The sequence below is a fragment of the Mustela putorius genome, unplaced genomic scaffold (genome assembly GCF_011764305.1).
Source record: "Mustela putorius furo isolate JIRA1106 unplaced genomic scaffold, ASM1176430v1.1 tig00000083_pilon_pilon_pilon, whole genome shotgun sequence".
Taxonomy (NCBI): Eukaryota; Metazoa; Chordata; class Mammalia; order Carnivora; family Mustelidae; genus Mustela; species Mustela putorius.
The window spans coordinates 7,936,844-8,513,559 of record NW_025421273.1 but is presented as its reverse complement, the minus strand read 5'-3'; the positions used below and the strand labels follow the sequence as shown (position 1 = coordinate 8,513,559).

Below are 576,716 nucleotides of genomic sequence, written 5' to 3'. Positions count from 1 at the left end.
AATCTTTCCTCCAATGAGCGGGATCAGCTCCACTAAACTACATGGACTGGGAGTGCAAGAGGGTGATTTACAGAGGAAAATATGCATACAACTGCTAATCACAGGAAGTGTAGATGTTGACGAGTTCAAAAAATAGTATTGGTGGAAGTCAGTTTTCACCCTGTTGGAGTGGGAGGTTACAGATCAGAAAGGGGAGTAGGCTAGAATGATCCAAATGGTAATGGAATAGAGCTGGGGACTTCAGTATAAACTCATCTTTAGTTAATATATTACAGATTATTACCTATAAAAATATGTACAGATATGTGTATATACAGTCATCAGTGTGTACAATATATTCCCCTGTTATATCAGCTGAAAGGGCCATGAAGCAACAACACACCAATAGTAATGAGCACACTTAGTGCAAATACCTTGGTTTCTCATACCATTCTCCAATAAAAGGAACCAAGGCTTTTTAGGTAAGTGACTGATTCTAGAACTGGGGCAAGAAGTACACACAATAAACTTATCACATCATAGTTCAAGAAAGGAAGGAACTGTTTCTAAAACAAACAAACAAACAAAACCCCACAATGATGGGAGTTGTTACAGGGACACAGGAGCTGACTGAAAGCGCTCCAAATGACCAAAAGTGAAAATGTTGCATAACCAAATAAAGTAATATTGAATTATAACACAGAGTATAAAATATATATGAATAAGTCTGTACAGATAGAAATAAATGATTGAGTAAATACATAAATAGGGGGAAAGAATATTCCCCTGCAGAAAAATTCCAGATAACTTAGGTAGATACTTCACCCTCAAGAAGGTGAAGCAAAACTCCTCACTCTTTAAGTGGGGACTGCATATAAGAGAACAGTATGAAAGGAGGGGAAAAGAGGAAGCTTAAAGTGGAAAATCCTGTCAAAAGCCACCTCACCCAGATGAGCAAGGTTAACATCAACAATGATAAGTCATGTTGATAGTATATATTCTTGATATGATATGACAAGCCTCTGTCCCGAAATACTCTAACTCCAGTCTAATCAGGAAAAAAATATCTGGTATATCCCATCCCAACTGAGCTGCATTCTACAAAATATCCATTACTCCTCAAAACTTTTAAGGTCATCCAAAACAAGGAGAGTATGAAAAATTGTCATAGCCAAGAAGAGCTTAAGAAGGCATGATGACTAAATGTAATTTGGTTCTTCTGGATAGGATCCAGGAAAAACAACAAAAAGACATTAGGGAAAAATCAGAAAAATCATGAAAATCCAAATAAAGTATGGACTTTAGTTAATGATAATATATCAATATTGGTTCATTAATGTTAACATGTATACCATATTTATTTAAAATATTAATAATAGGGTACAAGGCATAAGGAACTGCTATACCATCTTTCCAATTTTGGTGTAAATCTAAGATTTTTCTAAAAATAAAAATTTAATTTAAAAAATGGACAAAGTACGAAACAATCAAAATGTCAAGGACAATGAAAACATGACAGAACAATCAAGGGATATAGAAGACTAGTATCCTCCCATTAAGATCTCAAGAAGAGGAAATGGAAGAGAAAAATTGTACTATCCCTCCTCCCCCAAAATGTCTACATTCTAATCCCCAGAACCTGTGAATATATTACCTTACATGACTAAAAGGATTTTGTGGAGGTGATTAACATCAACAACTTTGAAGTAAGGAGATATCCTGATCATCCAGGTAGGACTAATCACGTTACAGAATTTTTAGAAGCATAGAACCTTCCCAAGTTACAGATACTAGAAGAGATAGCAGTGTGAAAAGGATTCAGGCAGTCCTTGCTGGCTTTATAGATATAGGAAGTGGGCCACAAGCCAAAAATGCAGGAGGCATCCAAAGCTGGAAAAGGCAAGGAATAGGGGTGCCTGGGTGGCTCAGTGGCTTAAGCCTCTGCCTTCGGCCCAGGTCACAATCTCAGGGTCCTGGAATCGAGCCCCACGTCAGGCTCTCTTCTCAGTGGGGAGCCCGCTTCCCCTCTCTCTCTGCCTGTCTCTCTGCCTACCTATGATCTCTCTCTCTGTCAAATAAATGAAATCTTTAAAAAAAAAAAAAAAAAAAAAGAAAGAAAGAAAGAAAAGGCAAGGAATAACGAATTTTCCCCTAGAACTTCCAGAAAGGAATGCCCCTGCCAACACCCAGATTGAGCCTCATTGTCAGATTTCTGAGCTACAGAAGGGTAAGATAATGTAGCCACTGTTTAATCCACCAAAATAACAACAGCAACAACAATAACAACAGTAGTGTCTGGCCAGGAGCTTGTGCACCAACTAAAAAATTGACCTTAAAGGCTAAGTAAGACTCAAAACAGTGACAGTCATATTATCATCATGACTGGATATTTGAAAAAAGAGGCAAGTAGAGGAAATCTATACCAGGCACTGTGATAGATGAGTTACCAAATGTGCATTTAGTCTTCATGAAAAATCAGTGAGCTTTATTGTACTATGGATTTTCTTTTTTAACATTTCTGCTTTTTTTAAAAGATTTTTATTTTATTTATTTGACAGCCAGAGATCACAAGTAGGCAGAAAGATAGGCAGAGAGAGAGGAAGGGAAGCAGTCTCCCCACTGACCAGAGAGCCCTATGTGGGGCTCAATCCCAGGACCCTGAGATCATGACCCAAGCTGAAAGCAGAGTCTTTAACCCACTGAGCCACCCAGGTGCCCCTATTTCTGCTTTTAAAAAATGTTTTAATTTATTTTTTTTAAGATTTTATGTACTTATTTGACAGAGAGAGAAAGAGACAGCACAAGCAGGGGGAGTGGCAGGCAGAGGAAGAAGGAGAAGCAGACTCCCTGCAGAGCAGGGAAAGCCCAATACAGGACTTGAACCCGGACCCCAGGATCGTGACCTGAGCCGAAGGCAGTTGCTTAACCAACTGAGCCACCCAGGCACCCTAACATTTCTGTTTCTATGCTGAAATCTCATATCTCTTAATTCACTGTGAGCATATTTTAGTTTTAACTTACTAAGGATAGTTTTAATAGGACCTTAAAAATCTTTGGTAGTTCTAAAATCTGATTCACCTCAATTGGACTCATTTGATTCTCTTTTTCTCTTGCAAATGTATTCCACTTTTTGGTTTTTCATATAATTTTGGACTTTATGCCACATATTTTCAGTGTTACATTGTGGAGATTCCAAGCTTGGGGTTTTGTCAGTTGTTGTTGTTGTTGTTGTTGTGTGTGTGTGTGTGTGTGTGTGTGTGTTTATTTTTCCCAACACACATTGCTTCTTTCATTATAGCGGGCAATTATTTGAGCTGGGTTTACATTGAGATACTAATCTGGCGGCAGCAGCTCCAGTGTCTCTTCAGACTTGTCCTCTGTAGCTGGGTTGCTCTGAGTCCACTGACCATGTACTCATGGACCAAAAATAAGTCAGATATGTGGGTAGCCAGATTTTGGATCCCTTCTCTGACTCTTACTTTCCTGGGATTCCCCTACTCCCCTAGCAGCCAATATTTTCCTGGTTTAGTCTTCTAGTTCCCTTGGCCAGAAAACAGGTGTTTTCCCACTGTAGCTCTTGCCTCCACTACAGGAGCTGTAGAGACTGAACTTAGTCCTATGCCAAAAAAAAAAAAGAAAAGAAAAGAAAAAAGAAGGAACTTACTAGAAACCCACAGTTCCCTCCTCTGAGCATGTATACAAGAATGCTTTTATTCAGTCTCCAAGTAATTGCTTTGTATTATATCCAAGTTTTGTAGTTGTTTTCTGCAATGGAGTCATCCACTAGCACTTTGATCCATCATTGTCAGAAGCTAAATCTTCCCAGATCATTTGACGCTAAGAAAAAAAAACTTGTACCACTGCACTGATCTTCAAAAGTCAAAAGATAGATTTTTTTTTTTAATGTGGAAAGAAGTCATTTTTCCTGAGAAGAATTAAATACCTATATATTATATACCTAATTGTTACATCTTAAAAAATGAATAATAGACATCAAAGAAAGAAGTTTCTAGTATTTTTTAAAGTATTTATCACATGCCTATCACAGTGCAAAAGTCCTTCTTGTTATCTCATTTATTATTTCCCCTAAGCTGGTCAGATGTATTATACCACTAGTTAATAGTTTTTTAATTTAATTTTATTTTTTTTCAGTGTTCCAAAATTTATTGTTTATGTACCACTAGTTAATATTTAAGAAAATTATTTCATAAAGTTTAAGGAAATAGCAAGACTAAACTCTAATTTCATGTCTTCTGAATCCAAGCCCATGCTTCCTTCTACTAAGCCTGATTTCCTAAGGAAGATATGATATATAACTTTAAATAATTTTACCAGAATTGAAAAAGACAAGAATGTTTAACAAGAATAGTGTCTTAATTCCAAATTTGAAATTTAAAACATTTTTCATTCATGTCTTCAATTATCTGAGTATTTAAGGAGGACCAGATTTATTTCAAGTGTGTTGTTAATAATAAAAATGAATAAAAGTAGCCCATGCCCTAAAAGAAACACACAGTGTAGTGAAATATGAATATATAATCATCTCATGAGATATTCATTCTGTCATTAAATCCACACTCTCATAAGAAAACTTCAGGATAGAAAAGAGAACAAAATATATAGCAAAGTGTTTATTTTACTAGTTACAAACACATAGAACCCAATAGTTCTTAAGTGAAATGAATTAGTATTTGTTCTGTAAAACATATTATAAATGCCAGTCTAAACATTATTGGTTCATGATTGACCTGGTCCAGATTTTTTCATGAGATGGAAAGATTAAACATTTTATGAAGAATTTTAACCACCAAAAACAAACTAACAGAATATTTTTCTAGGGGCGCCTGGGTGGCTCAGTGGGTTAAGCCTCTGCTTTCGGCTCTCAGGGTCCTGGGATCGAGGTCCTGGGATCGAGCCCCTGGGATCGAGCCCCTGGGATCGAGCCCATCATCAGGCTCTCTGCTTACTCCTCTCTCTCTGCCTGCCTATCTGCCTACTTGTGATATTTCTCTCTGTCAAATAAATAAGTAAAATATATATATTAAAAAAATATATTTTTCTAAAAATATGGGAAAGAACCAGTGCCAAACAGGATACCTATCATTACTCCTATCCTTTCTAAAAGATGTAATGCAAAGATCAGGCATGCATAGGATCTGTCATTTTGGTACTATGAAGAGGTGGTAATGACCACCAATGAATTCTTAAGAGACTAGATAGAAAAATAAAGAAACTCTAAATGACACAACTAGTAAACGATAATGGACAAGGGAGGTAGACAGAAGGGATTAAAAAATGTTTTGTTAAAATTCAAACTGTGTTTATTTTAGCCATTCTGACTGGTGTGAGGTGATATCTCATTGTGGTTTTGATTTGTATTTTGACTCTCAATCTCACAAAACAAACTGAGGGTTGCTGGGGGAGGGGGGTTGGAAGAAGGGGGGTGCGGTTATGGACATTGGGGAGGGTATGTGCTTTGGTGAGTGCTGTGAAGTGTGTAAACCTGGTGATTCACAGACCTGTACCCCTGGGGATAAAAATATGTTTCTAAAAAATAAAAAATTAAAAAAAATTCAAACTGTGTTTATTTAAAATGCCAGAACTGAGATTCTATATAATGTATGTAATATTTTAAATTCTGGAGTACAAAATAAACATTAGAATTATTATTTTTCCCATTTCCCTATATATTCATAAAGCAATAATAAGAGAGTTCTTAACGTCTGACAAAAATGGTTAAAGATCCCATAGGGAATAATCACAATTTTCCCCATTGATTATTAAGATTACTTTGCACAATTTCAACCTGCACAATCATTTTTATGGTCCTGCACCACTGTACAAGACTACTTGTATATACAAACCTAGTGTTTGTGTCGCTCTTACAAGTTGCTCTCATTTCTCAGGAAAAAAGTGGAAAATATTCTGTATTTTCCTGGACTAAAGAAAACTTATAGGGGTCTTCAACAGACTTTTTTTTTTTTTTTAATTGGCTGCTTGGAATTTATTTTGCACTTGCTGCAAGGCACACGGTTACAGGGTGTCAGGAAAGCCTGTATGTGGCTTGCATAGTACAGAGTGGGGTTCTCTCAACTTTCCTTTTGGTGTTTCTGTTATTTTGATATAAAAGAATCCACCCACTTCTGCTTGCTGCAGTGTGTCCCGAGTCTCGGAGGAAGCAAGGGGGGCTCTGATGAGGCTAGTGCCTCCTGAAGCCTGGTGGTAGCCTCTTAGGACTGGAGCAGGGTACTGACCTTTGCCAGGCTGGCCACCAGGCTGCTTCCTCTGGGCTTCCAGAGCCAAGTAACTGGTGATTGTGCCCTGGAGGCCCAGGAAGATTTCAGCATTCTGGAAACTCCAACACTGTAACCATGAACAAGAGAGTGGACTTCCCGAAAAAAAAAGCTCGCCCAAAGGGGCGTAGGTTGACCTTGAAGAGACTCGGGTGGTGGGGAAGAAGTCTTCCCCAGAATATTCTGTACTTCCACAGGGGCTGTTCCTAGATGTGGAACTCAGGCAGCACTGATAACAGTCACGGGTGGCCACTTGCCGATGCTGGAGGGGGTGTCTGCTTTGCTGTCACTTGTGGAATTCTGGAAACCTCAGGGGCAACCCCTTGCAGGCCTCACTGCACAAATGAGTGTGGCAGGGACAGACGCTATGGCCCAGAGCTGAGCCCCTTTGCAGAGGAGACCACAGAGAAGACTGCCGAGGGCCACTCCAATGATCCAAGGAGCACGAGGGTCAACAAACTCTCTTGAGGGGCGCCTGGGTGGCTCAGTGGGTTAAAGCCTCTGCCTTTCGCTCAGGTCATGATCCCATGGTCCCAGGATCAAGCGCCGCTTCGGGCTGTCTGCTCCGCGGAGAGCCTGCTTCCTCCTCTCTCTCTTTCTCTCTGCCTGCCTCTCTGCCTACTTGTGATCTCTGTCAAATAAATAAATAAAATCTTTAAAAAAAAAAAAACTGTCTTGACAAGAAACTTCAACAAGTCATATAAGTTAATTTGCCTCAATCTTCTCTTTTCCAGTTTATAACATCTCACTCAGGGTCCAGAAAAAAAATATGCAAAAATGTTGAGTGCATCACCCATGCATGTCTAGGAATATGAACATATTATATTTTAATCACTAATGTAAAATTCTGCAACATCTACCAATTAGGGAAGGACAGCTTGACATGAAGTACTTTGAGATGTATAATTTTACTACTTTTTGTATAGAAAATAATTCAAATATGGTGAAAAAAGTATGGCCAACTAAAGTTCCTTCGAGGAAGTATTATTGTAAATAGTTGATAATGTGTAATTATTAGCACATAACTGGAATATCTTTGTCTATATTCTCTCTTAAGAGAGTTAAAATTTCTATTCCAATCAGATTTTAAATGTTAATTAGCTTAATTATACTCATGATTTTCAGTAATGTGACAAAATTGGATTTCCACAAAAATCTTTTTAAGAATCTTCCAAAACATCTGAGTCTGAAATATTTTCATCATTTCTACCCAATCTTTTAGTTCTTGCATTTGAATCATATCTATTTTACATAAACAAAATTCTAATTTTCCAAACAAAATAGTGCAATGCTTATTTCATAGTTGGTGTTGTTATTAATAAAGTCTATTCCAACATATTTCACAAACCTCTGCAAAATCCTATAAACCATGATGGCTGGATTCATCCTTTAATCAAAAGCAAAGAAACCCTCTTTCATTACTAAAGCAGAATACATGAAGCATCAGAAACAAACAAATTTAGACATATCTGCCCCTAAGCCATGTACTGGTCACACATGATCACATCAAACCACAAAAAAACAATGACACTCTGGGTTTTCTATGAATAGTCAGCTCTTCTCACAGCTGGGAAAAATTCAAGTCTTCCCTAAACTCCCTTACTTTAGATGTAGATAGGAATTTCCAGGACTCTGATGTAGTGGGGAAAAAACATAGAACTTGAAAACAGGAGATGGGAATTCAGACTCTGATGCTTTCACTTCCTCCCGTGAGACATTTTCTCAGCCATAACTTGACTTCCTGCTCTCCTTGCCTCATCATTTATCTTACACCCCATCTTTTTCTATCAATGATAATATGGACTTAGAGTATTCCCCATTTTCTCCTCCTCCTACACCCCACCCACATATACACAAAACTATCTCACAAATGCTATGCTCTGGTATCGCTTCCTTATCTGTAAAATGGCAGAAGAAATGAATGGGGAATATCTTAATTTCTCTTAATGTTGAAATAGTCTGTTTATCCAAATTTTAACATACATTACATTTTATATGCATAGCATATATTGTAATAATACATTATATAATATAGACATTTTATAGATATATATTATAGATATTATAATATATCATATTCAATTTTATCTTATAATCTAATGTTGTTTGTCAAAGCTCTATGCGGTAATATTCACTGATACCCCAGTAAAGACATAATAAAGACAAAATCCCTGGAAGTGGAGAGATGTATATCAAAGTATACAAATGTTCAGTTAAAAGAAGATTAAGTTCTGAGGATCTAGCATGGTGACTATAATTAAAAGTACAATAGTGTATACTTGAGAGTTGCCAAAAGATCTCAAGAATTCCCACCACACATCCACACACACAGAGTTAACTATGTGAGGTGATAGATGTGTTCATTATTTTGATCTTGGCAATCATTCCACAATGTGATATGTATATCAAATCATCACACTGCATGCTTAAAATTTTTACAATTATATTTGTCAATTATTCTTTAATAAAGTTTGGGGGAGACAAGATTAACCCATCATTGGCATGTGCATTTTTTATACCAACAAAATAGGTGATTTGAGACAGGAATTTTATATGTATGAATTTGTGTCATCATTCTGCAAGATCAAATGATGGGTCTATGAACCATCTTAACAAAAAAATCTGTCATGTACCCTCTGCTTCCTCCATAATTGTTGTACATGTTATACATGTTGTAAGTTTCCAAATGAATTCTAACTTCCTTGAGGAAGACCCAGCATCTTATTATTTTTCAACCCAACATGCCTAGGAAACACAGAAGCCACTTAATATACACCTGCTGATGCACGGACATAGGATATTTTGTCACTGAATTTTAATATCCTCATTTTGATTGAATATCCAACTGCCATACCCTTTAGTTCAAGTCCATGCTTACCAAGTGTACCAGCTAAACATGCACGTGAATTAGGAAAGGATAAAGGAGTCCTGATCATACTGTAACAGATATTTCCACTGAAAATCAGAGGCAACAATGTTATACAAGACAGCTGACCCCTGAGCAACACAGGCTTGAACAGCACAGATGTTCTATATAATACATAGAATTATACATATAATTGTATATAATTCTACTTCTACACAGAATTTTTTTGATAAATACAGTACAGTGTAAATGTATTTTCTCTCCTTATGACCTTCTTAATCACATTTTCTTCTAGAATTTTTGTAAGAACACAACATATAATAGATATACCATGTAAATATGTGCTAATCACCCTGTATATTATCAGTAAGGCTTCCACTCAATAGTAGGTTTTCTGTAGTTAAGTTTTGAGGAGTCAAAAGTTATATGTGGATTTTAGACTGTGCAAAGGGTTGGTGCCGCTAAACCCCAGGTTGTTCAGGGTCCCCACTCAATACACTGAATTATTGTTTTGGTATTGTTTACACTACAAGATGCCTATACCTCAAATGGTTTGTTGACTCAAGTTATGAAATAAAAGTGAAAACATTTAGTATTTTCTCTTCTTGCCAAAATCTCATTTACATACTATACTTTGCATGGAAGTCAGTATCCATATATTAATCTGGCTGTACCAGTATTTATAATCATCAGTAATCTGAAAACTTATAAAAGTTATACAATTAACAGAGATGACCTTAAAATTGGCTTAAGACACTGAGATAGTATAATTCAACAAACAGACCAAATCATTAAATTCCCAAAGAGATTTTTCCCTTGGGGCAAAAAAGTCATCTAATATTTTATGTCTGTTCTTTTCTGAGTTTTCATACAGTAAAAAAGGAAAGAATTAAAGTAGCTTCAAGAGTAACAGTTTTTGGGGCGCCTGGGTGGCTCAGTGGGTTAAAGCCTCTGCCTTTGGCTCAGGTCATGATCCCAGGGTCCTGGGATTGAGCCCCAAGATCAGGGTCTCTGCTCAGCAGGGATCCAGCTTCACCCTCTCTCTCTGCCTGCCTCTCTGCCTACTTGTGATCTGTCAAATAAATAAATAAAATCTTAAAAAAAAAAAAAAGAGTAAGAGTATGGCAGGCTCTGCACTCAGCACGGTCTGCTTGAACTCCACCCCCCTCCCTCTCTCTCTCTAAAACAAACAAATAAATAAAATCTTTTAAAACAAATGAAAGAGTGAAGGTGGGAGGAATCAAGATGGTGGAGTAGCAGGCTGGGATGCTATCAGGTCACAGGAGTTCAACTAGATAGTTATTAAAACATTCCAAATACCTACAAATCCAACAGGAAATTGAACAGAAAAGCAGCAATTCTAGAAACAGAAAATTTACCACTTTCTGAAAGGTAGGACGTGCAGAGAAGTGAATCCGAAGAGAAGGGAATATAGACAATGGTGGGAGGGGCCGGCTCCCCGCAAGGGAGCACAAAATCATAAGTTTTTAGTCTGCTTCACTAAGGGACATTGCTCCAGAGGCTCAGTGGGGGTGGAGCCCTCATGGGACAGCATGCTCTCAGGACCAATGGGGTCATAGAAGGATCAGGGGTGTCTCAGTGTAGCAGAGCTTGCAGGTATTAGAGCAGGGAAGCCAGCTACAGAGACGGAGCTGAGGATGAACTCTCAGCTCAGGGTTACCTTAAACTGTGATCAATGGCACAATCAGACCACTGCTCTTTGAGCAGGGACCCCACAAGTGGCAGATCAGGGGAGACTCACCTTCCTTCTCTGGAGGCAGGAATCTGCTGGGTTTGGAGGCCCCAAATGGAGCTGCATGCCAGAGACAGAAATGCTTGGTCACAGGCCCAGTGAGCTCAGAGCACAGCCAAAGACCAGGGAGACAGGAGTGACTGAGCACTTTTCTCCAAGGGTGCACTGAGGAGTGGGGCCCCGAGCTCTCAGCAACTCTGGGCCAGAAACTGGGATACTGCCATTTTCATTCTCCTCCTCCAAAGCTCTACAGAAAGCGCTCAGGGAACAAAAGCTCCCAAGAGTGAAGAATGAAGAACATGAGCAGATTACTTAGCCTGGCCCTTGGCAAAGACATTTGAGAATCACAGCAACAAGCCCCTCCCCCAGAAGATCAGCAAGAACATCCAGCAGAGACCAAGCTCACTGACCAAGGAGAACAGTGGAACTTCAAAGGAGGGGAAAGCAAAGCATGAAATTCATGGGTTTCTCCCCATGATTCTTTAGTCTTGCAAAGTTAATTAAATTTTTTAATTTTTTTTCTTATTCTAATTTTTTTAACTTTTACTCTTTCTTCCTTTAATGTTTTTGAACTAGTTTATCTTAACAATACTTTCCCCCCTAAAAAAAAAATGTTTTGAATCTTCATTATTATAGTCATATTTTATCCTTCATTGTATCTAACTTTATTTTTTGTATACATATAATGTTTTTTCTTCTAAAAAGTTTTGGGATATAACTTCTTCTAATAGATGGAAATATACCCTAAATCTAGTACATGGCTTTTTTCTAGTCTACAGGCTGAGCAAGTTCTTTCCACTTTCCCTTTCTTACCCCAACCAACTTAACTTATCAACTCTTTTTCTAGTATTTTTTTAAAATTTTCATCTTTACAGTCATAGTCCATCCCTTCCTCATGTTTACCCTTATTTTTGTTTGTGTGTGTGTGTATATATATATATAAATTTTCCTTTCTTTATAATTTTGAGAGGTAGTTTCTTCTAAGAGTCCAAAATATACCCCAAATCAAGTGGTTGGCTCTGTTCTATTCACCAGTCTAATATATAAATATATATTTTTATTTTTTTAATTCTTCTTTTTTTTAACTTCTTTTTACTGCCTTTCTTCTCCCCATGATTTGGGGTCTCTTCTGACTTGGTTAGTGGACATTTTTCTGGGGTCATTGCCACCCTTTCAGTATTTTATTCTCTCGTTCATATATTCTTATCTGATAAAATGACAAGGCTGAAAAACTCACTACAAAACAAAAGAACAAGAGGCAGTACAAAGGGTAGGGACCTAAACAATATGGACATTGGTAACATGTCAGATCTAAAGTTCAGAATAATGATTCTTAAGGTGCTGCCTGGGCTCAAAAAAGGCATGCAAGATATTAGAGAAACCCTGTCTGGAGAAATAAAAGCCCTTTCTGGAGAAATAAAAGAACTAAAATCTAACCAAGCTGAAATCAAAAAACTATTAATGAGTACAATCAAAAGTGGAGATCTTACTGCTAGGATAAATGAAGTAGAAGAGAGAATTAGTGATAATAGAAGACCAAATGACGGAGAATAAAGAAGATAAGCAAAAGAGGGACAACTACTGGACCACAAGGGGAGAATTTGAGAGATAAGTGATACCATAAGACAAAATAATATTAAAATAATTGGGATTCCAGAAGAAGAAGGGGGGGGCAGAAGGTATATTGAAGCAAATTACTGTAGAGAATTTCCCTAATATGGCAAAGGGAACAAGCATCAAAATCCAAGAGGGGCAGAAAACCCCCCTTAAAATCAATAAGAATAGGTCCAACCCTGTCATCTAATAGTAAAAGTTACAACTCTTAGTGACAAAGAAAAATCCTAAAAGCAGCCCAGGACAAAAAATCTGTAACATACAATGGTAAAAATATTAGATCGGCAGCAGACTTATCCACAGACACCTGGCAAGCCAGAAAAAAACTGGCATGATATATTTAGATGACTAAATGAGAAAAACATACAGCCAAGAATACTATATCCAGCTAGACTATCATTGAAAATAGAAGGAGAAATAAAAAGCTTTCAGGACAAACAAAAACTAAAAGAATTTGTAAACACAAACCAGCTCTACAGGAATTATTGAAAGGGATCCTCTAAGCAAAGAGAGAGCCTAAAAGTAGTAGACCAGAAAGGAACAGAAACAATACACAGTAATAGTCACCTTACAGGCAATACAATAAATTCATATCTCTCAATAGTTACCCTGAATGTAAATGGGCTAAATGCCCCCAATCAAAAGACACAGGGTATCAGAAAGGATGAAAAAACAAAACCCATCAATATGCTGTCTTCAAGAAATTCATTTTAGACCCAAAGACACCTCCAGATTTAAAGTGAGGGGGTGGAAAACAATGTACCATTCTAATGGACATCAAAAGAAGACTGGGGTGGCAATCCTTAGATCAATTAGATTTTAAGCCAAGACTATAATAAGAGATGAGGAAGGACACTATATCATACTCAAAGGGTCTGTCCAACAAGAACTACCAATTTTAAATATCTATGCCTCTAACATGGGAGCAGCCAACTACATAAACCAATTAATAACAAAATCAAAGAAACACATCCACAGTAATACAGTAATAGTAGGGGACTTTAACACCCCCTTCACTGAAATGAACAGATCATCCAAGAAAAAGATCAACAAGGAAATAAAGGCCTTAAATGACACACTGGACCAGATGGACATTACAGGTATATTCAGAACATTCCATCCCAAAACAACAGAATACACATTCTTCTCTAGTACACAGGGAACATTCTCCAGAATAGATCACATCCTGGGTCATAAATCAGGTATCAAATGGTATCAAAAAATTGGGATCATTCCCTGCATATTTTCAGACCACAATGCTCTGAAGCTCGAACTCAATCACAAGAGGAAAGTTGGAGCAAACTTAAATACATTAAGGTCAAAGAGCATCCTACTAAAGAATGAATGGGTCAATGAGGAAATTAAAGAAGAATTTTAAAAATTCATGGAAACAAATGATAATGAAAACACAGCTGTTCAAAATCTGTGAGACACAGGAAAGGCAGTTCTGAGAGGAAAGTATATACCCATCCAAGCCTTTCTCAAGAAACAAGAAAGGCCTCAAGTACACAACCTAACCCTACACCTAGAGGAGCTAGAGAAAGAACAGCAAAGAACGTCTAAACCCAGCAGGAGAAGAGAAATAATAAAGATCACAGCAGAAATCAATGAAATAGAAACCAGAAAAATTAAAAATTAAAAAATTTTTAAAAATTTTAAAAACACACAAAAAACCACAATAGAATGAATCAACGAAACTAGGAGCTGGTTCTTTGAAAGAATTAATAAGACTGATAAACCCCTGGCCAGACTTATCAAAAAGAAAAGAGAAAGGACCCAAATAAATAAAATCATGAAAGAAAGAGGAGAGATAACAACCAATATAAAAGAAATACAATTATAAGAACATATTATGAGCAACTATATGCCAGCAAGTTTGACAATCTGGAAGAAATGGATGAATTCCTAGACACATATAAACTACCACAACTGAACCAGGAAGAAATAGAAAACATGAACAGACCCATAACCAGGAAGGAGATTGAAGCAGTCATCACAAATCTCCCAACAAACAAGAGCCAAGGGCCAGAAGGCTTCCCAGGAGAATTCTACCAAACATTTAAGGCTTAGGTCATGATCCCAGGATCCTGGGTTCGAGCCCCACATCCAGCTCCCTGTGCAGCAGAGAGCCTGCTTATCCCTCTCATCTGCCTGCTGCTCTGCCTACTTGTGCTCTCTCTCTCACTGACAAATAAAATCTTAAAAAAAAAATGAACTATCGGGACTTCATCAAGACAACTGACAGAATGGGAGATGATATTTACAAACAACATATCAGATAAAGGGCTAGTATCCAAAATCTATAAATGACTTACCAAACTCAGCAGCCAAAGTACAAATAATCCAGTCAAGAAATGAGGAGAGGACATGAACAGACATTTCTGCAAAGAAGACATCAAGATGACCAACAGACATATGAAAAAGTGCTCCACATCACTCGGCATCAGGGAAATACAAATCAAAACTACAATGAGATACCTCACACTAGTCAGAATGGCTAAAATTAACAAGTCAGGAAATGACAGATGCTGGCAAAAATACAGAGAAAAAGGAACCCTCCTACACTGTTGGTGGGAATGCAAGCTGGTGCAGCCACTCTGGAAAAGAGCATGAAGGTTCCTCAAAAAGTTGAAAATAAGAGCTACCCTATGACCCAGCAATTGCCCTACTGGGTATTCACCCTAAAGATTCAAATGTAGTGATACAAAGGGACATGTGCACCCAAATGTTTATAGCAGCAATGTCCACAATAGCCAAACTATGGAAAGAACCTAAATGCCCATCAATAGATGAATGGATAAAGAAGAGGTGATATATACATACAATGGAATACTATGCAGCCATCAAAAGAAAAGAAATCTTGCTATTTGCAATGACATGGATGGAACTAGAGGGTATTATGCTTAGCAAAATAAGTCAATCAGAGAAAGACAATTATCATATGATCTCCCTGATATGAAGAAATTGAGAGGCAACATGTGGGAGTTGGGGGGTAGGGAAGGAAAAACTGAAACGAGATGGGATCAGGAGGGAGACAAACCATAAGAGACTCTTAATCTCAAAAAACAAACTGAGGGTGGCTGGGGGGAGGGGAGAGGGAGAGGTTGGGTTGGGTTATGGACATTGGGGAGGGTATGTGCTATGGTGAGTGCTATGAAGTGTGTAAACCTGGCAATTAACAGACCTGTACCCCTGGGGCTAATAATACATTATATGTTAATAAAAAATTTAAAGAAACTTTTAAAAAGACAAATGAAAGAGTAACAGTTTGGAATTACATCCAAGAGGAAAAGAAATTTCAGAATAATGTTCACAGGAAACGTTCTAAGTGGAAAACTGCATAGCATGTTTTAAATTGGGCTTTTGGGAAAACCAAAGTCTGCATACATAGCTAAAAAAGGACAAGATTTGAAATAAATTATAAATGAAAGCAAGTGAGTAGGATGACAACTGAAAATGAAAAAGTCACAAGAATGCTATGTAGTGAAGCCAAAAAACTTCTCAAAGAATATACTAGGGGAAAAGGGGGCATGCAGAAAACAATGAGGTTCCTTAAGCAGGAAAAAGGATATAGGCTGGAAAGGAGAAAAGTGACGAGTTGGGTCTGAGCAGTAGATGTTGAAGTGACATCCTTGGAAGCAGAAACTGAGTGGTAGAAATAGAAGAGAAAGATGAAGGCCATATTGAAAGAGAATAACTCCTACCACAGTAACTTAGAAGATACATAGAAAAGGGGGTTTATAAGAAAAATAAAGGATTAAAATGCTGTCTTCATTTCTCTACATTTCCACCTTTAACATGCATTTTAAGTAGCTCTTTTTAGATGAAACCTAACTCATCTAAAGAGGGTCTTCTGAGGCTGCCATAATCAAGTACCTCAGCTTCTGGTGGGTTTACATGAAGTTTCTGTCAGTCTTTGACTTATAGAAACATCACCCAAATCTCTGTCTTCATTTTCACATGGTACACTTCGTGTGTATGTGTCTGTGTCCAAATTTCCCCTTTTTATAAGGACCCCAGTCCTATTGGAGTAAGACCGACCCTAGTGGCCTCATATTAACTAATCTGCAATAATCTTATTTCCAAATAAGGTCACATTCAAAGGTACTGGGGGTTAAAATTCAACATTGACTTAGGTACAAAGTTAACATATGCCCTCAATTATGAACTAGCATGACCTGAGTGGCTCCACTGGTTTAGCACTGACTCCTGATTTCAGCTCAGGTCATGATCTTGGGGTCCTGGGATGGTCTCCACCTCTGGCTCTGCATTCAGTGGGAAGTCTGAGGATTCTCTATCTCCCTCTCTGCTAGATCTCTAAAATAAATAAGTCTTTAAAAAAAAAATAACTGAATGAATTAACCCACACACACTCAGAGAGTAACAACTTTTGTAACTTTGTACATATTCTATGGAACGCTGATGGACAATTCAAGTTAGAAAAGAGAATATACAATAGGATCCCTTTTAAAGAATTTCTGCAGGGGGGGCACCTGGGTGGCTCAGTGAGTTAAAGCCTCTGCCTTCAGCTCAGGTCATGGTCTCAGGGTCCTGGGATGGAGCCCCGCATCAGACTCTTTGCTCAGCGGGGAGCCTGCTTCCTCCTCTCTCCCTGCCTGCCTCTCTGACTACTTGTAATCTCTATCAAATAAATAAATAAAATCTTTAAAAAAAAAAAAAAAAGAATATCTGCAGGAAAAAAAACACCTCTGACATACACAAAACTTCTTCTCAGGCAGCGAGATAATGGATGACTTCCCATAGTGACTAGACTTTCACTCTAGGAAATGATGTAAAGCACAGGCCTCAAAATTTTCCCACCCTTGAGACATGGGAACTGGGATGCTTATACTCAAACTCCTGAGTCACTGCTTGCAGTTTACTCCTGGAGTTGGGAGGTATACCAGCAATGGCAACTCTGGCCTATCGTGCACACGGTAGAGTTGGCTTCTGCGGTACTGGAGAAAACCCTGAGGCACATGAAAGCTGATCCTGGCAGATGGAAGTGAGCTGAGCACATTGAAACAACAGTACCATAGGATGTGTGGGCATGGACAGTGTCTGTTACAGATCCACACAAATATCAAAAGTAAATCAAGCCAATTTTTATTATAATTTACCTTTTTATGACTTTTTGTTATAAATGTATTATCATCAGAGGCACAGAAAAATTATCTTTACCAAATTTAACAATAAAAATTTATAAAGTTATTGACTAATTCAGGAACCTGTCAAGAACACTTGAGAGGCTTATTAAAAATTAGCCTCAATTAAATGAAATAATTGTAAATGATCAAGACACTGTTGGGATTTTGAAATGGATGCAACCTTAAAAATAAAATGAAATATTGACTTTTTTTGTGGTGATTAATGAGACTGGAGATGTGTCATTATATGTTCATTGAAGAGGGACAATTTCCCTTGAGCATTTTCTCCTATAGTTCAGTTTCAGTTGACCAGATTTCATTTTGTTTTTAAAAAATCATCTCAAGTAATATTCAATCCATCTCTGTCAAACTTCTGGAAATTGGGCATGGAGGAGGCAAGCAATTTTCTTAAACTATTCTATACAAAATAATGACTACAGGAGTAAAAATATACTTGTAATCTTTGCAGATACTTTGCAGATACTTCTCTCTCGTTCACCTTCCCCAAGCCACTAAATCAGAACTTTCCAAGGCTTAAGTTTTAGGGCTCTACCATTTTCACTGCCTTATTAGAAGAGTAAGTACTTGACATTACCTTTTCCATGAAATGTAAATTGCAATGCTTTCTGGCCAGTAGACGTTGCGAAGGAGACTTGATTATAGGAGAGCCTGAGAGGAAAATGGCCTTGGGGATGGATAGGGAAACCAGGCATCCTCCCCCTTTCTCTGCCTCTCTGCATGGGTTTTTACTGAGCCTTCATTCTTTCATCTCCTTTGCCTAATTGGGTATGTCAAGCTTCCTCACCTCTTCTCTCCCTATAAATGCTAGAGTTAGAACTTTAGTAGGCCTGAGGAAAGGAGTTTTTATTTCTATCATCTCATCAGTGAACACTCACTGCCCCTGAGGCAATAAACACCATTTATCCCTTCTACATGGATGACTCTCTCTTTCGTCTATTTATCTATTTGATATAGTGAAAAGAATCTGGGCCCCAGATTATTCTACTTCATTCTTACCTTAACTTTTCCAGTGAAATTAAGAAAATAATGACCCTGGGTCTCAGTTTCCTAACCTGAATAGTAAAGAAGTTTAAACAAGGGTGCCTGGGTGCCTCAGTCATTGAGTGTCTGCCTTTGGCTCAGGTCATGATCCCAGAGTCCTTGGATCAAGTTCTTCATTGGGTTTCCTGCTCAGCAAGAAGCCTGCTTCTACCTCTCCCACTCTCCCTGCTTGTGTTCCCTTTCTCTGTGTCAAATAAATAAAACCTTAAAAGAAAGAAAGAAAGAAAGAAAGAAAGAAAAAGAAAATGGAAAAAAAGAGGTTAAAGAAGATCTCTTAAAGTCTGAAAATTTCCTCAGTCTTTAAAAACTATATATTTGTTAGTCTAAAGAAGGTGTTTTGAGAGCTTTAACTTGAGAAATTTGAAGGCGTGAAAAGGGGCCTCTTGGTGAAATCCTCCTATCCTTCACAACATGCCCCTACCCCTATAATATGCCTAAAGAACAATCAGTACTAATCCCATCATGCACCTTTTCCAAGTTTATGGCAGTTCCCACTAGTCATTCAAGATTCCTAGGTCATTCCTTATAACCCAGCTTCATTTCCACACAATTCTGTATTTTGCTGAATATAATCCTATCACCCACCCCTCCCCCAACTCAGAAGCCCTACTGTCTTCAGAGTCCCTCATCAATATCCCCCAAATCTCCAGTTCATCTCTAAACAGCTCACTCACTGTCTACTATACATTCAATAAATACATATTGAAAGAATAAGTGAATGAATGAATTTAATTGAATGAGATCTCAAATTCAGGGGACCCTTGAACTACTAAGATCATACAGAATCTCAGGACTGAACAAAAGGCAGCCTGTACAACACCAATGCCTCATCATTTGAACTGGCTCTACTACACACTCTAAATTTTCAGATTTAATTATGAGTTAGTGTCATAAGTACTGTGGTGAACATGCACATGATGAAATGTAGACAGAATTTTCCAGGTAATTTGCAACCTATTAAGTCCCCTAAACATCTTGACTAGATCCAACCTAGCTGGAGTCTTTTTTTGTTTATATGGTAATCATAAAGTCTGGGCATGAGACAGAGCTTAATTTCCCAAAACCTAACTTTCCACTAAGTTATTAGTGACTTTCACTAGCTAATTAAATGAAAAATCAGCCTGCCTCTAATTGGGCCAGTCTTTACTAGGAGAAGGCAGAGTGACACTAATTATCCTTTTTTTTTTTTTAAAGATTTTATTTATTTATCAGAGAGCGAGACGGAGAGAGCGAGCACAGGCAGACAGAATGGGAGACAGAGGCAGAGGGAGAAGCAGGCTCCCTGCTGAGCAAGGAGTCCGAATGTGGGACTCAATCCCAGGATGCTGGGATCATGACCTGAGCCGAAGGCAGCCGCCCAACCAACTGAGCCACCCAGGCGTCCCGACACTAATTATCTTTTAAGCCAGCACAGATAGGTCAAATCTAGTCCAATTCCTTGACAAGTTGAAAGCTGTCACATAAACCAAACAAAAAAAGTAAACTGCCTGCCGGATCAAGCCACACCTGCTTCAGAAGCATTTGATCAAGGCTATATTGGTCTCCTCTGAAAGACCCTAGTCCCACACAGGGTCTCCCAAGGTTGAAATCAAGAGAGAGAAAAGGCTGTGTTCTAAACTGCAGGCTTGACTGGCAGAAAAAATGCTCTCAAACCCACTCAGGTTGTTAGCAGAATTTAGTTTCCAGAGGTTGTACTAATGAAATACTTGCTTTCTTGCTGGCTATTGGGCAAGGGTCTCTCTCAGCTGCCTACAGTTTCTTGCCAGGCAGTCCACTCTGCAGACCATCTCACAACATGAAAACTTATTTCTTCAAAAACAAAAACAAAAGAATCGGAGCACCTGGGTAGTTCAGTCGGGTGGGCATCTGCCTTCAGCTCAGGTCAAAATCTCCAGGTCTTGAGACCAAGCCCCACATCCTAGGGATCCCTGCTCTGTAGGAAGTCTGTTTCCTCCCTCTCCCTCTGCCCTTCCTCTTGCCACTTGTGATTGCTCTCTCTCTCTCTCTCAAATAAGTAAATAAAATCTTTAAAAAAAAAAAAAAAAGACTCTTCCCTCTTCCCTCAATCTGCCAAGATGCATCTTATTTAAGCAACTTCTTATCATTTTTGCCATATTCCATTGGCTAGAAGCAGGTCACAGGGCCTATCCACACTCAAGAAAAGGGGATTAAATAAAGACACAGATAATAGGAGGAAAAATGATTGGTATTGGAGATCACCTAAGGTCTGCCAGCCAGAGTTACTATTAAACTTTTTGTCATCAATGTGATATTCCTGAATAAAATGGCAAAACATATTTAAGATACTAAAGAAGATGTAATCCAAGAACTTTTTTTTTTATTATTAATTTTTTATTTTTTATAAACATATATTTTTATCCCCAGGGGTACAGGTCTGTGAATCACCAGGTTTACACACTTCACAGCACACACCAAATCACATACCCTCCCCAATGTCCATAATCCCACCCCCTTCTCCCAAACCCCCTCCCCCCAGCAACCCTCAGTTTGTTTTGTGAGATTAAGAGTCACTTATGGTTTGTCTCCCTCCCAATCCCATCTTGTTTCATTTATTCTTCTTCTACCCACTTAAGCCTCCATGTTGCATCACCACTTCCTCATATCAGGGAGATCATATGATAGTTGTCTTTCTCTGCTTGACTTATTTCGCTAAGCATGATACGCTCTAGTTCCATCCATGTTGTCGCAAATGGCAAGATTTCATTTCTTTTGATGGCTGCATAGTATTCCATTGTGTATATATACCACGTCTTCTTGATCCATTCATCTGTTGATGGACATCTAGGTTCTTTCCATAGTTTGGCTATTGTGGACACATGCTGGACTGGGAATCAAAAGTCTTTTCCTTTAGTTTTAATCCTCACTTAGTCTTAAACTGTAAGTAATCTGTAAGTAATAATCATCACAATTATACTCTACTAATTTTGGTTGTCTAAATGTTTTTCTTTGAGATTCTCAGAATGAGCATGTGCAATATCCCCTAGTTCTTACATATTGTTAATGGTTTATATCTTTTATTTTGAAAATTAAATTTTGCTAGTCAAAAGTTCTTGGATTATAAGCAATCCAAATTTAAATTTAATCCAAAATTAAATCCAAAATTTAATTTTCAAAATAAAAGATATAAACCATTAACAATATGTAAGAACTAGGGGATATTGCACATGCTCATTCTGAGAATCTCAAAGAAAAACATTTAGACAACCAAAATTAGTAGAGTATAATTGTGATGATTATTACTTACAGATTACTTACAGTTTAAGACTAAGTGAGGATTAAAACTAAAGGAAAAGACTTTTGATTCCCAGTCCAGCATGTAAGGAGCTTGAAAGTCATCTCTCTGTCCTAGCAACAAGTGAAATACTGAACAAAGTGAAAAGTAAACAACTTTTCTTATATCCATCAAAGTGATGTAATGGGGAAAATAGCTATCCCCAAAACTGAAGTACAAAATGGGAGCTACAGAGAGTCGTACTTACTAGAGCAGAAAGCTCCAAGCAGGAGCCTCTATGGGAACCTGTACCTTGGTAGGACACCTCAACTGTAATTTTAATGGGGTCTCAGTTAATTTTAACTGTAATTTTAACTGGATGAATCTGAAAGTTAAAAATGTAGGGGTGGGGCACCTGGGTGGCTCAGATTTAAGCATCTGCCTTCAGCTCAGGTTAGGTTCCCAGGGTTCTGGGACTGAGTTCTACATTGGGCTCCTTGCTCAGCAAAAAGCCTGCTTCTCTCTGTCTATTGAACCATTCCCCCTGCTTGTGCTCTCAATCTCTCTCCCTTTCTCTCTCTCTGACAAATAAATAAAATCTTTTAAAAAAAATTTAGGGGTTTTCAGTCAGAGAGGCCACCATACTGTTGTAGGTTTTACATCTAGGGCTCAACCAGGTTCTTACCATGAATATTAGAAAAAAACTCCCTTGTGCCTCTACCAGAAGGAAGGTAAAAGGAGCCATTTTGAAATACTCCAGAGCATTCTGTTTGTAAAACAGTCTGTCCTTAGGAGAAGCTATTTTACCAGAGCCTAAACTATTGGGGCTTTATCAAGGCTTAACCTAACTGACAAAAGGAAACTACCCATGCCCTCTCACTCTAGTCATCCTGTCTCCCTAGGGAAAAACTGTGAACACATGGGAAGTTCATATTTCAGAAGCACAGGCTTGGGGAGCCTGGGTGGCTCAGTGGGTTAAGCCTCTGACTTCGCCCAGGTCATGGTCTCAGGGACCTGGGATCGAGCCCCACATGGGGGTCTCCGCTCAGCGGTGGGCCTGTTTCCTCCCCTCTCTCTGCCTGCCTGTCTATTTGTGTTCTCTCTCTGTGACAAATAAGTAAATAAAATCTTAAAAAAAAAAAAAAGCACAGGCTTAAAAAAGACTGAGACCTAATCATAGAACTACAGAGTACTTCCCCTTCCCCCACATGTAACCACCACATTAGTAAAGGCCTATTTATGGCAGTTCCTTTTATCCAGTGTATCACGTACAGATATCAAGAAAGAAGTACAAGTTGTATTAAAAGGAAAATAAGCACAGTTTAAAGAGACAGGACAAGCATCAGAACCAGACTCAACTGGCAGGCATGCTGAAATTATCAGATTGAGAATTTTAAAAAACCATAGTTAATAAGCTTGGGGCGCTAATGGATACAGCATACAGACAAACAAAAAGATAAAGTTCTAAGAAAGAATCATAAAGAAATAGCAGAGATCAAAAATAGTATAACAAAATGAAGAATGTCTTCCATAGATCCATTAGCAGACTGGACGTGGCTGAGGAAAGAATTTCTGAGCTTAAGGGTATCTCAATAGAACTTTCCAAAATGGAAAAGCAAGGAGAAAAGAGACTGAAAAAAAAATGAAACAGAATAGCTAAAAAATGTGGGAGAACTTCAGAAGGTGTAACACACACATAATGGGAATACCAGGAAGAGAAAACAGAGCAAGAAAAAACAATAATTGAGAATTTCCCCCAAATTAACATCAGACAACAAACCACAGATCCAGAAAACTCTGAGAACTCAAAGGAGGGTAAATTTCCCACCACAGAACTACACCTAGGCATGTCATATTCAAATAGTAAAAAAACAAAGGGAAAGCAATAATCCTCATATTGTGACAACACTCATCATGGTGAGCACCAAGTACAGAGTTGTTCAATCATTGTGCTGTACACCTGAAACTAATATAACACTTTATGTCAATAATGCTTCAGTGGAGGAGGGGGGTGGAAACAGAAGGAGAGGGGAGGTGGAGAAGAAGGAGAAGGAGAATGAAAGAATTCTGAAAGAAGCCTGGGCGGTGGGGGAGTATCTTACCTGTAGAGAAGATATGAATTATATTGACTTCTTCTCAGAAACCAGGCAAGCAAGAAGAAAGTGAAGTGAAATATTTAAAGTGCTGAGAGAAACAAAAATACCAACCTAGAATTCTATACCCGACTATATACCTTTCAAAAGAAGGGAAAATAGAGACTTCCTTGGATGAACAAAAATTAAGGGAACCTGTAGCCAACAGACCTGTCTTACACTAAATGTTAAAAAAAGTTCTTCAGAGACAAGGAGAATTACACAAGTTAGAAACCCGAGTCTACATAAAGAAAGGAAAAGCATCAGAGAAGGAGGAGTAGAACTGCTTCATGGGTACTGTAATCACTTTCTAATTACAAAATAATCCTAATTCCTTCCTTCTCTTCCATGGATCTCACTTCATTCATTTATGGATCTCATCTCATTGTTATTATCCATTTCCCTTATACATAAGTTCCCTTATCCATTTCCCTTATACATAAGTGTGTATATATACACACCCACACATACCTAATCAAATACATTTTTGCTATTACTATTTTTTAAAGATTTATTTATTTACTTAAAAGGAGGTGTTAGGGCAAAGGGAGAGAAAGAGAGAATCTCAAGCAGACTCCCAGCTAAGCACTGAGCCTGAAATGGAGCTTGATTTCAGGACCCTGAGATCATGATCTGAGCCAAAACCAAGAGTCAGACCTTTAACTGACTTATCTGTTAGATCATTTGAGAACAAGCAAAATAAAAGTTTTTATTCTACTTTGACTTATTCCTTCTCTGAAAATGGACTTGGATTAGTTGTAAATGTATAATTCAAATGCTAGGGCAACCACTAAAAAGCCTTTCAGAAAAGTATAGTTGATAAGCCAAGCAATGAGGAAAAAATGGAATCATATAATATGCTCAATTGAAACAACAAAAGTCAGAAAAGGAGAGGAAGACAAAAATAGGAATAAAGAACAATAGCAACTAAGAGAACAGTAACAAATATGGTAGATATTAATCCAACAAAATAGTCACTTTAAACATCAGTGGTCTAAATACCCCAATTTTTAAATCAACAGAGATTGTCAGAATAAGAGTAGACCAAAACACAAGACCCAATTATATATTATTCATAAGGTCCCACTTTAAAGACATTTAGATCAAAGTGAATGGATGGAGAAAAATTATCTATGCTAAAAATAATCCTGAAAAAAGGCAAAAGTAGCTCTATTAATTTCAGACAATGCAGACTTCAAAGAAAGCGAAGTTAATCAAGGATAAAAAGGGGCATGACATAATGATAAAGGCATCAATTCTCCAAAAAGACATAACAATCCTCAATGTGTGTACACCAAACAACATAATGTCAAAATATATGAGGCAAAAACTGACAGAACTGCAAGGAGAAGTAGAAGTAGATGAATCCACTATTATAGTTGGAGAATCTGACACCCTCCATCAGAAATAGATCCAGCAGGCAGAAAACTGTTAAGTTCTCTATATGTCCTATAGTAAGGACATAGTTGAACTCAAAAGGTAGAGAATAAAGTATGTTACAATAATGTAGATACCATATTTTAAAATGTAATCTTGTTTTTTGTAGTCATATTTGTTGGTGATTTATTATTATTAAACAGAAACTTTATTACTGATATTTTCCTATTATATGCTATATATAATATATATCATGCATTAATTTATTAACAAATTACTAAAATAATTATTACTAAACTGTAATATAATATGGCATTAAACAGATGAGTAATTATGAAATGTTAAAATTTAATTATCTCTCAAAAATATCTTCAAAGAAAAAAGCTGATCGTTACAGAGAACAGAATGGTGACTTCCAGAGGGGGCTAAATGGGGGATGGGCAAAATGGGTACAGCCAGTCAAAACGTACAAACTTCCAATTAGAAAACAAATTAAGTCATGGAGATGTAATGTACAGTGTGGCAACTATAGTTAATACTACTGTACTACAAACCTGAAAGTTGCTAAGGGAGTCAGTCTCAAAAGTTCTCAACATGAAAAAAATTCTCTGCGTGGTGACAGGTGTTAGCTAGGATTATGGTAATCACTTTGCAGTACTAGATACAAGTATTAAATCATTACATTATGCATCTGAAACTAATATAACATTGAATGTCAATAATACCTCAACTAAAAAAAAGTAAAGATATATTCTCAAGTAAAAAAATCCAATCAACCCTGTGTTTTTGAGACCCAGGGTTCTTAATGTTTAAAAAAAGATATAAAAATATAAAAGAGCTTAAGTAAAAATCCTGTAATCCTACATTAAAATTGGAAGTATCAGTATGAATTCTGGAGGTATTTTGTATTTTAAAAGATCTCACACACACACACAAACACAGAAAAGCATTATCACTGTTGAAACCATTAATGAATGAATTAGTCCAGGGATGAGCAAGCTGTTTTGTAAAGAGGCTGGTAATAAATACCATAGGCTTTGCAGGGCCCATGGCCACAATCACAACTACTCAGTTCTGTTATTAGAGAAAGAGCAGCTATGGACAATGAATAAACAAATGTCAACAGCTGCATTCTGATAAAACTACTTACAGACTCAGCAGTTGGACCCAATTTGGCTCAGAGAGGTTTACTGACCTCTGAATTAGGCAATGAACGTGAATGACTGCTGACATCACAAAATGACTGTCTGGACAGTATGAACCTTGATGAAAGATAGCAATACCACCTATAGTCTGATCAGGTTTTGGGATCCAGCTGCCAAATTACAAAATATATACAGGGCAGAAGTACATGTTAACCAGGGTAAATGTAAGAAACTCTACAGTTAAGCCTACACAAGCTCTTCAACATAAATTGTAAAGAAAAGATAAGCTTGGAGATGGGAATTCAGAATACATATTAACTATTTTGAAAGGGTAAGACTCTAAGTAATCAAAACACTGACCAGAAGAAAGTTCCTGAGGCCTTGATAGTACTTCAAAATTTGGCTCTTTCAACATAGAGCATGAGAATGCATTTGCCTCTTCATTAAAGCAGTTAAGTGGGGCACCTGGGTGGCTCAGTGGCTTAAGGCCTCTGCCTTCAGCTCAGGTCATGATCCTGGGTTCCTGGGATTGGGCCCCGCACTGGGCTCTCTGCTCGGCACGGAGCCTTCCTCTCCCTCTGCCTGTTTCTCTGTCTACTTGTGATCTCCATCTGTCAAATAAATAAATAAAATCTTTTTAAAAAGGGGGGGGGCGCAGTTAAGCAACAAATCTTCCATTGGCCTCATACCACCTGCAAGGTGACTAGTCTCACACTGAACACTGGCTCTGGTACCACTGGAAGGTGGAAGGAATTTGCCTTTGGTGGCCTCATGATTTCCCTTTCAAGACTCTCTGTTACATCATCTCCATCACACCCACCATATCCTGCCTCACTCCCTGTTTTCAATGGACAGTGAGTTTTTTTGAGGTTTTTGATCTCTAAATCATACTTCTATTGTGTAGGGAACTTTGGAGAAGGAAAACCCTAGGTGACATAAAGATATAGTGTCCTTCCCACTACACTGATAGTGAGGGTGGCTGAATAATGTACTGTCTAACCAGGGATATTTTTTAAAGTGAAAGTTAATCATACCAGAACAACAGGGATCAAAGAGAATTATCCCAGGCAAACAAGGAAGCATGTCCACTCTAGTAAAAGTGGAAATGATTTTTTGGACTGGACAGAGCTACTCATGTTCTAAATTATAGATACACTTACTTAACACATGCTGTCCCTCCTCCCTCAGTTGGCTTTGCCTCAATGTCGTGTGCCTCTGTGCATTTGGTTGGGACATACCATTGCTTCCAAAAAACTACAGTACAAGAGATGACCCTCCCTCCACCTCACATAACCTCCTCTGAGTAATTCACAAGGGCTACCCCTTCCAATCTTGCTTCCATGAGCAGAGTGCAGGTCTTTCTCAGAGTAAAGCACCATCTTTCTTGAACAACAATGAACACTACAGTACAAGTTTCTGGATGATGACTCCACCACTTCTAAGGCATTCCATGTATAAAAGCAAGTTTCTTTCTTTTTTTATATTATGTTCAATTACCCAACATACAGTACACCATTAGTTTTTGATATAGTGTTCAATGATTCATTATTTGCTTATAACACCCAGTGCTCATCATCACACATGCCCTCTTTAATACCCATCATCCAGTAACCCCATCCTCCTACCCACCCGCTTCTGTAACCCTCAGTTTGGTTCCCAGAGTCTAAAAGCAAGTTTCTGTAAACTGTGCAATCTGAATGCATAGAATCCACCTCTCACACAGCTGGCAACTGGCTAGATATTGTGCAAAATGGTTTTTCTACTATCTGATTCTGTTTACTCACCTGTAAAATAAGTGGTTTCGAACAGAGGTTTTCAGAATATATTTTATCTTTGTTTTTTACTCTGAGAGTCATGTGTATGTATGGACACGAATTCATGCACCCTCTTTGTTAAGTGGACTTAAATTAAGATGAGTGTGTCAAAAGCAAAGAAGAAAGGAAAATTGATAATCTCAAAAAATATTTTCTGATACATGGTATCACAGAACTCATCTAGTCTAGCAAACGGAGTTCAGCTACCTTGTTTATTTCTTTTTTTTATTTTAAATCTTTTTCTTAAAGATTTAATTTATTTGAGAGAGAGAGCATGCTCACAAGCAGGGAGAGCAGCAGGCGGAGGAAGCTGGAGAAGCAGGCTCCCTGCTGAGCGGGGAGTCAGATTTGTGGGCACCTGGGATCATGATCTGAGCCAAAGGCACATGTTTAACCAACTGAGCCACCCTGGCACCTCTCATCTACCTTATTTTTAAATATTTCTAGAGAAAATGCTACTGTAGCACTCTTCCAGAACATGATTACCTGAGAGCCAGAAAGTTCTAATTCTCTTCAACTTGTTTCTTCTGAAAATAGGATAGTGTTGGAAGTTCAAAGAGAGACAAGCAGACTGTAACTCAAGAGTTTCAAACACCTCTTTGAGGTTAGCTAGTTCCCTCAACCATGCAATTGCTCCCCACTTCTTCATTTTCCAGCGCTGACAGCTACAGTGATACCCAGAGGGACTACAGAGAAGTACTAATTGGCTCTTTCCCTGTAACAACACCCAAAAGTCAAGAGCAATTGACTTTTTGAGAGGTTACTGATATAATCCAAAAAGTTCAGGTTGCAGGATAAGTAAGATTCACTGTTTTAAATCCATAGCCAGCATCTCCTAAATTCTGTTTTTAAAAAAAAAAAAAAAAAAAGGCCATCTCTGCCTTGGGAGTTGACAGGAGTCTAAATCAGACAGACAAGTGAGACCTGGACATCTAATGAGACCAAGTGACAAATGCAAAATGAGAAACTGAAATGAAGCTTAGCGTCTAAGAGTGACTCCAAAAACAAAAAATAACCCAGCAAAGCCTTCAGGAAAGTACCTGAAGTTTTCAGTAACAGCTTAGTTTCCAAATAGCATCCTCTTTGCTGGAGAAACAGTACAGAGATTTATGCTACCTCTGCAGGTAGGATCTGACTTCCAAACTGCTCAGGAGCATGTCTTTGGAGTGCCTGCCCCAGGCAAGTCTTGAACACCACTGAGATCTCCCACAGTAAGTGTCTTTGTGTGTATTGTAGAAAAGGGGAGGAAAAGAAGAGCTGAAATTGTTTATGGGCCTCTTTCTTACACCCTCCTTCCTCTTGTTCTTTTAAATACAATCTAATGAAGTTAGAAGAACATTGTAAAAGAAATTTTTTCCCACTGTACACATGCTCCTTCTGGAGTCCTTACCACATCATATAAATTATAATCTGTGGGATCTGCTTGTCTCCTTGGGTAGACTGGTTATATGGGTGGCCCATATGACCTGTCTGAACCCATGTCCTTTGCAATATGACTTTGCAGCTCTTCCTTTAAAGAGACAGAGTTTATTCCCCATTTGCTCCACCCCTACCTTGAATCTGAGCTGTATTTTAGACTTCCTTTTGGTCAAAAGAACACAATAGAAATGATTTTATGCCAGTTCTGAGGCTATGTCTCAAGAGGTCTTACTTAGTTCCTTTCATGTCTGGCATCCTCCCCATTATGCGATCAAGGCTAGGGTGAGCGACTAGGAGATGAGATCACATGAAAGAAATCCAAGTTGTTTCATTTGTCCTAGCCAAAGCCCTCCCAGAATTGCCAATCCTCTGTTGAATTGCCAGCTGATAACGAATGAATAAGCTCAACTAATATCAGTCAAACCTGCCTTAGACAAGAAAAACTACCCATTTGATTTAGACTCATGAATTAAATAAATGTGTGTTGTTGTATGCTACTGAAGTCTGGTTATTTGCTATGCAGCATTATTAGGGCAACAGATAACTGCTACACCTCCCTACTAAATTTATTCCTACAGAAAAGATCTTAATTTATGACAGGTGAATTAATAAATAAATAATGAGTGAATACATGAAATTGATACCATAAACTAGATGACATGATGTTTAAATGGATTCTGCCTCATTAAATACAGAATTTTGAATTATCATCTTATGTTTCCCTAAATAGAAATGCTTCCTCTGCCCAAGCCCATCTTAGAACACACAACAGTAAGTATATAGATCATTCTACTGACCTCAGGCAACCACTGAGCCAGCTGTGCTCACCCTGTTTCTGAGCCAAAGTTACGCAAGCAGATGAGCAGCAGAGACATGGTGCAAGACTATAGGGTGTCTGCCCATTCTAATCCCAGATGTGGCAAGGGGGCTGGTAGTGGTTTTTCACCCATGTTTCTGCCAAGAGTGGAGGAAGGAATGAATAAACAAGTATGCTTTGGAATGAAAGAAAAGAAAAAAGGACAATTCTCTTTCCTCTCCCAGTGCATGCACATATGCATGTGTATGAGCACACACACACACACACACACACACAGTCAGCACAGATGTTGCCACACACCATGTAAGAATTCCATTAAAAAAAAACAAAACTCTGTGACAAATACAATGGAATCCACAGCCAAAGGGACCAGAAAATACTTGAGAAAACCTCCAGTAACCGGGACAACATACACAGCTGTCTCCGAGGGCAGCATGGAGGCTTCAGATTGAGAGAAAGGGGCCATCTGTGTGAGCTAGGAAAGCTAGAGAAGGATGACTTGACCTAAACTTTAGAGTCCTGGTTCAACGTGCTAGATCTTGAGGTACAAGTGGAGGTCCAGACAAAGACACCTTAAAAAGCAAAGGGCTGAAGGTAAGACAACCATGGCAAATTTTCAGAGGAAGTAAATGGCTCCAAAAGAAAATTTACACAAGAGTTACAATAAGATTAGATTACATGGTGCAGTCATATCTTTTTGTGCAGATTCGGAAAAGTACAGGTAAAGAAAGAGGAGGATGCCGATGTACAACAAGTATGAAATGTTTAGGCTTCATTCTACGGGCAAAGCATGTGATGAAATTAAATGAAGTTAAGCAAATCAAAAACACGTAGCATTCGGACACAGGTTAAAATGCACATACTATACTGTATTCATCAAGTATTCAATAAACACAGACTCATAAAAATATACGTTCCCCTTGAGATCTTAGATTTATAGCACACTTCCCTGGTTTTTAAACTTTCTAGAGTTGGTGAGATTTTCAAAGCAGTATTTACAAGGGATCTCACACTTCACACTCCATAACTTTCAGGGCTGGCAGAGAAGGGAGAAGGGAACATTCTCTTTTCATCCCATCCCGACACAGTAACTGACAGAATCCTGCGGGAGTCTTTGAGCCAATAGCTCTGTTTAGATGCACATTTCCTTCTGTCACAGCCTGATGATTCACATTTCATTCCTCCTACCACCTCCCTGCTTGAAACCACAGTCCACAAGCTAAATGCTTCTTCCCATGTACCACCACCCCCTTTTTTTCTTCAGTAAGCTCTATGCCCAGCATGAAGCTTCAACTTATGGCCTGCAGGTCAAGAGTCACATGCTCTATGGATTGAGCCAGCCAGGCACCCCTGCCCCTGTGCTCTTGTTTTCCCAGTGGGAGGTAAGAAGATTCTTCCTAATATTGCTCCATTCGTGGGCTGGAAGCAAAGACTTCCTCTTGTGTCTCCCATCTCCTCAATGAGAGGAGCTAATGTTGTTTTAGGGATCCCTAACTCCAAGAATCCAGTGCTGCTTGAAGAGTTTGCTTTAATGCCTCTCCCTTTACAGCCTTCAAAAGAGCTTCATCATCAGATTTAAGGTATGCTATGTCATTCAGTGAGCTAAACAAAAGCATAATACAACTCACACTGACATTTATGGTATTTTGTACTTAATGACTCTTATACTACACTTCCTAAATTACTCTCATTAAAAAAAACTGAACTTGAAAAGCTATTTTTCTCAACTGCCACTAACATGCTCATATTATTTTGCTCTGTTGCACAACTGAGCATGACAGATTTAGTCAGTTTTGATATGTTAAAAATTTTCCTTTACTCCTGCTTTGCAACCAAGTTTTTGGTTTTGTGTGTGTGTGTGTGTGTGTGTGTTTTGTTTGTTTGTTTGTTTGTTTTAAAACTGGGGCAAACTGAATTTTCAACTACTTATGACCATCTGATTTTTAAAACATATCCTTGCAGTGGTTTTTGTCTTTTATACAGAAAAACAGACCATAGGGGGCCCTGGGTGGCTCAGTGGGTTAGGCCGCTGCCTTCGGCTAAGGTCATGGTCTCAGGGTCCTGGGATTGAGTCCCGCATCGGGCTCTCTGCTCAGCAGGGAGCCTGCTTCCCTTCCTCTCTCTCTGCCTGCCTCTCTGCTTACTTGTGATCTCTCTCTGTCAAATGAATAAATAAAATCTTTAAAAAAAAAAAAAAAGAAAGAAAGAAAGAAAAGAAAAACAGACCATAGGCCTGAGCGTGGTTTCAGAGCTTGCAATAAAGAGCTGGTCTTTGGATACTCCTGTCTGTCTTGTGAACAAGGAAAAGCAATCTGTTCTTTTTGCCCAAAAAGGAAGACTTGGTGCACTTTTGATGCTAAGCAGTGCTAAGCCAGGGTTAAAACAAGAGCAGGGTACTTGTGTGGATATAAGATTAGGGCTTTGAAAATGCTAGTATTTTATCTATTTTTTACTTAGTGCTAGGGACATTCTACAATAAGTATTATTCAGGAAGGAAGCCCATGTAATAACCTAGCTCTTTTATCTGTAAGCCTCAGGCATTTTCATTAAGTCATCCAATACCAACAGCACTGACTGAACAAAGAAGCTGGGACTTATACACCCAAGTTTCAGTTCTATAAAAGGCTTTTTCTAACTACTCTTATAAACATGGTCTTCATTCAAGATCTGGATTACCTAAAAAGATGAGAAAAGAAGAGGAAAATATTAAAAAAAAAATTAGTATTTCAGAAGGTGATGAAGATAGTGGTAGAGAAGTGTTCCCAAAACTAATTTTTCTTGGATTTCAACTACAGTTCTGAGTCCCTAAAAAAGATAAGAGTTTATATAATGAAAGCATGAGCTACAGACTACACAAGGTGCTGCTTCTTGCACATGTCATAAATTAATGACCTCATTTCTTCATTTTACCACCATAAACTGAGCAACTGCTACATTTTAGGCAATAGGCACAGTGCTAAATGTTAAAGCTACTAGAATAAGACAGAATTTATAATTTATAGGACTCACAGTAGAAAGGAAGAAAGAGATACATATCAACAATTATAATAAGATTCAAAATGTTGACAAAAGCAAATTATATTTGAATTCACCTAGTTTTCTTTCATTATTCATTCAATCACTTATTCATTCATTCAACATTTATTGAGTCCTTTATTCCAGGCACTGTTCTTAGACAGGAAGACACAAAAATGAATAGGATCCTTAATGGGAGTTCTGATACAGTTAGAAAGATGCCATTTAACATACAAATTACACTACAGTATGGGATTGCTAGGAATAGTAGCACAGTCACAGAAAATGGAGCAAATGACTCTGCTTGTATGAGCTGAGAGAAGCATTAACACTGATTCTTTACTCTGACTAACAGAACACCCTAACATGCAAAATAAGTATTTTCTGAGATGAATAAGGTAGGGTACCTTTATAAATACAGTCTTTCTTAATTGTGAATGTGCTCATTTTCTTTCCACGTTTGGTTTATAATGTATTCCAGGATTAAAGTGACAATCTGGCCCCACCTTTTATGGTGTCAACCACAGAAGCAGCATAGGATTGACTATGCTTGTGAAATGATCTCAGGAAAAATGAGCCACGAGAAGAACTGAAGTGGAGGTTTCTAATATTAGAAAAGCATGGACAGGGGAAGTGGGGAAGATGGTTAAGTTGGAGGACCCTAAGCTGGTCTGTCCCATGGATACAACTAAGTCACACTCATATTAGCATAAATAACCCAGAAAATGACCCAAAACTGTCAGGACAAACTCCACTACTAAAAGTAGAGAATGGCTATTGAAGAAGACAAGAAGGGTGAAGACGTGATTTTAGAGCAAAAACGGGCCAAAATCAGACAGGCTAAAATCAAAAACACAAGAAACAAGTGTTGGTGAGGATATGGAAGAAAAGATAGCCTCGTGCACTGTTGGTGGGAATGCAAACTGGTGCAGCCACCGTGGAAACAGTATGGAAGTTTCTCAAAAAGTTAGAAATAGAACTACCCTAGGATTCAGTAACTGCACTATTGGGTATTTCTCCCCCCAAAAATAAAAACACTAATTCAAAGGGATACATGCATCCTTATGTTTATTGCAGCATTATTCACAATAACCAAATCATGGAAGCCAAATTATGGAAATGCCCATTGATAGATGAATGGATAAAGAAGTGGTATGTGGGTGTATGGGTGTGCGCACACGCACACATGCACGCGCGCACACACGTGTAATGGAATATTACTCAACCATAAAAAGGAATGAAATCTTGTCATTTCCAACAACATGGATGAGTTAGAGAGTATAATGCTAAGTGAAATACATCAGTTAGAAAAAGACAAATACTATATGATTCCACTCATATGCGAATTTAACAAATCAAACAAGCAAAGGGAAAAAGAGAGACAAATCAAGAAACAGATTAGCAACTATAGAGAACAAACTGGTAGTCACCAGAAGTGGGGAGAGCTATATGTGAAGTAGGTTATAGGGATTAAAGAGTAGTTATCATGATGAACACTGAGTAATGTACAGTATTGTTGAATCACCATATTGTACACTTAAAAGTAATATAATTCTGTATGTTAGCTATACTGGAGCTAAAAACTTAATAAAAAATTAATAAAAGATATGGATGGACAGAGAGTCCATCAACAATACCCAAACTTTTCTTTAAAAAAAAAAAAAAAAAAAAGATATCAGGGTACCTGGTACCTGGGTGACTAAGTTGGTTAAGCAACTGCCTTCGGCTCAGGTCATGATCCCAGAGTCCCAGGATCAAGTCCCACCCCAGGCTCCCTGCTCAGCAGGGAGTCTGCTTCTCCCTTGACCCTCTCCCCTCTCATGCTTTCTCTTACTCTCTCTCTCAAATAAATAAAATGTTTTTTAAAAAAAAGATATCAAACTACACAAAGGAATGCATTTTGTTTAGCTGATTTTTAATATTTTGGAATGGGCAATCTAATGTGGAGAAGGCCAGCTTTTAAATCCATCATTTTCATATTTCTTTATAGTAGAGGAAATTGGTTTGCAAAAAATATGCCGATGAAGGTGACCCATCCCCATTATTGCATTCCCCAAATGGTGAGGAATAGTCATACGGTAGGTGGGAAGTGGGGGAAAAGAAGGAAGTTTCCTTTCTTACACAACATTTTGCTTATGTGGAATTAAAACTGATTCATTTTCTTTTTTTTTTTTTAAGATTTTATTTATTTGTCAGAGAGAGAATGAGCACAAGCATGGGGAGTGGCAGGCAGAGAGAGAAGCAAGTTCCCTGCTAAGCAAGGAGCCTGATGCAGACTTGATCCCAAAACGCTGGGATCATGACATGAGCCAAAAGAAAGATCCTCAACCAACTGAGCCACCCAGGTGTCCCCAAAGTGGCTTCATTTTTAATATTTCTATTATATAATTGTTTTCTCTGTGCTTACAGATAATTCTCTCCCCCAATCTTCCAACAGAAGTATAAAACTCTTTCTGTATGGTTTAACGCATTATTAAATCGGAAATTCCAACTAAGTCAATGCAGTATGTTAAAGATGAAATCTCCTGGGGCGCCTGGTTGGCTCAGTGGATTAAAGCCTCTGCCTTCGGCTCGGGTCGTGATCCCAGGGTCCTGGGATCGAGCCCCACATTGGGCTCTCTGCTCAGCGGGGAGCCTGCTTCCTCCTCTCTCTCTGCCTGCCTCTCTGCCTACTTGTGATCTCTGTCTGTCAAATAAATAAATAAAATCTTTTAAAAAAGAAAAAAAAAAAAGATGAAATCTCCTATCCAAAAAAGTAAACAACAAAATGCAGATTTTAAAAAGAGATACCCGATGATCAGTTAGGCAGTTCCAAAACCACAGGAGGATATAATGGAGTCAAGAGACTGGAACTGAAGCTATGATTTGTAAAGAGGAGTGTGGGAGTATAGGGGTGTGCACACACACCCACACATACTACCAGGCTGTAAGCTTCAATTTCTCTGAGGGAAAAGAGTGGAGTGCTATCCTTTGCAAAAAGGGGCTTCAAAAAGAAGCTTGCAATGTCTTCCTTGCAGCGTGAGAGATAAGATGACTGAGATCTGACAGGTTTAATGGAAGGCAAGGAGGGCAGGTGATGATGACCCGTTTGGGCAATGGAGTAAAGTGTTTCTGGGAGAGGAGATGAGGTTCTCGTGGAGAGAACTCTCCATGAGCCTTTTTTTGCCCGACCCAAAATGACTCTCTGGAAAGGGTACAGAGCTTCTGAAGTAAGAGACAATAGGAAATGATGGCTGTGCGAACAGGTAGAGAAGCATATTCGTGGGGGAGGTGTTGCAGCCCGGTGAGCACAGGAGAGTGGACCGGAGCAGCCCAAAGAAGAAAATCAGCTCCAAACATCTTACAGCAGAATCAGGGCTAATACGAAATTCTCTCCTCACTTTTCCCTTTCTCTCACTGAGCTGCACTCCCCCAAATCCACAGGATCAGTAATAACAGCTTGTAAGTGGCAGACAAGTGGTCAGGAAGGCCAGGAAAAACAAACAAACAAACAAACAAACAAAAACAGCTGCCCTTTCCCACTTAAAGCCGCTAGTCTGCCTCAGTTAGGAGTGGAGACTGGGTTTTAATCCAAATGCCTAGTTTTAATTAAAGTCTGGGACAGGATATTCTAATTTACATATTGAGAGCATATTTGAGATGGAAAATTTCAAATACAAGGGGTCAAATTTCTGGTCTTTCTCTACAAACATTTTCATTTCTACTTTCAAATCACCAATTCTTTCCTGAGTTCATCTTTCTAGAAAAAGTGCTGGAAGTACATGGTAGGGCCTCTATCACTCTGAATTTTCCAAACCTCTCCCCTATATAACTTCTATAAGCTAAATAGAAACATGGTCTGCTCTCCAAGTCTCCAGAGGACAGTTTTGCTAACTATTTTCCTATGGCATGACAATGGCCCCATGAAATGTCTCTGACTGGCAGGTGGCTATGCTCCAAGCATCAAACAGTCCTTCAGAAATCCAGTCTCTGTCTACTTTACGGTTCCACCATCATCAACCTGTAGCTTCACAGGCCACCAAGTCCATTTCTGCAGAAGCCACTGGTCATAACCCAGTCCCATGGCCACATCTAACTGTAAGAGAGGTTGAAAAATGCAATCTATCTTTGTGCAAAAGGAGAATAAACGGGCTTGGTGAACCACTACACTGTTTCTGCCACCAGAATGTTCCATTTTCCAAGAATGAGCCAATTAGCTATGTGAACTTGTGGAGAATGTATCCAGAAGAAAGGAGGGGTGGGGGGTATCAATTACTGGAAATGGAAGACAAAAATAGTGTTTTGATTACATCTCTAACTGGCGCTTGTTTGAAGCATAATTTTCAACTATCAAATGTTTAACACCAAGCAATATACCAGTTCTGTTTTTGCTTTGAAAACATACTTCTGAAAGGTCTCCAGGCTGATGTTTCCAATCTGGACTGATTGTCTCAGATGTGTTACACAACTCTCATGCTCTCACTTCCCTTCACCATCATTGAAATAAGCCCCTTTTCTTCCTCCTGTTTTATAGCCTGTTTTACCAAGATCCATGTGTTTCCTTCCTTACTGTTTGATCCCTCTTTCTTGGGGGAGCATATTCTCTTACTAGAGGATATATATATGTGTGTGTGTGTCATTCACAAGATCCATTTTTAGAGCTCTCATATATCTGAAAATACTACTCTGCATTTACACTTGATGAAAAACTTGGCCAACTAGGAATTCCAGGCTCCAATACATTTTTCCTCAGAATTTTGAAGGAGACTACTTCATTGTCTAATTACCATTCTTTGAATGTGACCTGCTATTTCTGTCTAGCTGGTTTTAGAATCTTCTTTGTATCCTTAGGTTTCTGCAATGTCATGATATTTTGAGTTTATGTTGATTATTTTTAATCATTCATTTCTGAGCACCCAGAGGATTCTTTTGATTCAAAAGTTCATGGCTTTCAATATTTGGAAGTTTTCTCACATTATTTTCTTAATATTTTTTTCTCTTTTCTTTGCTTTCCTAATAGTTGACTGTTTTGTTGAATAAAAGACCTAATAGTTGAATGTTTCGCCCTTGACTGATTTACTAGTTTAAATATGTATTTTCTTATCTACTTTCTCTTTCTCTTTTCGTTCTAAATTTTTGGAAGAGTCCTCATTTTACCTTTCATACTTCTATTAAACTGTTTACTTCTGCAAAAGTATCTTCACTTCTTAAAACTGTGTTATTCTCTGAATTTTTATACCTTCCTGTTATTTATTCAAGAATATTATAATCTTGGGGCACCTGGGTGTCTCAGTGGGTTAAGCCTCTGCGTTCAGCTCAGGTCATGATCTCAGGGTCCTGGGATTGAGCCCCGCATCAGGCTCTCTGCTCGGCGGGGAGCCTGTGTCCCCCCCCTCTCTCTGCCTGCCATCTGCCTACTTATGATCTCTCTCTCTGTCAAATAAATAAATAAAATCTTAAAAATAAAAAAATGAACACTACAATCTTTTCTTCAGCTTTGCTTTTTTTTTTCCTTCTGAGTTCCTTTCATTTTGTTCTCATCTGTGACTTGTATATGAGATGTTTCTTCTGTATCTGGTGGTCCTTGGATAACCATTCACACTGATAACTCTGGTGGCAGAACAACCCAATTGGTGGGTATCACTGCAGACCAGTCAGGACCCAAGAATGTCAGAAAATGATTTTTTTTCTCCGGAGCCAGTCAAGTATGCCAGAAAGGAATCTGCAAATATACTGCCTGTTGGATCCAAGCCCCTGCTGCCCACATTTTGTATGTGGAGAGAGAAAGAAGACTAAGGCGTTTATCGATATCACTTAGGTCCTCTTTTATCAATTTATCATTTCATCTTTCATTCTACTATTTCTGATGTCTTCAAATCCAAACTTTCTGAGGTCTGATTTTTTGAGGAAACAAAACTTCTGTCTTCTACAAGAGTTGGGAGAAGAATGGTTGATAGCTTCGCCAGCATTATGGGCAATATTGCAAATAATGAAATACTCCTTCTAAAAAGTTTCTATTTAATTTTATCTCCACTCCTACCTTCTTCCTTCAGAGGTATTTTGTGCCTTCTGGAGTTTTGTGACCTGCTTATTGTGGTCCTCCACCTGCAAGCCAGTAACATTTTAGCTTTTTCTATTCTGCCCTTTTATATGCCAAAACGTTGGTGACTTCAAAAAAAAAAAAAATTCTATGTTCTTCTTATCCTCTGGATCATGCATCTTTTTATTCTTTTAATATGTTCCATTTGGGATTTGGTAGAGAGGAAAGGTAAAGTGTGTGCATTTAATACACCACACTTAACTATAGTCTAATAACATTTTCAAATGTCTTTTTCCTTTCCAAATATTTTACTGTATCCTATCATGTCTAAATTTCTAAGAGATAGGTGTACACATATATAATAAGGCAGAGTCATATCAACAGTTTATATCCTTTAAAAAGACTAGTCATAGAATAAAGAAATCTGGTGATCTAACTTTGGTCATTTCAGCTTGAATGGGTATCCCAAAATGAAAACACAGATTGTACTACAAAACCGAGTAGTATTAAAATTGTATGATGCAACAGAATTGCCTGCAAACTAAGTAGAAAAGGATGTCTCCTACAATGTAGAGTTGTTTGGGGTTTTTCTTTTCTCTTTTTTATTTTTGGCTTATAAGTATTATGAAGTAGTAATGATGTCTCTGCATGTCATCACTCATATTTTTCTTTCATTAACTTTGTTAAAATCTGTTTTCAAAGAGCCCTGTTTTTCCTTAAAGGACAGATTCTACTTGCTAGGAAACTAGCTTTGGGCACTGTCTTTCCCAGTGGCCTACTATAGATTCTGATGAGATGCAAAACAGAGACATCTAAAGGAATTTTTAGGAACTGAAACATTAACATCCACTGTCCTTAGGTTTGATTAATTCCCTTGGAAATACAGTGTTTAGTTTATTATGAAGCTTGGAAACATCACTTTGTAAAATTACATCCACAGCCAAAATAATATGCCTTTTGGAAGCAAGTCAAGAGAAGACTAGAATCACCAACAGTTTGGAATTCAGAGTTACTGGAAGAAAACTATCAAAATTCAGTTATTTGCCCTCAAGTTATTGGAAGGAAATTGATTTTCACTAAGCTATTTCTATTCATATTTTATTTTGGGTTTTATTGTATTTGTCCATAGTGCTATGTATAATACGGGTACCTAAAAATCAAAGTAAATAAATTAATTAATGAATAATTAATTGAATTATATTCTGGAGAAATATAATTCAGGTATTTTTCGGATTGATTCTTCTGTAAGTAATAATTCCCAGTTTCAACATTTGACTTGATGGGACTTGAAGAAGGTATGACAGAATTGTTTGTGCAAACTTAAAATGTTAATATACACAATAATGACATTTATCCCATGAGCTTTATTTTCCCAAACAGATAAGAAGTAATAAAAAAATTTAAGTCTTCTTTTCAAAGACATTTAGATAATGTCTTCTTGTTTGACAAGCTCTGAGTTGTTAAAAGCTTTTCTCTAAGCCATCTAATTGCCATAAAATAGCTCTGTTTGAATTACTTTTCCTGGAAAGTGAAGGCCTAGTTCCAAGGCCATGGGAAAGTCAGATTCCTTAATGTGAAGTTAAAAAATAAATATAAGAAACAATTACAAACCATATGACAAATTTTCTTCTAAGGTACATATGCGCTTCATCTATTTCTGTGAATATTTTTAGTCAATAGTACATTCTATTTTGAAGAAAAAAATAGGGAAATAACAAGAAATGGAAGAAGGAATGTTCAAGCTATCCCTGTTGGCTCCTATTCTGGGTTGTAAGGTCTTAATTATTAGAAGAGAAGTGATGGAAAATGTACCAGACATCAGAGGTTCTTTGAAAAACAGGCAGAATTTTAGTATTCTTTTAAATTAGACTAAGTTCAATTAATTCATGAACCTATAATATAAATTCAACCATCTAAGATGTTACCTGGCAAAAGTAAGGAGAAAACCCCCCAAAAGACTGCCAACATCTTATTTAAAGGACCATTGTCTATATATTCCCTTAACTTTTCAGTTAATTTTAAGAATAGGAAAAAAGTCTTTATGTTTTGAAGACTATTGCTAGATGTTGTTAAGGGGGAAAATGAAGTTAAGAGGAAAAATACAGGATAGAAAACTATATAAAATATGATAAAAATTTTGCTTTTGAAAATCAAAATATAGAGAGAAAGAAAGAAGAAGAAATCAGTTTAACTAAATATACAGTAGTAAAAAATGAGCCTATAGTCTTAGGACCCTACAACAAGAAAAAGTTTATTTCTTAATCATGTTATCTATCTTTTACAGTTCATGATTATTGATCATGACTATTACAGGTCTTTTTTTGTCCTGGGACATCAGCTGATACTAAGATGGTCACGGGAGAGACTGAATCATGAATGGCCTCTCATTTCGACTCACATTTTCTTGTCCTAATCAAGTAATATGCCCAACCCTGACATAAATGGAATGCAGAGAAAAAATCCTCCCACAGGGAAGCAATGAATATTTGAGGACAATAATACAATCTACCATAGTTTCCCCTTTTGGTCACAAATGTAACTTTCCATATGCAAAATGCATTCATCCTCTCTCTCATGAAGAACCACATGATCAAAGTCTAGAACCTCGTGAATGTGTCCACAAGTGTGCAGATGTGGCTCCTCTTGAACTGGAAACTTAGGAGCTAGCCAAATTATAAGTTATATAAGCCAGACGGAGTCAACATACAACGTGTAGAATTCAGTCAGAATCATGCCTTTAATGTTCACATCTGAAAAGGAGAATAGTGGAAAGAAGGAAGCAAACACTGGTCTGTAGCAATTCTAACATCTTCCTGGGCATATACTGTGACTTCTCCATTGTCCACTGTTTTCTATGGCTCTTTACTCCACTCCAGGATGTCCATCCTCTTCCATTATCTCCCTTAATCACCTTGGAGGAGATCATTGGGAAATGCTTTCATTAGGCTGTGAGCAGATTTCCTCACCTACTTCCATCTTGTAGAAGACCAGGAACCCAACCATCATTTTATATCTTGACCAGCTAGGGATTATGTATTTGTCTGTTTTATAGTCCAGGTTGCTAACTCCTTGGAACCAAAACAATTGGTTTATCTATTTGTAAACTTGGAAAATTCAGGGGACAAGAAGAGAATAATCCAAGTTTCCACTAATTCTCTTGCCAATTTAACTCATATCCAAAGATAAGGTATTCTTTGAATCCACGCACACAATCATGAAATGTTAACAGTTGTTACCTCTGGATGGTGTAATTAATCTTTATTTTCTTTTATTGTTATATATTTTTTAAATTTTCCAAAATAAATCCAATATTTTGAAATTTTCCAAAATAAATCTATATTATTATTATATTCAGAAATAACTGCTATTTAATGACTAGAATGATTCTTTTAAGTAATTACCCCACATGGAAGAATAACCCAAAGTTTTGGGATCTAAAAGGTAATAGGTTATAATTCTGTTTTATATGAACATATTCAGAGCCAGTTCAAGACCAATTAACTTTTTCAAGTTTTATCCTTTTCAGGTTATACTTTTGAGAGAACTACTGTGATTACATACAGTATGAAGATTACATAGAGATGTTGGAAATCTGCAACATCTAAGCTTCACCTTACCATCTTCAGTGTAAATCACATTAACTGAGACACAGCTGCACATGAAAATCAGGAAGGGTTGAAACTCTGATAGGTAAAATAATTGCCACAAAAGGTTGAAACTCTGAAGTTGCCTACATTGTTAGTGATCCTCTTCTCTCCATGCAGGACATTATTCCTTATTTTAGGTGTCTTTTGCTCTCTCCAGGTACTCACCCCCCACCCACCTTTCTACAAAGGAACAGAGCTCCTAATAATTCACAAGCAACCTGCTGAGAGATGACTACCACCATCCTGTAACTATTAGGCATAGAAAACACAAAATTTGCCTCTCATTTGGAATTGCAGAGAGCAACACCTTTGTGTAGGCAAAAAGTTTTAGAAAGCAGTCCTCTCATCACTCTTAAAATTATATTTACAGGAGATGGCCATATCTGCCCTTCTCTAAGAGGGACCTCAAATACTTGATTCAACTTTCAGATTCAATGTCCTGTCTTATCATAGCGCCACAAAGCAATTTACACCGCTATGTAGGAGCCAAGGACTCAAGCCTGTAAGCATTTTGCTTCTCCTATTAAAAAAATAACTCCTTTAATTCTTCCTCCTTGAGAATCACCACCCAGATTGTTTGGTAGACTATTAGAAGTTTTATAACCTGGGTGCCTGGGTGGCTCAGTGGGTTGAGCTGCTGCCTTCGGCTCAGGTCATGATCCCAGGGTCCTGGGATCGAGTCCCTCAGCAGGGAGCCTGCTTCCCTCCCTCTCTCTCTCTGCCTGCTTCTCTGTCTACTTGTGATCTCTCTCTGTAAAATAAATAAATAAAATATTTTTAAAAAAAAAAGAAGTTTTATAACCTATTCCCACAATTCTATATCCTAACTTATTTTAGACTTGTATAAAATACTATTATTTATCTTTAAGGACCCCCTTTAGTTCAGACCAAATTTATCTAAAACTGCCCTTAATTGACTGAACAAATTTAGTGTTTACCAATCTATGGTTAAAATTATTTAGAAGAGCACTATATAGGAAGAACGATATTAATGATAAAAATTTTAGCTATTAAAACAAAACCTCTTCTACATAATGTGAACCTAAAGCACCTACTTTCATATAAACCTGAAAGTCATGAAACTGCATTTCTTTGAAAACATCTTGTAATTCAGAATCTGACTTTTCTCGATCATTATTTTTTTTAAATCAATGAGATTTTACAGCACTGGTTCAGTGCATATTTTTATGTGATTGCCTATTTGCATGAGGAACTCCTGAAAGATGTGCTGAGGTCTATTTAACTCACTATATTGACTAATCGGATTGTAGCTTAATATATGTTGTGGATAACAAAGTAAATACAAGAGATTAAAGTGATTAAGCTACCCAACTAAATAGGTAATTGATCCCCAATTTACTAATATTTGTTTTTTTAACATCTCTCACATTATGCCCTAGTATTCCTTCTGTGGCACACCCAGTCAAGGCTCCCATTAGTCCTATAAGACTTCACACTACATCCCCTTAAATAAACCCTCCTGCACACCCGTCTAGGATCAACCTGAATCTATACTGTGTAATTGTCTTCCACAATATTATTCCCTTTGTAGTCATCTTCAGTTGCTCTTCATGGCCTATAGGATACATTCAGGCCCCTGAGTCTAGCATCTCTGGTCCTCAATTATTGATGCCCCAATCTACATTCCTAACTTTATCTCACTGCTACAGATGCGACTCAGCTGGTTCCTGGGTTACAGCCCCTTGTGGATCGAATAGATCAAAAGCACTGCCTGTAACACTACAGGATTTCAGCCCTTCTTCCGACTAAGGCTTTGTGAATGTCCCTGTTTTTTGGTTGAAAAGAGTGGGGAGGAGCACAGAACGGATTCACCTGTAATTTGTGCTGCTACTTGTAACTCTGGCATCCCCAACCATCCAATGTTGCATTTGTTATCTCTCTAAATCAGACTCCACAATCTCTCACCTCCATCTGGTGAACCCTTCCAAACCACCGCACCAGACTGCTGGTCAGACCCACAGCCCACTTTCTGTGCAGGCTTCCCACACTTGGGACTGACCTGCTTTTAATCACCAATAACACTGTAGCCATCAGACCACTCTGCCACAGTTCCCTCGAGCTCAACATTCCCTGTATTTGTGTCCCTGATCAGGAGAAAAATTCCTCACCTTCTATGCACCCCATTCTTTCACTGGCAAACAGAGAAAAATATTCTCAGTAGAATCATTGGAGGATATATTTTGTCCAGTTTTACAATAGTATCCAGGAAACACAGGCCAGTGTCAGGGTAGGATCAAGTACAAACTTGTGTTATGCTTTGAATGACTATGCCAGCCTCCTTTCTTATGAAGAATTTGTATCTCTCATGGGCCACATAGCTCCTCCTTGCTTCTCCTTGAGCCCACCAATCCATACACACAACACTTCTGTCATCAAATCAATAAATTAAATCCTGGAACTCTAATTTAAAATGGTATGACAACTTGATTTGCAGAAAGAAAAAAATCTAAAGACATTCTTCAGTCTTACTATATAATAAGTTAGACCTTCAACACAATTCTGTAAATGTGTCCTTAATGTTGCCCTTTGTTTTCATTTGTGTTCTTTGGTTTTGTGGTTGCAAGGAATAGAAACTCACTCAAATATCAGAAAGCCCATACATCAGACCCCAGAAAAGACAGGAAAGGATGATGGGATGGTTTGGGACTCAAAGTGGCTCCAAAGGCTTCAGCAAAAGCTACTCACCAATCTTCATTAAAACTCAGCCACTGGTATGACTCTGCACTTCTCCAGATGCTTCCCTCTTCCTATAACCTGACCCACCCACTACTTCTAATCCAGTGCTTCGCAAACTATCTGTGGTCCAGGAATGCTTCCCCCCACCACTCCCCTTAGCTTCTTCTTTTTTCTTCAGCTTATTGGAGTGGTAAATAACAGCACACAGACCAGTACTGATGCTCATATCGCTCTTCTAGCAGCACTGCACCCATCTGCTTTCTCTTAGTTTCTGACTTCTCATGCTGTTGGGTTACAAGTGGCCATCAATGTCTCCTCACCCTTTCTTACTTTCCAACTCTTAAATTCTGTCCCTCCTGCACCTCTTAACTTCCCTTCTTCTCTCAGATGACATTCTAAAGAAAGGAAATTGTATTGGCTCATCTTTTCTGTTGTGCCTATGGCTGCTCCAGGTTCACTAGCCTACCCTTAGCCAATAACTTGGGAGTGGATAAGTGGCATCAGATGGTATGACGCATGGATGACCAAGAAGCAATCTCTTCAGCGACACAGACATGGTATGGATACCCTGATTGGCACATCATTTTTAGAGTTTTTTAAATTAGTGGAGTTTCTTTTAAGAGAAAAATAAAGAACAATACAAAATATCTGCATGACCAGACTGAGTTCTAGTTAAGTAATAAATGTAATTTTTCTCTCTTTGAAAGAGCTAACAGTTCAGCGCCTTCCCCAGGCAAGCGGGGATGCTGAGCTGCTGTGGTCAGTGACTGTCAGAGCAGTGTTCACATGCAATTCCTAGTGTTCACCTTAATTGGATATTCCATTAATCTCTGCTCACTAATACGATCTGAATTCAGGAATGAGTAAACACATTCTTCCCAGAGAGCACAATAATTTTTTAATCTACTTTCTCTGGGGTAGGTTTCAGACAGACTGCTTTAGAATTAAGTTTCTCATAAGAAAACAATAAGTAAAACTGGCCTTAAGAATTTTCCTCTTACTTGCTCCCTTCTGGTCTGTAAAGTCATGAAAGGAAAGAGGGTGGCAAGAAAGCTCAGAAAAAGCAGTGGAACATGCTTACTAAGGACAAAACATCCAGAATTTAGAAACTCACCCACAGTCAACTATTGGCTCCAGGGTCTAAAAGACCTGAGGCTCTATTAGACACAATGCAAAAGTCTTCAATAAGACTGCAGTGACTCACAAGCAAGTTGCTCACTGGAATCACCCCCCCGCCCAAGCCTATTAAGTCAGAATTTCTAGGAATGTGTAGAGAGAAAATACATTCCATATTCCCTGGGAAAAGTCCCATTTGACAACTTTTACGGAACTCTGGATGCCTTTTCAGTATTTCCAGGTCTTTCTTCTAGGCTTTAAGCTTGCTAATTTGGATAATAAATCATATGGTCATCTTGATGTGAGCACTGTATTTTTCTGGATACTTGCCAGATGATCTTCATGTTACAAACCACTAATTTAGTCCAAATTCCTTACCTTGTTGAAGGAAAAAGCAACAGTATCCAGGATTTTTTAAATCTGACTACAAAGTCACCAGGCAGTTAGCACCTCACATTCTAATATCATATTTGCCTGACAGATTCTACCGTCCCCCTTCCCCAGGATGACACTGATAATTCCCCAAGAAGCAAAGAAAATTTCCTCTACTACCTCCTTCTTCCTGACCTCTCTTCTCTGTCTGGGTATAAAATCAGCCAGCTGGTTCCAGAGCAGTTGCTAATAGATAGGTGGAAGGAAACTAATATTGGCTGTGTCCATGTGCTAGACACTAGTCACTTTAAATGCAGACAACTGAGGCTAAGCTCAGGGTACATCCCAACCATCACACACTTCCCCCAGCCCCCATTTCTCCCTCCCTAGTCTTTATTTGTATGCTAGGGCCAATTATCCTCCAGGGCAAAGAACCTGTATAGTATTCCACCGTGTTTGTCTGTTCTACTGAAACAAACCAGTCTAGTTGCAAGAGGAGATGAGCTTCTAAATGAATTCACACTTAGGGGAAAAGGAAATCAGGCAAATGGGTAGGACTCAACAACGAAGTGAGTACAGAAGAAGGAGTGAAATGTGGCTTGGTAGGTGTTATGAGAAACCTGAGCTCAACAAGCTGTTTTGCTACCTACACCTTCTGTCGGTTTTTATGAAGTTAGAACGGCTGATCCCATTATGTGCCCCTGGTAAAGGAGCACTTGCATGGAAAATGGTTTTATTCTCTCTGGCGTGGCACTGGCAAAAAAAATTAAACACCTTGGCCTCATAAGATTCCTCCATACGTATTCAGTGTTATTGCCACAGCATACCCTTTGCCAGGAAAACTAGATGGCAGGGTTTCAGCCTGTGCCACATACTAGGCAAAATTTCTACGGGTGATCCAGGCCAGCAGTTGGGCCTCCCCTGCAATAAATGATAGTTCCCTTCTGAGATATTAGGAATCTGTCTGCAAGAAGGGGTTAGTCATGACTATATAATCCATTATTCAGGCAGGCTTTAGTTATACAGAAATGTCTAATAACTGACACTGAAGAATCTTAATTCTCTTCCTCAAGGGAGATGCCTAAGTCAGTGTAAACATGCCCAATTCTTACTCAGCCCCCTTCTCTGCTTACCACAGGTCTTGAGAGAAGTGGCCTTTGACAAGCCATAAAAAAAATTCTTATGAAACCCTGTGCCCACAGTGCTGGTTCCTACTCCCCTTTTCTTTATACCTGATTATCTAAAGGGGGCTGATCAAACATCACTGTGCAAAAAAAAAAAAAAAAATAACATCAACAAATGTCCACAGCAAAACTCAGAAGGCTTTAAGTAACAGCTTCCTCCACTAAAGTTCTAACTAAATAAAGGTTGCAAGATAAAATACAGTATGGAGGTTCCTCAAAGAGTTGAAAATAGAGCTAACCTATGGCCCAGGAATTGCCCTACTGGGTATTTACCCCAAATTTATCACTACATTTATCACAAATGTAGTGATCTGAAGGGGCATGTACACCCGAATGTTTATAGCAGAAATGTTCACAATAGCTAATGGAAGGAGCCCAGATGTCCATCAACAGGTAAATAAAGAAGATGTGGTGTATACATACAATGTGATACACACACACACACACACACACACACACACGGGAATATTACACAGTCATCAAAAATGAATCTTGCCACTTGCTATAATGTGGATGGAACTAGAGGGTATCATGCCAAGTGAAATAAGTCAATCAGAGAAAGGCGATTATATGATCTCACTGATATGCAAAATTTAAGAAAAAAGGCAGAGGATAGGGAAGAGAGAAAAATATTAAACAAGACAAAACCATAAGGGAGGTAGACAAACCATAAGAGAGTCTTTATCTTAAGAAACAAAATGATAGTTGCTGGAGGAGAGGGAGGTGAGGAGGATGAGGTGGCTGAGTGATGGACATTGGGGAGAATATGTGTTATGGTGGTTGCCGGGTATTGTGTAAGACTGATGAATCACAGACCTGTACCTCTGAAACAAATAATTCATTATACGTTAATTAAAAAAATACAAGGGGCTCAGTTAACTTGAAATACAGATACATAAGAAAAACTTTTTACTGCAATATTTGAGACATACTCTACTAAACAAAGCATTTGTTATTTCTCTAACATTTGAATTGAACTGGGTGTTTGGGTGTTGTGTATTTTTATTTGCTGAATCTGGCAATCATAAACTAACTGATAGCTCCACCACCACATACACTCCCCAACACCACCCTTTCATACTGGCCCAAGTAATTTGAACAAGTTCAAGTTCAGATAGCAAAACTGTTCTCCTCTGACTTCTGGACTATGGTATGAAGACTTCTGTTATAAAGAAGATGAAGAGGACCATGTGTAGGGGCAAGGGAATGTCACTTTGAAAGTTTTGCCTGGGTGCATGAGCACACCAAAATTCATGCTTCTACCACCCTAAATTCTACCTTTGGCTTCCCCATAGTAAGTTCCCCCTGAAATCCTCCTTCAGTGGGATATCCTCCATTGAGGTATTATTTTATGCAACAGTCTATTATTTTACCAACCTCTACCTAGGCAAACAAAATAAAACAAAGCTAAGTGAATCTATCTTATGCTTCATAAACCATAATGACAAATATTTTAATAATACTATTTCAAGGGAAGTGGAACCTCATAAAAGCACATCTGAGATAAATAATTAATAGTTACAGTATTTGAAAATTTAATTTAAACAAGGCAACTTGATGTTATACTCTGTTTCTGTATGAAGGCACATGTGTGCACACCCACATAAACATGTAATTGCTGATCTTTGTAGCCCTGCAACCAAATCTTCAGGTTTCACTTAAATAGTGAATTGCACCAAACTGTGCTCAATGGATATCTTTAAAAAGTAGTCAGATCAGGACTTGGATTCATATAGAGCATATGCACACATAGCATGTGGACAGCTCTGACTTGCTGCCTGCCATTATTCAGGAATATCCTGGATCACATCCCAGATGCTGGCCTTTACCTTGATGGGTGCTCTGGTTCTAATTGCACAACATAATGTAATCTCCAGTCCATTTCACAAACTCATCACATTCATGTGTTCTTAGGTAACTGTCAAATATTGGATAATATGTTCAGGCTTGTATTCCCAGACTTTGTTATAACCCAAATCCTTCTAATCAGAGATAGAGGACTTGTTAATAATCACCTCTAAATTAAATTTGTCATTATTAAAATTGCAATAAATATTCTTAGGGAGTAGAAGCTCATTCACTGAACAGAAAATTGCTCTCCTTGGGGCACCAAGGTGGCTCAGTCGGTTAAGCGTCTTGATTTCAGCTCAGCTGATGATCCCAGGGTTGTGGTATCAGGCCCCATGTCAGGCTCCATGCTCAGCAGGGAGCCCTCTATGGATTCTCTCTCTCCTTTTCCCTATCCCTCTGCCCTACCCCCGCTCGAATGCTCTCTCTCCCTCAAATAAATAAATCTTTAAAAAATTTCTCACCTGTGGAAATGCACCAATTCCTTCATGCCATGAGAAGACCCCCTTCTCTCTCCCTATCCATATATATATATATATATATATATATATATATGTAACTACATATATATATATATATATGATTAAGTAGTAAGTAAGTGGCACTTAACACCTGTGTGAAGCTCTTCAGTTTCCTACAGAATACTCTTCTGAAAATCTGATAAATACTGGCCTGCAGAAACTTCCAGGATGAATGGGGTTGGAGAAAACCCCCCCATACCTAGAGATACTACCTTCTCATCCCTGTTCAGGTTTATTGGGCTGCAAGAGCCTCTGTTCTCATGGCACATTATTCCTCAAAATCTGACATTCCCATTTCCAAGCAGAGGGAGCTGGGCATGTAAACATCATGATTTTCATCAGCTAAAAATTGGCTCAATGTCCCCAAAACACTCTCCTATTCCTGTTAATGTTCCTTAAGTATAACCCAAATGACAACTGTCCTTTTATCGTCTTTAAGCTATGCTCAAGGAGCCTATTCAAATTTCCATGAAATCCATCTACCAAGCAGAGACTCTGTGGAGTGCCAGAGTACACTATGAGTGGGGATATGGGCTAGAATGTGTCTGGTTTGTTGGCATTGTTTCACTAGCATCTACCATAGTTCCCAGCACATCAGTTCTTTAGGCACATTGAAGAAAAAAAGAAGAAATATATTTTTGGACCCTACACACATATATTCAAGCCAAACAAATTACCCTATTTCAACAATTACTATTACTATACTCTTCAGATAATCTTTAGAAATACACAGGTCTAGAAACACATTCTAATATCAATAATTCTGCAGAGTTCATAATAAAAGGTTTTTTTTTAATCTCTCATTCTCTCTTTTCCTTTCTATATTCTGTTATTCATTTAACATTCATTGAATATTTACTATGTATAAACAACACTAACTGCCCTAGATGCCTAGTTAATAAATTGCCCAAACATTCCAGTAAAGGCACTCTCTTTTCTTTGAGCAAACATGTTAAGCCACACTAAGAAGTTAGTCAATAACATTTACACAATTTTAATCTTTTCAGCTGCTAAATGCAAAATATTTCTAAGCTAATTTCATAGCCTACTACAGAAATTATTTTTCTGTAATAAAGGATAATGTTTCCCAATTATAAGAAATTTAAGAGATTTTAGGGTAGAAACTATAAAAATATAGTTTATTTCAAGAAAAATTACATGTTTCCCATCTTGGTTGATATTGTATCTTTTGGCCACATTCTGGGACTAAAAACAGAAATATATTAGTAAGTTTCTAGGACATAGTCCCCAAGCAGTTTTACATAGAAGTTCACCTGATCCTAACTACAAATCTATCAAATAGGTAGATGGTATTAATAGAACACTGGGGCTATGGAAACCATGGTGCAGACATATTAAATGGTTTTTCCACCATCAACAGAAAAATAATGACAAAACCTCTTTGGAAGGCAGCCTAATAACTATGAAATAAGAATGGTTTGAGAGTCATAAAACCTGGGTTTAAAACTGTATGATTGGAGAAAACAACTTAATCTCTCTAGATACCAGCTTTTTCATTCCATAAAAACAGATTAGTTTGAACCATTTGAAATTACCAATATGCAATCATTTTTTACCTACAAACATGGCAACTTCATTTGGTCCAACCTCATAATAATGTTAACTTAAAACTTAAAAGAGTTGTTCTAAATATTAAATGCTATGTTCTATTTAAAGCACACCTACACGGAGTCTGGAACAGAGAAGTACTAGACAAGTGCAAATATTCTTCGCCCTACCAGGGTCCGGCCTATAAGATCAGCACAATTCCCTCCCTCACGTACCAGCCATTCATCTCACCACATCATTTCTCCATCCCTTTTTAGCCTTTACACAAAGTAAAATACACTATCTAAATGTATTTCATAATACATTATGAAATTCAATTCAATGTTAGCACACATTGAAATTTCAGAAGATAAGTCAAATAAAAATCAAATAGGATTATAATCATTACTGATTTTCCAGTTTCACTCAATGGCACAAAAGTTTTCCTTTTTACTCCTACTTCTAAATGAAGATTTTATGTTCTCCAAAATGAGCACATATATATTAAACAGGGTCATACCTGTTTTCAACTTACATATTCAGAATCCTTTAATTTGCCTTTAATTACAATTTCATATCTTTATGGATTGATGGTCAAAGCTTTGTTTGAAATATTCAGTAAGGACTAGGCAGTATTGATACAGTAGCTGGGTCATTCAGTAATCTGACAATTTTAGATAAGCAGTGAAGGGGGTTGGAATAAAACACTGTAATGAGAAAGCTTTGAGGCTTCTTGATGAAGCTGATGCAGGTGTAGACAAACAGAAAACCATAATTTTATCATATTCTTACTTTCTTCCTTCTCATACCAAATGATCCATAGAGAAAGGGACCCTAGACCAAGTTCTTCTCTGTCTGGTGACCTCGGGTTATTTAGACCAGAGGTTATTTAGATCAATGAGGAAAATAAGAGACTATCCAGGGAAATCAATCAAATCAGTGCTGATGATCAACAGGGTAACAAGCTTTCTAACCATTCATATCCATAAAGGTAATTAGGAGTTTTGAGCATTTGGAAACACCACATTTTTTGAAGACATGTACAAGAATGTCTGTGTTAATTCATCTATAGCACTTCATTTTTATTTAAATGATTTCCATTCTTCTGTTAAGCTTTATCTCCTTCCTCAACAACCACTCATTCTTAATGACCTTCTACAGTGTAATAGTTGCAAAGCTAATCTGTCATTGGATAACTAATTATGGAATGCTAACATGTACTCAACACTGTATCAGAGGCCAGGCAGACATTAAAGAAAGCCTTTCTAATACTTTCTGAAGTCTTTTTCTTTCATTATTTCAAGAATCTCAATGTTTTACAAATTTCCAATGTCCTCTAATGACTCTTGCCTAATCACCTGTTGCCAAATCAAAGCTTAATTAAAATGCAGTCATGGTGTGATGATCTTTCCCTCAGCAGAAGCTTCATACTGCTCCATATTTGAAAAGGTGAGAGACACTACGATTTTATATGATGCCCATGCTCCATCCAAGCTCTATTCCTGAAACTTAGAATAAGTGATCCTCAAGGATTAGTAGGCACTCTCCTTGCTTACTTCTGTTCACACAGCCAAAGGATGTCGTCTTATCACAAGAGAATGGCAAACAGCTAACTCTGAAGACCATGTGAAGTCAATTAGGAGAGGCTCATCTATGGGGGCCATAGTTATATGGCCTCTAAACTATTACCTACTCAGAACCTTAAAATGTAAGACTCAAACTGTGTGGTTCTGAACTGCATTAGTCTGAGCTGACTGTACCCATACATGTTCCATACTGTGTAGAAGTTCATTTAAGCAGAGAAGAGTTGAGGACATAGCAAAACCACCCAATTATTACAATACCACACTCTCAAGTAACCAGTTAGTATTGTATTTTTAAATTTCCCATCTATGCAAAGGACAATAGAACTCCCTTGTTTGACAAACCATTTACTCAGGATCATAGGTATCAACTTATAGTGAGTCAACAAGACTGCAGAGTTCACATTTCTCTTCCATTCAGCAGAAAACACTGTTTCCTTGGCAACTGACAGTGTTTGGTTGGGCTTTTACTTTTCTTTCTGCTTCTGAAGTGCAAGCAAGGAAGGAGTTCCATGAGCTAAGATTTGTTTCAGAAACAGGTTTCTCTGCCTAGGGTAACTGAAATAACCCATTTGGTGCCTAAGCATAACTCTGTTCTTTCTTAGATATATCGTATCTTTACAGTCAAGTCTCAGGCAAATAATAAAAGGTAACTGAAATAGACAAGGTAGTTTTTTGTTGTAGTTTTTTGTTGTTGTTGTTTTTGTTTTGTTTGTTTAAATATTTTATTTATTTATTAAGAGAAAGAGTGAGAGAGAACATGAGAGCTGAGAAGGTCAGAGGGAGAAGCGGACTCCCTATGGAGCTGGGAGCCCGATGTGGGACTCGATCCTGGGACTCCAAGATCATGAGCTGAGCTTTATAAAGGCAGTAGCTCAACCAACTGAGCCACTCAGGTGCCCGACAAGGTAGTTTTTAATGTTTAAATTATTTCTTCATTAGGAAGCCCCTAAAATTCAAGCAACTAAAAGTTCTTACTCTTGGGAAACCTAGGTGGCTCAGTTAGTTGTCTAACCCCTGATTTAAACTGAGGTCATGACCTCAGGATTGTGAGATCCAGCCCTGCATCAGGATCCCTGCTGTGCATGAAGCCTACATCAGATTCTCTTTCTATTCTTCTAAGAAAAGATAAATAAATAAATAAATAACTCTTACTCTTAACTAGCCAACATTATTCTTTTTCTTTTTTTTAAATTTTATTATTTATTTATTTGAGAGAGAGAATGAGAGAGAGAGAGAGAGAGAATGAGAGAGAAAGACAGAGCATGAGAGGGGAGAGGGTCAGAGTGAGAAGCAGACTCCCTGCTGAGCAGGGAGCCTGAAATAGGGCTTGATCCTGGGACTCTAGGATCATGACCTGAGCCGAAGGCAGAGGCTTAACCTACTGAGCCACCCAGGAGCCCTTATCCTTTATTTTTCAAATCTAATTACCTATGTATGTAATGAGACAATGGAGTAAATACCTTTTCTCTACTAGGTAGAGTTTTCTCAGCAGCTCTGGGGTTTTGAAAAGAACTCTAAGCCCAAGCAAAAGTCAGAGGATTCAAACTCCTTTTCTACATTAGCACAGGTGATTAGCGATCAGGGTGAGAAGACAGTGGCCAAGGTAGCAATCATGAATGCTTACTTTTCTGGAGACAGAATGTCCAGTGCTGGGATTTGCACTGTCCTCACCACTGTGCTCTCTCCTACTTCAAGAACCCACCTCCTCCCAAGTCAAGTCCATGCAAGAGCTGAAGATGAGGCTTTCTCTGCTGGAGGAGAGGCAAATACAGCTCTTGACCTGAGGCTGTGGTTGAAGAGAAGCTGCTTCAACCCGAGGTACTTGGAAAGGCACTATGCAAAGCAATAATATCCAACCACTTCGGTTTCCTTGTATATTTGCTACAGAGCAGCTCCCACTCTGCAGATCATCTTCTGATCAGGCTCTAAGCTTCCACTTTTATACCTGAAGAAACAAATGGGCTCATTATGAAATTGAGTATCTTTTCTCCTCTAGCACTCCTCTTGAGCGTTCCCTCACTGACACTATTATACTCCATACCTGAGATAACTCCTAAGCAAGTTTTGAAGGCACACTGGGTAGTCAAGTGAACAGAGAGGATAAACCATGATTTCTAATATTCCTTCACTAGTACACTACTCAAATACTAACACTTACATACTTCTTAGTCCTGGGGGGTTCAGTGTCTATACACCACATGCCCCCAATCCCTACTTACTAGATTGAATAGTATAGCCCCAAATTCATGTCCATCCAGAACCTCAGAATGTGACCATATTTGGAAACAGGATCTTTGCAGATGCAATCAGTTCAGTAAAAAGGAGATCATGGGTTATAGTGGACTAATAAGGCCCTTGCAAGAGGAGAAACAGAGAAACAGAGACAAACAGGAAGAAGACCATGTAATGACAAGATTGAATGAAGCAGCTGCAAGCCAAGGAGTGCCAAGGACTGCCTGAAGCTGGGAAGAGTTAAGGCAGATTCTTCCCTAGTGTCTTCAGAGAGAGGATGGACCTGCTGACATCTTAATTTTGGATTTCTAATCTCCGCAATCATGAGAATAAATTTCTGTTGTTTCAGGCTACTTGGTTTGTGGCAATTTGTTACCAGAAGCCCCAGAAAACAAATTCATATACTTCAGGACACTACTTGCTAGACAAGCCCAAGCCAGGTTCCTTGTTTTATATCACAGGGGAAAAAAAGATTTTTAAATAGAACAAATCCAGAAAGACAGAAATGAATCTTCTATAAAATTACTTTTCAGTATATTCTGGGTCAAAGAGGAAAATATATTTTTAAAAGAAATGATACAAGCTGCCTGAAGAATTTCCTAAAAGATCTTAACCATGACCACACGCAATTTCACTACCTCTGAGGCATAGGATAGGAGTCATATGAGTGGAACAGACATAAGGAAGACTACAATAGTGAAGGGTTTTTAAACTATCCACAAAAGCAATTTTTATGAGAACTTTTCAAGGAGATTAAACACAGGCAAGTAACTTACAGAGAAAGATGGTAGAGAGACCTAAAACATAGAACATGTGACATTATCCTCCAAAAGGAAAAAGAACAAAGAACAGATCATCAGTTGTGGAACAAGTAAAGGAAGCTTACCTCAAACAGTCCTTTAAAAAGTTCCTAACAGAAACAGAACAATTAGGGGTCCCTGAAGTAACACAGTGATTTCTCCTGACAACTGAGGAAGAGGGCAGCAGCAGGGGAAAAAGGGAATTCATGGAACCTCCATTGATATCCCCAACTTAGAACAAACTCACCTCAGTGGTACAGGGCAGAAGTACGGAATGTCCTTCTAAACACTCTTCTCCACTGCCTCTGACTAAAGAGTGACTCCTGGAAGCCAGAGGACCACCCGACTCCCCCAACATATACACTCCCACTGCGGTGGAGAAGCATTCTCAAACTGAAAGTGCCCTTCACCAGAGAAGAAGAGCCCCCAGGTATGTCCTTTACAGGAACTATGGTTAAGCCTGACTCTTGGTGTCCCCTCAGGTCCTGATCTCAGGGTGGTGAGATTCCCCTCCACCAGGCTCCACCCTCAGTGCTGAGTCCGCTTAAGACTCTTCCTCCCTCTCCCTCTGTCCCTCCCTTTATGCTCCCTCTCTCTCTCAAGTAAATGAATCTATGACTCGGTCAATCAATACTATGGAGAAGCGTCCACTTGTCGCCCTCCAGGCATCCTCATGCGGCGCTCAGCTCCATGGCCGCCATGGAAGGCTGCCAGGACACTTTCAGGCATATGGCGGGTCCCGCCTCACGACGGAGACCTGGCGCACTTCCAGGGCCACGAGTTCCAGTACCTGATGAAGAAGCACTTGGTAATCATCAGGCGCAACTTGTTGCAGGGCTCAGTGGACGTGACCGTAGGCCACTCGAGCTTCACCGCTCCGGGCCACCACCATTGCCTCACGCCCCCGCCGGCGGCGGACGCTTCCCACACTGCCTCAGCGAGAACGGCGCCTTCCCGGGCTGCGTGCTCCAGAGGCGTCAGCGCCTGCCGGGGCAGCTATCACGCATGCGCGTTTAGGTTCCAGGCACAAACACCGAGATCAGGTTCGCTGAGAAGACAGAGTAGCCGGAGGCTCTGCTGTGGTGCCCGCCTACGTCTTGCCCCTGAGCATCAACATTCCAGACACCGTGGCCCACTGCATCCGTCCCCTTCCCTTCCCCACGGAAGGCGTCAGTGCTACAAACGCCTGCACATCCAGCCCTCGGGGAGCGGGCCCTTCGGGGTACAAAATGGGCTGTGTGATACCAGCTGACCTCAATTTAATGGCCGACAACTTGCAGCCAGAAAATGAAAAAGAAGTTCCAGTGAAGACAGCTTAGAAGAGGAGTCAAAGCCACCTTGTTCCTATGCACAATTGATCGTACAAGCAATTACAATGGTTCCTGATAAACAACTCACCCTAAATAGAATTTATACATCACTAAAAACTATCCATACTACAGAACTGTGGACAAGGATGGGGAGAATTCAATTTGCTGCAATCTCTCTGAATCGTTATTTCATCAAAATACCAGGTTCCTGGGAAGAACCAGGCAAAGGCTTATTCTGGAGACTCTGAAAGCAAATTAATAGACCAGGCTTCTAAGAATAGACGGCGTAGGGACGTGGCCTTGCTTCAAAACACCTGGGACCTCTCATCTAGAAGTGCCCCAGCCTCTCCCAATCACACTGGAGTGCTGTCTGCTCACTGCAGTGGTGCCCAGACCCCTAAGAGCCTGTTAAAAGAAGGTTCACCAGCCACCCTGGAGCCTGAGTCCAAACTGGCTGTCATCCAAGAGGCCCTGTCTGCCCAGAGCACACTGGGCTGTCTAGCTGGCGCTTTTTAATTGCCATGCAGCAGCAGCTGCCACCAACCATCAGGCCTGTCACCTACACGGTCACAGCCCCGTGACGACCTCGGCCTCCTGGCAGCTTGTTGTGCAGAGAGTGCATGTCATCCATCAGATCCCAGCGGCGTCTATCACCAGCAGGGCCAGCCTGGCCCCAGAGAACACACACACTGTTGCCAGCCAGGCAGTGGTCGCTCAGGCAGCCATGCTGGCCCCTCCTAAGGCAGAGGCACAAGAGAAGGGAGATCACAAAGAAGTAAAGGTGAAAGGAGAACCTATTCCTGCGATTAGCCATGTCACACCAGGCAATGCTGACCGGATCACCCAGATGTCACAGACCGCCCCTGTCCAGACAGTCACCGCAACACAACAGGTGCCTCCAGTTCAGCACCAGTTGCCCATTAAAAACTGTAACACAAAACGGGACTCACATGGTGCCAGTCCCTGCTGCCGTCCACGACCCAGTGAACAATGCAGTGTTGAGTCCTATGCACAAGCTGGGAACACGTGAATACGTGTTGGCCTCTTTGCCCACAGAGCACAGGAACAGCGACTAGAGTGGCCAGAGCAGAGACTGGTCAAGACGGAAGACAGCACAAGCATCAACTTCACCCTGAGTGTGGACTGCAGCAGGCAGCAGGCAGGGAGAAGGACCTCCCAAAGGAGCAACTGAGACTATTCCCACTAAGAGAAACTGCACTGTGTGAATGGAGGCTGCAGTTCTTGGATTCCCCACAAAAGATTTAGATGAGGATCCACGCTCCAAGAAAGACAGCCAGAAGGAAAGGAGCAAGCACAAAGCAGTTTCTTAAGGACAGTACATTCTCAAGAAGAGAGAGTGGGCAGGCCCAGAGGTAGCAACTGCCCTGAGGCTACAAGGGTACTTTGTTTTTATGGGGGTGAGAGAGTCTTGGGTTCTGGACAGGGTGATCTCTAATAGAGGCTGCTTCCAGTCCTTTGGGGCACTCCTCCCACAAGTTGGGAGGGGGAGGTTTTGACCCTACCAGGTTTCTGTGGGAACCTTCCAGGCAGCAGTCCCACAAGGTGGGGGAGCTAAAACCACAATGCAAATACATCATAATGAGTCCGGTTTACCGAAGGGGAGGCTTAAGAGAAGAGGCTTCCTCTGAACCAGGGCTCTTGGTATGTTTGCCCCAGGGTCTTGGAAGCTATAGAGTCAGGATGTTGTGTGCCCAGGGCTTCTAATGCGTAACCTATTGATTCTTGCCTCCAGTTCCCATGTAAGTGTCTACTCCATCAGGACAGTTTTTCTTACTTTTAGATTAACTCTGTGATGCCAAAATGAGACATTGTCTCTCACCTGCGCTGGAAGCATGTTATCTCAGTGGGTAGAGGGCCATGTGGTTGGGGTTCACCTCAGCACCGAAAACACAAAAAAGCAGGTGGTCTTAAAATTCCTTAAAGAAGTCACACCTTTTTCAAAAAACAAAACCACTTGCAACAAAGTCTGGTTCTGGAAAGTCTCCCCACTCCAAGCTTAGCTTGTTAACTCCAAGCAGAGGAGCTTAGAGACCTGTGGCCCTCCCTAAGGGAGGCACCAGGGGCAGGCAGAGCTGCAGGGACAGAATAATCTCCTTTTGACTGTCCTGTTGAAGTTCAGTTGGAGCGACTTGAGGACATCTGCAGGTCTCTCTGTGAGAACAGGCCCCTAATACATATAGTGTACCTCGAGCTCAGTGTGTGGGATGGTTGCACAGACAGATGCCCACGTTGAGTTGTGGATAACCATGACCCAAAGAACTGCCGGACTCTTGGAGCTGCACTTAACTGGTTCTCTTTCCTGCTACTTTTTGTGGTTTCTTTTCTTTTCTTTTTTTTTTTAGTATTCTTACTTTTTTTTTTAAGATTTTATTTACCAGACAGAGAGAGAGCACGTGCAAGCAGGGGGAGCAGCAGGCGGAGGGAGAGGCAGGCTCCCCACAGAGCAAGGAGCCTGATGCCGGACTCCATCCCAAGACCCTGGGATCATGACCAGAGCTAAAGGCAGATGCTTAACTGACTGAGCCACCCAGGCGTCCCTGTGTTTTTTTACTTTTTGTTGACTTTGTTCCTAGCATAATTTTCCACTTTAAGTAAAACAAGCTTCCTAAGTGTTGTGTGTGTTTAAAATGATAGAACTATTCTACCTCATGTGGAAAAAAGATTCAGTCTTACCACATAATGCTTTAAAAAAAATAATAACTATGGAGAAAGAAATAGAGACATAAAATCGAGGTCTCTTGTAGGTATGAGTGTTCTTTCCAGCAACTATCCCCCAACTCTCAGAAACAGAAGGTGACATTACACCATCAACACCTTGCCTCAAGCTCACATTATAAGATGAGGGTGCAAAGAGGACCCGGTGAGATTATGCTGAGTGAAATAAGTCAAGCAGAGAGAGTCAATTATTGTATCGTTTCACTTACTTGTGGAGCATAAGGAATAACATGGAGAACATTGGGAGATGGAGAGAGAAGTGAGTTAGGGGAAATCAGAGGGGGAGACAAACCAAGAGAGACTGTGGATCCTTGAGAAACAAACTGAGGGTTTTGGAGGGGAGGGGGGTGGGGGGTTAGGTGAACCTGGTGGTTGGTATTATGAAGGGCACGTATTGCATGGAGCACTGGGTGTGGTGCATAAACAATGAATGCTGGAACACTGGGAAGAAATAAAATAAAATAAAATAAAATAAAATAAAATGGAAAAAAAAAAAAAAAAAAGAAGAAGGGAGCAAAACAGAAACCACCCAGCCAGTTTGGGGCAATGAGAAGGCCTAGACAGCACCATCCCCTTTCAAAAATGAAAAGCATAAATACAAAGGCTCATCAACAACACAAAAATACTAAAGCAGGAAAAAAAGTTAAAAATTGGAATATGTTTTAAAAGAATTTCTAGAATAAGCACACTCAAAGGAATTAGACTTTTAGACTTTGCTTTAGACAGAAAACTGTCTATGAGATAAGATGTGAGAGGAAAGCTAAATGATAGAATAAAAAGTTTTAAAGGGAAAGGTAATGAAAAAAGCTGAAGACCACAAATAGCTAAGAAACAATAAATAAATATGAACCAGGAAGTAATGAAAATGAGAGAAAAATAACAGTGATATGTGGGGGATAGTTTTGAGAAACTTATATACCAAACACAGAGGAAGCAAATATAGGGAAGTACTTAACACAAAAATGATAGCAGGAGGACAAACACCAGCATTTCAACAAACAGATAAATGGTGCCCCTGAAATATCAAATAGTAAATGAAATTTGAGAAGACATGAAAAGGTAATACAGAAGAAAACTTCCCCCAGATAAAGAAAGAGCCAACTTTGTGAGTCAAAAGACATAGTATTTTATTTTAAAAGAGAGTAATATAAAACCACTACAACCCATATGAATATGCTGAGAAAGTTTTTATACTTCAAGGATAAATATATTTTAAGTTTTCTCTGAGTATCCATGAGGAGAAGACAAACAACAACAAATTTAAAGTCACCTACAAGTGGCCAGACTACTTTGGTTAAATCATTAAGTCAGACCCTGTCACTTCTCTAATCAAACCCATCCAGTGTTTTTACCTCTCATTGTGATATAAATCAAATTTCTAAAATGATCTATAAAGCTCAACCTGATCTTAACCTTAGTTAGCATTCTGACCTCATCTCTTCTATTCTTCTTTTCACCTCATTTGCTCCAAGTAAAGAGGCCTCCATACTTTTCCTCATATATGCCAGATATGGTCACCTCAGGGCCTTTGTACATGCTGTTCACCCTGCCTAGAATGTTCTTGATGCATTGGATATGAGGATGATGAGTCTTGATGAGGATATGAGTCTTGCTCACTCATATCCTTCAAATGTCCACTTCTCATGGATTCTTTTCCTGACTGCCCCATTTAAAGTAACCCTCACTCTGGCACTCTATATCCCTTCTTTTCTTGTTAAATTATATTTATTTATCTATACAATATAGGTAATTTGTTATTTATTCATTCTGTTTATTGTGTGTGTCCTCCCACTAGAATTTAAGCTCCAGGAGAGCAGAGATATTTGCATATATGTTGTTTATTTCTGTATAATCAGTACCTAGAATAGTGTCTGTCCAATAGTAGAAGCTCAATAGATAGGTGTCAAATGAATGAATGAATGAGGGAAAAAAACATCTATCTCAAAACTCTCCATAGGAACATTCAATTCCAGAAGACAGTAGATAAATAGAAATATGTGACTGAATAGTTTATCTTCGCCTTGTTCATGTATAAAAGCAACAGAAGGGGATTGCTAGATGTAAATGATCTCAGAAAATATAACATGTGTGCCTATGTTTTTCAAACTTATTCAATAACACCATTTCATTAAATTAAGAGGTAGTACAAAATACACAATCTTTGGAATATAGGAGCTACTTTATGGAAAGATTAACAGTATGTATTAATTCCCTTTTAATTATGACTAAGAGTTAAAAAAAGAACTATTAAAGTTGCTTTAATTAAAGTTAAAAATTATTTATAAAAAATCATGTCAACATCATAAATCCTAGGAAAACTATACAACAGAAAAAACAACACCTATAATAAACTTACCTGTTGCTAGAACAAAATAGCAGAAATCAAAAGGAAGGGAGAAAGGTCATTAAAGTGAAATTGTCTAATGTTCCTAATTGGGAACTTCACTCTGGGAAAGTGAATTTTGTTGCCAAAACACTTTTATATACCACTTGTTGTGGTAAAAACAAATTAAATTGTGTGGGATGGCAATTTGGCAGTATCTATAAACTTTTTAAATATGTATAGAAATTGATTGCAAAAATGATCTTAATTTTCCACACCTTTGCCAATGCCCTCCCACTCATATCCCATAATCTCAGCCATGTAGCTTGTTTTGGCCAGCGGGATAAAAACAAGCTTGACGTAAGAGACTTGAAGAAATGTTTACATGCTTCCACCCCCTCTCATTGACCTGCCTTGCCATGACAGAACATGCCCAGATTAAGCTTCAAGGAAAAACACTGAGGCTATCAGACCAGACAATAGCTAGCCAACTCCGGACATGTGAGAGAGCCCCACCAAGATCAGCAGAACTCCCTAGCCAACTCACAGCTGACTGCAGGCATATGACTGGTTCTAGCCAAGAAGAACTGCAAAACCAATACATCACCTTGTAAGTAATAATAAATGAGGGTCTTAAACATTTAGGACTTACCCTGCCATACATGGAATTACCTTTGAAAGCAATTCTTCCTTTAGGAATTTACATTAAAAACACACTTCCTTTCTCCAAAAAGAATTGTAATAATTCTTTTCTTATTGCACAGAAGGCCACAGGAATGTTTATTGTAGCATTTCTGCTCACAAGAATATTTATTGTATCATTGTTTGCAGTATGAAAATATTTGGAAACAACATAAATGATCATCAGTAGGAGATACGTTAAATATCTTTTCCTCTGAAAAGAAGGTATGTGGTGATTAAAAAGCATAACTTAGATTTATAGATCTTACAGATTTATAGATTTTATAATACCGCAACATGCATTACTCAATGATGAAAATGAGTTATAGAATGACATACAGACCTTTATATTTCATAAATAATATATAGACTTTATATTTTATATTTAATAAATGCACATATGTGCATATGTAGGAAAAAATGTTTGCAAGAATACACAAGGTGTTAATTATTATTATCAGGGAGTCTGGAAGAACATAATAATGAGAATGACTTTCACATTTTCTTGTGTGTGTATATTTTGCATATTTTATTTTGTGTATATTGTGTATATTTTACTTTTACAGTTATATGTAGTGTTCTTGTCCTTTAAAAAACAAGAAAGACTTTTTTAAATATAAGGAAGGAACTTTCTATGGAGTCACACATTACTCCACATAGAATTAATGTTTCTGAGGCAGCAGGTATTGGACAGATCCACTGTCATTTTTTTTTTATTAACATATAATGTATTATAAGCCCCAGGGGTACAGGTCTGTGAATTGCCAGGTTTACACACTTCACAGCACTCACCATAGCACATACCCTCCCCAATGTCCATAACCCCACCCCCCTTCTCCCAACCCCCCTTCCACCAGCAACCCTCAGATTGTTTTGTGAGATTAAGAGTCTCTTATGGTTTGTCTTCCTCCTGATCCCATCTTGTTTCATTTTTTTCCTTCCCTACCTCCAAATTCTCCAAATTGCCTCTCAAATTCTTCATATCAGAGAGATCAAATGATAATTATCTCTCTCTGACTGACTTATTTCGCTCAGCATAATACCCTCTAGTTCCATCCATGTCATCACAAATGGCAAGATTTCATTGCTTTACCTGGCTGCATAGTGTGTGTGTGTGTGTGTGTGTGTGTGTGTGTATCACCTCTTCTTTTTCCATTCATCTGTTGATGGACATCTAGGCTCTTTCCATAGTTTGGCTATTGTAGACATTGCTACTATAAACATTTGGGTGCACGTGTGCACATACCCTTTCGGATCACTATGTTTGTATCTTTAGGGTAAATACCCAGTAGTGCGATCACTGGGTCATAGAGTAGCTCTATTTTCAACTTTTTGAGGAACCTCCATGCTGTTTTCCAGAGTGGCTGCACCAGCTTGCACCATCCACTGTCATTCTTGCATTTGCACACAACTCTCCATTCAGCGAGTGCCCCAAAGTGAACTCATTTCTCTGACTTAGCTAGTGCTCAGAAATGATCATCACAATCTCTATAAAATCGGGTTTATTAAGAGCATCCATACTGTTTATGAGTCATAGAAAACATGTTCATTTTCCTATCTGTGTTACAGACTGCTTGGAGGATTGATGGAATATTGCTTAGAAATGTTCTAGAATTCAGATGACGATGTGTTAGGATAAATCATTACTGGTTACTATATACTCACACATACTTAGAGGCTAGAGCTCAGAAATTTATTAAATGTACTGTCTCTTTGATCTTTCTGTCACAGCCCCTGGACAAAATTCTCCTGAGTTCTTGGCAGGGCAGCTAAGAGGAGAGCCGCTCCTTCTCTTGCTGCTACAAGCTTGTGCTACAGTGGGACCAGCCAGGAAGGTAAGTCAGTTAACAGCAGTGCTCACAGAAGGACTAAGAGGTGTAGGGTTTTATGTTAGGTGCTGTGGGAAGGAAAAAAAGAAGTGCGCCATAATGGGGTCCTTGACCTCAAGGAATGGCTGCCGGCAATCATGCTGTCTCTCTTCTTTTGGTAAATATAAATTCTGATGTGAGGAACAAAGACAGACACAGGCACTGTCTGCACACTGTGAGTAGACATGCATCATCCCAGAGCCTTCTGTGGCCAGCTGAGAAGGAGGGAACAGAGAGGGGGACAGAATTCTCCTGTCCAATTACAGTCTACTCCACAGTACAAAGTTTTGCAAATTCCACAGGTCTGATTGACAGAGCATGTATAAAATCTGAGACACCTTGGTTCTTGGCTTGGCATCCCAAACAAAGCAGAACTGTTAATTAAATATTGCTTCTCAAAAAAATTTTTTTAATAAATACTGTTTCTCTTCTTGTTCCCAAATTTATAGCTACAGCAAAGTTATCAGCTGGAAGGTTATTTCCCACTTAGCATTTTGAGGGGCATCAGGTGGTGGTATGGTGGGGACAGGGGTCCTGTGAGCCATTACTTCACTGGGATTCCAGAAGTCATGCCAGTTGGGGGAGAGCAGTGTGCTGTGGGTTGGCACATTTACCTCCTCTTCAGGGTGGATTTCACCCTAGTTAGTGAATGAGCCTTTTCAAAAGGGCTTGAAAGGTCCTAGAGTCTGACTAGGAAACAAAAGTCTAGAAGTGAGACGGCAGGAATACAAATTCTGACTGAGGACTGACATGGATGCTCATGGATTTGATGATGGGAGTGCAAAGTCTTCTTCACCAGTCATGCAGTCCTCCCTTGGCACTAACTGCTGCTATATTCTTTTTCAAATCACTTGCTTCTCAAGGCTTCAACTTCTTTATTTGAAAAATAAATTCTGGAATCACAGAATTCGAAGCAGCCTTAAGGGATAATTAGTTCAATTGTCTCTCCTGAGGACTTCTACATGATCTCAGATGCTTCCCTACACTATGGCTTTCTGGAATTCCATTATCCTTGTAAGAATGTAGAGAGAATGACAAAGAGATTTGAAGTCCCTAAACTCCCTCTCCACCTTGAGCGCCAGCACTGATATCACCCCAGTAAGGACTGCTTCAGGCTGTCTTCAGAGGGCAGGAAGGGTATGACAAGGTCAGAGGCCTGTGTCTCTCCCTCTGCACCAGGTGGTGACATGAGAGAGGAGAAAGGTGCCGAGGGGGGGGGGGCCAGACAGCAGGACGTGCCACGCTGCTCTACACACAGGTCGCCACTATCAGATTCCATCTTGCTTTATGCGACTCTCTAGCTTTCAAAATCCTGCTGTTTTTATGTCAATGGTGAAAAAATATCAGCCATGATAATCCCTCAAACACCTTTATCAAGCTGTGGAATGAATGCACCAAGGCAGGTGCCAAAGGAACCATCTCCAATTAGGGACAAAGTCCATTAAAAAGTGTTTAGGATGTGGGGCACCTGGGTGGCTCAGTGGGCTAAGCCTCTGCCTTTGGCTCAGGTTATGATCACAGGGTGCTGGGATTGAGCCCCATATCAGGCTTTCTGCTCAGCAGGGAGCCTGCTTCTCCCTCTCTGTCTGCCTACCTCTCTGCCTACTTGTGATCTCTTTCTCACCCTCTCTCTCTCTCTCTGTCAAGTAAATAAATAAATAAAATAATAAAATCTTTTTTTTTTTAAATGGTTAGGATGCAAAATAATGTGCTTCAATTCCATAGTTAAGACACAGGTATATACATTTACCAGCACACCTTTGTATTTGTAAACAGGATCTGTGCATATGATCGAGATCAGAGGAAGTAGGCTCTAATCCATCCCGTATGAGCAATGTCCTTGGAAAAATAAGAAACTCAGACACAGTTAAATATATACAGAAGGAAGACAATGCAACATATGGAGAAGACCATCTACAAGTGAGGACTGTCTAAGACTACCCAGTACTGAGAGAAGGGCCTAGAACAGATTCTCCTGCAGAGTCCTCAGAAGGAACCAACGCTGCTAACACCTGGATTTTGGACTTCTAGCCATTAGACTAAGACAATAAATTCCTGTTTTAGCCATCTGGTTGGTGGTACTTTGTTACTACAGCCCTAGGAAACTAAAACAGAGACCAAAAATACATCTTCCTAATGAAATTGTTAGGCAAAACAAACGAGTTAATAAATGTAATATACTTAGAACACTGTCTAGCATATGGGAAGTCAATAAACACTGCTATTAATTATTTTGCATCCCATTCAACACAACTATAACATAGAATCATGTATAATGCCAAAGGCTGGGACCAATAAAACAAGGCATTTTACTCAAAATTGCTTTTCATTGTTTTCCCAATTGGCATTCATTATGCCCAGTTCTATGATTGAGAAAGAGTTTTCTCAACTTTTTCTTAAATCATACCTTATTTCTAAGCCTGGCAAATTTATGATATATATTTTTCCTCACACTAAAGTGTCTCCTTTCTTCCCCCCACTAATTGTAGTATCCAAGCCTCTCAGATCTCTCTCAGTTCCCAAATTTCTCATAGAGATCTAAAACATTTTTACTTGAGATCCTTTTTAATCACTAAGAGTTTAACGTGTTATTACTCTCAGGGAGAGGACAACCTGAATAAGAATCAAAGTCTTAAACTCAAGAATGGACTGTACTATTGGAGGATTTAACCATAAGCCAGCAGTTGAATAGACTCTTAGAGAGCTGAGGGGAAGAAAGACAAAACTCAAGGCTTTCCTGAGACTTCTCAAGCCCCCCATCTTCCATAGCTCTAGGCCAACACAGTCTCGATTTTGTTGCTCTGACGAACAAACTTGATAATGATTCAGTCAAAAGACAATGGTTTACCTTATTACCATAAGTTTAGAGAAGAGGGACAGAATAGGTATCTCTCACAAACGGAAACCCACTGGATAGAATTCAGAATCAAAGAATGTGATCGAGCCACCAGCTACTTAAGTATCAACTTGAGGAAACTGAATGTAAAATTCCACTGCCACCACTTGACTCTGCCGTGTTGTCCCTACTTTGACTCCTGCATCAATGCCTTAAAAACAGTTAAGCTCTATCGACAATCAGAATTTTGTTAACCTTAAGTACAAACTGGTTTACCAACCCACCAGCAGACGTAACAAATCAAGTAAACTGAAAATCATTCTATAAGCTGTATATCCTTCATGGTCCCAATAGAAAACAGATGGCATGTTAAAATAGGATTATTTAAGGAAAATTTAATTAAAGAATTACTTACAAAGATATGAGCAGCACATAGGGAAACCCCAAGGAAAAATGTAGAACCGGGGTTTAATAACTGTAAATTTCCTCTGCCACCTGTAGTTTAAGGAACATGCAGAAGGAGTGGTAATCAGAATCTGGAGCAGGCAAATCCTATGGAGAGGACTCCCTGACATACCAAGCAGGCAGCCAGCTCCAAACAACCACAAGGGAAGGAACAGGAGGCTAAATACCCTGACCTCACTTTCCTCCTCATCCTCTGATCTTTGAGCTGTGCTCTCCATGGGTGTTCTAATCTCAACTAGAAGCCAGAAGACTAGAAATCTTACTGATAAAGTGTCTCTCAAGGTCAGCATCCAGAAGTACAGAGCAGAGAATGTGGACAGTGGGTCAAAGAGGAGATATCTAGCATAACCTGTGACCTTGGATACATCCCAAGACCTCTCCAAGCCTACATTTTTCCATTTTTGGATCCCAACAGCCTACCCAGTGCTAACTCAGGGTCAAAAGTTCTTACTGAATGAAACTGAGTCTGTAAAATTAGGTATTTAAGATAAATAATTTCCATAGCTCCTTTCGACTTTAACATTCTCTGATTATGAATTTGTTCAATGTCCTCAAATATTATTCGATAGTTATGGCCTGACCATAATGAAGAGGTCACAATTGCTAAAGATGAATTTCACATCCAAGTCTTTAACTCTGTATTGTTATCTCTTCCATCTAAAAATGCAAAAATAAATTGCTAGAGTGTTATTCATTGAGATGTCTAAAGAAAAGAAAGACCAAAATATTTAGTTGGACACATGATTGTGTGATAGTAAAGGAGAAAGAAATCACTTTGATTGTAAAAGTAGATACACTGAAGCTATCTTAGGCTTGTAAAGAAAGGAATAACTTGTGATATGCCATCATAATGGGAAATTGGGAATATTTCTGGAAATATTCCTGCAATTCTTAGTGCTGTATTTCAGTAAATATTTTTGAGTACTGCTCCTGTTACTTAAATTAGTACACCTAATAGAGACTCACAAGTGTTTATTAAATTGAGAAAACGCTACCAATATATTATCAGAAATATGTGATTTTTGCATTTAGGTATATAGGTACATAATTAGAAAAAAGGTTGCTACTTATTTTCCACCCATGTTTTACTTAGAAATTTGCAATAAGGCCTTAATTTAGGATTACATATTTCTAGCAACAATTTAATTTCTCAGTAATTGTTACACACACAGCTACCAGTTGAATTGCTTAAAGTTGTTAGCAAAAGGTAAGCCTAGAAGGTCCCTGTGTTTCTTTCCAGATATTTACCTCAAAACCACTTTCTATTTCTATTCCTAAAGCTCTTTCACTGGTAAATAAAGCACCACAAAAATATTTTTTGTTCATCCAACTCGTTTTGCAATCCACTTTCCAACCCCATAAATCTTAAGTAGGTACTTACTAATTTTTTCTCAAGGACTTAACCTTAGGGATTTGGATCCTGAATTTACCCTATTTGATTTTGTCATCTTTTCCTTAGTGAGTCCAATTCACCTGCTCTCTGAAGTTGTTTTATACTTGTTGAGTGTTTGTATTTGAGGGGTCAGGGGAGAAGCTTCCCTTAATACTCTTCTAATTGCTTTTCTGCTTTCTCCCCCCCCCCCCTTCCTTCTTCTTCATTTAATTTGTTTTTTATTATTTATTTATTTATTTACTTATCTATTTATTTATTTGAGAGAGAGAGAGAGAGCACATGTAAGAGGGGGAAGGGAGAGGGAGAAGCGGACTCCCTGCTGAGCACAGAGCCTGATGCAGGGCTCAATCCCAGAACCCTGAAATCATGACCTGAGCAAAAATCAAGAGTCAGACGCTTAATCAACTAAGCGACCCAGGCACCACGATTTGTTTCTTTATTCTTATAAACTTTTTTTTGGCAGGTCTTCAATGAGGTATTCAATAGAATAAAGGGTCATAGAAATAACTGCAAGGCTGTCAGAATTTAGCAAAGTTCTTCTAATATGTTCTTCCACTTAGTGCTCTCCTCCCCCTCACTGTTTAAACTTTTTTCCCAAGGACTCTTTTTTCCAATGGGAAAATGATGCTCCAATAACCCTAAAATGACTTCATCTGGTTCTCACTGGTATTTCAGCAGCACAGCTGAGGCTAGATCCCTGGAGTCCTGTTTTGCAATTAGATGATTTAACCTCAATTCTATTCCTTGTAATAAACAGCAAACAAGATCCATATTTCACTTAAATATTATAATTTGAAAAGAATTACATACGTGATATTCTTTCCTTGAAACACTTGGTTTCTAAAAACATGGAAAGAATGTTCTATTCTGAGTGTGTCAGGAGCTCAGAGATGAGAGCGGATAAATTGTCCCCTGAAATCATTAAAAATGCTGTTTAAAAAAGTGTGTTTGACATCTTAATAGGAAAATGACAAAATAAAATGTCAGTAATTCTGCTTCCGTACCTGAGGCTCTATTAGACACACTCTAAATGATGGTGACTAACACCTGCTGTCAGGCATTGCTTTCACATGATATAAAAATTACTGCCCTAAATATCCTAAACAAAGTGGGACGTGTGCATTGGCCATCTGTCTGCTCTAATTGGTTTTTCATTAGAACCCTATGATTTCTTGAGATATATCCCAGTTTTGTCCCTCTGTTTCCTTAAACTGGTCTGGAAGGGGCGGAGGACTGGCCACCTGAACATGTGTGGGGCACTCTCCTTCAGAGATCCCGTGAATGAACTTGGATAGTTTCAAGTTTTTGATGGCTCAAGTTCCAACATGGACCAATTCAAGTCAGCAGCCTCAAACTGTAGGCAGCACTTGTGGCAAGGCCCCCAACTGGGCCCTGAGTTAACGCCCCTTCTATGTTCACAGGCAGAGGCACACTTTGTGCTCCCCCAGAGTCCTGTGAAAGACCTGGAAGGGAGGAAATTTAACTAGCTCTCGCTGAGATCCAGCCAAGACTCGGGCTCTCCGCTCAGTGCTTTCCGGGTCCTACCATCACCCTCAGCCACCACCCTACCTTCACCTCTAAATGGGAAGGGGAAGTGGGGCAGCAGAGCCCTGAGCCACTGCAGTGGGGGGAACCACAGCGAAAGCTCCGGCGCTTCCGAGTAAGCATCACATCGCTGCACAAATCTGAGCTCTGCTTTCTTTCCATTTCTACTCCCAGCTTACCAGAAGCACTTCCAGACCTCTCCCATCCTCAGAGCACAAAAGATCAAAAGATGCTGAAGTTCAAAAGATCCCCAGAAAGTGAAAACAGATGCAAGAGAAAGGATGAAGGGCACAACCAGAAACTTACAACTCCCATGTTCATTTAGAAAGTCCTTCAAGTAAAACCTTATCACACAGAACAAGAACAGTGTGAAACGTCGCAGAGATTCACACCAGCTGGAAAGCAGACCCTTAGCCATACTGTTGAAGGCGGTGGTAGCGCCAGTTTCTTAGTGACAAATAATGAGAAATGGATAACCCAACCTCCTGTGTTTCCTTTGCACTTTGTCATATATCACTGTACATAATATTCATAGTTCTCTTGAAAGAGTGCATTTCTAACATTCTCAATAAAACCTTTAGTGGTCCTTGTAAATTCCATTATGAAAGATCCCTTAGTATTGCCATATACAGATATTTGGGGTCAGTGGATCTTATCTGAATATTTTATCCAAGTAGAAGACAGGTTTCTGGTATCTATCATGGACCGAGTCAGGTCAGTCACCTGCAAACTGTCTGCCTATGCAGCACATTATCCCACCATCCTCCAGGAGAAAGGGTAGAACCAGGCTTCTCTCTAACTCCTAAAGGAGGAAACAATCAACACACCTGTGATTGCAAGGTCACTTCACCATATTATGTACTCCCCTCCCCCGGGCCAAGACACTGTAGGAAAATGAGACAAGGAAGAAAGGGAGGAAAAAGAACAGGAAATCAGAAGAGGCCCACGGGTGAGCAGTCTGGTTTTTGAGCAACAGCCGAAGATAGGGAGAGTGGTTTATTTATGGAAAGGGAGATGAGAGGCATTATATGCTTTCAAGTGTCTGAAAGAAAAGGAAACGTGTTTAAAGGACACTGGAGGTGGGGGTCTTCCAAGTGTATCCCGAACCTAAGATCTGTGATGGTCTGGGAGAAATTTTAGATTGGCTGGAAAGATAGAACTCATCCTCATAAAAGAATATACATTATATTTTAAAGTATCTTATCAAAGCCTGCGAACTAATGAGTATGAGTAGAAAAAGACCCAGGTATCAGGGAGATGGATTTTGGTTATAGTTTTAATGACAGCAAGGGGGCTTGAAAAAGATCTTTGCCTATACATCAAATGCACTTTTCTTTGTCCTGTGTTACACAAAGAATGGGTGACACTCATCTCCTGAAATGCAATGGAGGGGTGAGGAGGCAGAGAAGCCTGGATTCTGAAACAGGCAACACCACCCTTTAGTAGTAAGACATGGGAAGGGTTACTTATCTCCTGTAAACAAAGATATCTACCTTCTAAGGAGAATGAAAGCAGGGAACAAATGTGATGGCCCCGGCACCATGCTGGAACACAGTAGATCAATACACACTTATCCCTTTCTTTTTAATCTCAGAAATTGTATTTTAATCTCAGAAATTGTAAACTTCAATTTATTAAGTATTTATGAAGCTTTCAGGAGGTGCCACGCTATGGGACCCTGGGGACTAAAGAGAAATGAGTATAACAATATGACCCTTTTCACCAGCTTGAGCTACCCATAGAGTTGGCTTGACCCTGTATAATCACATTGGCAGGATGCCCAGTTATCCCTCTGGAGAACTCTCACCAGCCCTATCACAAATCATATAAAGATCCTGGAGGCTCACTGATCTCAAAAGGGGTTAGTCCATCTGCCAAATGAGTATGAAACACTGGGATGCATGATCACACCACCAATGCTTGCTGATCTCTGGTCCAACATTACCCAGAGTATAATCTATGGCCACCTTCCTGCCAATGCTGCCGAGCCCCTGAACAGCCTATGAGGTTACCCCACACAGGTGCCATGGTTACAGTTCTCTCTCATACATGAACATTAGCTAATGTTTTTCAAAGCGCAGCCTTACTTTCTGTGTGCTGGAACAAGTCCCTCCCTCAAACAAAGGAACCCTTGGGCTGTCCTCTACCTTGGTAATCAAGAATTCAAGAGCAAATGTCAACAAACTACACTTCTGTGGGTCAATTCCAGGCCACTATCTACTTCAGTATGACTCATGAGCTAAAAAAGGTTTTCACATTTTTTAATGGTTAAATAATATGTTTTCAAAAGAAGAAGACTATTAAGTGACATGGGAAAAAATTACGTAAATTTCAAATTCCAGTGTCTATAAAGAGAGTCTTGTTGGAAAACGGCCATGCTTATTCACTTACATATTGTTTATGGTTCAGTTGGCATTACAATAGCAAAGTTGCTTCCTGAGTTATTATAATAGAAATTATATGGCCTGCAAGTCTAAAGTGTTTGCTGACCTCTAAGTTAGAGACTCAGTCCCTTCCCTCTCAAGCAGCCTCGGCCCCTTATCCAAATTAATCCATCATTCCCTCCAGAGTTGTACAAACATAGAGAAGACAGAAATTTTTGCTGTGCAGAAACATCCCAAAGGGAGTAGTGCACTTTTTGCCTAAGGCAACAGTATGAACCCACCTCACATTTTTCTGACGAAGATGGCAAGTAGAACACGAAAGTGTTTCCAGAGGGCTCACAATCTCTGCTTACTTAGAGAACCAGATCAGAGTTTCTACAAAATAAATAAATAAATAAATAAATAAATAAATCCCTTTCTATTCACTCCCTGATACTTCTTATACCAAAACATAACATGCAGATTAATGATACAAGAAAGAACTCTGTACCCACCCAAAAAGAAAGGTTGGGCTAGTCAGCAGGAGAATTCTTGGAGATCCTTTATTTTAATGTACTTGTAACTAGAAAAAAAAATGTGGTAAAAAACAAATAAAATCTTAAAAAAAAAAAAAGGTGATAAAATTTGTTGAGGCTGTGTTCAGTAAATCTCAACTGACATCAACAGGACTCATTATCTGATTTCTTCCTTGGTCATTTCTTCAGGAAATACATTGGAGGAAGGACTATGTGTCAGATACTCTTCTAGATTGGGTAACTGTTAGCAGTATTTTAAACAGTATTAAACAGTATTTTATGGTTTGTCTCCCTCCCAAACCATAAGTGACTCTTAATCTCACAAAACAAACTGAGGGTTGCTGGGGGGAGGGGGTTTGGGAGAAGGGGGTGGGATTATGGACATTGGGGAGGGTATGTGCTTTGGTGAGTGCTGTAAAGTGTGTAAACCTGGTGATTCACAGACCTGTACCCCTGGGGATAAAAATATATGTTTATAAAAAATAAAAAATTTTAAAAAAACCATTTTAAACAGATTGAGAAGCAGGAAAATAACCACTTTGCTCAGAGTTTACATTCAAGTTGAGGAACACAGGCAATTAAAAAAAAAAGATAAAATAAGTAAAACATAAAGTATATCAAATGGTGATCAGTGTTGAGAGGCACAATAAAGCAAGGAAAGGAAAAGAGGAGGGAAGGGAGGGGATACAGCTGGAGGTGAGGCCAAGGCCAGTTGAGAGGGCATAAAGGAACTGAAGGGAATGACCCAAGTGGGTATCTCAGAGAAAAGCATTCCAGCCAGAGGAGAGGTCAAGGGCAATGTCTAGGGTGGAAGCATGCCTGAGGGGAGGCAACTTGTGGATGTGCATATTTGTGTTCTATGATCAGAGCAGAACCAGAGAAGAATAGTCTCTCACTTGATGATCATACAGAGGTGGATGGTGGAGGGGGAAGGAGAATGCATTGTATAGCATCTCTCGGGCCATTGTAAGGGCTCTGGCGTTTGCTCTGAGGGAATTGTGAAATCACTGGAGGCTTTTGACAGAGACAGACAGACAGAAAGAAAGAGTAAAAGAAAAGAGGGAAGGAAAGAAGAAAAGAAAGAGGGAGGGAGGAAGGAAGGAAAAGTAACATGATCTGAGTTACATTTAACATGACCATTCCAGCTGAAATTGACCATAATAGGACTGAGAATGAAAATAAGGTAGGGATGGGAGCCGGTCTCAATTGGGAGACTACTGAAATAATCCAGACAAGACATGAGGCTGGCTTAGACCAAAGTAGCAGCAGTGGAGACAAAACAAAGTAGTTGAATGGTGCACATACTTTGAAGGTAAAATGGATAGGTCTATTGACATAAAATGGATAGGTCTATTGACATAGTATGAGTGAAAGGCAGCAAAGATGACTCCAAGACTTTTTGACTGTGCAACTGGAAAAATGGAATTCCCAGCTAGTAAGCTGGAGAAGACTCCAGGACAAACAGATATGGAGAAGATTGAGTTTAATTTTGGACAAATGCCTGATAGACATCAATACGGAGAAGTCCGATATGTATCTGGTGTATACAAACCTAGAGCCCACAGTGAGGATGTAAATTTGGGGGTCATCCAAATGGAGAGGACTGGAATCCACGAGACCAGAAGCAATTATCAAGAGAGTGAGCACAGATAGAAAAGAAGAGAGGCCACACGTCTATATTTCTGATCCTCTGCCAGAATGTAGAGTAGCTTTAAATATTTTATTCATTTATTTAACACACACAGAGAGAGAGAGAGAGAGAGAGAGAGATCATAGAGTAGGCAGAGAGGCAGACAGAGAGGGCGGGGGGAAGCAGGCTCCCCACTGAACAGAGAGCCCAATGGGGGACTCTATCCCAGGATCCTGAGATCATGACCTGAGCCGAAGGCAGAGGCTTTAACTGCTGAGCCACCCAGGTGCCTCTGTAGAGCAGCTTTAAACCACAGCCACTCCTTACCAACACCATCAATGCCACACTTATCTAGTAGCCGCAAGTATTGGGGAAATTCTTGAAGGAAGGAGTAGAGCAACCTCAGAGCTCCTAGAAGATGTCTCAAAATGCATTCACTACAACTCACAGGAGACACCCTTGGTTCATCACTCAGGACTTAATTAAAAAAAAACAATAACTTAATTATCAAATTGGACTATCTCATTTCCAGCATATGGTTAATCAGAAGGTAGCAAGAGCCTATGAGAGACATGTACAATGACAACAGCTAGAAGGGACTGAGAAACATGAATCAGATATAGCCTGGTCAGATATAGTTATGAAGACTCAAGTCTGGACTTCCTGTTGCTGAGCCCATTTCTCTTCCTGATAAGTGATTCTCCCACCTTATTATGGAGGTATAGGTATATGTAATCCCATCTGGACCTGCCTGAGCCATGGTTCTGTCAGTGCTTCTTCAACTACTATTTTTATTTAGTGTGTCTTGGAAAAAGGACTAAGTGCTACATGGAGAAACATGCCAGGGGCAATGCTCAGCTTCTCCTTGAGGATCCAAGAAGCTCCCCTCTAGCCCTGGGCTTGCACATTGCACATAGGACCACCAAAGCTGTAGGTGAGCCCTCTACCCCAAGAGGGGGTTCAGCAACCACAGAATGTTACTGGAACATGATCTTTGAATAGGATGATCATATGACTTAGCTTCTAACCTGGGACACCTCTGAGAGTAAAAGGGAGGTGCTATTACAATGAGAGATAGCCATTGAGGCTGTCTCAGACACAGAAGGATGCCTGGTCTCACCCATCAGCACAACCCTCCTCCACTCCACTATGATTCCAGACCTCTCATGAAAGAATCTCTTCCAACCCCATAAAATACTCCTTGAGAGGACTTCCGGTAGTCCCATTTTTCTCTAACTCAGAGCATTTCCAGAAACATTTTAGCACCTCTTACAGATTTAACACCCTGTACAACATAATGGCTGGGCCTCTCTGGCTTTATTCAGTGAGCACCTGCTATATCCCAGGATCCAGGAACATACATTTATAGAAAGTACTAGTTCACTCACAAAACCAATGAGGAGTTAACCCCACCTTGACTGATAATTTATGAAGGCTCAGAGGGGTTGTGGAACTTGGCTAAGTTCACATAGCTCAGAGGCGGCAGCACCAGGATTTTATCTCACAACTGCCTGCCCTCTAAGCCTATTCCTCTTTCCTTGTGCTACCTGGGGTTGAAAGATGGCAAAAGATCCATGAAAGACATGAGCAATTTCGTGCTCCATAAGATGACTGAGCCCATCTGAGAGACCAGGACTCTTCCTCTTCTCTTTTTCCCTAACCATTTCAACAAGCAAACAGATGACGACAACTTATGTGGACATTTTCCATGTGACCCACTCCAAACAACTGAAAATACAGGAAATCTCCCAAAGGCCCTAAAATGACTTAAACTACTTGCTAAGGAATCTTAGGTGGCTAGCTCTGCAAAAACCCAGCACATAATCACTCACGCTTCTTTTTAACAGCCAGTAGTTTCCTTCCTAATTGAGAACGTCTCTCTCCCCACTGTGGGTTTGACACTTAGTCTGAGATCTCCTAATCAGCTGGCATTTGCCAGTGCTGCACAAACTTGGCTGGGCATCAGAACCACCCAAGCGCCATTGTTAAAAGATTGCTGCCCACACTTCACCCACAGAAAGGTTGGTTCTGGAGGTCTGGGTTGGGCCAGGGAGTTGATAATTTTTTTTTTAAGATTTTATTTATATATTTGACAGACAGAGATCACAAGTAGGCAGAGAGGCAGGCAGAGAGAGAGAGGAAGGGAAGCAGGCTCCCCACTGAGCAGACAGCCCAATGCGGGGCTCGATTCCAGGATTCCAGGACCCTGAGATCATGACCTGAGCCCAAGGCAGAGGCCTTAATCCACTGAGCCACTCAGGCACCCCACACACAAGTATTTTTAAAGTTTAAAATTTACTTTTAAATCTGTAATTTGTACATGAGCTCGTGAAGGAGTTCAAGGATTACAAATACCCTGGAATTCACACATAAAATTATTTCTGGGATAGGGAAAAGTCTCTTGATTATGATCAAAATGCAATTTTATTTTTGTCTCTGGTCACACATTGAAATCACATGGGGAGCTTTAAAGATTCCGATGCTTAAGCCTTACCCTCAAATATTTTTTGTTTGTTTGTTTGTTTGTTTTTCATCTAATGCATGGCATGGGCCTTGGGACTTTTGAAAACTCCCTCGTGATGCTAATGTGAAGTCAAGATTGAGAATACAGCTTTATCCACTATGCAGTGGGAGCACTGTGTGCCTGAATGAAGGTTTGGGTGAATCCCTGCCTTCCTGGCAGCTCTCAGATGATAGGGCCCTTTTGCTCACTTTCGTATAAAATACAGTTTCGATTCAGTAATTTGAAGATCCAAACTTCTACAGACAGCAAGCATCTCAACATCCCTATGTACCTTAGCATTTAATCCTTGCCCTCCTTCAGCTCACGTGGCTGGGAGTTGAGGAGCGAGGGTGGGGCCAGCCCCTGCTCTTACTTGCTCTGCCCACCTGCTCCCACACTTCGTTCTGGTTGCACAGAGGCGGGGGTAGATGGAAGAGGTGGGGGACGATGAGGAGCTAGAATGGTTCTGATTTGGCTGGGGGGTTTCTTTGGAGTCTGAGGGCCTGGCAGATGGTAAAGCCCCCACTGGGCCCAGCAGATGTTGAGCTGTCTCTCTTCTAAATGAGGCTCTTTTATAGTCTCTGAGATTTCCATGTTGGGATCCCTCTGCCCTGAGGTTTTCCCGGTTTTGAACTCCTTCCCCTATTTTTTTGCATTTGAAGTCCATGCCAGCCTCTTCTGTCTGAGGATTCTTTGCTCCGGTGTGAGTCTCAAGATGAAGTCTCTCCCATCTGGCCCCTTCTGGTCCAGGAAAATGTTGGCACATCCCCTGAAGCATGCTCCCCAAGCTCTACCATATAAGCACTTAGGCTTTTTATTGCTCTTTCAAATTCCTGGCCCCAATCACACTCAGTGCCACATCTCTTAACTTTATCAGGCCACACAAGGCTGAGAACACATTTCAGAGCCCTCCAGGGCTTCAAGTAGATGCATTTAATGGCAGAATGAGGGCCGTGTGGGTGGAAGGGGGACCACCGGGTGAGTAGGACATAAGGTCACAGGAACAGAAGTCAGGGTATAGAAGGACCTAATGAGCCAAAGTAGGGACTTTGGATTTTATTCCAGCTGCATGGGGGGGTCCACTGGAAAGCTTTCAGTAGGGGAGTAACCTCATCTAATGTACAGTAGAGTGGATTTTGGGGGGACAGGAGCAGAAGTGAGGCTGAATCAGGAAGCATCTCTATAAGACCCTCTCCATGGCCCTACCCCAGCTGGGTGGAACTTCCCCTACCCCATCCCGCCTACAGGTCCCGAAGATTCTTGGCTCCTTCCTTTATTCTAACCCTCTGCTCACACCTGAAAAAGCATGGCAGAGGCTCATCACAGCTTACAAACTCTCCACACTGGTCCCAAGAATCTCATTTTTAAAAAGAATTATAAGTGATCTAATTCGCGGGAAGGAAATACAACTACGCAAACAGAATAATCTATCGGCCCACTCAAGTCTGGGCCCACAGAATCCTTTCAAGACTTTCTTCTGGTTAGGACCACCAGACATTCTGATGACCACACAGAGCAAACAAGCACTCCACTGTGAGACAGACACCGGCCTGGGTGCCAAGTCCTTGGTGTTGAACAATGTAAATGACTTCAGGGGTCTCCAACTCGACAGCTGGAACTCTGTAGAACTCAGTGAACAATAGCAAATCGAACACTTAACAGACTTCGTCAGGCATGGAGTGAGCTGCAGTCACCACCACCGTGGTCACTGGACCTCAGTGTGAAGGGTTGTCTTGGCAGCGATCACTCTCCCCAAATGGGTCAGACAGGTTTGTCCCTTCTTGGTAAAAACAAAGAGTGCCCTCTTCTGCCCAGCAGCGGAACTTCTCCACAAAGCCACAGCCTCACAGAGTAACTGGAACTTTAGTTAGGTCGGAATGGGTCTTGCAAAATGGGCCAAAGAAACTGAAAACCACCACTGATGAGCCAGGGAGCCATTTGTAGGAAAGCTGTCACTCTGACTCTGCCCTAAATTCATGTCCCAATTTTATAAGTATCCTATTTTAACTGTAGAAAAGATGATGAAAAGATTTAAATCATAGGGTAAGTTCCATCTATCAAAATGGCAAAAAAAAAAAAAAAAAAGAAAAAGAAAAAGAAAAAAAGAGAGAGAGAGAGAGAAAAGATAAAATTAAAGTGCTTAAATTTTATATTGTTGCAATGAAGAGGAAATATTATTCTTGGCATGGCATAGAATATTAGTTCAAGTTCTCGGAGAAACAATCTGTCAATACATTACAATTTTTTTTAATCTCTTATTATATGTTAGTCCAGTAATCTTATATTTGGGAACATTTCCTAAGAAAACAGACCCAAAGGAAATAAAGTAGTATGTATAAAGATGTTTACAGCAGTGTCACACTTCATTATTTTAGAGTATAAAACTGTAAAAACTCACATACAAGTAGCAAGCAGGAAAGAAATGGTTATATGAAGTATAGCATGGTATTACAATGCTTTACTATAAAGCCGTTTGGCAGTGTAGTTTCAGGAACAAGCATAATGTCTGTGCTGTGTATATGACTCTGGGAAAATACAGAAGACAAAATGCTGTTCATCCCCAAGTATAGTGCAAGTGAATACAATGGCAAAAGATTTTAAAGTAAATAGAGTTTAATATTCACTCTTGTCTATACAACTGATCAAGTATAAAACAATAAAAATAGAAAAGGGAGAGAAAACCAGACCAAAAAAAACTGTTAGCTATTATCTCAAGCTTCAGTCTTCTCAAACCATCATCTTCTGCTTTGGAAGCCAAGGAAATTTATTTTATTATACTAATAATTTGTTAATAGAGTATATTTGCTTACTAATATATAAGAAAGCAAAATAGCCGTTAGAAAGCTATGCCAAATTTCCTTTCTCATCTCTTAAACACACAGCTTCACACTTTTGGCTCACTGAGACATAGCCTAAGAAAATTCTAGATCCATGTGTTAGTATTTATACACTCTAATCTAAGGCTAAAACCCAAGTTTATGCAGAAGGTTCAGTAATATGAAAATCAATCTAAAAATGACAGAGTTTCATGAAACCTCTGATAAGGCTCAAATATGAGAGTTTGCTGGAGGCATTCCATATTGAGCATTCAGGCAAAAACAGTAAGCTTTTTTACAATTCTCATTATTAAGCTCACAATATGTTCTCAGTTCTGGCCTGCAGGGATTTAAAGTGTGAGTTTGAAATGCCTAACAAGACACAAGCCTTTGTGAGGGCTCAACTATCTCTCTTCTAGAAGGACCAGGCAGTAGTTCAAAATTTATCGTGCATAGGAATCTACATGAGGAGTTGTTAAAATTTCCAATTCCTAGACCTCTTTTGCCAGAGATCCCATGGAGGTCTGGGGCAAGGCCAAGAAATCTTCATTTTAACAAAATCCACAGGGGGTCCTACCGCAGGCGACCCACCCTGCACTTGAACAAACACTTGTGCAACAGAGTGTAGGGCTGCTTCAATTAACCCCTTGAAAAGTTGTGGATGAGGGGCACCTGGGTGGTTCAATCAGTTAATCATCTCCTTTCGCCTCCCGTCATGGTCCTGGGATCAAGTTCAGCATCGGGCTCCCTGCTCAGCAGAGAGCCTGCTTCTCTCTCTCCTTCTGCTGCTCCCCCTACTTGTGTTCTCTCTCTGTCAGATAAATAAAATCTTAAAAAAAAAAAAAAAATTGTGAGTCTCCTTTGAGCTAGGATTCCAACCAAGTTTTAACATCTCCAATTACCAAAATCCTACTCTCAGCTTCCACTGTCTCTTACCTGGACTCTCTTGTACTGCCCTCCTCCAGGGTTTCCCTGCTCCAACACAGCCATCACAGTGACCCTTTTGAAGCCCAAGCCAGAAGATTGTTCCTCCGCTGCTCAGTCCCCTCCCAATTCTTAACCATGACCTACAAGGCCCCAATTACCTTGTTCCTAGCTACCTCCCTCTCCCTCTTTCCTTCTCCCTCTCCACCCCACACACAATGATGTCCTTGCTGTACTTCTAAGATACTCAGTGTGTCCCACCTCAGGGCCTTTGCACTTTCTGATCCCTTAGACTGGAATTCTCTTGCAGCAAATACCTTCCTGCTTATGCTTTTACTTCATGATCACCTTAAAGAAATGCTCTCTTTGAGTGACCTAGACCCTGTCACCTTCTTTCCTCTATTTTTGCTTTGGCACTCACTGCATGACACCTGCTATATATTTGTGTGTTGGTGAGAGCAGTGGCTTCATCTGTTGTCTGCATTACTCAGTTCCAGCAGCTATGGGCATACAAGGCATATAATACTAAGGAATGAACATGTGTGGGGATTTCACAGGTGGGGACTATGGGAAATATGATATAGGTAGAATCCATTGGAGTCTACTTGGAGAATCCAACTTTAAATACAAAGGAGGAATGTCTACTCTGCCGGTTCTGCTACATTACTGGATGTTGAATGAGATCATCATTTTAAAAAATAGATGAATGCAGAAAGAATTTCAAATATATTTTTTTGAATGTTTATGATTCCTTGGTGTTGCTGGTATCTTTTACAGTTTTCTTAATGGCTATTTAAACGAGGTGTCTGCAGAGGTTGATGTAGTAGTGAAATTAAAACCCCAGAGCTCCTCATCTGTGCAGGCCCTTGTGAGAGCAGGGAAACCCTGGGGCTGTGGAATGTTCCAGGTGGGGAGGGAAAGATGGGTTGCACTCAGGAAGCTTCCCTATGTAAGCAATTCTGGTAAATTTCCTAGTAAGTTCTCAGAAAAAAAAAAAAAAAAGACTCCTAAGTCTCTAAATTTCCAATATTTATCAGAATTTTCTTTTCTGGTTGTAAGTATTGATCTTTGTTCCCAATCTTGTATTTGTATTTTTTTTTTAATTTGTTATTTTTCCTAAAGGGGTCCTGTGTTATATGTATGTATCTTTGTGTATGTGTTGATCTTGACTTCTCACTGACGTTGGAAACTCCTCTGGAGATGGGATTATGTTTTATACGTTCTCTGTCTCCCAGGGGTAGAACTAAGTTCGCAGGGAAAACCCAGCTAATGCCATGTCCCTCAGACCCCTGCATGGACCATACTGCTGGGTGGGGGGGGGGGGTAGTGTAAAGGTTTTAGTGAGAAACAAGGGCTCCATTCCCAACTTACTGCTTTAAAACCCAAAGAAATTTCTTTAACAGTCTACATTGACATCATTATATGTATCTTAAAAGATAATACATTTTGGGGGCGCCTGGGTGGCTCAATGGGTTAAAGCCTCTGCCTTCGGCTCAGGTCATGATCTCAGGGTCCTGGGATTGAGCCCCACATATCGGGCTCTCTGCTCAGCAGGGAGCCTGCTTCCCCCCCTCCTCTCTCTGCCTGCCTCTCTGCCTCCTTGTGATTTGTCTGTCAAATAAATAAATAAAATCTTTAAAGAAAGAATATTGGCAATTGCATATTACAAGTAAAAGAAGCTCATTTTTAAAAAAAAGATAATACATTTTTATTTTAAAGATTTAAAAGTTATGGCTCGCTGATTCCATATGTTTTTGAGTGAATACATATCTACAAAGTAATTATAGAAAAACACAGGGATGGGGTTTTTTGGTAAGAAGTGAGAAAAAGTGAGAAGTGTTTTATAAAGATCCAGTTCAGACTTAGCTATTTATAATAGAGACTCATTGGCTTGTATCTCTTATTTCATACAATTTTATTTATCAGTAATGGAACTTAATGAAGAAAGGTTCTTCTTATGCACTTGGGGTTTGTTTTTTTTTTTAAGATTTTATTTATTTATTGGACAGACAAGAGATCACAAGTAGGCAGAGAGGCAGGCAGAGAGAGGAAGGGAAGCAGGTTCCCTGCTGAGCAGAGATCTCGGGGCTCTATCCCCAGACCCTGGGATCACCAACTGAGCCGAAGGCAGAGGCTTTAACCCACTGAGCCACTCAGGCGCCCTGAGTTTTGTTTGTTTGTTTTTTTTAATTTGAGAATTAAATTGCTTTTAATTAATTAAAAAAAAAGAAATCTCTCCAATTTTCACATCAGGGCAAGAAAGAAAAAAATTAATCACTACTTAAATGGAAAACTTCAGCCAGGCCCACAGAAATAAAACTTCTATATTTCTTTTCACAAATATATTCTCTAGAAAAATGAGGAAAATAAAATATAAAACATGCCAAATTGAATTTTTCAAATTATGAAATTTTAAATAAAACTGTATAAAGCTATTAAGGCACAAAACTACAAATAAAATCAATCATAACACCAAATAATTTAGACTAGTATCTAACAGTAATATGTTAATTTCAACCTACATTTCAACATCATGTGTGTAATAGACTATTACTAAACCAGAGTTGATTATCTTTTATGACCTAAGGATAGATTAGAGCGTTAATAACCACAATAGTTTAAAATTATGATAATTCAATCCATTAGGACAAAATTTAAAATTTCAATCAGATAATAAATCTGGTCAGGAAATTTACTCTTGACAGAGAAAGCAATGTGACTTCATAAATTGACTAGCAATACAAACAATATAGAGCTAATAGAGAAAAACAAAGTATATTCTAGAGTACATATTCTAAAAATCATAATTCAAACTCTAAAACAGTTTATCTCAAATACATTTCTTCCAGACCTTATAGTGTAACAGAAAAATTGGCTGAATCTTAAGTCCTTTATGTTTTGGGACAAATCAAACCATATCATCTATACAGAAGGCAATAAAGTACTTATATTTAATTCTGTAGGAGCACCTGAGTGGCTCAGTGGGTTAAGCATTTGCCTTGGGCTCAGGTCATGATCCCGGAGTCCTGGATCGAGTCCTGCATCGGGCTCCCTGCTCAACAAGGATCCTGCTTCTCCCTCTCCTCCCCACTTGTGCTCTCTGTCACTATCTCTGTCTCTGTCTCTCTCTCAAATAAATAAAATCTTAAAAAAAAAAATTCTTCTCAGTGGGGAACATGCATCTCACCAATCCCAAAGCAAGTCATTTAGAATCAAATTTGAAAGAAAAGGTACTAACTTCATCTCTGATCCTTATGAGAGGTCAGGCCTGATCCCAACTAGCTAATGCTATTAAGATGCAACTTCTGGAGAAGCGTTAGTAACTCAGGTTTAATTAGAAGTTTGTGAAGCCTAGACCATGATATCTATCCTCCACAAAGTCAAAGGCTCCATAAATATCAATGAATGTTGAGAACAATCTTATGCCATTCCAATAGTTTTTTTCTCCAGGAAGTGATAAGGTGCAGAGCAATAATCAATGGTGAAAGAAGTTCCTATGTGGAATTTAAGAAACAAAACAAACAACCAAAGGGGAAAAAAGTCAGAGAGAGGTGGGGGGAGGGGCAAACCAAGAAACAGACTCTTAACTACTGAGGTCTGGTGGTTATCAGAGGGGAAGTGGGGATGGGATTCATGACATAGTGATGGGGATTAAAGAGAGCACTTGTGATGAGCACTAGATGTTGTATGGAAGTGGTGAATCACTACACTGTACACCTGAAACTAATATTACACTTTCCATTAACTAACTGGAATTTAAATTAAAAAAATTTTTTTTAAATAGTGAAGTAAGCCATAGTGCCTCTGACCCAAGTTTTCCCTTGTTACTATCTATATTACCAGAACCTCCTGCAAGGTTTTATTTTACCAGAGGGTTTGGAGAAGCAATAATAAACTTGTAATAACATTAATATTTCATAAGCTACCTGATGCCCTCTATAATATTTCCATCTGGCATCTACTTCTAAAAGTTGGCCAAAGTATATTCACGTAATTGTCTTTTCAAACAAGGAGTTATAAATGCAATGCCAGGATTTGTTTAATACGCAACTCAAGAAATGTAGCTGTCATTCTTCCACAGTCTGCTGATATGAAAGGAGAGATGGTGTGTGGGGGTGTAGGTGGGCGGGGTGTGTGTATGTCCACATGGGCTCACATGTACACACCCACTTCTCCAGAACAAAGTGACTAATGGAATTTGACGACCTCCACTTCATCTCACTCTCCAATTACACAAACGCATTGGTCAGATTATAAAGACAAGATAATTCTAGAATAGTTCTTTCAAAGCTTAAAGTGAAGGTGAAAGATTATTTTTTTACCCAGCTCAGAATATTCACCCTGAAATTGTCATTGGTTAGGAGAGCCTAACTGACAGGATTCTCTCTTGGAGATTGCCATGAATCAAAACTATAACCAGAGGCCCCATGATAACATGAGGAAAGTGGTATGTCTGAGATGAGGAGTTTCCTCAAATTGTGCTCTGCCATGATGTCAGATGGGCTCCTGGCAATCTCTGGTGCATTCCCATTACTCACCGCCATCCCTAATCGACTATTTCCCTCACTTTCACTCATTTTTTTCCTCTGGCCTCTCTTCATTACCTAGCTTAGATCTTTGTCTCTGTGTTTTCTTTCCCCTCTGCCTGAGGGTTGACATTGTCACCTGGCCTCAAACTGGCTTTTAGCATTGTAGCTTCTGAACCACCTGGTTCAGTCATTCTCAATCATTTTCTATTCTGAAATATGTGAGGGAAGTAGCAGTCATTCCCCAGTATTCATGGCCCTACTCAGCACTGAGTTAAGCATGGGAGATTCTTCTAGGAAGAGGAAAATTCTTTCAGCTGAAAATATCTAAATGCTTTCAATGAAAGGCGGAAGGGCATGTTTCCTCACATTCCTGCCCTGCCATGTTGGGCATCTCTGCTCTATAGCTTGCTTCCCAAAGTATGGTTCATCTGCCTGCAATACAAGAATCACCTGGGAGCTTGCTGGAAAGGCAGGATCTCTGGCCCTCACTCTAGACCCATCAAATCAGAATCTACATTTTAACTAGTTGCTCACATTCAAGTCTGAGAAGCTCTGCTTTATCACGATAGGAATTCAGTAAGACACAACACACCTAATGGTATAGATGTCTGTCATTTAACTATCAATAACAACATATGCAATTGCATATCATGATCCCTGGAGTAAAGCAGGTTGCTTTTTATTTCTAACATTTAATAACTCTGAATCTTCAGCAAATTATTCAACCTTCTGGAACCTCAAATATCTCATGTGTAAAATCCAGATAATGTGTATATAATCTTTATATATTTTATATAATATACACAGAGATAACGTGTATATAATTTTTAGCACAGTGCCAGGCATAAAGCAGGTGGGAAATAAATAGGTTTTGTATTTAATTGTTAAATTATTATTAATAACATTATTGCCATCATCATTTAATCTAACCAGGCTTCCTATGTTAATAACTCCTCAGATCAAGTTATACAGACATACCTCTCATATTCCTAAAGCTTACAACGTAAAACAGGCAATAACTATATGGGCAATTGCACAAAAAAAGCAATGCGCTGACAAAAGATGTGATAGTACATTCATTCAAATCTGTTTATGTTGAGATTTTAGTGAGTATCAATTTGGGTTTATTAGTCAGGCCTACTGATTAAATAGCATTATCTGAGTCACAAATTACAAAATCAGGAAACCACTAAGAGCTGATAAGATTAAGACATTCACCAAATGCAAAAATACATGAGAGTCAAAACTTTCATAACAGGTTTTATCCTGTTAGATAAACTTTTAAAAAAATCAGAATGTCAACAACAATCTCTAATGGAATTTTTAATGATCACAATCTAACTAAAATAAATAGAAGTTCTTTATAAGCTCAAGCCAAACATTTAATTAAATGTACCAAACATAAATGGCATACTTTTTAATCTAGCCACCCAAGCAAAGAAGTCAGAAGAGGACTTTCACTCTTTGTTAATTGAAAAAATAAACAGATCTCCAAGAGAACAGTCTCCTCTTTTTAACAATCCACCCACCAGGCAATGGTGTTATTTATACCTAGTCTACATATAAGACTTTGCCATTGCCCAGCCTGAACATTAGAAGTAGGGATAAATTAAAAACACTATCTCTGAGATATTTCAGAGTACTTTAGTACTTCACATCCAACCACTCATCCCCAACATACTTTCATTATGTTTATAAATATTTTTAATAGAAGATTATTTATATTGCTGTCACAAAAACAAATGTCCTTTGGTAGTTGCTTTACCAGTAATTAAGAGATAACTGTAAGTCTTCTAAATCTGTCCCTTTTGCACTCTATTTGCATTAGTTGAATGCAGCTATCTAAATAATCAAAACTCATTTCAACTTTTACCAAGACTATTTATATTAAAATTATGAACATCATTTACCTCTTAATGTTTGACTATTAATAAATTTTATTAATTTAGCTAAGGCAAATAGCATTTCTGGTTTATAAAAATTAATTTGAAGTGTCTATTAATAAAGTAATCAATCATTTGAGGCATAGAATAGATATTGTAGAATTTCAGTTGGAAATTTCTGGCATATGTGGTAGAAAAACTTCAAGATCTGGAAGCTCCAATAGAGACATCCCTTTGCTCATTATTTATTTAGGACAGGACCACAAGTAGTATCTAGAAAACTTGAAAAAACAAGGGTTCCCTGAAAACCAAGTCAAAGGTAGAACTCCAAGTTTGAATTTGAGGTACCAAACACTCCTTATTTAGTTTCCTCTTTACCTGTGTTTTTGCTTTGTTTTGGTGTTTTTATGTCAACTTTGAATCTAAAGGGAAGGGGTACGTTCTCAGCCAGCTAAGTAGATTTTAAGGTATTAGAAATAGAGCAAACAATACAAAGAACTTCCTTTTAGCCATCCATCCATCCATTCTTTCATCCATATTCCAGAGTGAATATGTGCATGTTTGTTTCTAGTATATGTGCATGTTTGTTTCTAGTCTCTGGAAATTAGAAAACAAAAAAGAAGTCTCCGGAAATTAGAAAAAAAAAGAAGCTTTTAAAACAGTTAAGTAAAACATGTTCATTAGCTAGGGGAAGAAGATATCCACCACTGATTATGAAAAATCATGGTTTCCAGAGTCACATGGGTGGCTCAGTCAGTTGGGTGTCCGACTTTTAATTTCAGTTCAGGTCACAATCTCAGGGTTGTTGGATCAAGCCTGCATTGGGCCCTGTACTCAGCATGGAATCTGCTTGAAATTTTCTCTCTCCCTCTCCCACTGCCCCTACCCCCTATGCTCTCTCTCTCAAATAAATAAATACATCTATAAAAAGAAAAAAATTAAAAATCATAGTTTCCCCCCACACACACACACGCAAACACACTTCAATAATGTGTAGCCTATTTTTTTTTAAGATTTTATTTATTTATTTGACAGAGAGAGATCACAAGTAGGCAGAGAGGCAGGCAGAGAGAGAGAGAGAGAGAGAGAGGGGGAAGCAGGCTCCCTGCTGAGCAGAGAGCCTGATGCGGGACTCGATCCCAGGACCCTGAGATCATGACCTGGCAGTGGCTTAACCCACTGAGCCACCCAGGCGCTCATGTGTAGCCTATTTTTTAAAAACAAAGCAAACAATGGGCACCTGGGTGGCTCAGTTGGTTGGACGACTGCCTTTAGCTCAGGTCATGATCCTGGAGTCCCGGGATCGAGTCCCACATCTGGCTCCCAGCTCCATGGGGAGTCTGCTTCTCCCTCTGACCTCCTCGTTCATGTTCTCTCGCACTGTCTCTCTCTCAAATAAATAAATAAAATCTTTAAAAAAAAAAAAAAGCAAACAAAAAATTCATGGTTTTGGGGTTTTATCAACAATGACTTCTTTAGGAGCTATGATGTGTCAGTCACTGGCATGTGATGAGCAAGACAGCAGGATCCCTGTCGTCACCAAACTTAAAGTGTAAGGAAACAAAAAGAGAAGTGAATCAGGGATTAGATTTAGTACTCAAAGTACAGAATTCTATGGGAAGATCTGGAAAAGGGCCAACCCAGACTGGAGGAATCGAAACTGTTTCCAAGAGAAAAAAAGATGTCCAAGTTGAAACCTGCAGGCTGTTGACATATGTTTACTGCCATTAATGATCCAAGTAATAAAAAAGTAAAACAACAGTAATATGCAACTAGTGTGTGTTATTATTTGCAATGATTTGGGGGGGGGCAGTTAAAACTCTATTTTTTTTTTGTAATTTTATTTTTTTTCAGTGTTCCAAAATTCATTGTTTATGCACAAAACCCACTGCAATGATTTTTTGAAAAAAATAAAATCTTGTATTGGTGAGGATTTGGAAGGAGAGAAAGAAGCCTGATTGAGTACTGGTGAGAATGGAAGAATTGGTATTTTCACTTTCAGTACAACATGGCAACATACACTGAAAAATATAAAAATGTGTATACCTTTCAATTTCAACAAAATACAAATTCTAGACATTTACTCTAAAGAAAAATTAAAGATATGGGAAACATTATCTATAATACCATCTAAATATCCATGTATCTGGTAATGAGTAAATAAACAATAGTGTATTCATATAATAAAATACTATTAAATCATTAAAACATTGCTAATAAAGAAATTTTGTTAACTGACATGTATTCAGTCATGATCTATTAACATTTAATAAGAAGATTACAAATTTAGGTATAGGAGGAATCCATGTTTGTTAAAAAAATATATATACACCAAAAAAAATCCTGGAAAGGTACAAAAAATGTGTTGAAGTTATCACTGGGTGACAGGATTATGAATACTTTTTTTTGACAGGGGCTATTTGTGTGTCTCTATTACCTAATGTTCAACATTGAAAATATGCTGCTTTTATAATTAGAAAAATAAAAATTATCAGGACAAAACATATGAAATTATAGATATTTACACTCCCATCCTCCTCCTACTTCCTAAGGAGAATAGATACTGAGAAAGATGCTTCATTTTGCTGTAGATATAAGGGTGAGGACAAAATGAATGAGATGAGAGAGGACTGGACTTCTCTACACAGACCCTTCACAGTGCTACCCAGAGGAGAAACAGCTATGATCCTGGAAAAAGACATACAGAAAGAGAATACAAGCCTGAGGCAAAGGAAGAGAAAAGAGGGACAAGAGGAAAGACAGAGAGGAGTATTCAGCAACTGCTACAATCAGTAGAATTTTGGAGAAGGGAGAATTTTCAACAAGTTTTACTTTGTCATATGTGGAATATCTCTCCTAGGGGCTCACAAAGAAATCTTTATAAATGACCCACACACTGGAATAGAATGTATGTGTATTTTAGAGGAGAGAGCCATGGAAATAACTATTTGCCTATTAAAATGAACATAGACTCCCAGAAGTGAAACAAAAATAACAACATTTATAACCACGTAACTGAGAGCAACAAGAAAAAGCCTGAAGAGTAGGGCATGGCAGATTTTGTTTTTAAATTTCTCAAAGCTATAGGCACATGTGTGGGAATCTTGGAGCTAGAGTAGCTATTCGTCGAGCCCTCTGATGGCTAAAAACAGTGCTCCATGTGGGAAAAGAAACCAAAGAAGTCCAGCCATCATGAGCAAAGCTAGGAGTCACATGGGTGTGAGGCACACGGCAGAGCAGGGTAGGAGAGGTTCTGCTGGTCTGGGAACAGGAGGAGCCTTGAATTGAGAACAGTCAAAACACACTCCAAGTCTTTCACATCAAGGGAAAGCACGGATGACAGAGGAACAATGCAAAAGAGTTCAAAGAAAATAAGTACTGAGGAAGCCTATGTATGAAGATAAAGCTCCAAATAAAGATGAGGTTCTCGTCAACACAGCCAAAAAGATCTTTTAAAGAATATTGTACCTGACTATGCCACTCCTCCACTCAAATCTATTTCATTCATAGTGAATTAAATTCTTTACATGACCCCATGTGGTCTGATCTTCTGCCAGTCTCTCCTCCTTGGATCCCTATTTCTTTTTTTTTTTTTTAATATTTGATTTATTTATTTGATAGAGACACAGCAAGAGAGGGAACAGAAGCAGGGGAAGTGGAAGAGGGAGAAGCAGGCTTCCCACTGAGCAGGGAGCCCAATGCGAGGCTTGATCCCAGGACCCTGGGATTGTGACCTGAGCCTAAGGCAGATGCTTAATGAATGAGCCACCCAGACACCCCTGGATCCCTATTTCTTCCTCCACCCCACAATGACTTCCTCACTATTTCTCTCGTTTCACCGAGCACAATCTCACCTTATAACTTCATGCTAGCTGTTCCCTCTCCCTGGAATGCTCCTCCACCAAATTTCTACTTGGCTAACTTCCTCCCTGCCTGCAGACTTGCACTCATAGGTCACCTTCCCTAAGTTTCACCTTGACCACTATTATTTAAAAACGCAACTAGCTTTCACTAACCCCACCCCATGCTTCCAATTCCCTCTACTCGTCTTTATTATTTCTTATAGCACAACCACCTTCCAGCTTCCAACTTATTTATTATGTTTATTATTTATTGTCTGTCTTCCCCTACAAGGACTAAACTTTTTGTTTATATTAAGTACTGATATATCCCAAGCATCTAGAATAATATCTAGCCTTCTATTTGACCTCAAAAGATAATTTTCTTTTATTTTTTTAAACATTTTATTTATTTATTTGCCAGAAAGAGAGAGAGAGTGTGAGAGAGCACAAGCAGGGTGAGTAGCAGACAGAGGGAGAAGCAGTCTCTCTGTTGAGCAAGGAGCTCAATGAGGGACTTGATCCCAGGACCCTGAGATCATGACCTGAGCCAAAGGCAGAGGCTTAACTGACTGAGCCACCCAGGCATCCCTCAAAAGATAATTTTCAATAAATAAATGAGTAAATAAAGCTGTATTCTTGTTTTAATCCTCAGTGTTCACTCAAGAATCTGGATTCTTTAAGGGTAACCCTGCAAATTAAGAATAAGAAAACCTTAGGGTACCTAATTGGCTCTGTCAGTTAAGCATCCGAGTCTTGACTTCCACTCAGGTCATAATCCCAGGGTTGTGAGATCAAGCCCTGCCTCAGGCTCTGCACTGGGCACAGAGCCTGCTTAAGATTCCCTCTCTCCCTCTCTCACCATCCCTCTAAAAATAAATTAATTAATTAATTGATAAGTAAGAAAATCTAAAATAATTATAGGACCTTAAAACAGTTCCATTGAAGTATTTACAGTTACACTATCAAATAAATATTAATATCAATAAATTGTTCCTATTAATGTCATTCTTTAGTACTCTTTCTATAAGGCCTTGACAGTAAAAATACCTTTTTAAAAGATTTTATTTATTTATTAGACAGAGATCGCAAGTGAGCCAAGAGGCAGGCAGAGAGAGAGAGGGGGAAGCAGGCTTCCTGCTGAGCAGAGAGCCTGATGTGGGACTCAGTGGGGCCTCAATACCAGGACCCTGAGATCATGACCTGAGCCGAAGGCAGAGGCTTTACCCACTGAGCCACCCAGATGCCCTGTAAAAATACTTTTTAATTCAATAACTAGGTTTCAGTTTCCTCACCAGTAAGATGAGAGGATTGCACAGATCATTATAATGATCTCTTCAAATGATGGCAATTCCACACATGATATGCATTATGTTTGGAATTATTAAAAATTTAAGATGATGACAAAAATCTATTGATAATGACCGTATCCTTATTCATAAAACAAGAATGTTAAGAAAAATTTCATGTGGCAAATAATGAATCATGGAACAGTATATCAAAAACTAATGAAGAGGGTGCCTAGGTGCCTCAGTCCTTAAGCGTCTGTCTGCCTTCAGCTCAGGTCATGATTCCAGGGTCCCAGGATCAAGCCCCACATCGGGCTCTCTGCTCAGCAGGGAGCCTGCTTCTCCCTCTCCCACTTCCCCTGTTTGTATTCCCTCTCTTGCTGTCAATCTCTCTCTCTGTGTCAAATAAATAACAACAACAACAATAAAAACTAATGAAGTGCTTTATGGAGACTAACAATAAAAATATATAAATAAATAAATAAACAAGAAAAATTTTATTTGACAACATTTGCATGTAGTAAGTTTGAGAAGGAGGGATTCCTCCTCTTTTTCTGTCCTTCAGCTTCTTTTCTGAACATAAGTGCATTCTCTATTGCATAGCATAGTAAAGTTCACAAAAGCCCAGTTCCCATCATTATTTCCTATGTCTTACTATTATTTTGATGATGTCTATTCTCAAGTTTGGACAGCTTCACACAGCGTGGCAAAAATGTGAACAGATACTAAATTCCCAAGTTCATCAGCTTGAAGCACCTTTGGAATCATTTAGAATGCATTAAAATAAAGGAAAAAACTAATCTGTAAATAAATCATTGCCTGGATTAATGTATAACAAACTATGATCTTTTTTTTCTAAAGATTTTATTTATTTATTTGACAGAGAGATCAGTAGGCAGAGAGGTAGGCAGAGAGAAAGGGCGAAGAAGGCTCCCCACTGAGCAGAGAGCTCAGGACTCAATCCTAGGACCCTGAAATCATGACCTGAGCCGAAGGCAGGGGCTTAACCCACTGAGCCACCCAGGCGCCCCAATAAACTATGATTTTATGAGCAAACCATACATATATAATACACCCCCTGTATTCCAAGTAACCTCATGTCAAAAAAAAAAAGAATTAATAAGTTTTACATACATTTCAACATTTATCTTCCTCTGTCACTCAGTCTAACTCAGAAAATAACATTTTTTCACACCTTCAAAATTTGAGAAAATATTACATCTTAAAGTTGTGCATTTCAGAGTCACTGCTTGATCAATGAACAATTAAATCTGTTTAATAATGTTACAATGATCTTCACATTCATTTGCCTGGAGTAAAAACAGGAGCTCCACACAAGATTGATCAAATGACTTTTAAGTCTCCAATGCTAAATTGTTTCTGAATACAAATGGAAGTGCATTACAGCCCCATGAGCACACAGTGAATTCATAATGAGCAGGTGCCATCATGGTGATTACAATATATAATGACACCACCCGCAGATTAAAGCACTGCCCAGCACTCTGCATTAGAGACCTGGCACTGCAACTACGGTACCTTCTTTGTTGGATCAATTCAAGCCTCGTTTAGACTCTAAATGAATGTGCTTTGGATGAGTGTATTTTATAAACAGATTAAATGTATTTTATAAATGGATTTTTTTTTTCCAGAATTCTCAAGTGTCCCTGATTCTCCATCAGAAATTATCCTCTTTCTCTGCTTGGGGGAAATGCCAGACTAAGATTTCCGAAGACCTGATAAGAACTCAAATTAAATGAAGCACTGTGTCCCCTCCTCCTCCATATACTATCTTGAATTCTTCCTTCCAGAGGCCACTTTCATACCAAGATTATAATGGCATAAAATAAGTGCCCACGGAAGGAGAATTTTAAGGAAGTCTGCACATCAAACTAGTGCTTCTTCACTCATTTATTCAAGAACAAAGAATTCTAGAAAAGGGAGAATGTCAAATCCTCACTCATTTTTATCAAAGCTAAACAAGCAGGCTGTTTCCTAATGGTTTTCTATTTTTTCAGCAGTTTCAAAGTTCTTCTCTGCTATCTAGTTGGTGTCCCATTCACTACTGTTAAAGTGCATTGTGTTCCTCCATAAAATCAATGGGAAAATGTCCCACAATGCTTAAAAAAATCTTGTTAGAGCCAACACAAATGGATTAAGAAGCATCGGATCTGGACACTATGTCTAGCCCATTTCATTTGAGAAAGTATAAGTGAAAAGACAGACATGCTCCCCCAACTTCAAACGCCTTAGGAAAAAAAGACAATTAATCATCAAAAACCAGTTGGAACACACACACACACACACAATTAAATTAAACTTAAAAAAAAAAAAAAACAGTCAGAGAGATGTATGGGAGAAACTGGAGTGACTGCCAGTTAAGGTACAAACAAATTAAAAAGAAAAATGGCATCTCACGTATTTCAGTCAGGATTGGCTAGTTTATGCTACAGTAACATAAATTCTAAAATATCAAGGGCTTAACACAATGCAAGTGTTAACCAAAGTCCTTTGTTGTCTGTCCTGGAGGCATGGTCTCAGTTTTGCAGACCGCCTTCATCTCATTGTTGAGGGAGGTCATCAAGAGGAGGTGACCACTAGTTGACCCCCAAGCTGGGTGAGGCGATCAGAACCTCCCCACCTCCATCCCTGTCCTTGGGACGTGCACTCTGTACACCTTTCCCACAGTGGGAGCTATCTTCAAAAATGTAGCCTTGAGAGAGCAATGTGCTATTGAGAGCATGTGGGCAGTATACCCAACTAAAACCCAGTGAAGGCTCTACATAAAATTTAAGGTTCTGGTGGGCCTGGGCAGAGATCCGCTCATCTTGCGGTAAGTTCCCTTGTTTATTAAACCTGCCATCTACCCATCGGGAGTGGTCTTCTCTCTCATACTGTCTTCGCTCTCGGTGTATGGGAGCCACTTTGCAGACCAACACTCATAGCACCCAAGTTCACAAAGCTGGAAAGGAGTGCACTGGCTGGGCAGTCTCATAACAATAAGAGTAACTAAGTACTTCTGCCCCAAAGTATCACAGAGTACCTCTACTCACATTTTACTGGCTAACGTAGTCACAAGATCACACCAAATCTTGAGAGTACATAGAAATACATTCCTTTCCCCACATCCTATGCACCAAACTCATGTGCCTAGAAAGAGTACAACCAGAAACACTAGGGAACAACCCAAATATGTTCCACAATATGGAAATCAAATTTCCCTACTAGATATCAAGATATACAATCCCCAGCCTATATACTCTGTCCTAATCTGTTCTTAAACAATAAATATATCTGGAATTAGGGGATATAAATCATCATGGAAATATGAATGGATGAGATAGGTAAACGAATAATGGTGGGGTGAATATTTACATAAAAGATAGTTAGGATTATTTCCTATCTACTATAAAGGCAGAAAAGAAGAAATTGAGAGATACTTATTTTCAATGAATTTTGATGGGTAAATTATCCTCTTTTATTAGAGTGAACTAAGAAATAATTGAGTTGAAAAGTGTATAGAAATAAAAATGAAAAGCAATGTTCATGCTTCTATTCCTAAATCCAAAATTATTATGATTTTGATAAAATATATAACTCAATTTTAGACATTTATTAAGACAGATGTTTTATTCAACAATAAGATTACTTGTAAGAAAAATGTGAAATATATAATTTTACCACTAAGGCTAGCTGGATGACAAAGATATTTTAGAGCATAATTAAAAACAATAAGCTTTGCATATTCCTCTGTATCATCCAGTACCCTATAATTGATTATTTTATTATTCAGTGAGTAGTCTTAGAGGAATTAAAAATTATGTTACATCATCAGGAGCTTTAACAGAAGAAAACACTGGCACTATGTGTGTGAAATAAAAATATGGTATGAAAACAAAGGGTAAGAAACCCAGAATAAAAAATTTTCACTATGTACAGGGAGCCTGGGTGGCTCAGTTGGTTAACCGTCTGCCTTCGACTCAGGTCATGATCCCAGGGTCCTGGGATCGAGTCCCACGTCAGCAACCTGCTCAGTGGGGAGCCTGTTTCTCCTTTCCTGTCTGTTCCTTCCCCCCAACTTCTGCTCTTGCTCTCTCTCAAATAAATAAATAAATACATCTTTAAAAAAATTTTTTTTACTACGTACTAAGACAAAAGTACTTCTGAGAATTTGAAAAATTTTAATTACAGCTTATGTAAACACCACTGTTAAAGAAATCTACAACTTCCATAAACATGGACAGAGCAGAACCTAAAAATAAAAAAGTCCAGTGGGATCAAAATGGAATAATTTGTTTGAATCTATTATTAATGAAAATTAGAGAAAGAATGAATAAATAGAGATGAAAAGCTTAAACACAAGAACTACAAACTGTGCCTATAAATTGATTCTTATTTTAGTAGATAAACAGTTATTCTCTATAATGAGTGTTATCCGTTTGCAGTGGTCACACTGTGAGGCAGGGTCCTCGTTCCAGAAACCACACTCTCTCAGCCCCACTTTGGATTTCCTCTGCTAAAAATGCCAAGAGCAGTGAAAGCAGTGGTATTCCTGGACCTGCAAATTCTGCCTTTTCCTCAGTCCTGATTTCCAATCAAAAAAGGCATTAATAAGCTGGAGCTCAAAGAGAGGGTGGATGAGCAGGACAACAAAGGATTAAGAGAAACATTTTTAGGAAAAAAGAGTAAAGTTCCTGGGGATATTTAACCTAGAGGGGGAAAAAAGCCAAAGGAATAACATGATGGCTCTCTTAAAATATTTCAAGAGCTGTATTCTATAAAAAGGATTTGATATAGCCTCTGCAGTTAGGAAGGATAGATTGTGATGGGAACATGGAAAAATACAAGAAATATTCATAACAGTTTAACTAACCGGAAAAATTATCTGATAGTAAAATCTTTTTTATAGAAAACATTTTAAAAATTGGATGCTTTTCTTTTGGAGATGCTGTAAAGAGAACATTTATATTGAATGGAAAGTTATATAAGAAAAATCCCAGCATCCATTCTAATGCTCTGATTTTTACAATCTATACATTTAGAGCTTTGACACATTTCTTAGATGTAAATTTGATTTGGGAGAAAAAAAAAATCACTGAGAGCCAAATTGGGTGATTTAAGTGGATATCAAACTGAGTTATAACAACAATTTTAGTATGTGTGGGTATGGAGGGGTTGTATGTTTAACTCAAGCAAGACCTTAAATTAATGAACAAATTTTAATATACTGCTTTAAACTGGCTCTGAATAGAATGCCAAAGGTGTTTTTTATGTTGTTTCATTAGTTTTCTTTATTTGTATGTGGTTTTGTAAATGTGCAATTTGTCTTTCACCATAGTGTTATTATCTTTTATTTAAACATTTGAAAAATCAAGGAAAAGATGTAAAAATTTACATTCCTATCACTCTTTTTCCAATCTTTTCCTTTTGAATGTACTTTTTGCATATATTCAGTTATTGATGGTAATGATGCTCTATTAAGTTATAGCAAACACTGAATTAACAAATACCAAACCACAGTCCTCAGGGAAATACAGGAACCTAAGTTCCTGTGAGCCTCTGGTCACCACATTTTCACCAGCCAAACATACATAACCTTGTTTTATGTGTGTTTCTGGTTAAAGATACTTTAGTTAATATATATTGTTGATTCATTAATATTGGACTCATAGACAAAAGCACTAGAACTCATGCATGAACTAAGTTTATCTAACACACATATTTTCTCCCTAAGGCACAACACAGCTTTCTTGTGCTGATGAATACTGGGCAGCACTTTCCCAACACACTCAGTACTTTCAAGTACTTTTACTTGAAACAGTAAAAGTACCAGCAAAAAGCACCCAAATGTGGAAACCATGCCACTAAACAGACCCTTGAAAGAGCACGTGATGAGATCAGGAGCACTGAACCAAGATGGCAGAGCACATCTCCCTCCAGCTCAGCTGGGAATGTGTGCATTAGGGGACTCCAGGGGTTCTCCACTCTAAACATGACCATGGAGGACCACAAAAGATCTGCAGGTATTCACGGAGGTATTACAAAGAAATTTTTGTAGGTCAGCAGCTTTGTAAATATGGAATCCCCCAGTAATGAGGGTTGACTTCATTTTGCATATCCTGTCTCTTTCCATGTTGTTATACAGTCTGCATAAGAATGACTTTTAGTGACTCCCTACAAGCTATCAAGTAGATATGGCAAGATTTGTGTATCCATTTTATTTAAGGATTTTACTTATTTATTTATTTGACAGAGAGAGAGAGATAGAGGTCACAAGTAGGCAGAGCAGCAGGCAGAGGGTTAGGGAGGGAAGCAGGCTCCCTGTTGAGCAGACAGCCCAATGCAGGGCTCGATCCCAGGACCATGAGATCATAATCTGAGCCAAAGCCAGAGGCTTAGCGAACTGAGCAACCCAGGCGCGCCTATTTATCCATTTTTAAACTGTTGTACCATTTGCTCTGCATCAGTTAGTATCCCAGTGTTGCAAATGATAGACCACTTTTAGCCAACGGGTTCGCAGAAATGAAATCTCTTAATTTACATACCCTGGAAAGTCCAGAGTTACCGCTGTTTGTCGTCAAACATGGTGAATTTGATTCAAAGGACATCCCTGGGATTGAGTTTCCATTATTTGCTTCTTACCTCCTGTGAGTGGCTTCTGTCATGGGCTTCACATGGTAGATAATGGTGGCAGCTCCATACCATATGTTTTCTCAGCATTATATCCAGCATGGAAGAGAGATGATCCTTCCCAGGAATTCTACTGAAAGTCTTGCTAAATGGCTTTGGTTTGAATGGGTCATGTTCTCCTCCCTGAAGGAATCGTGGTGGCCAGGGCAATTGGATGGCCTCATTATCTAAGTCTGGATCACGTGTATCACCTCCAGAGCTGATGTGGGGTCACCATCAAAAGTCCACAAAGATTCAGAAGCACCAGGTACACAGAGGGTGAATGTCTGCTGGAAGTAAATGACTCTTCATTTACCCACTCAAAAAGATTTTCCCCATGCTTAAATATAACAATACTATATTCATCTTTCTGGAAATAACTCAAACACATTTCTAAGTAATAGAATCACAACTGCAAATAGGATTATAGAATATTGATTTTGAAAGAGCCTTGGGCTTTATCTAATTCACCTGCCAATCCAGTGAGGAACAATTCTCAGCTAAAGATCATTCTGATCATTCTGATTTGTCTAAACATCTCCAAAGACAGTTAAGATTTGACACCTATAAATTCCATCCACCTTTAGACTCTAGTTCTGCCCAGTTCCACGAGATACCCCAGCATATTTAAATTCTGTTCCCATTATGTCCTTTAGGCTTCTTCTTTCTGGGTGAGTTTACGACTGTGCCAATCCTTCCTCAAATGGCATCTCGGGCTCCCTCATCATCCTTGTAATAGCTTCTATTTCACCCGTATTCTTTGTAAAATAGTGAGTCGCAAATATTTTGGTGACTAAAGTGAACAGTCAAGCTGATCAGAACATTTTATATATATGGGGCACCTGGGGTGTTCAGTCGGATAAGCGGCCCACTCTTGATTTCAGCTCAGGTCATGATCTCAGGGTCCTGGGATGGAGCCCTGAGAAAGCCCAGGGCTCTGTGCTCAGCAGGGAGTCTGCTTCTCCTTCTCCCTTTGCCCCTTCTCATGCTTGAGTTCTCTGCTTCTCTTCCCTCCTCTCTCTCTAAAATAAATAAATAAATCTTTAATAAGAGAACATTTTTTATATATATGCTCCCCAATTCAGTGACAAACTCAGTGAAGCTCTTTCTGTTCTCTAACTGGACCCCAGATTCCTACATAGAAGGCCCCTTTTCTGTTAGAATACCCTCACCACCATCTCTACACGCATAAACCCTACCCATCCTTCAAGGTCTCTCATATTTACCACCCCTCTCCAGCAAGTCCTTCCTAACTAAAGAAAACTGAATCTCTCCCTTCTTTTAAATATCCATCTGGTTTGTTGTTCTGCTGTTGTTTTATTATTAGTTTGTTTATCCCTCTTTTAGGGAATATAACCCATATCATACATTGTCTTCAATAACTATCTTACCCCTACACCAGACTATGAAATTCTCTAGAGAAGATCAGTGTATATTGGTCACTGCTCAGCGGGGAGTCTGTTTCTCCCTCTGCCTCTGCTGCTCCCTCTGCTTGTGCTCTCTCTCTGTCAAATAGATTAATATCTTTTTTTTAATTTAAAGATTTTTATTTATTTATTTGACAGACAGATCACAAGTAGTCAGAGAGGCAGGCAGAGAGAGAAAGGAGGAAGCAGGCTCCCCACTGAGCAGAGAACCCAATGCGGGGCTCGATCCCAGGACCCTGAGACCCTGACCTGAGCCAAAGGCAGAGGCTCTAACCCACCCAGCCACTCAGGCACCGCTAAACAAATAATATCTTTAAAGAAATTGAATCATTATGTTGTATACCCAGAACTTATTTAATGTTGTATGTTAATTATACCTCAATAAAAAAGAATAGAATATTAATTTGTAAGAACTTACATTTTAAAAAATGAGAACAAGAATACCCTTTCATACAGAGTTTAATATATAAAATATTGTAGGGGTTTAAAGCATTTAGGTTTTGATATTTTCATTCTTTTGTCTCTACATATTTATACAAACCTTTAAAGTGCTTAATGAGAAGAGACAAAATAGAGACCTCATGTATAACATTGCATCCCACAAAAGCGTGTAGGGTTGCTCTCACTATATAGATGGAAAACTGCATCTTCAAAGAGAGGTCGTAACTTTCCAAGTTCATACAGCCAAAAGGAGACAAAATCAAATATTTAAGCCTGAACTAAGGTCCCTCTGATTACAAAACCCAGGCCATGTCCCCTCTGCCCCACACCTCTCATGGAGTCAGGACTCCAGCCATTCTCCTGGAAATTTGTACAAGTTAAGACACTAAAAAAAGGGGGTTTACGGCCCCTTTGTCTCTTCTTATGTATGTTTAATGCTTGAATAAATATTCATAGGCTGACGGAAATGTAGAAGGCTTATCAAATTCTAAATATCATCAGAAAATTACCCACTTTTTAAAAAAATTACGATGCATAAAACATGAAAACTCTGGTTAATCTAGTGTTTGCAATTTGTTGCTAAAAATCAAACATTATATATAATTTTAAAGACTGTTTTCCAGGAGGCATCATACAAAAAATTTAAATCTCACACTTTTTTGCAGTCTTAAAAGAATAACAGGGAAATGGGTTGATTGCTAAACTCTGAGAAATATCTCTCAATTTTGCTTACATAAACGTCTGAATATTTTAAAATAAGTATCCCAAAGAGACATTCAAATCAAACCTCACATCCTCCTACTCTTGAACTTGTCATTTGCCTTTTGTACATCTTCTGCGACAACACACAATTATTTTTCCAACAAGCAACATTTGGATGCTCATTTTCCTCCACTTCCTTCCTGATTTACCCAGGATGATAACAGTCATTAAAAACTCACTATGGTGCTCCATGCTTTGCAATCATTCCCATGTTCCATGGGGCTGCACCCACAGCCCTATAATTTACCTACGGCTCACAGCTCTGGTCAAGAGAGACACAGGACAACTGAGACTTAAGATCAGTTATTAATGCGAAAAATTCAGCCTCCGACACCAACAGTGTATCTTTAATTGGATGGTTATCATTTCTGGTCCCGCCATAATGTTATTCAGTATAAGAAGAATGGTTCTAGAATGAGCTTGGATGAAGCTTCTGTACCTACTGAGGTGGGTGCCAGATATATTTCAACGTGCCAGGAATGTGCACCGAGTCAGTTCTGTGGAAACCCATTCTTAGTGGGTTACCTTCTGAGCTCAGTGTGGTTCCATAATTTTTTAGTCATTTTGAATAATGAAGGCAGTCTCAATTTGGTTACAAAGATGTCATCCTCTCCATTTTGAAGTTGCAATCTATTGTTGGGAGCACAGCCTAAGGAGCTCTCCTGGGAGTCAGAAGTCCCTTGAGACACTTGGTTACAACCTTTGGTTCCCACAGCACTCCACCGATGTAAGCAGTAGGCAGCTTCTGGTCCCCTGTAGGCCCTGCCTCCCTTCCTCAGGGCCTTTGTGCTTCAACAGCTCTGCTGTTTCTTACCCTGGGAATAAGGGACTCAGAAGAGGCGCTCCTTCTCCCTTCAGGTTTGCTGTGCTACCATGCTTCTTTCATATATATATATATATTTTCCCCCCTCAGGCTTTGGGAGTAGCAGAGCAAGACTACAAGCCTGGGAGCTCAGCAAACAACAGATCAACGGGGGGAAATGTTTATTACTCCTCTTCACACAGAGTTTACCAATGACAGCCTTGTAACTTTCAGAGGATGAACAAGTTGAAAAGCACACCCCACTTTCTCCCCAAAATAGGTCTCCTCCTTCTCACTCCCTGCATTATTTCCTACTGTTGCTGTAATAAATAAATAAATAAATAAATAAATAAATAAATACCATGAACAGAGGCTTACAGCAAAACAAATGTGTTATCTTACAGTTCTAGAGGTCAAAAGTCGGAAGCTAAAATCTTACGGAGTTAAAATCAAAGTGTCAGCCAGGCTATGCTCTTTCTGAAGGCTCTAGGGATGAATCCAGGTTTTTCAGGCTCTTGGAGACTATCTGTTTTCTTTACCTCATGGCCATGAATCCCTCAAGCCTAAGTTGCTATTGCCCTATCCCCTCTGCCTCTCCTGACTCTGTTGTGCGTGACCTTTGTGAATACATTTGAGCCCACCTGGATAATCCAGGACACTCTCCCCATCTCAAGATCCTTAAGTTAATTATATCTGCAAAAAAACTTACCTTGATAATATAGTCACAAGTTCTGGGAGTTGGGGGGGCATAATTCTGTCTATCCCCCCTCCCATTTCCCTCTTATTTATAAAGTCATCAGACCATTATGGACTGTGATACAGAAAGAACCTCAGGCAATTGGGATTCCTATGCCAATAATCAGAGCTCTCAAACTTGGCCTTGGAGAACTGGGTAAGTCACTAGGATAGCCAACCTTAGAGATATCCTTGATGACCCTTATCTCTTGTTATTTTTACTTTTGTGTGAAGGCTTCTCCTATACTGAATCAAGGAAGCTGTGTGACCACTGAATTAAAAAAAAAAAAAAATCACTTCTCCTTTGTTCTCTTGGAATGTTAGCTTAGAGGAAATCCAGAAGACACTCAAGGAGTTTTATGAGAGGCCCACGTGGGAGGAAAGTGAGGTCTCTCACCAATAGTCACCACCAACTTGCTAGCCACATGAGTGAGACATCTTTACTATGGATCCCCCAGCCCAGGCAAGCTATCAGATGACTGCAACCCCAAATGATACCTGATTGCAAACCCATGAGAAACATTCAGTTAAAAACATCCAAGTGAGGGCACATGGGTGGCTCAGTCAGTTAAGCGGCTGCCTTCGGCTCAGGTGATGATCCCAGGGTTCTGGGATCCAGTCCCACATTGGGCTCCTTGCTCAGCAGGGAAACTGCTTCTCTCTCTCTCCCTCTGCCTGCTGCTCTGCCTACTTGTGCTCTCTCTCTCTGTCAAATAAATAAATAAAATCCTAAAAAAAAAAAAAAATTCAAGTGAGCCAATCTGGAATCCCTGACCTACAGTAACTGAGAGATAGTAAATATTTATAGTTTTAAGCCACTAGTTTTGGGCAGTTCGTTCTGCCACAAGAGATCATGAATACAGTCACAATCTCCATAGTAATCCTCAGAATTAACGCCTAGGAATAGGAAAAATGCTCAGCCAGTACTTACTGTCATCCCGTCACAGTTAAGGATGTCATTAGAATTTCTTTAAAAGACTCACTTTTTTCAGAGCAGTTTTAGATTTACATCAAAATTGAAAGAAAGGCAGAGGTTTCCCATAGACACCTTGCCCCCCACACATACATAGTCTCCCCCATTGTCAACATCACTCACCAGATTGTTATGTTTGTTACCAAGGAGGACTCTTCACTGATCCATTATAACCACCCAAAGTCCATAGTTTACCCAAGGGTTCACCCTTGATGTCACACACTCAGTGGGTTTGGATAAATATAAAATGATCTATATCCATCATTATCATACAGATCATACAAAGTATTCCCACTGCCCTAAAAATCCTCTGTGATCTGCCTAGTCATTCCTCTCTGCACCCCTAGAAACCACTCATCTTTTTACTGTTTCCATAGTTTTGCCTTTTGCTGAATGTCATATAATTGGAGTCAAACAGTATGTAGCCTATTCGGATTAGCTTCCCTCACTTAGTCATATGCATTCAAGTTCTTCCATAAAGATTTTGTTCACGATAAGTTTTCATCCTGCTGTTCTGCCATTGCAGTCACAATAACCAAATTGAAGAGAGTAATCTGATGTATGTCAGTTGCTCACTTTTTGCTACACTCAGAGATAGAGCATTGACCCTTGGAGCCAGTGAAAGTGTCCCCTTGCCAGCACATAAAGGCAACTCAATTGAATTTCAGAGTCCTGGTGGGCTTACTTGCTGGAGGCACACAGGTCTCCACAGTCTGCAACACTAAGCGGCCACAACTTCCTACCATATTCATACTCTAAGTGGGGCCCCAGGAAGTTGGCATTCTGTGGAATAGAGAAGATGGGGTGAAGAACCTCAGTGCCACAGCACGTTCCTTTATCTCTGCCGGATTTTAATCCCTGCTTATTCTAACAGATAGGTTCCTTTTTTTTTTTTTAAGTTTTTTTTTTTTTTTCTGGACAGAGAGAGAGAGATCACAAGTAGGCAGAGAGGCAGGCAGAGGAGGGGGGGAAGCAAGCTCCCCACTGAGCAGAGAACCCAGAACCCTGGGATTATGACCTGAGCCGAAGGCAGAGGTTTAACCCACTGAGCCACTCAGGCACCCAGGTAGGTCCCTTTCAATGAGCGTATATTGTAGAGATGAAAACCAACATAAATAAGGAAACTTATTGCTTTGAAGGCAGATATAGATGCTTGTATTAGAGGGTATATAATAGATAGATTTGAACTAATCTTAAAAGGCAAGAGAAGTTACCTGTAAATGACACACAAGAGCTAAGGAAAGCATTTCAAGAAGAGAAAACAGCTAAGTAAGAGGTCCCAGTGTGCGAGGGATGTAGCCTAGATAAAAGATTAATACAGCTCATATGGCTGGAACAGAAAAATCAAAAGAGCATCACCTGGGTGACTCAGTCAGTTAAGAATCCAACTCTTGATTTCAGCTCAGGTCATGATCTCAGGGTCCTGCCATGGAGCCCTGTTTGGGGCTCCATGCTCAGCTCAGACTGCTCAGGATTCTTTCTTCCTTCCTCTCTCTCCCTTTCCCTTTCTAAAATAAATAAATAAAACTTCAAAAGAGAGAGAGAGAGAAACATGGTTCAAGAGGAGATTGAAAAAGTATATGGGGTCAGACCATATCCTAGATTTGGGGTTTTTCCCTAAGAACAAAAATATAAAAGTGAGCTACATCAAAGTGATTTACATCAAAAGTGAAAGAAAGGCACAGTTTTCCCATATACACCCTGCATGCCCAGGAGAATATAGGTCATAAAGAAGGAAAGAGAAAGGTTTCATAAGGAAATTGAGTTAACGCATCAGTGCTGCTAAGGACTCCACTCAGTAGTGCAGTAGCTAGCCCCAGTGACGCACCATGACTTCTAGCAGGGTCAAGAAAGAGCATTCGGCTCCGCCTTATACTTTCTTGTCATACCTGCCGACATCACACAGTGAGGAAACCCGGCAGCCATGTGGGAAGACCACGTGTAGGTGTTCCCGCAACAGTGCCCCTGAGGTCCCAGCCTCAGGCAGCACCAACCTCCAGACACATGGGGGAGTGTATCTCTGGATGACCCTAGTCCTTGGCCTTGGAGCTACTCCAGTAGATGCTGAGTGGGACAGAGAAAAACTATATATATAAATCCCTGCCCAAATTGCAAACCCATGAACAAAATGAATATTGACCTTGTTTTAAGCCACTACATTTTGAGTAGTTTGTCAAGCAGCAGTGAATAGTTCGATCAGGTATATATTCCATATGGCACAGCTGCGGGATGTAGGGGGCCATCTGACCAGCATCAGAGTACGTGGTGGAGAAAGGAACATTTATTCTGTTATGCCACTGATACTGAGGGGTCTGCCCATTGTGCAAGTTTGCATTAGCTACCTTGACTGGTACAGATGGGAATGAAAATCCTCAACAGGGCTTAGCCACGATGAAGTCATCAGTGAACTGAGGGAGAGTTACTTCAGTGGAGAGATGCTTCAGGAAGCCAGAGTTGAGAGGACTGAGTATGAGGACATCAAGGCAGATTTATAGACAACCATTTCCAGTAATTTGGTTATGAAGGACAGAGCAGGAGGGATAAGGAGGAGTTGGACAGGGATCAAGAATCTAGTGAAGTTTTCATTTATATTGGGAATGTGTAAATAGGGAAGAATTTGGCTCAGAAAAACCCAGCTGAGAGAGGGAAGTTGAAAGAAAGAGAGAAAAAAGTGGGGGCAAGGATTGGGGGTGGGGAACGGAGGAAATTGGATTTAAAGCAGGCAGACAAATTAGTCTTAGAAGAGTCATTTTTTCTGTTTCCCTAAGAAAAAGGAGGAGCCGAGAAGTACATATATTGGTGGATTTGTTCATTCCATACTAAAATCTAAGACTGCTTTTTTCTCTTTAAAGTTGATCAAGCTTATCTGCGGAGAGTGAGACAGAGCAAGGGTCCGAAGTTTGAGAAGTGGCAGCAATAAGGGGCGTGGTGGTGTAGGCTCAGGTACCTGTGATGGTGACCGTTCCTCCCCAGTGTGACTCTCAAACCAGGGCCTCTCTCAACTCTCTGAATGGCTCATTCCCCACAGTGAGAGACCTTGCTCCTTCACTCACACTCCTCTCCCAGCCTCAAATCACCCACATCTGTCCTGTCAAAATACTTCATGGTCCACTTCCCCTCCCATCAACTTCAGTGTAGACATCTTTTTAATCCAGGCAGACAGCCTTTGTACAGCAATTGTCGCCTGAATTTCTGACAGCCAGGAAACACCTTGTGTTATTTATGACCCATCTATTTCTTCATTAGGTTATGGGGTCTTTAAAGAGCAGGTGTCATGCCTTTTTCTTGGTATCTCCCACAGCACCTGGTGTTTAGCGGGTGCACAACTGTCTACTTGATAATGTTGGTGAACTGTTTTTAACTCGAAGTTCTTAGCCACTTAGAATATTAAGATCTATTCCTCTCATAATTTGTGGAAATGTTACAACTATATTTTTATTCTTATCAGTGGTAACAAGGAGGTAGAAGAGACATCAATAACAAACTGCCTACAAAGACAATTCTGTTTTACTCATGAAAGAAGATGCAATTTCTTCTGTTTGTGAGGTCAAAGCCTGTGTGGTAAAGTAGATAAAAATGGGACTCTGAAAACAAAGAGTCCTAAAATGAATTCTCAGATCCAAAATTGCTGGCTATGTTTCTTCAAATACACCATCCTCCTTTTTTTTTTTTTTTTTTTTTTTTTTTTAAGTAGGCTCCACACACATCGTGGAACCCAGTGCAGAGCTTGATCTCATGACCCTGAGATCAAGCCCCACACAGAGATCAAGAGTCAGATGTTAACCAACTGAGCCACCCATGCATCCCTCCATTTTCTAATCCATAAAAGGGAGAAATGACTACATATATTTCAGAGTTACTGTGAGAATAACAGAAACAAAGTGATACAAAACAAAACATGTATGGAGCACCTGGGTGGCTCAGTTGGTTAAGTGACTGCCTTCAGCTGCGGTCCTGTTCCTGGGGTCCTGGGATCAAGCCCCGCACCAGGCTTCCTGCTCAGCGGGAGGGTGCTTTTCCTTGTCCTGCTCCCCTACTTGTGCACTCTCTCTCTCTGTCAAATGAATAATTAAAATCTTTTTAAAAATACATAAAATAGCCAGCATTTTATAGGGGCTTAATGAATCATAGCTGTTAGTATTTGTTCAACAACTAATCTCAACATTTAATTAAGAAACAGTATGACTCAAGTCAATGTACAGACTATTACTAAAAAAAAAAAAAAAGAAAAAGAAAAAAAAGGATTCTCATTTGGATATTTATATTTGCCTCAAGGACATAACAGTTGTGTAAGAAATGAGAAGTTAAGTTTCTTCCAAATGAGAAATTTGATTTCTTTAAAACATATTTATTTAGTAAAAACCATACAAATGGTGAAATGATTGTGGCAAGAATTGTTCATTCTGTCAGATTTGTTTGTATTCGTGAAGTGATAAGCTAAACACTTGTTCCCCTTGCACTGTATATGTTTGCTTAATTCCAATTTATATTAGGGTTCTTGTTGAGGAAGCATTGCCCTGAGGCTTCCAGAAAAAAATTTGCTCAGGAGCACAGCTCTGCAAGTTTTAAGACAGCCTCTGAGATAACCCTGAGCTAGGTTTTCATTAAATTCACTCTCAACTCGATAGCCTCTGACCTGCACAGGTTGGTAATGACCATGAAGATAGCTGTCTGGGACACGGTGTTACTAAATGCACTCATATTTCAAAAGTAGACAAAATGAGGTGCAAATTTCCAACAAATTTGCAGTTTGCTAAAGTAATTTAGGGTAGAGGAAAGCAGTTTATCATAATCCTTCTAACCCTATCCACTTGGAATAACAAACTGAGTACTCTTAGAATTTGGCTCTTTAAAAAATAGTCACTTTGGCCAGAAACATGACCATTCTGGTAGTAATAAGCATCTCTAACACAACTAATAACATCTCTAATGGTGGTTTCAAAATATCATTTCTTCCTAGAGGGAGGTTTCGTAGATGCAAGGCAGGAAATGTGCTAGAGAAGCCTGGAACATTCTATCACTCCACATAGCAAGAAAGCTATCAGAGAAAATAAGAGTCATACCCAAACAACTTGGGGGCAAAACTGAAGTGGTCCCGCTTGCCAGAGATCGGTTACTTTGAGTTTCAATAAGAGTAAGGAATGCATAGATTAAAACCTGTAAAATCTTTAAATCCAAAAGTTCACAATGATATATTTTTTAAAATTAATTTGTCAGTTTCGAAGGCTAACAGGGAATCAACTATTTGTTTTGGAAACTAGAAAATGAAGAGAAAGAATCAAGCATTTATTATGTATTTCTGACATGAACTGTACCACTGGTTAGCCTATTGTAAAGGAGGAAAATATCTCTTTATGAAACTATTCCAGCAAATTAAAAAAAAGAATTGCAACATCTAATGAATTAAATCTAGGCCATGTGTATCAATCACTACTGACATGTCCAAAAGAAAGACTAGCAAAAATATGTTTCTTGGTGAGAGAACATAAAGCCACCTACAGTCTTGCCAAAGAGATCAAATATCAGTCTGATTAAGACTTTGGATCCAGCTGCCAATTTTAGGAAACATCAAAGACACAAAAATATACAGAGCCTCACCAAGAATATGAAATCAGAAAAACCCAGATGGTCTGAAACTCTACGTGTCATTTGGCCTTATTTCTTCAACAGATAAGTTACCAACAAATAAAAGGAGTAGAAGAGGAGCCTAGAGATGAAAAGACACTTAAAAGATATGTCAACGTTAAAAAAAAATGGGCAAAGCAAAAATATAGTATGTAAGTATGCATGTTGGGATAATAAAATAACTTTCTAAAACATAAATGATTACCTACTTTGAGGGGTGGGAGCAAATTGTGACTAGGATGGAATACATGGAAGGGTTTTCTGGGGCAACTAGAAAAATTCTATTTTGTGACATGGTTGTTTGGTTTACAATAATCTATCAATCTACATATTTGATATGTGTGGTTTCCTGAATTTGTGTTGTATTTTCTTAAGGTTTTTTTTTTTTTTTTTTTTTTTTTTTTTTTTACGGCCTTTTGAATGCATATGAATGCTAAAGAAGAAAACAGTATCCTACCTTTGGTCTTTGTGCTAAGTGCTCTCAAGAAATACTAGTTTTCAGGTGCCTGGTTGCTTCAGTCAGTGGAGAGTGTGACTCTTGATCTCAGGGTTCTGAGTTCAAGCCCCACATTGGGTGTAGAAATTACTTAAAAATAAAATCTTAAAAAAAAAAAAAAAAAACCGGAAAAGAAATACAAGTTTTCCCTCAGGATTTTGCAGACAATATATTGTTTGTTCCAATGAGAGACTGAGACCCAATCTGAGACCTTAGCTGAAGGTGAACTTTTTAAACTGTCAAGCAACAGTTAAAGATAATCCCTAGCAATGGCTTGGTGACCAAACATAATCAACCTGAGAGATGAGCATCTTTTATTCATTCATTCACTTATTTATTTATTTACCTATTTTAGAAGTTTTTAGAATGTCTAATTTGCTCTATACACTAGAGATGTAGAGGTAAAAACTCAGTGAGTTTGAAGAGATGGACAACAAAATCATGAATTACAACACTGTAATTAATGCATATATATATATATAACGATGCTTATATATATGCATATATATAATAATGTTTATATATATATTATACATACATATATATGCATAAGGTTATATGCATATATATATGCATAAGGTTATATGGAAGCTTCAAAAAGTTGTAACTAATCCCAAATAAGGAATCGAGTGATGGAAGATACTTAGAGAAATTGTTGCTTGAGTTAAACTTTGAAAAATGAGTCCAATGTAGTCCAGTGGCTGAGGAAGGAAAAGAATTCTGGACAGAAGGAACTTCTGGAAGGAAACCAAGACATGAGAGATGGTAGCATATTTGAGAAACTGGACATAGGTCAATCTACCTGAAGACAGGGTGGTAGGGAGAGTAGGGGAATGAGAAAATGTAAGAATAAACAAGGTTTTACAAATAGAAAGAGAGACAAAATGGAACACCCAATAGTGAGTAGGAACTCTGATGGATAGAAGATGGATGGAAAATGAATGGATGGATGAAAATGCCATGTTAAGAAGTTTAAACTTCATCCTGAAGGTTACCTACAACTCTGAAAAGATTTTAAGCATAATGATATGAGCAGATTTGCATTTAAGAAAAATCACTTTGACAAACGCATGGAATGTTAAGTGGGGCTGAATAGTTGTGGAGAAGAACAAGAGTGCAAGTGAGGAGAAAAAAAATCACAACCCGAACTAAGGCAAGGGCAGTGAGAATGAGGAGGAGGGAATAAATTTGAGACCAATGATAAAACAAAGAGAGGTGATATGGGGAAGGTAGATGAAAAGACAGGTTTATTTTCATGTTTCTGCCTTGAGGTGATATTAACATGACCTTGAAATTGTAGAAGGAGAGTGAGAAAAAATATTTAAAATAGATGCAGGATCCAATCAGATGACAATTAAATACTTTACAAGACAAAGAAAGAAACAATCCAATTTATTCAGAGAGGAAAATGAGCTGCAAATGTTGTGAGGGGGTTGCAAATTCATCACATGTGGGAACTACGTAATGTGTAAGTGGAGTCCAAGGAAGAAACATCAAGCCTGCCCCATCTGGAGGACATTCGCTTCACTCCTCGAAGGGTTGGACTGTCAGGTGGTGGCATAAAAAAACAAAAGTTCACCTGCACATTTGCAGTGTAAGAGCTCACTTCCAGCCCAGACTGTTTATTTGTATGCAACCTCAGCCGGCTGAGTAGTAAACCCTCAAAATCGCTTGGGGTGGTAACCTCAAAACTGTATGACATTACATAATTATATTCTCAACCCCAGGAAGAGTTGACTTAAGTATCAAAATTATGAAGTAAATAAAATCTACATGTAATATGAACATTTTGTGGTGAAGGGGAAAAATCTGTGCATATTAGATATTTTAGGTTTAAGGGAATTTTTCTTCTTTGATTAATTTTGTAATTCTAATAAAAAATGTGTAAATGGTAGTTGACTTAGATTTGGGGTTTTTACATTACAATTTTACTAGTTTCATAAGCAATACTGGAATGTTTCCAAGAATGTGGAATCTTAGTTCAGCTTATGTGTAAGTTTTATTTTCTAGACTTATAAGAGTTTAAGGTTTTATTTGTTAGTGAGTCAGATGAAGTATGTTTAAAAAAATTTAATATAGATATTTAAATGTAGTTTGGAATATCTAAAGAAATTTAAATAAATGGTTAAAATAAACATAAGTGGTTAAAATTGTCATATTAATAAATATAATAATAATTAAATGTGTAGACTAGATCAAAAATAAAATATTAAGAAGATTAGCCTCTGAGTAATCTTTTCTGGGCCCCCTAATCCATGAGGGCATCAAAAGACAATTACATTGACAGGTGATTGATGGTATTTATCACAGGGGCCATAGGAGAAAACAATTATGGTTTAAATAATGAGGTACCTATGGGATATGCAACAGAGGCTGTCCCTAGATACCTTGAGACCTGGATTATATTCCAAATGCTTATTCTTTTAAAAATATGCACTAAAGGGCACCACGGTGGCTTAGTCATTAAGCGTCTGCCTTCAGCTCAGGTCATGATCAGGGGTCCTGGGATCAAGTCTTGCTTTAGGACTCCCTGTTCAGCGGGGGAATCTACTTCTTCCTCTTCCTCTTCCGCTCCCCCTCTGCTCATGCACACGCTCTTGCTCTCTCTCTCCAACAAATAAATAAATAAAATCTTTAAACACACAAAAACATATGCACTGAATGCCTGTCATACCCCCACATGCCCTGGCATTATGGTAGTGAATGAAATAAACATTATCTGCATGTATTATTGGAGAAGAGAAATGGTGAACATGAGAAAGATAAATATTGCAAAGTATAATGGACAGAATTAAAATAGAGTGAAATGAAAGACAGTGATAGGGGTTACTTTAGATTAGATGGGCAGGAGATATTTATCTAAGGAGGTAAATTTACACTGAAATTCTAATTATCCAAAATGAATGAATCTTCCTATAATAAGAGAAAATGGTGCTCTATTCAGAGAGAAGGGCTAGGGCAAATGCCCTGTGGCAGAAAACAGCTTAGTGAATTTGAGGAAAATAAAATAAAAAGCTCTCTGACTGGTGTCTAGTGGGTAAGGAAAGGGCTAGAAGATAGGTCAGGAAATCGGCAAAGGTCTCATTTGCAGACAAGGTAAGCAGTTTGGATTTCATTTCATGTGTGGTAAGAAAATGTTAGAGAGTTTTGGGCAGAGGGGAAAGATCTATTTTCAATGTTAACAAACATTGCATCAAGAAAGGACGCTAACGGGGCAAGAGGGGAACAGCAAGGCCAGTTACGGGATTTGAAATAGTACCGCTGGGGGATGATGGTGACTTGGACAAGGTTGATTTAGGATCTGTTCTACAGGCAGAGGCAACAGAACTTGGTGATGGGCAGGGTGAGAGGGATGAAAAAGAAAAAGACAGGAATGAAGAACAACTCATAAGTATTTGGCCTAAGGATACTGGATGAATGTGGCGCTTTTGTGCTGACATGAGAAAGACACAGGGGACAGTGACTGAACAGGCGGGTCCAAAATTCAATGGTTGGGTGGCTGGAAATACAACTCTAGAATTCAGGAAGGTGTCAGGGTTGGACATATAAATTTGGGGATTTTGCTATATACCACATGCACATAAATACCACCTGGTTTTTTTTCTTTTTCTAAAAATGATCATTCAGAAGAGAAGGCATTCCTATATTGAATGTCTCACAGGATGGGGTATAATAACAGTTATATCTGACCTTATAAGTTATTATCAAAAGTCAGAGAAAGCCATGAGGAATGTGTAGAATTAATAGAAATATCCATAAGAGTTCAAGAATCCTGAGATGCATGTAAGAACAAAGGATTGTATCAAATTGAAAGATCTTTAAAGTTAAACAGAAAGGTACTTGCATTCCTTATGATCCCAAAGAGTGCTAAAATGGAAAATCCAGTCAAGTGATCCGGCCAAAAAGGGCATGCTAACATCCATGAGAACAAAAAAGAGTTGTGCAGCATATAAAACATGAATCAAAAGAACAAAGCTATGTATCTGCTTCGACTAAGAGAGTCATTGAGATAGCAGCTATAAATGAAGGTCAGTATATCCCATTTAGTGACTGACAGTCAGCTGCATGGCTGGAATGCACATAAACTCAATTAATTAGGATGGTAACTGACTTCCTTAATGAGTATTTATAATTTCTTTAAGATTCATTCATTTATTTATTTATTTGAGAGGAAGAGAGCACAAGAAGAGGGTAGTGGCAGACAAAGAGGGAGAAGCAGTTTCCCCGCTGAGCAGGGAACCCATTACAGGGCTTGATCCCAGGACCCTAGGATTGTGACCTGAGCCAAAGGCAGATGCTTACTTAACCAACTGAGCCACCCAGGTGCCCCTATAATTTATTTTAAATTGTTGAATATAACCAGTGTAATATAAATTTATGTTAGGTCCAGTCTCTATCTAGGAGAGGCCTATATCAGGAATTTACATTTCAAATGAGGTTATCCATCATTTAATTGGAAAGTTCACATTCTTGGGGTGGCTAATAACTGTACTTCAACTTTGTTTAGCTCTTAGCAATAGCTGGGCTTTGATAAGCTGGGCTGATGCATGTAAGAAATAAGCCTTTCATTGGCAAAAATTGGTGATATGCAGGAAAAGTATAGAGCTGTTTAGAATATTCTTTAGATTGTTCAGAATTTTATAAAGACATTTTCCCAACATTTGGTTGAATGAAAATCCAGAGTCCTGTAACCTATATATTTAGGTATAGCACCCTAGACTCAATCCCAGAATCATCTGTCCAGTTGCTGATTCTGAAGATTCATGGTTGTTAGAATCTATGATAAGCCAAATCCTGATACAAGCATATTGCTGAATTTGCCTTAGGTCAGCCTTGCTGTAAAAGGCTGTTGAATGTCACAGAGAATAGGGCTATGACTTCAAGAGACTTACAGAACAGGTAACATTACTGTGATGTGATTTTTCACTAAAGACATTGGAGTGGGTAGAATCTAGCCTGACACTTGTTTGCATTATATCCTGATGACAGTAAGTGACAATCAACATTTACAAAAAATAATAAATTGACTTTAGTCATCTCATAAAACCCAGACATATTAAATGGGTTTACAGTAAATGACCTCAGTTAACTGTCTTCCTAAATAAACACTTACTTTTCAATTCCAATAAGATATAAGACTAAGTTTAAGAAGATTAGAGAACCAAGACTGGAGTATTGCTGTTTTTCTTTTTAAGAAGGAATCTGTGGGGGCGCCTGGGTGGTTCAGTGGGTTAAACCTCTGCCTTCAGCTCAGGTCATGATCTCAGGGTCCTGGGATCGAGTCCCACATCGGGCTCTCTGCTCAGCAGGGAGCCTGCTTCCCCCTCTCTCTCTGCCTGCCTCTCCGCCTACTTGTGATCTCTGTCAAATAAACAAATTTTTAAAATATATATATATGTGTGTGTATATATACGTATATATGTTTATATACGTATATATATACATATATACGTATATGTACGTACATATATACGTACGTATATATATATACGTGTATATATATAATATATATATATTTTTCAAATGTATATATATACACATATATCAAATAAACAAATTTAAAAATGTGTATATATATACATATATATAAAATATGTATATAAGTATATATACATATATATATACACACATTTTTTTTTAATTTGTATATATATATAAAAAGAAGGAATCTGCAGGGCAGTTAAGTCATCAACTCTTGATTTCAGCTCCGTCTTGAAGCTGTGGATGGAGCATGTGCTGGGCTCTGTGTGCACATGAGTCTGCTTGAGATGCTCTCTCCCCCCTCCCTCTGCTTCTCTCCTTCCTCTCTCTCTTTCTCTCTGTAGGACGAATAAATAATTCTTAAAAAAAAATAAAGTTTCTGCATATGTGATATGCTGTGGTTGTAATGATTATAAAAATTTGACCTATTTGAGTTGACAATTTAAAATCCAGAGCTAATTTATATTTTGGGATTTGGAGTTTGCATTTTACTACATTACAGTATTGGAATATTTGAAACTAGTATTTCATCATATGTATAAGTTTGTTTTGTTAGATTTATACAACATTTTTAGTACCTGGGAATGTTTGTCTTTTAAAGCCGCATAATGAAAGTAGTACAAAATGAAATTAAATAAATTAAATTTATTTCTTTTTTTTTTAAAGATTTTATTTATTTATTTGACAGAGAGAAACAGAGAGAGAGAGGGAACACAATCAGGGGAAGTGGGAGAGTGAGAAGCAGGCTTCCTGCTCAGCAGGGATCCCAAAGCGGGCCTCGATCCCAGGACTCTGGGATCATGATCTGAGCTGAAGGCAAACACTTAACAACTGAGTCACTCAGGCGCCCCATAGATTAAATCTATAAAGGCTGTTTAAAATATTTGAAGATATTTTATTAACTATTAAGCTTAAAAACAGAAAAAAAAATTTCAAAAACTCCTTAAAAGAGATTGCTAACATTTGTTATATTTATAAATAGAATGAAGAGATTTAAAAGCCGAACTTTAAGGGACAAAAGGCATTATAATGTAACACAACATATTAAATTAATTGTATTTTTAAGCCATAAATCAACACAATTTCTGTGCAAAGTGACAACAAACAAATCTTAAGGAAACCAAAAACTCAGGTTAGCAGATAACTCTATTTGAAAACCAAAGTAATATTTAGGAAAATTGATGTTTTGTCCAGACACAAAGGGCTTCAATTAATGCTAGCTGTATATGCTGATGGAAGCCACCTTTCATAAAACACAGGCCTTAGAAATAAAATACCTATTTAATTATTCCAGAAGGCAGGACCTCACAATTATAAGTATTAGATATCCTTATAAGCAAACCTATTGCAATTATTTAAAGAAAGAGAGTGATTACATTGCAGAGATCATAAATAGGCATCTACAAGACAAATGAAAAAACTGCTGTCCTGATGCTGTGCAAATAATTTTGTACCAATGTCCCTAACAGGATAATAACACTTCCGGTGACATTATCATTCAAAATTCCAAAAGGCTTCATCTTAAATGGATGTATTCAGGGAAACTATATTTAAGGACTGGGAAATGGCTCTACTGAATACAGAGACTGACACTGAAGGACACATATAAGATTTTGCATAGAGTTATTTCATGAAATGTGAGAATGGAGAAATTAATATCTCTCCATTGCATATTATTCTATGAATGTGTGAATGTTACTATGGACAATCAAATTAACAAGTAAGCTTATATTTAGCTAGTTTATCTATATCCCTCAAAGTGTGTATTTTTCAGTGGCCAAAACAAATTTTAAATACTTTTTCTTTTGATCTTCTCACTGGGAAGCAATGGTCGGGAAGGGGGAAAGGAGAAGGGATGGTCAGGGAGGCAAGAGGAAAACTGGAAGAGTGGGATATGATGGAAACCAAAGGATAAACATTTGAGGAAAATGACCAGTAGCCATCAGTGTAAAATACTGAAGATAGGGTAAGAATACAAAGGAGCTGACAGCATTGGGGACAGTGTTGGTGGTCACCGGTGATCACTACTCATTCAAAGTAGTCTCTGAGAAATGGGCACAATGGAAGGGTAAAAGCCAGACTGGCAGTAAAGAAGGGATGAGGGGGGTATCTGCTCCCACTGTGAAAAGCTGCATGTGTGGTTGCCACTCCACCAATCATTTCTGCCTTAGACTTTAAGGTTCCCCCAGGACCACCCCAGTATTGGACCAGAGAGCCCTGGGGATCCAGTTCCTCTTCTCATGGGTAATGCGTCTTTCTCACCGTCTGACGCAGTCATGTTGGCTTTCTTTATTTTCCCATAGCGTTAAGAACAAAACTTTTCAGTTATCCTTAAAAATGGTGTCTCCAGGGACGCCTGGGTGGCTCAGTGGGTTAAAGCCTCTGCTTTCAGCTCAGGTCATGATCCCAGGGTCCTAGGATCGAGTGCCGCATCGGGATCTCTGCTTCAGCAGGGAGCCTGCTTCCTCCTCTCTCTCTCTCTGCCTGCATCTCTCCTACTTGTGATCTCTATCTGTCAAATAAATAAATAAAATCTTAAAAAAAAAAAATGGTGTCTCTGTGATGGAGTTTGCTAACATAGCAGTATGCTCTGATGTCTATTTCTAGACTTAGCCTACGGTTGAAATATAGATGAAGGTCACAGGCAGTGTTGCACTCTGGCATTAAAAGACATCGGCAAGCTGGGGAATCAGAAATTCTCTGAAGGCCAGCCAAAATAAGTGCCTTTTTTTAAATGAAAATTGAGTAAATGACAAATGCCAGGGAGGAAAAAAAAAGTCTCTGATTTTATCAGTGATGTCTTATTATTCAAGAGGTAGTCCAAAGTCTTATGCAAGTGCATTTACTTGAACTACACATGATTATATCCTTACTTATTAATGGCTATCTTAGCAGCTAATATATTCCCTCTAATGGTGAGTCTTCAGCTGAAATAGGTTTCCTGCCAAGGCAGAAAGCCGATGAACAAGTTTTTTGATCTAAAATAAAAACAGTCATACTTCTAATTTATTTCCAAAATATGAAGGCAACATCAGAGGCCTCCTAATAAAAGTTAATCTTTGAGTTGGAGAAGATCATTTAGAACAAGGCCTGAGCTATCCTTGTTACTCTATGTAGACTCATGGGACACATTTTAATAAAAGATATTTCTTCCCTATATTTTTCTCTATTATGACCATTTGGTTTCTATTTCGTCTTTTCTTCACCCGCCCTGCCTGTCCACACACCCTACTTTATGGAAGAGAGACACTGAATGGGCATTTCAGGCCAGGAGTGTGTAGGAAAGAATTTCTCACAGGGTTCAGTCTAGGTCACTAGGGTTCTGCACAGAATTAAAGCAAAACCCCCACCTGCTTAATAAGATATAACTTTGCTTTTTTCTCTGCATCTTTATTTCATTCAGAGAAGGGTAGCTATTATAGGGCTAGAATCTGGTATGGCTTGGTCATACCAGAGTAATGAGTAATGACTAATGAGTAATATCATTTGGCAACAAGTTAGGTTTTCTTGTCCCGGTAAGAGAATATATATTTTTTCTAACCCATGAATCACTTTTTAAGTTTCTTATGTATCAACCACACAACTTGATCATATTATAGCCTATGTGAGTTCATCCTTCAAAGCACTTTAATTATTGCCATGCAGAAGGGCCTCAAGAATATTTGTTGAAGAAATGAAATGTTTTTGTATTTAAAAGCTAAATCCAACACCTACTACCATTCCAAACCACTACAGGGAGAATGAGCATTTTAATGAGCAATATTTTTGGAATGTCGACCTAGTAGAGTGGCACTTAGGAGGACGTTCAAAGGTTAAACAAAAAGACTCATACCTTACCCCCAAGAGCTTTTCATTTCTAAAACACATTGACAAGCACACATAAAACAAAACGTGGATTTCAAAGAAGACAGACATTTTGTCAAGTTGAAAGACAAAGAAGATCAAACGTTTTCTTTAGACTCAAGTTCAAAGCTGGGTTCAGAGGCCTGGGCGGCATACTAGACTAAAATTCTAGAGGAAAAAAAAATATTTTCTTTAAACTTTTCTTTTATCCAACAAAAAGAGTCTCCAGGACAATAAAGCTTCAATAACACTATTTTTTAGTAATTGTCTAGAGGCATTAAATAAAACATTTCCTTTTAAACATGGAGATTCCATGAGCCAAGTAAGATAATTCAATGAGCTCATCCAGTACCTCATGGCCCTCTAAGGGCAGTTGCACCACACCCTTAACAGTCAGAACCCTACAGACTATGAGAGCCCTACTTGCCTTGTGTTTCTAAAACACTTTCTTCTCTCAGAGCTGGAGAAAAACTGGATATCAAAGATTAGAATCAAGTAAACAAAGAACCCTCTATACTAACTTTGTATAATACACAATATACCAACTCACAAATTTATTACATGGGTAACATGTAAATCTCACTTTTTAAAACAGCATTATGTGTGTGTGTACCAGAATATTTATAATTTTGATTCCACTCTAGTTTGTCATTTCTGGCATCAATAATGTAAAACTATTTTTCTCTGTACAGTTGCATGAGCTATTTAGAGTCTGTGGCTATTTTTACTGTCTTTTATATCTGTGCTTAGCTCATAGGTTTTGCACAAAAAGAGGTCTGCCCTCCAACTGGTAGATCCCATGGACTCGTGGGAGGCCACAATTATATTCTCAGGACCTCTCATATTCTCAAATATGAAAAGTAGTCCCAGAGCATTTCTTCTCTCTGCACACTGTCTGTATTCACTGAAGTGTGATTCTCACACATACCAGCCCAGGGAAATTCTTAAGTAAGGAAATCTTTCTTCTCCAATGTTTAGATTGAGTTCATTTTGAGATTTCATTAATGACAGTCCTTCGTCTACAAAAAGCTCTTGGCAGTACTGAATAAAAAACTCTAGAAACCAAATATAACAGCCACGGTGACTGCCAGTATCAACAATTTAACTTTTTTTGGTTTTTCTTCTTTTTTTTCGTTGCAGCCTTGTACAGCATTCCAAAGAGTAGAGTGTTCCATGAGTCAGTTTTAAGTTTCATGAACATAAACACTTGCAGAAAATGTGCTAATGTTGTGGAGGACTTCCTGATTTCCAACTCTACTTTTCCTTTTTCTTTTCTTTTTCTTTTTTTTTTTTTTAGATTTTATTTATTTGAGAGAAGAGAGCACAAGCAGGGGGAACAGCAGGCAGAGGCAGAGGGAGAAGCAGGCTCTCCGCTGAGCAGAGAGCCGGATGCAGGACTCAATCCCAGGATTCCCAGATCATGACCTGAGCCAAAGGCAGATGCTTAACCAGCTGAGCCATCCAGGCAACCCTCTAATTTTTTTTTTGAGGTGTTGTATTGCTATAAATGTCCACACTTAACTCATAAATTAGCTAATTACTACTTCACAGTCAACTCTGGGAGCATTTACATTTTGTTTGGCAATAATAACTCTTTTATGTGAACACATTTGATCCTGTGATCACATGAAACAGGCGAAAGTGAAGTTTCAGAGAGAACTCAGTCAGTGAGTTTTCTGCTGCTGCTATAACAAATCACAAATTTAGTGGCTTAAAGCAATGCAAATTTATTATCTTGCAGTTCTGTAGGTTAGGAGTCTGATGCAGATCTCCCTGCGCAAAGATTGAGGCATTGGGGGTGGGGGGTAACCTTCCTTTCCAAAGGCTCCAGGGGAGAATCCGTCCCCTTGCCATGTCTGGCTTCAGGAGGCTGCCTGCATTCCCTGGCTCGGGGTCCCCTTCCTGTTACTCAAAGCCGGCAAGGGAGACTGGAGTCCTTTTCCCACCAAAGCACTGTGACCTCTTCCTCTGCCTCTCTCTTCCAATGTTAAGAGCATTTCTGATCGCATTAGACCCATCCAGATAATCCAAAATACTCAATTTTAAAATCAGCTGGTTAGCATGCTTAATTCCCTTTGCTACTTCAAGTCACCCTTGCAATGTAGCATAACATATTCAAATTCCTGGGACTAAGACATTGACATCTCTGGAAAGCCATTATCCTGCCTACCACACTAAGATTTTTTTTTTAATATTTTATTTATTTAGTTGACAGAGAGAGAGATCATAAGTAGACAGAGAGGCAGGCAGAGAGAGAGAGGAGGAAGCAGGCTCTCTGCTGAGCAGAAAGTCCGATATAGGGCTCGATCCCAGGACCCAGGGATCATGACCTGAGCCAAAGGCAGAGGCTTTAACCCACTGAGCCACCCAGGCGCCCCCACACTAAGATTTTTAATGCTGCCAAAAATCTAAAGATTCAGCCATGAGTCAGGTACATATGATTAAGTTAACAAACTTTATTGTATATGATCATATTCATTTCCTGTTAAGATACAGACAAACCTATATGCAGTTCTAAGAGGAGGAGGAGGAGGAAGGGGAGGGAGAAGAGGAAGAAGAGAGGCAGAAGGAGAAGGAGAAGAGCACAGAACTTAAATAGTCTGGATAAACTTAGCCAGGGATCTATGAAGACTCCTGAATAGGGTAAAGAACCAGAGCGACTTAGGGTTCTTTCTAACATTGAAACCCACTGAGGATCTAGAGAGAGTTCGTCTTCTATTTATCCCTTCCTCTCAGACACCGCAGAGCCATAGAGCTTAACTTTTTTAAGGTACAGAAATAAGAAAAAAATGCTCCCCGAAAGATCCATCAAAACTACAGGAATCTCACCAAATTAGCCTTAGGAATTTTCTTCTCTGAATATGGAAGTGTAACTTTTAAAAGTCTTTTTTTTTTTTTTTTAAATCAAAGATCAGGAGACCCAGGGGTCCAGGCTGTCTCTAGACCCCCATCTGCTATTTTCTCTGGCTGCATTAATTGGGAGGATGGGGGCACCTCAGGCTCCAGCGTCCTCACATAAACCATTATTACCTGCTGCAGGGTCATGATGGTAGTGCTGGGTTTCCTGCAGGCAGCCAGTGCTAGGGCAGTCTGTGGGGTAGGTGACCAGCAGCAATCGCCAGCATCTTGACACATGGCCTAGTCGACTGCTCTGCCTCGCCTTCAGCCTCCTGGCTCCCCTGCCAGCCATGAAGAAGTGTCCACCATACATTTTCTCTCCAGTTCCATTCCTTGGATATGCCATAGGATTTGGGAAAAGTCCAAATGAATCTCTAGGAAATGCATGAGAAGTATGAACCTGTAGTTTTACCCTGGAGGGCAAGACATTTACTTACCTTCTGGGCGCTGCTGCTGCACTATTTCTTACTGGTAAATATGAAGACCTGAATGCCAACAATGTCCACAGTCATCTGACAACACCTGTATTTGGGAAGGGAGCTGCATAGGATGGGCCTAATCCAGTTTTTTTTTTCCCCCTTTCTTTCTTTATTTTTATTTATTTATTTATTTTTTGGAGCAGAAGAAAATGTTTAAAAAAAGTGGCCTTAATATGGCCCACATTAGACAACACATTTGCATAACTGAAAAGGAAACAAAAGAATCCTTTCCAAGTTGGGGATAAAGTGGAGAAAAAAATTCGTTTGAAGCTCCGAGCTCATCATTTTAACAGCCAGCCATTGTTAAATGGAAAGGAAAGCAGAAGTCAACTCAGTGAGAGAGTGGCACCGCTATATGCAGATTTGGATGCAGGTGTTACCCACGTGGCTTGGCTGGTGCCAGGTTGGCTCCCTTTGTCTTATTTCACATACGGGGACAAAGGTCATTGAAAGATCAAGAATATTTTCTGTAAAGCAATCTGGAAATGCAGATAGTCAGTAAAAGAAATTGATGACACTCTCGAAACTTTACTAGATTCTACTTACAAAGATGGGTGTCCTTTGACAAATGATGAGGTAGCAGGCTTGCTGACTGAACTGTTCCTGGCAGGGCAACATACAGCCTCAACCACTAATGCCTGGATGTGCTTCTTTTTGGTCAGAGACAAGCGCTTCAAGGAAAAACAAACAAACAAACAAAAAAAACACTTATTTAGAACAGAAAACAGTCTGTAACGATCTGCCTCCTTTAATTTATGATGAGCTGAGGGATTTAAATTTCCTTGGACTCTGTATAAAGGAAACATTAAGACTTTGACATCCTATAATGACCATGATGAGAATGGCCAAAACTCCTCAAACTGTGGCAGGGTATGCCATTCCCCCAGGACATCAGGCGTGTGTTACTCCGTCTGTCAACCAAAGACTGAAACACTCCTGGGTAGAACATCTGGATTTTAATCTTGATTGCTCCTTACAGGACAATCCAGCATCAGGAAAGAAGTTTGCCTATGTGCCTCTGGAAGCTGGGCATCATGGTTGTATTGGGGAGAATTTTGCTCATGTTCAAATCAAGACAATTGTGTTCACTAGGCTTTGTTGTATGAATTTGATCTTATTGATGGATATTTTCCCACTGTGAATTATATAACCATGATCCACACCCCTGAAAACCCTGTTACCCGATACAAATGAAGGTCAAAATGAAAAAGGCTGCAAGGAACTAATATGTGACACACCACTGTAAACTGCAAAAGCATTTGAAGTTGATGAAATTTATGAAACAATTTCTAGTGTAGTCTTTTTTTTTTTTTAAGTATAATTTTAAGACAGCTAGCTTAACTTCACGGTTTTTATATTTTCTTGACTAAATGGCCCCAACAAATCTAATGGCATTTCAGATATTCCCTAATAGTTTTATGGTATTTACTTTATATGTTTTATTTAAGGAAATCAGGCTCGTAGTAAGAAATTATTTAGGGGAATCTTGGTAATTGACAGATTCTAAACACACTTTCCAGGTGTTAGCCTTAACAACATACACAGCTCTTGGCAAGTTAAGTTCAGGGTATGCAGATCTTGGACTGGATCTGCAAGTATAAATGCCCACTGAGATACTTGGAAACCTTAGGTAAACATTACATTAATGTGTGTGTGAGTGAGTACAGGTGGATAGGAAATAAACTCACATTTAAAGCCCTGAATAAAAGAGAATCCCATTAATTGTTTTGGTATGATGATACTCAGCAAAGATGGAGCTGTGTTGTAGAAAAATGTTCTTTGACGTTTTAACCGGAAGCACTGTTACCAGGAAATTGAGAGACCTGACAATGATTAGTAATTGTATTTCCTAAAAAACAGTATAATTATTAATACTGAAGACTGTACATGTAACTTGATCTAAATTGCTAAATATTATATATTTATCTACCTTTTAAATTTGTGTCTAGTTCCATGTGGTCACATGTGTACAAAAGCCCAAAATAAAGTCCTGAAGGGATCATTTTTGTTCTTTGTCTCTGGGTGGTTTCTTGCTTCCACTCCAGAATCTAATTAGGGATGTTTCTGTTATTAGTTTTGTTTATTAAAACTTAATTTAAGTTAACAATCTTTTTTTCCTTTTAACTCAAAATCAGAAATCGGAACTCTGGCTTTAAGACAAGGGTAGTATGAAGCAGGGTCCTTGGGAGTAGGATCACTGGTCACATTGTGTGAAGCCTGTGTTCAAGAAGCAACTCAAACTATAACTGGGGACCTGACTACATACCTATCATTTAGCCACACAGTCTGTTTTTACCAGAGGTCATCAAAATATTTTCCCTTATGTATAGGGAAAGATGCTGGCAGCCTTATGTTAAAGTATTTGTGAAGGCAAAAACTATGCTGCCAGTTTTTCACTGTAAAATGATCTCTGAGGAAAACAAAACAAAACAAACAAACAAACAAAAACCAACAAAATGATCTCTGAGGAAAAAAAAACAATTACTCATTGTCATGATTTCTCCTGACAAATAAAACATGGACTTATGTCAAACCTGCAATGAATGTAATTTTTACGACTGATATCACCAAATATAAAGTTAGTGGTAAGAATTATTCTTATTTTGCAGATGGAAGACCACTGACAAGATTTGTTTAAAGGCAAGATTACTAATATAACTAAGTCAACAGAGTTACGAATAGATACGATACTACAACTAGATTTTGGTCATCCCTTCTTTCCTTGGCAGATTAAAAATACTGAGTACCCAACTTTTGTATCAACATGGACAGGACTGGAAAAGATTATGCTGAGTGAAATAAGTCAAGAAGGGAGAGTCAATTATCATATGGTTTCGCTTATTTGTGGAGCATAACAAATAACATGGAGGACATGGGGAGATGGAGAGGATTGAGTTGGGGGAAATTGGAGGGGGAGACGAACCATTAGAGACTGAGGATTCTGAGAAACAAACAGGGTTTTGGAGGGGAAGGGGTTGGGGGGTTGGGTGAGCCTGGTGGTGGGGATTTTTTGGAGGGCACGTATTGCATGGAGCACTGGGTGTGGTGCATAAGCAATAAATTCTGGAACACTAAAAAGAAAAACAAATCCTTATAACCTTTAAAAAAAATTACTAAGAATACTGACATTAAGAATCCTTCCAAACATGGATGGAAAATAATATGACAGAGAAGACTGGAGTAGTGGAAACCAGATTTACTCTCCCACCTGGAAAAATAAAAGCGTGGGGGGGGGGGGAGCAGGGAGGACAAAATACATGAAATTACAGTTTTTAAGACACAGGACACAGGACACACATAGTTTTTAAGACACAGGACACTAATGAAGGGGATGGTGATCCCTAAGATAAGAAACAAGATGAGCCTTCCAATTGCCCCAACTTACTGCCTTGAGTGAATTTACAAGTAACCGCAGAGAGGAGACCCAGAAGGAGCCTGTAGATGTCTGGAGTGGGAGAAAGAACTGAGTCTGGAGAGACTTGTGGCTAGGCTTCTCAATGCACTACAGGAAAATTAGCATATTGCAGTAAGCATATTATCTTACCTTCCCACAAAGATTCTTTATCAGAAACACTGTTTTAACTCTGATCCCTTATTTAAAAATGCTTCAGTGTGTCTAATTTACCATTGTACTGACTCCACAAAATATGATTAAGGATTTAATGTATCAACTTACATCCTCTGAATTGTTCCCATTAGGAAAAGTAACCAGGATCATCCTGGTTAAAGCACAAGTGTGTGGGACGCCTGGGTGGCTCAGTTGGTTAAGCAGCTGCCTTCGGCTCAGGTCATGATCCCAAGGTCCTGGGATCGAGTCCCACATCAGGCTCCTTGCTTGGCAGAGAGCCTGCTTCTCCCTCTGCCTCTGCCTGCCTCTCTGTCTGCCTGTGCTCGCTCGCTCTCTCTCCCTCTGTCTCTGACAAATAAATAAAATCTTTAAAAAAAAAAAAAAGCACAAGTGTGGAAGCTCTATGGTCTATTCATGTTCTGAAATGAAGTAATACATACTGCATGAGCAGAAGCTTGTAGCTGGCTCAGAAAGGTCACCCTTGCACGCATCATTACAATATCCCAGTAAAGAGTTTGCCTAACCATGACCAAATGAAGAGGAGAAAAATATATTTGCCCCATATTAAGTGTCAATCCTAGGTTCTGTACAGAGATATTAGCCTCATAGCCATTTGTCACAATTGGACCAGACTAAGCCCAAATAGCCAAACCAGTTGCTCCGGCATCAGATGCATGCTTTGCTCGGGGGTGGGGGGCGGGGGCTGGATCCCGCCAAGGCAGCTGTACAGTGGTGCCGACCCTAGGGGCTGCTTACTACTATCTCTGCTCATTTCAGTGGCTTAATCCAGACCATCATCCCCCAGAGATCTAGTCAGCATGCCCTTCATAGGCTGGGGTGGTTCACCATGTCCATTTATGATCACAAGTGGGCAAAGGAACACCTAGAAAACCCATGTGAATCATCTGGATTCCACACATATTCATTTCACCATCACATAAGGACAGCCCTACTCCCTCCTGATGAAGAGTCCCTCATCTCTGCGCAAGCTGATCTCTTCTCACACCTCCTGGTTTCTTTATATAAAAAGCCAAAAAGGGTACTCTATCCAACCCATCACACATGGATCATCTATTGGGAACATAATGGAATAGAAGTGTCTTTGATTCAGTGACAATCTGCGACTTGACGGATGATATAAAATCCTTGCAGAGTATTGCCTCAGAGCTGCTGCCTCAGTGTCTTCAGCACACCATGACAACATATCTTCAGGGAAGAAGTTTCTGGGGAGCAGGATATGTGATACCCTTGGATCCCATGGTTACAAAGCCTATTCCTGCCCCTCCTTTTCTTTAAAGATGATACCCCGACCCGACATAATGTTAGGTGGTGTCTCATCTCAATAAACTGAACACTCCATCAGCCCTCGGTACTGATGATGTTGGACGAGGCCATGCAGGTCTTTCTAGAATGGCTGGTCTGACCTGCCTCATAAAGCAAGAATGTATTCATCTATTGCTGACAGTGACATTTTGCTGTGGTGTAACTACACCCACTTTGCTAAGTTGAAGCCCAGGAGGTGTCTAAGTCTGTAAATACAGATGACATGAACTTCCTTTAGAACCCCAGGGAAGCAGCATTTTGATTCTCCTACTGCAGCTTGCCACATATGCCACAAGACACCTTTTCCCCATGGTGATCTCCAATACAGTAGCATCTACCCTAGACCCAGAAAGCAGGGCTGTTGCCACAGTGATCTAGACTTGGTACAGAGCTCTTCCCTGCAGTGGACCCTACTCAAAACAGGCAGCCTGTTGCATCATCTGGTAAATCGATCAGAACACTATCCTTAGATGTGAAATATCTGCTGCCTCCAGAACCCAGAAGGCTCACCAGGCATTGTGCTGACCAACTGAGCCATGGATGACAGATTTTTATTGGATGACTTTCCTTTAGCCTCCATGTTATCCATCCTTCATGTTGTCTAATGGTATAAACTGAGTAGTCCTCTTACTTACTACCCAGTTAATTTTGCCCCTAAGATGGTCTCTTTTATTAACCTTCTCCCTAACTCTCTGCAGGTCAGATCCCCCTCCCCTAATAGCTAGCCATTCTCACCTTCATAGTCATAATGGTAATTGTGATCCCCTGACTTTTGGCAATTAGGCACTGCCACTCAGACACTGTGTTGAGGTTCTTACCACCCATAACCATCAGCAAGCTAAACTTTATAATAGTTTGTTTCTATTGTCACCAGAAGCCTACAGTTACTACTCAATTACTTAGCGGCCCTTGTGCCTTTCTCATCATTACATGTCTTTATGGCTTTGTTAGATGGTTTGTCTGGTGGGCCTACTCCTATGTAACATAATCGTCTGTAGATTATCCAACCAAAGATAATCCATTCCAGCATATCCACTTCCTTCAACTTTTAATCCTTTCTTCCACACTCTGTCACAATAATATGGTCACACTTCAACCCTGCTCAGAATTAACCATTGCTTTTTCCATGCTTCTAGAAGCCATCCTGGTAGCAAGTACATACCATCTCCCAGGAGCCCAACCAGGGTGTTAAATCCTATTAAGATAGCTCTTATCTACCAACCTAAGGACCCAATGTGGGTGCTATTAAATTCTCCCCTAGTTTATGATCTGACTCTTGATCTTCACCCTAATTCCTGTCTCATGTACTCCTCTAGCTCCTCCCAGTCCTTGCTGGCCAATTCTTGCAGCTCCTTTGGGGTAGACTCTGTTCTTCTCTGCAGGCCCAGCACCTCTCCAGCTTAGTTTTCCTTAACCCGAATTACAGTTTTTTAATCCTAATTCAAGACCTAGTAGCCTGGAGGTAGGACAAGTCCTAAAGGAGGCACCTGTTGCCTGGAGAGATTATGTACTGTCACCCATCTTGGAGGCAGGGCAGGGGTATTTGCCCTTACCAGAGAGGGATGGGCTACAACTGCAGGTTCAGAAAGTTCAGGAGTTTGCAGAGTAAGCAGTATCCATTCAGATGCCTCTACCTCACTTGTCAGGGTCCTGGGTTTTCCCAAAAAGTGCCTTGACTCCTGCGTAACAGATCTGCCTTAATTGGCAAATGTCTTTGACATCTACCATCCAGACTACTAAGTCCTGTGCTTGGGCCTCAGCTTTCTCAGCCATTCTGCTGCAAGTCATGAAAACTAGTTCCCGTGCATCCAGAGGCCACACCTGGTTTCCCGGAGCCTGTTATTGCCCTCAGCAGTTCAGCTGTTCATTATGCTTCTATAGAGTAAGAATGGCCTAGCAATAGCCATCCACCCCTTTTATCCTCACAGCTACAATTTTCTCCATCCTTCTCAAATGCCATCCAGTGCACTAACACATATCTCTCCAGCACAGCACCCCAAACCACCACCAGCACAAGGTGTACAACTGAAACTTGTGCCGCAACTGCCCGTTCTCTACCTACCACTAGTGATGGGGTCTGGCCACATAACTCTGCATCTACTGCATCATTAATCTCTGCTACCTATTTTGCACAGTAGAGGAGAAATGAAGCAGTTTATACAAAAATATTGGAAATTTCCAAAATAAGTTTAAAACTTGAAAATAAGAAATTAAATATCCAAAGTATAGAAGTGAAATACTAGATTTATTCAAAGACAAATGCATAAATGCATCTGTGTAATAATACTGTCTCTGTCTCTACGTCTCTGCAAACTAACTATTCAGTCACCTTTGTCTATACATTTAGGCATTAATAACAGGTACTGCTCAGGACACACACTGTGAAGAAAAAAATGAATGAGTAATTGTTAAAACATACATATCATGACTACTTAAGATAACATGGATATTTAATGAAAATTCAGCATTTAACATCTGATTCTCATCCTGGGGACCTACAAGGAAAAATACAATAATTCATTTTACCCATTACCATCTTACAAAATCAGAAAGAAAGAATATAAGCGGTGTTTTTTTTAATAAAAACAGCAATCTAATTTCAATCAAATATATTACCATTCTATTCTTTTATCCTGGGTATGTATCTAATTGGCATAACCTACTGATTACTGAAATCAGTAAAACTCCAATTCATGATGCTTCAATTGCTTGGAATCAATAAACATCTTACACTTGGAACTCGTTTTTTCTTATACTATAAGCCTGATTATCAGCTCCTATAAAAACGCTATGCCCCACTCCTTGCCCCAGGGAGTGCATAACTAGTCTTTTGCACAAGGCTAAGTGACAGTACTTCTGAACATCCACACCCAATTCATTAAGCACACAGATTCTGGCTCATCTCGGACACAGTCACCCATGGGCAAGCAGCTCTCCTAGTGGTCCTGTTCCTCGTAGTGAGCATAGCCACTGGCATAGGTCCTTCCTAAATTCAAATTAGTAAATAAATCTGACGACTCGGCATCTGAATCCTTTCCGACTTCATCTTCTTCCTCTTCATCATCCTCTGCTTCCTCTTCATCTTCGTCTTCATCATGGTAGCTGCTATCAGCATACTTATCAGAAGAAAGATTCTTCCAATAGGCATCATAACCAGAAGCTCCATCTCCCTCTTCGCCCCCAGTCTGCCTGCCAAATTTCAGGGACCGTGCTGTAAGAGACAGACATGTACATGGATGGCACTTTGTTTTGATTCTTTACATCTTCACTTTCTTCTACAATATACAAAATTATATGAAACTGACTGGCTGCTTCTTACTCCCATTTTCCTAATTTCCTCACTTAATACTTAACCGGAAAAAAAGGAGACCTTAGTAAAACCATCAGTTCTAGCCTACTCAGAGCCTATATACATACCATATATAACATATAATAAAGACAACAGCATCATTTCACTAAATCTAGAAAAAGCTGGAAAACAAAACAGCAGCACTCTCCAAACAATTCAAATAAGGCACGTTAAAAACTAAAATGCTCTTCATTTGATGTATTAAAATTTTATTTTCAAATCACAGAACTGTTGATCTCATATCATTACACTTTTCTTAAGAGAACCACTCTATAATTCTGGCATCCAACAAGACAAAGCCCTTTATTTCTTCTGCCTAAGTGGCAATATAGTTCAGTTCAAAAAATCAGCAAAATCATCAGTCTCACCTCATTGTACTAAAATGTACTACAACTTTGATTAAACAAAAGTATTTTCAGATTATGGTTCCACTCTGCTATGTTTGGTAAAGAGTCAAATTCTCTTTAACAAAACTGTAAATTGTATGACTACAAATATGTTTGTAGTTGTCTTACTCCTTCATAGAAAAGTTATATAAAAACCACAAAACAATTTCCTATAGTAGTGATATATTACATAATAAGCACCACTGCTCAAATACTACACACCTACAAAAAGCTTTAGAATGAATTTCAACTTCCAAGCACTGAAGATTACCAGCACTCGAATATTAAAGATTTATAGCTACTCAATTATTCAACAAGGAAGCCTCAGCAAAGGCAAAAAAAAATCACTTTTTGGTCTTAAATTTCAGTATTCACTATGTCATTAACTGAGTCAAATGCCAAACATCAAAGTGAATGATGGTGTATTTCTTAAGTTAAATTGAGAAACTTCACCCACAAATTTTCCAAGGCTATAAAATTCCATTTGCTTAAGAGAACACATTCATCTTTTCAAATATGAAGAAGAGGCAAAAACAAAAATAGAAAGAGAAAAAAAAGAGATAAATCTTGTCTAAGCAAGAAAGCAAAATCACTCCACTGGTATTTTAAGAAGAGCCTTACTTGACATGCTGAGATCTTTAGTTTCCTGAGTTTCGTGTCCACATTTGGGGCAGGGAGGCTGTTTACCTTTTTCTTGCTTAAACACTTTGCTCCTTGTATGATCATCACAGAAACAAGCCTATAAAAGATAAGTAAAAATAAGCAAGTAAATAAATAATTCAAAAAATATACAAAATTATCATTCAATATTTCCAGAAAACTTAAAGGCAGTTTTGTGAGGGTAGAGATTAAGACTTTTGTTGGGACTGGTCACACTCCTGATTTAAATTTCTTAAGGGAAATGGTCTTTGCCAGAACTCTCTGCACTGTGACCTAACATAAAGCAGAAATTATACACAGGGGAATGACAGCGTAGACACATTGATCCATTCATAAATACATGTGCATTCACAAAGCCCCTGATGACATAATGGTGAATAGCCTATCCACCCTCACAGATATATAACCTAACTGCGGACACAGACAAGTGGAAAGGTAATTGCAAGACACTGCTCACTGCAAGGGAAGTGCAGTGGAGGGGCACTAAACCGGATATGGGACTCAGGAAGGGCTTCCTGGAAAACATGATGTGTTGGCTGAGAGCTGAAGGAGAACAAGGATATACAGTGGGGTAAGGTAAGCAAAACTGGAAGAGGGATGGATCTAAGGCAGAAGAAATAGCATAGATAACACCTGAAAGTCATTTGGTGAAACTGGGGTAGATTTGAGAGAGAAAGGAAAGATAGGGTTAGGACCAGAAGAACCAGAGAAATGTTTCTAACAGGAAGTGAATGGGCTGCCCGTTTAGTGATCCTTGACAAACAGAAATGCTGGAGACAAAATCTAAGGAAATAGACCATTATGGAAATCTTCTTTTCACTCAAACTCTCCTATAAGCAAGTGAATTTTGATGTTAGTTAAAATACATTCTCAACACTTTGGTCAAAATATTCTCCATAAACATAAGGTGTAAAAACACTGAGCCAAGATTCAGGAGACATGTGCATTAGTGTCTACTCTAAGATAAGCCAACTGGATGACCTTAGGAAAGTCACTCAGCTTTCTCAATTCAATTTCACAATCTTCAAAATAAAAGAAGTAAACTACATAATGTTGAAAGACCCTTGTTAGATTAATTATAGCTATAAATAATCCAAGGTCGAAGAGTACTGGGATTAAAAACAAAAATCTAAAAATAACAGACAAGTATACCTTACAACGAAGACAGGAATGCTGACCAAGTCGATTGCATGAAACACCTATGGGCAAAAATACATAATGTCCAGATTCAACCTTGGAACAAAAACAATATTTTCCACAGATTTATACTTGATGTACTTAGCTCAATTATTAACATTTTTTTTTTTTGCCTCAAAATATAACCCAGAGGACATACAAAATGAGATGGAATCCCCAGCCAGAAGGAAAGAAACAAAGTGCACACACACAGCATTATTTCACTAGTATGGCACTAATTATTCTCCAACCTCCTTCCATTTCTCCAATCTAGGAGATGGCAAACTTCATTAATTATATTTAAAAGAATGAAACGGTGAGACATCCTTTTTTCCCCGACACTGGCTGAAATTCTTCCCTTTATCAAATAATGCTTAAATCTTAAAAAGAGGGGCATCTGAGTAATTCAGTCGGTTAAGCCTCTGCCTTTGGCTCAGGTCATGATCTGGGGGTCTTGGGATGGAAGCCTCACATCAAGCTCCCTGCTCAGCAGGAAGCTGCTTCTCCCTTTGCCCCACCCCTTGATCCTGCTCTAAGTAAGTAAAAATCTTTAAAAAATAAATCTTAAAAAAAATAATTTTCTCTATTAATATATAATCTCCTGATGACACATTACCATTTTCTGCATAACTTCTGATAAGGAAATAGAATACTTCAGATAGAAAGGGTGGCTATGAAGAGAAAATAATGTTCAAGTGGGCAGGAAAAGATGGGAAAAATCCCAAAATATTTTATTTCTATTTTAGTCAGTAAACCATGTTAATTTTGGTCATTACCTATAATTACTGAGGAAAAACCTAAACTTAAGTGCAAATATATTAGAAAAGCCAGAATGTCTGGCTCATATTGACTGTGTCAGAAATGGAAGAAAAAATAAGTACCAGAGATACAGAAGGAGACGATAAACTAAGCCTTACCTAATAAAGTCCAAATATAAAATTCATTTAGAGGTCTTGAAAAACTAAAGAGAAAAACAAATAAAAGGAAGCCTGTCTTTGTAATGTAAATATCTGACCAGATGTTCCTAATTTGGGAATTCTCTTACTTAATTTTCCCTGGTTCATGGGTAGCCTTTTTAATGTGCACAAGCAAGTATTTTTTTTAAACTCAGGAATGATGCTCTCAATTTTGTGTATTATCATTGCTTCTCCCCAAGTATCCCGCTTTCTTCCACAGTAATGCCAATAATTCAGTTGGATATGTATTATTTGTCCTATGTGTTAATAATAAAAGTTAAAAATTTAAAAAGTTAGAAAAAGTTTAAAAGAAAAAGTTAAAAATAAAAAGTTAATAAAATAGAAGTTAAAATAACAAAAAAATTAAAAATAAAAAACTGAGTGCTTACTATAGTTGACCCTTGAACATGGGTTTGAACTGTGCACGTCTGCTTATATGTAGATGTTTTTCAATAAAGACAGTGCAGTGCTTTAAATGTATCTTCTCTACCTTATTATTTCTTTAGTAACATTTTACTTTCTCTAGTTACTTTAGCCTAAGAATATATTACATAATACATACAAAATATATGTTAATCAACTATTTATGTTATCAGTAAGGCTTCTGGCCAACAGTAGGCTATTAGGACTTAAGTTTTTGGAAGGTCAGAAGTTAATATGCAGGTTGTCAATTGCACAGACAGTTGGTGCTCCTAACCTTCATACTGTCCGAGGGCTAACTATATTACATACATATAACAAATTACTCCAATAATAACCGTATTAGTTCATTCAGTCTGTAGGGACGAAAATCTGAAATCTCAATCATTTCCACCTGAAGATAGGGAATTTTTGGTTCCTTCTTCATTCAGTTAAAAAAATTTTCTAAAAAAAGGATATATTTAACCAAAATGTTATATATCTCTTCCAAATACATAGCTAGAACACATATTAAAAGTACAAAGCTCCCAACCCAATCTCTCACTGTACACCAGGCATTTTTTTTTTCTTTTAAGATTTATTTGACACAGAGAGAGAGAGAGAAAGCAAGCATACAAGTAAGCAGAGCAGCAGGCAGAGGAAGAGGGAGAAGCAGGCTCCCCAGTGAGCAGAGGCCTGACCTGAGGCTCAACCCTGAACCCTGGGATATGACCCGAGCCAAAGGCACTTAACCAACTGAGCCACCAAGGAGCCCCAGGCATTTCTGATACTGAAACTTTTCCTAACCCCACTACTTAAGGCTTTTGACATGCCACAAGGACATGAGCCCAAGAAATTTGTTGTTGTCTATCTTACCTCATCTCTACTTCTGGGAACTCAAACAAAGATAGAACATGGCCCTGCCATTCTTCTTTCCCTAATTACCTCAAGCCAACACACAGGCACTCCAGTTCACTGCCCAGTTCTTTCTCTCCCCAGGAGTTACAATCCTGGACATGCATTTCACTCAGATTCTAAAATGGTTTGAGTTTCCTAGTTTTAAACTGGGGAATGGTTTCCATTTTAAATCTATTTCTATATCTTCAGATTATTTTAAAAGAGAGCAGGCTGGGATGCATCAAAGCCTGCTGATGACAAGCCATTTTATATCAGAAGTCCTGGAGCCATTTTAATTATTTTAAAAAAACAATACAGGCAGAGTCAACACCATTGTTCTGTTTTTTTCTTAAAACATCCTTCCCACTGATATTGCAGGTAAATAAGGATTTCAAAGAATTTCTATATCACCCAATTCCTAAGTAAGGTCAATCCTATAAATGAGATATGACCAAGTAAGGGGGTGGAAATAAGCTATATCTTTGGGGCCTATGGATATGGTTAGGAAAATATTTCAGAAAAAAACAAGCAGTGAATGGCAACTGGCAAAGAAAGAATGGCAATAAAAAAATAAAGCAATGAAGAAAAAAGGTAAAGATAAGTTACAGTAAACCAAAGACACCTGGGAACCTGCAATGAGCATGACCTTAATATCAGATATCAAAGACATAATGACAGATGTATCTTAATCTTGCCAACTGTTTATTTTTCCTTTGTCTTTTACTGAATCACTAAAACTTCCTGATAAAATTATAGCCTTATCACTCACAGCTGCCTGTCTTTGGGGCCACATGATACAAAATACTCAAAGCTCTTCAAGTCCCAAATAAAGTAATTCAATTTTTATATTACACATTTTGCAGAAGCCTAAGAATGGCTCAAAAATGCTATTTGAGATGTTCTTTAACCTTTAAGAGCTTCAATAGGAATACTGTAAGAATTACATACATACGCATTTATATATACATGTATAAATTGATAAACTATCAACTTTATAGGAGAATATAGAGATTAGCATTTCATATCAAAACAAAAACCAAATTCAAGGAAGTGAGTGTCTGGGAAACTTCAGCCTTTCCTATAATAATATCTACTGTTTAATAAGGGCTTTCTAAGTAAAAGTACCATAATAACACTTTATGTGGATTTGCATTTTAATTAACTCTTTGAAAAAGAAATTAGCATCTTCCTTTAATATATAAGGAAACTCAGCTTTAGAAAGATTTGGTGGTTTGCCCAAAATCACATAACCAGGAAGCAGAATTTAAGTAATGTTTTGATTCTGAATCTTGAGCTTTGAGAATCAAAAATAATGCAGAAATAAAATGTAATCTATCTGTAAAGATAATCCCATTGATAATATCCAATCAGTAACACTGGTTCTCAAACTGGAAGATACATGACAATTATGTGTGTGGGTAAAATACATATGCCTGTACCTATCATAGACTTCAAACAGAGAATCACCAGGGATGAGGCAGGGGTGCCTAAATTAAAAAAAAAACCTCCACAGACGTTTCTGATGCATACTCTTGTCTAAAAACCACTGGAACCAACTGGCAGGAACAAACTAGGGGTAGTATCACATACCACTTACTTCAAGACATTTGGAAATGGCAGGGGGCGGGGGGGGGGGGGTGCTGGTGGAGGCAGATAGAGGTAGGAGGGGTTATAATAACTTGGGAAGTGAAAATGGTATTTAGTACTCAGGACCAGGAAGGCTACAAGCTCTATAGTGCCTGATCAATCCCATGTAACAAAGAACTGACCCAACCAAAATGCCAGTGGCATCCCTATTGAAAAAAATAAAAGTATGTGGTTCTGAATTTTATTTATTTATTTATTTATTGGTTCTGAATTTTTTTTAGAAACAGAAAATAGATATTAAGTTGAACTATAGTCCACAAGAGGCTGCATGAAAAACTAGATTCTTTTTTGAGTCTAACACTTAATACTATTAAGAATCCTGGGTATAAAGGACATCTAATTTATAAAAACTTACATTTGAATGTTTCCGCCTCTAAAACCTGGCAGCTGGCTTGATGTTCAAACTGATCATCTTCACAGAGAAAGTTATGACAGAAAGAACAACTGAATATTCTGCCTCCTGTTGGATTAAAAAAAAAAACCCACAAGTGAAACATGATAAATTTCAATTTAAAGAAGCCATAAATACCAATTTAAAGAAGTCAAACAATTTACTTCAGAATTACACCAAAATGACACAGTAGTTTTTGCTCTGGTAAAGGCTACAATGAAAACTGCCAAATTGAACCATAAAAAAGTGGACTCCCACAATCCCCTGGCTACTCATATAAAAAGAGCATCCAGAATGTTTCAAAGTCAACCTTTACTTACAGTAAAGTTCATTGCTTGTATGTAATCACTCACCGTGGTCCCAGACACCTCGCTCACACTCCACACACTCAGCATCAGTAAGAGGACAGGCACAGGCATGTGTGCTGAGACATTTCCTACCGTGGCAAACCCAAGCTTCACAGAAGTCACATATTGCACCCTGTAACCAAGGAACACAAAAAATTAATCTTTGTCACATGCCTGGCTGCAACCATTGTTTAGCCAATGGCAACCATCAAAATTGTATGCATTTAGCAATTTATCAACCCTTAGTGATAGTGGGTGGCTTCATTAAAGAAAAAATTTTGCTTAAACCAAAATTAAAGAGGGTTCTCTGAAAATCAAACTACTTCTCCAACAGCTATTTACAATATAAAAAACTTGGCTATAAATCAAAAGAATAAGAAGCAAGGAGGGGGAACTATACATTTAGCCCTAACACTAATCATTAAAGTAAGTCACAGAGCTAAAAGTGTTGCCTTCTAACTGAATTCTAATTCGAATGGTGTCCACAGTCCACATTTAAGCATTCTTATCTATCACAATTATAGTAAATAAACTGAATTTTTTCAATTAGAAATATTTCTTAACTTCTAACTGAACATAATAATAAAAAAAAAGGTACAAACTTGCAGTCACATATTAAATAAGTTATGGGGATGTAGTGTACAGCATAGTGACTGCAGTCAATAATACTTTATTTCTTTGAAAGTTGCTAAGACAGTTGATCTTAAAAGTTCTCATCACCAGAAAAAAATTATAACCATGTGAGCTGATAGATGTTAACTAGACTTACTGTGGCGATCATTTTGCAATATAAACAAACATCAAATCATTATGTTGTGCACCTGTGTGATACTGTGATTTATAATAAATATATATTCCATTTTCTAAAAAAATAAGTATTTTTCATTTAAGAAAATTCCTTCCTGAATCAATTTATAAAATAATTCACATAGCTTTTTTAGAATAACTGAGAAAAAATATTAAACTTCTGTCAACACCTCTTTTCTGTTAAGGCTACTTATGCTTTGAATCATTACATTTCTTTGTGGAAAAAAAATAATTAGACAGAATTAGGGAATTTGGATGGCTCAGTTGGTTAAGCAACTATCTTCAGCTAAGGTCATGATCCTGGAGTCCAGGATCAGCAGGGAGAGAGTCTGCTTCTCCCTCTGACCTTCCTCCCTCTCATGATCTCTCTCATTCTCTCTTTCAAATAAATAAAACCTTTAAAAAAAAAGAGAGAGAGAGAAAGAGAATTAAATAGGATAAGACTCCAATTCTACATCAAGATAACACAATGACATCTATAGAATATTAACTGCTAGAAAGAATATTAAGAAAATGGAACTAGGGATGCCTGGGTGGCTCAGACGGTTAAGCATCTATCTGCCTTCGGCTCAGATCATGATCCCAGGGTCCTGGGATGGAGTCCCGCATCAGGCAGCCTGCTTCTCCCTCTGCCTGCCATTCCCCCTACTTGTGTGCGCTCGCTCACTCTCTCTCTCTCTCTGACAAATAAATAAAATCTTAAAAAAAAAAAGGAAAAAGAAAACAAGAAAATAGGACTAGATGGTCTTTCCTTTATAGGTGACAAATAGGGGCCCAAGTCTTAAGTCCAAATCCCAGAGCTACATTTCAGCGGAGCTGGGATTTAAACCAGTGTTCTGAATTTCAACTCAATGTTCTAGTATTCAAGATTCTCTGTAACAGTAGTAAAGAACAAATAGGAAGGATGCTTTTTGAACTATAAAAATGGATTATCACTGTGGAGAGTAAACCCTCAAATACATCTCCTGGAACATCCAGATTCCAAGACACAAAAAGATGACACACTAAACTGAGTAATCCAGGAGAGTTTACAAGAGATGATTTACAAAGGACAAGAGAAGGGCTTAGAAAAAAACATAAGGGATGATCCAGACAACCCCTGAGCCTGAAACAAGGGGAGAGGAGGGAGTTACCAGAACCTTGAAAGAGAGCAGAGTGGAGAAGATTACCTGGCCATATAGAGAGAAACCATGGCCAATCCATGGCCAAACAAGGATAACGGTGTCGAGAGAGCTTGAAGAATAACACCCAGACTGTACTGTCCTCCCAACTACAGGTGTCCTACCAGGGCCTCCACTGGCTGAACCCAAAGGGAAGCCAGAAGGTAAGAAAGACACTGACCAGTCCTTACACACAGGTCAGGTTCCCAGGGCAAAGCAGGGTATAAAAGAGGGAAGAGAGAGGGAATTTTGACAGACAAAGAGAAGATTTCCAGGAAATCACTTTTCTAGAATTTACAGCTAATGATATCTGGGTCTACTGAAATGTTTTATATGAGACATCATTCACATTCAATTCAATTCACAACTTAGTGAATTTTTTAAAAAGCATTTGATAAATCTGGACATAAGCAAGCTACCAAGGAAGATTACATTGATTTATGAATAAAGATAATACTGACAATCCTATATTTAAAAATGAAGAGAAATTCACAAGATACTGATGAGTAAGTCTAGTTTCTTGCTTCTGTAAGATATCCATGGGTGGCTCAGTGGGTTGAGCCTCTGCCATATAAGATCATATAAAGGTGTGCTTCATGATGGAAAATAATGTTCTTGGGAAGTTGCTATAAATAAAATATCTGCTTGACATAGAAGTACTACTACTTTTCTCATGGAATGAAATTTGGACCCGAGCATAAAAATCACACAACAGGGGGGCGCCAGGGTGTCGCAGTCATTTAAGCATCCAACTCTTGGTTTTGGCTCCGGTTGTGATCTTGGGGTCATGAGAAATGGCCCTGCATTGGACTCCTTACTCAGTGTGAAGTCCACTTGGGTTTCTCTCTCCCTCTGCACCCCCTCCTCTCTCAAATAAGTATGTTTTTTTTTTTTTTTTAAATAAACAAGCCACACAACAGAATACAGTAAAATTGGTTTAAGAGCTATTTGTTAGTGAAAAAGAGATCAAAATGCATCACGCATTTTTTTTTTATTACAGCATACCTCATTTTCTTGCGCTCCATTTTACTGCTCTTCACAGCTAGTGTATTTTTTTTTTAAAGATTTTATTTATTTATTTGACAGAGAGAGATCATAAGTAGGCAGAGAGGCAGGCAGAGAGAGAGAGGAGGAAGCAGGCTCCCTGCTGAGCAGAGAGCCCGATGCAGGACTCGATCCCAGGACCCTGAGATCATGACCTGAGTCAAAGGTAGCAGCCTAAGCCACTGAGCCACCCAGGCGCCCTGCTATGTATTTTTTATACATTGAAGGTATGTGGCTACCCTGCACCATCAGGGACATTTTTCCAATAGCATTTGCTCACTTCATGTCTCTGTATCACATTTCAGTAATTCTCACAATATTTGGAACTTTTTTATTATTATTATATTTGTTATGGTGATCTGTGATCAATGATCTTTGATATTAGTATTGTAATTGCTTTGGAACACCACAAACTGTGCCCATGTAAGATAGCAAACTTAATCGGTAAATGTTATATGTATTGTGACTGTTCCACTGACCAGCTGTTCGCCCACCTCTCTTCCTCTCCTTGGGCCTCCCTATTCCCTGAGACACAACAACACTGACATTAAGCCAATTAAAACCCTACAATAGCCTCTAAGTGTTCAAGTGAAAGAGTCATATGTTTCTCACTTTTATTTATTTTTTTTAAAGATTCTTCATTTGACAGACAGAGATCACGAGTAGGCAGAGAGGCAGGCAGAGAGAGGGAGAGAGGGAAGCAGGCTCCCTGCTGAGCAGAGAGCCTGATGTGGGACTCAATCCCAGGACCCTGGGATCATGACCTGAGCTGAAGGCAGAGGCTTTAACCAACTGAGCCACCCAGGCACTGTTTCTCACTTTTAAATCTAAAGCTAAGGAGCACCTGGGTGGCTCAGTGGGTTGAGCCTCTGCCTTCAGATCAGGTCATGATCTCGGAGTCCTGAGATCAAGCCTGGCATCGGACTCTGCTCAGCGGGGAGCCTGCTTTCTTTCCCCCTCTCTCTCTGCCTACTTGTGATCTCTCTCTCTCTGTCAAATAAATAAATGAAATTTAAAAAACAAAAAGGAAAAAAAATCTGAAGCTAGAAATGATTAAGCTTCATGAGGAAGGCAGGTTGAAAGCTGAGACAGGCCAAAAGTAAGCCTCTCATGTCATACTCAGTGAAGCTGTGAATGTAAAAAAAAAAAGCTCTTGAAGAAAACTAACAGTGCTACTCCAATGAACACATGAATGATAAAAAGACAAAACAGACTTATTGCTGATATGAGAAAGTCTGAGTGATCTGGATAGAAGATCAATCAGCCACAACACTCTAATAAGCAAAAGCCTAATCCAGAGCAAGGCCCTAACTCTCTTCAATTCTAGGAGGACTGTGGGAGGTGAAGTAGCTCCAGAAGAAAAGTTTGAGCTAGGAGGTTAGTTCATGAGGCTTGCGGAAAGAAGCCATCTCTATAACATCAAAATGCAAAGTGAAGCAACAAGTGCTACCACAGAAGCTACAGCAAATAATCCAGAAGACCCAGCTAAGATCACTAACGCAGGTGCTTACACTAAGCCACAGATTTTAAATGTTGACAAAATAGCCTGAAATTTGAAGATGCTATCTAGGACTTTCATATCTAGAGAGAAGTCAGTGCCTGGCTTCAAAGCTTCAAAGGACAGGCTGACTCTCCTGTTAGGAGCTGGTCATTGTTGAAGCTAATGCTAACTTACTCTGAAAAATGCTGGGGCCCCTAAGAATTATGCTAAATCTACTCTCTCTGTGCTCAATAAATGGAACAAGAAAGCCTGGGTGACAGCACATCTATTTACAACACAGTTCCTGAATGCGTTTTAAGCCCACTGGTGAGACTTACTGCTCAGAAAAAGTATTCCTTTCAAAATATTTCACTGGCAATGCAGCTGGTACTCAAGAGCTCTGATGGGGAGGTACAATGAAATCGATGTTGTTTTCATGTCTGCTAACACAACATCCATTCTGCAATCCCTGGATCAAAAGTCCTTCTGACTTTCAAGTCTTTTTATTTAGAAATATATTTCATAAGGTTACAGCTGCCAGAGATAGTGATTCATCTAATGGACCTGGGCAAAGTAAATTGAAAACCTGGAAAGGATTCAGGATCCTAGATGCCTTTAAGAACATTACTGATTCAGGTAACAGATCAAAATATCAACATTAACAGCAGTTAGGAAGAACTGATTCCAACTGTCATGGATAACTTTAAGGGGTTCGAGATTTCAGTAGAGAAAGTAACTGCAGATGTGGTGGAAATACCAAGAGAATAAAAAGTGGAGCCTGAAGACAGGACTGGATTGCTGCAATTTCATGACAGAACAGATGAGGAGTTGCTTCTTACAAATGAACAAAAAAAGTGATTTCTTGAGATGGAATCTAATCCTGGAAAAGACACTGTGAAGACTACTGAAATGACAATCTAGGATTGAGTCTGTTATATAAACTTGGTTTATAAAGCACCAACAGGGTTTGAGAGGATTAACTTCCAATTTTGAAAAAAGTTTTCCTATGGCTAAAATGCTATCAAACAGCATTGCATGCTATGGAGAAATTGTTATTTTTTAAGAAACTGCAACAGCCACCCCAACCTTTAGTAACCATCACCCTGATCAGTGGCCAATAACATCGAGGGAAGACTCACCACCAGCAAAAGATTACGACTCACTGAAAGATCAGATGATGGTTAGCATTTTATTGCAATATTTTTTAATTAAGGCATTTAAAATGTTTCTTTAGATTAATGCTATTATACATTAAGTAGACTGCAGTATAGTAAATACTGTAAACATAACCTTTATATGCACTGGGAAACTGAAAAATTAATTTTGACTTATTCTATTGCAATATCTGCTTTATTGCAACTGTCTGGAACCAATACACAGTATCTCTGAGGTATTTCTGTATTTAAAACAATGAATTTCCTTAGAAAATTCTACATGTAATGAGGAAATTATGTTTAAGTCTACATTAAATATGTATTCTTTTTTGAAATGTAAAGCTATAGAAAAAACCCACTAATAGTAGGGTTCTTTTGAAACTAGGATGCTTTTAAACCAAAAGCTTGAACCTTGGGGCACCTGCATGGCTCAGTCGTTAAGCGTCTTCCTTTGACTCAGGTCATGATCCCAGGGGTTCCTGGATGGAGCCCTACAATGGGCTCCCTGCTCAGCAGGAAGCCTACTTCTCCCTCTCCCACACCCCCTGCTTGTGTTCCCTCTCTTGATATCGCTATCAAATAAATAAATAAATAAAATCTTAAAAAACAAAAAAGGAGAAAAAGCTTGAACCTTGCTTAAGCAGGGCTTTTAGTACAGTAAATGACAGTCTATGAGGTCTGGTTAAGATAACTTCGAAAAGTACCACTGACAAATGAATCTTTGTTTAAGTCAACTTTAAATAAGTTTCCATTTCTTGTCCATTTTCCAATAAGAAAAGGAAGCAATCAAAATTAAGTGGATAATATAGGCAAATCATTCAAAGAATATGCCATAAATAAACCAGAAAATTCCAGATTGACTGAATCAAGGACAAAATAGTACTATTTAGAAAAAATAATCATTGCTCAGACCGGCTTTTCTTATCCTTAGAAACCTGCTTGTCTAAGAGATGAAGACAAGAAACTTACCACCATAGCAAGGCCAGTACTGTACACACCAGCATGCTTTATGACACAGTCTGAAGACTTCATCATGCATTTTGTTTTCCCTAGTAAAGACACAAATTTGCATTATCACTCTTGCAGAGTAGTACATGTAAGTACTCACTAATGCCACTTTTTATCTAGCCTCAATTCTTATAGAAGTAACTTGAAAATGGATAGAAATCAGTTTACTGCTCATGTTACTTTAAAAAAAAAAAAATCAATGTAACTGAGATCTACCCTAATCTTTTAAAAGTAGAAATTTATAAGTATATCTATAAAAATGTATTACACATAAAATTATATGCTAATTATTTGTACTCAGATCAGAAACCCCAAGTTAATAGTTTGTAACCTAACAATCATTAAAGCAGTTTAAAATCTTGTGAATTTTCAGATGAATTAATACAGATTTTAAAAAGCTATGCTTTAAAATGAATTTCACAGTTTGTAACTCACAATAAAAACAGCCTGGTTTAAAATTATTGTTTATTTCTTTCCACAGAACATCTCAAACCAAACCAAACCATGATTATGCAACTTACCTAATTCATTTTTTAAGTTTATCCATATGTAAAAATTTACAAATATAATCCCCAAATGAACATTCTTCCAAAAAAATTTTGAAATAGCGCCAAAATGAGCAGGAAAAAATCAGGAATACAGTGACAGAGCTAAAAATCAGACTATAGCCACAAAAGCTCTGAGCTAGCAGCAAATTACCAACACAAAACACTATCAGGAAATTCATTCATCATATACTATGTCAAAATTAATGGTGACATATTAATCACCCATCTCAGACTCTGCAAAGTAGAACACGAAACACACAGAAGATGCACAATTTTCCATTATCTTGACTATGTGAGGAACGAAGCTAGGACAACAGGAAATGGGAAGAGAGACTGGAAATGACAGACAGCAGCTACCCAACTGTTCCACGTCTAAGTATAAGAATCAGTAAGTAGGAAATAAATCCATGTACACAGCACTATATAATTCAAGCCCAGATAACAATGAAAATATGGGATGCTCCCAGCAAGAACTCATCTCCATAATCTATTTTCTCATTCTTTTTCTTTTCTAAGATTTCACTTATTTATTTGAGAGAGAGAGAGCACGTGCACGGGAGCACACAAGCTGAGGGAGGGGCAAAGGGAGAAGGACAAGCAAACCACCTTCCCCCTCCGCAGGGAGCCCAAGGTAGGGCTGGATCACAGGACCCTAGATCATGACCTGAGCTGCAAGTCACCAGACACTTAACTGACTGAGCCACCCAGGAGCCCCTCTATTTTCTCATTCTATATTCGTCTTTTATAAAATAAGGATATAAAAACTGTCAGTCAAGTAGTCTCTCTAGGCCAGTTTTTTGTTTTTTAAGTAGGCTCCACACTGGGCCTGCTTAATGCCAGGCTTGAACTCATGACCCTGAGAGCAAGACCTGAGCTGATACACCCCAAAAGATGGCCCCTTTGGAAACTTGAGCTACACTAGAAATATTCAGGGATATAGTCCTAAACTCCACTAAATTTTCTGTGATGTTATTATACATAAACACATGTGCGTATATCCCAAATTGTGTTCCCCTTGAGACTATCATCCTATAACCAAAGGGAGTATTTGTTCAAATAAAAGTTTGGGGAGTAAATCTGGTGTGAACAAAACTAATTAGGTTTCTTTACTGGAGGTCTTCAGAACCTTTAACATACAAGTATGCAACAGAAATCTCCCAGATAGAAAGGCAGGGATGAGCTAAGCAGCATTTCTCAAATGTATGTCTTCTTTAAAGAAAAACCTATTAAGGGCACCTGCATGACTCAGTTGGTTAAGTGTATGACTTGATTTCAGCTCATGCCCTGATCTCACAGTTCCAAGATCGAGCCCTGCATCAGGTTCTGAACTGGGTGTGCAGCATACTTGGGATTCTCTCTCTCCTTCTCCCTTTGCCCCTCCCTCTGTCTCTCTCTCTCTCTCAAAAAGGAAAGGAAAGGAAAGGGATAGGAAAGAAAAGAAAAGGAAAGAAAAGAAAAGGGAAAAGACAAGACAAGAAACGATAAGCCAAGAAAGAATTATCTATTAAAAGCACAAGTATTCTGTGGAAGGCTATTTGGGAAACACCAATCTTGTTATTCTATGAACTACCATTTCGTTTTACCATTTAGTTTACTTTGAATAATCATTTACTCCGAATGAATACCTGGGAGCTGAATATGTAGCTTAGGAACTCGACTGCAATCACTTGGGAAAACATATGAAGAAACTCAAGAATAATATGGTAAGAGTCAAACAGAAAAAAACTGGCACCAGTAAATGTGGAATAAATTTATTCTCAGTGGTCTAAGATACTGTGGGCAATATCAAAACTTAGAAAAGTATACAAACAGATTATCAAGACAAAGTTAGTATAATTAAAAATTCAAGTGACCAAATGTTATTAGTCAGAAATCTGATCTTTTAATGTTTACAACATTGTAGGACCTACATCCAAACTGTACCATAATTATTTTTCAACCTTACATCAAAGACACAAAATCAAGGCTTGATTCACCAAATAACAATTTGTTGTTTCATTAATGATAAGGTCTAACAGTATTATAAAAACTGATAAACCCACACGTTCAAACTGATCAACTGCAAAACTAATGGTTGATAAAAGAAAAGGCTTAAGTCCTCAGTTATCATATACTTACCACACTGTGCACAAATTGGTAACTTCTGTACAGAATTGCAAAAATAGCAAAACGCTCTATTCTTCTGCCGCCTTGTCATATGAAATAAAATTTTAAAATATAGTCAATATCAGATAAAAGGTTAGAGGATCTATATTATTACATACAGATAGAAAAAGAAATAAATATTTACCTCTGACACTTGTCACACTCCTGTAAAATATAAAAACATAACAATTTTCTACTGGTTGAAAATGCAAATTTACTTTCATTATAAAGAATACCATTTTTCATGTTAAAATTTGAGTAACATTTTGCCAAAGCCTCCAACTTCATCCACATACACAAGCATATATACATACTTTACTAACAAAGGTATGTTCCTGGATATACTTTCTTTAGTAACACCAAAGAAAGGAGTGGCATTTCCAAATAGGCTATATAAATACAGCAATGGTTTGGTTTTTTGTTGTGTTTTGTTGTTGCTGTTGCTTTTTAATCAGACAAATATTACAGAATAAACACAAGAAATAGTAGAGAACACAGTATGATGAAGCTCGCAGAAAATCTAGAATCTTAAAACATGGTACTAAAAGTTTTCAACAGTCTGGTCCCTAACCACTTTCAAACCTTGGTGGCCTATTCTCTTTAGATTCAAGTCACTATTTGTCAGCCATTCATGAAATAGGTCTTGTGCTTTTTCCAGGCCTTACTATTCTAATACTTTTCCTTGAAAAGTCTATCTTTACCCTCTTTCCCTGTTGAAAGTTCTGATGATGAACCTACCTCCTCTATGAACTGTACCCCAGCCATGCACATGCACTCAAGTTTATCCTTGTTTTACACAAATGTCTCTGTCTTAATTGTACATTTATTACAACACTTACCAAACTCTAGGCGTATTTACGTATTTACACGTGAGTCAATTCTTTTGTCTGTCTCAGATCCCTCTCTAGTCATCTCTAGAAATGACCCTGAAGGGAGTCTCTACCACCTGTCCTATCTGTGTTATGTAAACCTGGTCCCTCCCACCCCGAATGCCAGTCATAAACGTTAGCCCTGGGATGGGCACCTAACCAAGTCCAATCTAACAGTTCTTTCCCTCTCTGACAACACTCTGGGAGATGAGACACACAAGCTACCACTACCTAAAACCCAAACCAATGGGGTAAGACAATCTGAGAAAATGGAACTAATAAGGAAAAAGAAACAACAAGCAAAAGATGGAACTACAAGGTTGTTCATGTTCTAGGCGTCCCTGAGCCCCAGTTACATCCTTGCCCTGCCCAACAACATATTAGTTAATAAACTCTATTTCTTCCTAACGTTACTTAAGTTGGATTTGTAACTTAGAAAAAAATAATAATACACAAAATGAGTGATCTATGAACTTGTCAAAACAAGGACTGTATAACCCACAGTGCCTAAAATACTACCTGGCACAAAGTAGATGCAAAAGAAACATTCAGGGATTAAAATCTTAAGCATTTCATATGATCCTTAGATGAAACAAAAGGAGAAGAAAGAGTAGCAGGAACGGAAAAAGTAGAGAGGACTGGAAATAGGGAAATATGGGACAAGTCAGAGAAACATGGACCAAAAAAAAGAAAAAAGAAAAAAGAAAAGGAAAGGGTTATAATCACATGATAATCTTACTTTTTTATACTTTGACCAAACAAGCCCAGAAATGATCAGGACTAACACACTGAGCATAGCAAAGAAGATAATAGAACAGTTAGCCAAAAGAGATGTCAAGAAAAGTGAAAAGTTTAGAAAAGAAATCAAATGAGTTAAGAACTGCTAAAAGAACTAATGAAAAGGCTCCAACTAATAGGACAAAATATGCATATGAGGTTAGAGAAGTTGGAAATCATCACACAATCCCTAGTATGCATTCTTGTTTCATATCTATTCGTCACTAACAGCAGCCAAGGTAATATGCTAGGTTTATAAATAACATAAAATCAAACAAAATCACTGCTACTCAGTATTACTGAAAACGGGCATGCCTCTAACACAGATTCAAAATTCAATAAGATATATGCGGCAACACTGTATTCACTAAAATTTTATTCAAGCATTTTTCAGATAAGTATTATAGAGTTTTTCAACCACCAACAGGTATCCAAAAAAGCTGTTACCATTGATGCATTGCATGGATGTTTAGCTAAATCTATGGTGCTTCTCGATGCTCTGAGCTGTTTTTCCCGTTCCCGGCGGTTCTCTGCCTTCTTCCTCGCACCAGTCTTTTTTTTAGGCATTTTACCCCTCTTTCTACACAAGAGAACAGAGAAGATGTAATTGCCAGGTTGCATTTGCTATTTTAAATAAACTAAGAAATAGCAGAATGAAGTGTTTTTACTCATTAAATTTTAAACTCAAACCTAGCACTTTGACTGGTAAGCACATTTTAAGCCTTTATGAAATATCAAATATACATTATCCCAAATAAAATAGATGATTTTTAAAATAAGGCACTTATTTGCACTACAATTCTAAAGAATGTACACATCAAGAAAATTAATATCCTAGAAGCCAAATTTTTCTTTTCCCACCAAGAAAAAAGAAAAAGTTTCTCTCATGTTAAGTTTTCTTTAAAAATTACTCTGCATATTGCCTAGGTGAGGTGGCTGGCTACTGAGATCAAGTCCCCAACCTCTCCCATTCCACCCTAGGGTGCTACTATCAGCAGGGAGTCGGCTTGAGGATTCTCTCTCCCTCTGCCCCTCCCCCTCCTCATACTCCCACACTTGCTTGCTCCTGGATAAGTAAATCTTTAAAATAAATAAATAAATAAAAATTACTACATTTTAAAAACGTAAGCATATAACATTAATAAGAAATATTTAAAACTGTATTATTTACTCAGTTTGTATCATTTTTATATCAGTTTATATCACACATTCAAGTTCATAAGATTAGAAGTGTAACAAGTCTTATTTCTCATGTGTAATAACTCAACAAATCATGTAACAAGTCAAGTTAAATGACAACATTAAATACAAAGCCAAACCTCTCTAAAAAGATATTAAAGGTATTATAGTTGCTTTGACTCTGGAAGCTGTCCCTCTCTCTACATGTAACTGAGCATATAATTTTAACAGAGTTCTATTTATGTTCAGGAGTATGTATTATAAATGAGTATGTATGTAAAGTCCTATATAAATAAGGTCTTTCAAACTGGCTTTCATATTTCCTTACTTAGTTGAAAGAACTACTACCACATTTAGAAAAATATGATTTTGTACTAAATAACACATTTTTATTTGACCATTCATCCAATCCAATCCACACTACAAGTTCCCTGAGGATTTCAGCCCTGTCTTTCTTGACAATGTTTATCCCCACGCCCTGCCTGGCACATATTAAGAGATCAGTAAATGAAGAGACACACGAATAGATGGGTCTATGTACTTGCTTCAAAATATGAATCTCAAGTTTCTTCATAGTCTTCAAAATACATGTTTTTTAAGTATTTTCTAAGATTGATTCTCAAAAATCAACTGTAGAAATTCCTAAAAAATACAGAATTATACATCTAGGCCTTGTTCAAGATCTACAAATTCTAAACTTCCAAGGACAGGATTAAGTTTCACTGGTGACTATGACACAATCTCCCTGAAGGCACAAACATTCTCTTCAAAGAAACCAAAACAAGTCCATGATACATGGAGAGATTTCTAAGAAATCACACTTTGAATACACATTTCTCTCTTTTTTTTTTTTTCCACATTTCTCATTTAAAAGGCCCTATTACAATAGGGTAAAGTCGTGCACCAGCTTGCTCATCTAAGTTTTCCTAGTTGGGTGTCTACTCTCAACGTTAAAATGTCCGAGTAAAAGCCAAGTGGTGGGAAGAGGAGACTTAAAAATATGGACCAATCAGGCCAGGAAGTTTAGCAGGTGGTCAGCCAAGTAACTCCACGCCCACGAGATCACCCTTTCAGTATTTAAAATTTCAAAAATCTACAGGGTGAAAAAAAAAAAAAATGTGTAGTCCCCTGCCAAAGGAACTTGGAAAACAATCACGGGGTGATCATTCCCGTGGGGATTTTTGCGTCCCCAGGGGTGAAAAGGCTCAGGCTGAGCCTCGATTTTTTTTTTTTCTCCAATTTGTTTTTGGAAAGTTAAAAGAGTAATTCTTTTTCTCGTCTGATACAGGTTTAAGCCCTTCCCTAATAACGCTTCGATTTAAGAGGTGACCTGTGTCACCTAATGAGGAAGAAGGCACAGGGTCAGCGCAGCTCTGGAGGACCCAGCGGGGTGATGGGGGCGTCCAGAGGTGACGGCGGAGGTGCCACGCGGTTCGGCGAACTGACAACCACCACCCGCCCGCGGGACGCCCTCCCTCACGCGCGCTCCGGGCCGACCTCGCTCACCCTTGCGGGGAGGCCGGGCTCACTCCGGGGGCAGAGGGGCAGGGAACAGCGTGAGACCAGCCCGCGGCAGCAGCAACTCCAACTTGCGGGCCGCGATTCCAAGGAAGAAGCTACTAAAACCGAAGGAGGATAGACAGAGCCAATTACCGACACTAGGAGCCGGACCGGATGTCCTCTTGCGTCAGTAGCGTCTTTACGCCGGCGCGTCGACAGGAAAGGACCCGCCCACTTCTATTTGCTCCGCCCTGGTCCCGCCCACTCCCGCGGGGGGCGGGGCTCCCACTCCTGGATGGGGGATTTGACCCAGCAGGAAGAGGCTACCTGAATAAACAGGAAAGAAGGAAGAGGAAGACAGGGCACGGGAAAGCCCAGGAAATTTTATTTTTTCAGAAAAGGAGAAATCTAAAGGAAGAGGGAAATGAATTCACATGCACCGACTGACTGAAATAGAAAATTGTTGCCTAATTCTTTGGAACTTTCTGTTACCTACATCTTTTGTGCCTCATAACCTACTTTTCATATTTACTGTGCAAACTGTGAACTCCATTCTTTTGTGAACAAATTTTCCCACATTAAGGGTCTCTAGTGTGTGTTCTGCCTTGTCCTTAACTGAAACCTAACATCCTCTCCCTTACAAAGACGACTTGCTTTAAACCTCTATGAAGTGAAAGGTGCTCATTTTTGCACACTTCATCTCTTGGTTAGAAGGTATGGTCAGTCCTCTTGTTCCCCTGTACCTCACTCAGATAATTATTCTTCCTTTCTTTATAGCCATACCACTTTTTTTCCTTCGTTATTGCTATTTTTTACCCTCTCCTTATTGGTGGAAAACTTTGGAACCTGACTTCCAACTTCTGCTATCACCCAGAATCACACTAACATCCAAACCCATTCATTCTTTTGGGTTCTTGATTTCAACTCCACTAGTCATCACCTCCACTACACTACAGACATTCTCTCTCATGACCACATGCCAGGTTTTGTCATCTACTTAACCACTGAAATCCAAAATTCAAACTATCTAACGTCCTACTTTACCAGTTCTCTCAATTTTCCCTTCCGATGAAGATTTCAAATCTCTTAACTCTTCTATTTGCTCTCTAGTGATTATCTGTTTTCTTCCCTCCTCTTTTCCCCCAGTTTATCAAACACAGTTCATCTTACCAATCACAATTTGCCTTATTTTCTTTCTTAGCAAACCAACTGGAACATTCCCAGTTCTGTTAATTCAACAGCTTGCCTTTTCCTTTTCACACATAACTTAGTGTTGTTAAGGGGAAACATTTTTACACAAAATTTACACAACCATGATTTTACTCCAAATACGGAAGTTACAAACCTCCACAAGGCTCTCAAAATTGCCTTTCAATCCTCGTATATTTTCCTAATCAGATCTATCATTCCCATCGTCTAAATTATTTTATTCAATCTTCTCCCCTTTCCTCCACCTTCCATCACTGTTTCCATCAATTTTATTGATTATATTTCATATATTTTGTATATTTCATTATATTTCATTGAATGCTCCTGACGTTCTAATTGCTTTACATACATAGTACTAACTCCTAAGTTTACACATGAGGAAACAAGCAGAAAGACTGTGAAACTTGCCCCAAGTTTACACAGGTGGTTTGGCTTGGGGCATTGCCTGTTGCAGCAATTCTTAAAACTTTTGGTCTCAAGACCCCTAAAAAACTCTTAAAAAACTGAAGACTCTAGCAACTTGTTTAGGTGGGCTATATCTATTGGTATTTACCAGTGAAAAAATTAAAGAGAAAAAATTTATTAATTCATTAAAAGTAATACATCTCTTACCTCTTAGTATAAATATTTTTTCAAAAAAAGTTATATTTTCCCAAGCAAAAAATATACAAAAATGGCACTGCTTTATAGTGTTGCAAATGTCTTTAGTGCAAAGCTTGATAGAAGGTAGGTAAATTCTTTTTCTCATCTTCGACTTAAGACCATTCCACTGAGAAATTTTTTTTTATGTTCTCATTTTCCCAATATACAATTAGCCACAGAAATTGTAAAGAACCCTCTGGGAAAGGACTGGGGGAACCATTACAGTGTGCACCATTATGAAGTTTCCGTTTTTCCTCCTGGGGATCTGCCTTTTTTGCTGTCACTGGTTTTGAGATCCCAAAACTGGCTCAGACTTAAAATTTGAGTAAAGAATCATGACTCATTATTGGAGTATTGTTCTCAAGCTCATACTGAGAGCCTGTTCCTATTGGGCTTGCTCATACACTCCCTGTTTGTGCACTCCCTTGATTTATTTTGATCATATGCACTGGGCAGGATTCTTGTCTGCTGCCTGGGGCACTGTATTCTTTTAACCATCTCCCTGATCTGCTGAGGGTCAGAGTGCTCTCCCTTGCTGCCACTCTGCCCTTGCTGGTGATTATAACAATTGTGCCAGGAGGAACCTGGATGGCTCAGTTAAGCGTCTGACTCTTGATTATCACTCAGGTTGTGATCTCAGGGTCATGAGATGGAGCTCAGCCTCTGACTGGGTATGGAGCTTGCTTGAGATTCTCTCACTCCCTCTGCCATGTCCCCCACTTCTCTCTCTCTCCCCCAGGAGGGAGGCTGGGGATGGCTCCTGAAGGGATTACTAGTTGTACTATGAGGAAGAAGCCTCTGCATGGTATTTAAACAAGGTATAGGTGGCGGGGATGCCACCCGCTAATCAGGAATATGGGACCATGTTTAGAAACAGAGGGGTCAGGAGAATCTGGGCATTCAAGATTTTCAGGTTGTCACAATCCAGCCCACTGCATCAGAGCCTCTTTCTTTACAATCCAGCATTCTGACCTTGGCATAGCCGACCTAGAGGAGCTGCATGGTTGTTAATCTCCTTTGGAACTCTGCCACACTTATGATTTAGTGCTGGGCCTGTTCCTCAGCTTTTTCTGCCCTCCCACTGCAGGAGATGAAAACCTCTTTATTTGCAACCAGAGAAGATTTGTGAATTTTACTCTTAGATTTTTAATAGCCCTTAACCATCCCAGTGTTTGGGTTTTTCCAAAGAAACGATTTTGCTTAGCAACAGCCAATTCCTCTGTCCTTAAGATGACAGTTTCCTTCATATTACTTAAATGTACCCACTAGTATATTATCTTTCATTAGAACGCATCCCAGTTCACTAATGATGAAAGTTTACCTATTGTTCTGTTACCTTGTGCCGAGGTACGTCTGTCCTTTATTTCTCACCAAGGAGATCCTCACTGATGGTCAGGTGGCCACTGATTCAAATCAAAAATCTCAGATTAGCTTCAACTTTCTTGAATCATCCCTAACATTAACTATCTTTGATTGGTTTCTCTGGCAGCATACTCCGAGTCAGGGGGAAGTATGGAGAGTTCCTAGGGGGGTGCTTTAGGAACAACAGCTGAGGAATGGATGGTAGTAGGACTGGACAGAGAAAAGAGCTGGCCTATACTTTAGTCTCAGTAAAGACCTCAACTTTGAATCTGGGATGTCCCTTCAGACTTGAGGCAAGAGGACTCGGTCCTTCTATACCTGTGACAGTCATCAGATGTGAGTTGGCAAGGAAAATGAGTATAACCCTGGACTAGATTACTACTGAAGGCTGACAGCTCAAATTTGTTAGCTCATTGAACTCCCAGCAGCTCAGAGAATAACTCCTATGTTTCTGAAGAGAAATATGGGTGATGCCTCCCAATATTCACTATAAAAAGTGATGACAAAATAAAGAAATATTCTGACAAAGACAAAGAATCTTTACCATTTGCAAACCCTCATGGAAAGAATTCCAGAGAGTCTACTTCAGGAAAACAAAAATAAAATTCAGGAGGGGGTGATGCCCAAAGCAATAGTGTGTAATCGATTCATTTAACATATAGGGTAAATCTAAAACATCTGTATAAAACAACAGAACTGTAATAAACAATTTTGAATATGAAAACTATAAGGAACTGAAATTGTCTCTAAATTCAATGCAATTCAGAAGTGCCTGGGTGGCTCAGTCAGTTAAGCATCCCAGTCTTGATTTTGGCTCAGGTCATCATATCAGGGTCATGAGATGGAGCCCCATGTTGGGCTCCCTGATCAGTGAGGAGTCTGCCTGAAGATTCTCTCTTTCCCTCTCTCCCTCTTTCTCTCCCTCTCTGTCTGCCACTCCCCGCACACACCTTGTCTTGCTAAAATAAATAAATCTTAAAAAATAAAAATATATTAAATGCAATTCAAACAAATCCTGACAGGGACTTTTTCATGGAATTTGATTAACTGATCCTAAAATTCGTGTGGGCGAGTAAAGAACCATCAACATCCAAACCCATTTTAAACACCAGCAAAAAAAGGATACCTTTATTATAAAGTTCTAGTCATTGAAACAGTGTTGTATAGAGTCAGATATTGAGAACTAGACAAATATTACTGAAAAGAAATAGCAGATAGAGACACGTAAATTTGGATACTTGATAAGTGGTATCGTTTCATTAGTATCAGTGAGAGGCATGTTATTCAATAAATGGTGTGGAGACTATTGGCTATCCATATGGAGGAAACCAAATTAGATCCCCATTTAACAGTATATATACAAACACAGTCCAGGTGGATTAAAGACCTAAACATACAAAGCAAAAAATGTAAAACTCTTATAAGTGTAAGAGATAGCCTTTATGATATTGAGGCATATATGATTTCTTAAATAAGATATAAAAAAGTAAAAAATTAAAGAAAATAAATAATGGATGTAACTAAATTAAAGATTAAAACTTCAGCATAAATGAAGTCACCAAAGTGAAAAGGCAAACCAAAAATTGAGAAATAAGTTTGGCACCCATCTAACTGACAAAAGATTTATATGTAGAATAAATTAAGAACCACCATTCAGTGAAAAAAGATACAAACAACCCAAAAGAGTAATAGGCAAAAGATAAAAACAGGAGATTTTATAGAAAAAGAGATCTAAATAGCATTGAAAATATCCAATTCAATACCACAATAGAATATCATCTCACACTCATCAGATGGGCCAAAATTAAAGATCCTGGAAAGTCTAAAAATTGAGGAAAGGTGGAGAAGCATATTTTAAGCAATTCTGGTGGTAGCATAAATTTTAAACCCGTAGCATGTTTTAATAGCAATTTAATAGCAAAAAAATTTAAACTACCTATATTTTATTAGGGAAAGTAATAAATTATATGCTGTTTATGTAGTAGTTAAAATTCATGAACTTAATCTATAAGCATCAACATGGGTAATCCCAAAGCATTATGTTAAAGCAAAATCTAATTGAAATATTATTTAATAAAATCGAAAAAAGAAACAATTGTATACATTATTTATGGAGGAATATATACCTACTAAAAGTATTGAAACATTCACAGAAATGATACTAATTTCAGATCGTGATTATCTCTGGTGAGGAAAAAGAGAACAGATAGTTGTGAGGCATTAGCTATCCTTTCATCAGAACTATACTAGTCAAAAAACGTAAGTAATACTGTAAGCAGAAACAGTTAGGGGCCCCCGGAAAAAGAAAGATGAGACATAGGAAAGGTCATTTTAGGCCCCTGACTGGCACTACCTGCCCAAAGCACATTTCTTGCAGAACTTCCTAGGATATATTGAAATTACAGAAGGAAAGTCCCCAATAGATAATAATTTTAAAGGAACAAGAGAATGTAAGAGCCAACAGCCACTATCAGGTCAGGAAATAGCCTAACCACACCAGGGACATTAAATCAGTGGCATGGCCATGGTGAGTCCCATTCCCCAGCCTTGGTCCTTGAGTTAGTCTAAGAAAGAGTTCAGGGCCAACTCTCAAGTTTAATATCAGTTTGAGCAAAAGTACACTGTTGAGATATGAGAGTGGGCAGGCCAGAGGTGGCAGATGAACCAGGGGTTCTGTGTGGATAGGTGATAGCTAGGGCAGTGTCTAAGACTGTGGCCAGTCATCTAAAGGACTCCCCCTACTGGTTGTGGTGGGGAGTTTTTGGCCTTCTATGTCCCTTGTCAGAAACTGTTATGGCAGCCATTCTCTCTGGGGAGGGGAGGCATTAAAATCACAATATAAATGTATAATAAAGCTATAGGTTACTGTAGGGCAGTGGTCATAGGGTGCATCCCCTGGGGTCTGAACAGACTTTTTGGAACTTGGCTTCAGCCCTTTTTAAAATTTTACTTTATTTTTAAGCAATCTCTACACCCAACATGGGGCTTGAACCTACTACCCCAGGATCAAGAATCACATGCTCTACCAACTAAGCCAGCCAGGTACCCTTTCTTTTCCTATTCTTTGACTTGGTTGTGTCTTTTGGTTCGACATCCACCAACAGGTAAGACCAATTTTGGATAACAATGCCACATTTACCAGAATGGCTTAAATTAAAAAGACTGACAAGTCCAAGTGTAGATAAAAATGTGGAGCAACAGGGGGAGCCTGGGTACTCAGTTGGTTAAGTATATGACTCTTGATTCTAGCTCGGGTCTTGATCTCAGGGTCATGAGTTCAAGACCCATGTTGGGCTCCACACTGGGCATGGGGCCTAGTTTAAAAAAGGGTAGGGGGAGATTCTAAAAAAAAAAAAAACACTGTGGAGGATCCAGAAATTTCATTCTATTTGGGAGAGTGTGAATTTGGGCTACCTCTTTGTAAATTATTTAATATTATATATTAAGTCTATACCTGATTTACTAAATATTAAAATAAAGATGTTTATTGCAGCACTATTTGTAATTAACCCTAAAACTAGAAAAGACCCAATTGTCCTTTAACAGGTAAATGAATCATGATTTATTCATACAACAAAATGCTGTACGCTAACAAGAATGGATGACCTGGGGGAACCTGGCTGGCTCAGTCAGTTAAGCATCTGCCTTGGGCTTAAGTCCTGCTCTTAGGATCTTGCGATCTTACCCCCATGAGGCTCCCTGTTCAGCGGGGGAGTCTGCTTCTCGCTCTCCTTCTTCTTACCAACCTCCATGCCCTTCCCCACCCCACCCCCCCGCTCCTGCACTCTGTCTCTCAAATAAATAAAGTATTTTTTTTTAAATCAGATAAATGTACTGTATGGTGACTAACATAACATAATTTTAAAAATGGGCAAACTACAACTTCATATAACAATATGGATAAATTTCACAAAAATAATTTTGGGAGGGAGGCTGGGGGCAGATCCTGAAGGGAGTACTAGTTGTACTAGCAAATGAAGCTAGCAAAGAAAAGAAGTCATCAGTGAAAAAAGAATTACATGATAATTCTGTTTATGTAAAGTTAATGAATTGTCTAAACCTATGTGTTTAGAAGTCTATAGTGATTATCTTTCTTACAGAACAAGAATTCAACCGAGTAAAGCTAGAGATCAGATCAGCTTTATTCAGTGATTCATGAATAGGACAGCTTCCAGCTCCGAGAAGCCATACAAAATGGGAGGCTTCTATAGGTAGAAATGGCTGGATAAGGGAGTTATTAGCAAAAAAGAAAAAAAGAGAGAGAGAGAGCGCGAGCGAGAGAGAGAGGATTGGTTCAGGCAAGGTCATCTTGGGGGGAGGAGCAGGGCTTCCAGACTGATTGATTTAAAACTACACTTCTGGGAGTGGCTGAAACTACAGTTAGGTTAGGTATTAAGTCACAGTGGGATGTATGTTAAGATGTGACTTCATTTGGGGCCTGTTGTTTCTTTTTAACACTTGCAGGAAAAGGTAGTGACTGGAAAGAGTCATAAATGGGAGTACTGGAAATATTCTATTTACAACTACGTGCCAACTGTGAACAGTCATCTGTAAATTTATGATTCATGTCATACACATGCAGTGTTTCATTACAAGTGTTTTAAAGGAATACCAATTAAAAATAGCAGCAGAGAATCTGGATGAAAAATGTTTTTTAAAGATTTTATTTATTTATTTGACAGACAGAGATCACAAGTAGACAGAGAGGCAGGCAGAGAGAGAGAGAGGGAGGCAGGCTCCTTGCTGAGCAGAGAGCCCAACTCGGGGCTCCATCCCAGGACCCTGGGATCATGACCTGAGCCAAAGGCAGAGACTTTAACCAACTAAGCCACCCAGACGCACCTGGATGAAAATTTTAAAAGAAGCCATCTACAACAGTTCTTCCAATACTTCCTTACTGTGGCATAAATAAAAAATAAAACTTACAGGGCACACAAGGGTAAACAGGACAGGTCTATTTGTTGCCAGAGGTAACTCCCGTAGGGGTCAAGGGCAGGCAGCCCCAAGATGGGCCACTTTGGCATATTGATTATTTTAAATAAGAGTTAGTTAGGAGACTGCCTATCCAGGGACATCCAGACCCTCTTCTGTCTCCCAGAAGCAGGAGAAAAAAAAACTCCACTATAAAAGATAACCTCCCTGTATCAGGGGGTATAGAGCCATCCTTATGACCAGAGTTGGGAAATTTAGTGCAGGGAAGGCTTTATAAACAACCCTTGTTACTTTTTACTAATTTACTAATTTCTAATTTACTATCTGAGTCCAAATTCTGTTTAGAATTCCTTGTTGATTGGAGCTCCCAAAGTTAAGTTTTCTCTGTTGTGTCAATTCCTTGAAGATCTATGGTGTCTTCTTTAAAAAATATAAATGCCCTGGTCATTTCTTTAGGTCTCAATTTCATAATTGGGCTTTCATGGACATGTAATAAACCTTTGGCTTTTTCTCCTATTAATCTGTCTCATGTAAATTTAATTCTTAGTCCAGCTGGTAGACCTCGATGGGTAGAGACCTTTTCCTTCCCTTCACTTTTGTATGTGTGTGCGTGTACGTGTGCATGTGTGTGTGTGTGTGTGTTTTACTTACCCCCCCCCCACCTTTTTTAGTGCAAAGGTAAATTTCTATTCATCTATCTTCCTGAAAGAAATATTCTTTGCATTTTCATAATAGTACCTTTTAAATTCATTGTTTCTAGAAGGAGATGGACTTTTTTTGTTTCTGGCCCCAACTCAAGGGCCCGGGTTAAGGACACTTACAACTCATTTATAGCACACAAGTGTGATGGGGTAGATAGTGTTGGGTACCTCTGAACCACAGCAGTTCTTACCCTACCCATTCAAGGGGTTTTCAGTTTGGCTTTCTTTAATTTTAATTATGCAAACAAAAATACATTTTCTAGCTCAGAAAATCACTTTCCAAATCCAGACAACTAATGTTGTCTGTCTTCTGTGTATTTCACTATCATTAAGAATCAGAAGGGAAATAATGTGGTTTGCAGAATAATTGCCTGACCAATTCCCCCTCAGTTCTTTTAAAGCATCACATTCTTTAGTTAGGCTAATAAAGGATCCTTAATAAATGGTTTGTGTGTTTTAGAGAAGACTTATAGTGTTCAGAATGACTTATAGTGTTCAGAAGCGATTCATTTCTCCTTTTTTCACTGGTTATCACACCCTATTACCCACTGGCCCTTTTTTTTTTTTTTTTTTTTTTTTTTGTAAGGGAGACTCTAATTACCTCCTTTATCTGACCAATTAGCTTTGTGGAGAGAGGCAGGGTTTCTAAGTATCTAATGCCTGTATAGCTCTTTACAGTTTATTAAGATTTTCACATTCATTATTATTATCTCCACTTTATAAATAAGAAAGCTGTAAATTAGTTGTATCTGTCATAACGAATGATAACTGTTCAAAATCAAATTCAACATCTTCCCACAAAAACTGATGGCTCCTTGGAGTCTTAACTCAGTGAACACAAGGCACTGATCCAACTGTTTAAGCTAGAAATCTGAGAGTCAACCCAAACCCTCTCATCTCTCCTACCCATTACTCTTATAATTAAGCCTGAGTAATATGACCTCCAAATTATCTGTCAAGCTCATTCTCTCAATAAGGTCAAGATACCTATTTCTGGCAAGATGTCTGGAGAAACTCTCTAAGAACAGAGAACACAAAATGAATAAAACAAAACAAAAACAAACAAACAAACAAAAACCACTTTTTCCAGAGTGTAGCTAAGCTGACAGCAAAGTAGTAGAAGTTCATGGAAACTCACGGGACTAAGAAAGCAGGAGTCCAAACAGTATGCAAGCTTCTGAGCTGACATTTGGCTGAGACCATCTGACAACCCAGTGACCTAGAACTTGGATGCTGGTGAGGACCACGTGCACTGAAAAAATGCCCTGTGGCCTGAAAGAGTAGGATGTTGTATGAAGACTCGAAAATGAAGATGCGACCTGCAAAGGACAGCACCTTCAGTGCAAAAACAATGTTTAGAGAAATAAAAACAAAAACCTCTTGCCACATGGAGGAAGGTGATAAGGATTATTCTGTGTGTCAACTTTGTCTGTTAGTAGGGTAGGAAAAGATAAACATAAAAAACACCACAGAATTCCTAATGACAAGCGCACATTCGAGGATTTGTGAAGTTTGATCTTAAGGCTTTTCCCACTGTATTCTATAGTGAAATAGAGATAGCAAATGCAAGGAAGTTAGAGGCTCCACAATATTCACAAGTTGAGACATCTCTGGTCTGCGGTAACAAAGGCCCTTCCACACAGGCGCACTAGAAGGGATGAACTACATGCTCGGTGTGAAACTCACAGCTCAGTGACTAGCATGTGGGAGATAGTATGAAGCTCCTTCTTCCTTGGGTACTCGGCTCTAAGGGACCCACAACCCCCACTTCATTTAGCCACAGCTCACCTATTAGTCCTGTCCCATGCTGCTTTAGACAGCAGGCCTCCTGTGGTCCCTACAGGGTCATCCGGAGTATTCAGTAAAATACTGTCTTTGTAGCACTTGGGACTCTGGGAGCACTGATGTGAGACACAGAAATCAGAGAGGGTAGTCTAGAGATATATACCAAAGAGGTATATGCACCCCTATGTTTACTGCAGCATGATTTACAATAGTCAAAACATGGAAACAGCCCTGTGTCCACTGATAGGTGACTGGACAAAGAAGAGGTGGTAAACACACACACACAAACACACACACACACAGAGCACACACTGGACTACTACTCAACCATAAAAAAGAATGAAATCTTATCATTTGCAAAATGAATATATCTACAGAGTATAAGACTAAGTGCAATAAGTCAGTTCAGAAAAAGACAAATACCATATGGTTTCACTCATATATGGAATTTAAGTAACACAACAAATGAGCAAAGAAAAGAAGAGATTTAAAAAACCAGACTCTTGGGGGCACCTGGGTGGCTCAGCGGGTTAAAGCCTTTGCCTTCAGCTCAGGTCATGATCTCAGGGTCCCAGGATCGAGCCCCGCATCGGGCTCTCTGCTCAGTGGGGAGCCTGCCTCTCAGCCTACTTGTGATCTCTCTCTGTGTGTCAAATAAATAAATAAAATCTTTTAAAAAAAAAAAAAACAGACTCTTAACTATAGAGAACAAACTGGTAGTTATGACAAGAGAGATGGGTGGGGGACAGTGAAACAGTTGAAGGGGATTAAGAGTGCATTTATCATGATTAATGCTGAGTAATGTATAGAATTGTGGAATCACTATATTGTACACCTGAAACTAATAATATAATACTGTGCACTAATTGTACTGAAATTAAATAAGCAAATAAAGGGGAAAAGAAAACAAAAAATCTGACAAGGTAGTTACAGGTTATAATGACTCTACTCAAATGGGAAAAGCATTTTTTTTTCTAGTTTCCTCTCTTATTAATTACTTCCCTTCACTTTAGGAATGATCATTATTACAACTCTGCCTGAGTAGGGAGTTTCAGATGGAATAACCTTTTAAAAATTGATTAAAGTATTGGCAATGAAGATTATACAGCCAAGTGAAACTGCCCTATCTTCCAAACCAGAGATGTCAATTACTGTTAATTTTGAGCATACAATGTGATTTTTATCCAGTATAGTCATCTGAATGACAATAGTTACCACATGTCCGAAAAAATATTGAAATATTAAAATAAACGAAAACAGGGGCACCTGTGTGGCTCAGTGGGTTAAGCCTCTGCCTTTGCCTAGGGTCATGATCTCAGGATCCTGGGATCCAGCCCCGCATCGGGCTCTCTGCTCAGCGGAAGGCCTGTTTCCTCCTCTCTCTCTCTCTGCTTCCCTCTCTGCCTACTTGTGATCCCTGCCTGTCAAAGAAATAAATGAAATTTTAAAATAAAATAAAATAAAATAAATGAAAACAGTTAGTGATTCTATTACTTCTCTACTTGGGAACTAGTGAAAGAACAATGTGTAGATCAACTTCAAAGCCTTTAAAACAGACTCAGTATAAAAAAATAATAAAACAGGCTCAATATGATCAAAGTTGAAGTACAGTAAGTTAAATACCTGGAGGAAATAGCAAGGCATTATAATAACAGAATCAGATAATTTCCTAACTAGGAGTAGAAAGTATGTTAATCATAATAGATGTCTAACATCAAATAGTATTGACTTAAATTATCGTTTCATTTTTCTTTGACTAAAATCAAATTATAACTTCAATAAGGATTTCTTGAAATAACAAGCATAGATACATCTAATCCCCAGCTGCTTCCATAATTAAACATGATAAAGCAAAACACTTTAAATTACCAAACATACATTAAAAAATACGATTTGTTACTGTGTTTTTTTTTAAAGTCTGCTACTTAAAGATGTTAAGTCAACAATTAAAAATTACATCAAAACTAGATATGAAATACATTAGTTGTGAACTGTATTCAGCTGCATGTAACAGAAAACTCAAATAATAATAGATTCAACAAGATAGGTTTTTTTTTTTTTTCCCTCTCCTGTTACAGGAAGTCCATAACTGATACAGTGTCTGAAGAACTATACTTCCAAAGTCTTTGGGATTCTTTTGGCCAAACTCTTAAGGGTAATCACCATCAAGGAACGGGTTAGGCAGGAAAAATCGAAGAAGGGGAAAAAGGCAAAAGGACCCAAACAGCTAAGCCACCCCCTGTCGGTGGCTTTCCTGAAAGCCCAACCAAATGACTCTGGATTTGGATAATCGACCAGAAGTGAATCACACGAACATCCCAGGTGGCAGAAAGCCAGGCAATTTTCTCATCTGGACACATTACAACCTTAAATAAAATTGAGGTTTTGCTATTAAGGGGAAAATGGATAATAAATACTAAGTCGGAAACTAGCAGTTTTAGCCACAACTTGGTATTTGATATTCCACAAGACAGGAAATTTGAAAACTCTAAGGATGGATTAGGGAGGGGGGGAAGTGGGACAGAATCTTTTCAATATGGTAAACAGTATTCTTTGGAAATCCCTTCAAAATCCCAGAAAACAACTAGATCCCTCTTGCAGCATAATTCTGAATGTATCGTTGAGCTCATGGGAAGTAAGGGAACTCTCTAACACAAACACCACCCTTTCCCTACAAAACAAAAGCTGGAACTGCAACCAGGGTGTTACAAAGTAAACTAATGTGGAAGGGGTGTTTGTCTCCAGGCCAAAGCCAGCATCAGCACAGCACGTGTGAAACTCAGTGTGCAACCAGTTCTGGGAGCTTACTCACAGGTCCTTGAAGGCCGCTGAAATGGCCCCAGGTCAATAGTGTGTCCCCACCTTCAACAAGAAACCAACGTACACATTAGTTGGAGGAAAGAATGGCCAATTTAGGCCTCCAGGTTGTCCACAGAGCAAAATCAACCAAACATGACATCAAGGGAAGACAAACAAATACACACAGAAGTGGCCGAAGGGCCATCCACGCATACACAAAATCTACAAAGGATTCAACCCATTAACTCTTTAAAGACAAAAAAGTACATTGTCGTCTCAGTGTTTGTAGAAAAACATTTCACTCCTCATTCATTTGTGATTCTTAACATACCCATACAGCCTGTACGTTCTCTGTCCATGCCTAATAACTTTTTGTGAATAATTTTGGCTTTTATAAGACAATTATATAACTTACGGTAAGTGACCTTTTTCTTTCTACCACTCCAGCACCTTATATCTTTTAGTTCCTTTTCGTGCCTTAGTGAGCTGGGGAGAATGTCCAATACAATGTTAAATGGAAGCCATGATAGAAGCATTCTTATCTGGTTTCTGATTTTAAAGAGAATGCTTTTATAATATTGCCATTAAAATGATGTTTGAAATTACAGGTTTTAACAGACAACCTTTAAAAAGAATTTTTTGGCAGCAGAGAGAGGAGTATGAATGTTCCTTTCTAGTGCTAAGAGATTTTGTGGGAACCAGGAATCAGTGATGAAATCATAGACTTTTAAAAATAAACTTAAAAAGACAAGCTACCCAATAGAAAAGTAGGTAAAAGATATGAACTGAGAATGCACAGACAGGAAAACACAAACTGTGAATAAACATACACAGCTATTCCTAGCCTTATTAATAATCAGGTCATTTCACACCTAATCAAATACTCTAAAGAAAGTTCTGTACATAAACACCAGAAAATATATGCAAAAATATTAATAGCGGCATAAGAGCAAAATATCGCAGACCAGCTCACATGTTTATCAACAGTTGGACACGTCTGTAAATTGTCACATATTCACCCAATGCAATGTTTTAACAGTAGTGAAAATGAACAAACTGCAACAATGTGCAGAATCATGCCTGATTTCAGAAACAGTGCTTACATATATTTTGCATATATTTTTTGGATGTTGTAAATATTATGTACTTTAAATCATAAGTGTGAATAATTGCTTGTGCATCCTGTCAGTACTTCCTAGAGAGTGGGTATTGAGAGAGGCCTTGGAGCCTCAGCTGCGCATTTTTTGCTGGTGTGCCAAGAGTGCAAGGCCCTTTAGCAGGGCCATCTCTGGGGTTATGTTTGCAGTGAGCAACCTTGAAGACTGAAGTAACACGTTTCACTGGACAAAAAGCAGGCCTGCTTCCACATGCGATGGCTTTATTTACATGGTAAACAGTATTCTTTGAAAATCCCTTGTAGAATAAATTCTACAAGCCCAGTACTTTTTGGCTACAATGCAAATCTGCTCTGTGCTGAGTATCCCTGTGGCCCCTCAGCACCACTTTTATGAGATTTGAGAGTCAAGAGGAATCATCAGTATGTTCACCATACATCAGTATGTTCAACATACCAGTATGTTCAGACACTCCACCTCGGCGGTACCGTAAGTACAGAAGTCTCTGACCCAAGAGTCTTGTGTCTTCTGCCGACATTCACAGTTACAAGCTCTCCTGTTAGCCCGTAAGTCAGGTAAAATCCCAGATACTTCAAAGACCTTGACAGAAGTTCAGAGACTAGAAAGACTCAAAAGACCCTGACCCTGTTTAGTCACCAACTAGCTCTCTTGACGTGGACTTGGCAGAAATCTCTACAACCTTATTGTTCCTCTTGTGTAAAAGGAAATAACTGAAGTAAATAGTCTCTAATACTCCATGATTGAGTACAGGAAAAATACCCTGAGATCTGAAGGGGAAGGCACTCGTCCAGATAAAAGGAGCTTGCGAGGAAGACTAGAGGCTCCTTTACTGTTTCACGTTGCAAACGTCTGAATCTTGTACCCTTAAGTGCTTTCGCGGACGGTGCTCCTTTCTTCTCCTGCAATGAAATACAGCAATGTGCCTGCCATTCAGAGTCATTTTCCTTTTGTGCTCTTCTCTGGATTGCAGGAGTGGGAGCCTGGCTTCTGAGTTAAATTCCACCAGTGAGAGGCAATCACGTGAGTTTTGAAAGCAGAAGAGAGGCAAAAGCCATTATTATTCCTCCCGCAGAGCAAGCAGGCCGAGAGCTGTAGCAGACAATAGAAATGGAGCGTAGCCAACCCCTTTCAGTCCCTCTTCGGAGAAGTACTCATTTCGGTGCCACAGATAACTAAGTTCATCAGCAATGACTCCTTGTGGTTCCTTCAATTTCCATATTTCATGAGACGTGGCTTTCCTCATTTTCACTCCCTCAACCATGTTTTCGTTTTTTGGCTTTTGCAGTTAAAATGCTTACTAGCCTTCCTACTTCAAGTACCTGCAGTGGCTTCCCTTGTCCTGACTGAACCCTGCCTGAGAAAAGAAGTCAAATTTCAGGAAAAGCTATTCTAAATTGGTTTTAGTCCTCCCGCTCCTTCATTGCCAAAACCTTAGCAGTAAAAATAGAACCAATGATTCTATTCAAATCCATATGCCTATATGTTAGTTACCTGCTGTCAAAAAAAATTACTACAACATAGTGTTTTAAAACAACACTTTTTTTTTTTTTTAAAACCTTACAGCTTCTGTAGGTCCAAGGTCTAGGTGGAGTTAAGTCGGTGTTGTGCTTAGGGTTCCACCAGACCCAAATTAGAGTGTCTTCCATTGTAGTAGTTCCCAAAGGCAACTACTCAAGATTCTCGATCTCTATTTGACAGAAGACTGCTTTCCTTTTAATCTAGTATCCCAATATTCATTGTTATGCATGGAAATAAATTTTGTTTTGCATTACAAAAAGAAGAAGACGACAAAGAGGAAGAAGAAGAAAGAGAAGGAGGAGAAGAAAAAGAAGAAGAAGAAGAAGAGCCTCTTGGTAGAGGCTGTGGGGAAGTAAGTTTTTCAAGTTCTTTGGGCTTATAGGTTTACTTCAGTTCCTTGTGGCTTTAGGACTAACGCCTGTCTGACCTGTCCATCGTGGGAGCTGGTATCTACTCCTTGAGACCGCCCATGTTCACTCTCCTGCTTTCCACAAGACCCCCTCTAATGACAGATTTGGGTTCTTATCTCTCCCAAGTTCCCCCTCTTCCTAACTTCTCCATCTCTCTGATTCTGACCAGAGAAGTTTCTCTGCTACACTCACCCAGATCATCCAAGATAAACTCCTTAGCTTAATTTATCTTTGGTTAGACCTGCAAAGTCCCCTTCACCAGGTCACATAACATATTCACAGGTTCCCGAGATTAAGGTATGATTACCTATTGGGGTGGGGAAGGGTACTCTGCCTGCCTGCCACACCATGGAAAAACTGGAATGTTGTTTGTTATATCTGCTCCATTTGGCATTCTCCCCTGAAACTTTATGATCTACCTTGATGGTGGCAATCTTCTTCAGCTTGTTATTTTGGTTTCTAGACACTTTTCTAGTTAGGAGTAAGACAGGGAGAGATGGAAAGGAACTACTGATGTAGCAGAGCAACAAAAACAAAGCAGGCCCCAGGGGACTTTCGAGGGCTGCAAGAGCAATTATGAACAGACCTGGAAAAAACAGTGCATCTACTAAGGTATCACTTCAATGATTTCCTTTTTAAAAATTAAGATTCAAGACCCGCTTCTTCCTTTCTCCATCAATTACACATAAATTCTTTTTAATTGAGCAGCCTCCCTTCCAGGGCACGTATACACACACACACACACACACACACACACACACTGAAAGTGGCCAAACTTGGAAAAGAGAGGAATTTCTTAAAATCGGCTTTCATGAAAAGCCTGATCTGAGGTGAATGGGGAATTTTGAGTTGCTCCTTGGGACCTAGAATTTAAGAGGTCATTCTGTGGGATGTGAGGACATCACCAATTTTCTTGTCAAATAAACAAACTATGTGTCTAGCTTTACAGAGAGATGAAGTATATTTCCTGCTATTTGGCTCCCAAGAAGAAACATTTCTCATCATAAGGATACCCCCCTCACGCATATACCCTGAAACATATTTGTGCTTTGATGTGGAACAAAAATATTCATTAGAAGGATGACTGAAACTTTTGTCCTGCCTTTATAAATTCATCATTTTTCTCAATAATGGAAACTATTTTTCCTCTCTAATTTTGTGCTCCCATACTCGATTCTCATTCTTTTTGTTTCCTTTGTTACCCATGAAGCATAGTCCAGAAAGGAAAAAATGAAATATGCAGAGATAAATAAGAATTTGAAAGAAATTTCTGTTTTATGATCTCAGATCTTTTAGTCTCGGGGCATTATAAGAAAAAATGGGATATGAAAAACATTTTATAAGCATTGTAAGTGAATAGCCTATGTACATTTACCAGCCACCTGGCATATGGCAAGGGCTACAGAAAACTCAAAATGGTTTTTTTTAGATTTTATTTATTTATTTGACAGAGAGAGAGAGATCACAAGTAGGCAGAGAGGCAGACAGAGGGGTGAGGGAAGCAGGCTCCCTGCTGGGCAGAGAGCCCGATGCGGGGCTCGATCCCAGGACCCTAAGATCATGACCTGAGCTGAAGGCAAAGGCTTAGCCCACTGAGCCACCCAGACACTCCTCAAAATGATTTCTTAATACTTGAAATTTGTATTATAAATAAATTCAGTGAATTTTAATTCTACTTACTGGTATAAAAAAAATACATCAAATTTAGCCTCTGGTTAATATTCTAGTCTTGTGTCAAATGACCTTAAAAACATGTCAATACTTATTTGATGTAAGATCATTTTAAGAATGTTTATCCCAAATGGGTTAACTATGTTTGGAAAAGACCTCAAGGCATACATTTACAGGAATATATCAAATGGCCTTGCCAAAATTCTACACTCAAAAATACCCCTGGGTTTTGCTTATATGAAAAAGGTCCTTTAAAATAATAAATGGTCTTAGCTTGTGGTTATACTGAGATTAGAACATTCATATCTCTGACCCTCAAGACATTTATTAATATTCTACGAAAGACTGAGGACCTCAGCAAGTATAAAATGTGCAACAGAACGTAATCATAATCTTTGTATTTTTATTACAATTTAAAATTTATTGAGAATGCCACCTCAGTTATCTTATTTGGACAAGAAGAGCATCAAGTTTGTCACTATGAGCCCCAAGAACGATTTCAGCCCTGTCACCAACAGTAACCTCCATTTATCTCCCTTAAAATCTCCCTCCACCTTCAGGGGAGAATAGAGATCAATTTAATTGGCACATATTCATAGAACAGGGAGGAGATGGGATGGAGAATATTTGTATTTATCTACCATATATTATATCTGTATTTGTCTACCATATATTAAATACTAAAGATGTAAAAGTGAATAGATAAGGAATTTTGCCTTTTTGCCTACAAACGAGAACCTAATGAAGGCATTTTACACAAGGTCAATAGCTTATCATAATTGCTTTTTGCAGAGATCATTCTGGGCGCTGCAGGAAAGACCACCTCCCTTTTGACCCTCATATCCGATAAATCATAAGTTGGCACTAGAAGCTCCTACATGTCATCTCCCTTTCCCCCTTCTCACCACGCCTGCATATACACTCGGATCTTTCCCCAACTCTCCCCCCGGGGAGATTCCTGGAGGACCCAGTCCCTGCTTCCAGTCCCATCTGCCTGAATCCAGCCTCTAGTGGCCCCAAGACCCAGGCTTCTGAACTGTCTCCTGCTCAAATAGCTTCTCTATTTCAAATGGACCTCATAGGTTACAGAGTGAAGTCCGAATTCCTTCACAAACCATGTCCAGTTCTGGAAAGTTTGCATTTTCCATGGTATCGCCTTAACCTGGAGCTCTCTCCCCACTCTCCCCTTCCTCCTTCCAAGCCCCACTTACCCTTCCAAAGTTCTTAACAGAAACGTTACCCCTCTGAGAAAGGCTAGAGAAGAACTCCTTTCTTCCTTTCCCTGTGTTCAGGAGATCATCTGTCTGTTACTCTCGTGATTAGATGCCAGGAAGGCTTCAGCTGACTTGTGACCGTGTGGCCGGGTGACGGTGTGACTGTTGACCTGCCCAAAGCCACAGCTCTCCTTTCAATCAGCCTTTTCTCTATCCAGCACTGTTGGCAAAAACAAAAACAAAACAAAACAAAATCTCCCCAGAAGGTACTCCCAAGCTAACTTGTAAAGGTACAAAGAAAAGACCTTTTAAAGTTTCAGGAAAGCTGAGAACAGCCTTCCAGACCTGGTGCCCTTGGGTCTGAAGTAAATTAGACAGAAGCAATCCTTGTCTATCCAACGGCTGGTGTCTGGGGAAATGGCGACTAGGACATAATTAGTTCTCAATCACACAGAATGATCAGAGTCCACACATTTCATTATAGTCGCATATTTTTGTCACATATATGTGCCATGATCCTTTTTTATAAACAAACAAACAAACAAAAACTGCTGAAGACACATTCAACTGAGTGGTCCTATAATCCAAATGTCTACTAGGAAGTGAAATTGGAAATAAATCCTTTGGCGTTTCCAAAGAAAACATGAATTCTATTTTTAAATGCATGCCAAACAGCATACTCTTGTTTTAAGGATTTATTTCCCCTATGTTCTCTACAGCCGTTCCATTTTATGGAATAGTTTACAGCTGAAGAGTGAAATATTATTGTTTGTTAATTTGGAAGTGGTCTGACCCCTAAGGACTTAAGAAAATATTTTTCTGTCACTATGCACTTAATAACTTCCAGAGTTTTCTCCTAAGACAAATGCTAATGATAAAACATTTGACTGCAGAGAATAAAATTTAATATGTTGTTATAAAGTAATGAGAATAATTTTCTGTCTAAGTCATAAACGGATTTTGAAAGCATTTTCATAAAAAATTCCAAATATCTGGGGCACCTGGGTGGGTCAGTCTGTTGTGTGTCCAGCTCTCGATTTGGGCTGAATTCTTGATGTCAGCTCAGGTCGTGATCTCAGGATAGTGGGATTGAGCCCTGAGTTGGGAATCTGAACTCATCAGGGAGAGGTCTGCTTGAGATTTTCTCTCTCCCTCTCCTTCTGCCCCAACCCCCACTACGCTGGCTCTCCTTCTAGAATAAATGGATAAATCTTTTTAAAAACTCTAAAAAATCTTTTCCATAGTTGCAGGATGTTTTAAATAAACACCCCCAAAAAAACTGATTTGGAAAAATAATCATTTGATATGAATTTCCATGATATTTTAAACAAAAGTTTTACTTTGGGTTTTTTTTTTTTAAGGTTTATTTATTTATTTGAGAGAGAGTGCAAGAGAAGGGAGGAGCAAAGGGACAGAAGCTCAAGCAGAACCCCTGCTGAGCATGGAGCTGGGTGCAAGATTCGATTCGAGGACCCTGAGATCATGACCTGAGCCAAAATCACAAGTTGGATGCTTAACTGACTGAGCCACCCAGGCGCCCCTAAACAAAAGTTTTACTTTAAAATCACACCTAGTAAACATGGATAAAAATATCTTGAAGAGTATCTTCATTAATAAAATATTATAATTCAGACTAAACTCTGGTTGTGTTTAAGACAAGGGTGATTCAGACAGTTTAGTGGGCTGTTATTTTTATCTCTGAAGGAAGTTTCCTCCTACTTCTTCATAAATAACAGGACATGCTCCCCTGATTCCACTTGATCCAGAACTTAAATTCTCTGACAACAGGGAGATGCCCAAACAGGAATCCTCCCAAGGTTTTCCCCGGGGATTCTGAATGAAACAAACAAACAGTCAAAATAACTTTCTCTACTAGGGTCTCTAGAGACAGCAAAGGATAAGGAGAGAATCTATCTGCAAAATGAAGCCAAGCAAAGACTGAGAAAGACAGTGAATGAGGAAGAGAAGAAGAAAGAGAGAAAAAGAAAAAGCTCTTGATGAGGTTGAGTCTCTAACTTATGTAAGTGTTCAAGTCTTTGGGTTTAAGAAGAAAATAAAAGCAGGACTGTGCCCGTCCTCTCACTTTCATGTAGATGTTGGGACAATGGCACGTCCAGATAAGAAATGAGAAAGACAATCTGGTCCAATGTCCTTGTAAACACCTGAATGACTGACCTTCTGGAAAACAGGCCAATGATATTTACTAGGAGGGGTAACTACAGCTACATCATGTCTTTAGAAGGATGTTCCTGGTCTATGCAGAAGCACTTATAGTAAACAAATCTGGAATCCATAGGTTTATAGGGCCTGACTCCCTCGAAAATCTGATGTAAGCTATGTAACTATGTGGGTACAAAACATTCGTACATCAAACAACATTCTTTTGTGAGAGTTAATATTACCTCATGCATTATTTATAGAACTCGTATGTAATCTGGGCCAGAGTGCCTCCAGATGTGATAACAAAAGATGCGTAGACCTGCTCTGGGGGATCCTAAATATTTCCCTTCATCTGTGCCTCACAATTACCTGTATCTTTGAAATTATTGGTAAAGCTTTATAGAGTAAGTTGTCAAATTCACATGAGTTTGGTGCGAGTACCTATCCCTTTCATAGTAGCCCCTTTTCCTACTTGTTTTTCTTTTACCTTCTGGGTTGTGTGGGCCAGTAAACTATCCTTCTATCTAACCCAGTTGAGGTTCGGTCTCTGCCATTTGCCACCTGTTGAGTCGTGACTAGTAGAGCCACTAAAATACTTGCTAGATCTGAATTGTTGAGAGTTCCCAATGGACATGGTACCAGAACGTTTAGGTCCTTAATCTTTTTCAACAATTTCGGGGACAGTGAACTAAATACAAAAGAGCTCTTGTAAAATAAATGTGGGGATCTGCTCTCTCACTATTCACAGATATTTCTTACTGGCGCCCTTGTACCTTTACACAGGTTGCTCTTACTCTGTTTTTATGGATTTTTACATAACAGTCTTATCAGAAATTAATTTTCTCTGTTCATCCTTTTATACTTGAAATAGTTGATATACGTCTATAGATTTAGTACTTTGAGTGTCAAGATCTATGTGCACACCTATATAACTGAATAGTCTATACTCTGTATAGACTGAGTAGAACTCAATATCGAGGGCATTGTACTCAAGTTGAATTTATTTTTATCTCCTTGTTTATAGCGTTGAGCAAGAGACTAGGAAGTCAAAACCCTGCTCTTTTCACTTTTAAAAATTTTTATTTTTTATTTATTTATTTTTAAAGATTGTATTTATTTATTTGACAGACTGAGATCACAAGTAGGCAGAGAGGCAGGCAGGGAGAGAGGAGGAAGCAGGCTCCCCACCTGAGCAGAGAGCCTGATGCGGGGCTCAATCCCAAGACCCTGGAATCATGACCTGAGTTGAAAGCAGAGGCTTAAATCCACTGAGCCACCCAGGTGCCCCTCATTTTTAAAAATGTTTATACGTAAAATACATTCTTGGTGGTGTACAGTTTATGGCTCTGACAAAAACATAACCATGTTTACCACCACAATCATGCAATAGAACCATTCCATCATCCTGAAAATTCCCTTCACGCTTTGCTTCTGTCCTCAACTATTCACCAGTCCCAACCCCTGACAACCATTGATTTATTTCTCTCTGACCCCAAAATTTTGCCTTTCCTAGAAGGTCATATAAGTGACAACATACACTTTGTGCCCTTTTGGGGCTGACTTCTTTCGATTAGCAAAGTGCATTTGAAATTCGTCCACATTATTGAGCATATTATAAGTAGTGTGTTTCTGTTGGTGAGCAGTGACCCATTATATGAGGGTATCACAGTTGGTTTATCCATTTGTAGATGGAAGGACTTTTGCATAGTTTCTAGTTTTTTGGCAATTAACAATCAATTATATAAACTTCCATGTAAAAGTTTTTATATAACTAAAAGTTCTTCTTCTATTGGCTAAAAAGTAGATTGATGGGTCATATGGTAAGTGTATGTTTGACTTCATGAGAAACTGACAAACTGTTTTCCTAAGTGGTTATAAGATGTTGTGATCCCACCAGCAATGCTTGAAAGTTCTAATTGCTTTGTATCCTCACTAGTACTTAGGGAGAAGGTGGGTGGTACTAGCCATTCTAATGGGTATGGAGTGTTATCTCACCGAATTTTAATTTGCATTTCTCTAAATAAATAATGATGTTGCATATCTTTTCATGTGTTCATTTCCCATCCATATTTCTGTTTTGGTGAAGTATCTGCTCAAATCTTTTGCCCATTTTTTAAATTGAGATCTTTTCTTTTCTTTACTTTTCCTTTTTATTTTAAGTAGGTTCAAAGCCCAATGCTGGGCTTGAACTCACAATCCTGAGATCAAGACCTGAGCTAAGATCAAGAGTTGGATGCTTAACCAAGTGAGCCACTCAGGTACCCCCCCCCGCCCAGGATGTTTCTTTCCTTATTTTTTGACTTTTGAGAGTTCTCTGTGTCTTTGGACATGAGAATCTTCATAAGATAGGTGATTTGCAAGTATTTCCTCCCAGTCTACAACTTGCCTTTCATTCACTTTTGCAGAGAAAAACTTTTTAATTTTGATAAAGTCTGATTTATCTTTTTTTTTTTTTTTACTTTTATGAATTATCCTTTTGGTGTTGTAAAACCCTACTGTTGTGAAGCTACCTAATTGCACTACATTAGCCTTACCTGATAAAATTTTTTTTGAAGGTAGAGAGTATACTTGATATGTTCTTACCACCAAACAGAGCAAAGACATTTTTATTGATTTTTTTTAACACAAACTTGAAATTTCTAGCTCATCTTCTGTGAATCCTTTCCTAACCCCAGATGCCTTACAGATGTACATTTATTTCTGTTTATTCATGACCCTCTGAATGTACCACTGATTACATTTAACCCCTTTTTGCTCTTATGATCTGTTTACTCTTTAACTCCTTCAAAGTCCTTGAAGGAAGAGATGATGTGCTGAATTTCTGTGTAAGTCCGAAGCCCAAGACATTACAGATGCTCAACAAAACTCTGTGTAATGAATGAGTCTCACCTCATCAGAACATTTCATGTAAGTGGAGAGCATTTCTGCATGAACACAGTGGGAACAGACATAACTGATAAACCTCTGAGTTAATCCCTTAACGATATGTGAAAAGAGACAGATGAAGTATAGCTTAATGCCCTGTAAGAGAGTTTGTAGTAAATTTTAAAAAGTCAGATCAGGGGTACCTGAGTGGCTCAGTGGGTTAAAGCCTCTGCCTTTGGCTCAGGTCATGATCACAGGGTCCTGGAATCGAGCCCCACATCTGGCTCTCTGCTCAGCAGGGAGCCTGCTTCCTCCTCTCTCTCTGCCTGCCTCTCTGCCTACTTGTGATCTCTATCTGTCAAATAAATAAATAAAATCTAAAAAAAAAAAAAAAGTCAGATCAAATTGTTGTGTTCACTTATTCAATAAATATTTAATTAAGCATTTACTGTGTATTCAGCAGTCTGCTTGTTTTGACTAGTTCTTGATATTTGATCACTTAACTTTAGAAAATACAAATTCAAAAAGATTTGCTAAAGGTGTATTTAGAGAGGAAAGTAAAAGAAACTTTTGATTAACTTTCTTTATTATTCTGAAAATGGTTTGTGCTACAATATAAGTTGCAAATACAAAATGTTAAACATTTTAAAATTAATACATTGAGTATGTTTTGTTCTTTATATGTTCTTAAATCATGTATTAAAATATTACGGTGATAAAATTGCAGAGAAGGAGAGGAATGAAAACCCTGAAAAAATCAAGAAAATCTGTATCTAACAGATACAAAATTAAATTTATTACTGACAAAAAATTCAAACCAACCCTGCTATATGTTCAAATTAAATTTTGGCCAAAAAAAAAAAAAAATTCAACATTCCAAATTGGATTGCAATTGTGAATTCACTAATATTTTGAGATGCATCATTTTTCATAAAATAAAAATTTTAGCATGACATTTGTATAGTGAACAGAAGTGGCAACTCAGATCAAAGAAAATGACACAAAAGGATAAAAGAAAAAATTTTTAAAAACTTTGTGTTTGGAACAAAACTTAATTCAGGTCTTGATGTTAGCCAATGATCAGAACATGATAGGTTCATGCTAATGTTTTGAAAACTGGAGAATGATGAAATAAAATTCATTTGGGGACATAGTGAAAATGAGGGACCATCTTTTAATCAATCAGAAGATTTTGGAGGAGCCAACCACCTTCCTGGTCCTCCTTCCACTGGATTCTGGGAGAGGGGAAGTGGAAGGACTCCATCACTTGGGTTCAGAAAGATGGAAGATCAGTGTGCAAAGCTGAAGGAAACGCCAAAATGCAGATCTTGGTGAAAAGCCTAGGACAACTACGACAGCAATTCATCACCGTTCCTCAACCCAAAGCTATGTACAGTCGGACATTAGAGCAAACTGAAAAAGAATGTAGTGAAAGTGTAGGAAGCCGTTCTCAGAATCAAAGCAGACCTGAAGACCAGGACTTGCAGAGGGCAGAAACTGGGCAGCTGTGGCTGTGGGGGGCAGGGACCGATTACTGCTAAACCAGACTAGTCTGATCCCACAGTGCGTGGTACTTGGATCACTCCTCTTATGAAGCGAAGTCCTGAAAGAGGGCAATCTGACCCATCTAATTTGGGCCTGTGCCCTTCACTCTCGGAAGACTTGACCAACAAGTGCACTGCATCTCCTCAAATTGGGAGATGTAAATGCCCTCCAGTGGGGTCAAAATTCTAGAGCAAAAGAAAGAGAAAGATTGCTACAAAGGAGAAATGCCTACCCAAACTTTTGCACTTTTTAATTTTGTATTCATCAAATTAATTTCTATTTTGAAGCCCACTCACCCAGGCAGGTAGGAAATTGTACCTGTCATTTCTTGGGATTTCTCTACCCATAGGCATTTTGCTACCATTTCGGAGCTTTCTCCATCACCAAGACATAGCGAAGGGGCACTCCAAATTTTGGCCTGCTATCCACACAGACTGCTTGGAGAATCCCATCATCTTCATCCTCATGTCTGCTGCCTGCCAGCTCTTTATCACTTCCAACCTGAGCTTTGCATGTGGAAATCTTTAACAAGGTGTCTGTGGTCCCAGCTTCCCCGTGTACTGTGAAGCCAATCCTGGAGTCACATCATAGGTTTGAAATTTCGGCAGGGAATAATGTTCAGATCTCTTTTACTGGTAAAATACTCAGATTGCAAACCCTACCCCAATCTGAAAGAAGCTCAAAAAATTGCAGGAACTCATTCTCCCCTGATGTTTCCTCGAGACTGTTCTAACCCCACAAATTCACTTACCCTTTCTATCAACTTAGTGGACCCTCTACTTTTCAGATGTGCTTAGATTTTGAGCAAAGAAAGTCAGGATGCTTTGCAGACTCTTCAGACCTTTGCAGGGCTTTCCGCCTTAACCACATCCCCCAACTCTGCCCCCACCTCCACCAGTTAATGAAGCAAACAGAGCTGGGTTAAAGGTCAGCTTGAATCGGGGGGGGGGGGGGGGGGGGGCAGAGGAGGAAGAGAGAGCAAAGCTGTCATGGGCATTGTAAAGGAAAAGATGCAGGAAGAAAGCCACATAAATTAATATCTGAAAAGATTATCTAATCACGCCAAGATCAAGGATTAGCACTACTGGCAGATGGAAAATGACTTGGAATTGGTCCAGGGATAGAGCTTAGAAGCCTTGCTGGGACCCTTTACAGAATCTCAGCTCAGGTTTACAAGGGCAGGCTGGGTTCATTTAAAGGGGCAGACACTATATCGGGATCCCGGCTCCCCTCCAGATTAGTGTTCCTGGGAGCCTGTGAAGGAACCGCTTCTCTTCATTTTCATGGAGGGGGTTATGTGTCTGCAAATGTGCATATGGGCAGAAAGGTGCAGAAAGGAGACTTGTAGGGGGAAGAGTAGAAAAACACGTACTCTCTATTTTCTTGTATGTGTGCTGATCTGACCTACCTACCAGTAGCTAACTGTATTGTGTCTTTCCCATGAGCCAGGCAGAGTTCTAAATGCCTTTTACATGTTTCAACTAACTCATGCAATCCTCACCACCACCCTGTGAGGGAGTTCCTACTGTTATCCTCATTTTACAGAGCACGGCCCTGAGGCATAAGGTCAAGGAGCAGACTTGGGATATGGACCCAGGCAGTCTTGCTCCAAAAGCCAAGCTTCTTGCTCTCTTCCATGTGAATTGTGTTTCTCGAAGCCAACCAGCTTATATCCCATCTCCTTGATCAGTTCAATCCATACTGGATACCTCCTACATGTGGGGCTCTCCTTGGTGCTCTAGAACCATCTGAGAATAAAGAAGCATGAATAGGATTCTGTCCTACCTGAAGGGGCTCACAATTATAATAGCATACTAGGTAGTGTCGTAGCAGTAAAAACAGGCCTAAAATGGTCTGTGAATCTCTATTTATAATTATACTAAAATTTGACATTATTATGATTTTTAAAAAAAACTTTGCATTCGTGAGATAAGAATTTTATGTGGTCTGATCTAAAATATAAAAATGATATTAGCTATTAAGATTCATTTATGTATGAAAATACTCTACATTCATTAGAATGTAATGTCTTCACAAGTAAATACTATATATATGTTTCTTAGCCTTTTTCATCAGCTATAATATGCTAATAAAAACTGATTCTCCCCAGGAAACTTCAAGCTATTTTTTAATATTTTGAACGTGTATAATACTCTATTTCCAATTTCTGTCGTTGTAATTATTGCAATACATCAAAACCCCCTTTATAAAGGCATTAGTGTCAGCTTTGGGGAACTGTCATATTTCCCCCTTAGCTTTCCGTAGGCATTTGCCACATTGGACGTGTGCAGTGTGAAGTGTACAATATGTGTGTTTCAAATGGCATGTCCAACAACTTTTGTAAAACCACGCACTTGTGGGAATCGGAATGACACCGCTCCATTGCTTTTTACGGCCTACACAGATGTAGCCATTCTTCCTCAGTGGCCATTCTAATTTATCTAAGAACAAATTTAGAAGAAAATGATCCTCCTTGTCATGTAATGAGGAAGTTTAACGGTAGTGGGAAATTGGATGGCCAGTGTGTGTTTAAACTCAGCGAGGGACAGCACTTCACCGCTCCCTCCCAGCTGGATAATTCCTTCAGGGGCTATTTGCCTGGGCATCTCTGCAGCCCTCTGCAGGGTTTGCATCAGACAGGCCCATTTCTCCTTTCTTGCTCCTACACCCTGCAGCCAAGACTCTCAGTGAGTGACTTAGCGGTGCGCCTTGCCAGACTGGCTGCTGTTACCGAGGTCCTCCAGCAGGTGGAGGCAGAGAGTCGGGGGAATGCATTTGTCACAAGACAGTCTCTGGGGAAAATTTTTTTTGCTTAAAATCTAAGCTCCGTCATGGACGGGACTGGAAGAGATTAGGCTGAGTGAAATAAGTCAAGCAGAGAGAGGCAATTATCATATGGTTTCACTTATTTGTGGACCATAACAAATAACATGGAGGACATGGGGAGATGGAGAGGAGAAGGGAGTTGAGGGAGCTTGGAAGGGGAGGTGAACCATGAGAGACTATGGACTCTGAAAAACAACCTGAGGGTTTTGAAGGGGCGGGGGTGGAGGGTTGGATGAGCCTGGTGGTGGGTATTATGGAGAGCACGGATTGCATGGAACACTGGGTGTGGTGCATAAACAATGAATTCTGTTACACTGAAAAGAAATAAAAAAAAAAAAATCTAAGCTCCGTGGAGACAGGGATATTGTCTTCCTGGTCACTGCATCTCCAGCGCCCAGGACAGTGCCTGGTACATAGTTGGTGCCCCACAAATAATCATTCAAGCTGTGAAGGAAGGAACACCAGCTAAAATTGCAGGTGTCACATTGTCAGGGAGTCTATAGCAAAGAGACTGAGATGAGACCGATTTGGTTAAGAGGGTTGTAAGAGCCTACAGGGACTGACGCAGAGCAAACTCCATGAGGCAGGGAAGAAGACAAACCAAAGTGCATTGAAAATGAACAGACGTGTCAACCACCTCTTTATTCATTCAACAAACCTTTATTGAATGCTTACTATGTACCAGGCACTACTCTAATTGCTAAGCTATAACAGTGAATAAAACTGACAAAAACCCCTGCCCTCACAGTTTACATTACATTACATGGGAGGAAGACAATCATTAAGACAGATAGATAAAACATACGGTTCATTAGATAATGAGAAATGCTAATAAGAAAAATAAAAGCTGGAAAGAGTGACATAAAATGTCAGAGTAGGAGGAAATGACATTTTTAGTTAAAGTGACCAAGGCAAGTGTTATGGACAGGGTGCATTTTTGAGTGAAAGCTGGGAGAACATGAGAAGTGATCCCTGCCACTGCCCAGCAAAAGAGCCTTCAGCTGGAGAAAATGGCAAGTGCAAAGGCCCTGAGGTAGGAACTTGCCTGGTGTGCTTGACATACAGCAAGTGGGTAAGTGTTCCTATTCCAGAGGGAATGAGGAAGAAAGAAGGGGTAAATGAAGTCAGAGAGATAACAGAAGATCACAGAGTTGGTTTAGATAATGGGGTAATTATACATGGCAGAGGGTTCTAGGTGATAGGAGGACTTTGGCTTCTTCCCTGATGGAGATGAAAAGGAAGCAATTGCTGGCTTTCCCCCATGCCGCTCCCTTTAGAACCATCCCTCATGTTGTTCCCACCACCTGGAGCACTCCCCGCCCTGCACTGTGCCTGACCAACACCCACTCAGCCTCAGGTCTCTGCTGCTTGTCTGCAGGGGCTTTCCCTGATGTCCCTGTCTAACCTAGGCTTCCTACCACTGTCAACCTTAGGCATTTTCTCTCCTGCCAGCTGTTTTCCCGCCCACAAACTAGCATAGATGCTTATTTGAATAATCTCTGTCTTTCTTGCCGGGCTATAGCTCTAAGAAACAGAGATTGTTCCATTTAATTCGCTGCAGATCACTCTGTGCACTTAAGTAATAACCTGACAAATATTAGCATGTGTTCCTCTCCTGCATCTCTGTGTACACGACTCTCTCCCTAGCCCTCTAGCTGGACAGAAGTGTATAGCTACCTGCTGCACGTAGAGCGAGAACTACAGAATTAATTTTCAGTTTCTAATACTCAAAATAGGATTTTTGCAGTAAGATGATGGCCTCAAAGGGAGTTAAGATTTTCTAAAGCCTTTAGCAGACCAAGCACTGAGTTTTTAGGACTCAGACGGCTGCTGCCTTGGGACAGGAAGCAGCGCTGATTTTGAGGAACTCTGAATCAGAAAAAGAAGAAACAGCCATCAGTTCACACTCCATCTGGTTCATGGGAACTTGAACCAGGTGGAAACAGGATTATCTACAGAGCCAGGGAGAACCAAGGTGGGGCCGAAGCCTCTGAAGCTAGGCCTGATCAAGGGGAAGCAAACAGGTCAGGACGCACTGGCCTTTGGCCTCTGGAGCACACACTGTGGAGTACCCAGAGATGCTACCATCAGCCTTCAGTGGGCACAAGGTCATGCAACAGCCCTTGCTAGAGTGTTCTTTAAGATCTTTCTAAACAGCATGAAGTATTGAATGGTGTGGCTGGGTGGATGGACAGAGAGAGAGAGCAATTGTACTTCAGTATAGTATATAAAGTATTATGTTATGTATGTGTCTATTACAAGGACTGTGTTTCTTCTGATAAAGCACTGTACAGATCCAAGCACGCTGCCTCTCCTCATCACGCTATGCCACCCCTCCAATCACACAGATGCTCTCTTGGACAGGAGCTATGTGGAAATATGAGGAGATGTGCGTTTGTACATAAACATCGGGAGAACCATCTAAAAGGGCTGTTTGAATGATTGCATAGCACAAAATTCAGGCTTCCAAGGGGAAGCAGACCATTTATCAGCAAACTAAATAAGCTACATTTTCTTTCCACATCAAAGGACACAAATCTGCAAGTCTGCTGCCTGAAGTAGCCCGTGTAGGATCCTTGAGAACCTGAGGGAAGTACAATGTCTGTACTCCTGACAGGTCACAAACACCCAGATGAGAATTTGAAAGCTGAATAACCTTGATGTTAAGACAATGAATAAAAATTATTTATACAGGCAACTGTAGACAATTAGCAGATTCAAGAAAGGAAGCCCTTGGGAAAAGGAAAGAAGACTCTTTCTCTTTAAAATGACTGAGCCACGTTCAGCAGGAGCAGGGTGAAGCCTCCTGCCAGCAACTCAGGTCCAGGACATATTTCAAATTCTGCCTTGGAGAATGAGATCAGACTCCAAATCTGTATTTAGGCCAGAAAGCATCTCCATAGCTGATAGACATGAAGCAAAGTGTGACTCGAGAAATTCACAAAGATAGAAAGCAAAGGCATTCTGGTCTTAAGACATAACCTTGGCTTTCACCTTTTCCCCTTCTGGGCCACAGAGCCACGGCTGAAGAGACACGGAGGCTAATTTACGTGTAGGTCGCATCTCAGAGAGTCTGCTAGCTGTAAATAGGGGAAACAACTCATCCTAACTAATCAAGATCCCCTGAGACTTACTTAGGTTGGCTCAGGGGAGGGTCCACCTGCACACCTGGCCTGGGTCTCTGAATGGCCAGTATGGGCAAGCTCCCGCTTTCTTGGATCTAAGACATGTTGCCAAACACAGGAGCAGACCAGTCCCCAGGTTTCCCGAGCCATTCTCAGAGGACCTGGGGGCTGAGGCAAGTCAGAAAGTAAATTCAAAGCAGAAACTTGTCTCTTGCCCTTTGGGAAAAGGGAGAAGTGGTCCCTTAAATAAGACTAAATATCCCCCGAGATTGGGGAGTTTTTATCATGTGGGCATTTTAATTGGGTGTACTATTTTTAAAATTTTAAATACCCTCCAGTTTAGACTGACTGGCCAATGTGTCTCTCTCTACCATGTCCTGTCCTCCATTATGGCTGAGGAATTAGGGAGCACAGAGCCCTGCCTTCCTGGCCCAAATGCATGCAGGGTTTTCTGGGAAGAATAGAAAGAATAAATAAAAATAAACTGCTGCTACCAACAAAGGATTGTGGTAAAGAAGGAATCTGAGGGAAGAGAGGCAGGGATGAGATATGTGTATCGAAATCTGTCTCTTTAGGCTTTTCTGGGTTGGCAGAAATGTGATAGAGAAGTCTATGGGAACACTGATGGAAGGAGATATTACTCTTTCTCACATCTAAGGTTTTGAAAGGAGTGTGCCTTGCACTTTGCAGCAATGTAGACACACCAAAGGAAATAAACTAGCATATTATGATCTGGCAAAGGGTTGAATTTTAACTGTTTGAGGGAGGATGAGACCCAGAAGTTTCTACATGCCCTTTGGAGATAGGGGACGATGTGGGTAAATGTTGAGTTAGAACCAGAGGTCCTGCTACTGGACCTACAAGGGGCAAAGGGTTGAGATGGAACATCCAAACCAGAGACAAATGGAAGGGGTTCAGAGGGAGTCAAGTGAGGCTGTGTCAGCCAGGGAATACCTGAGGCCCAGACTAAGTAAGAAAGATATAAGCATGGTATATAGCAGCCCCAGATCTGCAGCAGACACTTCTGTTGGGGTCTGCTGGTCAGTGATGGGACCTGTCCCAGCTCCGTGTCACTACCTAGAGAGGAGCCCAAGTCAACCCTTTCACAGCCAAGACCAGGGAGGGACCAGAGATCACCCCACGGATCTCCCTTCTACCACCATGAGAATGAAGAAGGGCAGGAAGTTCTCAATGGAATCAAGATGCCAATTGGGGGAGTAGGAAAACAGGGACGAGATGTTGAAATGTTTCTGGTGGAAATAGACTTCAAATTGACTAAAGACTTACATGAAATGAGAATGTTTAGGATTAGAAGGAACGGCAATCACTTTAATGGACAAGTCTAAGTCTAGAATTTTGCCAAACATACCTACTAAAGGAGTAATTAGAGGCGATCTACCACCATGATTCTAGGTTTGTGAAAGGTTTTCCACACCCCAACTGGTTATACGTAGGCCTTTCGAAGTAAGGATGCAAACTGTTATCTTCTCCACCCATGAGCACAAAAAACCATTACCCAGGGGTTCTTACGCCAAGATAATGATGCGTGGAAAACACTTCCTTTCCTACTTGTTTTATTGAGAGTCATTGGACATTTTAGTCCTGTAATCAGTTTCTTATCTTTCCAAAATGACCTACTTGGGAGATCCACATTCACGTGCTTAAGAAGCCCCCGTGTAGTTTGATCTGCTAGTCCATCTAAACCCTGGGAAAATGAACATAGGAGAGACTCTGAGATGCTAGATACTTTTCCTTAGGGTCTGGTAGAACCAGGAGAAAACAGGGATGCCTGGGTGAGTCAGTCAGCGAAGGGTCCCTTGATTTCTGCTCAGATCATGATCTTAGAATCATGAGATCAAGGCCCAAGTTGGTCTCCACACTGGGCGTGGAGTCTGCTTAAGATTCTCTTTCTCTCTCCCTCATGCACTCAACCCACTCATACACTCTCTCTATTAAAAAAAAAAAAAAAAGAACTAGGAGAAAAAAAGGTAAACGTTCAATCTTCACATAGTCATGTGGGAGGGGAGACACTTTCCACAAACTACATTTCCATTCTCACTGCCCCCACTTTTATATTCTTCCCACTGCGGATTATAAAAAATGCTGAGTCTGTCTGTATAATTATATTCTCCATTGCTATGACATGAGTAGCTTACCATTTATGCCAAATTACCACGCAGTACAATAACAATGATACACATCATTAAATATGTGTCAAATTAACTCTCTATATGTTTTATTTAAACACTGAACTCTGTTCGGATGAGCCCAGTCTTCATATTTGTAGATCATGTCGCATGGACATTTGATGAAAGCAAAAAAAAAATTAGAGAGAACATTTGTATGCAGAAGAGAAAGTGTCATTCAGTGAGTCAGTAAGAATTTCTATGCATGAGTGATTGCCCATGCCCAATCAAAGAGGCAAACAAAAAGCGGAGCTGCAGGGTATTTTCAAAGAGGTCAAATCAAGACTATCAAATAAATGAATTTCAGAAAAAAATTGTTCAGCTTGCAGAATTCATTTATTATTAATTATATACAGATGAAGAAAACGGAATAGTTCAGGTCAATCAATTTTTGTAAGTAATCACAATTATAGGAAGATTATACAGATTCTATTTTTTTCTCTTTCAGGTGAAAAGGTAGCACATTAGGTAACTTTATAGCATTATGTCCTGAACCATCAATAATTACCAAGAACATTTGTCCATTTTTCTCTTTCCATTCTTGGTGAAATAAAATGTTAGTCCTTCAGCCCTTCCGGGGCCCCAGTGACTTAAGATACCAGAGGTAGAAGAAATTCAGCGAGAAATTTTGTGCTAATAATTTTGTGATGATTAAACCCAAGAGGCTGTCATTGAGTGGTGATACTGGTATGGGATAACATCTCTAGGATGGACAGATTTTGATTAAACTGTGTGCTTTAGAAAGGCTGGAGACGAGGGGAACATCTATCTCATGTTACCTTTTCAAAAAATAATAAATATAGTGAAGTTTAGGGTAGTGCTTCTCTGTATCATGCATCCCAAATGATGAAATTACTGATCTCACTTCATTTGTACACTACACTAAAAAAGTCAACCGCAATCTGGTGTCAACGCCTACATTTATGACTCTAGGAACTGCAATTATCTGAGAAAAGCCCATTGAAAGAAGAAAACAATACCCTAAGTGGTGGGGACAAAAACATTGGGAAAAAAATTTTTTTAGTGCAACATGTTCTGCTGATATGCTTAATCTACCATATAAAGGTGTGATTTGCTAATTCAATGCCAGATATTTTTTCAAGGAAAGGTCAGATTGGAGGTACCAAACAGAGAAGGAGAAATTTAAGGTATAAGAAGGTCACCACCAAGAATGCAGATTTGGTCCTGTTATAAATGAGATTGCAAAGGGCTGAGCAGGGTCCCAGGTTAGGACTCCCTACAGACTCTCCTCTTCCATTCAAAAACCGTTCCAAGCCCCTTCTCCATTTTCCATTACCTACTGTAACCGTTGGACAACTCGTTACTCATTTTTTTTTCCAGCTAGAAACCAGTTCTGGACCATAAAATGTAAGGGGGAAGGGGAGATAAAGGAAGCCAGGAAGGTTATGGGGTTTCTGTCTCCTGGCCAAGACAGATGGGAGTGGGCAGTAAACCTTGGCCGCCAGCTGCCCCTGCTGCCTGCCCATGAACCTGGATGTACGAGCAGAGACTGCGGGGAGCTGCGTCCATCCTCTGACAGACCTAAGAATCAGAGACTAAACCCTGAGTCCGGACTTTGTGAGCCACTGAACAACCATCAGCGAGCACGTACACCCAGAGCTCCTGTTACGAGACTCATATCATCTCCTCCTGTTTAGACAACCGTGGACCAGATAGCCTCTTATTTAGAACACAAGGCATTCTGCCTGGACACTGAATTATTGAGATCCCTATGAATAAGAGGGGGGAAGACAAATTGGATGGCCCCCAGAGGGGACAGCAGAGCTGGTCAGGGTTTTGAGCGTTGTTTATTCAGCTGTGTTTGGTTTCCCGAGAAAGAGTGTCAGGGCCTGCATCCGCCTGGGGGGGGGGGCAGCTTTCCAACTGGCTGAGCCAAGTGTGGGGGATTCTATTCTATTTTGTCGAACTAAGGGGAGATCTTCCAGATCAAGAATAATTAGTACTCATTAATCAGCCTCATCGCTCCCCTGTGGCTCTGTGGGGCATCGGGCCGAACAGCAGCCCCTGGGCTCTGACCACACAGCAATCATGCTTCCAGACATTCTGCTGGAAGGTACAAGTGCCCTTTACTGAAATATGAGTGGGGTTTCAGCACTTGGGGAAGGACACTGCCCTAGCAGTGAAACCCTGTAAACAAGGGAGTGTCTGTAAGAAAATACACACAACCTTTAAGAGTATATGGAATATTCATGCAATCAAATAACTTCTTTGTTTACAAAACAAATCTCCCTTGAACTCCCTTCAATATGAAATCCCCTTGGCAACGAAGGAAGAACACAGAATTCTTGACCTGAACTGGTAAGGAGTAATGCCAACCGAAGATTATTTAATAAAGACAGAGAAGCTCTCAAATGCCACTCTGAAGAAGTGAGGCAATATGTACTGATTCACTCAGGAAATCCTGCCTGGCTGTCTACCATCTGGTTCTGGACTGTCCTATCTGGTTAGATCGAGAGCCAGAGCATACCGTCATATATAGGAGAGAAACTTTCAACAAGTAAGAGATCTTTGTAAATAATTATGAATTATCTGCCTGGACATGTATTTCTATACATATATTACTCTAAAGGAAAGGAACAGGGTACTGAGAGAGAAAAATAAAACAGGATCCTTCTTTTTTATTTAAATTCAATTAGCCAACATGTAGTACATCATTAGTTTCAGATATAGGGTTCAATAATTAATCAGTTGAGTATGACACCCAGTGCTCATCACATCACGTGCCCTCCTCAATGCCTGTCACCCACTTACCCCATCCCCTCACCCACCTCTCCTCCAGCAACCCACAGTTTCTTTCCTAGAGTTGAGCCTCTCATGGTTTTTCTCCCTCTCTGATGACTTCCCTTTCAGTTTTCCCTCCCTTCCCCCATGATCCTCTGCACTGTAAGACAGGATCCTAATTTCAAAGTCAAATAAGGTTTCCTAGAGATGGTGGCAGTAGCATAGAGCTGAAAAATGGTGTTAGCAGGAGGAAGAGTGGGGCCAGGATTCAAGGTGGAAATATTCAACGTCGCAGGGATACTTAGACAGCAAGAGTACATAATTGAATCTGAAAAATATTAAGGCGCTTTGACATTAAGCAGCAGGTAAAGAACCTAAATTAGCATCCACAGGAATAGACCTGTCCAGGCTAAGAGTACAAGTTCGAAGCTTTGGCTGTACTTCAGGTCTCTACATCCACCTCCCCCTGTCCACCCCATGCAACTCAATCTCTTTAAGCTAAAGTCAGGAAGGGAGCGACCACAGGACCTCTCAGCTGATGACTCTGAACAGTTGAGAAGTGGCCTCTTCTTTTTAGTGCAAGAATTTCTCCAGAACTTGTTCTTTCAGACACATCTCTCATGTGGGAAAAATAGAGAAGGTAAGAGAAAATTGACTTCTTTAAATCTAAAGCACAAAGATTACTCTTTCACTACTCATTTTGAAAATGATCATTTTTTAACCTCAATGCAGGTTTGGATCTTGAGTTAGATAGAAAGCTTCCCATAAGCTAGCACTGTGAATTCAGCTCTCGAGAAAACAGTATGCACATGCTTGTTCTCTCTCTCACACACACACACACACACACACACACACAGGTTGCAACAGACATTGAGAAAATACCCTCTCTGAGGTTAGCCCTAATCCTACTCTCAAATAAAGAAATCCTGTTTCAGACACCTCCAAAAACAGAATTTCTTCAACCTTCCTAAGTACTACTTTTCAATGTTACAAATATTCCAGAAATTTTAATAAAACCTACCTACTCACTTCTAATCGAATGACCAGGTTTGTCAGTTCTTTAGATAATTTGGGGACAAAACACTGCAGTTTAATTTGAAAAGGGTAAAACTGCCACATCTCCCCAAAACTTTAATTATCATATTTCCTATTGTATTTATTATTTATACAACATTGTAACAGTATGAGATTCTTTATGGTAAATAGAACATAAAAGTAAAAAAACAAACAAACAAATAAAAAGCCCTTTGTTCTAAAGGAGTTATCAGCAAGCACCTCCTGATCTCCCCAAGGTATCAATTAGATTTGCTGAACAGTTAAGATGATAAAGTACCAGGGCTCCTAATTTATTCTGTACCATTAATTTTCTCCTATAATGTCAGAGGAAAAAGAACAAGAACTGAGCATGAGAAATAACACACCCAGGAAAGAGAATGTCAGTGCATGCATCGAGATTGTGGAAATTCTCTTATAGAAAAATCGGCTTCCTAGGAAAGTTTGACATTCCCGGACAATGAAATGCCCTGCACCATGGCTTCTGCCCTAATATTAATGTAAATTCAAGGCTATGTCATGAGAGAGAAAAGGAACAGGGGAGATCAAGATGACATTCCCATGCCACTGGACCTCATCTATAATGTTGGCAGGCTGTCAAAATCTACGCTCCTCAGTAGAAACATGGACTGGGTCATAGGATGTATCAGAATGGAAGAGCAAAGAACCAAGACTAGGTGCTTCCATCCCTATAGTGGCTTCACTGGAGGGAAATAGAAATGTTTCAAAGTCATATTCTTTTTCACACAATTATACGCAACCTAAGTCCAGTACACTAACTAACTCTTCTGCTAGATTCCCAGTTCCGTATGTAACTATAGATTGTTATCCATGACACTGGAGAATTAAACTTTCTGTATCATGTACTTTTTATTAGTCCTCAACTTATTAAACTAGTAGACATGAACATGTTCAGTAGAGAACACTTGAGAGACTTAAAAGCTTTGTGCTAGCAAGGGGCACCTGGGTTTCTCAGTCAGTTAAGTGCCTCCCTGCCGCTCAGGTCATGATTTCTGGGCCCTGGGATGGAGTCCCACATCCTCTGCATTGGGCTTCCTGCTCAACGGGAGTCTGCTTCTCCCTCTCTCCTTCTGCCCCCATCCCCAAAGCTTGTTCTCTTTCTCTACCTCTTTCTCTCTTTCTTTCAAATAAATGCAAAAACTCCTTTTAAAAAATAAAGTTAGTATTTAAAATTTAAAAAAAAAAACCTTTGTGCTAGTGATATAAAATATTGGACATGCAAGGCACTGAAGGGGCTATTTTTCTTTTTCTCAAGATAAAAGACAAGGAAATACTGATAAATTCTATTCCTTGAAGATGCTAAAAGTATAATCATCTTGTATGGTGAAGGTTCTTTTCCATCAGATTTTTACCTGCTTTGGACTTCATTGTTAAATTGAGTGAATTGTCATTTCTTTCCCATCACAATGGCTGGATAGGAAAGTTAGTCTAATTCTAAGATTCCATATTCCAAAATCTGTTTTTTTCACAGACCAAGCCATGGACTCGAATTTAGCTCTTCTCAGTAATAGGTCTGTCCTCGGAGTGGGGTCACCCTGACTCCTTTGCTTTATTTTTCATGCGGTACAGGGTTCAACTAGGAAACAGAGTTGCAACGCACGTATTAAGCTCCCTTAAACCCTGCAGTGACTAACACAGAAGGATTTTAGAACTAATGTAGAATCAGAGCTTTTCCTGGGATGTGATAGGCACTGGTAATACTCTCTCTGTCAGCCTCATCAGCTTCTTACCACTTTCCACTCTCTGCGATTATCATGTTAATTTATTTGTTTACTGGATCCATCTCTCTCTCTCTATCTCTCTCACTAGCACTCAAGACCCACAACAATCATGTTGTCCCCAGTCCATGAAAGGTGCATGGCAAAATAATAGGAGCTCAATCAATTTGTGTTGAGTGGAGAGATGAAGCAATTTTCCAAGTCTGCACAGCTAAGAGCCTTGATCCCGGCGCTCCGACTCCAGACTGACCTAGAGTGCCTGAAGATGACCGCTTTTGTTCCTAACTTCAGTATTCTGCCCGGTCCCTCTTCTCAGTTTGATTTTGGCCGCCTTGAGGCTTTCTGGCAATCACCTTCTGAAACAATCAATTTGGAAAACAATCAGCTTAACCTGAATCATTTGCCCCCTCCCCCACCCCATGAGGGGCTGGATTCCATCATTTGTCAGAAAACTCTTAGCAGAACTTGATTGAGAGGACTTGTGGCTTTTACCTCCTGCTGTAACTTTCTTCCAGAGTCATTGCTTAGAACGTCTCCGTGTGGATGTACATTGTTCCCCTTTTGTAGAGGGTCCTGGGTAGTCAATGAGACAACGTAGATTACAGATTCTGGGCAGAAATGCTGTCTTGGTGGAACCGTGTTCTCTTCCAGCTTCCCTGCTGGATCTCTCCGATCTGGGCTCATCGCTCTTGAGTGGGACTTTGCTGCACCCAAAAGGCAGAAAGGGTAACCACCAACCTTCTCCAGTTTCTCTTCCTTTCCTCTAACCCTACAGCCTCTGCCAGCTTATGGTCTGCCTTTCAAGATGCAATAGGGACCACTGAACTAAATAGGGATCATGAACTTCCTCACCAATAATATTTTATTCTTTGCCATCCGCCACCAGTCACTTCCGCCAAGACAGTAACACACAGTCTGAGTCAGCCACTCACTGCAACACACTTATGATTCTTAGATTAAGACCTATTGCAGGGGCGCCCTGGGTGGCTCAGGGGGTTATAGCCTCTGCCTTTGGCTCAGGTCATGATCCCAGGGAGCCTGCTTCCTCCTCTCTCTCTGCCTGCCTCTCTGCCTACTTGTGATCTCTGTCTGTCAAATAAATAAATAAAATCTTAAAAAAAAAAAAGACCTATTGCAAATAATGAAAGACCTCAAAAATAGCAGTGGCTTTAACAAAACAGATATGTATTTCTGTTTTAAGCAAAGAGAAGAGGATCAGAACTGGTATGGCACTCCATGGCTTGACACACGGACCTCCGTCTTATTGCTCTATTGAGCTTGGTCCCAACCCTTGAGGTCCAGGATGGAGTCACCAGCAGTGAAGACAACAGGATAGAAAAAAAGACAGAAAAGGAGGGGCCCAAACAGCACGTGGCAATTTGCCTCTTAAAAAAGAGAACTAAGAGTTGTCTCAACACTCCTATGTATACCCTGGTGCCCAAAACTAAGTAACGTGGCCACCTAGCTGCCAAGAAGAGTAGAAAATGTCACTTTATTCTGGGCAGCCTATGCCCAGATAATAATTCTTCTATTATTGAAAAATGGGGACATGGATCTTAGAGTCAACTAACACTCTGCCCCAGACACATCTCTAAAGTGGAATGTTAGGCAAGAAATGTACATTGCAGAAGACTAGGTAGAGTATGACTCCTTTTCTCTAAAGTACACACACACACACACACACACACACACACAGACTCACAGCCATACACATGTAGAGACATACCCACAAAACATAATCTGCATTTATAAAATCATAAGAAAAGGCCAGGGAAATTTCACACCAAATTGATAACAGTAGCTATCTCTGAGAAGGGAAAAAGAATGAGATTTGGGGATTTTGACAGCAAACTTTGATTGTTTACTCTGAATATTTCTACATTGTTCACAATGTATTTATTATTTGTATTAACTAAAGTTTTCCAGAAATAAAACAAAGACAGCACAGAGCTCCAAGTAGAGGAATTGTAGGCAGGGTGTGAGTACTACATTAACACGGTACACTGGTGGGGCACTGGCTTCAGAGCCGAAAGATCTGGACAGCCACATGCCAGCCTTGTCAGCTTGGGCAAATTCCTTGATCTCACTGTCCTCAGTTTCCTCTTCTGCCAAATGGGCCAAACAAGAGCTATCTTGCACAGGTGTAGAGAATATTTGAAGTGGTATTTATAAAGCACTCGGAAAGTGTTTCTTTTTGCTTATCTATGTATTTCATTTTTTTACAATAAACATATGGCATATTTGTCATGAAAACTAATAAACACACAATCAAAAATTTATAAAAGACACCCAGTCTAAAGCCAGTGAGCCAGCGTGTAAAGCCATCATTGAAAGTAACCAGCAATAACGGATCAAAGCATCAAGGACTGGCTCATAAGGGAAAGCCTTATAAAGGACATGGGGCCATTTTGGATAAAACAACTAATATGTGATAGAGAGAGAGTAGTCATTGACTGTCTCAAGGCAATGAGTTGACAGAAAGAGCTTTTCGTCGGAAACCATGCCCTCGGTACCATTTTACTTTAGAGTAAAATAGATATCCTGATTTTCTTAAATCCAGCTTTGACCGCAATATGATTCCTGCCCAAATGAGTGTGATGATCCTGCGCATTGAGGAAGGTAGCTCCGACCCCAGCAGTTCACTAGATGACTTGGCCTCATGGGCACACGACTCACCAAGCTGGTGGAGGGACCGTTGGGTCACATCTCATACAGGTGTGGGTTTTGAGGTCAGTCGGTGAATACCTGATAGCTTTCCAATACTTTTGATCACTCACAGAGCAGAGAAGACATTCCATGGGTTGGGGGTGACTTAGGAAATTCAATTGTTGGTCCCAGTTTTCCCCTTCTGGCCACATCTATACTTGCCACAGTCTCAATGTGGGGAGAGTACATTTATCTGCCCCTTCACTTCTGTGACTTGTTTTGGCTAATGAAATACAGACAGAAAAGACTGTGCCAGTTCCAAGTCGGGTCTCAAGAAATCCCGTGAGCTTACACGTGCTCTTTCACACCTCTGCCTTGATCACGAGAGGCACGTACTAATACAGCTTGCCCATGGGCCCAGGAGAGTGTTGAGAAGTGTGTTGAACAGAGCTCATCGACAAACCCAGGAGAAAAGAATGAAACCTCTTGTTGGCTAGCATGGAGACTTTGTGGTTCTTTGCTAGAGAACATTATTGTGGCAATAGCTAATTAAAACATTGATCTTACATGCAGCTATAAAATATTGTACAGCATATACTAAAGAGCATATAATGAAATTATAATTTAAGTATTTTAACTTATTCTAAGCCGGGCTAGATGATCACAGGAAAGGAGGGACCTGGGCATGGCAGGCACAATACCTACCAGCAACAAGTTCCCCTAGGGGCATGGGGATATGTCTGAAACCTGAAGAAAATTATTCCAAAATATGGGGAGACAACTTAATGCTGTTTCGTTAAATATCAACAAAGTGAGACTTGATGTCAACTGGTCAACTGCAGTTCAGTCCAGTTGCTTCCTGGTTACATGTGTATTGTATTTAATGTTGGATGTACGTACACTTTAGTAAGTCTGATTTAAGGAGGGGCACCTGGGTGGCTTCGTCAGTCGAGCATCCACCTCTTGGTTTCAGCTTAGGTTACGATCTCAGAGTTGTGAGACCAAGCCCTGCATCAGGCTCCACACTCCACAAGGAGCCTGCTTGAGATCCTCTTCCTCTTCCCTTCCCATCCCCCAGCCCTCCCCCCACACACACTCTCTCTCTCTCTCAAATAAATGAATAAATCTTTTTTTAAAAGTTTGCTTTAAGGTGGAGTAGAGCCTCCAAAGTCAGCATCCATCCCTGAGATGAACTGAGAGAAGAGCAGATTCTATGCTCTGGTTTCCTGCTCACTCACGGGCAAGCACTGAGAATCCCCACTTCTGTCTTCAAAAATGTTTTCCTCAATTCGCAAGAGGGAGAGTCTGCTGTACGGGTCAATCTCCATGTAGACCATTGTAAAGAAGAACACTGTCTCCCAAGAGGCATCTTTGTTAGCACGAAGAGCACTGGGAAGCACCAGGAGAGCCAGGGGAGAGTCTTGGTTCTGCTACACAGTGCTAGCCCCATGCTGAATGGGCTGGAGGGAAGGGGTCTTCCTCCTGCAAGCCAGTCTTTCTAGCCTTAGTGTTGAAAGCTTGCTCCTTGCTGACTAAACAGACTGTGAACGTAGTTTTCCTCACATTTATACAACTGTATGAGAATTACAGCTGTGTGTTTTTGCTTCTTCCACAAAACTCTTTTTTGGGGTTTTGTTGAAGATTTTACTTATTTATTTGACAGAGAGACACAGCGAGAGAGGGAATGCAAGCAGGGGAGTGGGAGAGGGAGAAGCAGGCTTCCCGCCAAGCAGGAAGCCTGATGTGGGGCTTGATTCCAGAACCCTGGAATCATGACCTGAGCTCAAGGCAGACACCTTGAGCTCACCTAACAACTGAGCCACCCAGGTGCCCCAAAACTGTTGTTTTCTTAAACAAGGATCAGATTTTATTCTTCTTGTATTCTCAGCACCTACCACACTTCTTGATACATTGCACACATTAATTAGTAAGTGTTATGTTCTAAAAAATCAGCCTTGATGCTTCAGATCTTGGAAACAAACTTATCCAACTGGGGGAGGGGTCAGAATGGAGACCCTACCATCCTTTGACACCCCCTACTGACAACGGTTAGGTTCTAACAAGAGTGACTATTTTCCGGAACACTCTGAAGCCAGTTGACACATAAGGTGATTATTGTGGCCATTTCCCAAATGAGATTATTTACTGATTGTTTTTAGGACCACTGTATGGAAGCCTACCCAAGAGTCTCACTCTAATGGATTTTGAAAATCAAAATAAAAGTTATGACCTTCTCTTAGGAAAAGTAATCAAAGTTATTTTTGACTGCTTTGATAATAGACTCTTCTTTGCAGAGACAAAAAAAAATCTGCAGATTTCACTTTCTTAAGCAGAGTAGGAGTTATATCATAATAATAGAAATAATAAGTGTGAATTAAAGGAGTTACTTTTTATTATTTTTTCAGTTTGTTGTGTAAAAATGAATTTTGACAGCTTTGATAATCTGGAGGTAACCTTAAGCCATCCAAGCATTTTATGGGGATTCAAAAACCATCCAGGGCACCTGGGTGGCTCAGTGGGTTAAGCCATTGCCTTCAACTCAGGTCATGATCTCAGGGTCCTGGGCTCGAGGCCCGCATAGGGCTTTCTACTCATCAGGGAGCCTGCTTCCCCCTCTCTCTCTGCCTGCCTCTCTGCCTACTTGTGATCTCTCTCTCTCTCTCTCTGTCAAATAAAACAAACATACAAACAAACAAAAAACATCCACAGGTGCCCCAGGACATGGAATAAATGACATCTATATGATAAAGTTCTTCAAAATAACTGTGAGATTATAGGCTACATGGTCTAAAGTATGTTTATCAATATATTGCATATCATCTGATTTAAAACTGTTACAAATATTTATAATAATGGAATATATTGTTTAACATGATGAAGCCTGAAAAGGCTCATTAACTCTAGATTTGATTTAGTATCTCCATTTCTTTTCATTTGCAGACTCATGATTCCACAGTTCTGTAACATTAGCTTAATTATATGAGCAGTGAACCATCCCTAAATCTAGATTCATGTTTAGTTTAGTGCAAAATAAATATTAATGTTGGGATTCTTGTTTCTGAAATGCTTCTCTTAACAAGTTCATTCATCTCCTGTATTTTTCTTCTTGGGATTTTAGAACTACAGCATGAACTGGAAATTGTAGAATCACACAGCTTTAGGAAGTAAGGACCCTTGAAGTCATGGAGATTATGAAAAGGTATTAAGTGACTCAGATGATAAGCTAAATAGTTCTCGTAGAGGTATAGAACTATAATTATCTTTCCACATGTCGAAAGGAAATAAATAGCAAATGTTGCAACAAAACAAAGGTTAGACCTGAAAGGCAAAAAATGAGTAGAATATCAAATAAGGAGTTAAATATAATAACTGAAAGTTGATGCAAATGTGAATAGATCACTCAAAAGGAAGATGAAAATATTGCTGAGTGTAGGGGGAAATTTACCCCAAAAGTGCTTGCTCTCGCCTTGTCATGAATCCCAAGCCAGGCTCACTCCTTTAGTATGCGGACTCTAAAAAACACAAAACAAATGAACATATGATACAAAACAGAAAAAGACACAGATACAGGAAACCAGCTGTCAGCTGCTGCCTCTTGATCCCCTTCACCTGTTCTGCCCAGCCCCCACTGCCTCCTCTCTGGCAACCCACAGAGGAGGCACCGGGGGCTGGCCGAACAGGTGAAGGGGATCAAGAGGCACAAACTTCCAGTTAGAAAAGTCACGGGGTGCAAGGTACAGCTTAGGGAATAGAGTCAATGATCTTCCAATAACCATGTATGGTGACAGATGGTAACTAGACATATTGAGGGGTCTCTTCTCATTGTGTATAAAAATACAGAATTATTATGATGTACACCTGAAACTAATAGGATGCCATATGTCAATTATACTTCGATACAATAAATAAATAAAATATAAATAAATAAATAAATAAATAAATAATATTTAAATAAAATAAAATTGGAAGACCTGAAAAAAGAGAAAACAGCCTGTCAAAGACCTTGAAATGCAGACAGGGGAAAAAAATGTCTTTAAACATTAACCTTTTTAGGGGCACCTGGGTGGCTCAGTGGGTTAAAGCCTCTGCCTTCAGCTCAGGTCATGATCTCAGGGTCCTGGGATTGAGACCCACATCGTGCTCTCTGCTCAGCCGGAAGCCTGCTTTCTCCTCTCTCTCTGCCTGACTCTCTAACTACTTGTGATCTCTGTCTGTCAAATAAATAAATAAAATCTTAAATAAATAAATAAACATTAACCTTTTTATTGTGATTCTTGGATCTTTTCCTGCTACCTATCTTGAGAGGGCTTTGTTTCTCCTTCCTAAATGAATTACTCTGATTCCTTACCAAGTTATTACCATTTAAAAAGTGCCAAAGAAATATGTGTTGAGAAGTTAATTTTCTTTTCTGCTTTTTCAGGAGGTGATAAATTTTTAGACTATTTGTAAAGTTTTACCATTATTCTTATTTTTCTTTGCAAAGACATCTTACACAAAGTTATATACCTTTGGACTTATACAATCATATGATACTTGGAATAAGATCCATCAGAATACCCACCATCATCTCCCCTAAAATGTGTATTTCTAATTCCTTGTCATTTCTTTCCAGCAGGCTTCCTTTTGATTCCTAATCTTTAACAGTTGTTTTTGCCTTAGCCAAATGATCCGTGCTAGCTTTCAGATTCTCCTCCTCTTCTCGTATATTCTGTTTAGTGTCTCTCAAACAGTGGCTTTTTTCAAAATTTAGCCTATGTCAGGATAACCTGGAGGGTTTATGAAAACACAGACCGCTGGACCAGCACCACAGGTTGGAGAGACCTGACAATTTGCATGGTCACCAAAAAAGGTGCCAGCCGACGCTGATATTACTGATCTAGAACCCAGCTTCCAGAATCATAGCTAAAGAACATTTAGAAACAGGGAAGCTACTTATCCAAAGATTGTTGCAATATTTTCTCAAATGCTACAGATGGTAACAGATGAAAGTAGTTGGGGAGTTAAAAACCAATGCTTGTTGTTTGTGTCTGAAATGTCAAGTAAATGAATTAGAAGTAAGAGTTGGAATAAATTTCAAAGGCGAAAGACTCAAAAACTCTGGGAAGCCTTAGGATCCCTGACACTGTCATCAAAGCCACCCCCATAAAGTCTGCCACCCGGATACCCCCAAAGATAGGAGCTCTACTTCCTACTCACTTTTTAAAGTTATCTTGACCTGCTTTGACCAGACATGTCTACAAATGCCTTCTAGAAGGTCATGTTCTTTTACTATACTTGTTTTTCTGTTAATTTCCAAGGCATAGTTCAAGAAACTAAAACTGTTCCTGGGATTAATGTTATTTTCCCCAATGTGTTACAGCTTTACTGGAGTAATTTGTGATCAAATCCTTTCCTGTCTTTCTGCCGGTACATTTTTCTTCCCTACTCAAAGCCTCTGGAGTAGATAAATGAGTAGAAGGACGGAGTCTAGATAATTGTGTCTTTCCTACTCTCCTTTAGTGCCAATGCCCAGATCATTATTAATTACTTTCTTAGGAAGCAGAGGGCAGAATGTCATCTGTCCTGAAATAGAGACAAAATCATAGCTTCTCTTGAATTATGTATAGTTACCTCAATTGTCCCCATATATGTCCTGGATTATTTCTTTAAGGAAGCAATATATCTAAAAAGAGATCCAAGAATACAACTCATGGATTACCACATTGTTTACAACATTAGAAACAGAAAACAAACAGGGATATCTGGGTGGCTCAGTCAGTTAAGCTTCTGCCTTCAGCTCAAGTCATGATCTCAGGGTCCTGGGATGGAGTCCCATGCTGGGCTCCCTGTTCTTGGGGAGCCTGCTTCTCTCTCTCCTTCTGCCCCTCCCCCAGCTTGTGTGCTCTCTCACTCTCTCTCATTAACTCACTCTCTCTCAAATAAATAAACAAAATCTTTAAGAAAATATCTCAAGTAAGCAAGCAGGCTGATAATTTTTTTTTTAAAAAATGCACAAGCATTAACTACCGCTCTTTTCCAAATTGTGTTCTTATAGCCCCTTCAGTCTTAATAAATGCCACATGAAAAATGAAAAAGTAAGGAGAGAAGACTTGTGGTCTAAAGCAGGGGTCAGCAAACTTGGCTCATCGGCCAAGTCTGGCACACATCACAATCTCTGTACAAAATGCATGCAGCTGCAAGTTTTTAGATTTTTAAATGGTAGGGGAGAAAAATCAATGTGTCAGTAATATTTCATAACCTGTAAAAATTACATGATCTAATGTCGATATCTATAAAGAAAGTTGTATCCAAGCACAGCCACAGCCGTTCATCTATGTGTACGCCGCCCGCGGCCTCTGCCACCGTCATGGCAACTTTGAGAAGTTCCAACAGAGACCCAGGATGACCCACAGAGACTAAAGCATTTCCTTATCTGGTCCTTTACAGAAGTTTGCTGACCTCAGCTCAAAAACAAACAAACAAACAAAAAATTGGAAACGTTGTAAAAGCAATACAGATTATTTCTTTGCCTCTGAATTTCTCTTCATTTCACTTGCTAATGAGTTTCTGCAGCTGCAAAAGGGGACTCTGTTATGCTGTATTTCCTCATCTGACTTGACTGAAGAACCCTCCTTTTTGTGGCACGTCGCACTCTTACAAATTTTGAAGAACTGCGATTTTGGAAATGCCTTTCTGGAGCACAGGCCCTCAAAGCAGGAATGCAAACTGAGGAAGCAGGCCTGGAGAGTTAATAATGAAGCCAGATTATCTGTGCACGAATTTTAAGGATGGCCCCGGGGGGTGAAAAGAGATTTGAGTTCTAAATGTTCAAATGTTACCCAGGGGAAATAGAAATGGCCCTTCCCTGGGAATATAACAAAGGCGGTGGGGGGAACCAACTTTGAGGATGGAAAAAATATTTTTTTTCTATGAACAAAATCACTGTCTTTACCTTGTTAAAAAAAAGAAACGGTAATTACAACGTAGAGGAAATGCCACAGAAAAAAATTAGCTATGGCAGTGAGCAGAATGTTTGGGAAATGTTAAAACTAAATACGCCAAGCTTTCTATTCCAAAAGCCTTGGGAAGTCAGGCAATATTATGTAACAACCACCATTATCATTTCACTTGGCATTTTAAAACTGGAGCAGGCTGTTCTTTCTGACAGAGGAACGAATTCTCCTTTTGTGAAATAGTAGCGACCTCCAGTGGCAGTCTTGTTATAGTGCTTTATATTTTTTCAAACTCCAAAAACAAATTACTTAAATGATGTGCACACTTTTCCAGATTTTTTAAAAAAGTAGATTCCAGGCCCTGCGTGGAGCCCAACACAGGGCCTGAACTCAAGACCTGAGCTGAGATCAAGAGTTGAGGCTTAACCGACTGAGCCACCCAGGCATCTCAACACTTTTCCAAATTTTAAATGTGAATCCATTTATGTAAACAAATGTGTGCTGAATGTTTATTCTATTGTCACACTGTTCTCTGCACTGGAGGGAGGCACTGGGCAAGGAGTCAGAAGACCTGGGCCGGAGAGCAAATGCTACAAACTAAAAGCTGTTTTGACTCTGGACAAGACACCCGAGATTTACCTGAGCTTTGGTCTTTTTGCTACACTGTTGTGAGTAACCGTGAGACTACAGGCAGCCCTCTTTAGACTACAATGTGCACGGCAAATAGGAGGCGGTCATATGTTATTATAGTGCATGGTTCCTTCCTTAGAGTTTTTTTAATACATGCCAATAAAATTGAGAGACATGGGATCAATATAGGAAGAGCAGCAGAGAAATTCAGGCCTAGGAATAGAAATGGATTGCCTTGTGAAGGTTAAACCATGAAGTCAACTCCAAATGGACTGGAAGAAAGAAACGTGATGTCCTGTTGGATGGTTAGGAATTCAGAGGCCACTTCCTTGCCAAGTCTCCCTTCCTGATAGAGCTCTAATTTCATTCTGGAGCTCACCCTCCTATGTACTATGAGTCCCTAGGGGCTAAGTCAGCCATGCTTCTGCTCTTCTTCTCGGTGGCTGCATTTTGCCATTGGTTATATGACCCAAGCCAAGTCTTCTTGGGGCCAATGGCATGCATGGCCATGCAAGGGAAGATTTTTCTTGCTGTTTATCAGAAGTACCCACCCCCATTTTTGAGGGGATGTTGTTGTATTTGCGTGTGACACCTGAAATTTCTGCAGCTGTCTGTGACTGTGAACGGAGACATGGTACCCCTTGAAGTTGGCAGAGCAGAAAGACAGAAAGCACCCGAGTCCTTGATAACAGTGTTGCACTGAGGACTTGGCCAACCTTGAAACTCCACCTCTGGGTGCCATCGTTTTGAAGCCATTTTCAGGTGGGAATTATATTACTGGCAGCTGAAGGCATCCCTACACATTCCACAAAGTATTGCCACTTGGGGGTCCCCGAGGCTTGGAAATGCCTGGACCTTGATGGGTTTCTTTCTTTTTCTTTCTTTCTTTTTTTTTTTAAAGATTTTATTTTTTGTTTATTTGAAAGAAACAGAGCCTGCACGCATGAGCAGTGGGGAGGTGCAGAGGGAGAAAGATAAGCAGGCTCCCCACTGAGCAGGGATTCCCCGATACCGGGTTCGATCCCTGGACCCTGGGATTAATGACCCGAGCCAAAGGCAGACGCTTAACCAACTGAGCCACTCACGTGCCCCAGGTTCCTTTCTTTCAATCACCCATACGGGATGCTCAGAGAATTACAGGTACATATACTGTATACCTTAATTCTCATATTAGTGGAACAATAGGAGTTCAGACAAGACAAAAAACCTTTATGAAGGAGGTTGGTCACGTATCTGAGTAGGACAAAGGATGACATACTCAGCATTTATTTCTGTGAACAGGCATGCAGTTCTGGTCTCCTGTCACTTCGTGCCAAGCATGGAAGCAGGGACCTCTACCTACCTTTAGGCTTATTAAGGGGATCAAATGAGATATTGTGCTGAAACATGGGTTCTCATTGAATAATGTTTTTTTTCTCTTCCTTGTCTTTACCAATTTATATTCTTTCACCCATCAAACCTTACCAAGAGCTCACTTTCTAAAACAAGCTTTCCCAAAATTAAATTAATCTGTTAATTCATGTCCCCTTTGAACTCAAGTCTGTGGTCTGCATTTTAAGTACCACCGCTTGAGTTTTCTGGTGCACGTGGGTATAGTCTATCTCCCTACATATACCAGGATTGCAAGGAGGTCAAGCAAGGCAGAGATCTTGGCTTTTTCTTATCTGTAAGTATGTGCTTTCTCTGACTCCTCTCAACCCCTCCCCTGTTCCCCCAGTATTTAGCTTTCTGATCTGAACAATCGTTGCCAGTAAGTGGGGAGAACTGCTTGCCTTAGCAACCCTACTAACTAGACAGTGCTGATCTAGAGGCAGGCTGAGGAAGGGCAGAATGACCTTGCTCTTTATATTTTAGTTCGCAAATTTCCTTTTTACCTTCCTAAAAGCCAATTCCTCTCCCAGAGTGGGGAGGATGCAGCTGCTTACTGAGAAAGGCAAAGGTTGGAATTCGACCAAAGAACTGATACCAGGAGACCCCAGAATCCTGCTAGTCACCGACCAGGAAAGTAGAGCTCGGTCACACACTATCTGGACGTTCTTGGGATGATTAAGTTAATAGCATAGGCTTCCTGGGTGCCTTTTCTATGCCCGGAACCATTCTAGGTGCTTTCCACATGTCTATACTCATTTACTACAGCAAACTGATGAGGGAGGTGTACTGAGGATCTCTATTTTACTCACAAGGAAACAGGGGCATAGAGAGATAAGGAAACTTGCCTAAGAGCAAGTGGTAGATCTGAGATTCAACCTCGGGCACTCTGGCTCCAGGGCCCGCTCTCTTAACCCTGCAGTACCACACACCTACACGCAGGGTGTCATTATTACTGCTGCACACCTCCCCCAGTTAGCTACTGATCTATTCATTAGGGATGTAGAAGCACCCACTGTTGTGCAGAGGGCAGGGAGTTCAAAGGCAAATGAGACAACCTCTCTGCTCTAAGCAACACCACAATCCAATTGGGAAATAAATAGAAAATTAGGTAATGGGAATGCAACGTCCCTCAGGACTGTTCCTCATCTACTATCCCACTGTCTTTTTTTTAACTTGGATAAGTCAATCCTCAACTGAAGAGGTGTTCCCTTCATTGCTTTATTACGCATTCCTTTGTGAAAGCTGCCAGAGCAAAGTAGCGGAGACTGGGAGGCTTTCAACAATGGAAGTTACTGTCTCACAGTTCCGGAATATCGAAGCCCAAGATCAAGGTGTCAGCAGTGGTGGTTTCCTCTGAGGACTCCTTGGCTTATGGACAATCATCTTCTTCCTGGGTCCTCACACAGTCTTCCTTCTGTACCTGTCTGCGTCCAAATTTCCTCTTCTTATGAGGACACCAGTCAGTTGGATTAGGACCCACCCTAATAACCTCATTTTAACTGAATTACCTCTTTAAAGACCCATCCTCTAGGGGCGACTGGGTGGCTCCATCGGTTAAACATCTGACTCTTGATTTCACCTCAGATCATGATGTCAGCGTCGCGGGATGGAGCCGGATGATGGACTCCACACTCAGTGTGAAGCCTGCTTGAGATTTTCTCTCTCTCCTTCTGCCCCTCCCGCGCCACCCCTCTACCCCCCACTTCTCTCTCTAAAGGGAAAAAAAGAAGAAAAAAGACCCTTTCTCTGACCACAGTCACATTCTTAGATACCAGAAGTTAAGACTCCAATATATGAATGGGGTGTGTGGGGGGAGGGGACACAACTCAGCCCGTAACACTGCATTAACTTCCCGTCCCCACCAACCCACCAACTTCTCCAGACAGTGCTCTGACGCTTTTAATGACAGTACACCCCAGCACTTGTAAGATTTAAAAACCTTTCTCAGCTTAAGGCAGGGGTGGAAAGGAATATAATTATGTAAGCAGAGTGCATGATTAAGATGCTGTGAATGATTCCTGGGGACATTCTTCAAAAACACAGCCTAGGACCGTTTTCACAGGTTAATTTGAAGGGCTTCTCATGACAAGATGTTACACATACCAACTGCATGAAGTGAAGTTTATCCTAACAATAAAAATATTGGTTGAACTTGTCTCTTTTATCCCCCAGAAGTGGTTAGCGTGTCTCAAACAACTCATGGGGCACAATGAAATTGAGAGTTGGTCCTAGAAATGAGGATAAAGCAAATACAAGTGTTGGGAAGACCTTATTATATAATTCAGAATGAGTTCCATTATCTACTTCAGCAAAATAGAGGGCAGTGCTTCCTGTGAATAAATTTTACCTTCTTTTTGTACAAATAAATAACAAAATAAATAGAAAAAAAACCACAAATAAATGGATGGCACTCTGTGATTTGCAATGTGTTATGTGAGAGTAACAAACTCATGTCGCAGACTAAAATAATACTCAGATGTTCCATATTCATTTTTTCAAGAGGGCAGACAATTCTCTCATAAGCTAATTATTTAGCTCTGTTCATTTTAAAACTTAATAACTTTGGGAAAAAATCCTCATGTTTTCTTTTCATAGACCTAGACAAAATTTCACAGTGTGGATGTTTAATTCACCCTCCAGTGACATAGGCAATAGAACTGAATTCCTAAGTGAATTTCATCCTGGCATCGTGTTACCCACCGAAAAGTCCCTGTGGCATAATAGAATTCTCTAGTAAAACTTTGCAGTTCAAACCTTCATGATTCATAGCAACACTTCCCAAATTGCTTGAGAGGGATTAATAGATTGCGTAAAAGCCATTGTTAAAATTGGGTAAATGACAATTTTATCACTGTTACTAAACTACATATTTCTTTGGACATAAATGAAAGATTCACAAAAGAAAACATGCCTGGCTGACATCATGCTTTTTTCCAAGAATTAAATAGTTCCCGACAATATCTGGTAAATCCATTAGAATAGCTTTTCATTTCTGAATGAAACACGAAGCTGGAAATTTTCTGTGAAGAATTTTATTTTATCACTGCAACACATTGGCTTCCTCGGGGAATTTCAAATTATTTGTAAATACAAATGTGATAAAGATTAAAAAAATCATTTTCCTGCCCATAAAATCCTGAAAACTTGTCCGACAGGGAGCCTTAGAAAAATTTAACACGCAAAAGCACCCCATAATGCTGGAATTTATCTATTTTTAAGGTAAAATATGAGATTAGATAATGTTTAAGTTTCTTCCTAATCCAAATATTACTGCAACTCTGATTCTTCCAGACTGTTGTCAACTTAGTTGGAATAGTGTATTTCAAAGAGTGTTGACTTACGTTACTTTTATAATAACATTGCTTAAATAAGTTAAAATGTAAAACTGTGTTTATTCTGAATTATTCTTACAATTCTTTAACAACCGTAAAGAACAACAAATTAATTTAATATAACTGATTCACTCATTCATTCCAGAATTGTTTAGTGAGGGTACATTATATCTGAGGAATATATCTGAGGAATATATCTGAGGAATCCTAGTCCTAGAGTTACAGCGGTAAAGAATGTAGATGAAAATCCCTGCCCTCTTAACATTTAAATTCCAGTGGGACAAGAGGGAAAAGAGAAAGAGAAAAACAATAAAAAATTATCAAAATAAACAAAACCAACCGTATACTATGTTAAATGGAGATCCGTTGTGGGAATGGGGAGAAGCAGGAAAGGAACTGGGTCTATTTTTAACAAAGCGGTAAGGCAAGCAAAGATTTGAATGAGGTTTGGAGAAAGTGAGGCAGTGAGCCACATGGATACCTCGGAGAACATCTTTCCAGAGGGAACAGGAAGTGAGGAGACCCTGAGGTATGAGGCACCCACAGAGAACAGCAAGGAGACCAGACTGGCTGCAGCAGAGAGAGCCAAGAGCATGTTAATGTAGAGTGGGGCCCAGATGTAGGGGTTTTGGTGGGAGCAGCCAGCTCCTGGAGGGTCACACAGGCCATTCCAAAACCGCCCCCCACCCCCGATTGGGATGGACAACCACTGGACGCTTTTGAGCAAAGGATTAGCAACATCTGTCTTCTGTTTTAACAGCATTACTCAGGCAACTGTGTCCGGGAGGCCAGGGTAGAATAAAACAAAAGCTATTTCAGGACGCCTGGGTGGCTCAGTTGGTTAAGTGCCTGCCTTCGACTAGGGTCATGATCCTGGGGTCCTGGGAGGGAGTCCTGCCTCTGGGTCCTTGCTGGATGGGGGGTCTGCTTCTCCCTCTGCCTGTTGCTCCCCCTGCTTGTGCACGCTCTCTCTCTCGCTGACAAATAAATAAAATTTAAAAAGACTAAAGACTATTTCCAAAGGGCAGGACTTTCCTGGACTAGCATTCCTGGATTCTCTCTCCCCCCTTTTTAGGACCTATGAGATGGGAAGAAAAAAATAGTAGCATTCAATCAAGCTTTTCCTCCCCACTCTCTGGAATCTGCCTACTGAGAGGGTAAGCTCTGAGCCTCTCTGTCAGCCATGCTATGAGCCTCAGTGAGGCAGTGGTTACCCAGCAGGGATGTTCTGTTGTTCTTCAGGTATGAGTCTCCTTAATTCCAGGAGGAAATCTTAACAGGCGCACTTGCCCGAGATCTTGTTATGTTGGCCAAGACTGCTATGTTTTCACCAGAATCCATTTCCTCTACCTTTTGAGGTAGACTAAATTCCTAATGTTCCCAGTCCTCCTTAGGGTTAGGTCAGGCCACGTGACTAATGCAACCGAATGTGACCCGAACTGATGTGTGCCCCTTCCACGACTGACTCATAAAAACCTCTCCTGTGGGGCGCCTGGGTGGTTCAGTGGCTTAGCCTCTGCCTTTGGCTCAGGTTATGATCCCAAGAATCTGGGATCGAGCCCTGCATCAGCTCTCTGCTCAGCAGGGAGCCTGCTTCCCCACCACACACACGCCTGCCTCTCTGCTTATTTGTGATCTCTCTTCCTCTGTCAAATAATAAAATAAAATCTTTAAAAACCAAAGCAAACAAACAAAAAAACCTCCCATGTAATCTTTCACATTCCCTTCCCAGTCTATTGGCTAGATACAGCATCCTCATAAAAATCCTCCAAAACCCCAGGAGATGCTGGATGCACGTGACGGAAGATCACCAAATGCCCACATTTGGAAGGACACCCATCAGATAGGACCATCCTTACCAGATTTCACATGAGCAAGAAACAAACTCTGGTTGTATTAAGCTACTAAGATTTTAAGGTTGGTTTGTTGATGAACCAGCCTTACTTATCCTTACAAATACAGCCACATTCTCCAAAGAGTTTCTACCAGTAATAAAGCTAATATATTGCCTCCCCCATCCGAATCCTAATCTATCTCTCAATTTGTTCTAATCTTGGGAGTAGGAAGAGGGTATTATTTATTGATTCCTTGAACCCCCAACAGATTGTATAGTTCTCTTGGTGCAGAGAAGACATTTTCCTGGGGTGAGATACAGACCTACAGGCTGGATGCCAGCAGGGCGATTTGGTAAGCATCATATCTAAGAGTGCTCCAAATTTTGGCTAATGTTCAGAGGCAACTTTGTGTAGGGAGCTGTGTATAGTCTCATCCCAAATGTTGGCATTTTTACCCTTGAATTACATCCTCAACCAGTTTTTCTGTGAACCATATCCCTAGTAATTACAGTAGTTGTATATCATTCCTAGAGACCCCCCCCCCCAGGAGGCTGGTCCTCATTCAGGAATGGAAAGATGGCCTAAGCTATACTTTAAGGGTAGTTCATTTGTTTTTCTACAATTGTACTCACATACTGACCCTTTTTCCTAAACAACGAAATTCAAATTTTCTGAATGACACAGTGAACGTTTTCAAATTAAGCAATTATTTTTTTCATGATCATATAATAATAGAGGTGGGAATAAAAAGTGTTGAAGAAGTGGGGCGCCTGGGTGGCTCAGTGGGTTAAAGCCTCTGTCTTCAGCTCAGGTCATGATCTCCGGGTCCTGGGATCAAGCCCTGCATCAGGCTCTCTGCTCAGTGGGGAGCCTGCTTTCTCCTCTCTCCCTGTCTGCCTCTCGGTCTACTTGTGATCTGTCTGTCAAATAAATAAGTTGTTTTTTTTTTTTTAAAGTGTTGAAGAAGGTTTCAGCCTCTACAAGGAAGGTTTCCCCTCCAGATGTTCTCCCTCCCCAAGAAAACCGGGCCAAAGTCTCTATCATTGAGATCCATGGTATGATGGAAATTGAAAAATTACTTTTACTCCATCAAGTGGGCCAACTCTGTTTGTGACTCATTAAATGTGAATCCCTAAGTAATACAGCGTAGTAAATCTAATTGTTGCTTAGACTGTGTCCTCTTCCTGAGTCCTAGAAAGATTTAACCAGTGAAGTGAAGTTCTTCTTTCTGATATATCAGGAAAACAGACCAGCAAGAGGTTAGTTTTGTCCCAGTGAGCTGTGGGTGGGAGCCAGCTGGACGCTGAAAATGTCTGAACCTCAGGCTCACACCCAGGCAGCTAATGGTGACTGCTGCACTTGTCCTGACACCGTGATACCGGGAGACACAGCTTGACTCCTCAGAATCTCCACAAGATATGAATGTTGGGAAATTGAACCGTGGTAGAACCTAAGCATTGGATCTTCCATAATATACAGTTATCCAAATAGGCCTTGACCCATGACAGACTTTGTTTTGGGTGAATAGGTGATATGATTCGTCCTTCATTTTTCTATCTATATACCAGATGACGAGATTTCCTTTTTCTTTCATAATACCCAGTTTTAAAGATTATTCAATTTAGTGTAGCCATATCAAATACAGCCAAGAGATGAAATTGGCTGTAAATCATTAGCCAGTTCACAGAAGTTATTCTGTGATACATGGTCAACTATACTATTCACATGAACACACACACACACACACACACTCATTCATTGGAAATGATTCATGTATATTTTAACCATATAGTCTGTTGAGTTTCTTGATTTTAAAATTGACTTTGTAATAGCTTTATGTTTCTTTATTGCCTGCCTCATATTAAGGTAGGCTTCATAATATTCTACACTTTGCATTTTTTTATTAGTTTCACCTTATTCATTTTATTTTTTTTTTAAGATTTTATTTATTTGACAGAGAGAGGGAACACAAGCAGGGGGAGTGGAAGAGAGAGAAGCAGACTCCCCGCTGAGCAGGGAGCCCATGCAGGGCTCCATCTCAGGACTTTGGGATCATGACCTGAGCTGAAGGCAGATGCTTAATGGAGTGAGCCACCCAGGTGCCCCTCACCTTATTCATTTTAAATGAAAATATTTCTAACTCAATTTGTACTTATTGCTTTATAGGCTAGTGTTTATTCTCTTTTTGTCACCTTAATAGTGTTCTGTAAACTAAATTCTATATAGTTTTATTTGCCATTTAAAAACTGATCTAACACACCTAATTTAGGTAAAGTTTAGGAAATTATTTAGCTAATTATGAATACTGACTAGTGTGGGAGTTGAGGTATAACAGTTATTATCCATTATTATTTTTTAAAATCCTCACTTTTCTTTCTTTCTTTTTTCTTTTTTCCTTTTTTTTTTTTTTAATTATCCAAATTATCCATGGTCTTCATTCTGGGTTCTTTTTAAAATTACTATCATCAGAGCCCCACCTCAGGTCAACTGAATCCAGATCTCAGTAGCTATGATATAAAAACAAAAACAAAACAAAAAAACCTTCCTAGGTGATTCCAGTGTGTAGCCAGGGTTGAGAATATTGATTTACCCCAGAGGTTGAGATCTGGACCTAAATGAGGTCATTTGTATGTCCTCTTTTCTGCAACTATCATCACCAATAAATATGAGGATGTGAACTGAGAATTAAAAATTAAAGGTAAAGTCAGTCAAAATCTAAAAATCTGAAAATTTTATACTCTTATTAAGTATGATCAAATTTCTATATCTGAATTTAAATTTTTTTAAATCACCAAGATCACTCTTACAGTTGGCGAGAAAGTTAGAAATGCACCAAAACAAACACATACACTTATATGTGTATAAGTCTGTTTTTTTTTAAATTTTCCATCTAGTGGTGGGTCCTTGCCAACTCTTCGTTTTAATAGCACAGAAATAATTCTCATTCTAGTTCACTACACCCTTAGGATCCTCACTTAATGCCTCATAAGCAGAAGTAATAGCAGAAGTAATGATAAGTTATAACAGTAACAGTTAATATTTACTTTGTGTCTAAAGACAAATTGTCGTAATTTTTTTAATCCAATAAACAAACAACTACTTAATCCAATGTTTCCTTTTATGTCCTATTAGGAAATTTTGACTCAACTTAACACCCAAGAGCAGTAATTAAGCCAGTGCCTAGTCCAGAAAAACAATGGGTATAGACTTATGAAATCAAATATAACAGAAAACAGGCCAATTAAAGCTAAAACAATTAAAAGGAGGAGAAAGAGAAGTGTAACCAACACAAGAATATTTTAATTACTGCTCTTGAGTGCTAAGTTTAGTGAGATCCCTGATAGTACTAGATACGAGTGGGGATTCTCTTTGACCCCTGTCACTCCAGTGCTCTCCACGGTGTAGCGGAATGAACTGGCTGAACATGCTGGCGTCCGCTTCCTCAAAGGTTCATTCCCATCCAAAGACAGGAGGTCTGTTCTTCTGTCAAGAGTACTGAGTAGCTAGAAATTCCAAGTAAGTTCTTGTGATCCATTTGGAGACCTCAGCGAAGCCCACAGCAACAATAACAGGAAAGGAAATACACGGTTCTATGTGGATAAGAGAATCATGAAACTCACAGCAGGTGAGTAGAAATCATCAGTTCTCACACCCTCATTTTACAGAAGACAAAAGAGACTCGAATGGGGCTGTCTCAGCTCCCATGTTAGTCACTGGCAGCACTGTGGCAAGAATTCAGCCTGGGTGACTTAGATCACAACTCACAGAGGGCCTGGCTTATGGGGGAAAATACACAAATGTTATCGTCTATCCCTTGTCAGTCAGTGACCTTACCATGAGATGAGAGAATCAGTCAGTGGAAATACATTAATGCTGGAGTCTTGGGACGGGTCCGTGTGATCACAGCTCAATGGATGTTTAGGAATTCGTATCAAAACAAAAGTATGCCCAAATTAATGATTAGTTGTCATGCAGTCTTGACCTACGTAGCAAATGAGGCATGGAGCTGGGATTAAGATGCTGACATCTGTACACTTCAGGCCTGAGGTCATCTCCCTCAATTGTGCTGATTGCTGTTCACCCGCTGATGACAATGGGCTTTATCCTAAAAGGGAAACTATAAAAGCATCCTTCCAAATAGCAGCCAAATGGCAAGGGCAGGAAAGGGCCTGAATTCTCTCCCCTTCGATAATTCTGACAAAGTGTAGTTGAAAGCTGCTTGTGTCTAACAGCTGTTATGGTCAGTCAGCATGCAGTCCTCTGAGGGTCTTGGCCTGTAGACACATTCTCTCCCATCCCAGCTTTCTGGTGAAAGAGGGTAAGATAATTTTTAAAAGCACAGAAAAAGAAAAGAAGCCAGTTTTTTAAAATGTCCCCAATGAAACTACCATTACTTAGGGAAAAAAAATGAAAAACCATATGAAAAAATAATATGAAAAAGAAAAAAGAAACAGATGTATTGTGGTGAAAAAGTTTTCTGTTGGTTTTGGCTCAAGTCCCAAGTGAATTTTTCTAGGCTGACTTTCCATTTCTAGTCACTCATAACATTCCATGACATAAAATTATTTGGAAAGGTTCTGGTTAATGAGAAGGGTAAAGAAGCCCAAATTAAAAATCAAAAAATTGTACCAAAGGCTGAACTAAGAGGAGCTCGTTTGATAATTCAAAGGAGCAAAAAAGAAAAAGGTTATTTTTAGCAGAGTATGCTATTGTTCTGAAATTTGAGAAATTGGTAAGGGAACAAAGAGCAGAGGAAGGAATATCGTTACCTTTCTGCACACTTTCCAAGAATACTTTCTATAACCTCCCATTTCCATCTGAGCTACACCTGCAGCAGAAGTTGGGGCGGGGGTTGGGGGTGGGGAGTGGGGCACTTGGCTGGCTCATTCTGTGGAGCCTCTGACCCTTGATTTGGCTCAGGTGGTGAGATGGAACCCGCAGGCTGGCTCTTGCTCAGTGCAAAGGCTACTTGCCCTCTTCCTCTGCTCCTCCCCCTGCCAGCATGCTCAATCTACCACTCATTCTAAATTAAATACATACATACATACAAAAAATATTTAAAAAATAAAAAGAAGTCACAGGGATTGGTGGATGCCGCAAATTCTCCCGCTCTGTCTGTGGAGCTAGTAAATGGTCACAGAAGCAGGACCGCCCACCACCAGTAGTGTGGTACATGGTCTATGGATGGAGGTAAAAGTGAACCCAGCGCGACTGGAGTGAACAAAGAAGGTAACCAGAGCCAAAAGAAGTGGAGTTGCAAGATGGAGTCAGGTTAGCGGACAAGCTGGCGGAGAGCTCGGACAGAGGGAATACGGCTGTGACCGTACAGCTCCTGAGCCCGGAGCCTGGAGACAGACTTCCGGCGATCAAACCCTCACTCCTGCGGGGGCTAGTTACACGTCCTCAGTCAGGTTACTCCGCCTCTTTGAGCTGGTTTCCGCACTCCTGTAACGAGACCAATGATACCTGCCTCATAAAGTCGCTGCAAGAATTAAATAAGACCATTTACTAAGTAAAGTAAGTAGAAGAAATTCTCCTTGCATATGTATTAAGTGCTCAAAAGTTGCAACTCTTGGGGCACCTGGGTGGCTCAGTCAGTTAAGCGTCCAACTCTTGATTTCAACTCAGGTCATGATCTCAAGGTTGTGAGATTAAGCCCTGAAGTTGGGCTCTGCTGGGTGTGGAGCCTGCTTAAGATTCTTTTTCTCCTCCTCCCTCTGCCTTACCCTTCCCTGTCTCTTAAAAAAAAAAAAAAAAAAAAAGAGTTGAAACTCTTCATTACTATGTATTATTCAACAATGCTCATTTGCTCACTATATGCTCACTCCATCATTAGACATTTTAGCAGATGCTTGGAATGAACAGGAATAGGGCATCCCAGTCCGTGGTAAAGTTACCTCTTCGAAATGTGATACAGAATCAACCTGGTTCAGTCTTCCCTGCATTTGCTCATTTCCATGTAGAATTCTTTTCACTTTCACTGAATTCTTCTTATATATCAGGTTAAAAGCTACCGCATTCTACCTTCACAGTCCCCTGATAAAGTCTGTCCCAATGGATAGGAAATCAATTTAAAAAATAATGCCAACCTTTACACATATGGGCCTGTGAATCCCCTATTATATTTTGAGGATTCTTTCCCCTTCACAGTCATGTTCTGAAGGGTTTCCCTTCTTGTCAGTCATGCGGATAGTTATTAAGAAACTTTCTGAGAAAAAGGACCTATGCCGAAAGAATTGAATGGGCAGAGAATGTCAGTGTCCCATTTCTCCAAATGGCAGCCAATAGGATTTTCCTGATGGTGCACTCAGCCTTGACACGGACTTTTGCCCCTTGCCATTAATGTGTACTCTTTGTTCGAAAGGAATTCAACCATAGACTTAAAAAAAATAATAAAATTTTAAAAATAATCTCTACATTCAACGTGGGGATAAAACCACAACACTGAGACTGAGAGTTGTGTGCTCTACCAACTGAGCCAGCCAGGTGCCCCTCCACTGTAGACTTTGAAAAAATGAATGTAAATATTTGAAAATACAATTCCTCCTATGTGTACATATTTTAATGATTTAATAAAGCTTAAAGTGGAGAAGTTTCAATATACAGGGTTTGATCTATATTGCATTTTTTTTTAAGATTTTATTTATTTATTTGACAAAAGAGAGATCAGAAGCAGGCAAAGAGAGAGGAGGAAGCAGGCTCCCTGCTGAGCAGAGAGCCCGATGTGGGGCTCGATCCCAGGACCCTGCGATCATGACCCGAGCTGAAGGCAGCGGCTTAACCCACTGAGCCAACCAGGCGCCCCTATATTGCATTTTTTAATTTTACATTGATTGCAATTTTTAAAAATCGATGCCCATTCAATTTTTTTTTTCCAGCATAGGTCAGGAAATGACAACTCCATTCTGTCAGTTGCTTAGGCTCCAAACTGTAGAGTTCTTCTGTAATCCTCTCTTTTTTCATACTGTACTTTAATTAATTGATTGATTAATTTTTTAAATTGATTTTTTAAAAGATTTTATTTATTTGTGTGAGAGAGAGAGAGAAAGAGAGCATAAGCACAAGCAGGGTGAGCAGAGGGCAGAAGAAGCAGGCTCCCCACTGAGCAAGGAACCCGACACAGGGCTCATGCAGGGCAGGACCCTGGGATCAGGGTCCTAAGCCAAAGACAGACACTTAACTGACTGAGCTACCCAGGTGACCCTATTTTTTTTTTTTAAGATTTATTTATTTGAGAGAAGGGGGACAGGTGCAGAGGGAAAGAGAAAGAGAGAGAATCCCACCCAGACTCCCCACTGAACATGGAGCCCAATGTGGGGCTCCATCCCATGACCCCAAGATCATAACCTGAGCAGAAATCAAGAGTCAGACACTTAAGCAACTGGTCCCCATCATACTGTGTTTTATTTTAGATTTATTTATTTGAGAGAAAGAGTGAGTGAGAGAGAGCAAGCACAAACAAGAGAAGAGTAAAGGGAGAGGGAGAGGCAGACTCCCCACTGAGCAGGGAGCCAGATGTAGAACTCAGTCCCAGGACCCTGGGATCATGACCTGAGCAAAGACAGATGTTTAACTGACTGAGGCACCTAGGTGCCCCCTCATACTGCATTTTAAATGCACTGGAGAATACTGTTTATTCTATCTTCAAAATATATTGAGGATCCAATCACTTCTCCCCTTGTTCACTGCCACCTTCCTGGCACCAGCCACTATCCATTGCTCCCTGAATTATTATTATAGCGCCTGTTTATTCTCTTTGTTTCCATAATCATGCCAATACAGCCAAAATAAACCTTTTAAAACATGTCAGACTATGCCATTTCCCTGCTTAAAACTCTCCAAAAGATTTTCTTCCCACTCAGAATAAAATCCAAGGTGTTCTCACCTTGGACTCCAAGGCTCCCTATGATGGGCCACCCAGCTCTTTGACCTCTCTTTTTCTCCTCTTTCACTCCTCTCCAACATCAGTGGTTTCTTTGCTCTTCTTCAAGCACAGCAAATACAATCTGGATTTCAGGGCTGTTATATTCATGCTTCCCTCTTCCAGGTTCAACCAGTCCCCCAAATATACATGTAGATCCCCTACGTTGAGGATCCTGTTCAAGGTCAGGACATCAGAGCCACTGACCTTGATGTAAAATAGCACCTTCTATGAAATAGGTCACCCTTTGTCACTCTGCCATGTTCTTCACTAGCACTTATTGTTACCTGATATAATGTAAAACAATATGCTTCTTCCAGCCCAGAATGTAAATTCCACAAGAGCAAAAACCTCACCTGTCTTATCCCCTAGAGTATACCCAGTTCAGTGGGTCAAGTAATGCTTGAGGAAAGGAGGCGAATCATCAGCACAAAGCCAGAAATAGATTTATTAACCACTCCACCACCCCCCAAGTAGACTTTTGACTTTTTATTTTATCATGAATTGGGTTCTAGCTTCTCTGCAATAGCGGCTAGTGGAAACCAAGATCTCACAGACAGATTATCATCACTTTTTCTTTTTTTGAACCACATAAGAGCAAGTTGCAGACAGAATGCCTCATCGCTCCTTGATCTTTCAGAGCCTATCCCCCACAAGAACCCTCTCCTCCTAGCTGTAATATACACATCCAAATCAGGTAATCAGCATCGGGAAGACATAACTGTGCAATCCACAGATTACATTTAATTTTGGTCAACTGTTACATTTTTCCTTTCTGGTCCAGGATCTAGGATCATTGTTACATTGAGTTGTCCTGTCTCTTGAGTCTCCTTCGATTTGGATTGATTAGTTCTTCTGCCTTTCTGTCTCTCACAAGCTTAAGAGTTTTAAAGCATACAAATCTTTCATTTTATAGGCTGCCTCTCACCTTGGGTCTACCAAATGATTCCCTGTGTCCAGATTCAGGCCAGGCGTTCTAGGCAAGAAATGTGACAGAAATGATGCTGTGTTCTTCTCCATGCATCACAGGAGGCACGTGCTGTCACATACTCCACGACTGGTGATGCTCATTTTGTTCCCGCAGCCAGTTTGGTGTCTTCCAGGCTTCTCTACAATACATTCACTCTTTCCCTCCTTGTAATCAATAAGTATTTTTCAGGAGGTACTTCAAGATAAGGCTAATGTCCTGCTGTACATCCAAAATCCACCCACCAGCCTTAGCAAACATGACGACTCCTGACTGTACTAATCAACACTGCTCAACAGTGACTCTCTATTTTCATCAATCCTATTAGTTTGAATTCTGCCATCAGGAATAGCTGTCCCTTCTCCTCCATTTATTTATTCTATCATTCTTTATTTATTCACTTATGTTAGCATGGACACATGGGGTCCTGTTTCATCTAGCGGATTATGATGAGATACTATCGTTATTTATTTTGACACTCAAACTGTTCCAGATTTGGCCAGTGAGAGCTCCATCCAGCTGGCTCATGTGTCCTCTTGGCATGTTTCCCATCATGCTTTGAGCACTGCCCTCTAAGAAGTTCCAGGCTGATTGGATTTTCCCAGCCCAAGCTCTGGTTTCTTTTATGGGAGGATGGTGCTTAGAAACCAAGATCTTTTGGCCACTTGATGTATTCATTGCTTCTAGTCTCTGAATGAAAGAGTTAAAGTGTATATGCACATGTGATTGCATACCCATTTTTAAACTAATCTAACACTCTGGAGTTCTTCAGAGCTTTCTTTCTTCCCATGTTTGTGAATTTTTGCCAACACTAAGAAATCTGGCTCCCTTTATACTCAATATTTTACTTATTTGACTAATGCCCCTGAATCTAATCAATTTCCCAGCCAGGATGCTGCCTCCTTGACCTTGTCTTTTTTTTTTTTTTTTTTTAAGATTTATTTATTTATTTATTTGACAGACAGATCACAAGTAGGCAGAGAGGCAGGCAGAGAGAGAGAAGGAAGCAGGCTCTCTGCAGAGTAGAAAGGAGGAAGCAGGCTCTCTGCAGAGCAGAGGGCAGAGCAGAGAGCCTGATGTGGGGCTGGATCCCAGGACCCTGGGATCATGACCTGAGCAGAAGGCAGAGGCTTTAACCCACTGAGCCACCTATGTGCCCCGACCCTATTATTTCTTTAGCCTCTAAATTTTCTAGGAGAAAGAAAAGATAAGCAGTAGTTATGCATTCTTCTTTTCCCCAAGATTTTATTTATTTGAGAGATAGCACAAATGGAGATGGGACAGAGGGAGAGGGACAAGCCGACTCTCTGCTGAGCAGGGAGCCCAACATAGGGCTCAATCCCAGGACCCCTGTATCATGACCTGAAGGCAGATGCTTAACAGACTGAGCCACCCGGGCACCCCAGTAGTCACGCATTCTTAATGCCACAGATTCCCCAAGTGCTGCAGCTGGAGAAAAATTACTAAGAGTCAGAGAAGTTTGGGGAACCACCTTGGTTTGCTAAGTCATCTGTACAGAACCTAGCTAAGAGTTTTCAGCCAATGGACTCTTTCCTCCAATTCTGGTGGCTCAGGGACCAGCAGCCAGGCAGTCTCCATGTCTGCTTCCTTGGCATTAGGTACTATAAAAAGCATTGCCCCAGTTGCCTAGAAGCCTATTTTCTAAAATGAGTAAGTTAGGAAAACACACAAAACCAGCACATCGAATACCATAGAGACAAATTCTTCTAAGTACTTCTTCTTGTGCCTGCTTCTAATTTGGGTATAGCGGGGCTCCTTGCTCTCCCCAAACAGCCACCAGCTGCTTGCACTAGTGCTGGAAAAAGAGAGGCTGTGCTGGGGGACTGCCATTAGCAGAAAGCTGCGAATATACTAAGGTCTTAGGAAAGAGGGGGACTTTTGTTTTCATCACTGAGTTCTGGGTTCTTAGAAAGAATGCCAGGTGGGAAGATCAATGTGAGTGATTGAGAACCATCCCTTGAATTATCTTAGAGACTTTATTTGGCAGGTATCTCAAGCTAAGGAAACTGTTGGTGTAACTTATAACAACCATCCAGACATTTTAAATGGAAAGGGCCTGTGCTGTGTCAGTTTTAAGAACACTACTCTAAAGGCGCTGTGCTCTCTGCTGACTAGTTGTGATCTCTATCTCTACCCGGAGAACACACTATAAAGGAGAATCCAAAGAAAACTCCCTTGCCTGTTGAAACTACCAGTCATGACAACCCGAATAAACACCGTGGAGAAATCGCTCTCTCCGTTTCTTTTCTTATATAGAAACACCCATCTGGTAAGAAATTTTGTAAGAAAACGAATGTCACATGCTTGTTTCCAGATGGGAGGAAGGAAACGCAAATCTGCCTCCAACAGAGTGAACCCCAGACCAGTAGCATGGACATCACGCGGGACCTTCTTAGGTAGGTTCTGGAATCCTAACCCAGATGTAGTGAATCAGAAATTCTGTGGCAGGGCCCATCAGTCTGAGCCGGAACGTCCCCCCAGGTGATGCTAATGCACTTAAATTTGATCGGCACTGCCCGAGGTACTCCAGGTGTGGTGTTGGAAGGCCCTCGGTACCACTTTGCCTTAGCCTTTGGCCCTAGGATGGGTAATTAGGGAGCTCGCTGCAGTTCTGCACAGGATTAAGCTGTTTAGGAGAGGCACACACGGTCTGCTATATATAAGGCGTAGGAAGTTGGTCCTGCACGCATAGGTTAAGGGCTCGCTTCCCCTTTTGCCTCCCCACCTGGGCCGAGTCAAAGACTGGCTGAATTTGAGACCCGGCAGAGGTCGCTGCTGCCCACCGAGAAAGACCGAGGGAGCGTGGCAAGCGGAGCCCAGAATCTTTGACATCACACTAAGCTCCTCCTTGCACGCACACAGTACACACACACACACAAACATATACAGACATACACAGACCTCGGACTCTCCTCTGTCCGCTCTCTCCCTCTGCCCCGGAGCCGTCCCCTCCTCCGGCGAGCGCATCCACGGCGCAGCCACCCGGCGAACAGAGGAGCGCAGCGGCGTTCGGAGCGCGAGGGAACCGGCGCGGAGCAGGAGCCGCCGCTCGCCGGAGCGCTCGGCGGCGGCAGCAGCGGCCGGGACACCCTCGGCGGCCCCCGGGGCTTGGAGCAGCCGCGCCTGCTCCCGCCGGGGCCGGAGCGCGCGGAGCCGCCACCCCGCACGCTCCAGCGGCCCCTGCCACCCCTATGAGACAAGCAGAAGCCGGACCAAGGAGCCGGACACTCGGCAGCTGGACTCCTCCGCAAGCCCAAGCGCCTCCTCCGCCCGCGCCCCTCCAGCGCCGGTGAAGCGAAATGCAACCGCCACGCTCCTGCTGAAAGGGGAAGGGGCCGGCGCCATCCCCTCGCTCGGAACTCGGCCCCCGCGGCGGCTGCGCGTCCGGGCCGCGGGCCCGCAGGTCCCCGGAGTGAACGCGAGGAGAAGGAGGAGAAGAAGCTGCCGGCCCGGGGTTGGCCGGGGCCGGGGAGGAGGGACGGGGCGGGGGGAGGGCGCGGGGGGCGGGGAAGGGGCCCCGGCGGATAAAGATGGCAATGTCTCTCATCCAAGCGTGCCGCAGTCTGGCTCTCTCAACATGGCTGCTTTCCTTTTGTTTCGTGCATCTGCTCTGCCTGGACTTCACCGTGGCTGAGAAGGAGGAATGGTACACCGCCTTCGTGAACATCACCTACGCGGAGCCCGCGCCGGACCCCGGGCCGGGAGTGGCGGGCGGCGGCGGCACGGAGCTGCACACCGAGAAGACTGAGTGCGGGCGCTACGGGGAGCACTCGCCCAAGCAGGACGCCCGCGGGGAGGTGGTCATGGCCAGCTCGGCCCACGACCGCCTAGCCTGCGACCCCAGCACCAAGTTCGCCGCCCCGGCCCATGGCAAGAACTGGATAGCCCTCATCCCCAAGGGCAACTGCACGTATAGGGATAAGATTCGGAACGCGTTCCTGCAGAACGCCTCCGCGGTGGTCATCTTCAACGTGGGCTCCAGCACCAACGAGACCATCACCATGTCCCATGCAGGTAAGCGCCCCGGGCGGGTGCGCCGCGGGGAAGGGGGAGCCCCAAGGGATGTGGGCGCTGAGGAGGATCCAGCGCCTGCCTCCCAGCTCCTTTCTGGGAAGTCTGCGCAGAAGGCGCGTGTCTGTTCCCTGGACCTATTAAGTTTTGCTTCGCTTTACTTCGGGGGGTTTACAGAGCAGGACTAATCAGATCCGGGCAAGGGGGGAAACCGGAGAGTGTGTTCCAATTAGCATAGCACCGCTGCGACGTGGGTTCGCCGGGGTGGGCTAACTTTCCCGAGGAGGATCTGGAACGTGAAGTTTGGGGGGCAGGGCTCGCATATGGTTCTCAGTTACTGACCGGCCCCGCACCTGTTTGGAACCGATAGATCTGATAACTCAGCGCGGCACGACTGTGTGCATCGGGTACACTCCTTGTGCAGGCGTTTCTGTGTCGGGAGGCGGGTAGGGTTACTGGGGCTAGCTGCTCACCACCGCTAACTTGCTCCGTCAAGTCAGGTTTCAACCCTTCCTGGGAGGTTAAGAGGTTCCCCACCCCACCCCCCGCCGGGTTGACGCACGTCGTAAATAATAATAAAAGTCCTGTGCTCTGTCATTCGGAGAAACTGACATGCAGGCACAAAGGTAAATAATCCTCAACCAGCTAAGAAGAGCATGGTGGCCCTAAAGTTATGCCTGCTTTTCCAATATTGCATTATCATTTGCCTGATTGGGAGATTAAATATGCTGAAGGTTTTCTTTCTGGCAAGAATGAGGCGACTTCAGGGTAGAAATAGTAAGATTTTCCTAATGACTGAGGGGTGCCGGAGCTAGAAATACATTACTGCCCTAAACTCGTATATATTTACCCCTGGGCCTGACATAGCACTGCTTCCACCGTAGGAATCAAGGCGGGGGGTGGGGTGGGGGGGGGAGTCCTCTCCAGGCTTGTCAGCATAACTAGCTACTTTTAGCAGACTGGCTTCCTTCAGTTGGGCCCTCCTTCCCCAGAGGGGTTCCTGGGTTGAGGCTGTGGCATCCATTAAGGGGGGGTGGGGGAATAGAAATGACATGCATTTTCTGACAGGAGTTGCCTGTTCAAAGATGTCATTTTCTTTAAAAGCTAGTGCTTTTTAAAAACAGTGCTGCTGGTGAAATGGAACACCAAGCTTTGGCTGTATTGTTTGGGGGGGGGGTGCTTTCTTGGGGACAAGTTTTCCTTTTGACAGCCGTATCACCTGTAGTCAACACCAGCCGTCTTCAACAAAGCAGCTGTCAACCTTAACATAGGTAAACTAGGGAAAGTTCAATACTTTTAACACATAGGCCAGAAAAGTGCAGTTCCTTAATTAATGAAGAGGACAGGCAGTTCACTTAGAAAAGCTATGATACAGCATTTAGAGGCACTTGATGTTTTTTTCTTGAGTTTTGTAGGGGAAAAGTTGGTACCCCAACATTGAGTCCTAGGAGCATTACTTAAACTTGATGATATTCAAGGATTTGGAAGACTATGGAAGAGCACTTTAGGTCATGTAAAGTATCTTTAAACGTTTAGTATCTAAACTCTGATTTGAGGGGTTGTGAAGGAGGTTTGCTCCTTTTTTTTTTTTTTTTTTTTGTTCTCTAAATTCCAAGAGGATTGTTAGCTAATTTGCAGGATTCCTTAAATGTTTCTGTGTGCATATGCATGAAATGTTAAATGTGGCTTCTTCGAACAGAAAGAGGCATCGTTTATTCCTGTCTAAAAAGGTTCTCCAGAGCTGCCAACACATTGGATCAATTAATGGCTTGCCTGTTCTTAAAGAAAGCAGTAGGCTGATTTTTTTTCCATACAAATGATGCTTAAGACAGAGTGGGAGTAAAGGGTTTGGTTGTAGTTTGAAAGTTCAAGGCTAAAAATGTAAACGAAATTCTTATTCTGTTTCCAAAAATGTGTTAACGCCGCATCTGCTAATGGCCATGAAACTTCCATATTATCATTTGACATATTGCCACATTAGGACTCTGTATTCACTTTGGTCAGAGATTGCATTGATTTCTGCTAAAGTCTCATTATTAAGGAGATACATGACTGGGTAGCTTGGCAGGCCCTTTACTTTTAAATCTTTCTCCTGAATTTCAAACACTGAGATCCCAGCACTGATCTCGCTGTTCATGTCTTACCCTCAGCTCCAGAACTTGAAGGCTCTACTTTTTCTAGTTAAATTTAAGTCCTGTTTCTAAATTCATCTTAGGAAATGGTGTACATTTTACACGGAAATCCCTATCCTTATTTTGTGAACACGGGGTAGAGTATGCCAGAGGATCCTTACATTTGCAAACTTTTTTTAGAGTCTCCAAAAAGCTAATATCAGCCTTTGCCTGTTTTTCTTGTTTGTTTTTAAATCTCACCTCTCCTCTAAATCCTTTATTTTTGGAACTGATAGCTTTTTGGTGAGAAGGTCAGAATTTAGTTATGCAACCCATCGTGTAATATCTATGCATTTGGGGTGATATGACCCCGACACACCTACTACCTTGAAATTCGGTTAAATGGAAATTGGTTCCTCTTCCCCCTTTCATACAGACTCTTTTAGTTTTTTTCCCCCTGCTGAAATTGCTTTGGGTTTCTGCCACTTCTGCGATTATGGTTTCTCATTCACAAAGACACAGATTCTCCTGGAATACACTAGTAGTTTTACTTGGTAACTGGTTTTTAAAGATCTTTTAAAAAACAGGACTGCTTTAGGGAGAGAGAACTCACATTTACAAATTTACAATTCACACATTTAAAGTCTGCAATCTAAGGACTCTTACTATACTGAGACTTGCACAACCCTCACCGCCAATTCCAAAAAGAAACCCTCTGCATTAGCAGTTCCTCCTCATTCCTCCCAACCCCCTAGCCCTAGGCAATGACTAATACACTTTCTGCATATTGTCCTATTCTGGACATTTCATTTACAGACAGTCCCCGAGTTAGAGTTGTCATGGTTTGACTTTACGGTGGTGTAAAGGTGATACACATAAAGTAGAAACTGTACCCTGAATTTTGATTTTTTTTTTATCATTTCCTGGGCTAGCAGTATGCAGTTTGAGCCAGCAGCCAACTAAAGCTCCCAGCCACTCAGTCAGGAGGATAAACAACTGGTCCATTTACAACCATTCTGTACCCATATAACCATTCTGGGTTTTTTTGTTTTGTTTGTTTGTTTTACTTTCAGTGCAGCATTCAATAAATTACATGGTCTCTTCAACACGTTATTATAGGCCTCGTGTTAGATGATTTTGCCCAACTGTAGACTGTGTTCTGAACATGTTTAAGGTAGCCTAGTCTGAGCTGGGATCAGAGGTTAGGTGTATTAAATGCATCTTCAACTTATGATGGGTTTATTGGAATGTAACGCCATTGTAAGTTGAAGATCTATAAGTAGAATAATGTAATACGTGTTTTTTGTGACTGGCTTCTTAGTGTAATGTTTTCATGGTCTTTCAGTGCATTGCCTGTATCTGTCAGTACTATATTCCTTTTTGTTGCAAATATTTTATTGTACAGATATACCGCATTTCATTTATTCATCAATTAATAGTCATCCAGGTAACTTCCACTTTCTGTTTATGCATAATGCTGCTACGAACGTCTATGTCCAAATTTGTGTGTGGCCGTGCCTCTTGGAATTTCTGGGTCCTCTTGCAACCTTTGGAGGGACTGCCTGATTGTTTTCCAAAGCACCTGCCTTCTTTCACACTCCTGCCAGCGCTATATGGGGGTTCCATTTTCTCCATATCCTCATCAATACTTGTTACACTTTTTACTTTGGCCAACCTGCTTGTTGAAGAGTGGTGTCTTCATTGTGGTTTTAAGCTGCATTTCCCTGGGGACTAAGATCACTATTCATTCATATATATATATATATATATGCTTTTCATTTGGCTCCTTTTCTACTTGCTAGCCATCACTTGTCCTTTCCTGGACTTTGAAATCATACACTTTTTGTCCTACAGAAGAAAAAGATCAATCTACCTCTTCCGATTAAACCCATGGACCACAGATTTCACATGTCCCCTATAAAAGGATGTGGGAAGTGCCTTTTTGGTGCTTCAGAGAGCCTCTGCCCAAGTTTTCCTTGAGTAAAACTATATAGGAATGGAGCTTCTGCCAGTGAGAGTAAATTGAGTGATCTGTAAAGGGAAGTTAAAGGCCCTGAGACCCCACTTATCTCCCTGGAGCTGGTCAGATGCCTGTGAACCCTCTGATACAGTCTGCGTGAGGAAAGTCATATCAGAAATCTATAGTTGCAATTTTGGGAAGTGGTTAACTAGTTAACTTCTAAAGCCAACCACTTGGGTTGGTGTCCTTGCCCTCCTGCTTTTACTGTGTATCTTTTTAAAAATTTTTTAAAGATTTTATTCATATGAGAGAGAGCGCACGTGTGCACAAGTAGGGGAGAGGGAGAAGCAGGTCCCTTGCTGAGCAAGGAGCCAAATGTGGGGCTTGATCCAGAGACCCTAGGGTCATGAATTGAGCCCAAGGCAGATGCTTAATGTACTGAGCCACCCAGGTAACCCTCTTACTATGTATCTTTCAGCAAGTGACTCTACCCCTCAGGGCTTCAGTTTCCCTGTTTGTGAAATGAGAGATGACAGTACCTACTTTGCTTAGTAGGGGAATTAAATGGGTTGATGCATGTACAGGGCGTTCCTCTGTAGCTGGTATGTAGCGATCAATAAATGTAACCGTTATAAGCATTGTACATAGTGATACGCAAAGCCGGAGACTGGATCCTCAGACCCATAGGGTGCACTGAGGCCCTGGGAAAGATCACTTTATTTAGCGTCTCGTGCTTTGATGACCGGAGCGGCAGTGCTGATTTCTGTTTATGGCTTCTGTGATGTGAGACCAGGCATTCCTGCCCCTTCTGATGGTCAGTGAACCTCTGAGAATTCTCCTGATGCATACATGCTCTTTCTCTTGGCTGAAATTGCAGTCTCCTCCTAGCAGGGACCTGCGTGATAAACACGGTAGAGCTAGGACTGTATGGAGACAGTGACTGGGTTGCGACATCGAAGGAAGGATACATTTTTTTTCCCTTTTTTAAAAGAATGTATTTGCTGTCTTTGTCTTTTGCTAGTGTATAGCGAAAGGGAAATGAGAAGACTAAAGGTCTAGCTGAATGGAAGAACTTTTGAGGGACTTGGTCCCTACTAGTCCTTCGAGATGATAGAAGGGAAGAGATGGTTGACGTAATTGTTTAGAGAATCAGCTCAATGAGGAAGAGCCCAGGATGGAGTAGATCCTTTGTATGCTAGGACTTGTCCAAGACTGGAGGAGAAAACAGGAAGCTTACTGAATCTTTCTTGTTTTGGTGAGTGCTGAGAGTTTGATTTATGGGTTCGTGGTTACATTTGTGGCCATAATTTAAATCTCTAATTTCTAAAGTCTACATCTGCCTTAATCTCTGTCAAGGAACTAGCTGCTATAATTAATTTTTGTCAGGACTCCTAATTTTCTAGGACATGTGGTTTTGTGTGGTTTTGCTTAGTATGTTTGCATTAACTCTCTTCTTGGCGTGCTGAAATTCTTTCTCTGGGAAGTAATCATGTTGACCACGACGTGCTTACTCTGTCAGGCACGCTGTAAGCACCTGATGCGTATTAGCTCATTTAATTTTCCCAGCAACACTCAGGTGGGCACTATGGGCCCTGTTTCATAGACCAAGGCGCTGAAGCCTAGTTGGGAGAGGTGCCCTGCAGGCGGCAAGTGGTGGAGCCAGGCTTGCAGACTGGAGTTGTGTGTCTCCCCAGTCTGGCCTTATAACTTCTGCTTCATATTCTCTCAGCTTGAAAGGACGCTGTTTAAAAACGAGACGGGGACTGTGATGACTTGATACAGGTAGTGAGCTAAAGCGGATTCTTCATTCAGAAATCTTTAACAAGTCTATAGGCTGAAGGCACTATTCACTCACAGTCTGCATTTTTGTGCTGGAAGACATGGGAACTTATGTTTTGGGCTCTCTGCCGCCCCGGCATGCCTCTGATTGGCTTTGGGCCAGTTGCTTTTTCTATTCTGGATCTCTGTTTTCTCTCTCTATAGAAGGTTTGGGTTAGTTGATCTCCCAGAGCTGTTTGAACTCCGTAATTTATTCCTTATGCATTCAAAAAAACCAAGACATTGCTACAAAAATTCAGATTCCTGGCTTTCTTCATCACAAAAACTGACCGGGACCTGTGTCCCACACAGCAGCTGCCAGCTGGAACAGAGCAGTGGCTGGCCGTTGACAATGGCAGTGCGCTCTTTAGTTGGCCCTGGTCCCTATCACTTCTGGCCTGTGCCAGAAGTGGATTTGGGGTCCCTGCTTTATGGAATCAAACCAGGGCTGGTGAAGAGAAGTTCTAGAAAACATACTTCCTTAGTAAAGGGAAGTGTTCACAGGGATAGAACTGTATGAGGGGAAGAGGCTTCCTGGGGTAGGTGAAGCTTTCACTTGTGTTCAGATTGAACTTGAACAGGGTTGTGGAAGTGCTGAAGATAGGAGTCATGCCTTGAGGGTCTTCTGAACCCGAGCACCCATGATTCTCTATCATTTGGATATTTCAGAAACATTTAAGAGCCTCCATTTCCACTTCGCTTTTCTGTATGTGTCTTAAGAGGAAAATACTATTCACGCTTGTTCTTAATCTCCCAGGCCAGTCTCTCCCTCCGTTTAATGTTTATATACTTATTTATGTGGCATGAAACTACTTTTTCACCTGTCTCTCTAATGGCAGACAGACCCTCAATAGCCAGGAATTCCAGACTCTGTTACTAAAAGCCATAATTCAGTGTCAGTGTTAGGTAACATTCTTGGCATTGTAACTTAATTTGGCCTGGGCATTTCAAGAAAACGTAAGACTCGCTCACTCAGTTCAGGTCCTAGAAATACGTATCTATCTGGGGGATTTGGAAGGAATCTTACCGTCTGCCTTCCAATCTTTAGTCAGCATTCCGTCCTCCTCTCTCTCGATGGTTCTGTTCTTAAAGATCCCCAGACTTCTCACAAAGGAAGGAATTTTATGACCAGGAAGTCTGGAAAGATTTAGAAAGGACCTGGGACTTCAGAACTCCTTCTAGTTTTTTTAGAAAGAAAATATGTGGTTCTTGATGCAACATTAATTTTGCCTAGAAACCAAGCTCCGTTTTTGAAAAGGAGCGTGACCATTATCCTTGTGTTTCTAGAGATAAAACTTAGTATATAAAGAAATTGATATTTTAATAGCCCCTGAAAGTCTTCAGCTTATCCCTAGAGGAGATGCTCCATCTCACATACACTCTAGAGGCCAACTTCCCCTCCTGCTGAGTGACTGAGGTGATACCAGAGTTCCCTCTATTTGATCACGTGAATTGAGAGATGGTAAATTTGAGTTAAAATGGAACTCAAATCCTTTCAGATTATCTCCGCTCTTGAGGATTTTGTTGGTAATATAAAACCCCGAGAATAAAAAGGCCGCCTTGTGCTGCACGATTGTTCTTTATGAAGCTGCAATTACAGTGGTTTTGTTCCATGGAAACCTTGACTATAGGTATAATGTCATCTTTTATTTTAAACTCTAAAGAATTAATGTTGGCAGTTTAACTTAAGGCAAGTGTGTTTTACAGATTGAAATCAAAATATTAATGATTAGGTTTCTAGTTCTTTTTTCTATGTGAGAGGAAAGGAGAGGGAAATTTCTTTTACTTCAAAAGCATTGGTAATAAATTGATTTCTGTAAGTATCTTAATTTTTTGTGTTTTCCATAAATATAAGTGTAGGAACACTTTTTTCAGTAGAAATAATCATTTGTCATAAAATTTAAGCTTATGCATTAAATTGTTAGCCTTTTCTGTTCATACATTTAATAAAGGTTAAAGATTAGAAACAATTTTATGTTAAATGTATGGCTTATTCATGTCCTTTCCAGGCAAAGATCTATAATTAGTACATGTTTTAGGTAAGATTCAGGAAATGTTTTGTTTTTTAGCCAATTCAGCCTATGTCTCCACCATAAGTAGCTTTTTACATAGTTCACTAAAGCACTATTGAGAAGGCAAAGATATGACATTTTTCTAGGTGCTGACTTGCACAAATCCCTTTTTTCCCCTCAAAGTTTTCTCTTTTTCTGGCCCTCACTTTCCACAGAAGATATTCCTCAGGCCATTCTGTGGCTCTCCGAACTGTCTAAACGTCCATCAGGAATGTGATTGCAGGTGGCCCAAAGAATAGTGGAACAGGAAAGAGGTTTTCCCCTTTATTTACCAGAAAGCTGCTTGAAATGTTCTTTGTCCCAGATACTCACAGGACTGGCTGCCCCTGTCAGGTCCCTTCTCTAAAGTGACCTCACCACTAAGGCACTCCCAGCTCCTCTATTTAAAATAACAGCTTCCCTCCCCCACTCACCAGCCCCAGCACTCCCTACCCTCTTCCTGCTTCATTCTACTTCTCATTAACATGTTCTATTGTCTCTTCCCAGCCTCCCTCAATATAAGAGCCACAAGAAACAGGGCTCTAGACATTTTTTGTTGATCATAAAGTTCCCAAGCCTAGAAGGGTCCCTGGTACATGGAAAATGCTCCAGAAATATGAAGCTCAGTTAAATAACGTGGAGACTAGAAAGATGGGCCATGTTAATATGTGTCTAATGTCATGAAAAAATATTCTATGACACTAAAATTTTTCTTTGCTTTTGACTTACCTAAGTGAAGTCAGGCAGATTCTAATCAGTCTCCTGCTAAAATGTTTATTCCTCCTGTAGAGCGTGGCAGGAAGTTAAGTGCCTGGTTCATGTCCTTGGTCTAGAGAGAAAAAAGGAGAAGGGTATCAAAATCAAGTTGTAACCAAATACAGTTCTGTACATGTGTTTATTGTCCTCCTTTAGGAAAAAAATGTTTTTCTCTTGTTTTAAATGAGAGACATATGCTTTAGAGAAAAACTTGAAAATATGGAAAACTTAAAAAGAGAGAAGATAATCATCTATAACCCAGCCACTCAACTTTTTTTCATTATGTGGATACATATTTACTTAACATATTTACTTTTACCAAATTGGGAATATATTGCATATGTTTTATAGCTTTTTTTAAATTTAAGGGTACATTTTTGAAATTTGTTTCCCACTTTCCCACTACATAAACAGTGCTGCTGTAAACATCCTTATGTACCTAAAAATGGGTGCATATCCAGGATTACTTTCTTCATTCCTGAATATGGGGTTAGTTAGAGGTTTTTCATGGGTTGCTATAGAGCAGGGTTTTTGGTAACCCACTTAGTGAAGTCTTCAGCGGTGAGCCACTCACTAAGATGGTTCCACGGAAGGAGAAAGAACGCCTGTCAGTTATGGGGCTGCTGTGGGGCCCTAGCATAGCATTCCTGCATGACTTTGCTCCGAACTAGACCAGTCCGGCAGCGGGGCCAAGACACACAGAAGGTGGCGAATCAGAAGAAATGAAGCCTGGGAAATAGAATCATCGGGGCCACAATCGGCAGAACCCCCCTCTGTTCCCTTACATTCATCTGAGTCTTGGAGATGGTAAATGCAAATTGAACAGCATGTTAGGAAATTCAGGTTTCAGTTGTGGCTTTGTCTCACCCTGGCTTTACCATTGGCAAGGGACACCCTACCACCCAGGGGTCTCCTTGCCTTCCATTTTGAAAACGAGGGGCAGGAGACTGCTGGAGGGGGATGTGGTTTAAAGCAGTGATTGTCCACTCCGGCTGCACGGTGTAATCACCTGGGGAGTTTAAAAATTATGCCCAGGCTCCCCAGTGCAGAAATTCTGATGTCATTAGCCTGGTGGCCAGACGCCTTTCCAGACGAGTTCAATGTGCAGCCTGGGGAGACAGCCACCACGCTGGGTCAACCAAAAGGCCTCCTCGAGTTCTTACCTTCCATAGGTCATAATAATTTAAAGAAATACTGATTTTTATCTGTGTTCTACGTGAGAACGTTTTAAATTTCAGGATGATCATGATTAAAAGTATGAGGGTGTGTATAATAAGGATTATTTCAAGACAAAGTTAGTGATTCACTAATAACAACCAGATTTGGGAGACCAGCAGGAACACAGATGGCAAACACAGCAAGCCCAGGGAAGCACACAAACTTCTGTAACAAATCAAAAAGTACAGTAATGAGTCAGAAACGATTAGACATTTTAATTAAGTTGGGTGGAATTTCACGGATGGGCTGAATGTTCGTGATCTTGAGTGTAGGCTTCCGGCCGAAGAGGCAGAGATGCCGTGTTGTTCTGACTGAGTAGGAAGTATCCCCCCTTTGGCACATCGTGATTGTCCTTGCCCAGGTCGGGAGGCCGGATACGGTGGTGATGGTGGTGAGAAAGACTGTTCTGGGACACAGCTGGCCTGGGTCTGGACCCTGACAGTCACTTGCCGAGGGAGACCTGAAGCACCATAGGTATGGAGGTAGAATCCGGAAGTCCTCCGGTTGGTGAGTGACGGGGGGATGCTGGGGTGTGTGCACCGTGCAAGAAGAGCTGCTAAGAACTAAGGGCCTCGCTGGGCAGGGAAGGCTGCAAGCAAGTGATGAGTGCAAGTCTTCACCTGTGAATGAGCCTCAGGTGTTATCCGTCAGAACTGTTGGGAACCCAGGCAATGCAGGAGAGGGCAACTGTGAGCGTTTAATGTTTGTTTGTTTGTTTGTTTGTTTTAAAGATTTTATTTATTTATTTGATAGAGATCACAAGCAGTCAGAGAGGCAGGCAGAGAGAGAGGAGGAAGCAGGCTCCCCGCTGAGCAGAGAGCCCAATGCGGGACTCGATCCCAGGACCCTGAGACCATGACCTGAGCCAAAGGCAGAGGCTTTAACCCACTGAGCCACCCAGGCACCCCTGTGAGCATTTAATGTTAACTAGGATTATTGTCAAATATATTGGACTACAGTCTGACCAGCTGATTCCCAGCCATCCTGATCTCTACCTGGATGCTGTCATCTCGGCCGATGTCCAGCTTCTGTCCCTGCCCTCTGCAGTCTGTTCCCCGTGCCGCAGACAGAATGAAGTCTCAAAAATCAAAGGACCTCACTCTCTGGCTCAGATCTTCCGAGGTCTGCGTATCCTACTTGGAACCAAGTCCACATTCTTGCTGCCACCCACAGGGCCTGGCCCAGCGTGGCCCCTGCCTCCTGTCCAAGCCCATCCTCCAGCCATGTTTCCCTCCCGATTTCCCAGCCCCTCTTGCTGCTCCTCAGATAGGCCCAATGCGCTGCCACCTCAGGCCTTTGGGATGCTTTTTCCTCTGCTTCTCTGGTACAATTATTATAAATTTATACAGCAAAGCATCTCTTCATGAAACATCTCTTTATACTTCTGAAATGTGTGAGAAGGATTCCCAAACAGGAATATCTAGTAGACATTTATCTCTTTGCCCCTTATTTAACCAACTGGCTTTGTTCACTCCCGCAGGCTCTTATGTCCCCTGTACATGTAGAGTCATGGGAATGAAGCACCCGGTGGGCAGGGAGAGTTACCCAGTCACCACGCTCAATTTTTTGCAGGTTTTCCCAGAGTTTTGCTTGACTTATTCCTTCATATCAACAGACTGCTCCGCTGACCCCTTTATCAAGAGTTTTCTCTGACCGTGTAAAGTTCTGTGGGGCGGGACGCCTGGGTGGCTCAGTTGGTTAAGCGGCTGCCTTAGGCCCAGGTCATGATCCCAGCGTCCTGGGATCGAGTCCCACATCGGGCTCCTTGCTCGGCAGGGAGCCTGCTTCTCCCTCTGCCTCTGCCTGCCTCTCTGTCTGCCTGTGCTTGCTCGCTTTCTCTCCCTCTATCACTGGCAAATAAATAAATTTAAAAAAAAGTTCTGTGGGGCTTTTTTTTTTTTTCTTAATCTGCTACTAGTTCTCTCCTTTACTCTCCCTATGTTTCTTCATAGCGTTTATCACCATTTGAAATTGCTGCATTATTTCACTCATTAAGTTACTTGATTATTGTTTATCTACCTTAGGAGACTATAAGCTCCATAAAGATAAGGTTCTTGTCTTAACTGCTGTGTTCGTGGAGGCTGGCACATTAAAGGCATCCAGGAAATATCTGTAGACAATATGAGTGGGTAAAGGAGGGGTAGAATATGTACCCATCCATGCTTTCCAGGTGCACTGCTCACTTAAGGGACGAAGTAATGACTCCTATTCCATATACATTATTTGCCTTATGTTGAGGGACATTTAATTTGAGTGTTTAAAAATGTTGTTTCTTTTCCTGCCCACAGCAGGGCCTGTGCTAAGGGGATTTGTCTGCTGCCAGACCTGAACTTAACCCTTGATAAGATGCCTCCTTCCTTACAGGGCCCACGGAACGATTCTTTCCCTATTCATTTTTGTCAGCAGATGGAAAGGGCATTTTTCTTTCTTTCTTTCTTTCTTTTTAAGATTTTATTTACTTATTTGAGAGAGAGAGACCGGGAACACAAGCAGGGGAAGTGGGAAAGAGAAGCAGGCGCCTCACTGAGTAAGCAGCCCAATGCGGGGCTCGATCCCAGGACCCTGGGATTGTGACCTGAGCTGAAGGCAGACGCTTAACGACTGAGCCACCCAGGTGCCCCAGACCTTTTTCTTTTGTCTTCCTTTCATGAACGTTGGGAGGTCTGGAGTGGGAAGCCAGTCGTCATTTTCTGAGATCTTCTCCAGTCCTGCCAGTGTGTCTCAGAAGACCTGGATGCCTACTGTCCATTACCTACAAACAAGTGTGTCTCTGATCTGAGGCCCTTTGCTTTGGAGGTGTGTAAGGGGTCTTTTTATAGATAACAGAATAGAAATGTCCTTTGGAGTCAGCTGTTATGAAATACAGCAAGAGATCTGAAAGAAGTAACTGGGCATAGGGCTGCTTGGATGTTTTTACTCGGAATTGGGCATCTGGTAGACTTCATACTCAAGGGGACCTGGAGTGTTACTGCAAGGAAATGTTATAGGTTGATCGTAAACCCTACCTGTATCATTTACAAGTCTCTCTCTGTGTACACACTACTTCATTCCAGAAGAATCTAAAGTTAATGGGGCAGGAGCAAGGATGTCAGGATTTCTCCAAGTGAAGGAAATAGCAAAGGACAAATGATAGTGAGATATGTCCAATTGTGACCTTTCGGGCAATGAGAGAAATCTCAAGTTTTCTCTTAAATCTGAGTGAGAGGAATTCATTAAAGCAACTGTTGGTTGCAGCATTGAGGCTTGCTCTAGAATGAATGTAATTTCCTATGTATTTGTATGCCTCTACTTTTTAGCTCTTAAGAACTATATGTATAGAGCTTGAAGCAGTTAGGTGATATAATTCCTATCAATTTAAAAGTTTATTTCTATAGAAAACACATATTCTGAATCATTACTTTGTTCTTTCCTTTCATAAATGCATTGATTATATGAAGCAGATTCTATTTTATTGAGATGAATTCTTCGTACTGGACTGTGAGGTGTCTGAGTTAAGGTGCTTTATGCCTCTAGCCCCCTGCCTTGGTAACTAGCACAGGTTTCCTGAATGATTCCCCATCTGTGGCAATATTTACTAATCTGGTGAATTTTGACCCATCTTGATGCCATTCACCTGGTGGCAGGAACCTGGCCTTGATACCAAGCATTTAAAGGAAATTCTCAGCCTCTGATGAAGCTCACCTTGCAAACACTAAGCCTGCATAGGAGAGGTAAGTGTCCCTCTCACAGGGCCATGCTCAGAAACAAACAAACAAACAAACAAACAAACAAACATGAAATGATGCTTTATTGCATACAAGCCAAGTTCTATCCATTAAAAAGTCTTCAGTATCTTTCATCCTGTTTACCTTTACGAATATCTTGAAAAACCATTTACCTAATTAAAACTTGATTCTTTTAAATGAGAAAGTCTTATTCTCTTTGGTAAAATGAAATGATTCTTATAATTTGGTTTATTGCTGTCTGAAACTCATCAGCTTTCTTCCTTTTTTAGGGAGATACTATATTAAGTATATCTTAGCTTTTTACTCAGGAAGATTTTTGTGTTTTATTCAGTCGTATTGTGAAAAATACGCTGTAGGTAAAAGGGAAAAAAAAGCCATTTTCTTTAGTGAGGCTAATTAGAACCTTTGAAGCATTTTGAACTGTAGCATAACCAAGAGCCTGCTCATTATTTTTATAATTAATCTTTGAAAAGGTGGCATAGAGGAAAACAGCCGCTCAAACTCTAGCCCTTGATTGATAGATTTGCTTACTGAGATGGGGCATCATTTTTCAGAGAAAAATTAGCACTGAAATAGGCCATTACCTTGCTTGGCCTATTTGGTAACCGCTATATTTCTAAAAAAGAGGTGTTGTCACACAGGGGGACTGATTGGTCATGGTGATGGGGGGTGTCACTGTTAGCTCTCCTTCCACTGTCCTGTGCTCCTGGCTGAGTCTCAGCCCCAGATTCCATCCATCTTTTTCAAGGAATGGGAATTTCTGTTGAAGAGGACACGCTTCCTCTCTGTAGCTAACAGGCAATTTGAAGAAGCTGCTATCTTAACCCCGTGGAGCAAGTCTTCCGTAAGTGTATGGTGTTTGCTGTAACTGTACTTGAAGCTGAGGAAAACCTGAGATTCGGGGAACCAGAATCTTCCAAAACTGGTGTTCAGTTGCCAAGGTGACAAGGCAGCAGATTCAAAGGCAAGTAGGTGTGACCTAACCCTCTCTACCTGCCCGTGCCTTGCTGTCTAGCAACTCAGTGATGGACAAAGTCAGACTATGACTCTCTATTCATGAGTTTAAGGCCATTCAACAGGCCAGCACCTGTTCCCCAGGGATTAGGCCTGCAGATCAGGAGCTCTGACAATAAATAAATAAATAAAATGCTTCAGGTAAGATAACCAGATGATAGCTGGGAGCCCCATCAGCAGCTGCTCTGGAGGTGGGGGGGTTGGTATTGTGGCCATTCTGCTCTTTCCATGTGCCCCATCTTCTCTCCCCAGGGAAGACCACTGAGGAAAATTCTCCTTTTCTGAATAAGCCCAGACATCTTTTCAGCAAATCACCTCTTCTGGCTCCTGGCGCATATATATATGTGCCAGGATATATATAAAAATATATATATATGTACATATGTATGTTTTTTAAGATTTTATTTATTTATTTGACAGAGACATTGAGAGAGGGAGCACAAGCAGGGGCAATGGGGAGAAGCAGGCTTCCCTGCTGAGCAGGGAGCCCGATGTGGGACTTGATCCCAGGACCCCAGGATCATGACCTGAGCCAAAGGCAGACACTTAACAAATGAGGCACCCCACCTAGATTATATATTAAATCTCTCTGTCCCCTTGTTCATTAGAAGAACTCTGCAAATCTTGGTTGGACTGAATAAATATTAGAAGAGAGTGGACACTTGTTGTGAACGCATAAGGCTTTAGACACTGTGTTAGGTGTCTTTCATACTTGACTCCTTTCACAGACCCTGAGAGTTGGAAACTTGCCCAAAGGCACAGATGGACAAAAGCAGGGCTGGTATTTTAATCCAGATCTATGTAAATTTCAAGTATATCGTGAGGCGTGTAGGATTTCTTTGACTTTCTACTGATTTTTGTTTCAGAGTACTTTTTTATAAGGGGAAAAAACTCTTTATGGATAATAAGCTGTATAGAAACAATGTTTCCCGTAAGAATTGGGAAACTTAGTCTGCTATTGTTAAATTTATTGGATATCTGTAGCAAGGTAATTCCTTGGTTACACAAGAAATATTTCTTATTGAAGTATAAGGTATAAATTACTGTGGATTTAATTGTTCCACAAGTCAAACCTTGTCCCCTGTGGATATGGTTATATCTTTGGTATATTATAGTCCTTGTCTATAAATTGTGCCTTAAAGAATAGTTCTAGTTCGAGTGATTTATTCCCATCAGTTAAAAATGACAATGTTCTTAGAGAATTGCATCAGGCTCCTTTCTGTTAATCCTATTAAAGTAAAAGGGCCTCTGTAAATTTCTGCCACTGCATGTTATTTTTAGTTGTAGAAGTAAATCATTCCCTTCAAATTTATCCTACCGTGATTTTTCCTAAGTTTGTAATTACTCTTAACATTTACAAAGCACTGCCAGACCCCATGTACCAGAAAAATATTTCCAGGTCAAAATAAAAGAATGACACTGTTACTGTCATTATGGGAGTTTAAAAATAGGTGTGTGTATACATGTATGTATGTATAGTAGTTTAGAATTTTAATTGGACTTGGATGATGTCTGATTCATGTAATCCCAGAATAGTTTTGCTTGCTCATTAAATTGCTACAGCCTTGATTTTAAATAAGATTTTCTTTAATTGGGTTTGTGGTTCTTCATGCTCAGTAATTCACTTGTCTATTTTTAGTGTTCTTATGTTGCTTATTTTAACATTCCTAGTATATTCTACTTGTAAGATTCTTATTAGAGTACTCCTGAGAATTTTTTTTCTCTACATATGTACATTGTTTTACCTTGTTCACAAATCTCCCTGGGGGCAAGGAGGCTGAAAAGGCCCTTATAGTGCGAGCTTATGTCAGCCTGTCGGTCAGTGGATTTGTAATTTTTTCGTCTATATTATCAAAATTATCCAGGTATTAATTAACCACAAAATAGACTTTTACTGAAAGACTTCAGAGTGCATCAGTTTTGATCATTTTATTTTATTGACAAAAAATATGAATTTTTTTTTAAAGATTTTATTTATTGGCAGTGAAAGAGTTTGCATACACAAGCAGGGGGAGGGGCAGAGAGAGGGAGAAGCAGACTCCCTGCTGAGCAAAGAGCTGACATGGGACTCCATCCCAGGATCCCTCGATCATGACCTGAGTTGAAGGCAGATGCTTAACTGACTCAGCCACCCAGGTGCCCCCCAGATGTTCTTGATATATGATAGGAAAAAAAGGCATGGTTAACAGTATTATATTATTTGTAATAAAAATTGGGCTGGGAGTAAAGAGTAAAGCAGACCTAATTAATTCCCTTTTCCCCTTATTTTATGAAATTATCCCTGCCACTTGTTGGTCACTATGTATCTCTCATTGTGCTATGAGCTTTTATATAGATTATCTCACTTAATCCTTTCAGATACCTTCTGGGGTTAGAGTACTCTGAGCACAGATGAGGTTATTAAGTTTAAGCAACATGCCCCAAATCTCACTCTTCGTTTGGTGGCAGAGTTGGGACCTGAGCACCAGTGAAACTCCAGGGCCTGAGCTGTGGGCACATATGATGGGATGGATTCCCTGTCTCCAGGCTGCAGTGACCTGTTACAAAGAAGATAAATGAGAGTTCCTTCTATTGACATGGAAATACATTTACTTAGCTTGCTATGGAAGTGCAATGCAAATCCTCTAACATGTTGAACCTCCATGTGTTCAACTCTAAAATAGCAATCAATATGGTACTTACTTAGCAAATTTTGTTGAATTTAAAATGCCCCTGATTTTAAGAAGTAAGAATATCTTATGTACAATGAGAAAAAAACTATCACAATTTTAACATGGTATTGATGATAAGCATTCTGATTTCAAAGATGTTAAAACATAAAAAACAACAAAAAACTTCATAGACTTGAGCTACCATGTCATCAGTTTGTGAGACTTTTATGAGCACGAGCAGAAAGCATTTAGCGTAAGACCTTTTAAATGATTAAACATAGCACCATAAAATATTGATAATGCACCAGTATGTAATCTAAGAAGAGACACGGGATTTATTTCAAAAGAGCCAGTATTAAACTAGAAAAATATTCTCAAGACGATAATTAAAAGCTTGCTGGTACCAACTAGAGCATGTAAGGGTTAGCCTGGCTGGAAGACATTTGCAGAAGACTGGTATGCCCCAGTGCTTGGAATTAGATGTGCTCCCCAGGTCTGAAGCAGGCATAGGCCACGAGCAGTGTGGGGATGTGGGCCCTGGATTCCCAAGAGTGAGTCCCAAGAGCAAATCTCCACTGCTTGAGATTCTGTTTCACACCATTCCTCCCTGGATGGTGTGCTCAGGAGGTATCTGGAATGACTTGGCTGTGAGGGGAGGAAGAAGGGAAGCCAGTTAATACAGTGTGAACCACCATGCTGACTGTAAATGGAAGGTGTAATTGATGTGTGGGGATGTGTCAAAAGACCACCAGGAGAGCTGAAGGAACAAAAGTGGGGAGGGTGCTCTCTTTGCCTCGGCCCAGGGTAGTGATATTTTCATCTTTCAACAAAAGAACACAAGACATCATATTTGAATGGATGAATTAAAAGCTAGTTAAAATGGTTGGATTTTTTCTAGTTTTCTGGGAAATTCTATCCATGTACAGGGAGGCTGATACAGGATACAGACAAGATCCACTTTCCACAGAGTCCATTGGGCATGGGAAGCTTGTCAGGAGATGACATAGCAGGCCAGCGTCATGACCCTTTGCACGCATCGCTATCACCTGAGCACCATTGTGTTCTAAAAAAAAACCTTTTTTTTTTTTAAGATTTTATTTATTTATTTGACAGCAATCACAAGTAGGCAGAGAGGCAGGCAGAGAGAGAGAGAGAGAGGAGGAAGCAGGCTTCCCACTGAGCAGAGAGCCGGACGTGGAACTCGATCCCAGGACTCTGGGATCATGACCTGAGTTGAAGGCAGAGGCTTTAACCCACTGAGCCACCCATGCACCCACCATTGTGTTCTAAAGGAGATTAACGTTTTCAAGGATTTACTGTGGGTCAGGCATTGTGCTGGCCGGTCACAGCATTATTTAGATAGGCTGCCTGGCTTACTGGTTGGAGCCAGGGTAGACCCCGTCTGCACAGACACAGATCCGAGTTCTGCCTTATAATAGCTTTGCTACCTGGTATGCATTAGCCAACCTCCGTGGTTCAGTTTCCTTGAATGTAAAATGGGAATCATAGGGCTATTTCATGGAGTTTTTGTATGAATTAAATGGGTTAATTTATATAAAGCATTTATACATATAATCACTGTAATAGCATTTGCTAGTAAAAAAGTGAAGTTATGTGTGCTGCTAGGATTCACATCTGTGTTTAATAATGTGCTTCTGCATGCTGATACTTGATATCTTAAGGCTGTACTGATCACACTAAATTGTCACCTTTGATTTCTAGGAACACTGAGTGCTAAGAGAGATGAAATACCTCTTCATTGTGTTGATATTCTTCCCCAATCTGGGCATTGGCTGTAGAATCTCTTGACCTTTGATCTACATCAAGTGAATAAATGTTAAACAATTATACCCTTGGATCATACTTAATATATTTGTATTTAATATAATACTTCTATTTGATTTAACTAATTCTTCTGATAATACTTTACATTTGGAAAAGATACTATTTCAGCTTACAGGTAAAGGAATTGAAGGTCACAGAGTTTGAGTTCTAGCGAAACTAGGGCTCAAATTCACATTTTAATTCAAAACCTTTTTTCACTGTGTTGACATATTTACTTAGTTGTTAATTAAGCACCTACTATATGCAGGTGTATTGAATCTTAGCTGTACAAAGAGCATTATACCACTTTTTTGCTGAAGCAGGTTACCAATCTGACAAGAAGGGTAGAGTGGATGTGTGATACTATTAGTGTGAACAGAGTGTTATAGGAACACCCAGGAACAATTACGTGGCCTAGAGATTTGTGGGAGGTCTTATGGAGAAGGTGACATTTTAAAATAAGCAGAACTGGGGGCACCTGAGTGGCCCAGTGGGTTAAAGCCTCTGCCTTTCTGCTCAGGTCATGATCCCAGGGTCCTGGAATCGAGCCCCGAATCGGGCTCTCTGCTTGGCGGGGTGTCTGTTTCCTCCTCTCTCTCTGCGTGCCTCTCTGCCTACTTGTGATGTCTGTCTGTCAAATAAATAAAATCTTTTTAAAAAAGCAGAACTGTGAGCAAAGTAAAGATGGGAGCACTTTTAGCAAAGGAAACCCTTTATTTGATTGTTGAGAGAAGACAAACGGACTAGAGTGACAAGTAGGTGGTCTTATGGTGAGAGGAGGCTAAAAACTAGTTTGAGACAGTGGGATGCTGAGGAAATTGGACATTTTCTTTCCTAGGTAATGAAAATCATTAAAGGCTTTTAAGCAGACATTGTCAGAGCTCTGTTTTAGATAAGAATGGTGCTAGGTGTACCGAAGAGTGTGTATGGGAGACGTCGTTGGTTTTCAGGGATGTTAATTATAAGGCTGATAACAAGGGTTTAGAGATTTCAGAAATAATATCTAGAAATTGGTGTCTGACTATGAGAGTGGACTAACAAATGACACGTCGGACTGGGTGAGTGATGGATGACATGAAAAAGGGAATACAAGAAGAAGGTTCAGAAGGAAAATGTAGATTCAGTGTTGGGCATGTTGCTTTTGAGACTGTTGATGGTGTTGGTATCACTAATACAGTCCTGACCTCTGAAATAACGAAGAGAGATGGGACCAACCCTGGTGGAGGGGTCAGGGGAGGATAAAGCCTGGGGGCAGGGGACAGCATTTGGGGGACTGAGAGTGGAAAGGAACTCTTTAGTTAGAAGGAAGCCAAAATGACTAAAATGATGGGAACCTAGGAATGAGTGAATTTCGGCAGAGCGGTATATAACAATGTCAGATGTGAAGAGGTCAAGAGGCTGAGGGTATTGGATTGGATTTATAATGATGTACTTGTGCTAGATGATATCAAAAGTCCTATCCACCTAATATGCTAGCCCTTAATTTGGGAGGTTTTCTTTTTTCCTACCCAGATTTGCTCAAGGGCAAATAATAATTAGGTAAACAGGCCAGTCTGGAGAATGCTTTAATTTACAAAATCATTACCAGAGGCTTATTTCTGTGTATGGGTGTGCATTTGGTTATTATATTGCTAATCCTGGCATTCAAATCTCAGGAAGAAATGTGTTCATGGTTGGGATGTACGAACTATGTAGAATTCTGGAGACTCTCTCTAACTTAGCCTTGCAAACAATAGGCTCACAGGGTTGGGATTATAAAAATGAGGGCAAAATACCATCAGTATAGTAATATTTGGATGCCAAATCATGGTGGGAGTAAATAAGTTCTAGAATTGCATTGAAGTAGACACGTGAGGGGGGTGTGCGAGAGAGTTATCACCGTGATGGCGCTCGAAGAGCCTGAGTTTCGATTTGGGCCCTCCTAGAATGACTTCGACTGAGATCTCCTTCCCAAACTTGCAAAGATATAAGCATTCAAAGATAATTCATTCTCGGAACGATCATTGTTTCGGCCTTTGCAAGGACTAGCATTGTAGCAAGGATTACTTTTTTTTTTTCCCCCTTATAAAAATACGCTGACAGTTTGGGTTCCTTATGTCTGCAGCCTGTTTGGATTTAGGGTACTGAATGGAAACATCAAGCTGTTATTGATACCATCTAGAGTATCATTTGTTCCCTCCTCGGGGGATGGTAACAATGTTTTGCGTCAGCGTGAACGCATCATTCGTAAGCTATGAGGAAATACAGGTAAAATCTGGTTACTGGAAACTTAAAGTCTTCTAATTAACTCTTTTCCCCTTAAAGAGTGGAAACATTTCAAAAGCTCTTCCACTGAGTTGCTCCTCTGCTCTGACTGCCCTTGGCTTTATTAGAGATGATTCAAAACATATAGAAGACTAAGGTTTGTGCACTGAGAATTTTGCCCAGGGATGACGTCGAAAACAGTTGGGAAGATGGTTCTTGTGGTTATGCTTGGAAGCCACATAATAAGGATGAGCAGATAGTTTTTGGATCTTTACAAGTGACCTCTGACCTGAACTGCAGGAATCTGCTCTCTTGTGCTCTAAGCAGTAGCTGCAGAACACTTTGCCAGGTTCAGGGTTGAACCAGTTAGGTGATGTGCTTAACCCAGGAGAACTTGACCTTTCTTCCTTTACCCCTAGACCTTGTCATCGCTTGCTTCTCTTTACAATTCTGATCAGAGTATAGTTTCCATTATTTCCCTATTGCAGTGTAAACTTGTTCAGTTATTATGGGTTTATTCAGATCTGGAGTAAAAACACTACTTACTGCCCCCTGCAATCTTACTGCCTTGTCATCTAATAAAAGCTAAATAGATGCCCCAGGCCTTTGTGTTTGGAATTCTGTGTAAATGAAACCATCCTGATACCTAAGGGAACAACAGAACTTGACATCCAAAACTTCCACACCCCTATTTCTGAGATTTTTCTATAAATAGGTCAATTTAATTATATTTCCACTTGTGTCATTAACCTTTTATACTGATTTTTTTTTTCTAACTGCAATTCAAACAAATTTAGAAGCTTCTACAACTCTCCAATGAAACAGAAGCAAGAAATAATTATAATTCATTGCATGTGTACGGGTAGCTATTGTTTTGCAGAGATTTTTAGTACATACCCATGTATGTGTGTGAAAGGTCACCAAGGCTTTCAAAGCTAAGGGCTTAGATAATGTGTCAGTGATTCACCGTACTTTCTTTTCCTCCACTCTCTAAGAACGCATACAGTGCCAAGTACTATGACCCTGTGTATTCACCCCTGTACTGAGTAGTTTGGGCGCAGGTATCCTGCTCCCACCGAGATGTTACTGGTAGACGCTCGCACAGAGGGGCTTCTGGGTAAAGAAGGGTCTTCACAACTCAGGCTAGTCTTTCCCGGACAAAAGGTAGGAAGATCACTTCATATTCTCCCTCAATGTGCTGAGTTGTTTATGGCTTTTATCAGAGGCAGAGGGCTGTGTGTTCACACTGGAGAAGGGTCTCCCGTGATTTTAGCCCTCGTGAACTAGCAGCTGGGATCCAGAATCTCTCTAGCAATGGAGGGCAGTTGGTGGAGGCTGCATAGACCAGGAGAGAAAGGCTCTCTACTTCAATCTCCAGATCCTAGAGGGTGAGGCATTGAAGAGTACACAGTTGGTCTCTTCATTTTGGCGATGTCTGAGAATGGCAGCGAAAGAGTATTTGACCAAGAATGGGGGGGAAAAGCCTGTGGACTGGGACCCCCGGGCCCCCTGGTCTCTCCAGGCTACGCTTTAGTCCTAGCCAGTGAGGAAGTGCTGGAGTGATACAAGAGCCCCGTGCTCCTTCTCTACTTCTTATTCTTACTTCGGTTTTTCAGTTATTTTATAAGACATCATAGCATAGTGAATGGAGAACCGTTCATTCTGGAGTGTCGGATGAATTTGCTCAGTCGTGGCTTTATACCTGGGCACGTAAAAGAGTCCTTCCTCTCGGGTTACCAGCAGACCCTTGAGCCGTGGCAGGCTGCAGTCTGCTAGATAAGGAAAGTGGGACCAGCACAGAGTGGTTTCTGGATAGGGTGATCCCTGTTTGTGAACATCACCGCTTATGTGGCTGGTTTCCCCACTAAGGGTGAACGTGACATTATCTCCTTCTCTTTGTATGGGCATGGCCAACCTCCACTGCTCTCTGGTGGTGTCAGGGCAGGTGGAAGGTGGCTAAAGGGCCAGGTGTTTGTGCTGAAACACAAACTGCACTGATTTTCAAGAGGAAGAAAGGGATCAGGGAACAGCTGTGTCATGGATGGCTTATTGCTCTCCCTTCTTGTTTCTTCCGTTCTGTGTCTTTTGGCCACTGTAATTGTTTTGAGGAGGGTGAACTAAGCAGTAAAATCCCTAATAGATATTAACAGTGTCAATATGGTGTTGATAAACAGTTTGAAGACCTTTTGTAGATATGCTTGAAAGCTTACCCTATATCTCTTTCCCAGCTTGCGTCCTCGTGCTGTACTCTCAATCAGACGACTCCCAGATCAGCTCTCCGTGAAGCTGGTACATGTCAGAAAGGAAGAAGGTGTGGGAAAATCCTGTCCCTGTATGGCCTTTGCATTGTGTAGAGTCAGTTTGCGATAGGACGGTCTGAACGTCCCTGATGCCGTTACGTGGTAGATACATGATACTTGGGCTTACACTTTGGACTCAATGGCAGAAAAGATATTACTCCTTTCCGTCAATGAAAAGATTCTAGAATCCATTCCAGAATTCTCTCCATGTGGACATGAAAATCTCTCACCTTGTTCTTGCAAGAGAGAGTTATTTATTTAATTCCTTATGGAAATTACTGCCTTCCTTAGATTTTGGAAGAACTCTAAGACGTTGTAAATATATAAAGACTGGAACATAATTAGCATACTATAAAGTTATGTAAATGGTATTCGGGTAAAAAAGTAAAATCTAGATATCTGTTGAGGACCTTCCGTTCCTTGAGGTCTACCTTGTATTGATTTGAATCTTCATTCTATGTCCTATAAAAGTTGAACTCTTTCCTGGAGATTTTTTGAGCTGAAATTTTCAGGGAGCTTTTATTTTCATAGTTATGATGAGATTTTTGCTGATGTCTGTTTCACACACACTGATCCATACTTCATCAGGTTTCAGTCTCTCTCTCTCTCTCTCTACCACTCCCCCACCAGAGGAAGACCTCCACTGAAACATAGAACACATGCACACAAAACCTCCATGTTTCAGTGTACCAGATTTTACTGAAAATTCGAGGGATCACATCACATACTGTATAGTTCAGTATTGCATTTTAGATCTTCTTGTTCTTGAAAGTTGTTGATTTTTTTCCCCCCCGCAACTTTGCGGGTAAGTGACACATCCTGTTCTTTGTCAGCACATTGAGTCACTTCCTGGGATAACCCTGTGTTCAAACTGGCAGCGCTGGTCCCTGATTTTTCCATCTGTTCCCCCGAAATAGAGACTACCTCAGAAGTCGAAATAATTCTTTCTAGCCCTTCTGGGTGCTCATGTGGTTTCTTAGTAGGCTTCTCTTCCTGTTAGGTGTGAAGACGCAAGGATGGAGTCGGGTTCCCGTGGTGGGTGTGCAGGGTTTTGACGACCGCTCACCGCAAGTTTCTCCGTCCCTGGATCCGCCCTCCTCCCTCTCTTTCTTCAACAGTTGCTCTCTCCAGAACCACCCGTTTCTCTCTTGTGGACCAGCGTCCCCCTCTTCCCTGAAGCTTAGGAGGCCGTGGAGGCTCTGCTCTTGAGTTCTTTCATATCCCGTCCCCAGTCAAAGATGTTTCCTGAGTAATTCTGGTGCCAGCTCTTTGGACATAATATTGATTCGGCCCTTTTATACCAGCATTGTGATTCTCCTGCAAAATTCTCTGAAAGCTATAAGTAATAAAATCTTAGGATTATTTCTCACTCCAACTATAGGAGGGGGCAAAAATAATGAGATATAGGGACCCTAGGAAGGAGAAGAATCCCCCAGAGACTGCATTTCAGAAACAAAACTTCTGGTTAGACTTAAGTATTTACAGAATAGATTTTTATTTTTTTTAAATTTTTTTTTAAAGAGTTTATTTATTTGACAGAGAGAGATCACAGTAGGAGAGAGGAAGGGAAGAGATCACAGAGAGAGAGGAAGGGAAGCAGGCCCCCTGCTGAGCAGAGAGCCCAATGTGGGACTCGATCCCAGGACCCTGAGATCATGACCTGAGCTGAAGGCAGGGGCTTAACCCACTGAGCCACACAGGCGCCCCCAGAATAGATTTTTAAAGGAAGAGCTGAAAGAACCCTGTCTCTGACTGGTAAAAACAACTGGAAAAATAATTCAACATGCTTTTAAAGCCAGTCTGTGCTGGCGGAGGTGAGTGGGTCAGAAGTCTAAAAAACTTTCTGAGATTTCTAACCTTGACTTTCAAGTCAACCCAGTCCTTCTGAAATGAGGAAGGGAAACACAGATCAAACTGCTCTCTCTGAATGCAAGAAAGGCAGTATAGCAGAACACTGGAGAAGAGCACCTTTGGAGAATACATTATAATTAATGCATACATTATTCAATAATTTGAATACATTATTATTATTATTATTATTTTATTATTGGGGTAGCAAGTGAGGCGAGTTGATTAGGTATGTACCATGGGTCAGAATGTGGGGGTTGGAAAGACCCTGGAGATCCCGTATTCCACCTGCTCCTATCCTGAAGATAAGCAAACCGAGACCTAGCCAGGTAAGATTATTTCTCCAAGGTCACATCTCTGGCTAGAGGCAAAGCTGAAGTGTGGACGCATGACCCCTGACTTGGGGTCCAGGGTAGCGGCCACCATGCCCACAGTCAGGCTGTGCTTGGAGATGGTAGAGGCTGGTGGTGGTCTCAGGAGGCCTGTGTGCTGACAAGGCCGGAGGCAGAAAGCTGGAGGGTTCCGAGTGGCCGTCAGAAGCTACTTCTCATCAAACCATCTTTGTACAGCCTCTGCTGATCACATTGTTATCACTGAGCAGCTGTGAAGTCCCCAAAATGAATGCTGGTCTGGAAAAACCTCTCATGTCATTCTTTGAGGGGAAAATGTGACCAATGACAGGAATTGGATGCAGGTCTCTAGTGTCTTATAATTTTCAGTGTATGCTGATGCTAACTGGAGTTATTTCCAGCTGTGTGCCATATATATGTATGTGGTTTCCTCCTGTCTATGGGGAATTTTCATGAGGGAGGTGTCTGAAGAAGACTGATAGAGGTTAATCAAATCTGAAATTGGCTGGCATCACTCATAGTTGAATGGGTCTCTGAACTGTGTGTGTGGGGGGAAAACAACAACAAAAAAAAACAAAAAACCACCAAAAAACCCCCACCATTAAGGAAGTTAAAGTGGTAGATAACTGAAAAAAATGTTTCCATAGCGTAGGTGACACAAAGGTTTAATAGTCTTTATAAAGAACGGTCCAAAAAGTAATCAGAGGGACACCTGGGTGGCTCATTTGGTTAAGTGACCTACTCTTTTGGCTCAGGTCCTGATCTCAGGGTCCTGAGATCCAGCCCTGTGGTAGGCTCTGTGCTCAGCAGGGAGTCTGCTTAAGGATGCTCTCTCTTTCTCTCTCTCTCTCCTTTCCTCCCTCTCTCCCACTCTCCCCCTTCCCTGTGCACACATGCATGGGCTTTCTCTCTAAAAAACTATAATCAGAAATAATAAACATCTCAGTAGAAAAATGTGCAAAAAATATAAAGGCAGGCAATTTACAAAGGGACTATAAATGGTTAAAATGAGGGGGAAAGGCCTATCATATTAAAGACATACACCTTGGGGCACCTTGGGTGGCTCAGTTGGCTAAGTGTCCGACTCTTGATTTCAGCTCAGGTTTTGATCTCAGGGTCGTGAGATTGAGGCCTGGGTTGGGCTCTGCGCTCATCACGCAGTCTGGTTGGGATTCTCTGTCTCTATCCCCCTCTCCCCACAACTTGTACTATCTCTCTCTAAAATAAAATCTTTGAGACAAAAAAAAAAGATAAACACATTAAAAAATTGGGTCATTTTAATATAAAATTGGCAAAGATTAAGGAAAAGCACAATACCTAGTACTAGATAGAACTGAGGATACTGAATTTCTTTTGGTGGAATTTAAGTTGTCAGTGTTAAAGCAGGGACTTCACAGGTACTCATTATGTCATGTATTGTAAGAATTTTTAAAAATGCCATCAAGTAAGCTCTGGTACAATGTTATCTTATTTAGAATTTTGTTTTATAATTATTGCAAGGTAGGTGTGCCTGGTGGCTCAGTCGGTTAAACATCTGCCTTCAGCCCATGTCATGAACCCCGGGTTCTGGGATTGAGCCCCACGCTGGGCTACTTGCTCTCTGGGGAGCCTGCTTCTCCCTCTGCCCTTCATCTTCTGCTTATGCTCTCTCTTTCTCAAATAAATCTTAAAATAATTATCATAAAATATTCTTTTACTTATTTAGATACAGGTTTGAACCGTAAGTCACTCCTTTGCTTACATAAGGAGAAAATATAAGCAAAATGGTTTAGCTGTTATTTTCTAGAACTGTTCACAGTGAGTGCAACACTTCTGAATCTCTTTTCAGCTTAGAGCATGAACGGCCATGTCTTCCACTCTGTGTTATCTGTGCTATCGGGAGCTTTGAGCATGGGTCATTTCATAAAAGAGGGCTCTGCTTGGATTTTTTTTTTTCTATGCCACAGACACTCAGTCTGTAAGATTCAGCGTCTCCAGTTTCTTAAAGAGGTTTCAAAATGTTTTCAGATGGTAGTCCACGCTGCTAGCTCTTTCTGAAATGGTCTCGAAGTAGTTTTCTGGCTGAGGCGTTGCCCCAGTGGTCTCAGGCAGTGTTAGCCATGTCCCAGCAGCCCACTGACTGAGAGCAGTGATTGTGATGGGCCTACAGTGTCTGAACTGTAAGACACATTCTGATTTCAGACATGTTGCAAGGTGAAAACAATGGATCCGTGAGATGTGGCGTTTGCTAGCGTAGAAACACACACTGTGGGGCGCCTGGGTGGCTCAGTGGGTTAAGCCGCTGCCTTCGGCTCAGGTCATGATCTCAGGGTCCTGGGATCGAGTCCCACATTGGGCTCTCTGCTCAGCGGGGAGACTGCTTCCTCCTCTCTCTCTCTGTCTGCCTCTCTGCCTACTTGTGATCTCTCTCTGTCAAATAAAAATAAATAAAATCTTAAAAAAAAAAAAAGAAACACACACTGTTGCAGGCTTCACACTTGACAAGATGTCTCCTAAACAGTCCTTTGTAGTGTGTATACTCTTGACCTGGAAAAGAAACCTCTGGGAATTTACTTTTCCATCACTGCTGTGAGTGACAATCTTTTATAAAGATGTTCATCATTTTTAAAAGTAAAAATTTTGTAGTAGTGCAGATGTTCCTAGACGAGGAGTTGGTTAGGTGAGGTAAGATCCATTCTGTTAGCATGCCGCCATGATGCCCAGCTACCATTCCAGAATTGTGAGGAACTTCAGTGAGAACTGCATTTGCAGACATGAAAAGATGAAGATTTGGTGTTATTGGAGTAAAGATCAAGTTTTAAGACTAAGTATATGGTAAATTATTGGTAACTTTTACTTTTCTTTGTGTTGAATTTTTTCCTTTTGTTTCAATTTTTTTAATATTACATTTATCATTAGGATGAAAGAACAGTGTTGTTTTCTTTTTAATGTGTCCAAGCCATCAGTAGAGCGTGTTTCAGGTTTATTGACCTCACATTTAGAGTAGGTTCCCCCAGATGATACAGTATGTGTTACGCTAAATAAAAGGACAGATCAAAGAGTACCTTGAAACACAGGAAGGGGCCATGTGGAGCAGGTCAAGGAACAGAGTGTTCAATGTTTATTTGCTTAAGGATTTTGAATACCTAATAAATCCAGAGCACTGTGATAGGTGGTGTGAGTTGAAGATTTTTTCACATTTTAACACCATGCCTAGAACTAAGGAAAGTAAAGGAGATACATAAACAAAAACTCTGGCAGTTCCAAGGAGGGAAAAACTTACTCAAGTTTAGTAGAGATTTTCTGCAGGAAGTGGCATTTGAGATAGAACAAGATTAGGAAAGCTTTGAGAATGTGTTGAACTGCACATGATAGTAAAGAGAAACCCACTTCAAGCCATACTCTTTTAAAAACTGTACTTTTAATTTTTATTTATTATTTTAAATCTATTTTTAAATTAACATATAATGTACTATTCACCCCAGGTGTACAGGTCTGTGAATCATTAGGCTTACACCTTTCACAGCACTTACCATACATAGCACATACACTCCCCAATGTCCATAACTCAACCACCTTCTCCCTACCCACCCCCACCCCCCAGCAAACCTCACTTTGTTTGGTGAGATTAAGAGTCTCTTATGGTTTGTCTTTTTCCTGATCCCATCTTGTTTCACTTTTTTCCCTCCCTATCCCCCACGACCCCTGCCCTGCCTCTCAAATTCCTCATATCAGAGAGATCAGAGGATATTTGTCTTTCTCTGATTGGATTATTTCGCTTAGCATATCCTCTAGTTCCATCCACTTCGTTGCAAATGGCAAGCACTCATTTCTTTTGATGGCTGCATAGTATTCCATTGTATATATACCCCACATCTTTATCCATTCATGTGTTCATGGACATCTAGGTTTTTTCCATAGTTTGGCTATTGTGGACATGACTGTTCTAAACATTTGGGTGCATATGCCCCTTCGGATCACTACGTTTGTATCTTTAAGGTAAATACCTAGTAGTGTGATTGCTGGGTCGTAAGGTAGCTCTATTTTCAAATTTTTGAGGAACCTCCATACTGTTTTCCAGAGTGGCTGCGCCAGCTTGCATTCCCATCAACAGTGTAGGAGGGTTCCCCTTTCTCTGCATCCTCCCCAACATCTGTCCTTGACTGACTGGTTAATTTTAGCCATTCTGACTGGTATAAGATGGTATCTCATTGTGGTTTTGATTTGTATTTCCCTGATGCCGAGCACTTTTTCATATGTCCGTTGGCCATTTAGATGTCTTCTTTGCAGAAATGTCTGTTCATTTCTTCTGCCCATTTCTTTTTTTTTTTTTTTAAGAATTTTTTTATTTATTTGACAGAGAGAGATCACAAGTAGGCAGAGAGAGAGAGAGAGAGAGGAGGAAGCAGGCTCCCCGCGGAGCAGAGAGCCCGATGCAGGACTCGATCCCAGGACCCTGAGATCATGACCTGAGCTGAAGGCAGCGGCTTAACCCACTGAGCCACCCAGGCGCCCCTCTTCTGCCCATTTCTTGATTGGATTATTTGTTCTTTGAGTGTCGAGTTTGATAAGTTCTTTATAGATTTTGGATATTAGCCCTTTATCTGATATGTCATTTGTGAGTATCTTCTCCCATTCAGTTGTCTTTTGGTTTTGTTAACTGTAAAAACTATTCTTTGTAATAGTGGACTACTTTAAATATATACACACAAAGTATAAGTACATACTTATTAAAGTAGAACATACATAAAAGTATAAGTACATACTTATTAAAGTAGGACATATAAAAAGTGCCCAAATCCTAAGTGTACTGCTTGCTTGCTTTTCAAGAAAGGATCATTACCTAAATTAAGAAACAAAATCCTGGGGTGCCTGGGTGGTTCAGTCATTAAGCATCTGTCTTCTGTTCAGGTCATGATCCCAGAGTCCTGGGATCGAGCCCCACCTCGGGCTCTCTGCTCAGTGGGAAGCCTGCTTCTCCCTCTCTCACTCCCCCTACTTGTGTTTCCTCTCTCACTGTGTCTCTCTCTGTCAAATAAATAAATAAAATCTTAATTAAAAAAAAAAAGAAAAGAAAGTCCTAATATCATGCCCCTTGTGGCCCCTTCTTTCTAGGCACTGATCTTCTCAGGGGTGACTACTTCAAACTCCATAGATTCATTTTGCCTGTTTTTGAACTCTATATAAGCGACTCATACAGAGCGTACCCTTTTTTCTCTAGCATCTTTCACTAGACATTGTGACTTTTACCCACATTGTCGCTGGTGTATGTAATTCCAAACTGTGCTGTAACCCCCTGAAGGCATAAAAGTGTATCAGTCATATTTATAATTTCAGTATCTATTATGTTGGCTCAGAGTTGGCACAGAAGAAAGGTTTGCGAAATATATCGTTGGATGGCTAAAGGAAATTAATGTTCTGAGCTGTAAAGCAAGCAAACACACCCAGCAACCCATTATCAGTACCTGGAGTGTTCCTGGCGCTGAACTAGGCTCTGGCAATACTGACATGTACACAACCAGGTCCCTAGTTCTGCGGAGGTCACATTCTGTTTAGGGAGAAGTAAAAGTTTCCCAAACAACACAGTTCTACAGATTAGGGTCTGCTTTGGCAAGCGATACTTTTATATTCAGGCAGCGGTCTCCGATAAAGCCACATGAAGAGAATAACTGCATCACATTTTCCATTTGTTGAGGACATAGCTGCATTTAAATGAAGCCCAAAAGATTTCTAGACCCAGGAAGAACAGTTGAGAGCTCTAAGTCCTACATAAAGTTCTTCTCACTCTGGTTATTGGTTATTGTTCTTCAAACAAAGGGATTTTGAAGTCACTTAGGGATAAAAGAAATATAACACTGCTGATTCTTAAAGTTTCTTGGAATTTCAGCCAAGCATTCAGAGTGCTTTCTGCACTTGGCTAATCAGGACTTGGAGATCTCTTGTCTGCATAAAGGAGTAAGCAGTCTTGTAAATCACTGCGCTACCTTGTCTGGAATAAAAATAAAAGGATTATTCAATCCCAGTAAACTTAAATGCCACTTTAACTGAAGCGAATAAATATGGCAAAGAAGACTCAGGAATATTATTAAATATGGTGTCTTTGTTTTTAAACTTACTACTACAAGGCTTTTTGCAGCTTAGAAAAATGAAAGCTGTACAAACCTCATGCTCATCCTTTCGAGGTATTTTTACTATGTAGCAGAAAAGAACCTTCCTAAAATGAGTAGTAGTCATTGTTTCAGAAGCCAAAAATTATCTTTAATGTTTTTTTTTCCTTTGAGAATCGCCAAGTATGAATACACACTACTCCTTGTGTTATCAAAACTCCAGAAACAAATCCAGAAACAGAAGCACATTGAGCAAGAAGGAAACGTGGCCATTAATCCTCTCCACCACCCCCCTCATCACAGGCAACTGCTGTTAACTCTTCTATGCATATCTGCACAGAACTTTTAATTACAAAGTAGATCATACATGCATAAGAATGTATGTATATGTATGTAACATATGCAGAAAGTTAAAGAAAGATAACTACAAATAAAACATCCTCCCGGCCCTCAGTATACTAACTAGATTCTTCATAATCAGTGCTTTAGAAGCCCCTGCGTGCCCCTCCAGGATTGCATGCCTCTCTCCTTCCTAACCAGAGAGGCAGCCACCAGCCTGAAGTTCCCAAATCATTCCTTTTCTTTGTTCAATCTTCACACATGCAGCCCTAAAAATAATACATATTTTTGTTTTACTTGTCTTGGACACTGTATAAAAATGTGTGCACGTATATATCAACGTGAAACTTATATACAAATCTTACACGGCTTTGTCAAACAAGCTAATTTTACATAAACGGAATCTTTCTGAATCTGATTTTTTCCTTAGAATTATGTTTTGGAGATTCATCCATTTTTAAGTATGTAGGATATTGCACTACATGAATATGCCCCATTTTATCAATTTTAGCCATTCTTTTGTTGACAGACACAGACATTGGGGTTGTTTCTGTCTTTTTCTTACTTAAGGCTTTTGGTTTGTATGAAAAGAGGGTCTGGGTGAGAAGTGGATTCTGTGGGGTTTTTTTTTGTTTTTTTTTTAAGGGAGAAACCTCTGATCCCTTCCTCTGAGCCTGTACTGAGGAGGGGCCATCACAGCCTCCTCCCTGGAGAGAGCTCGCCGGAGGCTCATGGACAAGAACTTATTACTGACTGCAAACCCTCTGAGTTTGGAGCCCCACATTTTCCAGACCAACATGTCAGCCCACACTTGGTCTCCAGCAATTCCTTAAAATGATAGCTGAGGTCAAAGTACCTTCCCATGGTGGGTGCCTCTGACAGGTGAACACACCTGCCTGCTCTCTGTCTGGGGTCTGGGGACTGTCCCTCATTGGAACCCATTCTCCCCGAGTACCCTGTGCCCTCAGCTCTCTGACAGGGTCAAGAAAAGTTAAAAGTTCTGCCGTTCCTTCTGTTCTTTTTTTCACTGTTAAGTGGGAGCAGCACCCTTTCCAACTTTCTAAGTCTTATGCAGAAGCCCATTTTCCAGTGTTTTAGTTGTGTAGACTTTTACAGCACGTTCTGTATATAGTGAGGAACCTATCCAATGTTTATCTGGATTTTCATGGGTGTTTACCAATGCTCGAATCATTTCGTCTTGCATCTCTGACATTTTGGGGTCATTTTGCATTTTCCTTGAAGACTTCCTTTTCAAGTCTTCTCACTGAGAGCGTGTGGGTAATGTCTGTGTTTCCTTTCCACAGATAATTTTGTTGCCTCTTCCAGGGGCCAGCAAACTGCAGCCTCTTGAGCCAAATCTGGTGGGAGGCCCTTCCTTGTTCAGCCTCAGGCCAGACAGGGCTTCTGCATTTTTACAGTGTCAATTAAAAATAGAAGAATATGGGACAAAGACCTGGGCCTGCAAAAGCCTAAAATACTTGCTATTCAGCCCTTTATAGAAAGTTTGCCAGCTTCTGGTCATATTCTGTATTGACAGGAACTTTCTCCTAGCATTTTTTAAAAAAGATTTTATTTATTCATTTGACAGAGACAGAGACAGCGAGAGAGGGAGCACAAGCAGGGGACGTGGGAGAGGGAGAAGCAGGCTTCCCGCTGAGCAGGGAGCCCCATGCGGGGCTTGATCCCAGGACCCGGGGATCATGACCTGAGCTGAAGGCAGATGCTTAACCACTGAGCCACCCAAAATGCCCCTTTCCTAGCATTTTAAAGATAATATCCCATTGTCGTCTTTTACTTGCTCTTAGGGAATTGGCTAATAGTTCTTGGTCACATTTTATAGTATTATGTCTTTTCTCTCTGGCTGTTTTCGGTATTTTCACTGTGTGTTGGGTGTTCCTCGGTTTTACTGTGAGATGTACGGGCACGACTCTCATGTAGGAAAGCCTTAGTTACGGTCATAAAACACTGCCTCTCTACACATCTACGGGATTCTGACACTCATGCATGTTGAATGTTTTTATTTTATCTTGTGTCTCTGAACCTCTTTTTACATTTTCTCTTCTCTGCATTCTGTGTGATCTTTCAGCTTCGTCTCCTCGCTCACCCATGGTCTGTCTCTTCCTCTGGGTCTGTCACCGTCTGCCGCTCCTGAGCATGGAATTTCTGTTACATTTTTTATGTTGGAGACTGTGCTTTCTGTTCTTGTTCCGATCTGCTCAGTTTTTACAGTCTCTCGATCTTCCATATTTTCGGTCTTTTATTCCCTTAAAAATAATAAACCCAATTTATACTCTCTTAACACCTGCAGGCTTTGCATGCCTGCTTTCTGCTTCACTCATGGAGGCTCATGTTTTTATTTGTGTGCTGAATTTGATATGAGCTCCATGGAGCTTTGTCCCTGAGAATTTTTTTTGAGGCCTGTGTTTATAGAGATCTTCTGTGAGACTCTGGATTTGCTTCGTGCCAAGAGCCTCAGTGCACTAACCCAAGGCCACTTTAAAATAATTTGGAGGGTGAAGTGGTGTTAGAGGTCACCTAGGAGGGTGAATTCAGATCCTACATGTGTAGGGTGTGTTTAAGGGGGAGAATTATCCAAGGGAAACATATATTTTTAAAGATCTTCATTTCTTTTGAGAAAGAGAGAATAGAATGCCTGTTGTGGGTGGGGAGGGGGTTGTGGTGGAGAGGGAGAGGAGCAGACTCTCACTGAGCATGGAGCCCGACTTAGGGCTCAGGCTCAGGACCCTGAGATCATGACCTGAACCAAAATCAAGAGTCAGATGCTTGGGGTGCCTGGGTGGCTCAGTGGGTTAAAGCCTCTGCCTTTGGCTCAGGTCATGGTCCCAGGGTCTTGGGATCGAGCCCGGCATCGGGCTCTCTGCTCAGCAGGGAGCCTGCTTCTCCCTCTCTCCCTGCCTGCCTCTCTGCCTACTTGTGATTTCTGTCAAATAAATAAATGAAATCTTAAAAAAAAAAAATTAAAAAATGAGTGTGATGCTTAAGCAACTGAGCCATCCTGGCACCCTGGGAAATATTTTTCCTTATCACACTGAGATCCAAGGCCCAGAGAGAAGACCATCCTTCAGGGAAGGTTGTTTGTTTGTTTCTAGTTCATCCATATCAGGGCTGCCCTTCAGGGGTTCAGCTTTTCTTGAGTCTTCTTTTTGTTCCCTCATGCTCCTAAGCCCTGGTATTTGTCGTCTTTTTCCCACCGGTGTGGTTTATAAAGTCTAGCTTCAGGCCCCCAGGAGCAGTAGATGGCCCTCAGCACGTGGAATCAAGCCTTTTTTATTTCTGGCCTTTTTCTCCAACTCATTTTTTTATAAAAGCTATTTTAAATATGTTATCCAATATGTTGAGGTGTTTTGTTCTAGAATGAATTTCTTTCCCATGTAGTACAGGAATGGATACACCAACCCTTTTTTATTATCTGTGCACAATATGTATACTTCTCAAAGTGGGGGAAAAAAGCCATTTGACCCATTAAAAATACAATCTGACACAATGGGAAGAAGATGGGATTTGGAACCGGAGGACCCTGCGCTGTCACCTACTTACTTTATAACCAGCCAGGGCCCAATTTTCTTATCTGAAAAATGGAAATGTAATCTCTGCTTGACCTGCCTCATGATGTATTATAAGAAAAAGAATAAAATAATGTGTCTCTTTGCAGGTAACCCTAAATCACTGAGTACTCCAGAAATGGATGGCATTCTTTTTAATAATACTAAGAATAAACATTTCAGGTACCTGATTCGAGGGCTCTAAAAAAAAAGTGATGTGCACCAATAACCTTAAGAGGTCACATGTATTTCCCTTTTTTCAATGCCAACCAAAAAAAAAAAAAAAAAAAAATCAGATCTGTGAAGTTTTACCATCACACTAGCCTTGACTTATGTCCCTCTCCCTACTGTAATGACACTTGGGAATCTTGGCCGTGAATACTGTAGTGTGTGTGTATATCTGTGTGTTGACACAGTCAGCAGAATGTTTGGCGGGGATTCTTTGGAGCATATCTGAATTACTGGCTTGTCCTTGTAGTCCCTTTGTGTGCTGGTAGCAAGTTCATATGAGTTAGTGGTCTGTCTTAAAGGACATCTGAGGAATTGAATGTATTTGCTTCTGTGCAAGAGCGTCACAGAAGCGACAGGCTTGGAGGACCTGAAGGTCATCTCATTTATCTGATTCCTACACCCACTCTAGTTCCATACTTGAGCCACCCGCTGCTATATCTACCCTATGGTTAATTTAGGTTTATTTAATTATTAGCCCAACTAATTATTATTAGTTGTATTTGGAAACAGCAAATTCTACTTTTGTTTCTTTTCCCGGATCCAAAAATGTTTCCATTTCCCTTCACTGGTGGTTTCTTTTCACTCGTGTCCTGGGACCTCATCAATAAGGTAGGCTAAGCCGCCCCCACATATTCACACATTTTGAGACCAATATGTTGCCATTTGATCTTTTTCTAATCTGAGGGAAAATCTCAAGTTTCTACAGCTCTCTCAAAAACGTATTTTCAAGGTTTCTCACTTTCTGTGTAGTTTAAAAGGCATCACCCATGGCCTTTGCTCTTTGAACATGTTAATGCTTTTAATCCTCATGTGGGTCCTAGTGGGGGGTTAAGGTTAGGATTATCCCCCATGTTACAGATGGGGAAGCTGGACCTGCAGGGGCCGAGGGAGTTGCCCCAGGCCACGTTCCTAGGAAGGAGTGGAGCTGGGATTCTGAACCCTGTCTCGCTGGCTCTAGAAGCCAGACCTCTAATACCCCCACTGATTTACCTCTATTCCTTCTCCCTGTTTCTACTTAATGTTAGTGCCCAGCAAAACACAGTGTTCCAGGGATGGACTCCCCTAAGTTGGGTACATCATCCAAGATGTTGCTAGAAAACAGAGCAGCCAGAATGCCTCCCATGGCTTTGGGGCATGTGTAGTTTCATCTTAAAACTTTAAAGTAATAACCAATGTTGAGGGGAAAATGGAGATGCCGCATAGCTATCCACATTTCTAACTTCTCTGGGAAAAAAATTCAAAATCTGGTAACCCCAGGCCCTTCTAAAAAACAATCATCACTGGGAGCCAATCAGGGACTCTGTCTAAAGACAGTGCCCAAGTTTGCCAGTTCATTGTCTTCCTGCCATGCTTCCTTCACTTATAGACTCTGTTGTCATCTGAGGTCATGCACTCAGCATCAGAGTGTTAGGTTTTTATGTATGTAACTCAAGGACATTTTGCCTCTTTGGGCTGAATAGAGACCGTTGTTGTCTTCTACCAGGGTCATGAGCCTTTAAAATTGCTCTCTAGGAATGCCACTAAGACCTGCTTCCTTATCTTAACTTTATATGATTGGTGTTCTGCATCTATAAATGTAGAAATAATTTTTTTCCATTTATCCCGTTCAATTCTATCAAATTTGATCAGCACCCCCCCCCCTTTTTTTCTTTTTGGCTAGTTAAAATGTGAAGCCCTTTTATTATCCTGATGGAGTTATCCGTCAGGTGAGTGATTACTCTTTTTAAGAATAGATGCAGCTGCAAATAACAGAAAATTAAAAATCATGTGGCTTCAACCAGGGAGAAGCTTCCCCCTCATGGAAATGAAGTGTGGCTTCGTACTATCCGGGCTTATCCCAGCACCTTTGTCATCCTTACGGCGCTAAGCTTCTCTTAGTATTGTAGCTTCACCAGTTGGAACGCATGTTCTGGGACTGTCCTGGCTGCCCCTGGGGACGCGTTGGAAGTCACATGTTAACACTCTCACTTAGCTCGGTGTCCGCCTTTGAAGGAGGCTGGGATATTCTGAGCTTATTCACAGTGGCCATGTGCCCAGCGAAAGATCCGTGTCTGTTATAGGAAGATAATAAGGGACAATCAGCGACCTTGTCTCCTAGCTGTTCGTCATCTATAAATTTGATTACGGTGGCTTCCATGTACCTATAAGCAGTATAGATTACTGCTTAAAACACTAAGGGCAGAGAACAGAACTCTGTGATCTGGTGCTGTACATACCTTCAGGTGTATACACAAGTACATGTAGCAAATACCTCAAGATGAGGAAAGAGCAAAAGAGGTTCTATCTCCTGCTGGGGGAAGGGCACACTCTGTGGTCCTCTGCTCCTTCATCCATGATTACAGGATACCCCTATCATGCATTTGGGGCAGGGGGGAACATCTCCCCAGTAGGCCTGGTACTGGTAAAATTAGGTCAGAGATGCCCGGGAGCTATTAGAAAGTTAGACGGTCCCCCCTGATCACTTTTGTTTTCCTGCCATAAACTGTAAGTTGTCAGCCAGTTTCCTTTTCCTCTTAGAGCTGGTTCTTCCCACTTTCTTACTCACATCTCTGCCTCCAGTTAGCTGAGAATCCAAGATCCCCCTTTGATGCCCTCTCAGCAGCATGAGCCCAGGCCCTTAGCTAAGGTTCAAGACTCTCACAGCCATACTTCCTGGGTCTGTGGGTTTTGCCTCTTTTAGGTTGGTATGGTAACTGTAATCCTGCTGGAACAGCTTTTCTAATTTTATGCCTAACACCTCCCCAGACATGGCCTTTCTAGGGAACAGTCTACAGAGAGGCCAGAGCAGCAAGAGAATTCAGCGGACTGCATCACAGAGACTGCTGGCCATAATGTAAAATACTAGGATCTGAGATCTGAGTTTCTTCCTTTTATCTCAGGTGGTTATGGAACATGCTGTTTGAAGAGGGTTTTTTTTTCCCCCCCGGATGGTGAAAAAACTGATTCTGGACACATAAATATGTTTTACTGGTGACCGGTGTAAAAGCATAGTAAGGATGTGTCTAGTCATGTTCTCTTTATCTCCCCTTGTTCTTGGTCTCCCTCTCTTCCTCCTCTGTCCCCTCCTCTCTGCCTGCGTGTGTGTGTGTGTGTGTGTGTGTGTGTAAAAGATAAGCAAGGTGTTTCTGCACCTTGTGTTCCCGAGGTGATGAGATAGCAATTCTTGACCCCCTTAGAGCTGCCAGAACTCACAGGTAACCAATATGGAACAAAAACAGGATGTTGTTGAATTTCCCATTTGATTGCTTTGGATTTTTTTTTTAACTTGTTTTATGCAGCTTCTCCTAAGCAAATGTCTCAAGTTTTATCAGTAATTATAAAGCAAGAAAGAGTAGTCGTTTAAGATGTCAGACTAACATTCTAATATTAACGATATAAGTAGTTCATTCTTTCAAGCCAAACTTCTCTTTCAAGTTGGCTTTAAATCTTCTTAAATTGTGATCATTCTGATAACCTGATGCTTTTGTCTGAGCCTCCCTTTTCTTCTTATGGAAGGAAAAGTGGAAACCAGGAGGATGGATTGCTCAGGTGTGAAACTTTCAGGGCACAGTCTGTATGCCAGTGGGACAGATAACTACATGTCAGCCACTTTGGACATTGGGTAACATATTTGATCCTTACAATCCACTGAAAAGTGGTTCTTGATATCCCAGGGCATCTGAAAGTAAATGGAGCCTCAGAAAGTTTAAATCCTTTGCCCACAGTTACCAATGAGTAAGGGGCAGAGTTGATCTGCAGACCTGCTCCAGTGGGCTCTGGGGCCCAGACTCCTCTCTCTGAACCGCAGTACTCCCCAGGGAAGGGGCACTGTCTGCCACTGCTGGGATCTGCTGGGATTCGCTGGAGGAAGTCCTGGGTGACCAGCCTGAGGAATTCAGAATTAATCCAGGAAATATCTACTTTCTCCTATTGATAAAAACTATCTGTGAAGCAATTGTCATAAAAGATTTAACTGTCTAGGGACATCCGGGTGGCTCAGTCAGTTAAGCATCTGCCTTTGGCTCAGCTCATGATCCCCTGGTCCTGGGATGGAGTCCCACATTGGGCTCCTTGCTCGGCAGGGAGCCTGCTTCCTCTGCCTGCCACACCCCCTGCCTGTGTGCTTTCTCTCTCTGACAAATATATAAAATGTTAAAAACAAAAAAAAGATGTAACTACCGTCATCACAGAAACATTCTTGTAGTCCAACTAGTAAGTATTGGAAAAGGAACTTTTTTTCAAGTGAGGGTCACTAACCCACAATAAAAAAATTAAACAAGGGATATATGAAAGAAAAAATGGTACATTTTGCACTTTTAAAAAGAAACATTTAAAAGTGTGGCTGATTTTTTAAATTAAGAGCTGGGGCTATAAAACATCATTTATTAGTCACGATACAACCAATATTTCAAAGCAGAGGTGTTTTCCTAGCATTGAAGTTCAAAGAGTTGGGGGAACAGAGAAAGGGAGATGAAAAGAAGAAACACAGTTTTTAAGGTAGAAATAGATAGTTAGCCTCTAGAATAGGGTGAAGGAAGGAGTAGATAAATAGAGGGAAATGTAGACATAAAAAGAAGAGACAGGGGCACCTGGGTGGCTCAGTGTGTTTAAGCCTCTGCCTTCAGCTCGGGTCATGATCCCAGGGTCCTGGGAGCAAGCCCCACATCTGGTTCTCTGCTCAGCAGGGAGCCTGCTTCCTCCTCTCTCTCTGCCTGCCTCTCTGCCTACTTGTGATCTCTGTCTATCAAATAAATAAATAAAATCTTTAAAAAAAAAAAAAAGAAAGAAGGGACATTAGAAAAAATATGCAGTGTGAAGAGGCACGGGGAGGTTTTCCAAAGTGCGCACTCCTTAGCCATGCCCTATTCCTGTGAGCCATTGACTTCGTTATTGTAACAAGGATGGGTCTGTTTTATTTGAAATATGTAGTAGTAGTTTATTTTTTGCACTCCAGGATGGCTGCCTACTGTAGGGATCTCTCTTCAGGGTCCGCAGGACTTATTCTGTATTTTAGTGGGACATCCACAGCAGCACGTTGATATTCACTAGGTGCTATCAACTGTATGCAACTGATTTGATGGTTTATACAAGTATATCCCTTTACTTACTAAACTGGTCAGTATATTTGTGTATAGTTCGTCAATGGTACTCTTTAATGCCAATACACTTACTGCTTTTGCACACGCACAGACCCTTGCTAAAAGCAAGCTGGCCTTAATGGTAGTCATCATCAAATAGGAATTAAGACAAAAGCATGGCTAGGGATGAAGAAACAGTATTTATTGCTAATAAGAACAATGTACCAAGGAGATATTATAATCCTTAATTTGTGCTCTACCTGCACAATAGATTCTACATAAAACACAGTGGACTCCCTAGGACACCTTTAGAAATACACATTTGTGGATTTTAGCATACCTTCATGAGAAATAATAGGTCAAGCAAAATAATTCAAAGAATGCAGAAAATTTGACATATACTAAGTTTGCAGAGAAGGCATCGACTTCCTGGGGAAAGAACATATTTGAAAAAGTGGAAAGGAGTTGAGGACAAATTGAGGAGACCCAGACTGGCTGGAGTTTGGGGAAGAAAAATATGAGATTTGTGGTGAGCATTTGTGATGACTTAATGGGCCTTTGGAGAGAAAGGGTCTGTAGTGGTTTCGTAGGGCTACGAGAATGAATGATCACAAGTGGGTGGCCTAAAGAGGAATTCATTGCCTCAGAGATACGGAGGCTGCAAGTCCAAAGTCAAGGTCTCATGAGGACCATGTCCCCTTGGCCGAGGAGAATCCCCTTGGCCCCTTCCAGCTTTTGGCAATTGGAGGCCTTCTTTAGCTCTGTCTTCTCCCTCATGTGCACAAGTCCCCATTTTCTTCTGTCTTTCTCTTAGAGGGACATGTGTCCTCTCAAGACCCTTAATTATATCTGCAAAGGCCCTTTTCCAAATAAAGTCACATTCACAGATTCCAGGGGCTAGGACTTGGACCTGTCTTTTTAGGAGCCCCTATTCAGTCCATTCCAAGGTCAGAAGAGCATTTTTAGAAATTTGGTGGGGTGGGGGGGCTATGGGGGGAGTTACATAGTACAGTTACTTCTTTGCTACCTCTCAAAATGAACTCAGTAAAAAGGTATATTTTTCAAAAATGTTTTTTAAAAAATTTGGAATTATGGTTCTTATTTTTGTTATTTTGCAGGGTTTTTTGGTCACTGTGAAGTCAGGAATAAGTCCTGCTCGCTGTGCTCACTGCATTTTATAATGTCAGTGTTGCCTGCCATTTGGTGGGTTTCACATCACGGTGAATCATAGTTCAGTCTGTGATCTCTTATGCAAACCACCTCGCAAAAATCTGTCACTCAGTGCTTCTTGTGTTTCTGTGGAATGTTGAATGAATGCATGCGTGAATGAATGAAAATCGGGAGAGTCCTGCTGGAAAGGTTTCTCCCTCGCCCTAACTTTAGTGGGGCAGGTAAAAGGTCTTGAGATAGTGTCCCTTAAAGGGCTTCATCTCCAAATGGAGGGGTTTGCATTCAGTGACCTTCCAGCTCTAAGTCCTGTGGTTCTGGTTTATGTCCCTGGGTTTATTGCCCATTTCCAAGCAGGCACTGGTCTGTTGTTTCTCTAAGAGTTACAGTTTTCAGTTTTGTGGCCAGTGCGTGCCTTGCTGAGAGAAGTCAAGATGGCACATACTGCTAGAAGCCAAGCCTCTCCTCAGGAGCCCACGTGCCCAGCGTATATTCCACTGCTCCACTCAGCACAGGCTCCCGTCCACACATCCCCACTTGTACTTCAGGTTTTCTCTATTCTTTACAGATGTATTGCCTCTGCAGCTCTACCCAAATAACATAATAACATAATTCCTTTTGTTGTGTAAACTGAATTTACATAGCTAAATGAAGTTTAAACACAGTTGAAGAACTTACTAAATAAAAAGCATTTTAACAAAAACTGTGGATCGCTTCTTACTGTAAATATTTCCATTGATTATTTAACTTTCTTGGTTATTATGAGGGTATCTCTCTATGATCTTAGCCCTTTTGGGACCATCTTTGGTACGTGGCTTGCACAAACTTGGCTTGGTGGGAGGAGGTTTGTAGGAGGAGGTATGAAAGAAGCATTCAGATCAGGGAGTGTATTAGCTCAGGCTGCTGGAACCCAAACCATTATAACCATAACCTCATAGGCTGGCGGCTTACACAACAGAAATCTATTTCTCGCAGGTCTGGAGGCTGGAAAGTTCAAGATCAAGATGGTGACAAGGTAGGTTTCCCCCTGAATTTCCTCTTGGCTTGTAGACAGTTGCTTTCTGGGGGGGAAAAAAGATTTTATTTATTCGTCAGAGAGAGGAGAAAGAGCAGCAGGCAAAGGGAGAAGCAGACTCCCCGTTAACTTGGGGCTCCATCACTGGACCTGGGGATCATGACCTGAGTCGGAGGCAGATGCTTAACTGACTGAGCCACCCAGGCATCCCTGCCTTTTTTCTTTTTTTTTTAAGATTTTATTTATTATAGAGTGTACAGATGCACACATGGGTTAGGGGGAGGGGTAGTGGGAGGAGGAGAAGTAGACTCCTTGCTGAGCAGGGAGCTGGATGTGGGGCTTGATTCCAGCATCCTGGAATCATGACCTGAGCTGGAGGCGGATGCTTAACTGACGGAGCCATCCCTAGACAGCTGCCTTCTTGCCCTATTCTCACTTAGTAGGGAGAGTGAGAGGGGGAGGATCTGGTGTTTCTTCCTTTATAAAGATATTGCCCAATCCGATTAGGGCCGCATCGTTATAACCTCATTTAACCTTTATCACTTCCTCTTTGGCCCTGTCTCCAAACAGTCCCCCTGGGGGTTAGAGCTTCATGTATGGATTCTCGAGGAATGCAGAGCAGCAGCCTGTTGCGGGGAGGAAATGCAAAGGAGGAAGAGGAACAAGGAGTGTGATAGGCAGAGGATTCTATGATGAAGGAAAGAACCATGCAGGCTGGGAGGCCTGGGAGGCCTGGGGCAGGGGCGGGTGATGGGAAGGGGCAGCTCTAGGAACTGAAGAAAGAGGCAGGTGCAGGCCCTGAGAATGAAAAGGGACACGGTGTAACTAGATTGGTCTTTGATACTTTTTTATGCCCTGCAAAGTTAGATGCCCTGTCAATCTTCAGCATTTGGCCCTCTTTTGTTTCTGTGGTTTCTTTTTCATAGACCACTTCCATTTTGCACTTTAAACTATCCCCTTTATACATAGAATGTATAGATCTTAACCCATCTTTTCACTTAAGTTTTAGCCCTTTATTTCAAGACACCTAGAGAGACTGTCCTCCGTGGGTGCTTTATCATTGCATCAGATCTATGGAGTCTAAATGGAAGCTGTGTTTCTTCTCCCACCACCTGGTGACTGTGCTGTGTGTCCCACAGCCAGTGGTTCCCCGGGAGAAGTGTGTATGGCTCCTTTCTTTTATCTTTCAAACTCCATTAGCATCAAAACATACTCTCCCAACTACGTTTAGTTCCCCTTCTCTTTCATTCTGTCCTATTGCTGTGGCATTAGACCAAGCCAATGTAAGCATTTTTTTAGAGGGTTTTTCTTCTTATTAACTTAACCCCTTTAGTGGCTTAAATTCTTTTTTTTTTTTTTTAATATTTTATTTATTTCAGAGAGCAAGAGGGCACAAGGGGGGACAGGGAGCAGCCGAGGGAGAGGGAGAAACAAGCTCTAAGCTGAGCAGGGAGCCGGACTTGGGACTCAATCCCAGGACCCTGAGATCATGACCTGAACCAAAGGCTGAAGCCCAGCCGACTGAGACCCCACGTGCCCCCAGTGTCTTACATTCTTAGTTACAAAATCACTTTGCTTGAGAATCTCCTGTGATTTTTTCCATTATACCAGTCGGCCTGGTCATATGGGAGTTCTAATACTTGCCTCATGGTAGGTGTCTCTTCTGGTTATAACCAACCACCCCAGAGCTCAAGTGGCGTAAAACCACCATTATACTCACAGATTCTGTGGGTCAGAATTTGGATAGAGCACAGAGGCAGTGTTTTGTCTCTCATCCTCCACGTCTGGGCTCTTAGCTGAGACTTCAGAAGCGACTTGGTGATGGGACAGCCTGGCATCGTCTTCCCTCGTGTCCGGCAGTCGAGGCTGACTCCATGAAGCCCTCCTCTGTGGCGTCCGCCACGGTGCCTATGTATGGCTTCTGCATGGGGCGCATCCACCCGGACTTGTCTGGAATTTCTCTCAGCATGGTGGCAGGCCCCGAGAGCGAGTAGGGCAGGAGAGCGAGGCCTTTTTAGGGTCCAGCTTCAGAAGTTGCAGGGCACCTATCGTGCTCTGTGGGTGGAGGGAGTCTGAAAGGTCTGCCCAGCTAGGTTCATGGTGAGGGGCCCAGGAGCCCCACCTCTCAGTGGGAGCGGCGAGGTCTCATTGTGAGATGAAAGTACTGAGATGGCGTATTTGTAAAATACGGTCTACGACATCGTCCAGCTCCAGCTTTGCCAAAGGTAATCTTCACCTCAGCCAGTTACACATCGCATCTCTCTGTTCTCCAGGCTTATTCCTGGTCCCTGCCACCTCCATTCTACAGTTGTCCCTGACCCTCTTCTCTGCTGATCCGGAGCCTAGCCACCCCTTCGAACCAGCTCAGTCTGCGGGCTGCCAAGAACAGCCTCGGAGGGAAAAGCAAAAGTGCTTCTCTGTTATTTTTATGCCGTGTTGTGTTTCCATAGTTGGCAAATTTAAGAGACTTAGTTATAATTAAAATAGGCACTGGGATTCTATTCAAAATGCTGGATCCCTGGTATTTAGCCTCGTGGTAAATTAATCTATTTGCTCTGCAAATTCTCTCTCTTAAAGGGTAACAGTCCTTATTTGGTTTTGTTTCCTGGAGAAATGTTATACCCTGGATTTTCTTTGTATTTCAGAGATACAGCATGAACAAATATTTCGGAATATATAGCATTACTACAAACCTAGAGGAATGATCAGATAATGCTCTTTTCAGTTTTTTAGGACACGGTAATAGTACTTTCAGGTCCCAGAAACAAGTTACCTGCTAAGCTGAAGTCATTAGAATGGTAAACATTCAGGAGTTGCTGAACTGTCATTTTTTTTTTTTTTTTTTTTTTTTGCCGTGTGTTTCTACTTCATGCGTAGGAATGAAATGGGCGCATTCTACTTAAGTATGGTTTGAATCAGGGGCAGCCTTGCCTACATTAAATGACACTGGCTAAGAGATAGAAATTGTGTCCATTTGTGCAGAGGTACGCATGGGGCAGTTACAGAATCTCACGCTGATTTTCCTCTATGCTCCCAAAGACCCTATTTTTCATCTTTGCTCAGTTTTTATGTGTATTTCAGTAAAGCTTTAGTCTGTTGCTTTTGTAGCTTTCATAAACGCCGAAAGTCGAGTCATGTTAAGAGATTTGTACTGTGCAACTGTGTGCATATACTTTGAATTATGTGCCCACATTCTGTCACACTGGGGGAGGAAGCACTACCACAAACCACTTTCCACCCTTTCTCAGGGTTTCTGTGTCTTTGGGCAGAAAAGAAGGGACAAATGGAGATGTACAACCAGGCTCTCTCCTGTGATGTTGGTTTCCTACCGATTAAGATCCTCACTGTCCCCTTTATGCACCTTGCGTATCTTTTGTGATGCCGTGTCTCCGTTTGGTTGAACACCTCCTGTAACTTCAGCTTTGTAACTTCAGGCAAGGCAAAGCCAAAATTCCTCAATGAAAATGACACCAACGTGTAAATGAAATCTGTTAATAGTTCTAAGCCAGGGTAGAAAAAGAAGAGGAGGGCAAAAAAGAAGAACATAACTTAGGATCAAGATGGAGACCTTGAGCTCAAAGCATTTTCACAAAGTCTTTTGATTTGTTAGTTTGTTTTGAGTGAGGTTATTAATGTTTTTCTTATGGTAAAAAAGTCAGTATCTAAGGATTTCACGGATTCTCCAAATTCAAAAGAATTCGTTCTTTTTTTATGCTTTTTGGGTCATTGAGAAATCACCCTTTGGTCTGAGGGGAAATTGTATAGTCCTGAGGTTGGATTTACCATCATTCATGAACCATTCTGATTGTCTGCTAGGAGTATGCCTTTTACTGCAGGGCATCTTAAAAATCAGAAAACATTGGGGAAGCTTATCATTGGACTATATGATAATATCCACACAGGGTCTAAAAAGGTTTGGAGACAAGGAAAATAGTGTATTACTGTATTTTTTTTTTCAGATTCATTATTGTATCTATTGCTTTAACATGGAGATTCTTCATCTGAAGGTTAAAAGAAACCATTCTGAGCATGATATTTGCAAATGTAGCTAACATTCTACTTAAAAATTAGTTGAGGGTTCCTGACACCCTAATTAATATGGCACATTTTTTCCTTTCTGCACTGAGTTAGAAAGGCAGAGGCAGGGAGGTAGAAAGTCAAGATCAGGAGCACCAGGAGAGCCTCCCCCAAATCCTTCATCTCAGGACAGAAAGACCAGAGCAACCAGGGAATGCTTGAAGACCCAGTAATGGTGGGAATGACATTTGAGCAGCAATTGTATTGAAACCCTCAATTACCCTGTGCATTGTTTTAAAAGTTACACGGTTTCCGGGAAATGTGGCCCATAATGTGTACAGCAGTGCAGCAGTGAGGTAGGAATCTCTTATGAATCCCTCAATTATGTGTACATTGCTTTTAGGCTTTTTAAAAAAGCCTTCGGGGAATATGGTCAATAATTACTTTGTATTATTTCAGTCCCTTTTCTCTGAAGAGTTGAAACCAGCGGAGGAGCTCAGAGCTCAAATTATCCGGTTGCCGCAGTGCCCCCCCCCCTCCCCGTGCTGGGCCTGAGCAGTTAACCTAAATGGCCAAGCTGAAGCATGCTTTTGGGAAGCAAATGGCATTTACTTTCATTGGTACAAACGCATGCTTATGCAGTGGACTAGCGCTGAGAGCAGCGTGACCATAAGTTCTGACAACCCTGGGGCACAAGTAAAACAGTTGACGATTTTGAAAATTAAACAGAATTCTCTGCAGGCAGTAGAAAACGAAAAAGAACTCAGGGTGTGTTTATTCCGTTGGTCTCGACAGGGTGCATGCACCAACCCTGGCGCAGGGCTCCTTTCAAGGGCTCTTTGAACGCGCGTGAAAGTTGCCTATCTCAAAGGGAATCATTGGTTCTAGAAAACTGCTAATCTCCTTTCTCTCCCTAAATATAGTTGGATGGATACATTGTCTCACATACATACATACACATCGATAGGAGACAAATTCGTTATTCTAAAAGGTCTTGCACTTTACAGACCTCTTTTATCTTTGCTTATTTTTCTTCATTATGCTTTTAGGTGGTATTCAGGGTTCTTTTTGCCCTGCTTTTGGAAGATAAAAATATAACTTTTACTAGGGAAATTTAATAAATCTGAAGTTGCTAAATGAGCTTCCGGCACATAGAATCCCTCCCATGCTAAGGATTTGGTTGACGATGCTATGGTGTTGTCTCTCTCCTATGGAAGGAGCGGTCTTCAGGTGTTTCCATTTTGGGCAGTGTGGGTTTCCTTTCGTCTCATTTATTTCCTGCTCTTATCAAGAGACCTAAGAAGCCCACCTCTGTATCTCTTTGAGTGAGTTGCTTGGCAGATGAAGGAGCTCAGAGAAAACACTGGAAGAAGATACAGAGAAAATTAACCTAGTTCCAAGTAGCTGCTCATCTAACATTTAGATGCCATTTATTTTCATGATGATTACATTGTTTATAAATTAAAACAGTTTCCAAATGCTGACACGTCCTTAGCCTGGCCTCATCATGAGCGTGCTAGGAAGGCACACACGCAAGTAGTGCCTTTCCACAGTGTCAGCTTTTTTCAGTCATAACGCAAATTAAATCACAATTATAAAGCAGGTTCAGGATTCCAAACTTGAGGTTTCATCATGTGATTAAACTTGGCTTCTGACACAGCACACGGAGCAGGACAGAAGACAAGGCACACAACAGACAAGCTAACAGAATGATGTAGGAAGTTAATGAACCAAAACCAAAGCCAGTCTGTGGGCACGCAGTTGCGGTAAGGCCTCTGGTCCCATCAGCTCTAGGCACTTACTACGTCTGGTGTTCACGCAGGGAAGGATCTGGGTTCTGTTCAGAGATCAATCAGGCAGAGCCTTTAGCGGCAGTTGCCTTTTTCAAGTGGTCAGACCCAGAGGGGTCTGGTCTGGAGAGTCTGACAGTTTGCTGCCAAAAGCTTCCCCTTTTTAAAGGGATTTAATCAGTTTTGCATCTCTGCAGACCTCGGCTGGGTCTGCTCGTTATCGGTTCTGGGGAGTCAGCTGACATTGGTGCCAGTGATATCTGCTAGCTGCGGTCCCTCAACTGCTTGTGTCATTGCTTGACCCAGGCCGCTGCTTGACATGAGAGACTCCATTTTGCTCTCTCCACCTTCCTTTCTGGAATTTGAGCATTTAGAGATGTTTCAGCCAGAAGGGCCGCTTGCATCTGAAGCTGTTTGTTCCTTCAGCACTGACAGTGTCAAAGGAGACAAAGCAGAAAACGATGCAGACAGCTGTGACTTGGTGTGCTGCGAGTCAGGATGGACACTGACCCAAGGGTCAGACTTTAGAAATCCTGCTGTTCTTCAGTGGGCACAGCCGCACTGGACTGGTGGTGCAGCAGGCAGGTCACTGGACCCACAGCCATACAAGCAGATGCCGTTCGGTAGTCAGACTTCTCACACATGGCCCGAGAACCGTTCCCCACTTGTGGCAGTGCCTGCTGGCTTCGGAGGGATTCCCATGGACTTCTTGTCACGGTCACACTGTACCTTTGCCTTCAGTCTGACTTTTCCATGCTGGGCACGGGAAGCCAGGATAGCCTTGTCTCTCCCATCACTGTCAGCCTGTCGGGAGGACTAATGCTACCTCCCTCCCTAGAGCCAAGCTGAGATTGTATCAGCTGACACGTTTTCCCCTTGCCCTCTCTCCCACAAATAGTTTGTTTCGAGACAAAAAGGGGGAGGAAAGAAGATGCAATTTCAGATAAGCCGCTGGCATTTCACAGAAGAGCACTTCTCCTAGGAGATGTTGTGAAAGAGGACATATTTGAGATAAATAAGGAAACAGAATGAAGCTAATTAAGAAATTAGATGACATGTTTTAAGCGGTCACAGTGCCACATTTTGACAATGAGAAAAAAAATGTAAGTTGATCACAGCAGCCAGTACTGGATTGGGTACAGTTAACATTAAGTGGCCAGGCAGGTTCAAATTTGATGGTGAACCAGAGATTTTGTTCTAGATTTGTCTTTTGCAGCAAAAACAAGAGTGGTGGATGGGCTGATAGCTTGGTAGTGAGGGAGAAGGGAAAGGACAGATTTCAGAGGTTACTGAAAGGAGAGCCAGTGAGATTTCGGGACAGATTACAGAGGGATTTAGTGGGTGGCTGCAGGGTAATCTTCCTGTTTACAGCGGACTCTTCTGGTTTCCCTGGGGAGAGGAGTTTTTTAAGGGAGAAGTACCTTTTCACTTTTTAATTTAAAATACTACCTAAATATGCTTTTTTGAATTAGGAATATTTTTTCCAGTTTCCTGTATGACCTACACTAAGGAGTAGCTTATAATTTCTGACCATGTATACGGAGTCCTGACGATGCTCTCTATGCCTTGTTTCGTATAATCATCACAGCAATGCTGTGAACTCAGAATTCCTTTTGCTGACATTTACTTATAAGGAACAGAACCTCCAGGAGGCTAGAAATGTATCCCAAGCCTCACAGGCTGTCTGGCCCAGACAGAGCCTGCAGTTCTGAGGGCTACTGCATAGGAGCAGGATACTAGCTAAATGCCAGGTGTTATATCTGTATATAAGAGTCATGTTAGGAGGGGCGCCTGGGTGGCTCAGTGGGTTAAAGCCTCTGCCTTCGGCTCAGGTCATGATCTCAGGGTCCTGGGTTGGAGCCCCGCATCGGGCTCTCTGCTCGGCAGGGAGCCTGCTTCCTCCCTCTTCTCTCTCTACCTGCCTCTCTGCCTACTTGTGATCTCTCTCTGTCAAATAAATAAATAAAATCTTAAAAAAAAAAAAAGTCATGTTAGGAGGCATCATTAGCCCATTTTACTGATGAGGAAATGGAAGACATTAAGCTAATACGTTGTAGGATTTAAAGTCATGTCTCTCTGAGCCCCCCAGATCTTTCTCTTCCCACTGCTGTACGTGGTACGATGCTTGAGCTAATGACAACAACAGCTAGTAACAACAGTTCACTATACCCTTATAGTATTTCTAGGTGGCAGGCACTGTTCTAAGCACTTTACATATATCAACTCTTTTAAGGGAAGGATCTGTGTGATAAGTACTATTATTTACCATCCCAATTTTCAGTTGAGGAAATTGAAGCAGAGAGAAGTTAAGTGTCTAGCATAAGGTCCTGCAGCTGTTAGATGGTAGAACTGGAACTGTGTTTCGGCCCATGCATATCATGCATTCATCAAACAACGCACGTGAAAATTGTTCACCATACACTCTTCAAAGAATGAATATGAAAAGTGAAAATAAGAAAAGGGGGGGGGGGACAACCAAAGCAGCCTATTGGCTTTCTTAAGAGTTTTAGTGGACTAATGTTTTTCAGAATAAGAAAGCGTTTAACTTGATCATTGAAAACACAATAGGATGTGCTGAGTTCAAATAAGCTGCGGTTTGGGAGAGCAGAAAGCCAACTGTTTAGCCAAGAGTTGCCCTCTCCAAGTATCTCTGCATGAGTAGGGCATCTCTATGGTTCAATACTCCTTATCACTGTTACAATGAATTAGGCACATCTGTTAACAAACTGTCTCTATTAGATGGGGCACTGGGTGGCTCAGTGGGTTAAGCCCCTGCCTTCAGCTCAGGTCATGACCCCTGGGTCCTGGGATTGAGCCCTGCATCAGGCTCTCTGCTCCGTGGGGAGCCTGCTTCCTTCTCTCTCTCTGCCTGCCTCTCTGCCTACTTGTGATCTCTGTCAAATAAATAAATAAAATCTTTTTTTAAAAAAAATTGTCTCTATTAGAAGCTGGCAGATTGATAAAGATGATGAAACTAAGTAACTTTATTAACTGGCATTATCTAACCCTGTACCGTCACTGTGAACTGTGCTGAGGTATTTTGCTTTTGAAATGGAAGAGACTTTTTATGACCCTATCTTTAATCTCAAACTCCTTTTTAAACTATTTATAGACAAAATCTCCACTGCTTTTGAAAGCAAGCCCAGTAATAGTTTAATATGGGATAGGATGAGATTGTTTCCTTTGCAGAGCAACGAAGCTTATAAAATGTAGGCTCTCCCTTCCAAGTACCTTGTCAAGAATCCGGCGGGGTCTTTCGAGATTTTAATTCTGAGATTTCAGGAAGGAGAAATGGTCACCTGTTCCTTTTACTCCTGGGCATCCGTGCTGGCTTTGGGCAACCCTGTCATACGTCACCATTTACCCCACTGACCCTGGGGGTGTGGCGAACAGGTACCTTGCAGTTGCCCAGAGTCTCATCTCAGGATGGAATAAATTCTCGGAGAATCCATGCTTGCCATCTGTACAGCCTTCTCTGTTGCAGAACATGATCACATTTTATGAAAAATTGAAACCAGACTGTTGTGCTTCCCTTGGGATGCTTAGGTTTCAAGAGAAAAAGGGGGGGCGGGTTCATTTTTTTACTGACCAAAATCTGAGTTTGATGCAGGCAACGACTGCTGGTTCTTTGTTTTAAAGCTACTGAAAGTAAACCAGAGCCTATAATTTAGATTAGAGAAACAAGTTAAGCTTGGTGGTTGGAGAAGCAGGACAGAGCCCCACTCAGAGCCCATTCCTGGCCAGGTCTGTAGCCACGATGGACTGCTGGTTTGTCTTCCTCAGGGCATAGGGCCAGGACAAGAATTCTACAAGTGCAGAATTCTGACAGGCACTAAGAACACCAGCCTGGAGACAGGAGAACTTAAGAAAAGAAGCCATAATCTCCCCCAAGTTATTAACTAAACAGTAGTGGAATTTCATTTTCATGGACTCTATTCTTGCTTCCACAGCCAGAAGGCTGTCCCCTCTTTTTGTATTTATTAAAGTTTTTTTAAAAGACACTATTCATTTGAGATAGAAAGCAAGAGCGCGCGAGTGAGAGCATGAGCAGGAGGCCAGAGGGAAGAGGAGAAACAGGCTCCCGGCTGAGCAGGGAGCCTGACATGGGGCTGAATCCTAGGACCTCAGGATCATAACCTGAGCCAAAGGCCGACAGTTCACCGACAGAGCCACCTAGATGCCCTTTTTGTGTTTATTTGTAAGAGAAGATTTTGGCATTTAGTTTTTAAAAGTTTCCTTCTGACTTCATCGGGCAAGAAGAGACAAAGAAGAGGGATGGAAGCCCATGAGTTATGCCCATTCAAAATGAGAAAGGACCCTAGAGAAATGAAAACACATGTCCACTCAACAGCCTGCTCGTCAATGTTTACAGTAGCCTCACTTACAGTCGCCTCGTACCCCATGTCCTCAGTGGGTAAATGAATACACAATCCGCCACACACCTGTACACAAGAATGCTCGCCAGGAGCAGACTGTGCCTACGTACAGCAGGGATAAATATCAAGTGTGTTATGTTCAGCAGAAGAGGTCAGATGCTAAAGGCTACATACCATATTATCCCATTCGTATAGCATCGAAGGCAAAACCATAGGCACCAACCAACCAACCAACAAAACATAGGCACAGAGAACAAAGCTGTGGTCGTAAGGTCTGGGGAGGATTTGACTACAAAAGGGCAACACGGGAGAATTTGGGGGAGTGACAGAATTGGTCTGTGTCTTGACTGTGGAGATTAACTAGAAGGAAGTGTATAATTAGGACAGTTAAAGAACAGCCTGAGGCACCTGGGTGGCTAAGTTGGTTAAGTGTCTGGCTTTGGCTCGGGTTGTGATCCCGGGGTCCTGGGATGTGGGCTCCCGGCTAAGCATCCTTAGCAACCCTGCTTCTCCATCTGCCCCTCCTCCTGCTTGTGCGCTTTCTTTGTGTGTGTGTGTGTGTGTGTGTGTGTGTGTATGAAAAAAATAAAATCTTTTTTTTTTTTTAAGATTTTATTTATTTATTTGACAGAGAGAAATCACAAGTAGATGGAGAGGCAGGCAGAGAGAGAGAGAGAGAGGGAAGCAGGCTCTCCGCTGAGCAGAGAGCCCCATGTGGGACTCGATCCCAGGACTCTGAGATCATGACCTGAGCCGAAGGCAGTGGCTTAACCCACTGAGCCACCCAGGCGCCCGAAAAAAATAAAATCTTAAAAAAAAAAAAAAGAAGTACAGCCCTAGACCAGGCAACTTTTCCCGAGGCCCACAGCTGCTGCTTTTCACGCTGTACTTCTGAGACCTGTATTTTGGGTGTTGGAAGCAAAACAGCAATTCCACTGACATCAGGTGGCTGGGATGGTGATAAAATTTGAGCTGTCCTCGTCCAAATGGGATCATTTTGACCAAGGGAAAGAAATTATCTTCACTATCATGAATATCTTAGGTATTTAAATATTAGCAGCACTTAAAAATAATTTTGTTGAGTGTTGCATATCTTCCTGTGAATGATATTTGTGTTTTATGGACAATATGACAATAAAGATGTCAACAGAGCCAGCCATTGCCAGTTGGACAGAAGAAAGGTTTCAAAGTTGGTGGTGTGAAGGGAGGTCAAGGACGGAGAGTCAGGGTCCGTCCACGGTGAAGGTGCTAGAGTTTGTGGGAGGGAGAATAAATGAAGACCAAGAAGTGCAGTTGGAAGCCTTGATAGAAAAGCACATGCTGGGCAGTTGGGGAGACAAGTCCTAAGCGACTGATTAAATCAAAGTCAGATGAGGATTTATGTTAGAATCCACGGCTGGTCTGATACTCTAGGTCAAGGAAGAGATAGTACGCATCTATTTTAAGAGAAAATGAAAAGAAAATTTGATCACCGATAGTTGTCTATAATTTCAATTAAAAAAAAAAAGCTGTTTTATTATAGAAATGGGAAGTAGACCTAACAAAAGCCTGGTAGAAAGGAGAAATGAATTTGAAGCAACTGGCAAACAGGAAAAGGCATTAGAATAAAATTCCCAAGGTCTGGGAAGGACTGGAAATGATTTAACTTATGCATGTCAGCTTATTTTGTCCGATTTTAGGAAACTTCAAAAGAGATCTTTAAAGGGTGGTTTGTATTTGAAATTTTAGAAAAGACATATAATCTCTTAATAGATATTACATCCTCATTTTTATGAAAACAACTGACTGGATAGTGCCATCATTTTTTAATCAGATCCAGAAAAATGGATATTTTTTTAAAGATTCTATTTATTCATTTGACAGACAGATCACAAATAAGCAGAGAGGCAGGCAGAGAGAGAGGAGGAAGCAGGCTCCCTGCTGAGCAGAGAACCCGAGGCAGGGCTCGATCCCAGGACCCTGGGATCATGACCTGAGCCAAAGGCAGAGGCTTTAACCCGCTGAGCCACACAGGTGCCCCCAGAAAAATATTTTTTAAAAGAAAATATCTTATGCTACAGATTTTCCCATTAAACTTCACATAAGGCAAAGTAAGAAAGAATGACAGCAGATCTTTCTGAGTGGCGGGAATGACAATATTTTGAAAAGTCCAATGGAAAATGCTTTGAAGCCCCTATTTTAATTAGATGCAACTAAAATTATATAGAAATGCAGTAAGTCAAAAGTCATTATGGATATAAAATTGCATTAGAGGCAAAATGAAACTAAAAATGTTCTCTAAGTGATTTATAATATAAAGAAGCAGTTTAGGAAAAAATATAGTAAAATTTTAAACCTGATATGGGACTGAGATTAAAGGGTATCATTCCAGATATTAAACAATAATGGACATCAAGCATGCCCTCAAATTGCTTCATTTTGAGAGTTACCTTGAGATGGACTTCCTTTACTTGCTTGGCCTTGGTCTAGACCAGAGGTCGGAAGAACATGGGCCCTGCCCGAGAGCTAGTCTGGCTCACTCCCTGTTTCTGTTGAATGCCTATTGCTTTTGCACCATTGGAAAGTTGAAATTTAAGTCAAACCGCCAGTGAGTCAGGGCCGGTTTGTAGTTGCTATAGATCAAATGGCCCAAGAAGTTTAATATTTACCTTCTGACTCTCCTGCAGAAGTCCGCCAGCCACGACCCTAGAGTCAGCCCTCTGGAACCAGGGCTTCCCTTAGTTGGGCCACTTGGATCCAGCTACTGATTTTCATTCAGGGAGATTGAATGGCACTGACAAAACTCACAGCAGACTATATTTTCAACAGAGAAGCTCCAAATTTACAGTCAGAAATTTAGGGAAATAGAATACCTATTGTGTTGGTTAGTGAAGGAATAGTCCATGTTCGCCAAGACAAATGGTATTTGGAAGATTGTTCAGTGCGCGTGAGGTCAGTGCCTGAAGATAGCCAGCTGGGCAAGTCTCTGTCGTCTGCCAGTCTGCTCTCAAAACCACGCCCTGCCCTTTCTCGGATCCCCGGACACATTCCAGTTTTCCTTGCCAACTGGTTTCTGGGAAGGTGTGACAATGGGAGACACTGAGAGAAGACTGGGAGAGAGGAGGAGCCTGGATGTTTCTCTTTCATTCTGCTTTTGGTGGCTTCTCTGGAGGGACTGTGTCTGTTTCATGGCTCTGCTCCACTGAGCTCTTTCTTTGCTTCCCATCCTTTCTGGTCCTTCCGGTCTTGCCCTGCCCCTCCCCCTTCCTCCCTTTCTTTCTTTCCTCTGTTTCTTTCCTTCCTTTCTTCCTTCCTCCCTCCCGCCTTGCCTCCCTCCCTTTCTTTCTTTCTGTCTGTCTGTCTGTCTTTCTTTCTCTCTTTTTAATTTTTCTAGTCCCAGGAGTGGTAGAACTTCTACTGATCCTAAATCTCTAGGTTGCTTCAACTTCCTCTATTTGCTTTTCATCTTTTCCTTGTGAACCAGTTTCCTTTGTTTGACATAGAGTAGTTTCTGTTTTTCAGACCTGACCCTGACTGGTACCAGCATCAAGGCCTCTGCCCAAATTAATCCTGGAGGGTTACCTGTTCACATTCTTACTGTCAGGATTCCCCTTATTTCTGGTTGCTGGACACACCTGCCTTCTCTTATTAACAATCTGTGGTCATGCTACCCAACCTGCTAGGCCGGACTTGCATGCCAGCCATTGTGATTGTGATTTGCATGCTGCCAAACCCAGCTCTCTGCTTGAAGGGTATGGCTTCATATCAACCACTGCCTAATAGATTCTATTCCCTATGTATTATTTTAAAACAATGTATTCTCAAAGGTCACAATCAGTAATTACACTGAATTATACTGTGGTCCCTATGTGTTGGCTATGCCTTCCTTCACCACCTTCAAACTACCAGACTCTTCTGCTGGCCCCAGAAGTCCAGGGTGGGGAGGATCCCAGCAACAGTGCTGCACTTGCGGAATTGTCACCCTGCCATCTTGCTCCCCTGCGTGGTGCGGTAGCTGCCCGAGCTGAACCCTCTGCCAGGCCCCACCCAGCCCCCAGCCCTTGTTCCATACCGTCTTTTAGCCTGACCAGTCCTATTCATCCGCTGTCTCTTTACCATGTTCCCAGCTTTTCTGTTCTAATGTGGAGCTAGGATTGTAGAAATGCCACCAAGCCTGACTGGCCAGACAAAAAGTAATTACATGGAATTTAAATTAAAAAACTAGTGGTGGCTGGTGGCTCAGGCAGGTTGAATGTCCAACTCTTGATTTTGACTCAGATCATGATCTCAGGGTCGTGGGTTTGAGCACTGCGTTGGGCTCCATGCTCAGTGTGGAGGCGGCTTGTCCCTCTCCCTCTGCTGGCTTTCTCTCTCTTTTTCTCTCTCTTTCAAATAAACAAACTCTTTTAAAAAAGGGGGGGGACGGGGGGAAGCCAGCCTGCCATTTTCCCCAGGTTTTTTCACCAAGCACCGTATTTTAGTTGGCTACATAGATTCACGTAGCAATCCCAGTGATACATTTTACAAACCGTTGTACATCTGTGAGTAGCAATTAATAATGAATAACTTGGACCGGAGTCTTGTCTTTTCACTTCTCATTTTTTTCCGCATTCCCCAGGAACTGCTATGCTATTGCTATGTTATAAAAATGAAGAAACTGGGGGCACCTGGGTGGCTCAGTGGGTTAAAGCCTCTGCCTTCAGCTCAGGTCATGATCTCAGGGTCCTGGGATCGAGTCCCGCATTGGGCTCTCTGCTCAGCAGGGAGCCTGCTTCCTCCTCTCTCTCTCTGCCTGCCTCTCTGCCTACTTGTGATCTCTGTCTGTTGAATAAATAAATAAAATCTTTAAAAAAAAAAAATGAAGAAACGGAGGCACAACAATTTCAGCAGGTAAGCATTGGTCCCCCAACATTTTACCTCCAGCATGAGGCCTATGTGAGAACTTTGGGTTCAGCTGGAAACAAAGGTTAGGGAGGATGGAAAAAGGGGTGCTGCCCTGTCAGACGTCAGGCTTACCCGTTTGTCGTCTTGTCTCTGGGTGGTCACTGCTGCTTTCCGTGACCCTGCCAAGGAAGCTGACAGAGACTGGCTGTGGCCGTAGAGGGGCCTTTTCTCTCGCTTTCCAAAGCCATCTCTGCTTGATGGTTGCTGTTGCTTTTCCCTCTTACTGGTACCATGCCCCGCTTAGCTCTGTCACAGTAGCTGTGATGAATGTCACCACTGGGCGGACAGCAATACCACGACCCACACGATGCCTGGATTCCTAAGGAGTCGTAGGTAATGGATCCTGTATGGTATGGTCCTCTGTGATGACGTCATCCACCTTGCTTGAATCCGAAATATTTGGTTTTATTTATTTATTTATTTATTTATTTATTTTTAAAGATTTTATTTATTTACTTCACAGACAGCGCAAGTAGGCAGAGAAGCAGGCAGAGAGAGAGAGAGAGAGGAGGAAGCAGGCTCCCCAAGGAGCAGAGAGCCCGATGTGGTCCTCGATCCCAGGACCCTGGGATCATGACCTGAGCCGTAGGCAGAGGCTTTAACCCACTGAGCCACCCAGGTGCCCCATAATTGGTTTTAAATATTGAAGCTTTCTTGTTTCTCAGGCTGTGATTCCCGGACGTGATTTAGCTACCACTAGCTGATGGTATATGGTGCTCATCTTGCTTGTAGGTTATAGAGGTGCACTGAGTGAAAATGAGACTGGAAACTGGTAACAGCTTTGGATAGGGATGGTAAACTAAATGTGTGCTTTTCATACCTATTTTATAATTTAGTTTTCAAATGTTTCTGCAAAAGCTGTTCTCAAATGTAATTACATTTGTGATTGCCTTTTTTGTACACTACTTGAAGTACTGATGTCCTGTCACTTGATACTAGACAGAATGTTTGAGGAGGGCAACTTAGCAACAATAAACTTTACTTTTTATCAGTTAATTAATTAATTTCTAAGTAGGCTCCACGCTGGGCGGGAAGCCCAACGCAGAGCTTGAACTCACGACCTCAACATGAAGACCTAAGTTGAGATCCAGAGTCAGAAGCTTAACTGAGCCCCCCAGGTGCTCCCAAAGATACACTATAAATACACACGGTGCATCTTCCTTTCCTTTTTGTCCCACTGAAAACACACATGCCCGAACCACAACATGCCAGACACAGACATTAGAGTTTTCATCATTGTGCACATAGTCTGTCTCTGTTAAGCTACAGCCATCTGTAATGACTCTGCAGAGACCTTCAGCCCACAAATGAGGTTCGTTAAACTCAGTTTATCACAAGTTGTCAGTGGGTAGCGAGGAATGTCATCCTTTCATAATGTACAGCACCTTTACCAGTCTCTTTCAAAATGTAAAAAACTTGACCTATTGCAGCAACTCCTGTTGCAAGGCTGTGGTGGAAAAAGTCTCCTAGCGCCACAACGTCTTTCTGCTTTTACTGTGTTAAGCAGCAGCAGGTGCCGCTTCGTGGTCATGCACTATCTCAGGCCCCCAACCTACTGAATCAGAATCTGGATCCTAACAAGATGCCCAGGCGGTTGGAACACACACTTGAAGTTTGAATAGTGGTGCCCTCGACATTGCTGGAAATGATGGCAGAATCTTTCATTTGTATTTGATTTTTTTTTTTTAACCTCTTAGAAGAAAAAACGTGATTGTTGCCAGAACTCAACAGTGGAAGCTCTGACAGAATAACTTTCCAGGGGTACCTGGGTGGCTCAGTGGATTAAGCCTCTGCCTTCGGCTCAGGTCATGATCTCAGGGTCCTGGGACTGAGCCCCGCATCGGCCTCTCCGCCCAGCGGGGAGCCTGCGTCTCCCTCTCTCTCTCTGCCTGCTTCTCTGCCTACTTGTGCTCTCTGTCAAATAAATAAATAAAATCTTTAAAAAAAATAAAAATAACTTTCCATCTTTGGGACTGTGCAGTATTGTCAACCGCAGCGTTGTCGAGATTTTAGTAGTGGTGAATGGCCTTTACTCTGGAAGAACAAGCGCTCCCACCGTGATTGCTTTCGATTCAATGGAAGCATCTCCATTGCCCAATACTGTGTAGGTCGTTCATGGTAACCCATGAAAGGACCCCCATCTCTGAACACATGTCTTTTCAAGAACCATAGGATGTTGTGTTTTTGTAGAAGAATGTTACCACACTTAAAAATTCCACATTTAGATGTGTTCTCTATTTTAAATTAATTTAAGGGGAGCCTGGGCGGCTCAGTGAGTGAAGCATCTGCCTCCCAGTCAGGTCATGACCCAGGATCCCGGGATAGAGCCTTGTCTCTGGCTTCCTCCTCAGCAGGGAGTCTGCTTCTCCCTCTCCTTCGGCCCCGTGCTCATGTTCTCTCTCTCACACTCTATGTCAAATAAATAAATACACTTTTAAAAAGTTAATTAGTAAATTAATTCAACTTGAGACCAAAAATATACTGCTTTCTCTAGCAATATATTTCCTTCCTAACCTCTCTTCCTTCCTCTCACATTGCCTTCTGCCTTCCTTTATATTTTTCCTTTTTTTTGGTCTATAATGTGAAAGTGTGTGAGGTCTCCAGCTTTTTAGAATTACACGGAAAATGCTACCCTATTTTAAAATTTCTTTAAAAGACAAAATGTAGCGGTAATAACTGGGAGACATTTGTTTCTGTTTGCTCAACCTCAGTGTTTAAACTTGCCATATCATTTGAGTGACAGAAGCCAGTTTCGTTCATTAAGAAGAGTCTTGACTCTACCCTAGAGATAGAAAAATATATTTTTCGTATGTGAATTTTTCCAGAGATCTTTGATTTTTACCTATATCCTTGGATGACTGAAAAACTTTTTATTGGCATTTTCTCTGGGCTTCTTGAGACTTTTCCATTTTAGCATAAAAATCCTTTGAGAAGTTATCCTCTCTGAACATGGAAATGGAAATCAAAGGTGAAAGCTCTAAAATGTTACCTTTTATTAAGTTATAGTTCAGTCATTTGCAAAATAACCAAATCATTAACACAGTGATATTGACCGATCAAGAAAACCCATCTAGGTCAATAAGACCAAGGACTTTTTTTCCTCAGTAGTAGGGAGATGATATGCCCTGAATTTAATCAAATTGCCCTGTGTCTGGTTTTGATCACATCAAGACAGTCCCTAAATACTTAGCCTAGAACTTCTGGTTCTTGCGTGGTAGTCAGACTGTTTCCACCATATGGACATACCCAGCCACAGACTTTTGACTTGAAGAATCCAAGAAACCAGAGCTCTTGCCGTGAGTTGCCAGGTTACGGTAAAGCTGATCTATCTGGAATTTACTGGAGCTGCAGTAAAGCTCATCTACTCAATGGTGTTTCTGTAGGGCTGACCTGTTTTCTGAATGAAAAAATTTTGACTTAGAGTGCTAAGAGTTTAAGGATGATTTCGCGTTTTTGCCAAAGAGTAAATTTTTTAGACAACCTCGGTCAATTTGTATTCATCCTTTTACAAATAAGAAGCAAATAATATTCTAATGGCTATTACTTCTTATTAAAGCAATTCTACATAAAAATGGAATTAGGCAAGCCTTCACTTCCTTGCATGTAATTAGTCTGAAGTTATTTAAAAGCATATGTTGTAGGTCCTCAGTGGTAAAAGTTCAGACTTGATACTAATTTACCTGAGTAGTCAACCAAGTATTTTACATTATTTCTGTTTTGTGGCTTCTATGTCTTTAGTGTTTAGGGGCGAATCTTTGCAAAAAAAATATGTAAAAATCTATTAGAGATCTAATATTACAAAGATCTTATAGTTTCAGAAATTGTCACAGCAGGATGCTTTCTAAGGTGCTGTAACTGCTTAGAAAAATTTAGAACATGAACACTTGATTTAAAATATAAGTTTATCACGAGTTTTTTTTGTTTATTATGAATTCTTGATATGGCTAACTGCTTTAGTATTAAGCCATGTTTGTATTTGTGTCTATGAAGTATTTGGGAAGTGTACACTAAAAAATAGTTACCTAAAGGAGACATTGGTATCCTGTTTTTGCATTAGGCTTCAGTATCTGAATTGCTGTTTGCTCATTTATTGATAGTGCAATAATCCCTTTTGAGAGCTTCCCTCTGGAAAGGAAACATTACTATTTCTGCAAAGCATGAACGGACCTTACATGTGATAGAGCTATACTCTTCTGGAATTTAAAGTATAACTTGGTATAGTGCTAAAATTGCTGAGGAACAAACTGCTTTTTTTACATATATACCGCACAAATGATAGCTTTTAACAGTTGCACCTTGCTCTACTGTTCCTGCATCCAGAGGAGAAGGGTCATAAGGAAGAATAATTTAACAGCAGGAGGAGGAAGTTCATGCTGATTCATCCCTTCCCAAATTGAACACACTTGGATCAGATGAATCAAATAACACTGAAAAGGGTTGGAAGATAATCCCAATGAAAAGATTGGGGAGAGGAAACTACCCATGCAGAGAAAATGCCTGCAGAGTGTTATTTTAGCAAGAACAGCTTCAGGGGAAAAAAAGGCTTTTCAGAGGTGACTGTAGAAAGATAGAGGATTCCAGCCAATTTCAACATCAAAATAAAGATGGATGTGCCGGGTGTACATTGTCTCTACTTGGGGGATCATAATCAAGATGTATGGCTTTGTGTGGTTAGGTGGAAGGCTACAAGTCAAAGGAGTTGGGAGTCTGATAGACAAAGAGAAATGACCATTCATCTCTTACCCTACTTGTCTTGAGGATGTCAAGGCCAGTTTTTCCAACGTTTGACCTCATAAGTAGAAAACTTATTATTAAACTGCTGAGTCCAGTTTATCTTTGAAGAATAAATTATAATGACTTTCTTCTTAAAGCATTCTGCCTAATTCATTGCCTTTTAAATTTTGCCTTGTTAAGCAGTTAGAAGCTGGAATAGGAAAGTTGAAATATATTACAGATGAGGGTTTTCTGTACGTAATTCTAGGAACTGTTTGTTTCAAATATTTTTTTCTTCTCCCTTTTTTTAATTGAGGTATAATTGACATATATATTTTTAAGATTTTTAAAAATCTCTTTATTTGACAGAGAACACAAGCAGGGGGAGCAGCCAAAAGCGAGAGAAAAGTAGGCTCTCCTGAGCAGGGAGCCGGATGTGGAGCATGATCCCAGGACGCTGGGATCATGACCTGAGCCAAAGGCAGGCAGATGCTTAACCAACTGAGCCACCCAGGTGCCCTTCTAATTGACATACTATGTTAGTTTCAGGTATACAACATAACAATTTGATATTTTAATATATTGCAAAATAATCACCACAATAAGTCTAATTACCATCTGTCACCAAACATAGTCAACAAATTTCTTGTGTGTGCTGAGAATTTTTAAGATCTCCTCTCTTAGCAAACATTAAAAAAACAAAAACAAAAACAAAACAAAACACTTAAATTCAATTAACATATAGTGTATTATTAGTTTCAGCGGTAGAATTTGGAGATTCCTCAGTCTCATATAACACTCAGTGTCCATCACATCATGTGCCCTCCTTAACGTCTGTCATCCAGTTACCCCTCCCCTCCCCACCTCCCCTCCGACAACCCTGTTTGTTTCCTATGATTAATAATCTCTTAGGGTTTGTCTTCCCCTCTGATTTCATCTTGTATTATTTTTCCCTTCCTTCTACTATGCTCCTCTGTTTTGCTTCTTAAATTCCACACATGAGTGAAATCATATGATAATTGTCTTTCTCTGATTGACTTACTGTTTCAAATATTTTTGAATGGTTTTTTTCCTGTTTTGAGAGGAGTCCAAAACATTCAGATGTCAGTCTCAGGGAATTTCTTTATGTTTATTTCTGTCACTTTCCCTCCTGCCTCTACCTCTGCAATTACAGAGCCCAGAGCTGTGGCTGCCCAACACCTTAGCTTGCAGTAACCCAGGATGTTCAGGTTCCTGGCTGAAATGAGAGAAACAAGTTGATCTGGAGACATTGAGCCTTGTGGTATACGTAGAATTTATTTAAGAATTGCCAGGCTGTTAAACTGTGTTTTATAAAGCCATAGTTTGCCTTTTGTTACTGGTTTTTTAAATACGACAGTAACAGAAATGTAACTAATTAGGTTTTTTTAGTGGAGGGAAGCCATGTACAAACTTTCGAGTTCTTACCTTTGACCTCCTAGTATTCACAACCTATAGGCCAAAATACAGACTTAGATAGCCAATAATGAGTAAGATTTTCAAAAGCCTATTTATATAGTAAGTGGAAGAGTGGATATTTTCTTAACCTAGTTCACAAAGGTTCAGATCCCACTTCTGCCACTAGCTAGGTGCCCTTGCTTTCTCAGATGTTAAATGAGGGATTGAATATTTCTTAACTCTTAGGGTTGTTACCAGCATCATATTAGCTAAGATAAGCTCAGTATTTAGCATCTCATATACAGCAAATATTCAACATGCTTTATGGTTATTAAGTAGAACTTAAAAAGTAAAAAGAATAAAAAGAAGTGTTCAACTTGATTGGTTCAGTCAGGGGAGTCTGTTTTTTAACTTAGATTAAATCAGTTTATGGAGCCACCGGTCGGCTGACATTTTGTTTTATAGTTCAAAGAACAGGAAAGGCTAAGACCAAAACCTCAAGCTAAAATAAATGGTGTATGACTGTTGATTACTCAATTTTGGAATTACAAACCCCCCAACCATCAGAGACAGATCTGCATGCACACACACGGACACACATATACATATAGGCACACACATTCTAAGTTGTGAGTGTAAAATCTACAAAGAGAACAATGCTGCATTTTTCTGCCTTTAGAATCTAGCATGATAACCTGTACATAGTGTGTTCTAAGTAGTCAGGTTTTTTTGTTTTGTTTTGTTTTGTTTTGTTTTTCTCACAGACTCCTCTTTGAGTCGGCTCCTCTGTGCCGGCTCCTCTTGAAGAACTAAAAACAGTGTCAGCCTAAAAACAAACAAATAAATAAATAATAAAAACAGTTTCAGCCTCAGACCAGACTTTTACCTGTGACTCCTAGAAATATAAGGTAGCACAATCTTTCAGAAAAGCAATTTGCTTGTTTTTATTAAGAACTTTAAAAATCCAACTGTCCTCCAATTTAACTTTTGAGACCCTATAATAAGGAAATAACTTGGCTTTACACACAGAGGTGTTTGTCTGCATTTACTTATGAGAAAATAAAAACTTAAGACACAACCTACACGTAAGGACAAAGAGGAAGATGATGAAGTAAGCCTTGCATGCTTCAGTAGAATTCAAAATCCATGTCCTTTGGGCAGGCAATTCCTTCAGCTTTGAAATTGGGTTTATATCAGTTGAGGTAAGTAGCTTCTACAAAATTAGATTTTTGGTGAGTAGGTAGGACAGGCTAGAAATAAATTAATTTGTTAATGATTCATTTAATGAAATAGTTCTATGCACAAATTTATTAATATGAATCATTAAAATTATCTTTGCCATCATTAAAAGAAGCCAACAAATTCAATGTTATCTGGGGGGAAAATGCAGAATACAAAATTTCCCATATAGAGCCTCACTATCTAAAGAATGCACAGGGTGAAGGTCATTTGGCTGGATGCCATGTCTATTGGTGCTGCTTCTAAGCCTACTGTTATGAATGATTTTTCAGTCCAGGTGATTTATACATATGTATACCTTCCAGACTTGCTGCTAGCATATGTGTCTGTGTGTGTGTATTTCTTTTATGTTACAAAGAAACTTAATAGCAATTTTACATAAAAACCCAAATGGAAAACTCCTCATTTTAGGCATTTAAGAAATAAATTTTACTATAGTTTTTCTTTACTTTGGTGTCCTACTTTTCATTGGACATAATGCATTTCATTTTCTTAAAAAAATTTTTTTTTCAATTGTTTTTCTGGGGTGTCAGTGGGTTAAGCCTCTGCCTTCAGCTCAGGTCATGATTCCAGGATCCTGGGACGGAGTCCCGCATCTGGTTCTCCACTCACTGGGGAGCCTGCTACTCCCTCTCTCTCTCTCTGCCTGCCTCTCTGCCTACTTGGGATCTCTGTCTGTCAAATAAATAAATAATATCTTAAAAAAAAAAAAAAAAGATTGTTTTTCTACTCTAGTGGAAAATAAGTCCCAAATCTTCAATTCTTAAGAAATCAAAGGAGAGCCACGAGTTGTTTGAGAAGTATATTTATAACAAATGCAGCTCTTAATTATCTGGTTGGTTTCTTTTGCTCAATTAATTCATTAGATTTTGAAATCTATATACTTGGGAGAGGCATTTCCTTTACTTTTGAAATTGAGTTTATACCAATGGGGGTAGAGCCTGCTTAATTCAGTTCCTTTTGTGAGTAGGTGGAATGTGCTATAATAAATTTGTTAATGACTCATTTAAAGTATGATAAAATACTTTGTTATTGCTTCTATATTATTTCTTAAATTTTTTCATGTGTAGTTGTCCCTATGCTCTTTAGGCAGAGTGAGCCTAAATTTGCCAGGTTCCTTTGAAGTGATGCTAATTTATTAACATTTTTCTTTGATATGCTGTAACTGATTTTCTCTGAGTCCTCATTTTTGACATTGAGTTCAGTGACATTTTCTCACTAATGTGTGCTATGTTCATTTCATCTTTTAGAAAAGCCATATTACATTTTGTTTATTGTGGATCATACTGGGCTTAAATAGTGCATAGCCCTAGTCTGATGATTTTTCAAGAATTATTTCTTTTGGTGCCATATAAATATTTGGTAACATTTAATATTAATAAAATGAGTCCTTTTCCCAAGCATCCTTTTTATTAAGAATGTATTTTATTTATTCCCAAGGTGTGAACAAAGAGCTCAGTATCTCAAAATTTATTTTTTGAAATGTTATGGAAAAAATATTGGAACCTCCCTGCAGTCATAAAAGATGGAGATTTAGTCCACTGTCTCATGGGATCTTATGTGAATGTATATCCAAGCTGTAGCAGCACAGGAGAGAGGATGCAAAGCACCCTTCCCCCCAACTCTTTGAATTTCTCATATCTTGATGTAATTTACATTGGTCGATGATACAATGTAAGACCAAAACCACCATACCCCTCCTGTTTATATGACTCTTGATATTTGTGTTTAATCTCATATTTGATTGCAATTCATTACATATTTGACAATTACCTGTAGTAATCCTTCTTGCACAGAATCTTCTAAGCTAAAATATATTTTATTTAGTAGTGTTTTATAGCCAGCTTTCTCAGTCATGAAGATGAATGTTTTTTGTAGTAAAACATTGCAGTGTAAGCTATTTAGAAATAATGTGTAAAGGTTTTGAAAGCTTCATTAAAATATTTTTTTATTAAGTCCAGATTCTTTCTTCCTTCCTTCTTTTTTTCTTTCTTTATACTCCAAGGGATCTTTTAAAAAAGATTTTATTTATTTGACAGAAAGCAAGAAAGCACAAGCAGGGGGAGCAGCAAAGTGAGAGGGAGAAGAAATAGTCTCCCTGCTGAGCAGGGACCCTTATGTGGGACTCAATCCCAGGACCCTGGGATCACGGCCTGAGCTAAAGGGAGAGGCTTAACCAACTGAGCCACCCAGGCACCCCAGATTATTTCTTTTTTTATCTTACAATCATATAACTCATTTGGAAAACAGACCTACCGTTTTTGTATACCAAAGTAAATATTCAGTTTTATAATATTAAGTAAAAATCACATTTTGTTGTGAATTCTAATTTTAACCAGATACTTCTCTGAAAACTAAAAGAATTGACTGAGAATATTAGAAACCAGAAACATGAGCACTAAAGACTGTTAAAGTTGCCTTTTTTTTTCTGAGGTGTGAGTGCACAGATAAAAGATGATTTTTTAATTGTGAACTTTTCCAACATAACCAGAGTCTGCAATTAGATGTTTGGGTAAATTATCATAACTTTCTGTTTCACTTTCCATATACAGCTGAAGCTGAAATTTCAGCCAGAATTCTTATTTTTATTTTATTTTTTCTTTATTTTTAAGTAGGCTCCATGCCCAATGTGGAGCCCAGTGTGGGGCTTGCACTGAGGATGCTCTGATCAAGACCCGAATTGAGATCAGGAGTCACATGCTTAACCGACAGAGCCACCCAGGCACCCCTCGATGAGAATTCTTAAAAGCTGATGGCATTCAATAAACACTTTTATAATGTTAGAAAAAAGGTACTGCAAAAAATAAAATTGCAACTGGGTTGAGTTCTAAAGAGAAATGCAGGAAAATTGGACCTCAGGGTAAAACTATTAAACTTCTGGTGAAAGCACATGTTCTGTTAAATTAAAAAACTATCTGACTCTGTGGTTGAAAACAAATCAGCAAGATTAATTTCCATAAGATTGACTGGTCAACAATATTTTTTTAAACGGGTATATTTCGACTTTGTGGAAATGATACAGAACCCCAGTCATTGAAATTTGTATCTGGAAGAGATCAAAGGATGGTAGGAGAGAGGTGAGGGGCTAAGGAATTAAAGATCTGGCTAAACGTATGTCACCTGCCCCTCTCCCCAGCTGTGTGGTTGGTGGCCACGAAGATTCCAGGGAGCAGGGGCACCAGTAAGAAGGAACAGGGGCTACAGAACAGGCTGTCCAGTGAGAGGAAGACGATGTGGATTGAGTGTGGAAGAACTAACCACGTGATCCAAGGGTGGACCAGAATGTCTCCTGTTTCTCTCAGAGCTTTGTAGAGAAACCTAATGGGCTCAGACTCACTGGAGCTAGATCATGTTCTCCAGATGTTTAACGACATCCGTTTGTTGCCTAAAACCTCCCTGGTCTCCTGCTAGTTAACACACCAGCCAGCCATTCAGTCATTAACCCTCTTTTCTCATGTGTCCACTCTGACCAGCTCTGGGACCACAAAGGCCATAAAGACACAGTTTGCCTTCAGGAAGCTTCCACAGTCTAGCTGTGCAGGTGACTGTGGCAGCTGGGAAGACCTACCAGTCAGTCAATGGTAATTAACTATGTTACAGACACGGTGCTACATAAGTTGTCTACAGTATTGTGTTTAACCTTCACAACAATCCTTTGCACTGTAGTTGTTTTTTCCCCCACGTTAAGGATGAGGGCATTGAGGCATAGGACCATTTAGTGACATTACTAGTAAGCTGTGGAGGCTGGACAGAGATACAGGACAATTTGACTCCAGACTCTTGCCCTTGAGCCCGCTGCATGGAACTGCCCAGCAGGATGCCGGCGATTACGTATTGAGTAAAGTATGTTTGCAATGTATTTTGTGGGAAAGGGCAGATGAAAAATCAGAGGGTATATGCTCAATTTGGAAAAGCCACCAAAATAGTCCCAGCATTGTCCCTGAATGGTGAGATTTAAGGGTAGGGGTCTCCTCCCCTTACCTCCTGCGCTTCCTCCAGTTCTCCCTTTCGTCGTCCTCGGTGTATTTCCCTAACCTTTACAATAAATGTGTAGTAATTTTATAATAAGAAGCCTGTAATTAAAGGTTTCCTTTGGGAATACGTCTCCTGTATATGGAGAAAAATGAAAGGTATTCAGTCATCTTAATTGGAATACAGCTATGGAGAACATCAGGATCAGAATACAAGTTGTGCCTACAGTTTATTGATAATATATACTCTGTTTTGTGCACGGATTTGTTTTAGTAGCTCATGGTATCACAGCCGGAGTGACATCCTATTGCTTATTTCTGTTTTATTAAAGGGTAAGTGTTGCTTTTAATTACAAGAAAATCATATGGAGTTGTTATGTCCTATGGGGAGAAGTTTAGACTCCACCCCCCCCCCAACTTGCAGAGCAAAAGGGTCTTGGTTCTATGGGTGGCACAGGTTGCCAAGAGCAGAGGGTTGGGCTCTTGCCCGGGTTTGCCTGGCATGAAGCAGAGGAGGGAAGACACCAGCAGACAGGGGCTCTGGTAAAGGGACCGCTGATGCGCTAGAGGTAAGCAGTCTTTAGGACCCAGGGAAGTCACAGGGAGGCCAGTGAGGCAGGTGGGCAGGAAAGAATGTGTCTGAAGGGCAGAGGTGGGAGGCTGCTGCAGCTCTCACCAGCTCTCCAGCAGGACTTGTGTGTCAAGTACTGTGTTTTAAAGGACCAGAGACATATTAATCAACAGACCATTTCGGGTTCTTTTCTGATGATCAAAGTTCCTCCACAGAAAGCAAATAAAGCGTGATGTTCTTAATTACCTTGACGTGAATTACTTGCTTAATGATTTTAAAAGAAGAAATTGAATACTCACCAACTTCCTTCAGTTTCTCCGTATATGGCTAAGCTGCTTGTTCCCAGAATTATGAAAATAAATTTGCCAAACAAATCACAACTTCATTCTAAAACTGGAAAGAGGGGCGCCTTGGTGCCTCCGTCAGTTAAGCCTCTGCGTTTGGCTCAGGTCATGAACCGGATCCTGGGATCAAGCCCCATATTGGGCTCCTTGCTCAGTGGGGAGTCTGCTTCTCCCTCTGCCCCTTCCCCCCAGCCCCCTTTCTCTCTCTCTCACACTCTCTCAAATCTTTAAAACCGGAAAGATTGATTCTTTGGTGATTTCCAGTTTTCAATCATCTGTCCCATTGTTACTCTTGATTAGCAACTCTAATTAGTTGCTTCTGCACCATTGTCATGTATGAATGGCTAGAAACACCCAGCTGGGGAATCAGAATGGGAGATAGTTAATCTTCTGTTTTCAAATTAACCCACTTTAGCTCTCAGAGCATCTAACTGGATGTATTCCCTCCATCCCTTGCTTAATTTTGACAACTACATCAGTGGTTGTGATGTGTCGGATTCTTGCATGTGTATAATTAAACTACAGAGGTGCCTGGGTGTCTTAGTCAGTTAAGCTTCTGCTCAGGTTGTAATCCCAGGGTCCTGGGATCCCGCCCTGCATTGGGCTCCCTGCTCAGCTTGGAGTCTTCTTCTCCCTCTCCCTCTACCCTGCCACCCCCCCCCACCCCGCCTTCTGCAGTGGCATACACACTCTATTTCAGATAAATAAAATGTTTAAGAAAAAAACCCTGTAAATTTCACATTGCCACACAATGTACTTTTTTGAAATGTTAATGTTCTGATAATCTAACTATAACACCATTGGATGCATTGAAAGTCAAGGAATATAGTTATATTTATTACCTTTTCTTTAGAAAAGAAGGATTCTGGAAACTTGCGTTGATATGAGCAAACACATGTTAACTAAAGAAATTATATTGTCTTTTAGTGATAATAGTGTTTTTCAAGAGGATTACTTTTCATTAACTCAAAAAGTTAAATATGTTTATAAAAGTTAAATAAGCTTAGTCACATAAAGATAAAAATTTTTCTCAGCATATTTATAGTTAGGGAAGACTAAAATGATTGTTTTAATTATTTATGGTTTTTAATGTTTTTCTTTTTATAAGTATATTGGTAATACATATTAATTGCAGACAAATAAAATCCATTTAGATAAATAATGGGAGAAAGGAATCAAGCCTAAACCCCTCGCTCAGAAATAACCACTGTGAACCTTTTCAGTTCTATCCTTCTAGATTTTAATTATTTGAAAATTATAATATATAATTATACAGATAAGTTTACATAAAATATTTAAATACAGCTTATAATTATATAAATACATCTTAAAAATAACATTTAAAAAATAGCATTTGATTGCCTACCATATGTAGGCACTAAGTATTGTTTCAAAATGAATCTCAAAAGCTAAAATTGGACACAGTGGACCCTAAGGGTGTATCCCTTACACCTCACAAAACCCCTGTGAGATAGGTGCTATTTTTATTCTCATTTTTAAAGATAAGGGAACAGAAACACAGGTTAAATAACTGGCCCGAGAGCACACAGCTCAAATTTGAATAATCAAGACTGAGCTCAACCCTTCATTTTGAAGCAATTACACTCTAGTGAATCAGGCCTAATTCTTTACAAATCCAGCTATGGATTTTATGTGGGTAGATTTTCTTCTTCCCTGAAATCTTGGGCCCTGTGTAATACCATCATCAAAGGCATGCAGGGGTATGTGAGGAGTAAGGGGAAGGCAGGCCAAGAAGCCCTAAGAAGCCCTGGTTCTCCACCCTTATCCTGAGTCCTGGGATCTCTGGGGAAAATGACGGAGACTGAGCAGAATGAGAGGCTTTTTTCTCCTCCCTCACATCTCTGGCTCCTCAGGAATGAGTTGTGGATTCCTTAGAGGAGAAAAGGAATGCAAATTTATTGGTTCCCCATTCTGCTGCATGTTTTTAAAATGTGCCACAACACCTCGGAGAACAGGAAGGAGGAGCAACGTAAGACACTTTGAGGTATAAAAAGACCTTGGAAGATCTGGCAAAGATTGTCAGTGCTCACTGCTCAGCCATCTCCCTCTTGCCAGCCCACACCCTTCTATTTTAAGGACCTGGGCAGGTGTTTAGGTATTATTTTGAGGTCTATGTTAGCAACAATTACAAAAATAGCTACTTTCACAGATAGGTATTTAAATCTTGTTTCTAGAAAATGTATGTGAGAAATTATAGTTCCTGAATATTTGTTTTATAGAGTTCCCTCTTATCAAGAGCTCTGTAATAGGATATTTCAAAATAGCAATATATACTACACTAAAATAGGATGCAATAAAAATAATTTATTCAGAATTTCCGGTCAACAATTGCATAAAGAGAGGCACACCTTAACTGTCAGGCACCGCTGTGGTAAATTAGTGCCGGACCAGTTCCTGACACTTAGACTTTCAGTAACTGCTGACCTAAGATGCATAATGTTTTCTTCAAAATGTGCATCTGTGCAGAAAATGCATGATTACAGCAGTCTTTGAAGTGTGAATTCTTGAGTCATTTAATAAAGAGGACTTCCTGTATTTGTTTTTCTTAATCAGTTATAGAAAAGCCTCAGACTTCGAACTGTTGCATCTCTTAATCTAGTTTTTCCTTTTTTTTTAATTAATTTTTTTTTTTTTTTTTTTGGAGAGCATGAGTTAGGGTTGGGGGGCAGAAGGAGAGGAAGAGAGAGACTCTTAAGCAGGCTCCAAGCCCAGCATGGAGCCTGATGTGGGGATCCATTTCACAACCTTAAGAGCATGACCTGAGCTTGAAATCAAGAGTTTGTTGCTTAACCAACTGAGCCACCCAGGTGCTTGCTCATTAAAAAAATATATATATATTTTACTTTAATAGAAATATAGTGAACTAATATATTACATTAGTTTCAGGTGTACAACATAGTGATTGACAATTTAGTTTCTCCTTTGAGACTCTCCTTATATATTAGACCATCTCATTCTCTCCTTCACATCTCTGTGCCTCTTTTGCATATTGCTCTCTCCAAGTCTGTGTGCTGCACTGTGGATAATTTCTTCTGATTCATCATTCTATTTCCTAATTCTGTCTTCAGCTCTGTTTATATGGTTACTTCATCCTCCATGCCCTTTGTACCAAACTTTAGTATTTGGGTTTCTTCTGTGGGCAGTTTTAACTATTTTTAAGAATTGATACCTCGCGACTCATTATTTTTAAGAGGTCTTTTGAAAACTAAAGAAAATTTACTGATGTTTAATGGTATAAAATTTTTTGCTCTGTTGGGGCGCTTGGGTGGCTCAGTGGGTTGGGCCGCTGCCTTCAGCTCAGGTCATGATCTCGGGGTCCTGGGATCGAGTCCCGCATCAGGCTCTGTGCTCAGCAGGGAGCCTGCTTCCTCCTCTCTCTCTCTCTGCCTGCCTCTCTGCCTGCTTGTGATCTCTCTCTGTCGAATAAATAAAATCTTAAAAAAAAAATTTTATTTGCTCTGAAACTATCATATGAGTGTATTAAATACTGTTATCCCTTTTCTATATTTACTAAAATAGCTTTAAAATGCAAACAATGAAAGCATATGTTGGACCCAGATTATAAATCATGATGAGTATTTTTCCTAGGATAACCTGGATTAAACCATGAACAGAATATTTTTATTTCTGTAGTTATCTTTTTTCCCAAAGTTTCCATTTTTCAGACTCCTAATCATTTTTATTACTTCCTATTGCTTATTTTTGTGATGTAATTTTTTAAATGTTCTTAAGTCTTCCATAGCTATGTTTTATCCCAGTATATGAGGTCCTTGTCTCAGTTGTCTGTTGTTTCTGCTGACTGTTGCTGTGATGGAGTTCAGATTTAGTTAATGTTAAACTGAAAAACTAGAAGGTCTAAGTTAAGGTACTTTTCTCCAAAGACTGTTAGCATTTGTCATCAGACTTGTTGACTTAGGACCACCCTAGTAGCCCCTGCTCCACATCTTGGGCTCATCAGGACTCTCTGGCTCACCTCCGTCACCTTGGTGCTACCTAATATCCCAGACTCCTACCATAGCACTGACAACAGCATTTGCTCTCAGGAAAACACTAGTTTTTCAGGCCCTTGAGTATCTTTTGTTTATTTTCACGTTGGGAATTTCTCTTAATAGCTATGAGTTCAGAGCTGCAATAAAACATTTAAATGCCAGTTGTCCTGTATTTGAGAAGACCCTTCAGTGCATCTAATCCACCATTCTCCTGGAAGTGGAATTCTATAACATTATATACCTTTGACTACAACTTCCCTTGAAAGTAGTTAGAGAGAAAACTGAGAAACCAGTGTCCCAAACCACAACTGATTGTTAAACCTGAGTATTTTATTATCCCGGGTGGTCAAATGAGTGTTGACAAGTTCCCGGAATTGGTTCTTTTATCCTGATGAGATTAACCAGAAAACGAACCAATCTTCATTTCACACTGCCTGCATGAAGCTAGGTTTAGTAATTACTCCTAAGGCCCTTCATCTTTATTACAGCACACCACTACTCCTTCCATACCACTTAATCCCAATTGCTCAACTAAACACCAGGACCAAAGTTGTTTCATATTAATTGTGCTCTTCAGTAATAGTATCATGGACCTTTCTTTTCCACCTGTATTTTAAAATAATAGTGTTTTATAAAATGGCACAGGTTTTTTAACCTTGACTTTATTCTTTATTATCACATTTGCTTTAATAGTTTTTCTAGTGCTCTGTATGATTTATGGTTTCAATTCAATCTATGTACTCACTGCCCTAATCCCTTTATGATATTAGTGCCTAATGTAGTTCAGAGCTGTGCCTTACTCATATTTCTCAGTATTGGATAATTCTTGTTTATTTGATTTGGAGGCTTACAGATTCACTGTCACATCTCTCTTGGGCGATTTATCCGAAGAGAACAAGGTGACTGCTTATGCCTTTACTATCAGCACATTAACTTTGCAGGGGGTGTTAGAAGGGAAATATGTCTTGACATTCAGTTGTACTCTATTAAACAAGCAGTTTCTAGTGTGTTCAGACCTTTACAAGGTCATGGAGCATCTTTAGACCTGAAATGTAAGGAAGTATAAATCACACACCAGGCTAAATGTCTTTGGTTATGCAACCATAGCTCACGATTCCTTATCATATTGTTGTTGATCCATCATGCTTATCTTCATATATGTAGATTAAAGGGAAATAAAAATGTGCATACCTTTTGGCCCAGTCATTCTACTCTTTTAAATTTATCCTGAGGAAATTGTCCAAGAGCATTAAAAGCAAAAAAAGAAAAAAGAAACTTGTGTGTAAAATGATGCATATTGTTGCGTTTCCTGTGATAGAAAATAATGGACATGGCTTAAATGCCTGATATTTTATTAAATTAGAGGGCATCAACTTGATGAACTATGATGCAGACATTTCAGTCATTATGACTGTAGAAACCTGGGGGACGATTGGTAAGGGTTCATGGTAAGTTAACACAATAGGTAATGGGATTGAATATATAGTGATGGTTAATTGACAAATCGGCAGATTTATGGACACAAATTAGGCAAGAAGATATAAAAATGAAAAACATTGTGTGAGCCGTGGGAATTAGAAGTAATATTGTTCATTTGAAATATTTCTCTTAAACTCCATTATGTGGTTTTTATAGCAAATGTGTGATTTTTGAAAGGAGAAAAGAAAAAAAGTATAGATAAATATAGGACATCTCAGTTGGCTCATAGACCGAGTGCTCACAGCTTTTATACTCTTTGGTGAGAGTAGGCTTTCAGTGTGATGTTAAAGGGACATTTTTTGTTTTTAAAGAATTTATATGAGAGAGAGACAGTAAGCACCAGCAAGCGGGAGGGGCAGAGGGAGAACAGACTCCCTGCTGAGCGAGGAGCCAGAGGGAGGGCTCCATTCCAGGACCCCGAGATCATAACCTGAGCTGAAGGCAGGTGGTTAACTGAGTGAGCCACTGAGACACCCCTAAAGGGATATTTTAAACAGATCATCCTTTAGAGGCGGAGAGCATCTTGAAGAGGCAGTGTTAGCAGAGGAAATGAGGCTGCATTATTTATCTCATTTTCTTTTTCATTTTTATCACCATTGACAGATTTAATCTCTTCTTGTGACTACCCCTCATAACCAAATGCCCCAGGCCCTTATTCCTTTTCCTGAGCTCTACTCCAGCCAAGGAAAATGTATCTAACATGTGGGCTTCACACATTTGGATGACTTCCATGATATCTTTCTAAACCTCCTAATCAATTTTCTTTCCCATAGAGTCACCAATTTAAATATCCTCTCGTGTCCTGTTTTGAAACCTGCCTGAATGCTCATTTTCCTGAGGAAACTATTCAGTGCAGCCTCATCCCATATCCTGCCCTGCCTTGTGTTTTGTTTTGCTTTATTTTAATTCCAGTATAGTTACACCCTGCCCTGCCTTAGAATCCATCACCTCACATAGGCCCCTTGCCTTCAGGTTCTCAGTTTTACCTAGGATTTTGCTAATACCCATTTGCTCATAATTTTATGATTTGGGGTGTCTGTCCTTAAGTTGACTTCTACGCTGCATATTAACCCTGGTTCCTCATTTTACTTTTACTGACAAGGGCGGAAGCCCTGCTTCTTTTTCCTTGTCTATTTGCATATTTGCAAAGACATTTTCAGAATCATGATCTGCATTGAGCGCCAGTCAGGAAACAGTAGACTCAGAAACTTCAGTAGTTTTAAGTGGAAGAAACTAAGTGTTTATTTTCCGTGGAAAAATGATCCTGAGAATAGTAACCTTTTCTGAGCACTTGGTACATGACATGCACTAGGTCGTGACATGTCTACCTATAACCTTATTAGCTAGATATTATTATCTGATTTTTAAGTTAAGGAAACTGAGGCAGGCATAGAGAGTCTAAGAAGCTAGTAAGTAACTGGCTGATTGGGTAGCCTAAACTTCAAAACCATCATGTGGTGAAAATTGGCACAGCTGGAGTTGAATGCAATTGTGGGAAGATTTGATTTCATTTCAATATTTCAGAACTTGGAAGATACCATTCAAACATTCAAATTTTGGCTTTTCTTAAAAAAATAGAAAAGTCTGGAAACAGTTTGCTGGAGTTCAGTGGACTCTGTTCCTTTAGAAAGGAAATAGACCCCCTCTCAGCATGGTCACAGGTGGGCTCATGTCACTATCATTTTATGGTGCTGCTTAATATTTAAAGGTTTTCCTGTTAAGCAAAATCTTGCTTCATTTGGGGCTCCCTGGTTACTCAAATTCGTATTTGCAATTTTGAGCTTTATGGGGAAAAGTTAACGTGAAATCCTGAGTGGTTCAAGAGTTGTAATTAATTGGTCCCTTTGAAGTAGACTTATTGAACATAATCACTGAAGTGAAACGTAGTCACAGAGTCATAAGTAGAAATAGAAGTAATTTGGCCAAGAAAAGTTTAGGTTTGCTTAAAATCTCTAGGAAAATATAATCAGTCTCTCTATCATGCCACAGTTGGATATTTCCTATGCTTTGTTTGAAAGGAGAATCACTATACCAAAGTAATCATTTTGTATCATGTCGCTACTTAACAGCTCCTGCCGGCTCCTCCTCACCTTCCAGCTTTGGTTGGCTCACCAGGGCTCCCATGATCTGGCCTGTGCTTTCTCCTCAAGCCTCATCTCCTCCCATTAAAATGCTATATTAAACCAGGAGCACTGCAGATGTCATCAAAATCAATGTTATGTAAGCAAACCAGTCCAGAAAAGTTTCAATTTTAAATAGACGAGCTGGGTCAGACTTCAACAAGGAAGTGACTTTGGGTGATGGAAAGGAGCCATCCAGGTGCATATTTGGGAAACAGCATTCCAGGAAAAAGAAAAAAGTACAAAGACCCTGAGGCAGCAGCATTCCTGATTTGTTTGAACCAGAGAGGGGAGAGCAGTGTGGCTGGAGTAGTAGCATGAAGGAAAGGAGAGAGCTCTGACAGATGAGGTCAGAGAGATTATAAGGGCCTGGGTCATAGGGAGCCTTTGGGTCGTAATAAGCATACCTAAGTGACCTGGAAGCCATTGGAGATTTTCCAGTAAGGAAATGACATGATCTGACTTATGTTTAATGAGATCATCCTGGCTCTGGTGCTGTTATAAATTGAAAAGAGCCAAGAGTCAGAAAGATTGGTTAAGAGGCTTTTACAGTAATCCACCTAAGAGGTGATGGTGGTTCATACCAGAGTAGTGAGAAGTGATAGATTCCAGGTACAGTTTGAAGGATGAATTAACACATTTTGCTAACAGACCAGATGTGGGGCGTGAGGGAAGGAGGAGCGTCAAAGATGAGATTAGGGTATTTGGTCACCAACTGGAAAAATGAATATTTACTGAGCTAGAGAGAATTTAGGGGGGCATGTTTGGGGGAGTGGGGTGTGGTGAGCAAGGAGTTTGTCCAAAACAAGTTAAATTTGGGATGCCTGTATGACATCTCCCTTGGATGTTCAACAGGTGATTGGTTAAATGAGTCTGAGCCCAGGAAAGAAGTTCCAGACTGAAGACAGGAATGTGGGAGTCATCAACATAGAGGTGTTCTTGAGAGCTGTGATTCTAGCTGAGAAACCCCAAGGGATGGAGCCCAGGAGCATTCTAGCCATCCTTAGAGGTCAGGGAGATGAGAAGGATATTGAGGAGGAACAGCCAGAAAAACAGAAGGAAAATTAAGCATTCTTTTTTTAATGTTCTGGTACTTAAAGGGGAAAAAGGTGAATGACTCAAAGAAGAGTGAATTACTGTGATGAAAACTCAAAAATGAGAGGAATTCTGACCCATTCTGACCAGGGATCATTAGATTTAGCCAGGAGAGGTCATAGGCACCTGGAGAAGAGTGGGCAAGGTCCCTGCTATTGGAACTTACATGCTAGGGAAGAGTAATGACAATAAAAAGTTTGTGATCTGTGATCAGGTAATAAATGCTACAGGCCAAAAAAAAGAAAAAAAAAAGTGAGATAATGACAGACATGCTATTTTAGATAAGGCTGTCAGAGAATACCTCCTTGAAGAGGTGACATCTGAGTGCAGATCTGAAGGAAGTGTGGGCACCAAGTCTGCAGACACATGTACAGTCTTATGAATTCTAAATCCAGTGTCCTTCAGTGACATGGTCACATGTCAGGACTAATTGTTTGCTTCTCCAAAATGTCCCAGTTGTTGAATATTTTGCACATAACCTCTGGTTGAGCCTACGAATGTATGGGAAAATAGTGTTCCAGTTAGAAAAAGCAGCAAGGTCAAAGATCCTGAGGCAAAGTGTGTTCAGATGGTCAAGAAACCAACCCATACATAGTCAGTGTGGCTAGAGTATAGAGAGGGACGAGCTTGGGGCTCTTACTGCTCTTAGGAAAGCTCTCCCTAAGACATGCTGTTATCTACCAATACTTACGTAACTTAAAAGACGGTTACTCTCTGAACGTGTGTATGGTTGAATAGTTTGTGTGTATGTATAGTATGCATATCTACTTATCTATGTAATTATGTATTTTACCCACATAATTTTGCTCATTGCCAGTCAGAAGAAATGTCTCCTTGCATGGATATTACTTCTGCATACCACCAGTGAGTGCTACACTCAGCAATTTGGGGCTCCGTATTTGTAAAGAGAAAGGAAAATTCTAAGGACTAAGTTTTTTTCTTGAAGATCTTCTCAAGGAGAGGGATTCTTCTACAAATCAAATATCAGCAACCTTTAAGAAAATTATAAACTCAACTACTTCCCTCTCTGAGAAATCTGGGTCTGTAAACTCATAATTTCTTTTGGGTTTCTTGTAATCTAGAATATGTCAATGGAAAATACCTTTCTCCAGGTTTTAGGAGTAGTTTCTGTTCAAATCTACTTTATAAAATTAGGGAAAAAATTAAAAAGAAAATAATTATAATTAGAAAAATATTCCCCCATAATAAAAATCTTAAACACCTCAAAATCCAGTTTCATTTTTGTGCTCCCTTCTGAATTTTGTTTCATGCTAGAACATATTTATATCATTAGAATAAATATATGTATGTGTGTATCTTTCTACTTTCCTCAGAATTTTATATATGCTTCTCCATATTTACCTTTTTAATGGTACTACAATATTCAGTGTTCATAATTAAAAGTAATTTTATATACTTCTGTATATGTATTCGTATGTATGTATATATATTTACATATTTAGTTCTACTTTCCTCTTAATGATTTTAAGAGAATAGACATTTCTGTATCATATTTATCTTTTTATTGATGGCATATTATTCAATTATATCAATATACTACAATAAGCTTGGCTCCCCCATTAGGGGGCATTTAAATTGTTTATAGTTGGTTTTTATTGTAAGCATTATCCACATTTAAAAAATTATATCCCTAGATAAATTACAACTGTGGAATCACCAAACATATGCGCTGTTTTTTCTCATTGGTAAACCACTCTCCAGATATGTGCTATTTTTTTTTTAAGACTTTGTTTATTTATTTGACAGAGATCACAAGTAGGCAAGAGGCAGGCGGGGGGGAGGGGGGGGAAGCATCCAGGACCTTGGGATCATAACCTGAGCTGAAGGCAGAGGCTTTAACCCACTGAGCCACCCAGGTACCCTCAATATGTGCTATTTTAATGTCAGTAATGAATGAATTATTTTTCCCAGTCCAAATCCCAGGATTTTTATTGTTTAAAAAAAAAAAGTTTTTCTGGAATATATGCTGATGTTATTCCTTTCATTTGTATTTCTTTAATTATTAACAATGTTTCTGTGTCTGGGGGTTTTTTGGTTGTTGGTGGTTTTTGATTTTTACTTTCTATATTTCCTCTTTAATTAAATTTCTGAATCTCTCATCCATTTATTCATTGGGGTTTTGATGGTGGCCTTGCTTAAAAACACTTTAAATGTCTTAATTAAAAAAAAAACATTTTTAAACATTTTTTAAATTTAGTAGAAATTAACCCTTGTTAAAGCTCTTGTAAATTCTTTTCCTCTTCCATTAAGCTTTTTATTCTTAATTTTATCATCTTTATAGCTCTTATTTTTACCATTTTCCTTTTGGGTATACCACTTCTTTTTTTCTTTCTAGATCCTATTATCTTAAGACTTAAAAAAAAAAAACACCCTTATCTTTGAGATGGCTACATTTTTCAACTGTTGCCACAATTACTATTTACTAATAGACTATTTTTAATTCCTTCCTCACTGTTAGCAAAATATAAACCTTTGAAATACTTGCTTCCTTATTTTTACCTTTGCTGCATTTTCTAAGGTGTGTTTCATCCCTTTGTTGAGGCACAATTGATGTTAATAATATTTCCTAGTATCTGTCACACAGCAAATGTACAGCCCAGTCTGTGGCTGAGTACTGGGCCAACTGCTGCTCTTATTTTGAAAGTTGATTACTACTAACCCTTGTTCTTAATTATCAGGAAGGGGGTGAGAAATAAGAATTCTGTTGGCTTCAGTCATCTTGGTATATCTCCGTAGCTTCCACAAAGCCATATATAACAAAAGAAGCAGTTAGGAGAGATTCCTTCTTCTTCTTCTCCTCCCCATCCCTCTCCCCTTAGTTGCAACATCCCATTCTTTCTTACTCCCATGCGTTTCTGACCCATTCCAGATGCTGCTGGCCAAGGGTGGTCTTTGTTGGCTTTGTTCCCCAGCAGTTCTTGGATGGGCAACACCATATTGGTAACATTCTTTCAGAACATAGCTTAATGGAGACTTTGAGCCTCATTGTACTTACAGCAGTTAGCTTACTATGTAGCAGTTCTGCTGTGAATTACTCCATACTTAGCCCAATGGTGGTATGTTACAGAACAGTATTTCACTGGTTTCATTCAAGACTTTATTTTCCATGGAATATAAAATATGGCTTTATATGACGTGATGAAATTGTTCATGAACGTGAAGGTAGGTGCAGAGTAGATCTCGTTCTTTAAGGAGGCTAATAAAAGTGGGGCACTTGCTTTGGTTTTTTTCCTGATACCCTCCTTGCTACCTTGGTGGCGTACTCATAGATGTGTTTCTCAGGTACCACACTTTCATTTTTGTATTCTCTTCTGGTTAATTGCTATATCAGTGGTTGGGACTTTGATCACCTCAAGGGAAAAATGACATCCTGTAGAAATACATGCAACATCAAATTCTTCGATGAAAGACAATAAAAAAATTTAACAGAAGGAAAATACTTTCACCAAACAAGCATCGAGGAGACCTTTTACACCCTGTGCCTTTGTTGTTTCTGAGCTATTATCCCAGGAAAACCACCCTGTGCATACAATTCAAGAACAGAGTCACCTGCATGAAGAAGTTTCTATTATCCATGTTAACTTTAACTTGACGGGATTTTTTGTGTGTTTGGGGCAATTAAAAAGATCTTTGGCCCCCATTTTCTGTTTTTCAGGGTTACATTTAACCCTGAAATAAGGTGAAATAAGCAATGATCTGTAACCATATACGCTGATATATTCCTTGAATTTTATTTTTGATTAAAAAAAAAAAATGTATCCTGTGAGTCAGTATATGTGTGTACGTGTCTGATTTTGATGAGTTTTGGGAACATGCTTGGAGTTACACAAGCTCACATCCTTAATCTAGACCAGCCTCTGCCCTTCTGGGCTACGAATGGAAATCCTGTTGACAGTAGAGAACTGGGGTGGGGGTGGGGTAGGGGTTGTTCCGTGTGGGGTCAAGGTTAATGGCACTTGGCACATGCAGAATACTGGCACAGCATTTTCACATAGGTAACAACTAGCAAAATTTACAAGTCAGTTCCTCACACCTGGTTCTTGAGCTTTTTTTTTTGTAGACGTAGGCCAGCTGTGAAATAGGAAAGCAGGCAGCACACACGTGCACACACACGTAAGCGCAGGCACACACACGGTGTTCCCATGAGCGAGGGAGGTCTGGATTGGACTTCAAAACTGAGTTTGAGGGCTGTTCCTTTCAGTGGGGATGGGAAGAGGTCATTTTGTTTTATTGGTGTCTAGGGTAAATGTGAAGATTTAAAAGGCCAAGAAAATGAAGTGATCCAAAAATGTACTGCAGCCAAGGTGAAAGGCATTTGCCTTTTATCCTGACGTCTGTTTCTAAGGAATGACGGACATATCTCCTCTTACCTAGTGGTTGTGGGGCCACATGGCCTATCTGGCAGTACTTCCCTCCCCAATGGAAGAAACGTGGAGAAAACCAAGCATGATGAATCGCCTTTTGATTTGAATTAATCTTCAGCTGGCAAAAAAACAAAAAGATGGTCATGGGAACAGAGCAACACAGATGTTCAGAAGCTGAGGAAGCAATCAGCAGTTTGAAAGGAATTCTTCATACACCATGCTTCCAAAGATATGGAACCAATGACTCATGAAGTGTGAACTTCAATTTTGGCCCTGGTGGGTGTCAGTAAATAGCAGTTGTGTGAAAGCAAAGTCTGCTCTGAAGCTTCCTCCCAGGATTGTGGTTGTGTATTTCCTAGAATGCTCCAATAACAAGTTTATATAACTTGTCTCAAGCTTTGGCAACCAGAGAATGTACTCTAGTCCAGTCACGAATGTGAGTAACAGAAGAATGCATTCTATTTAAAGAGGAGTGTTAGTATCTTTAGTGTTGGTATATTTAGGTAGGACACAAAATCTGAAAGCTTTGTAGAAATACAATTCCCCTAGTCCCCATCGAAGGTTATAAGAGAGACAAAACTTTATCAACTCTCAGACCAGATTGATATTTTGACATCCTTTTGCCTGTTGTGCTGAATCCCATCTTTGGGTCATAATTCATTCCAGAATTTCTGTAATTTTAAAATGTTCCCATTTTTACCCATCGCCTATATTTCCCTCTATATAATTAGACCCTTTGGCTTTCCTGTCAAGTCCTTGTTCCTTTACATTTGTAATTTATCACCATTTGACATTTTGTGCAGAGACCTTGATGAACTCATATCCTCTGGCTGAACTTCCATTTCATATAAAATACGTTGCAAATATATTTATACTTTAAGGTGAGAAGAACCCTTTATTGGATTATCTTAAAGTGGCCATAGTACTTGATAAGGAAGTGTTTGTAAATAAAAATGGATTAATGAAGTTCATAGGTGACTACGTCAGCACAATTGCTTGAAATCAGGGACGTGACTTATGGAAGTTTATAACCCAGAATCCAACGCAAGGTGCTTTGAATGGAGTAGGACCCTAATCCATGTTCACTGAGTTTATTTCGAGTGAGTTCTATTCATGAGAATGGTTTTGGCCGCACACATCAAATTTTTCTTGACACACATGTGTATAGACTAGAGAGTGAAGAGTGGTGTGACCCTCCACTTAACAAGATGTCTCTGTGAAGTCTCCAGTTTTGATTTAAAATTGTTCTGTATTCTATTCTTGTACATTAATCTGGGAAATTTCAGTAGAGCTTAATGATTCAGAACATGGCTCACCTTCCTAGAGCTAACACCTTTTAGCCAAATGCCTTTGTAAAAGTTTCTAAACCTTTCAAAACTGCCAGTTTTCTTATGTATGAAATGAAAATTCTGTTGGGCTGTACTTGAGAGTTATTATGATAATTAAGAGATAATGCTTGCGAAATACTTATTCACTGCCCTGGTATGTGGTAAATGTTCCATAAACAATAGCTATAAATAGATATATTAATGTATTACTGGGTTTCTCTCATTCCCAAACCAAAACAAATGTCACAAGATGCTCCAGTAAGATGTACAAGGTTTTTCCAAGTTTTGAAGTCTGGTTCAGACCATCCTAGGCTTGTGTGAGCCCAGTGTGTGCTTGTACTTTGCTTCAATGTTCAGAACTTGCCTTTATTTGAAAATATCCCCAAAGCATGTGTGAGGATTGCCTTTTTTTTTTTAAGGTTTATTTACCTGAGCATGTGCGCATGTGTGAGCTAGGGGGAGGGGCAGAGGGGGAGAGAGAGAGAAAGAGAGAATCTCAAGCAGACTTCCTGCTCAGAGGGGAGCCTGAGGTCATGACCTGAGCCAGAAATCAAGAGTCAGAAGCTCAACCTCCTGAGCCACCTAGGCACCCCCAGGATTGACTTTTAAATGTTAGTTTTTAGATATGCTGAACTTGAATTAGTTGAGGGAGTCTTTTTATCTGAGTCTAAATGGCTTTAAGATTCCTTTATCCTCTACATCTGGATGCTAAAACAGTATTTTCCATTCCAAGACAAGATTTTTTTTCTCTATTTTTTCCAACTGTCAATCCTATTATGCAGCTATTTAGCATAGGACATGAAGAGAATGAGAATGGCCATTGGAATTTTAACAATTTTCTTATGTTAATAGTTGACATTGGTCAATTTCTTCTCCATTACCAGGATTTGGATATAGAGCCAGAGTTCCTTTACAAAGATCAACATTTTGAGATTTTGGTTAGTGCTTATGTATAGTATTTATTTCTAGGAAGTACCACTAAACTCAATTCTGCTTAAGGGCTGCAAAGTAGCAACGATTGTGATCATACACGTTGCTAGAAGAATACTATTTTATTACAATATTTTTTAAAATTGAAAAGGCATTTGCTAACACATGGATGTATACTCCTTCCTCCTTCCAAAAGACACCCTCTCTAATGTGTTTGATGTATCACTTTGAACATGTGATATATATGTGGTTAATTTGCTTACGTATACTTAATTTACATAAAAGAAGGATGTCTCCTTTTTAAAAAAGATTTTATTTATTTATTTGACAGAGAGAGAGCATAAGCAGAGAGAGTGGGAGGCAGAGGGACAGGAAGAAGCAGGTTCCCGCTGAGCAGGGACCCCGTTGTGGGGCTCCATCCCAGGATCCCAAGATCACGACCTGAGCTGAAGGCAGGCACTTAACCCACTGAGCCCCCAGGCCCCCAGAAGGAAGTCTTGATAAATATCAGTACTACATTCACCTCAACTCTGCTATATACCCTGTGAAGATGTTCTGAGGGTTAAATGTGAAAATACAAAACAACCTAAAGATTTCGTGTTAGTTGCTTTGGATTCTCCCTGGTCCTCCCCAGATAATCTTAACCCTGTTGCATGTGTATTGGGGGCAGGGAGATTATTTTGGAATCTGAAATCAGTTGTCCATGAATCTTTTTGAGCATTATTATTCTTTTTAAGATTTTATTTATTTATAGAGAGAAAATGAGTATGTGTGTGCAAGGGGGGTGGGTGGTGGTGAGGGGCAGAGGGAGAGAGATAAGCAGACTCCATGCTGAGAGCAGGGCGGGACACAGGCTCCATCTCATGACTCTGAGATCTTAACCTGAGCCGAAACCAAGAGTTGGGTGCTGAGCCACCCAGGTGCCCCTATGAGTATTATTTTTATTTCTGAGTATCCTTTCACGGGTAGAGTGACCTCTTTGACCTGCTTCCATTATACAGAAAGGAGTGATTATCAGTCAAACCATTGCTTTCTGTAGTTCAGAAACTGGCTAGTAACGGAGCCCTCCAACCACTGACCTATTCAGCCATCCCTGTTGAAGTGGCTTCCTTTCCCCTTAGACCAACCTCCTCTTTTCCTCCTTCCTAAATGACTTCATTCTCCATATATTCCCGTGGCTGCTCTGATTCACAATTCAAGAGAATAGAAATCCACACTTGACTCAGATGCCAAGAACATATTTATAAGAAGAACGTATTTCTGTATTTTTAGTTTCCCTGAATAGAACTTCTCTAGAAAAGATGTTAAAATTCATGCATCATGTGAAGTTGACAGGGTGTGGCCTAGAATTGTCCCTCTTCTAATACTACTGAGTGTTTTGGAACCAATGCTTTTGCTCAGCCATTTTGTAAGAGTCAGTGTTTTATTTTGGCGTAAAGAAACAGTGACCCATTGCTATGTTAACAGTTAAACTCCTTGCAGAAACTCTTTGCTATGACAGACTGGTGTCTTGCCTTTATCAGACTCAGAGGTCAATTCTCTGCATGGCTTGTCCTCTCCTTCACAAACACACCATGTTCTCTGAAAACCTGCATTCTCCTCTTTGCTAATTACCTACTTATCTCTTGGGAGGATCTGCAGTTTTCCTTTCCAAATAAGTTTGTAGACTCACACCCACAGAGACATTTGATTTGAATATTTTCTATGTATTTCTATATACATGATTCTCAGATTCTATTTTCCACCAAAAAATAAGTCAAAATATTGACTTAAATTAAATATTGACTTAAATATCAAATGACTTGATCACTGAAACATATTTTGAATTTGAAAAGAGATTGCCCTACAACTCCACCAAATTTTCCCTGAAATATTTAATTCTTCTCTTGGTTTACCTGGGAAAGTATGCCGAAGACAGGGCTCAAGAACTTCAAAAAATTCCCCAAGGGAATTTTAAGCGTGTGTGCATTTGGTATAGCCATGAGGAAGAAAGGACAGATAACCACCACTACCACTCCCAGCATGGGGGGAGGGGCCAGAGTGAGAAGGAGAATTAATATATGAGTATCAGAAAATGAAGTAGAACATCGATGTAGGAGCTAAGAATCATACCTCCAATAGAAATGACCAGTTAGCTCTGATTTTTAGTGTTCGATTTTTATAGGATGGTATTTATTTTTCTATTTGGTACTGGTGGCAATTGCTAGTATCTTTTATTTTCCTAGCAATTTTAGGTTTTTTCTTCTTGAGGACACAGTGAAAAATTACATGTGCAGTAATGAAGCCAAATTGCATTTTTTTTTTTTCCAGGCTCACCTCAACTTGCATAGAGCCTCAGGGAAAGAGAACAACTCAAATTAAACTAGTTAAATTTTAGAAAGTACCTACTTTTTCAGATGCCTCAGAACTTTGGAATGGTTTGTTCTTTCATAATAATGTCAGAGGTATTTAATGGCAAAGTAAAGAGATCTGGAGGTGTGGACTTGGGCTTTATTTAATCTTGTTGATTTTAAATTTTGTTTGTCTTCAGCAATCTAATTCTCTAGAGAAAATGAGGCTCACATTTTATGCAATAAGACTGAGTCTCCAAATGCAAAATGTTTCCTTCAACACACTAAGTAAATAGAATCTCTCTGAGTCACTGGAAGTCGAGTTTTATAGATCCCCCTTCCCCTGCTTTGTTCTAGGCAGGTGAGCTGCAGATGTCAATGGGCAGAACATGTTCATTAAATACATGCTTAATTTTTATTGATGATTCCATATTCTTGAATCATTAACTTGTCTTGGAGAAAGTAGGTATCTTTCTAGTTGGCCTCATTGAGACCTACAATTATGATTCTTTAGTAATTAAAATACAGTTTCATGAAGCAGTCTTTGAAAATAAGTTAGATCTCACATTTTCTCATTTCCTCAGATGATTCACATGCTGACTGGTTCTTTAGATCTAGTTCATGGTGGCTCTGCAGATGGTTCAAGGCTTCGTCACATATCTTGCTTACAGTATTCATTTATATAAAAATGTAAAAAAAAAAAAAGAAAATTTTATTCATTTATTTTCTATTTTCTGACCATATCCTTGCTTCAGAGTAAATATCATATTGGCATCTTAACAAAAGTAGTAGTATACTGGGACACCCGGGTGGCTCAGTCAGTTGGGCGTCTGCCTTCGCCTCAGGTCATGATCCTGGAGTCCCAGGATTGAGCCCCACATCAGGCTCCCTGCTCAGCAGGGAATCTGCTTCTCCCTTTCCCTCTGCCCCTTCCCCACTCATGCTCGTTCTCTCTCTCTCGCTCCATCTCTCTCAAATAAATAAATATAATCTCCTAAAAAAGTAGTAGTATACTTTCCATTAATTCTGATGTGTGTGGAGGTTCTTTTCCTCATTTTTATTCCCAGGGACCAGCAAAAGTAATCCATTTTTTAGACCAGATGGCCCATAATATTTGAAAAAGGCTGCCGCTGGTCAAATCTTAGAGTCTTGGCAGCTTGGAACTGTTAGCCAGGTACAGCTCTGTATGAAGTTGAGAGGTCTAATTTTCTTATAACTTAGGTTGAAGTGAGGATGTTATTTCTGCATGTAGTTCTCTCTGTCATCTTATGCTTGCATGGTATACTTTGATTTCTACCCCATCATAAGTGACCTCTTCACTCTTATGCCTTTTTTTTTTTTAACTGCTCCACATTTGAAGCTTCCACCCACCATGACCTCAGAACACATTGTTCATATATTACCAGCATGGCCTTTGCTGTGGTGTGTTGTGATTTACCTGCTTAGATAAGATATCCATAGCACGTGCTTGTACCTGTATTAGAGCACTTATCACAGTAGGTTATAATTATTTGTTTGACTCTCTGTCTCCCTAAGTGAGCTCTGGGCTTCTCAGTGATAGCAACCACATTTAGATTTTTAGCTGTAGGCTCAGCACTACATAGCAAGTGCTCAGTTCATTTTTTAAAAATAAATTATTATTTATAACAATAGCCAACATTTATCAAACAGTTTGGTAAATACGTTGGATAACAGTGACATAAAAAGTAAGTGCCAACCCTTGGAGGAGTTAGAGGTTTTCTCAAGCACATAAGGTGGATGGTATTTTTAGGAGCTGTTGATTGAGAATATATAGAATAATCAAAATTTACCATGAATTTTATAACATTGAAACATCATTGAATTTTATAAACTATGCATTGTGTTCTATAGACATTTGAAATTCAGAAATATAAATGTGTATAAAATGTGTCCCTCTACTGACAGTCTTGGTTGGACATTAAGATTTAAGAAGTAAGCCACTGATAGAAGTATTATTTTACACTCATGAGGTCTGCCCTGAAACAGACTCCCCCATTTGCCTGGGACCATCCCAGTGATTGCCTGTTGTTCTGGTAGAATCATTCATTGCCTCCCCTTTTACCTCAGAATTGATTTGGCCAAAAAATTATATAGCCACTCTGCCTTTTACGCAGAGACTTATATTGCATTTGTTTTATCTTAACCCGGAAGAATTCTACATGAATGAGAAAGTTAGAAGCATATTATTATTTCCATCCCCGTAGATTTTAGGAGCTATTTCAGAGAATTTATTTACAATACATTCTTTTGATGGTATACTCTTGCCATAACCTAATCCCCCAAAGTATGCATTTTATTTAAATGAATCTGTGTACTCTGTGTACACTCCACCGCTCCCCTCCCCCTCACCCTGTCTTTTTCTCCTCCTCTCCTCGTACTGTCTCTGCCCCCTGCTGAAGCAAATTGTCCACTAATTTTAACTGGTCTCAAATGATCTCTTACTCCATACCAGTGTCTAAAATGTTATGTTCCATGTTTGAATTTCACTTACTTTTCACCAAAGAGACTATGAAGATTCCTATGTCTTCCTCCAATACCTATTCCGAACTACAAGAAGAAGTAAGGTGGTTTTTCCCAAGGGCCTCTACTTCGTTTTCTGAAAATATTGCTTCTGCACTTTATTCCCCACCCACCATGTAGACACAGCTTGGGCCTTCAGGGTCATGGGTATGCTTGGGTACCAATTATGGGAGGCCTCAACCTCCTGAACTCTGAATCTGTCATCCACATTAGACCTTTAAGCAACACCGGTGTCCCCCCCACCCCACCCCAAAGCCACCCACCTTCTCCCTGAGGGCCTGGCTGTCCTGGGTAAGGCTATTGACCATGTCTTGCCTCTGGCACTGCGGGAGGGCGGGGGTGGGTCTCATTTGAGGTCCTCAACCTGTAGTGAGTAGAAGCGATCTCCACCATTCTCTTTGTTCTGTGGCCAAGGTCACTGCTTCTCCAGATGCCTCTTGCCATTCCTATGAATCCCAAGTCACTTCTCCACTCTGCATTACCCTCAAAATGAGAAAGAGATTTTTAAAAAGTGTTATTAGGTCCCCAAATGTTCATTTGTTTGGGTTGCTGTAACACAATACCATAGACTGGGTTATGTATGAACAACAGAGATTTAGTTCTCCCAGCTTTGGAGGCTGGAGATCAGGATGCCATCTTGGCAGGGTGAGGGCCCTCTTCCTAGTTGCAGACTTGTCCTGTATCCTCACTGGGTAGAATTGGGTAAAGAGTTCTTCGGGGTCTCTCCTCACTAATCCCGTTCTTGAGGGCTCTACCCTCATGACCTGATAATCTCCTCCCAAAGGCCTCCCCTCCTAATACCATCACATTGCGTCTTTGTACTCCAGCATGTGAATTTGAAAGACACACAAAAATTCAGACCTTAACATCAAAAGAAGCTGCCAACTATTTTAATTTTTCTGCCTTATTTCTTTATTTCTTAGATGAGGTCCTCCAGACAAGGTGGAAAATATTTACGTGGTACCACTGAAGGTCCTGTTCTAAGGAGTATCCTAGAGTATACATAATATGTACTACCCCAATTGTTTCCTACAGTTTTCCCAGAGATCCAGGAAGTCTTTGTCTTCCCTGTTGGGGGGGGTAGTTTGTATTCTGGAACCTGAAAATCAGCCAAGTATTCTCTTCACCTGGAGCGCAGTGGGGACTAACTTAACGTACCAGATTCCTCAGGGTGGGGGTACAGAAGAGTCTCCCTTCCCTGAATGTGTTATATAAATATTTTGTATACAATTTCAATTTTATGAACTGTAAGTACTTAGTAAATAATTATATATTAATTACATATTATAATAATTATATATTATAATTATATATTAATTATATAATTAATAATTATATTAGCATATGTGATTGCTTGTTGGCTGTAGCATAGATATATCTAGGTAGGAACTTAATTTTTTTTTTAAATGACTGTGGTTAGTTCTACAAGTGTACATGATGCCCACTAATTGATTTACATTGTTAATCTTGCACTGATTGTCTATTCTTGAATATCACATAAAATGGCATTGAATTTGGCTAATATCAGCTTTCCCAGGAAAAGTAAAATCAACTTTACAGCTGGAAATAATTTAGTCCTTGGCACTGAGCTCCTTAACTTTCTATCTTGGGAAAATGCCTTTTTTGATCCAACAGTTTATTGCAAAAATGGTTCAGGCTTCTGTTTACATGATGAAAAAAGAAAATAAATTATATTATTTTATTGGGAAACTGGGACTAAAATGGCTTCAAAGTAACTTGGAAATTCCAAAACTTCTTGAACTACTTCATTTCCTTCAGAATAAAATGCAGATCTAATGTTCTCATCAGATTATATTTATGTTTTCTGTCTCCTTCCAAATTCTCTTAATGAAATTGATTTCTCTTGTTATTAGTTTAACCTTTCATTAAAGTTTTCCGCCTAAACATTATTCATTGGCTTCCTGACATCTTTTCAATGATGACATATTGACTTAAAATAGAGTGGTTAATACTGGCTGTTTGGGTGATATGCAGTAAATTTATAGGTGCTACGTTTTATGCTTCTAAAAAGCTGAGGGGGTGATTTAGTAGAAAGATGATAAGTAAAAGTGATCTTACTCAAAACAAAACAAAACAAAAACCTTAAATGGAAAAAGCACATTTTTTTAAGAAATAAAATACTGTACCCATTAAAATAAATAAGGACAGCCAGCCAGTCTATAATTTTCTGCAGTCCACCACCATATATGTTTCTTGTCATGGCCTGTTAAAGAACAGCATGCAAGAAATAAATGAAAGGCTATGAATCTATGCTAAATACTGGGTCAAGACCAGGAGCCTGCAAGGGTGATAGCATGGGACTCAGTGTTAGAGAACAGAGTGCTTGTTAGAAATCCTCAAACCAGCAATCCATGACTTGCAACACTTGAGGGCTAACGGCCTTTAGGTAAATAAACATGTTTTTTATTGTAATCTACCTTGAGCTGTACTGTTTGATATTAGGTCATTATTTTAAAGAATTTTTTTTAATATAATTTTTTATTTTTTATAAACATATATTTTTATCCCCAGGGGTACAGGTCTGTGAATCACCAGGTTTACACACTTCACAGCACTCACCAAAACACATACCCTCCCCAATGTCCATAATCCCACCCTCTTCTCCCAAACCCCCTCCCCCCAGCAACCCTCAGTTTGTTTTGTGAGATTAAGAGTCACTTATGGTTTGTCTCCCTCCCAATCCCATCTTCTTTCATTTATTCTTCTCGTACCCACTTAAGACCCCATGTTGCATCACCACTTCCTCATATCAGGGAGATCATATGATAGTTGTCTTTCTCCACTTGACTTATTTCGCTAAGCATGATACGCTCTAGTTCCATCCATGTTGTCGCAAATGGCAAGATTTCATTTCTTTTGATGGCTGCATAGTATTCCATTGTGTATATATACCACATCTTCTTGATCCATTCATCTGTTGATGGACATCTAGGTTCTTTCCATAGTTTGGCTATTGTGGACATTGCTGCTATAAACATTCGAGTACACGTGCCCCTTTGGATCACTACGTTTGTATCTTTAGGGTAAATACCCAATAGTGCAATTGCTGGGTCATAGGGCAGTTCTGTTTTCAACATTTTGAGGAACCTCCATGCTGTTTTCCAGAGAGGTTGCACCAGCTTGCATTCCCACCAACAGTGTAGGAGGGTTCCCCTTTCTCCGCATCCTCGCCAGCATCTGTCATTTCCTGACTTGTTGATTTTAGCCATTCTGACTGGTGTGAGGTGATATCGCATTGTGGTTTTCATTTGTATTTCCCTGATGCCGAGTGATATGGAGCACTTTTTCATGTGTCTGTTGGCCATCTGGATGTCTTCTTTGCAGAAATGTCTGTTCATGTCCTCTGCCCATTTCTTGATTGGATTATTTGTTCTTTGGGTGTTGAGTTTGCTAAGTTCTTTATAGATTCTGGACACTAGTCCTTTATCTGATATGTCGTTTGCAAATATCTTCTCCCATTCTGTCAGTTGTCTTTTGATTTTGTTAACTGTTTCCTTTGCTGTGCAAAAGCTTTTGATCTTGACAATCTGGAAGAAATGGATGCATTCCTAGAAACATATAAACTACCACAACTGAACCAGGAAGAAATAGAAAGCCTGAACAGACCCATAACCAGTAAGGAGATTGAAACAGTCATTAAAAATCTCCAAACAAACAGAAGCCCAGGGCCAGACGGCTTCCCGGGGGAATTCTACCAAACATTTAAAGAAGAACTAATTCCTATTCTCCTGAAACTGTTCCAAAAAATAGAAATGGAAGGAAAACTTCCAAACTCATTTTATGAGGCCAGCATCACCTTGATCCCAAAACCAGACAAGGATCCCACCAAAAAAGAGAGCTATAGACCAATATCCTTGATGAACACAGATGCGAAAATACTCAACAAAATACTAGCCAATAGGATTCAACAGTACATTAAAAAGATTATTCACCACGACCAAGTGGGATTTATTCCAGGGCTGCAAGGTTGGTTCAACATCCGCAAATCAGTCAATGTGATACAACACATCAATAAAAGTAAGAACAAGAACCATATGATACTCTCAATAGATGCTGAAAAAGCATTTGACAAAGTACAGCATCCCTTCCTGATCAAAACTCTTCAAAGTGTAGGGATAGACCGCACATACCTCAATATCATCAAAGCCATCTATGAAAAACCCACCGCAAATATCATTCTCAATGGAGAAAAACTGAAAGCTTTTCTGCTAAGGTCAGGAACACGGCAGGGATGTCCATTATCACCACTGCTATTCAACATAGTACTAGAGGTCCTAGCCTCAGCAATCAGACAACAAAAGGAAATTAAAGGCATCCAAATCAGCAAAGAAGAAGTCAAATTATCACTCTTCGCAGATGATATGATACTATATGTGGAAAACCCAAAAGACTCCACTCCAAAACTGCTATAACTTATACAGGAATTCAGTAAAGTGTCAGGATATAAAATCAATGCACAGAAATCAGTTGCATTTCTCTACACCAACAGCAAGACAGAAGAAAGGGAAATTAAGGAGTCAATCCCATTTACAATTGCACCCAAAACCATAAGATACCTAGGAATAAACCTAACCAAAGAGACACAGAATCTATACTCAGAAAACTATAAAGTACTCATGAAAGAAATTGAGGAAGACACAAAGAAATGGAAAAATGTTCCATGCTCCTGGATTGGAAGAATAAATATTGTGAAAATGTCTATGCTACCTAAAGCAATCTACACATTTAATGCAATTCCTATCAAAGTACCATCCATCTTTTTCAAAGAAATGGAACAAATAATTCTAAAATTTATATGGAACCAGAAAAGACCTCGAATAGCTAAAGGGATATTGAAAAAGAAAGCCAACGTTGGTGGCATCACAATTCCGGACTTCAAGCTCTATTACAAAGCTGTCATCATCAAGACAGCATGGTACTGGCACAAAAACAGACCCATAGATCAATGGAACAGAATAGAGAGCCCAGAAATAGACTCTCAACTCTATGGTCAACTAATCTTCGACAAAGCAGGAAAGAATGTCCAATGGAAAAAAGACAGCCTCTTCAATAAATGGTGCTGGGAAAATTGGACAGCCACATGCAGAAAAATGAAATTGGACCATTTCCTTACACCACACACGAAAATAGACTCAAAATGGATGAAGGACCTCAATGTGCGAAAGGAATCCATCAAAATCCTTGAGGAGAACACAGGCAGCAACCTCTTCGACCTCAGCCGCAGCAACATCTTCCTAGGAACAACGCAAAAGGCAAGGGAAGCAAGGGCAAAAATGAACTATTGGGATTTCATCAAGATCAAAAGAATTTCTTTTTTTTATTTTATTTTTTTTTTTATTTTTTTTTTTTTTAAAGATTTTATTTATTTATTTGACAGAGAGAAATCACAGGTAAGCAGAGAGGCAGGCAGAGAGAGGAGGAAACAGGCTTCTCGCAGAGCAGAGAGCCCGATGTGGGGCTCGATCCCAGGACCCTGGGATCATGACCTGAGCCGAAAGCAGAGGCTTTAACCCACTGAGCCACCCAGGCGCCCCAAAAGAATTTCTTTTTTTTAAAAAAAAAAGTGTTATGAGCAGCATTACCAGTATTTTCCAGATAAATGTATAAATCATCAGTTCTAACAAATATGTTTCATTTGGGATTTTCCTTACAAAAATAGAAATATAAAATGTGGCTTGTACATAATAGAGATTCACTAACCCCCTTTGTATAACCTAGTGATAGTCTAACACACCTTTAGCATTACTTAGCATTACTTACAGGTTACTTCCCAAAATGCGGGAGTCCTTCTCAGAAACATACAGAAATACATCATCGCCCACAAAACAATTCCAAATAGTGAGTTTTTGATCAAGGGGATAGAGTTTCAGTTTTTCAAAATGAAAAAGTTCTAGAGACACCACCCAACAACATCAGGATACTTAACACTACTGAATTTTACCCTTAGAAATGGTTACGGTGGTAAATTTTAGGTTATGCTTTATACTATTTAAAAAATGCCTGATAGTCAAGGGCAGTCATAATCTGGCCCCACAGCTGTCTGTCTAGCTTCATTTTTTGTTGATTCATTCAAAAGATCTTTTCAAGTACCTGTTCAATCCAGAAACCTATAAAGTACAGCAATGAACTAGACAAGCCCAGCCCCCAGATGCAAAATTTATAGTAAAATATTTCTACAGTGGGAAGGGATGCTATATTCACTTTTGGTCCTTGGGCTTTTGCCACAGGTCTCTAGTAATCTCCGTATATACTCCTCTTGATGTACTTTTACAGCTTTATGAGACTCTTTTAGTCCTAAACACCTTCTTGGCTTTCCACCCCTCTCTTCATCCTCATGCTTCCTGGACCTGGTAAGACATCTTCACACATGACCCAGAGATGAAGCTCTTCCCTTGACTACCTCATTGTGTTGTGCCATTTAGCTTTCCTTGTGCCCTTGGCCTGGGCCTGCTGGTTGGTACAGTGTTTTGCATGTGAACAGACACAGAAGAATGTGTAGTCAATTAAGTGACATTATTTAAATATCTTAAATTCATTCCTTCATACAGACCAACTGCATTGTTTCCACATTTATTTGTACCTATTTTATATTTAATTTTTATTTATTTATTCATTTTTAAAAGATTATTTATTTATTTATTTGACAGACAGATCACAAGTAGGCAGAGAGGCAGGCAGAGAGAGAGAAGGAAACAGGCTCCCTGCCAAGCAGAGAGCCCGATGCGGGCTCAACCCCAGAACCCTGGGATCATGATCCGAGCCAAAGGCAGAGAGGCCTTAACCCACTGAGCCACCCAGGCGCCCTATATTTAATTTTTAATTTCACATGCCTACATCCATTTCTGTGTTTCTTTATAACATTTATGTTTGTTTGGCTCTGAAGCTTCCATGGCACACTACCTCGCACCATATAGGCCATTCCAAGGTTCATGTGTACTTGGACTCACACTCTTGTGAAAAAGCTTCGCTCAAAGCAGGGATGCAGCCTTGAGTAATGAAGGAGGGTCACTGCCTTATTATGCTGTGTTCTGTCACCTGCCTTGTCTCCTGACCGAATAGTGCCATTCTGTGGGATTTCGATTTCTTTTATCACTTGGCACTCAGCAATACATACATGTTTCCCCACAGATATTAAATGTGTAGTTAACTTCTGTTGTGTCCTCTCTATTTATCCACTAAACATTCCATGGCATTCTTCTCGGATGAGCCTGAGCTGAGGACTCCGTGTGTGTGGCCTTGCCGACGGAGAAGCCGCAGAAAGCAGCTCGGATTTGGAGCCTTTGCATTGTGGCTCACACCCAGAGGGCTCGGAACAGATGGGCAGGGACCAGCTTCCCCATTCTCCAGAGTCAGTATGGACATCTGATTCGGATTAAATATTTTCAGTTGTGTACTTTAAAAAAAAAAAAAAAAAAAAGAAAGAAAGAAAAGAAAAATTCAGCTTGAGGGATAATTGACATGTAAAATTGTAAAATATTCAAAGTGCATGCCATGGTGATTTAATTACACATATAAATTATGAGAGGATTCTTCCCATTTAGTTATCCTGCAAATGTGTGTGTTTGTGTGTGGGTGGGGGGAGAGAGAACTTTTAATCTCTACTCTCTTAGCTAATTTCAGTTATGTCCCTTCGTTGTTCACTCAGCTTTGGAAGGAAGAGTGCCTAACAAAAACTTCACAGAGTTATTAAAACGTTCTGGAACTGTGGCTTTTTGGGTTAAATTGGTGAGAGCTGGCAAATGTAAAAGGTACTTTGATTACCTTGTTGAATTAGCTTTGATCTTCTGAAAAGCAACTAGTATTGTCTTTGAGGAAACCATAGGATTCTAGTGGAGTTTTCAGGACTGTGGTTTCTTTCTTTCTTTCTTTCTTTCTTTCTTTTTTTAAAGATTTTTATTTATTTGACAGAGAGAGAGAAATCACAAGTAGGCAGAGAGGCAGGCAGAAAGGGAGAAGCAGGCTCCCTCCTAAGCAGGGAGCCCAATGTGGGGCTCCAGCCCAGGACCCTGAGATCATGACCTGAGCCAAAGGCAGAGACTTAATCTACTGAGCCAGCCAGGCACCCCAAGGGCTGTGGTTTCTTAGACTGGCCCAAAGTGCTATGTTTTGTTTTGTTTTTGTAGTTTTAATTGTGGTAAACAACGTGCGATTTACCAACTTCACCATTTTTAAGTCTACAGTTGAGTAGCAGTAAATATATTTACATCATTGTTGCACAGATCTCTAGAACTTTTTCATCTTGCAAAACTGAAACTCCATACCCATTAAATAGTAACTCCCCATTCTCCCATCCCCCTTCCAACCCCTTGCAACTACCCTTTTCCTTTGTCCCATACCTCATATAAGTGAAATTATAAAAGTGTTTGTCTTTTAGGGACTGGCCAATTTCACATTGCATAAGGTCCTTAAGATTTATCCAGGTTGTAGCCTATGCAGGATTTTCTTTCTTTTTAAGAATGAATAGTGTTACATTGTATGTTTTGTCTCATATTCCTCTGTTCCTCGTGAATGGATACTTGGATTGCTTCCACCTCTTGGCCATTATGAATAATATTGCTATGAATATGATATGCAAATATCTCTTTGAGATCCTGCCTTCAGTTCTTTTAGGTATATACCCAGGAGTGGGATTATTGGATCATATGATAATCCTATTTTTAATTTTTTAAGACTCTGCCCCCCTTTTTCCAAAGCAGCTGTGCCATTTTACATTCCCACCATCAGTGCACAAGTGTTCTAATTTCTCCACATGCTCACCAACACTTGTTATTTTCTGTTTTCCTACTTTCTTGTTATAGTAGCCATCCCTAGTGGGTATGAGATGATCACACGATGTGGGTTTTGATTTGCATTTTTCTAATGATTAGTGACATTAAGCATCTTTTCCTTAAGCTTGTTAGCTATTTCTGTACCATCTTTGGAGAAATGTTTATTCAGGTTCTATGTCCATTTTTTAATCGGATTATTGAGATTTTTTTGTTCTTGAGTTGTAGTTCTTTATTCTGGATATTAACTCCTTATCAGATACATGACTTGCAAGTATTTTCTCCCATTCCATAGTTTGCCTTTTCACTCTGTTGCTCAATAGGACCGGCTTTAATTTAACATCTGCTTCCCTAATTTGTGTGGGAATTCTCTTTGTTTTGTCTGTTGATGTATAACCAGGAATTTCTCCTACCCAGATAAATACTGACCATGAGGTCCAGTTCTGCATTAAGGTTATCCGGCTTCCCTTAAACCATTAAAAATAGTAAGGGCAATATTTTGATACTTTTCTATAACTGAAGAGTTAATTTTTTTTAAAAACTTCACAGATTCTTTGTCATGACTGAACTAATATGTAAAATAAGGTGCTCTGATTTAAGGTCTACATGAACTGAACGAAGTATTAAAAGGAGAGGTGCAGAGAGACTGTTTTGCCCTAAGTTTGGTGTGCCTGACCCTGAGTTTGTGAAGTAGGGTGTCTAGTTTGAATTGTGTAGCCTCTTCCATGATACCTAAGAAAACATAAGCTATATCAGGAGTATCTCAAGGGTACTTGGCATTACATGGAGAGGGAGCCTGTTTCTGTAAATCTTCAAGGGAATGACATACAAAGGAACCAGGATAGAATCCAGGGAAAATGTTTGCCTTTCTTTTTAAGGAAATAAGTGCGTTCTCTGGTTTCTGCAAAACCTTTCATCTCAGGGAATATCAATGTGTTCACGAGTTATATATAGTCATCTTCTCCATTAAAATGCAGCTAGCTCTTGGGTAATGGTAAGAATAGCTGTGAAAATATCTAGGGCATCCATTCTTAGAATCTGATGCTTCCTAAGTACTTACAGAGAAAGTAAATAATCATCAATGATGGTGGTATATCTTTATAAATGATGTTGGTTTGGGTGAATATTAATATTATTCTTTTTTTTTTAAGATATTATTTATTTATTTGACAGACAGATCACAAGTAGGCAGAGAGGCAGGCAGAGAGAGACAGGAGGAGGAAGCAGGCTCCCTGCTGAGCAGAGAGCCCAATGCGGGACTAGATCCCAGGACCCTGAGATCATGACCTGAGCCGAAGGCAGCGGCTTAACCCACTGAGCCACCCAGGCGCCCCTTAATATTATTCTTAATTGCCAGTGTTGAATTGTTCCTAAGTTAATGACTCATATCAAATAAAGCCCACTAAATAATTGGATATTTAGGATATGAGCTTTAAAGACAAGGTGTTATTTTTTTATTTTTTTCTTAAATTTGAAATGGTATTTTCATTATTGAGAAACATATGAAATAAAGTGGAGTGTGAAGATTACCTTTGGGAATTTTATAGTGTTTTAAATTTAAGAAGCACTTCATTTCCATCGTAAGCCCAACACCAACACTAAAGTCCAAAGCCTCAAATACTCAACAGTTCTGGTTTGAAAATAAACTGCAAAATTATAATCGATATTTAATTTTAAAGAAGGTTATTAAAGAACATGGCATTGTTGCTTTCTTATATTACTTTGTGTTTTTAGTGTTCTCTGCTGACGGTAAAATTATATTCCGTGTGTCGAAAGAGCCATAAAACTGGAATTTCCTAAGAGCACTGTATGTAATGATTATGGCAAAAATCCAGAATTTTCCAGCGGGAAATAGGCTTTTATTCTTTTCAAACTGTCAAGCAGTTGGCAAAAGCAAACACTGTAGTTAAATGACTAAGCAAATGGTTTCTGAGCCATGCTCTGGTCCTTTAGCGGGATTTTTAAGAAGCATCTGGCTAAGTGACTGTCCACCATTTGTGACCATGCATATCAAAGATTAATCATCCAGGATTCTGACTAATTCCAGCCGCTGCCTCTTAATGAATGCCAAATGTGAACCCATCAGCCTTTTTTCATATGACATCAGTAAGATTTGAATGGAGCAGTTGTCTGGTGCTCTCCGCAGTAATATGATTAATTCTACAGAGGGGATTTTGGGTTCCAGTTTGTCCCGACACTGTACTCAGTATGCAAAGTGGGATTTCAACAGTGTGTTTATCAGCAACAGAGCATTCTCAGCCTTGCCCTTTGTCATCTGTTATATTCTAACTTGAAGTTCCTGTCAGATTTGCTCTGTACTATATATACATCTTAATCAAGTAGGATTGGATAAAAAAAAATTCTAAGCTCATTAACTAATGATCTTTAAGAACACTAGTACAAGGAGGGTTAAATATCAGTGTCTAGGGGCACCTGGGTGGCTCAGCGGGTTGAGCATCCTACTCTTGGTTTTGGCTCAGGTCCTGATCTCAGGGTCCTGGGATCAGGCCTCACATTGGGCTCTGCTTGTCCCTCTCCTGCTGCCCTTTCCTCTCTCTCCCTCCCTCTCCCTCACTCTCTTGAATAAATAAAACTTAAAAAAAGATCAATGTCTAATCCAAATCCCTGAATGAGAGACTGGTTAAAACAGTTGGTATATGTCCACATAGACTCCACAGTGGGGGTAGGGAAGAGAGAGCTCTCTCCTCTGTCATCCAGGATCTAAGGTTGATGGAGACCTCACCTTCTTTACGTGGCTTCCCAGGTTGCTGTAGGTGTTGACTGACTTTCAGCCAGCAGATGGGAAAAGAGGAAGGATGAGTGGAGGAGTTTGTTGTGGGCCAGACAGGGAAATGACGGGATATGCCCATGGCCACGACTCAATTCCATGGTGTAGCTCATTGCAAGAGAGGCTGGGGAATGTAATCTAGCTGTGTGCCATGACAAAGAAGAGTCTGGTTTAGACACCAGCTACCCAGTTTCTGCTGCACAGGTGATGGGAGCTAGGCGGAAGAGCAGAACAGAAGCTTTCCATTGTATAAGGGGCTGCGTGTGCGGGTGGGTGTAATTTGAACCATGTGGCTGGCTGTATGACCTATTCAAAAAAACCATTTTTCAGAAAAAGTGAGGTAGTTGTCTAACGCTGAGTGCTCCAATCCTAATTGTCAGTCATGTACTCCAGAGAATGTTGTTATTTATTATGGCTTACGAGCGTGGTCTAATTCCTTTTGAACTAAATTGGTTCCAGAATCTGTGACCTGGGTTCATTTCAATTTGGGGATTTTTTTTCTTCCACTCTTCTCAGTTAGCAGGACCCCTGAAGAAGAATGATTGTATGAACAGCTGACAAGAAAGAATTTTGCCTTACCTGGGCTTAACTAGGGGAAGTCCCATAAGGACCCCCCGCCCCGTCGCAACTCTGGTCTAGGGAATGGCAGCCATAACACATTTGAGCTTTATATGACCGCGTTTGAAACTCAGAGGCATTAGCCCTGACTTCCCCTGTGCCTGTGTCTGCAGAGCTTCATATCACTTACTATTTCAAGATCCAAACTTCTTAGCCTATCCGGTAAGATTCTGATCTGACATTTGCCTGTGTTTCCAGCTTTACATCCTGCTAGTTCCTTTGTTTTCCACATGACTGAAATCAGAGTTTCTCAGTGGTATTCCACAGCAGATTTCTCTGGGAGACCTTATCAGAGGTGCAGTAGACAAAAAGTACTACCTGGGAAAATACCTTTGTGAAACATTAGAGTGCATACCACACTCCCTCTTGGGGGGCAGGGTGTTTACATATTAAAGACTCTGAGAAGCTCTGCAGCTTGGACTTTAATTTTGTCATCCTGAAATTTACCAAACTCATTTGAACACAGAAAATATATTTTACACCCCACCTGAATGTCCTTGAGCACATGGATATACAGAACATTAATTGGAAGCTGCTTCTCCAGACCATGTCAGCCAGTGTGATTGCCATTAGCCACATGGGACTATGGACACACCCAACATGTGTCTTATATTTCTTTCAGGGCTGCTCAATAGGGCTGTTCTAGGATCCTTGTAATTCTTTCCTGATGGCTCTATGCAGAATAGATTATTTCTTCCAACATACTCTCCCGATGTGTCCTTTTTCAGTGTCATAAATATTTGTTTATGTTTCTTATTCATCAGCCAAGTGTTTATTTTTTTTCCTTTGATTAGTCATTCTGGGGTTTCCACGTATCTCTTACAGCGCCTGATCTATAATGTTGTGATTGGGTTTACGTTATCTCTTCTTTCCTCTCATGTTTAAAGTATTTCAATTTTTAATTTTACTCGTAAAATTTTTAAATGTATATACAATTTAAAGGATAAAGCCAATAAACATTCTTAGAAGACCAGTCATCTGTCACCTCTATGACCGTTTTTAGGTCTACTTTTTCTTATTTCTTACAAATAAATAATTATCATTCCTATTCTAAACAATTGATTAAACAACATATTTTAGTACTTTTTAAAAAAACATGCGTCCCTGAGTGGTAAACTAAATTCTTTGCCAAAAAAAAGTTCATATTTCAACATAATTCCTAAGTGGTAGTTTTTCGTTACGGTGTTCTAAATTATTTTCTTCCAGTTCACTAATCCTCTCTTCAAACTCAAATCAGAAATAACCAAAGTATAAGGGGTTTTTTTTTGTTTGTTTGTTTTTCATTGAAGGGCACTATTCACCATTTCAAGTACAATTTAGTTATTTGGTTTAGTCTGCCTGCTCTTTTTCATGACATTTGCTCTTTTCTCCTATTTTTGCTGTCTCCCCTTATAACTTTAATATTGTGACTGTATTTACCTTAAAAGTTCTATTTGATATTTCTGTTACCAGAATTTCTTGAGATTTTCCTGAATCAGAATTTTTTGAGACTTTCCTCCTCCATAATTTTAAACTCCTGCAATTCCTTCTTGCTGTCACCATTGAATTACTTGCGGGCTGGGACATGAGAGAGTAGAAAAAAAGAAAAGTTACTTCCCAATTCTTTTGAGTGTCGGGAAATCCTACTCTTTTTTGGGCCAGCTAACTCTTGCCCAGGATGTGCATTTTTCTCATTTGGTTTTACATATATTGTGAGCTTAACCAGTTACGATCTGGTGTGCCCTGGGGTAAGGTATATTCCCCATGAATTGTTTTGTAGTATTTATGGGAATTACTGGAACATACACATCAGTTTAAATTTGAACCTCAAGCCTAAGTGGGGGAGAGATCCATAGACATAAATTTTAAGAGATTTTTTTCCCCCATTTATTCTTGTCTTCCTCTATGATTGAGGGATTTTTTTCCTGTGGGAATACCCCTCTGTGGTCCCATTTTAGAGACAGATTTCATCTTGAGCATCTGCTAAGCCTCACTTTCATTATATGGAAGCCTAACTTCTCAGATGCCCAGGACCAACCCACTGGCAGCCCAGTTACCACCACTTCTATCCCTATCTAGTCCTTTGGTTCAAACGTTCCTTATTTTCCTATAATTCCAAGCTATTTATTTCTCCTTTTTTAAGATTTTATTGATTTATTTGACAGACAGAGATCACAAGTAAGCAGAGAGGCAGGCAGAGAGAGAGAGAGAGGGGAAGCAGGCTCCCTGCTGAGCAGAGAGTCCTACATGGGGTGATATCCCAGGACCCTGAGATCACGACCTGAGCCAAAGACAGACACTTAACTGACTGAGCTACCTAGGCACTCCTCTAGCTATTTATTTCAAAGTATATTGTTAAAGCAAAAATATCTTGGGGTTTTATAAGAATATTTTGTTATAGCAAAGATATTTGTTATATTTCAAAGAATATTTGTTACAGCAAACTATTTTAGGGTTTTATAAGAGGTAGGTTTATAGGCTAATTATTCTGCTATGTGGCCATAATCGAGGTTTAAAACATGTTGAATGAGCAAACGGATGTATGGGTGAAGCATAAAATCATTCAGACAGAGAGAACAAAGCAAATAAGTAAGACAGGCAGGGAAGCACAAATTGTCTAGAAATATGCTGTGCAGCTTGGGAGCCAGTAGCCCTAGAGGGCTGTTGAGGACTTGAGTGTGGATGGTGAAATGAGACACTGAAGGTATAAAATACAAACTAGATTTTGAAAACTTGGAATAAGAAAGAATGTAGCGGTGCGGAGGATCAAAGGGGAGGGGAGGGAAAACTGAGAAGGAAGAAATCAGAGAGGGACAAAAACCGGGAGAGACTCTTAACTCTAGCAAACAAATGGAGGGTGGCTGGAGGGGAGGTGGGTGGAGGGATGGGGTGACTGGGTGACGGGCATGTGATGAGCGCTGGGTGTTCTATGCAACTGATGAATCACTGACCTCTGCCTCTGAAACTAATGGTGTACCATATGTTGTCTAATTGAATTAAATAATAAAAATATGTAAAGTATCTCAATTTTTATGTTGATGGTACATTGAAATGATATTTTTGATCATTTAAAAATTTTAAGTTTCACCTGTGACTCCCTGATTTCTGTTGGTCAGCATTACAGTACCATCTAGGTACACAATAAATACCAATTGAATAAAGGACGGCACTTGGTACATGCAAATCGTCTCTCTTTATTTCTAAACTTATTTAAATGATGAGACTTACAATATGTACACTCTACCATGATGGATCTATCCCAGACTGGATTCTCAAAGCTAAGGGAGCATGAGGTGAGAGAGTAAAATACAGTTCACTGGAGTGTAGCAAATTTAGGTGGAAGGTAGTTGGAGAAAATGAGTTTGGATAATTGGTTTTGACAGTCACTTGAGTAGAAAAACACACCCGTCTTCAGTAATAGTCTTCCATGGTTTTGTCATGCTTTATCTAGGTGCTGTAGGAGAGTTTTGATGTGATATATAATGAAAAGCACTTGAGGAATCTCAAAAATGCAATTAAAAACTTTCTCAATTTGATCCTTACTTTTTCTCTAACATTTTAGCCAGCCTGCTTCCCTAAATCATCTTTCATTCATTCATAGTTTGGTCGTGCAGAATGAAAAAGAAGGTGCTAGAATTCAGGAAACACCAAACAGTCCATGTATTTGTTTCAGACCGGGATTTTTAAACTTGCTTGGTCACTGGAGTTGAGAAATGAGCTGCCACTGGCAAAGTCAGCCAACCAGTTTCCAAAGGCATCAGGTCATTCCCATCTGTACGTGGCCATTTAGCCGGTAATGTGACATTCTTAAGGGTGTTTGCTGTGTTTTGCCTTTGTCACTCTATATATTCTACAATAACCCCTCCAACAAAGTCCATATGTACCTTTTCTAAGTGGGGGTGGGGGTGGGAGTGGGGGGCATAAAAGATGATAAAGCTACAAGATCTGAGGCTCCCAGAGAGCTGTTGTCCCAGTGCAAAGGATCATAACCTTGGTTCCAAACTGTGCACCAACTGACTGTCCCCAGAGACCATTTCTGCCTCTGTAAAGGACCCCTTCTTTCTTGGTGCCCCTTATTCTCTCAGATTGGCACCGATGTCTTAGCACATGGTCTGGGCCTCCCGTTGTAGTCAGTGCAGCTGCTGCCCCAGGATCCGCTCAGAGAAGAGTGGAGCATGAGCGCATTGCACGTTCTGCTGTGCACTGGCCACAGAGGGCTTTGTTAGCGAGCTGTAGGCTCAGCCAGGGTCTCATATTTTCCCTTTGGAGGTCTGCCCCAAACGTTTATTTCATTTATAGTTTCTCCCCTGTGGGGACCATTGGTGTGGAGCACCGGGGGCAGATGGGCTTCAGCGCAGAGTGTTACCAATTGCCTGATTCCCACATGGGGGGCTTCTACCTGGAACAATGGGACACATCTGTTCCCCCAGCCGTCTGCATTGCAGACACAGACATATGGGCCACATGATTAAAGCATCTGAAAATGGAAAGCACAGAGATCTTTCAACTGGAATTATCTGTAACTTTTATCAGATGTCCTCCTGATTCCATCCATATGTGCGCTTTCCCAGTTCTCAGGCAAGGAATTGTCCATTTATCTCTATTGTTAGCCGGACGTGAAAGTCCTGAAAACCAAGCAGAGGGCCAGATTTGGTGATTTATGTCTCTTTTCTTCCATTACCTCTATGCCCCTGATTCTGATGTCAGTCAGCAGTGCTCATGAACAAGATGGTGGTGCTTTGCTGGAGCATGCGGGCAACACCGAGAGGCTGAGGAAGGATTTTATCCATTCGGTACAGCCGAACCACAGTGTGTCTGTTTTCATAGCCAGCATGCAGGGTCTGGTCTAGCCAGAATCTCCTCCTCAACTCTTCCTGGATCCCCCTCCAGGAAGTACACCTGAGGGGGATGTACATGAAGCAGTTGAGATCATGAGGAGCTTCTGAAAAGAAACCATGTCACGAAATGACTCACGCTGTAGCCTTAGCCTTGACTGTGGTTGTCCCGCTTAGCTGAGTAGGTAGGAATTGTCTGGTTAGCCATGGCTCATAGGGTTTGGCATATCCTCCTGACGGTTGAGATTTGGGGTGAAGACACTGACAACCTCTTGGTCCATAGGTAGGAGGAAGCAGCATTACAAACACACCAAAGAAGGAACATTTTCTAGAACCAGAGCATTTAGGAAATTATCTCTGGGAGAATTCAAAAACTTCCCTGAGCAGGCGTTCCATGGCCGCAAGGCTTGGATGGTAGAGATGATGTTGCGTCCCAGCCCCCATTTGGCCCTCAGCCTAATGCCCTTGTCCCAGTGCCTTTTCCTCAGAATGTGGAGTTACATCACATGTGCAGATAGTTTGACCCAGATGGAGCTCTTACTTTACTGGGGGTTTGGGGAGGGGAAAGAAGAAAAACATATCTTTAAATATTCCCACGGACCAAATAGGTGGGTGGGGGGCGGGGCGAGTGTTACACTGTAGGCAATGGAGCAGTCAAGCCTAACGCCTACAGAATGTAGGTATGGAAGATTTAAGAAATTTTTCTTGCCATTGACCAATAAGACAAAATAACATGAAAACAAAGCAACAAGCCAAAAAAATCTCCAGTGCCAAAGAGAAAAGAGTGTTTTGTGGATAAATAAGCTGAATAATGAAGGGTGTCGAGTTAAAGTGATGAAGTTGCCAAGCAGTAAACAAACCAACCCTTTATATTGTACTTTATGGGTAATTCAAGGAGTTTGCCACACTCATTTGGTCTTCCAAGCTGAATGTGGAGCGTAACCATGAAATGCCAAACTACTCCATTTATGTGTTTAAAGCTCTCTGTCAACTTCAGAGGGTCTGTCAAGGACCAAATCAATAACCGTGCCACTAGAACTTTCTATAATTGGCATACCTATTGTTCGGAAAACCATTTGAATGGGTTAACATTAAAGACACATGAAAGAGTCACTTGCTCTTACCAGACTTGGAAATGTGAAAAGGTTTTCATATACATTTTCAGATGACAGACATTTACATACTCAGTTTATAAACAGATGCTAGCGAAGATGGAAGGTGAGGGGTGGCAGGGGTGTGATGGTAATGATGAAATTTTAGCACGTATTTCTCATCTCCAACCCCACTCACTTGAGGAGTCACTTTAAAAAATACTGTATCTTGTTCTCAGGTTTTCTTACCATAAAGTTTCCACTACATTGAAAGTGATAGGATTGATGATTTTCTTTATCTAATAAGAACTAAATATAGTCTTTCAGTCAAAGACCGTTATAAAGCACCTAGTGAAGAGTCTTTTTCATACCTGGAAAAAATAACGTTAAGTCAATTACAGACAACTAGAAAGGCATCAGCCACAAATACCTAAAATTATTTTCTTGATAATTACAAGCTATTTCACATTTGGCATGGATCTTTTCATTCTGAACCATTGATTTTATTTACATTTTGAGATCCAAGGGTTTGTGTCTTTTCATAAAGATTAAAATATTAGAAGCACCTGGGTGGCTCAGTGGGTTAAAGCCTCTGCCTTCGGCTGGGCTCATGATCCAAGGGTCCTGGGATCAAGCCCTGCATTGGGCTCTCTGCGCAGCAGGGAGCATGCTTCCCTTCCTCTCTCTCTGCCTATGATCTCTGTCTGTCAAATAAATAAATAAAATCTTAAAAAAAAAAGATTAAAATATTAATGTGGTCTCTACAGAGCCAGAAATTATGTTTTAGGAAACTCCAAGCTCATATTCATTACAGTGTATTTCTCCTAATGTGATCTGTGTAAAGTTATTTTACTGTTTATTTCTTTGCTGTTAGATTGCCTTCAAAGGATTTTTTTTCTAACTCCACAAACAAATAGGAGGAAAAAACCCAACAGTGTTACGTTACTAGGACAACCCCTAGGAAAAAGACCTGTGCAACATTTCAATGACTTTACTACCCTTTCAACTTTATTTCTTTGAGTCAACAAATAATGAGGTCACTAGTTTTAGAGGCCATTTTCCACTTTTTTAAAGGTTTTTTTTTCTTCTTTTTTAAAAAGTTTATTTTATTTAAATTTAATTAACGAACATATAGTGTATTATTAGTTTTAAGGTAGAGTTTGGGGATTCATCAGCTGCATATACCACCGAGTTCATTACATCACGTGCCCTCCTGAATGTCCATCACCCAGTTACCCCTTCCTCCCACCCACCTGAGTTGGTTTCCTATAGTTAAAAGTCTCTTACTTCATTTTCCTGCTGGCTAAATAATATTCCACTGTATATATATATATATACTGCATCTTCTTTATCCATTAATTTATTTATTTTAAGGGTGGTTTTTTTTTTTTTTTTTTAAGATTTTATGAGCCCGAAGGCAGGACTCGATCCCAGGACCCTGAGGACCCTGAGATCCTGACCTGAGCCGAAGGCAGACGCTTCACCAACAGGGCTACCCAGGCATTCTAATTTTGCCACTTTTAAAAAAGATGTATGCATGAGTACAAATGCAGAATTCTGGGAAGTGACTTGTACATCTTTCCTTCCCCTGAATCCTTTTGTGATTACCCTGGCAGGGAGAGGACTGCTGGGAACCCTCATCTGTGCATTACCTAGTCTCTGGGACCCACGGGCAGCAGCTAGCCCTTGAGATGATAGGGAGGGGCCAGGATGGCAGCAACCTTAGAGTAGCAGAGACTTAGAGGAAGGTGGATAGGGTTGGGGGTATGACTATTTATGATACAGAAAATGCACAAGGTCTGGGGGGAGGGGACCCAGGCTGTGGGGCTCTGAGAGCCAGGGCGAGACATTGCACTTTATCCAGGAGGCAACAAAGAGTTACTGAGTCTTCACAAGCGGGAAGAGATGATGTGGTGTGTTTAGACACTGTGTAAAGTGGTTAAGGCTTATTAGACCAGGAGATGTGTAACCGAAGAGGAGAGTGTTGTGAGTTCAGTGCTAGAGCATCCTTCATGAACCACAGCAGTAATGGTGGGCATGAAAAGGAAAGGGTGGATTCAAGACACAGAACTTAGGACCTGGCAGCTTGGAGGGACTTGACTGATGTTTAAAGGAGAAAAGCTGGGGCTCACGTCCTGGCTTCTTCTATCTCCACTTCCCTATGTCTGCTAAGGCTACATGTCCTTGAATGAGCCCTTCTCAGCTTGAGCATAGTCCCTATTTGTAGTTAGGAATTCAAATGCCTATAGCAAATGAGATAGTACATTTTTAAGTGTATCTAAGCCCTCAACATTATATACTAATTGTTATTATTGGATATGAGGTTTATGGAGGATTTTAAAAAGGTCCTAAAATCTGCACACAGATGTTTGTAATATCTGTATTCATAGTTGCCCAAACTTGGAAGCAAGCAAGATGTCCTTCAGTCAGTGAATGGATAAATAAGCCGTGGTCCATGCAGACAGTGCAATAGTATTCAACATGAACAAGAAATGTGCAATCAAGCCACAAAAAAGCATGGAGGATATTTAAGTGCATGTTCCTAAGTGGTGAAGACCCTCTGAAAAGGTGCCACATTCCAACTATATGATATTCTGGAAAAGGCAAAAAGCTGAAACTATGGAGATAGTAAAAAGATCAGTGGTTGCCAAGGGTTTAGAAAGAGGGAGGGTGAATCGGCAGGCAGGGCACAGAGAATTTTTGAGGGCAGTGAAATGACTCTGTAGGATACCGTGGTGCTCACTATATGTCATTCCTCATACATTTGTCCAAACCTGTGGAACGTTCCACACCAGCAGGGAGCTATAATATGAACTGTGGTGGTTATACTCTATCAGCGGAGTTTTGTCCATTGTCACCAGAAATACCGCTCTAGGTGGGGGTGTGGATATGGAGAAGGCTGGGGGTTAGGGAGAGCAAGTGTGGGAATTCTCTGCACTTGCTGCCGAGTTTTGCCGTGAACCTGAAACTGCTCTAAAAAATAAATCCTATTAGGAAAATAAAGTCTAAGTTGATTCCAAGATCTTAAGCCTTCTTGACTAAAATAATAGCATTGCCCTTCACAGAAAGAGGAGTGTTGGGAAAAGAAGCCGGTTTCTGAGAAAGATGATAAATTCCAGTTGAGGTATTTTAAGTCCAGGGGCTTGAATAACAATCATGCGGAGACGTCCAGCAAGCAAATGGAATACAGAACTAGATCGTACTGTTGAAGGGTCATGGAGTTCAACGGTAGAGAAAGAAGTCTCGAGATGTTGTATGATGCAGCTTCCTAAGTTTAAGTAGCATGGGGATGGGACCCGTGGGCAGAAAGAGCTGCACGTTTGCTGAATGAGGCTGGTTGTTTTATGCTTTAGTGGTCAAGTAGTCATGTGCAGGGAGTACTGGATCGTAAATGTGTCTTCAAATTTCTACACATAAAACTACTTTGACAAAATTTCTCTGGTGCTTATCATTCAGTTTGGTATTAACTATTGGTAAGATATGTGGCAGTCATGAGACCCTTTAAGAATAGAGCGACCAACATGTATTTGATCCTTATCAGAACTATGTGGGCTGTAGGTCAGCCTTCTGGGCTAACAGTGAACATTTTGCTGCTTCTACCCCTCATCGACACTAGACTTGACATTCCTATGGTACCTACAGTTTGTTAAACATGTCTGCATATGTTGACTTTTCTCCCATGGTATCTCACGCGTGGATGAAGGGATCAACTAGATGACTTCTAAGATTTTTTTTTTTTTAACTGTGAGATTTTTGTGGAAAAAATCCAGGAAATCAGGGATGGAGAGGAGAAGCAAAACAAGCCCAGGGATAGGAAAGGCAACACAGAGAGATTGAAGCAGAAGTGGGTCGTCGGCCAGCTGCAGAGATACTGAGCAGGGTGAAAACTGAGGTATATCCAAATAATGTAGAAATTAGGTTGTGTTCTCACCTTGGAGAAGCCTGTGGTTTCGAGTGGTGAGGATGGAAAACACATCGTAAAGGCTGAACCAACAGATGTCAGGGGTGTTGGCGGGAAAGGATGCAAGCAGAAAGCCATGGACTGAGGGATAGTCCATTTCACGATACGGAGACCTTGATGGAAGGGGAGTGACCAGTGGAGAGGTCAGTGTTGAAAGAAAGAGGAGTAGAATTAAACAGGTATTTCTGTGTAGGCTGAGCATTGGAGAAAAAGGAAAACCTCCTCAGAGCCTAGAGTGGAAAGCGAGGAGATGCCTGTAGGTACAGACATTCTGATATTAAGAAGACAGCATCAACAGCTCAGGGATGCAATTGGCATCAACCCAAAAGGACTTTGGACACTGGCTCTGTGCCCTTAGGCGAGGTCCTTAGCCTCTAAGGGTCCCCATTTTCCTCACTTGCAGATGAGATGCCTTCAAAAAAAAACAAGAAAAGGGTTTTATTTATTTATTTGAGAGAGAGAAAGAGAAAGAAAGAGCACTGAACTGGGAGGTGAGAGAGAAGCAGGCTTCCCACGAGCAGGGAGCCTGACGCAGGGCTCGATCCCAGAACCCTGGGGTCACGACCTGAGCCAAAGGCAGACGCCCATCTGACTGAGCCACCGAGGCACCCCTGAGATACCTTCCTTTAGGAAACTTCTTACTATGGAAGTTTTCAAATATACTACAAATATAGAAAGAAGAGTAACCCATGTTACCATCACGCGGTTTGAAAATTAGCAAAATCGTACCAGTATCGTATCATCGGCCCATTGCACACTTTCATGAGGTGGACGTGTGCTGGAATATTTTCTTGCCCATCTCAGTCATCAGATACTTTTACCCATAGTTACTTCAATACGGCTCTCTGGCTCATAAGTGCCTTTTGAGGCCTATGCAAGCCCCCCAGGATTATTGCATTTAAAAAAAGCAAACGTTCCTTAGTATCCTTGGGCACACAGTGTCGCCTGCTCCGATTTCTCCAGCTGTCTCAAAGATGTCTTTTTACAGATGGTTTGTTTTCAGTCATGATTCAGAGAAGAGCCAGCGGTGGCCTTCGGGTTCCTGGGAGTCGTGAACATGAGACGAGGTTAGGAGTATGAACGTATGAGCTGGCACATGACAGAGCGCACTATTTCTTCCCTTTCTTTATCCCTTTATCTTCAGGCACCATATTGACCAGTGAAATGGGAGTCAGCAGCATAATATTCACATGGAGGCACAAGGTACCCTTGAATGGGGGATACGGTGAGCGATCAGGGACTTGACCAGTCAGCAACTGATTAGAAGCAGAAGATGGTGGACGGAATGCCTCCTGTTCAAAGGTGCTATTGGTGCCAAAATAGTAACTAATAGCTATTCTGTGGCTGGCGTTGTTCTAGGTACTCTTATATTCCTTTATTCCAGACAACAACCCCAGGAGTTAGGTGATGTGATTCTCCCTGTTATGGTGAGAAAACACAGGCACAGAGAAGTTAAGTGATTTGCCTGAAGTCACACAGCTCGTGAAAACGTTGGAGCGAAGGACTCAATGCCAGCAACTCCATCGTCAGAGACCAAAGCCTGCAAGCTCTCCTCTGTACTGCCTCTTCTAAGTCAAATGAAAGGTTTAGATCTACATACAGATACAAAGACCCTGCAATGCTTTGAGTCAGGGGACGTCATATGACGTCAAATGTCCAAGGAGAGAGTCTGACCAATTCTCCCAAGAAAGCAGGAGGTACAGAAATGGGTATTGCAAGAGCAATGGAGCTGGATTTTCAAGGACTAGGAGGAGAAAGATGGGAGCAGCAGGCCTGCCTGGAAGTGGGAGCGCAGCCCTGGGAGCTGTGGGCGGGCCGTTAGCACTCTTACCCTGTTTCCTTCCCTGAGTGGGAGGCCCGGCTGGGCAGTAAGGAGGTGTTGCACAGGGGTCATTTACAAAGGCTGTCTTTAGGAGGAGGAAGAGCAGAGCATAAAGGATGTTTGCAGATTGCTCTCTTTTCTCACTGTAATTTTTGCTTCTAGCAACCACTTCAAGGTTTGTCTTTGAAGATCCACTGTATTCTCCTTCTGAAATTATATCATTTAAAAAAAAAATTGGTAGGGTGGGGGCGTTAGCCCCACAAAGCATTTGCACTCTCAGAGCTTCTTCTTAACATCATCCTTAGATTCACTGGGAAAACATAAATTTCTCTCCCAATGGGAAGGCGCATCCGGGTTCTTTACTGTCCTGGTGATTTGCTTCTGGGGTAATCAACAACCCAGTGGGTTCCCAGCAGCTGTCACAGCTCAGCAGTGGTTCAGACTCCCCAGGATTCACTTCCAATGAAAAAGAACCCAGAAACTCTATGCTGTGATATTTTTCATATGCTTTTAGAAATATTTTAAACATTGATTGTAGTATGCCGCAAATAGCAAGGACTTCCATTTCTTTAAAAAAAAAAAAAAAAAATGCCCCCCCTTGCTCCTCCAGAATTCTCCTATAGTAGCTTAGCAGGGACCAGTGGCTGCAGTTCCTTGATGAGATGTTGCTGTGAATTGTTTGCAGACCATAACCGAAATTTACCTGTCCCCACACCATTTCCTTTAAATAGAACATTGGTATGTTTGTGACAAGCAGTTTTAGGTTGTTCAGGGGACTTAGTAAAGAAGTAGGTTATCCTTTACATATAAAAAGGAAAAGCTGTAACACCTTTTCATTATATATAGGTATACATAGTCTCCATTTTTCGTGTGAATTTTTGCATTTTGTTGAGATGGTACACTCAAACAAACTCAAAATACTGTGATTTACAATGCAAGAGGAGAGCAGGCAGAAAGCTAATATATTTACCCACTGAGGCCCAGCAATTACATTTAGGGATTCAGACATTGAATTCCTATGGCTTCTCAGCCAGGCTCTTCCGGTGAACCCACAAGGTCAGGATCAGATGCCCCACTCTGTTAATTTTTGTCATTCTAATTGGTATAAGGTGGTATCTCCGTATGGTTTTGATTTGAATTTCCCTGATGGCTAATGATGTTGAAAATTTTGTCATGTGTCTGTTAGCCCTTTGTATGTCTTCTTTGGAGAGGTGTCTGTTCTTGTCTTTACCCATTTTTTGGCTTATTTGTTTTTTGGGTGTTGAGTTTAAGAAATTATTTATAGATCTTGGATATCAGCCCTTTATCTGTAGTGTTGTTTGCAAATATCTTCTGCCATTCCGTAGGTTGCCTCTTTGTTTTGTTGACTGTTTCCTTTGGTATGCAGAAGCTTTTGATCTTGATGAAGTCCCAAAAGTTCATTTTTGGTTTTGTTTCCCTTGCCTTTGGAGACATGTCTTGAAAGAAGTTGCTGTGGATTTTGATGGACTCCTGTCTCACATTGAGGTCTTTCATCCATTTAGAGTTTACTGTTGTGTGGTGTAAGAGAATGGTCCAGTTTCATTCTTCTATATTTGGCTGACCAATTTTCCCCACACCATCCACTGAAGAGACTTTTTTCCACTGGATATTTTTTTCTGCTTTATCAAAGATTATTTAACTATAGAGTTGTGGGTCCATATCTGGGCTTTCTACTCTGTTCCACTGGTCTGTGTGTCTGTTTTTGTGCCAGGACCACACTGTCTTGGTGATCACAGCTTTGTAGTAAAGCTTGAAATCAGGCAACATGATGCCCCCAGGCTTGTTTTTCTTTTTCAATATTTCCTTGGCGATTTGGGGTCTTTTTTGGCTCCATACAAAGTTTAGGATTTTTTTTTTCCAGGACTTTGAAAAATGCCATTTGTTATTTTGATTGGGATGGCGTTGAAAGTATAGATTGCTCTGGGTAGCATAGACGTTTTAACAATGTTTATTCTTCTGATCCAAGAGCATGGAATGTTTTTCTTTCTTTTTGTGTCTTTAGTTTCTTTCATGAGTGTTCTGTAGTTCCTGGAGTATAGATCCTTTACCTCTTTGGTTAAGTTTATTCCTAGGTATCTTATGGTTTTTGGTGCTATTTTAAATGGAATCAATTCCCTAATTTCTCTTTCTACAGTTACATTGTTAGTGCATAGGAAAGCAGCTGATTATTGTGTACCGATTTTATATCCTGCCACGTTGCTGAATTGCTGTATGAGTTCTAGTAATTTGGGGGTGGAGTCTTTGGGGTTTTCCACATAGAATATCATGTCATCTGCAAAGAGAGGGCGTATGACTTCTACTCTGGCTGCCAGGGTGGGCAGACCTTGAGGCTTGTTTGCAGGTAGCTTCCAGACAGTTCTCCAGGAGAAGCAGCTGCTTGAGAGCTTTCCTAGTTCTTTGTAGGGCCCCGTGTTAGGATTCGAATGTGGATTTTTTTTTTTTAAAGATTTTATTTATTTATTTGACAGAGAGAAATCACAAGTAGATGGAGAGGCAGGCAGAGAGAGAGAGAGGGAAGCAGGCTCCCTGCTGAGCAGAGAGCCCGATGCGGGACTCGATCCCAGGACCGTGAGATCATGACCTGAGCCGAAGGCAGCGGCTTAACCCACTGAGCCACCCAGGTGCCCCCGAATGTGGATTTTTGAAAAAAAAAAAAAAAATCCCTTGTTTCACAATAACTCTGATATAATTAGCAGGGATTCGTGAAAAAGTAATTTCTAAAAAGAGTAGCTATGTGCAAAAAGGAACGAGGTTAATAGGAATGCAGCTATAACCTGAGACTATGAAATCGTGGAGAGCTCAATTTAATATCAAGAACGTTCTTTGTATTTCAGAACCACCGAGGACATCCTCTGATTAGCTTCCAAAATTCCTTTCATTCTGAGGGGATTTTTCTGCATGTGAATCTGAAATTTAGTATCATATGTCGTGAATGGAAGTCACTTATATTCTCATTTATCACGATCAATCTACTTTTGTGATGATTGAAAAATTTGAGTTGAATGCAGTTAAGAGAAATAGTGAGGAAAGAATATAACATTCACAGGGCGTCTCAGCAGTATGCCAAGTCCTTTTACATAAATGATTCCATTTAATCCTTACAACTTGTGGTCTTCGTGGTGTTGCCTGGGTCCATGTCACACAAAAATAACATGACAGACCTAAAATGGGAATCAAATCTATTTGACTTCAAAGCTTATTTTTGAGTTATTTAGGCATGTCCGGACAGGAAGATATCTAAGATAGTATGTTATAGCTTTGGTTTTTCTCAGAACAAGTAAATAAATCTGATGTTCTATCATCGAGTTTCTGAGAAGCAAAATATAGAGTGGGTGTAGATCGTTCTGTTCAAATGGGTAGAGAAGAGAGTTTCTGATGTGCCTTTACTAATAACAACCTATCCTCCCATTGGCCATGAAGGCCTGTTATGATGTGGGTTTATTTTATTTTATTTTTTTAGAGATTTTATTTATTTCTTTGACAGAGAGGGGGGGGGGAGGAGAGCATAAGCGGGGGTGGAGTGGGGGTGGTGAGCCAGCAGGAAGAGGGAGAAGCAGGCTTCCTGCTGAGCAGAGAGCCTGATATGTGGCTTGATCCCAGGGCCCTGAGATCATGACTTGAGCCCAAGGCAGATGCTCAACCAACTGAGCCACCCAGGCGCCCTATGATGTGGTTTTAAAGCAAATCCTGTTTTCTCTTTTTCCTTTGAATTAGTCAGAATGAGGCAGACGTGGCACCAAGTCCATGGCTTTCAGACTTATCGTGAGAAAAAAGCCCAAGTAAAATAGTTTGCTCTTTGGTAGTTACTTATGTTTTACTAATACAACAAATTCTTTTAACTTCAAGGCTTTCTGTTGTTGGGGAGAAGTGAGTAACACCAGAATTTTGTTTAGTACTGTAATATTGGTGTCTAGGAATGCCAATATTTCATGAAATAAGGGTTTGAGAATATTCTGAGATAAAAATACTCCATCATCACGCGTATTTTTTTTAAAGATTTTATTTATTTATTTATTTGACAGACTGAGATCACAAGTAGGCAGAGAAGCAGGCAGAGAGAGAGAGAGAGGAGGAAGCAGGCTCCCCACTGAGCAGAGAGCCTGATGCGGGGCTCGGTCCCAGGACCCTGGAATCATGACCTGAGCTGAAGGCAGAGGCTTTTACCCACTAAGCCACCCAGGTGCTTCAATCACGCATATTTTTAAAGTAGCTTTGGTATTTCCCTTAAACCCAAGAAGGAGGACCCCATACTTTAGGAAACCTTGTTTTGTTTTTTTTTCCAGCCATACCCTCTCCACAGGGCAAGGGAGGGACCATACCACACTAGAAAGCCCAGAATCCCAGAACTACTTTCCAGTGTCCAACAGCCCTTCCTCTTAGGTCTGTTTTCCAGAAGGTAGACCATGCTGTCTCTGGGGCCGAAAGAGCAGCTATCTGTGGGCATGTGTGGCTGGGACTTGGACACATGGACTGGGGTGTCCACACCTGTTCAGGAAGCCCATCAAGATCAGGGACAGCTGGGTGTGCAAGCCATGGGAAGCCCTGTGCCAACAGGTGCCCCTGTAGGAAGTATGATCATGGCTTCCAGGTCTTTATGAAGGTGGAAGGATAGATGTATTTTGTGTAGCATTTTATTACCTTAATGTTTACCTAGTAAATATTTACATATACTGTATGGGCCCCTATTTATTATTCTCTTGCCTGGGGATCTTCAAATTGGGCAGCCCTAGAGATAGAACTGGTTGTTTGTTTGTTTGTTTGTTTGTAAAAGAGAGAAGAGAGAGAGTGAGTGAGCAGAGAGGCAGAGGGAGAGAGAGAGAGAATCCCAAGTGGACTCCATGCTGAAAGCAGGGCCAGTGACAGGACCCCATCCCAGGAGCCTGAGATCATGACTTGAGCCAAAATCAAGAGTTGTCCACCTATTTGACTGAGCTACCTAGGTGCTCTGAGATAGAACTTCTTCCACTTCAGGAGTTTTTGCAAATAAGTCTCCAGGCAAAGTCAAAGCCTTTAGCACAAATTGACCTCTGAAGTCAATCTGAGTAAGTAAAAATGGTATTATGCTAAATGAAATTAGTCCATCAGAGAAAGACAATTATCACATGGTCTCATTCATATGTGGAATTTAAGAAACAAAACAAAGGAGCATATGGGTAGGGAGGGAAATACAAGGTCATATAGGGAGATAAACCACAAGAGACTCTTAATTATAGTTTGCTGGAGGGGAGGCAGGCGAGGGACAGGGTAACCAGGTGATGGACATTAAGGAGGGCACGTGATGTAATGAGCACTGGGTATTATATAAGACTGATGAATCACTGACCTCTACCTTTGAAACTAATAATACACTATATGTTAATTGAGTTTAAATTAAAAGAAAAAAACGAACTGCAGAATTAAAAGTCCAAGGCTTTCCATCCAAACTGAAGACTGAGCCCAGTGTATGAAAATCCAGTTCTCTTTTAAAACTACAGGTATCTTAGGGGCACCTGGGTGGCTCAGTTGCTTAAGCGTCTGACTCTTGGTTTCAGCTCAGGTCATGATCTCAGGATTGCGAGATTGAGCCCTGTGTTGGGCTCTGCACTCAGTGGGGTCTGCTTGAGAGCCTCTCCCTCTCCCACTGGCTCACACTCACTCATGCGTACTTTCTCTCTCTCTAAAATAAAGTAAATCTTAAAAAGAAAGAAAGAAAGAAACTAACTCCAGGTATCTTAATACCCCTAAGGCAGTTTCTGGTTTCAAGATCATAACTGAAAACATCTTTATCAACTTCACATTTTCATAATAATGGCAGATTTTACCCCAACCACTTATTCCACTCAGTTGAAGTGTTTTTATGCCAATGTTCAAGCCACTCTCCTGGATCTTAGCATAACTGCTCATGACCTTCTTCTTAGGTCACTAAAAACTGTCCTTTTAGGTCAACTGTTTGTTTAAGCCCAATTCCAAATGGCAGGCGTCTTGGAAAGCAAACACATCCAGTAACATTATTACTCAAAGGCACCTAGCAGTCTCTCCTTCCTGATTGGATTTGATACAATGTAACCAACATCTATTGAACATTTAAGTGCAGAGCACCAGACAGAGATCTAGAGAGACACTCAAGTGAGCAGAGATTCCTGTCTCGGGGATGCTCACAGTTCTTAAGGGCAAACACCAGCAGGGCAATTCGCAATCAAAACCAAATATATTAAGAATTTAAAAAGATTAAAATAAAGTGTGGAGAGAGGGTGAGGGACTACATGTCTGTCAGAATTACTATTAGCTTCCTCCTCCTCTTGAAAAAAAATCTCATGGAGGTGGTGCCATTTGCATTGAAAGGTAGCATTACAATAGGTAGAAAATAATAATTACAGCTAACGTTTATTGAGCTCTTGGGGGTTGCCAGGCACTGTTCCTGTGTGGATTGGACCATTTGGTCCTCTCAGGACTACAAACCTAGGAGGGGGTAAGTACACGCCACTCCCTCCACCAAGTTGAAGATAAAATTCATAAACAATGTGCAAACACACTAATCATTTTGTCCACATGAGATACACGAGGGTAACTCACCCTCAGTCACCCTACCAGGTAAGGTGGAGCTACAATATGCAGGCGAGCAATCTGACTCTGGAACTTGTGTTTTAAACCACACACTCTAGAGGGAAAGCTACTCCACCTATGAAACAAAGAACGGAGCACTGGACATGGAATAGCATGAAAGATTGGAGTGCAGTCACTGGTGAGGAATAAGCATATGTTTAGCCCTAGTAGGTATTGTCAAATATTTTTCCCAGGTGACTGGTTCAGTTTGTTTCATGCTGGACATGTAAGAGAGTTCCAGTGCTCCGCATCCTTGGCAACATTTGGCATTATCTGGTTTTTAAAATTTTTGTAAATATCAGCCATTTTTCTTAGATATGCAGTGATATTCTATTGTGGTTCTAATTTTTCTCCAATTAATGATGCTAATTCTCTCAAAATAGGTTAATAAATATTGTAAAACTCAAAATCTGACACAGGTTATGCGTCTGTGTATATGTGTGTAAATTGAGGAAGTAATGTTATATGAAAATGAAAAGGGGCTGTGATGCCCAAGGCAATATTGAAGAAGAACAATGCATGCTAGCAGCTACCTAGACTTTAATAATAAAGTCACAGTAAGACAATGTGGTATTGGTGCAGGGATAGACAAATAGAACAGGGACATAATAAGAGAGTCCAGAATCAAACTTAATATATATATTAAGATATATATTTACACATATATATTTACATATATAAAAATATGTAAATAAGATATATATATCTTATTTATAATAAGATATTATATATTAATATATCTTAATATATATATTAAGTTTGAATCTTATTTATATAATATATATTTTTATATATGTAAATGCAGTGATCTTATATCTGATTAAATATAAGATCACTTGATTTGAACAGTCTCCATTGCAATACAGAGGAGGGAGGATGATATTTTAAATAAATGGTGCTAGATCAATTAGATATTCATGTGGAAAAGTATTTTTGAACCCTCCTTCACACTGTGTAAAAAAAAAATGATAGATCACAACTAAAACAATAAAACTTTTAGAAGAAAGCACAAGTGAATAACTTTATAATGTTGATACACAAAGATTTTCTAAACTGGAAATAAGAGCACTAATCATTAATAAGATTGGTAAGATCGACTTCATTATATTAAGAATGTGTGTTCATGGGGCACCTGGGTGGCTCAGTGGGTTAGGGCCTCTGCCTTCAGCTCAGGTCGTGATCCCAGGGTCCTGGGATCGAGCCCTACATCGGGCTCTCTGCTTGGCAGGGAGCCTGCTTCCTCCTCTTTCTCTCTGCCTGCCTCTCTGCCTACTTGTGATCTCTGTCTGTCAAATAAATAAATAAACAAAATCTTTATTTAAAAAAAGAAAAATGAATGTTCTTAAATTATAGCTGAGAACTTCCCTAATCTGGGGAAGGAAACAGGCATTCATGTCCAGGAGGCACAGAAAACCCCCCCTCAAAATCAACAAAAATAGGTCAACACCTGGACCTATTATAGTGAAGTTTGCAAATTTCAAAGATAAAGAGAAATTCTGGAAACCAGCTCAGGACGAGAAGTCCTTAACCTACAAAGGTAGACACATAATGCTGGCAGCAGACCTATCCACAGAGACATGGCAGGCCAGAAAGAACTGGCATGATACATTTAACATGATAAATTGGGAAAAATAAAAATACACAGCCAGGAATACTTATCCAACAAGGATGTCATTCAGAATAGAAGGAGAGATAGAGAGTTTCTGAAACAAACAAAAACTAAAAGAATTTGTGAATAGTAAATCAGCCCTGCAAGAAATGTTACAGGTAATCTTTTTTTTTTTTTTTAAGATTTTATTTATTTATTTGACAGACAGAGATTACAAGTAAGCAAGAGAGGCAGGCAGGGAGAGAGAGGAGGAAGCATGCTCTCTGCAGAGCTGAGAGCCCTATGTGGGGCTTGATCCCAGGACCCTGAGATCATGACCTGAGCCGAAAGCAGAGGCTTTAACCCACTGAACCACCCAGGCGCCCCTACAGGGAATCTTTTGAATGGAGAGAGAGCCCTAAAGGAACAGAAACAATCTACAGGAACAGAGACTTTGTAGTATATGTTAATTAAACGGAATTTAAAGAAAAAACAAAGTGTATGCATAATGGGGTCTTACTAAGAGATTGACAAAACAACTACATAATACAGGACATTCACAATACATATATCTAATAAAAAAGACTTAATATTAAAAAAAAAAAAACTCATACCAATCGAGGAAAAAATAGCCAACCCAATTAAAAAGTAACAGATAACTTAGTGTACAAAGGAAGATAACAAATTATTTTTTTTAATTGTATGATGCTAATAGAATTTTTCTTTCTCTTTTTCTTTTCTTTCTTTCTTTCTTTCTTTCTTTCTTTCTTCTTCTTCTTCCTTCTCCTTCTCTTTAAGTTTTCATTTATTTATTTGACAGAGAGATAGCAAGAGAGGAAACACAAAGTGGGGGAGTGGGAGAGGGACAAACATGCTTTCCGCTGAGCAGGGAGCCTGATGTGGACTTGATCCCAGGACCCTGGGATCATGGCCTGAACCGAAGGCAGACGCTTAAGGAATGAGCCACTCAAAAGCTTTTTTTTTTTTTTTTAAAAGAGAGCACACACCTGCACTCTTGCATGGCGCAGGGGGTGGGGAAGAGGGAGAGGGTGACAGAGAGAATCCCAGGCAGGCTTCATACCCCACATGGAGCCAGAGGTAGTGCTTGATCTTGAGATCACAACCTTGGCCAAAATCAAGAGTTGTATGCTTAACTGACTGAACCATTGAGGTGCCCAGATAATGGAATTTTCAGATATATATTGAAAATTCCTTCTTGAATTATGTGCTAATTCAAGGATCTGAAACTCCAAGGCAGATGACTACAGAGCAAATATATTCATCTTATAATAAAAGTGCCTACCTGGTGGGTAAAGATCTTTCAGTACATCTCAGATCCACCAAGCTTTCTGAGCACTGCTGGAATTTGTGCTGGAGGCCTGGAACCGTATTGCCTCCCTATTCTTATTAATAGGCTTCGTGGCTCAGGGTGTTCATTTCACTTACAACCTTCACTTACTTCCCTTGGACAAATAGATCTGTACTTAGGTTCACAAAATTGGAGACTCCTTCTTGCAGGATACCTACTGTTTGATATAGGAATGGAGATGAGATGGTGAATATGTATCTTTCAGAAATCAGCCAGACACATGCATACACACACATGCACACACACAAAAATCCCAAAGGCTATGCAGCCAAAATACCAAGAATCAGAACATCAGACATTCTAAATGACAAGATGAAGATGTAGTCATTTTGGTTTATGAGATTTTCTGTATGAGATAAAAACAGAGTTTAACTGATCCATGATATCAGTCCACAAATTAAAAGACCTCAGTCTAGGACCTTGGCAATGGAAATCTCCCTTCTAGTATTCCCAAATTAATCATTGAGCACCTACTGTATGCAAGGCTTTGGGCTGAGAAACGAAGGTATTATAGGTAGTAGAATGCCATGTTCCTTTTAATATTCAAGGAATTTCCAGTCTTTAACTAGCTCTCCTGGGGTCAAACTGGTATATTGGAAGGAAGATGGGATTTGGAATTAGCTAGGCCTTAGTTTATGCCAAACCTATTGAGTTATGCCAAACTTTCTGGCACCTTAATGGAAAGGGTGTTTACAGTCGCACCTGAGTTTTAGCTCACATTGTACTTCCTAAGCCCTAGGTGGAAAGAGGTATATAAACAAAGTTCACTTCTTTTTTCTTTCTTTTTTTTTTTCAAAGACTTTCTTTATTTGAGAGAGAGAGAAAGAATGAGAGGGAGCATGAGAGGAGAAAGGTCAGCTGGAGAAGCAGACTCCCTGCCAAGCAGGAAGCCTGATGTGCTACTCGATCCCAGGACCCCAGGATCATGACCTGAGCCGAAGGCAGTCACTTAACCAACTGAGCCACCCATGTGCCCCAACAAAGTTCACTTCTGTTAATCTTATTGATCACACCAAGGAGTAGGAACCATATCAATGTTTGAATCTGCCTTTAGTCAAATAAAAACTTTAAGTCTTAATTTTGTTGAAACTGTTGAGGAATTCTAATTCAATATCCACAGGTATTTTTTTTTTTTAATAAGAAAATTTAAACACACAAAGAACAAATCAGATGGCCTTTCAAGTACCCAAGGTGATTAGGAGCACTAAAGTTGCCAAAAATCAACTGAAATACAAGAAAATGTGATTATAGAACTGGGTGAAATTTTAAAGGTTACTTATGCAGTTATTATACTAAGGAATAAGATGAGTTTCAGAGACATTTACTCATAAGGCCAAATTCACACGGTTAATAAGGGCGGAACTGAGGCATGAACTTGGCTCCTCCAAATTTCTGTCCAGTGGCCTTTGATTTTCCAGAAGGAGTATTTTCACAGGGTCTTTATAGAAGACTATCACTACCACTACACCATTCCCCTGTGTGGGTAAGCTGAGCTTTCAGTAAATTTCCTATCTTTTTAATGTACTGTTGAATCCTATTGGCTAGTATTTTGTTGAGTATTTTCGCATCTGTGTTCATCAAGGATATTGGTCTATAGCTCTCTTTTTTGGTGGGATCCTTGTCTGGTTTTGGGATCAAGGTGATGCTGGCCTCATAAAATGAGTTTGGAAGTTTTCCTTCCATTTCTATTTTTTGGAACAGTTTTGGGAGAATAGGAATTAGTTCCTCTTTAAATGTTTGGTAGAATTCCCCCGGGAAGCCGTCTGGCCCTGGGCTTTTGTTTGTTTGGAGATTTTTAATGACTGTTTCAATCTCCTTACTGGTTATGGGTCTGTTCAGGCTTTCTATTTCTTCCTGGTTCAGTTGTGGTAGTTTATATGTTTCTAGGAATGCATCCATTTCTTCCAGATTGTCAAATTTATTGCCGTAGAGTTGCTCATAGTATGTTCTTATAATAGTTTGTATTTCTTTGGTGTTCGTTGTGATCTCTCCTCTTTCATTCATGATTTTATTTATTTGGGTTCTTTCTCTTTTCTTTTTGATAAGTCGGGCCAGGGGTTTATCAATTTTATTAATTCTTTCAAAGAACCAGCTCCTACTTTCGTTGATTTGTTCTATTGTTTTTTGGTTTCTATTTCATTGATTTCTGCTCTGATCTTTATGATTTCTCTTCTCCTGCTGGGCTTAGGGTTTCTTTCTTGTTCTTTCTCCAGCTCCTTTAGGTGTAGTGTTAGGTTGTGTACCTGAGACCTCTCTTGTTTCTTGAGAAAGGCTTGTACCGCTATATATTTTCCTCTCAGGACTGCCTTTGTTGTGTCCCACAGATTTTGAACCGTTGTATTTTCATTATCATTTGTTTCCATGATTTTTTTCAATTCTTCTTTAATTTCCCGGTTGACCCATTCATTCTTTAGAAGGATGCTGTTTAGTCTCCATGTATTTTGGTTCTTTTCAAACTTCCTTTTGTGGTTGAGTTCTAGCTTTAGAGCATTGTGGTCTGAAAATATGCAGGGAATGATCCCAATCTTTTGATACCGGTTGAGTCCTGATTTAGGACCGAGGATGTGATCTATTCTGGAGAATGTTCCATGTGCACTAGAGAAGAATGTGTATTCTGTTGCTTTGGGATGAAATGTTCTGAATATATCTGTGATGTCCATCTGGTCCAGTGTGTCGTTTAAGGCCTTTATTTCCTTGCTGATCTTTTGCTTGGATGATCTGTCCATTTCAGTGGGGGGAGTGTTAAAGTCCCCTACTATTATTGTATTATTGTTGATGTGTTTCTTTGATTTTGTTATTAATTGGTTTATATAGTTGGCTGCTCCCACGTTGGGGGCATAGATATTTAAAATTGTTAAATCTTCTTGTTGGACAGACCCTTTGGGTATGATATAGTGTCCTTCCTCATCTCTTATTATAGTCTTTGGCTTAAAATCTAATTGATCTGATATAAGGATTGCCACTCCTGCTTTCTTCTGATGTCCATTAGCATGGTAAATTCTTTTCCACCCCCTCACTTTAAATCTGGAGGTGTCTTCGGGCTTAAAATGAGTTTCTTGGAGGCAACATATAGATGGGTTTTGTTTTTTTATCCATTCTGATACCCTGTGTCTTTTGACAGGGGCATTTAGCCCATTAACATTCAGGGTAACTATTGAGAGATATGAATTTAGGGCCATTGTATTGCCTGTAAGGTGACTGTTACTGTATATGGTCTCTATTCCTTTCTGATCTACCACTTGTAGGCTCTCTCTTTGCTCAGAGGACCCCTTTCAAGATTTCCTGTAGAGCTGGTTTGGTGTTTGCAAATTCTTTCAGTTGTTGTTTGTCCTGGAAGCTTTTAATCTCTCCTTCTATTTTCAATGATAGCCTAGCTGGATATAGTATTCTGGGCTGCATGTTTTTCTCATTTAGTGCTCTGAAAATATCATGCCAGCTCTTTCTGGCCTGCCAGGTCTCCATGGATAAGTCAGCTGCCAATCTAATATTTTTACCATTGTATGTTACAGACTTCTTTTCCCGGGCTGCTTTCAGGATTTTCGCTTTGTCACTGAGACTTGTAATTTTTACTATTAGGTGACGGGGTGTGGGCCTATTCTTATTGATTTTGAGGGGCGTTCTCTGAACCTCCTGAATTTTGATGCTCGTTCCCTTTGCCATATTGGGGAAATTCTCCCCAATAATTCTCTCTAGTATACCTTCTGCTCCCCTCTCTCTTTCTTCTTCTTCTGGAATCCCAATTATTCTAATGTTGTTTCGTCTTATGGTGTCACTTATCTCTCGAATTCTCCCCTCGTGGTCCAGTAGCTGTTTGTCCCTCTTTTGCTCAGCTTCTTTATTCTCTGTCATTTGGTCTTCTATATCACTAATTCTTTCTTCTGCCTCATTTATCCTAGCAGTGAGAGCCTCCATTTTTGATTGCACCTCATTAATAGCTTTTTTGATTTCAACTTGGTTAGATTTTAGTTCTTTTATTTCTCCAGAAAGGGCTTTTATATCTCTCGAGAGGGTTTCTCTAATATCTTCCATGCCTTTTTCGAGCCCGGCTAGAACCTTGAGAATTGTCATTCTGAACTCTAGATCTGGCATATTACCGATGTCTGTATGGATTAGGTCCCTAGCCTTCGGTACTGCCTCTTGTTCTTTTTTTTGTGTTGAATTTTTCCGTCTTGTCATTTTGTCCTGATAAGAGTATATGAAGGGGCAAGTAAAATACTAAAAGGGTGGCAACAACCCCAGGAAAATATGCTTTAACCAAATTAGAAGAGATCCAAAATCGTGAGGGGGGAGAAAGGGGATAAAAAGAGGTTCAAAAAGGGAGAAAGAAAAAAAAAAGAAAAAAGAGAAAAAAAAAAGAATTTAAAAAAAAGAAAACACCTAAGAAAAATATAAAAAAGAAAATATATATATATTAGATAAACTAGTAAAAAATCGTTAAAAAAGAAAAAGGTAACAGTTAAAAAATCAAAAGACAACTGACAAAATGGGAGAAGATATTTGCAAACGACATATCAGATAAAGGACTAGTGTCCAGAATCTATAAAGAACTTAGCAAACTCAACACCCAAAGAACAAATAATCCAATCAAGAAATGGGCAGAGGACATGAACAGACATTTCTGCAAAGAAGACATCCAGATGGCCAACAGACACATGAAAAAGTGCTCCATATCACTCAGCATCAGGGAAATACAAATCAAAACCACAATGCGATATCACCTCACACCAGTCAGAATGGCTAAAATCAACAAGTCAGGAAATGACAGATGCTGGCGAGGATGCGGAGAAAGGGGAACCCTCCTACACTGTTGGTGGGAATGCAAGCTGGTGCAGCCACTCTGGAAAACAGTATGGAGGTTCCTCAAAATGTTGAAAATAGAACTGCCCTATGACCCAGCAATTGCACTATTGGGTTACCTTAAAGATACAAACGTAGTGATCCAAAGGGGCACGTGTACCCGAATGTTTATAGCAGCAATGTCCACAATAGCCAAACTATAGAAAGAACCTAGATGTCCATCAACAGATGAATGGATCAAGAAGATGTGGTATATATACACAATGGAATACTATGCAGCCATCAAAAGAAATGAAATCTTGCCATTTGCGACAACATGGATGGAACTAGAGCGTATCATGCTTAGCGAAATAAGTCAAGCGGAGAAAGACAACTATCATATGATCTCCCTGATATGAGGACGTGGTGATGCAACATGGGGGCTTAAGTGGATACGAGAAGAATAAATGAAAGAAAATGGGATTGGGAGGGAGACAAACCATAAGTGACTCTTAATCTCACAAAACAAACTGAGGGTTGCTGGGGGGAGGGAGTTTGGGAGAAGAGGGTGGAATTATGGACATTGGGGAGGGTATGTGCTTTGGTGAGTGCTGTGAAGTGTGTAAACCTGGTGATTCACAGACCTGTATCCCTGGGGATAAAAATATATGTTTATAAAAAATAAAAAATTATACTTAAAAAAAAAATTCCTATCTTTTTTTTTTTTAAAGATTTTATTTATTTATTTGTCAGAGAGAGTGAGCACAGGCAGACAGAGTGGCAGGCAGAGGCAGAGGGAGAAGCAGGCTCCCTGCTGAGCAAGGAGCCCAATGTGGGACTCGATGCCAGGACGCTGTGTCATGACGTGAGCCGAAGGCAGCCACTTAACCAACTGAACCACCCAAGCGTCCCTAAGTCTCTTATCTTAAAATGAGGATGAGCCCGGCTGCTTTCCAGCTCTTCTGTATTTCAGGTGTGTGGATATGAGTCAATGAGCTGTTGAACAGACAGACTATTAAAGAAGAGGTGGGGATTGATTCATGCCTCAATTCCTTTCCAGCCTTTGGAAATTAATATCTTATACTGAAAAATCAAAAAGTAATAAACGGGAACAAGCAATGTTTGCAAACTTTGGAATGCCTTTTAGGAGCTCGTGTAGTACACAGAACTCTTTTCTTCCACAAAGCATGAACTGTCTCAGACATTTGTGGTTTTCTTAAAAACTTCTATATTTTAGATCAATGCTGCTCTATATGCAGTATAAACTCAAGTATATATGTAACCATTTTGTTTTAAAGGGAAGAACTACCTAAACCTGTCTTGTTCTCTTCTGTTTTAACGATCGAGTATAAGTCTAAGAATATATGTAAGAATATAAATAGATTCTCCAAAGGACTTCTGTTTAGGAATAACATGCTGTTTATGTAGAGTTTTGGCTTTTGGGTGTAAATGAACATCAAAACTGGGACTCCAGAGCCCATGGTTCTCAGTGTACCTCCTTGTTTCTGGGAAGTAGATAAGGATGTTAGTAGAGCCACAGCCTCAGATTTCCAAAGATCAGCTGAAACAAAGCAGCATCTAGTGCCTAACCAACCATGTCCTGTTCAATCATGTATTATGGAGAGGATTAAAGGAACTTGACATCTGTCTGGTTTGAGCTGTGTTCCCTTCCTTAGCTAACCGCTGCCAGACTTTAACCAGAGATCGTGTTGGTCAGTTCTTCCGGCTGCCACGCAGAAGGCAGGGTCTGATTAGCTGACAGGAAACCACAGAACTGACAAAGACAAAAGCAAGATTCACAAAGAGTGGAGAAATGCAGCTAGGTTTCAGTCCTCCTTACTCTTTATTCTGACTCTTAAAAATAGATATTCAAATGACAGCAAAATTCCAGGAATAAAGTGCTATTAGAAAAAAATACTCTGTTCCCTCAAAATATTTAAGATGTAACTAAAATAAGATGTGTCCTTCTGTCATAGTACATGATGTACTTAAGTTTCAAATGCGTTGTGTTCCAAAAATTAATTTGTAAGGTGGGTTGGTCAACACCCATTTTGGTATAACCTCATTTCTCATAGGTTTTACCCACAGTTCAGGGGAAATTTTCCAGTGTAGGTATCTGACACAGTGCTTAGGCTCTCATACCTCCTTCAAGAAGCCTACTTGTCCTAGAATTCTCACATCTGAGAAAATACTTCCTCCCTTACCAGGAATAATTACAACACTGGTCAAGGCAGACTGTCTCCTGTCTCATGGCTGCTGTTTTTCTCTTTTACTTTGCTCAGGGCTTGATCTCAGGCTGCCTTCTCTTTTCGTTTTATGCCACCTGCCTGTTCAACCTTGTCCCCATCCACGCGTCAGGTACCACCTACAGTCTGACAGCTTCTCTCCTTCTGAACTGATCGACAGAGCCATCCACAATATCAATATTTGTATTGCTCAAACTCACCTCAGACTCAACATGTCCAAAAAAAAAAAAAAGTCTTCCCTCCAAAATTTGGATTTGGTTCATGTCCAACCACTGCCTCCAAGTCAAAGAGTGGTTCCACCGTCTGTTCAGGGGTATAGGTCAGAAATCTCAGGGTCATTCTTGGCATCAGCCCTCCCTCATGTCCCCACAAGCCCTGTTAGTTTTACTTCCTCATCTACCTATTTTCCCCCAATGCTCTTTGAACATTCTATGCTCTCACTTGCCACAGGATTTTTGCTTGTGCTATTTGTTGGGGCATAAAACCTCTCACTTTCTCACTTGGGCTTTCATTTTTTTTTTTTTTTTTTTGAACAAGCAAGTCATCTGTTGGAGTCGCTAATTTATTGATTCATCCAGACCTGAAGGCAGAAGAGTAGGGAGCAGAGTTTTGAAGGGCCTCTGTAAAATACCAGGTAGAAAGCAATTTCTTCTGACAACTAAGATTAATGGCTGTATCACAAAGCTAATAACTTTTGAAGTCCACATGTCTCAAAGACAACTTCCTTTTAAAAAAAAATCAGCAAGGACAGTTATGTAGTTCATACAAAAAAAAAAAAAAGGTTATTATAAGACAGAATTGATGACACAGGGGTCACTGATCAGAATCCTGTCTCTATATTCACCTGGGGCTGTAACCTCTTACCTTATAAGTATAGTTCACTAATGGCCTTTTAGAAAGTGTTCAGACATAATTCTATTAGCCTCATCTGAATAATGTAAAAAATTGTAGACTTTCAAGTTCAAGGGGGTTGTAATTTCCTGCCTCATCATCTTCCTTCTGCTCTCGCCCCTGCCTCTGCTCATTTGTCAGAGCTCAGCTTTAGTGTCAGTCCTCCAGAAGGCATTTCCTAACTCCCAGCTCCACCTCAGGCTCCTTGTAGAACATTCCAGAGAATCTCATTTCTTTATGATGGTTATCTCGGTTTTTAATTGTACATTTATGGGTAGAGATTTTTTTTCTCCATTTATGTCTTTTCCACTAAACTGTAAGCCCCATGAAAGTAGGTAACATGTATTCGTTGTTTTTGTTGTTCACTATCATTATAGCCCCAGAGCCTAGATTGGCATGTTGGAAATGCTCAGTAGATGTTGGTTGAATGCTGTTGAATGAATCAACTGAAAACAGTACAGAACCACTGCAGCAGATATAACGTGTCTTTGAGACACTGAATTCAGAATCCTAATCTGTTTTTGATACACAAGCCCACGCCTTCCTCTCTTTTCTCCCCCGATCTTGGTAGGCTTCCTTTAGCTGCAGGCTATTATAAGATCGAAGCAGCTAGTGGTTTTCTGGTGGTCTAAGACAAGGGCTCACTTGGAGCTGGAGAAGAAGAAAGTGAGGGTGAGGAAAACCGAAGGGGAACAGAATAGAAACAAAGTGTTGGGCAAGAGTGGGGCTAAAATCCTTAGCATAGTCTCACAGAGACTATGAAGATGAAGAAGGACGGCTTTCCTTCTTTCCAAAGGCTCTAGTGTTTGAGCTACCTGTTACTCCCATCCCCTGTAATCCTCACCAGGACTCCCTCTTGTAGAATAGAAGAAAATTTAATCTTACAGCATCCTTCTTTTTCACACGTGCTCAGTGGATGTCCCATGGCCTCCCTCCCCTTCACTTGGATTCCTCTTGTGGTGAGAAGAGCCAGGGTGCTTGTGAATGTTGGGGACTGAGTGACTGGTGGGGACTGCAATAAGGCAGGTGCCACTGAAGTAGAACAAGGCAACAGGAAAGGTCAGAGAAAAGAGAGGACAAGGTAGTTGCCTTCTTTCTCTCACTCCCTATGCCATAAGTACCCTTGGACTTAAGGGAACAGTACCTGGTAGTTTACAGAGGTGATAGTCCAATAATAATCAACTGCTGCTCCAAAGTCTCTTGAATTATACTCCATGGTACATGTTTTTTGTGGTATAAATTAATCCTCCAAGTGAGCACCCATTGTGATACTATTTTGCAAAATGTGTTCACTCTCTAAAAATAGTCCCATGGCCCTTTCTCTCCTTCTCAAAGTTCAGTCCTTAACTAATTATTTAATCTCACCATCCATACTTGAGTAAGTTTGAGTCTGCTCAAGAAATCTCTCTCCCGGGGCACCTGGGTGGCTCAGTGGGTTAAGCCTCTGCCTTCGGCTCAGGTCATGATCTCAGGATCCTGGGATCAAGCCCTGTATCTGGGCTCTCTGCTCAGCGGGGAGCCTGCTTCTCCCACCCCCTCTGCCTGCCTCTCTGCCTACTTGTGATCTCTGTCTGTCAAATAAATAAATACAATCTTTAAAAAAAGAAAGAAAGAAAAAGAAAAAGAAATCTCTCTCCCCAGGGCAGAAAGAATCTGATTCTCTTAATGAATGACAGCCACTCGAAGGTATAGTGGTAAACTTGCCACTTCGTTCATTCTTTCTCTAGGCATTTGGTGTATCAGTAGTGCATACCAGAGGTAATGTTCTTTCCCTTTGGGAATTTAAAGAGCACTCCATGAAGAGCTCAAACATCAGAACTAGAAGGCCTTTGAAGAAAGCTGACTTCTTCGGTGAAAAAATGGTGATTTGGCAAGATATGAGCTACGCGGGGTGACCGAGCTGGAACCAGAACAGGGAGCCTGGTCTCTTTGCCCAGCCCGCCTTCTGCCAATCTTCCCCTCACAGAACATCTGGCTGAGTTATAAGCTGCCAGCCACCCCGTTCAAATCAGAGTGCTGTCACATGGTGCCCGCAGCAGTCCCGCTTAAAGGTTTAGCTTAAAGGTTTAGCAATTTGCCAGTGGGATTAGGCTAAATGGTATTCTTTTCAGTGCAAGCCTAGAGCAGAGATGCATTCTCTGAGCTGAGAAACATATTGAGTAACTCACAGGAGAAGCATTTCCATGAGACAGAAATAGTGGGTGTTTATATAACCACATCATTTTGACCCAAGCTCTTCATCATTCAGTGTGGCATGGTTTAAGATAGTGAGGAAAGGAAGGAGGTGGGGGAGTGAGTTAGACTGAGGGCTGACATCATAGATCTGTTCTTAGAATGAGAGGCTGTTGATAGACCTCTGAGAGAAGTCCGATAAACTGTCCTCGGGTGCGCCTAACCAGATGCAATAAAGACTTTGCCGTGCATTGTGACTTTGCCAATGAAATAGGTCAAGGAACACCCTGGTAAAAAGATTTGCTATTATTCAAAAGTGTAACTCTTCAAATAGTGCTGCTTTAACTGTGTAGTTATCTCTATATAAATATAAATATAATCTGTATATAAATATAAATAAAAAATATAAATAAAATATAAATAAATGTAAATATAAATAAAAGTATTTGCTTTCTCTAAGCAGAGCTGAGACATTATACTTCCTTAAACTAAAATGAGAACTCAAACCACAAAATGATTTTAAGTGATGTGTAGATCAATATTACAGATAGATATATACACATAGAGTATATATAAATATATATTCACATAGCAATCATATCAAATCCGTTATTTCACAAAGCTATTCATTAGTATGAAAGCAAAAGATAAAGTGAGTAAATTTAAAGAAAAAGTATTTGTGTAGACTGCTTAAAATTCATTTGGAGAAAAAGCATGTATAAATTATTGAACAGATCCAAATGATTTCAGTTTATTGATATGATCTGTAGAACTTTTTTTTTTAAGATTATTTATTTATTTATTTGAAAGAGAGAGAGATCACAAGTAGGCAGAGAGGCAGGCAGAGAGAGAGAGAGAGAGAGGGAAGCAGGCTCCCCGCTGAGCAGAGAGCCCGATGCGGGACTCGATCCCAAGACCCTGAGATCACGACCTGAGCCGAAGGCAGAGGCTTAACCCACTGAACCACCCAGGCACCTTGATCTGTAGAACTTTTATGTGCCTTTAAAACATCCTGATTTTGCAAGAAAGTCCTTCCCAATAAAAAAAGAATACTCTTTAGTCTCTATAACTCTCCGTCTGTGGCCTCCATTAACTGTGTCATTTCTCTTGCTTACATTTAATACGAATACCTATTCAACTATTTTGGACCTTGTTTTACTTATATCAGAGGTAGGAAAATACATTCTATAAAAAACAGAAACAAATTACTGAAAGATTATAAAAAGAAAATGAGAAAGACCATTAAATTTGGTTTTATTTTTGGTTTATATTGGTTTTATTTTTAATCTTGCTAGGAGACTGTATAAATATATTCCTTTCATCTTCTTTACAATTGAGAATAGAAAACATGGATCTCTATTGAATAATCACTGAGAAAAGACAGGAGAGAAAGGAGTAGATGAGACAAATGGAGAGGGACTCTTACAAGGATGAGAAAGAATTGGGAAAGTGTAAGAAGATCAAAGATGATCCACAAGAGAAGTATAAATAAAATAGTATCAAGAGAAAACAGTCTAGAAAGATACTTGGAAGGAGAGACTGTGATGGAGTGACACAGAGTTCATTTGGAGGGGTTTTCAATTAGACTTTTAAAAATAGGTTAAATTTTACAACCCAACCATAGGCATGGTGGGAATATAATCTCTCTTGAAAGTTTTGATATAAACTTGATCAAATACAGATAGATATGGGGCTATATAGAGATATATGGTCTTTATCTTAATGGGTTGTCTCATATGTCTTTCCAAAATAATTATCCAATTATAAGTAAAGTCGGGCCACTTTATTTGGGGGGGGGGTTGTAGCCATTTTTGAAAGGCTACGGATAAATTAGTACTCAGTGAGTCATTCTGGTAGTCATTATGATGAAAGATTTGCAAAACTCAGCTGAAAATGTTCTGTGTTGTTATACTTATTTTGTGCCATTTGTAATTCTAGCAAGTTGAGATAACTTTTGAATAAGGATGCCTTTCTTAGGGGGTCAAATATTTATGAAGCATCCCAAACAAAATCCATGTTGAAATGCAATGTTTTAGGCAACAACTCAGTTATGGGTGGAGAGCCAGATTTTTAGCAAGTCCCATTACCTCTGTCTTGAGCTAAATGTGTGATAAGAACAAGGTCACAATGTTTTTTTAAAAGATTTTATTTATTTGCCAGAGAGAGAGAGAAAGAGGGAGATAGAGTGCAGAAGCAGGGGAAGTGGTGGTCAGAGGGAGAAGGAGAAGTAGACTCCCTGCTGAGCAAGGAGCCCAACATGGAACCCATGGGACTTATCCTAGGATCCTGGGATTGTGACCCCAGCTGAAGGCAGACGCTCTACCAGTTGAGCCACCCAGGCATCCCAAGGTCACAATTTTTAAATCCAGGTAGGCAATTACATTTATCTTGAACTTAATAATGTCTTAATGTCTTCAAGGACATTATTCCATGCCCAAACCCACAAGGATATCTGTTCCCAGGTGTCGCGACACTATGTGTACCTTTGATAACAAGTATTCACACCTTAGTCTGAAAAAAAAAAGCATCAGTGCTTCACCTAGGCTTCCCGGTATTACTCTTTCATTCTGATATGTAGTTGAGTGTCAACCACAAGACTCTCCTGGCGCTTTCGCTTTCAAGTATTGGATCAGCCAGTCAGCTAAGTCACTTCCCTTGTAGTGTGAATGATCCCCGAGTAATGTATTTTAGTTGCTGGCTTAACACCATCTCTCTTACTTTGATAACGATAGGAACTGTCCGAGTTTTGCCTGTTGTGAGACAGAATACCTCCTTACTGCCCTTTTTTTCCCCAAGTGTCAAGTTTTCTGGAAGACAGATTTCTGGAGTAGCAAATTCTCAGAGTAGAACTGGCCCTGCCTTCCCTTCCCGGAGAATGCCAAGATTCTGTGTGTGCAACAGCAGCAGTCAGCTTCGGGAGGCTTCGAGATCTAAACGAGATCTGCTCCGACTGGGAGGTCCTAGGTTACAGGCTGCTGTGTATCTCTCACAAATATGAAACTGTGCTATTTTTGGAAGTGAACTTGACTCTTGACTCTTGGCAGTGGCATATTTTGCTGTCTGTGTGCCACAGATCTTGGAACCTACAAGCTGGAAGTAACTTAGAGATGCTTGAGATAAACACAGCAGAGGCTGATAGTTAAAGGCGAAGTCTGTGGGCAGCCCTGGAACTGGACCTGGGGTTGCTCGCTCACACTGTTTCCGTTTTACCTAGTGGTGTATTACACTAGGTTTGAGCTCAGCTCATCTCTGGCTGGAAGACTGCAAGCCCAGCTTCAAGGTGCCGGAGTCCATGATGGCACCTGTCTTGGTCAGCTCAGGTGACCAGACCATAGCAAAACACCACAGACAAGGTGGCTTAAACAACAGAAATTCATTTTCTCACTGTCCTAGAGGCTCTGAGTTTGAGATCAAGGTGCCATGAGGGTTGGTTTCTGGGAAGACACCTCTTCCTGGCTGGTAGATGGCTGCCTTCTCACAGTGTCTTCATATGGTGGAGAGCAAGGGAGATCTGCTGTCTGTCTGTCTCTTTTTTTTTTTTTTTTAAAGATTTTATTTATTTATTTGACAGAGAGAGATCACAGGTAGGTAGAGAGACTGGCAGAGAAAGAGAGAGAGAGAGAGAGAGAGCGGGAAGCAGGCTCCCTGCTGAGCAGAGAGCCCGATGTGGGACTCGATCCCAGGACCCTGAGATCATGACCTGAGCCGAAGGCAGCGGCTTAACCCACTGAGCCACCCAGGCGCCCCGAGCTGTCTCTCTTACCGATAGGTTTAGGGTCCCACTGTTATAAGCTCATTTAACCTTCATTATCTTCTTAGGGGCTCTCTCTCTAAACAGTCACATTGGGGCTGATGGCTTCAATATATGAATTGGGAGGGAGGACACCATTCAGTCTCTAGCAGTCTGTATGTCAAGTCTTTTTTTTTTTTATGATTTTTTTTTAAAGATTTTATTTATTTATTTGACAGAGAGAAATCACAAGTAGGCAGAGAGGCAGGCAGAGAGAGAGAGAGAGAGGAGGAAGCAGGCTCCCTGCTGAGCAGAGAGCCCGATGCGGGACTCGATCCCAGGACCCCGAGATCATGACCTGAGCCAAAGGCAGTGGCTTAACCACTGAGCCACCCAGGCGCCCCTTTTTTATGGTTTTTTAAAAAATTTATTTATTTGATAGGCAGAGATCACCAGTAGGCAGAGAGGCAGGCAGAGAGAGAGGAGGAAGCAGGCTCCCTGCTGAGCAGAGAGCGCGATACGGGTCTCAATACCAGGACCCTGGGATCTTGACCTGAGCTGAAGGCAGAGGCTTTAACCCACTGAGCCACCCAGGTGCCCCTGTCCAGTCTTACTTAGTCTGTAATCAATAAGGTCCATGGGGGACTGGACTAGACCTTGTGTTGGACCACTTTATTATGCACTGTTAACTACCTGGAAACAATTTTAATTAGAGGCTCTTCAGGGAACACTGTGTATCAGTGTTCTAAATTGAAGTCAGTCACTAAATTGAAGTCATAGTGTGCAAATTTATCTGGAGTCTCTGAAAATACTAGGCCACTAGATAATTTTTGAATAGGTAACACATGAGTATCAAATGGAATTCAAAAGGGGAATGTCATGTCTCCCCTCTCGCTCCTCTATTCTGATGTTACTAGGGTCTGCCTTTCTATGGCAGTCTATGCATCGACAAGCAAACTGCGCATGGTCTTTTTCTTTTTCCACAAATGGTAGCATATTGCACACACGGGACTTCCTTTTTTCACCTGACAATTATTCAAAATCAGTGCAAATGGAACTATTAAATATTTTATGTTTTATAGAGTCTGTGAAATATTTCAGTGTGGATGCACCACAGTCTCCTATTGATGGCCTTTTTGATTATATTCTTAGATTTTAAATTCTGTTTCTATCACATATATAAACTAGGGGCTGAGTGAGTTTCTTTCTAAATATCATTTACATTTGTATATACATATACATCTATAGGATAAGTTCCTAAAAGTGAAAGTGCTCTATTAAAAGGTATGTACATTTCATGTTTTGGTGGAGATTTGTCATAGTGTTCCCTAACATGGTTTGTAGGAGAGGGTCCTACAGGAGTTTAAAATGTGATGGAATTTCCTGGAAGCTGGGAAACCATGTCGATTTACTTCATGTTAATCTCTGTATCGGCTCACAAACGTCACATTCCAGAATTCTCCCAGCTTCTTTCTGCCTCGTATCTGCTATTCAAGATCTTCTCTTTGAAGTTTTTTCTTTCTTTTCTTTTCTTTTCTTTTTTTTTAAGATTTTATTTATTTATTTGACAGACAGAGATCACAAGTAGGTGGAGAGGCAGGCAGAGAGAGAGGAGGAAGCAGGCTCCCCGCTGAGCAGAGAGCCCGATGCGGGGCTCGATCCCAGGACCCTGGGATCATGACCTGAGCCAAAGGCAGAGGCTTTAACCCACCGAGCCACCCAGGTGCCCTCTGTCTTTACTTTTAAAGATTTTATTTATTTGACAGAGAGAGAGAGAGAGCAAGGGCACAAGCAGGAGGAGCAGCTTACAGAGGGTTAGGGAGAAGCAGGCTTCCCCACTAAGCAGGAAGCCCATTGCAGGGCCCCATCTCAGCACCTTGGGATTAGGACCTGAGCCTAAGGCAGAGGCTTAGCCAACTGAACCACTCAGGTGCCCCAGAATTTATTTATCTTAGAGAGAGAGGAGGAGAGTGAAGCAGAGAGAAAGAGAGTGAGAATCTCAAGCAGACTCCACACTGGGTGTGGAGCCTGACACGGGTCTTGATCTCATGACTCTGAGATCATAACCTGAGCCACAATCAAGAGTCAGACATTTAACTGACTGAGGCATCCAGGTGTCCCTTTGCAGTGTTTCTAACAAATGCTTTTCTCACCTTTATTCTTGGGCCATACCATAATGGAATCATGGAATCAGGAAATCTCCATTGACTACAGGAATCTCTCACACTTTGCTGAAGACAGTTTTTCTCTTTAAATATTTCTCAGAGGTACCACATTTCCCTAACTAGATTCTGTAACTGGAAACCAAAATTTACTTCTCTCTGTAATAGTAGCACATAAATTTTATGACATTTAATAGGATAAAAACTTTTACTTTATTCTTTCATCAGCCTTTGAAGTAGCCAAAGTTGTAGTAATAATCATACTGATAAATTCTTAGGTTTAGTAAATTAATGATGAGACTCTCATTGTAATTATGTTATATGAAGTATTATTATTATTTCGTTGTAGAGGTGAAGAAACTGAGACACAGTGGACTTAAATGGCCAAGTCACACAGCTGTGAAATAAGGCAGGACTTTAAACTGTTAAACTGTTAAAACAGGTTTTAACTGTTCCAAATCAGGTTTACGTTCCACTAATTCACACTCTTAACAGGTAGTGCGAGCACTCTGTGGAAGAGCCTTTAGTTGACTGAACGGGAACTTGCCTCTGCATGATCCAGGTGAAAATCAGAAGGGTGACCGCCATGAGTGAAAAATCTACTCTGCCGTCTACTCTAGTGTTCCCGCCAAATGAATTTCTCTCCTTCAGTGGTGCCAGTCTTCAGAGAACACAGAAGACTTTTTTTCAATTTTTTCATAGCCTGGATGTCCTCACTAGGGCCGTGTTTTTCGTCTTGATGCCCTTCATATGCGGTTTCTGTTGTGTGACCGGCCCCCACATGTAAGGTCCCTCGTACAATATTAGCGTCTGACTTTGGTTTGATTAGCAGTGGGGTGTGCGTGTGTGTGTATGCGCAAGCACGCGTGCGTGTGTGCACATACCTGCATGGTGGAGCAACAGCTCCACAACCGATACCCATATTTGTTATAAACTCCTGATGGGTTTTGTTCATACCTTCAGCTTGCACTTTTGTTCTGGTACACACGCAGATCAGCTGCGTCCTGGAATAGCCCTTCTCGTCCAATCATTTGGATCTTGGCCCTCAAGACAACCCAGTGACTCCTACTGTAGGCAGATGGTAATCTGGCTACAGCTTAAGCCTGTTTATAATCTTTCAGGATTTGGCTGTTTGGGAGAAGGCATGACCTTGGATTTCCATTCCAAACATGGCTAATCTGCTGGCTCTTGTTTTTATCCTTTCCACATGCACTTCTCTTGGAGGGACCAGAAGCATGTGTGTCTCCACGTGGCTTGTGAAGGTCTAGAGGGCACGGGGATGGAGTGATAATTCTTTAGAAAGCTCTTACATTCTCCGATGCTGGTGGCAGATATTTCTGGCCCTAAGAGGCAAATCATCACTGTTATGCCAACAACACCCACACATGCAACTTTTCTTCATACCAGAATGGACTGGACCTGTCATCCTTCCTGGCCAGTGTTTTACAGTGAGTGTGTGTCACTCCCTTCCTTGGAATTCTCACTCCAACATCTTGCTCACTGCTGAATGCCTGCCTTATGCTGGGATTTGGGGCGGTCTGGTGGTTGTTGAGAGCTAATAGGCAGGGAGGAGAGGAGAGACAGGGAATGAATATCCTTCTCAATTTCTCAACAGGATGAAGGGAAAAATCACAAAGAACATTCTCCAAGCCATGTAAGCACCTGGGAAAATCAGAGTCCTTCACTGTGACTGGGGAAGACCTGCCTCTTGTCACACACTTCTGGAAGCCTTCTCCAGAAGTATGTCCCTCTGCCAACGTCACTGCGATAGGCAAAACAACACCCCCTCTCCAGAGATGTCCACGTCCTCATCTCTGGAATCTGGGATCGTGTTGTCTTGTGTGGCAAAAGGGGTTCTGCAGGTGCAATTGAGCTAAGGGTCTTGAGATAACGAGGCACAAGGATCAGAGAGGAAGAGGTTTGTCAAATGAAGTAGAGGTTGGCGTGATGGGGCCACAAGCCAGAGAAGGTGAAGCACTTCTAGAAGCTGGCAAAGCCAAGGAAACAGATGGCCCCCTGGAGGCTCTAGAAGGAGCCCAGCTCAGCTGACACCTTACTCTTAGCTCACTGACACCCATTTCATATTTCCGATCTCTAACTGTAAGAGGATAAAGTAGTGCTGTTTTAAGCCACTACATTCATTGTGATTTGTCCCAGCAGCCAGAGGAAACTAATACACTCATCATGACTGATTTTGACGTCCTCCAGGAAGAGGCATCCCTCCTGGGATCATCCTCTCTACCTCTTGTGGATCCTGAGGAGGAAGACTGATGTCTCCGGTGCTCTGCTGCAAGGGCCTTCCTCGCCTCCCGCACAGAAGGAAACTGCCCCCTCAGTCCCACCTCTTTTTGCAAATGAAAAGCACACCCCCTCTTCTTATAGGACCGACCCCAACTCTCACAGCTGTCCCTGGAGTTGAGGAAGGAGGATTACTCATTAACACCCCCAGCTCACCCTTGGAGATAGGTCTTTCTGAGCGTGTCCTCCCCATGAGGGTCAAGGGAAGCATCACTCACAGAGTCAAAGGTGGACATGCTGTGGCCTTTCTCCAGGCTGCCTTGGTTAGACTGAGCTCCTCCCCTGCCACCAGCCACAGGTGCAAGGCCCAGGCCCAGCTGACCATGCAGCTGCCCACTTTATGCCTCCACACCTGCCCAGAGGTACAGCCCTACCTTCTGCTTTGTCTTCCTTGTTCTCCTCAGTGCCTGGTTGGTTAGCTCTTTGGCATTATCCTGAGCATGTTGTCTGAAGATTTCTTTGTAGTGAGAGGGAGATTCTGAAAGCTGAGAATAAGGAACATAAAAGTATATCCAAGTATACTAAAATTTTAAATGAAGAGAACTCAGGTTGGATCATTGCTGCACGTTCTTTTGGGACAAGAAATTTGAGAACTTAAAGAATTTTTATTATCAATAAAAACCCTTCCTCCTCAAGACAAACCACATTTACTATTATTGGATGTATTTTAAGAAGACATTTTGCATTATTCTAAGGAAATTAGCTCTTGAGGACCTCATTAAGATCTGGACTATCTGACAGTAAGAGTATCAACAGGATTTCAGTGTTCCCATATTTGGTATAATTTTTCTGTCATGACACTGGGAAAATTCAACCTTGCTTTTCTTTTCTTTTTTAAAAGAATTTATTTATTTATTTGACAGAGAGATATCACAAGCAGGCTGGGAGGCAGGCAGAGAGAGCAAGCTGGGGAAGCAGGCTCCCTGCTGAGCAGAGAGCCCATTGTGGGGCTCCATCCCAGGACCCTGGGATCATGACCCGACCTGAAGGCAGAGGTTTAACCCACTGGGCCACCCAGGCACCCCAACTATGCTTTTCTTTGCTCTTAAATTTACCCTTTAGTTAATTCTATTTCCCTTTAAACTATTGGTCTTAAATTTCAGTTAGAGTAAGTTTATTTGCTTCAGCTCTGGAAGGATGCTTTATCAGTTGCTCAGCAACCCAAACATGTAACTATATTTTGCCTTCGTTAGACTCATATTTAAGTTTAAAATCTTGACATTCAGAGTAGTATGTTTCTAGGGAGGAAATGAAGTTTTACAGCTGTGATCTGTCAGAATGGTTTTAAGGCTCTAGAAACTAGTATCCGCAAATGATTTTTCCAAAAGAAAGTTGTTAATGTGGTGAAGAAAGCTATCATTTTGTTTCACTTCAGTTGTTTACAAGGAAGAAAACAAATAGTAATTTCTAGGGTAAGCAAGGGGGAACAATTGGGACCATGTAATGAACTGCATTGTTTGTGAAGCCGTGTGTGGAAAGCGGGCGATGGGTATCCTTGGTGTTGAGAATTCCGTCATGGCATGTATTAAGCAATGAATATAAATGATAAAATTCCTGTGCATTAGTAGTGTTGTCTAGAGTGACCTCACTATAATTTGGAAAATTTGAATTGACGTTAAAAACCAGGTACAAAACAAAGGAAGAGCAATTCTTTTTTTTTTTTTTTAAGTTTTTATTTATTTATTTGACACAGAGAGAGATCACAAGCAGGCAGATAGTCAGGCAGAGAGAGAGGGAGAAGCAGGCTTCCCACTGAGCAGAGAACCTGATGCGGGGCTTGATCCCAGGACCTTGAGATGATGACCTGAGCTGGAGGCAGACACTTAACCCACTGAGCCACCCAGGCACCCTGAGAATTATATTTCATTTTATTAAATAGTTCTTGACTTGTTACTAGCGCATTCTCTTTACACAAGTAAGTCAGTCACCTCAGGCCCATGTCTAAGGACCTTGGCAAGGCTGTCTCTAAACAAGAAGTGAAATGCTCTTAATTCTCTGTTCCACACCCTGCAACTAGCTGGGTCTTTCAAGAACCAGACTAACCACTGGCAGTAACTTATAATTTGTTTGCTTCATGTATTTTCCAAAGCCAGATGGTAAATAATTAACAAGTTCTCAAGATTTTGTGTTTCATGTGGTTAGGAAAAAAGAAAAGGAAAAAAAAAAACCATGGTTGAAGGATTGTGACTTGGTGCTTCAATTTACACATTTAGTCTTTATAGTATTACAGGATAAATGCCCAAGAGTTGACGTTATCAATATAAATATTTAACTGATTTTTGCTTCTTCCAGAAGCTTAGCTTGTGCAAAATAACAGCATCCATCTGTAAGACCATAATTCATCTGTTAGTAGTGTTACTTTTATCTTTCTAAATTTTTAAAAATATTTATGTATTTATTTTAGGGAGAGTGTGTGTGCACGTACACATATATGGGGAGAAGAGCAGAGGGAAAGGGAGAAGGACAGAATCCTCAAGCAGGCTCCCCACTGAGCACAGAGCCCAATGCTGGGCTCACTCTCATGACCCCGAGATTCTGACCTCAGCCAAAATCAGCAGTCAGAGCTTAACCAACTGTGCCACCCAGGCACCCCACCTTCTAAGTGTTTTTTGAAGCCTACTTACAAGCTTCTACTGGCCCCTTTTTTGTCTTGGCTAAGACTGTAGGCCTCAGTTTTCTCTTTTGCCGAATATGGAGCGTAGGGGGCACCTGGGTGGCTCAGTGGGTTAAGCCTCGACCTTCAGCCCAGGTCATGATCTCGGGGTCCTGGGATCGAGCCCTGCACTGGGCTCTCTACTCTGCGGGGAGCCTGCTTCCTCCTCTCTCTCTGCCTGCCTCTCTGCTACTTGTGATCTCTTTCTCTTTCAAATAAATAAATAAATAAAAATCTTTAAAAAAAAAAAATATATATGGAGCTTAGCCTTGACAGGTGGTCTCTAGGTGTTTCCCAGTGGCAGAACTCTGTCGTCCTGCAGCAACTTTTCATAGCTCTGACTACATCTGGAAATCTCTTCAGTGGTCAGCTTCAAAATGGTGATTTCTCTGAATGAGCGGATCAGATCAACAGGAACCCGAATGCTTCATCACCACCACCACAATAATGAAGCCCTGGCCTTACATTCCAGCTGGGTCCACATTACCTGGTCTCAGAAGCCTCTTGATTGTTTTCCAACAATAATGAGCTAAGTAGTTAGGAACTAAAGAGAAAGGAACACTGGAAATATGGCTGACTGACACCAGCTCCTATGTTCTCTGGGTTTGGACAGGAGTGAGGCTAAGCCCCTGTGGCTTTAATAGCATTTGCCAGAGGGGCCACCACTAAAAAATTAGTGGGGAGAAGTTCATGTTTTTGCTTTTGATGTTTTCTTTCCATTCGTAGACCTATTGAAGAGTAATACTTATGTACTGTGTGTCGGCAAGTCACAAGACAAGATAGCTAGTATTTAGAGCATCAGGGAACTATACAAAAAAGGAGAAGAAGGAGGAAGAGAGGAAGAGAAATAAGTTTTGGCACAGTCTTAGTATGGGTTTTCCCAGAAGCAGACTTAAAATAAGAATTCAAGTACAAGCCATTTATTTGAGAAGGGAGTCCAAGAAACACCTGTTTGGAAATGGAGACGTGACAGGGAAGGAGAAGGGCCCGTAAGGGATGTATTATTTGGCAAGTTACCACTGAGAGTCCCTAAAGCCTTATCCCACTGGAGAGCTCTGGGAAGTGTGTGGCAGTGTGCCACAGAGTTCTGCAGACACAGGGAGAAGGTAGCTGAGGTACTTATACGCCAACTTCCTCAGTCATTAGTTCAAGGCTGCTCTCTGGTGGTGGCAGTTCCTCCTTTCTCTGGACTACACACAGTCTGAGTGATATTTGGTAAGCAAGGGAAGCCATTTAGGCAAAGAAATGCAGAGCTGACAGTTGAAAGTCACAACAATGTGCACTAAAATAGTATGGACTGGGGGAGGAAGTAATGGACAGCATCTATGATAGACACCCCTTAACTTCCAGTGTAGAACGTATTGAGCAAAGAACAGGGAGATATATTTCAGATCTGTGGAGCTTCTTCAAAATACATATGTAACTGCCCAGCCCTTCTTCCCTTCCTAGACCTGAGATCCTAATAAAACGTAACAGGTTCCCCTTGCCCTGATATCTATTAATGGAGGCTTAAATACCAAGGAGGCTTATTGACTTTATCTATTTACATATTAGTCTGAAAGTATTTCATACAAATGTTTATCACAACTTGTTGCTAGAATCTGTGGGTCTGGCCAAAGGATATGCAGTGTTTTCTACTTCTTTGGAGTTTGAGCTCTGAACCTTGAGAAGACGATTTGCTATGCACCAAGGCTTATCACCAAGTTCTGTCTCACTATTGCTGTATTTTCTCACTGTTTATTAATAGTCGGCCTTTCAACTGACCTTAGTATTATTTGTTGAATTTGTGGTCCATGTCATCTTACCACAGGGAAAACTATGTGGGGATTCCCAGCTTCCTCTTAGAAACCAAAGTAGTAAACCTTAATTGTTCTTAAGAAAGGGATTTTCCAATATGGACTTATAATAAAGAGAGTTCTCACTTTTAGTTTTCAAAGACTACTAACTAAAAACAAACATCGAGATAAATCAAGGAATGAGACGTTTACTAATTCTGTAGTGAATTGGGAATTCCAGGTCGCTTCTGCCAATTAAGCAAGAATTGTGAGAAGAAATTCTTCATATATATTTCCCAATTCTATGCAATGGCACATAGCAGTGTGCTATAAATGTCTACAAACTCCTTAGATCCTTAACATTGTGGGGTTTTTTCATTGTAATTCAAAGTTCTTGGCCATGCATTGTTAAAAATCGTGTACTGGGGAAGAATTGGTGTGATTTTTCCCGTAGTTCAAAGCAAAACAAAACATAAATGCATGCCTTCTTTGACTATATGACTGTTTTGAACTAAAAGGTACACAATTTTTATTTTTCACTACCTTAACAGCAATATCATATACGCCATTAACTGCTAACCCAGTTATGGTTTTTTTTTTCCTTTGATGATTACTTTCCTGATTATCTGCCTCAGAGTTTCCTTTTATTGATCAATCGTAGGTCAAAAGATAACCCTTCATGTTGCAGAAATGGCAACTTGCTCAGCATGGGTTCATGCCCCCAGCTGTTTGGAGGGGTCCCCGGGGTATTCAGAGGGTATAAGCTGGAAGCCAAATTTGGTGTGCCTCTTCCCACCCCTGTCCTGTCTCCTGTGGTATCAATGCAAGGTTTACCCTGTCTGGAATGTTCTAAATAATTATCTGATAGACAAGGGTTGTAATAATAACTTCTATTTATTGAGTACCCCCTATTTCTGGGTTCTTTATATGCATTATTTCATTTAATCCACACCCACCCCTTCCGATTAGATAGGTTTGCTATTAGAGTTTTAGAGATCATGAACCTAACACTTAAAGATGTTGTAAACCTTCCAGCTAGAAGTTATGGTGAATGACTCTGCTATTTAATTTCATCTATTAGATTACTAGGAAGGAAGAAATGCTGTAGAATTTTGGTCTCTCATCCTCTCCTATCCTATGATTCCATCAGTTTGCTTTTTAATGAGACTTATATGTATACTGGTTTTTATCCAAGCTAGAATTGGATTTTAAAACATTTTTTATATAAGCAGAAATTTCTTTAAGCAAGATTATCTGTTCTAATAAAAACAGAATTATTATACAGATGGATTTTTCTGTGATTTGTTTTATTTTAGCCTGGGCTCCATGATACCATTTTTAGTCATTTAAAATTCTCACAAATACTGGAAGTAAGTTATTTTTTAGTCTGATTTACTGAACATGTTCAAAGAAAATGCTACAGGTGGGGCTATAAATAAAATACCTTACATTATATTCATAACTCCCCATGCAAAATTATCCCAGTTTCATAGAAAATTCTACACACTGGTAAATCAGGAAAAGGTAGGAATTTTTTTAAAAGTGTGCCTCACTGATCATCTCAAGCATAGCTGAGGAACTGACATCAGTGAGTTAAGTTACTAGAGCCATTCCCAAGAAAATAAAATTGGCTGTTGTTAGTGTCTCCTTTAAACATGTTTTGACCTCATGAAAGTAGGTTGTTATTGAGCGTCTGCCTGACTATAATGGTAAATCTCCACTTAAAGGATCTGGTGCATAATTAAAATGGACTTCAGTAACCTCCAGTGTTTAACTATTTCAGGTTTTCAGGAAAGCAGCCCGGGGGGGGGGGGCAGCGGCACCTAGATCAACCAGTTTTTAGCCAACAACTCATTTTTTGAGCTTGAGGGACTTCTGGCGGAATCATGTATGTTGATTTGCACTACAAGTTTTCTGCTTGGTTCCCAAATGATAAATTTCACACTCCTTAATTAGTCCTACTGTGAATTTGTTTTTATCCTCCAAAAACTATTTTTATAGTTCAGACTAAGACTGTATTCCAGAAAACATCTTTCCCATCCCCAACAAGTGTAGTCACGCATGGGTTTCAGGAAAAGTACATGGTATGGGATAGCACTAACCTGTCTCTGGATTAGAAGAGCCAACAACCCACAGGTGCCATTTGGAACGACCACTCATTCATGGCTTAGGATGGCCTTAGAATCATACATGCAAGGCAGATGTAGTAATTATTTTTCATATGGACATTTTTTCTGATATGTACACAAATGAAAACACTAAGGGTGAATGTTAATGTGAATTCAGATAAAGTAAAATTATAGACCACCCAAAAATCACATGGAAATATAATGAGGTTCAGTGACAGTAGCTTGGGATTCAGAAGACCTGGATTCTTTTGTACACACACACACACACACCCCTACCTGGTTATGTCATATGGAAGCAAAGGGCAGAACACTCAAACGAAACTGTCTTTAGCAAGATAACTGTGAAACCCAAAGGCATCTGCCTTCAGGTCTGGCTTGATCAAGGCTCAGATCATGTCATCACATTATTTCTGCCTTGATTTTTTCGACTGTCCTCTGTCTGTCCCATTTCTACCCATGGTCTTTTTCCTTTAGGGCACTAAGAATACTGCCACAACATAGCCTTCCAGATGTTCCTGTTTAAGATCAATGGAAAAAGAGGGCATTTGCTTTCTTCAAATGTGAAATAAAATTCCTGTGTGCCCTGTCTACACCTGACAAGTGATGTCACTGGTTGGGCACAGTTTCACTTACAGGATTAGGCCTTTGTAGTAGAGGGGATTGTGCTAAGAGGAGAATGGGGTGGGACAGTCCCATCTGTGTATTTGGCAGTGGTAAAACTGTAATGATTCTAATAAAACTTGACATCTATATCATGGTTTTTGTATGGCAGGCCTTGTGCTTAAGTGCTTTACTGTGAATTACCTCATTTAATAACAGGACAAGAGATTTCCCTCTGGTGGGTATTTTTTCTCAGTGACTCCTGCAGTAAGATCACTAACTGAGAATATGGGTGGGAAGACGCACAGGAGATTTGAGGAGAGATGTAAAAATCTGAGGTCATCATTTGGACAAAGGGAGAGCGAGTCCGGAACCCAGTAGGAGAGGCGGTGTGAGGTGTTCATTTGTGGAAAGGGATCATAAATTTGAAGTGGAAACAGATGACTCATGAGGTTTTTCTCTTAGCTGTGTTCACGTGATAAAGGGGAGGCATAGAATAGTGCATCTTGTAGGGCATGTTCTGTGGAGAAATAGAAGAGGAAGGTAGCTAAGAGTATTTTTGGAGGATTTCTGATAACGATGGACCATGTGACCTACACTGAGATTAGGATAGATGGGTAAGGACAGAAATGAAGCCAGGAGAGGGCTGATGGTCAGTAAGAAAATGGTAGGGGGGGGGGTCTAGGGTGGGGATGTCCCTGTGCAAAGAGAGCTAAAAGAAGAGTCAGGGGTATTAGGAAAGTGACACTTTGAAATAGGGATTTCAGAGATGGTGCGGTTTCCTAGTAGTGACCAGGCCCAGAGTAAGAATATGTGTCTTGAGAAGGACTAGAGAAAGAGGAAGATGAATGGGAAGAGCAGAGCGAGCAACCAACAAGCCAGAGTAGCGAGCGGCTTATCCATGTGAATACTAAAATGGCAGCCCGAGGAGGATGGATGTTATGAGCCAGAAGCTAAAGGGGGTGATAAAAGAGATAAAGAGGAGATTGGTAGACAAGGCAAGGACATGAGAGACTTCACTGGAAATGCAGGTGGAAATAAATACAAACTAAAAACACCTGTCCCCTTCACCACAGTGCGGAGAAACTGGTGTCCCTGTAAGGCAGCCAGATCAATCAAAGCCAAGAGGCAAAGGAATCCTCCTAAGAAGAGATGGAAGCTAGCTACTGGGGGTTTGGTTGATGAGAGACTCATATCTCCAAGAGTTGTAGAAGGAGGTTTGAGAAGGAGGCTGCAGGCAGGAAATGGGAGGGACCTGGGAGATAATTCCTGACTGGGGGGGCCTGGACCTCAGCAGCGCCTCAGGCGAAGGGGCTAGGGGCCCTGAAAGGAGGGAGAGCAGTCTGCAGAATTACGGACAGCCTGACTAATGGAAGGAGCCCTGCATGTTCTTGGGGCCACCTGAGATAATTCATACCTCTTCTTAACCTGGAAGAGCAGAACGAGGACCCCTACCTTGATTTTTCCACAGAAAAATAGGACTGGGCAGAGTAGCTGATTCCACCACAGAAATAGGAACTCCCAGGCAGAGCTGATGAGCTAGCTGAGGAGAACCACCAGTATTCAAGGAAGTACCAAGTGGGCAGATACCAGTTGAGAAAGAGTGAGTGAAAAGATGGACCACAAATATTCAGTAAGAGAAGCTTCCAGACAGTGGAAGCTATTTAAAAAAAAAAAAAAAAAAAAAGGAGCCAGAGGGTTTGGTGTTTTTTTTTTTTAAGGAAATATTTAGTATGAAAAATTCAAGTTTAAATAAAGACCACAATAAATGAGATAAAATACAGAAACGATACAACTAAAGACAAATTCATGAGCTAGAAGGTGCGCTCAAGAGACTCTTCCACAGTCAGCCAGAACAGATAAAGAGAAATTATAAAAGATACAGTAAAATACCACTATATACCTATTAGAAGGGATAAAATTAAAAAAAAAAATAGTGGTATTTCCAAGTAGTGGCAAGGATGCTGAGAAACTGGGTCACTCACGCATTGCCAGTGGGAATGTAAAATGATACAGCCACTCTGGAAAACAATTTGGCAATTTCTTTTAAAAACTAAACATGCAGCTACCATACAACCTAGTAATAGCACTCCTCGGCATTCATCCCAGAGAAATGAAAACTTAGATTCACACAAACATTTCTACCCTAATGATTATAGCAGCTTTATTCTTAATAGTCCCAAACTGGATATAACCCATATGTCCAACAATGAATGAACAGCTAACCTGTGGTTAAATATTCCATAACATAGAATGCCATTCATCAGTAAAAAGGCATGAATTACTGATAGATGCAACAGCTTGGATTCATGTTAAGGGTATTTTGCTAAGTAAAGGGGAAAAAAGCTAATATCAAAGTGTAACATCCTATGTGATTCCATTTGTATAACATTCTAGAAGATACAGTTCTAGAGATGAAGAATAGGTAAGTAGACATCAGAGGTTAGGGAAGGGAAAGAAAAGGGAGAGGCAATTATTTTCGGTGATGGAATATTTCAATATTTTAATTGTGGCAGTGATAAGAATGACTCTACATGTGTGATAAAATGTTGTGGAATTTTACACAAAGACCTTTTAAAACTCTGCACATGCCCAAACTGGTGAAGTCTAAGTCCTGTAATCTGGTTAATTATATTATGCCAGTGAATTTCCTGTTTTGATAATGTGCTGTAATATGTGACATGCCACCACTGGGGGAAGTTGGGAGATGTGTGCATGGACCTCTGTGCACTATATTTGCCACTGTTAGTCTGTAATCATTTCAAAATAGAAGGTTTTTTGAGTGAGAGGGAAAAGTATAAAAATACAGCTAACGGAATGAATGCCACCAGGATAATAGGGATCTCGGGAGAGAAAAAATATTAAAGGCAATATTTGCATAAAGTATGAAGACAGATGTTTTAGACACTAAGAAAGGGATGAAATATTTCAGATCGAAAGGCTTTGTGTACGGTAATTCCCCCTTATCTGCAGGGAATAGTCTAGGATCCCCCAGGGATACATGAAACCGTGCATAGTACCAAAACCTATATACACTATGTGTTTTCCTATACATAACTATAATAAAGCTTAATTTAGAAATTGGGCACAGTAAGAGAGTAACAACAGTAACTAAAAATAAAATAGAAGAATTATAACACTATACCATAATAAAAAGCATGTGAATGTGGTGTCTCTCTCTCTCTCAAAATACCTTCTAGTACTGTACTCATCCTTCTTCTCTGACAGTGTGAGATGATAAAATTTGTGCGTGAGGAGAAGCAAGGTGAATGACGTAGGCATTGTGATGTCGTGTTAGGCTACCGTGGACCTTTTGATGATACATCAGGAGGCTCAGGGGCTTCTGGACTGAGGTTAACTCCCTGTTAACAGAAACCACAGCTGAGGGGGCACTAGTGTGCTACCAAACTAACTGACAGCACTCATAAACAGACAAGTAACATTTAAAAGCATCAAAGACTATTCTCAAATATAACTTCAAAAAGTTACAAAGAGCAAGAATCTTGATGAGCCCAGACCTATGCAGAACAGACAGAACCACCACAATGCGTACATGCAGTTCAGCGTAGAAACTCAAAATAACTAGCAGCGACTGACAGAACTTCAGAGAAAAAACAGAGCAACAGTTATAGGAGACATTTTAAAACACCCCTTTCAGGCAATTGAGCAGATAAAAATAAGCAGAGATATGGAAAATCTGAATATAATTAATAAACTTGATCAGTGAGATGTATATATCAAACAAAGAATAGTTTGTGTTTTTAAGATTTTTATTTATTTGACAGAAAGAGAGACAGTGAGAGAGGGAACACAAGCAGGCAGAGTGGGAGAGAGAGAAGCAGGCTTCCTGCCAAGCAGGGAACCTGATGCAGGGCTCCATCCCAGCACCCTGGGATCATGACCTGAGCCGAAGGCAGACGCTCAACAACTGAGCCACCCAGGCACTCCCCCGCCAAAAGAATAGTTTTGAATACAGTGTTCCTGGAGACAAATGGAACATTTAGCCCCCAAAAGTGTATTAGATGATTAAGGAACAATATCAAGAGCCTGTGTTCCTTGACCATAATGAAATATTAAAATAATAATTACACATGGATAACTTTAAAAATCACATATGTTTGGAAACTAAATGTATAATCCTTATACTAAATAATCCTTGGGTTAAATTGAAAACTGCTTCAGAAATTTTTTATGTCTTTCAGAGAAACTGTATTTTGCGGTTTTCTTCATAGGGGGCCAGTGTTTGTTTAGATGTATGCTTCGGTATTTTGTAACTTCTGCTGCTGTTATGCATAGATCATTTTTTCCATTACATTTTCTGGTGAGATATTACTGGGATATAGAAAGCCCTTCATTTTTGATGTGGATTTCGAATCTTGTATTGAGTGAGCGTTCTTCTAATTTCAAAAGCTAAATTATCTTGGCTTTTCTAGATGGTCATATGATTTGCTGAAATAATGACAGCTTACACTCTTCCTTTCCAGTATTTACACTCTAGTTTCTATGTCTCTTTATACCAGATACCACTTCTACTTTAACTGTTGGCTCCTCTTGGTCTTATTCACCATTTGAATTCGGGACCCCCTAATGTGTCCTCCATTTAATGTGCTGCTTCTGGTAGATCTTTTATCATATTAAGGAGATTTCCTTCTACTATTCTTAATAACAATCAAGAATGGGTGCTATCCTCAATGTGTGGCTTCCTTCTCTAAGAAGCTGGCTGCTCCACATCTCTCTAGCTGAAATCAGGGAAAAGGGGAGACAATCTGGGGAGCACACACTCCGTGGCAATCATCGTGTCCATTCACATCTCAGTGGCCAAATACTAATCACGTAGCCACATCTAGCCGCAAGTGAGACAGGGACTAACATTTTTCCATGGTCAGCCTGTGCCTAGCTAAGACTGTACTAAGACTGTAGGTGAGAAAGAGACCAGATCTTGAAGGATAGCTAGCCACACAAGATGATCATATACTTTGTTCCTTTCAGTCTTTGATGTATTAAAAAGTAATAATATATTTCCTAATGTTAAATCACTGGGCTCGATCCCAGGACCCCGAGATCATGACCTGAGCCGGAATACTCTACATTTATATGATACTTTGTAGTTTTTAAGATCAGTTTCCATGCATTGTGTCACAAGAACAGGTGATAATCAGGAGCTATTAAAAAATTTAAAAAAAAAAAAGGTGGGGCACCTGGGTGGCTCAGTCGTTAGGTGTCTGCCTTCGGCTCAGGTCATGATCCCGGGCTCCTGGGGTTGAGCCCCACATCTGGCTCTCTGCTCAGCCGGAAGCCTATTTCTCCCTCTCCCACTCCCCCTGCTTGTGTTCCCTCTCTGTGTCTCTGTCAAATAATAAAATCTAAAAAAATAAAATAAAGATATTAAGTAAAATAGAAAATATCTCCAAGGGAAATACTGCAGCCTTTTCTTATTATTGCCTGAATTCTGAAAGGCCCTCTGTAGAGGATACGGAGAACTGATGAAGGATTTTTGATCACACGAACCTAAGAGAGATGGTACCACTCACTCTCCGAGCTGCGCAGGGAGGAATGGGGCTTGTGCTCTGTCCAGGGTCTAACACTCTGTTGGTGTCCTAGGTTTTGACTTAATGCAGTGTTTAAAAAACCTGGTTTTGAATTTACAAATGGATTTTCTGGTTATTAAATATTTTTTAGATTCCTGCACTTCCGTTTTGATCCTTTACTATCTGCATATACCAAATGAGATAATGGCAATTGAATGCTGTCCTGGGAAAGGGAGCGCTAAGAATCCAGAGCACCCTTGCCATGTGGCTGCTGGATCATACCTCCACTGGGCACGCATTATCTCGCCAGCTGAAGAGCTTTTCCAGAATACTCCATAATTTTATAATAACTCAGAAGTATGAAATGCCTTTGGGAGGGAAATAAATGGTCGGCTGACATAATTTTACAAAAGAGGCAATCAATATTTGAGTGATAGGTATCATGGTAAACACAGAATTTCCCAAATACCAAGCAGAGCCTCTGTAGCTTTTATCCCCGCAAAATTGCCTACCTGCTAACTTCCCTTTCCCCGAGTCTCAGAGCTTCCCATGTGTCCTAGATAAGATACTCAGGGCAGCATGTAACTCTGAGAGCACTCAGGCTTTCAGTGCGTTCTCCCTCTCCTCTCCCCTGCTTCTCTCACTCCTTCCCACCCACACACGGGCAGAAGCAATTACGCTACCATTTACCTGGGGAGAAGCTGCTGGCCTGATACTGTGGCTGTGCATTTCAAAATGAAGCAGAGATCAGGGAGTCATCTGATTACTCACTTTGGTGCACATGCCTCATTTGAACATATGAGACCTGTGTGGTAGCTTTTGCCCTGAATTTTGTGCATTGATAAGACTGATCAGATGATTCGTCCAGATCCACTTCACTATACTGGTTTTGGTTAACCTACATATATATATATATATATATATATATTGGTTAACCTACATATATATATATATATATATATATATATATATATATATATTTTTTTTTTTTTTTTTTTTTTTTTTTTTGCGAGAGAGAACGTGAGCATGAGAGGGGAGAAGTCAGAAGGAGAAGCAGACTCCCTGCCAAGCAGGGAGCCTGATGTGGGACTCAATCCTGAGACTCCAGGATCATGATCTGAGCCAAAGGCAGCCGCTTAATCAACTGAACTATCTACGTGTCCCTATACCTAAATTCTTTTTTTTTTTTTTAAGATTTTATTTATTTTATTTGACAGAGAGAGAGATCACAAGTAGGCAGAGAGGCAGGCAGAGACAGAGGGGGAAGCAGGCTCCCCGCTGAGCAGAGAGCCTGATGCGGGGCTCAATCCTAGGACACCGAGATCATGACCTGAGCCAAAGGCAGCGACCCAATCCACTGAGCCACCCAGGCGCCCCCCTATACCTAAACTCTTAATGACCGTTCCTGTTGGGATAAATGTATACCCTTTACCGCACACAGTAATCCACAGCCTAAAGCATATGGAGAAATATCCAAGAATCCCATCTATTTTTTTTTTTAACCATCATCAGCCCTAGAAAGATAAATAAAGTTGAGGTCTAGATGAATAGAAGTGCTCTATTGCCACTTTTACTGTTTCTTCTTCCAAGTGGCTGTTTTCTACGGTGAAGGTACACCAATAGTACGAACAATGAGGGCAACGTTGACTAAGCACTTAAGTTTAAATGCTTTAAAATGGTTACTTAACTTTGCCTTATAGGAACTGAAAGTATTTTCTCAGGTCCCTAAAAATGGATGAGGAGTGATTTAAAACTTTGTGGATATCCAAAATTTGGTTGCCTGTTTTATTTATTTTTGTTATACACAACTAATGAATCATTGAACCCTACATCAAAAACTAATGATGTACTATATGTTAGCTAACCAAATTTAAGTTTAAAAAATAAAGATTTTATTTATTTATTTGAGAGATGGAGAGCATGAGTGGGAGGAGGGGCAGAGGGACAAACAGACTCTCCACTGAGCGCAGCTCTTGGACGCCACCGGGCTTGATCCCAGGACCCCGAGTTCATGACCTGAGCCAAAGTCAGATGCTTAACTCAATGAGCCACCCAAGAGCCCCTGGTTGCCTGTTTTTAAAATGTTGAGCTGGGCTATGACTCTTCACCGTTAGGCTCTGTGGTCTTTGATGCATAAGCAGAGAGTAGGAAAAGTGTATGGAGGAGAATGAGTGAAGACAGTTAGGCCTCCAGAGAATAAAGATGTTAAAAGTTGCACAACTAAAGCAGCCTGCGATGGGTTCAGTGAAAGAAAGGCCAACCTTACTATAAAACAAAGTCCAAAAGCCGATCCAATCCTATCTGAGAATTTAGGGGAAAAACCAACTGCATCCTATCTGTCTCCTCTCTGCCCATCACATTGTAAGAGCACGATAAATACTGTTTTGTTACTAAATCGCATTTGGGTTAAGATTTAAATGTAAAACTTAAAACTGTGTTTTGAGAAGCAATTTTTGATGAGTCTTGCTATTCTCTTGAGTGAAGAAGAGCTTTCTAAGCAGAGAATCAAAACCAGAAACCATAAGGGATTATATTCATAAAATTTGACTACCAAAAAATGTAAAAGCCTTCTCATGGTGGGCAAAGCATCATGTATGGCATTGAACTATCGGATCGCTGTGTCGTACATCTGAAACTAATACCGCACTGTAGGTCCACCGTGCTTCAATAAAAGTAAATAATAAAAATAACTAGGAATGAAAACTGTGGAATGTGTGCAAGTCTGAGCATACAAGGTCTTTTGTAAATAAGCCCGAGATCCCATCCTCAAAAACCGAATTCTAGAGTCCTGAGTAGACATGTTTTAAAAATATAAATAAGGAAGTAAATTAAATGAAAAATTATTATTCTACCACTACTAGAATATACTACCTATAAAACAGCTGCAGCACTGGGATGAGTCTCACCAGGCCAGACTAGTCTAGTATACACAGAAGATCGTATTTCTGTAGAGACAAAACCTGTCAGTAGCCTTAATCCCTCAACAAAACCTCAGACCACAAGCAGCCATTAGCCAAAGTAAACATGAAAAGAGAAGGAGCATCAAAGCTGTCAGTAAATTCTGCAAAATTGAAATTCAATCCATCAGTCTCAGTAATTCCCAGAAATAACAGCCAAATCTAAATCCTCTTGGGCTTTCTGATTTTACAATTGGGCCAATACAGAAGTTTTAGGAATTTTAAAAAAATAGGTAATTGATGTAGCACACACAGATACCTCTTATGTAGTTAGCTGTTAAAGTATTTATTCAGTGGAATACCAGCAAGGAATTTAGAATTGCAAACTTGCATAGAGATCAAGGTCAAGTAAACGCCCTAAGTAGCCTCTAAGAGCTTGCAGCCCTCTGAGCAAAGGTAATCTGCTGGTTCCATCCAGCAGACTGACCTCAGCCGTGAATGAGGCCAACTTGGAGCAGCTACAGCGGTGTTTAATTTTGCCCTGAATCTGCAATATCTTAATTGCAAATTTGCTCTCTTTAATTAGCAATGACCCCAGGTCATGGGCTATTTCCATATGGAAGGGGGGCTCACCCAGAGCCTTGTGAGGGTGAACTGGAGTGATACCAGAGAACCTACCCTGGTGAAACTGAAATCAATATTCTAATCCAAGGATCAGCCACGGTGGCATGTTGAGTTGGTCGTTTTGGAGCTGGTATCATACCAGTACTGAAGACTCCCCGTGGAGGCTGTGCCTTGCACAACGTCATCAAGAATAGGGACAATGGGGGCGCCTGGGTGGCTCAGTGGGTTAAAGCCTCTGCCTTCAGCTCAGGTCATGATCTCAGGGTCCTGGGATGGAGCCCCACATCGGGCTCTCTGCTCAGCAGGGGGTCTGCTTCCCTCTCTCTCTCTGCCTGCTGCTCTGCCTACTTGTGATCTCTCCCTCTCTGTCAAATAAATAAATAAAATCTTTAAAAAAAAAAAAAAAAGAATAGGGACAATGACAAAGGGTAACTTCGACCCCCCAGAATTGCTACTTTGGCTTCAGACTGTCAAATAATGGGCATGGGGGGAGGAATATTTGAAAGTTGAGGTAAAACAATTTTGAAATTGTGCAGTGTCCATCTTCTATCTTTGCTGAGTATGAGGAGACCCAAGCTGTTTATGTTGAATTCGATAAAATAAGTAGGAAATAGTTCTGAGACCGTGATATTAATGTTTATAAATCATTAGAGCTTGTCAAGAAACCCATTTGGGTTGCTTTAGGTACTCAATGTAGGAGAAAACTGCCTTAGAAATGATAGAGATCTGTATTTGAGGATTCCTGGTGTCTTGAGGGGGAAGGCACAGAATTGGGCATCTTACCCTTCTCCCATGGGGTAGATGGTGCCTCTTACCCTCCTTGGGGGTCTGTGAAGTGCCCCCAGAGAACTGTAAACTGGGCTAGGTGAGAAGGGTCATGAATTCAGTTTAGGTTCTTTTCTCACATACAAGGTAGCTGCAGGAGGTTGAGAATTTGACTCCTTTTCTAGCTGTGAGATCTTAGAATCGGAGCCGGCTGTTAGGTCTGGCATAGAATTGTCAGAAGTAGGGTCATTATTTGGCTATGCATCACTTTGTCAATATATTTCACTATGATTTTCTCCCTCTCTCTCTCCTCGCCTTACCCTTGTTACCCCTCCTTGTCCCTGTCACAACAGGTGTAGAAGACATCGTAGCAATAATGATTCCTGAGCCAAAAGGGAAGGAGATAGTAAGCCTGCTGGAAAGGAACATCACGGTGACCATGTACATCACCATTGGAACCCGGAACTTGCAGAAATATGTGAGCCGCACTTCGGTTGTGTTTGTCTCCATCTCCTTCATCGTCCTGATGATCATATCCCTCGCATGGCTGGTCTTTTATTATATCCAGAGGTTTCGATATGCAAATGCCAGGGACAGGAACCAGGTGAGTAGCAAGAAGTTTTTTAAAAATTAAAAATTATTTTAAAGTAATACATATTGCCATATAAACCCCAGAAATCACAGAAAATACCAAGATAAAACCAAAATTACCTGGTATCCCCCCACTCAAGATAAACATTGTTACCATTTGTCACATAGTTTTCCAGCTCTTTCTAAATGCACATTTTGATGTTTAACTAGTATTGTTCTGTAACATAAGGTGCTTTGTCCCACATTCCTATTGTTCATTTTGTGGATAGTTATTTATTTAGGCAGGTAAAAAAGGGAGGAAGGGGAGTGAGCTGAGATTGTGGTAATATGCAGCACTGTGTGGGAAGAGCCAGGATATTCTGGTGAATGGAGGAAGAAAAGGAGATAAAAAAGTAAAACCTGTTTTAAGAGTGCTGTGAAATATGTAAGCCTGATGATTCACAGACCTGTACCCCTGGGGCAAATAATACCTTATATGTTAATATAAATAAATACATAAATAAAATTAATCAGTATCGTAAACTAGTAAAAAAAGAAGGAATTAATATTGGAATGGATAATGTATGCATATGGTATAAAATGCAAAAGGTATAAAATGGTGTGCAGTTAAAAGTAATTGCCTTCCTGTGTCCGTCTCTCAGTTATCCATCCATCTTCCTGGAATATCTTCTCTTCCAGGGATATTTTATGTGCTTACAAACACGTATTTTTAAACAAATGGTAGCACTCTTAACTCTGTACCTTTATTTCTCACTTCTTGGAATTATTCATCTCTACACTCAATCCAAGCTACCATCTCATTTTTAATGACTGTATAACATTTCATTTCCTGTATATTTCACATTTATTAAACCAGTTTCTCTTACCAACATGTTTTCTCTGACCAAAAAAAGAAAGCAACAAAAAACACAGGTGATACTGAGCACATCTGTGAGTATACCCCTAAGGTAAATTCTGGAAGTTTAATAGGTAGGGCAATGAGGTGGGGGGGGGGTGTATAAAATTACGATAGATATTGCCCAAAGTCTGCCAAAAAGGTTGAATCATCACATTTTTCTAATCACAAATAGTGTTGGGCATCTTTTCAGTAAAGTAGTAAGTAAAATAGAAAAATAAAGTAAATACTTTAAGTAAAATAGAAAATGATTTTTTTTTCCTCTGGAATACCTGCTTATATTATCTGACCACTTTTTGGTTGAATTATTGGTCATTTTCTCACTGATGTGTGTGAGTCAAAGAAATTGAAGAGAAGACTATTAATCAAACGACTTAACTGACATAAGAATAAGATTTAATATTATCTTCCAAATTTGTCATTGCCTTTGATTTTTCTGTGGTGCTTTTTGCCATGCAGAAATTTGGGGGTTTTACATAACTGAATTTATCCTTTTATATAACTCCCAAGTTTTGTATAATAAGATCTTCTACAGACCAAGCCTATAGAAAAACATTCTCTCATATTTCCACCACTATTTTTTATTTAATTTTTATGATTAATTCTTTAATCTACAGAGAACTTACCTTAGTATAAATAATCAAGTAGAAAGCCAGCATTATTTTTTTCAGATGGGCCTACCTACCAGATTTTATAACTGGTATTTATTCAATAATTAATCTTCTCCCCCTCTTATATGCAGTATCTCCATTCAGCATGTATTAAATACCAATATGAATTTGTTCTATTTCTGTGCCCTCAGACTTCTGTATCTTCTGAATCTATCTATTCAGTAGACTTCAGTACCATACTATTTTGAGTACTTCGGCCCTATAATATTGTCTCATATCTATTCATGCTAACCTTCCTTTATTGTTCTACCTTCACTTTTTATGTCTATTTTTATATAAACTTTGAGTCACTTTTATCTGTTTTTTTAAGTTTATAGAATAATTCGTAACTTACATTGTTGAATCTCCCTTTGTATATGTTTGCCCTTTACTCAATGATTCTTTTTGTCCCCTACTAGCATTTTTTAATATTCTTATTTAATCACACACTTTTATATGTTTATTCCTAAGCATTTAATGATTGTGTTGCTATTATAAATGAAATAATCCTTTTTCATATAGGAAGGGCTTTGACTTTTGTGTTTTTATTTTGTACATTATTATACTTTATATATTTTATAATTCATAATAATTTTGTAATGATTGTAACATGCCTTAGTATTATTTTAATACTGATGGTAATATTAAATAGTATTATATGCAAGCATGTTCTAAGAGTTCTATATATATTTACATATTTAATAGTCTTAATAACACTTTGGTAGGATAATATTGTCCCCATTATACAGAGGAAACAGAGATTAAATAGCTTGTTCACTGTCACACAGCTAATTGTTAATAGTGCGAGTAATTGAACCAATGGCAGAGCTTAGGTTCATACAAAGTATTTGTGAATGTTTATATTAGTGTATCAGGATTACATTAGTAATATGCACAGTTAGTGATAATTTACTTCTTTCAAAATTTTAGACCTATTATTTTTTTCCTATTATCTAATTTCATTGGCTCATACCTCCAAAGTCAACTAAAGAAATAGTGGTAACACTGAATATATTTCTCTTCAATAAACATTTAATGGGAAATCCTGAGTTTAATGGGATTTTTTATCATTTCTCCATTTTGTTATTTTTCCATATAGTTTTCTAGTCACGATATGTATTTTCTTGCATTATGTAAATGCAGGTTAGTCTTCTTTCATTCAGAGTTTTTAATCAGAAATGAAGGTTTAATTTTAACAAATCCCTTTTCAACAGCTGTGGTCTGAGTTTTTTCTCTTGATCTGTTAGTACAAGTGTATTGTATTAATGGATTTCCCAATATGAGACCATCCTTAATCTTCCATACATATTATTCTTCTAACACATGCTAGAGTGTATCTGTATCTTATTTATTTATTTTTAAGATTTTATTTATTTATTTGACAGAGAGAGACAGTGAGAGAAGGAGCACAAGCAGGCAGAGTGGGAGAGGGAGAAGCAGAACCCCTGCCGAGCAGGGAGCCCAGTGCGGGGTTCAGTCCCAGGATGGTGGGATCATGATCTGAGCTGAAGGGAGACGCTCAACAACTGAGCTAACCAGGCACCCTATTTTATTTATTTTTTACCCTGATATTCATTTGTGGAAATTCATCCACAATTTACATTTTTATTACATTCAAATTACAGTTACATTGGCTTTTTTAAAGGAATTTGCAAATTTTCCTCCATTTTTTTATAGTCTAGAACTGCAACGTCTAACACAGTAGCCACGAGCCACATGTGACCATTCAAATTTAAGTTAATTTTAATGAAATTTAAATTCTGTTTCTCAGTTATACTACCTACGTTTCAAATGTCCTATATATGCACCGCCATTCGGTAGCCATCCCATCATCATGGAAAGTTCTATTGGATAGCCAAGCGCAAGAGCATTTTAAGTAAGACTGGTAGTAGCTGATTCTTATAAGTTTTAGTAGAAACTTCCTGCAAGGCAGTAAGGTCTGGGTTGTTTTTTAAGAGGATGACTCTTTGACTTCCTATTTTATGGCAATCGGTTTGTTTAAATTTGCTACAGCTTCTGGAACGATTTCTAAAAACCTTTGTTACTGCTTCTTTTCTGATTCTCAAGATGATACATGCTTATTCTAATAAGTTTTGGCATTTCAAAAAAAAAAATACTAAAAGAGAAGACAAATCACCCATTACTACATGGAATAGTTAACAATTGAGAAACTTACCTTGCAGTTTTATATATTCAATAAATTGTCATTGTATAAGTGTCTATGTATGAGATGCAAATACACATGTAAGTTTTGTGTTCCATTTTTTAATAGTTGCTGAGCATTTTCCCCTGTTATTAAATAATCTTTAAAGCATTATTTTTAGGGGTGCCTGGGTGGCTCAGTGGGTTAATGCCTCTGCCTTCAGCTCAGGTCATGATCTCAGGGTCCTGGGATCGAGCCCCGCATCGATCTGGCAGATCTGCTCTCTACTGAGCAGAGAGCCCATCGATCTGGGCTCTCTGCTCAGTAGGGAACCTGCTTCCTCCTCTCTCTCTGCCTGCCTCTCTGCCTACTTGTGATCTATGTCTGTCAAATAAATAAATAAAATCTTTTTTTTTTTTTAAAGCATGATTTTTAGTGGTTATGTAGCAGTCCAATTTCACCACTTACCAAACATGGGCAAATTACTTAATCTCTTCATGCTTTGGCTTGCTGAACTATATGGGAATACACCTTCCTCTTACGGCTGTAATAAAAATTATATGAGTGAGTGTATATTATTTTTCAAAGCCTCTGAACATCATGCTAATCACTGTTTAAGCTTTCAATGAATAGTACCCGTTATTATTCTCATGCAGATTCCTTGATGACTACTTACAAGTCCACTTTACCACTTCTGTTGAATATTCTGGGATTTAAGTGGACACTTACTACCAGCCAGACACAAGACAGTAAAAATACAGAACTAGCATGTGCTAGTTCTGGTTGCTAAAGTTTACAAATATAAAGAAACTATACAGGGCCCCTGGGTGGCTCAGTCATTAAGCATCTGCCTTCAGCTCAGGTCATGATCCCAGGGTCCTGGGATCAAGCCCCACATCTGGTTCCCTGCTCAGCGGCAAGCCTGCTTCTCCCTCTCCCACTCCCCCTGCTTCTATTCCCTCTCTCACTGTCTAACTGCCCAATAAATCAAATAAAATCTTTTTAAAAAAGAAACTATACACATATATACATACATATATAAATCAGTTATTGCTAGGATATCTAGCTAATCTGATACTGATAAATAAAAATGGTAACCCTGTATTTTTGAATCTATAGATTGTCCAAGTCATCATTAGGCAATTGAGTCAAACATGACATTTTAAGCTTGAATTTATTAGTTGATTACTTATTTTCATCATCAATTCACTCTGTGCAGGTAGACCAAATTTGCATGTCTATAGGCGTATGCATACTCTGAAAAGCTAATTGGAAGCGAATGGTATGGAAGTTGGTTCCTAAGGCTTCAGTTTTTACTCTGCTCCCATTTTATTAACTTGCCTCAAATTGCAAGATGTTACCCTCAGGGTCACTCAGTGAATTGGGATCATGTTAAAAGTTAGCACTGTTTCCTGATCAAAATCGGCATTGCACTTTGGCCCTTTGCTGGGTGGGATAAGAACATATAATTTCCTTTAGAAAAAAATTTCTCCTTTGCCTTTCTATTCCTGTCCTTCCTCACATGTAAAGTGAGACTGATCACGTGTCAGCTCCATCCAAGGGGTATCAAATGAGAAAATATGTGTGACTTATTAGATAGTTGTTAACCTTTAATAGATAAGGCAATTCTTAGAAAATAGGATCTCCCCAAATTTAAATAGCTCAATTCTTCTGTGACTCACAAAGACTTTCATCTAGATATGGGCTTTTAGCTCAGATTACACAGTTTGAAACAAAATGGGATCTCTTCCCCATCTTTTCTCCAGAGTTATGGGAAAAGGAAAGCATATAAATAGAGTCCAGAGGAAGAATCTGGCCTTCTTAGAGGATAACCCCCACGTAGCAATGGCTTTTAGTTAACGGTGATAACGTATGTACACAGTTTTCAAGAAAAAGCAAAAGGGTGTTTATTTAAAAGTAAATTTCTTCTCCCCTCAAATTCCCTTTGTTAACCTCCCTTTCTCCAGCGCCCCCCAGAGGCAGCAACTCTTAACACTTACCTTTCAAGTCTTCCAGAAGTTTCTGCACTAGAAAAAACAAAAGTTGTTTTTCATATTTGTTACATAGACGAGGACTCCGGCTTTACATAGGTTGCATTGTAGTGGCATCAACAAGCAATACACATGGAAACAGATAGAAACCCGGTCGGAGGCTAGTCCAGTAGTCTGATGACAGGTGATGGGTTTGGACCAGAATGAGTGAGAAGTCAGAAGGATCCGATTAGGACAGTATTTTAAAATCCTATGGGTTAAATGTAGTGTTTAAGAATATATCCTAGTTTTAGGACACCTGGTTGGCTCAGTTGGTTAAGCGGCTGCTTTCAGCTCAGGTCATAATCCCAGCGTCCTGGGATCGAATCCCACATCGGGCTCCTTGCTCAGCAGGAAGCCTGCTTCTCTCTCAGTCTCTTCCTGCCACTCTGTCTGCATGTGCTCTCTCTCTCTCTCTCTCAGAAATAAATAAATAAAATATTTTGAAAAAAAAAGAATATATCCTAGTTTATACCAGCCTGATTGTTAATAACTCCCCATTTTACTCTCAAAAGTGATAGTCTGGATGATAAATGACATATTTACCATATGTGCGAGAGAAAGAGAACAATCAGGGATGCAGTTAGGTCTGTTTTCACTGCATGAACTGAAATGGGCAAGACAGGAGAAGAGATCCTGAGGGGCAGGGAACTCTGAATTGGGGTTTGGAGATGTTACATTTGAGAAGCCTCTTCTATCTACCACATCCCTAACACAGAGGCTAGGTGTTTGGACATGCAAGTCTGGAGGTCAGGAAAGAAGAGCTGGACATAGAAACATGGGAGCCATTGGAACACAGGTGCCATTAAAATGGTCAGGACAGGAGGAGCTGTCCCGGAAAGTGAACATCCAGAAGAACATCCAGAAGAACATCTGAAGACAGCTTGATATAGGCTAATGTGGCCTCGGGCCCCACTCTCTCTCCCGCTAGTATATTATTTTATGTATTTGTTTTATTTTCTCTCTGGTGCATATCACTATTTAAAGCCATTCCCTCTGTGCCTCACACCTCACTCTCCCATGCATGTGCATGCCCAGAGGGAGGTAAACCAGGAGGCTGGTTTGCAGAGACCAACCACAGCCTCACGCTCCATCTGGATCCATTGCCCACCCTGGTCAGGGTCCACGGCTCTGCAAGGACCTTCTTCACTCATGATGCTTGTCTTCTGTACAGCCCTGTCCTCATTTCTTTCAGGCCAGCATCCTCTGGGGAACCTGGTCTATCCACCAACCTATAGGTGCCTGAGTCCAGTGACTAATTGTTTCTGCAGAACTGAAGGAGGGGGCCAGACTCCTGATTCCCATTTCTGAACAAGTCCTGTGATGTACAAGAGGCTATTGAAGTAGCCCATTTGGATTAGGATACAGGTCATCACAGAGCACACACAGGAGCTCGAGGGGACTGCTTTTCGTAATGTCATATTCCAGCCCACTGGAGTCTTATCTCTGCTGAATCCAGAATGCTCTGTTGAATAATCAGACATAAACCCAGACATAAATGTGACTTTCCCAGGCAGTTTAAGTGAGGATCTAGAGTACTGTCAAATCTGGGGTGTCTCTCAGGAGCTGGGACACATAAAAGTAAATAGAGTTTGCTTTGATTAATATGTTATATAGATACAGATATACTGCTTCTTAATAGCTCTGCGATGAAGTCACTGTATGTATCACCCCACTCTATAGGTGAGGAAACCGAGAAGGTAAGCATTTGCCCAAGGACACACAGCATGGCAGTTTTAAAGCTGGGATCGTTAACATCTTTGATATGCTCTGTCCTGAGAATGTCTTTGGCACCTGCTGGTCCAAGGCCAGCTGCTGGTCTCCTCCTGGAAATGCCATTCTCTGGCTGTCACTCGCAGAGTAAGCACCAGGAAAGTGCTTGTTGTTGATTATCATGGTAGAGGTAGCTTCATTCAGGAGTTCTGGGAAAAAAGACATCTCCCCTCTTGCGTAGGACCCAAAAATGAGAACGGCGGGAGAGCTGCTGTTCCTTTTAGACCTTTTTCCAGGGACTGTGAGAAATCTCTAGGAACCGCTGATAATTCACATTTCTCAGGTTCACTCTTGCCTCTCTGGCAGCTCGACAGTGCACCTGCCACGCGCAGATTTTACACATCCATTTAAATCTCCCATGTGTGAAAGGAACCCACTGACAAAAAACATTATGAACATTTATGGCAGATGCAAAAGGTGAATTTCTTTGATAGAGAATGTGTTCCTGCGAGGAACAAAAACTCCACAAAAGATGTTAAGATAATACCTGGTCTAAGGAGGGCAGCTGGTCTTTAAGGGTAAGCACATTAAAGAAGAATATGATTTTATTTTGCCTCTAAGTTTAGGAAAAAACAAACCTGCTAAAAATTAATCCTGGGGAGGCAAGTGTGTATGTATAGTCTCGTGGTTCAGAATACAAGCAGTATAAAAAAGTTACATGCTAAAATTTCTCCTTCCTACCCTTCTCCTCCAGAAACCCAGGTACTTCCCCAGAGACACCCATTAGTGATTTCTGTGCAAACACTCAGCAGTATTTTTATGAATGTTCACAAATATGCGCATGTCCTTTTTATCCTTTCTTATACAACGTACAGCGTAGTATAATTTGGAATGTTAGGGTTTTTTGCATTTTGAGATTTTCCCATACCATTTCATGAAGAGATTCCCCTTTCTTTTTATGGCTCAGTATTAGTCCATTACCTGGTGTTATGGGTTGTATCATGTCCCCTTGAAAATTCATATGTTGAAGTCCTAACCCTGAGTACCTCTGAATGTGGCCTTATTTGGATATGGGTGATTGCAGGCATCATTATTTAAGATGAGGTCATTTGGAGTAGGTTGGGATCCTGACCCAGTATGACTGGTTTCCTTATAAAGGAGGGAAATTTGGACACAGACATGCATGCAGAGGAAGTGCTGTAGAGAGATGAAGGCAGAGATGGTACGATATATATACAAGCCAAGGAATACCAGGGATTGCCAGGAAGCCACCAGAAGCTAGGTCAGAAGTGTGGAACAGATTGTCCCTCACTGCCCTCAGGAGGAATCAACCCCACAGACCCCTTGATCTTGGACTTCTAGCCTCCAAAACTTTGAGACAATAGATTTTTCTTATTGAAGCCAAATAAATAAATAAATAAATAAATAGGGCTTGAATCTAACCATGATTTTGGAGCGAAGTAGAATCAGGTTCTTGGGCAGGGCAAGACCCTGAGGCAGAGGAGAATCCAGTGTAGGAAGTGCACAGAACCATTCGAAGTCAGGAACCAGATCTGAACAATAAAGGTAGGGAGAGCGGCTAAGCCAGCTTGAGCAAAGAAAGCTAGGCCGGGAGAGATAGCTGAGGGAAGGGGGCTGAGGTAAAGGAGGCCTTTTCTACCACAGCTGCACCTGTGGAAGGAAGCACTATGTGCCTTACCATGGGTAAAGGCACTAGGATGGTATAGGAAGGGAAGATAAGCCATAACCCACTTTTCAGAGATAGAAACGTCCTATAAAGGTTAGGAAAAACATTTCAGTGACCATTTGACACACATCTGAGTGACTTTTTTTTTTCTCTCATTTAAGATTTTGTTTTCTTATTTAACAGAGAAAGAGCACAAGCAGGGGGAGTAGCAGAGGGAGAGGGAGAAGCAGGCCTCCCACTAAGCAGAGAACCCAATGTGGGGCTCGATCCCAGAACCCTGGGATCATGACCTGAGCTGAAGGCAGATGCTTAACTGACTGAGCTACCCCTGCACCCCTGTCTGGATGACTTCTAAATACTATGACACATCTGTCTCTCTCCTCACAAGTCTTCATGATGCCCCTGGATAAGTACTTTAAGAGCCCACTAATGGCAGCAGGGTGGACTTCTCAACACGTAGCCTGGACACCTTTCACTCTGTGAACCCCATTCCCAGAAGGCTGTGGACGGGAAGACACAGTTGTAGGAATATGGGGAAAGAAGACATATGGCCATGATTCTACTCATGCAGTTGAAAATACTGACCTCCTGACCCCAGAATCCTAGTTATTAGAACCTACAGGGAGATTAGATATAACAAATTTGAGAGAGAGAAATGTTAAATGATTTTTTAAAAGATTTTATTTATTTGTCAGAGAGAGAGAAAGAAAGCACAAGCAGGGGAGCAGTAGGCAAAGGGAGAAGGAGAAGCAGGATCCCAGGATCCTGCGATCACGATCTGAGCCTAAGGCAGACGCTTAACCAACTGAGCCCCCCAGGCTGACATTTTTTTTCATGAAGACACAACAAGGTTGGTGATTTCAAGTCAGAGGAGTTTCCACAAGACCAAACTACCTCCACAGTACTGATACACTGAAGAGACTTGAGCCACAGGAAGGTTGCCAGCCCCACCTCCACCGCAGCAGGAAATGGAAGGACTCCTCACCTTTTTACTGTTTGAACATTGGTCCTTTTCGGCATTAGAAGTAAGGCTTGATTCAGCCCTTTCTACTGTGTAGTGTAAGGGGGCTTCACAGAGGATGCTAAGGATTCATCTTCATTCTACCCATCTCACGAGCGCCCAGGAGTAAGTTGTTCTTGAACTCTGAGGTGGGAGGCCTGGATTCCTGACAGACTCCCAATCCTGAGCACCACTGTGCAGTATGAACGGTCCCCCCCCCCCCAACCAGGAGGTTAAGGTGCCATGTGTCCCTTATCCCCCGAAGATGCCGCTTCTGCCGCCATAAATTAATTCTTCTCCTCCCTGTAGAAACCCTACAGGATGGCAAAGCAGAATCAGCCAGCAGCATTCTTGCCGTGGCTTTGGCAGGTAACCCTGCCTTCTGGTGATTCACTGGCACATTGTCTCACTGTCTACTAGGGCATTCCATCTGGGACACAAGGACTGAGTCTATGGCCTGAAACCACAGGACTCCCAGTAGATGGTGGCTATTTCCTTTTTTTTTTTTTTTTTTAATTTAATTTTATTTTTACAGTGTTCCACGATCCATTGCTTAGGCTCCACACCCAGTGCTCCATGCAATAGTTGCCCTCCTTAATACCCACTACCAGGCTCACCCAACGCCCCACACCCCGCCGCTCCAAAACCCTCAGTTTGTTTCTCAGAGTCCACAGTCTGTCATGGTTTGTCTCCCCCTCCGATTTCCCCCAATTCACTTTTCCTTTCCTTCTAATGTCCTCCATGTTATTCCTTATGCTCCACAAGTAAGTGAAACCATATGATAATTGACTCTTTCTGCTTGACTTATTTCACTCAGCATAATCCCCTCTAGTCCCATCCATGTTGATATAAAAGTATTCATCCTTTCTGATGGAGGTGTAATATTCCATTGTATATATGGACCATATCTTCTTAAGAAATTAAAAATAGAGCTACCCTATGACCTTGCAATTGCACTACTGGGTGTTTAACCCAGAGATACAGACGTAGCGAAAAGAAGGCAATCTGTACCCCAATATTCATAGTACCAATGACCACAATCACCAAACTGTGGAAAGAGCCAAGATGCCCTTCAACAGATGGCGGCTATTTCCAACAGACAGATAAGAGAAACTAAGTAAGGTTTCTGTTGTTTTTCACAAGCAATCTTGCCTTTGAGGCTAATCCAAGGAAACCAGACCTGTCCTACATTATATGAGGCCTGGTAATGACATTCAGACAAGTTTCCTTGAAAGAGTTACTTCTCCCTGTGAATCCCCTTTTCCTGTTATTTGCATATACATGGCCCAGGTCCCTTTGAATGCACTTGCACAGAGCAGTGCAGAAGGTATGTTAGAACAGGAAAAGCAATGGAATGCAAAACAAATTTGAATTTTACAAGGAGAGCAAAAGGGAGGGGAATAAGCTGTCAGTGTCAGGGAGGGGAAGGTCTCCAGGAGGAGATACTTCTGTCCCCTAAAGAAAAGGGCCAAAATTGTCCCCGATGTTGATCTGTCCCCCTTTGTCGGGGGTTGGGGGGCGCTAAGAGTAGAAACCCAGAAAGGTAAAGTCTATGGTTTTTTTTTTTTTTTTAAAGATTATTTATTTATCTATTTGACAGAGAGATTACATGTAGGCAGAGAGGCAGGCAGAGAGAGAGAGGAGGAATCAGGCTCCCTGCTGAGCAGAGAACCCGATGTGGGACTCGATCCCAGGACTCTGGGATCATGACCTGAGCCGAAGGCAGCAGCTTAAACCACTGAGCCACCCAGGCACCCAAGGCAAAGTCTATGTTGTATCTATGATGTATTCAGTGAAGTAATTCGCCATGGATTTGTTTTGGGTTTTTTGTTTGTTTGTTTTTTTAAGGTAATTCAGATCTGAAGGGATCTTTGATCCCAAGTTCTGTTCTGCATGGATAAATTCCTAAGCTGGTAAAGCTGAAAATGACATTGTTTTACATACATCCTTTTACTAATAAGGGAAACTAAGGCCCACAATGTTTAAGTGACCTGGCCAAAGTCACATAGTTAGTGACAGAAATAAGACCAAAGGTTGGATCTTCTAACTTCCAAACCATTGCCTTCTCTTCTCTAACACCTCCCACAAAAAATAACCCTGATGTTTTTACTTCATGTTGTATGTATGCAAATAGCCTTAAGTCACCGCTCCATGAGGTCACCATGGCCATCAGAGTAGTCTAAGTCTTTATCCATTTTTTTAGATTTATGGAGCGGTGCCTTATGTCATAAAAATTAGACTAGCTGTGCAAAGATTTCTGTCATATCAGCCAGGCCTGGAAGGGTTATTATTATGTAGGAAAGCAGGGGAGGAAGCATGAGTCACCTGTGGCCCATGTGAGTTTCCAGACAACTGGGACCAACAACATTTGTGCTTATAATGCCTTTCTTTCACCTAGAACATAAGAACATTTGGTATTTTTCCACTTTGTCGTAATGATAATGATAATAATCATGGTTATAAAATAAAGCTGTCAGGTAAAAGGAACACATAGGATACAGATTTATCTAGTCAAATGAAATCGAAAAACATGAACTTGATTTTGATGCTATGCTTTGGCATCCTTCTTCTTAGTTGTTTTTGTTGTTGTTGTTATTGTTGTTTTGTTTTTTTTCTTTTTCTTTTTCTTTTATCAACCTCACTGCATATCTGTGTTATCCACAGAGGGGAACAAGAAGAAAGTGTCTTATTTTTCTCAGTTTCTTAAATATTTAGGACATAACTGTAAGTATTGGGTTGAATGGAGTATGTCGTTTACCATCCTTGTTGGTGTCTAGGTAGGACTTTGTTCTGTTAATAAGTAGTTCTGTATTTATATTCCTCTAAAGCTGTGTATCTTCACTGTTGTCAAGGAAGCAGTAATCCTGATAAATATTTTCTTAAACCTGTTCCAATCACATTGGTGGATGAATCTAATTACCAAGGTGGTCCCACTCCTGACAGTCTTTAATGGATTATATGATTTGGGTCCAGTTGTGTTAGAGAAAACCATGGGAGCACTATGGAGAAGGCGGAGGAACCCTGCCTGAAATAGATCTGTACAAATGTAGGATGGCCCCTAGGTCTCATTTATACTTGGTACAGGTAAGAAACACAAAGACAGAAAGAATCAATTATAAAAGCCACTACTTTGTTTGGGCCATTTTATTAAGAATGTTGATGTTTTGCCCATTATCTCTTTAGTTTATATTTTAGAAATCCAAAAATACTAGTCTGACAGCTGTCGATAGTGGAACTTTTTTTTTTTAGTTCAAAGGTCAATATTTCTGTGTGTGATTTCCATGTCACCTAAAAAGAAACAGAGATATGCACATACCAACAAGGTCTGACTACATGCAAATGGCCATAGCATCATTAAAAATTTATGGTGCTCTGTCCTTTATTTTGTTAATCTAGAACTCCTACTGAAAAAAAAATCTAGCACTACATGGTTGCATAATTTTCCATATATATATATATATATATATCTCAGAGGTTGATTTTTTTGTATTCTCCAAGAATCAAAAGCATCTGTTCCTCCACTGGTGGGGCAGATTTTCATAGCCTTCATCAGCTTCTGCCAAAATGCTATCCTTTTCTTCCTCAAAAGAGGTATATGTGTATTGTCTCTCAATAACATATGGAATGAGATTTGACTCAAGGAACTCCACAGGAAAAAGAAAGAGAAAGGAATGTCATTATGCCATTTTTCAGAATAGTTATAGAAAACGTGTTTTCCTGCCTTTATGAATCATTTGATATCTTGGGGCTTCTAGGGAGGAAGGCCTCACAGACCTTAAAGATGTTGAAGAGGACTTGATTATTTTCCTTTTTATTTGCATTTCTTCATCTGTTAATTCTGCTAATTTGGGAACTCCCAAATGATGTTATCCTCCACTGAACTCCTCAACCTCATCAACCCTCAGCCACCAGAATGCCAAAAAATGGAATTTGTCCAATTCCTTAACCATTACCTCCGCTGTTAGCCATAATCCTTGACACCTTAATGTCCACTTGTTTTACATTTCCTGAATAGACACTTTTTTACCCCTTAGATAAAGACAGCTTGCATTTTTCTTTAAAATGGCATGGAGGGGGGAATAAAAGGGCATAGAAATGGCTTTATTTGGAAGAGAGAAAGGGGATTTTTTTAAAGACACCTCATCTTTATTCAGATGGAACCAAAAGTAAAGTTAAATGCATGGCCAAAGTTTAAAGTAGTATTTGAATTTACCTTGCATGCTCTCATTTAAGAAGGGCATATTTCATCTGCTAAAGAATTATTTTAAATAGAGGACTGGAGAGGAAGATAGCAGCAGAGTAGGAGGACCTTAGGCTTGCCTCGTCCCACAATTAAATTTAGACAACTGTGAGATGATCTTAAGTAACCCAGAAATCGATCTGAAGATTGGCAGAACGAACTCCACAACTGTATGTAGAGAAGAGGCCATATCAAAGATGGTAAGAAGTGTGGAGACATGCTTTGGGAAAGAAATGGATTGAGGCCACCATGGTGGGGAGGGAGCCATGGTCAAGGAGAAGGGCAAGAGACAGACTAAGATACAGGAGTTCATAGGGAAAATGAAACCCTGTAGCAATTGGCCTGGAAAGAGGGCCTGAATTTCATGAGTTCTTGCAACTAGCGGGCCTTAAAGCCTGGAGTTTTAAAGGTCAACATGTTTGGTTCTGAGAGAGCTTGGAGGACTTAGGGCCACTCCTGGAGAAAAGACAGAGCCAACAGCCTATGGACATATTTTGTGGAAACAATGATCTGAGGAAGGCCTGGGGCACACAGTGGGGAGGTTAGTTGCTCATCTCAGAGCAAGTCCCAGAGAGGCAATGGTCAGAGAGAGACCCTTCTGGGTACAAAGGAACTCACAGGCATCATTATCCTCCCTTGCTGCCAGCATAAATAATAGCCACCTTCAGGTAGAGCACAGCACAGGCACTGGTTCGCTAACTTGCTTACACCAAGCCCTACCCCTCTGTGCACCAAAACGTGTCTCCCACGTGTGCTGTGTGTGATATATTCAAAGTGTTTGAATGCAAAATACCTACAGCCAAGAATATTCTATTCAGCAAGTCTCTCATTCAGAACAGAAAGATAAAGAGTTTCCCAGACAAACAAGAACTAAAGGCAAATCATGACGACAAAATCACCTCTGCAAGAAATATTAAAGGGGAGGGCCCCCGGGGGGCTCAGTTGCTAAGCGTCTGTCTTCAGCTCAGGTCATAATCCCAGAGTCCTGGGTTCGATCCCGCACTGGTCTCCCTGCTCAGCAGGAAACCTTCTCCCTTTCTTTCCCCCTGCTTGTATTCCCCCTCTCACTGTCTCTCTGTCAAATAAATGAAATCTTAAAATATATATATATATATATATATAAAAGGGGGCTTTTCAAGCAGAAAAGAACGACCAAAAATGACAGTATGAAGGTAGAAAACAGAGAAGCACTAAAAATGAATATCTCTGTAAACAAATCAGTCAAAGAACTCACAAAACAAAAGGGTGTAAAATATGACACCATATATCTAAAACATGGGGAGGAGAAGAGTAAAGAATGGGTTCAAACGTAAACATCCATCAAATTTAATATAGACCGCCTTGTGCAGAGGATGTTCTATACAAACCTAACGGTAACCACAAATCAAAGCTAATAAATATGCAAATAAGAAGGGAAAGGAATCCAAATACATCACTAAAGAAAACCAGAAAACCATGAAAGGCAAAAAAGGATCAGAAAAAAACTTCAGAAACAACCACAAAACAAGTAATAAAATGGCAGTAAATACATATCTATCAATAATTACTTTGAATGTAATTGGACTAAGCGCTCCAATCAAAAGACATAGGTATAAAATGCATTAAAAAAAAAAAACAAGACCTATCTATATGCTGCCTACAAGAGACTCATTTCAGACCCCAAGACACCTGCAGATTGAAAGTGAGGGGATGGAGAAACATTTATCATGCAAATGGATGTCCATAGAAAACTGGAGTAGCAATACTTGTATTAGACAAAATAGACTTAAAAGACTGTAATAAGAGACAAAGATGGACACTATATAATAATAAATGGGACAATCCAACAAGAAGATAAAACGACTGAAATATTTGTGCACTCAACACAGGAGCACCCAATACATAAAGCAGTTATTAAAACATAAAGGAACTAATCAGTAATAATGTCATAATTGTAGGGGACTTTAAAACCCCACTTATATCAATGGACAGATCATCGAAACAAAAAATCAACATGGAAACAATGGTTCTGAATAACACACTGGAACAGATGAATTTCACAGATATATCCAGGACATTCCATACTAAAATAGCAAAATGCACATTCTTTTCAAGTGTGCATGGAACAGTCTCCAGAATAGATCACATATTAAGCCACAAAACAAGCTTCAAAAAATCCAGAAAAATCTAAGTCATATCATGCATCTTTTCTGACAAGAACCCCAAGAAACTGGAAGTCAACCATAAGAAAAAATCTGGAAAGACACAAATACATGGAAGTTAATTAAATGCTGCTAAATAATGAATGGATCAACCAGGAAATAAAAGACAAAATAAAAAGTATATTGGAAACAAATGAAAATGAAGACAATAGTTCAAAGTCTTCCAGACACAGCAAAAGCAGTTATAAGAGGGAAGGAGAAGCAGGAAAAATCTCAAACAACCTAATCTTATACCTAAAGGAGCTAGAAAAAGAGAAACAAGGCACCTGTGTGGCTCAGTTGGTTAAGCATCTGACTCTTAATTTTGGCTCAGGTCATGATCTCATGGGTCGTGAGATCAAGCCCCACATTGGGCTCTGCACTCAGCAGGGAGTCTGCTTGAAAATTCTCTCCCTCTGCCCCTTCCCTCACTTGGGGTGTCTCATTCTCTCTCTATAATAAATCTTTTTAAGAAGGAAGAAGAAAGAAAAACAATACCTAAAGCCAGAAGGAAGGAAATAATAAAGATTAGGACAGAGATAAGTAATATAAAAACTAGAAAAACAATAGAGGAGATCAATGAAACCTGGAGCTTGTGCTTTGAAAATATCAATAAAATCGATGAACCTTTAGCGAGACTTACCAGGAAAAAAAGAGAAAGGGTTCAACTAAAAAAATCACAAATGAGAGGGGAAATAACAACAAACACCACAGAAATACAAACAATTATGAGAGAATATTATGAAAAACTGTATGCCAACAAATTGGACATGATTTATCCTACCAAAAATGAGGCAGGAAGAAACAGAAAATTTGAACAAAACAATTATCAACAAAGAAATTGAAACTGTAATCAAAAAACTTCCCAAAAAATAAAAGTCCAGGACCAGATGGCTTTACATCTAAATTCTACCAAACATTTAAAGAGAAGTTAATACCTATCCTTCTCAAACTGCTGCCAAAACAAAATAAAGCAAAACAAAATCAGAAAAGGCAGAACTTTCAAATTCAAATGAAGTCAGCATTACCCTGATACCAAAACCAGATAAAGATACCACAAAAAAAAAAAAAAAAAGGAGAGAGAGAGAACTACAGGCAAATATCTCTGATGAACATATACACAAAAATCCTCAACAAAATACTAGCAAACTGAATCCAACAATTCATTTAAAAAATGATCCCCCATGATCAAGTGGGATTTATTCTCAGGATGAAAGGGTGATTCAATATTCACAAATCAATATCAATAGAAGAAAGAATAAGAATCATATGATCATTTCAATAAGCAGAAGTATTTGACAAAGTACAAAATCCATTCATGATAAAGACCCTAACAAAGTGGGTTTAGAGGGAACATACCTCAATACAATAAAGGCCATATTTGAAAAACACACAACTAACATCATCCTTAATGGGGAGAAACTGAGAGTCTTTCCCCTAAGGTCAGAAACAAGACAGCAATGTCTACGCTCACCACTTTTATTCAACATAGTTCTAGAAGTCCTAGCACAGCAATCATACAGCAAAAAGAAAGAAAAGGCTTCCAAATCAGTAAGAAAGAAAAACTTTGACTATTTGCAGATGATATGATACTATATGTAGAAAAGCCAAAAGATTCCACCAAAAAACTTCTAGGACTGAGAAATGAATTCAGGAAAGTCACAAGATATAAAATCAATCTATAGAAATCTGTTACATTTCTGTACAGCAATAATGAAGCAATAAAAAGAGAAATTAAGGAAATAGTCCCATTTTACAATTGCACCAAAAATAATACGATAACAAAGAATAAACCTAACCAAAGAAGTGAAAGACCTGTACTCTCAAAACTATGAAACACTGATGAAGGAAACTGAAGATGACACAAAGAAAGGGAAAGGCATTCCATGCTCATGGATTGGACAAACAAATATTGTGAAAATGTCTATATTACCCAAAGCAATCCACATTTATTGCAATCCTTATCAAAACACAACCAGCATTTTTCACAGAGCTAGAACAAAAACAATCCTAAAATTTGTGTGGAATAACCAAAGCAACCTTAAAAAAAGAAAAGCAAAGCTGGAGGTATCACAATTCCAGGCTTGTATTTATATTACAAAGCTGTAATAATCAAAACAGTATGTTACTGGCACAAAAATCAATACACAGACCAATGGAATTGAACAGAAAATCCAGAAATACACCCCCCACAATTATATGGATGATAACTTTTGACAAGGCAAGAAGAGAAAAAGACCCAGTCTCTTCAAACAGTGTCGAGAGAACTGGGCGGCAACATGCAAAAGAATGAAACTGGACCACTTTCTAATACCATACATGAAGATAAGATGAATTAAAGACTTAACGTGAGACCTGAAAAACATAAAAATCCTGGAAGAGAGCACAGGCAATAACTTCTCTGACATCAGCCTTGGCCAACTTTTCTCTAGATATGTCCCCTGAGGCAAGGGAAGCAAGAAGCAAAAATACACTATTGGAGCTACATGAAAATAAAAAGCTTTTGCACAACAAAGGAAACAGTCAATGAACTAAAAGGCAGCCTATAGAATGGGAGAAGATTCTTGCAAATGACATAGCTGATAAAGGGTTAGTATCCAAAACATATAAAGAACTTATAAAACTCAACACCCCCCCCCAAATTTTCAGTTTAAAAATGGGCCGGAAACATGAACAGACATTCTCTAAAGAAGGCATTCAGATGGCCACCAGACACATGAAAAGATGCTCATCATCACTGACCATCAGGGAAATGCAAATCAAAACTGCAGTGAGATACTACCTCACATCTGTTGGAATGTCTATAATCAAAAACACAAGAAACAACAGATGTTGGTGAGGATGTGGGAAGAAAGGAACCCTCTTGCAGTGTTGCTGGGAATGCAAACTTGGTGCGGCCCCTGGGGAAAACAGTGTGGAGGTTTTGCAAAAAGTTAAAAATAGAACTACCCTATGATCCGGTAATCACATTGCTAGGTATTTCACCAAAGAATGCAAAAACACTAATTCAAAGGGATGCATGCACCCTGTGTTCATAGCAGCATTAGTTCCAGTAGCCAAGATACAGAAGCAGTCCTAGTGTCCAGGGATGGGTGAATAGATGGAGAAACATAGCCTATAGATTCAATGGAATATTATTTAGCCATAAAAAAGGAAATCTTGCCATTTGCAACAACATTGATGGAGCTGGAGAGTATTGGGCTCAGTGAAATAAAGCAGTCAGATAAAGACAAATACCATATGATTTCACTCATATGTGGAACTTAAACAAACAAGCAAAGGGGAAAAAAAGAGAGAACAAACAGATGGTTATCAGAGGGGAGGTGGGTAAGGGAATGGGTAAAATGGGTGATAGAAATTAAAGCATGCACTTGCTATGGTGAGCACCAGGTGATTAAAATAAAAACATTTTTTAAAAAGTGACATTTCTCTTGTTGTTTCAAAAGAAATAGCTGTTACATAATGAAGTAACAGAATACTAAGAGAGTCGAAAGAAAAAATGAATATTGAAAGTATAAGTTAGTATAAGCCACTCTATCAATTTTCGAATAAAATTAAGGACGTGCCTGGCTTCACTTTTTTATCTGTATCCTTCAGAACTGTTTGTCTTTAAAAATTATTTTAGGCAGTTTTAAACTATTTCATCTCTCTCCTAAAGCAGTAATACTGTACTATAATTATCAAGGTAGCTCTCTCACCACAATAGCAATCTTACAAATAAATTACAAATTCCCTGAGAACAGAGGTTATGCCTTGTGTTTCATTATTTTCCCCTTGTAATAGCTATCACACAGAATTATGCATAGAAAACAATGTAATCAGTATAGTACAGATAAGCAAGTGATTCTGATGATAGGAAACACTAACTCTGAACCCCAGCTAAAGGAAATGTTATTCCCACCAAAAATAATTCCATTCTCTTCATTAGTTTAAAAAAAAAAAACTGTACTCCATTATGCTTTGAATTTCAATAAAAATTTATGAAAAATTTTTAAAAGAATTGTTTTAGGTAAAATTAAACTTTGACAAAATAATTTCTGGTTCACTTCCTTAAGAAATGTTGGTCTTCCTTTGAGTATACTCTGTGACTGTTGTTTAAAAATAATATTTGCCACTTATTTGCTCTGCTTAGCTTAAGTGTCTGCCTTCAGCTCAGATCATAATCCCAGAGACCTAGGATCGAGCCCCACATCAGGCTCCCTGCTCAGAGAAGAGCCTACTTCTCCCTCTCCCTCTGCCTGATGCTCCCCCTGCCTGTGTTCTCTCTCTCTCTTTCCAATAAATAAATAAAATCTTAAAAACAAATTAACACAATTGCAAAAATATCTGAGCTCTTCATGATAAACAATCAACATGTTTATTTGGGTCCAGATTTCACATTCTTTTTTTTTTTTTTTTAAGATTTTATTTATTTATTTGACAGAGAGATCACAGTAGGAGAGAGGAAGAAGGGAAGAGATCACAGAGAGAGAGGAAGGGAAGCAGGCCCCCTGCTGAGCAGAGAGCCCTATGTGGGACTCAATCCCAGGACCCTGAGATCATGACCTGAGCTAAAGGCAGCGGCTTAACCCACTGAGCCACCCAGGCGCCCCAGATTTCACATTCTAAACATAATGTTCTGCAGGTTTGTTGTACTTAATTCCTGGTAACTTACTCCTGGTAGCTCTTTCTCTATTCCCTTCAATTCCTGCTCCAGGCTTCTTCAATGAAAAGCGACTCTTGGTTGAGACGGACTGATTTTGCCAAGGCCAAGCTCACAGCTTTCTTATCTCCCCACATATATTGCTTACAATTTGTCCATTAATTTTCCCATTAACTGGCTTAACCTCACAGGTGGTTTTCCATGTTTAAAAAAAAAATCTTTTGGTTTAAAATTTTATTCACTTACCAGCGATTTATGGCATTGCCACTATATCGTAAGCCAAAAAGAACAGGAATTTATGTGTGTGTTTTTCACTACCATTTTTTAAAAAAGATTTTTAAAAAAGAACGTTTTAAGTGTTCTCCATCCCCAGCATGGGCTCAGAGTCACAACTCTGAGATCAAGAGTTGCATGTCTACGGACTGAGCCAGCCAGGTGCCCCCTTCCACTACCTTCTTTCCAGAACCCTGAGCTATGCCTGGGACAAAACGAGTGATCCAAAATATGCATGGAATGATTGTTAGTTATCAAAGGCAGCTTTATTCCAGGTGCTGGGACACAATGGGAAGCAAAACCAAACACAATCTGGCCCTCAGGGAGTTTACATGAAGGCAATTTAACGGGGATTGATCATAAAAACAAATGTCAAATTGTGAATTTTGTGACAGTGCTATGAAGCAGAGCGACCAGGTTTCATAAGGTATAGACTTAGAAGGATTGTCTCTCTTGGGAGACATGGGGGAAGAGAGCTCCTTGAAGAAGTGGCCGGAGTTGAGATCAGAGGATGATCGCACAGTAATTAGAGGAAGAGGAGAGGACAGAGAGTTCTATTCTTTTTTTAGTTTCTTCTCGGTGTTTTTCCCTCTCACGCAATGTTCACCCGCCATAATGGTATTTATCATTATAGACTCCCTCTTTTTCCTGCAATCTTAGTTTGATAGCTACTTGTGGACTTCTGCATAAACTCGAGTGTCTCCTTTTAGGTAACAACCAAACTTACTTTTCTGTGAAAATGGCCAGTAATCATTTTAGAAATTAAGGACAAAATATCAAAGAGAAGATGAATTAACAAGGAGAACACCTCTCTTCAGCTTACTTACTTTAACTGTTGTATGCTCGAGGAAGTGCCATATGATAAATACTTAATAGATCTTGGTTGGTTAGTGGCTTGGCTGGCTGGCTGAATGGCTGGTTGACTGGTTAACTGGCTGGCCAGATATTGGTTGGCTGCTCAGTAATTGGTAGGTTCGCTGGCTAGCTTGTTAGATGTTGGTTGGTTGGCTGGTTGGCCAAATGTCAGTTGATTGCTGGCTGGCTGACTGGGTAGACGTTCGTTGGTTGGGTGACTGGGGTGGTTTATTGAGTAATAAGAGTGGTGGTTTAGCTCTAGCTTTCAAGTCAGACTTAATTTTATTCAGATTCTGACTGACCATTCACTGATAATGATAAGCAACTTAAATAAGCTCTTTAAGCCTCCGTTTGTTCTATAAAACAGTATTTTTTTTTCCTCACAGGGTTGTTGTGAGAATAAAGGTGATACTGCATATAAAGTTTTAGCGTGGTACGTAGGATACGTTAACCATTCACTACTATATGTACACAATTTAAGAGAAAAGAAAGAAGCTTGAGTGTTGTTTCTGAAAGGAACCAAATTAGTGAAACCAAGTGATGAATCCGTTTAAATGTTTGTCTCGTTTATCATAGCCTTCAAATGTTTCACGGATGCCAATACACATCTGTTATAGGGTCATAGTACACAAAGCTAAGAAGGAGCTGTTACATGTGGGAAACTCACAAGCACCCCAGCAGATCTGGACAGATTAGAACTGAATTCACCACCCTCCACCCCACTTCTTCCTGACTGGCCTATCATTGCATGACTGCAGGGCTCATCAGGATAGCAACTTTCTCTATCAAAAAAAAAAAATTTTTTTTAGGGACTGCTAATATATTAGTTGACATTAGTCGACATTAGGGGTTACACAGGTGTTCGCTTTATAATTATTTGCTAAGCTGAACATGTATGTTTTATGTATCTTCCTCTAGGCACACCCACACTTAAACCTCTCTAGAGGAGGTGACATTAGCATGCAAGAATGTGATGGACTAGGACTTTACAGATGAAATACATAAACCTATGCTGGGTCTCTATAAGCAAAGGAAAGTCCTTAAACTGCAAATAGAAAGAAATACACACGCAGTAAATCCTGACTGTGAAAAAGAGGACATGAGGTTTATTCCAAGGGTCCAGATTGGCTATCTCCTGGACACAGATGAAGTGGCTAGAGTGGCAAATTACTAAACTTGCGTGCATGTGCCAGTCTGCATAAATGTACCGCGTGCTGGAGTCACTGTAGGGTGGGATTTTTCCACGCCGTTTGCCACTTGCTTAACATTGGGCATGAAGAGCTTCTCTCGATGACAGTGCTTAAAAGACCTGTCTTTTAGAGGTCTTGCACAGACGTCACTGCCCCATCTCTTCCAGCCATTGTCCTTAACATTCACGCCACGTGTGCGTGATTTCAGAGATAGCTGTCCTGGTTTAGTAAACGCCATCGGCAACAAAGACAAAAATTACTCATCTGTATTGCTAACAAGCGGCTTTTGGTTTTTTTTTAGCGCCGACTGGGAGATGCGGCAAAGAAAGCGATCAGCAAGCTCCAGGTCAGAACCATCAAGAAGGGTGATAAGGTAACAGCAGACTCTTTTCTTTATGGTGAGGGACTAGTCAGAAAAGTCCCTGACTTTTCTGGCAGCCAGGGTAGAAGAGATGGAAGGATAGGAAAAGGGGTATCCATGAAAATAGCTCTCCTGTGTCTGTAATTATACCCATCTTTATTAGATATAATTTAAAACAATTTATAAAATGCGTGCAGTAGGACAACAAAGCAGTTGGAAACAAAGCATAAGAAAATGAAAAGTATAGGAAAAATAGATGAAGCTAGAGTAAATTTTTTAGACAAATACATTACCTGAAATGTGTAACAAAAATGGATCCCAAACTTAGGTTGGGGCTTTCTAGCAGCCAATGCAAGGAAGGAAGAAATGTTCAAACAATATCTAATTACCTTTTTGCAGTGTCCACAAGATGAAAACGAGATGGTTATTCCTGGTATTACAATTTGAGAAAATTTTTCCATAAATCCTTGCAAGGAGGAATGTGTTATATGCTGAGTGATGTCCTCCAGTGATATCTGCAGTAAATACAGAAAGCATATTCAGTCCCTCTGAAATCTAGCATCCACAACCCCACAGTCATTACAGCAGCCTCTCTTGCTGTAGAATGAGGACATAAAGCCAAGAGCAAAGCCTATCTTTTTTTTTAATTCTGGTATAATTAACATACGGTGTTATATTAGTTTCAGGTGTACAATATAATGACTCAACTATTCTATACGTTTCTCAGTGCTCATCAAGATAGGTGTATTCCTAATCTCCTTTATAATCACCTCCCCACCCATTTCCCCTCTGGCAAGCACCAGCTGTCTGTAATTAAGAGTCTGAGTTTTTTGTTTGTTTCCTTTTTTTCCCCCTGTGCTTATTGGTTTTGTTTCTGAAATTCCACATATGAGTGAAATCAGATGGTATTTGTCTTTCTCTGACTGGCTTATTTCACGTAGCATTATACCTTCTAGATCTATCTATGCTATTACAAATGTCAAGGTTTCATTCTCTTTTTATGGCTGAGTAATATTCCATCATGTATATGTGTGTGTGTGTATATATATATATATATATGAATGATATATATATTATAGTTTCTGTGTGTGTGTGTATAATTCATTAAATGTATATATATCACATCTTCCTTATCCATTCATCTATCAGTGGACACATAGGCTGTTTCCATATCTCAGCTTTTGTAAACAATGATGCCCTAACCATATCAGAAGCAGAAGTGTATCTTGAGAAGGAACAAGGAAACAGTGCAATCCAAGGCCTGCAGACCTCTAAAGGTCTTTCTTCTCCCCAGAAGAAATTTTAGAGTAGTGGATTGTGCTACATGTATTTGGGGCTCATTGGGACATTTGTAAGGGAGTCACAAGTCTGCATGTATAACCAGGTGTCATCTCTAGTCTGAATATTTGATTTATCTCACTATGCGCTGCTATTTTTCAACTATATAAAAAATACTACTGAGCTTCCTAAGATGAAATTCATTTAAAAGCATTACTAAATTCAAAGTATATTTTGCATTACTTTTTTCCCCTCAACAGAATATGAAGTAGGGTATTGAAAGAGAAATGTATATACTCGAATAAAGAGAGATGTATAGGGACGCCTGGGTGGCTCAGTTGGTTGGACGACTGCCTTCGGCTCAGGTCATGATCCTGGAGTCCCGGGATCGAGTCCCGCATCGGACTCCCAGCTCCATGGGGAGTCTGCTTCTCTCTCTGACCTTCTCCTCGTTCATGCTCTCTCTCATTGTTTCTCTCTCAAGTAAATAAATAAAATCTTTAAAAAAAAAAAAAAAGAGAGATGTATATACTTGAATAAAAAGTTAAAACCATGGTTCTAGAGTTGTATACACATAAGATTCCCAAGGAACTGATAGATTAAGTAACACTTGGACACTTCTCCATAAATAGTGTTCCTCAGCCTTGAGATTTGGATGTCACTTCTAATTATAATAAATAGCATTCCCAATAATGGTATACTTAAAAGTTGCTCTCTCACACTCATAATAAAGAGCATTTTATTTTATAGCAACAATACATTACAAAATTATTCCCTCACAAAAGCACTTAACAGTAGAACCCAGAAACAAAAAGTGGAGGTTGGAAGGAATGGAAACTGAGCCAACAGACGGTCAGTTACTGTTTGAGAAAACTGGCGCACAGACCACGGAAAGCCGTCTCCAGGCAAGCTCCCCTTGCTTGTTTGTCTCTTCACCCAGGAGTTGAAGCTACACAAGTCAACGCATCTGTACTTTCTCCATTGCAGGAAACAGAGCCCGATTTTGATAACTGTGCAGTTTGCATCGAAGGATACAAGCCCAATGACATTGTGCGGATCTTGCCCTGCCGGTGAGTCCCTGGGCCGCTCGCTTTTGATTGGGGTGTGTGTGGAGATGAGAGGGCCGCCTGGCTGCGCTGGCTCGGACCTGCCTGGCCTAGCCCTGCGAGGTCAGGCTGCCCAAACCTTTCTGGGTTTAAACAGCAAACAGTGGAAAAAGTGTAACCTTTCTCCTTGAAAACATGTTTTCTTGCGAAATAAATATTTTCCTGATCTCCTTTGCACCAAAGGAAGCATAGTGCTATGAATTAGAACCTCGTGATACGGAAATTGATGATGGGGCTCCCAACTATAAGTTTTCTTTAACAACAGAATTATGATATTGAGAATCCGTTCTAACTTTCACAAGTACTGTTTTAATTTAATTAATGAACTCAGAAAGATGTGTCGTGAATTGGGGCACCTGGGTGGCTCAGTGGGTTAAACGTCTGACTCTTGATTTTGGCTTAGGTCATGATCTCCGGGTTGTGAGATCAAGCCCTGTGTTAGGCTCGACGCTGGGGGTGTGGAATCTACTTAAGGTTCTTTATCTTCCTCCCCCTCTTTACCCCACCTTCTCTCTGTCTCCCTCTCTCTCCTTCTCTAAAAAAAAAAAGTGTATATATATTGTGAATAATCATGAAGGGATCAACAGCCAGAATATGGTCTGGAGTGAGGGGGAAGCCAAAGGCAAATTCCATTTCCTTTTGGGTTTTCTTTTATTTTGGGGGGAGGGGGTGGTAGGAGTTTATCAGCAGGAAAGAAATATGACAGTCACCCCAAAACTTCTAGAATCTAGGGGAGGATGCCAACGTATGTAGTTGGAAACATTCCCCAAGTGGGATTTTCATATAACCCTAATCCTTCTCCGTAATTGAAATTTACTGTTAAGGTATTTGAATTTTTATATATAGTTAAAATTAAATAAGTTTAAATATATCAATAAAATCAAATATTTTTAAGTTGCATAAAAACTGTCTTCCTATCATTGAAAACCTTTTTTTTTTTTTTTTTAAGATTCCATTTATTTATTTGACAGAGAGAGATCACAAGCAGGCAGAGAGGCAGGCAGAGAGAGAGGGGGAAGCAGGCTCCCCCGCCCGAGCAGAGAGCGCCATGCGGGGCTCAATCCCAAGACCCTGAGACCATGACCTGAGCTGGAGGCAGAGGCTTTAACCTACTGAGCCACCCAGGCACCCCGAAAACCTTTTTTTAGTGTTGCTGCATCAAGTATCCTAAAAATAAAAAATTATTCCTTGAAGAAAGTTTCTTCACTTAGAAAGGTGAGCTTTAAAAAGGCTTAAGGGACACCTGGGTGGCTCATTTGGTTCAGCATCCAGCTCTTGGTTTCCACTCAGGTCTAATTTCAGGGTCATGAGATCCAGGTCCTGAGTCAGGCTCCGAGCTCTGCCTCTCCCTTTGCCTCTGCCCCTCCCTCCCTAAAGTAAATAAATAAAATCTTAGAAAAATGTCTTACGAGTACTTAATAAAGTGGATAAAATACACAAAGATATAAAGCAATGCATCTTTAGGAAATATTTCTCTGAAATAAGAAAGAAAATATGCCTGTAGAGGAATTAATTTAATAATCCCAAAATGACAAAGAAGTGTCAAAAAAGGACAGGATATGTAAATAGATGCAGAAATTCCCGAGGGGAATGAATCCTTCTTGAAATGCTTTTAGAAAAATTGATCATCAGGAAACAGGCCTGGGGAAAGTACACTGCTGGCTCCAGCCAAAGCCTTCAATGGAGATGCATTTTCCTTAGCTTTTAGATGCCTGACTAGCTCTAAGACAAAACCATAAAATCAACACATCAAGACTTGGTGGTTTTCTTCCTATGAGGGAATATATAAATTCTTTCTTCAGACATTAAACCTGGTATTTAGTTAGTGACTTCTAGAAACCTGGCAAAGAATGGCAGGCAGCCTGTGAGCCACAGAGAGCCTCTCAGGGTAGCATCTTTTATCTCTGTGATATTTTACTAAGGTTGTTATTCAACCTCATAGTGATAAGCAAGGAATGTGCTTTCCTTTGCTTTGCTGCTCAGAGTGTTTACAGCCCCGGGAGGGTACTTCTCATAAAAAATATCCAAAGCAAATCTAAGTTAAATTGCAACTTTTTCCTTTTTTTTTTTTTAATTTTTTAGAGAATCTAAATGTAATTAAGAAAATCTATTTTTAAAACTATATAAAGCTACGTTAGCTCCATCATCCCTACTGTATAAAATAACATTCATTTGGAGCTTGGTCATGAGTCTGTCCCAGGTTACCGCATAGAATCACTAGAAGCCACGTTCGATGGGCCACAGTTCGATTTACCGTGCTCCTGTTGGGCAACATTTGGCTGGTTTCGGTTCTTAATTAAGACAAATTACACTGCTTTAGCAGTGTTTAGATTGTCATGATGTATTATTCCAGATCTCTTACAATCGAATTTTTGGAAAGATTAACCAAAGAAATAGCTTTTTAATAATTAAAAAAAAAAAAACTTTAGGAAGTTTAATTTTATTTATACTAGTCCTTGCCCTAGGCCAGTTCAGTGTGGCCTACAATTCTTCCCTTTTTACATTATTATTTGATTCTTGGCTCATTTCTTGACACTTTCTGTTCAAGCTTCTTGCTGTCCATCCGCTTTTATTTCCTTATTGTAGGCCCGGCTTTAAATAACACAATACACTAAGAATTAGCAAGCACAGGTTAGAGTTATTTGTTTGATCTTAGATGAACCATATATATTTACTCTTTGAAGAGCTCATCCATTTTTTTCCATGCTGACTTTAAAATCGAGGTATTTTGGTGCCTGTTGCTTGTTTCTGCCAGACAGTTTGCACTAATGGGTATCATCAAACAAATGCATTGGCATTTGCTTTTTGCTACATAATTTCCTCTGGGGTATTATTAAGCCCCAGATCCTATGAACTTTATAGACTCTCTCATTATTTCCAAGCTGACTCAGCCACAGAATTTTTTGCATCTCCTTAGAGTATAAACCATTTCAAAAAATAATAATAATAATTCAGTTTTTGTCTTCCTTCTTTCATACTCTTTTCTGTGGCCTCCTAACCCCTCACCCGCTGGGTGTATCACTTCTCTAGTGTGGCCACTTGGGGTGTCTTTCCAAATCTCCCTGGGATATTCTTGTGCTGTGATTTTTTTCAGAATCATTCTCTTGTTTGCCTCTTTTAGAAACCATTGCACAAATTAGGATGAATTAATAAATGATTTCCCCTCTTCATTTGTCGTCATGGCTACTACTAAAGTTAAATCATGCGCATACACGCTCTTCGCCTCCCCCCTTGCTGTCTTCCCTAGGGGCCTTCTCCTGAGCAGGCCCCTCCTCCTCCCATCCCCGCCCCAACCCCCACAGGGCCAGCTGGGCATGCGTGTTCGCAGCAGCTCCCAAAGCAGCTAAGGATCAGACAGCTCTAACCTGTGTGGTTTGGGTTTGATCCTAATACACCACTGGGGTATTTTCCAAAGAATTTTGTTTTTTGCTTAGAGCATATACATGCCGAAATTTACATTATAGTGTATTTTGGGGTTGGTTTTTGTGAGTTAGGTTTATACTTGTGGTAATCATTTTTAGCTACAGAAGATACTTTATTGAAGCATATAATTGAAATTGTATGGTCTTCGTTGTCCAGAGAATAAGTTGGGCTCTCAGATTCTTCCAGAGCTTTTATCCTCTGGTGTTTCTACTGTTCTTCAGTGGTTACTCATTTCAGTCTATTTACCTACCAAGTTTAAAACACTCCTGCTCAGAAAGAACATCACCTCTTCCGGCAAGGCAAAAGTCTTTGTTTGCCACTTAAAAAAAAAAAAATGCAATGTATGCATCCATACCCTAGGCACCTGTAAAATTCTTTCCTTTCTTGGATTGATCCCTATAGCATTATTACTAATTTAGGAGGATACTGGTTTCTATTACTTTTTCCTTTGACTTTGGAAACTCTTCTATGATGTAGGGAAAATTTTAAAGCTCCTTGGTAACAGCAAGGTAACTAAACTCTTTAGTAACCAAATGCTTCATTTGCAACAATAAACATTTATTTTGTAGCAACTGTGTGCCAGGAATAGTAAGAAGTACCAGAGTTGAAAAGATAAATGGCCTGATCCCTACTCTGAAGGAAATCAGTCTAGTGTGGGGGAGAGAAGGGAATTTAAATAAGTAAATCACAGTAGAGCATGAGGTGTGCAACAACAATAGCAAAACGGGTTTTTAAAAATTGGAGGAAGCAATACCAGGCACAAGAAAGGCTCTACAGAAGAAAGGACATCTTTGTAATTTCTAACAATGGTTTGCCTTGCCAATTGCCATTTTCATTATAGAAAATCTGTATAATGGGTAAATATGCAATTAGCTATCTAACTCCCCCAGGCAGATAACCACTGCTACTATTTTTATGTATTTCCTTGCTTTTATGTGCTATACCTATTCCGGTAAGTTTAAGATACTACTGTCAACATCCTTTATTACCCTGCTCTTTTCACTTAATATTCTAGGAATATGTTCGAATTGGTTCTAGATTATTAGTGGCACATCTTGACTTTCCTTTGGCCTCTGACTCCGTAGGTAGATGTTGATCAAGGTCTAAGTTAAATAAACCAACCCAAGCCCCTGGAACTTTGGTTCTTATATAGAACCTGCTAGTCAGTAGTCAAGATGTTTTCGCAGGACGGGCAGAATTTTCTACTGAGGTTAAACGGGAATGTGTCCCGGCTCCCTTTAGCTTATTTCTTAATAATCCATTGATGCGCTGTTCACATTTCAGCATCCCACCCTACTAGAGAGGACAAACAAAAGCAGTGTTCCATATGCAGCCGATGTCAGTATCCTTTGGGTGTGTGGAAGTAGCCCTTGGAGGCAGCGAGCCCCTCTGGCTTCCTGTTGTTACAGTTGGATCGCAAATAAAATAATCCAAAACTCAAGTCTTCATCTTCCATAGATGTGCCTCCACTTTTACCTTGCTCCTAAACAGAGTTCCCCTAGGACAAATTCCCTCCTGAAGTTCTACTTTGTAAACAGTGTTTCCTGGAGGACACTGTAGGAGACATTGTGACCACTGCCCACACTTCGACTGAGGTCTTTGTATTTTATGTTTTAGAGCAGGGGGTAGTGTTTAGATAAAGAAGCAGCTAGAAAAGCCTATTTGGAAATATTTCTGGTTAGGAAGCATGGTACTCTAACTGTTTAGTGTTGGAGTTTCAAGCCAGCTTCCCATGTTTGAAGGCAAGCCATGGCCATGGCCTCTCTGAGCAGCCTCTGAGTCAAGGTCAGTGAGTGGCCTGTGGGTCTGGGGTTTGTCAGGTTCCTCATTCTTCACAACAGGATGTCACTTTTGTCCTGAGCAAAGTTATCTGTTTGCTTAGATGATTCTGGAAAGGGTGGGGTGGAGTAAAATATACATAACATAAAATTGACCTTTTTAACCATTTTTAAGTTTACAGTTCATTGGTATGAAGCACATTCACATTGTCCTACAGCCACCACCACTATCCCTTTCCAGAACTTCATTTTCTCAAAGCAAAACTCTGTGGATATTAACACTAACTCCCCATTCCCCTAGTCTGAAGGTTTTATGTGTGGGTGTGCGTGTTGTGTTTTTAATTTAGCCTTGACTTTTTTTAAAGGAAAATGTCAATGAAAAAAGTTAGATTTTGATTTAAGCATCTAATTTAAGTTGGTTAACTAAAAATTGGTTTTTACATATTCTTTTTTTAAAATTCATTTAACTAACATATACTATATTATTGGTTTCAGAGGTAGAAGTCAGTGATTCATCAGTCTTATGTAACACCCAGTGCTCATTACATCACGTGCCCTCCTTAATGTCGATCACCCAGTTACCCTGTTCCTCTACTCCCTTCCCCTCCAGCAAACCTCCATTTCCTATGATGAAGAGTTTCTTATGGTTTGTCTCCCTCTCTGGTTTCATCTTGTTTTATTTTTTTCTCTCTTTGCCTATGGTCCTCCATTTTGTTTCTTAAATTCCACACATGAGTGAGATCATATGATAATTGTCTTTCTCCAACTGACTTACTTCACTTAGCATATTACCCTCTAGTTCCATCCATGTCAGTGCAGATGGCAAGATTTCATTTTTTTATGGCTGAGGAATTTTCCATTATATATTATATATATATATATATATATATATATATGTGTGTGTGTGTGTGTGTGTGTGTGTGTGTGTATATATATATATATATATATATATACATACATACAAACACACCACATCTTCTTTATCCATTCATCTGTTGATAGACATCTAGGTTCTTTCCATACTTTGGCTATTGTGGACATTGCTGCTATTCACACTGGGGTGGAGGGGCCCTTCAGATCACTACGTTTGTGTCTATAGGGTAAATACCCAGTAGTGCAATTGCAGAGTTGTGGGGTAGCTCTATTTTCAACTTGTTGAGGAGCCTCCATACTGTTTTCCAGAGTGGCTGTACCAGCTTGCATTCCCACCAACAGTGTAGGAGGATTCCCCTTTCTCCGCATCCTTGCCAACATCTGTCGTTTCCTGACTTGTTAATTTTAGCCATTCTGACTGGTGTGAGGTGGCATCTCATTGTGGTCTTGATTTGTATTTCCCTGATGCTGGGTGATGTTGAGATCATTTCTTTCATGTGTCTGTTGGCCATTTGAATGTCTTCTTTGGAGAAGTGTCTGTTCATGTCTTCTGCCCATTTATTGACTGGATGGTTTGTTCTTTGGGTGTTGAGGATGATAAGTTCTTCATAGATTTTGGATACTAGCCCTTTATTTGATATGTCATTTGCAAATATCTTCTCCCATTCTGTCGGTTGACTTTGGTTTTGACTTGATGAAGTCCCAATAGTTCATTTTTGCCCTTGCTTCCCTTGCCTTTGGAGACGTGTCTAGTAAGAAGTTGCTACAGCCAAGGTCAGAGAGGTTACTGCTTATATTCTCTAGGATTTTTTGATGGTTTCCTGTCTCACATTAAGGTCTTTCACTCATTTTGAATTTATTTTTGTGTATGGTGTAAGAAGGTGGTCCAGTTTCATTCTTCAGCATATGGCTGTCCAGTTTTCCCAACTCCATTTGTTGAAGAGACTGTCTTGTATTCCATTGGATATTCTGTCCTGCTTTGTCAATATTCATTGACCATAGAGTTGAGGGTCCATATCTGGGCTCTCTATTCTCTTCCATTGATCTATGTATCTGTTTTTATGCCAGTACCACACCAACTTGATGATTATAGCTTTGTAATAGGGCTTGAAGTCTGGAATTGTGATGCCAACAGCTTTGATAAAATATACATAACATTAAATTGACCTTTTTAGCCATTTTTAAGTATTCATTTCAGTGGCATGAAGCACATTCACATTGTTGTACAACCACCACCACTATCCCTCTCCAGAACTTCATTTTCTCAAAGTAAAACTCTGTGAGCGTTTAACACTAACTCCCCATCCCCCTAGTCTGGAGGTTTTATGTGTGTGTGTATGAATGCCTCTGTGTGTGTGTGTGTGTGTGTTGTGTTTTTAATTTAGCCTTGACCTCTATTAAAAAGAAAATATCAATGAAGAAAGTTAGATTTTGATTTAAGCATCTCATTTAAGCTGGCTAACTAAAAATTGGTTTTTACATATTCAATTTGAAACCTAACAAAGAATGATAATTCTACACATTTCTGGTCTTATTGTTCTTGTTACTATTACTGCAATAGTAACATGATGTTACTCTTACATTATGATTAGAAGAACTCTCACTGCTCCTGTTACGATCACTAATATCATTACCACCATCAATTCTTCCCAGGCTTTCTGCAGCAGCTCTCTCCCTAATCTTCCTGCTTCAACTCCTGCCCCTTAATTATTCATCCTGATAAGCCTGTTTTTAATTATCCAGCTAGAGGGGCTGGACTCCAGGTACTTTTTCAGCAAATACAACTTTAAACTCAAAAGTGTGACTTTAAAAAAGCTATCCTTTGGGAAGAGTAATTGAAATAGAATTCAGTCCTCCTGATTCTCTGAAAGGTACCTCTGTAACAAGGTAGGTTCACAGACAGCTGGAAATCATGCCCTTTTGTGTATTAGCTCTTTCCAGGAGACCTGAGCTGGCTGGTGCCATTGCCATCACTTTCATCAAGGATTGCTCTAAGAAGCCATCTTCAGAAAGTTGTCATTGTGTCTCTTATTAGGATTTTATTCTGTGACTCCTTCATGGGGGCTTGCCAGAGCAGTTCATGTACATCATAACCACATTTCTTCCCAGCAAGGGAATGTTTTTAGACTGTGAGTACTGAATTATGATACCGTCCAGATTTTTTTCTGTGTTTGTTGATGGAAAGTCGAGAGCCAAATCTGTCGCCCACTCCTAGCCAAAAGGGATTTTTTTTTAGCTTCAGCCCCGACTGTTTTATGTCTCCATTCTTGTTTTAATTTCTTCTTTAGCTTTTATGATACTTTTTTTTTTTAAAAAGGATTTTATCTATTTATTTGAGAGAGAGAAAATGAGCAGTCGGGAGAAGGAGAAGCAGACTCCCCACTGAGCAGAGAGCCTGATGCAGGGCTCTATCCCAGGACCTTGGGATCATGACCTGAATTCAAGGCAGATGCTTAACTGACTGAGCCACCCAGGCACCCCATGATAACTCTTTTTTTACTTAACAATGCCTATCCCTTTATTTAAAAAAATAATCCAAACATATTAAGACATGCCATAATTATGTAACTCTGGGAAAGGCCAGTCCAGTTTGAGGGGACCTTTCAGTGGTAGGCATCTTTACTTTCGCTGTGGCAAAAACAGTAACTGTTCCCCAGATATCGATATGCACCCCCATGTTTCTCAGCCTCTTACTCAAGGAGGGCCATAGCACTGGTTTCAGTCCTCAGAGAACACTCGAGGGCAGAGGAAAGCCCTCCAGCTCATGTCTCCTCAACCTCAGCAGCCAGAGAACCAAGCTGAATGGATGGAACCACAGGTGAGAAGCAGCCTGGGTCCCTGAGTCACCATGTGGAAGATGGCTGCTCTGGAGTGAGTTAAACTACATACAAATTTGTGTGAGAATAAACCTTTACTGGGCATATCACAGAGATTTGGAGTTTAATTTGTTATCCTAGCAAAGCCTAATCTACCTAACACACTGGGTTACCAGAGAAGAGGTGAACACTGATGAAAGCATCATGGAAGTCATTCTCCTCTCAGACCTGTCTGTGGCACCTTTTTGGATATCTGCATCTCCTCAGTCACTTTAAGTTAATTTCTAGGATAGGCACTTTCCATGTTTTTAAAATTTTGTCAACATCATTTTCAATGAATATATCTCATATTCTATACTTTGAGTATTTGGGGACATTTAAACTGTTTCTGCACATACAGATTTTTTTGCTGTTATAAATAATGCTGTGGTAAATAACTACGTATATAGACCTGAGGTCACATTTCAGATTATTTCCTTGTTCCTGAGGTTATAAATTCAGATTGCCTAAGTGTTTTCCATAAAGCTGTACTGGAGGAGTTTTCTAGTTAGTCAGAGGTTAAGAGTATCTCCAGCAACGATAACTAGAGGTAACCTAGAACCGACAGGGTGTAGTGCACAAGCCCAGGACAATGGTAGAGAGTGGGTAGGCCCTGGTCATATAGAACCTGAATGCACACCTGAGTTATAGCCAAGAGATGGGGGCCTTGCTGAGGGGTTCAGTGTTTGCTGTATACATAGCATGTCAACACCATGTAGAATAGAGCTCAGAGGGATCAGACAGGAGTCTGGGGGCCAGCTGGGAGGCTACTGCAAAGTCAAGGTAAGAAATGCTGAAGGCCTGAACTGCAGTGTTGGCGCTGGGAATGCAGAGAATTGGATCTAGTCAGGAGAGATTTGGGAAGTAAACCCAGCTTGAGATAGCATTTGGAGTGTTGAAAATGGCTGCCCATATCAGCTGTGACTGATAGATACATCTGTATTTGTTTATAACTAAAACATGCCCGCATCTTTCCATTCTGATTCTAAACAACAGAGAAAAATCCAGCAAGTAGCATAGTTATTCAAAAACTGTAACAGAAGAAAGAGATTTTAAGCACTGAAACAGATTTTATCACTTAAAAAACAAAAACAACAACAATGACAACAAGGAAAACCCAAGCCTTGAGGACCAGCTTTGGCTTATCTTTTTAAGACTTTCTTCTGAGTTACTGGTCCCGGAACACACCCATAACTTGGTCATTTGGTCAAGGTTCCATCTTGGACAGATAATTGTTGGTAAGAGCTATTCTACCCTGCCTCTTTTGCTTTTCTCCATTTTAGAAATGAGACTGAATTTCAATTGTAGCAGTTTAAGAGCTTTCTTTAGTAGTTGGGGACATAGAATGTACCATACTGCCCTTTTTTTTTCTTTTTTTAAACATAAGTCTACACTTTTACAAAGATCAGAGCACAAGTAACAGCATTTGTTTTGAAAAAGATGAAGTAGAGATTTAAACACAAAATATGCCAAATTATAAATAAAAAAAGAAGAGTATATGTACTGTTAGAGAATAGAACAAATTTATAGTGAAGGACAAATGAAGCTTATATGTGCAAATTGGGGCAATAGATACCCTTGCTTACGAAAGAATTTCTGGTGACATTTCAGCATCTGAGTCAGACAGGACCTAAGGGGGTTAGGCCTGGAGATTTGGAAAAGGAATGTTTTTGAGGGCTGCTGAAAAGTCCATGCTGAAATTTGTTCTGCGAGTTTTGATGAATTCTTTGAATTCTTTAGATGTCTGCAGTTGACAAGATGCTTATACCTCAATCCCTGTCTGTCTAATCAATCAGACATCCAGCTGCTTTCCTTTCTTAGTTAATGTAACTGATAGATCCTTTTAACATGGGCCTAATTATTGACTCCTCAAATATTACGATCCATTAATGCCTGTGCTCTATGACAGGTGACATTGTCCTCTACCAGAGAAGCAGCTCGGGGAGACATCTAGTATAAAGTATGTTGGCAAACAGTGGAGAGATCCATTTGTAAAGGTTTCTGAACAAGCATGTATCCTATGACTTCCAGACTGACTTTCCTGGCAAGTCCTGGCCTCCTTAAATCAAATTAATAAGATGTAAGGAGTTAATGGAGGTTTCAGCCGCTAACAGTGGCTTGTGTCCAGTGGGCCTCCTTGGAAAACTGTTCAGGATGTCTCAAAGAATTTCCTTGTTTTCGTTGGATGCTTCCAGCCAAACCCACCTGAGCAGTTTCTAGCCTCCCCTGCTTCTCCTGAAACTCTGATGGGAGATTGAGGTCTCTGACTCTTTAATAACAACACAAGGCAGTATCTCATTTCAGTCCTGATAGTCATCTGTGAACTTCCCTCTTTAGGGGGCAAAGGGTCTCTCATTCACTCTCCCTGCCAGACACTACATAATCATAATAAACCACATAACATAAAAACGAGTTATCATCTCATATAAAAATGAACATCATTTCAGTATTTGAAAACTTTAAAAATCAGAATCAAGTTTTACTGAAAGTACTAAAAATAGATACTAGCCCCCAGGGACCAATATGATTGTAAGATCAGTCAAATGAACTGAATGTCTGTGTGGACAGAAAATTCCAAACTGTTTATGAGTTGTTTGGGGTGTTTGTTTGTTTGTTTGTTTTAAAAAGAAAGCTCTGTAATATGGTCAGGATTCTGACTCTGAGTCCTAGGACTCATCAGTGGAAAACAAAGGGGTGCTTCCTAGCCAGGCGGAGATGGTCTGTCCTGACTTTACCCTGCCATGCCTGTTACATATGCTTGATCAGGAGCAGATTTTTTTCCAAGTTGCTTATTTTTTAAAAAGAGCGATGAGTGTTGACTGATTTTCATGAGGTTTGACTTATTCTTTCGTGCCCATGTTATGCAAATTAGATTGTTGGTCTTCATTTTCACAGCTGTTTCTTTATAGATGTGATTTTAAAAATAACTTCAGGGTTTTATTGCTAATTGTAGGAAATTTTGAAAATAGAAGTATAAAGAAGTAAACAAATCTAATCTCACAACCCAGAAATAATCATTATTAATATTGCTGGTTTAATTTTCTCTATTGCATAGCCATAAGCATCATATGTATGTCGTTAAACATTGTAAAGTCAGCCCATTCATACATACAGTTTTATTCTACTTTCTTATTTGACATTTAAAAGTAAGCATTTTCCTATAATTTTAGTAATTATTTTAAGGGGCACCTGGGTGGCATAGTCGGTTAAGCGTCTCACTCTTAGTTTCAGCTCAGGTCATGATCTCAGGGTCATGAAATCAAGCCCCATGTGGGGCTCCTTGCTCAGCACACAGTCTGCTAGGATTCTGTCTCCCTCCCACTCATGTTCTCTCTCTCTCAAATAAATAATCTAAGACCAAAAAACTATTATTATTATTATTATTATTTTAAAATACTTCAGCAGCTATATAATATAGTCCATTGTTGGAGTTGATTTAACCGTCCCCTACTGTTAATTGCTTGTAGTTTTCCTCATTACAAAATCATGACCTTAATTGTTGATCTGTTTTTCTGTATTTATCCTTTAAGATACATTCCCAACAGTGAGTTTACTGGGTCAGGAGTAAGAAGTTTTGCCTAACTACTTTCCTAAAAGATGATAACGATTTACTCCCCACTAGCAGGATGAGAGGGTGCTTGTGTTAACGTAACTTTGGAACCAGGCAGTAGCATGGTTTAAGCCTCTTTCTCATCTGATCACCAAATATAAGGGGCATGCTTAGTTTCGGTTCCCATGTCTTTGATTTCTCTGAGAATGTACTTAGTCTACTACTATTGATTAATCAATATATAATATCTAGTGTAAATTGTCATTGGCTGTAGACACTTTCTAATTTCAGAGATGTGAAAATGGGGAGGAGAATGGTATGGCCTAGAATTCTGGTAAAATATGATATTGACTTTTTAATATTTGTTTGTATATTTTTAGTAAATGGTATTTCTCATTTTTTTCTCATGTATTTTTATTTTGTTTTTATAATGCTTTTTGATTAACAGAGAAAGATACTTTAAAAAATTTATGAATTTTTACCCTTCAGTTTATCTCTAATACTTCCCTATCAAGAAACAACATAACTGATGAATTAATTAACTGTATTTTTCAGATTTATCTGAAATTTATGTTGGTATAAAACATCTCCCTCAAAAGTCACTGTGTATGAAAACTATTATTTAAAAATAATTTTTTTCAGAAACATAATTTTATATACTCTGCCAAATTAAAAGTTATATAGTGTGGTGGAAGTTTAAAATGTCATAGTTGTGGGGCACCTGGGTGGCTCAGTCGTTAAGCGTCTTCCTTCTACTCAGGTCATGATCCCAGGGTCTTGGGATCGAGCCCTCATTGGGCTCCCTGCTCAATGGGAAGCCTGCTTCTCCCTCTCCCTCTGCCCCTGCTTATGTTCCCTCTCTTGCTGTGTCCCTCTCTGTCAAATTAAAAAAAAAAAAAAAAAACTTCTATAAAATAAAATTAAATGGGACAGTTTCTTTGAAAATTTGTTTGACAGTTTCTACTAAAGTTAAACACATGCTACCCTTTAACCTAGCCATTTCACTCTTGGATCTATCTCCAAAAAAAGGAATGCATATGTTCACAGAAAGACTTGTACAAGAATAGTCATAGCATGTTTATTTATAATGGGCAAAAAAGATGAAAACAACCTAGATGTCTAATAATAGGAGAATCTGTAGATCAGATTGGTACACACATGCAATGCAATGGAATATTACTCAGCAATAAAAAGAAACAAGCTACTGATGTCTATCAAAGCACAGATAAATCTGAAAGCATCATGTTGAGCAAAAGAAGTCAGGCAAAAATAAATATATACTTTGTGATTCCATTTATATGAAATTCAGTCACAGCAATGTTAACCTGTGGTGACTAAGTCATAATGGTGGTTTCATGGCAAGGAATGGGTATTGATTGGTAAGGGGAAGAGAGAACTGTCTGGGGTGATGGAAACTCTGTATATCCATATCTGGATATTTGTGTGCAAACATATAGATACTCAGTAAACCATCAAGCTTTCTTAAGATCTATGCAATTTACCATGTATTATACCTTCATTTCTAATAATGGAAATAGAATGTTTTAAGCACCAAAGAAGCTATGTTGTAGACTTTTTTTTTTAAAGCAGCTCATTTTGTCCATTAGTCAGAATTACATAAAATTTAAATTCAAAGTTTGCTAGTCATGTTTTCTGTAATTTTTTCTCTGATTCCTTTGGATTTACATATATATATATATATATATATATATATATATACTGTCAAAAATTAGTTATCACTTAATCTAAGGGATTAAAGGAAGGAAACCTGAAAGGAAATGGCGATGCTGATAAACGATGTTTAATGAGTTACTTTCTGTTGCATTTTCAACAGAGCAAATGCTGCCTTAGGAAAGAAGTCTTGAACTGTAATAACCTTGTTAAATATGGCATTCTGACTTCAAATGTCCTGATCCCCAGTTATATTAATCAACTAGACACTCGGGACGAAGGCCAACCAGCCTTGCTGCCCCAGCCAAACGATATAATTAGACCAGGGTCAAGTATGAAGCCGAGAGCCGTTCTCTGCCAGAACCTAAAGGAGTGAGGCACCTATAAAATGAGGGTTTCTGCAATTCCATTGTAGCCAAAAGAGAAATTGAGTTTTGTGGCTAGAGGATCTGATACAGTAACTTAGGATTTAAAGTTTTGCTGGGTGTTCTTTAATGCTATTTTAACCTCCTGCTGTGGACACCAGGTGAAATGAAATGGCTGTGTTTTGCAAAACTTTAACTTTGAAAAGCACTCTACGGTTTACATGTAAAGCTCTCTTCCATATATCTAATTTACTCTCAGCAGCCTATAACCGAGGTAGAGTGGGTACCATTAATGTGCCTTTATTTTACTCAAAGAAACACTTAACTCAAAGAGGCTGGTCACAGAGCCCAAAGCAAGCCATCTTCTAGGACTTCAGAGTCTGGGTTCTTTCTACCCTAAAGCTCCGCCCCCGCCCTCACCCCTGCACCGCAGGGGAGCTCTGCCCAGCCCTCAGCTCTGGGAGTGTGGTTTTGCCTGAGTCAGCCTCAGAAACCCCCATCTCACTCTAAGCCAAATGTCTGAGCACCCCAAGGGAAACGAATCTAATCGAGGCCAGCTTTAAGGGTTTTGCTTTCTCCTCAATGATTCCAGGCTGGGTTTTGTGGCTCTGAAAACAGGCCAGCCTTTCTCCCAGGAAGCCAGTGCTGGTACTCCTGAGGGGAGCAGAAGGTACTCAGCTGCATTCTTTTTCTTTCCCTCCCTCAGGTAAAACTGCTAGCGGAGCACATCAGCTTGCCAAAACAAAGGAATTAGGTTGTTAAACAATAGCCAGAATGTGGTCACTGCTGGTTCTGTGTGATAGCTCTTTTTACCCTTTTCCTTTTCTTCTTGTTTATTTTAAACAATGTTTCCATAACCTAAATAGGGGGAATCAGGGAAATGCAGTTTCTCATAATTGGTCCAAACATTTCAGACAAGCCCAGTAGCAGAGATAACCACCACCACCCCCCGCCCCTGCCCCAGTGAGGCACTGGGCCATTGGCAAGGGTTACACTAGGGGAAGCTGGTGTCTGCCTAACTGGCTGACCTGATCCCCACCACACCCCAAAACACTACATTGTCACCCCTGCAAGGACTTTTTTTATAGGAGACATAGAAAAAGGAGAACACGTGGAAGGAAATAACTTGATGACGAGAAGCCCATCATCACAAGGAGTGAGGGAAGTCTAGCTCAGCTCCGGGATTGTTCTCCACGTTGTTCCTACCTCGCAGCTACTAAGTCCTTCGAGATCATTTCAAAGTGCTGATTTGGAGCCATCCTTTCCAGCTTTAGCTCCTGTTCTTACCTTTTTTTTTTTTTTTTTTTTTTTTTTTTTTTGGAGAGTTTGTTTATTGGAGAGAGAGAGAGAGCGAGCAGAAACAGGGGAAAGGGAGAGGCAGAGGAAGAAGCAGGCTCCCCACTGAGCAGGGAGCCCGATGCCGGACTTGATCCCAGCACCCTGAGATCATGACCTGAGCTGAAGGCAGAGGCTTAACCGACTGAGCCACCCAGGCACCCCGGTTCTTACTTTTTAAATAGTCTAGTTTTCAACCCAACTGAGTTTCTCATACATCTCGTGCTACTCCTGCTCTGTCTTTACTTACATAAATCACTTCTCCTTAGGTTCTTGCTTCCAGTCTCTGCACTTCAAAGTTCTTCCCATCCTACAGTTTCCTACCATCCTCACAAAGTAACCGCCTCCTTCCTTGAATTCTATGATACTTTTATTTGTATCTCTTTATGACCCATCCCTTTGTATGTTGTACTAACATCGCTTAATATAGTTAAGTGCCATTACCTATGCCATTAACTAAAGTGCCATTATCCACTGGACATTTAACTAGCCAAGCATTTATCAAACAAGTATTTAATCCTTACAGCAATCTGGTAAGGCATTTTACTATCCAGGATAGGCTAGGTTTTGCTGCAGCACCAATGACACCAAAAACTCCCAACTCTCAGTGGCTTCACACAACAGAGACTTTTTTGTCTTGTGTCTTACATGAGCATCAGCAAAGAGCGTCTGCTCATGGCTGTCAGGTGATGAAGCAGTTACCATCTCAAATGTTGTGAATTTTGATAGGCCTGAAGTGAAATCTGTTATTTCTTTTTTTATCTTACTGGACAGAATTAGCCACATAGCCATAGCTACCAACAGGAGAGCCTGTAATTTTCCCATATGCTTAAAAGATGCAGAGGTAGGGACGCCTGGGTGGCTCAGTCGTTAAGCATCTGCCTTCGGCTGAGGTCATGATCCCAGGATCCTGGGATCGAGCCCCACATTGGGCTTCCTGCTCTGCCAGAAGCCTGCTTCTCCCTCTCCCACTCCCCCTACTTGAGTTCCCTTTCTTGCTGTGTCTCTCTATGTCAAATAAATAAATAAAATCTTAAAAAAAAAAAAAAAAAGAGGCAGAGGTAGCATATCGGTTGAATCGTATTAATGAGTGCCTCAGACAGGTACTGGTGTCCTCATTTCTCAGACAAAGAAACTAAGGCTCAGAGAAGTTAAGGGTTCTCTCAGGACTGTCGCCAAAATATGTCAAAAATGAAACTTGTTCTGCCCCTTGCAAGCCTGAGATTTTAACCTGCACCGTATGGACTGTGCAGCTTCCTATCAGCCCACCAATTCTTTATTAAAAACACCTCACCAGCAGGACACATGTCTGACTCATCTTTGCAGCCCCAATGCCTTCCACAATGCTCTGTATAAAGTAGTACTGTATAACTATTGTGCACTAATGAATTTGTTATTCTGCATTAATATTCCTACTTCTTCTCAGAACTCGACATTCCAAGTAGTGAGTTCTGGTATCAGCTTTAGAATCTCTTTAACAATATACAGAAATACTCTTTTCCAGGTTTTCTCATGTATAGCTAAGAAATCCACCTTCCATACCGGACTGAAGTGCTGCTGTGTCAACCAAGTTCTTTTTTCACTAATAGGAATGGAAATAAGCTACTTGTTTGCATAATATAGCACCGTAGAAAATGTAGAGAAATCTTACGATACATTGAATGCCTGGGTTGCTAGTTCTGGACCACAGGCATGGCGTTTGGGCCAAAGATAATGCACAAAAAGAGCCAGTGATTTCCATGTGTCTTTCAAAGCCATGACTGTCAAAGTCTGGTGAAGTTCTTATTGAATTCACCTGATTTTAGGAGCAGCTAGACCAATGGAATCCTGTAAGAAAATCAACGAGAACAATTTAGATTTCTTTTGTCCCCTGGAGAGGAATAGAATACATTTCTCCTGTGCAACATGCATGACACTGTCTGAGCTCAGCTGACATTCTGTAAGTGCCACCCTTACTGCCATTTTGGTCATTCTAACCTTGGTAATACTCATGCTCAGATCCGTAAATCGATGTTCCCAAAATGAGATTTGCATAGAAGGAATGGCTCTTTGTAATGTCTACCAGGCAGTCTAGGTAGAATGTAGGCTCATCGATGTCCCTAATGTTCTTGCTGGGAGCCACTGGCCCCCAGAAGAAGGCAGAATTGTTTTTATATTTGAGAATCTATTAAAATTAAGGAAAGTGCTTTCTGAGTATGCTTTACCACAGTAAGCTCACTTGCAAGGAATAAGAATTAAATTGTTGTTAATCAAATCATGACTTAGGGAAAACGGACTTTCAGAATTCATTTTTTTCAGCACACAATACTGAAAGTATATTCTATTCTTGGTACTCTACTGGGTTTTGGAGATAGAAATACTTTGACTCTGCCCCCCCAGGTGTGTCTCAAACTCTGTGGCTCAGTCAGTTAAGCGTCCGACTCTTGATTTCTGCTCAGGTCATGATCTCAGGGTCGTGATATCGAGCCCAGTGTTGGGCTCCATGCTGGGTGTGGAGCCTGCTTCAGATTCTCTCTCCCTCTGCCCCTCACCCCTCCCTCTCTTAAAAATGAAAACAAACAAACAAACAAAAACCCATGATGCTTTAGCTTCTAATGTGCCAGGGAGTATTGTAAATGTTTTATACTCTTCGTCCTTTTTTCTTTTACAACTTAAATTTCTTCTCAGTTTAAAGATTGAAGTCTAAATCAGATTCTGGTTTTTTGCAGGATAAAAGGGGTTATGCATTTCAATATTAATGCAGTCTGCCTTATTGCTTGATATGGTTAGACCAATTTATGTTCTCAGCGAAAGTATATGAATGTTTACCCCATTGCCAGCATGATCTATTACCAAATTTAAACATAAATGCAAATTATCCACAAAAAATTTCTCCTTGTTTTAATTTCCACTTTTTAAAATTTTAGTTAGGAAACACTTTTGTAAGTCTTTTTTAAAGATTTTATTTATTGATTTATTCACTTATTTGAGAGAGAGTACACGTGAGTGTGCACAGGGGGTGGGGGAGGGGAAAGGGCAGAGGGAGAGAGTCTCCAGTAGACTGTACACTGAGTATGGAGCCTGCCACGGGGCTTGATCCCACGACTCTGAGATTGTGACCTGAGCCAAAACCAAGAGTCTAGAGCTTAACTGACTGAGCCACCTAGGAGCCCCACTTTTGCAAGTGTTTTAAGACATTTATCTGAAGTCTTAAATTCAGTTTGGGCAAAAATATCAGCAAGGAATATTCTTTCCTCAACAGTAATTATGCATTTGTGAAAATATGTTAGAACAAATAAGATAATTTTAAGGGATCTGGATATAAGATCAACATGTAATCAGTGCTTTTCAGTTCCTTGGAATGGTATTAGCTAAGCAGTACCGAAACTATCTTTTTTCCTTTTGACCTCCTCACCCCACTCTGCGCCCACAACCGGCATCTTAGCAGTTTATTCTGTGTTTGTTTGTTGTCTTGCTGTTGTTGTTATTATCTTTGTTTTTAAGCAGCATGTACAAGAGACATTGTACAGTGTTTATCTTTCTCTGACTTATTTAATTTAGTCTGATGCCCTCCAGGTTCATCTATGTTGTCACAAGTGGTGAGATTTCATTCTTTTTGTGGCTGAGTAATATATTCCATTGTGTGCATGAGACAGAGAGAGAGAGAGTGTGTGTGTGTGTGTGTGTGTACACACCACATTTCTTTATCCATTCGTCCATTGATGGACACTTAGGTTGTTCCCATATCTTGGCTATTATAAAGAATGCTGCAAGGAATATGGAGGAGCAGATACCTTTTTGAGTTCATGCTTTCGTTTTTTTCAGATAAATACCCAGGAGTGGAGTTATTAGATTATATAGTAGTCCTATTTTTAATCTTTTGAGGAATCTCCATACTGGTTTCCACACTGGCTGCAGAAGTTGGCATTCCCCCCGACAGTGTATGCTGGTTCCCTTTTCTCTACATCCTCTCCAACACTTACTATGTCTTATATTTTTGAAAAAAAGCCATTTCAACAGGTGTGAGGTGATATCTCATTGTGGTTTCAACTGGGATATCTCTAATGATCAGTGATATTGAGCATCCTTTCATGTAGTCGTTGGGCATCTGTGTGTCTTCTTTAGGAAAATGTCTATTCAGATCTTCAGCTCATGTTTTAATTAGATTATATTTTGCTGTCAAGCTGTATGAATTCTTTGTATATGTTGGATATTAGTCCTTTATCAGGTATGTGACTTGCACATATCTCCCATTCAGTAGATTGCTTTTTTATTTTGTTGAGGTTTCCCTTGTTCTGCAGAAGCTTTTTTTAGTTTGTCATCTCACTTGTTTATTTTTTCCTGCTTGTTTATTTTTGCTTTTATTGCTTTTTCCTTTGGTGTCAGATTCAAAAAAAAAAAATTGCCAAGCCCTATGTCAGAGAGCTTAGTGCCTGTGTTTTCTTCTAGGGGTTTATGGTTTCAGGTCTTATGTTTAAGTCTTTAGTCCATGAGTTAATTTTTGTGTATGGTATAAGATAAGGGTATACTTTTCATTCTTTGGCTGTCCAATTTCCCCAGCACCATTTATCACAGAGACTGGGCTTTCCCCATTGTATATTCTTTACTTCTTTGTTATAAATTAATTGACCATATCTGCATGGGTTTATATCTAGGCTTGCTGTTTTGTTCCACTGATCTATATGTGTCTGTTTTTACGCCAATACCATACTGTTTCAATTATTATAGCTCTATAATACAATCTGAAATCAGAGAGCCTGATGCTTCCAGGTTTGTTCTTTTTCAAGATTGCTTTGGCCCTTTGGGGTTTTGTGTGTGTGGATCCATATAAATTTGGGGATTATTTGTCCTTCTCTTTGAAAATTGATACTGGAATTTTTCTAGGGATTGTATTGAATTTATAGATTGCTACACTTGATCTTAGCCAAAAGGCCGGGAAGCGATAGTAGATTGCTTTGGGTAGTACAGATTTTCAACAATATTGATTTTTTCCAATCTCTGAGCACAGAGTATCATTCCATTTGTTTGTGTCTTCAGTTGCTGTCATCTGTGTCTTATAATTTTCAGTGTACAGGTCTTTCACCTCCTTGGTTAAATTTATTCCTAAGTATTTTTTGGATGTAGTTACAAATAGGATTGTTTTCTTAATTTCTCTAACAGTTCACTATTAGTATATAGAAATGCAGCTGATTTTTGCATACTGATTTTGTGTCTCCTGCAACTTCACTGAACTCATTTATTCTTAACAGTTTTTGATGAAGTCTTTAGGATTTTCTATATATAATATCATGTCATCTGCAAATAGTGACAGTTTTATGTCTTCCTTTCCACTTTTGATCCCATTATTTTTTTTTTTGCCTAATGTTCTGTCTAGGGTTTTAATACTGTGTTAAATAAAAGTGGCAAGAGTGGGCATCCTTGCCTTTTTCCTGATCTTAGAGGAAAATCTATCAGCTTTTCACCTTTGAGTCAGCATTTGATAGCTAACATTGTGGGTTTGTCATATATGGTCTTTATTATTTGAGGTACTCACCCTTTATACCTTCTTTGTTGAGAGTTTTTATCATAAATGGATATTGAATTTTGTCAGATGCTTTTTCTGCAGCCATTGAGATGATCGTAAGATTTTTATCCTTCGTTTTGATAATGTGGTATAACATTGAGGATTTGTGGATGTTGAACCATCCTTGCATCTTTGGAATAAATCCCACTTGATCATGGTGTACAAGCCCTTTAATGTACTGTTGAATTTGCTTTTCTGATATTTAGTTGAGGATTTTGGCATCTATGTTCATCAGGGTTATTGGCATATAAAATTCTTTTTTTGTGTTTGTGGTGTCCTTCTTTGGTTCCTTGGTGTCAGGGCAGTTCTGGCCTTATAAAATGAATGTGAGAGAGTTCCTCCTCTTCTATTTTTTGGCAGAGTTTGAGAAGGACTGGTATTACTTTTACTTTGAATGTTTGATACATTGGGCCTGGACTTTTATTTTTGGGGAAGGTTTTCTTTTTAGTGATTCAATCTCCTTACTAGTCATCGATCTGTTCAGATCTCCTACTTCATCATTATTCAGTCTTGTAATTTGTATGTTTCTGGAAATGTATCTATGTCTTCTACCTTGCCCAAATTTTTGGCATGGAATTATTCATAGTGGTTTCTTATGAGCCTTTGCATTTCTGTGGTATGAGCTGTAACATTTCTTTCATTTATGATTTTAGTCCTCTCCCTGTTTTTCTTGGTGAGTGCAGCTAAAGACTTGTCAGTTTTGTTTATCTTTTCAAAGATGAGCTCTTAATTTCATATATCTTCTTTATTGTCCTTTTAGTCTCTATTTCATTTATTTCGGCTCTAATCTCTATTATTTCTTTTGGTCTACTAACTTTGTGCTTCATTTGTTCTTTGTTCTTTGATTATAATAACAACCCTCTGAAGGATTATCATAAACTATCACTTCGGAGGGTTGTTACACCAATTAAAGGATATTGTCATAAAAACCGAAAGAGAAAACTGAGCCTCAGACAACTTAAATCACTCACTCAAGGTCACAAAGCTAAGGAGTCATAGTCAAACTCTGAAACTGAGACACATACTCAGCTACTGCAACATGTAGGAAAACACAATAGGGCAAAAAGGAAAAGTAACTCTCCTTGACAGAGTTTTGAGAAAAGGGTTGGGATGTTCAGAGAAGAGAAGGGATATCTGAGCTATGACTTGAAATGCGACAAGATTTGACACACCAGAGGGAAAAAAATGAGAAGGGCATTCCAGAGTTATGGTGAAATTGTGGGGTAAATGTGGGACATATCAGAAGATGTGACAAGTGCCTGGTCGGGTGAGCCTTCTGTGTGCTCTGTGTTCATGCATCTTGACTTTGTGCTGGTGGTGGTGGGGGGTGGTCCTGAAGCATTTCAAGTCTCCAGAGTGATATCATGTTTATATTTTAGAAAGCTAAAGCAAGGAAGGGAAACCAGACCATGTCAAGAAGAGCCCTGAAAAAAAGTTGGGTATAACTTTCTCTGGTACTTCATAATTCAAATACAAAAATCTTGAGGGAAGGGGATAGAGCTTGCCAGCTCATCATTTACCAGATCTGCGGGGCAGTGGAGAATGGGGGAGTACAGAGCATTTAGAGGCCAATGTTATCCTCTTCCCAAATAAATCAGGCACCCTAATATCTAAGTATAGTTCTGATGAGGCCATTGTTTGACAGCTTTTTCCTTCTGTAGCCAAGTGAACACGCCTAAGGCAGATCACTTTTCCCTTTGGTTTTGCCTGATTCCCAACCCCGTAGCTAAGATACTGCCTCCTTAGAGCTGAATCACAAAATTCACTGGGGAAGAATAACAATTTGAATTCTTCCACCTCCTCCAACCCCAACCCTCCCAACCCCCACCCATGACATTCAGTAGGGAAAGGAGAGTGGTGGAGTGTAGAATTAGGTAAAATCACTGAGTGTAGGACAGGCTCGACAGCTTTCTCACTCTTTGGATAACTGAACTTACTTCAATGAGCGTCAGCTTATTTCTCCATAAAATGGGAATAATAATTTCTACCTCATAGAGCTGTTATGCATTACTCATATATAATATGCCTGGTGCATAGTAGGCATTCAGTAACCAGTAGAGATTTATTAATTTAATTTAATTAGTACTATCCATTTAGAAACTCTGACTTCATCGACAACTTTACAAGCAGGATTCTGAGGCTATGAAGAAGTGTCCTGACTACCCAGAGAAGCACTGGATGTATTCCGTCTAAAGAGTTAATGTTGCCTGGGTCCCTGAGTGACTCGTGTTCTTTGATAACCATTTCGCTGAAGGCAGTGCAACAGCTTGTGTTGGTGCCTAAAGTAAAGCCACGAAATTTTAATGTCAATGTCAGGGTGACAGGGTCTGACGAAGCTTACAAAAACGAATGAGATAGAAAGGCCAGAAGGGCTCCATTCTTCATCCAGGTGGAGAAAAAAAAAAGGCCATTTAATTGGAGAGGGTGTCACAGGCATAAGGACAATGGGAAACAAGAATTAAGAAATGGGAAATGAGCTTAACAGGGTCATTACTGCTAAAAAAAAAAAGGTGAGAACTTATTACTCATAATAAGCTCAGCCTCATTATGTAGTAGTCGGCATCATCTTTTGTCAGGTGTTTGAAGAACTTTTTCTTAAACGTTTGCTTAACTTTGATGACTAAAGAGGGAGCAGAGTTTTTTTGTTTTTTTTTAAAGATTTTATTTATTTATTTGACAGAGAGAGATGACAAGTAGATGGAGAGGCAGGCAGAGAGAGAGAGAGAGAGAGAGAGGGAAGCAGGCTCCCTGCTGAGCAGAGCCCGATGTGGGACTCGATCCCAGGACCCTGAGACCATGACCTGAGCCAAAGGCAGCGGCTTTAACCCACTGAGCCACCCAGGCGCCCAGGAGCAGAGTTTTGATTGATCCTCTGTTGTATTTCCAGCTTGTCAGAATTGTTATGAGATAGACTATCTTGTCCCAATGTTCCTCAGTATGGACTTTCTCACTCAGGCTTTGTTAAAAACATGGGAAGCCAGGTATCTGGGTGGCTCAGTGGATTAAAGCCTCTGCCTTCAGCTCAGGTCATGATCTCAGGGTCCTGGGATGGAGCCCCGCATCAGGCTCTCAGCTCAGCAGGGAGCCTGCTTCCCCCTTTCTCTCTGCCTACCTCTCTGCCTACTTGTGATCTCTGTCTGTCAAATAAATAAATAAAACTTTTAAAAATTTTTAAATAAATGGGAAGGAGCAGTGCTGTACTGTGAATCATACAAACAGGATGAGTTGACATTGACTTTGTGGTAGAGACGTTTACTCAACCATTGGTGCTTCTCACTAAAGGCTGGACTCTTTCCCTACCTCTTTGTTTATTTGTTTAGCCTAGTAACTTTTATTTTTCTTTCCACTTGGGGGGAAAAATGGTTTTTGCAATCCCAATTATAAAGATATATAAAGATAAAGATACATCAACTTCATAGTTGATGGTCCACACAAGAAATATGGTGCTAGAAATAAATGAATGTTAGTTACTAATCAGCATGATCGCTCTACATGTCACTTGAGCACTCGTAGTTTTTGCCCTCGCTCTCCCTCTGATTTTTTAAAATTTGCCTTTACTTGTTAAAATGTTAAAAGCATATTCTAAAGAGTAGCGGATCAGAGTAGTAACATAGTATCTAAAAACAAGGTGCAGTGCAGTGGTATCAGTAAGATTAACAGTAGCTTACAATTGAGGAGGGCCTGGAGTTACGTTTTCAGCTTTGTGGTCCTTATTTACCCCCTACCCCAACACACACTCACACACTCACACACACACACACACACACACTCTCTCACACACACACACTCACACACACACTCACACACACTCACACACACTCACACTCACACACACACACACACACACACACACGGACTCATTCACTCGCAAACTCCACGCTTTGAACAAAATGTCACAGGTGAGCAGCTGAGTCTTGGGGATATTAAGACCTGCCCAAGACCAAAGAGCCTGAAAGCAGTGGATCCAGGGGTGTGGCTTTTCAGTGGCCTTTCTGTTGCAGTTCACAGGGACCCGTCGAAGCCCTGGGCTCCTGCACTGGTGGAGGGCCCTTGTCTTATTCATCTTTGTACCCAGCTCCTAGCACAGAACAGAACGGAACAAGCGGGTGACGCAGCTAGTGCTGTATTTTAGGAAGATAAATCTGGCAAGGATGAGTGGGATGAAAAGAACAGGAAAAGCTTGTGGCATGGAGAGTAGTGGCAATGTTATTTTAATAATAAAGACCATCAACAAAATGAGGAGTGAAGGAGAAGCGTTGAGAATAGACGGGAAGCGGGGCGTGTGGAAGAGATTCTGCTCGAGGGAGGCCACGTGGCTTGATGACCGTGCATAGGCGGTGAGGGGAACCAGGTCTTTGGATAAGTATCCATCCATATAGCAAATATTTCTTGAGTATCACCTTTGAACTATTTTAGGTGCTGGGGATGCAATAGTGAATTAGGCAAATGAAGATTTTTCTCTCATGGACCTTATATTCTCATTGGAGGATGTACTGGTCAGTATTCTCCAAAGAATCCCACTGATCTCACTATATTACATATCATAGGTATATAGAGAGAGTTTTCAAGGCATCGATTTTTCAAGAAATTGGCTTACATGATCATAGGGCTGGCAAGTCAGGAATCTGTAGGGCAGGCCTACAGTTTAGAAGCTCGAGCAGGATCTGATGCTGCTGACTGGAGGCAGAATTTCTGCTTCCTGAGGAAACCTCAGTTTTATTCTTATGGCCTTTAACTGATTGGATAAGGCCCACCTAGACTATTTGGGATAATCTCCTTTATTTAAAGTAAACCGATTGTAGGTCTTAACTAGATCTATGACATTCCCCTAGATTAGGGTTTCACTGAATGACTGGGCACTAGAGCCTAGCCGAGCTGACCCACAAAACTCAGCATCACAGAGATGTCAGAATGACAAGTTCGCAGGGAGGAATGACTCAAGGTGTTCAAGAGTCAGCTTTTGCGGGGGAGACTCTAGGAAGACATCTCTGCCTGGGTAGCTGTATCTCCAGGGGTACCTGCAGCTTGGGGATAATAAGAGACTTACTGAAGCTCAGACAGCTACTAGTGACTGGCCCTCCTGTCATTCTGGTGCCAGCACATGTGCGGGGGACGCAGAGAGGCTGACTCCCCGGAACAGTCAGAAGGATCATGATGTTCGGCTTTTTTCCCCAAAGGAATGCCAGTTGGTGAGCAAGTTGAGATTCAGAGCTTGTTCCCTGAGAGCAGAGCCTGAACATGGGGAGGTCCGTACTGCTGTTGGGGAGGGGGGTGGAGAAGGTGGCTTCATCCCTCTTTAGTCTCTCCCTCACTCCTGCCAGGGCCCATCTCAGGGCTCTCGTGCCAGTCCATTGTTCTGCCTAGAACACCCTCCTTCCTCTCCCCTCCCTTTCATGCAGATAGTGTCCATGTAGCCCTCAAGTGTTTTGGCTTTGGCTCTTCATGGGGAAGGTCTATCCTGAGTACCCCAACGGGATAGATCTCCCAGTTAGAAGCCTCCCCAAACTCCATGTTCTTCTAATGGGATACTTAGCACGGTTGTCATTAAGTAGCTTATTTCTATTATTTTATTAGCATCTGCTCCTCTTGTTACACTCCTGAAGGGAAAGGAGCCAAATCGCTACCATGTTCATTCCCAGAGTTGAGCACGATCCTTGGCCTTTATTACTTGTTGGATGAACGGATGGATAGAGGAACGAATGAGTGTGATACGTATCTACCAAAGAATAAATCTGCAGGCATTCCAAGCGATCATCTGGGAACATGATGATCTGTGCAAGTTGCTACTCTCCTGTTCTAATCCCCAACCTACTCCTATCCAGCCTACCTCCAACCCCAGCCTCAGCACGTGGGTTTCTTCTCAATTTCCATTTAAAAGCTGGCCCTTCCCACCTTCTTCCCTCATTTAGGGGTCCCTTTGAAGCATCTGAGCAGAAAGCCCTCTAACACAAAGAAAAGTTAGAACTGTTAGAAAGGAAGAAGACGAAGGTGAGAGAGAGAGTAAACATATTCCAGGAACGGTGCTGCACTGAGGATGTGGTCAGGGTGGACGAAATTTCCTGCGAAGCCCTCCTACTTCAGGCAGACCATTCACTCTCATCTTGCCCCAGGCAGGAAGTTCTGTCTGCTTCTGCTGGTGGCCCGGAGTCTTGCGAGTGGGAAGAAAAGCTTCTGGCTCGAGAAGTCCCCGCTGATCTCTTGGGCCCCTGGAGAGCCAAGTTGAGTGAAAGGTCAGTTAGGAGGCCCCCCTCTTGCCCGTCCTAAGCGCCCCACTTCTGCTGGTATGCAGGGAAGGCTCACGGGCCTGGAGCATGGGCACGGCAGGGGCGATGAGTGCATCAGCTGTACAAACAGTAAAGGGTGCAGGACGGTTCAGCCCGGCTTCTGCTTCGGCAGCCAGCAGTCATCACAACGTAAAATGTCATCTGTGTTATGAAATGCTTCCAGGAGCTCTGCTGCCCTTCTGTGTGACAGCCCAAATATTAATGGAAACAAGGCTTTATTTTGCAGTTGTCTTCTGACTGTGAAAAAGAGAAACTTTGGATTTAGTTGCAGGTAATCTTTCTCTCTCTCTCAAGGTCTAGCCTCAAATGGTCCGGGCAGGCCTCCCTGCTTCCATTCTTTCCCACTAAGCCTTCTTCCTACTGAGAAAGAGCAAAATCTCTCTGTGTCTCCATTCTCTACATTTTCTGAAACTTGGAAGACTCCGTTGTGAATCCCAGAGGACAGTCCTGGGATCCAGACAAAGTCTGACTGTATCAGCAACCGGGTATGAGAGGCAGCTCCCGGGCCCACGGAGCCAGGAGGTGGAGGTTTGAGTCTCGGCTCTGCCTCTGCACATCAAGTGACCTTGGACGAGTCTCTGGGCTGTGGTGGACTAGGTCGTCTCTGCACAGTCGAGTGACCTTGGATGAGTCCCTGGGCTGTGGTGGACTAGGTCGTCTCCGCGCGGTCGAGTGACCTTGGACGAGTCTCTGGGCTGTGGTGGACTAGGTCCCCTCCGCAGTCGCCGCCGCTCTAAGATGTGTGGTTCTCATTGCAGGCATCTTTTCCACAAGTCCTGCGTTGACCCCTGGCTTCTAGACCATCGCACCTGTCCCATGTGCAAGATGAACATTCTTAAAGCCCTAGGGATCCCGGTAAGCACAGCCCAGCCTACACCATCGTGATGTGTGTCTTTCTGCATTACCCCCAAAGCAGGGAGAAAACCACACACCCGGATTTTCTCTGACCCCTTCTCGGCACAGCGGGAGGTGTCATCTGATGAGCCCCCAAGAGAACGCCCATGTCTGAAAACATCTGTCCTCTCACTTTCTCTCAGTCGGAGAACACCACGACCCTCTCACCACTTCCCCGCCTGTGACTCAAGATGCTGCTTCTGCAGCGCGTAGGTTTCTCCCCTGGGCTCTGGGTGTGAGCGCAGGCAGGACCCAGCAGAGGCAGGATGGTCCTGGTGCCCAGAGCTTGCCTCCTGTGGCATTACTCACAGCATTGTCTGCAAGGGCTTCTGCATGCCAACTTTCTGAGGCTGCCCTTCTCTGGAAAAGTCCGAAGTGCCTAGCTTTCCCGGGAAAGGAACTCTTCTGAACAAGGGGAGGGAAAGTAAGCCACTGGGAACCTGGCGCAGAGCCTCTGCTCATCTCAGGTCTCTACAGAGACCTTGAGTGAACAGGAAGGCGGAGCCAGCACCCCTTCACTCTAGAGCTACTGTCCCATTTGTGCCCTCAGTTATGTGTTTATAAAATGTAGTCTCTCCCCCAGCGCAAGGAGAACCCCACCAGCTGGTTGGCTCGCTGCTCCGGGGAAGGACTTTCCCAGGACCATATTCAAGCAAAGCCACAGTTGATGGCTAGTGAGACACCAGCTGCTGCGGTGAGGACAGGAAGCAAGCCAGGCCACCAAATCTGAGGGCTGCACAGAGATGTGAAAAAAAACGCTGGCACTGTCTAAAAGCAGCTAGACAAACAGGATACGGAGGCCAACCTCCTCCCCATCCCCTCTGCTCTGCTGCAGCCTCTCTCTTGTCACTTCTCACCACTAATGGCAGAGAATAAAGAGAATGTTAAGGGTCCCAAGATAGCACTGAAGAAGAAAGGATCAGATATCAAAGGATCCTTTTAATGCCTAAGGGCTAATTATCCTAGGACTATCAGAGTGGCTCTGTTGGAGAGGGCACACCTGAAGACTCGGAGGTCAGGCATTGGCTGAATTTTCTACCCGGTAGCAGCTGCGTCCATGCCAGCTGTGTGCTATTTTTCATGGCTGGTACACCAAACACAAATCAACTCATGTGACTGTGGCTTTGAGCTAGATTTTGAAAGCCAATGCATTAAATTTTCAGACCAGAGTTGTAAATGCATAATGCCTTCAAGGTGAAAGTCAATTACAGCGGACGTGAAATATTACCAAGTACCCAACCTCTCTACCAGACATTGGGAGCTTAGAAAATTGAACTCAGGGTTTGCACTTCTCACATTGCTGGCTGCAGCAGATTCATACGGGGGAGCCAGGAAATGTATATACGTGTGTGCTTGCATGTGTGTGTGTGTGTGTGTCTTTAGTCTCCAACATCTGCAGAATACTTAACAATGAAAGAGAGAGTCACATTATCTGACCCAGTTCCTATTCCTCAGGATGTTCTCGAAGCTCCTGAATGTCTATCCCAGTGCTTCTTGGTCAGGACGATGAAACCAAACCGCTCCTGGTAGTTAAGTTTTGTACTAAATAGCGTTTGACTTCAGACTTTGCCAGAGGTGGTAGGCCTTCTTCAGAAGGTACTTGAGAAGGAGTTGAGAATAGAAACTGTTTTTAAAATAGAAGTATTGGGTGGCCTTTGGGCTTAGTTCCAAAATTAATAACATTTTCACTTTTAGGAGTTTTTTTTGTTCATGGTTCCATGCTGACCAAGTACGGAGGATGGGATGTTATTTAGCACACTGGACTTAAGAAACATAAACATGGGTAGCATCTTTTGAATTTTACCAGGGAGCTGGACAGGAACATGACATGTATCTGAGCTCGACCTAGAGAACAGAACATCCTCTGGGAAGAAGAAAGCCTGTGGGCTACTTCTCAGGAAGCACCAAGGCATCTGGCTACCCTCTCACTTCTCTAAGACTATTCTGTTTTTTTCCTAGAGGATGACACTGAAGTCGGGATCTGGGACGAATTTGGAATGTTGTTCCACTCTATACTTCGCCCCTGGGTAGCAGCGCCATGCCTAAACTCCAAAAAGATGATGTTTGATTGCATTCGTTTAACTTCCCCGGTCACTGGACAAGCTCACAGCCTTCTCAATTAGTATATACCTCCTATAGCTAACTGAAACCCTTTGTATGCTGCTTACAGAGACGGTTTCATACGTTTTCTAAATTGCTTATATTCATTCCATTCTTCAGGAAAATTGACAAGAGCTTGTCAGTCTCTAACAGTTAGTGCCTATTGGTTCTTATCTCTGTAGCCCTTTCATGGGCCAAGTTGATCAATACATGTCTTGAGGCCTCATTGCCCTTCAGAGTCTAAAGGCTGCTGGTCACAGAATCGTATTTATGAAATTCAGTCTGGTCCTCCTTTGAACAGTGCCCGCTCACCAAGGCTGCCGTGGTCATCTTGGCCAACTGAGCTGTCCAGTTACAGGTGGTAAGGGGTTTTTGGGGCTCGATTTTGGTTTTGGTGGACTTTAACTGAGTATCCTTGTACGCACCTGTGCTATAAGGCAAGTCCATGTAAGTTGAAAGCTGGAACCTGGGGACATTTTCATTTTGTAAGTGGATATCTCTCAAATGAGCTAAAGAACGAAAGCTTGCTGATTATGAAGTTCCCATTACAGTGGGTATCTGTCTTTATGACATGTTACCAAGAGAAACAAAATACTGGGGCGCCTGGGTGGCACAGTGAGTTACGCATCCTACTCTTGATTTCAGCTCAGGTCATGATCTCAGGGTTGTGAGATCGAACCCTGCATTGCGAGTTCTGCTTGGGATTCTCCCTCTTTCTCTCTGACCCTCCCCCTGCGTGCACAGTCTCTCCTCTCTCTCAAATAAATAAATAAACCTTTGAGAGAAAGAAATAAAATACTGACACTAAAGGGGCAGGGGGCCCTTTCTTTTCTTTTTTTTCCTTTTTTAAGATTTAATTTATTTATTAGACAGAGATCACAAGTAGGCAGAGAGCAGCCTCCCTGCTGAGCAGACAGCCCGGTGCAGGGCTCGATCCCAGGACCCTGAAATCATGACCTGAGCCGAAGGCAGAGACTTAACCCACTAAGTCACCCAAGCGGACTTTCTTGTCCGAAGTGTTTTCACCCCTTTATCTACACAACAGTGCTTCATGTTCCTTTCTCTCCTGTCAGGTCTAGGTGTGTCTTTGTAGACGACAGAACAGAGGTCTCAGTGAGTCCTCCTACAAGGTACTGTGTCACCCAGGCCTTTCGTATCCCAGCAAACACCTTCTCCTATCACTCTTGTCCTGACATGAATAGGATAATAGTTATTAAATGGAAATTCCATGTAGCTGGGGTATTCCCAAGTTCCTGACTGTTTAGACATTGATTTATTTGAGGTGTTTCCCCATGGTCACCTGAATCTGAAGACCTATATCGTATTCATTCGCAGATGGTATTTGACATCTCTGCTAAACATATGACTGTAATTTCTCTTAGAGATCTATAAATTGGGTTTCTTTTCAAAATCTATTTGATGAACTACTTAGGGTGGACATAAAATGTGAGTTTATGTAAATTGGGGTCTATTAAATATTATACCTAAGCTAAATTATTCACACGTGCCACCATTAACAATCTCACTGAGCTAATTAGCTCTTTCTCTTTTCCCCTTCTCTTAAGGATATAATACTGATCTTACTAGTCCACAAAGTAAAAGAGAACACTCTACATCAAAATCAATAACTTTTTTTAAGAAAAGAAAAGAATAAAACAAATGAACGATATCAACAAGAGAAGTCAACTTTTTGAAAAATATGTCAGTTGTTACCACATCTACAACTGCATCCAGATGCTTTGGATGAAAGACCGACCAGCACAGTATTCTCATGATGAAATCTTTTCTTCCTTGACACCCCACACACAATCAGTTTTGCTTTTAAGGGTTTTTATATACTGTAGGGGAAGAAAAAAACATGGGTATTCCTTCTACCCTCCTAGGTTCTCCTGCTGGGGTCCTATAAATGAGACTAGAAAAAGATTACCACGAGAAGAGGCCCTTGGGTGGCCCAGTAGGTTAAGCGTCTGTCTTCAGCTCAGGTCATAATCCTAGGGTCCTGCGATCGAGTCCCACATTGGCTTCCTTCCTCTGCAAGGAGCCTGCTTCTCTGTCTCCCTCTGCCTGCTGCTCCCCCTGCTGTGCTCTCTTGCTCTCTCTGTCATGTAAACAAACAAACAAGCAATAAACAAATAAACAAGATTTTCAAGAGAAAAACAACCAGACATTTATTTACTCACATGTGCGTTGTCCATTCATACAGGAGTGTGTAGGGATGAGTAAATCAAAGGGGCGGTCAGAACTTGGACATAGCATCTTCATGAAAGAACAAATTTTTAGAGAAGTGATAAGACAAAGGAAAGGGACCTTGAGCTTCTAGGGCAGCAGATTCTGAGGAAGTACATATATGAAGGAAACTAATGGCAGATAAGAGTGTGGTAATGAGGTATGTTATTACAGACCCATTTGGCATCAACTCTCAGACTCTGGTAATAAGAATGTTCTTCTCTTCCTGGTACGAGGAAGAACGCCACCTTTACAAATTTGTGTCCTACTTTTAGGCAGATGGGAGGACAGAGACCATTTCTTTATCTGCTTCTTCTCGACTGTGTTTAACTCAAAATAATCTTTATGCCAACAGTGTATTTGGGGTGACACATTCTGCTGCCCTTGAACAGCATACCTTACCTCTGCACAGAACCTGATCATTTTTAAAAGCATTTTCTCAAATCTTCCCTTCATTGATCTAGGGCAGATACTAACATTCCCAGCTTCTCATAGTAGTAAACTGAGACTCTGATATAATACTCAGATGGGTATTTGCTGAGCACCTAATAATTGTCAGACACTATGTGAGGGCTTGGAATTTAAGATCAACATGATGTAGTGGCTTCACTCTAAAAAGCTTATGTCCCATTTATACGTGGGATCTAAAAACTGAGCTCATAGAAACAGAGAACAGACTGGTAGTTGCCAGAGGCCAGAGGTTGTGGTGGGGGTGGGGTGGGGTGGGTGAAGGTGATCAAGTTATAAGATAAATAAATCCTGGGGGTGTAAGGTGCAGCATGGTAACAATCTTGTATTATATATTTGAAAGTTGCTAAGAGTGTAGATCTTAAAAGTTCTCATTACAAGAACAAACGTGTAACTATATAGGATAATAGATATTGACTAAACCTATGTGTTCATCATTTTCCAGTGTATATGTGTGTATCAAATCATCCTGTTGTCTAAGCTACCCCACTGTTACATGTCAATTAGATCTGAATAAAACTGGGCAGAAAAGAAAGCTTGTGGACTAGTAGAGAGAGACAAAGACAAGCACAGTTACAAATAAGCCATAAATGCGTACAAAGTATCACAGTAGGGAGGATGCTATCTGCGAGGGAAGGCCACTTGGAAAGGTGCCATTTGGCCTGGAAATTGAAGGATGGTTAGGAATTCACCATGGTTATTTGGAGACCTAGAGAAAGAAAAGGGGGTGGGGTGATGGGGGCTGAGCAGAGCATTAGCTAAAGCCCTGAGATAGTGAATATATGGTCTGTGTTTCCAAGGGCTGAGGGGAGGTCAGAAAAGCTGGCTGGGGTGAGGGTGTAGAGACCCTGTTTTGCCCCAGTAAGGACGTTATAATTCATTCTTTAAGAGAAAAAAAGAACCATACTTTTTTTTTTTTTTTTAAGATTCTCTTTATTTATTTGAGAAAGTGAAAGAGAGAAAGCATGAAGGGGGAGGGTCAGAGGGAGAAGCAGACTCCCCATTGAGCAGGGAGCCCAACATGGGACTCTATCTTGGGATTTGACCCTGGGACTCCAGGATCATGACCTGAGCCAAAGGCAGAGGCTTAACCCACTGAGCCACTCAGGTGCCCCATTTTTTGTTTGTTTGTTTGTCTTTTTTTTTTTTATGATTTTATTTATTTGACAGACAGAGATCACAAGTAGGCAGAAGGACAGGCAGGGGGGGCAGGGAAGCAGGCTCCCTGCTGAGCAGAGAGCCCAATGCACGGCTAGATCCCAGAACCCTGGGATCATGACCTGAGCTGAAGGCAGAGGCTTAACCCACTGAGCCACTCAGGTGCCCCATTTTTTGTTTGTTTGTATGTCTTTTTTTTTTTTAAGATTTTATTTATTTGGGGATATTTATTTATTTATCTCCATCTCTCAAATAAATAAGTAAAATCTTTTTTTAAAAAAAGATTTTATTTATTTGACAGACGAGATCGCAAGTAGGCAAAAGGACAGGCAGAGATGAGGGGAGGGGAAGCAGGCTCCCTGCTGAGCAGAGCCCTGGGGATCATGACCTGAGCCAAAGGCAGGCGCTTAACCCACTGAGCCACCCAGGCACCCCTGTTTGTTTGTCTTTTAAAGAGTGCTCTGGTGAGAAAGGAGAGAATGGAATATACCAGGAAGGGAACTGTAAGGAAATAGGGAGGCTCGAAACGGAGAGAGAAAATTCTTAACATGCCCAGTGTTAAGATCTCTAAGTTTAGTAAACATGGTAGGTTGGTCATTCCATGAACTGACTTTTGATAACTTGAGTTTCCATGAATTGGCTCACTTTCCGTAGAGATGAAGAAGGTTAAATGAGCTGAATTTGAGTGTTTTATGAGGTTGATGGAAATTTCCAGCTGACTATTGGAAACACAGGTGTGCAGCTTGGGAGACTGGTATAAGAGTAGAAAGTTAGAACAAGAGTCCCCCACTTTGGGCTCCTTGCTTTGTGCTCTCAGTGAGTCCATGGGTTATAGATTTTCCCTTCGGGTGAACTTCACACACAGTGTAGTCATTGTGATGTTAATTTAATCGGTGCCAATCTAGAATTTTCCTCACCTAATCCTGCCTGACCTGATCTGCATCCATTACGAGTGCAAAACCAAATTTAATTCATAGCTATTCTTAATATATCTCAACACTGTAACTCTGCAACACCATCTTTTTAAAATAATTTTGGAGGTTAGAAAGAGGCATAACAACTGAAAATCATCTTAAAAGTTGTTTGTGGAAGACATATAAATATATTCAATACTATTTCAAATAACAGAACTAAGACCAAAGAGAAAAACTTGCAATGGGTAAGATTTTGCCCTATGGTAGAATAGTCTAACAAGGCTAGCCAACACAGGATGCCTTGTAAAGCAGAAAGCTCCCCATTTGTTTGTTCTTCAAATGAGGCTGTCAGAGATCTGATGATGAGGGCCTGGAGGGAGACGAAGTCTTGCAGTGAGTGGATTGTTAAGCTAGAGGGCATCACCCTGATTTTAGGATAGTAAAGTTTTCACTTAGAGGATTTGACAAACGTATGATCAGTTTGCATGGTAAGTAAATAGGTTATTTTTTACAGCTGGCTTTTGGTTCATGTTTAACCACCACAACAAAAATAGCCTCCCCCTGTGGCTTTGTGTGTCTCTCTACTAAATAGTTCACCATGAGTCAGATTCTGTGCCTTTTCTCTACTGTCATCAGTGCATTTGCAAACAATGCATGGGTCTTTGGGGATAATTATCAGCTGTCAACTACACACTATATGAGGAGTACACACTATATGTAAGGAAGGACTATCATTATAAATAAATGCCATGTCCCCCTCCATTATATTAATATATGAATATTTCTTCTCCTGGAATTAAAATGTTCTCTCTAAATCTAAGTGGAACCCTTGGAAAGGAAATTCTGAAAGTGGTTTTCAAGTTAATTAGAGAAACTATAATAGAAAAAAAATTTTTCTTTAATCTTTTTTTAAAAATATTTATTTATTTGAGAGAGAGAAAGTGAGACAGAGCATGAGCAAGGAGAAGGTCAGAGAGAGAAGCAGACTCCCCGTGGAGCAGAGAGCCCGATGCGGGACTCGATCCCGGGACTCCAGGATCATGACCTGAGCCGAAGGCAGTCGTCCAACCAACTGAGCCACCCAGGCGTCCCTAGAAAAATTTTTAAGCGATTCAGGAAGAGAACCATAAAGAACTTGGTTTTCCATTGAGACAAAAGGCAGGCTGTGAACATTTCATCTCTAACTTGATGACCAACACTAAGGGCAGATCCTTTTCTGTTCATATTAGCCCAATGCCGACTGCATAGATGACTTGCCCACCGACTTCGAGGGATCTCTAGGAGGCCCACCCACCAACCAGATCACAGGCGCGAGCGACACCACTGTGAATGAAAGTTCAGTCACCCTGGACCCTGCCGTCCGGACAGTGGGAGCCTTGCAGGTGGTCCCGGATACAGATCCCACCCCGCAGGAAGGAGAAGTCATCTTTACGACTAACAGTAAGTTCTGCTCTGCTTAGAAGTTCCATGGTCCACAGGGTTGTCACCACATGGGAGTTAGAAAAAGACTACTTTTCCTCAAGAAGAAAACAAGTGGACTGAGTGTGCAATGTTGCCAGGCTGAACAGTCATACCTGACAGACCTTTAGAAGCCCATCGCTTTCCAGGGGCGGATGGCCCATCTGGCTGTGCATCTTGCCTGTTCGCACACGACAGTGTGTCATACCCCGTGGTACCCGAGGTAGGGCGCTGGTTCTAGTCCAGGGAAGGGCAAGTGAAAAAAGCAACCGCAGGGCATGCGGGATTTGGCTAGGGCACTACCCTGCCCACTGTGTGTGTGTGTGTGTGTGTGTGTGTGTGTGCACTTGAGAGAGAGCATGCACGTGGCTGTATGAGCTGGTCCCGGCTATATGCCGGAGGGTTCTCTCCCCTGTTGCCCCCGGACTCAGATGTAAATGGCATTCCTTCAGGTGGGTGTTTTTAAGGTCCAACCTAAACGTCCTGTAAGTGGTGGCACATTCAAGTATCTTCTGGATTTCTTCCCCATCCTCCACATATATTCTGACGCCTGTTCTAGTTGATTGCAGTTATAAAAATATTAGAAAGCTGGATTAGCATCAAGATGGAAGCTCGCACCTAAAGTATCTGCTCTTAAGTCTTATAAAGGAAAGAGAAAAGCTTCAGGAGTTTTAAGAAAACTAGCATGCAAAGTAACTTTGGTTTAAGGTTTAAAAAGTGGGTAGATATCAAGATGTGAAAATAAGGTGTATTGTTTCTCTTGATAGAAGTAACCTATTCACTACTGAAAATTTGGAAATGGAGAAAAGCAGATTAAAGCCACTGGGAATATTGCCTTTTAATAAGTTCTTTTTTTACATATTTGTGGTATTTGTAGAATTTGTAAAATTATTTAGAGTGAAATGTAAAGATAAGCCTTTTTTTCTAATGAAGAAATTAATGAACCTTATGGTTGAAAGGTTGAAACATGAAGAAAAGTATTAAAAATGAATGCAAAAATCACTCAGTACCCCACCTGGAAATAACCATACTTAACATTTTGGTGTATTTCCTGATAATCTCTTATGGGATAGTTGAGACATTACCATACTGGCTGAATATGGAGTGTTAAAACTGTAGAACTTGCGGAGGTCCTCAACAGACAGTAACTTCAAGAGGAACTTGGTAGCAAATATGCCCCCACACAGTTTATTAGTCTTGAGTGGATAAGAATTTTGACTTTGAAAACTTAACTTTTAGAAGCATAATGACCTCAACATTGAAAAAATGACCTTTAAACATTCGAAGTCCTGGGGCGCCTGGGTGGCTCAGTGGGTTAAGCCTCTGCCTTTGGCTCAGGTCAGGATCCCAGGGTCCTGGGATCCAGCTCCGCATGGGGCTTTCTGCTTAGTGGGAAGCCTGCTTCCCTTCTTCTCTCTGCCTGCCTCTCTGCCTACTTGTGTTCTCTGTCTGTCAAATAAATAAATAAAATTTTTTTTAAAAATTCAAAGTCCTTAGAGACAAATTCACTCCCTTTATTTTGAAGGTCTAGGGCAGTGCTGTCCAGTATTAATATAATGTAAGTCACATATGGAATTTCAGATTTTCTATTGTCACAGTAAAAAACATAGGTTCAGTTCATTTTAATGATCTATTTTATTTAACCCCATATACTCAAAATATTTTGCATTCTTTCTTTTGTATTAACTCCTCAAAACCTGGTGTGTGTTTTATATTTATAGAACATCTCCGTTTGAACTAGCTGCATTTCAGGTGCTAATGGCTACCCTACCAAAGAGCACAGACCTAGACTTCTAGTCATTTTCGGGAGAGAAGAATCTTAAAAGTAATTGAATCTTTACCCCTGATAAACTTCTAATTTTTAACTTGAGAGAGTCATGGCCCAGAAGAGTAAGTGGCTGACGCAGGTCAAATGATAAGTTCCCTTTTCAAAGGTACAAGATCATCCCGTAATTTTTCTGTTTATTGACATCTTTGCTTACCGTTAGACACTTCACTGCTCATTGTCTCTGTGAAGTATACTGGAAGGCCTGATAGACCTTTTGCTAGCAGTTTGAAAACACTGATGGCATAGCTGTCCTCAAGCCTGTAAAGACCCAACCAAATACGGGTCGTCTTCCTTGCCATAAAATATTATTTCATTTTCAAGAGAAAATGTGTCATCTGTGAGATTCCTTATTCTTGAAAGTGGATACGTGCTTCCTACATCTCCATGAAGCCCAGATTACAAATGGAAAGGCATAACTTGTGCGCTAAAATACATCCAGAACTGAAATACAGGATCCTGGTCTGCACCCGTGTAATTCGTAATCTCGAAACTGGTTTTTGCCTAAAACAGACTCAGAGTGTTGCGCCCATGGCAGGCACTCAGTAGATGTGTCCAATCCAATCCCGAAGCAGGGGGCTCCTGACCAAGAGAGGGAAAGCTGTCAGGTCACTGTAGAGGAAGATACCGGCAGGTTTGAGGAAACAGGAAGCCTGAGAGCACCTCTGTGATGGGAAGCCTGACGGCACACAGGACTGTGGCTAGAGGGAACAGTCTCTTAGTATAGAAACTGAGGTTATTCTCAAACTGTTTTGCCTAGCCCTTTTATTTCTGGTTAGTTTTATTTATTGGGATCTAACAGAATATTCCAAACCTGGTCATTCTGACAAGGTATCAGTTGCTTTATATCACTAACCAAATGGCCATAGATTCCTTCAGGGGAGTCCTTTGCTGTATACGAGTTTGTAAATTGCCTAGTGCCCTAACTCAGATAACTGATCCACAAATGAACAGACACAGATGTGCGAATAAATGGGTGAAAAGATTCAAATTATCATCAACGCTGTTAGAACCAGGTCTAATGCTATCTAAAAAGAACGTGGCCGGAGATTTAAGTGTTGCTGGCCCACAATATTGCTGCAAATCACAAATCACTAACCCAGGAGAGCTTGGACCTAACTCTGGTTCATGTTATCCTTTCCCACCTCACATCTCCACAGACCCAGGAAATTACTAGATAATGAGGAAATAACCGTAGCTATCAAATACACCACACCACCCATGCACAGTACCCTTTAAAGCCTTATGAGGGAAATTTCACTTTCATTGTCATTTTACGGACGCAGAAATGGAGACACAGAGAGATTAACCCTCCTTGCGTGCTCAGCCCTACCTCTGCTCCTCCTGTCTGGCAAATGGTGTTGGTGTGTGGTCGATCAGATGCACATAAAAGTCATTTCAGCACTCAAGGGGGTGTGTAGAACAGATTGCCTGTAGAGTGAAGATGGAAAAATCTGGCATTAAAGGATCATCTCCAGCTCTCAGGAAAGGGAAAAGAGAAAATCATTTACACAGCAAAGGAAATCCAGACTTCTTGCAAGTCTAACATTTGGGAGGAAGATGAGCTCGTAGGCATTATCTTGAATGTTTCTGGCATTCCACCTTTTAACAGCCTCACACGGCAGTCTCAAATCGCATGGTTTTTCCTGCATTAGCGCAAGGGGTCGTGCACTTGGATACTCAGATGTCCCTCACCAGTCTTTACCTGCATGCGTCCCAATTGCACCCCAAATAGACGTTACTTTCTGTCTCCCCAGGCCCAGTCTGCAGGTTTTTGGATTTGCTTCAGCAAGGGAAAAAAGTTCCTAAGGATAAAAAAAAAAAAAAACAAAAAAAAAAACACAGCTAAACAAACAGTCTGTGTATTTGCAGACTCCAGACAGGAGCTAGAGAAAGACACAAGAGAAGACTCTATCACCACTCCCCAGAAACATTCAGTGCTACACCACATCTGCTCAGGAGGGTCTGAAACCTTCCCTTTATTGTTCAAGGAAGCTGCCTGTTTGCTTTATCTTGTCACTGACTGCACTGCACAGCTCGGGAGCACTGTCTCTCGGTCACACCCACCTGCCGCTCCCCTGTACCTTCCTGGGAACATGCCAGAATGTGTGTGGCTGGGAGACGTGGTCTTCAGATTGCACAGAAGTTAAGCAGTACACGTGAATTATTATGTACTTGGCTGGCTGAAATGAAATACGGTATGGGATTCCTCCAGGAGACTTCTTTCGCTTTCTATTGACTCTGATCCTTGAGGGAAGCATGGTGCATCCTATGTATTCAGCAAACATGATGTGTGATGTGTTTAAAATGTACCTTTATTTTTGCCTCACTGCTGCTTTAAATGTACTGAGTGGGTATAATGGTCTCCTCCCCTGGGTGAAAATTCCAGCAGGCCTAGGAATTTTCTGCTCACTTCTATGGAACTGGCAGTTACCTAGTAGGGCCCTTTTCCCTGTAATTTCCATGCCTCAGGACAGGTGTATCTCTCTCTTTCTCAGAGGTCCCCCGCCGCCCCAGCGCATCCACAGTCCATTTGCACCTGCTGTCTGTTGAAGTGCCCTTACCCTCTCGGCCCTTCTGGATAGGGCCCAAGCTGAGCCCCGTCCAGCTCTGGACCCTCACACATCACCTATCCTGACAGTCCTCTCCAGACCAGCAGCTGTGTCTGGCCTCTGACCTCACACAGGGCATCTGCCTCCTCTTTCTACCCTCCGGGCAAGAGAGAGACCTGAGTCCACAGTCCGCTTCAGGTTTTCAAAGGCTGAAATCAGTTCTCTCTGAGTCCCACCTCCAAAAACATATTTCAGAATCCCCTATAGGGTGCCCTCACTGGGCTTGATTGAGTGTGGGAGGTAGCCCTTCCGGACCCCTTTTGCTGAAGGGGCGGGATTCAGCAGGACCATATTCTCTCCTCAGATAATCTCTTTACCAGTTTCTCTACCTTCCTCTCCTTCTCTGCCCTATTATCTCAGAATGGGTGACGCAGTTAAGAGTCATAGAATAGCGTGAGTGCTGTGAAATGTGTAAGCCTGATGATTCACAGATATGTACCCCTGGGGCAAATAATACATTATATATTCATAAAAATTGTTTTTTTAAAAATGACAAAATAGGTTCCCTTTTGTGTCCATTATACATCCAGCAGTGGGATGGGGAGCCAAGGGGTGGGTACATGTGGGACAGACTGTCCAGGCCCCTTCAGTAGAAACAGTCAGGAAGAATCCTATGAGACTATGAGACTGCAAAAGAATTAGTTTCTGGGGGCACCTGGGTGGCTCAGTGGGTTAAAGCCTCTGTATTCAGCTCAGGTCATGATCCCAGGGTCCTGGGATGGAGCCCCAGGTTGGGCTCTCTGCTCAGCGGGGAGCCTGCTTCCTCCTCTCTCTCTGCCTGCCTCTCTGCCTACTTGTGATCTCTGTGGGTCAAATAAATAAAATCTTTAAAAAAAAAAGAAGAAGAATTAGTTTCTGAATGTCCTGATGCTCTTTACTGGAGAGACCACATTCTTAGCTCAGACAGTTACTAAACTGTGGTCTCTTTTGAAAGAACCTGTAGATAGGTCAGCCTTTTTTGGGGAAAAAAAAAAAAAGCTCATAGTCTTCAAAATGCATTCATGAGACAAAAATAATTGCTAAAGCACAGCTAAAACTGCAGCCCAGGGGGGAAAAAAGCCATTTATAGGAAAAAAAAAAAAAAAAAGCCTCCAACAGCTCCTGCTGCTATCCCAGGGAGCTCTCCAGAGATGCATTCTCCACCCTAATTACAGGAAAAATTTCCAAAAAGTTCATTCAGAGACTCATGTATATGGTCTCTGGAATGATGTGCTTTCTCTGATTTGAGGGACTCAGTATAAGCCTTTCTGAGGATTCTTCGTTCCTAAAGACACATTCTCTTAAAATTAGGCCAGGGGTGACATTCGCTCTTTCTTTTTTTTTTTTTAAAGTTCTTTGTTTACTATTTAGGAAATGGTGAAGCACCCAGGATATCTATATTGCGAAGTTTTAAATGCCCCTAGCCTTGCTCTGACCTCAGCCTGAACGTGAAAATGAGACGGACTGTACGTTCAGGACCTTTCCAGGGCACCCAGTTTCAAACCTCTTGAGTCTAGATAACGGAGAGAGAAAGGGGAGGGTTGGCGTGAGCATCCCATTTCTTTCTCAAATGTGCAGCTATGCTCTGCTATATTTGCAAAGCAGCAATTTCCAGGTTTTCTGTGAGTGCAAAATATATTGTTGCATCTAGAAATAAACACATCTGACTGAAGTCTTTCATTGTTTATGAGAGAGGACAAGAGTGAGTAGCCACGTCTGCGGTTGTGACTTGCATCAAAGCCTGAAATGGCACAGTAGCTACCCTTGACTCTGGATAAATATGCTGGCTGGAATCAGCAATGAAAATGATCTCCCGGGGGTGCCCATAAGAGTCACATTAGCCTGGGAGAGATGATTGCTTTGATTTATGGGGCTATTCCACCATGGCAGACAGCAGGATCCACCAACCATTTAGGAGCCTAGACGCCACTGTCATCTCTCCTGCAGGACACAGTTAAGCCACAGGTGGACTGCTTCTGTACAGAATAAAGCATTTGCAGATTGTGAGACGGCTCCCCACGATCATCGCCATGTCTCATCACGTGCCAGGCCCCCAGAACCACCTCACCCCCTTGAGCCTAAGCCGCCCAGCTCACCAGCTCAGTGACAGCTTTGGCAGAGACACAGTTGTTCTGGAGAGGAAAGATTGTTGCCATTAAGTACATGCCTTGATCATCAAGTGACCCAAATGGCGACTGTCCAACCACAAGCCACCAGATTTTCCAGGATAACATTTCTCCTTGGGGTGCCTGAGTGGCTCATTCGGCTAAGCGTCTGCCTTCAGTTCATCCTGGGATCGAGCCCCATCTTGGGCTCCCTGCTCAGCAAATGGCCTGCTTCCCCCTCTCCCTCTGCTGCTCTCCCTGGTCATTCTTTCTCTCTCACTCCCTCTCAAAAAAATAAATAAAACCTTTAAAAATTTTTTGTTTAAACAAAAAACAGCAACAACAAAAATTCCCCACATTTCTCCTTGATTAATAAACGTTTGCTAATTCAAGAAGGGCCACTCAGGAACCGGCTGCCAGGGTTTTCCTGTCTTGTGCCTCTGGTGCCTCTGACAGGAAGTACTGCAGACCTGTAGATTTGCAAACAGCCTGGGAGAGAATGAATCAATTTAGACCACAGATATATTGCCCCTTGGAGCACTCAGCCAGAGCGTGACACACACCATCCACACGGGGAAGAAACCTGTCTTCCTGAAACAAAGTAACTCCATCTCCAATTTGATGAATTTCTCCCAGGGCTGTCTGGCTCTGGGTGAGCATCTTGGCTCAGCAGCTGTGAGAGTGGGCTGGGGAAAGGATTGTTGATCAGACCTGCATTTTGCCAGACATTGTCATGCTGAACATGGATCTCAGCAGGAGGTGGCAGCTGATGGCAGGAAACACAATTGACAGGTCAGCACTTTTTCAATATCTGAGAAGCACGGAGGGTGAATAAGATAACATTTCTCTTTGCATTACAATTCTAAAGCATATCATGAGGAAATTCCATTATTCAAAGTTTAAGAAAGCAGAACTGGGGCGCCTGGGTGGTTGAGTGGGTTAAAGCCTCTGCCTTCAGCTCAGGTCGTGATCCCAGGGTCCTGGGATTGAGCCCCCCCCCAACGGGCTTTCTGCTCAGCGGGGAGCCTGCTTCCTCCTCTCTCTCTGCCTGCCTCTCTGCCTCCTTGTGATTTCTGTCTGTCAAATAAATAAATAAAGCTTTAAAAAAAAAAAAAAAAGAAAGAAAGAAAGAAAGCAGGAACAGCTGAAAATGCCTTTTGAATGACATAAAAATTGGCTCTGGAAATTCAGTCTCAGGGTACTCTAAGTTAAAATATTTCAGAAATGATATTAAGTGGTACAGGGGAAAAAATGCAACTAGCAGGACATTACTGGAGGTACTTGAAGTAAGAGGATATAAGGGAAATACCACTAGCTTGAGCCAGGAAATTTGGGTCTTAGTCTTCATTTGGCCTCCAATTAGCTATGTGACTCTGGGCAAGTCACTTAGTCTCTCTGCACTTCCATTTCTTCACTTGTCAAATAAGGCATTTGTGTTAGCAGATGATTTTTTTCCTTTTTTTTTTTTTTAAGATTTATTTATTTTAGGGCACATGTGTGGGAGCGATCAGTCAATTAAGTGGCTGCATTCAGGTGAGGTCATGGTCCCAGGGTCCTGGGATCCAGCCCCACATGGGTCTCCTGCTCAGCGGGGAGCCTGCTTCTCCCTCTACCCCTACCCCCTGCGGTGATCTCTTTCTCTCACACTCTCTCTAAAATAAATAAATCTTATTTTATTTCTCTAAATATCTCTCTAAAATAAATAAACCTTATTTTAGAGAGAGAGAGAATGAGAGTGTGTGTGTGTGAGTAGGGGGAGGGGCAGACAGAGTCCTCAAGCAGACTCCCCACTGAGTGCAGACCTGGCCATGGAGCTAGATCCTACAGCCCATGAGATCATGACCTGAGCCAAAACCAAAAGTTGAATGCTTAACCAACTGAGCTACCCAGACACTCCTAACAGATGATTTCTAAAATCCTTTCCAGTTCCATGACTCTATGATTAAAGTCAGACTCCCTCATGGCACCCTTCCAAGTCCCACTGGGAAAGGCTAAATCAAGATCTTGCATTCTCAATTACCAGCTCTTCTTGCTACCCTCCCCCTTCCAATACCACTAAGCCAACTAGCAAGGAACCGAGCCCCAGCTCTCTCCACTGCCACATTCTCCAAGACTGTAGACAGTCTTAGGAGATGCCACATCTGTCCACCTTTGAGTCAGATGCACAGTTGGAAGGACAATGGGTGTAGACGGCTGGAATGACATTGCCAGAGCCGCAGTTCCCCTAGGAGCCCACCACACAGTGCACCCTGCACCCAGAATGTGAGAACCGTCTGCTCACAGAAGAAGCACTTAAGCTCTACTTACCTGGCTCTTATGGAGCCTTTAGTGGTAACTTTTAAAAGGATAGTTATGGCAGCATGTCACATAAACCAAAGTATTATGCAGAGCAAGTCTTGATTCTGCTTTAATCTGGATGCTAGGCAAGGGGAAAGAGTACTTGGAAAAAAGCATTGAATTTCTTCAGTAGATAGGGGTGTTGGGGTGACGTCTGTGTTTAGGTATTGATATGTATATGATTACATAGTTTGGAGTTCCAACCACTGTACATATGATTTTTGTGTATTTGTGATGCTTTTTATTTTTATAGTAGATACCACATATATCCTCATTTTCTCTTCTCAAGGAAGTAGTTTAAAAAAAAAAATCCCTGTGACATTTTTTGGAAGTGGTATTATTTCCATTTAACAAACGAGGGTGCCAAGCCACAAGTACCACATTCAGAGCTGTTGGTCCCAAATCGAGGAAGAAAATCTCCCTCTGTGGACCCCCATTCCAGGGCAGGCTACACAGTGTGGCTCCATTCATGTATCCTTCGTGTAATTTTAACGGAAATAACTGATAATCACCGAAGAATAGCTCCAGTTCACCTAAATATTTTAGAACAAGACTGTTTTACTTGTCACTAAAATATTTAAGCACTAGATGTTTTATTAAGGATTTAGTTTAACTGGTTAACAAGTTGAATGCTAAAAATTAGATTCCCCTCTCTATTAGAAATTATGAGGCAGAAGCATGTTTTATAAATAACACTTAATTTAATAATTAATGCTAATCCGTTATTAAAGCAGTAAGAGTAAGGAATCTTATTACCGTCTTTCAAGGAGCTGAGGCTTCCTCTCTCCTGGCAGAAAGGAATTCTTGGAATCCAATGATTGGCCATTCTAAGGTCTCAAAGCATAATTCACCTACAATATCATGTTCTGTCTTCATAATGTTCTTGGGCAGCAGAAGAAAGCAGGTATATCTACTCCAGAAGGAAAGAGGCGCTAAATCAAGTTCCTACTCTGGCCAAATTATCTTCCCATTACTGGACCACAGAGTTACACTGGTTATCTGAGGAGAAATGCCAGGAAAGCTCACTTGTTCCAGTCTAATACTAGTACATAGTTAAAAATCTAGTGAAAGCATGCCCGTAGGAAGTGGTTGAAACTTGAGGGCATCAGGACTGATTTTCTTGGTGAAGGAACCATCTAGAATCAACTTGGGGTTTCTGCCTACCGGAGAGAGATTGAACCCACAAGTTTATCTCTGCTACCTAACAAAGTCCCACCAAAGGGTTTGTAAAAAATAAAAACCTATGTGGGCACTAAGAACAGAGAAAAGTTTACAATAGACAACAGACCAACAAGTTCTGGGTGACAAATGAGTGAAAATTCACTTAGCAAAGTTGGAGAAAGGCAAAATCTAAGAAGGGCCTCCTAAGGAAGATGCTGATAAGAACAACCAGTTTAGCACTCAGAACCCTGGGGATCCTCAACGTGTAGGGCTCCAGATGCCCAGGAAGGCCAGGGTAGGGAGTGGTGCTCAAAAGAAGATGTAGTGATAGACCATGTAAAGAATATTTAGGCCCCTCCCCGCCATGCCCTTCTCCATCCTGAGCCATCTGCTGGTGGTCTTAGTCCCATAACAAGGTCCCTTCCCAGTTGCAAGCCCCACCCATGCACACTTAATCAGAGTGCTTCCTTGGTAAATAGAAGTGGAGAGCAAGGACCGGCTAGAGAGTTATGAGAAGGCACTAAATCTAAGAGAGAGAGAGACCGCGACAAATAAAAACAAGGAGAAATCTCAAAGAAACCAAGAGAACTCAGAGCACAGAATTCTATAAGCTATAATTTGTGTCCTTACGGAAGAGATTATCTTGTAGGAGATACTGTTGAAATAGATACTGCGAGAAATAGGAATTTTCAGAGAATGAGAAGAATGCTCAGATACTAAAAAATATAGCAGAGAGACAATTCCCAGAGAATGATGAAAAGATAAAATGCTATTTGTCTTTTGAAACTATGTTCTTAGCATGAAAAAAAAAATTGATTTAAAAGTTATATTTAAAAATAAGAAAAATCAAAAAGGGTCATTTAACATACCATTGAAGACTGAATTCACTAATTGCATGTACATTTTGTATCAGCATCCCCTCTGCCCAAAATGTATTTTTTTTTATATTTTATTTATTTATTTGACTGAGAGAGATCACAAGCAGGCAGAGAGAGAGGAGGAAGCAGGCTCCCTACTGAGCAGAGAGCCCGATGCGGGGCTCGATCCCAGGACTCTGAGACCATGACCTGAGCCGAAGGCAGAGGCTTAACCCACTGAGCCACCCAGGTGCCCCCCAAAATGTATTTTTTTACTACAGTGAAAACTAGGGCCTTGCATGACAGATTTTGCTTCAGCAAATGTGCACGGTGCAAAACTTTTAAGAGTGTTTTCTTTTTCCCAGGCTACCCTTGTGTTATACTTGTAATATATGAACCTATGGGTTTATTAGATAAATTAGTGACCACGGTTTTTACCACAAAATTACTTCCTAGTGCTCAAGCCAGTAAATTGGGATTACCTCTGTTCCTTCCACTCTATTTCCCTCTGTTGTAAACAGTCACCAAATGTTCAGTCTGCCTTTTAAACATCTGCCCATGGGCCATTTCCCTCTGCTGCTACTGTAACTCAAGACCCTATCCTCTCTTCCCTCCATCCCTGCGGCAGCCACCACAACTCTCTGTCTCTAGCCTCAACCCCCACCAGTGTGTCCTCACCCTGCTTCCTGGATGGAGAACCATCTGCAGAAATCTGATCTTGTCCCTGTTTTGCTCAAAACATTTTTATCACCTATGGGTTAAAAATCTCCAGCTGGGTAGCAGCGTCTGTGCTTCTGGTTTCTAACCACTCCCACCAGGTACTTGACACACAGCATTTTCCAAGCCACTCGCAGTTCCAGACACACTGCCCCAGACCCTTCTCCCTCACCTGCCGAGTCGCGGAACATGTCCTCTGCTGTATTCGCTCAGATGCATTCTCTGCTACACCACGCAGAATAGAATAGAATCTGGTGTTCCTTTTAGAATTCTCTTCTTCCAAACAATTATGTTACAGCTTCTTAAGAAAGCATCTGTCACCCCCACTGAATTTATCGGACCTTAAAATGTGTGGACTGTGGCTTTTCGTCTTCATGTCCCAAAATCCAGCACAGTTTCAGGAATAACGTTAGACTCAATGAGCATTCATTGAATGAATGAGTGAATGTGCTAAAGAATGTTAAAGAACTCAACAATAGCAATAGTTAGAAGAAGAGGCTGCATTGTGATATGCTTTTGTATTTTGTCTGCTAACGAAAAGAAAATACAGACATTCTTCCAAGGATCCTCAAGTTGGACCCAGGCAGCAGTGGACCAGCCTCCCTTATAGCCTGTTCCTCTGGGATGATTCTGTTCCCCTATCCCCATGTGACAGGGGCACCAATGCTACCTCAGTCCCCCACCGCCAGGAAGGAGGGAGACTAATGCCTCATGGAAATGGACTGATGATTTATTATTTATCATTATTGATATTGGACTGCACAGCAGAAACGGGGGACTGAAAGCAGCAGCGAGCCAAAGCGGCTTTAACAGCAGCGGAGGGGGATGTGGAGAAAGGCTCCTCTGCCTCACAGCCCAGCACTTTCTGCAGAGGCCTGGAAAGAACACAGCCCAAAGGCCCCAATGCTGGGACAGCTTGAAGGAAGCTCTTCCCTTTTTGCATGATACCATTGGCACTGCTCTTACTTTTTTTCTTTTTTTAAGATTATTTTATTTATTTGAGACAGACACAGATAATGACAGAGCTAGCAAGAAAGAGCACAAGCCAGGAGGAAAGGGAGAAGCAGACTCCCACTGAGCAAAGAGCCTGATACGGCTCCCAGATCCCTGGGACCATAACCTGAGCCAAAGGCAGATGCTTAACCACCTGAACCACCCAGGTGCCCCTGCTCTTACTATTTTATATTTGTCTGCGATGAGTGAAGATAACCCTACTGAGAGAGAATCCAGGCTTGGAGGGGAGACCGGATGACTTCGGCATCAGGGATATCTGGGCTCAGATCCTGGCTGCTCACTGAGCCGGTAGCTGTGGCCAACTCAATTTCACATCCCTTAGCCTTCATTTCCTTTAGAATCATTCCAATAAAGTCCACCTCACCAACTCTTGTGAGGGCGAAATATATCAATGTATATGCAGCTGCCATTTCAGCATGTGGCACTCAGGAAGTCCCACATGTTGCCTCTCCCCACCCACCCGGCACCTCTCCATGAGAACATACACTGGACAGACACATCGCAGGTCCCTGTTAGTGCAGCTGGAATGTCCTCATGTTATAAAAGTATCTACAGAGCACCTTTCTCAGATAGACTCCAAGACCCTACAGCCGTAGCTTGTATCCTGAACTGTTTGCTCGTGGAGAGGGAAACGGACGTTTCCTTGCTCTTTTTCAATTATCAGAATCGAGCCAGAACTGCATGCTCTTTTTCGCTAATTGATCATCTGAGTACTACTGAGTTATAAACTGCAAGCTTTACGACCATGATCTCATAGAAAATAATGACCGTCCTTCTAACACCATTTGTAGAGAAACCACTCAGGTTATCAGGATCATCACAAGAGAGCCCATCAATCAATCAACAATCCATTAGTGTCAGTTCCTAGAAAGTCATAATTAGGTCTTTCTGCACAGGGCTCTGTATGGTACTCAGCACACCACAGCCCTACAAATAATCTTAGAGAGTGTTTTGAGCAGACAGCCCTGCAGATGAATAATCGGGGGATAAACTAGTACTCTCAGATTGGATCCGTCAGGGAAACAGCTTCGAACAAAAATTTTGGAAGTACCCATTATAGAAACCTCTGAGTTTTCAGCGAATGGGTGCCACATCTCCGCATAGAAAATCCACTAGGAGACTTTAAAGATACAGAAAGATCTAACTCACTGGCTTTTTTCTGGGGTAGTCCTCACTGTGCTTCCTCCTTTGGGGGTAATTTGCAGGGAAACGTCTAGAGAGAAGAAAATGCATGGTGGTTAAGTGTGTTAGCCAAACTCACCCCAACTGTGGTGTGATCAGTTAGGTAACATTCTACTGGACTAGCTAAGTGAGTATACCAGGATGGTGGGAAGGCTCTCCATCCTCCTCATTCCAGAGCACACGCCAGGGTAGGAATCAAGCCAGGCTTCCTATGCACATACACAGATCCCGTGTCCACCTGCACTCACACACCTCTACTGCCAATCCCCAGGCTTTTGGTTTATCCCCCAAAACCAGTAGGAAATAGATTTCTAGGGTTTCCGAGGAATTATTGTGGGCAGAGGTAGCAAACTTATCACAGGTAGCTCCTCTTGCCAGCAAATGATTTGAGCTTGAGAGTGCATCTGACAATGTTTTAGTTAGTAGCCAGCATTTAAATGCGGCCAGGTTTAACATACGGATCTACATTTGCAACTTGAAAGCCCTGGAAGCAGCAGTGATCTTGGGCCTCATTCTTTTATGGTGCTAACTGGTGAGACCTGACCCCGGAGTCCCTCCGTGCAAAGCTTGTCCTCTGCAGCTCACGCCCCCCCCCCCGCCCCCCGCCTTTGTCATCACAGTTAGGGACAGTTTCAGGACAAACAGGGCTTTCCTCAGCGACACTGATGTCTAAGGGACAATCACAGTTTGGAATTGTCCTATTAGGTCCCATTAAAATAACAGCATTGGTAAAATGCAGCGTAAATATGTGCGTGCCTCTCAGGCAGCGGCAGACACAGTTAATACTCTGTTCCCATCAGGGAGAAACAATTAGTAGATTTATAGACTAACGTTTATTCAAAAAAATTTTTTTTGTCAAACATCATTTATATAAATAAAGACTCATGCCTTAATCAGAGCTGTCAGCGCAAGAAAGTGTTGGCCGCACTTAAGGTTCCTGCTGTGCGACAGGAACAACGGAATGAATTTTTTAAGGAAACATAATGCCGTAATAATACTGCAACTGTTGTTTAAATAAGGAGTTCATTAGACAATTGGATTTGGAAAGCCATGTTCACTACCAGCTTAGTATCATCCGCAGAGCGTGCACGTGTGCGCACGGACGGTGCCAGAACACACCCGCCGACACGCACACTCATAGGTGCACAGTGTGTGGTGTGCGCGTGCGCACAGGTGGGAGTGACGCGCACGTACGCATCTTACGTTTATATGGCGCACGCACGTGCCCGCGCAGGTGTATGTGCCAGACTCCGTAGGCTCCACTCTGTGTCACGGTGGTTCGCCGCGTCTCAGCAGGGATCACTGAAGTTTCTGGTCACGACTCTCAGGTTAGGACTCCTGAGAATGAAACCGTGGTTCCACGGTCACTTGCCAGAGAGGGAAGAGCATCCCAAACAAATTTATGTATCATTGTTTCTTTAACGGACTTTTACGCTCCCTAAAATCTGGAAAAAGGAAAGGGACCCCTACAGGTAAGGCAGTCCTTAGTCTTAGATAGTGTACTCCTTTCCCCGGTGCCCTACAAGAGAAGGACACAATTATAGCCAAGTTACAGCTGGGTACACCTCTGCCCACACTGAGTGCAGGGGTCATTGTCAGCTAGTGAGGCATCAGGGAACATGACCAAATGGCAGAGGTGCTGGAAAGGGAAGGGTGGGTCTTTTATAGACAGCAGCAAGGTTTTCAAGTTCCCTGTCCCTGATTTGTACTGGTGTACAGAATGTACACTCTAGGTAGTAGAGCTAAGTTAAAGCCCAGCCTTGGGCAGTTTGCTCAACATCTCTCACATAGAGGTGAGGCTCCATTCCCTCACCTATAAAACAGAAGCAATAAGAACACCTGCCTCATAGGATTAAATGTAATCAAAACTGCTTGGAAAAAGGTCTGGTCCACAAAAGTATTAAAAAAATGTTCTTTCTTGTTGTCTAAAGTGGAAGAGATAGAGGGAACCCGGGTATTGGAAGCATTGACCATGTGCAAAGACCTTGCAGAGAACTTTCAAGGTATTTTATTTAATCTTCACAATTATTACCACTGTTTTACATATAAGAACCTGACATGGGAAGCCTGGGTGGCTCTGTTGGTTAAGCATCTCATCTGCCTTTGCTCAGGTCATGATTCCAGGGTTCTAGGATCGAGTCCTGCATCAGGCTTCTTGCTCAGCGGGGAGTCTGCTTCTCCCTCTGCCTGCCACGCCCCTGTTTGTGCTCTCTCTCTCTCTGACAAATAAATAAAATCTTTTTTAAAAAAAATAAATAATAAGCCGATGTGAGAGTGGTCCAGGAGCCTCACCAGAAGTCCCACCTTGAATAAATGGCAGGCTGGGCTAAGAGCTCTGATAACTCTCTCCAAAGGCTCTTTCCAGCACACTGGGATTTCTCACCTATGATCTGAACATTTGCCTGGGTTGTAATCATAGTGCAGACTCCGGGCCCCACCCCAGATCTACCAAACCACAATTTTCTTTCTTTTTTTTTAGATTTTATTTATTCATTGGAGAGAGAGCAAGTACGAGATGGGGGAGGGTCAGAGGGAGAAATGGACTCCCCACTGAGCAGGGAGCCTGATGCACGACTTGATCCCAGGACTCCAGGATCATGACCTGAGTCAAAGGCAGCCGCTTATCCAACTGAGCCACCTAGGCACACGGAAGTGTTTTCTGTACAGAAAATACTTCCAACAATCCTGAGATACTAAAGTCCTTGATCCAGTAAAACAGAAGATGAATTTGGGAAGAAAAAATCACAATTGGTTTTCTCAACTGTATAACTTTATTGAGGAAAGAGGTCTTTAGTGTCGTAAAATTAACTGCTGAAAAAGGATAAGGCAACAAGGTTACATTTTATAGTTCTTTCGGATTTATGGCAGCTAAGATCTGCAGCATAGCACTAATTAGTTCGTAAGGGCTAAGCAGCATTAGCTTGTGTCCAAGACAGTGTAGAAAATATGTTTGGGGAGCTGAATACAGTTGACCCTTGAACAACATGGGTTTGAGTTGCATGGGTCCACTTTTATGCAGATATTTTTCAATAAATACAGTACAGTACTATCAGTGTATTTTCTCTAATGATTTTCCTAATAACATTTCTTTTCTCTAGCTTTATTGTAAGAATACAGCATCTAATACTTACCACCCACAAAGTGTATATTAATCAACTGTTTATGTTCTCAAGAAAACTGGCAGTCAACAGCAAGCTATCCGTACTTAAGTTTGGAGACAGCCACAAGTTAGATTCAGATTTTCGACTGTGTGAGGGTCAGCACCCTCTCCCCTGTATTGTTCGAGGGTCAGCTGTACTTGTAAGGAGGTAATAATAGTAAGAACTCTTTCTTTTTAATTTTTTTTACCTTGATGAACATTAACCATTATGGAAAATATGGAACCACGACTCTGCTCTCATTATGTATACAGCTGATTTCTTGAAGTCGAGCATGTTTTTATCCTCCAAGTCTTATTGTTGGGACTTTGCCTTTACACTGATGCATGTCTGTGCTGACAGCATGCTCATCTTCTACTTCCAGGATTCCCTCAGTGCCTAAATATGCATCCCCCTCTTATAGAAACCCTATCTCTAAAAATGCAGCCATAACATGGAAAAATATAATCAATTCTGATGCTGGAATTAAAGGGAAAAATAGTCTCAGAAATCTTAACCAGCTCTCATGCTGCCCATTACCCCCTCTCCAGGAGATTTTTCTCCTAGGGGAGCATAAGAAAAGTGAAGGTTGCCTGGGCCTCGGTCTCCAGTGGGTTAATAAACAGGGTCTATAAAAGGATGGTTCTCAAGGACTCTTGCTACTTTTTTCTAGGCTTGCAGATCCTGTGGGAGCGAGGGAGTTTTCTCTCTCTGTGAATTCCAAAATTGAAGACAGTCCCTTGGTATCCATGGAAACTCAGCTCAGCACCAGATGAGTGGGTTACATGTGATTTGGGGATTTATGGACTTTTTAACCACCCTGCGCCATTATTTACCATTATTGGCAAAACAGCCCATGTAACAGGAGACTTTGGCAATAGTGTGAGGCAGCTGTTTTTCTGTGGCAAAGTCACGTAAATTATTTGCAAGCAGGAAAAAAACAAAAACATTGACAACCAAGTGGTAAGGTCTGTCCAGCAATACAATACCTCTTATTTGGGACACTGTCTATGCTTGTGTCTATAGACCCTTCAGAAATACAAGTTCAAAATGTTCATTCATTATGTGTAACCGGGGAACATTGGCAAAAGGATAAATACAGCATGCAGCAGTCAAAGGGGGCTAGCCAGGAGCTCTGTCCTGGACAAATATTTAGGCCAACATGGGGTTAAAAAAGATGGGGAGAAGCCAGCAGGAGAATTCATTGTGAACATCAATAATCTCTCCAAATAATAGCTGCATGATGCAAAAAAAAATCAAAATTCAGAATCCATATAAGCCCCATGTTGAAATGACTCTCTGTAATGCAAGGATCAGAAAAGATACTAAGTATAACTGCAGGAAAAGACATTATAAAGTACTCTGAGAATATCTAGACAACCTCACCCAAAGTTAACCTAGAAGTCAGTTTCATCAGTTAAACAAAGCATCTTTGCCAACGATGTTGGTGATGTGGTATCATGTTTATTAATGTGTGTTTTGAACTAGGATGAAATTGCCCCTCCTCTGAAGAAATTTAGATTCTAACAGATGTAAAACAGATGTGTGCAAAGGAGAAGTTACTTTGCCAAGTGCTATTTTTTTTTTTTCTAAATAGGTCTCATTTGCCAGATCTGCTAAAGGCTTTGTCTCCGTAAGGGATTTATGTAGCTTTCGTTAGTTTACAGAGAGAGGAGGGAATGATCACTCTTGGGCTGGTGCAGAAAATGCTACGACCTTAACCCCACATTAAATTCCACAGACTCCCGGTGGGCTTGTTCAGGGGATTTGGCCTTTCAAACACATATTCAAGGATATTAGGATGAAATGCCTCTGTTTTCGGTTTTCAGTCCTTAATATTAGAAAATTGCTGAGTTTTAAGGCATTTTCCTAGTCCTGTGTTTATCATAGCTATGTTCACCCCTATGATGGTCCACCCAGAAATGGTATCTTTTGAATTCTTCTCATCTCTTCATTTTTAAGTTTAGCAAGCTTCTGGTAGAACAGTTGAATTAGCCACACCCCCACCCATGTCAGCCACAGTGACAGAATACTACAGAGGTGGCCCTCTTCTCAGGTGCTAAGCATAACTCTGGAACCATTAAAGAGAAACAAGAAACTAAAAAATGTTCTTAGAAGATACCTACTAGGGTGATGGGGCTGGGAAGAAAATAAGATTCCTGGCCCATATAAATAAATGAAACACTTACCTCACTTACCATGTAGTCTAGATCTTATTTCTCTTAGCTTATTTTACAGGCCCACTTGATGTCCTAATGTAACATTCTCCCACACAGCACTGAAATTAGAAGGGTAGGAGGCTTGGGGTGCCCGGGTGGCTCAGTCAGTTGGGCATAGTCCCAATGTTTTTTTAAATTTGATCCATAGTTGTGATTCATATCAATGAAAACTTGGGAATATTTATTAGAAAGATGACCAGGGGGTGCCTGGATGTCTCAGTTGGTGAAGTGCCCAGCTCTTTTTTTTTTTCTTTTTAAGATTTTATTTATTTATTTGATAGAGAGGAGAGAGAGAGCACGAGCAAGGGGAAAGAGAGAGGGAGACACAGGCTCCCCGCTGAGTAGGGAGCCCAGTGTGGGGCTCAATCCCAGGACCAGGACCATGACCTGAGCCACCTAGGCACCCCAAGCACCCAGCTCATGATCTCAGCTCAGGCCTTGATCTTAGGGTCGTGAGTTCAACCCCCAGACTGGGCTCCATGCTGGGCATGGAGTCTACTGAATCAAAGAAAAGAAAAGGAGGAGTCTCCCATCCTGTTTTTAGCCTTTTTAAAACCAACATGATTTATTTACATCTTTCCATTCTTTCATTTAATGCATGTAGGTGGTAACCATTCTATTTCTTTTATAGCATTGGGGATAGAGGTTTGGCTGTGTCTATGTAAATAAACCCCTGCCCTCCCAGAGCTAACAATCTGCTCTAGTTAAGAGAAAAACACATGCATGGGTGGAATATTTAAATATTGAAATAAGGCAGTGCTATTAATCAGGTGTCAGGGATATTGTGGATTACAGGCACTCTTCAGAAAAGGAGTAGCAGCATCATGGTGGGCAGCGTTACTTTCTGACCTCTGGCCACACCCTTCCCCGTGGGAAGGAACTGGCAGGAGCCAAGAAGAAAATCACTCAAGAGTCCCTACCCCACTTACTAGAGACCAAATCAGCAGGAGGCAAACTGCCATTGTGCGGAAGGCTGGCATTGGCCCATGCCCTTCTTTTTATTTGGGTTTTTACTAGCAACACCCATTTTCAAACCCAGTACAAATGTAGGACAGTTCAATTGTCATTAAGAGATAAACTGTTTGGTTTTGCAGAGGCTAATGAGAAATGAAAAGTCCCCACCACAGGGTCTAGTGATGTTCTGGTCTACCTCCCTCCTACTATATCGTCCTAGGACGAGGCATTCGTTGAAGTTCATTATAATTACTAGTTGCTTGTTTTGTTTTGTTTTGTTTTGGCTTTCCAGGAAATAAAGATCAGATGAGCAAAGGAAATGAAGATCAGATTAGTAAAGTAAATGAGGGGTTTAACAAATGGTTTCCACAAAGATCCATTAACCATATTAACTACTTGTCTGCCTCTGAATATTGCCACACTAAATGCTAGTATTGGAGGGGAGCTGGGGAAGTGCGGTGTGGAAAGAACAGTCTAGGCTCTCCTTGTACCCATCACTGTCGTCCCCTCCATCATCATCAGGCACCACACTCAGCACCCCAGGTTCCTCCCACAGTAGACCCCTTTGGACCTCTAGCAAAGCAAAAAACACCATTAAATCCACCCAAGGAAGAACAGGAGAGCCGAGTTCAAGTCCTAGCTCAGCCACTTACTGGTACTTCAGGAGACCTTGAGAGACGAACTGAGCCTTTCTGAGATTCAGGCAGCCAGCTTTCCAGTGAACTCAAATCTTTGACAGAACATTATAAATGAAAGCAAATAATGAGTGAATAATGACGATGATGACGACAACAATAATAATAGTTATAAATGTGAAAAGTGGTGTTAGAACAATTCTGGGCCAAATCTACCATTTTCTACCGGTGCTGTTACCCACCCTCGTCTCCATCCTCATCGACCCTTGACCCTTGCCATAATCATGGAATACAGTGATAGATATAGGCAGGGGACCAGCTATTATAATCCATCTTTTTTGGGACTGGCGATTAAAGGTGGTCATTGACACTTCATATCTTTTATTCTTCTGATGTTTTTTTTCTGGAAGCCCAAAGAAATCATAGCGTCTAGGAGCTATATAAAACTCCTTAAAACGCCCCTTCCCTAGAGAAAAAAGTGATTGTATATTCTTACTCTGAAAAGAAGGAAAGGAAGAGAAAACTAACATTTACAGACAGTGTACTAGAAGATACATACAAGGAAAATTTGTTGTAATACTCAGAAATCATGAAGAATCTAAATGTCTTCCATTTTAGAAAGACAGATAAAATATAGCATACTTTTAGATGGACTCTTTAACAGCATTTTAAAAGAATTAAATACAGAATATGATTAAATCTGAAAAACAAGTTTGAGGGAAAAAAAAAATAAGTTGAAGGGGCGCTTGGGTAGCTCAGTCATTAAGCATCTGCCTTAAGGGTTCTGGGATCGAGTCCCACATCAGGCTCCCTTCTCTGCTTCCTGCCTGCTTCTTCCTCTCCCACTCCCCCTATTTGTGTTCTTTCTCTCTCTGTGTGTCTCTCTCTGTCAAATAAATAAATAAAATCTTTTAAAAAATATAAGTTGAAAAATAACATGTACAGCAATCTTTCATTTGTGTAAAAAACTTATTGCTTACACAACATAGCACTTGACTTGTTCATAGATGTATTTCTTACCTGCGTAGATATATGTGCACATGCATGTGCACCCCCCCACATTTGTGTAAAATGTACTTAGAAGACTCATGTCAGGTTTATTAGTGGTTGCTTTGTTGAGAGTTTAAAACTGGAACTGAGGTACAAAGGGAGCGAATGTGACTTTGTTGTTTTTGCTTGTACTGAAAAGACAGACTGAAATAGAACATGATTTATGAACTGAATATTTTTTCAGAGCCTGTTATAACTCAGACCCTTCTTCCTGTGCCGGGGAATCTTGCAGCAATGTGGTGTTTGACCTCATGGGGATCACATTGCGTTGAACAAGACAGAAGAACATAATGTATGGAATATAAAATTAAGATAGGATTATCAAAAATAAAATTAAAATAATGCGAGGTAAGGCATTCGAGAATGGTTAGGGTCTATTAGGTCAGACAGACAAGGACAGCTTCTCTGAGGAGAGGACATTGGACAGACACCTAAAAATCAGTAAGTGTCAGTGCTTGGTGATGGAGACAAAGCAGTTTGGTTACTGTCTTACTCCCTGCACTTTTGTGACTTTATTTTTAGTATCTGTCCCCATCTCCCTGACCCCCACCAAGAAAATCTGCTTCAAGATACCATGAGATTTTTAAAGAGGTACCAAACCCATATAAAGCATTTAGGGATTTCGATCTTTTTTGGCGGGGGTGGGGGGGGTACAGAATAGTGGTTTATTTAAAAGCCCTGGGAACAGGATCCCTGGGCAGAAAGAGCTGCCCCGGAGTTGTCAGAGGAGTTGTGAGGGGTGGCTGATTATATACTGTGGGGTTGGGGGAGATCAGAAAAAAGGGAGTCTCCCAAGGAACTTCCATATGCTAAAGAAGACTCAGGGATAGTCAAGTTAAGGTTGTTTACCCCTCTAGTCAGGCAGGATTTCAATCTTTTAACCAATGATTAGTGGTAGGGATAGTGAATCTAGAAAAATCTCCCATAAAGTAATGATTTAATTTAATATCTGGGGAAAAATGAAATGCAAATGATTTTTTTAAATATTCACCTTAAAGTTCAACATTCTCCAACTTAAAAAAAGAAAGCCATCCTCCCTTTGGGTAAACATACAAATCTTATCCCTCCCCATGAAAAGTTTTGGTACCTGCCTCCTCCCCCAACTACCTCCCCCCCATATGGGGAATTCACTCTGGAGAATCACTGTTATTTCTCTTGAATCCCCATTTGTCAAGATTTTGTTGAATGTGCTTGTAAAAGGGAAATAGTTGGAAAGGGCTGTTTAAGTTAGAACACCTAATCTCAACACTGACCTAATACTAAGCATTGTACCATTCAACCAGCTTGTGACAATGGATTCCTTGTCTGCCTCCTCACTTAGAAGTGGGGGAGGGGCGGCTGGGTGGCTTAGTGGGTTAAAGCCTCAGCGTTTGGCTCTGGTCAGGATCCCAGGGTCCAGAGAGCCCCACATCGGGCTCTCTGCTCAGCGGGGAGCCTGCTTCCTCCTCTGTCCCTCTCTCTCTGCCTGTCTCTCTGCCTACTTGTGACCTCTGCCTATCAAATAAATAAATAAAATCTTTAAAAAAAAAAAAAAAGTGGGAGATGGGTTTATGCCCCTGCAAACAACGTGAAGAGCAGCTCCAACTTTATCAGTACCACCATCAACACCTACATTTTATTAAGGGCTTCTCTGAACCAGAAACTAGGCTAAAAGTTCTCTGTCCGTTACCTCATCCGATGGCGTGAGTGGGTGATCAGGAAACTCTCAGGCCCTTCTGGCTTTATCTGCTTGGTTATGAAAGAAAGAAGGCCCACGAGAGTGGAAGAGCAGTGATTTCTCTCCCCAAGGGGCGGAATGGAGGACAAATGCCTGATTCAGCTTAATATCCCCCACCTCGGGGCGCCTGGGTGGCTCAGTGGGTTAAAGCCTCTGCCTTCCGCTCAGGTCATGATCTCAGGGTCCTGGGATGGAGTCCCGCATCAGGCCCTCTGCTTCCCCCCTGCCGCTGCCTGGCCCTCTGCCTGCTTGTGATCTCACTCTCTGTCAAATAAATAAATAAAATCTAAAAAAAAAAAAAAAAAGAAAAAAGAAAAAAAATCCCCCACCTCATCTTCCTCTTTTCCCATCATACCCCCTTCCCTGGTTGACCAGCTTAATGATCCCCCATCCAATTCCAGTTGTGGGTGGAGACTCCACACACACAGCAGGAGCAAGCACTTCTGAGACACCAGCAGCGTGTCTGAGCGTTCTACTCCATTGTGACCCCATCTATGTAGAGATGGTGTGGATTCCCCAGGTTAAGGCTTCAGTCCCACCCACGGCCCCGCCCACCTTTTCAGATGCCAGTCTCAGGCCCCGGCTGTTTCTTCCTGCTTCTGGCTGACCAGTTACAGATTTTTGGTTCCACCAACCTCCTCCTTAGGTTCAATTAATTTCCTAGAGCAGGGGCACCTGGGTGGCATAGTTGGTGAAGCATCGGCCTCTTGGTTTTGGCTCAGGTCCGGATTTCAGGGATGTGAGATGGAAGCCCATGTTCTGGATCTATACTTGGCACAAAGTCGGCTTGAGATTCTCCCTCCCTCTGCCCCTCCTGCTTGTGTGCCCACATTCCCCCACCCCAAATAAATAGATCTTTCTTAAAAATTTGCTATAATAGCTCATAGAACTCAGGCAAACACTTATATTTCCCAGTTTATTAAAGGATATGATAATGTTTAGTAAAGGATATGAGGAAGAGATACCTATGGTGAGGTCCCAAACAAAGGAGCTTCTATCCTCACGGAGCTTGGCACCTGGCTCTGAAGCATTCTGGTTCCCCACATGTGGAAACTTTTAGAAAAAAAGGGCCCAGAAAGGTGTCCTCTTGGGTCTCTATGAAGACTTCATTACGTAGTTCATGACTAAGTCACTGGCTGATTCAACCCTCCAGCCCCTCTCCTCTCCCTGGAGGTCAGGGCAGAACGAACCGTTCTGGCTCTCTAACCACATGGTTGGACTTCCTGCCCTTGGGTGAGTCTCAGAAGCCACCTTCATTCATAACAAGACACCCATTTCACCTTTATGGCTCTGATGTGTTTTCAGAAACTGTGGATTAAGTTCAAATACATCTGAGAAATAGATTTTGGTCGTCTGAATAATCAAATATATATTTCTAATCATTATATCACATTATATCATTTGTATCTCCTCTATCTTTACCTTAAACTCATGGCAAGGAATTCCCATTGCATGGCCAAATACTGATTAAAATTCTGTTTTCTACCCTAAACACAAGGAGCTAGAAATTGTGTTCTGTGAGCCAGAGGAATGGGTTAGGTTATCATCATGTATGACTGGACCACTGTTCTTGCTAAAGCTATGTGCTTTAGATAGAATCCATTAGATTTTCCAGGAAGGCATAGCCATCCCAATTACTGCAAATTTCAGTAGTTTATTGTTGGGATATCAACTCGTGCTCTAGGTCAGAACATTGGGCTGAGATGAATCTAACAGTTTTGGAGGGCTTGTTTGTGCCACTGCTTAGAGTCCTCCCCTCCTGCCCCAAAACACCAGGTCCTAATCTATCCTCACAGCAGCCAAAGGTGAATTATGCTGTATTTGGTGGAGGAGATAGAGGCAACCAAGGGTTCCTCTAAACAAATGACTTGCAGTCTTGAAGTTTTATAAGCAAGCTTCTCCATGTGCTCCAGGGGACAAATGGTCAGAATGGCCAGAAATGATAATCATAGTAAAAACTTTAAATTGAGGGGTGCCTGGGTGGCTCAATCAGTTAAGTGTCTGTCTCCAGCTCAGATCATCATCCCAGGGTCCCGGGATCAAGTCCGCATCGGGCTCCCTACTCAGTGAGGAGCCTGCTTCTCCCTCTTCTGCTGCTGCTCCCTCTGCTTGTGCTCTCTCGCTGTCTGTCAAATAAATAAATAAAATCTTTAAAAAAAAAAAAAACTTGAAATTGATTGTGGTAGGAGAACAGATTGATGTGAAATGATGCCTGCATACAGAGACCCAAATGTGCTCCTGGCAGTGTCTCGTCTCTAGCACTCAACTATGTATTACCTTGCAGTTTGCTTCTGCTCTTCTTGAGGACTTATATTTCAGCAGAGTCCCTATTTAAAATGCTTCTTTCTTTCAGAAAAGAAACTGTGTTCCTACCTCTGCCCTCCCTCAGTCCAGAGCAAAGGGAAAGATTCCCAAGTTGGCCATGTTCTGCAGCTTGACCTTTAAGCCAGACTCTGTGTTTCCCTCAGAGCCCTGTTCTCTAGTTTCCTCTGACTCTTGGGTTAGGCTATCTTGTGTCAGGGTGACACTGCTACAAGCAGGAGGGATAGGGCTGTCACAGGGCAAATGAGCTCTTGAAGAAATGTTGATGCATCAGCCTGCATCCAAGAACACTGAGGAAATAGGACATTACAAGAGGATAGTGACAGGGAAAGAGAGCGTACCCCTTGTCTTACCAGCACATTAATGAACAAAGAAGGATGCCAAGAGTCTTCATGGGAAAGGAATAGAGCAGGTTCTGAGTAAATTTATTAAGTACAATAATATCAAGACATCATCTGACATAGCACCTGTTGGATACACGGTGGTGCAAAGTGCTGTGTGTGCGCATGTGTATGTCTATCTCTACATAAATGTAACAGATCTCATTACGCTCTGCCAAAAAAGTATTATTATCACTATTTTGTTGAGAGAGAAACTGAAACTGTTTATTTTTCAGCGATTTAACCAAGTACTTCTTATGCACAACGTAATATAACCCATGTGTGTTAATAAAAGATTTATGACATGTTAGCCTAGCCTTCAAATTCCCCAGCATTTTCATATAGCCTATCCTTCCAACCTCGTCACTATAATCAAGGAGACCAGTCGGGAAAATGAAATCACTCCTGGTAGTTAAAAAGAAGGGAATTTAATATAAGAAGCTGATCACAAAATTCTTGGGTAAAAATGAATGTCAAGCTTTACCTCGCACTGTACATAAAATTAACTTAAAATGGATCCTGGATCTCAACATGTGATTCACCGCATGAAAAGCACAAAGGATAAAAATAACAGGATCATCTTGATGCAGAAAAAAACCTGACAGAATTCTACACGCTTTCGTGATTTAAAAAACACTCAACAAATGAGAAATAGAAGGAAATTACCTCAGTGTATTAAAAGTCACATATGAAAAGCCCATAGCGAACGTCATACTCAGCAGTGAAAACCTAAAAGCTTTCTAAGATCAGGAACAAGGCAAGGATGCCTACCCTCATCACTTCTATTTGACTAGTACTGGAAAGCCTAGCCAGAGCAGTAAAGCAAGAAAAAAATAGAAAGCGTCCACATTGGAAGGAAAAAAAAAAATAGCTAGGTGTGAAGATGACATGATCTAATATCTAGAAAATCCCAAAGATTCAATAATTAAAAAAAAAAATTTCCTGTTAGCACTAATCAATGAATTCAGCAAAGTTGCAGGATACAAAATCAGCACACAAAAACAATTGCTTTTCTATAACACAGTGAATAAACTGAAAAGGAAATTAAGACAATAACTTACAATAACACCAAAAAGAATAAAATATTTAGGAATAAACGTAACTAAGGAGATGAAAGACTTATGTACTAAAAACAATAGAACATTGCCAAAAGAGGGATGCCTGGTGGCTCAGTCAGTTAAGCATCTGACTCTTGATTCTAGCTCAGGTCATGATCTCAGGGTTGTAAGATGGAGCCCGGTGTCAGGTTCTACACAGGGCATGGAACCTGCTTAAAATTGTCTTTCTCCCTCTTCCCACCCCCGTTATCCCCTTTCTAAAACAATCAAAAAACATTTACAAAAGAGATTTAAAAGACACACAATAAATGAGAAAATACCCTATAGTCATTGGTTAGAAGACTTAATATGATAAAATGTTCATACTACCCAAAGTAATCTGCAGGTCCAATGCAATTCCTATCAAAATCTCAGTGGAATTTTTTTTTTTAAAGACTTACTTATTTGTAAAAAGAGGGAGAGAAGGGGTGCCTGGGTGGCTCAGTCTGATAAGCGTCTGCCTTCGGCTCCAGTCACAATCTCAGGGTCCGGGGATCTAGTCCTGCATCAGGCTCCCTGCTCAGCGGCTTGTCTGTTTTTCCTCTTCCTCTGCCCCTCTCCCTCCTTGTGCTCTCTCTCTCACTGTCTCAAATAAATAAAATCTTTGTCTGAGGAGGGCTAGAGATGAGGGTTCTGGGGATCTGTTGCACAACAATGTACATATACTTGACGGTATGTCACTATATACTTGAAAATTGTTTTGAGAATGAATTTAATGTGTTGTGTCTTTTGACACACACGAAGTCTGGCTGTTTTCTGTGTAGTTTACATATACCTACCATACAGATCCAGCAATGCACTTCCAGGTGTTTACTGAAGAGAAATGAAAATTGATGCCCCTTCACTCCTATGTGGAATATAAGAACAGCACAGAAGATCATAGGGTAAGGGAGGGGAAACTGAATGGAAAGTAATCAGAGAGAGAGACAAACCATGAGAGACTCCTAACTAAAGGAAACAAATGGTCGCTGGAGGGGAGGTGGGTGGGGGGTGGGGTAACTGAGTGATGGGTATTAAGGACGGCATGTGATGCGATGAGCACTGGGTGTTACACGCAACTGATAAATTATTGACCGCTACATCTGAAACTAATGATGTACTGTATGTTGGCTAATTGGGTTTAAATAAAAAAAATTTTTTAAATGTATGCCCTCAGAAAGACTTGCAAGCAAATGTTCATAGCAGCCTGATTCACAACAGCCAAACACTGGAAATAATCCGATGTTCCTCAGCTTGTGAGTAGATAAGCCAACTGGGATACATCCGCCCAAGGGAATATCATCCAGCAATACAAAGAAATGAACTATTGATATATGCAGCATCGGGGACAAATCTCAAAATGAGTGTACTGAGTGAAAGGAACCCGACACCAGAGAGTACACGCTATAAAATGGCATTCTAGAAAATGCACCTGAAACCAGAGCCCTGCTTTTTTGCTGGGAGTGATTTTGCCTCTCCAGCGACATTTGGCAATATCTGGCGCCGTTTTGGGTTGTCACAGCTGGGGAGAGGGAGGGTGGGTAGAAATTGAGGTGCTGCTAAACATGCTACAATTCCCTGGACGTTCCCCCGCCCCACAGCAGGGAATGATCCACCCATAAATGTCCATTATACCAGGGTTGAAAAAATCTGATAGTTATTTAGAAAAAACAAACAAATAGCTTAGATGTCACCTCGGGGCAGTAACAGAAGCATTGATTGACAGTAAGGGGCCCTGGGAAAATAATAGAAGTGCTCACTATTTCAAAACACCCTCAGGATTATAATGGTAGTTGCACAGATATATACATCCATCAGAGCTCATCAAATTATACATTATTTTTTTTTAATTTCAAATAGGCTCCATGTATAACATGGGGTTCAAACTCATGACCCTGAGATCCAGAGTCACACGCTCTACAAACCGAACCAGCCAGGTGCTCCAAATTACACACTTTAAACAGATGCAATTTATTGCAGGTAAATTATGCTTCAATAATGTTGATTTAAAAAAAAAAAAAAGTGTATCCATTGGTGTCACTAAGAGCTCCTGAGCTTGCACCCTCTCTATTCTGATGTTGCCAGAGCTGTCTTGCTTCTCCTGGGGAAGCCACCAGCATTGAGGCTACCTAGGAACTCACGTTCCTCCCCACTCTGATTCTGTTGAAACCACTGCCAACACTTCCAGAACCCACAACCCAAACCAGAAGTATGGTAGCTTCCCTCCTTGGCAGGACCTCACATAAGCCCACTGGCAAAGGAGTCTGGGAAATGCAGCGCCCGGTCTTCTAGCTCCCCGTGAACCTGGAGAGGGCAGGCAGGGTGCAGAGTAGCTATGAGCTACTTCCAGCACAGAGCTCACCATCGTCCAATATCCTAAGCTGCAGTCCAATCCACATGCCTTGACGTATACTCTGATGACACCTGGTCACACTGGGTCCCCTGAAAAGAATGTCGTTTTCCCTCCTCCCCATACTTCCAGTGCCAGTTAGATCTCACCACTGGTTTACCTGTGACCTACTTCATGAACCCCTTTGGTTACCCAGTTGGAGGCAAAATTCTCCCCACTCCTCTGTTTCTTTAGCATTTTATTCATATTACCTTTAGCAAGTATCACCTCGAATTAAACTTGTGTTGAGCAAGTCTTACTAGATCGAATTCAACATAAAAGTAGAGTCTGTTTTAGTTCATCTTTATTTCCTCACAGCTCATCTCCAGTGTTGGGTACCTATCTAATAAGCTGTTCAGTAAATACACGTTGAATAAAAGAGTGGTTAAATAAATTGATGAATGAATAAATGAAGTCTGTAGATAATTTTATACAATTATAAAAATGGGTACATCTGTATATTTGCCTACCTCTCTAAATCTATCTAATCTTGCACTTTTCTTTACTTTTTTTTAATTCCAATTATATTCACATTTATCAAGATCCTTCCATGTATCAGATACTGTGCTTAATGCTTAAGGTTTTCTGTAGGTTGTACTAATGGGAGATTGTAAAATAGCTATTAATAATGTTAATAAATGTTCACTAGGCGTTATGTCCCTTCCTGCACAAACTAATATGAAACTATCACAAAAGGCACATTGTCCCTTCTTTTGGCACTTAATGAGGAATTACTCGATGAATGAACTGTTCATGAAATCTATAAGGAGTCTGAGCAACTGGACAAAATCATTCCCTTCCTGCGTGAAGTGTCCCAAGGACAGAAAACCAATGACAAAGAGATGAAAGCAAAGTGAAATCATAATGATGTGATATTAGTATGTAAGCTTCCCAGGAGTTCTCCTCCACCAAGTTTGCATAAAAATAATGCTTAAAGCATTCTTCCCACCTGAACGGGAAGAACAAATTTTTCCCATTTGACCTCCACACACATCTATTTATCATTATGGAGCAAGAACCTAAAGAGGCCAAGGCACTGGTTTTATCAGAACAATTTCAAAGTGACCTAGCCAGATGGATAAATTTATAATGAATACTTTTTTTTTTCTTAAAGATTTTATTTATTTGCCAGAGAGAGAGAGCCCAAGCGGGGTAGCAGCAAGCAGAGAGAGAAGCAGGCTCCCCACTGAGCAGGGAACCCATAATGGGGCTCGCTCCCAGGACTCTGGGATCATGACCTGAACCGAAGGCAGACGCATAACCAACTGAGCCACCCAGGTGTCCCCAGATGGATAAATTTATATTGTAGCCCTGGAATACTTAGTTCCCAGAGGTGGCCAAGTGTTGTCTGTAAGAACAGCTTAACAGCCACATAAAGATCTGACAGCTCGGTGTTCCAGAAAGGCATAGTTGCCAATATCGCAGGCTGGGGTAGAGATTCCATTTCTGCCCCTGTCTGTGCACTTGACTTTGGACAGGTTGGCTTTACCTGTAAAATGTGTAGCAGTCATCGGGGTCATCGTACAGCTACTTCAGAATGTCATTGTGAGAAGCTCCTGGGCAGCTTAATTTGTTAAGCCACTGCCTTCGGCTCAGGTCATAATCGCAGAGACCCGGGATCCCGTCCCACACAGAGTCCCGCATCGGGCCTGAGGCTCCGCAGGAGTCTGCTTCTCCCTCCGACCTTCTCCCCTCTCATGCTCGCTCTCTCACTCTCTCAAATAAGTAAATAAAAAAAATTTTTTTAATGTCATTTTCAGACGTGTAGGAAGGAGTCAACACATTCTAGCTATTATTGATATTATTGCACAGCCTCTGAGGAAAGTGGCCTTCGGGCCTGTCATTCTCACAGCAGAAGCCCCTCCCGAGAGGGAAGATTTAAACCTAATCAGAAGTTGATCTACTCAAATTCTTGTTAGGCAAAAGAGATAAGGCAAGGGATCCTTGCGAAAGGGACACATTTCCTTATTGAAAACACTCTGCATTTGAAGTTGAACTAACTTGCCCACCAAGATTATGACAGGGAGTATGTAGGTAGTGCCTCAGCTCTAAAATATCACATTTCTGAGAAGAGATGATAAGATAATGTTCTAAGCCCGCCGATCTGGTTGAGCCCCCCTCCCGTGGTGCTCTTGCATCATACAGGGGTGATTGGAAATGATATCTTATTTTCAAGAAGATAAGCGTTGGTCGCAGTGGACGGAAGGCTGCCATTTTTCTCTGAGACCTTATTTTTCAAGTACATGGGGAAAAATCACCTTTTATGCGATGTAGAGCAGCTCCCAGCATGTAACCCCAGACCTCCTGGAGAATCGGGACACCTGAGGGATTGTATTCATCACCACCTTATTTTCTTTCAACACAGAGAACACTTACTCTGAGGGCAGTGTTTGTTCATTCTTAACAGAGGAGGACTTATTCCAGCCCGCTACTGCTCTACGCCTTCTTTCATAAGACAGGCAGTAAATATCAAACTTCATTCTGGGAAGGATAATTTTCTGCTTGAGCTTCAAATAACCATCATAAAGAAACAAGTAGGAAAGCAGTGACTTCATATGAAAAGTGTCATGTCAAATAAATAGAACATATAGTCAGTGAAATGTAAACCAAAATATTCATTGAAAAGAAAGGCAAGCCACTCTTTTTGCATACGGCAGTGTGTTCTCCAACTCACCCAGGATACAAGATCCCTTCAGTGAATGGATCTTAGCCTTTGTGTGGTTCTTTAAGAGTCTAGTGAAAGCAGTCCTCATACCAGAAAAATGTATGTATGTGTGTGACCATATAAACATGTATGGAATTTTAGGTACCTGGGTGCCCCCGCAAGTCCACTAACCCTCAGGTTAAGAATCTCACCAAGAAATAAAGATATAGTCAAATTCATGGACTCTGGAGTCAGATCTAGGCTCAAATTCTACTTCTAAGTCTTACTTGCAGTTTAAGCTCAGGAGGTTTTTAACCTTTCTGAGCTCTAGTTTTATAGCCTGAAAAAAGAAATAATACTATGTCATAAGTTGATTTTGAATATTAAATTAGATAATCTGTTTAAATACTTAGTGTAATCCTAGGCATGTACTAAATACTCAATAAGCATTAAGATTGTTATTAGCTAATAAAATACCAAACTTGAGCCCTACAGTGGCCAGAGAGAACTTTAGTTCAAGTTCAATGCTACAGACATCTACTAAGTGTGTCCTATTTTAGGAGGAGCATGGTGGGATTCTGAAATGAGAATGCTGACAGGGACATGGGGCTGAACCAGGGAAGTGCCAGGGACAAACGAGGTATGCCGAACACCAGGTGGCACAGAGCTCAGAGTCTTCTTCTATTCTCAGGAGGGAACTTGGTCATGCAGGCACATTTTATTATACACCCTTATACCAAACCCACAGCAGAACTACAACTGCAATGCCCATTTCACAAAGGAAAACTGTGAGTATTTAGGTAATTTTTTATATATTAAGAGATAAGCCAAAGATATTTATATATTAAGAAAGATAAGCCAAAGATATTTATAATTTATGGATTAAATGGAATAAGTCCCAACACTAAGAATATTTTGGTTAATCACAGGCTACTGCTGGATTGTACTTACAATTACATCTGGAAAAGTATGAAAGTTAGGGGTCAAGAAAATAGGTTACAAAACTCCATGTAAAATGGAGTCTTTTCTGCCCATCTTCTCATCAGATGCTCGTTAATGCTGTGATAAAGACACTCAAGACTGTGAAATAAGATGACAGCCTTATAACCCACCCAACCAAATCAGTAATACTCACAGTACCTCATTTCCTTGGGTATGGATTGTTAATGGTGAGTCAGTGTCTATGGAGGAGGTAAAACAGAATATATTTAAAAGAAAAGAAGGAAATGAACCAATGACACGGTATTCTCTGGCCACTTTCAGGCTCTTTCGGAGCTTACCCTCCTCTGGTGTTCTTCTGCCCTACCCCTAAATATGAGGTTTTCAGCTGATCTCTCTACATGGCCAAGTACCATGAACCAGGACAGCAGACTGTTAGACGGCTGTGGGGACCCAGACCGTCTTTGACTTGAACTAAGCAGGCAGCCCTTCCTCTGTTCCCCTCAATGATTTCATTCCAGGAATTGGGCATATATTGCCAGGTATTTATTTTTCCAAGGTAAATTTCAAATCTAAATTTGTATGTAAAGTAGCCTGACATTTAAATATTGGTAACTAATTCATACTTTAAAAGAAAACATGGCACAGGCAGAACAAATCATGTTGGCGGCATGAGTTTGAGTTTTTGGCAGTAGGTTTTAGTATTCCGGGGAGATCTGTCCCTGGTGTTTTTCTCTATAATCTTTCGCTGGAAACACCTCATCTACTCTCCTGGTTTCAAATTGCTGAAGCCTCTCACTTCACGTACTGCCCTCCCGACTTCTGTATCTAGCTGCCGACCCCATCTCCCTTTGCGAGTCTCACGGGCCTCTCAAACGTGGCACACGCAAAACTGAACTCATCGTCAGTTCCTCCTGCTGAATAAGTGGTACCTCTATTACTCAAGAAATGTGGGGGTAAGGGGTGCCTGGGTGGCTCAGTGGGTTAAGCCTCTGCCTTCGACTGGGGCCGTGATCCCAGGGTCCTGGGATCGAGCCCTGCATCGGGCTCTCTGCTCAGCCAGGAGCCTGCTTCCCCCTCCCTCTCTCTGCCTACTTGTGATCTCTGTCTATCAAATAAATAAATAAAATCTTATAAAAGAATAAAAGACACGTGGGGGTTATCCTTCATTTTCTCCTCTCTTGCCGCCCTTGCCCAGCCCATCACCCTTCTGTGTATTCTCTTCCTAAAAGATTTCTTCAGTGGGTCCCCTTATCTCCACCCGTGCTGCTGTATCAAGCCGTCATCACGTTTTGTCTGTTTTGCTACAATAGTTTCCTCCAGATTCCATCCACCCTTTGTCCTACCAATCTGTTCTTCACTTAACAGCAAGGGTGATCTTTTAGAATATTAAGTGGATCCTATCGCTCTCTGCTTCAGTTCTTTCCATGTCTTTACAGTGCATGAAATCCAAGAGAAGAAAGTAGGTCAAGTAGGTGTAATACTACTGCATCCAGTGGACTGAGAGTATTTTTTTTTTCCATCAGTGAAACAGGCATCAAGATACCTACATCAAAGGGTTATTGTGAGGATGCAGTAAAGACCAATGTTATTTCTGCATTCCTTTTATATCAGCTTTTTCAGGGAAGGAGGTAATATTCCATGAACATTTATATTGCTAATAGCTACTTTACACTCCCCAATTAGTACCACCTACAGAGAACCTTCTAAATGTTTTAGTGACAGTGGGTTTCCTTTGTATTATTGTGGCCTCAAAGTAAAACATCTGCCTTAATTAAAAGATAAAGCCCTGCTTTTAAAAATTATGGCACAAACTAAGTTCAATTAAAAACATAGGATGGAGTAAAAAAATAATTTCGAATGTCTTCAGATCATTTTTTTGTTTTAAGTTTTGACATGGAAAATGATTAGCTGATATGCTTGATACGATGCTACATTGTAAAAATTGAGCCGCTTTTTGGCAAGTATCTGATTTCATTGATTCGGATTCCTCTTTGCCTGGAGCTGTGCAGGACGGTCCGTTTCCAAAACAGCATCATGAATTCAGCAGCCATAGTTCCATCCGTCCCCATGGCTTTTCTTTCGATTCCCAAGTTCCAATTTAGAAAACCCCACAGTGGGAATGAATCCTTGAAATCTGCAGACTGGTGGCTTAAAAAACCAGAAGTGAAGGTGAGAAGCTGCCACTGCAGGTTACATGGACCTATCTTTATAGAACTCTGACTAACCCAGCCCAGATCTGGGCTGCCTTTGTTTTTTGGTTTTTGGTTTGTTTTTTTTTTTTTTTAAACTAGATATTTATGAAAGTCATAGAACCACTCCACGATGAGCTTCTTGGCTGACTTACAGTGTAATTGCGAGCTGAAAATTTTGGCTGCTCATGAGCTGAGTTTGTTCATGGACCACTGGAGGAAAAAAAAAAAAAAAGAGGGAGAAAAAGAGAGATTATATCTCTATAATTTAACCCTCATTTTTTATCCCCAAGAATAAGAATAATTTAATTCACTACACCTCAAATGGTGAATTCTCCCATTTAGTATATGCTTGTATTAAATATACAACGGACCTTTTTTGATTAAGAAAAGAAGGTTTTCAATTTAAAAAACAATAATTTGGAGGGTTGTGCTGAAAGAGAGGCTTATAACTTTGTTCCTTGGTGGGAATTCTTGTAAATATTCATTGAGAAAGCAACAGATAGGAAAGACTGTGCTAGGGTGACATCAACCTGTACAGGTACAAACTGTAACCACTGGAAGGGACTCTGAGATATCCAGTCCAAATTCATTTTATAGACAACTAAACTTTAGCCCCAGAGGGCAGAGTGACTTAGACAAAGTAACATGTGTAGTTACTATACCTGAGGCTAGAATAGTCTCATGAAGTAAAACAGGTTCCCAGTTCTCGTGCATAGAATTCTATTTCTCCTTGCAAAAGTGATGCTTTAGGAGAGTGCTGAGCGAAACAAGTAGATTGAATGTATGAAACTACTTCCAACCTCTCCTAAAACCCCACATAAACTATAGCAAAGGGATTTTGTAGGGTGTAGGCCAACATGGATGGGAAAAGGTAAAAAGAGACAATAACAAGATCTGGGCAACTGGGGAAAAAAAACAGATGAAGGGCCAAGGACTTAGTGGATCTGAGAAACAGAGCGAGCTCCTGTGTCCAGCTGTGCAGGTTGTGCACTGTCCCAGTCTAGTGGACACTGCTCACTCAGACTCCAAAGTGAAGGCCTTCCCTGGAGTGGTGCTGAGCAGAGCCTGCACAGCAGCAAGCCAGAGCTCTGCGGAGAAAACAAATGCAAAGCAGCCATGAAGGAAGGGAGAACTATCCCAATTTGCAAAAAGAATTCCCCAAAAGTCAGGGATTGAAAGTACTAGGTGGCTCTGGAGAAGAGGATAAATGGGAAGGAAATGCATGTGCACAATTAAAAACGGGCTATAGCTACAGGTACAGAGACAGGTTTCGTTAGCCTAGAATGTATCTTGTTGTGAAGTGTGGGGCAGGGATCCAATTCTGCCTTTTTTCTAAATGACTAGTTTCATTGAATATTTGTTGAGTGCCCCCATTTTCAAATAATAAATACTTCTATCTGTCGAGAGCTGCTTCCAAAGTTTTATTCTAGCCAGGGGTCTGTCTACATTACTATGAGCCGCACGCATTTATGGGCCTAGGAAACCTATTAGAGCTAGGTTGTTAGGTTGGATATATTCCTGTGAAACAGCCCATTTCTCTCAAGCTGATTCTTAAGGCCATAACTTTTTGTTAGTTCTGTTTGTCTCCTTTTAAATATCTTAAGAATTCATTGTCTTTTCGCATGAAAAAATGCTCCACATCACCCGGCATCAGGGAAATAAAAATCAAAACCACGATGAGATACCACCTCACACCAGCCAGAATGGCTAAAATTAACAAGTCAGGAAATGACGGATGCTGGCGAGGATGCAGAGAGAGGGGAACCCTCCTACACTGCTGGTGGGAATGCAAGCTGGTGCAACCACTCTGGAAAACAGCATAGAGGTTCTTCAAAAAGTTGAAAATAGAGCTACCTTATGACCCAGCAATCGCACTACTGGGTATTTAGCTAAAGAGGACAAACATGATTCGAAGGGGCACCTGCACGCCAATGTTTATAGCCAGCAATGTCCACAATAGCCGAACTATGAAAAGAGCCCAGATGTCTATCAACAGATGAATGGATAAAGAAGATGTAATACACACACACACACACACACACACACACACACACGGGAATACTACTCAGCCATCAAAAAGAATGAAATCTTGCCATTCGCAACGTTATGGATCAAACTAGAGGATATTATGCTAAGCAAAGTAAGTCAGTCAGAGAAAGACAAACATACGATTTCACTCTCATGTCGAATTTAAGAAACAAAACAAATGAACATAGAGGATGGGAAGGGAAATAAAAAGATGAAAACAGAGAAGGGGCTAAACCATAAGAGATTTTAACTATAGGATACAAGCTGGGGGTTGCTGGAGGGGAGGAGGAGACATGGGTAACTGGGTGATGGGCATTAAGGAGGGCATGTGATGGGATGAGCGCAGGGCGTCATATGCAACTGATTAATCTAAATTGTTTCTGAAACTAATAATATACTATATGTTAAGTAAACTGAATTTATTTTTTTTATTTATTTTTTTTAAAGATTTTATTTATTTATTTGACAGAGAGAAATCACAAGTAGATAGAGAGGCAGGCAGAGAGAGAGAGAGAGGGAAGCAGGCTCCCTGCTGAGCAGAAAGCCCGATGCGGGACTCAATCCCAGGACCCTGAGATCATGACCTGAGCTGAAGGCAGCGGCTTAACCCACTGAGCCACCCAGGCGCCCAAGTAAACTGAATTTAAATTTAAAAAAAGAACTCATGTCTTTCATAAAACTCACATATTCTCCTTAACTGTACGTCAACATGAAATAAATCATATCAGTGATTATCAGAGCAAAAGTATTACAACCACCAGCTTCTTCTGTGCTTAACATTTTGCTGGTCTTCCAGTTTCTTCAACTTGATAATGGGACATGCAAGCTCTTTGGTTTTAAAGCAACCTTTTTTTAAAGCCTCCCTTCAGAGCCCCTAGCTTGACCTTGCACTCCAGTCGTATTTAAATATGACCTATTATTATATGACGTATTATATGACATATTAAAGATGCCCATCTATCTGTACAAGGCTCCCGATCATGCTCAGACATAGCTATTTATACATACTATTGCTACTGCTTAAGGGATGCTTCCTTCTCAATCTTCTGGCTAGAATATGAGTTCTTCTTGAGGACTCATTGTAGACGTTGTCCCCGATGGGAAGCTTTCTGAGTCAGCAGTGGGTCACATAGCCCTCTTCCCTGCTCCTGTAACCCCTGCTCCTGCATCTTCCAGCATCATGCATATCCCACTGAGTTGGGACTGACTATCTCCTGAAGGGCCTGCCTACTGGACAGTAAGCTCCCTGAAGACAGGAATCATCTCGCTCTTACTGACGTCCCTTGCATCGAGCCCAATCCTTGGTACATAGTGGGGACTCACTGCGTCTGAGGGAATGAATGATATTTGTTCCCTGCAGAATGTTTGGAAGTAAAACTGAAAAAAAAAATTTTTTTTTAAGAAAATGACTATAAATCCCCAAACTTGAGACAATTCTTCTAGCACTGTTGGCTTCCTGGCTTCTGGTTAACTTTGTCAGCCTCACTGCATATAAAGCTTTGATACTTCTGTTCTCACTTAAAAAAATCCTGTGAGCATTTTCTTATGTAACTTCAAGTTCTTTGGAAGTATCACTTTAGTTGTTACAAGAAGGTGGTGCTCTAGAAGCAACACACATTCCTTAGGTATTCTACATCGTTAGACTTTGTCACTTGAGATGTTTTGCTGCTATAAATTGTGCTTGAGTGAATATTTTTGCATGGATACTTATGATACATTCTGGAAAAGAAATTACTGAGTGAGAATGTCACAGTGCTACATGGAGTATATCAAAGTACCTGCCTCAATGTAATACTATGTTTCTTTAAGAGTGAAGATTTTATTAAAAAAAAAAAGTCGTTCATTTTTACCTTATAGTTATTGGTCATTTATATTGTATATAAATATAGCGACCTGGGTCCACTTTTCTGGTTAGTTTGTCTTACTGATTTCAAAGCTACATGTTGAAAATGCAGCCCCTTTGGAAATGCTCGCAAGTATTTCAAGTTTGATGTATGCCTTTTTATCTTATTTTTCATGTATGTTTTTAAGACTTTGTTTACTTATTTGACAGACAGAGATCACAAGCAGGGAAAGCGGCAGGCAGAGAGAGAAAGGGGGAATCAGTCTCCCTGCTAAGCAGGGAGCCCGATGCAGGGCTCAATCCCAGGACTCTGGGATCATGACCTGAGCTGAAGGTAGAGGCCTAACCCACTGAGCCACCCAGGCACCCCTTATTTTTCATGTTTTTAATATTTTTTTAATTTTATGCACATTTATCTATCTGTTCTTCTGTGAATTGCTCAACTGCTTTTCCACATAGTTTCTTGCCCTACTTTGATAAATTAGATATTTTCCTATGTAGACATACACTTATAAAATATATCTATATTTTACAGCTATATTAGTTTCTTCTTTACATTTAACTTATTTGGAGCTTATTTGGGGCTGTCATGTGAGATGAGGCTCTAACTAGTTTCTGGGTTTTGTGTTTTGGTTTTGGGTTTTGTTTCTGTTTTTACCAAATAGCCAGTTTTTCTAATACTGTCTCTCGGCCATCAAAGAAATGTGCCTAAAGACAATCGTATAAAATAACCAGACTCCAAAGACATAGTTCAGTGTTGACCATGAACTTTGCTTTCTCCTCCCAGGCGAGCAGGAGCCAGCTGTAAGCAGTGATTCTGACATCTCGCTGATTATGGCAATGGAAGTTGGACTGTCTGATGTAGAACTTTCCACTGACCAAGACTGCGAAGAGGTTAAGTCTTGAAACGGTGACTATAGAACAAAGGGGTGGTAGGACCCAAGGGGAAGGGAGGGAGGAGGACCTCAAGAATTGGACCCGGCTACACACACCTCCAGAACCACTTGGTAACTCCACGGCGCTCCGCTCAAGAATGGTAATGAAAGCAATATCCAAAGTCACGTTAATCAGGAAGCCGTCTCTCCAACTGTACAACAGTCCATGGCCTTGGCAGCTGGGAAGTTGAAAGCTGATTTTCCCTCCCATGTCCTTGTAGACACACTTCAGGAGCTCCTAAAACAGACCGAAAGGACATGCTTAGGGCTTCTTAGTTTTATTTCCTTTTCTTCCAGGTCTTGTTTTGTTGTTTGGGGAATGTTGTTTGATTTCTTTGGCAGTTTCTTTCTAAAGACTGTGTGCAGTTTACATGATGTCCACCCCTTCGGTTGACTCCAGCTTTTGTACAGAGTTCTGTTCGAAGCAGCAGTTCCTGCTGTGACCGGTTTGTACGTGGTCTTGGAGATGAACGGCCTTGACCTCTCGGCATGAAGTGTGCTTGGCTTTGGGACGTGCCTCAGCACCCCGAAACGGTCTAAGGCCAGCTTTCCTTAAGAATCTAAGTTCTTTCAAGTGGATCTTAAAGATCCTAGCTGCCAGAGACCCCAACACTAAGCTCTGAATCCACTGAGACTACCACTCATCATTTGCATTCACATCACGCTGGCTCCCACTTGCCAGGCTCTGTTAATGGCCCCCGTGACGTGAGAAGCAAGCTTCATTTTTGCCTGGATCTTACAGTGTTTGACTGAAATTCCAAACTCAGAAGTCCCCTCTGGGCTGTAGCGCTGTTCTTCATGACTGTAGGGCTTGTAGCTGGGACCGCAAGCCCGTTTTTAAGACCAGTCACCGCATATTCTTCCCAAAAGCAAAATGTCTGTTACAGTGGTGTCCGCTAGGCTGAAACCGTCTTTTGTTCTTGTTCCTTCCACAAGTGGCTTCTGTAGGTGATGGAGGCTTCAGAAGAGACCCAGTCCTCTGGGAACCCTGTGTCAAACACACTGGGTTCTCCCAGGTGTGCGAGCACCTGGGTTTTCCCTTAATCCCAACACACCTGGGTTAAACCTCACCAGATCTCAAGGAAGGGTTCATGGGAATCCTTGGCAGCTTGCTTCCTGGGCTCCCCAAGTACATCTAAATCTCAAGTGAGGAGGGACGTGTGATCTGATAAACCATTTGGTCTAAAAAGTACAGCATGGGGAATTTGCTAACCAAGTCTCTCCTAACGGAGAGAGACAAAGAGGGAGAGGAAAAGAGGCATCCAATGGATACTGAAACCCACCGGCATTTTTAAACTACTTACATTTTTATTCTTTTTTTTTCTTTCTTTTTCTTTTCTTTCTTTTCTTTTCTTTTCTTTTTTTTTTTTTTTTTTTTGTAACTATGACAGAGATGTGCTATTTTTTCAGTGGGGAATTTTGTAATTCATTTAGACTATCCCCATGCAGAGATGAGGAAGGCAGTGAATGGTCTCCCCGGACAATCATGGATCACCTCACCCTCTGTCAGAAGGCGACGGGGGCTGCGTGGGTTCCTAAGAAGGAAGGCTTTTCTCACTGAGTCATTTACATCTTTAACAAGGCTTTTCCACCTCATTACACTAATACTCATCCAAAAACCAGAGCTGGGCTGTGTCGTAAATCGCTGCCTGCTGACACGTAGAGTGGAGGTCACGGGAGTGGATGGCAGACTACTGGTCGCTCGCCCCCACCCCCACCCCCGCCACCTCCCCCCTCCCCCACTCCCATCTTTAATGATTTCCTATTTGATGCTTTCTGAGTAGGCAGCAAGGCAAGGAGAATGATGACCACCTTCAGAAATGTCGCAGCTCTCTGGGAGTCTCACACTTCCTCTAATGAAACCCAGAGTCAGTGTGCGAAGGCAGGCAAGGAGGAGCGAACTCAGCACTGAGCCGAAGTCCGGAGTCTGGGCTGAGTCACGTGTTTGCTGAGCCTCTCCTCTCCCTCTGCGAAATGAAGGAGTTCCACGAGATGATGGCCAAGGCTCCTTCTGGCCTTGAGACTGCTAATGAGCTTTTTGCCCTGGGAGGGGGGCAGCGGAGGGGTGGGGTGTCCATTTTTTGGCAGATGGTGATGACATATAGCTGACTTCGTACCTTGGGGAGGCAGTTTCTTGACACATAAGGGACACGAATGGCTTTGGTGCTGAGAATGACTATCGAGATGATTCAGGGTTGAAGTCCAAGTAGGAGTGGTTTAGTTTCGCCTGGTTTTAAAACAGCTGTTTTAAACAGAGTCTGTAATGTCAGGATACCTTCAAATTCTAGTCCTCGGTCTGGGATTCTTCGTCTCAGAGTGTTTCTTGTTCTTGATCAGCATAGCGTTACACTGTGTACCCTTGAGTCAGCTCTACCTGAAGCACACTTGGGTATTCACTTATGACAAGTGGAATTAGAAGGATAATCCAACAACAAAAGAAATAAAATTGTATTCCATACCCAGGAGAGAAAATGCCCTTTGCACTGCATACTTCTCCATATGATGAGTGTTGTCTCTTTTGGCCGGTGACCAGATAAATCAGGAATCGGTTGCCTTTGTACACCACAACGTGGCCCCCCTATAGGATGCTGAACAGATGAGGAGGGGCCCGGAGCAGGGTGAGGGGCATCTGAGTGGGCTTTTACCCCAAGGAGGTTCTGCTGCAAAATCCCTGAGCCTAGGAGGCTCTCCATTTACCAAAGGTTTGTTTTCAGAGGATTTTCTTGTGGCTTTGGTGGTTTAAAAAAAAAAAAAAAAAGTTCAACCAGCATAGAAGCGTTTAAAAGAAATGAAAAACTTCTCCCATAGCCTTCTTCACCACCACCTGCCCCACCCCAAAGAGTAAATTCTGAGCTGGGAACCCTCTAGAAGCATATGCAAACTTCATGCATATTTACAGATGCGCATTCCTCTATAATGAGTGTCCAGACCAGCACTATCCAATAGAAATATAATGCAAGTCACTCATGTAAATTTTACATTTTCTACTGGCTACATTTTACAAAGGAAAGAGGAATGCTTTAAAATAATTTTAATGATATATGTAATCTTTTTGTTTCAATGTGTAAAAAGCATAAATGAAATCTTGTACATTCTTTTTTGTATGAAATCCTCTAAACCCATAGTGTGTTTAAGCTCCCAGAACGCCTCATTTTGGGCGAGCTACATCTCCAGCCCTGTGTCAACAGCCACATGTGGCCCATGGCTCCCAGCTGGATAGCACAGGTGCAGAGCTGCTCCAGCATTCTCGCAAGATCCCCTGACCCTTGCAAAGAAAAAAAAAAAAAGTTAAAACCTAATTACCTCCAGAGAGAACTAGACTCCACCCAAGTTGCCTAATGAGAGCCCCAAAGATCTGTTTGTTTTATGACAAGTAAATAGTCAGGCCATGCTTTTTTGAAATTTCTGCCTGACCTTTCTCACCATACACTGATGTCCATTACTATTACCATTACTTTGCTGACCTATTTTTTTTTTTTAAGTCACACAAACCATGTTGATTTGGTGCTGAAATGAAATTGTCTCCCTCACTTCTATGACAAACCCTTATACTGGTATGTGGCACTCGGGAGCCAAAAAGAATTCCATCCAACTTCACCTCAACCCCTAGTTCTCCTGCTTCCGGACTGGCCAAAGGCCTTTTCCCAGTGCCAGTGCTCCCGGGGGATTTGAGAGGGAAAAGTGGGAAGTTACATACTGACTCCAGGTACAAGACTCTGAGTAGCCTTATGGAGAAGAAGTCTTTGGGGTTGTGACCACCCAGCCCTATTGGGTGAATCGTGATAGCTGCCTGCTGCCAGCTCTCAGCTCAGAAGTCAGCATCCTCTCACCCCAAGGCTGTGGGCAAGAGAGGGAGCATTTCCATTCCCTCAGGAGAACGGAGAGTCACCTCTAGGAATTGCCTTTTCCATGTGACTGATCCTCTGAGAGGAACTGAGCCCTGATCATGAATACAGCAGCTAACCATTGATTTCGTCTCCAGAGCTTGGTTACCCCTGAAATAGTAACCTAGGCAGGAAGAAGGGGAGTTGGGAGAAGCAGAAAGAATAGCAGAGGGCTGCCTGGCTGGCTCAGTCGGTAAAGCAAGCGATTCTTGATCTTGGGGGTGTGAGTTCGAGCCCCACATTGGATGTAGAGATTACTTTTTAAAAATCGTTAAAAAAAAAAAAAAGACAGTGGCAAAATCCACCTACCTTTTCTGACATCACCTCGTCATGATGGTAACCATGGAGGCAAATCCCTGTCCAAAGATTGTTTTCAGTATTTCCCTCATTCTGGACATTAACGGGTCTGGGTTTGGTTATGTCAGAAACTACGGTGCCTGGGGGCTGCTTCAGACCGTGCTGACATCCCTGTGGCCACCAGACCTTCAGAACCAAAAATGGTGACAGATAGCCTGACATGGGGTTCTTTTTTTTATGTATAAGTTGTGTTTAGCTGAAAATTACTGCAGAGCATAAAAAAATAAGTGGCATTTAGTTATCCATGGAGTGCATCACCTTGATTGAACACAAAGAAATCTCACTAATCAAAAGTCTTTCAGAAAATCTGAGATACGGAGTCACATCCTCTGTGGAGCAAGGACCCAGCCGCCTGTGGTACTGTGGCCCCTGCAGCAGTTTCCAGTGGCATTTTTTATATGGTGGAGCTTTGATCTCTTTCCCTTTTTCCCTGTATGTGTGTGTGTGTGTATCTGGCTTTCATTGACTGCTGTCTCTTTCTGTACAGACACCTACACACAACCTTTTCCCATCTTTTGGGACAAAAAAACCTTGGATCTGTAGCTTTGGATCTGTAGACTTACCGTTATTGTGAATACCATAGTTACTGTTGTTGGTGTTTTTCTTGTTTTATTGTGTGGCAGTGTCTATATTTGCACTTCTGAGGAGGAAAACCAGTTTACTCTAAAGGCAAATTAACTTCCTCCGAAATGGAGTTAGCCGTTGTCGCTTCTCCTAGCACTAATTTAATCACAGACCGCTATAGCTATTGCCTTTTTTTTTTCAGGCTCCCTTGCCAATAAAGTCTCCTAGGCAGATAATGGCCAAGTCACAACTCCAGAATGCTATTGAGATCTGTTATGTTCTACCTTCCTAGTCCACCAGAGGCCCCTGAGGTTAAGATTTCTTAGAAAAATGTCAAGTGGCCAGACCATATCCCATGTCCACTCATGCTTCTTAACTCTGCTTCTTAGCCCAAGAACTTCCTCTTTGTTAAGGAATCCGAGGGCCATTTCTTCCTTAAGACTGAAAAAGAGACACAAAGAAACCATTCTTCTAAGGTGAGGGAGGAAGGTTCCCTGCACAGTGCTGTGTGTCACAGACATGTAACTGACGATGGCAGGAGGTGGGAATACCAGCCTGCAGGAAGTGAGAAGGGATGGCTGGACATGAGCATGGGCACTCTTTCCAAATAAATGCTCATCCCTTAGGTTTAGAGCTGACCCCATGTTTTTGGGTATGTGTGTGTGTGTGTTTCAAGGAGTTTAACACTCATGAGTTAAACACTCATGGTTGCAAAGAAGGTTGGGTTGTCTGAAAGATAAATTAATTCTGAGAAGCAAAATGAGTTTCTCAGCATCACGTACCTCTTCTCTTTGCCTTCTTGTCTCCCCATCTCACAGCTCCAGGCCCTTTGTAATAGGAGCAGCATTTTGTAAAAAAAAAATAATAATAATAATCCATAGATTGGTCGCCATGCTTCCACTTTAACCCTTATGATGACACGAAATTACCCCAAAACGAAAGAGGTGATTCCGGGTCCTATACGTAGATCCTTATTTATCAAATCATTTAAGGACAAAACCTGCTTTTTGTGCAAAGAACCCGATGAGGTCACTCGCATCTCTCTTTATCACCCTGTGAACTGTCTGCCTCAATCAGATGACTTTTTCAGGAATCTCAGTGATCAAAGACCTTTTCATCCTTGTGCTCCTCTTGATTGATGTTTGTACTTACTACAGAGCTATTCGCTCCCTGAGAAATGTTTGTTGATGATAATGATGAGGCAAGAACCGGTCTCTTAAGGGGTCCCGGGTCTGTACAGAGCAAGGGAGAACTTCTGGGGAGAAGGTAGCTAGCTCCACCCACGGTATCCAGAACTGCTGCTGGCAGAACGTCTGTGGTCTTGTCCTCCTTAGTGAATTGAAAGGCTTAGAGAAGCAGGAAAATGTGAGGACCATGTGTGCTATGTAAACCAAAGACCAATCACCATCCAAATGGACACATGTTCTTCCATTGCCTCATTTAATTTTCTCCTAACGGTCTCGTAAATAAAAGTGAAGGTGGGTTGCCTAGTCAGACGAAACTGTGAAACCTTAGGGGGTTTTCTCTTGCAGGCTGGAGATGGCCCTTACTAAATCCAGAAATCTAAAAAAAAAAAAAACAAAAAAAAAACACAATAACGTATCGTGGCCTTAGTACCACACCATCTTTCAAGTCTGGTGTTTCGTCTCCCTTTTCCCTTCAAAAAGTTTTAGACAAAACTAGCGCTTTATTGTACTCGGAATTATTGTTCTCTTTGAGAATGTGAAGATTTTCAATAGCCAAAGAATTTTCATGTAAGAGAGCTTCTTAATTAGAGTGTATCCCGCGCTTTTGAAGAAAATACCAAACTATTGCCTGTGCGAAGAGACAGCAGAGCAGTTGGAGGAAGCTTGCCAGCATAGGAGCTCTCTGTTGGCATCTGTGGTCCCTCCTGGTCAGTAGGCTGTTCTAGCAAGGGGGCGGGGCGCCCTCTGCTGGAGGAATGCCGTTCTGTCAGCCAGTTAATTTGACTAGGGTCACCATTTTTCCTCAAGGACTAGTTACTTGCCTTTCCTCACACAGTTTCCGTCTATCAAAAGAGAAAGGAATGTCACAAGCTCGGAAAAGTTGAAGGAGAGCCCCACAGAAGATCTTACTGTCCGCAGCCCTTTCTTCGCCAAATGTCAAAGCATATCATTCGCTCTGTTGGCAAAGGAGATGCCTCTGGCTGGAATGTTTGTGCAGAGTTGGAAGGCAAGGGCCTGAGTGTTTTGTAACTTATCTCCACTCTCTTCTTGTCAAGTCACAAAGGAAGATCAATAAACAGACTTCTTTCATATGAATGTAAATGGTGTGAAATACTGACGTGTTTTGTACATGTACATAATAATATATTTACTTCCCGCTTTCACATTAGTGATCTGAAATGGCTGTACCATTTTATAATTAGAAAGAGATGGAGGGGGTGGGGGAGGGTTGGAGGGGCTGTTATTTTTATAGTGGGATGGCCCCTATATTTAGAAAACTTGAAGTAATTTTGTACTTGTGAAAAGTTACATTCCATTCATGTCCTCAAAAATAATGGAACTTGTTCTTTAAAATATTCGTGAGCTGGGAGGATGACTATTCTAGTTTCCAGGGGAGCCTCCCAAGCAGTGTGTATGTGACACCCAATTTTGTAGACTGCAGACCATGACCAGCAACTGCCATTTCAATAATGTGAAAAGAAAAAAAAACCGACTTCTTTTAGTCCTTTTGTATATAACGCATTGTTTTCACGGGGGCGGGGGGATGTGGAACAAAGAATTTACCATTATAAAATATTCAGAAATGGCACCATAAATCCATCTCTAGTATTTTCCCTGCTGGCAAGAAAAGAATCCAGTGGATTTGTTTTTCCTCCCTATACATGAACTTGTGTGCTTTTATCGTAAAACAAGTCATGTCAGGTGGAATTTTACTTTGGCCAGTCCGCAGATCGTACCCGTGGTGGTACCGTCCTGCCATTTCCCCATCCTCCACGTTCAGATCCAGGGACAGCTTCCTGGGTTTATTTGCCACATGACTCAAAAATCACAGAAGTGATCACTGTTAGCATTTGCATGGGTAGCTTTTAATTTGGACCTTGGTTAGCTCTTCATTGCCGAGAACTTAAGCAGTGGTTTACGTAGTCTGTTTACCAAAACATCGTCTTCTGTACAAAGCCACAGGTCTATTTAAATGATTGGTGAAGGCGGTGTTGGTTTGGGGGTGGGGGGGTAGGAGGTGGTATAAATCTCTCTTTCCTTTTTCCCCACCTCAGGCACCCACCTTACTCCTTCCAGAGCACTTTATCTCTCTCTTGAAATACACAGAAGTTTTAAAAACTGTCTTTAAAGGGATTTATTTGTCTTCTGTTGGGAGACATGGACTTTTATTTTGCTTTATTCTATTATCTGTGTGTTTGGAGAGCATAAACAGTCTGTCTCATACTGGGCTAGTAATGAAATATTAAGGACAATAGTTGGAAACACTCAACCTATACAACATGGCTATTTTTGTTATTTAGAAGATTATCATGTAAATAAGTGCAATCGTGTTCTTATGTACTGGTAAAAATAAAAAATTGCAACTATAAAGATTTGAAAAGGATTGTGAATTCCAGGAAATTTAATTGCAAAATTTTGTTCGGTTTTGTTTTCTAATAAAATGGAACCAGATGCCTGTGTTCATGTCATCCATATTTCCTAACCACGTTGGCGCGTCTTGAGTTCCAGAGGCGGCACTATGGGTTTTAATACATTGGTATTGACCATTGAATCATGATTGTGTTTTAAAAACATTAAAATGAGAGATTTCAGTAACTGTCTTATTTCTCTCCGGGACCAGGCACCTAACCTCCTTTTAGCTCTGTTCCTCTAAGTGAAGTGACTAGAAGATTTTGAGCAGGGGTGCCCGAGTAGCTCAGTTGGTTGATCTTCCGCCTTCAGCTCAGGTCATGATCCCACGGTCCAGGGATCGAGTCCCACATTGGGCTCCCTGCTCAGCGGGGCGTCTGTTTCTCCTGGTCCTGCCCCTTACCCTGCTTGTGTGACTCTCTCTTTGTCTCTCCAATAAATAAATAAAATCTTTATTTAAAAAAAAAAGATTTGGGGCAATTTCGAAGAAGAATGGCATCTGAATTAGCCCAAGGGGTTGTTCCATGGGAACTGAGCGTAATTGCCCATGATCTTGAGCAGGTTACCTCAAGCGGGGAATACCAGATGGGCTGGGGTCGCGAGGTCTTTTTTCTATACTTACTTAAACTTTTCTAAAGGATTTTTAACAGTAATTCCTTAGAATTAGCAAGGGAATGCTACAGAAATAAAAAATATGGGAGTCGCCAGCCTGGGGAGGTAAGAAAGGAAGGTTAAAAAAGGAGAGGCACCTCTATTTGCTGTTAACACCTGCCCGAAACCGCCAGTCCCCTTGGTGTGCCTTTGAATCTCTGTGTGGCCCACCCAAGATTGCTGACCCGGCCCCGAGAGGAGCAGACAGGGTTAGACATGCCCGTGCCCTTCAAGCCAAAGACTGAAGCCGTCCACCCAGCCGGGCAGCCCTCCAGGAGCTGCGGATTCTAGCAGGTCTACTATTTCCCAGCTAGCCGGGGGGGGGGGGGGATCCCCAATGGATTCATTTTCTTCTTCCAAAACATAAAATGCATGTGCTTTCATTATAAAATGAACGATGTCGTAAATAGAATTTCCCTTTGCTTCCCCATGAGGTCTTCCTGGCCAGTCTGCAGATCATACACACGGTGGTCCAATGACCCTGCCAGAAACTGCTGGCGGAAGTCCACCTGTGCTGAGCACTGTGGCCTCCTGGAGCTCTTTCCTGCCGAAGTGGCCAACTGCTGTGTCAATAGCCAGGAAACCGTCCCTTTGCCCGGACTGGTCCTGGCCTAATTTGTAGGTAGGAAGACAGTCGAAGAGGATTGTTAGTGACAGTAATAATCGTGCCACATTAGGCACTTTAAACTTTGTTTATGCTTTCATTATTGCAATTTTAACCTTCCCAGACACCTATTGTCAGCAATGAAGCTGACATCTGTGTGTGTGGCTCAGTGGAGGGGGGACTGCGGGCTCTGACCCAGGATCTAGAAAGCATCTCTCCAACTTCCACCCACCGCCTGCTAGATCAGGGTTTCCCAAACTGGAAAATGGATTCTGTGGGATCTGTTAGACATTACAACATAGAGCCTCAAGGTCAGCTCCGTTGGAATAAGGCTTCACATAACACATTAGAAGCTATTAAAAACTTTCAGGAAGTCTTTTAGTGAGTTACCCATTCAATTGCGTGTAACTCAGCTTTTCCTAAGCTGATGGATGACAATCCTCTTTTTCAAAGGGCATCGTTTTCAAAACTGCACAAGACCACTTTTGTGCCACTCACCCTGCTTATACTCTCTCTCTCTCTCTCACACACACACACAAATAAAATAAAAGTAAAAAATATGGGGGCACCTGAGTGGCCTCTAACTCTTGGTTTTGACTCAGGTTGTGATTTCAGGGTCATGAGATCGAGCCCCAGGTCGGGCTCTGTGCTCAGTGCAGAGTTCTGCTTAAGATTCTCTCTCCCTCTCCCTCTGCTCCTCCCATTCATGCTCTCTCTCTCAAATAAATAAATAAATCTTTTTTTTTTTTCTAGATAAAAAAATCTGTTTAGTTCTTATCTAGGTCTCCTAATTCCTTCTAAACCAGCACTGGTGTCTCTTCTCATCTCTTTGCCTTGGTCGAGCAGTACTTTGCACTAGGCTGGGATACTTACTATACATAGAAGAGATAACATCCACTGGTATGAAATTCAGATGACTGAGAGAGGTTTCCTTTTATTTTTTAAGATTTTATTTATTTATTTGACTGAGAAAGAGAGAAAGAAAGAGCACAAGCAGGCAGAGGGAGAGGGAGAAGCAGGCTCCCTGTTGAGCAGGGAGTCCAATGTGGGACTCATTCCAGGACCCTGGGATCATGACCTGAGCCGAAGGCAGCCGCTTAACCAACTGAGCCACCCAGGCACTCCGAGAGGTTTCCTATTTATAAGATGTTTTAGAATAATTGTTCCATCATCCTTAGTGATCCAAGGGCAGAAAATGAGTCTACTTTTTGTTCTATCACATTCATTGGCATAGTTTCCCTCAGGTCTCTGTGATTCCCTCAGATCCTCTGGGAGGATAAGGAACAGAGTGACACCATCAAAGTCCAGGGGGCCCTCAGCTTACCGTGAGCAGATGTCCCTTCATTGATGTGCAGGGGTGGAGGGTGCCTCCCTGTGTCTCCAAGCAGCCAGCACACTGGGAGGTAAAAATTAGACTCCCCAAGCCCCTCAGACCTTTTTGTCCTGGAAGACATTCCCATCCTCTCCCTGTGGGAACATCTAGAAGGTCTGATCATAGTCAGGGCCCCCTTAACCTAAGCCCTCCCTGCATGGTCCCCCTAATGTTCTTAAGGATCCTTTACTGAATCGCCGGGGGAGAAGCCAGGGCCAGCTTTTGTGGGCCAGCAGCTGCCTTTGGTTGCTACAGAGCTGTACACACAACACAGCTGTCACTGATGTTATAGATCTAGTGGGAGCCAAAGGTCTCAAGCCTCTAAATAAAATAACCCACATCACCCAGAGCTTTCGAAAATGGCATCAGGATCTCTAAATAAACGTGAGAGCGGAGAATTTAATTACATAACCTGAGAACACAACAGAGGTAGACCTGAAAATGAGACCCATCACTCTCGGCTGGTCTGACATCTCTCCCTGTACGACAGAGAAAATTGAACCTGGTCCATCTGTCTCATCACTTTCTCTTTCCCGCATTTTCCCCCCCTTTTGTTTGAATTTAGGAAGTGGAGAAAAAGGGAGAATGCAAATGAGGACCAGAGTGAGGAGAACTCGAGTTGCCAGAGTTCTCTGGGCTGTACCATGTTCCTTCCACAAATGGGGAGGAAACCCCAGACAACTCAAAAGTCTCCAGAATAAAAAAAGCAAGAACTGAAAGTTGGGCTTTAGTATGTGGACAAGGAGGTTACGGTGTAGTCGGGAAACACTCCCTGATCAGAAACAATTCTGATCTGGAAACAGAATAGGAGGGAGACAGCCCCAGGGGGGCGTGTGCAGGGACACGTGCACGCCCCCCCCCCCACGCTCACCTGCTCATGAGAAACCCACTCCCCGTGAGCCAGCTCTGATTTTAGCTGTGCCGGGCAGCTCACTGCCTCAAGATCCCGATGTGAGTTACTACCTTCTAGACGCACTCCTTCAAAATAAAAGTGACTATTTTGTGCTTTCCCAAACTGCCTCACAGACTACAGACTGCCCTCGGTCTAGCCCCTGCCATAGCACAGAGACTTGCTTGACCGGATGTGTAGAGGGAGGAGTCCTTTCCCGTATATTATGGAGAAATAGATGTCCAAGAAACCCCCTAAACTACAAAACGTTTTAACGTATGAGGATCACATATTAGAAATTTCCTTTAAGGGGCGCCTGGGTGGCTCAGTGGGTTAAAGCCTCTGCCTTCGGCTCAGGTGATGGATCTCAGGGTCCCCAGATCGAGCTCCGCATCGGGCTCTCTGCTCAGCAGGGAGCCTGTTTCCCTTCCTCTCTCTGCCTGCCTCTCTGCCTACTTGTGATCTCTGTCTGTCAAATAAATAAATAAAAATATATTTTTAAAAATTTCCTTTAAGATGAGCAGCTAAGCTGGTAGTAAAGTAAGAGAGATTCTTGGAAACTAGAGATTGTGAAAAGGGTCTACCCAGAGGGGAAAATGAACATCAGAAATGGAGTTTGCCCTGGGTACAGATGTTGATCCCTGGTGGTCTACGGATCCACGATTTTTTTTTTCCCCTGTAAAGGGCCAGATAATAAACACTTCAGGCTTTGTGGGTCACATTTGATTTCTGTAACTTTCCTTTATTTTTTTTTAACACTTTAAAAATGTAAATACTGTCCTTAGTTCAAAGGCCATACAAAAACAGGCCAAAGGAAGGGTCTATGCTGCTCCTTCCAGGGATAGGTACAAAGTCCAGGGTCAGAATCAGACACTCTGGCATAAGACCAACACCCACAGTGGTAGATAAACTAGGAAAACCTTGGTGAATAAACTATAAAAACAAATGTTCGTAAGTGGTAGCATTGGTTCTAGATAAAATGTAGAAAAGAGAGGCGTCTGGGTGGCTTAGTTGGTTAAGCGGCTGCCTTTGGCTGGGGTCATGATCTCTGGGTCCTGGGATGGAGCCCTGCACTGGGCTTCTTACTCAGCTGGGAGTCTGCTTCTCCCTTTGCCTCTACCTGCCGCTCTGCCTGCTTGTGCTCTTGCTCTCTCTCTCTCTGACAAATAAATAAATAAATAAAATCTTTTTTTTTTTTTTAATGTAGAAAAAATAAGTTCCCTGGTTCCACTTCTCACCCTCAGATGCCCTAATCACAAACCAGCCTTCTCATGAGCTCTGGACCCAAATCCAACCACCATTGGGACCTGAATACCTAAGGTACAGATTTAGTGTAAAGTAGACTGATAGTTACACCAAGTGTTTGGTAGATTTCAACTCATGAACTCCTATTCTCACTGGAGGAATACTCTGAACTAGGTCTTAAATTCTTTAAAGTAAAGTTCCAAAAGAACACACATTCACAATCACAAATCTCAGGATATATGAGAAACCATGTCACAGTAAGGGAGTGCAGAGGCAGACTCAGAAAGACTGCCTATGGAAAATAGCAAGTACAGGATATAAAATCCATGGGCAATGAGTCCCCCAGTTGATATCAACATATCCTAAGGTTGATGACACCTTTCTAGTCATTTAAGCACAGAGTTCCCAAAAGCAAAATGGAAGCGGGGTGTAGGTGAAGTCATTAGTCTGGTTGGGCTACTCTGATACTATGACAATGGACTTGGAGAAGAATGAATTTCATCCCTAGAATGCTTTACTGCTTCAGACTATCTGACATGCAGGTAGGGAAGGAGTCATCAAGGTTCCCCTTACACATGCAGGCAGGGTCCTGCCTGATTAACCCTGCCTACAGCTCCCATGTCTCTCTGTCCGAACATTCTCCACCTGACTGGCCGGGCTATGGCCACACTGTATCTGTTGGTTCAACCCTGTATCCTCAGGATCTAGGGGGAGGTCAGTGAAGACTGTTAAAACACTTGACTGAATGAATTAACCAGGCTCAGCCTCTTAGCCCTAAGGCCCCAAGCCCAGCCCCACATACTAATGGCACACATTGCATGCGGGGAACGGCTGCTGTGGGACTGAAGACTAAATTCAGCAGGGACTTTAAAATAAATACACAGTGCTTGTGATCACTGCTGTCATACTCACGTTAGTAATCATGGCGAGCATTTGAGGCTGAGGGTTTGTTGGTGCATCAGGTGGCCAGTAGGGGCTTTATGTGCCTGTGTCCTTTGGCCACAGGCCAAATGTCTGTCGCCATAACAGTTGAGGAAAGTACTGTTACTACTCTAATAGTAAAGCTTAGGAAGAAACTTGCCCACGATCACAGAGAGGATGAGTGGCATAACTGCTCACGAACCCAGATCTCTCTGGCTTCTGAAAACAATCCTTCACCAACTGCCTTCCCTCTTCTGAAAGGAAACCTGACAAGCTCTCTATCTTTATCAAATAAAAGGAAAGATGGGGCCCCTGGGGGGCTCAGTGGGTTAAAGCCTCTGCCTTTGGCTCGGGTCATGATCTCAGGGTCTTGGGATCAAGCCCTGCATCAGGCTCTCTGCTCAGTGGGGAGCTTGCTTCTTCTTCTCTCTCTCTCTTTCTCTCTGCCTGCCTCTCTGCCCTCAGAGAGGAATCTCTGTCTTGTGATCTCTGTCTGTCAAATAAATAAATAAAATCTTAAAAAATAATAAAAATAAAAATAAATAAAAGAAAAGAAACTTGAATTTAAAACATAAAATAAAAGCAATAGCCAAGAGTAACTTTGCTGGTGGAGAAATCCAGCAAACATCACCTCAGCGAGGTGATCACAGCTAACCTCGACAGAGTGAGTCATGCTGATAGTGTTTTCCTAGGTATGATGGGTTACCTCTGCAGTCTCCCTCCCCAAAACCTATAACCCTACTGTAACCATGAGAAAAACATCAGACAGATCCACACAGAGGAACATTCTACTGAATATATGACTAGTACTCCTCAAAACCATCAAGATCATTGAAAGTGAAGCCACAGAAACTGTCAGAGACCAAAAGGGCTGAAGGAGATGAGACAATGGAAAGTCATGAGGTGTCCAGGATGGGATCCTGGGTCAGAAATAGGACCTTCATAGAAAACTGGTGAAATCCAAATAAAGACGAAGGTCAGTTCATAGTACAATACCAATATGGATTCCTAATTTGTGACAAAGCTACCATGATAATGTCAGATGTTCCCAGTAGGGAAAACTAGGTGAAAGATGTCCAGGAACTCTCTATGCTATCTTTGTAACTTTTCTGCAAGAATAAAGCTATTGTAAAATAAGTTTGTTTTAAAAGATATTCTTATCAAATATAAGAAGCCACTGGATTACTAAAAACACAAAATTTGGTCTTTCATAATACTGTGGAGTATCCTTCCTGGGAAATTTTAGGAAGAAAACAAAGAGCTCCACATCCTAAAGACAGTAGATGTTCTTTTTCATGAAGCAGGAGACTGGACTGAATTGTTTCTTCATATCGAAACCAGATTTTGTTAAGACTATAAATTTGCGATTTGTATCCATTGTTAATTAATAATAATTAATATTAATTAATTAATTGTACTCCAACCCCAAGTAATTGGAAAATGTACCAAATGAAAAGCTAATTATTTACAATTATATGTCAGCGTTAATTGCAAAGGTAATAAGTAGGTTTCTTAGCTGGCGCACAGTAGTGACATTTAACATGGGACGGGTAAAGCACATACACACAAATACACCAAATGTTACTGGACTCTTGCTGTTTATGTGGGTGTTTATGTAACTGAGCTGTGTTTCTCCCAGTAGGGGGCTCTGATGCCCATCAAATGGAACTAGAGACTAGAGGAAGGCGGATTCCACTCTGAAGAGTCTGTAGGGTAACTCTGAGGTAAACATTCAGAAATCTTCTCCAGTAATACTTTTGCAGCAGGAAAGGGGGATCAGGCAATAGAAACCAACATGGTTGGGGGCAGAGGGGTTTCACAGAGTGGAGAATGGGGACTTTACCAGAAAACAGAGCCCCTAGGCCTACGTAATACTGAAACCATATATCCCTCCATGAAAAGCAGGCTAGAAAGAACAAAACTTAAAATGCCTTATCTTAGACCAGACCCATTTTCCCCTAATGTGGGAAGAAAGTTCTTAGAGCATCATCTACTCATTGACTGACCACAGTTTTATTGTTCTGTGTAGCATTTCACAAGATAGAGCATGCTCTGAATTCTTCACCTAAACCCAACAGCAAGAGCAGCCCCCCACCACACACAGTGACCCAATGAAAATACTTTAATACCCTTCCATTTCTATTAAGTCCAAGTACAGTACAAAATACCGAACATGATCTAAGTCTGTTGATACAGTGCCTGACAGCATCTCTAGAATTATCTTGAATCAATCGCTCTTCCATTCATTCCATGTGCTCCAGCCCCTCTTCCTCCTTCTAGTTACTTCCTACTTATCCCTGAGATCTCAACTCAAAAGCTTTCGTTGATGGAAACTTCTCTCGCCCCTAGGTTAGACATCCCTATTAAATGCTTACATAGCACCTGTACTTTGCCTTCATACCTCTAATGATAGGTCTGCTCCATGTGCTAAACATAGCACTAAACAACAGTTAGCATTAATAATTCACTTGCGTGATTGTTAGAATGAGACTGAGTCTCCTCTGGACTGCAAGTTTCCTGGGATTTGGGCTCATGTTTTTATTCCCCACGTATCCCAGTGTCTAGCCTAGGACCTGGTTTAGAGTAGCTTGTCAATATATATTTGTAGAATAAATGATTGAAGGGACAACTAATTTCTTGCCAGTTGTGCACCTCATTCCTACCTGTTTTAACTGTTTTCATCCCAAAAGATTAAAAAAAAAAAAAACCAACGTTACATTCAGGAACAAGAACTAGTAATAATTGGGCATTACATACAAGGCTATTTGAGAAATTTGGGGAAAATAATATGGCAAGAAAAGCACTTAAATGTTAGCTATAAAGTACTGAGGAAAAAATAATAAGGAATAAGAGATAAGAGGACATCAAACAATAATTTTGTCATATTTGAGACAGTTTATCAGAGGGGCATATTTTCTAGAGAATTCTCCCAGAATGCTTGTGCTGACCGGGAGCAGGTTAGCACTTCTGTGCACTGATTTAGTTTAGGCTGGATATTATTACTAAACCAAGGAACCTGGAAAACTCGGCTCTTGACTCACTTCAGCTTCTTCTTAGCAGGGCAAGGTCCTAGTGTGAAATGATACTGAATGTCAAGGAAAGTCAGGCCCAGTGCAAGATTGTATTAAACTGGACTACGCCAATTAGAGTACTTCTTTCACCTAGACTTCGCTCTGGGAAACTTAAATTGTCCTACCTGACAATTTAAAACCTGAGTTGGTTTCCATGGTTTTACATGAATTACGAGTCTTGAAGAGCTTCCTCATTATCTGGTAAAATAATGTTCCAGAATCATCATGTATATTTTCTACCCAAACATGGAATCAGCCTATTTCTAAGAAATAGTGTATCAGGAAACAATCTGGACACTAGCAATGCCCATTGTTCCTGGCTTGGGTTTTTGGTTTGTTTCCTGTTTGTTTCATTTTTGCTGTAGGCTTAGTTATTGTTTCCACGCCTCTTCAGTGATATACATTAAAAAGAAGAAGGAGGAGGAGGAGAACGGGAAAGGAAGAAAAAAAAATACCCCTTGACTTTATATTGACAATTCTTTTTTTTTAAAGATTTTTTTAAAGATTTCATTTATTTATTTGAGAGAGAGAAAGTGCATAAGTGGTGGAGGGGGGCGGGGGGTACAGAGGGAAGAGAGAGAAGCAGCCTCTCCTCTGAGCAGGGAGCCAACAAAGGTCTCCGACCCAGGACCCTGCGGTCATGACCTGAGCCAAAGGCAGCTGCTTAACCTACTGAACCAACCAGTGGCTCTACATTGACAAATCCAATTCAAGTTCAGTACCACAAGATTTTTAAAATTACTTTCCTATTACATATATATGCATCTCCTTTATGATGAGAAATCTGAATCTCAAGGACACAAAAAATGATAGGATGACAGTATCTATTAATTATTTATTTAACCCATACCACATGCACAATAGTCTCAGGAAAACAGCACTTGGATTTCAGAATTTACTACTTCTGATGAGATGAAAACCAATTCCTGCTGACCTCAGAGGAAGTGAAGCCAGAGATAAAAACAATAAAAAGGAGTACCTTTGCCCACAATGTGTAAATTCTATGACATTTACTCTCTTAACAAAGCCCACCCTGTTTTCTCAAATGCTGAGTTAAGTTATTCAGACCAATGCTCCTGGTAAAAGCTTATTTTTAAATGGGAAAAAAATTTAAAAACAAAGTATATATATATATATATATATAAAACAAAGTGTATATATATATTTTATATATATATAAAATTTTAAATTTAAAAACAAAGTGTGTATATATATATAATACATATATATAACAAAGTGTATATATATATACTTTGTTTTAAAAATTTTTCCCATTTAAAAATTTCCCAATTAAAAATTTAAAAATTTATAAATTCTCTGATGTATATATATATATATACATCAGAGAACTGACATGGTAGTAGTAAGGATTTACTAGGCCTGCAACAAAGGGAAATCAGGATCCCAGAAGCACAAGTAAAGACAAAAGCTTCTTTCACTCTCAGAGTAATTATCCATTCTAAATATTTTGAATTTTTGTTTTGCTGGCCTTCTAGAGATAGAAAGAAGTCAAAGCCCAGAGATGACATAAAATTCTAAACTGCTAAGGGTTGCACCCTTATACACACCAGTCCTGGCACAAAACTGCAGTTAAACTCTTCTCCATCTCCTTTATTTTTTAGGAAGTTTCAAGTCTTGAATTTGGGTTGGTGTTGTCTTAAACTGGTGGCACCTCCAAGCTCCTGGAATTGAATGTAAATTCTTTCTGGAAAAAGCCAAATTTCTCTTAAACCTCAGATAATTTACCCAATACATTTTTCGAATCCAAGATTAAGTCAAAGTTAATGAGATACATAAAGATGTACATGTCATAAGTGATAGCCAGTGGAAATTATGAACTACAGAAATACAGACTCTAGTGTATAGACTGTCACAGTTTTACAAAGACTTCAAATCTTGGAATTTACAAGTTTACTAGGTTTAAAATTTTGTTTAACAATTAACATCCGAAGAAAAGGAGAAACTATCCAGAGAGTCATTTTTCTATAGTTTAAAGTATAAAACATCTTTTTAAAAGATCTGTTTTTGAGATGTAAGAAATAAAATAACTAAAATTTAAAACTTAGCAAATGGGTTTAACAGCAGAGTTGACACAAATAAAAAAAAATCACTGAACTGGAAAAAGAAATAAAACTACCCACAATGAAGGATGAAATGTCAGATTGCTGGTACAGAAGAAAAGGTAAGAGACATAAAGAATAAGGAAGACTGCACATGCTTAATTAAAGTCTTGGCAGGTAAAAAGAGAAATAAAGCCAAAGCAACATTTGAAATTCCAGAATTGTTAAAATTATTCAGAACTGTTAAAATTCAGTGTAGTTAAAATTTCAGGCCTAATGAAAAACACTGTTCCACAAAGTGAAGAAGTCCAATGAATCCAAAGCAAAATAAATTTATATTGCTACATGCATAGATGAGAAAAGTTTCAAGTTAACAATCTAGGTTTTCACTTCAAGAACCTAAAGAAGTATAGAACTAACTAAAAGCAAGTAGCAGGAGGGAAATAATAAAAATTAAAACAAAAACCAGAGGGGAGAGGCAAGATGGTGGGGGAGTAGTAGACTGAAATGACGTCAGGTTTCAGGAGTTCAGTTAGATTGTTATCAAACGATTCCAAGCACCTACAAACTCAACAAGAGATCAAATAAGAAAAGCAGCAACTCTAGGAACAGAAAATCAACCACTTTCTGAAAGGTAGGACGTGCGGAGAAGTGAATCAAAAGCAATGGGAAGATAGAACATGGCGGGGGGCACAAAATCCAAACTTTAAGAAGTCTGCTCCACTGAGAGATGTCATTCCAGAATCTAAGTGGGGGTGGAGCCCTCATGGGGACAGTGTGGTCTCAGAACCTGCAGGGTCACAGAAGGATCAGGGGTGTCTGAATGTAGCATAGCTCGCAGGTATCAGAGCAGGGAAGCTGACTACAGAGACAGAGCCAAGGAGTGAGCTCTCAGCACAGAGATTACCTTAAACCGTGACCCATGGCACTATCAGACCATTGCTCTTTGAGCAGGAACCCCACAAGTGGCAGATCCAAGGAGAATCACCTTCCTCCTCTGGAGGCAGGAATCTGCTGGGTTTGGAGACTCCAAACAGGGCTGTGCACCAGAGACAGAAACTCTCAGTCAAGGTGGGCGAGCCCAGAGAGCAGCTGGAGACCAAGGAGATGGGAGTGATTGACCCCTCTTCTCTGAGGGCACACTGAGGAGTGAGGCCCCCGAGTTCTTGGCTCCTCTGGGCTAGAGATTGGGAGGCTGCCATTTTCATTCCCATCCTCAAGAGCTCTACAGAAAGCATTCAGGAAACAAAAACTCTGGAGAGTAAACTGGAGCAGATTTCTTAGCCTGGCCCCTGGCAAGGGTGGTGCAATTCTGCCTCAGGCAAAGACATTTGAGAAGCCCCTCCCCCAGAAGATCAGCAAGAACATCCAGCCAAGACCAAGCTCACTGATCAAGGAGAACAGTGAAACTCCAGAGCTAGGGGAAAACAACGCATAGCATTCATGGCTTTCTCCCCATGACCCTTTAGTCTTGCAAAGTTAAATTAAGTTTTTTAATTTTATTTTTTTATTCTATTTTTTTAACTTTTATTCTTTCCTCTTTTAACATTTTTAACTAGTTTATCTTAACATTACATTTCTTAAAGAAATCTTTTTAAACCTTCATTATTATAGTTATATTTTAACTTTCATTGAATTTAACTTTATTTTTTATATACATATAAGGTTTTTTTTTCTAAAAAATTTTCAGATACAATTTCTTCTAATAGATCAAAATATACCCTAAATCTAGCATAGGGCTTTAGTCTAGTCTCCAGCCTGAGCACATTCTCTCCCTGTTTTTTTTTTTTTTTCCTTCTTCTTTCTTTTTCCAACTACCTTATCTTATCAATTCCTTTTTTAGACTTCTTTTTAATTTTCATCTTTACAGTCATATGCCACCCCTTCATCATGTTTACCCTTATTTTTGTGTATGTATGTGTGTATATACATATATATATATATATATATATATATATATAAGTTTTTCTTTTTTTTTTAATTTTGGGAGGTAATTTTTTTCCTTTTTTTCTTAAGATTTCACTTTTTATTTATTTGACACAGAGAGAGAGATCACAAGTAGGTAGAGAGGCAGGCAGAGAGAGCAGGGGAAGCAGGCTCCCTGCTGAGCATAGAGCCCAATGTGGGGCTCAATCCCAGGACCCTGGGATCATGACCCAAGCCAAAAGCAGAGGCTTAACCCACTGAGCCACTCAGGCACCCTAGGAGGTAATGTGTTCTAAGAGACCAAAATACACCCCAAATCAGGTGTGTTTCTCTGTGTAGACTGTGTCTCACCAGTCTAATATATGTGTGTGTGTGTGTGTGTGTGTGTGTGTGTGTGTGTACTTTTTAAAATATTTCTTTTTACACACTTTCTTCTCCCCCTGGTTTGGGGGTCTCTTCTGATTTAGTTAATGTACATTTTTCTGGGGTCTTTGCCTCCCTTTTAGTATTTTATTCTCTCATTCATATATTCATATCTGGATAAAATGACAAGGCAGAAAAAATCACCATAAAAAAAAGAACAAGAGGCAGTACTGATGGCTAGGAACCTAATCAATAGAGACATTGGTAATATGTCAGATCTAGAGTTCAGAATGGGGATTCTCAAGATGCTAGTTAGGCTCAAAAAAGGCATGAAGGATGTTAGAAAAAACCTGTATGGAGAAATAAAATCCTTTTCTTGAGAAATAAAAGAACTAAAGTCTAACTAAGCTGAAATCAAAAAAGCTATTAATGAGGTACAATCAAGAATGAAGGCTCTTACTGCTAGGATAAATGAGGCAGAAGAGAGAATTCATGATATAGAAGACAAAATGGTGGGGAATAAAGAAGCTGAGCAAAAGAGAGACAAATAACTGCTGGACCACAAGGGGAGAATTTGAGAGATACGTGATACCATAAGACTAAACAATATTAGAATAATTGGGATTCCAGAATAAGAAGAAAGGGGGGGCAGAAGGTATATTGGAGTGAATTGTTGTAGAGAATTTCCCTAATATGGCAAAGGGAACAAGCATCAAAATCTAGGAGGCACAGAGAACCCCCCTCAAAATCAATAAAAAAAAAAACCTCAAAATCAATCAATAAAAAGATGGTGGGGTCCACACCCCACCATCTAATACTAAAACTTACAAGTCTCAGTGACAAAGAGAAAATCCTGAAAGCAGCTAGGGACAAGAAGCCTGTAACATACAATGGTAGAAATATTAGATTGGCAGCAGACTTTTCCACAGAGACCTGGCAGGCCAGAAAGAACTGACATGATATATTCAGAGCACTAAATGAGAAAAATATTCAGTTAAGAATACTGTATCCAGCTAAGCTATCATTGAAAATAGGAGAAATAAAAAAGCTTCCAGGACAAACAAAAATTAAAAGAATTTGCAAACAATAAACCAGCCCTACAGGAAATATTGAAAGGGGTCCTCTAAGCAAAGAGACAGTCTAAAAGTAGTAGACTAGAAAGGAGCAGAGACAATATACAGTAACAGTCACCTTATAGGCAATGCAATAACACTAAATTCATATCTCTCAATAGTTACCCTGAATGTAAATGGGCTAAATGCCCCAATCAAAAGACACAGGGTATCAGAATGGATATAAAAACAAGAACCATCAATATGCTGTCTACAAGAAACTCATTTTAGACCCAAAGACACCTCCAGATTTAAAGTGGAAGGGGGTGGAAAACAATTTACTATGCTAATGGACATCAAAAGAAAGCTGGGGTGGCAATCCTTATATCAGAACAATTAGATTTTAAGCCAAAGACTATAATAAGAGTTGAGGAAGGACACTATATCATACTCAAAGGGTCTGTCCAACAAGAAGATCTAACAATTTTAAATATCTATGCCCCTAACATGGGAGCAACCAACTACATAAACCAACTAATAACAAAATCAAAGAAACACATCAACAATAATACAATAATAGTAGGGGACCTTAATACCCTCCCCTCACTGAAATGGACAGATCATCCAAGCAAAAGATCAACAAGGAAATAAAGGCCTTAAAAGACACACTGGACCAGATGGACATCACAGATATATTCAGAACATTCCATCTCAAAACAATAGAATACACATTCTTCTCTAGTGTACATGGAACATTCTCCAGAATAGATCACATCCTGAATCACAAATCAGGTCTCAACTATTACCAAAAAATTGGGATCATTCCTTGCATATTTTCAGACGACAATGCTCTGGAGCTAGAACTCAATCACAAGAGGAAAGTTGGAACGAACTCAAATACATTGAGGTCAAAGACCATCCTACTAAAGAATGAATGGGTCAACAAGAAAATTAAAGAAGAATTGAAAAAATTCATGGAAACAAATGATAATGAAAACACAACTGTTCAAAATCTGGGACACAGCAAAGGCAGTCCTGAGAGGAAAGCACATAGCCATACAAGCCGTTCTCAAGAAACAAGAAAGGTCTCAAGTACACAACCTAACCCTACAACTAAAGGAGCTGGAGAAAGAACAGCAAAGAAAGCCTAAACCCAGCAGGAGAAGAGAAATCATAAAGATCAGAGCAGAAATCAATGAAATAGAAACAAACAAGCAACAACAACAACAACAAAAAACAATAGAACAAATCAACAAAACTAGGAGCTCGTTCTTTGAAAGAATTAATAAGATTGATAAACCCCTGGCAAGACTTATCAAAAAGAAAAGAGAAAGGACCCAAATAAACAGAATCATGAATGAAAGAGGAGCGATCACAACCAACATCAAAGAAATACAAACAGTTATATGAACATATTATGAGCAACTATACGCCAGCAAGTTTGACAATCTGGAAGAAATGGATGCATTCCTAGAGACATATAAACTACCACAACTGAAAGGAAGAAATAGAACCAGGAAGAAATAGAAAACCTGAACAGACCCATAACCAGGAAAGAGATTGAAGCAGTCATCACAAATCACCCAACAAACAAGAGCCCAGGGCCAGATGACTTCCCAGGGGAATTCTACCAAACATTTAAAGAAGAATTAATTCTTATTCTCCTGAAACTGTTCCAAAAAAATAGAAATGGAAGGAAAACTTCCAAACTCATTCTATGAGGCCAGCATTGCCTTGATCCCAAAACCAAAGACCCCATCAAAAAAGAGAATTACAGACCAATATCCTTGATGAACACAGATGCAAAAATTCTCACCAAAATACTAGCCAATAGGATCCAACAGTACATTAAAAGGATTATTCACCATGACCAAGTGGGATTCATTCCTGGGCTGCAAGGTTGGTTCAACAGCCTCAAATCAATCAATGTGATACAATATATTAATAAAAGAATAAGAACTATATGATACTCTCAATAGATGCTGAAAAAGCATTTGACAAAGTACAGCATCCTTTCTTGATCAAAACTCTTCAAAGTGTAGGGACAGACGGTACATTCCTCAATATCATCAAAGCTATCTGTGAAAAACCCACAGTGAATATCATTCTCAAAGGAGAAAAACAGAGAGCTTTTCCGCTAAGGTCAGGAACACGGCAGGGATGTTGACTATCACCACTGTTATTCAACATAATACTAGAAGTCCTAGCCTCAGCAATCAGACAACAAAAAGAAATTGAAGGCATCCAAATCAGCAAAGAAGTCAAACTCTCACTCTTTGCAGATGATATGATACTTTATGTGGAAAACCCAAAAGACTCCACTCCAAAACTGCTAGAATTCATATAGGAATTCAGTAAAGTGTCAGGATATAAAATCAATGCACAGAAATCAGTTTCATTTCTATACACCAACAACAAGACAGAAGAAAGAGAAATGAAGGAGTCGATCCCATTTACAGTTGCACCCAAAACCATAAGATTAGGAATAAACCTAACCAAAGAGGCAAAGAATCTATACTCAGAAAACTATAAGGTAGTCATGAGAGAAATTGAGGAAGACATAAAGAAATGGAAAAATATTCCATGCTCATGGATTGAAAGAACAAATATGGTGAAATGTCTATGCTATCTAAAGCAATCTACACATTTAATGCAATCCCTATCAAAATACCATCAACTTTTTTCAAAGAAATGGAACAAATAATCCAAAATTTATATGGAACCAGAAAAGACCCTGAAAAGGCAGAGGATTGTTGAAAAAGAAAGCCAAAGTTGGTGGCATCACAATTCTAGACTTCAAGCTCTATTACAAAGCTGTCATCATCAAGACAGTTTGGTACTGGCACAGAAACAGACACTTAGATCAATGGAACAGAATAGAAAGCCCAGAAATAGACCCTCAATTCTATGGTCAACTAATCTTTGACAAAACAGGAAAGAATGTCCAGTGGGAAAAAGACAGTCTCTTCAACAAATGGTGTTGGGAATATTGGACAGCCACATGCAGAAAAACGAAACTGGACCATTTCCTTACACTACACACAAAAATAGACTCAAAATGAATGAAAGACTTCAATGTGAGACAATAATCCATCAAAATCCCTGAGGAGAACACAGGCAGCAATCTCTTCGACCTCAGCCACAGCAACTTCTTCCTAGAAATATCACCAAAGGCAAGGGAAGCAAGGGCAAAAATGAACTATTGGGACTTCATCAAGATCAACAGCTTTTGCACAGCAAAGGAAACAGTCAACAAAACCAAAAGACAACTGACAGAATGGGAGAAGATATTCGCAAATGACATATCAGATAAAGGGCTAATATCCAAACACCTAAAGAACAAATAATCCAATCCAATCAACAAATAATCCAATCAAGAAATGGGCAAAGGACATGAAAAGACATTTCTGTAAAGAAGACATGCAGAGGGCCAACAGACATAAGAAAAAGTGCTCCACATCACTCGGCATCAGGGAAATACAAATCAAAACCACAATGAGATGCCACTTCACACCAGTCAGAATGGCTAAAATTAACAAGTCAGAAAATGACAGATGCTGGCGAGGATGCAGAGAAAGGGGAACCCTCATACACTGTTGGTGGGAATGCAAGCTGGTGCAACCACTCTGGAAAACAGCATGGAGGTTCCTCAAAAAGTTGAAAATAGAGCTACCTTATGACCCAGCAATCGCACTACTGGGTATTTACCCTAAAGATACAAACGTAGTGATCTGAAGGGGCACGTGCACCCAAATGTTAATAGCAGCAATGTCCACAATAGCCAAACTATGGAAAGAATCTAGATATCCAACAGATGAATGGATAAAGATGTGGTATATATATACAATGGAATACTACACAGCCATTGAAAGAAATGAAATCTTGCCATTTGCAACAACGTTGAAGGAACTAGAGGGTATTATGCTTAGCGAAATAAGTCAGTCAGAGAAAGACAATTATCATATGATCTCCCTGATATGAGGAATTTGAAAGGCAGAGTGGGAGGTTTGGGGGGTAGGGAAGGAAAAAATGAAACAAGATGGGATCAGGAGGGAGACAAACCATAAGAGACTCTTAATCTCAGAAAACAAAGTGAGGGGTGCTGGGGAGGAGGATATGGAGAGGGTGATTGGGTTATCACATTGGGGAGGGTATGTGATATGGAGAGTGCTGTGAAGTGTGTAAGCCTGATGCATCACAGACCTGTACACCTGGGACAAATAATACATTATATGTTAACAAAAATAATTAATTAAAAAAACAAAAAAAATTAAAACAAAAATCAATTGACACTGGAAACAGAAAACAATAGAGTAAATCACTGAAGCAAAGACCTGGTTCTTTGAAAAGATCCAAAAAAATTGAAAAGATAAGAAAAATCTCTAAGGTGACTGTGTGGCACAGTGGTTTAAGTCTCTGCCTTCAGCTCAGGTCACGATCTCAGGGTCCTGGTTTCAAGCCCCACATCAGGCTCTCTGCTCATTACCAACATTAAGAATGAACAAAGGCTTTCACTACTGATCCTCCAGATACCTGAAACGTAATGAAGGAACACTACCAACAACTGTACACATATAAATCTGACAACTTAGGTGAAATGAACCAATTTCTCCACAAACACAAATTACCACAATTCAGCGTACATGAAATAGATCATTTGAATAACCCTGTGTGTATTAAGAAAACTGAATCTGAGAATAAAAAAAATCTTCCCATAAAAGAAATCTCTAGACTAAGAGGATTTCACAGAAATTCTTACAAACCATTTAAAGAAGAATTAACACAAATGTTATATAATCTCCTCCCCATCAGAACAGAAAGCCAGGATGGAACATCTGCCAGTTCATCTTCTTTAGCCAGTATCACTCTGATATCAAAACCAAAGAGAATACAAAACAAAACAAAACAACAACAAAAATGACAATAAAAACTAAAGACCAGTATCCCTGATAAATACAAATACAACAGTCCTTGACAAAATATTAGTATAGATAACTCTCAAAACCCAACAAGAGAAAACAAACATTCCAATTAAACATGGGCAAAGATGTGAAGAGTCGTTTTGCTGAAAAAGAGAGACAGATGTTAGATAAGCCCATGAAAAGATGTTCAACATCATTAACCCTTGAGGAAATGCAAATTAAAACCACAGTGGGGTGTGCGTACATACCTATGAGAATGACTAAAATAGAAAATAATAAAATAACAGCACAACAAATGATGGTGAGGATATAGAGAAACTGACCATTCACACATTGTTGGTGGGGATGTAAAATGACACATCCACTCTGAAAAACAGTTGACAGTTTCTTCAAAACTTAAACCTGTAGATATCCTGTGAACCAGCAATTACATTCCTGACCATGTATCCCAGAGGAATCAAGACTTATGTTCACACAAGGACCTATACATAAGTGTTCACAGAAACCGTTTTCCAGATAAGCAAACACTGAGAGCAGCCTGGTTGCCCTTCAGTGCATGAATGGCTAAACCAACTATGGCATTTCCACACCGTGGAACACCACTGAACTACAAAAACAAATGAACAATTGAGACGTGCAACACCCTGGCTGAGTCTCTGCAGAATGGTGTTAAGTGAAAAAAGCCAGTCCTGTCAGGTTATATATTGAATGATTCCATTTACATAACATTCTAGAAACGACACAATTATAAACATGGATAAGAGGTGAGTGGCTTCCAGGGGTTGAAGGAGGTAGGTGGGAGTGGGAGAAGTGGGTACAGCTATAAAAAGAGAGCAAACATTATCCTGATGGCAATGGAATTGTTCTGTATCTTGACCGTATCAATGACAACTTCCTGGTTGTACGTTGTACTCTAGTTTGGCAAGATGTTACCATTGAGGAAAACTGGGCAAAGGATATACAGGATCTATTGATATAGTCAGGTGTGAATCTACAGTGATCTTAGAATAAAAAGTTAGGGGTGCCTGGGTGGCTCAGTGGGTTAAAGCCTCTGCCTTCGGCTCAGGTCATGATCCCAGGGTCCTGGGATCGAGCCCCGCATCGGGCTCTCTGCTCAGCAGGGAGCCTGCTTCCTCCTCTCTCTCTGCCTGCCTCTCTGCCTACTTGTGATCTCTGCCTGTCAAATAAATAAATAAAATCTTTAAAAAAAAAAAAAGAATAAAAAGGTTAAATTAAATAAATTGCTAAATCTTACTATCTTTAAAAAGTGCTCATTTTTAAGAAGTTTTATATAAAACCAGAACTAAAATTCCCTATGGTATCAACAATGGAGTGGGAGAATGCCAGTTGTCTATTGTATAATAAATTTTCTCAAAATTCAGCAACCTTAAAAAGATTCCTTTTCTTTTACTCAGGATTTTGTAGGATAAGGCCTCAGGAAAGGCTTAGCTGGGAGCTTTGTCTCTGGTCCATGTGCCGTTTCTTGGAGTGGCTATGGCTACAGTCTCCACTTCCAGATGCTTCCTTTCCTTCCCTCCTGGTGCGTCAATGCTCCTTGCCCTCTGGCCCTATACTATGTCTCCTCCTCCAGGGCCTCTTCTCACAGCCAGATCTTCTCATGGACTAATAGTCTTGGGCTAGTTGCACTTACATGGTGGCTGGCTTTGAGGAAGCAGGAACAGAAGCTCTTCGACCAGTAAGAGCTACACCTGAACAGGCGTGTGTGTCACTTTTGCCATATTCTATTGTTCAAAGTTATCATAGAGCCTTCCTACCCAGACTCCAGGTGGTGGAGAAAGAGATTTCAACTCTTGATGCAATGGGAGATAACATTGTGACGATCCTTGGGAAATAAAATCTGCCCCAAAGGGAAGTGCAGAATTTATAAGGGCAGAAAAAGTTGATATATACATTAATAATTCAAGGATGACCCCTAGAGGCATAGAACGAAAACTATAGCTTCCACTGATGCAGAAGAAAAAACTGAATGAAGAAAACTTGATCCAACAGAAAGCAGAAAACAAAAATTAGAAGCAAAGAGAAAGCATAGTAATAGTATAGTGAAAACAAATCCACATTTATCAGTAATACGGTAAGTACAAATTAAAGTTGAAAGTCCTCAAATCTAGTGCTATGTTATTTTCAAGAGATACAAATTTAATACAAAATGTTGATAACCAAGCATAAAAGAAAAAACAAGAATAAAAAATATTTATCAGGCAAAAATTACCAAAAGAAAATTAATACTTATTAATACCATAAAAGATAGGAACTACTATGAGAACTATTTAAAAAAAAAAGATGAAACATTTTATGCGAGAAAGAGAACAAAAGCACAGAAGATCTGAGATGTGTAACCTTTTTTTAAAGAGTTATTTATTTATTTGACAGAGACAAAGCGATAGAGGGAGCACACGTGGGGGAAGTGGGAGAGGGAGAAGCAGGCTTCCCGCCAAGCAGGATGCCCTATGCAGGACTCGATCCCAGGACCCCAGGATCACGACCTGAGCTGAAGGCAGATGCTTAAGGACTGAGCTACCCAGGTGCGCCTCAGTAATTTTCTATTACAATCTATTTGATCACCTGAGGTAGAAGAAGGAAAGGGGTAGATATGGTGATCAGATCCCTCTTAATCTGAAAGCAGACCCAGTGGGAATGAGTGTTAGGATGGAAAGGGGATGAGGGGTATACAACTGGGCATAGAAAGGGGGAGAAGCAGTTTATAATTTTTGCCAAAGTTCCTCAGCAGAAGATGGAGGGAGTATGGAAAAGCAAAAGGAAGAGATTAAAGCACCAGCATTAAGTTGCATGTTTAAGATGTAGGTTTACTTTAAATAACTGCCTTAAAGAGTTGTAACCTTGGCAACTACAGTCAACAAGGATCATTACCCTGTGACCACTTTAGTTTAGATGGGTGGTTGTAAGGAGGGAATTGCCGAGAAAGAGGTGGTTTTCCAAATTTTGACATGTTTTGTTTTTGCTGGAATGGGAGTACAGAGTTCACATATAATTAAAACTATCAATATTTATTTAATTGTAAATATAAACTTATTTAATTATAAATATTTAATTAAAATATATAATTATAAATTATAATTATGAAGTATTAAAACTATTGATATTTATTTAATTATAAATTTATTTAATAATAAATATATTATATATTAATTCTAAATATTTAATTCTATATACCAATTTTTATTTAATTATAAATATAAGTATATTTATTTGATTATAAATATATAAATATTATAATTTAGTTACAAATTATAAGTTTGTTTATTTATAAATATATCTAATTATAAATATATAAATTTAATTATAAATATATAAATACACCAAATATTGCAGCAAACAGAAACCAGGATAGATTACCTCTCACGAGTTGCCCTGCTTCACAGCTTACATAAAACTTGTTTTTGTTACCTTATCTGATCCTTATGGTAGACTGGTGAGACATGTCTGTTAGTTTGTCTATCATGTATAGTATATGTTGGTCCAGAAAGGATTTCAGAGCACTGAAAGAGATTCACAAACTGCAGCAAGAGATCAAAAAATAAGTGGAAAAGATACACGATAGTTTGCTAAATAACAGAAACCATTTATTTTTAAAAAACCCCAAATTTATACAGATACACATCCAACTCTTAACAAATTTATCATGACTAGCAAAATTATGAGTGGTTTTAATTTTTCTTTATGCTTTTTTATTTCTTTCATTTTTTTTTTTTTTTTTTTTTTTTTTTTTTTTATTATTTTAATTTTTTATTTTTTATAAACATATATTTTTATCCCCAGGGATACAGGTCTGTGAATCACCAGGTTTACACACTTCACAGCACTCACCAAATCACATACCCTCCCCAATGTCCATAATCCCACCCCCTTCTCCCAAACCCCCTCCCCCCGGCAACCCTCAGTTTGTTTTGTGAGATTAAGAGTCACTTATGGTTTGTCTCCCTCCCAATCCCATCTTGTTTCATTTATTCTTCTTCTACCCACTTAAGCCTCCATGTTGCATCACCACTTCCTCATATCAGGGAGATCATATGATAGTTGTCTTTCTCTGCTTGACTTATTTCGCTAAGCATGATACGCTCTAGTTCCATCCATGTTGTTGCAAATGGCAAGATTTCATTTCTTTTGATGGCTGCATAGTATTCCATTGTGTATATATACCACATCTTCTTGATCCATTCATCTGTTGATGGACATCTAGGTTCTTTCCATAGTTTGGCTATTGTGGACATTGCTGCTATAAACATTCGGGTGCATGTGTCCCTTTGGATCACTACATTTGTATCTTTAGGGTAAATACCCAATAGTGCAATTGCTGGGTCATAGGGCAGTTCTATTTTCAACATTTTGAGGAACCTCCATGCTGTTTTCCAGAGTGGCTGCACCAGCTTGCATTCCCACCAACAGTGTAGGAGGGTTCCCCTTTCTCCGCATCCTCGCCAGCATCTGTCATTTCCTGACTTGTTGATTTTAGCCATTCTGACTGGTGTGAGGTGATATCTCATTGTGGTTTTGATTTGTATTTCCCTGATGCCGAGTGATATGGAGCACTTTTTCATGTGTCTGTTCGCCATCTGGATGTCTTCTTTGCAGAAATGTCTGTTCATGTCCTCTGCCCATTTCTTGATTGGATTATTTGTTCTTTGGGTGTTGAGTTTGCTAAGTTCTTTATAGATTCTGGACACTAGTCCTTTATCTGATATGTCGTTTGCAAATATCTTCTCCCATTCTGTCAGTTGTCTTTTGATTTTGTTAACTGTTTCCTTTGCTGTGCAAAAGCTTTTGATCTTGATGAAATCCCAGTAGTTCATTTTTTCCCTTGCTTCCCTTGCCTTTTGCGTTGTTCCTAGGAAGATGTTGCTGCGGCAGAGGTCGAAGAGGTTGCTGCCCGTGTTCTCCTCAAGGATTTTGATGGATTCCTTTCGTACATTGAGGTCCTTCATCCATTTTGAGTCTATTTTTGTGTGTGGTGTAAGGAAATGGTCCAATTTCATTTTTCTGCATGTGGCTGTCCAATTTTCCCAGCACCATTTATTGAAAAGGCTGTCTTTTTTCCATTGGACATTCTTTCCTGCTTTGTCGAAGATTAGTTGACCATAGATTTGAGGGTCTATTTCTGGGCTCTCTATTCTGTTCCATTGATCTATGTGTCTGTTTTTGTGCCAGTACCATGCTGTCTTGATGATGACAGCTTTGTAATAGAGCTTGAAGTCCGGAATTGTGATGCCACCAACGTTGGCTTTCTTTTTCAATATCCCTTTGGCTATTCGAGGTCTTTTCTGGTTCCATATAAATTTTAGAATTATTTGTTCCATTTCTTTGAAAAAGATGGATGGTACTTTGATAGGAATTGCATTAAATGTGTAGATTGCTTTAGGTAGCATAGACATTTTCACAATATTTATTCTTCCAATCCAGGAGCATGGAACATTTTTCCATTTCTTTGTGTCTTCCTCAATTTCTTTCATGAGTACTTTATAGTTTTCTGAGTATAGATTCTGTGTCTCTTTGGTTAGGTTTATTCCTAGGTATCTTATGGTTTTGGATGCAATTGTAAATGGGATTGACTCCTTAATATCTCTTTCTTCTGTCTTGCTGTTGGTGTAGAGAAATGCAACTGATTTCTGTGCATTGATTTTATATCCTGACACTTTACTGAATTCCTGTATAAGTTCTAGCAGTTTTGGAGTGGAGTCTTTTGGGTTTTCCACATATAGTATCATATCATCTGCGAAGAGTGATAATTTGACTTCTTCTTTGCCGATTTGGATGCCTTTAATTTCCTTTTGTTGTCTGATTGCTGAGGCTAGGACCTCTAGTACGATGTTGAATAGCAGTGGTGATAATGGACATCCCTGCCGTGTTCCTGACCTTAGCGGAAAAGCTTTCAGTTTTTCTCCATTGAGAATGATATTTGCGGTGGGTTTTTCATAGATGGCTTTGATGATATTGAGGTATGTGCCCTCTATCCCTACACTTTGAAGAGTTTTGATCAGGAAGGGATGTTGTACTTTGTCAAATGCTTTTTCAGCATCTATTGAGAGTATCATATGGTTCTTGTTCTTTCTTTTATTGATGTGTTGTATCACATTGACTGATTTGCGGATGTTGAACCAACCTTGCAGCCCTGGAATAAATCCCACTTGGTCGTGGTGAATAATCTTTTTAATGTACTGTTGAATCCTATTGGCTAGTATTTTGTTGAGTATTTTCGCATCTGTGTTCATCAAGGATATCGGTCTATAGCTCTCTTTTTTGGTGGGATCCTTGTCTGGTTTTGGGATCAAGGTGATGCTGGCCTCATAAAATGAGTTTGGAAGTTTTCCTTCCATTTCTATTTTTTGGAACAGTTTCAGGAGAATAGGAATTAGTTCTTCTTTAAATGTTTGGTAGAATTCCCCCGGGAAGCCGTCTGGCCCTGGGCTTTTGTTTGTTTGGAGATTTTTAATGACTGTTTCAATCTCCTTACTGGTTATGGGTCTGTTCAGGCTTTCTATTTCTTCCTGGTTCAGTTGCGGTAGTTTATATGTTTCTAGGAATGCATCCATTTCTTCCAGATTGTCAAATTTATTGCCGTAGAGTTGCTCATAGTATGTTCTTATAATAGTTTGTATTTCTTTGGTGTTAGTTGTGATCTCTCCTCTTTCATTCATGATTTTATTTATTTGGGTCCTTTCTCTTTTCTTTTTGATAAGTCGGGCCAGGGGTTTATCAATTTTATTAATTCTTTCAAAGAACCAGCTCCTAGTTTCGTTGATTTGTTCTATTGTTTTTTTGGTTTCTATTTCATTGATTTCTGCTCTGATCTTTATGATTTCTCTTCTCCTGCTGGGCTTAGGGTTTCTTTCTTGTTCTTTCTCCAGCTCCTTTAGGTGTAGGGTTAGGTTGTGTAGCTGAGACCTTTCTTGTTTCTTGAGAAAGGCTTGTACCGCTATATATTTTCCTCTCAGGACTGCCTTTGTTGTGTCCCACAGATTTTGAACCGTTGTATTTTCATTATCATTTGTTTCCATGATTTTTTTCAATTCTTCTTTAATTTCCCGGTTGACCCATTCATTCTTTAGAAGGATACTGTTTAGTCTCCATGTATTTGGGTTCTTTCCAAACTTCCTTTTGTGGTTGAGTTCTAGCTTTAGAGCATTGTGGTCTGAAAATATGCAGGGAATGATCCCAATCTTTTGATACCGGTTGAGTCCTGATTTAGGACCGAGGATGTGATCTATTCTGGAGAATGTTCCATGTGCACTAGAGAAGAATGTGTATTCTGTTGCTTTGGGATGAAATATTCTGAATATATCTGTGATGTCCATATGGTCCAGTGTGTCATTTAAGGCCTTTATTTCCTTGCTGATCTTTTGCTTGGATGACCTGTCCATTTCAGTGAGGGGAGTGTTAAAGTCCCCTACTATCATTGTATTATTGCTGATGTGTTTCTTTGATTTTGTTATTAATTGATTTATATAGTTGGCTGCTCCCACATTGGGGGCATAGATATTTAAAATTGTTAAATCTTCTTGTTGGACAGACCCTTTGAGTATGATATAGTGTCCTTCCTCATCTCTTATTATAGTCTTTGGCTTAAAATCTAATTGATCTGATATAAGGATTGCCACTCCTGCTTTCTTCTGATGTCCATTAGCATGGTAAATTCTTTTCCACCCCTTCACTTTAAATCTGGAGGTGTCTTCGGGCTTAAAATGTGTTTCTTGGAGGCAACATATAGATGGGTTTTGTTTTTTTATCCATTCTGATACCCTGTATCTTTTGACAGGGGCATTTAGCCCATTCACATTCAGGGTAACTATTGAAAGATATGAATTTAGTGCCATTGTATTGCCTGTAAGGTGACTGTTACTGTATATGGTCTCTGTTCCTTTCTGATCTACCACTTGTAGGCTCTCTCTTTGCTTAGAGGACCCCTTTCAATATTTCCTGTAGAGCTGGTTTGGTATTTGCAAATTCTTTCAGTTGTTGTTTGTCCTGGAAGCTTTTAATCTCTCCTTCTATTTTCATTGATAGCCTAGCTGGATATAGTATTCTTGGCTGCATGTTTTTCTCGTTTAGTGCTCTCTGAAAATATCATGCCAGCTCTTTCTGGCCTGCCAGGTCTCTGTGGATAAGTCAGCTGCCAATCTAATATTTTTACCTTTGTATGTTACAGACTTCTTTTCCCGGGCTGCTTTCAGGATTTTCTCTTTGTCATTGAGACTTGTAAATTTTACTATTAGGTGACGGGGTGTGGTCCTATTCTTATTGATTTTGAGGGGCATTCTCTGAACCTCCTGAATTTTGATGCTCGTTCCCTTTGCCATATTGGGGAAATTCTCCCCAATAATTCTCTCCAGTATACCTTCTGCTCCCCTCTCACTTTCTTCTTCTTCTGGAATCCCAATTATTCTAATGTTGTTTCGTCTTATGGTGTCACTTATCTCTCGAATTCTCCCCTCGTGGTCCAGTAGCTGTTTGTCCCTCTTTTGCTCAGCTTCTTTATTCTCTGTCATTTGGTCTTCTATATCACTAATTCTTTCTTCTGCCTCATTTATCCTAGCAGTTAGAGCCTCCATTTTTGATTGCACCTCATTAATAGCTTTTTTGATTTCACCTTGGTTAGATTTTAGTTCTTTTATTTCTCCAGAAAGGGCTTTTATATCTCTCGAGAGGGTTTCTCTAATATCTTCCATGCCTTTTTCGAGCCCGGCTAGAACCTTGAGAATTGTCATTCTGAACTCTAGATCTGACAAATTACCGATGTCTGTATTGATTAGGTCCCTAGCCTTCGGTACTGCCTCTTGTTCTTTTTTTTGTGTTGAATTTTTACGTCTTGTCATTTTGTCCAGATAAGAGTAAATGAAGGGGCAAGTAAAATACTAAAAGGGTGGCAACAACCCCAGGAAAATATGCTTTAACCAAATTAGAAGAGATCCAAAATCGTGAGTGGGGAGAAAGGGGATAAAAAGAGGTTCAAAAAGGAAGAAAAAAAAAAAAAAAAAAAGAAAAAAGAAAAACAAAAAAAAAAAAAAAAAAAAAAAAAAAAAAAGAAAAGAAAAGAAAAGAATTTTTAAAAAAAAGAAAAACACCTAAGAGAAAATGTAAAAAAAAATATATATATATATATTAGATAAACTAGTAAAAAATCGTTAAAAAAGAAAAAAAAGTAACAGTTAAAAAAAAAAATTTTACCCGAAGGCGAGAAAAAAAAAAAAAAAAAATGAAAAAGAAAAAATTAAATTAACTGCAAGACTAAAAAAAAATCACAGGAAAAAAGCCATGAGTTCCGTGCTTGGCTTTCTCCTCCTCTGGAATTCTGCTGCTCTCCTTGGTATTGAAACCGCACTCCTTGGTAGGTGAACTTGGTCTCGGCTGGATTTCTTGTTGATCTTCTGGGGGAGGGGCCTGTTGTAGTGATTCTCAAGTGTCTTTGCCCCAGGCGGAATTACACCGCCCTTACCCGGGGTCGGGGGGGTGAGTAATCCGCTCGGGTTTGCTTTCAGGAGCTTTTGTTCCCTGAGCGCTTTCCGTAGAGTTCCAGAGGACGGGAATACAAATGGCGGCCTCCTGGTCTCCGGCCCGGAGGAGCCGAGAGCCCAGGGCCCCACTCCTCAGTGCGCGCTCAGAGAACAGCGCCCAGTTACTCCCGTCTGCCTGACCTCCGGCCGCGCTCCGAGCTCACCGAGCCTGCCACCGGTTCAAGGTAACACGGAGCTGCGAGCTTACTGTCGGCTCTGTCTCTGTAGCCGGCTTTCCCGTTCCAATACCCGCAAGCTCTGCGACACTCAGACACCCCCGATCCTTCTGTGACCCTGCGGGACCTGAGGCCACGCTGACCCCGCGTGGGCTTCGCCCCGGTTTAGCCTCTGGAGCGATGTCCCTCAGCGGAACAGACTTTTAAAAGTCCTGATTTTGTGCGCGGTTGCTCTGCCGCTTGCCGGGAGCCGGCCCCTCCCCCCCGGGGTCTATCTTCCCGTCGCTTTGGATTCACTTCTCTGCCGGTCCTACCTTTCAGAAAGTGGTTGTTTTTCTGTTTCCAGAATTGCTGTTCTTCTTCTCTTCGATCTGCCGATGGATTTTCAGGTGTTTGCAATCTTTAGATAAGCTATCTAGCTGATCTCCGGCTAGCTGAAGCAGTCTCAGCTTGCTACTTCTCCGCCATCTTGACTCCTCCCCCTATTTCTTTCATTTTTGATAAATGATTTCTTTTGTAATGAAAAAATCATATTTAATGAACCAAAAATATAAATGAAAAAGAAGAAAAATAGGGATAAAGAAAAAAACCTTCATAGCTTGTCCAAGGACAAAGGATGGAGTTAAGGATGAAAATCAAAATTAAGAATATACCAGCACACCTATCAGAATGGCTAAAATCAACAATACAAGAGACAATAGGTGTGGACGAGGATGTGGAGAAAGGGGAACCCTTTTGCACTGTTGGTGGGAATGCAAACTGATGCAGCCACTCTGGAAAAAATAGTATGAAGCTTTCCCAAGAAGTTGAAAACAGAAGAACCTTACAATCCAACCATCACACTACTGGGCCTACTACCGACAGAATATAAGAACGCCAATTCTTATAAAAAGATAGGGGATACGTGTACCCCTATCTTCATTACAGCATTGTTTATAATAGCCAAGTTATGGAAGCACCCCAAGTATTCACTGAATGGGTAAAGAAGAAGTGGTACACACACACACACACACACACTGGAATATTATTCAGCCATAAAAAGAAGGAAATCTTGCCATTTGCAATGACATGGATGGAGCTGGAGAGACTGATGCTAAGCAAAATAAATCAGAGAAACACAAATACCAAATGATTTCACTCATATGGGGGAATTTAGGAAACAGGCAAAGAGGAAAAAAATAAGGCAGGGGAGAAAACAAGAAACAGACCCTTAGCTATAGAGACAAACTGATGGTTACCAGAGGGAAGGTGGGGAGATGGGTTAAACAGGTGATGGGGATTAAGGAGCACACTTGTCATGGGGCACCTGGGTCGTGTAGTTGATTGGGTGTCTGACTCTTGATTTCAGCTCAGGTTTTAATCTCATGGTTGTGGGGTCGAGCCCCACGTCAGTGCGGAGTGGTCTTGAGACTCTCTCTCCTTCCTCTGCCCCTCCCACTCATGCTCACTCTCTCTCTGAAATAAATAAATCTTCTTTAAAAATGAAAGAAGAATGTAAAGGAAAGGAAAGGAAAGAAGGAGCACACTTATGGTGAACAGCAGGGCGCTATAGAACAGTGTGGAATTAGCATATCTGTACACCTGAGACTAATATAACACTGTATGTTAACGAACTAGAATTCAAATGAAAACCTTGTTAAAAATGAGTTTTTAAAATTTTAAATAATAATGATAAAAATTAAAATATACCAAAAACATGCAAACAATTGCCAGAGGAGATCACAAATTGGTCTTGGCTTATAAAGAAAGGGACACCTGTGCCATTAGGCAATTCACATTGTCCATACATAAACCCTAACAAGTCTCTCAGAAATACAACTGTTTTCAATATTCAAGAATGGTCAGAAATACCTCTCAAGTAATACTATAGACAGCACCCTTTTGAAGGAAACAAATTCAGATGAAGTAACTTGCAAGTTCTTAGTGGTAACTTGTCCCCACATTGGGGCAGCATCCTTCTCAGTTTAGGAATGGATGACATTTATCTTTTTAAAGAATTTATTTATTTATTTATTTGAGAGAGAGACAGCACAAGTGGGGTGAGGGGCAGAGAGAGAAGCAAGCTCTCTGCTGAGCAGGGAACCGGATGGGGACTTGATCCCGGGACTCCAGGATCATGACCTGAGCTAAAGGCAGATGGTTAGCTGACTGAGGCACCCAGGCACTCCAGAAGGATGGCATTTAGCTTCTTCCGCTTTCTAAGGGTGGTACTGATGATCCAGACAGGGCAAAAAGAAAGACAAGAAAGGCAAAGCTGCCTGGGACTCAGAAACCTGATGACAAGCCGCTAATGGACTGCTCTGATGGTAATGCATAGCAAAGTTTATCTCATTCAGGGTTGAGGAAAAGTGCCCATAAAGCCCTCCACTTAAAACTCCTTTAGCGGGGCACCTGGGAGGCTCAGTGGGTTAAGCCTCTGCCTTTGGCTCAGGTCAGATCCCAGGGTCCTGGGATCGAGCCCCACATTGGGCTCTCTGTTCACCAGGGAGCCTGCTTCCCCCCTCTCTCTGCCTGCCTCTCAGCCTACTTGTGATCTCTCTCTCTCTGTCAAATAAATAAATAAGATCTTTAAAAAAAAAAAAAAAAAAAAAAAAAAACCTCCTTTAGGGACCAGTCCCATTTCATCTGCTCTTTGACAGCAATCTAAGAAGACTGAATTTCTTTTTTTAATTTTTTTTTAAGATTTTATATATTTATTTGACAGACAGAGATCACAAGTAGTCAGAGGTAGGCAGAGAGAGAGGAAGGGAAGCAGGCTCCCCTGGAATCATGACCTGAGCTGAAGGCAGAGGCTTTAACCCACTGAGACACCCAGTGCCCCAGAAGACTGAATTTCAAAATGCAGTGGTCAAAATACTACTACATTTTTTAGTGGAAGGAACTCCTTCTTGAGTCTTGAAACCCTACATTTTCAGTAATTTTTTAAAAAGATTTATTTATTTGACGGAGACACAACAAGAGAGGTAGTACACGTAGGGGGTGGGAGAGGGAGAAGAAGGCTTCCCACCAAGCAGGCAGCCCAATGCAGGTGTTTCACTCTTTGGTGTACATAGGGATAATTTAAAATAAAACATTAAGACACCAGCCAATCCATGAACTTGTGTTGACTTTTGTAATAGAGTGTGTTTTCCAAAGACAGACACAACACTATGTATCCCATCCCACAGTGTTATTTACAATGGGGCATTTGACTCTCTGGGACCTCTGAGAATATCTCTAGTGATTGGACGCATTGGAAGTGATGTTATATGATTTCCAAGGCTAGATCATAAAAGGCAATACAGCTTCTGCCCTGCTTTCTCTTTAGGGACATGTGACCTGGAAGCCCAGCTGATCTATATGAAAGTGGGCTAGGAGCATGTGGAGAGATGATCAAGGGATAGAGACCAATGCCCAGGGAACCCCAAATGACCTAATTCCCAGCTATTCTTATCTTCCCAGCCCAGGCACCAGACATCTCAGTAAGATTTCAGATGAATCCCGCTCGTGGTCTTCAAGCTGCCCAGCAGGGAGAGATGAGCTCTCTTGCCAGCCTTGCCAAATCGCAGACTTGTGAACAAAATCATGTCGTTAATGGAAGCTGCCAAGTTTTGAGAGAGTTTGTGATAGTTGTAGCCACAGTTGATAACGGATGGAATCTTGTACTTACTTAAAAGATTACCTTTTCCGAGCAGAGAGACAATAGGTGGAGAACAGGAGCATGAGGTGGAATCCAGAATGGGTGTTTGGGGTGTGAACACATTGATGATGACAGACCCTAAACTGACAGATACGATAAATGACTTAGATTTGGAAAACCTCAGGCAAACTCTGCTGGAGGTACCATGACTGGAGAAAGCAAAGGACAACAGCTGCAAGTAGACATTGCTCATTGGTTAGAAAGCTCAGGCAGAGATGCCAGATCTAGGGCTGGAGACATGCAGGCAAACCCGCAGTGTCTCTGATGACTGTGCCCAACTCCATTCACAATCACCATCGCAACGGGGACTCTCCTCTGTATGGTCTACAGCCCTGCGTTCAGGCTTCCCACTTTGAGTAGATGGAAATGCGTCCCTCTCTTCTAGATTTCCCTACCTCTTGACCTCTTGACCTCTTGCCCAGATTCAACTTCTCACTCCATTCGTCACCTGATTTTATCCTCAAGTATGTATACATTCTTCCTGTCTGTCTAGGTCACAATTCTTACCGTTACTTAATCAATATGATTGGATTCTATGTATCTCTTAACCTGGTGCCAGTCACATTCCTAAAGTCATGGTTACAACATGTACCAGATTTTCTTAATCCTTTGCCTATTTTAGATGTTTGAGTTGTTTCAAATCAAGTCTTTTTTATAAATGACTGAGGATGAATGTCCTTGATTGAATATCAATGCTTGTCTCCTTTCCTTTTCCCTTAGATAAGTTTGCTAGAATTTGGGTTGATTGGATCAAAATGTGAATACTGTGACATGCTTAGTTTTATATCTCAACCCTCGGAAAGACATGAACAATAGTACTGCCACCCCACCCCCCAACGATGTCTCAGTCTACTTTGCTGCTAAAAGCAGCCCCATCCTAGAAAATCAAATCTCTCTCACAGAGACCTCTTATGACTAATAGAAAATCAGTTGGCCTAGAGCTCCTTAGGCAAAAATATGATGTCAAGGTCTTTTTAAAGGAATAATCCAGGGACGCCTGGTTGGCTCATTCATTAAGCATTTGCCTTCGGCTCAGGTTATGATCTCAGGGTACTGGGACTGAGTCCCACATCAGGTTCCCTGCTCCGGGCAAACCTGCTTCTCACTCTCCTTCTGCCCACAACTCCCCCTGCTGTGAGGGCACACTCTCTCTCTCTCTCTCTCTGGCAAATTAATAAATAAAATCTTAAAAAAAAAAAAAAGGAACAATCCAGAAATTTGAAATATATGAAATATAAAACAAGAAAATCAAGGAAGAAAACAGTGCTAAAGACTAACATAAAAATATGCTTAGTCTCATAAACAATGATGGGATTGCAAAGCAAAACAATGAGATCCATCATCTTGGCAAAGTCTTAAGACTGAAAATGTTCAGAATTGATGAGGATATGGGGAAACACCTTGACAGAATCATTGAGTTAGAAATATTATTTTAATAAACGTATTACTTATTAGTAATAGTCATGTAATAATTTTTTAGTTGTTAAAAATAAAATTAGTTAGGGACGCCTGGGTGGCTCAGTTGGTTGGACGACTGCCTTCGGCTCAGGTCATGATCCCGGAGTCCCGGGATCGAGTCCCGCATCAGACTCCCAGCTCCATGGGAAGTCTGCTTCGCTCTCTGACCTTCTCCTAGCTCATGCTCTCTCTCACTGTTTCTCTCTCAAATAAATAAATAAAATCTTTAAAAAAAAAAAATAAAATAAAATTAGTTAAATTTTCAGATTATCTGGAGGGTGATCTGAAAATATAAAAAATTTGAATATACATTCTTGACCTCATAGCTCTACTTCCAGAGTGTATTCTAAGAAGATAACCAGACAAGTGTGAAAAAAAATGTGTTTACCAACAAGGATGTTCATTACAACATTATTTATCATCGTAAGAACTGGAAACAATCTAGAGTCCAACAATAGTGACTTTTGTTCATTTTATTTTGCTAAACACATACAAAGTTTTACAAAGGTACTAAGAAAATCTTCCTAGGAGATTTGTTATTTTCTGGACCCAGGTCAATGTCACATGGCAACATAAATATTTTGTACAAGGTTTTTTTCCCTTGTCACAAATTCCATATGTACTGCCTTGAAAAGAGGCCCAATACATCATATATAAAAAAAAGATGTTAAAAGAAAAAACTTCTATCACATTCTTTCTTTCTTCCTTCCTTTCTTGTTTCTTTCTGTGAGGCATACTCTGTGGATATGTGAATATAAACCTCAGACCTACTAGTTGTTACCTCTAGAAGAAAATACTGTGTTAGAGATTTCTATATACTTACAAGTTGCTGTTTTGTTGCTGTTTCTTTCCATGAATTTTCAGACTTTTTATAATCAGCAAATATATCAAAGACATTTCCGTTTATTAAACAAAGCATTTCTTACTGATTTACTCATTAAACAAATAGCCACTGAAGGCATACCTTGTGCCAGGCTCTCTCTTGGACAATGAAGCCCAAGATGAGTAAGAAGTTCTTGGAATCTAGGAGGAAAAACAAAGAGCTGGAAGGTTCCATGACTTTGCTAGATTTACATATATGTTAATGAATGATGCTTTGTGAATGAAAGGTAAACTCTTTGGGGACCCCATGGAATTCTGGGGTCCCTCCCCAGCTGAGCTCTTTATGGACACAATCTGCTATCGTGTAGATTTCTGTAAGAGGCTAGGAGTGGAGGAAGGAGAAGAAAGGATGAGTCATCCTTTCTGGTGTTCAGGAAGCCTGACACCCAGGTCAAAGGCATAAACTTGCGTTTTTTAAATTCAGCGACATGTCTTGTTCTGCCTCTCATGCACTGCACACTGATGTCATTTGAGCAATTTCCCCCATTTTAAAAGGCAGGGCTGCAGACACAGAGGGAACTTGGTTTTGACTTTATTTTTCTGGCATTAAGAAGGCCTACTGGGGCAGCTGGGTGGCTCAGTCGGTTAAGCATCTGCCTTTGACTCTAGTCATGATCCCAGTGTCCTGGGATCGAGCCCCACATTGGGCCCCCTGCTCAATAGAGAGTCTGTTTCTCCCTGTCCTTTTCTCTGTGTGCTCTCTCTCTCTCTCAGATCAATCAATCAATCAATCAATCATTTTTAAAAAGAGGACTTACTTTCTCCTGGAAAGTAAATAATCGCCATGTTGCTAATTACTATAATTTCTTAGCCCCAGCCAGCTTTGCAGGATTCAAAACAATTTGTGCTGCTTATTGCAGATTCTCTCAGAGCTCAGCCCAACCCGCTTTACGTGCTAAAGGACTCAGAATCCTTAAAGAAACCCAAAAAGTAAGAGTATCCAGAACAGTGAACAGTATCTCAGATAGGCCTTTCTTCCTTATGTAAATCTCAGCATGAATTCCTTGCCTTGCTCAAATGTGTCTACAGATTCTTGCTGGACTGTGAGGCCCAGCATCCCCACCTCCGCTATCAATAAGCTGGATGCTGACTCAGCCATGGGCCAGGCCCCAGCACTGACCTGAGAACCTAAGGATAACCCCTCACCAGTGCACAGGTTTTGCATTGACTGAAGCTACTCCATCAATCCTTTGATCCAGCTCATACTTATCTGGTATATTCACTGTGCCACTAGTACTGAGCATAGAAGAAAAAAAAAAAGAGCCCAACACTTGGAATTTGACTCATGTGAAGACAGGTAAGATCTGTATGCAAATACTTCCAGAAGAGCTCCAAAAAGAATGTGGTGGGTGCTACAATGGAGTTCATTTTAAAATGCTAAGATTTGCCTGGGGAAGAACGAGTCCCAGCATCCTGAAGTTTCCTTAATTAATCATAAATGTTGGTTTTGTTTGTTTGCTTTGGTTTATGAGTATCCTTCCCGCCAGCCATGCATAAGGGCAATTGCTTTCTTCACTGATTTAATACAGAAATTTGCTAATTGAAAAGAAAAGAGGGAAGGAATAAGGAGAGAGAGAAAGAGACAACAGAGAGAAGGAAGGCAGCATATGTAGCAGTTGAAAGCTTCATATTGGAGCACCTGGGTGGCTCAGTTGGTTAAGCATCTGCCTCCAGCTCAGGTGATAATCCCAGGGTCCTGGGATCGAGTCCTGCATTGGACTCCCTGCTCAGTGGGAAGCCTGCTTCCCACCCCCACTCTCTGCTGCTCCCCCTGCTTGTGTTCCCTCTCTCACTGTGTCTTTCTCTGTTAGATAAATAAATAAAATCTAAAAAAAAGAAAGAAAGAGAGCTTCATACCTACAGAGTGCCAGGATTAAACCTCAACTCCTGTGAAGTATGTATCCTGTGTGATCTCAGGCAACTTACTTAACTTCTCTGTGCTTTTGTTTTTTTATCCTAAATATAGAAGAAATAATACCTACCTCACTGAGATGAACAAAACCTTGAGTTAATATTTGTGGATTTAGAACACTGCCTGGACAGAATAAGCACTGAATGGGCATTTATTACATTTTTAAAACCACAAAGAGAAGAAATATTCATTGAGGAGGAATTAAGAAATGATTTTGAGAGCTGTTTGGGGGTTCAAATGTGTAGATCTTGGCAATTATTTTGATGCTTTATGTTCAAATAAAGAATAGAGAGTCAAGGCAGAGAGGCTGAAGCAACCAAAGCAAGGAATGCGAATCTCAGACCCGCAGCCAAATTGTGCCTGCCGTGAGGGAAGCAAGTTCATGGGCACGGCCCCATTCAAGAAACCTCCTGCACACACACACACACACACACACACACACACACATCTACACTGCCATGGACTTTCAGAATGTATATCGTCCTCCTTCATTTGACCTGGAATTCCTGGGGAACAGGGACTGCTTTCTTCAGGCTGTATTCCCAGTCACTTGGCTATATGACTTTGGACCCGTTGCTTGGCTATTCTGTGGCTCAGCTCCCTGATAAGTTTAAAGGTGATAGTGGCAAAGCTCTTTAACAGTCCTGTTGCATGTGTTACATGGGACAAGGCTTTAAATGTGCTTTGTGCCATGCCTAGCACATTGTAAACCCTCGGTGACCATTGGCTCATATTATTATAAAAGCCAAGCATGTTTGTGAAACCAAACAAGGTAATGATATAAAAAATGTATAGCTCAACTGGAATCAGAGATCATCCATGTGTCTACAGTGCGTTTGGTTAAGAAAAAATGTAATTTAAGGGGTGCCTGGGTGGCTCAGTGGGTTAAGCCTCTGCCTTCGGCTCAGGTCATGATCTCAGGGTCCTGGGATCGAGCCCTGCATCGGGCTCTCCACTTGGTAGGGAGCCTGCTTCCCCCTCTCTCTCTGCCTGCCTTTCTGCCTACTTGTGATCTCTCTGTGTCAAAGAAATAAAATCTTTAAAAAAATTCCTGTAAAAAGAAAAGAAAAAAATGTAATAAAAAAAAGAAAAAGAAAAATGTAGCAGCCAAACAAGAATGAGAGCTACAATCACAAACCAGAGAGATCTCAAAAATATAATGCTGAAGGGAAAATAAGAGGTTTTTATGGCGCAATATCATGTATGTTTAAAAAATTAAAATATTAAAAGATAGAAACAAGCACATGACACATTTTTGGGGGCTAGAAATATATAAATACATGTTTGCAAGGTAGATGGGATGAAAACATGAAGTAGGTGGAAGTGCTTAATTAAGCAAGGGACAAGAATGGGTGTATCAATGGGAGATGGCTCTGGCTGGGAAACGCCTCCCTCCAAAGATGCCACGCCCCAGTCCCTAGAACCTGTAACTGTCCCCTTAGTTGAAAGAAGGGGCTTTGGATCCACTTAAGGATCTTGGCGGGGGAGAGCAATCTGGGTGATCAGGGTGGGCCCTAAGTACAACCACTAGTGTCCTTAGAGCAGAGGCAGAGGGAGATTTGAAGCACACAAAGGAGAGGGCGGTAGAAGATGGAGCAGAGAGAGATTTGAAGCTGCCCATCTTAAAGACTGGGGTGATGTGGCCATAGCCAAGGAATGCCAAGAGGCCCCAGAGGCTGGAAAAGGCTCCATAAAGCCTCCAGAGAAAATGTGGCCCGACACCACCTTGATTGCCACCCCGGGGATATTGATTTCCGACTTCCGGTCTTGGGAACTGGGATAGAATCAATGTCTGTTGTTTCAAGCCACTAAGTTTGTGCGCATGTGTTACAGCTGCCACAGGAAACGAGCGATGAAGAAGGAAAATAAAAAGATAAAAAAGTCACTTTACATGGATGTATGATTGCAGATGGCTATGAACAGAGGCAGGTAGACCATGAAATTCGGTTCACTCGCAGTCCTAAAAGGACAATAAAACAAACAAAACACTGACAATAGTCACATAAAATGCCATTGTTAGTTATATTCCAAAATGTATTTAAACATTCCTCTTATAATGTCCTTAGGTGTTCCTAGAGGACTCCTTTAAAACTTATTCAACAGGGCACCTGGGTGCCTCAGTCATTAAGCGTCTGTCTTTCAATGGGGTCATGATCCCAGGGTCCCAGGATGGAGCCCCACATCAGGCTCCCTGCTGGGTGGAAAGCCTGCTTCTCCCTCTCCCACTCTGGCTGCTTGTATGCCCTCTCTCACTGTATCTCTCCCTGTCAAATAAATAAATAAAATATTAAAAAATAAATAAAAAGTTTTCAGCATAGTTAGATGGAGCAGCTAAGGCATCAGATTCCAAGTGAGCAAAGACATAAGCAGACATGTCATAAAAGAGGAAATGCAACAGAACAGCAAATACAGAGATCGCTCAGCCTCCAGGCAACGCAGTTTAAAACAATAATGACATTTCATATTTTTGCCCATCAAAATGACAGATTTCTTTATTCACTGTAAATTTTACATTTTTCACACTTTATTTTTAACGTGCTTTTTCCCACTTAGCAATTTATCTTCTAAACATGACTTTGAATGAAATGAGTAAAATAAATACTGGAAAAAAAAGTGACAAAATTGGCAGGATCCCACATTGCTGACGGCTGTGTCCTTGGAAGAAGAAATCTGGCAATTCGGAGAGCCTTATATCTTTTCAGAGGCTTTTTCTTCATTTCAGTTTTACTTCTAATGTTTTCTAAGGAAGTGATCCTAGTTGAGGAAGCACAGTGATCACCACAGAATCTAAAAGAACAAGAATGAACACAAAGACGTGGCCCATGGCTTGTTTGTTGTTGTTGTTTGGCTTGCTTTTTTTTTTAAATAAAGTTTTATTGGAACACAGCCACATTTATTTGTTTACATATTGTTCTTGGCTGCTTTGTACCAGTCTGGCAATGCTGAGTAGTTGTAAAAGAGATGCATGTCTCACAAAGCCAAAAACATTTACCGGCTAGACTTTATAGAAAGAGTATGCTCATTCCTAGTTTCGATTTGGGGATTGGGTTAGTAAACTACACCCAATATGACTCCTGGACTATTTTGCCTCCCATGAGAAAAATGTTCATAGGAAGTTTGTTAAAAAAAAAAAAGGAAAAAATGTTTCATGCTATGAGAAGACAAGAGGATACAGTGTAATAGGAATTATAGAGTTACAGTTATGTAATCAGGATAGTTACAATCATTTTTAAAAAAGACTGCAGGGAAGTATGACAAAATGTTAATATTAGTTATCTTCAAGTGATGGATAATACATGTGATTTATTTTTGTACCCTCTCTTCTGTGCTTTTCTTCAATTTATGTTAATTCAGTTATTCAGTGTATATTAATGAACTTATTCCACCTTAAAGCATAAAAATAAATATCAATTAAAAAATTGAAACTAATATTAAGTAAGCGTCCAGTTCACTAGATTTTACAGACTCTTAGATTAAAGATACGGTTATGTATAATCATTAATACCTTCTCCTAGCACTTCCGGCCCCCTAAAGAGAACACATACCAACCAGAGTTTCAGATTTTATTTCCACTCAAATGTATACTACAGGAAGGGTCTTTCTCTGTTTCCACCCTCTTCTGGTGAGTGGACACAGGTCGGCCTCATTTCTGGCCCCTGTCCTATTTTATAAGAAAAAAGAGAGCAGTTCTAGAGAAGAAAGACGTAGAATTCCACTAAGGTGTGTTAATTATACTGGCAGCAAGTTTGGCCTCAAAGTCCCTTTTCGTTCATTTCTTTATGATCCGCTTGTGACTTGACACCACTTCCAAGGGAAAACAGATGAACTGAAATAAATGAATGACAGCCTGGGCCAGAGAAGAAAGGAGCAGAAGTGAGGCTTTGAGGCTATGCAGACAAGGAAGGAGATGCGGAGACAATAGCAGATGACACCTTCCTTCCTTCTGAGGTTGACACTATGTAGATTAAAGCTGCCAGAGAAGAGTAGAGACTGTCTCCCATCCCCCTCTCGATGTGTGTATGTGAACTTAGCTCAAAATTGAAGTAAAACTTCTCCCCACCCATCAGAATGTTAAGGGTTTAGCTAAAGAATTATGCTTAATTCAAAACCATCATACATAAAGAGCACAGTGAGTAAGATAGAAGTGAGAACAAAGTTACACTCAAAAGGGGAGATCAGCCAAAGTAGTTTCACTTCCCATAATCACTTCCTATTATCTGTAAGGCCTAGAAAAATTGCAGCATTAAGTTTTCTGAACTGACTGGGGAGTACAACAGTTCCCCAGTCTTTGGGGGATAAAGGGTCGGGGGTGCCGATTCGGTTCCAATTAGGCACAAGTCACTGCAAAACACCAGGTAGCCCCAGGCCCTCATTCCTCTGCCCGCTCAGCCTGTGTACACAACTCCCTGACCCAGTGAACACCAGACACTTGGGGGATGGACAGCATGGAAAAATGAGCGGGAGAAAGTGACGGCCACACACCCATCACGCACCAATTTGCCACTTACTAATCACGTCTCATCTCTCAGCCCCACCAACAGATTAAACTTAACTCCCTTCCTTGGAATCAATACCTGCCACTAAGAGTATAGTTTGCTCTCATTGCATCTCTCTTCCTTCATGAAAAATTTCCCAGACTCCAAAGTGGGGTCTAGAAAGGAAGCCCGAGTTGGAGGGACTCTGTCCATTTCTTTGACAAATGTTTATTGAGCACCAACTAGGTTCCTAGCACAGTTCCAGGCTTTGGGGGATACAGCGGAGAGAAAATAAATAAAGATCCCCAAACTTGTGGGACTTTAGATTCAAACAGGGTCAGGGACACTAGGGAGCAGAGGTAGTAAGTAAATGATGTTGCAAGAAAATAAGTGATGAGGACAAAAAGGAAGCAGAAGAGGGTCAGGGGGAATTGGGAGTAGGTGTGGAGGGCTCCATCCGCACCATTAAAGAGGATGGTCAGGCCAAGCCTTATGAAATAAGTGAGCAAAGACTTGAAGAAACTGAGGGAGTTAGGAAAGGAGCAGCCCTCCTGCTATGAGTTAATAGCTTTTCAGATATTCCTCCCAGGACCTTCACGATGGAGCAGTTAGTGTGCAATCAAGTCTGGCTCTTTTCCCCAAAAATGAATAGAGAAGCCATGCCAAGCCCCAGGGGAAAATAATCACTACAGTGCAGTCTTGAGCCGGGACTTCCTTTCCTTTACCACTGCATTTCTAGAGCCTGGCACGTAGAAACCACTCGATCAATCTTTGTTGAGTGAAGGACTAAACGATTACTTGCTATCCATAAATAATGTGCAATTGGAGACATAGTGGCCAAGGACATCGGAGCAATGCTTCAAGTATGCCGTGCTGGTTTCCCGAACTGACCCTCACCTTCCTGCTGCGTCAGCAGGGGTTCTGGGTGCCCAGCCCAGAAGTGTACATTACTGGTGCTGGGAGAAAGGGAGGTGCTTGGGAACATTTCTCCAGTGGCAACACCTATTTTATCTCGGGGGGGGGGGGTGTCCACAGCTTTGCTCTCTTTAAATTAACTTATGAACTACTTTTGCCATGCCTATTTTAAGCTAGCCAGGGCTAAGTCCTAGAGTGATGGAAGTTAGGTCGTGTGCAGTGGAAGGCAGCCTCTAGGATGGTCCTAATGATCCCTGCCTCCTGATAGTCTTGCCTGTTCTTTTGAGTGTGGGTGGGATCTAGTAACTGCCTCATCTCTAAACAAATCCAATATGGCAAAAGGGATGATGGATCACTTTTAAGATTACATTACAAAAAGACTGTAACTTCAGTCTTGCTCATCATCTCTCACTTTCTGTTTTCTTTCTCTCTAGTCCTTGCTCTGGGGAATCAAACTGCCATATTGTGTGTGGTCCCATGGAGAGTCCACATGGTAAGGAAGGGATGTCTCTGACCAATAATAGTCTGCAAAGACTTGAGGCCGCCCCCCTCCAGGTGAGTGAGCTTTGAAGCTGATGCTTTTTACAGTTGAGCTTTGAGAAGACCAGCAATACCTTGATTGCAGTCTCTGAGAAGTCCTGATCTGTGCCTAGGTTTTTGACTCTCAGAATTTGTGATGGGGGGTGCCTGGTGGCTCAGTCAGTTAAGCATCTGCCTTTGGCTCAGGTCATGATCCCAGGGTCCTGGGATTGAGTCCCACATTGGGCTCCCCACTCAGCAGAAAGCCTTCTTCTCTCTGTCCCTTGGCATGCCACTCCCCCTGCTTGTGCATTCTCTCTCTTTCTCTCTCTCTCTGTCAATAAATAAATAGAATCTTCAAAAAGAAAGAAAGAAACTACAATAGGATAAGTGTTTGTTATTTTAGGCCACTGAGTTTGGGGTTATTTGTTATGCAGTGGTAGATAACACATGATCTACCCTCAAACAAAATATAGTGAGGTTAGTGGCACAAGAATGATAAAAGCAAAGTATTTGGAATAGAGGGGTCTCAAAAGAATAAAAAATAGGTGACACTGGATTATAATAATAAATTACTTAATAACTTCACACTTCACTGGGTGCTTTCTCAACTGTCTCATTCAATCTTTACAATAGTCCTAAGGATGATACCATTTGGCTAACCCAACATTAAATACCAAACAATCTAGTCATTCAGTAAAAATTTTAAGAGTCAAATATGTACCTGTGATCAGTACAAAAGAAAAGATCGGTACTATGGCTTACTGTATAAGCCATAGTAAGTGTCCTCAGAGAACCCAAAATAGTTTAATACATTAAATAAACAGTAAATAGATCAATAGACCTTGCAGTCCAATGTATTAGAGACTATAAAGAGGTGTGCAGAGAATACTTCCAGAGGACCTAAAAAATACTCAGAAATTGATTCTTTTTTTTTTCTAGCCTTATTATAGTGTTTTGGGCCAATAAAAATCATGTATTTTTAAGGTATACAACATGATGTTTTGATATATGTATACGTTGTGAAATGATTAGCACAATCAAGCTAGTTAGCATATCTGTCACCTCACATAGTTTCCATTTGTATGGTGAGAGTGCTTCAGATCAATTCCCTTTTAGCCAATTTCAGTACACAGTACAGTACTGTTAACTATCGTCATCATGCTGATATTAGATCTCCAGAAGGGTGAGTTGGAAGTTTACCAGATTATTGGATCCCAGAAAGGATGGGCAGGGAGGGAGAAAAGAGTATCTCGGGCAAATGGGGAGGGGGTCACGTGCAATGGCATGTAGTTTGAAACAGTAGAGGCTCTTACAGAAGATGATGATTCCACCTGGAAGGAGAGTGGGGTGGATATAAAGAACAAATTGGCAAATGAAAGGGTGGTCTTTCTGATTTGACTCTTCTGCCCTATATGCTATGTTTTTTCCAAGGTGTTGTATTGTCTTTTCTAGTTTTTCTCAGCCTCATTTCCTGATTTCTCTTACTCCTTCATGAGATTTGATGGTCATTATAGATCACTGGGGAACAAATCAGAAGGCAGGAGAGGCCTCAGTCCAAGTGGCAAGTAAATTAGGGAGTAAACTAATGTTCTGAAGGGGGATGAAGAGGTGGCAGAGAGAGGGGAAGAGAAAGAAAGAGGAAGAGGGACACATGTAGCTTAAGGAAAGAAGAGGATTAAAGAAAAAGATTATCAAAAAGTATGGGGAAAATTAGAGAATTTTTGTAGCTAGATTGTACAGAGCCAGATCAGAAGGAAAGATTTACATGTGCTATATTAGGTGAAGACCAGGAAAAGCTAAAGGCTTTAAGAGAAGAAATAGATTCTCTAAAATGATAAACCAACATACCTCCTGATATGATACAGTAAGAAAGGCAATTCACTACCATGGTGGTCTTCCCCCAAACCTGTAAACCCATTCTAATCATATGTTACAAATTCTGACAAACTGAGGGACATCCTACAAGATGTCTGACTAGTACTCTTCAAAAATGGTGACAATGGTCTTCTTTTTTAAAAATGATGTATTTATTCATATATTTGAGAGAGAAAGAGCAGAAGGGGGGCAGAGGAGAGGGAGGGAATCTCAAGCAGACTCCCCTCCAAGCACAGAGCTAGTCACAGAACTAAATCCCACAACCCTGAGGTCATGACCCCAGTTGAAATCAGAGTTGGATGCTTAACTGACTGAGCCACCCAGACGCCCCAGTCATAGTCAGTCTTTGAGAAACTGTCACAAAGCAGAGGAGACTAAGGAGACATGATGATTGAATATAATATGATATCCTTGATGGGAGCCCAGAAGAGAAAAGGGGCATTAGTGCAAAAGCTAATGAAATCTGAATAAGGTATGAAGTTTAGTTAATAGCAACATACCAATGTAAGTTTCTCTGTTTTGATAAATGGATCTGGGTAATGCAGGATGATGACATTAGAGGAAACTGAATCTGGGGGGGGGGGGTGGCGTACAAGAATTTACTGTATCATCTTTGCAATTTATATGTAATCTAAAAATATTCCCAGATAAAAAGTTTATTTTTGAAAATGAGAGGCCAGCGGTGAAGTCTAGATTATGGCTTATGTGAACTAATTTTTCAGTTGGCTTCACCATTTACAAATCAAGGTTCACAGCCCCGTGTACACAATCTCTTGAGTATGTTCTTTAAGGAAAAGTACAATCCTCTGGGAAATTTCCGAGACAGTTCTAATGTAAGTGGCACATCAAAAGCAGGTTTGGCATGGGAGAATATAAGGCACTTACAATAGTCTCACATAAACAGTTAGTAAATGAGAATAAGGAAATATTGAGAGACCGATGAAAAATATCAGAGACTAAGCAAGCTGGGAGACAGAACTCATACTTGAGCGTTTTCTCCTGGTCCTTAATCTGTGGTCTAAAGAAAGATGCTTTCTAAATAAGTGAATGAATGAATACTGAGTTTACTATCTACAGACCCTTACTAAATTGACTATAAAATGACTACTAAATCATGTAAATTGGGAGCGAACTGACCAAAGTTAAAATCGTCAACAGTGTGAATTTATTTCAGAGGAAGCTGAAGATGCTGATAAACTTTAAACTTGGCTAAGATAATTTCATTAATTAATTTAATTTTGCACAGCAAAATTTCAAGGCAACCCTATGACCTGCAAACTTAGACTTGCTTTCCCCTTTCAGAGGGAATTAGACCAACACAGAAGTTTCTCATTTTCCTTTGTTTCTCTTTTTAAACTCTGCTTCTCCCTAGAACTGGAGAATTCTCAGGCCCATTAAAGCCACTTTCGTAGGGCATGTGAGGACCAAGAACTACATAAAACAAAGAAATGAAGAACTAAAGATAATAATCCAATGAACTCCAGATCCAAATCCAGCAGAAATAAGACCAGAGTTGTCCTCTCAAGCTACCGCAAAGATCTGGAGAAAGAAATTTCTCAACACATTCTGTGCCCCAACTGCACTGGACTGTGGGTTATTTCTCAAATACACCACGCTTTTCCATGACACAGTGACTTTCTTCATGCTGTTCCCTCACCAGACTGCCCTTGCACAGAGCAGAAGTCTGGAACCACTCCTTCGCTCCTGGTTCCCAGAAGGAACTAACCCTGATCTTGGACTTCGAGCCTCCAGAATTGTGAGAAAATAAGTGTCTGGTGTGTGAAACAAGTCTATGGTACTTTGTCATGGCAACCCAAGCAAGATAATACACCAGCCCTCAGAGAGAGCCTGACTGAGAAGAAAGGGGACACACCTTTCTTCACAACAGAGGTGAGAAATGGTAAAAGACAGAGCCCTGCATGTAGTTTTTCCTCAGGATCTACCCAAGATCTTTCAGGAACCTGAGCTAATAAATGCCTTTTTGCTAAAAAAAAAAACATTCTGAGTTGGTCTTTGGTCATTGCAACGAAAGAGCCCTCGCTTAATAGTAGTGCATGTGTTCCAAAACCTGCCTGAGATAATATTTTATCACATAATTTCCTCATTTCTGATAAGTATTTCCTTTTCCTAAAAAGGGCCATTAGCCTCCCTTCCATTTTGAGTATGTCATGGCTTGAGAGAATGGACTATAACCTGATGCGCTAGCAAGCTGTTTTAGAACATAGTGGGTTTTTTAATCAGACATGCTAAAGTAGAGAAATCCAGGCTTATGAGAATGAGGATTTGAAAGGGAACACCAATCCAGGGTGAATTTTAGAATAGGCATATCTCAATGCAATGGAAAACAAATTAAATTCTCTTTTTTTTTTTTTTAAAGATTTTATTTATTTATTTGACAGACAAGAGGTCACAAGTAGGCAGAGCAGCAGGCAGAGAGAGAAAGAGGAGGAAGCAGGCTCCCTGCTGAGCAGAGAGCCCGATGCGGGGCTTGATCCCAGGACGCTGAGATCATGACCTGAGCCGAAGGCAGAGGCTTTAACCCACTGAGCCACCCAGGTGCCCCACAAATTAAATTCTCTTATTCCTTAAGAGAATCATCCTAAGTATGATATGGTGGAGAGATCCTGGGATTTGGGACCAGAGGATCTTGGGTTTACACCCAGTTTGGGTGCTTTCTGTGTAGACTGAGGCAAGTAACAACCTCATTGAGCAACAGAGCACCAGATTCTTTGTCCATGGAATGGGACTCGGGAAGTCCCTGGCAGGGTTGACACTGAATCAGTGGTTATGCGAGTAGAGCAGCTGCCACCATGCCTGGCACAGAGGAGGTGCTGGAAAAATGGTAGCAAGACCTCACCTTTATTCTTATTGAACTAATTATGTACACCTAGGGTCCTCCGTTCTTTGATCTGTGAACTCTGGATAATCACCCTTGCTGGCAATAGGATTCTTATGGAGATCCAAAATATTTTGCAACTCGAAAGTGTTTTGTTACATATATTTATCTCAGATAGAAATGTAAAGGCGTGGGATGCCTGGGTGGCTCAGTCGGTTAAGCCGCTGCCTTCCGCTCAGGCCATGATCCCAGGCTCCTAGGATCGGGGCTCCTTGCTGAGCAGGGAGCTTGCTTCTCTCTCTCCGTCTCTGCCTGCCGCTCTGCCTGCTTGTGCGTGCTCTTTCTCTATCTCTCTCTGATAAATAAAATCTAAAAAGAAAAAAAGAAGAAGAAATGTAAAGACTTACTAATAAAAGTCAGTGATTAAAAGACCCCTGATTCCTGCATCTAAATGCGGCTTTCCATAGCTCCAGCTTCATGGGAAGGAACCGGCCCCTCTTAAGCAAGTGGGCAGCAGCTCCAGAGTGAAGCCAAGCCCAGGGGCAGACCACCCGTCAGGCCAAACCCACCGCGGAGACCCCTGCACGGTCTGCGTCTCCAGCTCACCACGAGGCATGCGCACATAAACCGGAACTGAATTAGGGGAACCGAGCCAACCACAGACGGAAAAACAGAAGGTGCTCTAACTAGTAAACAAATGTGCATTTTTTTCATACATTGTCCCTGCTTTTCGGTGTTAGAAACGAAAACAGCACGGTTGATACTGAAATGATCTAGGTAGCAAGAGTGCACCTAGCCTTGCTTAACGAATGTCTTGAAATAGTCTCGATAACCACCCAAATGGTAGGAGATGCTCCCGCTCCACTTTGTGCCTTGCTATTGGCCCTTAAGGAGTTCTCCTCTGTTACTGAACTGACGGTGAGTCATCGCCCCAAAAATAGCCGGGGAGAAGTTAGCTTACCAGAGTCCAGAAGTGATCAGGGACAAGGCACGATGGTTTCCAACAATTTTATCCAGGCCAATCATAGGAGCACTCACCTTGACAACGTGGAGTCCAGAGAGTTTTTTAAAGACAATATATTCTAACAGGAACATCCAAAACCATGGGGCTACCTCTCACATTTTCAGAGGAGGGCTAGCTCATTAAAGTGAACACCATAAGTGGTGTTGAAGGGAAGGAAGAATCAGACAAGGCAGAGTTTTGGGGGTGACCCAGTAGGAGAGGTGGGCCACACGCACTTGGCCTTGAGGTTTTTACAGGGTGATGGCTTGTAGGTTTACTGGTTGCAGGCATGCTGTGTTAGCATCAGGGAGGCCAGTCTTCCCTCCACCATGCCCAGCTTTCGCTGAGGACAGACGCAGCAGAAGACAGCTAGTTCACGGAAAGAGAGAGCCAGCCCTGAGCCGTGTCCTCACTATGGGGTACCAATGCCCTAAGAGCAGTAAGGACCACCCAACAATATCACTTCCATCTGGGAAACAGACATCGAAAGTACCGCCTCAGTGCCTCAGTTTTCTTAGCGTGTCCTTTCTTCCTGCTGGCTACATTTTGGTCTGTTTTCTCAATTACATCAGTGGGAGGGAACTCTTATTTTTTCCAGCTTAACAGCTTGGTTGATAAAGTCAGGATAAAATTACATTTGAGAAATGATTTTTGAATAACGCTTACCGTTAGCACATTATCCCTCTGAATAGATAAGAAAATAAAGGTTGAACACCAGGAAACCTTCATTTAGATAGCATCTGCCCCATAAGCAGCTAGTCCTTGAAGATGATAGTCAAGTCTTAGTTTCCTCATTCATAAAATGTGGTCCATATTATCTTATTAAAAAATGCATTCAGGTGTTAGGTCAGTGTGGCTCTGTGAGCTCTAGAACATTACAAAAATGTGCAATTATTAGCAATAGCAAGAAAGGATACTTAGAAATTGCTGACAGTGATCCCTGAGAAGTCCGGGTGATAGCAGATGCATACACAAAAGGCACCTAGCTGCTCTCAAGGGGTGAAGACATCCTTCCTAATAAGAACAAAATAAATTACACACACACACACACACACACACACACACACAGTGGAATCATGAAGATAGGAAGTTCATCTTTTAATACCTTTCTTTAAAAGAAATCCATTAGAAAAACAAGATACGTCTTTGCAATCTTTTTGTGGAAGAACAAATTTACAGCAGCATGTGGAAGCGTTGTTGAAATCTAAGAGGATTGTGTCCAATGAAATCTCCAAGCCTCCAAATTAAACTGGAAAAAGAACAGCAAGCAGTCTTTTTAGTGATGTCACGACTTGAGATTTGGCACCAGTTGATGGGTATTTGGGAGACGTTATTTTGGTGGTTTGCTAGAACACAGTTATCTGGTTCACTTTCACCTCCTTGGGTGAGGCCTTCTGCTCCCCCATTCAAAGCCGTGCTGGGCCTGGGAGAGAACCCCCCGACAAATACTTTATGCCACTCCTGGACATTTGTTATTTCCTTTTTTTTTTTTTTTTTTTTTTCCCCTGCTCTGGCTCTCTTCCACAATTTTGCGGGCAAAGCCGAATGAGGATGCTTTTCCTCTACCGCCTGGGTTGGCCATCAAAATCCCACTGAGCCCGCAGAGATCCGCTTCAGAACAGCTGTGTTGAAGTGGGGCATGTCTTTCCTGTGCCACCCTCTGTCACCATGATTCCAGACGAGACTTGCCTTTGGTTGCCAGTGCCATGCAGTGACCCGTGTGTAAAAATCATCTTTTACATTTCTGCTCATTGTCTCTCCCATCTAAGACTGAGGCACAAGTCCATGGGATTAGCAGGAGAAACTGAAGGAGAGCCAGTTCTGTCCTCTCAAATTCTTGGTCCTATCCTGATTGCCTTCTCACATCTTCTGACCAGCTACCTCAGGGCCTTGCTTCAGCTATTGCTCCAGAATCAGCCCACTCTGATGAACCTTTGAGTTTCACTAAAGCTTTTGCTAAATGATCATTGTAAATACTTAGTCACTCCCTCATCACCAGCACTCTGAATCTGGTCCATTCTGGTGTCAGCCTGATGGCAGAGGCTGGGTCACCGGACGCAGCAGTGAGTAGTAGAGGAAGTGCTAGCTTGGGTTCTGGCAAAAACCAGCACAATCCCAGAATAGGTGTTAGATTTCCATTATTTGTAGGATTTTCTACCAAATTTTCTTCTCCTGGTGCTGAAATCCAAACCGTATCCATGAGTCACAGTCCAGTGATGTTCTGAAAACAGTTCTTTTTTTTTTTTTAAGATTTTTAAATTTTTTATTTATTTGGTAGAGAGAGAGATCACAAGCAAGCAGAGAAATAGAAGGGGAAGCAGGCTCCCTGCCGAGCAGAGAGCCCAATGCAGGGCTTGATCCCAGGACCCTGGGATCATGACCTGAGCCGAAGGCAGAGGCTTAGCCCACTGAGCCACCCAGGCACCCCTGAATACAGTTCTTCACATGCATTTAGCTAAAATGAATTCCATTTCCATCTCTTTCCCCAATCAAAAATGTTAAGTTCTGTAAACCAAAATGTCCAAGCAAAGCAAATCTCCTTAACATTCAAATAGTGCTTTGTATGATGTGAGAAAATTCTTCTTTTTTAAAGATTTTATTTGTTCAAGAGAGAGAGCATGAGTCAGGGAAGGGGCAGAGGGAGAGGGAGAAGCAGGCTCCCATGTAGGGAGACATGTCATTGGTGCTATAGTCATGCCGTCATACCCAGATATCTAAAAGATACTACCAGTGTGTGACAGAAGCTGCCTTCCTCATTCCTCATTCATATTTGTGAGGCACTTCATCATCTTGTCCCCATGGGGCTCACCACCAGCAGGGAGGCTCTATAGGAGTCATCCAAGGCCCAGGGGAAACGCTGATTCTACCACCCTCCAGAAGAACTGGTCACTGTCAAGAAGACAGGACCATATCAAGGAGAAGGATTAGCACAAAGGACTCACTTGGTTCCCAGTTTCTTATCTGACACTGTGCTCCTCTTAGAGTCATCAGGAAACGGACGGCCACTGCCGCCTGCCTCGGTGCTGATTTGGTTAGTTTCAAGCTCCTCAGGGGTAGGAATGAGGGTTTTGATTGTGTGTTGTGTTGTTTTCCATTTAGCATTAACCTTCAGAAAGCCTGAGACATTTATCTCTTCAAGGGGGGCATTATTAGCTGAATAATGTTCTCTTTTTCCTCAGTTTAGTTGGTACAACTGAGATTCTACGAAGATAAAGAAGTCTGCCCAAACTGAAATGGCTCAGAATAGTAAAGCGTGTATTTGCAAACTCCCCGTAATGTGCTGTGTCATCTGTGTATCTTCCCTGCGACGAAGATCCAAGACTACGTGCCTCATTATTCTCCATTGCACATCCATGCCTCCAAAGAAATGTTTTGTTAATGATACTAGACAGCAGTGACCCCCTTCTTCCCACACCCCTCATGGCACTTACAGGTTTTCTCATATGTTCCAGGCAGAGGAACTAGTATGAACAAAAATACAGAAATAGGACTTTCTAAAGCACTTTGGGGAGATGCCAGAGAGGCAAACAGGGAGACTGTGGGTTGCGTACTAAGGCACTAGAGGAGATAAGATCGTAAGTGATGAGCCACAGTACAATGACTACTGAATCTCTTGCCAGAGAATTTACCCAGTCCTCCAAGAGCCATTAAAAGCCATAAACAATTGTTTGATGGGAAGTAAAAAGCTCAGATATATATTTCAGAGAGCAGCTGAACTAGTCTCGTGATAGAACTAGAACTAGTCTCGTGATACTGCCTGAGATGATTTAAAAAAAAAAAAAAGCCTATGGCAGTGAAGTGATAGAAAAGATGAAGAGGAGGGAAATGATTCGGAAGTCCTCATGAAGTTAGACATGGCAGGTATTGGTGACTCGTTGGATTCTAGGGAGGGGAGCTGGAAGGGCAAAGGGTAGAAATGAAGAAGGGTAAGTCCAGACTTTCTAGCTTGCTGTCTAGAGGGGATGGTAATGTTTCTACCTGCTGTGGATAACACAGAAGGAGCAGGCGGACAGGTCAAATGACAAGGTCAACTTTAGGAGGAGGTGCAGGCGCTAGCTGTAGGACATTTGGGGGCACGTGCCAGATCGGCCCTTGGGAATTTTAAGCTGGAATTCAATACCAAACATGAGTCTGGGGTATCCTGGGTGGCTCAGTGGATTAAGCCTCTGCCTTCGGGTCAGGTCATGATCTCAGGGTGCTGGGATCGAGCCCCACATCGGGCTCTCTGCTCAGCGGGGAGCCTGCTTCCCCCCTCTCTCTGACTGCCTCTCTGCCTACTTATGATCTCTCTCTCTCTGTCGAATAAATAAATAAAATCTTAAAAACAAACAAACAAACATGAGCCTGGCTATACAGAATGTATTAGAATGAATAGGACCACCTGGAAAGAGCAGAGTAAGAAAAGGAGAGGATGGAGCACGTGGGTGGCTCAGTGGGTTAAGCAACTGCCTTCTGCTCAGATCATGATCTCAGGGTCCTGGGTTTGAGCCCCACGTTGGGCTTTCTGCTCAGCAGGAGCCTGCTTCTGCTTCTTCCTCTGTGCTCTGTCACTCTTATCCTCTCTCCAGTAAATAAATAAAATCTTTTAAAAAAGAAAAGAAAAGAAAAGGAGAGGATGAATCATGTTGGTGGGGGCAGACAGAAAAATAAGAGCTCAAGGAACTGGCAGGGGCGCCTTCGTGGCTCAGTGGGTTAAAGCCTCTGCCTTTGGCTCAGGTCATGATCCCAGGGTCCTGGGATCGAGCGCCACATCGGGCTCTCTCCTCAGCGGGGAGCCTACTTCTTCCTTTTTCTCTGCCTGTTTGTGATCTCTGTCTGTCAAATAAATAAATAAAATCTTAAAAAAAAAAAAAAAAGAAACTGGCAAACTGTGGTCAGAGACATAGGTAGAAACAATGACTCATAAATGTAAGAGGAAACACCAACACTATGCTAGGGACAGGGGAGAACACTTGCTACATGTTACCACTGAACTACTTTTAAAACTTTTTTTAAAGATTTTTAAAAATTTATTTACTTGACACAGAGAGAGAAATCACAAGTAGGCAGAGAGGCAGGCAGAGAGAGAGGAAGGGAAGTAGGCTCCCTGCAGAGACCCCGATGTGGGGCTCAATCCCAGGACCCTCAGATCAAGACCTGAGCCGAGAGCAGAGGCTTAACCCACTGAGCGACCCAGGCGCCCCTTTAAAAACATTTTATATCAAATATCGGTTTTTTAAATTCTTACTTGTTCTCAATCAAGGAATTCATTATTTTCACATCACAGCCTTTTGCAAAGCCCTGCATGGGCCCTCCGTTTCCTTTGCTAATCAGATTGGTTTCTTCTCTCCGGAATACCTCTAGAGTTTGTAATGGAAATAAACTAGAAAAAAATGTTACTTATTTTCTAGACAACATAATTTGAGGATATCATTTTCAAAAATGAAAGGATACTTGATTTCGTGGTATAACCATTAATGCTGCGTTGTTTGACACATACAACCAAATCCAAGTTTTTTTCAAATGACTAGTGCAGTTGTGTCTATGGCTTGGCTCTGGAGATGTATTGAGAGGAACTGAAGCGGTAGGCGACATCCCGGCCTTCCAGGACCATAATGTGTAATTACAGTGGGAAGATAATAAAGGCATGCCAGTTGTTTTTAAGCCGCACAGTAATAATACAGAAGCTTCTCTTGCAGACTCCTTCCATCGCCCGCCTCCCTCCCCCAGACAAACCCATTCTTTCCTCCTTCCATGATAACAAACTACTTCTGGCTCAGCACAGGATGCCAAGCTAGAGACTGTATCTCTCAGCTTCCCTGAGAGTTAGCGATGGCCATGTGACCAAGTTCTTAGTACAGATGAGAAAAAGTATATGTGTGTCACTCGCTTAAAGGAAAATCGTTTATGCCAGATTTTCTCTTTCTCCCACCCACTGGCTGTCACGGGACCCTGCGGCAAACCCCACTTTGTGCAGATGAGGACGTCACCTTGGGACAGCAGAGGACAAAGGGGAAGGGACCTAGCATGCCGCCAACCTTGCAATGCAGAGGGCTGCCATCCTTCTCAGTCTGGCTGGCTCACTGTTTCCTTCTTTCAGCACTGTGTTTTCAGTATCTGGCTTAGTTTTTAATAGAACTGTAGGAGCTACCATTTACTAAATGGTTAACTTGTGTTTCTTATACATCAGCTCAGCAGGTCTTTACATTGTTCTGTGACGTAGTAATTTCATATCCCCACTCCACAGACCAAAACACTGAGATACAGGGGGGTCTGGCTGGCTCAGTTGGTTAAGTGTTCAGCTATTGAGCCCCACACTGGGCTCCATGCTAGGCCTGGTGCCTACTTAAAAAAAAAAAAAAAAGAGAGAGAAAGAGAGACACAGACAAGCAGATTGAGTACCTTGCCCCTTGTAGCTACTGGTTCCGGGAATCCATTTCTGCATAACTTCAAAGTCCACAATTTTAAGTCGGTGTTGTCATTATTAATTCCTATAGTAATAGAACAACTCTAAGTGTTAAAACTTTTTTGTTTTAAGATTTTATTTATTTATTTGTCAGAGAGAGAGAGAGAGCATGCACGCACAAGCAGGCAGAGTGGCAGGCAGAGGCAGAGAGAGAAGCAGGCTCCCTGCTGACAAGGAGCCCAGTGTGGGACTCAATCCCATGACCCTAGGATCATGACCTGAGCTGAAGGCAGTAGCTTAACCTACTGAGCCACGCAGGCATCCACTAAGAAACTTTTTTCCTTAATTTTTTAAAAGAAATTATTTATTTATTTGACAGAGAAAGATCACAAGTAGGCAGAGAGGCAGGCAGAGAGAGAGGGGGAAGTAGGCTCCCTGCCGAGCAGAGAGCCCAATTCGGGATTCAATCCCAGAACCCTGAGATCATGACCTGAGCCGAAGGCAGAGGGTTAACCCACAGAGCCACCCGGGCACCCAAGTGTTAAACTTTTAAAAATATATATTGTTGAAGGGTTTTATTTTTAAGTAATCTCTACACCCAACATGGGGCTCGAACTCACAACCCTGAGATCGAGAGCTACACACTCTACTGACTGAGCCAGACAGGTGCCTTAAAAAATATTTTTAAATTACTAAATAAGACATTTAATAAATAGGGGAACCTGGGTGGCTCAGTGGATTAAAGCCTCTACCTTCGGCTCAGGGCATGATCCTAGGGTCCTGGGATCGAGGTGGGCATCAGGCTCTCTGCTCAGCAGGGAGACTTCTTCCCCCGCCCCCGCCACCTCTCGCTCTCTCTCTCTGCCTGCCTCTCTGCCTACTTGTGATTTCTGTCTGTCAAATAAATAAATAAATTTTTTTAAAAAGACATTTAATAAATAGTACAAATTGTTAAGTAGTATTAGTAAAGCAACTGTTGTGTATTGAATAATGATCACTTGTCAGGATCTCTGCTAATTCCTTTACTTACATCAACTCATTTCAGCTTTACAAAAGCGATGTGGGACAGCCATTCCTATAACCCCCCCTTGTGCAAGTGAAAAAACTCAACTCTTATGCCATTTGCCCAAGGACACTATCATGGGCTGAATTGTGTGCCCCCTCAAATTCATATGCTGAAGTCCTAAGCTCCAGCCCTTCAAATGTGAGACTTTGTTTGGGAGGTAAGTGAGAGGTAAGGAGATGTGTAATCACAGAGATGATTAAATTAAGAGGAGATCCTGAGAGTGGACCCTAATCTAATATGACTAATGTCCTTATAAGAAGAGGAAACTTAGGACACCTGGGGAGGCTCAGTTGGTTAAGCGTCTGCCTTCAGCTCAAATCATGATCCCAGGGTCCTTGGATCCAGTCCCATAACAGGTGCCCTGCTCAGGGGGCAGTCTGCTTCTTCCTCTCCTTCCGCCCCTTACTCCCCGCTTATGCTCTCTCTCTCTCTCTCTCTCTCAAATAAATAAATAAAATATTTTCCAAAAATAAAATAAAATAAAATATTTTCTAAAAGCTATTAAAAAAAGAAGAGGAAATTTGGACACAAACACATACAGAGTGAAGACAATATGAATGAAGACACAGGGAGAAGATGGCCGCCTAGCAGCCAAGGAGATAAGTCACAGAAGAAACCTTCCCTGACAACACTTGATCATGGGCTCTGAGCCCTCAGAATTGTGAGAAAGGCTGTGTGTGCAGTGTAAGCCCCCCGGTGTGCAGTATTTGGTTCCAACAGTCCCATAGACCGTACTTAGAGCCTGGTGACGTGCCGCACAGCGTCAGAGGCAGCGTCACAGAAGAGGAGAAATGCTCATAGACGTCAGCACCAACCTCAGGCCAGACGTGGCGGTTGAGCAGCACCTGGGAGAAAGGTACAAGTGTTCCCTGGAGGAGAAAGAGAAAAGAAGGATCTGCTCAAGGCACAGGAGGAAAGCTGGGGTTCAGAGGACAACTGGGGTTCTCCAAGGTATGGGACACTCTATGTGCAAGCCTGTGGCTCAGGCTGGATCCCCAGAGTGAATGGGTCCTGGGAGGGGGTAGGGGGCAGAACCAGGTCGACAGAGGATACCCCCAGCTGGGTCTGGGGCTACACCAGGGTCTCTCAGGAGCCCTCAACAGCTGTGTCTGGCCTCCCAGAGAGAGGCGCCTTCTGTTGCCACCAGGAGGTTTTCCCATCTGTTCTCTTTCCTGTGCAAATCCTCAGCCTGGATCTGCATGGGGCTTCTCCCTTTTGACCTTTTCCCATTGAGAGAACTGCTTGTTTTCTAGTCTCACTAGGAAATATCGCTCTGAGGCTGGTCCACTAAAGCCTCAAGTTGCTAGTCCATCCAGTAGACGGGACAAGTCCTCTATTTGGTAAAACACTCCAGATCCTTCTGCAGGGTGTTTTTTGATGAGATTAAAATTTAAATTCATAGACTTTGGGTAAAGTGGATTACCCTGTATTATGTGGGTGGGCCTTATCAGATCAGTTGAAGGCCTTAAGAGGACAAAGACTGACCTCCCCCAAGAAAGGAGGAATTCTGCTTCCTGACTGCCTTTGGACTGGGATTGCTATGCCTCCTTGAGTCTCCAACCTGCTGGCCTACCGAAGCCCTGGCAATTACCTGAACCTATCCTTTAAAATCGACCCCCTCCTCTCACTGTTGCTCTTTCGGTTGGCTCTGTTTCTCTGTAGAAATCGAATACACCCACCCTTCCCCCTCTGTCACCACTGAAGGAGCTAACCGAGAGTGTGGAAGAGGAAACCTGGGATTCCCATTTCTCTCAGTGGTTCTGCAAAACCGTGGCGCTGAGGTGTACAGTTGAAGAAAGGCCCTCCATCCCCAATTTCCTGAGGCTCGAGTCAACAGATCATTTCTGAGGACCAGTTTGGGGCCAAGCGCTGGGCTGGACCTACCTATGGAGAACACAACACAAGGACTCTGCTTCCCTCAAGTGAACCTTCTTCGCGAGGGACAACACTTACCACCCAGAGTACAGAAAGCAAAAGGATCTCTCTGAGGGCGTTGTGTCTCCTGGATCTAAGGCCTGAGAGTGTTCATGTGGGAGCACGGGTCATGCCACAGTGTGGCGGAAGGAGGGGAGAAGTCCCTGGGGCTGCTTTCTTGGAAAAGTGGACCCTGAGCTATGTCTGGAACACAGCTGTGGAGAAGAGCCAGAGAAACTTCACTTGGTTGGGGAGGGAAGGGCTGGGCTGATGGTAAGAGCTTTTAAATGCCTAACTGCCAGGGATCCAAAGCCTCCGGGAAGCCCCTTTAAACTGTATTCCATTTCACAATCAATGTCTATTCCCTTGAATTCCAATTTCCTGTCTGGTGAAGCCCCTAACAAGGTTTTCCACCGGCAGCCTAAAAAATTCAGAGGAACATTGATCCTAACACCAAAAGGTGGATTGCTTAGTGCATAAATACATGGAGTTCGACTATGGTAGAAATTCTCCTTAAGAACAAAAGGTGAGGGGTGCCTGGGTGGCTCAGCCTTTAGGCATCTGCCTCCAGCTCAGGTCATGATCCCAGGGACGTGGGATTGAGCCCCGAATCAGGCTCCTTGCTCAAGGGAAAGCCTGCTTCTTCCTCTCCCACTCCCCTGCTTGTGTTCCCTCCCTCACTCTGTCTCGTTCTGTCAAATAAATAAAATCTTAAAAAAAAAAAAAATTCCTTATTTAAAAAAAAAAAAAAAAAAGACCAAAAAGTGACCAGGGGTACCTGGCTGGCTCAAAGAGCATGTGATGCTGAGTCTCGGGGTTGTGAGTTCGAGCCCCACATTGGGTGTAAAGATTACTTAAATAAATGTGAAAAAAAAAGTCAGGAGCCTGGGTGGCTACGTTGGTTAAGCATCTGATTCTTGATTTCAGTTTAGGTCATGATCTCAGGGCTGTGAGATCGAGCCCCACATTGGGCTCCACACTCAGCACAGAGTCTGTTTAAGATTTTCTCTCTCGGGGTGCCTGGGTGGCTCAGTGGGTTAAGCCGCTGCCTTCAACTCAGGTCATGATCCCAGGGTCCCGGGATCGAGTCCTGCATCGGACTCTCTGCTCAGCAGGGAGCCTGCTTCCCTCTCTCTCTCTGCCTGCCTCTCTGTCTACTAGTGATCTCTGTCTGTCAAATAAATAAATAAAATCTTTAAAAAAAAAAAAAAAAAAGATTTTCTCTCTCTCTTTCCCTCTGCCCCTCTTATCCCGCTCGGACTTCCTTCCTCTTTAAAAAAAAAAAAAAAAAGTGACTGAATAAAAATAACCCACCCTTCTAAGATTTCTTTGATCGTTTTTCTCTTCATGGCCAGTTTAGCCCTGAAAAGGCAGATGGAAACTACCCCAGGGGAGACCTTCAGGTATATCACTGTCATTTCTCCTACCTGCTCTTCAGAACACTAGGAGGAATATTATGGACTCTGTGTTGGACCCTTAGCCCACAGCTTGGGCCTCACAAGGAAGGACCACAGCTCAAGTTCCCTTTATCGTGTAACCTTCCCTAAATCCCTAAAGGATTCTTCTCTCCCCTGGCTTCACATTCCCAACTCCCGATCTAAAGCCTGCCTCCTATTCTTTTTGGTTAGTCTACCAACTTCATACCCTGGTTCTCCCTCACCTCGGTTTGCGATCTTTTTTTTTTTTTTTAAAGATTTTATTTATTTATTTGACAGAGAGAAATCACAAGTAGTCGGAGAGGCAGGCAGAGAGAGAGAGAGGGAAGCAGGCTCCCCACTGAGCAGAGAGCCTGATGCGGGACTCGATCCCAGGACCCTGAGATCATGACCTGAGCCGAAGGCAGCGGCTTAACCCACTGAGCCACCCAGGCGCCCTCGGTTTGCGATCTTAGACACCACTTTTCTTGGCCCTGTCATTCCGAATAAGGGACAGCTAGCTACCTCCTTGCTGGCAGAGAGGAGCTAGAAACATCTAGGCCTCCCATTTAGCTCCGTATCCCTCTCCCCCAATCATAAGAATCTAAGAGCACATCCCTGTGGATTTTCGCCATTCCTATGACAGAGCACTGGAGAAGCGTGGAGCTGAGTGCTGGGCAGAGGGCAGCGAGGTGTGGAAAGCAGCAGAGCCGGAAGGAGCTGAAGGGCAGCTTTGGGACCTGCAGCAGGAGTGAAGTGCGGCCGGGTCTCTCCCCTGGAACCTGGGGGCTCCCCAATCCCTGACACACTGGTGATTCCCATCCAGCCTCTCCCGGGGACCGTCCTGAACCAGCCGCATCAGGAAGGAGGTGCGGGGGAATTGGGAGAGAGGGAGAGAGGACAGACAGGGGATGCTGAAGAGGTTGGCACTGAGAGATTACCAAGGAGAACCAAGGGAAACAGTTTCGTTTTCACAGTTGGCTCATTAATTACCAAGAAATAAAGCCATTTCTGCTCCATCGAGATAGAAAATGACCGAAGGAGAGTGAGAAATGTGTCTTCCCAGCGAAACAGATCTGTGCAAATATCAGCATGAGCCAGAAAGCCCACAGATAGACGGGGAGAGAACCAGGCAGGTGGGGGCAGAGGGCAGGAGGGTGGTTGAAATGACACGGTCCTATAAATTACAGCAAAGAGCAGCGTTTTTCTTTAAAAAGAAAAAAAAGGCATTTTTCATACTGGTGAGAACGTGAGGGTGGTTTGTTTTGGTTTTTACTGTGAAAAGAAGAACTGTGACTTGTGTTTCGTGACTGACTCTGGGTACGACCAGGTGGATAATAGCGGCCCCTGCTCTTCGGCCGGGAATTTGTCGGGAGGGAAACAAAGCTTCTGGACTCTCTCCTTTCCTCTTTGACTGTGTGGAAGACCTGTGGCTCTGGATTCTGTAAAGGAAACTGCGTGCCCATCAGCCCTGGTCTCTGAGCTATGGTCTTGCTGCTCCGTGGAGCAGAGCGTGAGATTAAGGACCCTGAAAGCAAGGAGAGGGTTCACAGTGACATTATTTACAATGTGAGAAGGCCTAAACGACCCAAACGCCCATCCCCAAATGTGGTAAAACACGCTATCATTCAGCCCTTAAAGGGCAGCGAGTCCTGGCGCATGCTATGACCTAGCTAATGCTTGAGACGCAGAGTGAGATCAGCCAGGTACAAAAGCACAGATACTGCACGACCCTACTTATGTGAGGTAACTACAGTCATCACATTCATAGAGACAGAAAGTAGAATGGTGGTTTCCAGGGAGGTCATCACATTCATAGAGACAGAAAGTAGAACGGTGGTTTCCAGGGAGGAGTGGGAGGCGCGCTGGGAATTACTGTTTGGTGGGTACCGAGTTTTAGTTTGGGAAGACGAAAAGGCTCTGGGGTGGTTGGGAAGAGGATGGTCCCACGACAGCATGTATGTCCCCAATGCCACTAACCTGTGTACTTTACAATGCTTAACATGGTACATTTATGTTACATATAACACATTCTAATACATGGATAGTATATGCCCATAATCATCATTTTTAAAAAAAACATTTCTGGCTTTTGAGTCAGCTGAACCTGATTTCAAATCTCTGTCTACACTGACTGGTGAGATTACCTTGACCCCAATTTTTTTTTTTTAACAGACAGAGATCACAAGTAGGCAGAGAGGCAGGCAGAGAGAGAGAGAGGAGGAAGCAGGCTCCCTGCTGAGCAGAGAGCCCGATGTGGGGCTCGATCCCAGGACCCTGAGATCATGACCTGAGCTGAAGGCAGAGGCTTTAACCCACTGAGCCACCCAGGCGCCCCGACACAAATTTTTAAGCTCTGGGTTAGTTTCCCCATTTTTAAAATAATGATAATCATACCTCCACCCTTCCCAGCATTATTGTAAGGGTAGAACACCGGCCCCCAGACCAAGTACACAGAAATGTCCAAAGAGTGTTGATTTTTTAATACTAGCCGTGCTCATACAGGAGAACTGAAACCTGTAAGAGGAAGTGGCAGACCCAGGCTGCAAAGCTGTGCTCTGTTTTGACTGTGAGAAATAACCTACTCAGTTCTGCAAATGTTCTTCACAAAGGTCTGAGTTATTCTAGGAAGCAGGAGAGAACAATTCCAAACCAGAAAGGACTGGACACTTGAGCAGGAAACCAGATACGAGGGGTGGGGGTGGGGAGAAAGGAAACATATCTTAAAATGCAAATAAACATTACCTGCAATGGAGCAAAGTGAATTTCTAACCATCTCAGGTAAATAGGAGAGAAATTCTGAAAAGCATCTCGCAAGGGAGTCGGTACATGACAATGAATTGTCCTGTCCAGAGCCTTAACTTAGGCCCTGTGTAATGTCTCTGGTGGTCTATTTAGTCCTTATGCACTCTGTTGTTTGAGTTTACACGTGTGGTAATATCTGCAAGTTCCCACAAGGTTGGCTCCTCTGGCCTGTTTTCTCCCTAAGGCATTAAATGACCCAAACATAGCATTTCTTGCTATTGTGTAAGCTAAGTTTCAGGAAAACAACCTTTTAGTTTTAGGGAGAGAATTCTGTTCTAGTATTGGTTATTATCTAAGTGGTCGTTTATTCCCACTGAATTTAACTTAACAGCCACGGCTTACACTGAAGTAATAGGGAACTCTGCTTTTTATTTTTTTATTTCTATTTTTAAAAAAGATTTTATTTATTTATTTGACAGGGAGAGACACAGTGAGAGAGGGAACACAAGCAGGGGGAGCGGGAGAGGGAGAGGCAGGCTCCCCGCTGAGCAGGGAGTTCAGTGAGGGGCTAGATCCCAGGACCCCAGGATTATGACCTGAGCCGAAGGCAGACACTTACCAGCCAGGTGCCCAGAATCTGCTTTTTATGTGTAACCATGCCTTTGGCAATACCAGCCAATGTCCTGCTTTTGGCCTTTGCTGCTATACTAAGAGCTCTTAGCTCCAGCCTTGGTCTTAAAAAAGCAGCCGACCCCATGCCCACTTACTTGCTCTAATCTTGCAGATGGATGGATATCTGACTACATACCAAACAGACCATGATTTGAACCAAACCTACCCCCTCTCTGTTCACCTGCCCACCTCCCACGCAGTCTATGTCTCCAGTTTCCAGGTGCGAAAACCAGAGCTGCCGCATGGAGGGAACACCCTGCAGAGGGGACAACGGGGCGCTGAAATCCAACCTGGGCCACATGGGGGACTTTATCCATTTCTCACAAAATCCCAGGTCAGAAAGGCCCTAAAGGACAATTGCAGAATCCTTTATCTATCTTTCTCTTCTCTTTGTGTCACATCCGATTGGTTGCCAAGTCCTGGAAATTATACCTCCTCGATAATTCCCCTATCACTCTTTTCTGAAAAGCCTTATTCAGGCCCTCAGTTCTTCCTGCCCTAGACACCAAGTTCTTAACTGAAGGGCATTGAAAGCACTTCTGCAGGGTGTGTCAGTATATCTGGAATGGGGCCCTGGGCTCTACACATGGTTCAGATGCACAGCTCTGGCTGAAAACTACCGTGTTTAGCCACTGGCCCTTTGGTTGTCCCCCACTCCCCACCATGGTGGACCTCTTAAACACCCTGGCCTGATTCATCTTCACTGTGGAGCTGACACTACTCTCTTGACCTTCAGCATGGAGTTCAGAATCACAGCAATACTGGGGAACCTGGGTGGCTCTGTGGGTTAAGCATCTGACTTTTGGTTTTGGCTCAGGTCATAATCTCAAGAGTCGTGAGATCAAGCCCCATGTCAAGCCCCACATGAGGCTCTACGCTCAGCACCAGGTCTGCTTGAGCCTCTCTCCCTCTGCCCCTCCCCCTAGTTGTGCTTGCTATCTCTCTTTCTTCCAAATTAATAAGTAAAATAAAACAAAAAAAATCGCAACAATATTAAGTCATATACTCTTCCCTCCCAAAGATCACAGAGGATGAGATTAGTGATGCAGTTGGAGAAAGTTTTTCTTTTCTAATACTGTAATTAGGAACGTGGTTGACCTAATCAGTTGGCCAGACATTTGTTTCTGAAGCTTCTTTCCATCCCCACCATTGTCATCCTCTGTGACCCCTGAAATAACCTCTGACAGGTCTCCCTGCCTTCTGTTTTATTTCTTAAAAGTCTTTCTCTGAGCCACAACAAGTGAGATCATTCTGGATATAAATCCTAGAAAGACACAAACCTTGTTTAAAACCCTTCACTATTTTCCCAGGACCTTGGGATAAAATCCATAACATGGCCCTCTCAGAGCCAGCCCACACCTCTTGGTGGTCTTTTGGCCTCTTGTCCTATAGGCTCAAGAACTTGGTGGAGTTGTTTTAGGCCCTCAAGTGCTTCATGCTTCTTATTTCTGCACCTTTCAACATACTGTTCCTCCACCTAGGACACTCTCTCTGTCCTCCCCATCTCTCCCTCCCCCTTCTGACCTGACTTACCACCCCTCAGCTTTCAGCTCTCAACCTTAAACACTCGCCTACCTTAAACACTTGCCCACAAATCCTTCCCTGGCCTTCCCGTAGAAGTAGAACCTTTAGAACATGGTCGAATGTCATCTCTTTCTGTTATTATATTAATGTCTCCTTCAATGCCTCTCTCCCTCATTGGATGTAAACTCCTGGAAGGGAGCATCACACACAAGTTTATCACCACATTATCCCATGACTAAGCCTAGTGTTGGATACATATCTACTAAACTAATTTGTGGAGATCAGCAGAGAAGTAAAATACAGTGGTCAGCTCTACCACATGAAAGACTTAAAGGAAGAGTGCTAATAGACCTTGAGACATAAAGATGTGCTAGACGTTTCTCTAGGGCCATAGAAAACAAAAGAGCAAGATGACTTCTCTGATCTCTAGGTGCTGACAATTTCATGGAGGAAATCTGTAGATAAATGGTAACTATAATCCAATCCTAAGGCTGGCTTGAGTAGAGGTTATAAAAGGGCTTAGAGTTATATATATTAACTCTGGAAGAAGCAGTGGTCTTAATGCCTAAAACAATGATTCTCAAAGATTGGCCCCAACTATTTCATAGCCTTTGATTTTTATTCTTAAGGGCTGCCTCAGATCTTCCCCCAGTTCCGCTGCTTTTTAGCTGTGTGATGGAGCAAGGTACTTGATTTCACTGTGCCTCAAATTTATACTTCTTATTCATATGAGATTAGGAAATTAATGTACTAAAGTATTTATTTTTTTAAAGATTTTATTTATTTATTTGACAGAGATCACAAGTAGTCAGAGAGGCAGGCAGAGAGAGAGAGGGAAAGCAGGCTCCCCGCTGAGCAGAGAGCCCGATGCGGGACTCGATCCCAAGACCCTGAGATCATGACCTGAGCCGAAGGCAGAGGCTTAACCCACTGAGCCACCCAGGCACACCAATGCACTGAAGTATTTAGCTCAGTCCTTTTCACAGAGTAAAGGCTCAAAGGTGTACGTTCATCATCATTATTACCAAGACCAGCTAATTGCAGTAACCCTCTGAGAATTAATAAAAGTCAGTATTTGTAGTGGAAATTATCATATTCTATCACTTACTAAAGACTGTAATTCAGTAGACTAGTTTTTGTTGTTGTTGTTGTTGTTGTTTTTTACTTTATTCATTTATTTGACAGAGAGAGACAGCGAGAGAGGCAGCACAAGCATGATCAGGGAGAGTGGGAGAGGGAGAGGCAGTAGCAGGCTTCCCGCTGAGCAGAGAGTCTGATGCAGGGCTCAATCCCAGGACCCTGGAATCAGGACCTGAACAAAGGTAAATGAGTAACAACTGAGCCACCCAGGCGTCCCCGTAGACCAGTTGCTAGGCAGTGCTTGTTATTCAATCAAAGTCCCTACTGCCCGTGCACACCCATAGGTGTGCGATGGGATTCCTGCTGTTCTCCAGAAGCACATCCTGTCATCAGTGTTATTCTGAGATGGTTAAATTTTCTATTGTGGCTCTTTTTGTTCCTTTAGCCACAAATTCCCATTAGTTTCCCTTCCTTGCTATCCACATAGTTTATGGTTGCTTCTGTAATTAACGTGTATTGTCAAGCTGTTGCATCAACATTCTGGAGGCTTATAACTTTCCAGTAATTATACTTTATGGTAGATAGATAGTATGTTTCAAGTTTAAATGACTGTACTCCTAATGGAAACATAAATGAGTCAACAATCCCTCCACCTAAGTGAGTCAACAATCCTTCCACCTCCCTTTTCCCTGTAAATTTCTTTAATAATACATTTTCATTCCTATTACTGAAGTAACTATTTTACCAGTATAAAATTGAAGCAGGGGATGTAAGTAGTCAAAAGTGTCTCTTGCATTTCCTGAGCAGACCCGAGTCAAATATCCCCAAAGCGAGAAACACGTGATTACACACACACACACACACACACACACACATTCACGCCTCAAATGCTTAAAACAGTGTCCAGCCCATAGAATGCCGCGTATTATCATTACTATTACTATTATTATTTGACAAAATATTTTTCGAACTTTTTATTTTAAACATAAGAGTGCCCTTCCAGTGCTGGGCTGAATAATGATCCCAGATATACCCAGGAAGAATCCATTGAATATTACCTTACAAAGAAAAGGAGTTTTTGTAGATGGGATTAAAGTCAGGATTTTGTGATGTGGATCAGGTGGCCCTAAATGCAATCACAAGTGTCCTTCTAAGAGGAAGCAGAGGAGACTGAACAGAGGAGACAGAAGGGAAAGGAGGAGGCGTGAGGAGGACAGAAGCAGAGGGAGATTTGACGATGCTTGAAAGGATGGCTTTGCAGAGAGGGGAAGGGGCTGTGAACCAAGAGATACCAGCAGCCTCCAGATGGAGGCAAGGGCCAGGAAACCGTTTCTCCCCTAGAAGCTCCAGAGAGAGCACCGGCCCACGACATTTTCACTTTAGTCCAGAGAAACTGATTTTGGTGAACTTCTGGGCCCTGGAACTGCAAGAGAATCAATGTGCGATGTTCTAAACCACCGAATTTATGGTAATTTGTTACCGCAGCCAAAGAAAACGAATACATCGTATTTTCTTTAAGTTAAATCTTGTTAAAATGTGGTACTATATTTTATTACCTCTTCACAATAACAAGCACCAAACTGGAAAAAAAATCAACGGAAGCATTATTGAGCTATAAAAAAGAAAGTTCAGACCAGATCTCAGGTTGGAAAAACATCTGCTCTTTTGGTCTGTAAAGATCCTAGAAATCTTGGGGGAAAGTCTCAAATTTCAATATGTGCTTTTGGGAGGGGCTGAGGAGGAGGGGAGCAACTCAGCCTGTTAGGCTGGGAAGCTTGCACTTCTGTTTCTGAGATAGGAACAGATTCCTACCGAGGAGGATTTAATGGATTTTAAGCACTGAGGAGCTTGGGTGGTGTCTGCCTTCAGCTCTGGTCATGATGCCAGGGTCCTTGGACTGAATCTCATGTAGGGCTCTCTACTCAGTGGGGAGTCTGCTTCTCCCCCTCCCCCTGCTGGTGCTCACACACCCTCTCTCTCAAATAAAAAAATAAAATCTTTTAAAAAAAAGATTGTAAATGCTGTATTTTCTTATTTTATTTTTTAAATTCTAGCTTTATTGAGGCGTAATTGACATAAATTTTTATAAGACATTTAAAGTGTAAAGTGACAAGCTGATATATATGTACATCATGAAAGGATTTGTCCCATGCAGTTACTTAACGCGTTAATAAGCACATCTCCTCACACGCTTACCTTTTTCTTTTCTTGGTGAAAACCTTTAAGTTCTACTCTCTTAGCAAATTTCAATTGTATTTGTAACCATATTATCCATATTATCCAACTGTAAATACCATGCTTTGCATTAGACCTTCTTCAGACCTTATTCATCAGATAGCTGAAAGTTCCTCCCCCTTTACAGACTTCTCCCTGTTTCCTCCACCCCCAGTTTCCAGGAACATCTTTTCTATTTTATTATATAATCCTCTTAGTCTGTTACAGATGAAAACTATACCCATCTAATATCTTCAAACTACATTGCATCCTATTCTCTCACTTGAAACACTCAGTACTAGGCAGAGCAAATATGTATACCCATTCTACAGATGAGAAACCCAATTTTGCCACAGGGAAAAAAGGGACGTGACATGCATCACAGAGCTAGCCAGGACAGTAGCTGAAAGTCTACTTCCACTGAAACATTCAGAAAGGACATGCCCCCAAAATGCACGTGTGGCTCCCTCGGCTGAGAATCTTTTCCAGAGAGGAAGGGCCACCTGTTCTTGCAGTGGACAGGAAGTAGAAGCTCTCGAGGGGGACTGAGGTGGCAGGGGACAGATTTTTAGTTCCGTGTTTTGAAGGTTGATGCAAATGAGAAGCCTACAGGGCGGTAGTAAAACAAAAGAGCTGTTCAGCTGGTCACAGAACACCCCCACCCCCCCTCAGTCCCTACCCGCCTCCCCACCTGCGCTGAAAGCTAAAGGGATGTTTGCCTTTCCTTTGTCCTGAGAAGAGACACGGAACCAACCTTCACTGGCTGCAGCCTTCTGTGCTGACACCCAGCATGGATTTTTTACTTCGTTCTCAAGGACCAGGCCTCATCACAGCAGCTGTTTGAAAATTCATGTGCGGAACTTAAAATATGAAGTTTAATAACCATTAGCATAGAAGATAAACACAAAGCTGTGAAATTTCTTTTATGAGAGAGAAGCAGGAGACACAGTCTAATAGTTTAAGAAGATCCCTTTGGGGGCGCCTGGGTGGCTCAGTGGGTTGAGCCGCTGCCTTCAGCTCGGGTCGTGATCTCAGGGTCCTGGGATCGAGTCCCGCATCGGGCTCTCTGCTCGGGGGGGCTGCTTCCCTTCCTCTCTCTCTGCCTCCCTTCCTCTCTCTCTGCCTGCTTCTTTGCCTACTTGTGATCTCTGTCTGTCAAATAAATAAATAAAATCTTTAAAAAAAAAAAAAGAAGAAGAAGAAGATCCCTTTGGGGGCTGTGTGAAAATCAAACTGAAGGGACGCCTGGGTGGCTCAGTTGGTTAAGCAGCTGCCTTCGGCTCAGGTCATGATCCCTGCGTCGTGGGATCGAGTCCCACATCGGGCTCCTTGCTCAGCAGGGAGCCTGCTTCTCCCTCTGCCTCTGCCTGCCATTCTGTCTGCCTGTGCTTGCTCTCTCCCTCTCTCTGATAAATAAATAAAAAATCTTAAAAAAAAAAAAAAAAAAAAAAGAAAATCAAACTGAAAAGAACTAGAGCAGAAAGGCAGGGAGCTCGGTGAGGAGATGATTGCGCTAATCGGGGTGGGAAGCAACGGGGATTAGGCCAGGAGGCAGCCTAGAGGCAGTTGAGAGGTGGTTGGAGTCAGGATTTATCTTGAAGGTAGAGCCCAAGATTTGCTGACAGACTGGGCAGGAAAGGTGTGAGGAAAGGAAAGACTTGAAAAGTGACTCAAAGGTTTTGCCCTCCGGGATTAGAAGACTAGAGTTGCCCTTCATTGAAATAAGGAGGATAGCAGATTGGGAAGGGGGGTGGGTGGGAGGGGGGCCAGAGCTCGTGTTGGGTATAGCTCCGGTGAGTTTGAGGAGACCGATAGATAGCCTAGTGCAGACGTCAGCTTGACAACTGGTCATCACAGCTTGGACTTCAGGGCTGTGTTCCAGGCTGAATAATTGCAAGAGGGAAAAATAATGCAGGATTTGGAAATAAGATTGACAAGGAGGGGCGTAGATAACACTGTAGAGAGGACAGTTAAAGAAGACTTGAAGACAAGCTTTTCAACCGAGACCTGGGTGGGAGGAAGGAGAAGCCCACATGTTACCTGAGGGCTGGAGAGTCCCGGCAGAAGGAGCAGCCTGAGCTCAGGTGTCAAAGAGAATGTGCTTGGCTTGGTGTGTCCAATTGATCTCCTGGAAAGGATGTAAAATCAAGAGATAGAGACAGATCAGGAGTCCAAGTCTTTGCTCAGCCACTTGTTAGGAGTTCGACCTTCAGCAAATCATTTACTCCTCTCAGTTCCATTTTCTTCATAAATAGAGGTAGTCATGGAACCAACCCACCAAGGAGCTTGAGAGGATGAAATGAGATAATGTTTGTAAAGTGTTTACCATAGTGCCTGTGCATAGTTAATATTTACTGGGTGTTTACTTTTTTTTTTTTTTTTTTAAGCTTCCTACGGGATTTCCTGGAGGTACCTACGGTTGTGGGATGAAGAATGTTGTCCACCTGGAAGTTTGGATTTTTTTTTCCTTGTATTTTACTCCTCAGTCTTCGTTTCACTGGTCCGGCTGCCATGGTGCCTTTCTGGTAGCTTGTCTGTGACAACCACAACCACATAAGGGCCTGTTAGTGTGGACAGGGAAGTCTGGAAGATCTGCTGTCATGAGCTTGAATTACAGATGCGTAGCTGGATATTCACCCAAATCCTCCAGCGTCTTAGCAGTCACACTGGCTATCCTTTCCAGAAGGGGCCACAACAGGGTTGGCAACACATCCAGTCAAGTCATTCCACTCCCACAGTGGTTCTTAGGAAGCACTCAGCAAGAAACCCAGTCAGCTTTGGCCTCAACTGACAATACAGTCTCCACACAGAATCACAAGCAGAGCAGTGTCTGGAAGTTCCTACCCTGAGCCTTCCTTTGGTTCTCCTGAGCTGCCATGGTTAGCGGAGAGTTAGAGCTCAGAAAGTTTGCATTTTAGTTCACACAACAAATGTAATTGAAAACCCCCAATGTAGGTACTCCTGGATGGCTCAGTCGGTTAAGTGCCTGTCTTTAGCTCAGGTCATTATCCCGGGTCCTGGGACCAGCACCATGTTGGGCTCCCTGCTCAGCGGGGAGCCTGCTTCTCCATAAGCTTGCTGCTCCCCCTGCTTGTGCAAGCACGTGCGCGCACTCTCTCTCTCTTGCTCTCTCTCTGACAAATAAATAAAATCTTTAAAAAAAAACAAAAAGAAAAGAAAAGAAACCTCCCAGTGTAATATTCTGGGTGTACCCTGATGTGAAAAGGATAAGCAGGAAGAATAGAAAAGGGTGAGAAAAGGAGAAAAAAAAAAGGCCCAGAGAAAATGAGTTTTTATTAAGGCTTCCCCAACAGTGGAGTCAATCTTTCAGAAGGAAATCAGATAATATGCTGATGACTATCACCTAGCCACAGCGCCACACTCATCCTCCACCGGGCTTCATTGGGAACCAGGTTCGGTCTTTGTCAGGACAGTCTGACCATGAAACTTCCAGTATAATGGGAAAAAGAAATGAAAACGTTGAAGGAATGAGGGCAAGTCAAGAGCATGTGGAGGTCAGGAGAAGCTGAGAGCAAACAATGCTCTGACTCTCAAGGGTAAACAGAGCTGGACTCTCGTTAGAGCAGCAAGGGCAGACGTCATTCAATAATAACTGTTGCAACAGAAAAAAAGTCTGGCATCGATTGAACTCAACTTGGCTGAAACAAAAGGCAGGAGACCTTTAAAAGCCTGGGAGGCGGAGATGCTGAAGGAAAGGTACTGAGCATTGTAACAGGAGTTGGTCTGTGTGACTAGAACTTCTGGGTTCATTCAGTGACCCAGTCAAGAAGTACACCTCTTGTAGGTTTACGACAAAAGGCCATGATACAAGTTTGAGCAAGGCGCACAGGAGAGCACAGCAGAGTGACATTATCCCCCTGAATGTCTGCATTTCAAATAGCTCTCGTGTCCTCGAAAAGCCAGTTCTAGGTGGTAGGATTATGGCTCAAGGGGTCAGAGAAAGGATTTATAATTACAGTTTTCTAAAGTCACTGCTATATGAGAGAATTCAGGCACATGTCTGCCTTTTACCAGTTTGAGCTGGAGTAAAGAGTGAATTCTCCTGGCAGCACTGAGCGTTCTCAAGCACGCAGGCATCTTGAGGGGACCTAGAGTGATCCCAGGGATGTGGGCTTGAACTGCTACATGCCAGGCCAGTGTTTGTTCAAGTCTCTTCGTGTGTGTGTGTGTGTGTGTGTGTGTGTGTGTGTGTGCACGTGCGTGCACACGCACACCCCTGGAAGGCTGGGCACACATAGGGTTATAGACCAAATTTGAAGCTTAGTCCAGAAGTGAGCTCCAAGCAACCTGACCACAGTTCGTCAAGGTCCTTTTGGGATTCCGCCACAGAAAGTTTTCGAATGCCTTGATTTTTTTTTATCTCCTTGGGCCTATAGTTTTAGCTAATGGTTTTATAGGAGGACATAAACAGATATTAAGCAGAAGGAAGAGAATCTTCAAAAAGGGGAAAACGAGCTGTGGGAAAAGGAGGAACTAGCAGAACGATCTTCTGACAACTGGTTGGCTCTGTGACGACGCGTGTGAGTTCGACTCGGACTCAATGATGAACCTTGATCCCTTCTGGCAGCCCTTTCCAGGTCTGTGACTCTGCAGTAGCTCTTTCGATCTTTCCTTCTACAGGGGAGCAGAGACTCGTTCAGGTAGACAGGGTAGAGCCAATGCCTCTGATTTGACCCAGACAGTGATCCAAACACCTAGTGGACCCCTCTGGAGGTTTGGCAGTGTTTCTCCTAGACAGCTTTAATTCTGCGCATTGTTCCCTCTATCTCACAGCTAAAAGGACTTGCTGAAGATCAAATTCCCTCCACAGGCTCAAGGACAGTGATACTGCCCAGGCAAAGGCATGGGAAGCCAGGACTGGAGCTGGCCCAGGGCCAAGATTTGGTAAGAAAGAAGTGAGCAAGAACTCCATTGCAAACAGAGTCTGGGTAAAGAAAGCGAAGAAGGAGAAATGGACTAGGGAAGAAGGGGGAAAGATCTCGCTGGGGCGATTGTGGTGGAGAAAGAGGCATCTGACCTATGGAAAAGCCCAGAGGCTGGGAAGACAGCCTTGTAGGTGCCTATTGGGTTCTTAAAGTAACCACAGTCTGAAGATAAAAATCAAAGATCTATTGAAAGGAAAAGCAGAGATTTTTTTCAGGAAATCTTTCAAGTAACACAACTCAGTCTTGCATGGAATTTTTTTTTTTTAGATTCCAGTTTTTATCCTCATAAAAATATACACAGGGTTAACACAAACCAATCTATTCCCTTCCAGATCACTGTTTCCCAAAGGGAGTTCCATGGGGTCCTAGCTGAATGGAACACATCTAGGTACTGCAGAATTTTTAAAGATTCCTATGCATTGCAAGTCTCTAGATAGAAGATGGACATGGTCTGCCATCTTTCCAAACTCTTTCTGAGCTTTCCTAGGAACTGTCAACCTAAAGTTGTCAGGAAACAAATATTAAGCAAGAACATTTATTTGAGCTCAGGGTACATAGATTTGGGTAACAACCTAGATAGTGTTCCATTAAGGTGCAAAAGTTAGGGGTTTTTAAAGAGAGAGGAAATGCTTGTATACATTGTTTATGAAGAATTTTTTATTGGTATTGTTGGCAGAAAGCTAATCCTGGTTATAATTGCTTGCCAAGGCTATCACTAAGCAAAGTCTCTTAATGTAGCAAGTTGCTGGTGTTCAGTTGGAGTCCTTGGAATATTTGTGTTTTGGCCCAGTTCAAAAGTCCATGGTTCTACCAGTGAGAATGTGCATATGGCCCATCTCCTAATGGCCTCCTGGATCCATTTTAAAACCCCTTGATGTAAGTGACTCCATTTTATTTCACCTTTCATGAAACTATGAACTAAGTACATTGAATAAATATTACAAGGATCATATCTGAACAAAGTCATCATATAGATGCATGTATGATCCAATGTTATCATCCTGTATTTCCTTCTTTCATTTAAGGCAATGTCCTAATTCACTGCAGTGTGGAGAAACCGCCTCCTGAGGGAAAGATTGGAAAACATGCTGAGAGAACTTCTGACAAAAAGATTGTAAAATGTCTTCATCAATAAATTATTTCTTATGTATTAATTAGGATATGGGTTTGTTGCTGTAAGTGAAGCCCGAGTAATAGTTAACAAGTTTGTTTCTCTCTCATGAAACAGTTTAGAGCTGGCCTAGTGGGGGCCCAGGCTATCTTGGTGCTCAGCGATCTCTAGGACATTCCTCACTCATTGTCTGAGATGGACAGTATGTCCACATTTCAGAGAGCAGGTTAGAGGAAAGGGGTTTAAGGACACGTTCTAGAAGTAGGACTTACTATTTCTCCTCACATCCCATTGGCCAATACTTGGTCTACTGGAGATTCTGTTGCTGTAAAATAAGGGAATATCTCAATTATCTATGGAAATGTAACAAAACTACTCCAATACTCAGTGGCTTAAGACATAACTTTTTTTTTTTTTTTTTTTTTTTTTTTTTTTATCACTCATAACCCTAAATCAAATGGTGGTTCTTCAGCTGATTTCCCGTGTAGTTGCAGTCAGACAGCGGCTGCAACTGTAATGTCCAAGATGGCTTACTCAACTCTGTGGCTCTCTGGCAGGGATAGCTGGAAGGCTGGCTTCAGCTGACAAGCATGGACAGCTGGACGTTTCTCTCTCCATGTAGATTCAAGATCTCTCCCTTTCCACAAGGCCTTTCCCTGTGGTCTTTCCAGCAGGGTAACCCAACTCTTTAAATGGCCACTAGGCCTCCCCAAAGTGCAACATTTTAAGCACTAGGCCTTCCCAGGGCTTAGGTCCAGACCTGACCCAGCATCACTGCAGTGACCTTCTGTGGGTTACAGCCAGCCATGGGCCCAGCACACATTCCAGGGCAGTGGAGTGATAAGGGCATAGATCCTGGGAGACATGGTTCATTGGAGGTCACCACTGGGAGTGACTGAGTGCATTCACTTGCTAGGGCTCCCATAACAAGGAACCATAAACCCCTTTCCAGAAGAAACAAAAACTTACTATCTCATAGCTCTGGAGGCTAGAAGTCCAATATCAAGGTGACAGCCAGTTTGGCTCCTTCCTATGGATGTGAGGGGAAGCTCTGTTCCAGGCCTCTCTCCCTGACATGTAGATGGCTGTCTCTTCTCTCCATGTCTCCACATCATCTTCCTTTTGGCCTGTCTCCATGCCCAAATTTCCCCTTTTCCTAAGAACATCAGAACAAGAATTTCCTAAAAATTACGTTAGGACCCATTCTAATGACCCCATTTAAACTTGATTATCTTGTAAATACCCTATCTCCAAATAAGGTCACATTCTGAGGCACTGGGAAATCAAGACTCCCACATATGAATTTGGGGGAAGACACACTTCAACCCATAGCACTGAGGATTAACTAATGGTCTTTGCCATACTCTGTAATACATTAATATTCTTCCTCCCTAGCAATCTGTTGATAATTATTTCCTCCTTGCATTGTTCTTTCTATTATTTCTTTAAAAAAAGAAATCAGAAATTTTTAATATCTTTTCTATTTTTTTGCAATATATACTATCTTATAAATCGAGATCATCATTAGCAACATAAACTCAATGTCACAGTAAAAGTCACAATTATCGGGGCGCCTGGGTGGCTCAGTGGGTTAAAACCTCTGCCTTCAGCTCAGGACATGGTCCCAGAGTCCTGGGATCGAGTCCTGTGCTGGGCTCTCTGCTCAGTGGGGAGCCTGCTTCCTCCTCCTCTCTCTCTCTCTGCCTGCCTCTCTGCAAACTTGTGATCTCTGTCTGTCAAATAAATAAATAAAATCTTTAAAAAAAAAAGGCAGGATTATTCAATTCTTTGCTTCATCTTTTCTGTTAAAGAAAATGATCTTCAGTTTGGAAGGGAGTAAGAGAAATTTTCTTTTTAAGATTTTATTTTTAAGGGGTGCCTGAGTGACTCAGTCAGTTGGGCATCTGCCTTCAGCTTGGGTCATGATCTTGGGGTCCCAGAATTGAGCCCCACGCCGGGCCTCCTGCTCAGATGGGGAGTCTGCTTCTCCCTCACCCTCTACCCCTACCACAGCTTGTGCTCTCTTTCTGTTAAATAAATGAATAAAATCCTTTAAAAAAGATTTTATTTTTAAGTAATCTCTACACCCAGCATGGTGCTCAAACCCACAGTGCCAAGCATGTTCTACCAACTGAGCAGCCAGGTACCCCAGGAGAAAGAGAAAATTTTAACTCCCCCAAAAGAAAGAAAAAGTAGGACATTTAAGAGAAAACCTCTAAATGAATGTCATAACCCAAAGGAATTAAGTTTCATCATTTTGAGAAAACATGCAGAATAAATCATCTTATTGCTATAGTTACCTGATGACATCAGGTCCACTTGAGCCTGTCATGGTGGGTGATGTACCCAAAAGCAACATAAATCTGATTGTGCAAGTGAAGGTGGTGAACTGATTGGGGGTATATCATTGGCATCAATGCTTTTGAAAGCAAATGAGCAATAATCTATTCATTGCTAGAGCATGAACATCCATTAGCTCTTCTGTGATTGATAACCAGGATAAGGATGTCAGGGTGACAATAGAGTTATGTTGGGTCATACAGGTTTTCTTAGGCAAAGAAAGCTAGAAGAGTGGAAATAGCATTAATAACCTTCTAGAAGAAAGACAAAAGTGCTCAGATCAACCGTTGCACACAGGCTCTAGTCTTTTCAGCCGCATCCAATAACCAAATGATCTCAGGGCCATATCCTCCCTTCTTGCCTTGAGAGGTACATCCCCATCTTTGCATAGAGCTGGGCTTGTGACAGGTTCTACTTCCTGTGTCTACCTTCAGGGAAGTCCCCTGGCTCAGAGCTTCACTTCCAGGTGCATAGTGATAGTGCTTTGGTACATTTCTAACATCTCCTTTACGTAGCCTCTAGCCTTGAAGACCTACCTTCCTGGGCTGTCCAGGAAAATTATTCTACGTAGCCAGGCCAAGCCTATTTCATAATAGGCTGAAGGTCAGGCCTGGAACAAGTGACTGAAGAAAGTTTTTGTTTTTGTTAGTTCTCTGATTATAAAGCTGCAGAGATTTTGAGTCATCTGCCCTAGTCCTTTTTTTTCTATAAGTACCATTATTTTGGGACCATGATATTTGAGAAAATAAGATTCTTTATGAATGATTACATCTACTACTAGATACCAAAATGGCAATTCAAATAAAATTTTAATTGTATTTTGTATATGACCCAGCATGTCTACTTTTCAGACTCTATCTTTGAAAAATACTCATATGGATACACAAGAAATATGTATGAAGATGGTCACTGAAGCATCATTTGAAAGGGTAAAAAATGGTGAGAGCTAACTGGCCAACTCCCACTGGGGAAGTACTTAAATAAAATGTAGTATATCCATTCCATGGAATATTATGCAACAATTGTTTTTCTTTTTCTTTCTTTCTTTTTTTTAAAAAATATTTTTAAGTAGGCTCTGTGCCCAGCAGGGAGCCCAGTGCAGGGCTTGAACTCACACCCTGAGATCAAGATCTGAGCTGAGATTAAGAGTAGGATGCCACCCCAGGCATCCTGCAACAATTTTGCTTAATGCAGCAGTAATATATGTAGACCTAGAAGAATCTCCAAGATCTGAATAATAGGAAATTTAAAAAAATACACAAACTGTATTATGTATTTTCTACAATTGCATATAAACATATGTATATATATGTGGATATATGTGTAAGTATATATCTGCAGCTATATGTGTATGTATACACACACACACATACACACACATTTATCTTCTTTGTGCCTTTGTTCCCTTAATAATAAAGTAGGAAAAGTAACTGTGCCCACCTCATAGGGTTATTATGAGCATTAAATTATTTTTAAAACACTTGGAAAATACCTGGTGTACAGTAAACATATTCGATAGTTATTTTTTATTTATTTTATTTTTTAAAAAAGATTTTATTTATTTATTTATTTGACAGACAGAAATCACAAATAGGCAGAAAGGCAGGCAGTGAGAGAGGAGGAAGCAGGCTCCCTACTGAGCAGAGAGCCCCATGTGGGGCTTGATCCCAGGACCCCAGGATCATGACCTGAGCCGAAGGCAGAGGCTTTAAAAACCCGCTGAGCCACTCAGGCGCCCTGACAGTTATTTTTTAAATGTTTAAAATAACAGATTAAAATTTTTTTAAAATGTAAAGGAATAAGATATATGATCTTGAACGAGAATCACTGGAATACAGCCACCATAGGAGGGATAGGATATCACCACCCATTGTGGTCTAAAACTCCTGTCATGTTTGACTTGTTTATTTCCTCCCTACCCCCTCGTCCTTCCCGAATTTTCCTTCCTGTGTCTTCCCCTATACAGAGTTGTTTTTTTTTTTTTTTTTTTTTTTAAGATTTTATATATTTACTTGACAGAGAGAGAGAGCTCATGAGCAGAGGGAGCAGGGACGGAGAGAGAGAAGCTGGCTCCCAGAGCAAGACCAACACGGCATTCAATCTCAGGACCCCAGGACCATGCCCAAGAGCGGTCCTGGGCTCTTTCGGTTTGACACCTCCACTCAGTATTGCAAAAGCCTGGGAGCAAAGGAACAAGCAAAGGATCGTCTGTAGGATGGAGAGGTGAGGGGTGCTGTCAATGCATTTCCATCTCGTTTTTCACCTTGACACACTGATAATTTTGTCTTTTCCAAGTATGGTTGGGCAGTTGCCTCAATACCAAAGGTACCAGAGCTGTTAATGGAGCTTCTGCAGATTCCAGAGGAAGCAATAGAAGTAAGTTTTTCCTAAGGCCTGCCAACTCTTCTGGTTGAGGTCCCTGGAGTGCACAGAGAAGTGTTGGGGGAAGGATAGCACATGCACCTGAGCTCCAAGGGCACGCCACAGCCTCAGCCGAGGGAAGACATCATGCCTACTACCATCTTACTCTTTCTCCCTCTCTCTCTTCCTGCCTCCCCCCCCCCCAACTCTCTCTCTACCTTTCCCTCTCTTTCTCTCTCTGTCATCTCTACCAACCTGGTGGAAGGAGAAGGGGCATCAGGGGCTTCCTCTGCAGCAGCCATTCATACAGAAGGGGAGGCTTCTTCTCCTGTCCCACCCCAAGCCCATGTCAACGTGAGGCTCCTCAAAGCCCTCCTGCCTGTTGCAAGAGGGTGAGTAAGAGAAGCAGGGCAGGAACACTGAGACAGAGAGAAGGGCCAGTTTTCAATCCTGCCTTAAGTTCCAACCCCTTCAGAGTTGGAACCCAGCCTACCAGAAACAAATTAGCCATTGCAAGCAGTGTTCAGAAGCCATTTCGTTTAATCCTTGATCATTTGTTTTCTGATTTTTAGAGAATAATCTCACCTTATTTTACAAGATTTTATTTTACTACTTGTATACTCATAGGATATTAAGCTGATTATGAAGTCAGAAAATAATATTAATCTTAAATATTACTTACTGTTTAAGTTATTGGGTAATTATTCTTTAACTTTCGCATGTACTTTGATGATCCTTACCAGCTCATTTAAAATTTTTGTTCTATTTTCACTCTGGAAACAGAAAATGTTGTTTTTAGAAAGGAATCAATACTGGTCACACTCTACACCTGGGGATATGCCTTCTCTATACTAGTTGGCCTTAAACGGGCCCTTTTGTAATTCAAACCAGATTATCACGGCTATCTCAAGAACACCCAACTACAGTTCAATAAGACACACTGAATGCTATGTTTTGAACCATCCCTATCACGTAGGACACGCTCAGGCATCCCCAAAGGAGATGCATGGATACCATGTAAATGATGGTGCCCTTTTGTTCTCAAGATCATTCATTCTCCATTTGGAGATTGTTCCTTGTGGCCAGGCCAAGCCTATATCATAACAGGCTGGAGGTCAGCCCTGGAGAAGGCTTGGGCTGAGCAAAGAAATAGGCAGCAACATCAAAACAGAAAAAGGGAAGCGTCCCCTGAAGACGTGTTTTTTTTGTTTTGTTTTGTTTTGGGTTTTTTTTTTTTTTTCTTTTTTAATGACAGGTCTATAGCAGCTCACAGGCTTTTGGGGGCTGCCAAGCCAAAGACCTCACTCTTCAGATCGCCAAAGTGGCTGAGGACCTGGGCTGGCTCTGGAAGAGGCGAGTCCCAGCTCTCTGTAATGCCCACTACTGCAGCCTTGATTCATTCTTCAGAAACATCACAAGGCTGTGGTCCCCCTCCCCTGCCCTCCCCAACCCTCTCCACCCTAGGCCAAAGGGGAAATGAAAGAGGAACACATGCCCTGGTGGAGGGGAGAAGGACGGGAGAGCGCATGCGTGTCCCTAAATATCCACCTACAGATCCCTGCGTGTGCGGGACAGTGACTGGCCTCAGATCCCTGTCCTATAAAACAAAATACCGTTCCCCCTCTCGGTTACTCAAGACCGGTCAGTAAATGTACTTCACAAACAGGGTCGTTGCCATTTCACTGAATTACCGTAACAGTTGATATTGACGAAGCTTTTCCTATGTGCCATGCACTGTTGAAAGCATGCTCTGCAGGGCTCCAGAGAGGTTCAATGGGACACCCGGGTGGCTCAGTAGGTTAAGCCTCTGCTTTTGGCTCGGGTCCTGATCTCAGTGTCCTGGGATCGAGTCCTGCATCTGGCTCTCTGCTCAGTGGGAGCCTGCCTCCCCCCCGCCAGTCCCCATCTCTCTGCCTGCCTCTCTGCCTACTTGTGATCTCTCTGTCAAATAAATAAATAAAATCTTAAAAAGAGAGAGAGAGGTTCAATAACTAGGGGAAGCTAGCCCAGCCACTAAGTAGTCTGGCTGGGGTGGGAATGCCAGCGCTGTAGCTGTAGAACCAAATGTTTTGATGGTTACGTTCTTCCTCCTTTAACTTCTCTTTACATCAGTGTCTTCGAAATAACAGTAACAGTCTCTGAGTCTAAGGGTGCTGAGAGGATCAGAAAGAGAAAGAGAGGAAGGGAAGGAGGGAAGCAAGGAAGGAAAGAAAGAAGGAAGGAAGCAAGGAAACCCTTGCTTCCTGCCTGCAGTGGAAAGGAGTGTTAGTTGCCAGAAAGAGTAGATAACTCGCCCAAAGTCAGAGTAAGTGGCTGAGCCGTGACCACAGCCAGTGGCCTCCTCCTGGAGTCCTTTCCTTGCACTGCCTGTCCCGCCACTCCCAGTCAGGGACGTCACCAGGGAAGTGCCCAGCACCGTGCCTGGCACAAAATACACACTCGGGAAATGTCCTCTGTGCTCCTCTCCCCCTTCTCCCTCCTCCTCACTGAGGGATGAACCACTCTTCTTGAAGCTAATGGCCCACTTAGAAAGAAGCCCCGATTCAAATTCCGCCTCATACTTCCTTTCTCGTGCTCACATAGATGACAGAAAGCAAAGTACCTGGAACAGAAGACACAATTAAAAAAAATACTGTGTTGTGTATGTGGCTTCATCTTCCTTCCCTCCTTGCTTCACTTTATTAAAACTGCCAGGATGGAATGTATCCCTCGTTTGTCACAGTGCATCATCTGCCTCGTGTCAAACAGAACGCTTTCATTCCTCACAGGCTCACAGCTCTGTTAGACACATTGCACATTTCATTGTGAAATGACACCTACTGCAAGCACGAGCATTCCAGCTTCAGTTATGAAGGAAGTTAGCAATGACCTAATAAGCGTTTAGCAATGTAACAGCGCACTTCTCGTTTTTCCTCCTTAAGAAATCTCGTACTCTACGTATTGCAGAATGCTGTCCCCTGACTCTGTCCTCTGGCTTTCTCCATGTGCTGGAGTCAGCTTTAAAGTCATGTGGAAATCACTCTGGCCAGCTTGGCTTATCTACATTGTGAATCAAACCTTAAATAGATCCACAGAAAATTTTTAGCAGCTCCGAGTCTCCAGGAGAGAAATAGCACGTGGCTTCATTCTTCAACCACTCTTGTCTCTTGTCCTCCATTGCCACCTCCCTAGGTCGGTCGGAAAACATCTCTGGAGTTGCAATGACCTTCCTGGTGTCCATCAACCCCAGAACTCCTGAACACCCCC

The 576,716-nt window shown here is 40.7% G+C and overlaps 2 protein-coding genes and 2 pseudogenes across 6 annotated transcripts; 3 read left to right on the top strand and 1 right to left on the bottom strand.

Moving 5' to 3' along the window:
• Window positions 1-57,908: 57,908 nt before the first annotated feature.
• On the top strand, window positions 57,909-59,737 carry LOC101672674 (annotated as a pseudogene).
• Window positions 59,738-124,859: 65,122 nt separating this feature from the next.
• LOC106007398 lies at window positions 124,860-126,541 on the top strand (annotated as a pseudogene).
• Window positions 126,542-132,452: 5,911 nt separating this feature from the next.
• Window positions 132,453-173,547, bottom strand: ZNF330 (zinc finger protein 330). Of its 5 annotated transcripts, XM_004768459.3 has the most exons (11): window positions 173,482-173,547; window positions 157,293-157,359; window positions 151,874-152,006; window positions 149,926-149,945; window positions 149,754-149,824; window positions 147,049-147,128; window positions 140,441-140,567; window positions 140,052-140,156; window positions 135,774-135,820; window positions 134,583-134,700; window positions 132,453-133,437 (listed from the first exon to the last, which is right to left on the bottom strand). In XM_004768459.3, exons 3-11 carry the CDS (start codon window positions 151,991-151,993, stop codon window positions 133,163-133,165), a joined length of 963 nt encoding a protein of 320 aa, XP_004768516.1. In that variant the 5' UTR covers window positions 151,994-152,006; window positions 157,293-157,359; window positions 173,482-173,547; the 3' UTR covers window positions 132,453-133,162. The 5 variants fall into 5 exon arrangements, with proteins under 5 accessions (XP_004768516.1, XP_004768517.1, XP_044927573.1 ...); XM_004768460.3 differs by lacking the exon at window positions 157,293-157,359 and having other exon boundaries at window positions 173,482-173,505; XM_045071638.1 differs by lacking the exons at window positions 157,293-157,359; window positions 173,482-173,547 and adding an exon at window positions 154,259-154,358.
• Window positions 173,548-222,876: 49,329 nt separating this feature from the next.
• RNF150 (ring finger protein 150) lies at window positions 222,877-495,406 on the top strand. Its single transcript, XM_004768461.3, has 7 exons — window positions 222,877-223,394; window positions 383,337-383,587; window positions 407,374-407,445; window positions 409,699-409,781; window positions 438,252-438,348; window positions 446,483-446,693; window positions 486,816-495,406. The coding sequence occupies exons 1-7, from the start codon at window positions 222,911-222,913 to the stop codon at window positions 486,932-486,934; spliced, it is 1,317 nt and encodes a 438-aa protein (XP_004768518.1). The 5' UTR covers window positions 222,877-222,910; the 3' UTR covers window positions 486,935-495,406.
• Window positions 495,407-576,716: the final 81,310 nt, after the last annotated feature.

Bases quoted from the DNA above. Each gene is read 5' to 3' on its own strand.
- ZNF330 (XM_004768459.3), bottom strand. From the start codon at position 151,993: ATGCCTAAAAAAAAGACTGGTGCGAGGAAGAAGGCAGAGAACCGCCGG. The intron at 149,825-149,925 runs GTAAATATTTAT...TCATATGACAAG, and splicing joins GAGTGTGACAAGTGTCAGAG to GCGGCAGAAGAATAGAGCGT. The intron at 133,438-134,582 runs GTAAGGCTCTTC...TGTCTCTTACAG, and splicing joins TAAAGATCTCAGCATGTCAA to CACGGTCCCTGAAATTTGGC.
- RNF150 (XM_004768461.3), top strand. From the start codon at position 222,911: ATGGCAATGTCTCTCATCCAAGCGTGCCGCAGTCTGGCTCTCTCAACA. The intron at 407,446-409,698 runs GTAACAGCAGAC...TCTCCATTGCAG, and splicing joins CCATCAAGAAGGGTGATAAG to GAAACAGAGCCCGATTTTGA. The intron at 446,694-486,815 runs GTAAGTTCTGCT...TTCTCCTCCCAG, and splicing joins AGTCATCTTTACGACTAACA to GCGAGCAGGAGCCAGCTGTA.